General features: G+C 37.5%; 2 protein-coding genes across 3 annotated transcripts in view; both read left to right on the top strand.

Moving 5' to 3' along the window:
* The window catches only part of RP1 (RP1 axonemal microtubule associated), a 655,430-nt gene extending 592,013 nt beyond the window's left edge, over positions 1–63,417 (top strand). For both annotated transcript variants that reach the window (XM_021005939.2, XM_078153415.1), the window contains 11 exons: positions 19,700–19,895; positions 21,367–21,426; positions 22,752–22,924; positions 23,318–23,540; positions 27,782–27,939; positions 28,067–28,136; positions 29,078–29,156; positions 35,126–35,417; positions 39,913–39,991; positions 55,305–55,380; positions 63,112–63,417. In XM_021005939.2, the coding sequence (XP_020861598.1) occupies positions 19,700–19,895; positions 21,367–21,426; positions 22,752–22,924; positions 23,318–23,540; positions 27,782–27,939; positions 28,067–28,136; positions 29,078–29,156; positions 35,126–35,417; positions 39,913–39,991; positions 55,305–55,380; positions 63,112–63,166 (1,461 nt within the window). In that variant the 3' untranslated portion in view covers positions 63,167–63,417. The remainder of the gene's footprint in view (positions 1–19,699; positions 19,896–21,366; positions 21,427–22,751; positions 22,925–23,317; positions 23,541–27,781; positions 27,940–28,066; positions 28,137–29,077; positions 29,157–35,125; positions 35,418–39,912; positions 39,992–55,304; positions 55,381–63,111) is intronic.
* A 39,183-nt stretch (positions 63,418–102,600) lies between these two features.
* Positions 102,601–571,615, top strand: XKR4 (XK related 4). Its single transcript, XM_021005964.2, is given in 4 exon segments — positions 102,601–103,698; positions 395,403–395,602; positions 569,031–569,234; positions 569,237–571,615. Coding segments are annotated over 4 exon segments (1,971 nt in total). The 5' UTR covers positions 102,601–102,871; the 3' UTR covers positions 569,977–571,615.
* Positions 571,616–576,716: the final 5,101 nt, after the last annotated feature.

Below are 576,716 nucleotides of genomic sequence, written 5' to 3'. Positions count from 1 at the left end.
TTAGGAGGATCTGAGTTCAAATCTGGCCTCAGACACATAACACTCACTAGCTGTATGACTCTGGGCAAAGTGATAACCCCAATAGCCTCACCAAAAATAAAATAAAATAATATAAAAAAGTAAAGTGCAACTGAAGCTTAGGGAGATTCAAGATTCTTAGTTCAGTAAAAAGGCAGATAAATTTCAGTTTTACACTGATAGTAGCAATCCAAAGTGCTTTTATGATGCCCTGAAGGCTATTTATGGGCCAAAGACCTAGGGTGCATCTCAACTATTCAGTACTGATGGAGAAACATTGATTAGTGATAAGGACATGATCCTGGAGACATGAACTGAACATTTCCGTAATGTTGTCAATAGACCATCATCAATCAATGCTGAAGCCATTGACTGTAGACCTCAGATTGAAGTCAATCCCTCTCTAGCCAAACTTCCCACAAAACAAAAGTTTTGAATGTCATTAGGCTCCTTTCATGTGGCAAAACATGTGGTGTTGATTCCATGCCAGCTGAGATTTACAAGGGGTAAAACTCAAGCAGTTCACTGCTTATACAAAGTTGACAGAGATTTTCCAGGTTATATGGCAAGAGGAGGTTATCCTCCAACAGTTCAAGGATGCTTCCAATGTCTGTATAAAAGAAAGCAAAATAGGCTGTCTTGTGACAATCATAGTGGGGTGTCTTTCTTAGTCATTGCTGGCAAGATTCTTGCCTGAGTCCTCCTTAATGAGCTTATTTTTCACCTAGAAGATGTTTATCTACCTGAGAGCCAGTGTAGCTTCAGAAAGCACTGAGGAATGGCTGATATGAGTTTGCTGCTCAATAACTCCAAGAGAAATGCATTGGTCTGTACACAACATTCATCCATCTAACAAAGGCCTTTGATACTTCCTGTCATGAGGGCTTGTGGAAAATTATGGCAAAATTTGGTTGCCTAGAGAAGTTCATCAGTATTGTTCTTCAGTTACATGACAACATGCTTACATGGGTTCTGGATGATGGATAAGGCTCTTGTGCTTTCCAAGCCACCAATGGAGTGAAGCAGGGTTCTGTACTTGCTCCCATTCTTTTTAGCATGATGTTTTCAGCAAAGTTGTCAGACTCCTTAAAAGACAATAAAAATGACATCAAGGTCAGCTACCACACTGATGATAAATTATTTAATTTGAAAAGGCTTCTAGCCAAGACTAAAGGGGAGGTGTAGTTGATGCATGATTTTTTTGTTCACAGATGATTATGCACTTAATGCAGACTCTGAGGCTGAGGCATAATAGACTATGTTGCTTGTGCTAATTTTGACCTATTATCAGCAAGAAAATAAAGATTCTTCACTATCCAGCATTACACCATCTATATGTGGAACCATCAGATACATCAAAGAGAGAAATTTTTAATGCTATGGATAGGTTCCCTTACCTTGGTAGTATACTTTTCAGGGATGTTTACATAGATTATGAGGTTGACACACACAGTGCCAGAGCTATCTCAATGCTTGGGAAGCTTTGAAGGACAGTGTGGGAGAGAAGAAGTATTAGACTGCCTGAAAAACATTTTTTTTATGCCTGTGAAACCTAAACAGTTTATCAGTACCATGCCAGGAAACTGAATTGCTTCCATTTAAACTGTTTTAGGAAGATTCTGAAGATTACCTGACAAGATAAGGTACTAGACACTGAGATCCTTTCTTGAGCTGAACTGCCAAACACTCAAACTTTACTGCAGAGAGTACAAGTCCATTGGGCTGGCCACATTGTTCAAATGCCAAATCTATGTTTGCCTAAAAGACTATTTCATAGAGAACTCACACAAGGCAAGCACTCACAAGAAGGTCAGGAAAAGTAACGTTAAGGACACTCTTAGGTCCTTTTGAAGAACTTTGGGATACGTTGTGAGACATGTGATACGTTGGTATAGGACTGTGTAGCATGGTGTGCCCATATCAAAGAAGGCACTATACTCTATAAGTAAAGCAGAATTGCAGAAGCCCAAATGATATGGGAATTGTGTGAATTTAGATAGCTCTACTCCAAAGGTTCATGTGAGCTATTTTTACCTGACTTGTGGTAGAGCCTTCCAAACTCATGTTGGTCTTATCAGCCACAGTCAGACACATTGTACCTTGATCCCAAAATAGTGATATCACTTTGGTCCTCTTCAAGTACAAAGGACAATGACCAATTGTCTATTCCTAATTTTCTTGTATCACTTCTATTCCTTTTCCCAATTTTTTCTCTACCACTCATATTTGATTATTTAAATACTATTTTTTATCTTTTCCATGAATTCTTGTTAGGCTTATATCAATTCACATTTTTGTTTGAGGCTTTTGACATTTTTATCTTTTTCTGATTTGTGTGTCTTCATCTTCTCTGTTATCTTAGGAGATTTTCATAGTTGGGTTCTGCTGTTATTCTTTTTTGCTGATGCTTCCAGCCTATTTCTTGACTTTGAACTTTCTATTAAAGTTAGGCTCTGTTCTTGGGGTCAGAGTTGGAGGCAGAAGCACTGCCACAAGCTTCAGGCTTTTTTTTTCACTACAGTTTTCACAGCTAGTTTTGGGGATTTGGAAGTTTCCAGTGTTTCGTAGGTAGTGTGGTCTGGGGAAAGATTTGGTCATTGTGCCCTTGCAACTATACTGTTCCTCAGGACCCCTTTTCCCTTAAGACAGCAAGTGCTGGGGCAGCTAGGTGGTGCAGTGAATAGAGCACTGGCCCTGAAGGAAAGAGGACCTGGGTTCAAATGTGGCCTCAGACCAAACACTTGACACTTACTAGCTGTGTGAGGCTGGGCAAGTCACTTATCCCCAGTTGGCTAAAAAAAAAAAAGAAAGAAAGAAAGTGCTCTGTTCTTCTCTGGAACTGTGACCCAGAAGTGGATATAGAGCCTTTACTATAGGCACTGGAGTTGTCAAACAGCATCCTATCCTTTGCAGGTGTTCCCTGCAGTATTTTTTTTTCTGACCTGTTCCCCAATCCCCTCATTGTCTCTGGTTTTAGAGTTCCCAAAGCTGCTGCTGCTGCTTTTTTGCTCCCTCCATGACAAAACATGGTATTCCCATGTGAACTGCAGGCCAACCCCCCCAACTCAGTTTCACAAATTCCTTCTTCTAACCTCCTAAGTTGTCTTAAGCTGCCAAAATATCTCACCCTGATCTTTTATTTGTCTTACCACTCCAGAATTTGATTTGAGGAATTGCTTTAATACTGTTTGGAGGGGAATGTTGGGAGAGCTCAGGGGCTTCCTCTACTTCACCATCTTGGCTCTACCTCTGGAAGTTTGAATTCAGACCTTTCTAAATCTAGGTCTAGGTCTCTTACACACTATACCACCTATATACCTAATTGAATTTTCATTCAACATGAAAATGAATGAGAACTCTACTCCTCAACTTCATTTAGATGTTTAATATTTGCAGGCTGATAAGTTACTGCTTCTCAAAGAAGCCCATTCTGCTTTGAGATAACACTAACTGCTAAATATTTTCTCTTAAATCAGGGGTTATTAACCTTTTCTGTGTGTTATGGTTTCCTTAGAGAGTCTAGTGAAACCTATGGCTCCTTTCCAGAATAATTTTTAAGTGAATGAAATAAAATACATAATGTTACAAAGAATATCCATTATATGGAAATATATTTATCAAAAATATGTGTGTATGTATGTTTTAAAAACAACTTACTGGACCCCAGGTAGAAAACTCCCACCTTAAATGGAACTTTAATTTATGTCTATGTAACATCTATCATTGAGTCCTAGTTCTGTCCTCTGGAACAAATAAAAATGAATCTAAAACCTTTTCCACATGACAGCCTTTCAAATATTTAAAAATGATTGTTTCTGCATTGTCTTTTTCAGTCCCTGCTTAGAATTCCAATTTCTTTCACCTAATCCTTATGTGACATGCTTTCTCATCCCTTTGTGACCCTGCTATGGATATGTTTCAGCTTATTAATGACCTTCCTAAAATGGGTTCTGAATTTCCTAAAAATGTGTTCTGAATAGGGCAAAATATGGCAGTAATATCATCTCTATTATTCTGGACTCTATGCAGACTAAGATCAAATTAGCTCTTTGGCTACCTTTTAATTCAATTCAATACTTCAATCAATAGATAGATAGATAGACAGAGAGATAGATAGATAGATAGATACATAGATAGGTAAAGCACCAACTACATGCAAGATATAGTGGTAGGAACCAGAGGCATAAAGACAAAAATCAGTTCCCAACAACAAGGAGCTTATATTATACTGGGATATATACAATATTAAAAAACATAAACAAATACTTGGTAATTTGAGAAGAAAAAAACATTACCAACTCATCAAGAAAAGCTTCTTATGGAAAATGGCAATTCAACTGAGTCTTAGAGGAAGCTCAAAGTTCTAAGAAGCAAAGAATTCCCTCCAGGCATGAAGGATGGCCTATGCAGAGACCTAGAGATGGGAAATGGAAGGCCAAGTATGGCAAATAGCAAACATTCTAATTGTGATCATCCAGGAGAGAAGTTAAAAGAGATTTAACTAGAGTAGAAACCAAGTGAGTGGAAAGTGGGGAATGTAGAACAGAATCAATTAGACTTGCAAATTTGAGCTTGTTAATTTAGTTTAGAGTCTGTTATCTTTTTCATATGAAATACTATCATTTCAGCTTGATCATTTTTTGTTTGTGACGTTTTTAACTCAAGTATAGAACCTTACATTATCACTTAAATTTCAATTTACTCTATTTGTCATAATGAAATCTTTTTTGGATCCCATTTTGTCACATAACACTAGCAATCTCTATCAATTTTATGTCATTCACAAATTTGATAAATATGTTATCAATATCTTTATCAAAATTATTGATAAAAATGTTGAACAGAATAAGGACAAGTGCTTTCTAGGGTGTTATCAATCTATAAATAGACACTTTGAAATATGTTTTGCAAATCATTCTTAATCTACTCAAATTTTCTATCATCCAGGATACTTTGTTATATGTCTTGGTGAAATATCAGTATATACAATTAATATGGCATTCTCTTATGTTAATATCTCCTGATATCTCAAGATATTAATCTGGTCAAGGCAGAAACTGAGCTTCATCTTGCTGGACACATTCTGAAGGAACCTATTCTGGCTCATCATGATCACACCTTTCCTTTCCTAAGTACTCCCAAAGCATCAATTTAATGCTATTTTCTGGATCTTCATTAGGGATTAAGACTCAATTCACCAGGATAATTTATTCCTAGAGTACACAGCAAGTGAAATACACATGTAAAGGACGTATATGGCCAAGGCAATCACCTTTATGACTCTGACACAAGAGGGCCCTGAAAGCCTTTTTTTTTCCTTGTGATATTCTCATGGTGTTTCTGCCTAGACTCAGCTGAGTGATCTGGGCTTCCTCTTATCCTCATCTCAACTATGTGTTTCCAAGGTTTATTATCTCTTGAATTCAAAGTTGTCAAGGGTCATACTCTGAGGAGTCTTCTCTGCTGATTACTGCTATTTCTCTTACTGGTCAAATAGCTCTGCTGTAAATGCCATGGACAGGGGTGGGGCAGAGAGGAAATAGAATCTCCTTCCGCTACTTTCTCCCTTCTGATAGAGAAATAAGTTAAAAGGCAAGGAGCAATTTCATTTCAAGAACTGGGTTCTGTCTCCTTATCTAGCTCTTTTCTCTGCTGCCAAGGACACACTCCACAAAAATTCCCTGTCCCAAACATCCAAGGCTGGCAAGCTGGCCTTTTAAAGGCCACTGGTGCATGACCAGTCATTAGCCAACAAATGAGAATCTATCTTCCAATTTCTTCAGGAAAACTCCACACTTTATAAAAGGGTAACAAGGAGTAGGCATGTTTTATACTTCATTTAACACATGAAAATCTCATTATTTCTATCACCTACTCCTATAATTCCATCAGCTGGGCTAGGGAAATATCAATTGATTATGTGTTATGACCAAGACCTCCTATTTATTTGAATAATTTAGTATTCCTCCATTAGATTATAAACTCTTTGAGATGAAAGCCAGATAAATATTTTCCTCTTTTTTTCTTGGTCTTCTGATAATAAATTTTGAAAATTGATATTTACCTTTTATTATTTCTTTATGTTTTGTGGAAATGAAGAGTGGGAACTTAATGCTAGCACATATTTGTGAATTTTTTTAAAGCTAGAAATTAAATTATTCAGTGACTATCTAAAATTTGAATCTATCTTTGAATAATAAATAACAGCAATGAACTGTTATGCAAAAAGTTTTGTGAAATAATTGGATAAAAGAACCTGAGAAACAAACATCTTGATCCACTCTAACATTTGGCACAGGGCATTTGAGTATAGTTGCTCAGGTCCTAGTCTCGTTGCGTGCAGTAATTCCGATTAGATTTGTAGCGACAAAGTTTAAACTGTTATTTCTAAACATCTGATGCTGAATATCACTGGAGCTAGAAATTCTGGAAATTTGTGTCTATAACAGCAATGGTTTTTTAAATTTTGGATAAACACAGAATGTAAGGGCTGGAAGGCACATTTAGTCTAACACACTCATTTTACAAGAAACTAAGGCAGAGGTAGGTTATATGATTCTTTATAAGGTCACAAAGCTAGCTAATGATGGAATTAAAAATAAAATCCAAAATCCCTGTCCCCAAGTTCTGTGTTCTTTGCAAAGCACATTTCTACCTTTAAGAAGTGTGCTGTTATTTTAATACTGTGTTTTGAGTGAGTGGTTTGGTTTATTCTCTAGCTATCTGAGAGTAATAGTACTATTAACCACTAATGAACAGAAATCACTTTTCTATGAAATAAAATTCAAAGTATGAAATTAATTACCTAAGAGTACATCTCTAGTGAACATAATATCAGTGATGTTACGCCTAGGAAATTAGTATGATGAAGAGGAGAATGGAAAATTTCAGAATTCAAATGGATTTGCAGTGGACCAAAGGCTCAATGAGAAAGTGATAGCTTCCTTCTACTCATGGGATGAAGACCAGCTACAAGCTAAATGAAAATTAAGATTTGTATTCAGGGTTTTAATTAAAAAAAGAAAATTTAGGTATGGGAATGAGGTTTTTTATATCTACAAATCAAATAACCAGAAGATCAGGTGGCAGAGACATTCACTTACATGAACTGTATGTCCCCATGCCTCCATGATTCTTCACAAGTGATCTTAAGGCATGGGTGTTTAATGGATAGAGAAGCACTTGAGCAGCTACATAAACTTCATGAGAAATACTGTCTTGCAATTTAGCCAGTCTCAGAGCTCTTTAGCCAAGATGAATCTGAGAAAAAATTGTGTGAAAAATATAGTAAATGCTTTATACATTTTTCTCCATCTGATCAAAGAGAGAGCATAGTTAATTTTTTTTTCCTTTTGGAGAACCAAAATTATGAATTTGATTTATATAGCCATTAACAAAAATATCTCTGGGAAAATAGTATTAGTTTGAAATTATGAGGATATTGGTTAAAATCCAAATTGGATAATTACATCTGCCTTTATAAATTTCTTATATTGCTTCAGTTGGAAACTTTTTTTTTAATACAATCTCAGTGTCTCAGAGCTAGAAGAGACTCAGAGTTCATCTGGTCTAATCCTGTAAACTGTGATCTATGACTGTGAATCATTTTATGAGAGGAAAAGTAATGTCTATTTGTACCATATTCCATATAGATTATTATCTATCTTAATTCACAGTTCTTGAATCTGTCCATCAGAAAACAGTTTGGAACGGTCAAGTTATTTCTGTTCTTATCAATTTTTTCCTGAGTTAAATAACTCAGTTGGAATATTCAGTGCTTTCTATGTGTGTGTTTTATCTATTTGGAATATAAAAAGCATTTCATGGAAGAATTAGACTAGCCAGCATTTCTTGAAAACAATAAGCCTTTATGTGTCCCTTTTCAAGTAAGCCTACATAGCTTAACTGGGATATCCAATCCTTAAAAATGGTATTCCCTGTAGTAGTGAATGGACAGTGAGGAAAGGACATTAGAGAAGTACCCACCCCCAAAATGGAGTAGCAGCTGACACCTTCCAAAAAAAAAAAGTTGAGGAAGGGCCTCTGAAAGACAAAACTAAGTATGTCATCTGAGCCTTGTGTATAAATGACCTCAGTTTATGAAAAGAGGGACTCTATGGTACTACCAGAGACATCCTTTTGGATTTGGTGTATATTTACACGAGTTTTTTTGTCACTTTTCTTTGCTGTTATTGAGGAGACTCATGAGTTCATTGTCACTCTATGAAACAGAATTACCCAGAGATACTGTAAAGAGATGGGCATTTTAAAGAGAGGCATAGAGTCTTGGCTAGATACACTTTATTGGTTTCCCTCAGATGTTATAGATGACATGACATCTAAGATTTAGGTATCCAGGAAAACACTGATCAGAAGTGGAGTATAATTCACCTTATTTTAGACATTATGACTCCTAATGCAGCATAGGAGAAGATCAACTATTTTGGCTGGACGTTTTTGATACAATATAGACTAATTTTAAATTTCAGTTCAATAAAATCCCTATATCTTTTTTTATGGGAATTATTGTCTAGCCATGGCCATTCCATCATGGACTTAAGAATTTTATTACTTGGACATAAGTGTAGAATTTTGTATTTATTCTCACTATATTTCATATTAATAGATTTGGTCACCATTACAGCTTGTCAAGATCTTTTCACATCATAATTTTGCTATCCAATGTGTTAGTTCTTACTCCAAGTCAGTGCTGACCCATAACAATTCTTTGTGCCTGCCCATTTAATCACTTCTAAATTTAACCAAAGGCATTATCTTCAAGACAATATTTCTGCATTTTACATACAAGGATAGCATCAGAAACTGAAACACATGCTTTTTATATGGCACATATCTAGATTTGCTAAAATCTAGGCATACTGTTTCCATACTATATGCCAATATAGTTATTCTCTCTAAAGAAGAAAATATAATTATTCTGACATAAATAGTAATGATGTTCCTCATAACAGTAATGATGACAGGTTAAGGCTTCCAAAGAGCTTTACAAATATTCTCTCATTTTATTTTCCCAACACTGAGAAGTTAGTTCCATTATTATTTCCATTTTAAAGATAAAGAAATGAAGGAAGGCTGATAATATGTGACTTGCCTATGGTCATATAGCTAGTAAAGGGTCTGAGGCTGTATTTGGATTCAGTTCTTCCTGACTCCAGATGGAGTGCTCTAGTCTCTTTGCTATCTAGCTGCCATGCTTTATCTCAGTGATTTCCATTTTATAACACTCACAAATAATTTATTCAATGATATCTTTCTAGAATTTTGTCCTAATAAATTTTAAACACTACCCACGTTTGGGATAAAAATAATAGCAATATATATGCAGATTGTGATATGGTAATAAATCAATGTAAATGTAGGTTGGAGATGGGGGAAAGACTGCTTGGGACTACTAATTTCATTAAAAGTAAAGTAAAGATATAAAAATAATAACAAAATTCATCTGGAAGAACAAAAGGTGCAGAATATCAAGAGAATTAATTAAAAGGAGAGGTTGCCTACCTGTACCAGATCTAAAACTGTATTATGAAGCAACAATCATCAAAACTACTTGGTACTGGCTAAGGAACAGAGTGGTAGACCAGTGGAGTAGGTTAAGTACACAAGACATAATAACCAGTAACTATGGTAATCTACTGTTTGATAAACCCAAAGACTCCAGTTTCTGGAATAAGAACTCACAATTTGACAAAAACTGCTGGGAAAACTGGAAAATAGTATGACAGAAACAAGGCATAGCCCATGTGGAGAACAGAAGTTGTGATCAAACAAGAGATAGAGAACATTGTGAAATGCAAAATGGATAATTTCGATTACATTAAATTAATTTTTTTTGCACAAATAAAACCAATACAACCAAGATTAGAAGGGAAGCAGAAAAAATGGGAAAGGATTTTTACAACTAGTGTCTCTGATAAAGGCCTCATTTCTAAATATATAGAAAATTGAGTCAAATTTATAAGAATACAAGTCATTTCCAAATTGAGAAATGATCAAAGGATATGAATAGACAGTTTTCAGATGAAGAAATTAAAGCTATCTATATTCATATGAAAAAAATGCTCCAATCACTATTGATTAGAGCAATGCAAATTAAAACAACTCTGAGGTACCACATCACATCTATCAGATTGGCTAACATGACAAAACAGGAAAATGAGAAATGTTGGAGATGTGGAGAAAATTAGAACACTAATGCATTGTTAGTGGAGTTGTGAACTGATTTAACCATTCTGGAGAGCAATTTGGAACTATGCCCAAAGGGCTATAAAAATGTGACCCAGCAATACCACTTTTAGGGTTGTATTCCAAAGAGATCATAAAAATTGGAAAAGGATCCACATGTACAAAAATATTTATAGCAGCTCTTTCTGTGGTGGCCAAGAACTGGAAATTGAGGGGATGCCCATCAATTGGGGAATGGCTGAACAAGTTGTGCTACATGAATCTAATGGAATACTCTTGTTCCATAAGAAATGGTGGGCTGGTGGATTTCAGAAAAACCTGGAAAGACTTGCATGAACTGATGCTGAGTGAAGTGAGCAAAAGCAAGAGAACATTGTATGCAGTAACAGCAACATTGTGTGATGACTGATTTTAATAGACTTAGCACTTTTCAGCAATGCAATAATCTAAGACAATTGCAAAAGATTCATGATGGAAAATATCCACATCCAGAGAAAGAACTATGGATGAATGCAGATCAAAGCATACTATTTTCTCTTTTTTTGTTGTTTTTTTTTTCCTTGTGGTTTTTCCCTTTTGTTCTTGTTCTTCTTTCACAACATGACTATTGTGGAAATATGTTTAGTATGATTATACATGTATAGCCTATATCAGATTGCATGCCATCTTGGCAGAGAAAAGTTTAGAACTAAAAATCTTACATAAGTGAATGTTGAAAACTGAAAATAAATAATTGATTAAAAAAAACATAGATATAAAACAAACAAAAGATAAGCAAAGTGGGGTTATTTGCAATGCATACCTGAAACTTTCCCAGCACAAACAGGGATAAATTGAGAACAGCTCTTCCTCTCACTGTTATTTGACGTGTTTCTTGAAATGCTAACTATGGCAATAAGACAAAAGATCAAAATAAAAGGAATTGGCAAAGAAAAGTCAGAATTATTTCTATTTGAAGATAGCATGATGATGTCCTTATGACAGCCCCCCAGAAATGGCATATAAAAATTAAAAGATAATTAATAGATTCAGTAAAGTAGTAGGATAAATCTACAAAATCATTATATATAATTATATACAGCACTGAAACCGGAAAAAAGCCAGTATAACAAAAATGATGATTTAAAATTAATTAAGACAGTGTTATACCAATCAAATAGACAAGGCAAATGTTTCATGTTACTAGGCAAAGCAATTAAAATATATTCAGAGGAATCTAAGGTCTAGAATTTCAAGCACAACAAGGTAAAATATATAAGTGAAGAAGAATATAATTATAAAGTAGTAGTCATCAAAATAATTTGGTTTTTCTTAAAAGTATAAAAGCCAAACATCAGAACAGACTGGATAATTAAGAAATGAGATGCAATGGAAAACAGAAGCCCAGTGTTTGATACAATAAAGAACATACATTTTTTAAGGAAACAACTTTTTTTTTAACAAAAAAAAATGAGCTTGGAATACCAGGAAAAAAAAACTTTTTGAAATATATTGAGTTTTTACCAATATCTTATACCATCTACCACAATGAGAGAACATACAAGGTCACATAATTTTTAAAAGAAAATAGAGAATGTGTGGAACTATCACTGACATAGCCAGTGAGTATTGTGTGTCTGAGGCTGGATTTGAACTCAGGTCCCTCTGACTCCAGGGCCGGAACTCTAAGCACTGTGTCAACTAGCTGCCCCTTTGAGGATAATTCTTGATTAAACAAGGAATGGGGCAGATTAAAAAATGATTGATTACATGATTAACCTGAATTTTTTTTGTCATTTTAGATGAACAAAATCAATGAAGTAGAATGATAAGAGAAACAGGATTATATGAGTCATTTAGTCAACTTGATTTATTTAAAACACCTACTATGTGCCAGGCACTGGGATAAATATTAAGAGTATTAAGAAATTTTACACACACACACACACACACACACACACACACACACACACACACACATGAGTCTAATGGGGCAACATGAAAACAATTACGTAAAAGCAAAACAAATAGAGGATAAATTGTAGATAAGCTCAGAGGGAATGCATTGAGAATGAGGTGACCTCGGAAAGACATATATCTAGGGCTGGAATGGACCTCAGAAACCATCTATTCCAACCCCCTCATTTTGAAGATTAATAAATGCAGGCTCATTTGAGTGGTATTCCCAATGAATGTTGTATATAATATCAGATGTCTCTGTATTTTTTTTTGCTCAATTGTTTTTTCTCCTCTGTTACAAGAGAAAGGTTCAATATGGAGGGTATAGGAGTTTTATTTATTTTTTTGAAATGGCTATAATGTAATGACAAAAGTAGTAAAAATTAATCTGCATGCAAATATATTTATATATGCATGTGTATACATATATTAAAATATGAAGAAGTTAAGGGTTTTTTTAAGTTAATGGCTATGTAAATATCTTACTAATACTGTGAAATAAATACTTAAGTTTCTCTAGATTCTACAACTGAATCAGCCTCAGATAATCTGGACTTCTGCATTGAATGTGTTATAGAAGGGTATATTTCCAATACGTTTATGTATACTGGAAAATACTCATGTTAACTGGGGGGAAAGTTTACAGCAAATTTCTTTAATAAAGGTCTCATTTCTCAAATACATAGGGAAATGAGTCCAATTTATAAAAATTAGAGTCACTCCCCAGTTGATAAATAAGGGATATAACAGGCAGTTTTCAAAAGAAGAAACCAAAACTATCAATAATCACAAGAAAAAAATGCACTAAATTTCTATGGATTAGAGAAATGCAAATTAAAACAACTCTGAAATTCCACCTCATATCTATAAGATTGGCTAACATGAAAGAAAAAAAAAACAACAAATGCTGGAGAGGATATGGAAAAATTGAGACACTAATTCACTGCTGGTGGAGTTGTGAACTAGCCCAACCATTCTGGAGAACAATTTGGAATGATACCCCTTGACCTAGTAATACCACTACTATGTCTCTTTCCCAGAGAGATCAAAGAAAAGGGAAGAAAGGACCCATGTGTACAAAAATACTTTGGCAGCTCTTTTTGTGGTGGCAAAGAATTGTAAATGAAGGGGATGCCCATTAACTGGAGAATGGCTGTACAAGCTGTAGTATGTAATTGTGATGGAATACTATTGTGCTATAAGAAATGACAAGCAGGATGAGTTCAGAAAACCCTGGAAAGACATGTATGAATTGAGACAAAGTGAAATGAGCAGAACCAGAAGAAAATTGTACACAGTATCCACAATATTGTGGTAAAGATCAAATGTGAAAGATTTAGCAACTCTGAGCAAGACAATTCCAAAGGACCCACAATAAAAAATTCTAGCCACCTCCAGAGACAGAACTGATGATTGCAGATTGAAGTACACTTTTTTATACTTTCTTTTCTAATTTTTTTTTTTTGCATTTTGCAACATGGCTAATGTGGAAATATTTTGTTTGACTTCACATGTAAAATGGATATTAAAATGCTTCCTTTCTCAAGGAGAGGGGAGGTACAGAAGGAGGGAGAAAATTTGCATCTCAGGATTTAAAAAAAATATTGTTTAAAGTGTTTTACATATAATGGGGAAATATTTTGAAATAAATAAAAATAATTTAAAAAAATAATATATTCCTGTTGTTGCCCCGTGAATTCATATTTCCTCCAAATATGACTTCTCAGGAACTTTTCCCCTCCTTTTCTTTGTCTCTCCTTCCCTCTGTCTCCCTCTCTTTTCCTTCTATCCTCTCTCTCCTTCTCCTTTTCCCTTTGCCCCCCCCACTCTCCCTAAATCTTTCCTCATACTCTCCTCACACACTGTCCTTTTTTTTTCCAAGTATTTTTTACTTTAGTATATAACTTACCTATTCTATAAAATTTTAAGTATTTGGAGGTTTGGTCCTGTGTGTGACATTGTCTCTGTATCAACAGAACCTAGCATAATGCCTTACACTTAGACACCCAATTAGTGTTTGTTGAATTGACAATGGAATTTTAGTCAATAGCTTCCTATAGACACATGCTAAAGAGATTACTTCCCAGGATTACTTACTCATATAAGGTAAAGATCTAAGTTACTTTTTTTTTTGGTACATGAGTGAAATGCCTGGGTCTTAAGAAAAAGTTCATCTACATAGCACACAGATAAGCAGTTTATCTTTTCAGAGTAAATGTATTTCCATATTTTATAACTAAAATATAGTCCATAAATGTATGCTTATTTATTTTGTTATTATTATTGTTTGATACAATAAAAAACAAACATTTTTAAGGAAACAACTTTTTTTTAACAAAAAAAATGAGCTTGGAATACCAGGAAAAAAAACTTTTTGAAATATATTGAGTTTTTACCAATATCTTATACCATCTACCACAATGCGAGAACATACAAGGTCACATAATTTTTAAAAGAAAATAGAGAATGTGTGGAACTATCACTGACATAGCCAGTGAGTATTGTGTGTCTGAGGCTGGATTTGAACTCAGGTCCCTCTGACTCCAGGGCCGGAACTCTAAGCACTGTGTCAACTAGCTGCCCCTTTGAGGATAATTCTTGATTAAACAAGAAATGGGGCAGATTTTATTATTATTATTATAAATTAAGAGCATCCCTTCAGTGTTACTAAGAAGACAAAAGAACAGGCCCTTATATGTGCCTAAGGCATATAGGAAAATAATTCAAAATGACTTTTGGAGAAAATCCATTTTCTTGTGGTCACTAATCAGTAGCTCCATTTTTTTCCCCTGTAATTTTCCATTTCTATTAGGCAGTACAGAACTTTTTCTTCCCTGGATTATAATTTTGGATCAAGGAAATACTTCTTTTTATCTAATAGATATTTTTGTCTTTTTTTACTTATGCTGTATTGAGTTTGTATCTGTTTTATTTTGGTGTACATTTGTTGCTTCTCTTTTAGGGTTAGAAAGAAATTCATTATGAAATCTCATTCTCTGCATTATTTGACCCCAATTTAATATGTAACCTTAAAAAAAAAGTTTAGCATAGCCTCAACATAATAATTTTAATCAATAAATCAGAAGTATTTGCTAAGTGCTTGCTATGTGCCAGACACTGAGCTAAGCCTTGGATATACAAAAAAATGGAAAAAATAATTCCTGCCTTGAAGGAGCTTACATTCTAATGGGGGAGGCAACATGTACATAAATAGGTACATATAAGATGCATACAGAATAGATACAGCGTAACTTTGGAGGGAAAGACATCAGGAGTTAGAGAGATCAGAATAGACCTTCTGCAGAAGCGGACATTTTAGTTGAGTCTTGAAAGGGAGCCAGTGATTTCTAGGAAATGGAAATGAGGAGTGAAAGAATTCCAAATGTGGAGGTCAGCCAGAGCAAAGGCACTGGAATGGGAGATGGAGTGGCATGTACAAGAATCAAATCGACCAGTGTGGCTGGACCATAGAATGTGTGGAGAGGAATAATATATGCCAAAATAACTAGTGGCCACAAAACTATTTTGCTATGAAATCAGCTTTATCATTATCCCTGAAAAGACATGGATTTAAAATATTCCCAGTCCCCAAAACAGTGGTGCAGGGACATTCATTCCATTTCCTTTGCTCTTCAAAACGTCCCTTTAGTACTTGGAAAGAGATACTATACTTTATCACTATATTTAGACATCAACCAGGCAGGTTGGTACCATGGTAACTGCTGCATGAAGAAATGTTAGCAAGAGCTGATCGCTTGTGTTCTGTAGAATTACTTGTTTAGAGCCAATCGAGCAAGATTAAAGATACTGTACAGGCCAAGGTGACATGTGCTGCCCACACACTTAGGCCAGCCTGCTCCCAAGGAAGATAGGCAGGATGAACAAGAATAAAAAAACTAAGATCAATCCTAGTGTTCTCTGTGCCTGACAATGGTATAACTGCCGTGAGAATGGAGAATTGATGTGAATCTGCATCATTGGTGTTGTCACTCTCTGATTTACGACATAGAACCTTCCCTGATATCCATATACTACAATGATAGTGGTAGAGTTATTTTATTTTTCTGTAATCTTTTTGAATAATATTATTGATTTACAAAGTGAATTGGTAGAATGGTTCATTTATTCAACCAAGCAACCCATGTTAAGCACCTAGTATAGGCAGAGCCTTGTGTCAGGTGGGAATTACAAGATTTAGCTAAGACACATTCCCTACCCTGCCATCATGGAGCTTATAGTCCAGTACGTAGATAAGAAAGGAACACAATTAGGGGAGTAGAACAAACACTGGCCTTGAAGTTAGAGACCCTGGATTCAAATCTCAGCTCTGATACTTACTACCAGCATGGCATCAGGCAAGTTACTTAGCCTCACCAGGACCTAGGACTAAATAAGAACACCCAGAAGGGAAAGGAAAGGAAAAATGGATAAAGAGAGAAATCTCCATATATATGTATATATATACACATACATATATATATACATATACATATATATGTATATATATATATATGTATACACACATATACATATATATGTGTATGTGTATATGAAATATATATATATATGAAATATAACTCAAATCCCTCACTTTGACCAACATTTGATTAGGAAGGATATGCATATTAGTATGTATTAATTACAGACTGCTAGAATAGTTTTCTGAACTTGTGGTAAGAAAAGAACCAGGCATAGTTTCTGTAGTTTAGGATACTTCTGGTGTGTGTACTTCCTCTACAAATGTACCTCCACCAACTGTTATTTAGTTCACAAATCTTAAGGAATTGACCACAGCTCATCTAGTTTAAGTGACTTGTTCAGGGTTGTGTATGTATATTATAAAACTATGAATAACTATAAAAAATATACATATATATGTTTTGTGCCCATAATTGTTGGAAATTTGGTTAGTGAATTGCTATCTTCACTGATATCAGCGTGGTGTTCTTGCAAGCTCATTGTAAAGTATTGCACTTTTATATTTCAACAAATTGGTTCCAAACACACTTGAATTCTTTTGGAAGATTTCTCAAGGCAAAATGTAAACATATGATAAGTTTCATAATTAATTAGAATCAACACAAATGATAATTTTGAATTTTAAAAATATTTGCCGGATGAGAAACAATTATCATCTTTTCCCTTGTGTTATGTGTCTGGCAAAGTGCTTCTACTAGGAAAAGAAACGTCAACTTTGACATTTTCTTTTTTTCTTTTCTTTTTTTGTTTGTTGTTGTCAGGTTTTTTTTTTTAGGCAATTGGGGTTAAGTGACTTGCCCAGGGTCACACAGCTAGTTAAGTGTCAAGTGTTTGGTCTAAGGTCAGATTTGAACTCAGGTCCTCCTGACTTCAGGGCCAGTGCTCTATCCACTGCACCACCTAGCTGCCCTAAACCTAATCTTTTTTTTTTTAAGGCAATTGGGGTTAAGTGACTTGCCCAGGGTCACACAGCTAGTAAGTGTCAAGTGTTTGGTCTGAGGTCGGATTTGAACTCAGGTCCTTCTGACGTCAGGGACGGTGCTCTATCTACTGCGCCACCCAGCTGCCCCAACTTTGACATTTTCTTGCTCACTCAATTTTTACTATTACCTTCAATGTAAGCTTTCTTTGCAAGAATGTTTTTAGGTCCTTGTAGTTGAAAGTCGACATCATGATCCATAAATCCACTTAAGAAGGACACCTGTAAATTGTTAATATATAACACTATGTTGAAAGTAAATAAATTAAGAAGAAACAAGTCGATGCAGTAGACAGAGCACTAGGCCTGAAGTCATAAAGACCTGAGTTCTACTACATCCTCAGATATTTACTGGCTATGTGATTCTGGGCAAGTCACTTAACCTCTATTTCCTCCTCTGTAAAATGAGGATAATAATAGCATCTACCTCCTAGGGTTGTTGTGAGGATCAAATGAGATAATATTTGCCTAGTGCTTAACACAATGCCTGGCACATAATAGACATTATATAAATGTTAGCTGTTATCATCAGTAGGCAGTTAGGTGGAACAGTAGATAGAGTGCTGGGACCTAGAGTCAGAACACTCATCTTTTTGAGTTCAAATCTGGCCTTAGAGCCTTACTAGCTGTGTGACTCTGGGCAAACCACTTAATGCTGTTTGCCTCAATTTCCTCTTCTGTAAAATGAGCTGATGAAGGAAATGGCAAAGCACTCCAGCACCTTTGCTGAGAAAACCACAAAAGGGATCATGAAGAGTTGGACATGACCTAAAAACAACTGAGCAACAAAATTACCATTACCATTAGGGCACCACTGACGACACATTCAGCTATGGAATTCCTGTTCTTCACTAAGGATACCTCAAATACTATGCATGACAGGAAACCATTAACATGTACAAATGGAGGGAGGGCACTAGGGTCAATCCGTATATTTAATGCAAGCAAATCTCTATTTCTTATTTTAGAAACAAATAATTTTAGCAGAAATTATAATATTTCTATCACACATCCCAATGGATAATTTTTTGTCTATCCCTAGAGAGATTGAATGTCAAGTTAGAGACCACTGCTTCAGAGAAGTCTTTTATTTTAATCAGACAAAATATCACAATAGTCGATTCAACATGTCAGCAAGCATTTTGTTTGTTAAGTGCTTACTATATGTCAGGTACTGACACTGGTATATGGGGGATGAATGAGAGTGATAAATAAAGGGTTTGGGAGCCTGGTCAGCTGAAAATATACTCAATGGTATGCTTAAGGGATTGTGATATACTCAATAGTAAATAAGGAAATTTGGAAGAGTGAAGGGATTTGGGAAGAAAAAAAATTGGTTCATTTTGGACATGTCTAAAAGAAATCAAGATAGCTATAGGATATTCATTTTGAAATGTCTGAAAAGGAGTTGGGGATAAGACAGTGGAAGTCAGCAAAGAAGTTAGGGCTGGATAAATACATCTGAGAGGCATCTATATAGAGATGAAATTGAATCCATGGGAGTTTATGAGATCACCAAAAAGAAATAGCATAGAGGGAGAATAAAAGAGGTACAAGGAAAGAGCGTTGTGGGATAACTATGGTTATCAGGAATGACATAAAGGAAGATCCAAAAAAGGAGAATGAGAAGGAGCAATAAGAACAGACAGGAAGAAAACCTGGAGAAAGCAATGTCAGGAAAATCTATAAAGAAGAGAGTAACAAGAAGATATTGATTGACAGTAATATCAAAAGCTGCAGAGAGGTCAAGAAGGATGAGGTTGAGAAAAGGCTATATATAAACTCCTATGACATTTTGATAACCAGTATGTGCCTCCATGTTTGGACAAGAATATTGTTCTCAGTGATCAGTTTCACTTGAGGAAAGCACTGGCCTAATGAAAACCTACAGAGGCAAGCTGCATACGCCCACTGAAATTTATGTTCATTAACTGAAACCCCTAAGGTGGGGCAGCTCCATTCCAGAGCTTACTCTCTATGACTCAACCTCACTTGTAAAACTTTTATTTTAGCTGAACTTAACACTCACCTCACCTCTCTCTTCCATCCTTGTTGACACGTTTTTATAACCTCTTGCAGGTGGATACATTCAGAGTTGATGCGGTAGATATCGGTCTTTTGCAAGCATTGGATGTGGAGAAAGAGAAAGGCCCTGACTGGCATCTGGAGAAGATTACTGTGAGAGAGGCATCAATGGAAGGAAAAGAAATAGTGTTTCTAGCTCATAAATGTCTCAAAAGTGGAACAAACTCAGCAATTACATTGAATGTTGCAGGTGACGTAAAAATAATTTCCTGAAGAAAATAATTCTTTGACTGAATAATTTTTTTGAATTTGTTTTGAAAAGGCAATGATATAGACAAATATTTTTTATGTTAAACAACATTTGGAGTTTCCATTTTATAGAAAATGTCAGTGTGTTGTTTTGACTTAGCACAATGAATGTGAGTGGAGTCATCAAAGTTGGCTTTTATTTCCAGTTCTGGAGTTTATTTACTAGATGAGCATGAAATTAAATAATCCCCCAAACAACACTTAAAATCTTTCAGCCTTAACTTTGTTATCTAAGTGACAGGAAACCTATATAAGACTTTCCCTTACTCCAACCTCAAGAGATGGATTATGAAGCTTAATTGGATGATATACGGAAAGAATTTTGAATTTTTCAAGGAAACATATTTTAAAATATCATGTGCAGGACACATATATCATTTCTGCTTTTCATCATACTTACTTAGCAGCTGCAGTGAGAAATGAAGACATGTATGATATTTATTAGATATATTTAGTAATTCAATAGTTATTACTTTAGTTTTCTTCTCCAATCATTGCCATGCTATTAAATCTCACACATATATGAGAGTATTTTAATTGTGTCATATTCTTTATTTAAGTGTGTATCCAACTGGGGACAAGATTTAGATCATTAAATGTCTCTCCCTCAATACTATAGTAATAGTTTTATTGATTGTTAGTGCCAAAAAGTACCGTAGAGATCAAATCCAACTCCCTCATTTTACACATCATCAGTTCTGCTTCTTTTTTCCTACTACCTGTCCTGAGAATGATAGTTTTATCTGATAGGATTTCAAAGACATTTATATTATTTCCTTATTTCTGATGGCCTATCCTTAATTTTATTGGCATATTTTAAAAGAGTAAATAACAATGTCACTTATTTTTAGAAAATTAAGTTGTGATCTTTATACTATTAAAAGAAAACAAATTATTTTTCAAAGTGGCTTAAGAAATGTTTCTGATATGAAAGTTATTATGTACCCCAGAAAAAAATTACATTTTGCAAACTTCTGGAACACAAAGAGCTTTAATTGACTTTAGCATGAAATCACAGAGGAAAGAGTTATATTTTATTTTATACAATTATATCTTGTTATGGCTTAAGTAATTAGCTTGGCATTAAAAATATCTGATTAATTCAGATACATCCAAACCAGTGATCGTAATAATTATGTAAATGAAGCATAAATAATTAAAAATGAAAAATAGTTGAGTGTCTAGATTCAAAGCTTTTGAAAATATTGTATGTGTTCTAGACCAAGCTCATTATGTGAACAGTGTCTAGGAGGGTAAGCTTAAATAGAAAAATCACATTGCAGATTTCATGATTTAATCTTAATCTAAATAATGCTCCACTGCTTAACCACAAATGAATACAGATGCTTATTATCATTTAGACACTGTTTTATGAAAACATTAATTTTGATTTCAATCTCCTTTTCAATTAGAAATTGAGGAAATTGGGCACGTGAATGCCTTGCCACCAGGAAGCCAACAAATGAAGTCAGGTAATACTCATTCCACTGTAGTTAATCTAAATACAACCCTATGGGAGCTACTTCATATCAAACTGCTTAATTTCTTTCATTAGTACTGTATGCATATAGCTAGATTTCACCTAGTCAATCATCATATGGTAAGATTCAGAGTTGGAAAAAAAATATGGAAATCATCTGGCCTATCCTCATGGTTTTTATGCCCAAGGAAACTGAGTTCCAGAGAAATCAAAGGACTCATGTCAGACCACACCCATGTAAGTACTAAGTGGCAGGCAGAGTACAGATTCTTAACAATTTCTCCATCTCCAAATCCTGTGCTTTTTCCTCTGCCACTGCAGTTCCCAAAGAGTGGGCCGTACCACCCTAGTATCTCTGATGTGCTTTCAGGGATACTATGAGGTCAAAACTATTTTCATAATATGACTAAAACATTATTTGCCTATTAAAATTCTGAATGCCTTTTCTAACCACATATCATTGTGTGGCCAGATTTTTTTCATATGCTTCAACCAAAACAACATATCATAACAAAATGAATACAGAAGAAGGTATGAGAATCCAGCTGTCTTCTATTAAACCATACATTAAAGATTTTCAAAAACAGCTAAATTTTTTACTCTTCCCACATTTTTTTGTTTTTTAAAAAATATATTTATTTCTCATAAAATGTATTTATGTTAACATGTAATGGATTTTTGTTGTTTGCAAATAATTAAATGTTTGAAAATTTTTCTTTTTTAACTTCAAAATAATAAATATTGATAGATATGAGCAGGAGTGTGATGGCAAATGTTAAACTGGCTCCCCAGAAAAAAATATACATGCAACAAATATATGAGTTTATTTGGCATCATTAACATTTACTCCATCACTTTCTTAAGTTTGGACACTAAGCAAAACAATAAATCAAACGCTTATTTGTAGCATTGGCCAATTTCCAAGATGTACATGCTCATGCTGAAAACATAATAATTGGTTCTCATGAGCCAGATTAAGCTAACTCCAGCATACCCCTGAAACCACATAAACAAAAGCTTTTAGGGGTACTCAATTTTTAAAGGGTGTACATGGTTCTGAGATAAAAATATTAGACATTTGCTGCACTATGGTATTGCTCAGAAACTGAAATATGGTTTCAATGAATATTAGCTAAGCTGAGAACATTGTCTAAATCATTTGATCCTATGATCTTATAATTAATGAAGGCTGAGGGAGTGAAATAAAGTAAAAATTCAGTTACCTTTCATGAATTTTGCCTGGGCTATCAGTTTTATATGAAGATCACATTCTTCTTTAAAATTTACCCTTAATTTATTCATATTTAATTTGGTCAGAAGGCATGTGGAAAATTTATCTGAAGCTTCAAGAAAAATCAAGTCAAGAATATGAACATATTGGGTCAAATATTCCTCATTTGGTTATGATTCTGTATGGGACTTATGGAAAATCAAGCCCAATGCTTCTACAAAACAGGCTGGAACATGCTGAGGGTACAGTAACATCTGAGGTAAAATGGAATGTAAACTTTGCCTTTCACCATTCTTTTTTTAATTTTTAGGTTGCTCAGTTTAGACATTGACCTGTAGCATATCAAATAAATCATTATAGTTTTAACCAAGTAGGAATCATGTCGTATCTTCTATTTATACTTGTTATTTTGTATGTAGTGTATCAGGAATGATTTTTTCATGTACGTGATAAAACTATGAATAGACTCTTGCAAAAGTAATTAATTCAAAGAAATATAACTTGTTCCAGCATTACTAATTATATTTTATTATATAATTTTGGGTAGCATTTAAGTGAATTTCATGTGCCTCAGTATACAAAAAACCCTTGAATATATATTTCACAGAAATCAGTGACCTATTTGGTATTAACTTGTTCCATTGCCTCCTAGGTATTCATGCCCTCTGATTTAGGAACTCTTTATAAAGTACGGTTGGGTTTGGAGAATTTGCATTCCAGCACATCACAGCTGTCTGTTCATCATTTTAAAATGCAGAATAAAGCAACCTTGGATACCTTTAGTTGTTCTATAAATAAAACGCTTCCTCTTTCTTTTAATGGAGATAGATGCATTGAATTCCCTGTTGAGTGGCCATTAAAGGAAGCACTATCTGGTAGGTATATATCTATCTATACTGAAGATGATGAATGATCCTTAAGGCTAATGGTTCCTAATATCACAATCATGTTTTTTTAAAAAATAGTACACTTTACTGTCTTTTAAAAAGTGACTTAATGAAACACTACATTTATAATAACTAGACTTGGCCCCAAAGAAGAGATGAGCAAATGTACCTTCCTCCCTTTTATTTTTTGCAGAAGCAGGGTTGGAGTGGTCTATGGGTATGGAATACTGCATAAGGAATCAGATTTGGTTATGGATTTGTTAGCTTTACTGAACTGTTTGGTTTTTCCTCCCCTTTTTTCAGAAATGAAGGTAATATAAAAACAAAAAAATATTAAATATTAAAAATGTTAAAATTCTCTTTAGAGTGATTTAAATCAGACTAAGCATTTCACATAGATTGACAGCATACTAGTATTAATTTTCTTTCTGCTCTGGAGATTGATTCTTTGTGAATGCAAGTTTTATGTTCTCCATCCTTCAATGATCCCTTATACTACAGTTACATTCTGTCAGATGACATAAGTGACTTTTATGTCTTTGGGAATAAGATCCAACCCTTTGGATGCCTTTCTTGTAGTCAGTTATTGTAGAAATTGCTAAACAATCTACAAAAAAAGTAATTTGATACTAGACTATTGGAAGCCTGAAACCACAAATGCCTGTGAGAATTTCATTCTGTGTCCAAGAATTCTCACAGCAAGCGGTACAGGCAGAGTTCAAAGCGAGCTCCTTCAATGTTCTGTTGAGCAGACGCTGAGGTGTGAAAGAGCCCTGTTTCTCTGTCAGGGTTGGTTCCTTCCTCCACTCCCCTACCAGCTCCCGATCCAAATTGATTTTGCGCTTCCTGTTTTTCTTCACTTGACAAAAAAAAAAGTGTGAGTAACATGTTGTCTGTGGAAGGCTGCCAAAAAAGCAGTGTCCTTCAAAAAAAATCACCCACTTGAAATTTCCAAATATAGTTCAAAGATGCTTCACAAGCTTTTATTGCATTATGCTAGTAATATGCTAGGTCATTAAGGTCCATTTGTTTGTCTATTGATTATTTAAGGAGTATGTTCTGGCAGGATATTTGGGTGCTAGGATTATTGACTGATCTTCAGTGTGTACTTAAGTGGGCAACTGAGATACATACCTTGATATGTGTTACTGTGTTTTATCATTTATCTACCTACTGCACTAGGTTCAGTGCTGTGCAGGTCCTTTTAGAATATCACTTTTCTGGGAGAATAGAAAAGAATAGAACTCCTTTTTCTTCATGTCCTCCATGGGTCTTATGTAATGCTGGCCATCTATATCTGTATTGGGGATGTGAAGGGAAAGCAAAGAAATATTTGTAAAGTGCCTACTGTGTGCCAAGTACTATGCTAAACACTTTTTAGAAATATGATATCATTTGATCCTCATAACAATCCCAGGAGGTTGGTGCTATTATTACCCCTATTTTACAGTTGGTAAAACTAAAGCAGAGGTTGAATGACTTGTGAGGTTCACACAACTAGTGTCCGAGGCTACATTTGAACCCAGCACTTCCTGACCTCAGACCCAGCACACTATCAATTGTGCCATGAGCTGCCTCTATACATCTGTATCATTATCTATATCTATAGCTATGTCTGTATCATCTATATCTAAAACAAATATATATATATATACATATATTTGTTTATTTATATCTATATAAACATTTATATCTATATCTTTCTATCTCTATCACAAGTACTTTCTACATCCTTGTTCAATGATTGACTAAGGGTTTCATCTTTATCTCTATAATTAGATCTACTGGACAGCAAACAAATAGCTAAAGTATTTCATTCTTTTCCCTTTTAGTTTATCCTCTCTGTAATTCTGCAGCAAGAGTGACAGGGAATGGTAATGGAACTATCAGAATGGTTCTTCCATCTGTTCACTAAACATTGAAGATAGAACTCAAAGTTACAACTATCACCATGAACAGTGTGCTCAGCACACAGTAGGTGCTCATTACATGTTGGCAAACTATTAAAATCCCCACAGAAAGCATGGAAATCAATCCAGGATTATCTCCCCTCCCCAACTTCAGAGTAAAATAACTTCTAGAAGTTATTTTCAAGAACTACCAGAAAGACTTTTCTCTTAAATATTCAGGATTCATGATTGCATTGATTTAGAAAGTAGATTTCTTGACTCTGAGACTCTTTCTAGCTATAGAGATACTTCTAAATGTTGCTTCTTCAGCAGAACACTTCATAACATAGCTTTCTCCTAATTCTCCATTCACACAGCATTATGGATTAGCTTTCTTTCACAGAAGAGAAAGGGATATTGTAGTTCTTCATGTAGTCAACTGTGACTAATATTTTTTTTCTGCTGTCATTTTTTTTAATGCTGCACTCTGAGTTTCAACAGATCTGTCTTTGGTCCTTTATTTTTTTTCCTTCTCTAAGACTTTTTTTTTCCTTTCCAGATCTCTTCCCATATTTTTTTCCTTCTCTCTTAACAGCCCTCAAGTCCTTTAAAATGCTGTGCTATATTATCTAAAATATCCTAAAAATATTATTCCAAGAAAATACTTGGGAACAAGATTGCCCCATTTGCTGAAGAGCATTCAGGACCTTTTTTCAGCAAGTGGCTCATATAGTCCTAGGCTGATGGAATCATATTCAATAACATGTAAATGACCTTTCAAGTGGAGGCATCAAGGTAACAGAGAGTAGCAAAGGAGGAAATATTTAATGAAGGCTATCAAGCATGTAGAATTGGTCAGGAGAAGAGTTTCTAGCTTAATGCCATCATGCAAATCCATCAAAAATGATTCCCATCAACTGAGGCTATAACCCTAGGGATTCATAGAAATATGAACATTACTCCAAAGAAAATGGAAGTAAAAGATCTCTGTTGGTGTTAGTTGTGGCTCTGCCTACTAGAAAACCAAGTCAGGCATACTGAAAAGAGGCTGGGGCAGTGGGGTCAGGGAGGGACAGAGGAGACAGGGAGAGTGAGGAGTAAATCTCATCTGACATCCTCTGGCCACCAGGGGAGGGAGAGATGAGATAAAGGAGAGAGCATGTCCTATGTACATCTTTCTTGTCTTCTTTCCAATCCTTGTTAAGTCAAACAGTATGTAATTTCTTTCTTTTTCACTAAATTCTCTGTAGCCTCTTTTTCAGCTTTTCTGTCTAAGGAGTGGAAGCAAATTCAACCTTCTGTGGTTGAACTTTTATTTTTTTGCCAAATGTGATGATCACTGGGGAGGATGGCCCACTTTCCTACTCTAATAAAGGTTGTCTGCCCTTTGTGCCTAGGAAAGCTGTCTCTTCAATCCAGTCACATGGGCTTCCTTAGGGAAGGAAGAGATTATCCTTCCCTAATGCCATTCCTTCCAAATACCTATAAGAGAAGGAGGTACCAATTGGTGATCTATTAGGAGCCCCTTAGTATATTGTGCGTATCTTTCTTTCTATTCAAAATAAATCTTTTTTCTGTCTTCTAAATATTTTTTTCTTCTATTAAGCCACTGAGTCTTACCTCTATGTCTTTTGGGCTTTTTTTTTCCTTTTTCTTCTTTCATTTCCTTTCCTCAAAATCACCCTTTCCTCTAAAATAATTAAGGCACTGAGATTTTGAAACTTCTAGAATCTTTTAATATTGCTTATTTTTAGCTATTGGCCTGCTCAGATTATGATATAACAATATGAAATATCAACCTGAACATTTCAAGAGTTCACTGAATTTTATGACTAGAGTTAAAATCCACAAAATTCCCAGAAGTTGTAAGCTTGTATACCAGTTACTGTAGGATTAGGATTTGTATAATCTAAAGTTAGTCTTTTCTTAGAAGGAAAAAAAGGTTCTCCAAAGCCTCGAGACTCAAAACATGTTTTATTTAATGCAAAACAATTATATAACATTCATTGTGAAATCTGTTATGCTTTGAACACTGGCTGGAAAGTATGAACATGGTTACATTATAGGCCTTTAAAATAAAAATATATTGGTTTGTTGATATATTGCTGTTGTGTTAGTATCACTGCTAAGCATTTCATAGGTATTGAGGAATTAAAATTGCAGCAAAGCCTGAGAACATAAACTGACTTCATTCCATTGTCATAGCTGGATGTGTTTGCCCATTCATTATGGTACACCTTGCCTCAAGAAAAAAAAATCTACCATCGTATTTTAACAGCATGTTTGTAAAAGGTATGTTTATAGCAATAACCACACTGTTTTCTTCTTGTCACCTGGCAGTGGTTAGATATCAGGTGACAGTCTTCTCAAGCAATTTTTTCCACTTCAAGAGTTTAGTTCAAGTCAGTATCTGCATCTTTGGAAACAATGGAGACACAGGATATCGGGCTTTGCTTCTCCCTATTGAGGATTCACAACAGCAGAAAGATGGCAAAAAGGTAGATTACATTTCATCCTCACTACAAAGTATTCTTGAAGTGTTCTTTTGTTTTCTCATTTGAAAAAAAGTTTCCTAATTTTAACTTGTATTAATTGATCTCATATGATTTTTGTGTTTGTGTTTAGTCTTTTGTCCTGGAGGCTGTTGATCTGGGAGAACTACAGTATGCCAACCTCTCCATCAGCAGTTTAACAAGTAAGTTTTGTTTTTGCCTTTCTCATAGGGGCCATCAAAGTAGGAGACTTTGCAAATATGTTTTTGAATGCATTAGGAGGAGCAAAAGAAAATCTCACTCAGACCTAATTTTCAGGGCACAGGGAGAGTTTTCACTTAGAGGAGGCAATTGTCCAGTACACATGGAATGATTGTATCATGTAATTCCTATGACTACTTGGCCCCAAAGATGTACACTCAATCCGAACAATGGTTAGTCAAGGAAGGGTATCTTCCCACCAAGTATCCCTGTTTCTATGGGGGGGGGGATGTATATTAAAGTAAACGTGGCTACGTCTTCCAATTATTTGGCAATTTCAAAACAAGAGGAGAGGCTTCTAGCATATGCTAGTTATTCTTCCTTATCATTTGAAAATGGTCCATGTCAAGGGGAGAATTTTGAAGAGCAGTTGGCTCTATAACATCCCACTTTCTCTTCAGAACTAAAGGGTCCATAGCTAGCAACTTTCTGAGCAAGAAGAGTCTGTTTTTGGAATGCCTATAGAAGGCCCTCTACTGGCTAACTTTAGGGAGCATAACCCTGTCCTCCTCCTCCTAGGAGATAATAATGACAATGAAAATCAGGTGACTAGGTACTTCTCATTTTAGTGATGCTTCTAGTTAGTATATAGAATTAAATTGTTAGGTAGGCTGAAATCAAAGTTCTGAGTCCTTAAATGTGTCCATTAAAACTAGAAATGGTTATCATGACATTACTATAAATTTTAATTAAAATTACACCTCGAGACTTACAGAAAAAAAAGTTGAGGGATCCATAAGGTTGTCAAGATTACTGACAATCAGATCCTTGTGTTGCATTTTGATTGCCCAAAAACACTACATGACAACCACTTAATGATAAAATTCAGAGAAGGATCTAGGATGTGCTGTTGAAGTGTGTTTTGTGTTCTTTCTCCTTGTAGGTTGTGAGTTAGATGTGAAAACATTGCATCTGATGGAGGCTTTAAAGAGAGAGCCCATTTATGTATTTGAAGTGAATCAGTAAGTTTGACCCATAAAATTAATGGTGGCAATGTGATGATATAGAGGTCATCTGTTGTTTCAGATATTGGGAAGAAGACACTTAGCAAATTTGTAAATTTCTTATATTTTTCCTCTACATGCCAAGGAAGCAAACTATGGTCTCCATAAAGCAGGCCAGACTGATTCCCATGCTGCAAGGCCATGAGAAAGAGTTAATGTGGGGGATGGGGCAGTGATACACCACTGCTACTATCTCTCAGCCTCCTGGAAAAGGGCAGAAAATGCAAGTTCCTGTAAAATCAATAAGGCAAATGGCTAATTGCTCTCAGGGGAACTCTGATTTTTGTCTTAGGGGCATGAGAGATATAAATTACAGGTGCTTTAGAAAGGGAAAAAACAAAAAACAAAATCCCCCTTCCCTAGACCATGCCAGAACTATTCAGGGCCTGTTTTGGTTTTGTCTTCATGGCCACAAAGCATAGCACAGTGCCTGCACATAGTAAATGCCTAATAAATGACTGTTGGTTGATTGAGATGAATGCTATGTCCTTAGCACAGAGCCTTGACTACAAAGCGGGTTAAGAACCCATGGCAAGAAAAATGCATTGAATGAATGAATGAAGCTACAAACAGTTTTTTTTTTTTGTAGCATCAGAGGAGGGTAGAGTGTCAGATATTGTTTGTGGCAAGAGGAACTAAATAATTTTGCCATATAGCTTAAAGGAAGGGAAGGGCTTTTTATTTTGTTTTTTCAGTTCTGTCTCCCCCATCTGACTGTGAGCTTCTGGAGAGCAGGGACTCTTTGCTTTTCTTTGTAACTCCAGCACTTTGCACAGTGTCTAGGCCTTTACTAAGTGCTTATTGGCTTAACTGCCAACCCTTCTCTAAGTCTAGGCTTGAACTTGACAGATTGAAGAATCAGCCTATTATTATTTACATGTGGACCAGGTAGAGTTCTGGCTATACTAGCTTAATATAGCAAAGAGCTGTTAGGAAAATTAATTTCTACCTTTAACTGACAATCAGCATCTTCTTGAGAACTAAGAGAAAATAAAACCCAAAGGAATAGAAAATACTCTCATTCACTTGTTTTCTGTGTTTATATGTGAGTGGGAACCTCTGACATATCACCTTTCACCCTATTGTTCCTTTTTTCTGGGAATACAAAGCCCCAAACTCTTTTCTTATCTTTCTAGTTAGTTCCCTTAGGGTGGATGTTTTTTTTCCATCCAATGATCAAGGATAGCTACTTAATCAGCTGCCAGCAGAGGAGGAATTTGGGGACCCTTTGGAAAGAACTAAAAGAATCAAATGAATGTATGGGCTCCACTATAGAATGTTTAAGAAAGCTGCCATTTGTGCATGGTGACTGGCAAAGTTATAAAGAAATAGAGGAGGGGGGCCTGTGTGCTACTGAAGAAAGAAGAAGGCAAGAACAGCCACACTTAGAATGAGGATAAGTAAAGGAGATCTAAGCTAGAGCTTGCAATATCCTGAGAGCACTGAGGGAGCAAATTTTAAAATACCTCAAAGAAAGGAGGATACCAAACACATGGAAAATTCAAAAGTTTTTACTTACAATAAATTTGTCAATTCAAAAAATTAAGTATCACCAATCTTTATACCCACCTTCCACTAACCCAAACATCTTCATGAGAATAATTTACACACATATCAGTCAACAATTAAAAAATAAATGCTCTACAAAAGACAACATTTAAAGTCATGCAAATGATTTAAACATGCAGAGACTACCAGATCCTACTGTACCTATTGCCTATTGACTATAAAAAGTATTTTATTTGATAGAACAAAATGCTTAATTGAAGACTCTCTTACAACAATGCCTTCTATTTGTGCTAAAATCACATTAGATTCCTTGAAAGATGAAACAACAAAAGTAATTTTGGCCCACAGTCATGGCATTATAAATATCATGTGAGTAATAGGACCAATGTGTTTGTTCTTCTTAAAAAGGATAACTAGCTTAGCATTCAAATGGAAAAAGGATTCCCTATAAAAGGTATCATAGATATTCTTGTTCACAGATGACACTGTGTTGATTGCATCAAGCCTCAGAACTACCACAAGACTTCATAAATGACAATTATAATCATTCAAGAGTTTGACGTAACTACTCAGATAAGAGGAAAAATAACATGTGGGTAAAGAATGCTTATAGCTCAGAATATGATATGAAATTTGATGGCTAGCCAATCAATCATGTGCATATATTTGCATATTTCTAGGTCTGTGCTTATGTATGTATGTGTATGGACACGCATACGTACATATAGACATATACGATTATATATGTGTATGTATATGTATATAAATTACAAATGGACCATGAGTTGTGCCTGCAGTTGCCTAGGAACAAACATGAGGACAGTCGTCTAGATTGCATTTGGAAAATGTTGCAGTGCTTTATAAGACCTCAAGCTTCTCCCTGAAACAAAAGCTCTTCTTAACTCCAATATTCTTCCACTGATGTTGTATAGCTATGAAACAAAGAATATAGCAGCCTCCAAAAAATTAAAATTTCAGGTCACCTAAAGGGCGATGGAGGGATAAACATGGGCATGAGTAAAATGTAGCAAGTTGTCAACAACAACAATAAACTTTAATGAAGAAATGGCACAAGTGATATTATCAAAGAAATGTATGCCAAAAGAGAGGGTAAGGCAGTCACATAGCAAGAAAGGAGTATTAATGGAGAGACTGTGCTCTCCATTGGTGTCTATGCAATGTTAAGAGATATAGAAGACAGACTCAGAATGGATACTGGTGGGATTTCAGTAGGTTACTTAGAGAAGCATGTGGAAAAAAGTAACATAGGATAGGAATGTATAGCTGAGTCACAATGTGAACCACTGAAAGCAAGACCCACATCAAAAAGATGACAACTCCAAATAAGGGTCATTATTGTTGTTGAGTTGTTTCAGTCACGTCCAACTCTTTGTGACCCTGTTTAGGGTTTTCTTGGCAAAGATACCCAATTGGTTTTTCATTTCCTTCCCCAGTTCATTTTACAGATGAGGAAACTGAGGCAAACAGGGTTTAGTGACTTGCCTTAGAACTTATAGCTTGTGTGTGTCTGAGGCCAGATTTGAACTTGGTCTTCTTGATTCCAGGCCTGACACCCTATCCACTGTGCCACTTAGCTGACCTAATTTAATTAAATACAGAAGATAGAAACAAAGCTAGGTATCACAAGATAAATGCAATAACAATGCATAATACTGTAGTAATGATGATAATTGGAGAACTAGCATTAATTTAAGGTTTTTGAGAGCTTTACAAATAATATCTCAATTTATTCTCACCACAATCCTGGAAGGTAGGTGCTATCATTATCCCTATTTAACAAGGAAACTAAGGCAGACAAAGCTTGAATGACTTGTTTAGGCTTACATAGCTAGTAGGTGCTGAGGCTTGATTTGAATTTAGATCTTCCTTCCAGGTCTGGTGCTCTGTGCACAGCACCACCTGGCTGCCTGTAAGACAAAAAACTGAGTGATACAGTCAGAGTAGGCAAAGTTTGGAGATGAAAGCTAAATATAACAAAAAAGGATGGGGGAGGTGCAAATATTGGGCAAAAAAGGAGGTACAGCAGTACAACTGCTTCAGGATTGGAGAGCATACAGTATAGTAAGTAATGGATGACATCCTTTGCTTCTGTTTTTGGACTTGAAAAGATAGAACAAAAAATGATGCATTGAGAATTAGCACTTAAGATTGGAAAGGTAGCACCTATTCACCTTTAAAAAAGTTTGTTGCAGATGGACTCGATTTTCAATTCCTGAAAGAACTTGTAGATGTTGTTGCTAAGTCACCGTCAGTGATCTCCAAAAGACCATGGAGTATGGGAGAGATGGTACAGGATTAAAGAAACACAGATGTCACAATGTAGAAAAATATGAAGAATGGAGTCAAAAAAACAGAAACTATTAAGGTTAACTTCAATTCCTGGCAAAATTTTAGGATGTTATTCAAGGTTTATTGAAGGTTGAGAATAAGGAGCAGTCAAAAAGGGCCAGCATGTTTTCATCAAAAACAGGGCATGCCAGACTAACCTTATTTCAATTATCGACATGGTCACAAGAAAAAGAGATGAAAGAAATGCTACAAATGTTGTAGATATAGGTATAAACATTTGACAAAGTTCTCCACGCTATTCTAGTGGACAATTAAATGATAATATAAATTAGATGACAAGATAACTAAGATTCAGAATTGGCCGATGAGTAAGAATCAAAGAATAGTCACAATAATTAAATGTCAATTTGGAAGGAGATTACCTCAAAGATAGGTCCTTATCTGTCCCTATACATTTTTCCATTTTTATCAATGACTTGGAAAAATGCAGAGACGGTACAAAGCTAGGCGGGAGAGCTAATACAATAAACATTTATTAATCACATGCTATGTATTAGGCATCATGCTAAATTCTGTGGATACAAATAAGAAAAATACAGCTAATCCCTGCCCTCAAGGAATTTACAGTCTAGTGGGAGAAGACAATAAATAAAAGGAAGCTGAAAAGCGGAAAGTGAAAAGTGAGGGAAAATACCTGGATTAGGAGCAGAAGAAAAAATGGTGGAATTGAAAACAAGCAGATGAAGAGGTGACAGACATTGAGCCCTTTATAAAGAGAAGTCATTGGAGGAGTTTTTTGCTCTGCCCTCCAATTCCAAATAAAAATATAAAAAGCAACTGAGAGTATTGATGAGTTGTGAGAAGCAAAGATGAAGCAGTCTCCATGATGATGAGTTTTCCTGCTGACCTTTTTATCCTGGGTGGAGCATGATGAAGATGATGATGGAGTTGAGACTAACTAGAACAGCTGGTGGCAAATAAAGAGCTAAAATGTTGAACAACAGAGACATGGTGTAAAAATATCTCAAGAGGAAAAGGATAGACTTATATACTACTTACTATGTGCCAGGGACTGTGCTAGGCTCTTTACAAATATTGACTCATTTGACCCTCACAACAACTGCAAGGTGAGTGTTGTTATTACCCCCTTTTTATAGTTAAGGAAACTGGGGGATATGGAGGTTAAGTGACTTACTTGTTCAAGTCACATGGCTAGTAAATGTCTGAGACTGGATTTGAACTCAGGTCCTCCTGACTCTAGGGTCAGTGCTTTATCCACTGTGCCACCTCATTGCTTCAACAAGATAGAATGTTGGACTGAATCCAATAAATTGAAACTTTATTGGGATAAATGTAAAATGTTAGGTTAAAAGATCAGCTTTTAAAGTACAAGATGGGAGAGGCATGGCTTCATGCAAGGAAAAAGTCCCTAATAATTAGAGTCATCATAAAGTAGAATAGGCTTCCCATTGGAGGAGGGGTCATTGTGTCTCCTTTTGTTAAGGATACTTCAAGCAAAGAAAGGCTGCAATGTTGCTCTTTGGGCAAATTGTAGAAGGGATTATTGTTAAAATAAGGGTTGGATTAGAAGGCCTGCAAGTTCCCTTACTCATGACCAAAGGGAGAACCTCTTTAGAATGGTAGGATGGGTGATGTTTCACTGAAAGAAAATAAAGGGGGCACAGAAACAGCAGGTGGTAAGTAGAGAAGGTGAACTGTGCCCATTCCCCACTTTGGTTTTTTCCAGAGCTGTTTCTGAGTACTAACTTCACCCACTGAGAAACCCTTTGAGGTTACCATGTTACTTCAATATAAAAATTACATAGGTTTTGTGGCTCAGTTCTGTCTTGGAGAATGAAGTGGTGATTCTAACATAATAGAAAGTCATGCTGTTCAGCCCCTCTGCAAGAGAAATCATATTAGTCCAGTACTGTAGGTGAGTTCCTTTCTCAAAATCCCGAACACTAACTATCTGGTCAGATAAACCTCAGAAAGCAAAGTTCTGGACTTTTTTTATTTGCTTAATTTATGATATTATCAAGATTTTTCAATGTTTCTCAGCTAAAGTACTCTGTGTATCTTGTTGCTATATTTAATTTATTTGGCAGAAAGTTTATCATGGATGCTGATAAGCCTGAAATTCAGAAAAAAATCTCAGTCTCTTACATTATGGACAAAAGAGGAATTGAATCAACTGCCGAAATGACTCATAATTCCCATGAAGAGAAAGACTTCAAAGCTGATAGGAGCGCATATCAAATTAAAGTGTATACAGGGGATGTTAAAGGAGCAGGCACTAATGGCAAAGTCCATATCACCCTCTTTGGGAATCGAAGCACCTCTGAATCTTTTCTTCTTGCTCAGTCATTGGAGCATGCAAGTCCTTTTGAAATGGGAAAGGTGAGTTTTGAAGAGTTTATGTTCTGTGAAATAAATCAGCCATACTCACTTCTGTAGTATCATTTTCTAATGCAAAAGCCTTCAATAAAGTGAACAATATTTAGTACTTCTTTTTCACTTTTCCTCTTAGTAGAATGTAAATGTCTTATGGATGAAAACTTTATATTCTCATTGTATCCTCATTACCCAGAACAGCGCATCACACATGGCAATTTTGTAAATTTTGTGAATTGAGTTGTATTTAATTCCAAGTGTTTTCTAAATGTTGACTTCATAATTTTATGTATTCTTTTAAATTAGAACACTGTGGCAATTTGTGTCTGCCACACAAAATTCCGCTGAGCTCATCTTCCACAGCCTTTAACATCTGAATATATAGGATTAATCCTTATGAAATGACTTCTTTATTTCCTAAGTCAGTGACACACCTGCATCAATACTCTTTTTCTTATTTTCAACTTTGTGCTATCTTTTTTTTTAAGGGGGGGCTGGGCAATGGGGGTTAAGTGACTTGCCCAAGGTCACACAGCTAGTAAATGTTATGTATCTGAGGCCGGATTTGAACTCAGATTTTCCTGAATCCAGGGCCAGTGCTCTATCCACTGCACCATCTAGCTGCCCCTTTCGTGCTATCTTTTAAAGGGCCATTTATGCACCTCCATTGACATTCTGATCCAGGGCCTTATCATGTTATTGAGATCACTCTACTGTCATTGAAAACCATCTACTAAGTCATAGGGAGTCTGAAAGATGTGTCAATCAAGAAGCATCCACAGCCTACTGTGCAAAGACTCACAGAATCATAGATACTCTAAGTGCTGATGAACTTATATACTCTAGGACCTAGATATTGAGAGAATTTGTGTTACCTCACATTAGCCCAGCAGTTTATTTCTTTGTTCATCTTTTGTAAATTATCCTCTTTCATATTATAAACTTTTAAAGGGCATGGATTATATATAACAACCAGCACAGGACAATATATGTCAAATGAGATATTGTGTGTAGAGTACTTTGCAAATTTTAAAGCATTATATAAATGCTAGCTATCATCATTATCATCATAATTATCACTGTTATCAACATCTTCTAGATGATATGGTAGCTTGAAGGTAGGAAGACGTGAGTTCAAATATAGCCTTATACACTTACTAGCTGTGTGACCCTGAGCAATTCACTTAACCTCTGTCTGCCTCACTTTTCCCAAGCGTAAAATGGGGATAATAATAGCGTCTGTATCCCAGGGTTGTCAGGAGGATCAAATGGGGTATTATTTATAAAGTGCTTACTAATGTACCTGACACGTTGTAGGTGCTATACAAGTGGTAGCTATCATCATCATCAAGTATTTTATTGTCTTTCGTACATGTTTTGATTCTTACACAATATATCTTTACCTGTAGCCCTCTTAGAGTGCAGTAGATGCCACTACTGCTCCTCTGTGCTTTTTCCTGGCCCTATACTCTATCTTGCCAGTCAGGGACATCACTCTTCATGTGCTCTCTGACCCAAACTGCTTCAGTTTATTTATTCTTAAACATTTTCCCAATTATGTGTAAAACAATTTAGATAGATAGATAGATAGATAGATAGATAGATAGATAGATAGATAAAGAGAGAGAGAGAGAGAGAGAGAGAGAGAGAGAGAGATGGATAGATAGATGGATAGATGGATAGATAGATAGATACAGATATATATATTTTAATTTTGAGTTACAAATTCTCTCCCTCCCTTTCTCTCCTCCCCCTTTCTGATATGGCAAGCAATTTTATTTAGGTTATACATGTGCAATCATGCAAAACATTTCCGTATTAATCATGTAGTGAATTAAAACAGTAAAAAAAACAAGAAAAGTGAAGAAAGTTTTAAAAAGTATGCTTTATCTGCATTCAGACTTCATCAGTTCTTTCTTTGGAAGTGCATAGCGTTTTTCATCTTAAGTCCTTCAGAATTTTCTTGGATCACTGTATTGCTGAGAATAGCTGTCATTCACAGTTATTCAGCATACAATATTGCTGTTATTGTATACAATGTTTTCCTGGTTCTGCTCACTCTACTTTGCATCAGTTCATATAAGTCAAACTATTTCAATTTAAAGGAAAACACACATAAAAGGTAATACTAACCATTAGTATTTAGTTCTTGCCCTGGTCACATAGACCCCTTGAGGTCTAGATCTACATCTAGACTAGATCCTCTAAATATATATGTATATGTATATGTATATGTGTATGTATATGTATATGTATATGTGTATGTGTATGTATATGTGTATGTATATGTATATGTATATGTATACGTATACGTATATGTATATGTGTATGTGTATGTGTATGCGTATGTGTATGTGTATGTGTATGTGTATGTGTATGTATATGTATGTGTATATATGTATATGTATGTGTGTATATATGTGTGTGTATATATGTGTATATATGTATATAACATGTGTGTATATATGTGTATATATAAACATATACATACATATATATATATGTGTGTGTGTGTGTGTGTGTGTGTTTATATACACATACACATATTATATATACTATATGTAGTATGGTCTAGGCCCTAGAGACTACATATTCCCCTAGACTCTAAGGGAAATAGCCATTGAGCAAGAGTAAGAGGACATAGGTTCAAATCTTGACTCTGCTTTTTTCTACCAGTATGACCTAAAGTGAGTTGCTTAAACTCTGCCCTTTTAGTCAGCAGGCAGTGAGATTAAAATATTGGTTTCCTACATTTCCTACTTTTCACATAATCACCTATATGGCAGGGAAACTTGAACCTGGCAGGGTTTACACTATAACTTTCCTATACTATTATTATCTGGGAGCCACATACAATAAGAAATGAAACATCCAGGACAGAAACAATGAAGTCCTGGAAACCAGCCATCAAAGAAGCATCAAAGCAATGTTGACTCCAATTTCCCTATGACGATGGAATTGTGTATCCCTATTTATAAAATGAAGAGGCTAGATATCTAATTAGGAGTACCTAGAATTCAAGATCTAAAGTCAGGAAACTCTGAGGTTGAATCCTGCCTGCCTCAGACACTTCTAGCACTATAACCCTGGGCAAGTCATTTAATCTCTCTTAGCATTAGTTTCCTCATCTGTAAAATGGAGATAATAGTGTCTACCTCCAAGAGTCGTTGTGTGGATCTAATGATATTTTACACACACATACATCACTTTGCAAACCTTGAAAGGGTTATGTAAATACTAGGTATTATTGTAGTAGCTGGGCGGGGGTGGGGAGGGGGAGAGGGAGGAGCACCAAAGATCCCTTCTAGCTCTCAGTTTCTCATCCTGTGATATTAAGTTATTCGTCTTCAGAATCCTCAGCTGACACAAACCTGCAACGTAAGTTATCTACTAATCTATAAGAAGTGACCCTATGGGGCAGCGAGGTGGTATAGTGGATAGAGCACCAGCCCTGAAGTCAGGAGGACCTAAGTTCAAATCTGGCCTCAGACCAAACACTTGACCTACACTAGCTGTGTGACCTCAGGCAAATCACTTAACCCCAATTGCCTCACTAAAAAAAAAAAAGTGACTCTAGTTACTTTTGATTCTTGACTAAACACCAAGCCCAAATCAACCACAACTTGAGTTGAATGCCATCCCAAACAAACCATTTCACTAGGCTAACAGGTTTATGGTTGACCTGATTAGATGCTTGCACCCTTGCAACTACAATGACATTCCAAATCCTGGAATGCATTGGGTAAACAAGTTAAGAAAAAGTGCAGGAAATAATGAACATCCTTCTCTAACACCCTTAAAAAGCAAAAACACATTCAAAGTTTGTCACCAATAGTGCATTATAAAAATGGTCAGACAGTGAGAGGAAAGGAGGATGAAGCTAGGAACATGAGGTAACATTAAGGTAACAAGAACAAAATAAAGTCAGTAGACTGATTAGGGCTTCCCTTTGAATCATAGCCTTTTACTTGTCTTTCTGTATGGTTACAGATGTTGGTTAGAAATGGTATTAAGGGAAACTATATTGCCTTCTCATATTTCAAAAGAATATCCCATATTTTAGACCCTAGACATAGAAAAAAGTTTCAAGCAGTAGGACAAAAGAATAAGAAATCATTATTCTCTTTTTATAATATTCCTGTTTTTAGCCAGTCTGTGTATAGTAGATAACAATAATAAAAAGTGCATTTCTTTGTATGCCTGACACCTTCCATTGTATAGAGCCATCATATCTTTTATGTTCCCTTTGCAAGGTTAAAAAGCATCAAGTAAGGACCGGAAAAGTACATCTTTTTTTTTTTTCCTATTTAATATTATCAACCTAGAACATATACTAAAGGCATTCATTAGTAACAATAATTCATCCTGTTACCCACCTGGTATTTTTCTGTTAAATGTATTTTCTGTAGTATCAAACCTGAGCAAACCAAACATTCTCATTTTCATGCTTTGATATATTACATTTTAATCATCTCACCTTTTTTCCTTTAAAAAAAAAAAGGCTGATACATTCCAAATTAAAACAAAGAACTTAGGACGCCTGGATCGAATTGAAATTATGCATGATGGAAAAGGGCTCAGTAAGTACCTGTGTTTCATTATTTTAACCAGTTTTGAATTGCTGCCTTACAGGTCTGTGGGTGGTCTTTATATTTGATGATGTTCCCAGTGACTGCATTGCTCTCTGAACACATGAGGATGGCTAAAAAGACCAATGTGTAGCCAGGCCTTTCCCCAGTGTGTATGTGAATGAAGACTGCCCTTTAGCTAACAGCTGTAGATACTCTTTGCCAAGCTTGTGCTATTTTTGATTCTGGATCTTCCACAAAGATGAGGGGAAAAAAAGAATATCATCACTGACTGCTAGGTATAAGGCAGGTCTGTCTCTTTCTCTATTGCCCCCAATTCCATAGATATTCTACATTTCCTAGCATTAGCTGTTAACACAAGTTTCTACTACTTATTTTGTTTTTTCTCTGTTTATAGAATATTATTTTTTTCCCAATTACATTTCAAGACAATTTTAGCATTCATTTTACAAGATTTTGAGTTCCAAATTTTTCTCCCTCCTTCCATCTCCTCCCCCTTCTGAAAAATGGAAGGTAATTTGATATAGGTTATACATGTGCTATCATGTAAAACATATTTCCATATTAGTAATAGTTGTAAAAGAAGAAATAGATCAAAAGAAAAAAAAACATGAAAAACAATAAAGTAAGTGAAGAAATGGTGCTTTGATATGCATTCAAAGCCCATCAGTTCATTATCTGGATGTGCATAGCATTTTCCTTCATGAGTCCTTTGTACTTGTCTTGGATCATTGTGTTGCTGTGAAGAGCTGAGTAGTTCATAGCTGATCATCACACAATATTGCTGATACTATGTACTGGTCTCCTGGTTCAGGCAATTTCACTTTGCATCAGTTCATATAAATCTTCCCAGGTTTTTCTGAAATCTTTCTGTTCATCATTTCTTATTGAACAATAGCATTCCATTACATTCATATACCCTAGCTTGTTCAGCCATTCTCCAATTTATAGGCATCTCCTCAATTTCCAATATTTTGCCATTGTAAAAGGGGCTGCTATAAATATTTTTGCACATGCAGGTCCTTTTCATTTTTTTATGATCCCTTAGGGATACAGACCTCTTAGTGATATTGCTGGATCAAAGGATATGCACAGTTTGGTTGCCCTTTGGGCATAGTTCTAAATTGCTCTCTAGAATGGTTGGATCAGTTCACAACACCAACAATGCATTAGTGTCTCAATTTTCCCACATCCCCTCCAACATTTATCATTTTCCTTTTTTTTGTCATATTAGGCAATCTGATGGGTGTGTTGTGGTACCTCAAAGCTGTTTTAATTTGCATTTCTCTAATCAAAAGTGATTTAGAGTATTTCTTCATATGTCTATAGATAGCTTTGATTTCTTCATCTGAAAAATGCCTATTCATATCCTTTGGCCACTTATCAATTGAGGAATAGACTGTATCCTCATAAATTTGACCCAATCCTCTATATGTTTTAGAAATGAGGTGTTTATTAGAGACATTGGCTGTAAAAATTGTTTCCCAGCTTTCTACTTCCCTTCTAATCTTAGTTGCATTAGTTTCATTTGTATGAAAGCCTTTTAATTTAATATAATCAAAATTGTCTATTTTACATTTTGTAGTGTTCTCTATTTCTTGTTTGTTCATAAATTCTTCCCTTCTCCATAGATCTCACAGGTAGACTATTTCTTTCTCTTATATATTGATTATGGTGTCACCCTTCATGTCTAAAACATACACCCATTTTGACCTTATTTTTGCATATCATATGAGATGTTGATCTATACCTAGTTTATGCCTTATTGTTTCCCAGCTTTCCCAGAAGTTTTTGTCAAATAATGAGTTTTTATTCCAGAGGGTAGGGTCTTTGGGTTTATCAGCACTAGGTTACTATGGCCATTTATTACTGTGTCTTGTGTACCTAATCTAACCCACTGATCTACCACTTTATTTCTTAGCCAGTACCAGATAGTTTAAGTGATTACTGCTTTATAATACAGTTTGAGATCTGGCATTGCTAGGCCACATTCCTTTGTATTTTTTTTCATTAATTGCCTAGATATTTTTAACCTTTTGTTCCTCCAGATGAATTTTGCTATTATTTTTTCTAGCTCTATAAAATAATTTTTGGTATTTTGATTGGTATGGCACTGAATAAGTAAATTAACTTAGGTAAAATTATCATTTTTATTATATTGGCTTGGCCTACCCATAAGCAACTGCTATTTCCCCAATTGTTTAGATCTGACTTGATTTGTATGAAAAGTATTTTCGATTGTGTTCATATAATTCCTTGGTTTGTCTTGGCACATAGCCTCCCAGGCATTTTATATTGTTTCTAGTTATTTTAAATGGAATTTCTCTTTCTATCTCGATGCTGGGCTCTACTGGTCATATAAATACATGCTGATAGTTTATGTGGGTTTATATTTTATACTGCAACTTTGCAAAAGTTGTTAATTATTTTAAGTAGTTTTTTTATTTGATTCTCTAGAGTTTTCTGAGTATACTATCATATCATCTGCAAAGAGTGATAGTTTTGTATCTTCATTGCCTATTGTAATTCCTTTGATTTCTTCTCTTACTGCTACAGCTAAAATTTTTGGCATTGTATTGAATAATAGTGGTGATAATGAACATTCTTGCTTCACTCTTATCTGATTTGGAAGGCTTCTAGCTTTTCCTCTTTAAACATAATGTTTGTTGATGGTTTTAGATGGATACTACTTATAATTTTAAGGAATATTCCCTTTATTCCTATGCTCTCTAGTGTATTTTTAGCACTACATTTTATTTATTTTTATTTATTTAGTATTTAATTTTCCCCAGTTACATGTAAAAACATTTTTTTCAACATTTCTTTTAAAACTTTGAGTTCCAAATTCTCTCCCTTTCTCCCTTTCCACCCACTCCCAATTGAGAAGGCAAGAAATTCCATATATGTTATATATGTGTAGTCATGCAAAACATATCCATAACAGTCATGAAAGAAAATGTCCTTTCACCCTGTCCCTCCTCAAAAGTGTTTGCTTCTGATTACCCCCTCCCTCCTATCACACCCCTCTTATCCTCTTCACCCTTGCTTCCTGTAGGATAAGATAGATTTCCATACCCAACTGAGTGTGTATCTTATTCCCTCCTTAAGCCAGTTCTGATGAGAGTAAGGTTTACTCATTCTCTCTTAGCTCCCCCCTCTTCCCCTCCACTGTAAAAGCCTTTTCTTGCCTCTTTTACATTCTACCTCTCCCTTTCTCCTTCTCCCAGTACATTACTCTCTCATCCCTTAATTTTATTTTTTAGTTATCATAACGTCATATTTAACTCACCCTGTGCCCTCTGTCTACTTGTGCCCTAACTCAAACTACCCTAATAATGAGAAAGGTCTCATGAGTTACAAATATCACCTTTCCATGCAGGAATGTAAACGGTTCAACTTTAACAAGTCTCTTATGGTTTCTCCTTCCTGTTTACCTTTTCATGCTTCTTTTGAGGCTTGTATTTGAAAGTCAACTTTTCTATTTAACTCTGTTCTTTTCTCAAGAATGCATTAAATTCCTCTATGTCACTAAATACAATTTTTCCTTCACTGATTATACCCAGTTTTGCTGGGTAACTGATTCTTGATTTAAATCCTAGCTCCTTTGACCTCCAGAATATCATATTCCAAGCCCTATGGTCCCTTAATGTAGAAACCGCTAAATCTTGTGTTATCCTGATTGTGAATCCACAATACTTGAATTATTTCTTTCTGGCTGCTTGCAATATTTTCTCCTTGACCAGAAAACTCTTGATTTTGTCTGTAATGCAATATTACTGGGAGTTTTCCTGTTGGGATTTCTTTCTGGAGGTGAACGGTGAATTCTTTCAATTTCTGTTTTGCCCTCTAGTTCTAGAATATCAAGGTAGTTTTCCTTGATAATTTCTTGAAAAATGATGTCTAGGCTCTTTTTGTGGTCATGGCTTTCAGGTAGTCTATTATTTTTAAAATTATCTCTCCTGGATCTATTTTCCAGGCAAGTTGTTTTCCAAAGAGATATTTCACATTGTCTTTTATTTTTTCCCCTTCTTTTGGTTTTGTTTCATAATTTCTTGATTTCTCATACAGTCATTAGCTTCCATTTGCTCCATTCTAATTTTTAAGGCATTATTTTCTATTTAAAAATACATACTAAGAAAAGAAGATGAAACATCATAAACTTAAAGGTGAATATGAGAGAGTTATGGCAATTTAATGATTACTCCACCACATTAACTTCCAGACTCTACTATTTATTTGGATTGATTTTTTTTATATCACCTTAATTTAAATCCTCTTTTCCAATGACTGCTACTTAGAGATCTATTGCCACAAATTAGTCATGCCACCCCATTCTAGCAAAGAAGGTGGAACAAGCATTGCTTTCTTGCTCAATCATTGGCTTCAGTACTGGACTTTATTGTTTTCCTTCCTGTTCTTCTCATTGGGTGTGGCTCAAAAATAACAATAATGAACCTACACAGAAAGTCTTGGTGCTATTTGTGGCCCAGTTCCAGTCATAGACAAGGCCATCTCCAGTCACCCTGATCTATGTCTTGCCATTGGACCCAGCTGGCTCTGGAGGAAAGAGTGAGAGTGGTGACTTTGGACAGCGCTTCCTCACTTAAATCCAATTCACTTGCAAGTCAAGACATCACCTTCCTGATGTCATTGGTCCTCTTCAAGAATGAAGCACAATAACAGTCTGTGAGTAGTAGTATCTGCCCGGGGGCGGAACCAAGATGGCCGAGTGAAAGCAGTGACTTGCTCGAGCTTTCCCCCAACCCCCTCCAAATATGCATAAAAAATGGCTCTAAACAAATTCTAAAGCAGCAAAACCCAGAAAAAAACAGAGTGAAACAAATTTCCAGCCCAAGACAACCAGGATAACTGATCAGAAAGGTATTTTGCACAGTACTGGTAGCAGAGTGCAGTGCAGCATGGGTGCTCAGGCCTCAACAGAACTGGAGCAGCCTAAGAGGACTGAATCGTAGGCAGCTGTGGCGGTTTCCAGACTCCTCAATCCTCGAATGCCAAAGTCAACTTAGAAGGTCAGTGGGAAAAGTGTGTTTCTGTCAGTGCTCAGAGAGGAATGTGAGATCTCAGCTCCATTCCCCCAAAAGCATGGCCCTGGGGAGGCAGCTGAGCTTCTGGCCCACAGACTGAGGGGGAATTGAGTGGCTGATCAGAGAGGGATTTCAGGGATCTCTTTGCCAGTGCTGAGGCAGGAATCTCTTGCTTTGCCCGTGTTTGGATCTCGGTCACAGTTCTGGGTGGTGGTCCTGGGGTGAGGAGGAGCACTGGTGTGGTGGAGCTTGTAGTGGTGGTGTAGAGAAAATCCTCCTCACAGTTACAGGACAGACAGGAGTACTTGTTGTCACAGGCCAGGAAAGGAGTAAACACCTCGCTCCTTAACATACCACCTTGGAAGAACTGAAAATTTACAGGTCCCTACAAGTTTCTCTGAAATCAGCTATACAAACCCCCCGAAGCTTGGGACAGTACATTCTCCACATTGGAAGCAGACTCTTACCTTAACAAAGAGTTTAAAATTCAAGTAATTGGCTGGGATCATAAGCAAGTAGCACAAAAACAGTCAGACTATATTATCTTACTTTGCTGAAAAAGAAGATCAAAATATACAACCAGAAGAAGACAACAAAGTCAAAGCTCCTACATCCAAAGCCTCCAAGAAAAATATGAATCAGTACCAGGCCTTGGAAGAGCTCCAAAGGGATTTTGAGAAGCAAGTAAGGGAAATAGAGGAAAAATAGAGGAAAAACTGGGAAGAAAAATGAGAGTGATGCAAGAAAATCATGAAAAACAAGTCAACAGCTTGCTAAAGGTTACCCAAAAAAATACTGAAGAAAATAACATCTTAAAAAATAGCTTAACCCAAATGGCAAAAGAGGTCCAAAAAGCCAATGAGGAGAAAAATGCCCTATAAAGAAAAATTGGCCAAATGGAAAAGGAAGTCCAAAAGATTACTGAAGAAAATACTTCCTTGAGTCAGCTAGGTGGCACAGGGTATAGAGCTCTGGCCTTGGAGTCAGAAGGACCTGAGTTCAAATCCAGACTCAGACACTTAACACTTACTAGCTGTATGACCTTGGGCAAGTCACTTAACCCCAATTGCCTCACCGAAAAACAAAAAATAAACAAATAAAAAGAAAATACTTCCTTAAAAATTAGAATAGAGCAATTGGAAGCTAGTGACTTTATGAGAAATCAAGACACTGTAAAACAAATCCAAAAGAATGAGAAATTAGAAAACAATGTGAAATATCTCATTGGAAAAACAACTGACCTGGAAAATAGATCCAGGAGAGAGAATTTAAAAATTATTGGACTATCTGAAAGCCATGATCAAACAAAGAGCCTAGACATCATCTTTCAAGAAATTATCAAGGAAAACTGCCCTGACATATTAGAACCAGAGGGCAAAATAGAAATTGAAAGAATCCACTGATCTCCTCCTGAAAGAGATCCCCAAAGGAAAACTCCTAGGAATATTATAGCCAAATTCCAGAGTTCCTAGGTCAAGGAGAAAATATTACAAGCTGCCAGAAAGAAACAGTTCAAGTACTGTGGAAACACAATCAGTATAACACAAGATTTAGTAGCTTCTACATTAAAGGACCACAGGGCATGGAATATAGTATTCTGGAGGGCAGAGGAGATAGGATTACAACAAAGAATCACCTACCCAGAAAAACTTAGTATAATCCTTCAGGGGAAAAATGGTTATTCAGTGAAATAGAGGACTTTCAAGCATTCTTGATGAAAAGACCAGAGCTGAATAGAAAATTTGATTTGCAAATACAAGACTCAAGTGGAACAGGAAGAGGTAAACATGAAAGAGAAATCATAAGAGACTTATTAAGGTTGAACTGTTTACATTCCTGCATGGAAAGATGATATTTATAACTCATGAGACCTTTGTCAGTATTAGGGTAGTTGGAGGAAAAAAATTATATGCATGTATGTATGTATGTATGTATGTATGTATGTATGTATGTATAGATAGATAGATTAGATAGATAGAGGGGTCAGGGTGAGTTGAAGATGAAGGGGTTATATCTGGAGAATAAAATTAAGGGATGAGAGAGGATTACACTCAGAGAAGAAGAAAGGGAGAGGTAGAATGGGGTAAATTATCTCACAAAAAAAAAACAGAAAAGAAAAGTCTCTTACAGTGGAAGTGAAATGGGGGAAGGTCAGAGGGAATGAGTGGATCTTATTCTCATAGGATTTGGCTTAAGGAGGGAATAACATACACATTCAATTGAGTATGGAAATCTGTCTTACCCTACAGGAAAATAGGGGGAGAAGGGGACAAGAGAGCAGGGGGATGATAGAGAGGAGGGCAGATTGGGAAAGGGGGTAATCAGAAGTAAATACTTCTGAGAAGGGACAGGGGCAAAAGAAAGAATAGAATAAATGGGAGGGCAGGATAGGATTAAGGGAAATAGAGTCAGTTTTTCACAACATGTCTACTATGGAAGTGTTTTGCATAACTGCACATGTATAACCTGTATTGAGTTGCTTGCCTTTTCAAAGAGGGTCATTGGGGAGGGAGGAAGGGAGAAAATCTGAAACCTAGAGTTTTAAAAACATATGTTTAAAAAAAATGTTTTCACATGCTACTGGGAAACAAGAAATACAGGAAATGGGGTACAGAAGTGTATCCTGCCCTACAGGAAAATAGAAGGGGAAGGCGATAAGAGAAGGGGGGAGAGATAGAAGAGAGCACAGACCAGGGGAAGTGATATTCAGAATGCATGCCATCTTGGGGGGGGGGAGGGGTGAGATGGGGTGAAAATTTGGAACTCAAAATCTTGTGGAAGTAAATATTGAAAACTAAAAATAAATAAATTTATATTTAAAAAAAATTTTTTAAAAAGATTAGTAGCTGCTCTACTGGGGACCCAATTGGCCAGTTTCAGTTGGTAGGTAATGCTGCTTCCTTCCTTCCTTCCTTCCTTCCTTCCTTCCTTCCTTCCTTCCTTCCTTCCTTCCTTCCTTCCTTCCTTCCTTCCTTCCTTCCTTTCTTCCTTCCTTCCTTCCTTCCTTCCTTCCTTCCTTCCTTCCTTCCTTTCTTCCTTCCTTTTCTCCTTCCTTCCTTCCTTCCTTCCTTCCTTCCTTCCTTCCTTCCTTCCTTCCTTCCTTCCTTCCTTCCTTCCTTCCTTCCTCCTTCCTTCCCTCCACATAGGGAATCATATACTCACATGTATGTGCTCTTTCCAAAGGAATATAAATTTCTTGAAATAGAGTTCTGGAAACCAGACCTTGATAAAGCCATTCACATTTGTATGGAGTGACTTGACTATGCCTTAAATCCAAATCACTCTGTCTCTTACTGATTGGCCAATAATAGGTCCTAGCCCAAGCCTGTATTAGTCACTGTTTGGGTATCAATGGCTCACAGTGAGTGTAAATGACAATTTTTTTCCACTCTGGCCAGAAACCCTGAGGTTCTTCCCCTCCCAAATTGATTTTTTTAAAAAATAGTTACATAAGGCCATCTTTTGCTTCATTTCTTACCCAACTTTAAATCACTGAATGGGTGTTGCCTCAGACAAACTAAGACCTGAGAAAGATCTTATAAGGATTACAACTTTCTTGAAATAGAGCTCTGGAAACCAGGCATTGATAAAGTCTCAGTAAGACCTTATCTTAAAAAGGCCAATATCTCCCACTGCATCCAGGGCCATCTCCAGTCATCCTGATATATGTCTTGCCAGTGGACCCAGGTGGCTACAGAGAAGAAAGTGAGGCTAGTGACTTTGCACAGCCCTGCCTCACTTAAATCCAATTCACTTGCAAGTCAAGATATCACCTTTCTGATGTCATTGGTCCTCTTCGAGAAAGAAGGACAAACAACAATCCAGTCATGAAGGTGGTTCAGTCAAAAGTAATCAACACCTTCATTTCACTGCCAGCCAACCAAAGAGAAGGATTATTATCTTGATGGAAGCCTTGTGCTTTGCAATTTATTCATTAATGAGCCTACTGCCAGGTAGCAGAATTCAAGGACTGTTTTTGAGTCTATGCCAGCAAACATATTTGTCTTTATGTGAATTGGTTGAGACATAGAAACACTCCAACCCGCTTTTAGACATGAGGATGTACTGATAAAGCATTAAGGAAAAACCTGTACAGCAAAGGGGGAACATACTTTTGCTGGAGAGGATATTGCCTTCATCAATACAAACCAAAACCTGTACATCTTATCAAATGCTGTGTTTGTCCATGTCTCCCCAAATATACTTTATAGAGAATCCAACCCACACACAAAGACTACCCACTGACATCTGGGGCATTACCAGTTCTTCCTATCACTCATTAGTACTAGTCAACAGGTGATAAATATGATTTTTTTTTGTCATAACACATGAAACTAGATAAAAACGATAAAGGAAAATATAGAAACAATTTTCCTAGAGTAAAATGGAATCATGTAGCCAACAATTATAAGGGTAATTACTATTTGAAAACCACTACATAAGCTTACAATGCATTATTAGTTTAGGAAAAAGCCCCATAATAATTGGCCTTTCCTTCATGCAATGCCACTCCCAGCCTTTTCATGTAAGTACTCCAGATTACTCTATTCTTCTTCTGAGTATTTGGAAAAGATGGTTATTTGTTCCCCTGCATATCTCATTCTATTCATCTGCCTGGGTTTTTTGCTTTGTGTTTTTTTCCTTTCTCTGCATCTACTATTCTCACTAATATGCACCACTACTCACTGATGTTAGGAAATTCAGAATTGTTAATGGAAATACTGTTTGTAGAGTATGAGTTCCTACTCCATTTCTTTAAGCTATTAAGAGATAAAATCCTACAGTTTTCAGAATGACCTTCGAAATTCTTAGTATTTTCACTGAAGTTCATAAGTCAAGGGAAAGGTCTAGGAAATTATTTAGAAAGCCTTTCTGGTGATTGAAAATATCAGACACAGACAGACTGTCTACCATGAGAGACTCATTTCTGAGTAAGTCATCATTTTGACTGGAACTTTTTTATTTTTATCTGAGCTGTCCTGGCTACTTCTTCATGGAAGACTCTAAGAAGGTAATCTGGAAAATAATGAATGAAATAAGTTCTGGAATAATAACTACAATAACAAAGATGACAGTGACAACAACACCAACATCTAGCAAGACATGAACTGGTGGCTACAATGAAATATTAGACAATATTATTTCTCATAAACTGACAGATGAGAAATTCCCGTATTCTAAATACAGACCTCAAAATATTCTACAAAATTCAAGCACCAAAATATACCGGGACCAGATCATTGTAGCAGACTGAACTGTTGCTTGCAATCACCTTGACATAACTTAGACCCATGAGAACATAAGAATAACATTTTAGTAGCTGTCACTTTACTAAACAAGCACAAACTCTAAACTAATGGGGAACATGCTTTTAAAATATAGAAATCTAGCAGAGGAGATCAGAATTATTTGGGAACAGGAATGATGTGTGTATCATTCCAGTTGTCCTTTCTGCTACTGGAATGTTACCAAGGATGTTTTGGGTGAGGCTACAGAAGATGTTATTACATGCTAATAATTTTATTGAGTTATGAAAAGTGGTTATATACTTCTGAAACAGTCCAAAGACCATAAACATAAACCAATAGTAGCTGGATAATGGCTTCTCTCTTAACTGTTTCTATCAGAATTCCATCAAAAAGGTAAAGAACCAGATGAAAACAACAGTGATGATGATGATGATGATGATGATGATGATGATGATGATGATTTTGCTGATGGGATTAACATCCCAAGTTAGTCAATAAACATTAACTAAGCATCTACTGCGTGCCTGAGGCTATCACGGGTGCTGTGAATATGGGGAAAAAGGAAAAAAATGTAAATTTTAGTCCCTGTCCTCAAAGAGCTTAAAGTTTAATTGGGGGTTAGGATAGGGAGGGAGACAAAAATAAATAATTCTGTACAAACAAGCTTTATACAAGATAAATAGGAAATAATTAACAGAGGGAAGGCACTAGCATTAAGGTAGATGGGGAAAGGCTTCTTTTAGATGGTTGAGTTTTTTCCTGGGACTTGAAGGAAGCTGATAGAAAAAGATGAGAAGGGAAAGTGTTCTAGGCATGGGGGATAGCCAGTTAATGTGCCTGGAGTCAAAAGATGGAGTATCTTGTGTGAGGAACAGAAAGAAGGCCAATGGCACTGGATTACATAGTATGGGGAGGAAGTGGCGGTATAAATTGTAAGAAGATTGGAAAGGTAGGGGTAATAGAACCAGGTTGTGAAGGTCTTTGAACATCTAACAGAATTTTACATGTGATCCTAGAAGTAATAGAAAACTAATAGAGATAACTCTGTGTGTGTGTGTGTGTATGTGTGTGTGTGTGTGTATGTGTGCGTGTGTGTGAAATGGTCTGGTCAGACTTACACTTTAAGATCATTGCCAGCTGAGTAGAGGATGAACTGGGATTCAGAGAGATGAGGCAGGCAGGTCAGCCAGCAGCAAGCTATTGAAATAGTCCAGGAGTTAAGAGATAAGGGCCTGCACCAGCATAGTGGCAGTATCAGAGGAAAACATTAGGCATGTGAGAGCTACTGCAAAGGTGAAATTGACAGTGTGATAAAATGAAAAGAAATAGGTGGAGAGATAGAAATCTTTAGGCTCACCTTACTCTAAATACTTATGATGATCAATTTCATACAAAACATAGCAGAACAAGTTGCACTCCTTCCTTTTTGTGGCACAAGAAAGCAAGATACCCCAGAACAAATCATAAATACCAAGTCCCTGCTTGCATTGAAATACTTCAATGCAGAAGGCACTAACCACCAAAGGGGGCAAACTTTAGTGCTCATGAGTGGCCTGAAGAAATGATTTTTTTTTGTTATTGTCCAATACTTTCCATAAGAAAATTAGAAATAGATCACAAAGAGATCTTTTCATTTTTAGGCAAACTAATGAGGTTCAAGTCACACAGCAATGTGTTGCCAACCAATGCAGTGAACCCATAAAAATAATTTCATAGCTGAGAAGATTAAAAGAAATGAGATAAATTGAGGCACTACTAAAATCCAAAGAATGGAAAAGTTGGAAATTTTGGAACATTGAAAATATTCATATGATATAAACTCCAGAAATTATACCTAACAATAAAACAGGTTACATAAAGCAGTAGTACCTCAAATGATTTTGAAAAAGAGATTGGCATACTTAGAATGGTACTCCAAAAAACTTTTATCTATTTTGACAGCACAAATGCAACTAATGGGCCAATCAAATGAAAATATAGCAAGTGAAAAAAGCGAGCAAATTCTAGCAGGTATCTCTATCTTTTTTGGGGGGAGGGGGCCAAAGACCCCTCTTCCAGTCTGGCAGACATGAGTCCATGTGTACCTTCTCAGAATAAATCACTAAAGCATAAAATATCTTTAAAGCATAAAGTAAAAGACACGCCAGCTTGTGATGAAAATCAATTAAATTAAAATGCAATTATATTTTTTTAAAGTTCACAGATCCAAAGTTAAGAACACTTGTCTATAATTATCATAGATGAATGTTTTCTCCCATGGTATTTAACAGAAAGTATGAAAACAACTGAAAGACTATTGACAGTGGTATATGACATGGTCATTTCCATGGTAAATATCATAGGAGGAAAGGTAGAGTTTTCAAAGAAAAACTCTAAGGACAGGTGTTCTTCTATCTCAGCAAAAGTGATTTTAGAGAGCTATTGAAGATATTTCCAAACTACATTGCCTGCACTTTTGCTATTTTCAATGAGCCTAAAAAAGATAAGGTTACATCCTATTTTTTAGAACTACAAAAAAAAAGAAAAAAAACCAGTTATTATATTGAACTGTTCAATAGCCCATAGAATAACACAACAGCAAGCAAAGTAGCAGGATATTAACTACTCTTAGGGCAATTTTATTTAGCTTTTTAAATTAAAAAAAATATTTCAACATATATACAATTTATCACTCCTACTACCCCTCCCACCCATCGAACAATGACAATTTTAAAGAACCCTAATCATACAACTTATAGTCCAAAAAAACCCCCACCATATTCCCACATTGGCCATACCTTTTAACTTCTTCACCTTTTTGGCAAGAGGTGAGTGACCTATTCCACCTTTAGTCCTCTGGACTTATGGTTTACCATTTCTTTGATTGAGATTTAAAGTATTACAAAGTTGTTTTTCCTCTAAAATATTGTTGTATTAATATACATCATTCTCCTAGTTCTACTCACTTCATTCTGCATTAGTTTCATAAAGGTCCCCATAGTTTCCTCTGAAAACTGTCCATTTCATTACTTGTTTTGGAACAGTAATATTCCATTACATTCATAAACTGTAATTTCTTTAGTCATACCTCAACAGGAGGACAGCACCTTAGTTTCATATTATCCAAAAATTGGATAATATGAAAGTAGCTACCATAAACATTTTTGTATGCATAGGTCCTTATGTCTTAAAAAAGCAAATCTCTTTAGAGTATAGCTTAGTAGTAGTAGTAGTAGTAGTAGTAGTAGTAGTAGTAGTAGTAGTAGTAGTAGTAGTAGTAGTAGTAGTATAGCTGTGCCAAAGGAAACACACAATTAACTTTCTAGGCATAGTTCTGAAATTGTTTTCTGAAATTGATGGAACAATTCACAGCTCCACCAACAGTGCATGCACAGTCTCCCTGTTATTTTTTTTTTACAGTCTTTCCAATGTTTGTCATTTTCCTCTTTTGTCATCTTTTCCAATTTGATGGACTCAAAGTGAAACCTCAAAATCACTTTAATTTTAATTTCTCTAATTATTAATGATTTAGAGTCTTGTTCATGTGGTTGTTAAAGCTTATATTTCTTTGAGAACTGTCTAAGACTTTGTCTATCCAATCCCCATCGAAAAGGATGAAAAGAACAAGATGATCAATCTACAAGCATTTACTCAGTACCTCCTGTATGTCAGGTACTGTGCTAGGTACTTGGGATATTGAAACAACAACAACAGCAAATATAAATTGCAAAAATTGAAATGTTCCTACTGATAATAACAATATAAATGGAACTGAGTATGACATAAACATGAAAAGAACTAGAAACTCTACTGAAATATCAGAGAGAGTTCACTGAATATGCACTTATGCATCTGAATTTGACCTTTCTTAATCTGGAACATATTTAAGTAAATAAAAATTACATGTTGGTATGATAATAAAAAGTTATTTTCCCTTGAATTTCATGAATTTGTGTTCACTAATACTGAATAATGAATTTCTCTTTTATCAAGTAGACTCTCACTATTACTTGTTTATCAGAGTCCAAAGCGGAAAATGCATGTTTATCTAAATATGGAAATGTGTTTGAAGTTGATTTTATGTAAATGAGAGAATTTCATCTCCTTTTCTTCAGAAAAGTTTAAGAATTTAGCATCATAAAATGTTAAAGCTGGATAGGATTCTTAAAATTAACTGATCCAAATCTCCTTACTTTACAGATGAAAAAACCGAGGCTTAGAGAAATTAAAATTTTATGTAAGATTCTATAGCTTATGAATGGTGTAACCAAACCTTGAGTACAAGTGCTAAGACCCAATGCTGTGGTCTGCAATATTACTTAAGTGTGAAATATAGCTCTTAAGTATATAATTCAACAAGGTTTAAATTTCCAAAATCTGAACTTGTAACAAATATCTTCTTTTGATTAAAAATATTATAGATTTTCATTGGTTTAGAGGAACATTCTGGGCTTATAGAAATTTCTAATAAAATCAATGAATAAATGTAATACACAATCTTAGGAGCCTGATCTGTTCTTTTGGAGTGTTCTACTTAAGACTTTCTGCTGCTTTGAGGAAAACAGTGTTTGTTGTGGATTCTTGTGGCTTTCTTGCTTTGGCATAGAATGAAGATCAACACACATTAACAAAACATTACGTTCTTAAATAGAATTTTGCCCTGGTGAAAAGAAACAATATCAAATTTTCAGAATTTTCCCTGTATTGCTTCATATCTTGCATTTGAAGTAACTTGCTCTATAGATTGTGTTTAAAATGATTTAAAATTGAATCCAAATTCATCTTTTTGTATTAATTTTAAGACTTCGTCCCATGATAAGAAAAATACTTTTGAAAAGGATTTAAGACTCTTTGCTTCAGGGTTTTGATATTGCATTTTATATTGTGAATATTGACTATAGTAAATAATGAACTATTTTCTTCAGCATCAAAGAAAACAGCAACAACAGCTAAAAAGGAGGTGGATGCATCTGTATGTGATATGTAATATATTAAGCTATTTTTTTCATTTGAGATTTTTTTCTCCCATAGCAAATGGTTGGTTTCTGAAAAAAGTGAAAGTCATAGATATGTCTACAAAGGAAAAGCATTGCTTCCAGTGCAATCGGTATGTAAGTCCATTTGTTTCTATATGTGTTTAAGAATATCAGTTTTTCTTATATATGTATGCATATCAGTTACATGGCATATCTACATATATGAGTTTATGTGCATACATTCATATATGTACACATATACATATATGTTCACATATACATATACATATATAATCACATAGTCCTTGAGGTATCTCACCTCTTACTTGCACTGCCAAGTGACTCCAAAACACAGCTACTATTCTTGGAATCGTTAGGGGTTTGGAGTTTCTCTAGTACTTTTGTTCATGAAGTTTATCCTCCTAAATTCAATCAGTATTTACTATCTTCTCAATATCAATAGCTACTTAATATCAATTAGCCTTTACAAAGTGATATTTGCTGAGAAAGCATGACCCATCTCAGAAAATTGGAGTCCACTATACTCCACTATTTTACTCTCTGGAAGGAATGAAATTCAAGTAATGATTATCACTCTTTTGCCACCCAAGTTCACTTCTGGTTGTGACTCTTGTATAGTCAAGTTGTTCCCTTTCTTGCATGGCTCTTGACTTGGCTATCAGGTCAGTTTCCTGCTGGGTGAGGTCAAGCATTTCTCTCCTCAGAGTTGGCTCTTCACTAGGCTTCACTGCTTAGGTTATCGGAAGACTCTTGTTTGGACTCCAGCAGCTGAAATTCTGGTGTCTGCTAACCTTTTGAAGCTCACAATGTTGAATAATCAGTTCTGTTTCTGTCTTGGATACTCATTCACCTAGAATCAGGAAAGAGTACACAGTACAGAGATAGAAATAGAGGTAGCATCCCACATTCATGGACTCATGACAACTGAATAAACGGAGTAGGAAGCTAGCTATAGCATATACATGTATGCATGCCTGATGCAGCCAGTGCCACCACTTTATCCCCACCTGGAGGCTTAAAACATTTATTCTGCCTCACTTGATAGCAGCTTGGGAAGAAAGAGTGTTTTTCTCTGCTTAAGCTTTTTTATACATATTCAGTTCTGGCTCAGAAGCCAGTTAAAAAAGCTTTTGTCACTGCTTAACAAACTTAGAGAACAAAGTCAGGATACCTAAACATGCTTTGATTCAGAGAAGGGAAGGCTGTCTACATCTCAGACTTCCTGAGGCAAACTCAGCATGCCTCCATATGGCCATAAAGCATGTGGAGCACATTGCTTATATTTCTAAAGAGTTGGCCATCATTAGTAAGCCCCCCCACACACACACACGTGCATAGATGATGACACATATGTGGATATAGATTTATATGATATAGATGAAATAGATATGCATATACATACATACACATATGGGTACATTTACACATCAACACACATGTGCCTGTGGGTGAGCATGCCTGGCTTGTGCTCTGTATTAACCCAATGCCTGAGCTTTTCTAGCCCTTATCACAGCCTAGACTACTTGAGGTTTTTCTTTCAGGGCATGCTTAGTCAAATGAGCAGAACCATGTTATTGTAACAGGCAAAAGAGGCAGTTGCCCAAGGTTTCCTGGGCCCCTGAGGAACATACTCATTTTTTCACCCATTCTCCTCATTGTTGGTACCCCTTAGAGAATGTCTCTCCTACCTTTCCCACTCAGTTCTCTCTACCACCACTAACAAGAGTTGATATGGTTTGACTGACTGTCAAAAAGAGAGCGCTGTGCCACTGAATGAGGGAAGACTTTTGACTGAGGGCTTTTGTCATGCACTCTGCTCCCCGATCTAAGGAGGATGGTACTTCTGAGAAATAATTCTCTCCCAAGCAAGGCTTGCTCATTAATGGACATGGTAACTCATATGGAGTCTTCTCAGGGAACCCCTTGCTCAGATTGAAGAGAGGCCTTAATAAACATGGAGCATAATGGTTAGTAAGTAGTGACCTGAGGAGTTCTTGAGAGGTCTCATCAGATTTTAATGTCTTTGCCAAGGATTACCTAAGCAGGTGATAAGTGCTAACAAGCAATAACTTATTTTCTAGAAAATAGAGATGAGTAAAAAAGAAAGGAAGGAAAATAAAGGAGAAAATGCAAGTGGGGTGAAGTGGAGGAGGTGGGAAAATGAGCAAAAATTCAAACCCTCAAGAATTTGAAGAAATGCATTTTATTTTAATTAGTCTTATTATATTAAAATATATATCATGTATATGTATATGTGTGTATGTATGTGTATATATATATTATATATACGTATATATATATATATAATATATATATATACACACACACACACACACACACATACATATGTAATTTCAAGCAGCACTGCACAAAGTAGCCTTTTAAACAGTTCAGCTCAATTCAACTCAACAAACATTTATTGAGCACCTCCAATATGTGAGCAGCATGCTAGGTCCTGGGATATAGATATGAAGGAGCCATTGAGGGTCTCTCTTCAAGAGTTTTCTAATCACTCAATCTCTCCAAAATCCCTATGAAAAAGGAAGTTACTCCATTTTACATGTAGTCAATTTGAATAAATTGAGTATATTGGATCCTTTTTTATTTACATGTGCACACATTACATCTTAATAATTTGTAAAATTCATCTTTCCCTAGGCCTTAAAGATCTAGGAAGCTTAATTTAGATGCTTTTATTCATGGATAGAGAAGCAGCATGGCCTAGTGGATTCAGAGCCATCTTTAGAATAAAGAAGACTGGTTTCAAATCCTCCACTGATACATAAAGACTGCATGACCCAGGGCAAGCCATTTAACCCCTGAGTTGGCCAGGCAATTTCCTAAAGCCACAAGTAGCAGAAGAAGGTCTGATCTACTTTGACAGAAGGAATTTTCTCATTGAGAATTAGCAATGAAATAATACTCACCACCCCGTACCCCCCCAAAAAAAATATAACATCTGACATCAGAGGACAAATTTAGTTAATCATATAGAAATTTATCACCAAAAGTCAGATGATGAATTCTTTGGCCCCAGTGAGTTATGAAAAAGAAGAAAAGAGAATAGCAAATAACTTTCAGTCCCATGTGGCCACTTGCTATTCTGTAGTGGTAGAAGAAGAATCATGGGAGAAAAAGACAGATAATTATCTCACAATTTGTCTTTAACAGTCAACAAGCATGTGTTAAGAGTCTGTTATGTGCCAAGAATTATGCAAAGGCAAAAATGAAGCATTCTATTGCTGGGCAGTGGGAAGATAATATATACATGTGTATACAAAATAGAAGCCAACAAATGCCAGGTGATACAGGAGGGAGCACCCTAGCAGCCACAAAAAGACTAAGAAGGGCCTTATGCTGAATGTGGCATTTGTGTTTTGAAGAAAAGAGGGGCTTGAAGCATAGAGAGTACTACAGAACTAGAAGACAGCCAGTGCAAAGCCACAAAGATGGGAAGTGGAGTGTTGAGTTTGAGGAAAGGAAAGAAATTTAGTCTGGCTGGATTGCAGAGTATTGGGAAGAAGAGTAATATATAGAAAGGTTGAAATGGATAGGTTGTGAATGAGTTTAAAACATTGATAAAGGAGTTAATATTTGATTCCCAAAGCAATAGGATGCCACAGGAATTTAAAGAGTAGGGGAGGTGAGTGTGGGTCAGTTTTAGAGCTGTTTAAAAGATGAATTGAAGAGGTAGTGAGACAAAACAAATTACAAGGCTATTTCAATAGTTGCAAGCACAAAGTAATAATAGTCTGACCTATAGTCATAGCTATCTGAGTAGAAAATAAGGGACTGAAGTGAGAAATATTGTGAATGTAAAAAAGACAGTAATTAGAAAACACAGAGATGGGGCAACTAGGTGGCACAGTGGATAGAGCAATGTCCCTGGAGTCAAGAGGACCTGAGTTCATATCTGGCCTCCAACATATAACACTTACTAGCTGTGTGACCTTGGGCAAATCACTTAACCCCATAGCTTAGCAAAAATCGATAAATAAATTTAAAAAAATGAAAACACAGAGAGTGAGGAGTGAAAGATAATCTTGCCATTGTGAATGGAAGACTACTAATGTATTGGAAAGAAATTGGAAAGTAAAGGAAGTTGACTTTGGAGGAAAATTTTTTGAGAGTTCTGTCTTGGGTACATTGTGCTTGAGATACCAACAGCACATCTCGTATGAAATTTCTAACAAGCAGTTGAAGATGAAACACTGGCAATTTAGCAAATAGCTTAGGACAAGCTATAGAGAATATAATTAAATCCAAAGAAGTTAATGGGATCACCAGGAATGTATAGATAGAGAAGAGGTTCTGTAATTTAGCACTATGTTAGAGGAGACAGGTAGGAGAAGAGCTCAGAGGGGTGTCATGAAAACCTAAAGAGAAGAGAGTATTCAAGAGAAGATATAATGGTCAATAGATTCAAACACTACAGAGGATGACGGCTGGTGTTTTAAATGTGATTTTTATCCAGTGAACAAAAAGCTGAGAAAACTAAACTGTATCTGTATCAATCAATACAAATTTATTAGCCATCACTCTGCCATGTAACAGGAAAGACAAAATTTGTCCCTGCCCTCAAGGAGCTTAAATTCTATCGGGGAGTTAACATACAATTTACAAATATACATGAAATAAGTAAAAAGATAACTTTTTGAGGGTTATTTCCTGTACTACCTATAAGACCTTGGGTAGATTGTTTCACTTCCTTAAGCCTCAGTTTCCTCACCTGTAGTAGGAAGAAGTTGGACTAAATGAACTCCAAGGCCATTTCCAAGTTCAAATTTACAATCTTATATACCTTGATATTGAATAACCCCATTTCAGAGGACAATGGCAAAAATCATCTTGAAAAATAAAAGAAATGAAATTAAGAAATGAAAGGGATCAAAAATTCATTTTATTGATAATCCTTACAATACATCATCAATATTATTTTTTACAAGAAAAGAGTCAGAAGGTACCATGTATGGCAAAATTGACCAGTATTATATGGGATAAAAAAAGAAACCAATTAAGTCTTAGTAGATTGGAATTTTTTTTAATACAGGGGTCATTGTCAGAATTACCTATGTACTGTCATATAATTTCTTGAGTAAAACAAATATTTAGTCAATGCTAAATGAGATAAAATATGGGAAGACATTACCTCTAATAACATTTCTCTAGCCCAATCTATTTAAGCAAATTGTGCGGAATGAAATAGAGAAGATTTCTTCTTAATAAGAAGGCCTAGGAGGCTTCTATCACTTAAAAAGAGTTGATAAACTTTTTAGGACAAGTTCTAGAAAGAAATTTTAGTACTTCAAGGTATTCTGCCTTTTCCTCTGGTAAATGCCACAATTATTAGTGATGCCTAATTAAGGTTTTCATGCCTGTTAGATTTAGACACCTGTTACATGTGAAATACTTACATGCTTAAAAATAGCTTGTTTATCCAATAACATACAAATTAGCCAGTTTACCTTTATATTCTTTGACCATTAAATATACTACATCATTTAAGTGTTGAATATTAATGTATTGGGTCCATAATTGTCCAGTCTGCAAAACAACAACAACAACAACAACAAAACATAACATTGAGGCAGATCTCCAAGCAAATAGCACTTTATTTAATGGTCCATGGACCCCGCTAGTGAAGTGGACCTCAGGTCTTCCTCATGATCTGAGATGCTTATGTTGCCCAGGGCCTTGTTTTTATATGGATTGATACCTAAACATACAAAAGAGGCATGGTATCACACAGGATCTCTCTAGTTGATAGATTTTGCTCTTGAGGGCCAAAAATTAAGATGGGCAAGGCAAGAGTCTCCTTCAGTGATCAAGTAGTCATAAGATAACCACCTGCTCATCTGGGTAAGAGGCAGTAGTCCAGAGGAATAAAAATAGGTTGAGGGAGTTTCCAAAGAATCAAGGCATCCCACCCATACTGGGTTTGAACATGAAATTTGAGTAAAACAGGATGGCAACGTCTTTGTCAGCATTCTTGTGGTTGTGAAGTGAACTTCATAACTAGTAAACAAATTATGAACATTACATTTAAGTTTGAAGCCTACTAAAGGCCTACTGTAAGAACCTATCTCATCTAATTACTTCTATATTATTTATATAAAGTATAAAACTGGTTAATACTGATTGGAATAGAATAGGGGTTCTAATGATCATATCTCACAAGAGCCACCTTGCAGAAAAGACATTGAGGAGCTGGAGATCCAGGAGAAGTTGGCCATCATGCTACATTAACAGTTATTGAAAGAAGGCAAACTGTTTGATGTGGAAAAAAAAATCTTAGGTAGGAAACAGGATATCTGTTTTCAAGCATTTCAAGGATTATTGGCTGGAAGGGCTATCAAACTTGTTCTGCTCAGCCCCAGGGCACAGAAGTAAAAGATGTGGGTAGAAGTTGCAGTGTTGATATCAGATAAAAACTTCCTATGAAGCACAACTATCCCAAACTGGAAAGGGCTACCTTGGGTTAGCCATATACCCTCACTAAAGGTCTTCAAGAGAAAGCAGAAAGACTACTGCTGTGTATGTCAAAAAGAGGATTTCCATTCAGATATAGGTTGGTCTAGCTAGCCTCTGAAGTCTCTTCCAACTTTGAGACTCAATGATTCTGAGAAAGTAATGAACAAGAAAACACTTGGGTACTTCTTTTGAACCACTTCTACTATGCTGCAATGCATTCCGGGAAACAACATTCTCAGGTATGTTGTCCAGAAGATGGAGGGTTGCATCAGTCATTTTGAAAATGTTTGTTAAAGGGGCAGCTAGGTGGTGCAGTGGATAGAGCATGGGCCCCAGAGTCAAATGCGACCTCAGACACATAACACTCACTAGCCGTGTGACTCTGGGCAAGTCACTTAACCCCAATTGCCTTACCAAAAGAAAAAAAATATATGTTTGTTACCAAAAGTAGAAACTATTTAATGAGCAGAGAAAGAGGGTGAGAAATAGAGTATGGGTGCTTCATTAAGGATCTGAATGGGCTGAGCAGGGAGGGACATATGAAGGTGAGAAAACTTAAGACTGCTTGTACCTTGTTAGCAACTTAACTCACCACATCTCCTCCTCTCAACATGGCTTACTATCTTTCTCAACTAACAAGTGACCCTAAGTCATTTTTACAGCTTCTGGCTGGCCCCCTGGGTTTAGACTTATTCACAGATGTTAAAGTACAGGTGTTAAATGCCTCATTAACACTTTTCTTTTACTCACTCTGGGAACTATATATTCCCCAAATACCTTCCCCAATTTTTCCTCAGTTCTTTCCTGCCAAATGCTCTAAGCCTTCAAGTCTTCTGAGCCAAGTTTGTCTGATAGCTCTAAATCTTTTAAAGGGGAAATGAGAAGTAACACTGTTCCACCTGTATAAGGGTGGCCATTTCACCTAGGATAGGGTGGGATGGGGAAGTGAGGCAACTTGTCTCTTACCGGAGTTTAAACTTTATTTCTCCTATAGAATCTGAAGCAAGCAAACTGACAAAAACATGGGTTTAGCAATATAAACAGGTTACTTCATAAAGACCACAAATTGTTCCCCTGTGCCCCTTACTACTTACTAAGGAAATAACTATTGTTTGTTGTAGCTAAAAAAAAGTATTGCTGCTGCTACTACTACTGCTGTGGCTGCTGTTACTACTACTATTACAATGTACCAGAGGAACCTGAGCTATAACAATTACAATCTTTCTATTGACAATCTTAGACTATTGAGGGTTATGGATAAAGTGGGAACTGTGCTCTAAGGGCGTTTATGTGATGACTGCTAACTCCACTTGAGGTAGACATTATCTTTGTGCCAACCTCATTTTTCTTTTCTTTTTCTCCAAATATAGGTGGCTTACTGAAGATGAGCATGATGGACTGACTGTTATAAAACTCTACCCATAAATCTGTTTTTTTTCTACCTTTGTCCTCAATACATTTCCTTTTTCAAATTCCTATTGATCTGAATTCTCATATTCCTTTATGTAAAATTATAAAAATGTCATAATTATTATACATGAATGTCAAAATAATAACAGCCAGCATTTATATCACCAGTAGCATTTAATGTTTGTTGGATATGTAATTCCTTCTATGAGAAATATTAAATAGTTGGACTGGAATAATCTGTAAATAAACTGACTTAAAACATAATAGTAACTCTGTCCATGCATGATAAATACACTTAAGCAGATCAATAAATTTAGCCCCCAAGATATTGTTTTTTTTTCCATTAAGTATAGATTGTCCTCAAAGCCTTTAGTAAAATAAAGTGAGGAAACAAATATGCTGTTACCACAAATGTGTGACACATCTCTCCCTTCCAAAGAGTTCACTCTAAATTCATTCTTTGCAAAGCAGAGATAATAACAGTAACAGCCACCAAGTATAAATATGCTTTAAGTTTTGCAAAATGCTTTGCATATACTATCTTATTTTATCTTCGCAACAACCCTGAGAGGTAAATTCTAGTATTATCTCCATTTTACGTATGGCAAAACTGAGGTTGTCTCCTCCCTAGGTTCACATAGCTAGTAAATGTCTTAGGCTAGATTTGAACTCAGGTCTTCCTGACTCCAGGTCTAGTACTCTCTTCACTGTGTTGCCAATATATGGGAGAAATGTATTAAATTCCAGATTGTAAATGCATTTAAGTTATGGTTTGACCAGTTCCCTAGTGCTTCTACCTTCTCCCAGCTACTCTCCTTCATGTCTAGTGCTCTGAAGTATTGCTTAGAAGTATGAATCTTTAGCACTGGGAAGGACAATTGGATATCCCCAAGTCTTCACCAGTAATATTAAAAGTATAAAATTGGTGCCTACAGAAGTTAAATGACTTACCTAAGGTGACAGAGTAAATAAATGAGCTAGCCTAGATCCTAGATTTTCTGACTCCTAATCCAGTATTTTCTCCCTTTAACATGTTGTTTCCCAATATAAAGTACTATTATTAAGAACCATAATTATGTTAATTTCCCCAGTCCTCTGTTCATTATAATATTCTCCTCTCTCTAACTTCCTAGTCACCTAGACTTATGACCTTCTGGTAATCATTGACTTTTATCTCCCTGTTAAGAGGAAATAAATATTAATATGGTGCCTATGATGTGCCAGGCACTGTGCTAAGTGCTATTTAAAAAAAGTTTCTCATTTGATCCTTACAACAACCCTGTGAAAAAGTTATTATTATTATCCCCATTTTACAACTGAGGAAAGTGAGCCAAACAGGCTAAGTGACTTGGTCACATAAACAGTAAATATCTCAGGCTAGATTTGAAGTCAGGTCTTCCTGACTTCAGGTCCAGTGCTGTATTCACTTTGCCACAAGCTGCCTCCTTAACTGCCATATATAATCAATAGACAAGCCCAATTTTACCTTGACAGTATCTCTCATGTATCTCCCCTCTTATCATTTTGACTATACCTATCCTAGTTCAAGACCTCTATTGACACTGTGATGATACAATAATTTCCTGGTCTGCCTGAATTTCAGTCTCTTCCTTTTCCAATCCAGCCTTCAGACTGAGTGAACCTTTCGCATATGACCCTGATCACTAATAACCAAACACCTTCAGTAGCTTATGACTGCTTACTAACTGAAATGCATAATTTTTGTCATGTCCTTCAGGGATACTAACAATCTGGTTCCAATCTTCCTTTTAGGTAGGGCCTCTTAACCTGACTTCTGTGATTTTGTTTTTTGTTTCTTGTTTTTAATTTTCCCTTATATGATTAGCATATTACTTATTTTATGAACATGTGACTCCCTTCTTCCCCCGTTAGATTATAAACACCTTGAGAAGATAGTTCTGAAGAACTTATGATGAAAAATGATATCTGCTTCCCAAGAAGTAACTTGCTTTATTTTTCTTGGTTTTTCTTTTGGAGGGGGATTCTGTTTTCTTTCAGCACATGACTAATATGAAAATACGTTTTCCATGGCTGCAGATGTATAACCTGCATGAAACTGCTTGCCTTCTCAATGAAGTGGAAAGGGAGAAAGGGGGGTAGAGAATTTGGAAATATTGTTTTTATATATAATTTGAAAAAATAAAAATAAACACTGTAAGAGCACAGTCATTCCATATTTAGGTTGATATTCTCAATACTTTGTACATGATAGATGTTTAATTATCATTTGTTGTTAGATTATCCTAACTAGTTTGAGCTAAAAAAAAAAAAGCTAACAAAAATTGACTTTCCAGCAAAATTCCTAGCACTTCCTATTTTTCAATCAAGTTAAAAATATCCTAAGAACATCCTTTCTCATTGGAGGCTACCAAAGAAGCTTTTCACTATGATCGGAAATAAGAAGTGGTGAGAAATGAAAAAAAAATTAAAAATACCAAAAAATTCTCAAAACCCTGAGGATTTGTTCCTCTGTTCTATACTAATAAATTGTTTTGGCAAGGAAAACTCATATTCCCATCTTTTCTTCTACCCCTCCTCCCACCTTCCATGAATATATTTTGAATAGTTTAGGTCCTATACTTGGGAGCTAAGACAGCAGAGTAAAGAGCATTCTAGCTGAATATTCCCAGCATTCCTTTTCAAACAACTTTAAAAGAACACATCAAATTAAATTCTAAAATGGCATAACCACAAAAGGTCAAGGTAAGAATTTTTTTTCAGCAAAGAACAGTTCAAGAGGTGAGGAGAGGTCTGTAGCACTGGGGTGGGGCCTGGGAAGAAGTGCAGCATAGCAGTGACACTTGTTATGGGCCTCAAAAGTGGTATCAGGGACAGCAGCAACAGGAAGAGTAGCAGTAGTACCAGTGGCTGTCACTTCCCAGGGATGGTAAGGAAATTAGATACCTAGTCAGAAAAAGAATACAGCCCCCATCCCCCCCCATGCTAGCACTAGGCACAGGACCAGCTGCCATTTGACAATTCCATTTCCCATTATGCAGTTTCAGGCTGAAGTTCCAGGAGGAGGGAGTTGTGTTGAGAAAGGAATGACCCTATCTGGGTAAAGATAAAAGTGCAGACCAGGAGAGGCAGTGATTACACCTTTCCCCAAATCATAATACCTTGGAAGCACCAAAAATGTACAGACACCAAGAACTAGCTGTGAAAGAAGCAGAGCAAAGAAGCTTGAAGCTTGGGACAATGGCTCCCTGCCAGAAGTGAACAGAGCCTAAATTCAACATGAAGTTCAAAGTCAAGAAATAGACTGGAAAAATGAGCAAACAACAATGACAACAAAAAACTTGACCATAAAACTTCACTATGGTGGCAGGGAAACTCAAGACACACACCTCAGAAGAATATAACCACCTGAAAACATCTACAGGTAAAGCCTCAAAGAAAGAAATGTAGATTGAACACATGCCCAACAAGAATTCCTGGAAGAACTAAAGAAAGAGGTTTTTTTTTTTTAAAAGAGCAAAAATGATTTCTAAAAGTCGAATAAGAGTGGTAAAGGAAAATTTGGAAAGAGCAATGCAAGAAAACTGTGAAAAGAGAATTAACATCTTGAAAAAAGACGCACAAAAATGCTAGAGAAAATAATTCTTTTAAAAACAGAATTGGCCAAATAGTAAGAGAGTTACAAAACCTCACCAAAGAAAACAAATCCTTAAAAAGCCAAATGGGCCAAATGGAAAAAAGGTACAAAACCTCATGAAAGAAAATAATTCCTTAAAAATTAGAATTGGTCAAGTGGAAGCTAATGACTCCAGAAGACATCAATAAACAATAAAAGTCAAAAAATGAGTAAATAGAAGAAAACATGAAACATATCATCAGAAAAATATGACCTGTAAAATAGATCAAGGAGAGATATTTTAATGGCCATTGAACTACTTGAAATCCATGATCCAAAAAAGTGCCTATATATCATATTTCAAGAAAAACTAAAGCAAATCTGCCCATATAGCTTAGAACCAAAGGACAATATAGAAATTAAAAGAATGCAATAGTCACCTACTGAAAGAGATCCCAAACTGAAAAACTGAAGGAATATTATAGCCAAATTCTAGAGCTCCTAGGTCAATGAGAAAATAGTAAAAAACAGCCAGAAAGAAACCATTAAATACTGAGGAGCCAGAGTTAAGATCCCACAGAATTTAGCAGCTACCATTATAAAGGAGTAGAAGGCTTAGAATATGGTATTTTAGAAGGCAAAAGAGCTAGGATTACAACCAAAAATGACCTACCTAGAAAAAACAAGTATAATCCTACAGGATAAAAATGAATAGTTAATGAAATAGAGAACTTCTAGGCATTCCTGATGAAAAGATCAGAGCTAAATAGAAAATTTGACATTCAAGCACAAGACTCAAGAGAAGCAAAAATAAATAAATAAATAAACATGGGTGAGATATCACGAGAATCATAATAAAGTTAAACTGTTTACATTCTCAAATGATAGCATGATATATGTAATTCCCAAGACATTTATCATCATTAGGGCAGTCAGAGAATATAGATGTGAGCTTATTATGTTGGGATGATCTCAAAGGGAAAATGGAAAGCTGAGAAAGATATATATACTTGGGACAAGGGGAAAGAGAGAGAAAGAATGGGGAAAATTATCTCATATAAATGAGATGTACAAGGAAGAGTTTTTACAATGGCAGGGGTGTGGGGGAATGGCAAGTGGGCAACACTTGAACCTCTCTCTCATTTGAACTGGTTCAAAGAGGGAAGAATATATACATATACACACTCAATTCAGTATAAAAATCCAACTTACCCAAATGGTAAATAGGAGGAGAAGGAGCTCCAAGAAAGACAGGGTGATAAGAAGAAAGAGATTAAGAGAGGCAGTGGTCAGAAACAAAACAATCTTTTGAGGAGGATCAGGGTAAAAAAAGAAAAGAGAAAGAGAAGGGTAAAGAGAAAAACAGGATGGAAAGAAATACAGAGTTACCAATCACAACTATAAATGTGAATGGGATGAACTTTCCCATTATACAGAAGCAGATAGTAGAATGGATTAGAAACCAGAATCCAACAATATGTTCTTTACAAGAAATACACTTGAAGAAGAAATACACATGGAGTTAAAATAAAAGGCCAATTTTTCTATTGAATATTGATGTAAAATTGTTAAATAAAATACTAGCAAAAAGATTACAGCAATATATTACAAATTTCATTCATTATGACCAGGTGAGATTTATACTAGGAATGCATGGCTGGTTCAATATTAGGAAAACTATAGGCATAATTGACCATGCCAAAACAAAACCAACAAAACTCATATGATTATGTAGGGGGAAAAAAAATTCTGACAAAATATGACATTTATTCTTACTGGAAAGACAGGAAAGCAAAGGAAACTTCTCTTAAAATGATAAGTAGTATCTACATAAAACAAGCAAGCATTATTTGTTAAATGGAAAAACTAGAAGTCATCCCAATAAGATCAGGGGTGAAACAAGGATGGCCATTATCACCTTGATTGCACACTATTATACTAGAAATGCTAGCTATAAGCAATAAAACCAGAAAAAAGGAATTGAAAAATTAAAAATAGGCAACAAGGAAACAAAACTATCACTCTTTGAAGATGATATGATGGTACACTTAGAGAACTCTAGAGAATGAACTAGAAAACTAATTGAAACAATTAAAAAGTATAGCAAAGTTTCAGGATATAAAATAAGCCCATATAAATCATGAGCATTTCTATATACTACCAACAAAACCTAGCAGGAAGAGATATAAAAAGAAATTTCATTTAAAATAACGGCAGACAATATAAAATAGTTGAGAACCAAGGAAAATCCAGAGACTATATGAACACAATTACCAAATAAAGAAAATATAAATAATTGGAAAATATTAATTTCTCATGAGTAGACTGAGCCAGTATAATAAAAATGACCATTCTGCCTGTTAGTTTACTTATTCAGTGCCATACCAATTAAATTGCCAAAAAATATTTTATAGAGCTAGAAAAAAATAATAACAATTTAAACTGGAAGAGCAATAGGTCAAGAAGTATAAATGAAATCAAAGGGAATTAGAAGGAAAGCAAGAATCTGGGGAAATTTTTTCAGCAAGTTTCTCTGATAAAGAAGATTCTTGGAAGATGGTGAAAATATGACATGAAATCACCTGGTTCTCCCAAAGTCCCCAACAAACAATTTAACATGATGCCTCAAAGTCAACTTCAGAAAGGCAGAGATAACTAAAAGTTGGAGTAAAACAGTTGTCCAGCCTAAAACAACTTGGGAGAACTTTGGGAAAACCTGACCTCCTAGAGAGATGGTCTGTCCTGATGGAAATTCAGATACTTGTACACAGATACTGATGAATTAACAAACAATAAGCCCTGGAAGCCTCTGTGTTACAGCAGCCTCAGCGTCAGGAACTTTTACCCCAGGGACAGTATGAGAGTCACATGGCTGATCAGGTGAAGATTGCAGAGCCCTCCACTAGTACTAGAAGAGGTACCCAGGTGTGCTGACTAGACTTGGTCCCAGGCAGTGGCTGTGGGAGTAAAAAAGTGAGCACACAAAGGTGAGTGCTGTTATAGAGTGCTGTGGTCACTCATAGGAGAGCAGAGTCCCTGGTTTTGGTTCCAGGGCAGAGGGGTGAACTGAAGCTTGCAGCCAATGGAGGGACCATAGGGAGTAAGAACATAGGGAGTGACAACATTGCTGGAGGCCCTGTCACAGCTCAGGGGCTGAGAGGAATACTTGAGGTCAGGCTCCCAGATAAAGCTCAGAAAACAATAGCATGAAAAACCTGAAGCTTAAGACGTTATCCCCTATGCCTGAGAACTAAAACCCAGCTCTAATACAAAGTTAAGAGCCAAGAAATAAGCTACTAAAAATGAGGAAAGGAAAAAGAAAGAACCTGAACACAGGTAGCTACTATGGTAATAGAGAAGAACTGGGTTCAAATTCAGAAGAAAACAAGTCAAAATAGCTACTTCTACTTCAAAGAAAAACACAAAATGGCCACAAGCCCAAAAATAGTTCTTAGAAGAGCTTAAAAAGGATTTTAAAAATAAAGTAAGAGAGGCTGAGGAAAAACTAAAGGAAAAACTAAGAATAATGCAAGAAAATCAAGAAAGTTATGAAAAGAAAGTCAATCGATTGGAAGAGATCCAAAAGCTTATGGAAGAAAATAACCCCTTAAAAATTAGAATTGGACAAGGGAAGCTTGCTTCATAAGACATCAAGAAATCAAAAAGAATGAAAAAAAAAATAGAAGACAATGTGAAACTTTTTATTAGAAAAACAACTGGCCTGGAAAACAGATCAAGGATGGACAAAATAAGAATTGTTAGGCTACCTCAAAGTTATGATCAAAAAAAGAGTCTAGATACTCTACTTCAAGAAATTAGTAAGGAAAATTACCCTGAAGTTTTAGAACTAGAGGATAAAATAGAAATTGAAAAAAAATCCACTGATAACCACCTACAAGAATCAAGAGAAACAAAAAAAGGCAAATATGAAAGATCAATCATAAGAGATTTTATAAGGTCAGACAAAATCATATGATTACATCAATAGATACAGAAAAAGCTTCTGAGAAAATACAACACTAATTACTATTAAAAAACACTTGAAAGCATAGTTATAAATGGATTTTTCCTTAAAATGATAAGAAACATCTATCTAAGATCATCAGCAAGTATTATTTATAATGGGGACAAGCAAGAAACCTTTCCAATAAGATCAGGAATGAAATAAGGATGCCCATTATCATCAACACTATTCAATGTATTAGAAATACTAGCAATCACAATAAGAGAAAAAACAAAAAATTAAGGGCATCAGAATGGGGAATGAAGTAACAAAACTATCTCTTTTTGCAGACAGTATGATGATATACTTAGAAAATCCTAGAGATTCAACTAAAAAGCTAGTTGAAAAAATAATAAGTTTAGAAATCATCAGCATTTTGATATATCACCAATAAAATTATGCAAGAGACAGTAAAAGATATTTCATTTAATGTAACTGTAGACAGCATGAAATGCCTGGGACAAACCCTGGAGCTACATGAGCATAATTATAAAATGCTTTTTATACAAAGTCAGATTTAAATAATTGGAGAAATGTTAGAGGTTCATGAGTGGGCAGGTCCAATATAATAAAAATGATAATGTTACCTAAACTAATATTGTTCTTCAATGCCATTTCAATTAAATGACCAAAAATGTTTTATTGAGCTAGAAAAAATAACAAAATTCATTTGGAAGAACAAAAGATTAAGTATATCGAAAGAATCAATGGAAAAATATGAAGGAAGGAAGTTAAGCAGATCTTAAAAGAAGTACCAGATCTTCATTATAAATAGAAAAGTAAATCAATGGAAGAGAATAGACATACAATACACAATAGTAAATGATTATAGTTTGTGCTTCACATTATGAAATGCAGGATGGAGAATTTTGATTTCATTAAATTAAAAAGGTTTTACACAAACAAAGCCAATTCAACCAAGATTAGAAGGAAATCAGAAAACTGGAAAGCAATTTGTACGTTCAGTGTCTCTAATAAAGGCCACATTTCTAAAACATATAGAGAGCTGAGTTAAATTTTTAAGAATACAAGTCATTCCCCAATTGATAAATGGTCAAAGGATATGAATGGGAAAAAAAAATAAAATGCTATGAAGTAGGGGGAGAAAGAGTTCACTATTTGGTATAATTGTTGGAAAACTGGAAAGCAGTCTGGCAGAAATTGGGTATAAGCCAATATTTTATACCACTTACCGAGATAAGGTCAAAAGTATAGACACACACACACACACACACACACACACACACACACACACAGAATCAGATGTCTTTGTGGTAAAAAAGAACTGAAAATTGAAGGGATGTCCATCAATAGGGGAAGGGCTAAATAAGTTGTATATATGATTATGATGGAATATTTCTGTGCTGTAAGAAATGATGAGCAGGTTGATTTTAGAAAAAAAAAACATGGAAATACTTGCATGAATTAATAAAGAATGAAATTAGTAGGACCAGAAATCATCACATTTGGTAATAGCAAAATTGTTTGAAGAATAACTGTAAACAACTAATTTATTCTGAGTATTATAAATACTCAAATCAACTACAAAGGACTTATAAAGGAAGGTGCTACCCATCTTCAGAGGAAAGAACCAATAAATAGAATTATGTATAGTATGGTATTTTATGCATGTGCAGGGACACACACATGCACACACATGCACACATACAAACATTCACATATTTTATTTCTCTCTCTCTCTCTGTCTCTGTCTCTCTCCACATATACATATGTCAGTAGTGGCCTTCTCTAGTGTGGGCTGGGGAGGAAAAAAGGGAGACAGTTAAGAAATTAAAATGTGACAAATTCAATTAAGTGAAAATAAAGAAAGAAAAAGAAAAGCCAGATGGAATCAAACAAAAAAAACTCTCTGATAAAGGTCTCATTTCTCAGATAGATAGAGAATTGGGCCAAATTTATACAAATGAGTCACTCCCCAATTGCTAACTGGTCAAAGGATGTGAACAGTAAGTTTTCAGAAGAAGAAAGCAAAGCTATCAATAGTCATGTGAAAAAATACTCAAAATCACTAATAATTAATAAATGATTAAAACAATTTTGAGATATTACCTCACACCTATCAGATTGACTATTATGATAGAAAAAGAAAATGATAAGTGAGGGAGGGGATGAGGAAAAATAGGGATTATAATGAATTGTTGTGAACTAGTCCAACCATTTTGGAGATGAATTTGGTACTACACCAAAAAGGCTATTAAAATGTGCACACCTGGCTCAGATTCCTAAAATCTAGTCACTGCTTAGATTCTTATAATCTAGACACTGCTTACCAATGTTCAGACACCTTGAGAGTCTGTCCAGTATGATGGCTGTTCTAATAAACCTTGTCTTTGGCCAAAAGAAAAAAAATGAAACATGTACACCCTTTGATCCAGAAATTCTAAGACATATGAGCTTATGCAAAGTAAAGAGAGAGGAACCAGCATAACATTGTACATAGTAACTGTAGAATTGTAACATGGATCACCTGTGAAAGACTTAGTTGCTCTGATCAATACAGTGATAGAAGACAATTCCAATGGACCTATCATAAAAAATGTTCATGAAAAATCTGCAGAGAGCAAACTAATGAACTCTGAGTGCAGATTGAAGAATAATTTTCCCTTTACTCTTTCTTTCTTTTTTCTTTTTCTTTCTTTTTTCCTTCCTTTCTTTCTTGCAACATGACTAATACCAGAATATATTTTTTCATGATTTTACATGTATTAAATGCATCATATTCCTTGTCTTCTCAAAGAGTGGAGGAAAATAGGAAGGAGGGACAATTAGGAACTCAAAATTTAAAAATTAATGTTAAAATCATAAAAAAACTGCAAAAATAGAAGATGATAGGGCCAAAGAGCTGGAAATGAGAACCTAAGAGACTTCCATCCCTACTGTCAGGCTTGTGCTTCAGCTACTCCAATTATAATATGGCATAATGTTGGAAAAATTAACAGGAGACAAGGAATTAGATCTGAATTTAACTCCTCTAGCTCTCCCATTTAGTGTGACCATGCTGCTGTGTGACCATGAGTAAGTAACCTCTTGAAGAAGAACTCTCTCTAAGATACAGTTTCTACTCAGTAGGAAATTCAACAAACATTCCTTAAATGCCAACTATGTGCCAGACAGGCCCTGTGTTAGGCACCAGGGATACAAAGATAAAAATAACAATAGATCTGCCCTCAAGACACCAATGTTGTCTTGGAGTGAAGTAACATGTATGCCAATGTTATTGCTCAATCATTTTGGTCATGTCCAACTCTTTGCCACCCTATTTTGGATGTTCTTAGCAAAGGTACTGGAGTGATTTGCCCTTTCCTTCCAGCTCATTTTACAGATGAGGAAACTGAGGCAAACAGACTTGCCCAGGATCACACAATTGCATGATGTGTGAGGTTATTTTTGAATTCACAAAGATGTGTCTTTTTCACTTCAGACCTGACACTCTATCCATGGTGCCATCTAGCTGCCCCCATATATTCCAATAGATAAGTAAAAAATGTACACACAGTATTGGGGAAGGTGAGTGGGTAACAGAGGAATTGGAAAAAGATTTGTGTAGGAGGTGTCACTGCAGCTGAGCCTTAAATCAGAAGATCCCAAGAAGTTGGTGTGTCAGTGATAAGGTAGGGGGTAATACTAGAAGAGCCAAGATCACAATGCTACCTTAAAAATCAATTGAATGTAACTTTTTCTGAAGACATTTCTCTGCTCTTATGTAAATGTCTATCTTATTTCCTTCATTTCTGTGCCTCTATTTCATCTTCGGTCTATATGATGATCATCTGCCTCACCTTTGTAGAGGCAATCTGCTGGTAGAGATTTGCAATCTGTGCTTATGGTGTAAGATTGTGAAACCTTCCCTAATCTGAGTCAAACTCCATTCAAGGAAGAAAGATTTGCTAAGCACGTTTAAGTTGTTATTTTTGACTACCAAAAATCATGATGAAACATGAATTCTCACAGAAGCTGATTTTTAGATATTCCAATAAGTGGTTATCCTCATAAATACTGATTTGATCAGAATAAGGGAAACAATGATGGAATATTAGTTCCTAGAAAAATAGACTTTCCTTTTAAATTGTTACAGTATAGCTTGCAATGGATTTTAAATTGCATCCCCAGAGACCTTGGCCTGCTTACTTTGCATCATTCATTATAGTAAGGCACTTTTTGTGACCAGTTATGGGCTTTGTTCCATTAGTAAGTCTTTCATTAATTGTTTGAAATATTAAATCTCTTTGATATTCTGCAGAATTACCACGCATAAATAAAGCCACCTTAGTCTATTTTGTGTTACTGATAATAAGTACTTTCCTTTAGTGTATGCCTTTTTTTCCCTTTTTTTTTAAATTGCTTTTGTACATCCTGTCTTTTGAGGCAGCTAGGTGGCATAGGGAACAGAGTGCTAGACCTGGAGCCAGGAAGACTTACCTTCCTGAGTACAAATCTGGCCTCACACACTTACTTGCTGTGTGACCCTGGGCAAGTCACTTAACCCTGTTGGCCTCAGGTTCCTCATCTATAAAATGAGGTGGAGAGGGAGAGGGCAAACCACTCCAGTATCTTTGTCCAGGAAATTCCAAATGGAGTCACAATGAGTCAGAGTACTGAAATTACTGAACAACAACAAATATGTTTGTATGTATCTAATGGGTTCATTTAAAATTCTATGGAAAGAAGGAAACATCCTTCCCAAATCCAAAGATTGCCTCAAAATGTGCATTCACTAGGGCAAAATAGTTTGTACCTTCTTAAACAAAATATTCATAGTTTTTTTTTTAAACAGAGAGACAGAGGTAGAGACAAAGACACAAAGCAGTACACTAAAAAAGGGAGACAGAAAATTGGTTAATTTGACTTAGAGTAAGAAAACAATAGATTCAGAGATTAATGTATCAAAAGTGAAAAACAATAACAAAGAAAATGCATTTTATAAAGACAGAGATTTGTAGAGCTGATTGTATTATCTTTCTATTCACCTTTTTTGGCCATCATTTCTCTAATGGAACATTGCTGCCGTTGTTATTTACATTAATATGATAATTAGCCAGATTTAAGGTATCAAATAGCTGAGAGCTGAGGTGAAAATATTTTTAGAAAGGTCTTTTCCATTGACATAACACTGAATGTACATCCTGTAGTGATATTGCAACTGATCTAATTAAAAAAATGTCATGCATGCAATTATTAATTGCCATAGCTGTACAGACCAGTTAGGTCTATGGTGTCATCCATTTCAATTAGGTCTTAATACACTCTCCTTTTTCTGTACTAATCTGTTTGTATCTAAGCTGTTTTTGTTTTAATTTGTAGACACACAAAATAATAATACATTCTATTCACTAATTTTGCTTGAATGATTTCAATCACAAATTCATAAACTTGGAAACAAAACACCCTGTAAAAATGATAAACCTAAAAGCTGATTCTTTGAAAAGACTAATAAAATTTATAAATCTTTAGCCAATCTGAATAAAAATAACAGAGCATTGGCCATGAGCCCCCAGAAAGTGATAGCAAATTAATAATAATTAAAAAAAAAAAGAAACACAATTCTAACTGCTAAACCAAGAAGACTCTTTGTTTTCCAACCAGGAAGATGAGAAGACAAGGAATATAAGGAAGATGGTGGAGGTATTTGAATATAACTTATGAAAAAGTTATAAAGTGTCCAATTAGTAATGAAGAGTAAATTGGGTTCCTTGACAGGTGGTGTAGCGTAATGGGTGAAGTGTTGGAATTGAAGTTGAAAAGACAAGCACTGAATCCTTTAGATACCTACTAGCTGTATGACCTGGAAAAATTTATTTCACATCCTCAGATTCATATTCTTTAAAATGTGGATACTAATAGCACCTACCTTGTAGATTGTTGTTAGTATCAAATCAGATAAAATATGTAAAGTGCTTTGCAAACTGTGAAGTGTTTATGTAAATGTCCATTTATATTAGTATTTATCCCGTAATATAGAAGCTGAAGTACATATATGTGGGTGTGGTTACAGAAGTAATTCAGGCTGCTTCTCTTACATGTTTTCAACATGAATTAAATTCCCAGCCACAAATCTTGCTTCAGAGAGCTGTTTCACGAGAAACCATTTAGTGGATCTGTTTTGCTTCTGTTCTCTTGGGAAGTAGTCAATGAGAGCATGCCCTTGAAATATTCCAAGCCATTTAATAGACTGGGTTTTGGATCCAGTGTTATGAAATCCAAAAAGAAACAGATATTTGCAGGCCACATATTGACTTAGAATATCATAAATTAACATTATGTTGCACTGAATTTTTATTTATTGTATTAAATGTTTCCCAATCACATTTTAATCTGTTTTGGCTTTCATTAGGGAGGCTTGTGTGATGTGAGTTTGACACCTTTGGTGTTCACTATGTAAATTAATTTTCCCTGTAACTATCTATGTATTTTGAATTGTCATATTATTCTGTAATATGTCTCCAATATTGCCCAATAGTTGTTTCATATAGAAGTTTTACACAATTAAATTAAAAGGATCATAGAATTAAATAAAGCTGGAGGGAACCTTAGGCCTTCATCTACTTTTTATGTTCTCAGTTTTATTAGTCCAACTGGGCATAATAGATTCTGATAATTATTTTTTTTAGTTTTTTTCTGGTTTTATTGTGATTTCACCATGTTCTTTTGCTATTTTGCTGATTTGATCTTTTGCTCTGTTCTTTTTATTCAGATTGGCTAAAGATTTATAAGCTTTGTTAGTCTTTTCAAAGAACCAGCTTTCAGGTTTATTTATCATTTTTACAGGGTTTTTTGTTTTCAGTTTATAAATTTCTTGTCTTTTTTTCATTTATTTTAAACTTAAACACACAATAAAAAAGAAAAAGAAACATAAAATTAAATATTAAAACTTAAATACAAAATAAGAAAAGGAAAAAAACATTGCCATGTGCACAGCAGAACATGACAGGATTCAAAATACAGAGCAATACAATTCCATTTCAAGAAAGCCTATATAATAAATACTACCCATTGTGTTCAGAGCTGTCCATCTTTGCTTCCTTTTAAGTTTTCTTTTGACTTTGTTCCTTTTTTTCCCCTTCTTCCCCTCCTCTCCCAAGAAGGCTACAATTAAGCATGGATACACACACACAGACATATAACTATACCCATACATGCATGCACATATACACAAACATACATAGACATACATGTATAAATGCATATATCACTTACATACACATACGTACACTTAGATATCTGTAATCATACTCATGTATAGACATACACATTCATTTGCATCTGTGTAAGGCTGTACTATATTGTTTGTTCTCTGTTTCTCTGGGAATGGATAACATTGTCCTCCAAATTCTTCCATATTTTCTAAGACCACCAACTCATTATTTCCTATACATTCCAACCTTACACTGTCGAGTTATTTTAAATAGTCTAAAACAATGTTGATTAATATGGCTGACATATATAGTAGTTTCCCTAATTTTGTCTTTTGATTAAATCTATTTTAGCTTTAGCTTTGTCTAAGATCATATTACTACCTCTGCTTTTTTATCTGAATAAATTATATTCCTGATCTTTATGTGTATCTCTTATTTCCTATCCCTCATGATTCCTCTACTTTACTTCTACTCATTACCTCACTGTCCTATTACTTAACCTACTAATTTTCCAAGGATCACTCCCTTATCCTCCCATTCCCATTAATCTAAACACCCTTCTATGTTTCCCTTATCCTATTCCCTCACACTCTTATTTCTTTATAAATTTAGGAGACTTTTATTCTCTCCTAAACGTATGTATTGTTCTCTCTTTAACCCAGATCTGATGTGAGTACGGTTCTTTCTAACCCCCCCCCCCTTTATCATCTCTGCTTCCCTATCCCCTTAGACTCTTATTTCTTTCTGAATTAAGAAGATTTTTATACATTCATGTATATACATGTGTGTGTATATTTACGTGTGTATGTATGTCACTCTCTGCCACACCTCTGTCACTCATTCCTGATAAGAGTAGGGTTCCAGAACTAACAGTCGTTCTCCCTCATCTAGTTCCTGTTATCAGTTCTTCCTCTTGTACCTCATTTGTATAAGATAATTATTCTTGTTTTTCCCTTTTCCTAAACAGTTACTTTAAACACCACATAATACTCAGGTCTACCCTAATCTTTCTTTCAAACTGCCCAATTACAAATACCAATCTTAAACATACTTTTATATTTCCTTACATAAAAAGTAAACAGTCTATCCTTATTGACACTCTTGTAATTAGTCTTTCATTTTTACTTGGTATTTCTCTTGGATCTTCTATGTCAAATTTTCTATTGAGTTCAGATTTTTTTGCAACAAAATCCTGAAAGTCTGGCAATTCATTGAATGTTGTTTTTTTTTTTCTTTCACGATTATGCTTAACCTTGCTGGGTATGACATTTTCAGCCACAACCCAAATTCTTTTTCTTTTCAATATATAGTGTTCTAAGACCTGTGGCTAGCATTGCCATTGCTAGGTCTTCAGTGATTCTAATTGTGGCTGCCCCATATTTGAATTATTTTTTCTTGTTGCTTATAATAAATTCTTCTTGAACTGGGGGTTTTGGAATTTGACTATGATATACTTGTAGGTTTTTTATAGGATCTTTTTAGGTGGTGATCAGTGGATTTTTTCTATTTCTACTTTCCCCTCTTCTAAAGCTTAAGGACAATTTTCTCTAATTATTTCTTGTATTATTGTATCAATATTCTTTTTTTTTTATCATAGCTCTCAGGTAGTGCGATTATTCTTATGTTTTCTCTTCTTGATCTGCTCTCCAGATCAGGTGTTTTTCCCATGAGGTGTTTCATATTCTCTTCAATTTTTTTCATTCTTTATATTTTGTTTTAGAATCTCTTGGTCTCTTGTAACTTTGCTAGCTTCCCCTTGCCCAATTCTAATTTTCAAGGAGTCATATTCTCTGTTAAGATTTGGATATAATTTTTCCAATTAGTTGACTTTCTTTTCATAACTTTCTTGTTTTTCTTGGATTGTTCTTATATTTTTAAATTTTTCCTCAATCTCTCTCATTTGATTTTAAAGTCTTTTTTAAAGTTCTTCTGTGAATTCTTTTTGGGTAGGTGACCATTTGACATTATTTGAATGGTAAGAGAGACTTTTTTTTGTGCTTCAGTATCCCCCTCTGAAGATGAATCCCAGGCTTCTCTATTCCCATAGTAACTTTATATAGTTGGGTTCATTCTCCTTTGCATGCTCATTTTTCTTTTTAATTTGTAGCATCTTTTTTTATTATAATCTAGTTATTATAATCTATAATTATAATCTCTAGTCCTGGGGGATAAGGGATGGTGCCTCTAACCTCAGATCCTCCTTCAGTTCAGCAGTCTGGTCTGGAAATGAAACCAAGAACTCCACTCTTCTATTAGTGCCCACAGCCAGCAGCTTCTCCAGTCCACTGTTTCTGCACTCACCTAGCATGTACCGGTTCCTTCTCACCCAGGGCCATATCTCAGCAGCACAGCTGGGCCTGGCATTTCTTATAGCAGAGGTTCCCTCAATCTTCCCCTGCTCAAGACACCCAACTCCCCCCACTGTCATGGATATAGAAATTCCTGTGGTTGGGGAAGAGACTACCTCCCAACCCAGCTAGTTCCAGGGCTTGCTACTTGTTATTTCAACTGTTTCAGTCCTGGGATTTTCTTCAGATCTTCTTCCTATTGTCCAGGAGGACCACTGTTCTACCCCAACTCTTGTTTATTTTTATCACTCTACATTTGCCTTGAGGCACAATTTTGTCTTTTTTGTGGAAAAGGAAATTTGAAGAGCTTCAAATTCTCTGATGTACTCTGCCATCTTCCCAGAATCCTCTCTTCTTCTCTAATTTTAGCATGAACTTTTCTGCGTTAATTTTAGGTTTATTTATTTGTTAGCTTTCTCATTTTTAAAAATGTGCATTCAGTTTCTATCAATCTTCTTTTTCTATTTTGTTAAATAAGTTTGTAAGGAAATAATTTCCCCCCCCATGGCTGTTTTAGCTGCATCTCAGAAAATTTTTGTATTGCTTCAGCTATTATTTTCTTTCATATAATTATTGCTTGCTTCTATGCTTTGTTCCTTGACTGACTTATTATTCAGAATTTCATTATTAAGTTTCCCTTTGGGCATGTGTCTTTTTCTCTGTGTGTGTACTCCCTGAATTGATGTTATGGTGCTATGGTTTACAAAGGAGGTACTTACTCTTTCCACTTTCTTTACATTTGTTTTCTAGATCTCTGTGCACGAATACATGATCAAGTTTTGCAAGTTTCATGTGGTGTTAAGAAATACATATTTTTTTGGCAATACCATTTAAAAGACACTGTAAGTCTTTTAGCTCTGGTTTCTCCAGAAATTTATTCAGTTATTTTACCTTTTGTTTATTTTTTTTTTAATTTTAGACGGAGAAGAACATTGACATCTCTTTCTACTGTTGAAGTGTTTATTTTTTTTTTGTTCTTCAATTTTTTTTCCTTTATGAATTTGGATACTAGGGCATTTGGAGAATATAAGTTAAATAGTGGCATTGTTTTCTTTTCTCTGGTTACTTTCAATATAATTTCCTGGTTTGTTTCTTTTTATGTGTTGACTTTTTTTTTGCTTTGATGAAGTGATTGAAAGTCTTGATTTTTTTACTCACCTGATGCACAGTAATTTCTCCCCAGCCCCTCATTTTAATGCTGTGTATTTCTTAGTTTACAGAATGTCTTTCTTGTAAGTAACAGATTGTGGGATTTTCTTTTCTTATTCAATCTGTCACCTTTTTTTTTGTTTTGTTGGCTTTTTAAATCTATTCATATTTAAAGTTTAGTTAGGTTTTTATTTTTCTTATTTTGTCTCTGATAGTTTTTAAATGATGTTTTTCCCTCTTCATCTGTAAATACATTACTATATGTCTTCAGTTATTTTAGCTTAGTTGTCCTGTGTGTGTTTACCTTTCTTGTATTTTTGTTGTCTAAGTTTCTTGAAAAAAGCAAATAACTTCTTTAGGTCTGGTTTTATTTCTATAGATGTTTGGAATACCTCTTTTACCATTAATGGTTAGGATCAATTGTGGAGTAGGTCACCTTTGGTGCATCTTAAGCTCCTTTGCTCATGGGAACATAATATTCCATTTCCTCTTGTAGTTTCTGTTGTTTTCAGAATAGTTTTACATTATTCAAATGATCTTCCCTTTATATTTGAAGATATTTCTCATGGTCAGTCGCAAGACTTGTTGCTTGTCAGTGGAATTGTTATTTTTTTTGTTTCTCTTCCCCCAGATTTCCTTTCACTTCCATGCATTTGCCTTGTCATTCAGTTGTTCTCTCTTTTGTTTCTTTGATAAGACTTACCACTATGGATACAACTTTTTTCTATTCTGCCAATTATTTCTGGTATGCATGTCATAAATTCTGAATGTACTATTCTTAATTCTCTTTTAAAATATTCAGGAACTGTATTCTCTTCCATATTCTCTTTAGAATCCACAGATTTATGTGCCACATAAGGTTTTGATTCATTTTGCTTTTTATGACAATATTTATTCATAGATTTCTAGACTTACTTAGATGATCTGGAGACCATATCACCATCTGTTATTAATATCTTTCCTGTTTATTTATCTGCTTATGCACAAGGCTGTTAAAAGTTTTATTACTCCTGATAACTTTGGTAGTTTCAGGCTTTTTTCCCCCACTTTATATCTCACTATTGCCCATTTTCTTACTCCTTCCCCTTTTGAATGTGATTTCCCTGGAGATTGTATTGTAAAGCCATCTCAGCCTCCTCCCATACTGGGCAATTCACTTTTCACTGGCCTCAGTCCTTTCCCCAAATGACTTCTGAGCATACAGACCAGGTCCCAGCTAAATGCTGTGCTCTTTTCCTCAGACTTAACGGTTTACTGCACAATTACACACAATTCTTTCTGTTCCTCAATTCTCTGCTGGGGCAGCTCTCTGTGCTCTGCTGCTATCCCAGCTTAAGGAAGCTTTTGTTTTTTGTCTTTCTGTGGTACTAGGAAAAGTGGCAATGGTTGGGGGTGGAGGCTAATGGGCATAGGCTTGAGTTATGTTGCATGTAAACTGATGGGCTAGTTTGCATTGCCCTGATTTCAGAGCAGGTGGATGGTGAAGGAGGGAATGTTGAGTGAGCAAAGTAGGGGAAATTAGCCTGCTCTCGTTCATTGAAGTTTTATCTCATTTAAATTATCAGTGTCCTAAACATTTGAGACAATGAATTGATTTCTCTAGCATATAATTCCTGTTTTGGAGAGGTGTGAGAAGTTGTGAGGATTAAAGAAAATGTCTGATATTCCATCTTGTAGGTGATACAGTCTGAGATTTGGAAGGACCCCTCGAGGTAATCTAGTCAAACTCTCATTTTATAGGTGAAAAGACTGAGTTTAAATAGTGTGCCTAAGACTTCATAGGTAGTTCGTTGCAGAGCTAATATTTGAACCCCTGCCTGGCCTCTTATGATTCAGCTCTCTTTCTACTGTACTATCTTGTTCTCCAGAGATTTTTTTAAATAAAGGCTCTTGTACCTTGTATTCTTCCAGACAAATAGTTTAATATATTTTAGCACATCTGTAACTTGCTAAAGCATTTTGCAGGCAGTAGAAACATGTAAATACTTGCTGTCATTTAGACTTGCTTTGGTAAATGCAGTCTAAAATTTAATAAGGAAGCAATGAAAAAAATTGTAATTTTTGTGGTTGTTACTGACTTTTAAATTTCTATTACTTTTTCTTAGACTAGATCTACAATTTCATTGATATAAGGATCTGTCGATTAGAGAAGTCCTCTCCATAAGTAGTAGTATGGTATATCAAGTGGAGAGATTAGATTAAGTTAATAACTCCTGAGGCAGAAAGCCCTGGATAGAAGTCCTATTTCTGACATGTAATGGCTGTAGGACATCGAGGAAGTCACTTGATCTTTTACTTCCTTAGGCATCTCTGAGTATATGTGAAGAACAGATTTGAATCTGCATTTTATTAGCATATTTATATTAAACAAATTTCAATTTATATGCCATTTGCACAGAAAGATTGTTAAAAAGTAAAGTCATCATGTTCTTCAGGTACTTGCATTTTTATTGAATGAATGACATTTTCTTTTGTAGTGCTTACACCTTCATATATTCTGAGGAACACATGAATCGCCTTAGCTCCTTTAATGCTCTTTCCTAAAGAACTCAGAAACTTAATTAGGGAAAAGCAGTTCATTGGGCTCTGGAATGTGGCCCAGTTCTCTTTCAGACTTCAAAGAGAGTTCTAGCCACTAAAGAGATAAGGAGGAAAAGATGGGAGGTGGTGAGGTCCCCTGGGTATTCCAAGATATCTTTGCGGTTTTTGAATAATGGAAGCTCAGCCTGATGAGGCAATATCTACAGGTATTAAAGGGAGACCAGATCAAGTACCTTATGTGTGATTTTCCCTTCAGGTTAAATATATGTTTTAGAATATTGGGTGGAGGGTATGTAGAGAAACAGTTTATATATTTCTTACTTCCCTATTTTCAAAATACTTGAATAGAAATAGCATATAATCATGAAGTTTATCAAATATGAATTGCTTGTAAACACTACCTACTCAAGGTTCTGACCATCCTCATTGCCCTGTGGTCAATTTATGATTTACACTGTAAGGTGCCTACATCCAGAAATATCAGTTACTGGAATAGAGGAATTTTGCATTATCTTTAGCACCTAGGAATACCTCCATAGAATCTGATGCAATGACTTGCTTTGAGTGGCTGCTTAGTGAATATTAAATGAATATGAAATGGACCTACAAGCGATGAAAGAAAACTTTAGGGGTATTGGGATAAGTGAATTTCTATTCCATTGATCCACATCATGCTTAATTTCAAGATCTGATTTGAATTCAGTCTGGTGGATGGCTAAAAATTAAAAATGATCCATCATGAAGACTATTGTTACTTTACTTCTGTATCTTTTTTTAGATAAGGATGCTTTTATCTTCCTTTTTCTTTTGCAATAAAAATAACATTAGTTTTATAATTCTTAGTATTCTATTATAATAAGTGTGATGAACAACAAATTATTTTTATACATGTCATTTACATTACTTGAAGTTTTGAGTAACAAAGGGAGAAAAATATAAAATAAATAGTCATTTTTCTTCTCAGCTACATAAACATAAACTCCACTGGGCTTATTTAAATGAACAAAGAGAAAATAAAGCAAGGAAAAAGTAGAGAGAAAAAAAACAGATGAGAGAAGAGAAAACAAAAGGGAAAAAGTGTTCTCATGGATTTATTAGTGTCTCATAAGGAAGATTTCAAACTGTTCATTAATTGGGTCAACAAAGTATATAATCTATATGATTTTCTAATACAAAGAGATGTATGGTAAGGGAACAGTTCTTGACCTAAGCGCAAACAGAAAACAAAAATTATTTGCTTCACACGAAAACAGATAAGTTAGAAAATTATTTTTAACCAAGATAGAGATCTAAGAAAAAAATGAATTGAAAAGATTAGGTATTGAAATAAATGAAATAAAACAGTGTGCTGACAGTTTGCTTACCCTCCTGAATTTTTATCTACTAGGATTCAATCAGTAGTCCTAAAGAGTGAATTCATTCCATTTGCTAGTGTATATTTTGACTTTAGAGATGGATGAAGGTTTCTGTCATATGTACATACACATATGCACAAATATATGTTTTGTAACATTGTCTCTTGTGCTATCTTTTTTTTTAACTTCCACTTGGTTCTTTCCTCTCTCAACTTGTGAAATATATTTGATTCTAAACACCCTCATGAAACAACTGCATGCCTGTCATTAAGTATGAAAAAATATTAAACTAGAATAATGTCAGTTTCAGTCTTATCAACAAAATAGAGGAAACAATTTTGGTGGACTGATTGAGACTTTGACTCATAAAAGAAAACTTAGGTGGTACTGATAGGACCTTATCAGGAATTTCTCCCCCATCCACCCAACAGCCACCTCCTCTGCCCAATCTACCATGTAAAGGTAGAGGCTTCATCCAGAGATACAATCCTCCCCACCTACTTGCTACATTCCTGGCCCAAACTTCTCTGTCCAGCAGCAGTGAGTTCTTCAACAACATATATAAATCTTCCACTTTCCTTTTGTTGTTGTTGTTGATGTTCAGTCATTTTTAGTTGTGTCTGATTTTTCATGATGTCCACTTTCCTAGGGTATGCTTTCTTACTGGAAGATTATACTGTAGGTGAAGCCCTCTCTCCCACCTGCTTGCTGCAGGTTTAATAACTGAGCTCTAGTAGTAACTCTGAAGCCACAATAAGCTAAGAAAGTTATATAAGCAGGTGGAGTTGCAAAATCAGTATGGCCTTTCTCAGGACTTTTCAGTAAGCTTGAAAGGGTTACTCTATAGACACATCCCAAGTTACAAACATCTGACCTGTGTACCACCTGTACTTAGGCGCAAGGTTTTGCACACCCCCTCCAACTTCCCCTTTGCCCTAAACCCTCTCCCACAATTCTGTTTCTTCCAACATTTCTGTGATTTTTTAAAGTAATTTATTATCAATTTAACTGTAAACATCAACAAAACCAATTAAACATTTTTCTTCACTTTGCCTTGGTTAGTGAGGGCTAATGGAGACACCTAGCCATTAATAACAGCTGACAAAAGAACAGAAACCCTATCTAACTTGATGTCTCTTCTTTATCTCCTCTTTTTTCCCTTCTTCCTTGAGGTAATTCTGCACATATTTTGTTCCATTCTTTGACTCTATTTTCAACTTTGAGTCATGATTTCAGAGTTGGGAAGGACTAAAAGAGAACATATATATAAAAGAGAACCTGCACTCAGGTTAGGAACAAGAATCCTTCCTAGGTCCTGCTAACTTAACATTTAATTTCCTTGAAAACCTTCTGAAAGATGGAACTCACTACCTAACTACTATGGCAGTCCATTCTACTTTGGCATAAAATCTCCCTCTCTACAATTTCCTAGCCCTACCTTCTGGAGCCAGGCAGAACAATTCTAATCCCTATCACTATGAGAATTCTATAAATAGTTGAAGATCTGAGCTACCTTGGACAAGTATTCTCAGACCCACTTCCTTCATCTGAGGATGATAAGGTCGTATTAGATGATCCTGGAGATCCCATGCAATTCTAAATCATTGAAGATAATAATGATGGTGGTGGTGGTGATGATGATTTTGACAATTAACTCTCATAAGTTTTCTCCTCTCCAGGACAATTATGCCCAGTGCTATAAACTATCCTTATGTGGCACAGTATACAGTTTCATCATTCTTATGTCCCTCTTTTGGACATGTTCCACCTTGTCAATATTCTATCTGCAATGTAACAGTAAACACAGCATTCTAAAATGTAGTCTGACCAATACAGAGCAAAGTAAAATTATCACCTCCTTTATTATGGAACTCCTTCAACTCAGTTTATTTGATTTTAATCTCTTTCTTTTAGAATGTACACACATTCTCTTTATTGTTCTGTTTCTTCCTCCTCTATCTTGCAACCTGTATTCAGTTACTTCAGGAAAACTCTCTCCCCCTCACTTTTTTCCATTTGAGAGCCAAAAGGAACCCTTAAATGCTACTGATAAGGACAAGAGCAGAGAGTAATGCATTTGTATCAAGTAAGAAGAAAGATAGAAAATTTGAAGATGAACCAAACATCAAAATAATCAGAGATATCAACCTCTTGAAAATCTCTTTCAAAATAGCTATTAAAGTTTCCAGCTAACCTACTAAACTGCCTTTCTTTAAGCACAAGGACTCAAAATAAATAAAATTCATTTATTCAATACCATTTTTGTCTATTTTGAAATTATATTTTTCTCTTTCATTACAAATGTGTACTACTACTAAACTGTGAGATTCTTGAAAGCAGAGGTAATGTTTTATGTAAACATATCTCAGTCACTGCACTAACACTATGTACACACTAGGTACTGAACAAATGTTCATTTGTCCTTGGAATAATTCAGCTCCATCAGAAGTTTGATGGATTGCTGTTTGTTGACCTAAGAATCTAACCACCATGAAGAACACTATCTCTATGGGGAGAAATGAGTTCTAAGTTCCAAACATCTGCTGTATAAATACCATTGTAGAACATAAGACATCTGTAAATTTGATGTTTATAGGAATGGAGTGTGAAAAGAAGCCCACTGACTTGATATTTCACAGTTCATCAATTATAGACTGTTTTGCTTGGGTTTTGAGGTCCTCTGCATTCTCCCCTGCTTCACTTGTCCATTATTATTTGCCAAAACTTAAGTTTGCAGTGGCTCAGCATACCAGCTATGCAAGCCCCTCTGCCTGACAAGGCAGTAGCTCGATGAATCTATGAGATATACCATACAGGGTTACCCAAGATGGATAGGTCATAGTGGAGAGTTATGACAAAAGGTGACCCACTGGAGAAGGAAATGGCAAACTACTCCAGTATCTTTACCAAGAAAACCCCATACACAGTATTAAAATGATAAAAGATATGACACCATAAGATGAGCCCCTCAGGCTGGAAGGTGTTCAATATACTACTGAGGAAGAGGGCAAATACAAGTAGCTCCAGAAAGAATGAATCAGCTGAGCCAAAACCAAAAGGAAGTTCACTTGTGGATGTGTCAAAAGGAAAATCTGATGCTACATAGGAACCTAGAATGTAAGATCTGTGAACCAAGGTAAGGTAAATTTGGTCAAACAGGAGTTGGAAATGTTAAAAAATTGACATCTTGGTATCACCAAACTTAAATGGATGGGAATGGATGAATTTAATTCAGGCAATCATTACATATACAGGAATCCCTTAGAAGAAACAGAGCCTTCATAGTAAATAAAAGGATGAGAAAAGCAGTATTAGGGTATAATCCGAAAAATGACAGAATGGTATCTGTGTCAATTGAAGGCAAACTGTTCAACATCACATTAATACAAGTCCATACTCCACCAGTGATGCCAACAGGACCAAAACTGATCAGTTCTTTAAATACCTACAACATCTTTTAGAAATAATACTGAAAGAAAAAGAAGACATTATATTGATCATAGGAAATCAAAATGCTAAAGTAGTAAATCAAAAGATAATCGCAATAATAGGCAACTTTGGTCTTGGAGTACAAAATGAAGCAGAGACTAACATAGTTTTGTCAAGATAAGTCACTGGTAATAGCAAACACTCTTTTTCAACAATCCAAAAGGTGACTCTACACATGGACATCATCAGATGCTCAATATTAAAATCTGTTTGGTTATGTAATTTGCAGCCAAACATGGAAAAGCTCTGTACAGTCAGCTAAAAGAAGACTGACTGTGGGTCAGAACATGAGCTTATTATTGCAAAATTCAGGACAAAAATTGAAGAAAGTGGGGAAAAGATCAAACCATACAGTTATACCTAAATAATATCCCTTATGAATATGAAGTGGAAGTGATGAATAGATTTAAGCATTTAGGTCTGGTAGATAGAGTGCCTGAAGAACTGTGGACAGAAGACAGAAGTTTGCAATATTGCACAGGAGGCAGCAACAAAATCATCCCAAAGGAAAGGGGGGAAAAAAGATCAAGAAAGCAAAATGGCTGCCTGATAGGCTTTAAAAATAGCTGAAGAAAGAAGGTAAGTGATAGTAAAGGAAAAAAGGAAAGATATATCCAACTGAATGCAGAATTTCAGAGAATAGCAAGGAGAGAGCAATGCAAAGAAATAGACAAAAACAATAGAAAGAGAAAGACAGATCTCTTCATGAAAATTAGAGATATCAAGGCAATGCTTCATGCAAAAATGGGCATGATAAAAGACAGAATTGGTAGGGATTTAGCAGAAGTGGAAGAGATTAAGAAGAGGTGACAAGAATATATAGAAGAACTATACAAGAACGACCTTAACATCACGAATAACCACACAATGGGATGGTTACTGATCGAGAGTCAGACATCTTGGAGAATAGTCAAGTGGGCCTAGAAAACACTGCTAACAATAAGGCTAGTTGAAGTGATGGAAATCCAACTAAGCTATTTAAAATCCTAAAAGAAGATGCTATTATAGTGTCTGATATGCCAGCAAATTTGGAAAATAATAAGCCTATTATTCAATCTCTTTGAATGGTAAGCTGTAGTAGGAGCAATATCCTAAACCCTGCCCCTATGAAAGTTAGGTTAGTTTTTCCTTAAAATATATTAAGACTGTCTTCAAGAATTGTTTGACCCAACTTATAAAAATACAAGATATACCCCAATGATAAATGGTCAAAGAATATGAACATTTGATTTTCAGAAGAAAAAAGTCAAAGCTATCAATAATCACAAGAAAAGTGCTCTAAATCACTATTGATTAAAGAAGAACAAATTAAAACAATTCTGAGATACCACCTCACACCAATCAGATTGGCTAAAATCACAGAAAAGGAGAAAGAGAAATGCATGAGGGGATGTGGGGAAATTGGGATACTAGTGCAGGGTTGATGGATTTGTTAACTGGTCCAACCATTCTGGATATGAATTTGGAACTGTTCCCAAAGGGCTATAAAACTGTACTTACTCTTTGATCCAGAAATACCGCTACTAGATATATGTTCCAAAAAGATCAAAAAAGGAAAAGAATCTATTTGTGCAAAAATATTTATAGCAGTTCTTCTGTGGTGGCAAAGAATTGAAAATGGAGGGGATGCCCATCAATTAAGGAATGGCTGAACAAGATATGGTATATGATTGTTGTGGAATATTGTTGTGCTATAAGAAATGACAATCAGGATGGTTTCAGAAAAATCTTGGAATTCTTATATCAACTCATGCAAAGTGAAGTGAGCAGCACCATAAGAACATTATGCATAATAACAGCAACATTTTAATGATGATCAGCTGTGAAATATTTAGCTACTCTGAATACAATGATCCAAGCAATTCCAAAGGACCCATGATGAAAAATGCTGCCCAGAAGACCAAACAAGTCTGAGTACAGATTGAAGCATACTGTTTTTACTTTATTTTTCTTTTTTGTGTGTGAGTCAAGATAGGGAGAAGAGGAGAGGGTGGTTAGTTTAGGGGAGATGCCCTGGGAGAGAACTGAGGGGTCAAGGGACTGGACATTAAGATTGGATAAGGGAATTTCAGAATCTTTGAATAAAAGGTGGTGGGTGATTTGTGAGTGATGACAAGATCAAAGATATGGCTATCTTTTTGTATACCTGAAGTGGGGTGGAGGTAACCTCATCAGAAGTATATAGATTGAGGAACTGAGTCATTAGGGTATTTGAAGAAGAATCAGTAAGTATGTTAATGTTCCCTAGTGTAAGAGTAGGAGTTGAGTGAGAGAGAAAAATTGCAAACTAGTCTGTAGACAACAACTATCAGGATTTTTATTGGGTATTAGATATGAATGGCATGAACTTCACAGAAAGAGAAGCTACTGAGCAGTGAGGAAAGGGGAAAATATAGAAGGGAAGATGGTGAACCCAGCAGGAGATGGAAAGGCTCAAGGTGCTAATACACATGGAATGTGACATCTTCTCACTTGAGGAGGATGGCTATGAGGCAGCAACAGGAATTGGGAGACCCTCTGCCTATGGGGAAGATGCCTGAGTTTCCCCCAGCTGCCTTTCCTCAAAGGACACACTGAGTGTAGCAGGACAGCAAAGGTTCAGGGTGCTGGTGCATGAATCATGGCTCAGCCATTGTGTATACTTAGACTGGATTCAACATCTTTCCGGGCCTAGTTTCCTAATCTATAAAATAGCATTTTGGACTTGAAGACCAATCCAGGGTAAGCAGATCCCAGTCACCTTTTAATATGACAATTATAAGTAGGTCAGATAAGGATAAATGAAGAGGTTGGCAGGATATCTTTGGTGTTAAGAGCTATACTTAAAGCTCTCATCAGTCATTCTAATTCTGTCTACTTGTCCCCCTTTTCACTCTGAGGGGGAGAGGCCAAATCTAACCAAATAGCACCAGCTGTTTTTATTACAAGAGTTGTTCATATTCATGTTACTACTCCTTCCCCCTGCCCCACTTAGGTCATAAACTGTTTGAGGGCAGATACCACAAGTGTTTTTTATGCACCTTTGTATGTCCTCAGTGCCTGGAGGAGTTTCTCATACATAATAGGCATTCAATACATAACTCTTGATTGAATGAGTAAATGAATCCATATCCATATTCGGCTGATTTTTAAAATGTACTTTGAATGCTGGGGTAACTTGTTCTCACTTGCAATTTGCTCCCCAGTTCACTTTTCTTATTCACATCCTATCCATTTTTAAAACTCTAGCACCTATTTTTCCACTCCCCCCCCCCCCCACTGATTACTGTTTGAGGCAGATAGGTGGCACAGCATGCTAGGCTTAGAATCAAGAAAACCTGATTTCAAATCCTGCCTCAGACCCTTGATAAATAGTTGACTCTGCAGAAGTCACTTAACCTCTCTTAGCCTCAGTTTCATCATCTGTAAAATGTGGGTTAATGATAGTATCTACCTCACTGGATTGTTGTGAGAATAAAATGAGATAACATATGTGAATCACACTTAAGGATTATATAGTGCCAACTCTCTCTCTCTTTCTTTGTGTGTGTGTGTGTGTGTGTGTGTGTGTGTGTGTGTGTGTGTGTGTGTTAGCTGGCATAATGGATAAAGCTCTGGACATGGAGTCAGAAAGCTTGAGTCCAAATCTGGTCTTGGACATTTCCTGGCTATGTGACCCTGAACAAGCCATTTAACCTTTTGTCTGCCTCAGTTTTCTCATCTCTAAAATGGAGATTATAAGAATACCTATCTTCTAAGATTGTTTGAGGATAAAATGAGATAATGTTTGTAAAACACTTTGCAAACCTTGAACCACTATATAAATTTTAGCTTTTCTTGGTGATGGTGGTGGTGTTTCTTTCCTCTGGACTCCTATCGCTCTTAGCATCATGTACTTGGTGTGTATTCTATGCACACATGCACACACATATCCGTTGACTGGACATTGATAGTCCAGACCTTATGGAGTGTGAAATATGCTCTACCATGGAAGATGTGTGTTCTTGGTCCTAGAAATACCTGATGGTATGTGATTTTGGTCCCTGATCCAGAGCATGTGCAGGCATTGTATGAGTATTTCCTGTTGGCTTACTTTGTGGCAATAAAAAAAAAAGTTTCTTGATATTGTGAGTTTCAAAAATTTGGATGGTTCAGCAGAGATCTAGCAACTGGAGTCCATCATGGAATCACTGGCAATCACAGAAACTGAACTTCATGAAAATCCGTCCCTGAAGATAAACCTGCTTGATTTAGCCCAATAGTGAATCAACCTGGAAGTTAAGTTACAAGTCTTGCCAGAAAGGAAGTGATTCATCCATCATCTATGCCATACTCAAAAGTGAACTTGGATGGGAAAGGAATGTTCATAGTAACCTCTTAAATTTCATTTCACTTTCTGCAGGTAGAGGAGCATGGGCTCTGAGATTTATAACTTTTACTCTATGTTTTCTGAGTAAATATCGCTTTTAAAGGCTAAGTGATGTTAATAGGCTAAATTAAATTGAGGAGTCATGAATTAGTGAAAATGATACTGGGGCAATAATCTTTGGCAATTGATATTGGGGGGAACATACCAGATGGGAACTTGAGAGCAACAATATTAGAGAAGACACCTTGTAATTCCTCAGTTACCTCTATAACTCTGAAGACAGAAATGTCCAAGCCCTGAGGACCCAAAATGCCAGTGCAAATTAGATTTGGGAGCCTGAGCCTAGAGCGTCTATGCTCTACATAGAGGATAAACACTGGACTCTTTGCTTCTTTTGGGACCCACTGGAGAGATTTTTTTTCTTGGGACCCAATTGGAATCCCTACATTTCAGAATCCACTGGGGACAAATTGAAGTATTTTCTCCTTTTATTTTTAAAGATGTTACTGTATGCTTTTTCTGGTGTTTTTCCTTTTAAGTCAGACCAATTTCTTTGTGATAACTTCTGCTTTTTAAAAATGCTTGTATAATTTGTTATGTTACTATCTCCAGTATTAGTATTATAGCTAATATAAGATGTATGGATTTTGTCTTCATAAAATATCTGCATGTGGTTCATAAATGCTCAATTTCTAATTATTTTAACATTTTAAATGCTATTAGATAGCTTGTCTTACTGTGATATCCTTAGAGATTACATGTTGATAGGAAAAAAGTTTCTCTGCTGTCCTAGAAACCTTGAGAAATCAACCCCAAATTCTTAAACCTTATTAAGGAGCCTCAGAAATTTTCTGGGCTTACTTGATTCTGTTTTCCCCTGAACCTAGTCTACCTGTACTATTATTGAGTGAGTTTTCTATTTTTAATGCATATTTGTACAGATATGATTTCCCCGCTCCATCCCCTAGGACTGCTATAGCAATATTGTAGAAATTTTGGTATGTTATTTTTCATCATTATCACTTTTTTATATATATAATTTGTATAATTATTTATATAATTATTAATTATTGCTGTGATTTGTTCTCTGACTCATTCATTATTTAGGATTTCACTGTTGTCTCCATTTGTATCTGTTTCTTTTGTTTGTTTTTTTATGAACCAAAAATGACTTTTTTATGTTTTAGGATATAAAGAACGCATTTGCTGTTTTAGCCTTTTTACCTTTGTTTGCCATATCATACCTTAATCCAATTTAATTTTTGCAAAAGTTCCATGTCAGGTTGAAAAAATACATATATTCTTTTGCAGTCCCATTTGGAAGGTGATACCAGTCTTCTAGCTCTAGTTTTTCTAGCAATTTGTTTAGTTCTATATCTTCCCTTTTGTTTATCTTTCTGCTAGACTTATCCACAACTGAGAAAAAATATTGAAATCTCTTGTCACTGTTATGTTACTGTCTATGTTTTCTTGGAGCTTAGCTAATGTTTCCTTTATTAATTTGGGTGCCAAGGCATGTGGAACATATAAATTTTATGTAGATATCAGTTTAATGTCTCTGGTTCCTTTCAGCTTGATATAGTTTTCTTGTTTAACTCCTTTTTGTTTGTTTTTAATGTTTTTACTTTGTCAGATAGCATGATTAGAACTTTTTTTTAAAATTCACTTTATGCATAGCACTTTTCCCCATACTGTTAGTTTTATTTTGAGTAGGTCTTTGTTTACTTGTAAGCTACAGATCTTAGGGTTTTGTATTCTTATCAAATCTATCAATTTTCCCCTTTGATTGGATTGATTAATCCATTCATATCTAAGGTTATGAGAATTAGCTTTTCATTTTCCTTCATTTGTGTCTGGTACTGTTTTTCCCTAAGTTTATGATTTTTCCTCCTTTTGCTATAAACATAGTACAATGTCTCTTTAGTTTCTTTAGCTTAATTTTTAAGAGGGACCTATTCTCAGTGTCCCACTCCCATTTCTTTTTTAATATGAAATTTTATTTTATTTTCAGTTCCAAATTCTCTCCTTTACCCCTTCTTTACCCATTGGAAAGATGAACAAAAATAAAAACAGAACCCATTAGAAATATATAGTCACACAAAATAAATTTCTGCATTAGTCACATCTCTCCCTCCCCCTAAAAAAAAAAAACAAGGAGAAAAAAATATACTTCAGTTTGCTCTATGAGTTCACTCATTTTATATTTGGGGCTAGAGAACATGTTTCTTCAAGAGTCTTTTGAAATTGTGGTTGATCTTTCATTATGTTGATTAAAGTTAAGTTCAAAGTTGATAACCTTCATAATATTACTGTTATAGTATAAATTGTTCTCCTGGTTCTAGTCACTTCACTTTCCATTAGTTCACACAAGTGTTCCCAGGCTTTCTGAAACCCTCCCTTTCCATAGCACAAAAGTATTCCATCACATTCATATATAGTAACTTGTTCAGCCATTCCTCAATTGATAGGCATCCCCTCCATTTCCGATCCTTTGCCACTACAAAGAAAGATACTTTACTCTTTCTTTTATCTTTTTTGGGTATAGACCTAAAAAACATTTTCTGGGCCAAAGGGTATGCACAATTAAATAACTTCTTAGGTTTAGTTCCAAATCAGTTTCCAGAATGTTTGGACAAGTTCACAGCTACACCAAAAATGCACTAGTATACCTGTTTTCCTATAACCCCTTTAGCATTTGTAATTTTCCTTTTTAGTCACCTTAGCCAATCTAATGAGTATGAGATGCTTGTTTTAATTTGCATTTCAGTGTCGTTTTAATTTGCATCTCTCTGATTGTTAGTAGTTTAGAACATTTTACATGGCTATTGATTGATTGGATTTCTTCCTCTAAAAACTGCCTATTTATATCCTTTGACCATTTATTAATTGGAGCTTCCTCACATTTGTTATCCATTTGTCTTTGGAATTTTATGAATTCCCCTTTTTGTCCTCTCAGTCAAGTAGAATCCTCCTTTTTCTCCTCTCCTCCAACTGTATCTTTATTAAAAATTTCATTTTTTACCTCTCTTTCCAGAGAGGATTTCTTTCCCTTTCTCTCTTCATTATCCATCCTCCCTTTCTCTCTACTCCAGACCCTCATCCTCTGATTCATGGTCCCTATATTTATCTAGTCCAGGGGTCAAGGTCACAGCCTCCCCCCTATGACTGATCTGGTCCCTCTCTATTCTCTACATTCTTTACAGAATCAAAACTTTGAAGGTATCCATTATGGGTCTCAAGAAGTTTCTGTCATTGCCTTGGAGACTGTCCTTTTACATTTTGTCTCACTTTTAGAAATATACTAATTCCTGCATGATAAGAGAGAGAACACAGCTCCATGGCAGGACCTATGCCCAAATTTTGCAGCCTGCCACTCATTTCTGCCCTTTGGTCACCAATTCTTCCCCATTTGCTTCAAAATTCTACACCCCACCCATGTCAACTCTCTCATCTACCAGTTCCCCCCCCCCAGAAGCTCTGATTCCCACCCTCCTGAGGTGAGATAACTGGCCTCTCCACATACCAAATCCCCTAGACAATACGCAGTGCAAAGTCCCTACCTCCCTTCACAGAACATCTCTCTTTATCCATGGGAGCATTTATCAGTGGTACTCCCCTCCATCACTACAACAAGGCCTCCCTTTTCTCCTTCCCCTTTTCAACTACTCATCATGCTCTGTCATATACTGCCCTGAAAACTTTTTCCTAAGAGATCACGGGAGTCACCTTTCCCTCATTGCTAGCCCTTAACTTGACCAGGACACAGCATACCCTCTCTTCTATCTTCCTTCCCCTACCTATGAGCACCTTCCCTTGCATTCTCTAATTTAGGCTCACAACAAACAAACAAACAAAAACAAAATGTTGATTGAAGCATTAGCAGCCTGTGGAGAGGATCAGTCCATGATGGCATAGGCCCACCTCTCCATCACTGTGTTTTCATTCATCATCTCTGTTTCCTTGTGCACATTTAAGAATCCTTTTCATGGTTTCTTTGCTGCCACTCTTGCTGCTGCTGACCTTGGCTGATGCATTTATTCCTTGTCCTAAATTTCTGTTGGGTTTTTGAGAAGCAAACCTTCTCTTCCTGTCTTCTTTTCTTTTTAAGAATGCTTTGAATACTTATTTATTATTGAACATCTATCTTTTTTCATTCATGATTATGCTCAGATTTTTGAGGTAGGTCATCTTGGGCTGCATTTTGAGCTCCATTGCTCTTGGAACATATCTTGGAGCTGGTGGGTGAAGAATAGTCTTGTGGTATTTGAATTTTCTTTCCTTTGTATTTGAAGGTCTTTCTCCTAGTTCCTTAGAGAATTCATTGTTTCTCCATGGAACTGTTAAACTTAACCACCATGTGCCTTAGAATGTTCAGCCCTTTTTTTTTTGGTGGGGGTGGGGGTGGGAGGCAAATCCATGGATTACTTTATTGACACTGTTTTCTGTGTTCAGAAATTCTGAGCAGTTTCCTTCTATTATTTCTTTCACTCTTGTTTCAGGATTTTTAGACTTGTCATGTTCTTTTGGGAGACCTATACTTCTTAAGATACCTCTACGTGTTCTGTCCTGGAGATCAATATGTTTTTCTTGAAGGGAGTGTATATTTTCTCAAATATTATTTTTTGCTTCTCCTCTTTTAGATTGTCCTTCATCTCTCTGTATTTGCTTTCTCAATCATTTGTGTTCTCTTTTGTTTCTTTGTTGAGATTTACCACCATAGATTTTTTTTTCTATTTTGCAAATATTTTTGTGGTTCAGGCCATAATTTCTGCTCTCTTTTTTTAAATCATTCAGTTATAGTGTCTTTTGATTTCATGATCTCCTCAAAATCCATAGGAACCTTATGTGGTGCTGAATTATGTTCTTTTGTGTGCAATATTTATCCATAGATTCCTGAACTAGTTTACCAGATCTGGAGGACATATTTCCTTCTGCTATTAGTTTCTTCCCTGTTGGTTTATCTGTTTATCTTCAAGGTCTTTTGATTTTTCTTCCTCCTAAGATCTTTGGTAATTTCCATCTTGTTTTCCCCTCTTGCTTATTTTCTGACTTCCTCTTTTCTCTTTCTTGTTTCTCTGGGGTGGGATCTCAAAGAATCTCAACCATCTCCCACAAAAGGCAATTCATGATCACCAGCCTTGGTCTCTGCCCCAAGAGACTTTTGGGATGAGGGAACAGAACTGCACCCAGCTGCATGCTGGGTTCTTTCCTTCAGCCTTTTATCTCCCCACCCATGATATCCTACTTCATTCTCTCTGTTCCTCAGTTCTCTAGCTTAGCAGTAGAGAATGCTTCCATGCTGCTGCTATTGAAGCCTGAGTAAATTTCTGTAGTTTGGAGTTTGGATTTCAGTGGCATATAGTTGAGCTCTATTACAAGCCCAGACATATGTCCTGCCCCATTCCTTCTGTTCCACTGCTCTCCTGCAGAGCTCTGTTGCAATACAGAATGCTTCTGTGGTGCTGGCTATCACAGCCTCAGCAAATTACTGCAGTTTGGAGTTTGGATCTCCAAAGCACTAGAGAGAGGTGGGATTAAGATGTGAGGTTTCATTCTATTGTAAACCCCTAGGTTAGGTCTACTTGTGTAGTTTTGCTGCTAGGAGGTAGGGGAGAGAGTGCTGAGTAAGCACAAGTTAGGCATTAGTTCATGGAGTTTTTACCTTCTTTGGTAAAGAATGTCAGGTTTTTTGGTTTGCTTGACAGAAATGACAATGGGAAGCTGGAATATACTCCCTTGCTTTTTTTTTATTGTGGTTCAGTGGTAATATTTGTGAATGACATACCTATTATTTAAGAAAATGAAGAATTTTTTTTTCCAAAAAGAGCTTTGACTAGGCAACAAAGGGAAAAGAAAACAAAATAGAAGAGTATAGAATGTACAAATTTGTAGGGGACAGATTACTTTGTCCTAAACTCAGTCACAGATTATTTTAACCAGCACAGTTTGTGGGACGCTCACCCATATTCCTTTCCTTCACCTGTGTTGGAGGCAGAAGTGTGCTGGTAAAAAATGTTTAAGGACCAGGCTTTGCGGGGGGGGGGGGTAGAGCATGCTTAATACACTTTTAAGTTTGATCCACATTATCAACATTTTCTCCATCATTTTTTTAAGTCTAGACAATAAAAAAGAATAAGTAAAGCCCTGATTTGTAGTATTTGCCAAATTCTAAGGTGTAAATGCTCACATTAAAGATTTAACAATTGGCTCAGTATAAGCTAGTTACAGTACACCCTTGGATGGATGTTAAACTAAGTTACTCCAACTTCTAGTTTGAGACATGTTTGTGTTGTCACCACTCCATAGTCTTGTGGTATCCTTCATCTCTCTAAAATCTGTTTCCCAGGCTTATTATTTGGTGTGCACTACTCCCAAGTCATTTTCTCTGGCACTCAGACCCTCCTGTTCTGAAGTCATAAGATGGAGATTTCTTCTCATTATATCCTTTTAACCTTATACCTATAAGCTAATTACTACAGTAATAGGAGCTTCTGCACTGTGTTCCATGACAAGGGTAGAAGAATACAATTCCTGTGAACTGATCAATCCATTTGTAGAAATAATTGCCATCCAAATCTTTTACAGGTAGAAAAATAGGTTTTAAAATATTCAAACAAGTTTATGAATAATATCTATCAACTGATGGTAAGAGAAGCTGAAATATACCTTAACTTTAACACTGAAATCAGGGATAAAAAGCATGCCATCCCATGGGGTGTCCCTTGGGGCCACTATTGGCAAGAGAAAACTGGGCTACATGAATTATGGTTCTGACAAAGAAGTGCAGTTCCTACATGTGTATGGCATAGGTATTTGAGAACCTCATTTAGAATAAAATGTTCTTCCAAAAGGGCCCTGGCCCTTCTCAGTAGCCTATTGTGGATTCCTATTTGCACCCAGCACAACACAGGTCATTTGCTTTGTCTCAGAATATGCTCTGTCACTTGGGAATCTGTAACCTAAGAGATAATTTCTTTCCCTAAGTGCCTTCGCAGTAGTTAAGCCCAGTAGGAACAATCTGAGCAATACTCTTTAGATTTGAACTTGATGGGGGAGGGGAGGGAAAGAAGGGGAAATTTTTTTCCATAGGTGTCTTCCATCAAAGGACTTTGCTATACTATTAGGATTCAATATTAAGGGTGAAGTTAGATGGCTTTTGTGTGTGTATATGTGCATGTATGAGTGTGTGTATGTGTGTGTGTGTGTGTGTGTGTGTATACATGAGAGTGTAAGTAACAATATTTAGCTTCCTTTGGAGTGGTTCTTTGCTCACCATATTCATCATTAGGTTCTTTTGCTAGTATTATATTGGGCATATTCATTTAGTTTAGTTTTGTGTCTGTGTGGAATATAGTCTCAAATCTTTCTGCAAGCAGTTCCATTAAAAAGAAAAATAGGCAAAGAATCAGAGGAAGGTTAAAAAGCAAGGTCGTGAGCATGTCAGCCTGAGAGTGAATGACAGTTTGTGTTCAAGGAGTGGAACTGATTCCATTCCAACTATCCAAGCAAGCTGATACATCTTTGGCATAATGTGGTTTAGGTGGCTCTTTCTATAAGTAGAGAAAAATGGTCATTACTAAGGGCCTAAATGATCCTCCTATTCGAGTCACAAATTAACTCTGCCATTTCCATTTCCATATGTTTGGGACTGGCTTGATGACTAGTGTAAAAGTTGCTGGAAAACTAGTTACAGGGGAAATGTCATGCTTTTTTCTTCTAGATGTAAATGAATATAACTGATGCTCTCACTTGAAAATCGTGTCACCTCACTTCCATTTCTGCTCTTTACAATCTGAGTCACTGTGTGACAATAAGAATTACACTCCCTGGCTTTTAAATTTGAAAAGTTAAGTGATGCAAACCAATAACTAAGTTTACTTTTGGGAAAGGTGAAGGTAGATCATATTTCTTTACTGGATCTTTTAGAATATTTTCAAACTCTACAGTGATCATTATTATTATTATTTGCCTGTTAAGCTGATTCAGGGCTGAGCCCTTTTTGAAGTGATAGGAACATTTACTTATTCCACAGCTTCCGTCTCTTTAAGAGAAAAAAAATAATGGGTGGAGAAGGTGGTTGAAGCTCTTTCAATTTAGTCACTTCCAGATGTTCTGGTATAAGGGAAGTCTTTCTGCGGTCTCAGAGTCCTGCCCGGGTCCTAGCAGTCAGATCTTCTATTAGCTGACAGACCTGCAGGGCTTCACCACCTGCTGAGACAAAGTGGAAAAACCCTGACGCTCCCGCCAGGCACCCAGAGCAGTTACCGGGCAGGGCAGCAATAGTCAGAGGCATGAAATAGCCACTGGCGCACAGTGCTTCAGTCAGGTGGCTTCAGCCTAGAAGAGAAGGGGTAGTGTACCAAAATCGATCAAGCTATTTCCTCTTTCAAGCTCTCTGCTCTCGGACCCCCAACCCCTCTTCCCTACTAAACACCCAGACACCAAAGTCCGCACTTCACCCCTGACACCAGTTTTCCTCTGTTCTTGAAAAACCTCTGAGAACAAGCAGTTCCCCTACCCTAAAACGAATAGCTCGAGTTCCAACCCCAAGATCCCCTTCCCTAGGATCCTATCCCCCCCCCCCCCGCGCTCTTCCTCTCCCCTACTTCTGGTCCTGTCCAGCCTCTCGGGTTTTGCCTTATGCAAGAGCAGCGATTCCCGGCAACAGAAAAGGTTCTTATCCACCTGCTCACCCCAGAGGCTGAATACACACACGTATGCATACATATACATACATACAAACGCACGCACGCTAACACACAGTACAGAAATACACAGTGACCTGCTCGCGACTAGAGATCCTCTACTATACTCCACCAGGTCAAAATCTCTCTCTCATCCCTTGTGTGGTTCAAAACGCTACCTGCAACCCCTTTTCCAGGTACCAAGAGCCTAGTGATGAATACAAAAGAGACAGGACTTTCCTCCCTCGCCCACAAATGCACAAGCTGTTCTTTCACAATCCTCTTTTCCTCTCTCGGGTTTGATGCAGGGGACCCCTCCCTTCACCTCTTTCTTCTCCCCTTCCCCTGTTTCTAGCAAATTTACCAACCTCTTCCAAAATCTACAAAGAAGAGGGAACAGATAGTGCTGGCCCTACACACCTTAGCCTCTCTGGGATAAGGAAGGTCCCACTTCTCCACCCTTTTTTCCTCCTCCTTCTTCTCCTCCGGGGGGCCCTCCTTCCCCCTCCCCCTTTCGTACAGGGCTGGGAGCGGCAGCAGCTGGGAGAGAAGGGATGAGGTCATCCTCTCACTCGGAGTCAGCTGGTGGAGGAGAGAAAGAGGGAGGGAGGGAGGGAGAGGGGAGGAATGTACAGGTCCGAGGACCGCCGCCGCGGCTGCTGCTGCTGCTGGCGGCGGCGGCGGCTCGGACAGCAGCAGCAACCGGGAAAAGAGGGAGAAGAAGAAGAAAAAGAAGGGGACTGGAAAGGGAGGGATAGGAAGGTTGGCTTTCTGTAGGCAGCCAGGCGGCGCTCCAGCTGGCGGAAGGGGAGCTGCTAGCCCCAGCCCAGATCCTACCTACCCAGCCAGCCAGTCAGCTAGGAAATCAGGGAGTGGAGTAGCAGCAGCAGCAGCAGCAGCAGAGGAAAAGGCGGAGGGAGGGAGTAAAGAAGGAAAGGGAGGGGAAGGAAGGAGGGTAAAGAGAAGAGAGAAAAAAAGGAGGTGGCTGGAGGAGGAGACACCAGGAGGAAAAGGTGTCAGATAAAGGAGGGTTTTTCTCTGGTTTTAAGGCATCATGGCCGCTAAGTCAGACGGGAGGCTGAAAATGAAGAAGAGCAGCGACGTGGCGTTCACCCCGCTGCAGAATTCGGACCACTCGGGCTCGGTGCAGGGATTGGCTCCGGGTTTGCCGTCGGGGTCTGGAGCTGAGGACGAGGAGGCAGCCGGTGGTGGCTGCTGTACGGACGGTGGTGGTGGTGGTGGCTGCTCCCGGTGCTGCTGCTGCGGCGGCGGCAGCAGTAGTTCGGGCGGCGGCTCGGGGGTCTCTGGCGGCGGCGGCGGTGGGGGGGGCTCCTCCTCGTTGTGCCTGCGTCTAGGCAGGGAGCAGCAACGCTACTCGCTGTGGGACTGCCTCTGGATCCTAGCCGCTGTGACTGTGTACTTCGCGGATGTGGGTACAGACATCTGGCTGGCAGTGGACTACTACCTGAGGGGCCAGCGGTGGTGGTTTGGACTCACTCTCTTCTTCGTGGTGCTGGGTTCCCTCTCTGTGCAGGTTTTCAGCTTTCGCTGGTTCGTGCACGATTTCAGTACCGAGGACAGCTCCACGAGCACCTCAGCAGCGGCGGCAGCCACTGGTCCCTCTTCTTCTAGCTGCCCACAGCCTGCAGCTGACTGCAAGACGGTGGTCAGCGGTGGGTCTGCAGTTGGAGAAGGAGATGCTCGTCCTTCAACACCGCAAAGGCAAGCTTCAAATGCCAGCAAGAGCTATACCACCACCAACAGCAGCAACAGCAGCAGTGTCACCCGGGCCAGCGGCAAGAACAGGTCTGCGTCCTGTTCATTCTGCATCTGGCTCCTGCAGTCACTCATCCACATCTTGCAGCTCGGGCAAATCTGGAGGTACTGTATCAGGGGTGGAGGGAAAGAGAGAGGCTAGCTGCCAATATTACACGACCACCCACTTTGGTTTTTTGCGCTGTTATAGTTTGTGGTGATATTGTCTAAGTCACACTTTCTTAGGTACTTCGGACACTTGCAGAGTCTGAAGATTTTTTTCTTTTTAAGCTATTACCTTGGGAAAGGGATAGAGAACGAGAAAAGTGGTGTTGATTACCCCACCCTTCCTCACTCTCCTCTTCTAGCTTTTTCACTTGCTACGCTCTCCACCTTTTTTTTTTAAACTGATAATGCTTTGGTGAGTGGGAGGGGCTCCACGGAGAATCTTTTAAATATATTTTAAATGTAGAACTTGTTAGATTTGGGAGTGCTACGTGGGCAATTGTATTCTTTTTGTTACAGAAAATTTCTACTTCTAGTTAGATATGATTGATCATCCATCAGAAGCGCTCAGGCTTTCAGCATTCTTCCTGTGACAACACTAGGTTCAAAAGGAAAGTGCCTTGCAGATACAGAGTTAGTTGTCTTTGCATGTGGATATCGAATTCTTAGTGTGATACTCCTTTTTTCCCCTAGATTGATGTAAATGACTACCATAAAAGTGTGTGTTATGTGGACTCAGGATCACTTCTTTAGTTCATCAGGTTCTCTATCATCATTGCTTGATTTCTAAACTGATTTAAAACCCGTGACGAGAGAGGCAGTGCCTGTATATGTGGTAATGCCGTTGGCATTTAGTCGGTGGTTTTACTCTGTTAGCATGAAGCAGATAAGATAACAATCTTCTTACATACTGATCACTTAAAATTTTAAATGGAAATACTAACCTGAACTGTTAGGTGAAAGAATCCATTTATTTCATAGATTTGGATATAGTATGCAAAGTGATTTTTTTGGGTGATTTTTAAAAAAAAGTTTTTAGAAGCCTTTAAGAGCAACGTTTTACAATGTATTGAATTTCATATATATGAAAGAATGCAAATAAAGATGTTAGTATTCTGAGACGTCTCAAATCTTCCTACTGAATGGGTAGTACAGGTCTTTGTAACTGTGCCACAAGTAAAAATAGAAAACTTCTTAGAAAGTTAGTCTAGGTAGGAGATATGGTTCTGTACTTCACTATACCAATACTCTGTTAAAAACTCTCATTCCTTGTGATGTCTGGTGGCATAAGAACTTCAAATATGGTAATTGAATAGAGAAAGGCCATGTGGAAGTAACTTTTAGACCTTGTGGAGCTGAAGAGTTACCTGAGTTTTCTGAATTCTTTCATTGAACACCACTGCTTGCAATTAAGAAGGTGATCAGCCTGGTCCTCTACTAGGATTCCTACTATGAGAGAGCTTCTGTAGAGACTGGCATAAAATGATTAAGAATTATTTCTTTCCAGAAGTCTCAGAGTTTTATAAAAGGTATTTAGACAACCAATAACATAAGGGAACTTGAATTTTGATACCCCCACAATTTGAATACCTCATAGTATTTTAAAACATCATTCTTAAATGTGGAAGTCCTGTTTCCAAAGGATTTAAAATGTTGCAATGATTTATTTCTTTCAATTATTTTTTCATGTTTCTGAAGCTCCAAGTTCAACATGAAGCATCTATAGTCTTTACCTATGAACAAGTAATGTGAACATTTAATGATAACCAAAACTACAATAGCAGATATTTTAAAATTTTGGATTATGACAATTCTTTGTAAAATTTAGACAATTTTTGCAAACTGCTTTTCTTCAGTCGCCTTTAGTATTCCACATCAGATTTTCTTTTTAGATGTATAGTAATAATTCAAGTACTTTACAAAATAATGAAATGAAATAGAATTATTATTCTTAGAAGGTGGCTTTCTATAAAGAATCATTTGCAAAGTTTTGTGAACTGCAGTAGTTCTTTTGATCATTGTTCTACTTAAATAAACTTTTCCTAATGAAAAGGGATGTGTAGTTTGTCCTCAGGAAAAAAGAAGGAAAAGTAAAAAGCTTTTAAATATCAAAGTTATACCATATCCCAACTCATATACAAAGGGCAGTAGGAAGAAGGAGGTGGAGGTGGATATGAAAAGCTATAACTGTCATATCATGCCATGGCTACATAGTATATAGCTTATCTCATAGGAATGGCAATGCTGATAGTTTAGTCTTCTTGCTAAATATTCACATAACCTTTTTCTTGGAAGCCTCAGAACATACCAAAAGAGTTTGATCTTCTGGGAGGTAAAGCTGTTGGTGGACTTAATTTCTCATGTTTCTCCCACATTTTCAGGAAAACTGGGTTAATGAAGTAACCAAGAGCTGGCCCACCTTAACATTTTCCATAAGTTGTGGCCGATAGCTGTAAGTAATTAGGATAGTCTGTTATGACCACACTCAAAGACCAGTTAGCTTCTTTTGCACTTCACAAATCCTCGTCTTCCAATTCATTGGCTTTCTTTTATACTATCTAGTAGAAGAGAACAAGGGAAAAACTTAAAAACTGTATACAAGGAAACATTCTCCAAATTACACATTTTCCTGTTCTTTAAAGGGTTAAACTAGTAGTTTGGGAAATATACATTATTTTTACTAATTTAATGAAATGGTACTGATTTTATTAAGATTATACTATAAACTAGAGGATTTTGCAATAGCCTAATTCTTTAAAGTAGTAAGAATTCCATTCACTCTTAAAGCTGTTGTTCAGAAGCCCTGAACTAAAAATATACAACAGTACCCAATGGGCCAAAGCACATGAGGTCATTATTCATGTTTTAGAATGCTACTTTCTCTGATCAATAAAATAGATTTTAGCTAGCTTGGTAAATTTTTATTGTAAGTGTTTTCATGAAATTCTAGTTATTTTAGGAGACTGGGAAAATTCTAAAAGTTGTCAGGGGAAAAAACCTCTTTGAAATGATATCAAAAGGCTGATTTGGCTGGAAATTGTCATTTGGAATATTGTAGTCAAGATTCATATTTACTTATGCATTTCTTACAGATGCAATTGCTGTAAGCGATGATACATATTCATTTTAATTAAAGCTTACTAATGGGAAATTAATGATGGTTTTTAATGTTGCATGGGGTGATCCTGGGAAAGAGCTATTTGAAATAATGAAAGTGAACTTTTCCTGCCTTAGCAATTATGACTACAAAAGAACTCTGTTAATGAATGAAAAAAGTAACATTCTTCCTTCTTGTTCTTTTTCTCTGATTTCAACAACTTATTAGGGGTGGAATTTAGCCCACTAGAAACCCAACATCTCATGGAAATGTTTTCAGCCAGCTATGGACCAGGTTGAGAAATTGTTTTAGAGGTGACTCATTGACAGCAATTTCTTTTTCAGTTAGTCAGTCAACAAGCATTGGTTTAACATCTGCTATGTGGCAGGCACAGTGCTAAATGAAAAGAGCAAAAGGCAGTTCCTGTTCTCAAGGAGCTTACAGTCTAATGAAAGAGACAATATGAAAACAACTATGTACAAGCAAGACATATACAGGATAAACTGGAAATAATCGAGGGAGGCTAAGCATTAGCATTAAGGTGGATCAACAAAGGCTTCTTATAAAAATAGAATCTTAGCTGGGACTTGAAGGGAACCAGGAGGAAGAGCCTGGGTGGATAGAAGCATTCTAGGGAAGGGTGACAGACAGCTAATGAAAATACTTGGAATACAGAGATGGAGTATCTTGTGCAAGGAACAGTGAGGAGGCCAGTGTCACTGAATCTTCGAGTACACAGGGGAGAGTAAATTATAAGAAGACTGGAAAGGTAGAGGCCAGGAACCAGGTTGTAAAAGGCTTTGGATACCAGACAGAATTTTATATTTGATCCTGGAGGTAACAGGGAGCCACTGGAATTAATAAACACCTCTTTGTAAGATTTATACTAGTTCTATCTAGTCTGTAGTTTTCTAATTTTAAAAATGTATTCTTGGTCAGTATTGATCTTGCTGTTTTAGTCATAGTTTGCTAACATTTTTAGTTAAGAAAATTATTTATTGTAAACAAGATATAAAGTATAACATAAGAAATAACATGTAAATCTTAATGTAGTCACAAGAATGTTTTTTTTACATTTTTAACATTAACAACAAAACTTTTTTTTATAATGTTTCCCATGGGGCCATTTTTAAATCATATATTAGGAAAGAATCCGATGAGGCAAAATTGCTTTTTGGCCTTTATATGAATGTTTAAAAATTAAGCCTGATACACACGAAACATGTTAAATGAAGGAACAATATATTTTTGATTTTATAATAAATTAGATTTTATAATAAATGAAGGAACAATATAAATTTCATTGCATGCCAAACAGTTCATTTTGCTTTACTGTGTATAATATCTATGATACAACAGGATAAAATAGGAATATTAATATTTATAGAATTAATAATTATATGTAAATAGAAATACTATTAACAAAAGTTATATACTAATTATTCCTGCCTCCCTTTATCCTACTCTAAAAACTCTTATAAATAGGACAAACTTTTTCCTATCCTTTTATAAACTAAAAAAAAAATACCACCCCACTAACTTTCTTTTTCAATTGAATCCTTATTACCTAAGGATATTTTACCTATAATAGAACCATCTTTCAAACAGTAATTTATTCCTGATGTCCCTTTTTTAAAACTGCAAGGTTGTTCAATCTTTAGATATTTTTTAAAACAAAGTACAGTGTATCCCAGAGTTTACAGAAATCTCATTGGTACACAATTTTCAAATCTACACCAGAAACTGCAGACATAGTTAAAAAGAGAGGTGGCACACTTAGTACTTCTGCATTTTCTTTAGATGATCTATCATGCTAGGTATCTTTTAACAGATGTGGTGGGAAAATAATTTATATTTGTTCATTGTCACCATAATACCTTGAACTTTTATATCAGTTGTTCCAAACAATGATGGCAGGAAAGGACAATAGTTACCTTGCTTACATTATCTCCTCAGTGATGCCTAACAATGACATCGGTAAGAATAAATCCTTCATAACCAGTAGGAATTGTGTTGAATCACAAGTTGCTACAGACCCAAGATTTGAAGGTGTAGAAGTGATGATAGGTTCTTCTACGTTCTTTTCTAATCAGTTCACATCTGTTGTGTGTCCAGTTTTGGTCAACACATTTTAAGAAGGATTAAGAAGCTAGAGTACCTTTAGAGAAGGGTAACTATAATGGTGAGGGGGACTCAAAAGGAGACTGCTACAAAAGGAAAGTTTGGAAAAAGTTTGGTGATAGAGGAGAAACAAAAGCCATCTTCAAATATTTAAAGATCCATTACATGGAAGAGAGATTCTTCTTGTTTTTCTTGGCCTTGGAGGGGAGAACCAGGGAAGTTAAAAGGAAGATTTTTAAAAATTCTAATAATAATTAATTCTAATAATTTAATTCCAAAATTAGAATATTTAACCTTTTATGAAAGAAGAAAAATAGCTTGGTGAGTTCTCTGTCACTAGAAACCTTCAAGGAAGGATTAGTTGGCTATTTATTGGGAATTTTATAAGAAAACAACCTTTTTTCTTTTGTTTCATTCCACTTTGTACTTCTGGGTGTCTCTGGCTAATTTAAATGAAAGATAACCCATAGACAAGTCAGGAATAAAAATCATTATTGATTGTGTGTTACTTCACCATTGGGCTTTACATGTATTATAAAAGATTAGTGCCATCTGTCATTTTGTTAAGTGGGTATTTCTTATATACTTGTCTTACCTTTCACAAAGCCTCCCAAAGGAGTTAAAATGTTAATATATTTTAAAGGAACTGGCTAGTTCTGAGGCCAAATTTTCATCCATGTCTGCCTCAGGCATCTCTCTTCCGCTGATAGAACTCCTAGTGATTTCAAAGGTGCCTTCTGGTACAAGTGTGTCAATAGACAGAGCCTGATATGAGGACTACCTTCCCAAAAAGAACCAGTTGAGTAATAATATTATTTGTTAAATGATATTGCATAGAAAATAAAGTATTGGTGATGTTCTTTGGATTTAAATTTCATTTTTAGATTATCATTAGAAAAAGCTAGGCTTCACTTTCTTGATATTTGGAGCAACTAGGTTCTCCAGAATAATCTCATGCCATTCTATATGCCTTTCAAAATAGAGTCATATTTATATGGCACTTGATCCTCACAACTCTGTGAAGCAAGGACAGAAAGTGTTATTAGTCCCACTTTGTATATGTAGGGTCCAAGCAGCAGAAAATGTTTGACTTCCCTAAGGTCATAACAGTAATTAGTTGTAGGTCCAGGGCTAGGGCCCAATAGCTTAATTCCTAGTATTGTTCTTTTTCTGCCGGACTCAGCTGCCACATACTTGGTCTTGCACTAATTAAAAAGAGCAGTCAGAGAGTTTGTTTGGAATCATGCAGTTATGCCTCTTTATAACTTTTCACTGGTTTGTGGATATAGAGTCTTCCCAGGATAATCACAAATCTATGTAACTTCTCCAAATGCTAGGCTTAGTATTTCAATTTTAGCTGACAGATATGTAAAACCCTATGTAACTCTACAGCTCCCTGTGTTTTTATTTCAGCTGCTCAGTATTGGCTCTTTCAGGGACTGTTTGAGTAAATGATGTGGGGATCCCGAGTACTAGACCTACCTCTTTCAGTATCATTGATGCAAAGGATTTAAATTGCTTCAACCTAGTTGAACTACATGTGCATGGTTTTCCTTATCAGTGAAAGGAACATATTTATCATACAGATTATTTTCCATAAGAGTTTTGCCAGAAACATAAATATAGAGGCTGATAATAATAAGCATTCTTAAATATCTGTATATTATTTGCCTTCTGTTTGAGGAGCACCTGTGAGTTCTGAATTTCTTACCTAAAACACATGTGCTCAGTTATTTGCTTCTAACTCGTTGATGCCTGAGTGTCAATCCCTTAATTTCCCATTATATATTTTCTATTTTTTGTAGAGAGAGAAATTCTAAGTTTATTCTTTTAAATAATATTGCCACTATAAGAATCAAATAGAGCCACTATCCTTTTATGGAACTGTTTGATGTAATCTCATAAATACAATTGCTTTTCTTCCTTTAGAGGTTAAAGAGAGCTTAAAGTGAGAATGAGTTAAAGAGTTAAAGTGAGAATGAGGATGAAGGATTAAAATTGGGTTAATTTTTTTTGGTAATTGTTTCAAACTTTAGATGAAAAAAGATGAAATAACAGAATAAATGAAAGCTTTGAATATAAATATAAACAAAAATAAATCAAATATAAAACAGTATTATCTATATGTGTTGAAATGAAGATTTTATTTGGCCTTCCGGGGGGGAAATATTTGTGGTTCCCTTGATATAGCCTCATCTAAGTATATAAAGACATGTTAAGTGCTGACATTCAAGAGGAATTTAAATGGATACACAAGCATTATAATGTTATCTGTTTGATTTTTATAAAAATGGTGCACAGTAATTTACAATGGGAAAATATTTCCTGCCATTGCCTGTCCTTAGATTATATTTCTGCACACTATATTTTTGTCAATGGAGGACACCAACTCTTAGAATGCCTGTAGTTGATAGTCCAGTGGAAAACAGCAAACATGATGGGTGGTACTTCTAAAATGGTGGCATGACCATATGTATTTATAGATATTGACAAATATCTATATGTAACTCTTTCTTCTCCAGGGAAGATTGGTTAGCTTTCTTACCCATCTGTCCTCTTAGACTGCTAATGAAAGTGAATCAGGGAATGGAAGCAAATAGCTTGAAAATTGGCAAAGTACTATTAAATGTGCCTGGGTTGTCTGAAATTACCAACTTTCTTTTTTATAATTGGGGCTAAATATCTCAAAGAGTTGAGTCTCATTGGGACAGCTGCACCTGCACCTGAATGGCCACATCTACATTCCTGTACCTGCTGGCAAGAATTCATAAATAATACATTCTATCTGGGGAAACTGTGAGTTAACATTTTTTTACAGTCTTCCCTTCCTAATATGTGAATGTCTAAGCACACAACTGTGCACTAAATGGTAAATTTTGGTGTCTACTCTACTCTTCTTTGCCTTCGTACAGGCCGCTTATGGGTAGATGTGTCACAGTAAAGTGAGGTAGAGAAAAGAGACAATTATTAAGATAAATTAGGCCCAAATGTTTGTGGCAGCAGTAGATAACTACATGGTCCCTTTTGGTCTTTTCTTACTATAAGAGGATGTGAAGATAGTGCGAGCCTGGAAGATCAGTAACAGACTGGTAGTGAATCAGCTTGTGAAAGTCTCCTTTCAGAAAGTGGTTAATGCAGAAAGGCACCATGGTAGAGTACAGAAAACAGTAGACTGGGAAGCAAGAGACTGAAGTTCTCACTCTTGATTTCACATTTTGTTTTCTCCAAATTGATTTTTTTTAATTCAAAAGCATTTTGTAATTTAATCTATACCTCCCACTATCCTCTCACTGAGAAAATTTTTAAAAAAGGAAAAGAAAAAAGAAAGTCTTCAGTAAATACTTTCATAGTGTGGCATAAAACAAATTCACACATAAGCCATGTCTGTAAATGCCTTCTTCTGCATTTCATCACCTCTCTGTCATGAGGTGATTGGCATGTTTCATCTTCATCCTTTTGGTCTTCTGCTTTATCATTGTACTGATCAGAGTTCTAAAGTCCTTAAAAATTGTTTTTTTTTATAACACTAACATTGTGCAAATTGTTTCTACTAGTTTTCACCTTGCTTTTCATTGGCTCATAGTAATCTTCACAATTTCCATTGAAATTGTCCACTTCATCTTTTCTTATTGTACAATACCATTCCGTTTCATTCTTATACCAAAATTTGCTCAACCTTTCCCAAACAGGAGGAACTTTCCTTGTGTTCCAATATTTGGCAAATGACACAGAGCTGTAGTAAATATTTTGAGCATATACATCCTTTTCCCTTTTTTGTTTCTTTAGGGGTACATTCTTAATAAGTAGAATTTCTGGGACAAAGTGTATGCTCAGTTTATTAATTTTCTGAACATACTTTCAAAATGCTTACCAAAATGGCTGGACTAATTCTTAAGTATATCAATAGTGCATTCAAGTACTTGTTTTCCCATAGCACTTTCAACATTTATCACTTTTATGTTATCTTTGACAATCTAATGGGTATGAGGTAGAACCTTAAAATTGCTTTCATTTGCATTTCTATAATTATTAGTGATTTAAAACATTTTTCATAGGACTGCTGACAGCTTGGATTTCTTCTTTTGAAAACTGCCTATTCATATCCTTTGACCATTTACTTATTGGGGAATGACTCTTAGTCTTATAGATTTGAATGAGTTTCTTATATATCTTGGATATGGACTTTTTATCATAGAGAATTGTTGCATTTTAATGAACTTTGAAGGAGTAGGTTATCGGTAGGTGGAGTTATTATCTTCCTGAAAGATGAAGGTAATTCAGGCATAGAGAAGAGCATGAGCAAAGGCATGGAGGGAGGTAAGAAAGCATGGTATAGATTTGTGGGATGATGATGAATGATTCACTTTGGTACATTTATGCATATATAGCATTTACACCAGATGACGTACTATCTTCATTGCTTTCCTTAGAGTCACTGTACATCAACTTTAGATTTGTAAAGTATACACCTAAGCTATCTATGATGAATGGTTCCATAAGTAATGAAACTAGCCCTTTGAGATCTAGTCAGCAAGATTTTTTCAAGTTCATGCTAAGTTCTAGGCACTGAGCTAAGTGCTTTAGATACAAAGACAAAAAAACAGCCCCCAAATTCAGGAAGCTCATATTCTAATGGGGAACCACTGATAGTAAGGATAATTAATGTATAAAAATACCATGACTATTTGTTTAACCTAAAATAATTCTCATATTTCAATTCTCACATTCAAATAGTTTAGTCAGTGTAATAATTCTAAATTTAAAAAAGAAACAAGCTTAAATGAAATTCTGGCTGTTATTAAGTATAAAGTGTGTACCCCCAAAGGTAAATTTACCATTTTCTCAGTTTTTGGTCATTTGGGAATATACCCTTGTACTTCCTCTCATCATAAAAAGAAGCAATAATAAACACACTTAAAGAGAGATCACTTGTGTCAGTGATGATGCGCTTGTCTAGACAAAACTTCCTATGAAATTAAAAGCCAGTCGAGTTATGAAGTCATTGATTCAATCAGTTGCTAATTGAATTGCAGCTCTTAGAGAACTGTGGTCAGATGCTATTCTTCTCAAAGAAAAGAGATACGTTCAGACATGTGTTCCAGGACTTAGCATAGTGCTTACCATATAGTTGTTGTTGTTGAGTCATTTCAGTCGTGTCCAACTCTTCATGACACCATTTTGGGATTTTCTTGGCAAATATACTGGAGTGGTTTGCCATTTCCTTCTCCAGCTCATTTTACAGATGAGGAACTGAGGTAAACAGGGTCAAGTGATTTGCCCAGAGTCACACAGCCAATAAGTGTCTGAGGCCAGATTTGAACTCAGGTCTTCTTGATAGGACCAGCACTCTATCCACTGTGCCACTTAGCTGCCCTAGCATACAGTAGGTACTTAATAAATAATAATTAACTGACAAAAGTGATTAATAAGTTCAGCTAGGTGGTCGTCTAGGACATAGGATGTCTGGGGACTTAATGAGCAGTATCATTTTTATAAATGCACATATCTTTTTGCCAGGCAAATCTCACTCTTATGCTACATAAGAGTTTTTATCTACCATTATCTATCAACTTACATGTGTTACAGTGGCTGAAAGCTATTAGTGAAGAGCAGCATAGGATAGATAGCAGGAATAGTTTTCAGAATAATTGATATTTGTATGGAACTTTAGAATTTTCAAAGTGTTTTAATACATTATTTCATTTGAATCTCACAATGACAGTGAGTTGACTATCTCAATTATTATTGTGATTTTCATTTTGCTGATGAAGAAATTGAAGAGCAGAGTAGTTAAATGACTTGCCCATGGTCATGGAACAAGTGTCAGAGGCAGAATTCAAACCCAGGTTTTTCTGACCTTGGATAAGGCCTACAGATTCCTTGTGCTAGTTTAGGATGTACTATATTCTGGCCTGAGGAGAAAGTATTGCGTTAAAGTCTTCTGAATAGGAGTAGTTAGTTTTTCTAGCCTATCAGAAATCAATTATTGGAAGAAAAAAATCAATCCATTTCTAGTTTGTTTTGTGGGGGGTTGCTAGGCAAAATTCTCACTCTTTTTTGATAAAGAGGAATTCTTTTTTTAAATGAGATGTGTGCAAAGTCCTTTTCAAGCCTTAAAGTACCATATAAATGCTAGCTATTTTCACCAGAGACAAGTAGGTGGCTCAGTAAATAGAAAATTGGACTTAGAATCAGAAATAGATGAGTTAAAATTCAGCTTCAAATACTGGACTAGCTGAGTGATCCTGGGCAAGTCACTTAAACTCTGCCTGTATCAGTTTTCTCATCTGCAAAATGTGCATAATAAGAACACCTGCCTCTCAGAGTTCTTTTGAGGGCAAATTGAGAAAATATTTACATACCTTAAATAAACATTTGTTATTATTATTACTAATTGTTTACAGAATGCAGTGGGTGATAAGGGACCATAAAATTAAAGCTACATGTGGTGTGGTTTAGTAATCCATAAAGAGCTACCTCCAGTGAAAGGTACTCTTAAGGTATCAGAGAAAGCATTAGTTGGACTACATAAGAAAGTACATTTTGTTTAAAAACAATAAAAAAAAACTTTCTAAAGTTCCACTATGGGAAATTCCATCTGTGAGATTTGAAAAAAATCAATTGATCTTCTGTTTCTGTGGCTCATGTAATTGCCATAAATAGACTCCAGATGTTTCTCTGAATTTTTCACTTTTCCTGTTCTGCAGCCTGTAAACAGTCTGCCATCAGAACCTTTGTGACAATTGTATTGGGGAAAGTGAAGGCATAGGGCTCTGATTTTTGGCCTCAGCTGGCTTTATACTGACAATAGCAATGGAAAAATTAGAAACGGAAAAAAAGAGTTTCAACAGTTAAAAAGGAGTCTGGTGTAGTAGAAATGACACTGAACTGGGAACTAGGAGACCTGATTTCTAGTCTTGGAATTCTTATTAAGCAGATAGGTGATTTGGGGTCATATCACTTTTCCTCTCTGGGCCTCAGTTTCTTCACCTGCAGAAAAGATATTTGGACAGAAAAGATGACAGATATGTAAGGTGATTTCTAACTCTAGATGTCTGTGGTTTGGTCACTTTTGCACTCCTTAATTCATTGCCGGTTATGTAAAGTCAAGTGCTTTTTTATTTATCATAATAATCTCTTGGCATAAGTCAATCTAGAGAGGATTCCCCACCCCCCCACACACACTGTGACTGATTAAAGATACCTGGATATACGCCTGTAACATATACCTGGACATATGTACCTGGGTGCTTAGTCTTTCAAATAAATATATATTGTCACCAGGAGTTGTAACTGGAGAAGTGTTTCTTTTTTTAACCTCTTCTGACATTAGGAAGGAAAAAACAACAACCTATGCTGAGCTGGGGTCTTCATACCTTTATTAGCAAAAAATAAAGTATCTTGTCCAATAGAATCTAACTTCCTCAGAGGTAGGGACTGTTTAATTTCATATTCATGTCCCCAGCACCAAGCACAATTCTTGGTACATAGCAGACCCTTAATGAATACTTACTGAATTGAATATTTGACAAAAAATATAGATATTCTCAATTTTACTTCAGGATTCCAGTGACTAATGTATGATATGAATTTCATCTTATTTTGTGGAATGATAGCCCATGATACATAGTTACACCTGTAGAATAAATCAAATGGCCACAGTTCTAATGTAATAGTATAGCATTTGTCTTCCAAATGAGAAAAATAGTGTTCAATAATATCACTAAATATGTCAGTGTCTGAATTTTGGAACAAAGATATGATGGAATGATATGTCATAAATTCTGCATATGTGTAGATATGTTATCAAACTGATTTTCTTTCTCAATAAATAAAATTGTGGCTTTCTCCAGAAATGCATGTTTTTCAAAGTAATATTTTTAAAATTTTCCTTTTGTGCAACAGCTGGTGTTGCTATGCCATTACTTGTGTTGCTAGGGTTCCTCCTCCCCTCACCCCCCCATCCCCATCTGTGTGTAGAGATGTGACTGTTCAGTTCAGTGTTTTTAAAAGTTTCCATTGGCTGTTACTAAATTATCTTTGTTGGTCAAATTCTTCAGTAGGTGTGGTCACCTTGATGAGTTTTAGGTATCAGGGTACACTTTTCCACAGACTAACAGAATGTAAAGCTAGGAAATTTCCTTTAAGATTGTTTGATCTGACCCCTCATTTTTTAAATGCATAAACTGATAGTAGTAGGAACAATATCCTAAGGCCTACCAGAGGTAGGGAACCTAAGGCCTTGAGGTCATATGTGGCCTTCTCGGTCTTCAAGTGTGGCCCTTTGACTGAATCCAAGCTTCCGAAGTTTCCCCACCCCTGGAACCCCATGTGAGTTAGGTCATTTTTTTTCCCCTTAAAAGTATTGAGTCCTTCCTCCTAACTTAACTGATTCAGTAAAGTAAGGTGTTAGCTTCCTGATGGATTAAGTATAAAAAGCCATCATAGGAAGAGTTAGCAGCTACTCCCTCAGATTTCTGGCCAGCAGACCAGCATTGCCAGTCTGATGGCAGAACAGGGAAGCTATGACCAACTGAATCACTGCTATATATCTTCACCGGGTATCCTTTCCCTATTATGACTAGGTAAGCCTCCTTTCATTAACTGTTGGGTTTTCTCAGTGTCTCATTTTGTTCCCATCTCAAAATGAACTACAAGATCAGCTTGAGTTCCATTTGACTCAATTTGACCCAATCAGTCAATCGGATTTTACTCAAGCCATGAGGGAAGATCTGCCTGGGTTTTCTTAGGACAGAGAGGGATCATGCTTCAGTGGGAAGAAACCTGGGCTGTTTGGAGACTGTTTTTCCCTCAACTTTGTCAAAGTCCACAGACACATCATTTACTTCATTAATGGGCTTCAGTCTTCTTAACTTTGAAGATGGTAATCTCTCAGGTCCCTCCAACCTTGATATTTTTCAAAAACCTGTTAGCTGTTTATACTATTGAATCATTTGATGCTTCACCAGATACCCTACAGTGTAACAATTTGGGTTTGGTTTGGTTTTGCCTTGGTCTGGGCTAGTTTTCAACTAAGCAACTCAAGGGATCAGTTTCTCACATTTTCACACCCAATTTGTGGATCAATATTATTCCTAATATGCATTTCCTTCTGTCACCTTGAGGCAAAAATAAATGTTTCCATGCTAAATTTTGTAGCAGCAAAGAATGCTAATTATGTTGCATTCACCTGTGAATAGAAGACAATTGGCCTGCATTTATGCCTTATTTCTGTATTGAGACATACATTACATAGACTGGAACTCTCCCTTGCATATGTTCATGAATTATGAATTCAACTCTAAGCACATAAGGCTAAACACTACTATCAGTCACATCTCTTACTGAGATCAGCAAGATTGGAAACTATGTGACATAATTCCGAATTCAACCTGTACAACTTATTTCAAAAGAGCAACTTTACGAACGCTCTACCATTAGCCGGGTAGAGAGTACTGATTACCATGCATCTTCAATTCAACTTTCCAGCATTAGATAGGTTTGATGTTAGTATGGTCAATACCAAATGTCCATTTCCCAGTCAGAAAGTATTTCCTTTTTATCAATGTGCCAAATACCCATGGATCAGAATTGTTTTCATGAGTGAATACCAACTGATATTTAGTCATATTTCTGTTCATGTTCTCTGTTTTTTTTATTCTCAGTTTAATAGTATCACTACAAATTACAATTCCTCCAGAGGAACTAGGTAATTTCCAAATTATTTTTCATGTGCATGGCAACAAAAAATCTCATTTATCACAAGATCTTATCCCACCTTAGAGAAATGGGGATAATTACACCAATAAGATATTTTCCTTCCAGCCACACATTGGCTTCAGGGTTATGTGAGGTCAGGATTCTCTTTGCCAGAGCAGAGATGAGGTAATTAAGCTTAGATCCAGACAACCCAGAATTTGACATTCTCTATTAGCAAAAGAACAAAGTGAAAGTATTTAAGTGAATTTGGGCCTAGTTCTCATTAAAGATTCTGATAGTACCAGTTAAAACTCTATTTAACGAGTTTATTGGAAAAGGCATAAACATAAACAGACTTGGGAACATGTTAAATAAAGATGCATTGTAAATAGAGGCTGGGCAATTAAAAAAGATTTACCAGAGTAAAGCTAAATACAGTATAGTGGATAATTAATGGGGCTGAGACAACTCAATAATAACTACCCTGAACTTTTACAATAGTGCATTAACATATGTGTGTGTCAGAAGGAGGGATTGCCTTTACAATCAACAACAATTTGCTAGGAAATTTTACCACTGAGGTTAATTAGGGACTCGTGGTAATAGAAGATGTTTATTAACTTACTGAGCCAAAGGTGAGGTGCACTCTTTAACTACACCATTCATTCATGGTTTGGGGTTTTTTTGTTGCTGTTATCGTTGTTGTTGTTGTTGTTGTTGTTGTTGAACCTAAAAATTGTTCAGTTGAAATTTAGACCTTACCTTGTCTTGGTTCCCTGTGACGTAAGTGACACTTTGGATCAGGTAGGAGTTGACTTCTTTCTTTTGTAAAGTGAAGCTACTCTCTAATCCATGGTAGATATCAAGGCTTAGACTTCAACAAGAACTTTCCCTGCCCATGTTATTATAGTAAATCAACAATTCACTCAACATTCATGAATCCATCAACCATTTGATAAGCTTTTAAATAGTCTGGACCATGAAAAAGTGAGAGATGAGGTGGTGAAGTGTGGATTTTGGAGTCAGATCTCTGTTCCTCCTTTTATTACCTATGTGATGTTTGACAAGTCTTTTTGCCTCTCAAGGCCTGTTTCTTCATCTGTAAAATGAAGAAGTCGGCAAAAAGTCAAGCATTTATTAAGTGCTTACTATGTGCCAGGCACTGTGAAGTCAGACCACATGACCTCGAAATTCTTCTTAAGTCTATGATCTTATGAAAATATTAATTACTGGGCAAATAAAGTCCTTTCAACTAGAATTTTTGTCAATTTTGCAAATGTCAGTTTAGGTTTCATGGCCTAGATGCTACCAAATGAATAAGTGATTTTTTTTCTAATGTAAGGAATGCCAGAAGTATAGTCAATTTTAGGCATTTATTGCTCAAGTATTCTTAATGGTACATAGAAGGGGCCACTATCTCACTGACATTCCTGGCCATGGAAAGAAGCAGAGAAAAAATATGAAATATGTAAAATTGCTACTACAGGTGATAGGGTGCCGCAATCTTATATTTTTGCCTGATAGAAAATCAGCTAATGAAAACTTTGTAGCTTCCATTTATTGTAGCTTTTTCTACCCTCTGGTGCCAAGCAGAAAATATTCTTAGTTTCTCAGGTTTTAAAAAAACAAAAAGTGATCCTCTTCACATACTTCTACCCACCAATAAAAACTTACAGTTGACAATCTAGTAACAGTTTATTTAACTGTTCAATGTAGAGAACCACAGCTTGACCAAACTACTTTGGCCTGAGCGGAGAGTTTGGCTATGTCCATTGGTCAGATAATTAAACTTCCCTTTTTGTTACATTTTGTAACACTCTTTATGTCCAGGTAAAGTGTGATAGGTCACTTGTATCCATCCATTATTTCATTTGCCAAACCTTTAAATACATCTTTTGGGCTAGGTTTTCTGTAAGATACAAAATTGAATTAGATGTGGACCCTAATCTGGTACTCAGAGTACCTTCCTAGATTTCTTGGTTTTAGGAAAACATTCAAAGACCCATAATGTACACGAACTTCCTAAGAGCTCCCTAAGGTTGTAGCTGAGCTCTCTAGATATTAATACCTTAAGCAATTTAATGAACTAGAGTAGGCTTTCCTGGTTATTCAGTACTAGTCTTTAAAATGTAATCAACACACACACACACACACACACACACACACACACACACACACACACATACCAACCTAATAATGAAAATAAGCCTGGTGAATGGGACATTTGGGGGGCTGCTGGTATTTTTGTACTAAGAGAAAGGTACTGGGGCCCTGTTTGAAACTTTTATTCATAGGAACTCTTAGGATAATAAAGGCTTAATTAAAAAAAAAACCTGATATACACTAAGAAGCATGGGGAAAGGAATAACCATTTATGAAACATGTAGTATGTTCCAGGCAGTGTACTAAGTGTTTTACAAATATTACTTATTTAATCCTCAGAACTCTGAGAGTTAGATACTGTTTTTATCCCCAGTTTACTGTTGAGAAATCAGAGGCAGACAGAGTAACTTGCCTAGAGTCACAACTAGTAAGTGACTGAGGTTGCATTTTGAAGTCAGGTTTTCCTGACTTCAGGCCAGTGCTCTTTTCATTGCTACCAGCTATCTGACTAGTTCTGTGAAAGCAGTACTTTTAAAACTACTCCTCGACATCTATAGGATACAGAACAAAATGAGAAACGAGCCTGAAATTTTGTTTGATTGCACTGAAACAAATAGTAATAATTTCTTTAAAAATGGGATATTATAGAAGCAGTTTGGGGTCATAGGGAGAGTCCTGGCTTTGCAATTTGATTTCTGACCTTATCACTCAGCTAAAACTACCCTCTTCTCCAAAGTTACTGATGATCATTTCATTGCCAAATGTGATAGCTTTTTCCTCAACCTTCATCCTTCCTGACTTCTCTATAGCATTTGACATGATCACCTGCTTCCCCTCGATCCTCTTCTCTCTAGATTTTTGTGATCTCTCTCTCTCTCTCTCTCTCTCTCTCTCTCTCTCTCTCTCTCTCTCTCTCTCTCTCTCTTTCTCCTTCTTCTATCTATCTATCTATCTAGCCACTCCTAAGCTTCTTTTGCTGGTTCATAAACTATAGCATGGTCCCCAACTGTGTGTATATATGTGTGTGTGTGTGTATGTATATATGTGTGCATATGTACATATGTGTATATATGGGTATGTGTGTATATGTGTGTGTGTGTGTGTGTGTGTGTATAATGGTTTTGTTCTTAGCTATCTTTTCTTCTTTCTATATACTTTCACCTTCTGAGATTGTTTCTGTCTCTCTTGACTTCAAAACCATGTCTTCTCTAATCCTGACTCTTCATGGAACTTCCCTCAATACCTAAGGCCTTCTTGCCATGCAATAGTCTAACATCCTGCAGCCTGATAAACCTGGAACCAATGTCAGTTCCATCACCATCACACTCCCCTCAATGGGTTCCTTCAGGAGCTTCCATTTTGTAGAAGGGCCCAGGCCAGCCTGACTTCATTCTCCACCTAGTGCTATTTCTAACTTTTCGGACTTCAAAATCATCCCCCACAGTGAGTACTTTCCCTCCCTTTTGCATGTTGTCCTCCTCCATTAAAATGTAAGTTCTTTAAGGGCAGGGACTATCTTTATTTTGCTTGTATTTGTGTCCCTATGCTTGGTTTTTTTTTCCTTCTTTCTTGCTTGGTGACATCATCATGTCTCATGGGTTTAGTTACCATCTCTGTGCTGCTATTTTCCAGATCTCTGTATTCAGTCCCAGTATCTCTCTTGAGCTCCAGACCTGCATTACCAATAAGCTACTGAAAATTTTGAACTAGATATCAATTTACAATCCATCAGTAGTCAATAAGCATTCATTAAGTGTGAACTATGTGCCAGGCACTATGCTAAGTGCTATAAATACAAAAAAAAAGGACAAAAACACAGTCCCTGCTCTCAAAAACATCATGTTCTAATGTGGGAAACAATATGCAAACAACTATGTATATGCAAGATATATACACGGTAAATTGGACTAATCTCAGAGGAAAATCCACGGTGCTTACAGGGATGGAAACAAAGGTTCTCATGGGGAAGAGCCAGTGGAGAAAGAGGGCCTGAGTGGAAAAGTCAGATGGATTTTCATGCGGAGATGGATTTTCAAGATTCCCCCAGCTCCTCAAGCCCTTTCTCCAAAAATTACCTTTTATTTATCTTGTATGCTTTCAATATATAGTTAATTATGTGCATATTGTCTTCCCTGATAGAATATAAGCTCTTTATTGTTTTGAAGTTTTCCTTATAACCCCAGAATATATCACAATACTTGGCATATGTTAAGTATTTAATAAAAGCTTCTTGACTGAGTATAAGAAAAAGAATAACAATGGAAGTAGAAGTAGCAAAATGATGATTATAAAATAGATTGGTTTTTACTTTAGTGCTAAAAGTCCTCTGTCATAGAGAGACTTGGATTGATTTACTGCTGGCCTTAATTATCATTACATACCTCTGATGCCACATGAGGCTATTGTTCTCTTGTTCCCTCATTCATCTGTTTTGTTCCCTCTCTGGCCAAGGAGCATCTCTCCTGGTCCAGTAACATCTCAGGATTATGCTTGATCATGCTATGACAGTGTTGTTGTAGCTTTCAAAGGATTGAATGAAATGTGTATCATTCAAAGCAGGGCCTTGGGGAAGGAAAAATATAACCAGGTTTGCACTGCTCCAAGCCGGGATCAGGGTGAATGGGGGGAAGTTGGTGGCAGTTGAAAGGAGAAAGAAATGTCTTAAATTATGTCAGTGCTAGGCTAAGATTTACCAAGGCACTGCCAAGTTTCATATTCATTTTGTTATACTTGTTAGAGAATAGTTTCTTATTTACTTTAGGAATGAAAAGTGTTACTTCTGATTGACTCTTGGTGTTATCAAGAAATCACCTCATTCTTTTCAAACTAGGATTTCAGTATCCATTTGATTTTGTTTCAAAACCACCACATTATGCATTAAAAAATCTTGTCAGTTAAGTAGGTGAGTTTTTGGCTTCTGTGTATTCCTTTTGTAGTAACAAATCAATTCATTCAAAAGAGAAAAAAGGACCATTAGACCTATGTTCATCCCTTCTTAAGCATTCCTACTGCTTTGTTTAGTCAGCTTTTCAACTGCAAACACATTTATTGATTTTTCTGGGGGTTAAATGTGTGTGTTGAAATGGAGGTAGGGTAAACATAAAGTATGTAATGCTCTCTATAAGCCCTCTGACTCTCTGGTATCAAATCCCTCCAGCCGGGAGACTCAATCCTGCCCCCATCCTTGACCCTAGATCATATCATGACATATAGAAACATATCCTTACTTCCCTGTAGTATACAGAATAAGTGGCATCTCCAATTTGGATGGACAGCAAGCCAGCAGTTTTTGGTTTCCAGAAATTCCAGGGCAGTGAAGTGACACATGTTGCTTCTACTCATAGATCTATCTTTTAGAGAGGGAAAGTGATGGATGAGAAACTGGCTGGCTTTAAAAATTTACTGTTCACTTCATAGAACTGACATCCTGCTTTCATGTCTGTGGCCTGTGGTCTATGGAATATTTTTTCTGTATATTCTTAAAAAGACCATGAACCCCAGCCCCTTCACACAGATGGCCATTAGGATTGCTGCTATAGCTCATTGGGAGTTTGGATAAAAGTCCTCATGGCTCAGTTACTTCTAGCCTAGCAGATGGCAAAAAGCAAGAAAACAAACAAGCGAGCAAAGACATCATTAAGTTTGTTCATGGCCTGGATTTCTGACTTAACTCTTAACTAGGCGAAGTCAGTCTCTGGATTTTAAAACATGTTTTACAGCTAGAGCAAATAGGTTCATTCCGTTAGGGCTTTTATTCAGTTTTTCATATATTACAGTATCTTTCAGGGAGACAAAAGGCTACCAGTACATCTACCCCATCCACGTTTCTCCATTTGGTATACAATGAAAGAATTCTTTTCAAATATTTTCCTGAAACATCCCATTGATCAACAATATCAGTGTAGGCACTATATTGAAAAAGGATATGAAGTTAATTTGGCATGACTTCATAGTGAATACATGCTGATTGTGATGGCTACTTCCCTTGCTACATATTTACAAATCATCTGTCCGATTCTAGAAAGGAATGAAACTGAAGTTTCTAGAATACAACATTTTACTTTTCTGAAAATCAAGCAAAGCATGAATGGGACCCTGTTTTCTTTTTCTCAAAGAAAATCTTTGTGCCTTTTATACATTTTGAAGTCTATAGTCAAAGTAATTATGTATATAACACTCATATATGACCACTCACATTTATACAATGCTTTATAGTTGTTCATATGTCTTCTTCTCATCAACCTTGTGAAGTAGATTTTGCAAGTATTATCTATATTTTGCAGAAACTCATGCTTTGAAAAGTGAAGTAATTTTGCCAAGGTTACTCTGAAAATGATTAGAAATACAATTTCTTGCTCTTCGCTCTCATCCCTCACAGTCAATACACACTGTCTATCTTGGTACATATGGAGTATCAAGAACAATAATTTGCTCGGATTTAGGTTTGTACCCAAGGTTCTAGCCAATTTGTTCTAGAAGAATAGTACAATTAAAAGGCAAGGAGGACCTTCTTAATGTAATTATTACATTTTTATTGGACCATCTTGCAATTTTACATTGCCTTTATGCTTTTCATGTGCAATTTTATTTGAAACTCAGTTATCATTCCTTCTTTTCACGTAAATTCCATGATGTTGAGGATCATGTCATATCTAAACATTATAATTTTCCTAATGTTTTATAAAATACGATGGATTTAATCTCTATTGTCCAAATGAGGAAATTGGCAGCACAGAGTAATAATGACTCACCCAACAACAATAATGTCAATTTCTTGATCACTTGCTGCATAAAGAACACTGCTCCAAACACAAGAGAAGATATAGAGGTTATATAAAACATAGACCCTACCCTCAAGGAAAATATAATCTAGTAGAGGGGAAAGAGAAAAATGAAGAAAGTTGCAGTACAGAATACTGCAAAAAACATGCATTGGGGAATGGCAAAATAAGTTTTTGTTGGTTTTGACATATAGCTTGATGATAAAGAGGATAGAGTTCTAGTCCTGGAGTCAGGAAGACCCATGTTCAAAGCTAGCCTCAAAAATTACTAGTTGTGTGAACCTGGGCAAATCACTTAACCTTCAGTCTGCCCTAGTTTCCTCAACTATAAAATGGGAAAAAATAATAGCACGTGCATCACAAAATTGTTGTGAGAATAAATGAAATATCTGTAAAGCACTTGATACAGTGCCTGATATATAACAGGCAATTAACAAATGCTTGTTCCCTTCTCCTATACACATATTCATTGAAACTAATAATTGATGGAGTCAAGAGTAGATTTCAGGCCTCCCAAGTTCTTTCTCTGTCAAGTTCTTTCCACTGTGTCACAGATAAAATATGATTTTGTCAAATGACAAAATAAAATTCAGTGAAATCTTGTTTACAGACTGCTTTGGTACTCAAAATGAATATCTGAAATTCAGTGGCATTTTCTTATCAGGGCATACACAGCTATGTAACTTTTAGGAAATTTTTGTGATGGATGTTCCTTGAAGTGCGTTGATGGTTTTACAGTTTCACAATCATTTGGTTGTCAGAAAGAGTTACCAGTGAGCCAGATTCTGTTGTTTCTGTATATTTGGGTTTTCCTATTTTTAGTGTGCTGGCTTGTTTTCTGCTTGTCTTTTTGGATCAGACATACCTCAGACCATATAAGGGTATGACATGAGTATTTCCCATGGATGTCCCAAGCCTTCTCCCCAACTCTCTGATTCTAACCTCTCAAATCAAAGCCAGTTAACATCCAATGAAAACCTATATGATTGGAGTTCTGCTCATGCTTGCAAACTCTAAAAATGTCTACCTTACTTACCTTTTAAAATATTCCAAAGAGACCATCCAGAGCATACCTAAAAGATTTTTTTTTTACAGAGCAATGTAATTAAGGTGTAAGGCTTTGCTCAGAATTGATAGTTGACATATTTTAAAAATATAGCTACGAAATCATTTTGCTAATTATGTCGATCCTTTATTTTAAAATAGTATACTGGTGGCCTGGAGTGCATGAAAAATCAATATATTCTAATGAGGAGGCTATATCAGAGGCTGGTGTGGTTATCAGTTAGAAGACTAAGTTTCTGGGGCAGCTAGGTGGCACAGTGGATAGAGCACTGGCCCTGGAGTCAGGAGGACCTGAGTTAAAAAAAAAAAAGACTAAGTTTCTGGAAAATTTCTAGAAGTTTCAAAATGAACAAGGCAGTAGTCCAGGAAATAAAGGATAGATCGATTATGCCTTCACAGAGTGTGTCTGGATTTTTTTTTATCCCCTTTTACTCATGAGGAAAGTTGTGGTTTAATAGTTTGTAGAGGGAAAAAAGAATAAAAACAGGCAAATCAATTAAGAACAATTCCATTAAAATCCAGAGGGTTTTTTTTCTCGGTTCCAGCTGCTTCCACGATCAAAAATGACAGCTTCTAAATTAGAGCTAAGCTTTCTTGTGACTCCCCTTATTTAAGTCTCCTGGAATTGTTTCTTTTCTAGGTGATTTAGGAACTGACTGGTTGAGATATGGTCAAAGCAAATTCAGGCATCCTCCATTTTGAGTTGGGTCCATGAAGAAGCACCCTCATACTATAAAAGAACAAAACTCGAAAATAATTATGTTCAATTTTTAGACGTACAATTCAAAGCACAATTTCTTCCATACAAAATCAAGATTTCACCAGAAATCTGAAGAATAAATATTGAGTTCTCACAGAGATTACAGCTTGAGTTAATGTCATAGATGTTACTTGCTATTTGCAGGACCTAAAAACATACATGATACAATGCTATCCATTGAAATTTTTCAGTGGACAAAAACCATTCACAGGTGGCATGATAAGGAAAAGGCAAAAGAAGGAGGCTTTTTCAGTCAAGAGACAGCTTGGTGTGATTTAAGCCCTATAGCACGTATTAAGTGACTTCATCTTAAGAGCACTTAAAGCATCATTAATTTAAAGCTAGAAGTGGCCTCATCTAGTTTGACCCCATCATTTTACAGATGAAGAAAATGAGTCAAGAAGAGGTTAATAATAACTAATATTTTTATTTTAAGCCTTACCCCACATTTTCTAATTCTAACATCTTCTCTGTTAATTATTTCCTATTTTTAGCTTGTTTGTGCATATTTGATAGCTTGTTTTCTTCTCCATCATATTGTGAGCACCCTGAAGACTGGGACTGTCTTTTGTCTCTTTTTGGATCACCAGTGCTTAGCACAGTACCTAGCACGTAGTAGGCACTTGATAATTATTCATTGACTGATATAGTGCTTCAAAGTTTGAAAAGCATTTTATGTAATCTCATTTGATTTCAGCAATAGCTCTGTGAGATAGCTATTAGTATTATCCCTATTTTATAGAGGAAGAAACTAAGTAGGACAGAAGTTAGATGATTTGCCTAGCTAGGGAGTATCTGATATAGGATTTGAAATAATCTTCTTGACTCCATGTCCAGCATTGTAACTCACTACACCATCTGATTAAAGTTATCAGAGAGGCAAGATTTATATTCAGGTTCTCTTACAACAGAAATCAAACTCTTCCCTCTTTTCCATACAGTGTTCCATGCCTTACCCTGAAGAACTACAAAGAATCATGATTTTGGTCCTATTGGATGAACATACATATTCTAAATCAATTTTAAAAACTTGTATGGGAGAGTGGAGATGAACACTTACTCTGTCTTGGAAGCAAACCAAATGGGAAATATCACCTGAGCTGTTTGACTATGTATGTAGAGACCCAATGTGAATAGCTGCCATTTTCACCATTCTGATTAAAGCTTACATATGTAAAGTTGCTGTTTAGTTGTGTCTGCATCTTTGTGGGCCCGTTTGGGGTTTTCTTGGCAAAGATACTGGAGTGGTTTGTTATTTCTTTCTCTAGCTAATTTTATAGATGAGGAAACTAGGGCAAACAAGGTTAAGTGACTTACTCAGGGTTACACAGCTAGTAAGTACCTGAGGTCAGACGTGACCTCAAGTCTTTCTGACTCCACACCTGCCTAACTTCCCTATTTATGTCAGTACTTTCTCCCAAAGCATGAGTCTTTTGATCAAAGTCCAAATGGTACCAGGTATGATTAACATATTTAAGTGTGTGTGGTGGGGAGGGGAGGGGTATCAGGGAAGACAATTTTGTTTGATGTTTCACAATCAACCTAAGATTATAGGCTAATGAGGATGGGGAGAGGCTTTGTTGGAGATATCTGAGAAGCACATCTCCATAGAGGGTGGGCATGTCCACTGAAATCTTACTTCAGGGATCCAGGGAACTCCTGATGAGTAACTGGCTGGAAACTGAGAGGCTTTATTCTTTTGGAGGAGTTGACCTTCTTAGAATAATTAACATATGCTTGACAGGCCAGCTTTCTTTCTCTTTTTGACTCCTTTACTTTTACCATTTATTCATTCTTATGGAATGCAACAAGGTGATAGGGAAGGAGATTTCCCACTCCTTAGCCAAGAACTGGAAATAGCAACTTATAGCAAAATCACAATACAATTATAGACATTTGCTTGCATACAACTTCAGAGAAGATATTCCTAGAGGGTACTTTGTCTGTTAAGAGATGGTACCAGATAACACACTGAGAGATTTCCTGCAGAAGCATGTAGCCAAAGGAGATGTATACAATTCTATTTGTCAGGAAGGGAGAGTTTGGGGAACAGATGTTCTGGAGCAGGAATTATGAACCTTTTTGGTATCCTAGACCCCTTTGATTGTTTGGTAACGCCCATGGGCACCTGACTAGAATATTTTGAATAACTAATGGAAATGCTAAATTTGAATCAATCATCAGGGAAAAAGCGTTTCCACCCATGTTCAGTGTCCCCCTAAAATCTATCCATAAAGTCTGTGGGTGCCAGGTTAAAACCCCTGTTCTAGAAAGACAAAAGGATCTCTGAATTCCATGAGCTCCTTGGAGAAAGATAATCATGCACATGGTTCCTGAGCAGCATTCTATTTGAGGAATAAAGACACTGAATTACTTGGACAATACAAGACCAATGGGAAGGGACCTCAAAATGTGTTTTCTTTTTGGGTAGAGTCCAAGCCACGAGATGAAACTATACACTAAAGATTGTGTGTATATATATATGGACTATGACATATTACACATATGTGTGAATGTGTGTATACGTGTACTATAGGGTTGTATATATAATATATATTCTATATGCATATATAATATATGTGTAGATAGATAGATAGATAGATAGATAGATAGATAGATAGATAGATAGATAGATAGAGGAACACAGGTTCAGTGAATAGATAGAATGCTGGGCCTGGAGTCAGGAAGAACTGATTTCAAATCCATTGTCTAATATTAGCTGTGTAACTCTGGGCAAGTTACTTAATCTCTCTTTGACTCAATTTCCTCATCTTTAAAATGGTGGTGATAATAGCATTTACCTTCCAGGATTGTTATAGGAATCAAGTGAGATAATTGTAAATTGCTTGGCACAGTGCCTGGCACATAGTGCGTACTATATAAATGTTAACTATTCTTATTATTTATGTATATGTATATATGTATATGTATATATGTATATGTATATATGTATATATGTATATGTATATATGTATATATACATGCATATACACATATTTGTATCTATTTCTATATCTGTCTTGAAAGAGGGGAGGGAGGGAGGGAAGGAAGGAGAGAGAGAGAGAGAGAGAGACAGAGAGAGAGAGAGAGAGAGAGAGAGAGAGACAGAGAGAGAGAGAGAGAGACAGAGAGAGAGAGAGAGAGAGAGACAGAGACAGAGACAGAGAGAGAAGGAGAACACTATGACAGGTGGTATAATGGATGGAGAAGTGGACTGGGAGTTAGGAGAAACTAAGTTCAAAGCTAACCTTGGACTCCTACTGTCTGTCTGATCTTGGGAAAGTCATTTAACCTTGTCTGCGTCAGTTTTTTACTCAAGAAAGTAATAGCTTCTGCCTCCCAGGGTTGTTAAGAGGCTAAAATTACATATTTGTAAAGCTCTTTGCAAACCTTAAATTACATGGAAATGCTAGTTATTTATCATTGTTATTATTAATTCAGTAGAAGGGCTAGAGGCTAACCAAAATATCAACATTGTGCTTTGACGGCAACCCAAAGTTTAATTCTCTTCTGGCAGGAAGGAGTGAGGTGATTATTTGACCCCCTTCTGTGTTTGTATCTTTTATGGAATCCTGTGAGTAATTTTCATCTCCGGCATTTTCCATGGAGTGAACTAAAGGTCATACCATGCTTGATGTGCATGTGCTACCTTGTCACATTGAGTACTTAGGTATGACCTGAAGTCCTTTTACCCACCTTTGGGATAAGCTAGTTTCCAGTTATACCCTGATGATATTAGATTCTCTTAGAGGAACTCAGTGGATGGAAAACACTGAACTGAAGAAAGTGAAAATACCCCTTATTTCCCAGGATCAGACCCAAACCTTTTGAGCCCAGAATCTTGGAGAACTTTGGTTCATTTGTCACATAAGGATACAGGATTGCAAATCATAAATAGCTAGCATCTAAATCTATTTTTGTGGAAGCTGCAGGTCGGAGGGTTAACCAGTGTTTTTCATCAGTGATGGGAACTCCTGGTATGAAAAACTTCAGTACTAGGCCAGTTCAACAACTCATCTGTAATGTAAACTCTTAGGGAGTAATATGACTTTGAAAAAATAGTCCTTTGGGTGATGAGTCTGGATTCTGGACTTAATTGGGTCGGGGGAGAGTAGTGGAGGGTAAGAAGGAGGAAAACTGAGCAACAATTTCACCAACAGTGACTGCCTTTCTTGGTCTTTGCTTCCAATTAGAATAGATTTAGAAAAATTAGTTGATTTCCCAATAAAATAGTCTTACATTATGTTTGTATCCTGGAGCTTAAAGCAGGGTAGGAAATACTAAATTTATTTTTGAAACCTTATTATCAAGAAAAAATATTCTTCATCAAAACATCTATTGGAGGGCGTATTTATGGGAATTGAAAATACAAAGAGAAAGAATAAAAAGGCTTCTGCACTGTGGGACTAAGGATAATGTCCTTTCTGGGTTAAAGGGCAAGTCCTGGAAACAGCAGCATAGTGGAGAAAAATTATTTCATATATATAAGCAACACTGTTTTGGGAAAGAAAACTGGACCATAGCTCTAAGACCTACCAAGTTGATACCATATTTAGTAAGAAAATGATCCTAGAAAATTCTATCGGGAGAAATAATATTCTTGAATTCTATAGCCAAGGGTTTAATATTGACTTTCTCTTAGGCTAGATCTATAAATGAAGCAAAATGAAAAACAGGGAAAATTGTCTGGGTCATTCAAATGCCCCAATAAAGTTTTGTCCCATTGATATGGCTATCTCAGTGGAATTTTAACTAGCAATTTTTTTTGTGTCCAGAACAAGTAGCATGAAACCTGGCCTCAAATCAACTCTTAATACAAATTCAATTGAATTGTTTGTCAGCCTTGAGGTATGGAAGTTTCAGGAAGAAGTTTCTGGGATGGCCACCTTGAGAGGAGAGGGAAGCAGGCTGGGGTACTCACCCAGAACATAGCCTTAATTTCAGAAAGGAAACACTGCAATTTGCGAACTTTCTAATGTAGCTAATTGTTCTTGCCTGTGTGCTAAGTTCTATTGTTTGTATCCCTCTGAAGCACTGCAGAAAGGCCTGGTCTTCCTGCTAGTCATGGTAAAAGTGATTTGGGGCATGCATAATCCAAGACATTACAGCATGTCTCTATCTCCATGTCACATAGCCACAGCCTAAACCTATGTGGCAAAGAGAGAGTTAAAAGGTATTTAACATCCTAATGGTTATTAGGTGCAATATATTTTACTTTGTTTCAAGTACTATGGCTGACTGTGCAAGAGCTCTTCAAAGGAGAACTGTAGCTTATTTTTTCTCTATTAAAGGTCGTGTGTGTGTGTGTGTGTGTGTGTGTGTGTGTGTGTGTGTGTGTGTGTGTGTGTGTGTGTTCAGCTCATTGGCAGGAAGTCTTTTTACTAAGTGTATTATGGCAGGTTTTCCCTGTTTTCCTTAACCAAAGTACTTATCCTGTTAGAAACCAGGACCCATGCTTCATATACTTGGTTGCGAAATTGGATGCTGTTTATTTTCCATCTGACCTACTTTATCACAATCTGGATCCTTTAGATCTTTCTAGTTAAGAAGTCTTTTCCCCTGGAGGTTTGGCTAGCAATGACTGAATCAGTTGACACGTTAAAAACTTTCACTGAACTAAGTCTGGCTTCACAATTGATGCTACAGCCTTAGAGTTCTTTTCAGGAAGCTAGTTGTAAAAGGTTTTCAGCGCACATACATCACTTCTTGCCAGCGTCAGTGCCGAATGCTTGACCTCATGCAAAATATACATGATGGGCATTTAGGGAAATAAACTGATCCTACAAAATTAAAAGCCAAGATGCTGAATAGAAATAGCTTTTTGGAAAGTAGAGGTTAAAATCAATCTGGGGAATCAATATGCACCTTGTTTTTATGGAATCTCAGTTTTTGTGATTTAATTTAGAGACTGTGATCATTAAGACACAATTTGATGAATTGCATTGAAGTTTTGTTCCTTAATCCACTGATCAACAATTATTCATCTACTATGTACTAGGCATTGTTCTAGGCAATGAGGATGACGAAAACAAAAAAAAAAATCTGCCCTCAAGGAGCTTGCATTCTAGTGGAGGAGACATATCTATAAACAAGTGCATACAAAATATATGCAAAATAAAGTAATTTTGGAGAGAAGCACTAGCAGCTGGGGAGATCTGGATTAAGCAGCATTTGAGCTGATTGCTGAAGAAAACAAAGGCTATTAATGTTCCTCCCAGCAAAAAAAAAAAAAAGAAAAAAATCACATGGTCAAGATATTTATGTAAAAGTAGAAGATAAAAATGTTGTCACAATTTTGTGATTCTGTCATTGATTGTTGTTCTTCATTCTCAAAGAGGACCAAAATGACATCACTATGCAAGAGTCAAGTTACAGCGCGTCTAACTGGGGCTGATCAGACCAATAGGAGCTCAGAATGTTCTGCCACAGGACAGAGACAGATAATCCATGTGAACATTTGGGGTAGATTTTCCAAATCTGCACATCTTGTATTTCTTTTGAGCTACTTCAATTTTGCTTTGCTCATAGAGCATGGCAAACCTGTCATAGGGGAACATAGAATCACAGATTTAGAGTTGCAAGGGCCCTTAGAGACCAACAAATTCAAGCCCTACATTTTATAAAAGATGAAACTCAGGCACAGAGAGGTTAAGTTCCTTGCCTAGGAGTTAGATAGTGTCTAAGGTAGGATTTGAAAGTAAGTCTTCCTGATTCTAAGTGAAGCCCTACTATTCTACACTATCTTAAAAAAAAAAGGATGGAGCAAAGAATGTGAGAAATCATGGTCTGACAAGCCTTACTGTCTCAAACCATTGTGCTATAAAATGAAAATAATTGAGTAGAGTTCCACTCTGTACTTGGCCATGTATAACAGAAAGTTTAAATGCATTAGGTATAAGGTTATCCCTCAGTCAGATACATATAGTTCCCATTGAAAGCAAAGGGAGCAGCAGTCATGTGACAGAAAAATGTATTCCATAAGATTTAGTCGAGTGGTTAGTATAATGGATTGGGCTAATACGAGCATTCATGAATATGTACTTTGTACTAAAGGATCCAGGGCCAGTCAATAAGCAGAGTGTAACTAATTCTCATACTTGATACTGATTACTTTGGAGGTATAACTTAATATTCCAGTGCTTTCGTGAATATAAATTGTCTTAATCAACATTACAGAAACACTTCATGTAGTAAAACTGAGAACATGATAAAATACTTAATAGCAAAAGTTGTTGGTGAAATCTCAAATTAGACATGTTGATGGATAAGGGGTAATGGGATTTTTCCCCTCGGTTATTGTCATCAATTAAAAAGAGGAGATGGATGTGAAGAATTATGTTGCACTTACTTTTGGCTGAATATTTAATCACAAAATACTAAGATGAAGATTTATAATAGATATTTTGACATTCTGGCTAATGCAGCAAGGTTGATAGAGCTAACATCTCTTTTGTTGTGGGTTGCCTAGAACACAAGAAGAAGACAACAATCACTCCACATGAGTGAAACACACATAGTCTTCTCTTTGGATTTTTGAAACAATGTTTTCTGATCCAATATTATAATTAAACATTCTGTGACCTGGAAAGTAGTTAAAATCATTTTACAAATGTCATATGTGTGTGTTCATGTGTGTGTGTATATGTATGTGTATACTAGGCACATATGTGATTATACACATACATACGTGTTTGCACATGCACATGTAATTTATATTTATATGTGTATGTTTTACATTTAAATGGTTGTATTATAAATATGTAGTTCTAAATCTTCAAAAGCATGGTAAAAATGAACAATTGTTCTTTTTAGGAAATAGACAATTAAAGAGAAAGTCACTTTCCCAAAATGGCTAAATGTGCTCATATTTATCCTGTAGCTTGTTGCTATGTGTAGAAGGTCTCAGATCATCTAATTCCAGGCATGCCTGACACAGAATAAAAATCAGAATAACAGATGCTCTCTTGGGGGTGGGTCAGTCTTAATTCATATTTGGATAGTGTGCCTTTTTTTCAGTATTATTTATAGGCATTTGGGAAATCTTCCTATATATCCTCTCAGTACAGATGCCTTTAGGTGCTTGTTTTGTAAAAGAAAAGAAACCAAGCAACATAAGTAAATCAAGTAATAAGAATTGATATTTACATGATACTTTAAAGTTTGCAAATAACTTTATAGACATTCTTTTTTGAGCCTCATAACAACTCTTTGAGGTAGCTACCACAGATATTATTATCCCCATTTCACAGAAGAAGACACTGAAGCTCAGAGAGGTTAAATGATTTGTCCCAGATCCCACACTGAGTAAGCTTCAGATGCAGAATTTTAACTAAGGTCTTCCTGACTTCAAATCCAGTATACAAGACTGTCTTTCCTATTCATGTCTCCTTTGGGAAAATCAAGAGGGAGAAGAGGCAGGAGAGAAGTGCAGACAGATGGTTTTCTGTCTTCATGTCCAATATATTCATGATTTGAATGTCCATGTCTCTTATATGTAGCAATGTATCCTAATGGTGCACATATTTCAGGACTGACATAGACTAGAAAAAATTGAGATGATATGTCACTTAAAAATAGCAGTAACACTTTATATATTAATGGAGACAACAGAGTTGTTAGAGCACTGAAGTTAAGTCGACAAGAGCTGGGTTCAAATCCTGCTTGTCTACTTAATAGTTTTGTGACCCTGGACAATCCAAGTAACCTCTTTGAATGTCAGTTTCTTTATTTGTAAAATCTGGATAATCACAATACTAGGCTTCTATGTATGTGGTAGTTTGCATTTTGACTCCACCATTCAAATGTGAGCTGCTTGAGGGTAAGGACTATTTTTGGAGGGGTGGGAGAGAGTATTTCCTAGTATCTCCTTTGCTTAACTAAATGCCTGACCCATGGCTAAGTAATTAACAAATGCAAGCTGACTTGTTGGGCAGGGTTTTGTGCAGGTGGATCAAATGATAGCTTTTTGTAATAAAAAAAAAAGAATGTTGGGAAATAAGCTTATCTTCTTTTTATTCACTGAAAGTATTAGTATAACAAAATAATCATTATTTTATTGTCATCTTTATGTATGATGGCATTCAGATAAGAACAAGAATAAGACAAGTCACTAACCTCTTGGTTTTTTGGGTTTAATGTTCAACCTATTATGGAAGTAGTTGATATAACTCATCTTTTGTAGCCTCACTGAAAGCATCTTTGGTCTTGACTTGGCAAACTTTAAAGCAGTCTATCAATGCTAATGAGTTATTAATCATACTATATTTGCATTATTATTGTGATTATTCTTCTATTTGGATTTCTAGTCAAACTTTATGATGTTGTGGTCTGTGAAAGCTGCTCTAATATAATTGGTTGTGATCACCTGCCACACTATACAAATATCCTTATTCACACTTTAGTGTGCCTGGTGTATATATGGGGGAAATAAACAGGCACATTCTATGGTTTAAAGTTAGATTATTTAGAAGAGACACAGGAGTGAGGTGATAAGCTGGGCAAGTGCCTGCAGGCTAATTCATTCAATTTCTATCCATATGGGATCAGCAAGTGAATATTGGAGCCATTTCAGATTTGCTTTCTCAAGGAAGACAAATACTTTTTCTAGCACAACTTGTTTCTCACCTTGGGCACATCCAATAATGTTTCCCAATTATAAAATAATAGTAGTTATATTAGGATTTATTGAAACAAAAGCAAAAGCATTTGAGAGTGTTAAAAGAAGCAAAATGCAAAAGAGATATGAATCTTACTTCTTGTTTCAAGACCTGTCTTCCTCAGCCCCAATGCACGTGGTAGCAGAAAAAGTGAGAGCATCCTTCAATGGCAGACTCAGAAGGCATTTGGATACAGACTGGAGGATAGGGGCAGAGCCCATTGGTGCTAATGTTATTTGTCTCTTGGAGAACTCCTTTCCCTCCGGACTTAAGTGCCCTTCCTGTTTGCCTTAACTTACAGTAAGGCATAAGGAACATTACATTATGATTGCCTGCCCTGTTGTTTACATAGTCTTATTCAAACTTTTTTTTTCTGTGAATAGTAAATAGATGAAAGATTGGGAGCCGGCATTATTGAGATGGAAAAGGAGAGTAGAGTTGAAGAGTAAGTTCCCTTGACAGCAATCCGTTCTTTGAAGCAAATTTGACTACTCCTGGGCAGATAGTGACAGGGAAGCATATTTGATCTCTTCCTTAGATTACTTTGAAGCTAATTATTTAGGGAGCTTGTTTGTTTGTCCTTAGCTGTTTCATCCTGCTTTTTGTCTTGTGGGCTCACTGACACACATCTTCAACAACTGGTGTCTAAAGAAAAGGGAATTTAGTAACATCTCAATTGGTTGCTAAGGCTATTTGTTGGGAGTGCTGGTAAATGTTTTAATGAGAAGAGCTTTAAACTAGTGATTAAAATTGTGTTTTTAAAAATATTACCTGTGCTAGCTCTGTTGCCTAGCTTAAAAGCAAGAATTAAAAAAAAAGAAAAAAAACATTTATAACTTGCTTTACAAAACTTCACTTGATTTTCACAACAAACCTGTGAGCTAGCTGTTATTATCAATATTTTATAAGTGAAAAAACTGAAGACCATAGAGTTTAAGTGGTTTGCAGAGTCATACAGCTAGTAACTATAAAGGTAGGATTTGAACTCCAGTCTTCTTTACTTAATCCAGTTACCTATCCACTCTAGTAGTTTCTTTAATCTAGAAACCATTAAAATAGTTTTATTGATGTATTTTGGTTTTTGCATCACAGTAATTTTTTCCTAGTATCCCTTCCCAAGCTCCCAGAGAATCATCTCCTAATATTTTTAAGACAAAAAAAGGGGGAAAAGTCAGCATGACTGATCAATACTTTAAGAAACTCTGAAAATATGTGCAATGTACATACAGACCTCACACCTCTGCAAGGGGATGGAGTATAGGTGTCATCTCATATATCTTTTTTTCCTGTGGTTTTTTCAGTTTATATTATTATAGCATTTGTTTATAATATTACCTTGGTTCAATTTACTTCATTCTGCATTAATTCATGTATATCTTTTCATACTTCTCTACTGAGTACAGAAACAGGAAAAACATGGCTTTCAATTGCAAGAGAAGAGAATCAGGATAGGCTTTCATGCTAATAACTATTAGTAATTCTTTTTTATGCTAAGCAAAAGAAGAGGGTGGTTATCCATGTGACTTTAAATTAAGTACTCTTGGAAAAATTTCACATATGCATTGGAATAGCTGGTCTTCCAAATCTGAAATTTTTTATTTATAAAAGGGATATAAATATATGTCAGCTTTGTAGAAGTTGGCTAAACTTACTAACCCGCCCACCCCACTTCTTGTGGTTCCTTGAATAAATAAATTCTCCTTCTCCTGAGTCTTCACCATCTTGTTAATAAAGCCTTTGTTCTGGCCCTGACTTAAGTTCATAACTAGTTAATACATTTGAGCTATTATCTCAGGCATGGCATTTAAAAATGGGCTGCATATGGACTCAGGAAAGAGGCCCAAAATGATAGAAAAGAGATTATGTGGACCCTCAGAAGAGAGAGCAATGGCCAGATAAAGACAGACCAATGCAGAGAAGTAAACATTTAGAGAAGTGAATCTATCATACAACAAGCACATATTAAGTTCCAGACAATGAGGGACACAACGACAAAAGTGAAATAATCCCAGCCCTAAAGTATCTCACAACAAATGTACATAAAAGTACATACACAATAAAGAAAGGGTAATTTGGAGGAGCACTACAAGCTGGAAGAACTAGGAATGACCTTGTGTAGGAGGTGACAGTTTTGCTGTTGCCTAACAATTACAAAAGGGAAAAAAAAGGATAAAAGTAGAGTTGCTGCTCAGACATAGCCTTTCTCGATTACTATGAATTAGACAGACTCTAGGGTTGGTTGGCTCTAGCAATGCCAAGTTCTGAGGGGGACTTCTCTAGACTATCTAGAGAAACTATAAGTCCCTGGAGAAGGTAGACCCTACTGGCAAAAAGATTTTTATGATTGTTAACATATTTGATAAGAGTAAATTGTGTTTGCTGTTGGGGTAAATAAGGCGCTTAACCTGAAGTCAATGAATTTAATTTTTTGATAGCTATATTGGTTTGTCCATATACATACAAGTATGCACAATACATACATACACATATACATATACATACATACATATATTTGTATATGTGTGTGTGCATATATATATGTGTATACACACACACATATATATGTATATATATATATATACATATATATATATATAAAATTTTATACGTAGAAATACATTATAGTGAGAAGGCTTTACCAGAATATTAGAGGCCTAGACACACAAAAAAAGGGAGGAACTCCTGGTTTTAAATGAAATCAACCTTACATTCTACTTTCCATGGATGCTTGCATGGGAGCAGTGGGAACTTTTCAGAAAACCAGGAACAAAATTTTTAAGTTCCAAAGTAGGATCACAAGCCAAAAAGTATGATTATTCAGAAGTTTTTATTATTAAATTGAGTCTATATTAGTCTGGATCTTCAGTAGGTCTTATAAAAATTACTTTCTGAAAACCCAGCCTGTTTATAACTTACATATCTAAAGGAAGAGTCTTTAATTTGGGGTCTCTGGACCTGTCTGGGACCTATGGTTATATTTCAGGGGTTCTATGAATTTGATTTTTAAATATTTTGATAATTACATATCAGTGTAATTGGTTTCCTTTATAATTATGTATTTTATTTTAGACATTTAAAAGCATTATTCTAAGAAGGGGTTCTGCTAAAGCAGTACATTACTCAAAAAAGATTAAGAACCCCCGCTTTAAGGTCTCATGAAAGATGTTGAAGGTAAAGCTTTTAGTTATCTGTTATGAATCTATGATTTAACAAGTATTTGTTGTGTGATCTGCTATGTACCTTTTATGTAGAATGTTGAATTTGGAGTCAAAGGATCTGGGTTCAATCCCAGCTTTCTGTTTATTACATGTAAGACCCTGGGAAAATTCTCTTGTTTGGTGATTCAGTATCTTCATTTATACAATGAGGAGGACTTCCAAGGTCTCTTCTCTTTCCGAGTCTATGATCAGAAATATGAGTTCCTTTTTATTTTCTCATGTACTACAAACTAGTACAAGCTATAAACATTATGGAAAGGTAACTAAATATACAATAAATGAGACAGCAAATGTCAGTGGAAGAAAAGACTATCTAGTTCTATAGCAGAAAGGAGGCTTGAGAGAGAACTAAAAGGATGTGCATCATTCAAAATGGTAGAGAAAGTTGAATCTGTGTATTAAATACTGTAATAAACAGTATTGTGCAAATTAAATGGCATGCATTGAAGTACTGACACTATTACTGAAACTAGCTTTTATACCCTAGTATTGTGTAGGTCTTTAAGACCCACTGACCTACTTCCTGCTTCTTTGAACTGATTTTAGATCTTCATAGGCAAGAAAGGACAGAGCTAGTTCAGTGCTTCCTTAAAACCTTGCAATTTTTTTTCACAGTGATGTCCTAAAATCAGTCAGGGAAGAGAGTGGGGACGAGGGGAAGAAGAGGACTGGTTTTAGTGGAGAGGAACCCAAAGGGGCCATGCTTGTTTAAGACTCCTTTCTCTAAGCAATACTGTCATGTTCTAGGACCATCTTCCTGATTTACTCTATTGGTATTTCATTCACTACTTCATATTGCTTAGAATGGTGTATTTAGGAAGTATGAGATGGAAATCAGTAGATAAAGTAAGGTTTCCTGATTATCTGGATTTCAATTATCCATCCATCTCTGTCCTCTAGGAACATAGCTGATGAAGAGGATGTATATTAGCAATGGAACAAGAGAATAAGTGGAAAAGACTCAAGAAAGGAGAGATAAGTAGAATTTGTGATACAACTTCTGGTCAGCTATTCAGAACAAAACTTTTCTAAGGAAAAGATAGTGGATAAATATAAAATTATCATTTTATGATTCTCTGAGAATGTATAAAGACTCCAGGGATTATTTAGGTATCCTTAGTTACATTTCCAATGTTATGATGAAAAAAATGATAATAAAAGCCTGTCAAAAAAGAATACGAAACTATTCAATAAAGGAGCACATCCAATTAGTGTTTTCCCTAAGAAGCAGTGCTTATTCAGCTTACTGAGCATGGAACATTCAGACTACAGTTTTATGTTTTAACCACAGACATTCTTTACCAATCCAAGTCATCTTTATGGGTGTTTAATTTTTGTGAAAATGAAGTAGATACATTGCTCAGAAGGTGTGAAGATAGTCTTCAGTCATAAGCTTTTTAATATACAACTTCACAGAGCCCCAGAAATATATGTATAGATGCATGGAAGGTCCATGGACTCCAGGTTAAAAACTGCTGCTTCAGCTATATAAATTGTGAACAAAGGCTGGATTTTCAGAGCATTGTATGTTTTTTTCTTTCTTTATATCCCTAGCACTTAAGCACAGTGCCTGATGTATTACATAGTAGGTGCTTAATAAATGCTTGTTGACTGACTGATGGTTGACTGATGTTTTTAGACAGTATGTAATTTTAGTACCTAGGTAATTGATTTAAGACAAATGGGTTTATGTTCATTGTTTTGCATTTACATACCACATAAATCGGTATTATTACAACTCACTATCAGGATTATAATACAATGTAGACTTCCTTTCACCATCAACTCTGTGTGTGTGTGCATGTGTAATTTACTATTCAGAGGGAAAAGAAAAACCACCCTATGTCAAACCAAATTGAATTCCTTATACACATTTCCTATTTTTCTGCTTTATTTGCTTAGCCAATGTGATTCTCATCTGGAATATCTTTTTCCCATACTTTAACTGCCCAATTGCTAGAGACTCTTTAAATTCTAGCTAAAAAATTCTCTCTTCCATAAACCTTTCTCTCTGTCCTCTCTGGGAGCTTAATCCTCACCCTCTTATATTTTACATGCCTTATCTCTTCCACTAGACTGTAAACTACACAAGGACAGGGATAGTATCTGATTCTTCTTTGCATCCCTTATAACACCAACTTTTAAAGCCATTGTAGAAACAGGTGACAATTAACAATTATTTTTGAGCATTCATGTTCCTGCAAGTAAATCTGGATGTGTAACAAAGCTTATGGAACTTAGCCCATGGCTTAGGAAAATGGATAAATTCCTAGGATTAAGACAGTGAAATATTTATAAATCACATTCCTCTGTGTTCCCTGCTCAACTACCTCCATCCCTATCACTTTTTCCTGAGTGTTTAAGATTGTTTCAATCTATAGCTGCAGTATGGAGTTTTAAGACGAGTTGGATATTCTATTGTCTTAGGGGATCCAGCTTTAATTTTTCCTTTAATGTTATATTAATCATGAAAATACAGGCAAGCAGTTTAATAATATTGGGGATTTTTATTATTTATAAACTTTGGATCTTGTTAAAGTTGCTTCCATTCTCAGAAACTATGTGGTACCTTATCCTCCATATGAACATTATACACTTACTCTTTTCTCATGCCTACGGGCCAGACCTCTGGCATGAGTACTGCAGGGTACCCTGTCTAGAGCTCACAACCTATTCAAAAATTCATTCTTTCTATACAAAATCATAGTGATGGACAGATTATGAAGCCAAGTGGCTGAGACAGACCTTTCAGATGACATAGAAAATACAATTTATCAGCTTTCACATTTTGGCAAAATAAAATGCTTGTTTGAATATCAAAACCAGTACCCAAGGATGTAAATCGAGCAGGGTTATCAGGCTTTTTGTCTCAGAGCACCAAATATAGAGGGTGCCTAAGTCAATTGACCTTAACTACATTTGGAGTTCTTTGACAACTTAGAAACAACAGGGTATAGTGCTCACAGAGCAAGAATAATTAGTTAAAATGAGAATTAGTCAGATTTCAGGCTAAGGTAAACTATTTCTCCTATTGTTCCTCACACCTAAGAAGGAATACTTGTATCCCTTGTCCTGGTTGAAGTTTATGATATGGAGTTTGCTCTGGATGCAAAAATGTCTCATTTTGACTGTCAGAATCTTAACTTCAAATCAATTAAACAAGCATTTATTAAGTCCTAGAAGACTATAAGTCTATGAAGTCTCTGGAGATATGAAGACAAAAATGAATCAGTTCCTGTCCCCAAGCTACTTAGTCACATTTATAGAACACTTGAAGATTTATACAACATTTTCCTTACAAGACTTCTGTGAGGAAGGAAAGACGTGTTCATGTACTATCTCCATTTTTCCCATGATGAAATATACTGAGTGAAGACAGAGCAGGGTCATGCAGCTAATGAGTTCAGATTGAATCTAGATCTTCTGCCTTTTAGAAATGTTCTTCTGTTTTGTTTTGTTTTCCTATTAACAGCACTGGATCAAACCTGGAATGTCAAAAAGCGTAACTGCAAATAAGTCATGAAAAACAGGACCTTATGGTTCAACAACTCATTGCTTTTCTACTCCTCAAAACTCACCTTATCAACTTCCCTGTCTCAGTCAGTGTCACCAATATTATTCTATTGCTGTAGACTAGAAACTTTGGACATATATTTGACAATTATATCTCCCCTATTTATCCCACGTGTTATTAACTCATATTGTTTCATCCATAAAAATGTTTCCTGAGTTTGTTTCTTCTTCTCTGTTTCTATTGTACCTTCCCTATGCATGAATTATTACGTCTCCAAGCTCATCACCCCGATTCTAATTTCTTATCCCCCCAATTCTTTCCAAAGACAAGAGAGTATTCCCAAAATATGACTTTCAAAGTGTTAATATCCTCTAATTGCATGACCCTATGATTCCACCTAAGAATGAAAGTACTTCTACGATAACATGTATCCATTTTTTTCAAAAAAAAAGTCTGCTACAAATAAAAGTATCACAGTCATGAGATAAATGCAAAAAGAAAATGTAACATGATTTCCAACCTCTAGGAGCTTGTTTTCAAATTCCTGTCCTTTTTTTATTCTATTAAAGGTAGCAGGATATGATACATACACAGACAAGTATGATCTAAGGTAGGTGGTGATGGAGAAAAGGGATCTAGTCACTTTGCTATAGAAAAAAAAATTGACTGAGGCCAGAGGTTTAGAGCGGGGAGAACATATTTTCAGCCAATGAATTGGGAGGTGACAAGGTGACATTTCAAGGAGGAAGAAGTGACATAGGTAACATTTCAAGTAGGACTGGAGCCTTGAAGGAAGAAAAAGGAAGAGAAGGGTTCAGAAGAAAACAAGACAAGGAAGAAATATTGCAATTCACAAAGATTTGGACACAGATGCAATAACTTCATTTGCCACTGTTGACATGGTAAATTCAATTCAACAAACATTTATTTGCCCTTATATTTTATTGAGCATATAGGTTCTGAAGCAAATTTGAACAAGGAAATGATATTGCAATGAGAAACTACAGAGTGTGAAATGGGAATCTTGACCCTATTTCATATACTAGTAGGCTAAGATTTCTTGAATATATTGTCTCTTCCACTTTTTCATTGTTTCAGAAAAGAAAACAACAACATTGTAGTAAATTGTTAGGAGTGAAGAGAGAAAGAGAAATAACACTGTCATGGTGAAAATCTAAAATTGTCTTCAAAAGATCAATTTTTAAAAACAGTTAAAGAAAATTTTCAGAAATAAAATTCGAGATTCTGGCATCTCTATATGTGACTCTATCTTAGGGTCAAAGCTAAGGAGAGGAAACTTCTGAAAGAGGGTTACTGGTATATGATGATTGCAATGAATTACAAGTCATTTTCCATTATGGCTTCACCATGAGGATGCAATCTGTGTGCCATAAAGCATTCCCAAGTGAATATAATGGTCCATTTACTGTATATTCTGGATGATAACATATACATTTTCCTTTGTGAGAAAGTACCTAAGATCATCCTGCCTCATGGTTAGAGCGGGGGCCTCCAACTTTTTGCATCAGAAGGTATACTATGGGGACATAAAAATATGCCCCAAATTTTAAAAAAAATGGGGTCTAAGTAGTTGTGAGAGGTACTGAGTTCCTATCTCCATTAACTTGACCACTTTTGGGGAAGGGATCCTATTCCTGTCACCAATAGAAATGCCCTTGCATCATAGGGATGGGAAGATGATGCTGGCTCTTGATGCCATGATCAACCAGGGCAGTTTTAAAGAAGGCAAGCCAAGTTCATTCTATTAGTTCTGAAAACCTAACATTTCAAGCACTATTCAGGAGTGAAAATTTCTTTTCAAGGAGTTATATTAGCAGATCCTTTAAATCAGTTGTAGAAGCAATTGATATGTATTAGTATCATATACATTAGCACATATTACATGTTGGCTTCATTGGTCTTTCAGGTAAAACAATTATCTTTAAGCATGTGTGTGAAGGTTAGTTTAAATGGGTACCTACAAACACAAGACTTTAAAACATATTTGATTTTAGCCACAAGAAAAAAAGCTTTATCTAGAAAACTGTAGTGTGTGCTTTCCTCAGCTGTAACAGAAAAACAATAAAACAAAAGAAAAACCATGAATCAAATCTGCTACAGGTAGATGAATCAATTAAAAGGCTAGAAGAAGCCTTTATAAATGAGAGCAGAGAATTTGGTTAAGACTATTTGGTTAAATCATTCCAGATCAAGAAAATCTCTTCTATTTTAAAGTACTACATGTGTCTGTGAATGATAGATTCAGTAACCTCCTTTTGTAAGACAATTATACCTTTTCATTATAGGAAATATCCCATTTTCTCCTTGAGCTCATGACTTTAGATTCCCAAAACTCATAAATGACACGCCAAATTATTTGAAGTGCTAATGATTATGCTGTGAGAGCAAAATTCTGATGGTCATTCAAGGTACAGTCATGCCTCAGAATAAAAGCATATAGTTTATTACTGATAGGTCATTTTCATTTCACCCCAACCCTTGACACATTCCAATTTTTCAAAATTTAAATGGCATGGCATGACCTTTTGAGTATTGGAGATTTTACTTTCTTATAAATCTATGTACTTAAATTAAAGACATATAGACTCTTTGATTGATGAAATCTTGATCATTGGAGACCCCCATGACCCAGTGCAATGTAGGTTCAGCAAATAACCTTACAGCAGTATATGTAAAATTATGTGGCCTTTAACACAATCTTCAGATCCCGAGATGTAAAGAAATCTTTTCTTACCTTAGTCCTGATACCTATCTCTATTATGTCATGTCATGGAAATTCTTCCCAAGAGGTAGTACAGGAAAGCAACAGGAAAACACACCCACACATACATATGTAAAATGTCCTGTTTAATTTGTGAGTCAATATGGAAAAACGTTTATGAAATGAAATTATATATGAAATAGCTATGTCAGTCTTTATTTGTTTGTCTAATTATTTATTTCACTTTGGGGAAATTTACTTTTGGACATTATACAGGCAGAAACATGAGGTTGTTGCTCATGGTACTGAGGGCAATCATGAAGATTTTGTTCCTTATTTCTTTAAGCTGTTAAATAAATGAAAGCAATACTCGACCAGCTCTTTTCCCCCTGAAATATTCTACAATTCATCCTCTGTAAAAATCTTTTCTACACATAATTGTTTCGATTTTGTCTCCTCCATTAGAATATGAGCTCCTCAAAAGCAAGGATTATCTTTTTGTCTTTCTTTTGTATCCCCAATGCTTAGCCTAATGCCTGTAAGTATGTAGTAAATGCTTTATAAATGCATATTGACTGGCTGCCTGTGGACAGGAAATACAATACCTAGCAGAGATACAACCTTTAGAGGAGAGATAGACCATACTTCATGAATCTGACAGTTTTGCAGAGGAATTAGACACAAAGACCTTATGCAACATTGTATATAATCATTTACTTCTTTAGAGAACGACAAAACTTTTTGGTGGAAAACAAGTTTGATATTTGTCCAATGCATTCTGATGTTCAGTCATTTTAGGCATGCCTGATTTGTGAGCTCATTTTGGATTTTGTTGGCAAAGATATTGGAGTAGTTTGTCATTTCCTCCTCCAGCTCATTTCACAGATGAGGAAACTAAGGCAAACAGTTAAGTGGGTTGCCCTAGTTTACACGGCTAGTAAGTGTCTTCCTGACCCTGGGCCTGGCACTCTATCCACTGCACCACTTAGCTGCCCCATTCTGAGAATATGTAGGCATTGACACATTGTCATTGACACAAGCAAAGATATTCTGGATGAAATACCACATGTTTCTAGATTGTGGTATCTGTATGGCACACAGTAAGTATGTAATAAACACTTGTTGACTTGACATACCTGTGAGCATTTTGGAGAAAAGTCATGTGTGACATGTTCTAAAAGAATCATGTCATCTGTGAAAATACAATGGCTTCAATGGGAGGTATTTTAATGTATTTCTGCATTTGAAAATGAAAAGAGTTTTAATTATGAGAGCTGTTATGGCTATCATTCCTCCACTTTGCCTTAAAATGGGCATGGTCTTGGAAAGAATATTTTTGCTACATTATACCATTGAAATAGGATTGAAATAGGATGCATTTACAATAAAAAAAAGAATAGAGGATCCAAGTACTTGCCTTTTCTCTCTAATATGGTACAGTGGGAGAGAGAAGAGGGTTTGGAGACAGAGTCAATAGTGCTTTATTAAGCAAATATTATGTTCCAGGTACTTTGGTAAGCCCTGGGAAAAGGAAAGGAGAGGAGAGAAGAGGAGAAGAAAACAGAAAAGTCTAGTTAACCTTGGAATACTATGTATGTAGGTATATATTCCAAGTATTTCAAACATGTGTGTATGTGTATACACACACACATATAGACATCTGCATATATATACACATATACACATACATACACATATACATATGTATATATGGTATATTTTATATATAGTACATATTGTACATATATACTATGTATAGTATATAATATGTATCATATATATGTTAAAGAATGTCTTTTGTTTTCAGAAACAAGATTTTTTTTTGACCAAATGTTCTATATCTGCTGAATAATCTTATTAACTATATCAGTATTCTACCCCCAAGGCTCTAACCCTAACATTTCTTCAAATGGAGCCTCCTTTTCTGGGTGCTCTGGTTAGATGTACCTTGTGTGTTTGGTATAAGGTTTTGCTCTAGCATAAACTGTGAGAGAAAATGCAGAGAAAGGAAGAAGAAATGAGAGCACATGGAAAATGAATTTGAATTCTTTGAAGTACAATATAGATATTAGAGGCTTTGAGAAAGAAAAGGTATTTTGGGGAGGGTAAATGTTATTGGAGATTTTAGAATTATTAAATGTTAAAATTGAGATGCTTAATGCTTAATGCTTCTAAGAACTTCTAACAATACTTTATATTTCTGTGGTACTTAGTTTTACAATATGTTTACTTCATAATGACCCATTCAATTCATTAGACATTTACTAAGTGCTACTATATGCATTACGGTGTTACTTTATATTCTGTCTTATGAAGTTAGTAGAAAAAGTATATTACACCAATTTTCAGATGAGAAAATTGAGGCATATGGCAAGGTAAAGTGACTTGGTCTGGGATGTCCTGCTAATAAGTGTCTGAGCTTGGATTTGAACTCAGGTCTTTTTTATTCCAAGTCTAAGCCTATTTCTACCATATCAGATTGCCTCTAACTCTGAAATACCATGTCTCAGTATGGAATCCCTTTTAGTAGTTAGTATTTCTTATAATTAGTATGATATTGTCATGCTGTTTGACCTGCTAGAGACAATCATTAGAGTCAGCCCACCATTTCAGAAAAGCAAGATATTTTATTTTAGGAAAGAATTAAGTGTACTCGAGTCTTAATTTCCTACTGTAGAAAGTTGTCTTATAAATTGATATATGGAAACCTTGAAAATTGGGATGTTCTGTATTGAGGAGAGATTTTCAGACAAAGACCATACACTCTAGGTAGATAAACAGCAGGATCCTTGGATCATAGTTCTAGGGCTGAAAAGGACCTCAGAGACCATGTAGATCAAAGCCTTCCCTTTACAGCTGAAAAAAAATCAAGTGGAGGGAGGTTATATCAGAGGTGGGATTTGAATCCAGATCCTCCCCCACTGGAACTTGACTCCTTCACCTTTCCACAATATATCCCTAATGTCATTCTCCTTTTTCACTTCTATGAGTATTTCGATGAAGTTTCTGTGAGAATCTGTCTTTTAAAAAACAGTTCAATATGCACACTTTGTAGATAGATGCTGGCATTTTCCTTAGTATACTGGGACGAGTAGGGGAAAAAAAAGACAAGAGAGAGAAAGATGCTAATACAGTTGCAGAATGGAATACTCTGTGCAAGGATGGTAGACATCACAGTAATAACAGATTTGATAATAAAAGCAACTCACATTTACCTACCAGGGGTGGGGAACCTGTGCCCTTGAGGCCACATGTGGCCCTCTAGGTCCTCAGGTGTGGCCCTTTGACTGAATCCAAACTTTGCAGAACAAATCCTCTTAGTAAAGTCTCCTGTAAAACTTGGACTCAGTCAAAAGGCCACACCCAAAGACCTAAAAGACCGCATGTGGTCTTGAAGCCACAGGTTCCCACCCTTGATTACTGCTTCAAGGCTTAAGAATTGTTTATTCTCCTGCCAGTGTTGTGAAGTAGATAATGAAGGTATTAAAGGCATCAATCTTCCCATTACACAAATAAAGAATATGCAGAGCTCAGCAAGACATAGAATTGAAATCGAAGACCCCTGCCCCACTTCAAAAACATCTCTTTGATCCTTTGTTTCCTACTTTAATTCTTTTTTTTTTTTAGGAAAAGGTATTTGTCTAACATGGGGTCTGTTATGAGATGTCCTTCAAAATTCAATGTATATTTGATAATAATAATAAATTATCTTCTGGTAATTATAAATCCCTTTCTGAATCATGAAGCAAAATTTATAAACATATTGAACAGATAACATCTGACCTTGAACAATTTCTATTCAAACAAGACCAACTCCTATCTGAAAATAATATGTGGTTGAGGAAGGAGATATCTTACATATAGGAAGTAAAATGTCACCTTTCCACCAAATATAATACGGAGAAGAAGCAGTGTGGCACAATGGAAAGAATGTCGCATTGAAAGTCAGCAGAACTGATTTAAAATCCCAATTATGTCATTTACTAAGTGTATCCTAGAATCACAGGGTCCTACATCTCAGAGCCTAGAATTAGAGATGGATAGGATTTTTGATGTTGTCTAGTACAACCACCTCATGTTACATGTGAGGAAACTAGCACAAGGAAAATTTAAGTAACTTCCAAATTCACATAGATAGAATCTGAAATCAGTTTCTCTGACACCAAATACAGCATTCAGTGCACTGAACTTTCAATGTGCTTTCAATGTGACCTTGGTTAACTTACTTAAGCTCTCTGGGTCTCAGTTTTCTCACCTCTAAAATGAGGGAGGTGAACCCTTAAGTCATGCTGCTAATGATAGGGGGCATTCCAAACTTTTTAGCTCTCATAGTTCAACTATAAATGCTGAACCTGAATTTCATAAGCTGCATCAACCTTGTTGAGTTTTAGCAAGATATGGGTAGCTAGCTATAACATGAGAGAACATGCAAGATGTGTTGGCCCTGGTTTTCTTGTTCAGCGGGGTTTATAAGATTTCCAGATAGAAAAGAGTATAATAGAAGTGTTTTCTTTGCCAGTAACAAAGGTGACATAATAATTCTATACACACACACACACACACACACACACACACACACACACACATGCATACATCCCTCAAGAGGAGTGCTAGTTCAATTTTTAACAATGGGGCTTGTGGTGCGGTAGAGGTGAGGAAGAGTGGGGAAGAAGTAGAGGGAATTACTAAACATGATTTAAAGTTAAATCTGCATTGTTAATATGTTCTTAAGTCTGGGGAATCAACAAAACATGTAACTAAGCCCTAGTTCATAACCTTTGCTATTTTTTTGACATTATAAGGTCACACTGGACATTTAAAAAAAATCAACTCTACAAGCTGGTTAGAGCTGGCTCCAGCACACTCCCAAACCTTTCCTTCTTTATCTAAAAAAAGTGTGTATATTTCAAATTACCCATAGACTTAAAGCTTCACTCAAATAAGACTCTTGCATATGAGCCATATTTAGGAAAGTGGACCCTGGATCCAGATTCACAGGAGGCTAATGAGGTATTAGCTTTGATAGTTGTGTTATATTTTACATTTTCTTAACCTGCTTAAAGCTAAATGACAGATATTATATAATTTTACAGGGCTCTCCAGAGAGGTTTGGGTCTGTTTTAAAATCTGATAAGATGTTCATTATGTACCATTTATCTTTCACAGAATAATGAGAGGTTTTAAGCAGAGTTCTTAATGAGGTGAACATTAGGAAAATAATACACAGGCTCTGAGAATTTTATTTTGTCTTCAGGGCATGATAAATGAATGGTCAGTCATTTGCATTTCTAACTTTTTAATATTTACAAAGTGCACCAATCATTTAATTGTTGCTTTCTGGTCCACACATAGCAATTTAAATTGTTTACCCAATTAGTGTGAAAAATATTTATTCAGATGAATCATTTGATTATCAAGTTTCAGAAGGGACTTTAGATCCTGACTAATAGCATTCATACTTGAAAAAGAATACCTGTGATAAATAGTCATCTAGCCTAAAAATGAAGAATGGGTCCATTGTCACCTGAGGAACTCCATTATACTTTGGAATAGTTCTAATTTTTAGGAAGGATTTTTTCTTTTTTTGCATGGAGCTAAAATCAGTCTTTCTGTAATTCTACCTATTGCTTTTAATTCATTTTTCTGGAGTTCCATGGGATAAGCTTAATCCCTCTTCCGTTTGACGCCTCCCAAAATTATTGAAGATGGTTATCATGCCTCTCAAGACTTTTTTTTTCCTTCAGGCTAACCATTCCCATATAACATAATCTCGAGTCTGGTCCATTTTCACTGTTACCATTTTTCTCTTTTGGAACTATTCAAGTTTGTCAATATGTTTTTCAAAATATGTCACATGAGATTAAATATGTTCCTCTAAGTATAGACTGACCAGGGTATAGTATAGGACTCTCATCACCCTCCCTCAGGGATATAACTAGGAATTCCAGCCCCTGGGAAAATTTATTTTCAATCAGTTTTTGTTGAGGGAGGGAGTGAAATATTGAGGTCATTACCAAGCCTGTGTTGGTGTAAGGTAGTTGAATGACCAAGGTTTTAAGCTTAAGAAAGATGAAGATCTGGGAGGTGAGGGTATTTGAAGAGGGCAAGAGAGTTTGGAGTGGATAAGATTGTAAATCAGGTAATGAACTTATTGGGGAGGAGGAAAGATGATTTTGAGGTCCATTGATTGTAATAAGGATCTGGAGTGGATGAAATAAATTCAAAAGGGGGAGAAATAGTTGCTGAGGGATGGTATCAAAGGGAGTATATGAAAGAGACCAAGGAGTGGGGTGGAGCACTGAGTTTATAAATTCCTCATCCTAGCCCTGTGTGTCATGTTATGTGAGAGGAGCAGACAGTCTTGGAGGGTGTACCAAAGATGAGATGTCTTCAGGAAGGCAGGAAAGAAACAAACATTTATTAAGGGCTTACCATGTACCAGGCACTGCTAAGTAATAGAGGTACAAATGCAAGCAAAAAGAAAGAACTATTCTGACCTCCAAAAGTTTACATTCTAATAAGGGAAGACAACATCCAAAAGGAAGTTGAAAAGACTGGGGCAGGGAGTGGAGGGGGGAGAGAAAGGAATGAATGTATGTGGGCAGAAGGGCAGAAGGTCAGGAACAGAATTAGGAGCAGAATGAAGACTGGTCAGCTTGATCCATGCCACAAAATAGAGTCCTCAAGAGGAACTCACCAATGAGACAAGGGAGTGGCCCATGTGTGAGTATATTCTAGGGGGAGAAGGCCACAAGGTAATTTAGATGAACATCTCTGGATAATGAAGGTTCAAGAGTCCTCCTCAGGAGAAAGATAAGTTTCAAAGATCACCAGAAGGTGGAAGGAACATGAAAGAAAGGACACTAGGATGAAGGGCAATTTATTAACAATAAAGGAGAGATCCAGAAAACAGAATAGAAAGGAAAAACAGACAAGAATAGGGACTGAGGAGGGCTAGGTCTGAGTTTACTATGGTGGAATATGGGTTTGACAACTGGCATATGCCTCCTTTCCTGCTGATTCCTCTTCTGATGCCAAGCTGACCTTGAGCATTCCTCATAGGTTGGGAGTAGTCCACAGTGCTAGAACGTAAGGCTCCAGAATGGGGATATAATGACCACAGGTCTTGGAAGGTGGCAGTTCAGCAGTCAGGCAAAAGATCTGACTGATTGATCAGCTAGATATCTGCTGGGAGGGAGAAATTTCTCCATAGATGTAGATGCCTGAAGTAAGCCTCAAATTACTGGTGCTAGTTTCATCTCTATTGCTTTGCATACTATTTTTCTTTTGGAGTTCCTAAATTACCGAGACTATGTCACCATTTTTTTCTGTAATGTTATTAATATTTAGTATGTATTTCACTGAAGCCCAACAATCATTTGTATCTCCAGCCCAGTATCCAACCTGTACAGGGAAGAATGGCAGCCTCCACTTAATAATCAACATTCTCACACCTGGTCACACCCTTGATATCCCAATGGCTCTGAATCCCTATAGATAATCCTCCAAATGTTATTCCCCAGTCCCCATCAAACAAGTCTTTATTACCATTTTCAAGGATGAAGTGTAGTTTGTTGCCTATGAAACAGACATTCTAGATGGCCCAACCAGAGTGGTTTCTGTTCTATACTGTGGGATGAGAATGTTGAAGGGGTTGGGAATAAAGAATTGTTTGATGGGGAATTGGAAAAGTCATTTGGAGTTTTATCTCCATCTGGTGAAATTGATTTTGAACCAATTTTAGGACTTCCACTGATATCTATGTTCCCTCCTATTAGCCTGTTACATTCAGTCTATTCTATTCTTTTTCATGATCTTTCTGAACCCTGATTCTCATGCACTGACTTAGCTTTCCATCCCTAATGGAATGATTGTCTCAGTCATTTACAGAACTCATTTCAAGTCTCTGGTACATTCTAGGGTGTGCATCTGGTGACACCTAGGGTCTTGGATCCAAGATCCAGTGGGCCCAATTTCCTAATCAATCCTTGATTAAACTGGTTTCCAAAGAGACCAGACAGGGCTGGGCTAACTTCCTCTATATACAAATAGACTTCTTGCTTATGACCTGTTGTGGGCATACTCTCATAGAATGAGGATACTACAGGAAATTCTTCAGGTAATTAATCTTTAGGCATTTCTTACCAATAGAAGATTTGATGAAATAATCCTATTTTTTTTCTTCTTTTATCAGGTCTGAAATGAATGTTGTGGTTCATATAGTTTGCTATAGAAAAATGCTCTTCAACAAACCAACACTATTTTGACCAAATTGAAAAAAACTCATCATTTTAATGACAAAAACACAAGGAATAGCATTGCTTTTACTAATGATCTTCTTGTGATTAAGACTTGTTTTCAGGTAGAAGAGTTATAGATGTGTGCCCATTAGGATGATAAAAGGGGGGAAAATGAGAGTATGGGTCAAGCATGATCTTCCACTCCTTTACATTCAACAATAATGATTTATCAGAAACTTTCAGAGGTGTTCTAGTATTGTGGTGATGCAAAGATGCACTTTCCTTGAGAATTTTTTTTATAGTACTAATTGTAATGCCAAATCTTAACTGTCAAATGAGTTTTCTGGTACAAAGATTGTGGTTAAGACTTTTGTATAGACAAATCAAATGTTCTTTTTAGAGTGTTAGCTAAATGATAGATGCTTTGCAGTATGCTGTTTCTTTACAAGCCTTTTTGAAGAAGAGACAGACCTTGTTAATGTATGAACATTCTGGAGCATAGGCACAACCCAAGGATATTGGCAGATTGACAGAGCATGTTGACTTAGAGCATACTTTTGATGAGAGAGTATTCCCAGGCAAGGTAAACACATTGATAAACTCTTTGCCTTTGCTCTACACACATAGCTTCTATCGATGGTAGTTGAAACTACAGTAATGGATTAGAGAGTATATAGCCGATTGATTGGATTTGGGGCTTTTAATGTTATGGAAGAAGACTGACATGCTCTGTGTATATTAGAAAGACTAGTAGCACTCCCTGAGGAGTTCTGCTCCACTCATATTGTATTCTTGGACATATATTATCTGTTTGTCTATCTATCTATCTACTAATGTGTGTGTGTGTGTGTGTGTGTGTGTGTGTGTGTGTGTGTGTAGGTGTTGGTGTGTTTGGGGGGTATAGTATAATTTTTCATTATTTCAATATATGATTAAAATGAGAATTATTTTACTTTCATCCAGTGTTTCTCCTTGAAGTTATTTTGGAAAAAAAATTTTAAAAATTAGAATATGAATTTCAAAGTCTGATGGAACCTTAAAGAACAACTAATCTAAAGGTCACATGAGCAATAATCTCCTTTTTAACAAAACTAACAAGCATGCTAGCCTTCCATTGAAGGAGCACTCAGTACCGCCATAGACAAACTGCTCTATTTTAAGACAATTCTAATTATTAGTAAGCTTTTGGTTGCATCAAGCCCAAATCTTCCTCACCGCAACTTTCGTGTATTGCTTTTAATTCTGTTCTCTGGTTCAAACTATTCAATTGTGGAATATCACATTGTATAGGATGTCCCAAAAGTCTTAGTGCAGTTCTAAGCTAGAGCCCCTATGACTATGTACCTTATACCTTCCATCTCTGCTGGGCACAGAGTGTCCCCTAAGGGAAGGTGGCAAGCAGCCAGGCCAGATATCTTCCTTCTGCCCAAAGGATTTCCCCTTGCCTCAAGGTACTGACTTCCATCTCCACTAGCACAAGACAGCTTCCACCTCCTACTGCATGCCTGATCTCCCAACTGGGATGCTGAGAACCTCTAGTGTAAAAACGAAGTACATATTTTTTATCTTCAGGACTCCATCTCCTACAGCACCTTTCCTTTGAGGGAAACAGAGAAGGTTGTTGGGGAACAGGACTTCTTTCTTCTGTGCAGGTTCAATTTCCTGCTGTGCCCCTTTTCTGCCTAATCTCTACTCTTCTGAAGGAATTAGTGAAGGAGTAGTGAAGCAGAGCTTCCCATCTGATCATCTGATGACTCCTCCCATCTCATCCTGTACTTGCCTTTATCCCATTCTCAAATCTCCATTAGGAAGAGTGACAGCTTCTACTCAATGATGAATGACAGCTGCCTCTCCATGAACATTCTCACACCTGGTCATACCCTTGACATCCCAATGATTCTGAACCCCTATAGACCATCCTCTAAATTCCATTCCCTATCCCCCATCAAATAATTTTTTATTCCTATCCTCACCTCTCTCAACTCATAGTATCAGCCAGATAATAATACCCTCTGGAATTCCAGTTCCACAGGCAACAACTTACCCTTCATCCTTTAATCTCTCACTGTTCCACTTCTTCCATCTACTGGCTACTCCTGAAACCTGATTCCCCACCAATGTCACAGCCTCCCTGACCATTCTTTTGAGTACTGGATGCACCTTCACCAATTCTCCTCAGTTAACTGGTCAAGGTGAGGAAGTTGGAATACTCTTTGTTCTTCATTCCCACTTCCAGTCCCCCCTCTCCACTTCCATTACTCAGTAACATCTCTTCTTTTAAGTTTCATGCTATTAATGTCTACCACTCAATCAAAATCCTGGAGGCTGCTATTTACAGGACACATTCCTTCCCTCCTCTATCAGTTCATATATGATTCATAATCTTTGTCTCCTTCCCAACTCCTGACCTCATAGTAGGAGACACATATTGGCTCTCCCTCAAATTCCCTAATCACTCAGTTTCTCAACTTACTTACTTTCCATGACCTCTTCTTACATCCTACCTCAGTGACACATGAAGATGGTCATACTCTTGATCTTGCCATCACCCAAAAATATGTTACCTCCATGTTCAAGAATCTCAAAATCCTCTTATCCCACCATAACCTATTGGCTTCTCACCTCTCCTTCCATCTTCCCTTACAAAATCCTTCACTTCACCAGCATGGTAACCTCCAATCCCTTGATCCCTTCATTTTCTCCTAGGCCATCTTGACTCCTTGGAAACCAATTCAACTCTATACTGCCTTCCTCTCTTGAATCCTTAACCCTCTTATCACATGATCAATTACATCCTGGCAAGCCTCAGCCTTGAATTACTCCCACCATTTGCCACTTTTGCTCCTACACATGTGCTGCTGAACAAAGGTGAAGAAAGCCATCCATACTGCCAAAGTCCACTACAAATTTATGTTATTCAATCTCGACTTGATCTTCACTACTACTAGGCAATCCAAGTATGTATCCCCTATCAACACACTTTCCCATTCTCCACTGTGACTCTGCCAAATCTTTCCATCTGTCCTGAAACCTCCGCTTGCTTCCCTGTCCTTACCCTCTCAGCTGAGAACCTTGACTAATATTTTACAGAAAAATTAAAGTCATTTGACATGAGTTCTCTTTTCCCCCTCTTCTTCATCTATCAGTCAGATGCTTTCTGCCACTATCTCTTCCTTTACCTCTGTCTCACATGAAAAAGTAGCCTTACTCCTTACCAAAGGTAACTCCTCTACTTGTACAAGCAATTTCATTCCATCCTGTCTCCTTCACCTTATTTCCCTACTCTGTCACCCCCACTATGTCACTTACTTTCAGTCTCTCCCCTTCTACTGGCTCATTCCCTACCATCTACAAATATGCCTACTTCTCCCACTTCAATTCATCCTCTATTCAGCTGACAAAACAATCTTCCTAAAGCACAGGTCCAACCATTTCACTTCCCTTCTCAATAAAATCCAATGACTCCCTGTTGTCTCCAGGAGCAAATGCAAAATGCGCTGTTTGGCATTCAAAACCCTGTATAACCCAGACCCTTACTTCCTTTCCAGTCTTCCTATACTTATAACATATTCTTTGATACAGCACACTGGCCTCCTAACTGTTTCATGAATAAGACACTCCATCTCTTGGCTCTGTGCATTTGCTCTGGCTTTCCCCAAGGCCTAGAATGTTCTCTTTCCTTAACTCCAACTAAGTCCAACTAAAGTCTCTTCTTTTACAGAAAACTTTTCTCAATACTTCTTAATTCTAGTGCCTTTCCTGTGTTAATTTTATATCCTATTCATCTTATATATAACTCTCTTTGTATTTACTTCTTTGCACATTGTTTTGCCTATTAGATTGTAAGCTCCTTGAAGGCAGGGACACTCTTTTGCCTCCTTTTTGTATCTCCATTGCTTAGTATAGTGTCTGGCACATACTAGGTACTTAATAAATGCTTATTTATTGATTGATTTTATGCTATTACCTTAAAGTTTTAAAATGAACTAAGATTTTGGGACATGCTGCACATAGCCATATAGCCTATACCTATTACACTAAAATAACACACATCTCATACAATAAAGAGAGGCAGAATGGTGTAGTACCTAAAGGACTAGAGTGACTTGCAGTCAGTGAGGCCTGTGTTCAAATCTTACATTTGACACATTGGTAACTTTGGACAAGGCATTTGTGCTAAGCCTCAGTTTTCTTCATCTGTTAATTGAGTATAATAAAAATGGCACCTTCCTCATATAGCTGTTTTTTTGGTTTTTGGTGAGGCAGTTGCGGTGAAGTGACTTGCCTAGGGTCACACAGCTAGTAAGTGTCAAGTGTTTGGTCTGAGGCCGGATTTGAACTCAGGCCCTCCTGACTTCAGGGCCGGTGCTCTATCCACTGTGCCACCTAGCTGCCTCCTTGTAGAGCTGTTTTAAAAATTACATGAGAAAATGGATATAAAGTGCTTCGCAAACCTTAAAACACTCTATGAATGCCAATGGTGTTGATAATGTCATTCTTGGAACACCCTACACTAGAAAGAATGAGTGGTCTCAGTAAGTGTATTATAGCAATGAATTCTTTCAACCGATGATGTACTTATCCTTTATAGAGCCTGCGCACATGTGTGTTTGCATGCAATAATCACAGATGTCTAAAGAGAATCCTGACTTTTAACACAGTTAGTAGATGAAGTTTCTTGATGGCTACATATGAGATTTTGTCAGAAAAGATAGTAGGAGTTGGGTAGAGAAACATACAAGTACAGTTGTGAGCAGAAGTTTCACTTTGAGCACTAATTCTTTCTTGGAGATTTCACCAGTGAAACATTATAACTAGCATTCATTAATGATCTTTTTTCTCTGTGCATCATTCTTTCTCAGAAAGTCAAGCATTTAAGGAGAACATTTATGTATTTAGGGTACTAGAATAATCATCTTTAATGTACTTGGATGGTGATGTTCTACCCACACAGTCCATCTTAAGGAATAATCATAATGAAATGAAACACACTGCTTTCTACTTTCTCAGAAACTGCCATTTCACATATATATAGATAGATATCTATATATATGAAGCATCTTTCCAGGAAGTCAAATACAGATTAGAAGGGTGCTAATTTATCAGGGAGATTTTGCCATAAGAAAATGGATGACGATATACTGCAGTCCTGCAGTGTTGGATTTGGAATCATGGGACTTGGATTAGAATACTAGTTCCCAGTATGTGGTGCTGGGCAAGTCACTTGACCTCTCTAGCTTCAGTTTCCTCAGAGGTAAGATCAAGGTGATAATAGCACCCACTTTATGGGGCAGCTAGGTGGCACAGTGGATACAGCACCAACTCTGGATTCAGGAGGACCTGAGCTCAAATCAGGCCTCAGACACATAACACTTACTAGCTGTGTGACTCTGGGCAAGTCACTTAACTCCATTGCGTAACCAAAAAAAAAAATAGCACCCACTTTAGAGAAGATCAAATGAAATAATACATGTAGAGTTTTACAAACTTTAAAGTTCTATGTAAATGCTACTGACAGTCATGATGATGATGATGATGATGATGATTGAGAAGCAGCATGACATTGCATAGAAGGCAGGCTTTGGAGCTGGGTTCAGATCTTACCTCTGAGAAAGTCCTGTCTAACTTACCATGATGTTCTGGACCAAGCCTAGCTCAGTATAGTTCAGTCATTTCAGATTCAGGATTAGAAAACAATGAAATACACTTGTACTATAAAAGTCAATAAAAATAATTTTACTGACAATAAAAGATTTAAAAGGATATAATTACCTATTCTCTCTCTCTCTCTCTCTCTCTCTCTCTCTCTCTCTCTCTATATATATATATATATATATATATATATATATATATATATATATATATATATATATATATATTTACACACATATCACATATACATATATATGTGTGTGTGTGTATGTGGATTGATAGATAAATAGATAGACAGATAGATAGACACACCTATTGTATCCACATAAGCATCTGCATTTGCATTTGGTAAGCATTTATTAAGAAGTTATTATGTGCCAGGCTAAGTACTAGAGATACCAAAAAACAAAACAAAACCAGATCATGCCCTGAAAGAACTTACAGTTTAGGCTCTTTTATGCCTCATGTAGAAAGTCCTAGCTGAGGAGGGCCTTCTCCATCCCTTTTAAAGGAAAACACTCCAGCTTATACAAAAGTAGACAGTACTCCCATAATATGTGGACAAGTCACTTAGGCTATCAGTGCCCCAAAGTAACTCTCTTGAAGACTATCTTATAGGTGAGTTGAGATCTTTATTTGTGGCAAGGGTTTGGAGTGTGAAGTGGGGGTGTGGGGAAATCCATGTGTGGATGGTTCTCTAAACTGTTCATATCACTAGTCTGGACTGAAACAACAATGACGACTAGTAAGATCATTGAGAGGCAGTGTGGTGTAATGGATAGAAGGCCAGCTTTGGAGATAAGAAGACCTAAGTTCAAAGCCTTCCTCTGACACATACCAGCTCAGTAACCATAGACATGTCATTTAACTTTTCAATGCTCCAAGTAATTCTCTAAGACTCTAGATCATGGCCAAGTGAATCACAGCCAAGTTGTATAAATGGAGGGAGTCTCCACAGTAGAGACTTCCTTCACAACTGAATATAAAACTACATCAAAAATCAAAATCTTGATTTTAACCTTGTGATGTTAGACAAGTGATTTTACCTCTCTCTGCCCCTGGTCAGAACAATTGACCCTTTAAGTTCCTTCCAGTTGTAAATATTATAACTCTGACATGAGCTTGGAGCTCTCAGAATTCAAATTGTTCCTGTCCTTCTTGCTTTTGCCCTCTCTTCCTAACTTTACTGAGGGCCATGTGCTTCCTGTAGGTGCACAGGATATTTAACACATAGTCTGTCATTTGAGTCTATAGCCCCCTCTATTAAGTAGCTTCCGTGCTAAAAAGGACATAAAGAAAGCATAGTTTGCAATATTGTTTGCTTAATACCCAAAAGTCCTATGTGCTTTGTAGTTTTGTTTTTGGTCAAATATCCCAGATAAACATATTAAATATTTAATTGATTTATTAACTTTTTTAGAAAGTTGCACAGTGAGAAAAAATACACTCATGTTGCATACATACACACACACACACACACACACACATGCACACACACGCCACTGTAACACGTGCACTGATTCATACTTAGACCTATGATTATTTGGAGAACTAGCCAGAGTTAGGGAAAGGGGTGAAATACTGAAAATAATCTCCCGAACACTCAAAGGTCCTAAACTTTACCCACTAATTTCATGAGGCATCTCCTAAATTCCTCAGATAAGAAATAAAGAGACATTTCAAAATCTGAATGGCCTAAATCTCCATCTAGCTGTCTCAAAGTCCCTGGAGCACAATGGCTGAGGTCACAGAAGCACATAGACAAATAGATTGCAAAGGCTTAGCTGTACTCAGAGGAAATAGGTGATTCAGTAACGTATTATTAGTGGAGATATGACCTAACTTGTCCCCTGTGGTGTGTATTCTTTGCTGTGGGCAGTGTTCAGGGTTCACTGTTGGAACTATTTCAAGGAGGGTAGATATTTTTTTTCTTTATCTTGGTTCATGACTTTGTAAGCTCACGTGGTTATGGAGATTGGGGGAGTCATTTGGAACCCTCAGGGGCTAAGATTGAAACCATCATTACTGTGGTAATGGGGACAAGTGGGAGAAATGAGTTGTCTGTGCAAGTAACAGACTGAAACCCTCAAGTAGCACTGAGCTTAGAAAGCTTTAGGTGTTCATGGGCCAATGTTACCTGTAATTCAGAGGCTTGTGGGATTTTGAAGTAGATGTGAAAACTGAAAAATATCAGAAGCTTTATGATGCTTAGTTCTCTATCAGATTCATTAATATACCCTAACACTGTCATTAGTCTTGCATTTAGAGGTTCTTCTGAATTAGCATTTCTAATCTCAAATAAAAACTCTGCTAGTACTTGAAGTTCTTATCATTGATAACTATACAAGTAACTTTTATTAGTAGGCTTGGAAGTAATTTCAAAAGCAATATTCATTTTTATTTCAATCAATCTCTGTTTAAGATCTGTTTATTTTTAAGTTGTTACTTCTCCTTAACAAGGTACCTGTGAGCTGGGCTGGGGAAATGATGGGAGGAGAATATAGAAAGTTGTTTAAATGCCTCTCAGTGGCATTACTTTCCTGACATATGTGGATTTGAACTGTGAGCATTAGATTCAATAAGGTAATTAAGTTCCAGATTACAGGCAAAAAAGACTTGTGACTTTTACAAGATTGCCTGTGATTGGTAGACTCTTCACAACATGATTCCAAGTGTGCTGTAGTTTAGAATTAGTATAAAGCTTTAAATCCTGACCATTATTCACTTCCTTGTGTGATTTGGAGCAGGTCACTTAACATTTTTAAATCTTAGTTTACTCATCTCTAAAGTGCTAGCTTGGACAAAGTGAGGTCATTTTAACTTACAGCTTTAACAGAAAACTCTTCCTCCTGGAACAAAAAGAGTTGAGGGAGAGGTACTGATGTACATAAGATAGGCAATAGTGAATACAGTTCCTTCAAGAAGTAAAGCATCTTAATCTCCAGTGAATCTTAGCCATATCCCTACAGGAGTTGAGGAAAAAGGCAGTTTTGGGGAGGAACACACCAAGGCAATGAGATCCTGGGAACCATGTCCTGGGCCTTTGTGAGGGATTTAGTCAGAGCCATGCAACACAGGCTCAAGAAGCATGAAGAGGTTGGTCTTTGAAATTCCCTCCCCATTAGCCTGTTGGCACCTTGAGTAAAGCACTTGCTACCTGCCCTAGTTACAATCTCTTTCAATTCTAAAGTCTATGGTCTCCCATCACAGAAGATAAGACTTAAATGAGATCTCAGAGATAAAGTTTGAATGTGAATGCCAGGTCTCTGATTCCTAAGCCCAACACACCAGGTTTACAAAACTTTGTATCTTACTTCATGGGGTTTTTGTTTATTAGGGAATATCTCAAATACATAATTGTAATACAAAATAATGCATGATAAATTAATAAGGGAGATTCAAGGAAAATGACACATGAAATCCAAGGGTAGAAAGCTCTTACCAGTTGGCAGAATCAGAGGATGGTCAAGGATTTAGGGCAGGAAAGGACACCTCAGAAGTCATGTTCAACCATCTTATTTTATGGATAAGCCCTGAGAAGTGAGGTGATTTGCCCAAATTCACATAGGTAGTGAGTGAGTAGCAAAGCCCAGCCTTTCTGGAAGAGGTTTATTTAAAGAATAGTCAAGCATTTAAGAGATAGAAAGTCATGTGGAAAACATTCCAGACACAATAAATAGTAATAAAGAAAAAAACAGAGGCAGGAATGTGCAGGTGTAAAAAATGGATTGAAAGTAGTCCATATTATGGGGCAGCTAGGTGGCGCAGTGGAAAGAACACTGGCCCTGGATTCAGGAAGACCTGAGTTCAAATCCAGACTCAGACACATAACACTTACAAGCTGTGTGACCCTGGGCAAGTCACTTAACCCCATTGCCTAATCAAATTAAAAAAAAAAAGAAAGTAGTCCACATTAGAAGGGGCACAGGTTTTGTGGAAAGAGAGTGGTGTGAAATAAGACTTGTCAGTTAGAGTGAGCTTAGATTGTCTTGAATAATAGGCAAAGAGGTTTCTCGTTATTTAACAAGCAACATAGAAGAACCTTGACAGATTTTGAGATGAGTGATATGACCAGATCTATACTCAGGGAAGATCAGTCAGGCAGTGTGTGAAGCATGGGTTAGAGGGAGAGAGAGTGGAGATGGAAACCTGTTAAAAAGTTATTATATAATCCAAGTGAGTGCTAAAGTGGCTTTGTTTTAAGCAAGTAGAGAGATGGATGTATAAGAGATGTGGCCAAAGTAGAATTAACAGGACTTAGTAGGTAACTTAGCAGATAATCAAGATGAAAGAGAGGGGATAATCAAAGGAAAAACTAAGAAGACTGGATTGAATAGTGGTGCCACTAATAAAGATACTAAAGGAGATACAGGATTTGAAGAAAAGACAATAATCTCAGTTTTGAATACCATGAGTTAGAGTTGCCAGTGTGCCAACAGTTGAACTGTTATGTAGGTAGTTAGGGCTCAGAAGAAAAGTCTGGGCTAAGGATACAGATTTGGGAGTCATCTGATTAGATATGATAGCCATGGGTGAGAATGCGGCAGGGGGGAAGAGCTCTTAATGAACACTCCTCCAGCTAAATTTTAAATTGGCTTTACATGACCAGGAGTTGAAATGCTTCTTTAATGAAGTAAAAATTTATAATTACTGAATTTGAGACATGAAAGCACAAAAGACAACTCATATGAGACTATGATACTGTTATTAGTGCTGGGAAATCCGTGAAAAATAAAGGGCATTACACACAACACAGTTACTTTTTCCCCATTAACAATAGTTGGGTTATACTCTTGGCCCAACTAATTGACAAAATCTATCTACTTTTTTTAAAAAAAATGTGACAACTTTGCAATGTAGGGTGTTCTTTAAACCTTGAAAATACTGAATATATATATCTCCTACAGGACAAGGGTATAGTTTTCTTGTTTGTTTGTTTGTTTTCTGTTTGTTTGCTTTTTTAATGTGAACAGAGAATAAAGTTGACTATACTACCCAGGTTCTTCAAACATACATTCTAAGCATGTTTCTAGATCCTTGAAAGAACAGAGTTCAAAATCCCATCATAAACTGATGAGGAATGATGAGATGCCCATGAAGTCTAGTATTACACTGAGCATGTCCCTTTTGCTTATTTCCATAGGTTCATTATCATTTTTATTTAGAAGGGAAAAAAAATACCACAGAGGCTAGACTTCTTTGGAAATTAAATAGAACCATGTGCCAGAGCCAGAAACATTTTCGCCTGCCTGGAGTTTGGGTCCCCTGTGGGAAGTGAACTTGTGAATACTTGAAGATAAGTAAAAAATATTGTCACCTGTGAAGAGTGAGTGAGAGATATTGAACATATTCATCATAGTCCCCGTTACACCAAAGAATTTCAGAGGTTGTTAAACATTTTTTCTTTCAATACTGAGATTCCAAATTCCAGACAACACCAGTGAATGATTTTGTGTAGGCTCCACAGTGGTACCTCTGTTACCAGATTTTCATATGCTTTCCAGGGATTAATATTTTCTAAAAAATCATTAATATACGGGATTTCACAAACTTCAGTGCTTTCTTATAGTGAAGACCAAAGACAAAATTGAAATACATAGAAACATACTCTCTCCACATGAAGCAAAACAATGAGGTAAAAAATAGCTTAGATAAGAAGATGGTTTTTCATGGGAATCTTTAAATACCTCAAGAGCAGCCTATGAGGTGATAAGTGCTGGCATTTCCCTCATGTGATCATTAATGCAAGATGTACCTTTGGCCTTCACCAGCTAATAGCTAAAAGGTTCAGAGATAAAGTTACTGAGCTTAAATGAGGTGACAAAGGATATTTATATTGCTGGGGGAGAGATTGGGAGTACAAGGAAGGATAAATCCTGCACTGGAGAAATGAAGCTCTAAGGAAGTGTCTCTATCTGCATTTCACAGTACGTAAATGAATCTGGTTTCTGCTATATCTGCTCCTCAGCCAGAATATCAATTTATGCCTTTAAGCAAACACTTTCTGGGTTCTCATCTATTAATACAATCAGCTTATAATGTCATAATTTAAGAAAGTGAGTGCTTACTCCAACAGCAAGTTCTGATTTGCCCATTAGGCATTTTTGCCACAGTGAAGACTCTGTTCGTCATTCTGAGAGACAGTTCTCTCAATGCAGAGTCCTGAGGCACCTAGTCACCTGGCCTTTATAGGTCAGCTTCTATTTAGAGCAAAAACAGTGTTAGAAATGAATCTTTCAGCAGACTGGAGAGGGGGGAAAGGGAGAGTAAGCAGGTTTCCTTTGTGTCTTTGAACTCCTTTCAAGACAAACTTGTTTTCCCTTGGAGCAGAACATGGTGATGTTAGGGTGTCATAGTCCCAGGAGAGAAGGCAGTGTGCCGTCTTCTCAGGCTGTCCTTTCAGGCCTTAAGGGAAAGATCCAGTGACTTCAGGTTAATTTCTGCTACCCTCCAAGCTGACTGAATAGTTCCTTAGCCCTCAGGTGTATGTATAGACACTTAACAGGGAACACCTGGGAGTCCTGAAGTTCCCTCCTCCCACAGCCTTACTTCTCAGGAGCTATAAAGCTTTAAGTGGCTGACTTGGGTCTCTATCAGCTGACAGGATAATCCCTCACAAGTTAAAAGATAATTCAAGGTCAATCTATCATTCAGGAAGAGTTTCTGCCAGTCTCAGTACAATTTTATCCACTACAACATGAAACCTGGCATTGTAATCTACTGTCATGCTGCTTGTGCCATGGACTGCTTGCCACAAGGAGGACTTTATTAGGAGCCTGCAATTCCATCCTTCATAGGAGGAATAGGCAGCATGTCATTAACTGGAGTTGGAGCAAGAAGGTAATGATTAGGAGACTTCAGGACTATGACTGTCTCCCTAAATTACCCTGAAATTCTAGCTACTTCTGGTTACTGAAATTCTAGTAACAAACTAATTTTTTCTGAGTCCCTATTTTCCTTAATGGAGTTATTTGTATTTGTTTACTTTCAAACTAAGTGGGTATAATATATGATAAAAAATATTAAATAACTCTGGCTTTGGAAATCATCCAGAGTTTAATACATACTCCCTCCCAATACTAGTAACATCTGTGCAAGATATTCAAGAGTAGAAGGACTACTGTGGGTAATTTCATAATCTAATATTTGTATATAGAAAGAAAACTTGTCCAAGAAAGAAAGCTTGTTAAAGAAAGAAAAAAAAACTTGTTAAAAATGGTGCTAATAGTTACAATGATTATGGATTTGTTGTTCAGTTGTATATTTTGTTTTTGACTCTAAACTCCTTACTCTTAAGTTAAACACTGATATTAGAAAGCACTTTTATATTTAATCCTATGGGTTTGTTAGTTGATCATTCATTTCAACAAACATTTATTAATCATCTACCATGCATAATAACTTTAAAGAATTTGTCATAATTATCCACACAGGAAAAATTAAGTGTATTGAAAAATGTCTGTTGTCCAAAATATAGCGTGTAGGTGAATAGACCCAGCCACTGATTTCGTGTCTCTATGTTTATATGTATTTTGGATTGTTGTTCTTCAATCATTTTCAATTATGTCCAAGTTTTCATGATGCCATTTGAGGTTTTCTTGGCAAAGATACTGTAGGAGGATGCTATTTTCTTTTCCAGCTTTTACAAATGAGGAAATTGAGGAAAACAGGGTTAAGTGACTCGCCTAGATTTGCACAGCTAATAAAGTGTCTGAGGCCAGATTTGAACTCAGGAAGATGAGTGTTCTTGACTCCAGGCTCGGTGATCTATCCACTGCACCATCTAGCTGTGCGTGTATATTGGATAGGCACTAAAAATGGACAATTATTTGGGCCTAGAATTGAAGAGCAAGCTGAATTGCCTTTGGGAAATTATGATTATTTTAATGACCCCAAACTTCTCCCTAGGTTTCAGATAATAATATAAAAATCACCTTTTTAATGCCATCATTTTTCCAGTGTTGTAAGGTTGCAAACCATGGAACATTACTAGTGCTGAAAGAATTGAAACTGACAATTTCCCAAAGAGCAATGGAAATCACACGGGTAGTAAATAATGGTCAGGATTTGAATCCAATCCCTTGATACCACACCCATTGTCCTTTCCCTGTGTACCACACTGCCTTTCATAAAAACACACATTCACTGGAATTTTATTTAGGTACTAGAGATGCAAGGATGGAAAACAACAAAGCCCCTGGGCTCATATCTAATGGTGATATGACACCTCCATAAACAAGTATGATATAAAGTAAAGCTCATAAGGATATAGGGAAGGTCAAGATGAATTATTTTAAGAAATTTCGGGAAATAGCTTTCAAATGATCAGTGAGGGAAAGCTTCATGAAGGAGATAGCTCCAACACCAGACTTGGAAAGAAAAGAAGGATTTCAATGAACAGGGATGTGTTAGTGCTTTCTAGACATGAGGGTTGGCTATTGGTGAGGACACTAAGAAGAAAGACACCAAAAAGAGATTAGAGGACAGTATGGCTGGGATGGAAGGTGTGTGAAGGAGAGTAGAATGAAATAATCTAATTTCTTGTGTTATAGGATAGACAGTAAAGATTGAGAGAGGACATATTGGTAGATGTGCCTGTTTAGCACATTAAATCTGTGATGGGAACTTCAGTAGGTAGTGCCTGAAATAAAGTAAATGCACCTAATGCCCATTCAATCTCTCAGTCTCTTGACACAACACTCATCTATCCTGACCAAGTGTTCTAGGCTCTAAAACTTTGTTGCTCTTGTTATTCCACCGTAAACTCAGTGTTATCCAAGAAACGTTAATTAAATTTCTAGTGTGTTCAAGGCACTGAGCTATTCAAATAAAATAGCCAGCCTTCTGAAGTAGTGAATTTCCTATCATTAGAGCTTTTTAAGCTTAAACTGAATGATCACTTATTGTAGAAGGTCCTCTCCTTCAAGTAGAAATTCTCCTAGCACTAAATTGGGACAGTTCTGAAGTCAGTAACCTAGCCCACTTATCTCCTTTCTGAGGCTTGACATAATCACTCACAGCAATGCCATTTGTAATTCATCAAATGACTCATATTTGTGCAGGTGGCCTTGTGAATGAATGTACACCCAGGTTGTTGGAGCAAAAGAACAGATTGTGCCCAACAACTAATACTAATCATCTCTAGCATGTAGGATTTATATTACCCCATTTTTCAAGGGCCTCATCAGAATGGGCTCCACAGTACTAAGTATAGAAGTGCTATGTGGGCCAGGTATTAGCATTCTTATATTGCACATAGGACAGCAGTAAAGAGAGGTTAAGTAAACCACTGGTGGGATTAAAAGTAGAGTTCAGATCTGCTGTCTTTGCATGCTAGTCTCTGTCCACTGAACTGTGCTGCCTCTGGGCTAGTCTTTCCTTTAAAATAGTTTGGAGGAGGGGAAGGATAGATTTACTACCAAGAGAACACACATTGCTCTCTATTTGACCTTAAATCCATCGAAGAATGCCTTATAATACCCAGCTGTGCAAGTTGCTTGTTACTGGATTCTCTCAGGGATGAGTAGGTGCAATAGATTGAAACAAAAAGGGAGGCTGATGGGGGTGGTAGAGTACAAGGGTTGGTGGGAGCATAAGAGGAGGAGACCAGAGTGTGATTCTATTCCCACATCTGCAGCTAATTCCATGACTGTGCCCATTCTTCCCCATGAGGCTCATCTAAGCCCAAAGCTCCTTCTAGTTTTGAAAGAAGCTCCCTGTCTGGTTCAGTCATGCTGCTACATCACAAACAAGACCAGGATCACCAAAAGGCATGCTCCAGTGAGGGAGAGATTTTTTTTTCCCTTTTGCAATTTGGTATAGGTAATGCAAAAAGACACCAGTTGAAAAGCTGTCACTGTTGTGAAATCATGTCACATTGTAAGTCTGCCTAGGGACTTGGTTTTATGTTCTCAGCCCTGCTGGTGTGGACTTTAAGAGGTCCTTGGGTCCTGTTTTGCATTTCTCATTAATCTTCCTTTCAAAACAGAGTATTTTTGCATTGATAGCCATACTTCTTTTCCTCAATTCCGTTTCTCCACCTTACCCATTGAGATCCTTAGGTCTTGGTACTAAATCCCTGTCAGGGCCATCTGTTGGTGGCTTAATGGACACCAGCTGCTGGTCAGAGCATCTCTTGCATCAGTCTTACGTACCAAAACCAAATTCTTTCATGGTTCTGATTTCTGAGAGAAGAAAGAGATCCTCACAGCTATAAGAGATGTTTCCCTGCTTATATGGGTCATATTAGCATTTAAATCTCTCCTGTGCACTTGTCATTGAATCATGTCTGACTTTTGTGACCTTGTGGAATATACCATGGGATTTTCTGGCCAAAGATACTGGAGTTGTTTGTCATTTCCTTCTCTGGTAGATTAAGACAAGCAGAGTCACACAAGTAGCAAGTGTCTGGGGTCACATTTGAATTCAGGTCTTCTTATTCCAGGCTCAGTGTTCTATCCACTGAGCAATCTAGCTGCCTCCAAGGCAAACAGAGGGTGAGTGACTTGCCCAGGGTCACATAGTGATTAAGTGTCAGACTCTGGATTTGAGCTAAGATCTTCCTGACTCCAGGCCCAGTGCTGTATCCACTGAGCCATCTGGCTGTCCCACGGCACATCTAGCTGTGTACTTACTCAATATTAATTTGGATTATATTTATTGTCTTGACCTTACTTTCCTATGCTAGAGTGCAATCACTTGGAGAACATGTAGGATCATAGATTTGAAGTAGGGAGGGATTTTTTTTATTATTTTTAAAATTTTTGTTTTATTTTTTTTGCACATTTTACTCTCACAAGAACTCTGAGAAGTAGGTGCTTTTTATTTTATTTTATTTTTTTAATATAAATTTATTTACTTTTAGTTTTCAATATTTACTTCCACAAGATTGAGTTCCAAATTTTCATCCCCTCTCCCCCCTCCCCCCACCCCAAGATGGCATGCATTCTGAATACGCCTTCCCCTAGTCTGCTCTCTCTCCTATCTTCCCCCCCTCACCCTTATCTTATCCCCTTCCCCTTCTATTTTTCTGTGGGGCAGGATAGACTTCTGTACCCCATTTCCTGTATTTCCTATTTCCCAGTTGCATGTGAAAACATTTTTTTTAAACATGTGTTTTTAAAACTTTGGGTTCCAGATTTTCTCCCTTTCTCCCTCCCCACCCACCCCCATTGAAAAGGCAAGCAACTCAATATAGGTTATACATGTGCAGTTATGCAAAACACTTCTGTAGTAGACATGTTGTGAAAAACTAACTCTATTTCCCTTAATACTATCATGCCCCCCTCATTTATTCTATTCTTTCTTTTGACCCTGTCCTCCTCAGAAGTGTTTGCTTCTGATTACCCCCTTTCCCAATCTGCCCTCCTCTGTATCATTCCCCTGCTCTCTTGTCCCCTTCCCCCCCTATTTTCCTGTAGGGTAAGACAGATTTCCATGCCCAATTGAATGTGTATGTTATTTCCTACTTAAGTCAAATCCTACGAGAATAAGATTCACTCATTCCCTCTCACCTTCCCCCATTTCACTTCCACTGTAAGAGCCTTTTCTTTTCTGTTTTTTTTGTGAGATGATTTACCCCATTCTACCTCTCCCTTTCTTCTTCTCCTAGTATAATCCTCTCTCATCCCTTAATTTTATTCTCCAGATATGACCCCTTCATCTTCAACTCACCCTGCACCCTCTATCTATTTATCTATCTATCTATCTATCTATCTATCTATCTATCTATCTATCTATCTATCTATCTATCTATCTACATACATATAATTTTCCCCCCTCCCACTACTCTAATACTGACAAAGCTCTCATGAGTTATAAATATCATCTTTCTATGCAGGAATGTAAACAGTTCAACCTTAATAAGTCTCTTATCATTTCTCTTTCCTGTTTACCTCTTCATGTTCCACTTGAGTCTTGTATGTGAAAGTCAAATTTTCTGTTCAGCTCCAGTGTTTTCATCAAGAATGCTTGAAAGTCTTCTATTTCACTGAATGACCATTTTTCCCCCCTGAAGGATTATACTGTTTTTCTGGGTAGGTGATTCTTGTTTGTAATCCTATCTCCTTTGCCCTCTGGAATATTATATTCCATGCCCTGCAGTCCTTTAATGTAGAAGCTGCTAAATCTTGTGTTATCCAGTATTGTGTTTCCACAATACTTGAATTGTTTCTTTCTGGCAGCTTGTAGTATTTTCTCCTTGATCTGGGAACTCTGGAATTTGGCTACAATATTCCTAGGAGTTTTCCTTTGGGGATCTCTTTCAGGAAGAGATCTATGGATTCTTTCAATTTCTATTTTGTCGTCCGGTTCTAATATATCAGGTCAGTTTTCCTTGATAATGTCTTGAAAGATGATGTCTGGGCTCTTTGTTTGATCATGGCTTTCAGATAGTTCAATAATTTTTAAATTCTCTCTCCTGGATCTATTTTCCAGGTCAGTTGTTTTTCTTTTTTCTTTTTTTTAGGCGGTTGGGATTAAGTGACTTGCCCAGGGTCACACAGCTAGTAAGTGTCAAGTGTTTGGCCTGAGACCGGATTTGAACACAGGTACTCCTGACTTCAGGGCCAGTGTTCTATCCACTGCGCCACCTAGCTGCCCCCAGGTCAGTTGTTTTTCCAATGAGGTATTTCACATTGTCTTCTATTTTTTCATTCTTTTGGATTTATTTTACAGTGTCTTGATTTCTCATAAAGTCACTAGCTTCCAATTGCTCTATTCTAATTTTTAAGGAAGTGTTTGCTTCAGTAATCTTTTGGATTTCTTTTTCCATTTGGCCGATTTTTCTTTTTAGGGCATTCTTCTCCTCATTGGCTTTTTGGACCTCTTTTGCCATTTGGGTTAGGCTATTTTTTAAGGTGTTATTTTCTTCAGTATTTTTTTGGGTCTCCTTTAGCAAGCGGTTGACTTGTTTTTCATGATTTTCTTGCATCATTCTCATTTCTCTTCCCAGTTTTTCCTCTACTTCTCTTACTTGTTTCTCAAAATCCCTTTTGAGCTCTTCCAAGGCCTGGGACTGATTCATATTTTTCTTGGAGGCTTTGGATGTAGAAGCTTTGACTTTGTTGTCTTCTTCTGGCTGTGTGTTTTTATCTTCTTTGTTACCAAAGTAAGATAATATAGTCTGACTCTTTTTGCGCTGCTTGCTCATGATTGCAGCCAATTACTTGAGTTTTAAACTCTTTGTTAAGGTAAGAGTCTGCTTCCAATGTGGAGATTGTACTGTCCCAAGCTTCAGGAGTTTATACAGCTGTTTTCAAAGAAACTTGTAGGGACCTGTAAATTTTCAGTTCTTGCAAGATGGTAAGATAAGAGGCAAGGTGTGTACTCCTTTCCTGGCCTGTGCTCTGGTCTATTAGTGACCACAGGTACTCCTTTCTGTCCTGGAACTGTGAGGAAGGTTTTCTGTCCACAGCCACTACAAGCTCCACCGCCAGAGCTCCTCCTTACCCCACGACTGCTGCCCAGAACTGGGCAAAGCAAGAGATTCCTGCCTCAGCACTGGCAAAGAGATCTCTGCAATCCCCCTCTGATCAGCCACTCGATTCCCCCTCAGTCTGTGGGCCGGAAGCTCAGGATGCAGCCACCGCCCCAGTGCCTGTGCTCTGTGCTCTGGAACTGGCTCTGACCTAGCTCCTCTCTCACTGCAGAAACAGACTTTTCCCACTGACCTTCTAAGTTGTCTTTGGCATTCCTGGGTTGGGAAGTCTGGAAACCACCACAGCTGCCCACGACTCAGTCCTCTGAGGCCTGCTCCAGGTTTACTGTGGCCTGCGCCCCTATGCTACACTGGGCTCCTGTGGGGAGGGATTTTAGAGATCATCTGGTGAACCCCTTTCATTCTTATAGATTAGGAAACCAACGGCCAAAAGAGGAAACACGATTTTCCCAAAGTCACACAGAGTTAGAATTGGAACCAGGTTCTTATGAGTCCAAATGCAATCATCTTTCTGCTGTACCTTGATTACTTATGAATCACAGATTTAAAGTGTGATGGGACTTTAGTGTGAATCTAATCTAACTCCTTCATTTTGTGGATGAGGATATTTGAGGTCCAGAGAAACAAAGTCACCCAGCTAGGAAACAGAAGAGGCAAGGTTCAAACCCAAATTCTCTGAACCCAAATACAAGGACTACCCACCCCCTTTTTTAGATGGAGTTTCCCTGTCTTACACAATTTGGAAGTGCAGCAGCCCCTCATGACCCAATCCCAATGCTCATCATTACTAGACATTTGACCTGCTATATTTCCTCACTCAGTTGCTTCCCTCTTCTTTAGGGAAACTGGTGGTCCCTTCCCCAAAGTGTTTACCACATCAGTTTTAGATTCAGTGCAAACACTTTCTTGGTTTTGTCACTGAAGGTCACAATTCCAAGCTCAAGAGATCTCCCTACCTCAGCCTTTTCCCCAGCTGAACTTTTAGGCATACACCACCATACCTAGCAACTGTGTCATTTTTTTAAACTATTCCTCTGTGAACAACACAGTTACTTGCCTAAAAGAGTTAGATGTTTAATATATATTTGCTGAGTTGAAGTGGATTGTCAAGTTCTGAACCCTCCAAAGTGAATTCAGCTCATGTCCTTTAACCTAAACCAATGGTTCTCACAGACTGTATCCCAACGCACTCATGTTCTGTGGTTTTCACTAAGTTGTACCATAGAATTTTGAATGTTTTATTATCAAGAATAAAATAAAGTCTATAATTAATATTCTGTTTGTTTTATATAAATCCAAATTGCCCATTTTAGATACTATGGTAAATGTTTCCAAAATAAACAAAACTTGCCTATTTGATGAATGTGTTAACCACAAAACATGTCTTTACTTTCCTCTATACACACATTAGGTGGAAAGAATCAAATCAAGTAAGTAAACATTTATTAATCACCTACTTATTCCAGGCACTATGCTGAGTATCAGGGGTACAAAGAAAGGTAAAAGATGATCTCTGCCCTCAATGATCTTACAGTCTAATGGAGGGGGGAGACAACATGTAAACAACTATGTGCAAACAATATATAAACATGGTAAGTTTAAGGCAATTGAAAGTTAAAGAGGGAAAGGATTAAGAGGGATCCAAAAAGACATCTTGTAGAAAGTGAGATTTTAGCAGAGACTTGAAAGAAGTCAAGGACCCCAGAAGGTGCATGGGAGAGATTTCCAGGGATAGAGATAGCCAGTGAAAGTGTAAGTAGTCAAGAAATGGAGTGCCTTGTGCTATGAACAGCAAGGAGACCAGTGTCACTGGAATGTAAAATATTGAAGATGATTGAGGTATAATGAGACTGGAAAAATAGGAAGAATCCAGGTAATAAAGGGCTTGAAAAAAAATTAGGTCTTTTATATTTGATCCTGAAGTTTATTATAGAGAGGGGTGACATAGTCAACCTATACTTTTAGTAAGGTGACTTCAATAGAATGGATTTAATGGACTGGAGTGGGGAGGTACTTAAAGCAGGGAGAACAACCAGAAGGCTATTGCAATAGTCTAGGTGTGAGGTAATGAATGCCTTCTCCAGAGTGGTGGCAGTATCAGAGGAGAGAAGGGAGCATAATCAAGAGATATTATAGGGTGGTCGAGAAGATTTTGTAAGAGGTTGAGTATAAAGGTATGGAGATGGAGAGTGAAAAGTCAATAGGTGTCCCTAACTTGAGAGACTGGGAGGATGGCGGTGCTTTCCGCAGTAATAGGGAAGTTAGGAAGAGAGGAAATTTGGGCAGGGGAGGAGATGAGTTCAGTTTTGGACCAGTTGAGATCTTAAGATATCTATGGAAAATCCAGTTTCAGTTGTCCAATAAATAACTGGATTATGGGACTAGAGCTCAAAAGAGAGTTTGAACTCAATCTTGAAGGCTAAAGCTGTTGAAGCACTCATGTAGGAAATACATATGGTTGAGGTGATGTCTTCTAAGAATAGGTGTCCTTTTCTCCCTTCATGTAGTCCCTGTCCATTGAGTTTACTTCTTACTACATTGCAGTCCCTACGTTGATTAGCTGATTTACTCCCTTATAGGACTCAAGGGTCTTAGCTTCCAGGTCAAACCATTATTGGGTTGGGTCAAGTAGGTAGCTCTTCCCACCAAACTTAGTTACTGTTGCCATCAGCTGAGATGGTCTTTGTTATCAACCCCATATGCTAAGGGAACCTCTGACGATTCTATCAACCTTTCAAAGTTCATAAGATAGTAACCTGCTCTATTCCTTTTCCAGGTACCCATTCACTCAAGATCAGAAAATAATAAACATAAAAGAAATAGGTACCATGTGCTCACAGATGCATAGTGTTTGAATGGGAGAGGCATCCATTTATCCATCAAATCATAGCAAACAGACCTCCTCACTTGAAAGCAGACTGGAAAAAGAGCAGAGATCATCTACTCAAACCTTTTCAATATTATTAGAATGCTCTTAATCATCATAGTACTAGTCCCTTAGTCATTCACACCAGACAGTAAGATTAGCAAGCTTCCACATAGTACATTGATAGCAGGCAGAGAATACTGTGTATCCTACACATAACCCACCAAGAAGGGCATATCATTGTAAGTTCTAAGGATTGTCCCCCCCCCCCACCACCTCCCATTGACCAGTCTCTCCATTTCACAAAGAAAGGCAAAAATAATCCCTGTTCTGAAGGAGATTGCACTGGCCTGGCAGTAAGAAGTCTATTTTCTACTTCTAGTTCTGCTACTTAGAGTGACTTTGTGCAAGTCACTTAACTTTTATGAATCTAAGCCTTCTCAATGTAAAGAAACAAAACAAAACAAAAAAAAGCTACCAAATACAGATTCAGATTCAGGCCTAATATCTTTAGGTTGGCATTTACCTGTATAATACCTTATCCTATGATACCTTACCTTCTTTCTACATTGGTATTCTCTTCCTCCCTACCTCCATCCTCCAGGTAGTGACAAGAGCAAAAATAATACTTGAAGATAAGGACATTCCATTTCTCACTTTCTCAGCAGCACATAAAACTTGAATATATTTTTTCTTGTGTTTTAGTGGAGTAGACTAGGGTGGAATGGAGTTGTTAGTCTGAGAACCTGTAAACTGCATAGAAGGATTATGTCTGGTAGTGAGTATCATCTCTGTGGTGCAAGCCAAGAGACATGGTTTCACACCAGACAAGAAGGAAAGCAGGGAACCTCTGACTCCCTCAAACTGCTGGCCATTTATGGTTTTCCATTAATTGCTGTGCCTTGTTACTTATGCCACTGACCATTAGAAAATAACCTGTAGGCTTAAAATAAGTGTCTATAAAAATTTCCAGAGTTTACTAGCCAACTTGATATAAAGGTCAGGAGAGTAATTGTCAGTTTTGTATGGAGACCTCCAAATGCCAAAGGCATAGCCAGCTTGGAGCAAGGTATTTAAGTCAACATTTTTCACTGAGAAAGTGTGTTGGGCTATTTTGGTTGCCTTGGTGATATATCTTTGCTTTGATTTCTTAAGCACAGAGGAATAGTAGGGAAGGGATTATAATAAATAGTGAAATATGGCTGATATAACAGAATATTGTTCAAGCTATTTCAGTTTTATCCATATTTACCTGTTGTCTTCTATGCTATTTTCATTAATGCCATATTTTGATAAAATCACAATTTATTTAAATCTAATCACATTTCTTTTGCACAGAAAGCTTAAAATTTCTAAGACACTTTTATAAGAGCATTTTTCTTCTGCTTCTAGGATATGCAGCTCTCCAATAAGACATTGGGTGTAGAACAATGGGGCGATAGCTTTTTAACCTAATATCATAATCATAATTGCATCCATAAGGAGGTAGAAGTTGAAATCAATAAGCACATGAAAACCCTTTCCATCTGAAAAAATTGCTAAGTAATGGTGTCTACACAAAGGTTTACTGATTTTATGTGCTTCAGAAGATTTTGCATAGGTAAGAAGGGAACAAGTTAAGGAAAGGTGACCACTTAGCATTCTATATGTCTTCATTGTTTGTCATTAATAAATAGGAGAGCATACTTTCCAACATGTTTCTACACAAGAACATAATGATAGCCTCAAAAGCATTCATGTCTAAATGAATATGTACCTGGATGTTATTATTAATTAATGTTACTTAGTTAATATTATTGGCTTACTGACTGAACATATATATAATACATATATTGTGAAACAAGTCTAGTCTTTGGCAGCTTCTCTATAATTAAGTCTAAATTTCTACCTCTTAAGAAGTTCAGTTTATTATTCCGAGCAAAAGCAGTCTGTAGTGGACCCTATCAAGAGACATTGAGAGTCTCTATTTCAATAGAGGGTGCCTGTCTGCTGATATGGAAAATATTAACTTAGGTCCTGCGTACCTCAGGTCCTATTGTGGAAAGTTATCCCTAAAGAAGTAGGAGCAAATGATGGAAATTACAAATAGACAGATTTAGGCTTGATTTAAGAAAAAAAAATGAATAAAAAACCTGCCTAACCATTAGTACTTTCCAAAAGTGGAATAAACTGCCTCAGGAGGTATTGGGTTTTCCTTCTAGAGATACTAAAATGAAATTGGATGTCTATTTGTTGATGATGCTTGTAAGAGGTTCCTGTGACAGCAGCTAGATGATGTAATGGATAGCGCACCAGCGTTGGAGTCAGGAGGACCTGAGTTCAAATCTTGTCTCTGACCAGACACTTGACACTGACTAGCTGTGTGACCCTGGACAAGTCACTTAACCCCAATTGCCCTGCCTCCCCTCAAAGAAAGAGTTTTCTGTGTAAGTAAAAGTTGGACTAAGTGGCCTTTGAGGTCCATGAGGTTCTGTAATACGTACAGTTCAGTCAGAACAATATAGTTGAAAAACTAGAAATTCAGGAATGCTAGTAATAGTTTGTGATTTTTGTCCCAATAACTCCCCCTCTCCAGACTTCAGTTTTTCCATCTATTAAACCATGACCTATTTTACCTTCAAATGATGAGAAAGCATTCAATAAAAATTTCTATGAACCTGCTAAACTGCAATATAGAATAATTATCCTTGAATTTGATGAACCTATATGATAAGGCAGCTTAAAATACAATTCACAAGATTATTGACAGTTTTTCCATAAGAAACCCTCTTCTTAATTAGGTAAGTTTTTAAATTCTAAGAAAAGGCATGGATCAATTCTCTTTGTTTCCTATCCTGACAGCCATTAGTAAAATACCTGTTTTTGCAGTTCTTTTTATCCCAACTAACTGCCAATTAAATGATGTGCTTCTCTATGTCATCTTTATCAAGCCAATTCCCTTCTTCATTCTACATTTTGGTTTGCTTGATTTTAAGTCTCCTAAATTAAATAATTATTGTCAATTAAATGTCATCAGATTTTATATTGTTACTTTGATTTACTTCTAAGGTACAAAGCCATTCTTGGATTTGCTAAGGATAACAATCTACCATACGTTGTTGTTTAGTTGTTTTCAGTAGTGCCCAACTCTTTGATTCTGACTAGACACTTGACACTGACTAGCTGTGTGACCCTGGGCAAGTCACTTAACCCCAGTTGCCCTGCCAAAAAAAAAAAAAGAGTTTCCTATTTAAGTAAAAGTTGGACTAAGTGGCCTTTGAGGTCCATGAGGTTCTATAACATATACAGTTCAGTAAGGACAATATAGTTTCCTTTTCCAGATCATTTTATAGATGAGGAAACTGAGGCAAACAGGGTTAAGTGATTTGCCTAGGGTCACTCAGCTAGGAAGTGTTTGAAGTCAGATTTGAATTCAGATCTTCCTGACTCCAGGCTGAGCACTCTACGCACTGTGCCACCTCATCTATCATGTCATAGAGTTTCTAATACCTAAGGGAAACCAAGTGTTTTCCTCTGTCCTTTCTGGTTACATGGCAATGTGTGAAAGATCTGTAATTTCATCAAGTTAAGGAATTACCAGTATGGGAATTTCTTCTACTAAGGTAAATGACAACCCTTCTGTGATTTAGTAACTAAGTTCCAGGGAACTGTGAAAATTGGAGTATATTATTTTTGTCTCAATAAATTATATTCTCTCTAGACTTCCCTATAGGATAAGTGAGTTGCCCAGTATCACAGTCTTAGTAAGTTCCCAAACTGGGATTTGAATACAATGTCTTCTGGACTCCAATACCAGCACCCTATACCGTATAGCCCCTACTTTTAATTATTTTGAGTTAGGGGATGTCTACCCCAAGCATGCGAAGACTTCCTCTAATGGAATGGGTGGATGAGAACAATTTGTTCGAAGAACCATGAAGAAGGTGACTGAAGCAGGTTGCTGTGGAGTGCTTAAACACAGAGGATGCCAAGGTCATCTCCAGTCATCTTGACTTGTGTGCTGCCACTGGATTTGGTGACTCTGGAACAGAGAGTGAGGCTGGATGAATTTACTCAGCTCTGCCTCACTTAAATCCATTTCATGAACAAGTCGAGATATCATCTGTGATGTCATTGCTCCTCTTCCTAAACTTGGAGGAGGAACTACTACACTTTTAATTATTTAACTTCATTTGTCATAATCTCTCCTTTAATACCAATCAAAGTACCTTTATGTATAATAAATGCTTACTTCTCTTGCTAATTCTGTCAATTCCTTAGAAAATTCCTTGGAAGTTTTCTCCACAGATGCAAATGGACAGCTCCTCTAAGACTAATCATCTTAATTATTTGTCTAGAGCATTGAGAGATTCAGTAACTCATGCATAATCTTTTATCCAAAATGTGTACTGGCTGGGTTTGAACCTCTTTTTCACTTCAAGGTCTAACATTCAATAAATGCTTATTCCTTTCCTTCCCCCTTCCCCTTTCTCACAACAGCCCTGTGAGGTACATGTTATTATTATCCTCATTTTATAGATGAGGAAACTGAGGCAGAGAGAATTTAAGTGACTTGCCTAGGGTCACACAGCAGGTATTACCTGAAGCAGAATTTTAACCCAGGCTTGGTAATACCTAGTTACCTCTAAAAGACAGCCAGGGTCAAAAATGAAGCAGTCAAAGACTTTCACTCTGGACATTACTTATCTTTGGGGCTGCCTCCCAATTCCCCTTTTCTTTTTCACACTCATGTGTATCTGCATGCTACCTCTCCAATTACAGTGCAGCTTCCTTAAAAACAAACACTGTATATTTGTGTTCTACATTACATCTTGGTGTTCAATAATTGCTGAATGATAGGAAAGATGATATCAGTGAAAACTGTGGTAGCCATCAGTTATTTTTACAGTTTCCAGAGTCATAATTCAGTAGCATTAACCTCACCTCTATTGTCTTCCATTCAGGATGTGTGTTGTGTTTTAGATAATAGAATCCATTTTTCTTAGAAAAGTTTTTTTTTCCTTCTTATGGGTTAAGCAGTTTTTTGTCACAGCATAGCAAGACATGACAAAGACAGCATGACTGAAAAAGAAGATGACTATCAATGTCTTAATAAACATTCAATAAGGGATATGCACACTAATGAATATCAGTCATTAATTACATTTCATGATGACTCATATCATTTCGGGTCCAGCTTAAAGAGAAGGAAAAAAAAATCTTGCCAACAAGTTTTGTCCTATAAAATCATCTTAGATGTTACATTGGTAGGCAGTGACACAAAGCAAATGTATTTTTAATAGCCTGGGTTAACTTAAAAAAAAGCCATATAAATGTGAGACTCCTAGACTTTTTTTTACTTGCTTATGGTGATCTTATTTATAAAACCATTCTAAACAGGAGCCATATATCATTATGTAAACTGATTGGAGTGATTCTCTCAGTATTAATATATCTGCATTTAAAAATATCACATCCACATCAATGACTTTGAGGTCATAATTACTTTTGAAAGGTCACCTCATCTTGCTTATTTCTACATTTACCCCCTTCATATGGAAGTATGTAGCACATCCTCCCTTCTGCTGTGGCTCTACTGCATGGCAACATGTCAACATAGCTTAGAGAGATTGCTTCTCTGATGTCCACAGAGAATTTTGCAAGACACTTGCAATGATAATGAAAAGCACTGTTCTTACCAGTGCAAAGTGTTATTATTGGTTCCAAGGAGTAGGAAAAAGATGAGAGGAACATTCAATGAAAAGCACTTGTAAATATTTAAGCATTATTTGGAATTCATGAACATCTGGGGTTGTTAAGAGCCTGCCATCATTTTGTGTGGTTAGGAAACAGGTGCCTGATTAAAAACATATTCTATGAGTTTGTCCCATTATACTCAGTTATCTGAGCTCAACTACATGTCCCATGGCTGTAATGGAAATCACAGATCACTTACCTATTCATTGACAGTGGAAAATTCCCCAACGAGAGTGAGAAAAAGTAAAAAAGGAAAAATTGGTTGGAACCTGTTACAGCAGCCTATTGAATCATAACCACTCTGTTGCCACTAAATAAGACACTGTTAAGGTCTGGTGGGCTTCCTCAAGCCAAAGGGGACAGAGTAGGTGATTAAAGGCCCGGAGCTACAAATGCTTATTGTTTTCCAGCAAGGTTGTATAAATCCCAGTTGACTCTTGGTTAAGCCAGCAATTGTCAAAAATGGCAACTAATATTCAAAGAGTGGTTTTACTTTGGACAGTACTCTCTTGCTTACATTGAGATACAGGCTTCTCTGACATTTGGGGAATTTGTATCAGAGTATAGAATAAATAATGTTGCCCCAGGCAACAGTTTTTCTTTTTTAAAATTATTTTTCTTTTTAATTTATCAATTCAGCTATCCTATTAAGTTTCTCTCCAATTTGAGCAAATTTTTTTAAAAGAAAAAAGTCCTCAGTATATTGCAGTATAATCTGGCAAAACAAATTCCCACATTAATCATGTCAAAAATGTATTTCTCTTTCTGCATTTTCAGTTCATCATCTCTTTTAGGAGTAAGTGATATGTTTCATCTTCATTTATTTGGACTAATGATTTCTCATTGTATTGATATAAAAAAAAAGCTTTGAAAAACTTTAGATCTCATAGTACTACTTCTCTCAGAATCAGTTCCTAGAAGTCTTTCACTTTCTTCTGAAATTGTCCGTTTTGTCGTTTCTTATGTCTAGGCAAAATTATTTTGTGAAAGCATCACTAATGTGTATAGTAATACCTTATATTTTAAAACACTTGACGTTCTTTTAAATGATGTGGAGCCAAACTCAGTTTAGCAACATGAAACTTTGACTTTGGGGAATCCATGTCCAAGGCCAGTGAAAGTCCCATTAGTGATTGAGTTCTAACCAGCAGTGTTAGCTCTTTTTGTAATAGTCTGCTGACCGTCACAATCTTGCTTCCTATGTACACATTAGTACTGTTCCTCTAGGGATTACCACACTCTGTAGTATTTGATCTAATATGGTTTCACAGAAGCAAACGTAGGAGTCCAGAGAAATCTAGAAAGAGAACTCTATTTGAACAAATAGATGTTGTTGTAGGATAATGTAATGCTAATATTCTAATAGAGGGAAATGAAATAATGTCTCTTCAAAATGTGTATTGTTTCTATTCTGAGGGTAGCAAAAAGGGAATTAGAAGGGAGGACAAAAGGAATACTGTATCACAGAAGGTGCTGGAATTTGTTATTTCTCATACTCATGGTGTGTGAAGATACAGGTGTATAAATAGAGAAAGGAATGCAGAGAGTTGGCATCAGATGGACCTCATTATTATCCAAAATGGACAAAAGAGAGTTGAACACAGTCATTTATAGACCCATACACACACAGAGGTCAGTGTAGAGATACATCAAACTCAATGGGGATGATGGGAATGCAGGCAGGGTTGAAGAAGGATAGAGGTATCTGAAAGACAAAAGTTATGAGCAAAAAAATTTTCCTGATCTTTAAAAGAGGATCAAAAGGGGTAAGGGAACAGAAAAGCAAAGAGCTATAATCTAAGGAGGTTAAATTTCCTCAGACAGTTTGGGAAAGACTGAACAAATTGTGGTATATGAACATAACAGGATGTTAGTATACTATAAAATAATAACAGCAAAAAAAAAGATTATTTCAGGGAATCCTGGGTGACATGAAATAATAGAGTGACATAAACAGAACTAGAAGAACAATTTAATCAACAACATTGCAAAGAAAAACAGATTAAAAACTCTGATCAAAACGATGGTCAACCACTTGTCCAGAGGACCTTTGATGAAGCATGCACCATTTTCCCAACTGGTGATTTAAAAAAAAAAGTGCAAAGGCATACATTTTTTTAGGACACATGAATCAAAGAAAACCCTTCAGAAGTCTTAAAGTGCTATGTAAATATGAGGTATTATTGTTATTGTTATGAATTTGAAAATTATGTTTGTTGTAAACAATATTAACATATCAATCACCTACTGGCCTGGATAATGAAGTCAACAGAGATCTTTTTTTTTTCAGTTTAAAGTAGACGGGTACAGCCTAGCCATACCAGATCTTAAATTGTATTATAAAGCAGCAATCATCAAAACTACTTGTTACTGGCTAAGAAATAGAGTGGTAGATCGCTGGAATAGGTTAGACATACAAGACACAGTAGTCAATGACTATAGTATTCTACTGTTTGATAAACCCAAAGACCCCAGCTTCTGGGATAAGAACTCACTATCTGACAAAAACAACTGGGAAAACTAGAAAAGAGTATGGCAGAAACTAGGTATAAACCAAAATCTTACACCCTATACTGAAATCAAGTCAAAATGGGTACATGATTTAGATATAAAGGCTGATACTATAAGCAAACTGGGAGAGCAAGGAATAGTTTACCTGTCAGATTTATGGAGAACAGAAGAACTTATTATCAAACAAGAGATAGAGAACACTATGAAATTCAAAATGGATCATTTTGATCACATTTAATTTAAAAGTCTTTGCACAAACAAAGCCAATGCAACTGAGATTAGGGGGAAGCAGAAAACTGGGAAAGAATTTTTACAACCAGTGTCTCTGATAAGGGCCTCATTTCTAAAATATATAGAGAACTAAGTCAACTTTATAAGAATACAAGTCATTTCCCAATTTATAAATGGTCAAAAGAAATGAACAGGCAATTTTAAGATAAAGAAATTGAAGCTATCTATAGTCATATAAAAATGCTCTAAATCACTATTGACTAGAAAAATGCAAATCAAAACAACTCTGAGGTACCACATCACACCTATCAGGTTGGCTAACATGACAAAACAGGAAAATGATAAATGTTGGAGAAGATGTGGGAAAATTGGAACACTAATGCATTGTCAGTAGAGTTGTGAATTGATCCAACCATTTTGAAGAGCAATTTGGAATTATGCCCAAAGGGCTATAAAAATGTGCTTACCCAGCAATAGCACTCCTAGGGCCGTATCTGAAAGAGATCATAAAAATGGGAAAAGGAGCCACATTTGCAAAAATATTTATAGCAGTTCTATACGTGGTGGCAATGAATTGAAAATTGAGGGGATGCCCATCAATGGGGGAATGGCTGAACAAGTTGTGGTATATGAATGTAATGGAGTACTATTGTGCTATAAGAAATGATGAGCAAGCAGACTTCAGAAAAACCTGGAAAGACTTGTATGGACTGATGCTGAGTGAAGTAAGAAGAACCAGGAGAACATTATACACAGTAACAGTCACATTGTGCAATGACTAACATTGAAAGACTTAGCTCTTCTCAGCAATGCAATGATCTAAGACATCTCCAAAAGTCTCATGATGGAAAATGCTATCCACGTCCAGAGAAAGAACTATGGAGCTTGGATGCAGATTGAAGCATATTATTTGCTCTTTGTTTTTGCTTCTGGTTAGTTTTATTTCTTCTTTCTTGTGGTTCTTCCTATTGGTTCTAATTCTTCTTTACAACATAACTAATACTGAAATATGTTTAGTAGGAATGCATATGTAGAGCCTATATCGGATTGCACACCATCTTGGGGAGGGAGGTATAGAGAGGGGGGGAGAAAATTAAAAACTCAAAAAGCTTATGGGAGTGAATGTTGAAAACTAAAAATAAATTAAAAAAATTAAAAAGTAAAAAAAAGTAGGCATGTACTATTATTTTCTTCTAAATTGTAATATATTTCACTATGAATTCTGCTTTTCTTAAGAGACAGCACACTCCTTTTAAGATAATACTAGTAATGAAATAATCATCTGTTATGTTTATAATCTGTAATTATGTAGTCATCAAATAAGTAGCCAGTAACTAGGGAACAAGTAATTATATAAGCTATGTTTAGAGTTGAAGTAATTATGATGAAAGATAAGACTCTCTCGGTTGTTTTTTTTTTAATAATATTTACATCACATAATCCCTATCTATGCCAGAAGAAGTGGTGTTCAAGCTTTACAGATTCTTATTGGTTGAACCAATCAGTCAGTAACAGACATGAAATAGCTTGATAAATGAGTCACAATTGAGTAGCCTTCCATTCTCACCTATCTGACCATATGTAGACACAAGGCCACATTTTCCTGTGCCTTGAGAAACAAAGACACTATGGTGTTTTTTTCAGATGTTGGATTTTTCCAGGCTAGATTGTGTCACACCTAAATATCGAATGGTCCACACAAGTATTTTCTCTTTTCTTCATTCATTCTTTCATTCCTTCCTTACCTTTCCTTTCCTCCCCCTTACTTTGCTTTATCTCTCCTTATTTCCCTCTCTTCTCTTTCTTTCCTTTCCTTTCCTTCTCCACTCCCTTCTTCTTCCTTTTCTGGAGATTTCAAGATAACTTAAATGTTGCTATGTCCATTCATCCATTCTATAAATATTGATAAAGCACCTGCTTTAAGCATAGCACTATGTTAATCATGGCACCATTTCACTTTAAGGGAGTTTTTCTGGAATGGTTCTGCCTATGATTTTAATGCCATGGGGGACAGGTAGGTATTTCCATCCAGTAATGTATTAATGCAGTAAAGTTTATCATATCCCCTGACACTTCCATGAATATATTCTCTTAAGTGTTGAAAGTAACACAACAGATGAAAAATTCCAGGGACATTTGGTGACTTAAATCTTTAACCCTCATGGAAAACATGCTGGACATTTTAAAAACTCTGTTTCTGCAAAAATTCTTGCATTTTATGGTGATGTTTAGATGGAGAATCCTTTGGAAAGTCCACAGTAAGCAAGACAAAACAAAACAAAACAAAAAACCCTTTTCTGTATTTAACATCAATGTTAGATATTAGTGTTTTTCAAAGCCATTTTGGAATATTGAATTTTCTCACTTTGAGATAGCCCATAGAGTTGACTCTCAGTGATAATGAGGATAAAATATAATACATTTACCCCGTGTCCATGTCATTCCCTGGTAACAAATGAAGCTGCATTAAAAGAAAAAAAAAAGTTATTAAGCATCTTCTATGCACAAGGGACTATGTTAAGCTTTAGGGATACAAAAGTAAAAAATGACCTAGTATTTGCCTTCGAGGACCTTATTGTCTAATGTGGGGCACAATACAGATTCACAAATAACTAGATGACAAAGTAGAAAAGTACAAATATAAAGGAGACTCCCAAATACGTTGGCATATGAAATTTGAGAAGAGAAAGATCACTCTTTCCTAAATAATTAGGGAAGGCTTCACGAAGGTAATGCAACTGAGTTGTATATCGAAGGAAGGGAATCATTTTAGCAAGCAGAGATTTGGAGCAAGCACATTCCAGGATTGGAAGATGGCCTACCCAAAAGTGCACACCAAAAAAAGTATATAGGACAACTAAGGAGCAGCTATTGTAAAAGGTTAATTTTCCCAGAAGATAGGGTGGTATGAAGTAACAGTAGAATAATAGATTAGATCCAGTTTGTGAAGTGTCTTAAATTCCAGTCTAAGGATTTTATATATTATACTAAAAACAACAAGGAGTAGCTGAGGGACAGGGGAATAAAATGGTCAGATCTCTATTTGTATTAATTTGACAGATGCCTAAGAAGTGGATGAGAGAGAGAGAGAGAGAGAGAGAGAGAGAGAGAGAGAGAGAGAAAGAGAGAGAGGTGATAATGGAAAAGAGATTGTGAAGGCAGAATCTTACTACACCAACTTAAATATGTGCTTTTGTTGAGAGCTAATTGTATGTACAGGCTGATTGTGAAGGGGAAGCACACTAGTTGGGGCTCATGAGCCCTAGTATTAGAAGGAGTTATCCACAAGGTAACTGTTTGAATTGTAAATGTAATAGTCACCTTCCTCCCTCCCCCATCTCTAAAAATGTGAGTGCTTAGTTGGGCAGAGAGGCCCCAGAGTACATTACAGTGAGGCTTTGGATTGGATACATATAATAATATAGTATTGTACTAATTACTGAATTACTTACACAATAGTTAGCATTATATTCATGGACTGCCACTTATATGCAACTTGAATTTACTAACTTCTTTGAGAAACAGTAACAATGTCAAGAAAATCAGCATGGTAACATGCTATAGTCTCCTAGTCAGTTAATGTAAATCAGTAAAAATCAATCAATAAGCCTACATTAAGTGCCTACTGTGTGCCAGGCACCATGTTGGCTGCTGGATGTACCAAGACAAAATGAAACATCCCCTTTAGGGGCAGGTAGATGATGCAGTGGATAGAGCACTGGGCCTGGAGTCAGGAAGACCTGAGTTCAAATCTAGTTTCATATACTTGCTAGCTATGTGACCCTTACCTTGTCACTTAACCTCTGTGTGCCTCAGTTTCCAGAACAGAAAAATGGACTTAATAACACTTCTCTCCCAAGGTTGTTATGAAGTTCAAATGATATAATATTTATAAAGCCCTTTGCATAGTGCCTGGAACATAGTAGGAACTTGAGAAATGTGTTCTTCTCCCTTCCTTCCCTACCCTCAAAAATCTCATGTACAGTGGAGATGATATATACACAAAATGTCTCCCAAAAGTTAAGTTTTAAGCTTCTACACTAAGATTTTGAGGACAGCCTGTACACTAGTACTTATAAATAAACACAAGGCAATTTGATGGAGGTGGAGGTAGGGGATAAGGAAGGGAGATGAGAAGGTCCCTACCTACTTAGGGGTTCAATACATACAAAAAGTTTTCGTGCAGAAAGTAATGCTGGAGGTGCATTTTGAAGATAACATAGAATCTAAGAAGCAGAATGAGAGACTGTATCCTAGGCATGGGGGGAAAGCTAAAGGCATGGAGGTGAGATCCAGAGTATCATGTGAGAAAAAACAAGAAAAGCATGTCCTGACCATAGAGTGGGGGAAGGGGAATAATATATAACAAAGCTGAAAATACAGTTGGAGTCAGATTGTAAAGGCTTTTTAAAAACATATAGAAGGTTGTATTTTATTCCAGAGGTAAGAGGGAAGCAATGAGGTTTTAAAAGAGAAGTGTCGGGGCAGCTAGGTGGCACAGTGAATAGAGCACCGGCCCTGGATTCAGGAGGACCTGAGTTCAAATCCGTCCTCAGACACATAACACTTACTAGCCGTGTGACCCTAGGCAAGTCACTTAACCCCATTGCCTAGCAAAAAAAAAAAAGATTAAAAGACAAGTGTCATGGTTGACTATACTTGAGGAAAATCACTTTGGGAGATCTGGAGAGCAGAGGCATCAAATACAGCCTCAATATTCCCAAGTGCTGTCAGAAAAAAAAAAAAAGATTAAAATGTAGTTGAGAAATATGTGACAAAATTAACTACAATAAGACACGGATAGCATGACATTTTAAAACTAAGTCTATATATGGCCTGCAGGGATCCTTATGTATAGATTAATAGTCCTAGTTTTTAATTTGAGTTTGATGCTACTGATGGAGAGGATAGCCTGGAGAAGGAAGAGACTTCAGACTGGAGAAATGAATGAGGAGGCAAGTGCAATAGTTCTAGAAGAGAGGTGCTGAGGGCCTGAATGAAGGTCATAGCTATGTGATTAGAGAGAAAAACATGAGAGCTATTTGGTGATAGAAATGATAAGACTTGGCAACTGGATATGATGCAGTTTGGGGTGTTAGGAACCCTGAAGTGTAAGTGGACAGGACAAGTCTGCCTGGAATGAATTCACACACTCAAACCTTCTTTCAGTCAAAGTGCCAAGGTTTATTATAACACCAATAGGAGCAGGCAAGATTACTAGTGAATCTGCCACTTGAGGGGAACAAGACTGATGCTTGTGTGCAAAAACGGACCGTGAAAGGACCTGGTTGGGAAGTAGTCTGGGATGCACCAGGTACAATAGTGAAAGGGCATCAAGTAGGCTTATTAGATTGGGATTAGGTGGGATTAAGGAATGGTCAGTACGTGCAAGTAGTCTGGGGTGGGCCAAGAAAGACAGTGCTAGGTGGGCTGGGGTGGGCCAGTTGCCTTAGGCAGAGGCACCAGTGATCTGTCCAGTGAAAATTCAGGGACTGGGTTGTTTCCAAAGACATGGTCTTTTCATTTTAGGGGTCCAGGTCCCATCACCCCATCAGATACATGAAGAGATTGAGAGGGGGAAGTTGAGGATGGTACCACATTATAGACTTGGATAACTAGAAGTGTGGTGGTGCCCTTGAGAAAGAGGAAAGTTTGGAAGAGGAGTGGTTTTGAGAGAAAAAAAGATAATGAGTTGTGTTTTGGACACATTGAGTTTGAGTGCTTATGAAACATTCACTTTGAAAAGTTCAAAACTTAGCTGGTGATGGGCCGGAATACAGGAGAGGGACTAGAGCTGGTTATATAAATACTCATAGAAATGATATTTTAACCCATGCAAGGTGATGAGCTCACCAAGGGAGAGTGTGTAGAGAGATAAAAGAATATTGCACAAGATAGGGTATCCACACTTGGGGATGATGGAATGGATGAGGAATTGGCATAGCACACTGAAAAGGAGCAGTAGGACAGGTAAGGAGAACAAAGATAAAGTCGTACCATGAAAATCCAGAGAAGAAAGGAAGAGAGGGCAGGTAGTAGTATCAAATGCTTTAGAGAGGTCAAGAAGGATGAGGAATGAGAAAAAGCTATCAAATTTGAATGACAATGTAAGAATCTAAATTATGAAGGGATGAGAAATGAATAAGAGGAGAGAAAGTGGAGGCAACAAGGGTAAACATTTTTTTTCTGAGGAATTTGGCTGTGACTGGGAGGAGAGATATAGGACAACAACTTGAAGGAATGGTTAAGGTCTACAGAGCATTTTTGAAGGATCAGGGGCACTTGGGCAACAGATAGGAAACCGCTGGGCATTGAGATTGGGAGCTGTGTAGGCAATCTATTAGAAAAGGTGGAAGGGTAGGGGATCATCAAAAGTACCCTTAGAAGAACTGACCTTGGCAAGGAGAAGGATTACCTTTTCATCAGAGACTGGAGAAAAGGGAAGAGAGAATGGGGAATGATTCTGACTAGTTCTGTCTTTACATTACTTTTTTTTTTTTACAGTTGAATTTGCTGAAAAATAATTTCTACTTTTTTTCTCAGAGAAAACTTCCCAGGGCTTTGTTACCTTCCAATTTCCCACCCTTTGTCAGAAGTAATAAGTTGTAATCCACAAAATCAAATAGGAAGTATAAGACCTTGAAATTGCATGGTCTGTATTCAAAGAATTCAACTAGACACTCTATTTTTAGCCTTTGGAACACCTCTGAAGTTTCCTCATTTGCAAAGAAAAGTAGCGTTGGGGCTTTTGCTCAAGATTACACCATGAGTCATTGACAGAGCCTATATTAGAGTCTTCAAGCTAATATTCCCCTCCACTTTAGTAGGTCACCCTGACTCATAAACTGACAAGTCTAATGATGTTTTAAGTAAAGTAGGACCAGCGGAAAAGACACCCTTTGGGCCAAGGGCACACTGAGGCATGTATATCAGAAGACAGGCTATTGCTCTCAGCATTTCACAGATACAGAATTTTACATGCTAGAAAATAATTTTTTGGCAATTTCCATTGGCATGCATGATAAGGTATGGAACCCTTGGGCACGCAAGGCAAGCCTAAAAGAAATAGTTCTAGTCTTGTTCTTTGTGATTGTCAATACTTTAGTTTTCTGCCATCATTCTCATTTGATTCTGATAAGCTATGTTGAGAAAGATCTCATAAACCTTCCACAAAAAGAAAAAAAAACACTTCTTGTTTTGTTAAATAAAAAGAGAAAGACCCAAAAGAGACATACCTAGGTTGAAAAGTATAAGAATTTAAGTTGTAGGTACTCATTACCTTTTAACTCATTACACTGATATTCTTTATGCCTAAAAGAACTTTGATTTTTTTTTAATATTGAAAGATCTTCATGCTTTATGCATGGTCCCAGTATGCTGGCTATGAAAGTAATCAATGGTCAACATACCCAGATTAGGCCTAAAGGAAATTGGTCATTAGACCTAATAAGAATTAGGCAGGTAGCATAAAATAAATTTATCATGTTCTTCCTCTCCTTTTCAATGTCTTTGAATTAGGTTTTTCATGAGAATCTTTATTTATGAGGGAAGTCTAAGTAGAACTGCTACAGGTATCTGATTTATATATTCTTACTTAGCCTAAGGATATGAGAAGCAGGAGAAGTAGATACTGATGGATCTACAAGAGAGCCTTGGTTAAATATATGCAGGGCAAAGGCAACTTTTATTTTCCAAGAAAAATTTGTTTCAGTCAATTGACACTGGAAGACTGTTAACCAGACTTTACTAGGCTAAAGTACACTCAGAGGAAGTTGGAACAAGTAGACGCCTTTGAGATCAACAAAGCTAATTCCATTAGCTTCAAGTTCAATGGACCTTTTTAAAATGTCTACTATAGGGAAAGCCGTCTGCTTCAAGACAGAAAAATTGAATAGCATGGTCCCTGACCTCATGGAGTTTGTAATCTACTAGGGAAATAAAACACACATATAAATAACAGTTGTTATGCAAAATGATGCATTAGTGCATGAAATATATGAACCAAGTGACGTGCAACATCCATAGAACTGCTTGTGAAAGGCAGATTTTGAGTTGGGCCTTGATGGATGGCTAGGATTTCAACAGCTCGAATTTTCCTCATTTTACCTTAGAAATCAAATGTTTTACCTAAAGTAACCAATCCAGTGAATTACTAGATCTAGAACTCACTTCTTGTGACTGCCAGATGAGTGTTCCCCCACCACCACAATGGTTCCATAAAGGGTACATTGGTCCTGATATCTCTTTAATAAGTAAAAGAAGTTAAGTGTTTGTCAAGTGTGGCTAAACAGTGCTAGTGGTTTTAAAGCAGCATTTCTGTGTGCACTCAGACACAGATAATGAGAGAATTGAAAAAAAAATATGGGACTGGGAATAATTACTTATGAAAGATAACAGATGACATGGCTAAACCAGAAGGAAAATCTCATTCAAATGTTTGAAAAGCAAGACAGGCTCCAGAAAACAAAAAAGGAATTAACTCCAGAATCTAAACCTGTTTTGGTTTTCAAAACATATGAGATATTGCAGCCTTGACAGATATCTCAAAATTGATTTGGTTGTCATTTTGAGGTCATTGAAAAGGATGGTTTCACAGACAATGAAACACTGTAAGTTAGGTACAAACTTTTCCCTTCCTTTTGCCACTGGTAACCCTTCTTGAAATGGCCTTATTGTTTGTCCTTAAAACATTCTCATTTGTCCCCTTAAATGGAGTTGGGTGGAGGGAATTTTTTAAAATCAAATTTAGAAGTCAACTAAGCAATCAGGCAAACACAGGCTCTAGGGAAGGCAAACTAGGCAGCGTTTGTTTGGTTCTCAATTAAGCATTTCACTCACTTGGCAAAACATATGGAGTCATTATTCCAAAATATTGCAGGTCTATAATATTGTCTTGTTCATCTGTAGTTTGGGTGCCAATTGTTCATTTTGATTTTACAAATCTTATAAAATTAAAGACCTGTGTATTTTACAAAGGTTTCCTCACAGTTCCATAAGGCAGAAAGAATTTAGGGTTTGAATCTCACATTTTTTATACCAAAACAAGATGCTATAGAAAAAAAAAAAAGGTCTACTATTCTCTACAAAATATACAAAAATTATAGTTATGACAGAATTGAAAAAAGAATAATTAAAAATAGCTGATCATATTAATCAAATACACATTGAGAATAATTATAAGGCTTTATTAACATGGTGTTTTACAGCATATATGTAATGGTTCAGCTTAGTGTATTATGCCACAGCTGTGTCTTTTTCAAAATTGTAAATGGTAAATAAAATGATAGAATCCTATTCAAACCTTATGTTCAGGCTTTTCTGAAAGTCTGCTCTGCGAACAGGAATTTCTGTCCCCTCCTCATCTTTCTGTAGAGTTCATACTGTGTTTGCAAGGCAATGTGAAAGACATAAGAAAAAGAGGGTGCAGATATAGCCTCTAACAGTCTAAAGAGAATGAATGAATGAATATTACACCAATTGTAATCACAGAAAACATTAGGAAAATGCTATAAGAGACTGCCTAGTGACAATAAATGATTCCTGAAAGCTACAGCACATGCCTTAGAGAAAATAACCTCAGACTCACACATCAAGCTCTTGGCTGTTTCCCTGACCAGCTGCTCCTCAGTAATACCCCATCGATGTTAAAAGTATAGCTAAACTGATGTTTCTGTGGCAGAATAAAACAAAGGTAAAAACATTCAATAAAAGGAATTTTATTGAATTAAATATTAAAATGAATGGTCCATTAAGCATTCATTAGTTATTCATTTTAATATTTAATCAAAATTAATGGAAATACCTCCATTCACAATATCCTGTCCAAGGAACTTTACTATTGATACCATGGGCTATCATAGGTCCCTAATTAATGCCCCAATAGGATTCTTATTGGGTTCTCTTGACATCTGAACTCATTTCATAAGCTATTCCTTTGGTGAATAACATTTTTAAGGGGAAAGTTCAGGTCAAGAATCTGGGGGTGTATTTCCTTGAATGTCCTTTTCTTCCTGCCTCCAGTCTCTTTGGAACAGAAAAAAAAATCAAAATGCTAAATTATTTTCCCTACCAGAAAATGCAATATAGAGATATCTTGGGGGGGGGGCCAGGAATGATAGAACAGGCCTCTAGAGATTGACTCATCATTTATTTCTCATGTGACCTTGAGCCACATCTTAGCTTATTTCTTTGAGTTTCCTAATTACTAAAGGGAGATAATCGTCTTTGTCTTTTTAATTCATAGCATTCTATAAGGTAGAAAACAATGTATGTCAAATGACAGGATGGCTTCTGAGAATGACCCCTCAAAATAAAATTGAATTTTAGAGCTCTTCCAGTGTGACTCATGCTTAAGCTGGAATGTCCTCAATGATGTCCCAGTCAATAAATCGTCCAGTTTCTACTTGAAGACTTCCAGAGATGGTAAACCCACTGAGGAAACCCATTCTATTTTTTTATGGATCTAAATACTGGGACATATCCCAGTAATTGTTGTCTGCAATTTTCATCCGTTGGTCTTAGTTTTGTCTCCTATAGCCAAGTAAAAAACAAGTGTAGTCCTTCTACACTCCCCCTTCAGATATTTAAAGATGTTTGTCCCCAAGTTCCCTCTTCTTCAGACCCCAATTTTTCAGCTGATCCTCCTATAGCATAGTTTCCTTCACTACCCTGGCTACCTTCCCCAGGACATGCTTCAGTTTGCTAATATTTTTTTCCCTAAAATACGACTCACAAGACTGAGTACAGTGATCCAGTTATAGTTTAACAGGGACAAAATATAACATTGCATTCTTTGTTTTTGAAATGGTGCTCCTATTAATTCTCTCTGTTTCATTTGGCTTTTTTGCTGTCAAACTGTTGCCTTTATACTGATCTGCAGTGCACTAAGGAAAAAAAACAGCCAAACAAAAAAAAACCTCTATGTTTCCACCTCTCATCCTCATTTGTAGAGTTCCTAAGTGTATCTTAGATTCAGGCCATTATCCTCGACTGTTGAAATATTTTAGGATCCTGATCTTGATGTCTAACATGGTATCTTCCCTTTTACCTCATCTTCAAGTTTGAGAAGCATATTATCTATATTTTCCTCTAAGTCACTGACAAAAATATTGAACAGCACAAAGCCAAGAATAGATCCCTATGGCACTCTAATATAGACCTTCCCTCCAACTTGACAGTGGCTTTGTTGATTAATCAGCTCTTAATCTATTTAACTGAACTATCCTGTAGTCCATACCTCTTAGTCCTGTCCACAGGAATAGTATGACAAACTTGTCAAATGCTTTGCTGAAATCCAGATGTGTTAGATCTAACCTTTGACTTATCAATCTAGTCACCTTGTTAGAAAAGGAAATGGGGTTAGTGGGACTAGACCTGTTTTTTTTTTGGTTTTTTTTTTAATGATCCTATACTGTCTCAACTTCCCTTTCTAAATGTTCACTAACTGACCCTGAATACTATGTGATAAAATTTTGCCAGGAAATGAATTCAGTCTCTCTGGCCAAGAGCTTGAAGAATATGTCCTCTTAATTTTTTTTTAAGAAAATCAGACCACATTTGCTTATTTCCTCTCCTGCATTCTATTTCCTTTTTACGCCTCCCCCCTCAAAAAAAAATCATCAATAGTGTCTTAGTAATCAAATCTAGCAGTGTTTTCAATATCCTGGCATATATTTCATCAGGCTTGATGACTTGAATACCTTTAGGGCAGCTAGGTACTCTCTTATAATCTCTCTGTCATGGATTTCAACCTCCCATTGACCACAGGTTTTTGTTTTATTTTTCCTATTCTGCAGTTCATTCTCCTTGATAGAGTAAGCAAAAGCAAAATAAAGTTTGTATTTTTCTCTGTCTTCTGATACCATTGTCCCATCTTGCTTGAGTAGCAGCTGTATCGTTTACTTAACCTTTATCTTGCCCCCATTCCCCAACATAACTAAAAAAAGATGTTTTGTTGATCTTGGCATTCATTACAAGCTCCCAGGCTTTAGCATCTTTCTATGACTCTACTGGTCTTTCGCAATTATCCTTAGTTACTTACCCTTAACTTTTATCCTCAGCACATCCTACCTTCTGATATTTATTTATTACCTATATTAAAATGGTCTTTGGACTTTTGAATTTATTACCTATACAAATATATTCTTTGAACCTCAGTTTCCCCATTTGTAAAGTGGAGGTGCTAATATCTGGGTTATCCAATGTAACAGTAATAACGATAGCAATAATAATAATGCCAAGTTCATTGTTTGTTTCTACAAGTGAAAATCCACTTTTTTCTTCTGACATGAGCTCTACTTTCAATTCAATAAAAAATTTGTTAGGTACCTCCTATGTGCTAGACACTATGCTAAGTGCTGGGGAAATAATTAAAAAGCAAGAAAGAAAGATTGTCCTTTCTTCAGGGAAGGGAGTTTAAAAGGGGGTAGAGGAAATGAATGCCATGTCTTAGTACCTGACTGGGAACAGGATGATGGTGGAACTGTATCTAGGACTGGGAAATGTTAACTCACTGAATACTCCTTCAATGAAGGCTTTGGGAGAAGGTTTTGTGCCTATAGTTCCTCGAACTGCATATCTGGTCATTGCACCTTTGAATAAGCTGTCCCTCATTCCTAGAATGCTCTGCCCCTTCCCCTCTTGGATTCCCTGGCTTCATTCTAGACTCAGCTCAAGTCACATTTCCTGCAGGAAGCCTTCCTCACTCTCATAGTTACTAGTGCCTTCCCGTTTGAGACTGTCTCACATCTACTCCATATATATATATGTATATATATTTAATATGTGCATAATTATTGGATCTCCATTGGAATAAATGAGCTCCTTGAATGCAAGGACCATGTTTGTACTTTTCTTTGTATCCCCCAAACTTAGTATAGTGCTTGGGATGCAGCAAGTGCTTAATAAATATTTTATGATTGTCAGAGTTGGCCATCAGCTGATGAAGAGTCTTGTCATGGCAACTTGTTAAACCATCTACGAAGCTTTGGAAGAGGTTGGGATCTGCAGTGCTAGAGAGAATGCCTTTAGCATATAATCATGAATCCTTAAAATATTGACTGCTCCTCATTCAGATTTTAAAGTGAACCAGAGCATTCCATTTAACTCCTCTATTCCCTAGTTGTTGAGGGCTGATCCTCCTATAGCATAGTTTCCTTCACTACCCTGGCTACCTTCCCCAGGACATGCTTCAGTTTGCTAATATTTTTTTCCCCTAAAATATGACTCACAAGACTGAGTACAGTGATTCAGTTATAGTTTAACAGGGACAAAATATAACATTGCATTCTTTGTTTTTGAAATGGTGCTCCTATTAATCCTCTCTGTTTGTTCATTTAAACCACTAGGATTAGTTCATTCACTGATTCTAGATTGAACGCATTTTGTTATTTTTGTTTGTTTTGTTTTGATAGGTAGGAGCCAGAAAGGAAAGCTAGGTGATTTCATTCATGTAGGTATTCCCTCCATAGATTCAGATCACAGCCATATTCACACATTAGTAGACCATCTTCATGAGATGCTGTGCTTAGGGGACAAATTATAATATGTGGTTATAGCATAATATCATTGCATGACAAATACAAATAACAGGAATTCAGAGGAACACATGAAGAATTAGAGCAGTATAGCGTAAAGAAAAGAGTGGATTTGGCTTCAAAGGACCTAGGTTCATATCCCAGTTCTATAACTACATATGTGCCCTTGGATGAGTCACTTAACCACTGTGGGTCTTAGTTTCTTCAGCTATAAAACGAGAGGGTTGGACTGCATGACCTCTGCTAGGGGTAGGTCAAATGCCAGAACTTTGTGAGTTCAGGTCTGATATTGCAATAAAACATTCATAAGTAATTGAACAATTAACAAAAAGAGGTTTGCTTAGCCCTAACACAGCAACAAGGGCAGCTAGATGGTGCAGTGGATAGAGTTCAAATCTGGCCTCAGACACTTAGCTGTGTGACCCTGAGCAAGTCACTTACCTTGTTTGCCTCAGTTTTCTCATCTGTAAAATAAGCTGGAGAATGAAATGGCAAACAACCCCAGTATCATTGCCAAGAAAGCCCCAAGTGGAATCATGAAGAGTCAGACATGACTGAAAAATGACTGAACAACAACAAAAGGTAAGTCTCTGGTGGTTAGCTTCTCTAAACTCAACTAGACTGCCCCTCAAATGCCTGACACAGTGTCCTGCCCGTACTAAAAGCTTCCTAGCACCTACCAGAATTTTTACCCCGTTGATATAACCTTAAAGAAATCAAAATCACTTAAAATGGCAAAATGAGGCATCAGAGTAGGACTTCAGTGCAAAAACATTTAGATGATAGGTAATAATTAAAAATAACACTTTGCATTAGCTTGTACTCAATTCATATTCCTGCAATAGCCAGGATTCCACTCCTGAATTTTAAAATGTAGTTTTCATAAAACATTAATTCCTATAGTTATTTATATGCCTTTGTGTGAAAACAATTATGTCATCTTTATCGTTATCCTCTCTACTAAGAATCATGTCCATGTGATATGTCACTTACATGTGTAAATGGTAGTTAATGCTTCTGACAGCGTCATATAGTGGAAAAGGTACTTTATTTCCTGTTAGAGGACTGAATTTTTAATCTCAATTCTGCCATTACTAGTGTCACCTTGGGCAAGTTGCTTCACGTCTCTGGGATTGTGTTCTCATTTGTAAGATGAGGGTATTGGGCCAGATGTTCTCCAAGGTCCATCCCAGTTATTCCTCTATGATCCTCTGGCAATAGTTATAGAAAAATATCTATGGATCCAGGCAAGACTTGATGGTAGAGCGGAAAGCAGGATTTTTTTGTGTGTTTTTTTGTTTTATGTTTGCTTTTCAAAAAAATTTTATTACTATCATTATATTATAATTATGTAAATATCATGTTATTATTCAGTATAATTATAGAAATATAATTATATTATATAAACATTATATATTTATTACTTTATTTTTTCTACTAAAAATAAAAAGCAGATTTTTGATCATTTATGTATCAAGATTTTCAGTAGTTTTGAATTATTTGAAGGGACATCTTATTGACTTATTAATCATTAAAAATTAGGTTATATGCCTTGTTTTGATGATTTTATGTGGTGGGGAGTGGGAGGGGTGGGTGCTTAGGTAGAAGAAATGCAGATATTTCCTGTTGATTGAAGTGAAAATTCAGACTTTTTTTCTCCATTGGCACCACACCAATTTGAAATTTAGTGTTAAGAGAATGCCAGGTGACATGTGAGCCACTGAAGCAAGGGATTTTGGCAAAAGTTAGAATTTTAGCATTACTACATAAATAGCTGGAACTGTGATAGTAAACCTTCCACATCAGAACATGTTAATTGTACTGTTCATCCCTAATTGTGGAGGCTTCATCTTAGCTTCATTTGTGGGAGTAGTTTTGCATAATGAAGATTAAAACTAACAATGGCACTATATTCTGTTTTCAAGGAGCTCAACTAGAAGGCAGATAACTTTATGTAGAAAATATTTCTCAGTAATAGGGGTTGAAATTTCTGAGGTCACGTAATTTTTGAGAGATTGTGTCATATGATATAAGATTAAAGAAACTAGAGGTGTTTATCCTGGAGAAGAGAAGACATAAGGAGATGATAAATGCCTTTGAGTGTTTGAAGGATTGTTATATGGAAGAAGGTATGGACTTGGAGTTCATCTAAAACTCTGGGAATCCTCATCCCAAGTCACTCTCATAAAGATAAGGTACATGCATACATACATACATGTATACACACATACATATATTCATATATAGATACATATATATGTATACACATATACATATTTGTGTCTAATGGTAGCCATCTTTAGGGCAGAGGGAGGGAAGAAAAAAAGAAACTTACGTGATGATTTTATTATATATTTAGAAGGAACAACAAATTATATATAATAGCTTTACAGTTTCATGTACAATCATCTTTTTTCCTACTCAACTATGTTCCAAATGTGGATTAGTTCATGGATGGATGGTTCTCTGCCTCAATTACTGCTAGAATGGGTCATCAGACTGCTTTTAGGAACGTCAGTTTCAGCCTCATTCATACTTGGCCTCTAACAAATATGGCCAGTATGGACTCTAGGACTTCTGACTTTCAATATTCTGACCTTTCAGAGCTCACAAAGTCATAGCCATCTTCAACACTTCTTCACCTAAAAGCAGAAAGAAGAAGCACAACAGAGATAGAAGCTACAGTAGTCTCATGCACTCATAGGCTGCATGGTGTCAGACTTGGTGGAAAGATATAAACCTAAGGTTTCATTCCTTACTGAGAGCTCACAGCAGCCCTTACCTTTTCATTTGAAAATCTACAGGCTATTTTTGGCCAGTTGGAGACTTTTGAATGCATCCCTCCTTCTAAGGATTCCTTCCCTCCTTCTGATTGGTGAAGGTAGAGGGTAGACAGTGGAAAGCTCCTCCCAAATCCTCCTTTTAAGGAGGTCACCCAGAGCAGCCCAACCATTTCATCATTTTCCACCTAATACACTTCTCTTGGGGGTACCTGTCCTCCACCAATACCACTCCCTACCCCTACTCCCCTTTTCAGCTTCTTTATGTGTGTTGTTTTATGTATTGTCTTCCCCCACTGAGCTTCTTGAGGGTAGGGACTCTTTCGTCTTTCTTTGTATCCCCAGCGCTTAGCAGAATGCCTGGCACATGGTAGGCACTTAATAAATGTTTATTGACTATTGAGTATTGACTACTAACTATCCCATGTTTGGCATAACAGCTAACAAAAGTTCATCTCAACAACGCATGATTAGTAGTCCAGAACCAGTTATAGGATGACTGCACATGCACCAAAAGGGAAGTGGCTGAATCAAATTTTGGTTTAATATAAGAATTCCCCAACAATTAGAGACATTTAAAAATGGATTGGACCACATTGAGAAATGATAGGGTTCCCTCATTTCAAGTCTTCAACAGAGTCTAGAGGACCCGCCATTTGCCAGGGATGTCCTAGAAAGGATCTTTATTCAACATGAGTCAGACTAGACGGATTTTAAAGCTAATGAACTCTGTAATTCCTTGTGATTGCAACTGTGATATTTGTGGGAAATGAAAAACTGAATCTTAAATCACCAAAGGGGTTGATTTGGCAGAGAATTTCAGAGAATATGAATAGGACCAGCCAACATTCTTCACTTTCTGTACTCTCATCCTGCTGTTCTTTTTTCAAAGTCTTTAAGGATCTGCTGTTTTGCTGAGAGGTGGAAACTGTAGAATTGTAAGCAGTTGTAGCATCTGCAAGTCAAACAGAGGGATTTCTCCCATTTTTCCTCATATTTTCCTTTGTTTTTTTGGTAAAAGCTTAAAGTTAGAAACCATCAATACTAAACTGTTAGAGATGTGAGACCTCTTAGGAATATTTCCAGTCTAACACTAAATTTTTAAGATAAAGAAGATGAGGCCCAGGAAATGAAGCAATTTGCTAAATGAGGCAAAGCCAGGCTTTAGGTCTTCTGATGCCCCATCTAGAGCTCTTTCAACTACCTCATGCTGCTGTCCTTCAGTATAATCAGTATTTCCTTAGAAAGGGTATATACTTATGTATCATATAGATATCTGACATTGTATAATATTATTTAGGGTCACCTACTGTAAAGTAAAAGCTGGTGGTTTTCTGGCAATTTCAAGACAATGTTGGAGGTATCCCTGCCAAGACCTCCTCCAGTTAGAAAAAGTAAAAGCTAATATTCTTGGCATAGCTTTTGACAGGGGAAGTTACAATATTGTTTCTAGACACAGCAGTGTAAGCATCCCAGAAAGGCTCCTTTGCCTCCCTCTCACTCAGTTTTCTCACCTGTGCAATGATTAATAAATGCCATTCACCTGTTTTGAAGTAGGCTCTCTCTCTCTCTCTCTCTCTCTCTCTCTCTCTCTCTCTCTCTCTCTCTCTCTCTCTCTCTCTCTCTCTCTCTCTATATATATATATATATATATATACATATATATATATGTATATATATGTATATATATATACACACACACGTATATATACACACACATACATATATATCTATCTCTCTCCATCCCTGTATGTTTCTCTATCTCTCTCTATTTTTCTCTTTCATTATCTCTTTGCCTTTTTCTGTCCTTTCCCCCTGTCCCTCTCTCTTTGTTTCTCTCCCCTCTCTGTTCTCCCTCCATTTTCTTTTTCTGCTTTCATTCTCTCTCCCTCCTTCTCCTTTCCTCTCTCTCCCTCTCTTCTCTTCCTCTCCCTCCACACTAAGCAATGGAAAGAAAGCCCACTGAGTTCCTGAGTGAAAGATGCTAAAGAAGGAGAGCCCTTCGTAATTGTCTTAGTATCACAACAGGACTTTGGGCTCCATTCTGGAGGTGCCTGGAGTAACACTGATCAAGTTAAGCCCCTCCCTCCCCACTTTAATTTTCAGTGTTGCTGACTCTGAGCTACAGGAGCAGCCCTGCTCTCTCTGTCTTTGTCTCTGTCTCTCTGTCTCTGTCTCTCTCTCTCTCTCTCTCTGGTGGGGGACAGTGTGGTGGAGTATCAGCAGGACACTCAGTGCTCTTCTGATCTGGAATGCTGGTGGTGCAGCTAAAGTGATACCCCCAGTCACTCAGACAGCCTTGTGGGGCTGGCAATCAGCTGTTCTGTGCCAGAAGCAGAATGTCATCTGTTCCTATTTCACAGTAACTGAGACATGTGAAGGGCTTCTACCTTTTTCCTGCTTACTTTTTCTGCTTTTGGTTATGGTAGGGCAGACAATAGTCCTACTGTAGCACTAAGGATTCTATCTTTTATAGTCTTCTTAGCATTTCTCCCTCACATTTCTTTTTTTTTCCTTTCCCCTGGATTCTCCATTTACTCTGAAAAAGTGCTTTTTTTTGTTTTTGGTTTTGGTTTTTTTGTGGTGGGTAAGGGTACACACTGGATCAGGACACTGTCCTGTGTTCCAGGCCACTGCATGCTTCTGAGCTCTCAGCAAGAGTGACTTTTTATTCCCTTCTTTTTGGTTCTACCACACTGCAAGCTGACGGTTCAGTGCCCCTTAGCAACCACTAAACAGTGTATCATCCATTCATGTGACAAAGGTCCATAGAAATACAATGGACCTTTTCAGAGCCTAGAATGAATGCAAATGGATGAGTTGGACAGCAGCTCCTACATTCCTTAGCCCCTTTATTTAATGAGTTGGAAGAATAGGTAATGCTGTCTAGATTAACCAAACTGTGAAGGTTCTATGGCTTCCCTGGGTCAGGAGAGAAAACTTCCCTGGTGAGAAGTATTTAGACTTGGTGTACTTAGTGGCTTATGGCACATTTGGCATGAATACCATAGTTACTGGCCACTGTCCTGTTCTGTTACTGCCCACTATGTGTGCTTGGTCAACCATATGTTATATCAACATTTTATCAACCTTTAAAGCTCTAGAGGGTTATAATGTCAGCTTTGTTGAGTAGCTGTTGAAGGAAAAAAGAAACTGCTTGGTTATCTACGTTTCGGTCAGGAATCCTCAAACTGTGAGATGCCATGTCTAAAGGCCAACATAAAACATCCTTCATGTATACCTGTTTAGTTCCTCTTGTTTAATAATACTTTCCCAGCAGAGTTGAATTTCTCTTTGAAAACACACACAAATGATTATCTTCAAAATGCTACCATGATGATTTTGTTTTCTACTCAGGCAAATGCTTGACTAGACTGAATGTTTATGCAGGTGCAGCCAAAGTCATGTAGGCAAAATGGATGGCCCATGGAACCTTTTACTGAAGTGACTTCTAGAGCCTGAACACCCTCCAAAGTAAGGAAAATAATTAGAATGATTGGCAGAATGAAAACCATCATACAGGGAAAACAGTTATGGGTTTGAATTCAGAAAAACTTAAGTTTGAATCTCATCTCAGCCACATAATACCATGGGCAAGTCACTTTTTCTCAGTGGGCCTCAGTTTCTTTATCTACAAAATGTGTAGAAAGAACCTTTATGGGTCCTTTAAATACCCTATGCAGAACCAGAGCTAACAATCTTTATTCCCAGGGCAGGAAACAGAATGTGTCTTCAAATATTTTAAAACAAATTTTATGGCAGGGAAGAGAGACTGTGAGGTACCACCCTAGGATGGAGAGATACTGTGATGTCACTTCTGAGGTTTAGAAATGAGGAACTTACACTAGGTAGGGAGAACCAATCTAGGGTATGGTCATGAGGCAGAGGAAGCCTGCCATCTAGTAGCTTCCTATTTTATCTAATTATTCTTGCGAACTAACACCTACACTCAATTGTTTCTACTCTGATGGAGTGCAAATTTTATTAAATTTAAGTTCTGTAGGACAAAGCTTCAGTCACCTTACCCTAGTTGAATATGATTCTGTCCTTATGAAATGTCCAGCATGGAGCCCATAATCCTAAAGCTGTGCTACTATTTTTACAACTAAAAACTGAAGTTACAAGTTTGGGTCAAAGAAAGTGTTCAATTTGCCTTGTTCAGCTGACATCTTCTGTGCCAATTTCCTCTTCGTGTTAACTTTTTTTTAATTTTAAAAATTAAAAATTTGACAGCAGCATCTTAGCTGCCATTGATTTTAGTTCTGCATACATGAAAAGGAAGGGTAAAACTTCTTTACTCTTGAAGCATGTGAGTATTTAAGTGTACCTCTAGACTCAGGTATCTTGTGATCAAGGAGACCAAATGAGGAGGGAAGGAAAGAGGGAGGGAGGGAAGGAGGGAGAGAGAGAGACAGAGAGAGAGTGACACAGAGAAAGAGATAGAGACAAACAAAGGCAAAAAGAGGGATCTTAATTGTTACAAGGGTCTGAAAATGAAATAGGTTGCCTCACAAGGATGTATTAGATTGTTCCATAAATAGAACTGTCCAAGCAGATGCTCAATGACCACCTATTAGGGACTGTGTACCAGGTTGGGGATTGAACTATATGGCCTCTATGACCACTTCCCAATCTAATATTTTATGAGACTTACTTCAGCCATTGAATTATGAAATAAAATAATTCTCAATTTCAGGAAAAAATAAAACATGTAATGATAATTGTGAAGATGTATGCCTGCCAAACTCATTGTGAATGCTTCTTGGCTATTGTTTGTTGCAGTAATTGAGGAGAATGATAATGACAATCGATTTGCTTCTTTAATGATTTGAAGTTCTAAAACAGCTCTAGGAGCTATTGAAAATCACCAAGAATTTGAGCAACTTCTAACCATGGGCAGGTCTAGGCACTGAATAGCAGATTATTGAGGACCTAAGCCCAGAATTGTTTTCAATATTATAGAATCACGTGATGACCTTAGAGGTAGGGAATAACTACAACACCCTTCATCAATACTAGAAAGAGGGAGAGGGGAGCACAGAGGAGAGGGGGAAAAATGAACTCTATATCAAAGGGTTATTCCAGGAAAGGGTTTTGTAAACATTAGGTCAGTATAAAGATATGAACTATTACTACTACAGGTTTTTATGACAAATATATGGTTAAGCATTGAAATATGATAAGGCTATACTGCACCTGGTCTTCCTGCAGTTAAACAGTAAGTAAGTGTAATCAAAACTTTTAGTTCACATGTAGAGACTCTATTAAATGATTATCTCAATGAAATCAATGAGATTAAGCCAATAAATGCAATTGCAGCAATAATACAATCTATCAATGCTGAAAAATATTTTCAGAAAGACCAAAAGCACTTTTCTAAAAATGAGACCCCCAAATCATTTGTAAAATGGATCAAACTATGCTCTGTCACTCAGGATGGCAATATTCAAAAGCATTTATGAAATTATCTGCATGGCATCTCTACCCATTCTCCCATTCAGAGCACCTTGCAGAGAGATTTTAAATCCAACCAGAGCTGATGGATTATCCTGAAAATTGAAAACATTTGAGGTAGCTTGTTAAACAGTTTCATTGAGCTTTTCTTTCAATGTGTAGCAAAGTCCAAACAAATTCAAGGTTAGCAAAATAGCGTATATGGCGTTTAGAGAAGAATAGCCATCCGGAGCATTTTGATGAAATGACAGCTTATGCGGTATATATTTCACAGTTGGCAGTAAAACAGTTGTACTATAAATTCAGAGCCTATAGCAATATTGTAGACATACTAAAGCTTGTCAGCCGATGGCTCAGCTTTTTAAAGATGTCCCTGGACATTCGCTATCATAGTAGGCAGGCCCATTTCTTCCCATACTACCTGACCCTACATCTCCTCTCCTCCAAAAAAGTAATTAGAGTATGGTACAAAGACAGTCAAAGTTGTTAGCATTGAGACCGATGAGGATGTAAATCAATTGAAAAAATATAGTCAACAAACTTTTATTAATCACCTACTATGTGATCAGGACCAGCTAAGTGGCTCAGTGGAGAGAGTTCCAGGCCTGGAGTCAGGAAGGCCTGAGTTTAAATTTGGCCTCTGATACTTACTAGCTGTGTGATCCTGGGCAAGTCATTTAAACCTATTTGTCTCAGTTTCCTCATCTATAAAATGAGCTGGAGAGGAAAATGGCAAACCACTCCAGTATCTCCCAAGAAAGCTCCAAATAAGAGTTATGAAGAGTTATATATGACTGAAATAACTGAACAGGAACATGTCAGGCACTCTAAGCACTGGGGATCTGAAGACCGAAGTGAAATAGTCCCTGCTCTCAAGGAACTTACATTCTAGGGGGGAAACAAAACACTATATGTGAGCATATAGGGAATATATACAAAATGAACACAGGGTAGTTTGGAGAGGAAGAACATTAGTAGCTGGAGAGGTGGGGAAGGGAGACAAAACTTTGGGAAATCAGGAAATGCTTCATACAGAAAGAAAATGCTACTTGAGCTGAATCCTGAAGGAAACTAGGATCTTTTTTTTTTAGGCAATTGGAGTTAAGTGACTTGCCCAGGGTCACACAGCTAGTAAGCTTCAAGTGTTTGGTCTGAGGCCAGATTTGAACTCAAAACTAGGATTTTAAGAGGCAAAAGTTAAAAGGAAATGCATTCCTTAGGGGACAGATAGGAAAAAGTAACAGACTGGATATTGAGTACTGCATGTTCTGAACAGCAAATAGGCCACTATGACCGGACTACGGAGTACGGTGTAGAGAAATAATGTGTCAGACTGGAAAGGTAGGCAGCAGCCAGGAAGGGAAGAGATTGAAGTAAAAACAAAGGAGTTGTTTGTAGTTGGTCCTAGAAGTAATAGGGAGCAACTCAGAATTTTTGAGAGAGAGTGCAGTGGTCAGATCTGTGATACAGGAAAATCACCCTCACAGGGACTTGGAATGTAGACTAAAATTGGAAGACTGTAGAGGTCCTTACCTCAACCAAATAGACCAAATAAACCAAATAGAAGGCTATAGCAATAGTACAGGTGAAAGGTGAGGAGGGCTTGAACCAGAGTACCAGCTGTGTGAGGAGGGGAAGGGAGATATCGAACAGATGTTGTAGAAATAGAAATGGCATGATTTGGCAAATGGCTAAGTATGTGATGATAATGAGAGAAAGCATGCTTAACAAATTCACAGAAGACCCAAAGCTGGAGAGCAAAATTCTCATGTTGGTGACAGTCAGAATCCAAAAATGTTCTCATATGGGCTAGGCCAATGGGCTGAATCTAATGAGATACAATTTAACAAGATCAATATAAAACACTTTGTTTTGTTGTCATAGTTGTTTAGTCGTTTCCAACTCTTTGTGACCCTATTTGAAGTTTTCTTGGCCAGATACTAGAGTGGTTTGCCATTTCCCTCTCCAGCTCATTTTACAGATGAGCAAACTGAGGCAAACAGGGTTAAGTGACTTGCCCAGGGTCACACAGCTAGTAAGTGTCTGAGGCTGGATTTAAACTCAGGTCTTCCTGACTCCAGACCTGGTGCTCTATCCACTGTGCCACCTGTGTGGTTTGTCCTTTGTTCTCGAAGAGGACCATAACGTCAGGGAGATGATGACATGACTTGTGATTGAATTGAATTTGAGTGAGTGAGGGCTGTATAAAGTCACCAGCCTCACTTTCTCCTCCAGAGCTATCTGGGTCCAGTGGCCAGATATCAATCAGGATGACTGAATATAGCCCAGGATGCAGTGGGAGACCTTGGCCCTTTTAAGCTAAGGTCTTTCTAGGTTCTCACAACACCCATTCAGTCAACAGGCCTTGCTATCTATAAAATACTACATGGGTTTTAAAAAATCAATTGCACAAATACAGAATGGAGGCATTTCTATATAATTCCCTTGGTAGCAAAACTTGTGTCTTCATTACTTTTGAATCTTTAGTGTTTAGTGTGCACACAGTGGCCACTTAATAAATGTTTATTGAATGGAGTTGAATTATCTTCAGTAGACTCAGTGAGAACTTTTAAAAGCTAATTTAATTATGATAATTGAGTTTTTGAAATGTTTTATTGATATATTCTAATTTTACATTTTGAACATTTCTGGAAATCTTTACCCTCACCCGGCCCCCTCTTCCTCACTCTAAGAAATTGAACCCTTTTTTGTAAAAAAAAAAAAAAATCAGGCAAAAACAGTCAGTACAGTACTATGTCTGACAGTTCCTGACTGTAACAATCTATTACCTCTCTATACTTGGAGAGAAGTATGCTTCACCATCAGTTGTCTGGGATCATTACCAGGCTTTCAATTATTCAAATTTTAGTTTCCTCCTAGTGATTTAATTTATGGAATGGGAGTGTCACTGTGTAGATTGTTCTTCCGGTTCTGCTTATTTAACTTCTACATTAGTTACACTTAAAAATTGAAGATAATAGCTAGCATTTACATAGCACTTTAAGGTTTATACAGCACTTTGCAAACCTTAAAGTGTTATATGTTGTTGTTCATTCATTTCAGTCATGTCCAACTCTTTGTGACCCCATTTGGGGTTTTCTTGGCAAAGACACTGGATTGGTCTGCCATTTCCTTCTCCAGATGAGGAACTTCAGGATTAAGTGAGTTGCCCAGGGTCACACAGCTAGTAAGTGTCTGAGGCCAGATTTGAACTCATGGAAGATGAGTTTTCCTGAATCCAAGCCCAGTGCTCTATTCATTGTACCATCTAGCTGCCCCAAAATATTGTATAAACATTAGCTATTAATATTATTAATCTGTAATTTAAAAGTCAATGTTTTTACTTAAAATATACAGGATCAGAACCTTTTCTTCACAATCAAGGCTGATGATTCTGGGTAGTAGCACACAAAAACATATTCTTTTCCCTTCAAGCTAAAAAAAGGAACAGCAAGATAGTATAGAATCTTAGGATCAATCAACCAACATCTTTTAAGTATTTCCTATGAACAAGCTACAGTGATAAGCACTGGGGATACAAAGAAATGGGATGGGAGCAGGGGGTTAGAGCCAGCTCCTGAACTCAACGAGCTCACAGTCTGGTGAGGGAGAGTCATAGAAAGATAATTGGAAGGGACAGTAGAGATCATCTAATACAGGGTGATCAAGCACAAGGCCAGTAAGTAGCCACCTGCAACGCTCCTCAGTTCAGCCCTAACCACATTAAAATATAATTTGAAAATAGTTAACAAAATAAAAGGAGAAAAACCCAACATTAGAATGTGGATAATGTAAATATGCAGTTTTCTTTTTTATTGTTATTTTTATTTTCCCCATTACACGTAAAAACAACTTTTAACATTTTTTTTAATTTTGAGGTTCAAATTTACTCTTTCCCTCCCTTCCCCCCTCATTGAGAAAGCAAACAATTTTGTATAGGTCATACATGTGTAGTCATACAAAACATGTTTCCACATTAGTCATGTTATAAAAGAAAACAGACCCCCCCCAAAAAAAAACCCAAACAAACAATCACCACCAAAGAAAAATAAAGAAAGTTAAAAAATAAAAAGAAGTATGCTTCAATTTGCATTTAGACTCCATCATTTTCTCCTCTGGAAGTGGCCTGTGCTGGACTCTGCTCCATTCTCACCCAGATGAGACAAATTTTTCCTGCTGACTTCTAAGTTGTCTTTGGTATCTGTGGGCTAAGAAGTCTGATAACTGCCACTGCTACCACTGATTCAGTTACCTATGTTACTCCTCTCCAACCCTGCTGTAACAGACCTTTCCTGCTGACCTTCTAACTTGTCTTGGGCTAGAAAATTGTTTCACTCCATCTTTTTGTAGGTTCTACTGCTCTATAATTTGTTAAGAGTGATTATTTAAAGCATTTGGGGTATTTGGGGGGAGAGTTCAGGTCAGTCCCTGCCTCTACTCCACCCTCTTGGCTTTGCCTCTCCTATTCTGTTTTTAAGGTATTTTTTTCTTCAGTATTTTTTATGTGGCTCCTTTACCAAGTTGTTGACTCTTGTTTTTTCATGATTTCCTTTCATCACTGTCATTTCTTTTCCCATTTTCCCCTCTACTTCTTTTACTTGATTTTTAAAATCCCTTTTGAGCCATTCCAGGAATTCATTTTGGGCCTGAGACCAACTTACATTTTTCTTTGAGGCTTTGGATATAGCAGTTTTGACTTTGTTGTCTTCTTCTGACTTTGTGTTTTGATCTTCCCTTTCTCCATAGTAACTTTCTCTGGTCAGGATCTTTTTTTGTTGTTTGCTCATTTTTCCAGCTATTTTTGACTTTTAACTTTATATTAAAGTTCGGCTCTGCTTCTAAGGTGGAGGGGGAACTGTCCCAAGCTTCAGATTTTTTATGCAGCTGTTTTCAGAGCTAGTTCTTAGAGTCTGTAAGTCTTCAGTTTTCCCATGGTGGTATGATCTTAGGAGAAGTGTGTTTACTACTCTCCTGGTCTGTGCTCTGATCTGTGGGCAACCACAAGCACTCCTTTCTGCCCTGAAACTGTGACCAAGGTTTCCAAGGTTCCCATTCCCCTATAGCCACAAGCTATGGTATGCTAGCACTCCTCCTCACCCTGGAACTGCAACCCAGATCCAAACATGAGCAATGCAACAGAGTCCTGCCCCCTGTCCCAGCAAAGAGACTCCTGTAATCTCCTTCAGACCAGCTGTCTGACCCTTTTACTACCTATGGGCTGAGAACTCTGGAAGCCACTGCTGCGGCTGATTCCTTGACCCCCAAGGCCTGCTCTTGGCTTTCTGGAGTTCTGCCTGCACTGGCATAGCTCATGCTGGATGGGGTTCTACTCTGACCCTGGTGCAATAGACTTTTCTTGCTGACCTTCTAAGTTGTCTGGGGCTGGAAAATTCTTTCACTCTGTCCTTTTGTGTGTTCTGCCACTCCAGAATTTTTTTTTGAGGCATTATTTATAGCTATTTGGAGGAGAATTTGGGACATCTCAGGCAAGTCCCTGCCTTTTTTCCACTACATTGATATATGATTTTCTAGAGTAAATATGTGACTCTGTGGTTCAGTGGCTTCATTTCTATTTGAGTTTGACATCACTGAATCCAAGCCCTTCATTTTACAGAGTAACATGTTAACAATCTGTTTAGTTTGACAAAGGTTCAGAGTTTTCTGTCCAAATGTCTGAATCCCACTCCGTCATTACCAAGTCTTTCTACCTTTATAGACAATTTCCCATACTAGGAATATATCCCCCTTTACCTTCACTTCTTAGAATTCCTCTCTTCCTTTTAAATGCTCAGCTCAAACAATTTCTTCTACATGAGATTTTTCTGATCCCTCCCATGCTTCCACTTCCAAAAGTACCTTGTATTTCATATATATAATATATACATACATATACATACATACATATACACATACACATATATCTATACATATACACACACACATATGTATATGCATAGGAGGAAGAAACACCCAGTTGCTATATACAAATGCTTATAGCATGAATGTATGTGAGTACTTCATATATGTGACCCACTATATATCTTATACTACATATAGTTATTGTTTAGTCATTTCCAGTCATCCCTGACTCCTCATGACCTCTTCTGGAGGTTTTCTTGGCAAAGATACTGGAGTGATTTGCTATTTCCTTCTCCAGCTTATTTTACAGATGAGGAAACTGAGGCAAATAAGGTTAAGTGATTTGTCCAGGGTTACACAGCCAGTCTGAGTTTGGATTTGAACTCAGGTCTTTCTGACTCCAGGTCCAGCACTCCATCCATTGTGCCACTTAGCTGCCCTCGCACTACGCACACACACACACAACATGCACATACATATATATGTGTATGTATGTATACATATATATCATATCATTTATGTTTATGTGTGAGTATGTGTGCATGATACACTAAATGAGCTCTAGGATCACTTCCAGCTCCAAAATTCTAGCGTCAAATTTCTGTTAAAATAAAAATTCTGGGAGGTAGGACACAATTAATTAACCTTGTTAATTATTGACACAGGTTTTGATCGGGTCAATTTGTGAAGAGAGAATGAGGGAACTGGGTCTCTGGTAGATAAGTAGAATTGCAATTGAGTGAGAAAAACAGTACAGGAAGGAAAATTTGAAAACTTTAGAGACAAAGTCACTTAATTTACCTTTTTGTTGAGGCTTAGTATTCTACCCTTCTATATGCATATGCACGTGCATATGTAAGCACACATAGGTATATGTATGTGTATGACATACTCATTATATGTACTTTTCTGTGTGTGTGTGTATATATATATACATATACATATATGTATGTATATATATATATATACACGTATATATACATATACACATGTATATATATATACACACACACACACACACACACACACATATATATATATGTATATATATATTTTCTCTAATAGAACATAAGCTTCTTAAGGGTGAGGATTTTCTCATTTTTGTCTTTATGTCACCAGCACCTAGCACAGTGTCTGGCCCAGAGTAGGTACTTACTAATTTCTTCTTGATTGATTGATTTCTTGTGAGATGAGAATTTCTCAAAGTTGGCTGTTCTGTTCTGAGATGCTTTGAAGACTGGGGGCTGAATATGGAAGAGAAAGTATAGACATTGTTATCTGATTTTTATGTATTCCCTCTGATTATGAAATAACCCTGCCTTCAGGTAGAAATATTTCTTTGAAGTCTCAAAGGAAAATATTAGGTGGGGTTTTTTTATTCAAACTTTTGCCAAATGCAGTACATTAAGTACAGGGCCAAGCTCTTGGCTCTATCCAAGCTTGCTGCTCCGGCCTGCTCCCTGCCTGCTCCTGTCTGTAAGCCAATGTGTGCATAATTTGCCTTGCATGCATGACTTGGTCTCCTTCCTCCCCTCCACTGACCCTTGTCCCTCTCCCTTTTCAAATTCTATGTAACACTTACCTCTCCCTGTAAGTCTTCTCTAATTAATCCTAGGCATATCCAATCAGCCTATAAACTGCATGCCCTCAGCCCTAATGTCATTTTCATAGATGTTTGGGTGCCTCTTTCATTTGTGATATTCTTCACTTCTCTGTTGGATTTTAACCTCTTTAGAGGTGGGGATCATGGCTCTCCTCCTTCTGGATTTCCTCACGGTACTTTGTCAGCGGTGGGCACTCAATGCATGTTGCACAAGGAAAGACAGAACATTGATTCCTGATGGTGAGGATCTGAGAAGCCAAATGAAGACATAGGTGCAGACAGAAGGGGGAAAAACTAACTAGGCATCAGCAAAATGGTCAATTAGGTGAACTTTGTTAGAAGTTTCCAAATTTCCCTGTACTCTTTTCCTCATCCAGCAGCAACTCTTCTCACCCACCAGACACCCAGTTCCTTCATACTCTCTTCACATATCCATGTGATCAAAACCTAGGTAACAAACTAACAAAGCTTTATTAATTGTGCCCCATCTCCCAGAATTTTTACTTTAACAGAAAATTGACACCAGGATTTTGGAGCTAGAAGTGATATTATAAGTCATTGAGTTTACCTCATAGAGTCATAGTTAAAAGTATCTCATTTGTCCCTAGTACCTTTAGTGGGTGAAAACATTTTCAATTGAATTAACCTTAATTGAAAACACTTTTTAATTGAATCAAATTTAATTGAAGTAGAAATGAGTGTGAAAAGGGCTTCTATAACTCTTCAGTCTAAGTTACCTGTTAAAAACTGGGTGAAGCCTATATTTTGCATAATAGAGAGAAAATCTTTCATCCTGAGGGAAGAAGAGAATATGAATAGCTGAGAGGATGGAGCAAGAGGCCTGAGATATAGCTGATTGGGAGGGGGGTATTGAGGAAAGTACTTGGCTCTATCTGCACCACAGTGAGAAAGACCCAGGCTGAGTAAAGTCCCAAAAAATTGTCTCTCCAACTTCCCCTCATGAGGCCTGGTTATCCTCAGACACTATAAAAGACTCTGCAGGTACTCAAATGTTTCCAGTAAACAGAATTTTGCCTTGACAACGAAGAGATGTTGTTTGCTGTTCAGTCACGTCTGACTCTTTGTGACCCCTATTCTTGGCAAAGATACTTGAGTGATTTGCCATTTCCTTCTCCAGCTCATTTTACAGATGAGGAAACTGAGGCAAATGGGTTAAGTGACTGGCCCAGGGCTACACACCTAGTGAGTGTCTGAAGCTGGATTTGAACTTGGGTCTTCTTGACTCCAGCCTTGGCATGCTATCCACTGTGCTGCCTAGCTGCCAACAAAAAGGCAGCAAGGATTAACTGAAGAGAAATCCAAATGTGAAGTTAGGGAGAGAAACCCAGTCTCAGCCTAGGTGACAGGAATTTTTCCTTATTGGAGCCTCAGAGTGATTGTGACTGAATGGATCAATGCACTTGTGGGAGAGGAATTTTGTGTGACCTGGCAGCCTTGAAATCAGACTACACAGATAGCCTTCCTCTCCATTCATTCACAAGGTCAGCCCAGGGCTGATTTAAATCCTCTCTTTCCTCTGCCTTAAATTCAGTGTAGTTCCTGGTTAATGAAAGTAAGTTCCAGATTGCATATTGGAGAATGTACAGAGGCATGGGGAGCTTTTTTGTTCTTATTTCCTATATCATAGGCTTTTGCTTTCCTCATGTACCTCTGAAGACTTGCATGAAATAACAAAGAGCAAAATGAGCAGAACCAAGAGCATATTGTATACAGTAATAGCAATATTGTTTTGAGAATGACTTTGAATCCTGCATCTGATGGTTACTCCTTGGGGCAGTTAGGTGGCGCAGTGAATAGAGCTCCAGCCTTGGAGTCAGGAGGACCTGAGTTCAAATTCGGGCTCAGACATTTGACACTAGCTTGTGACCCTGGGCAAGTCACTTAACCCCAATTGCCTCACCAAAAAAAAAATAATAATAATAATAATAACTTTGAACAAACAGGTCATTTTGACTATTATAAACACCCATATTAACTATAAAGGTCATGTGAAGAAAGATGCTATCTGCATTCATAGAAAGAACTGATAAATAGAAGGATGTATAGAATAATTTTGCATATATATACACATATACAAATATATATAAATGTATATATAAATATATACATGTACATGTACCTATTTGTGTCCAATGGTATCCATCTCTAGGGTGGAGAGAAGGTAAGGGAAAAAAAGGGGAAAAATAACTTTACATAATTATTATATATTTAAAAGGGATAGCAAATTGTACACAATAGATTTGGAGTTTCATGTACAATCATCTTTTTTTTATTATACCGTGTTATGAAATTGCTTGCTTTATTCCATAAATTCAAAATAAAATAACTAAAAAATTTAAAAAATAAGCCAACACTTAAAACTTCTAGAAATGAAGAAAGAATAGCAAATCGTGTCAGTCATACTTCTTTAGGACTAGTGTGACATTGATGTTCCTGGCTTCCTAATGCCTTGCACCAATTTTATTAAGTTTGCTATTACCTCTGATTTTCTTCTCTCAAAATAGCCTAGAGAGAAAAAGAGGTACCAGGGGAAAAAAATTGGACAGATAAGTGAACTATCTGCATTATTCAGAGAAAAATAAACACCATTCTTCCCATATAAGCCTTTCTATTACAATAAAAACTTCTAAAGCATTGAAATTGTCTCCTTCATCTTTTTAACCAACCTCCATCCGACAGCCCTCAACATACTGCACCCCCCACCTGACATAGTACCTTGCAATTTGAGATATTTGTTGATGAATAATTAATACTTGTTGCTCAGTGGCTTTCTATTATCTCCAGGATAAAATTAAATAATTGAGGAGGATTACTTGGTCTCTATAATGAGACTGTGTGGGGAAGTAGATTTAGAGGTATCTCAGAGTAAAGAAGACTGAGGCTCAAGTCTCACTGGCTCTAGGAACCTCAATAAGTTAATTAAACTATCCTTGTGTTATATAACTCTCAGATACTCAAAGTTAAGCATGATAGGCATTCTACATTGGTAGAAGGAGTTTCTATCTGGCATTCTTCATACTAGTGAACTCATAATTCCAGACAAAGAAAAGCAAAATAGTACAGGTGTCTAAAATGATTGGACTTAATAGATTGTAAAACCATTGGTCTTTGTCAGTGGAGGCATCACCGATGTGTCAATGTATCAGAGTACTTTTCTGACAGACAATATGAGTTCTTATTCTTTGAAATTCCTTAAAATACACTTAACTTCTTAACTTTTTTGGGGGGTTTTTTGGCTTTCCTCGAATGGGTATAGTCAGTTTGCAAAAAGAGATTATTAGTCATTATAGAATATTCTGATAGCCTTTATGTAAACTCTATGGAAGTTCCTAGTTAAGAAAAAAAAAGTGAAATACATCTTTCTTTATTCAGATAAACTATATTTGGTTAAATTCATTACTTATTTTCTATATCACTATCCTTTGATCTTAAACCATGTTTAAATAAATCTAGATACACATCCTCCAATGAATTACTTACATCAGTACTGTCATTCATTCATTCATTCATTCATTCATTCATTTATTCATTCATTCATTCTGTTGAATTATAAGGCTCCCTTTGAGCTCTATAAGTTAGCAATAGCACAGCTAAAGTTCTATTATACAGTGGTCAGGACTAGTTATCTTGACAACGTCCAATCTGCCCCATTTATTTGATGGATCTGCATTGATAAAACCTGTCTCCCCTGAATGCAGGTTGTCAGATTTTGCACTCGGGGATTTTGTACTGGGGGGATTTGGGGCTAGATATTAAACTCATTGTGTGGTGATAATTGTAGAGTTCAAAAAAAAAGCAATGAAATCAGGTTGGCATGTCACTCTCTAAGTAAGGATGATGTTTGCTGCTGGTGATAAAAGCAGTGGGGGAGGGGGAGAATACCTTAGTGTATTTTATTTATTAAATAAATATTCTAACTTGATGACAGTGAGAATTGTGATTTATTAAATGTAGGTATTCCACAGCTATACACAGAAGAGAGTGCTAGCTGGAAATTACTCCTCCAGGCTATGCTTCTTAGATGTACAGGATGGTAAATTATGATGCATTTGTCAGTTAAATTATTCCTTGTATTATAGATTCTAGTGTATTTAGTATATACCTGTTAGAAATTGACTCATGCCTAAAGAATGCTATAAAACAGCCTCCAAAGACCAGGTAACAGTATTGTTTGTGGTTGGATCCATTTTTTTATTTATTTCAGTTTTTTGGTTACTTTCCATTTTGGTTGGGGAGTAAATGGTAGTAGCATTTTCATTTTCCAAAAATAAGTCAACGTAACTCATTCTTTTCTTATAATTTAGGACAAGGAGCTCAGAGTTTAGCTTTTATTTTTCTGTGTTCATCTAGTTGTCCAAAATGTTATCTCAATAACATTGGTATTTATGGAAATGTGATGCCCCCAACTTATCCAAAGAAAAATGATAAATAGTGATTCATTGGGTTTGGCAAACTTTTCTAATCATAATCAACAGGAAGATTGAAGCCTGAAAATCAATAATCTTCTACAACGTTGCTATTGCCCTGGACTTCCTGAATGTTCCAGAATGGTAGTTATGGAGGAGAATTTATAAACTATTGTAGAATCCCACTATAACAATATTCAACATAAAACTGGATATGTGGTATAGCAAATCATATAGCGTAAAACATACTCATTACAAAACTGACCAAGAGCCAGAACTAATTTGTTGTTTCAGAAGAACCTGGGACAATGTTTGCATAATATATCTCAAAAAAGCCAAAAGGCCAATGTTGGGGAGGCTCTTTAGGAGGTCAAAGTTGGGGATAGGAAGGAGTTCACCTTGGATGCAGCCCCTCAAAGGAGGGTGCCCACCTTCTGGCCATTTTCTAATAGAACTATTTGAAAATATTGCCTGAAAGACAATTTTATGGAGAACTCACACAAGGCAAGTGCTCACACAGAGGTTAGAAGAAATGGTACAAGGATGCTCTAAAAGTCTCTCCAAAGAACTTTGGAATCAATTGTGAGACTTGAGACACACTGGCATAGCTCAAAAGAAATTTGAGATGTGCAAATTTAGAGACATCTCCACTCCAAATGTGTATATGGACTATTTGTACCCAACCTGTGGGAGAGCCTTCCAAGCTCTGATCAGCCACAGTCAGACACATCGTACATTGACCTAACATTGTGAGGTCACTTTGGTCCTCTTTGAGCATGAATGACAGCAAACAATTGAACTACTTTTTTCTTCTTAATTATATTCTACATTGTTGAAGCAACTTTAAGTGTTGTCAGCGTCATCGAAATCTTGGCACCATAGGACAAAGCCCTGGTCTCTCTGCCCTCATTATGGCTCTGTCAGCAGAACACAGTTAGCCCGTGACATGACCAGAAACCTGGTCATATAATGCTAGCAGTATTAGGGATCTTGTGCTTTATCTAAAAAATAAGTAATTTTTTTTTATGTATCTTCTCAGTGTAAAAAGTCAAAAGCCTGAACTAGCATCAGTTCTGAAGCAAAGGAAACTAGAAGCGTGACACTAGTTTTACCCCTTTTCATTAGTCCCACAAAGTGTTTTTTAAAAATATATTTAAGACCCTTTTTCTGGGCATCTAAATCTCCATGATGTCTCCTTTCTTTATTATTTCCTGTCAGGAACAATCATTGTTCTGCCGTGTTTTTTGTCAAAAGGAATATTTTTCTCTGAAAAAAATAAACAGGTAACATGAACCAGCTCTGCATCTACCTCAAATATTACGTGGTTTCCTGCTGGGAAGGCCTTCCTCTTCTCTTTGAGTTACTTGGTGAGTCTGTGGATGTGTTCTCTTTAGGGGGCTAGATCATGTCAAGGGAGGAAATATATACATGGCTTTTATTTTTTTTAATGGAAAATAAAATTTAGGTCATAATGTGTAGACTTCTACTCTTGGCCTATTATGATTCATATTACAAAGGCTGACAGTCTTTTTAGCTTACCCTCATAAGTAAATCCTACAGCCTAAGTGGATTACCATAGAAAAATCCCCAAAACATTTTTCCCCACATTGAATTGCATAGTCTTAAGTAGGTTAGGAAATGGTAACAGCCCTATCAGTTTGATGCCATTTTCAAATAGTATTTAAATTTACATATAAATGCTATTATTTATATATTTCTTTAAATCTCACTATAAGCTTAAAAAATACAGAGCCATCAGAGAAACAGAAAAGGATTTCAATTAGATGTACCTCAAACTACTTCATTTTGGCTCTTCTTTTCACATACCCTACAGAGGTGCTTCCAAACATTCTTCTTTTTTCTCAAACCTGAAAACACTACCCCTTTCCCACTCCCTTTTGGCAGAAGACTTCACTCCCTACTTTACTGAAAAAATTGACTCCATATACCAAGTTTTTTTTTTCTTCTTCAGTACTCAACTTTTTTCATACCTCTTCCACATCCTTCCTCTGTACTCATCTCTGAGAAAAAGGTAGTGATTTTTTGCCAAGCCCAACCCATTTGCTTATTTATTTGATCTCATCCCCTCTCTCTTCTTGCCTCTCTTTTGTCTTCTATCCCTCCTTATTTATTGGCTCCTTGCTAAATATGTCCCAGTCTCCCCCACCCTCAAACAAACAAGTCAAAAATGTTCACTTGACCCTGTCATCTTTTCAGTCTACTGAGGGATGACAGGGTCGTCACTCACCACTTTCATAGCCAGACTTCTAGGAGCCATCTTTCTTTGCTGCGTTTATGTCCTAACTTTCCACTCACTTCTTAGTCACTTGCAGTTTAGCTTTCAACTTCAACAGTCTGCAAGGTTATAAAAATCTCTCAGTTGCTAAATCCAGTGGACTCTTCTAAGTCCTCATTTAAAAAAAAATCTCATTCAGTATTATAAAGTATCACTCCTTTTCACACACTCTGTAATCCAACCAAACTATTCATCTTTGTGCTTTTCACACTCCACATTCCATCTCCTGTGTCCATAGGCTGTCCCCCATTACTGTAATGCACTCCTCACATCTGCATTTCAAAACTCTGGGCTTCCTTTGAAGCTCAGCTCAGATACTCACATGAAACCTTAGATGAATTCTATAGATGCTACTCTTTCCCTTTTGCCAAAAATTACCTTGAATTTATTTTGTATTTATTCTAAATATGTGCTTACACATATTTGTCCCCCCAATAGAATATAAGTCTCTAGAGGGCAGGGGAAGTTTCTAATGGCTGGTATAGAGCAGGTGCTTAACAAAGATTTGTTTATTGATTGTTGATTCTCAAACTCTATGCATCTTTTGATAGTCGACTACTGGATATTCTCTCTTCACCCAGCTTTCATGTACTACCCCTCTCTTTGTTTTCTTGCTACTTGTTTGATTTATTCCTTCTCGGTCTCCATCGATGGAGCATCTACATCCCTCCCTACCACCATAGGTAACCTTCAAGTCTTGTCCAGTAATCTCTCCTCTTCCTTTCTTCTTGGTAATAACGTAATATCCCTTGTACTTGTTCCCTTCTCCCCACTTGTAAAGATATTACTGTACTTAGGAACTCCAAACATTTAACCCAAACTATTGCAATAACCTCCCAACTGATCTTCCTATTTGTCTAATTCCTTTTTAAGCCATTTTAAGGTGGTGGTGTCAAACTCAAACAGAAACAGGAGCCACTAAAGAATCCTCATGGACCATATATTGGCTTAGAAAATCACCCATATTTATGTCTTTCTTTCTTAAATTAATATGTCAAAACATTGGTCAGAAACCACATATTAATCTGGTTCAGGCTACATTTGGGAGCATTGTGGGCCACATGTTTGACACCTCTGTTTTAAGGTACAGACCTTACTTACTCTGTCTCTTCCCTGCTAAAAGAAAATTCAGAGACTTTCAGTTATCTCCAGTATGAAGTACAAAAGCCCCAGATTGGTGTTCAAAGCCCTCTATGATCTGACTCTCATCTACCTTTCCATATATGTTTCTTATTATTTTTCTCCCTGAACTCCACATAACAGGTATAATGATCTTTTTGGTGCTCCTCAAATTTGGCATTCTGTGTCCTGTGTCCATGTCTTTCTAGAGATTCTGTCCCAAGCCTGCAGTGTTCACCATTGACCCTTAGAACAAGCTTCTTTTAAGGCTCAGCTCAGCTGCTTCCTATATGGAGCCTCTCTGGGTTTCTCCAGTTGCAGGTTGTCTCTCTCCACCTCGAGTTACATTGAATCTCTTCTTTGGTTACACATTTATAATCCCCATTCAAGTATAAAAGGCACATATTGCTTTTTATTTTTTTCTATCTTTTTTTTTGTTGACAGAGTCTAGCACAGTGCCTTTCCTTTGAATTGAAATCCAAGAGGAAGATGGAAAAATAATTGTTAATAACAACAAAAATTTAACAGCTGACTTTTTGTCAGCTTTAGAGTTTAAAAGAATTTTGTATGCTTTATTTCCTTTGATTCTCAAAATGACCCTGTAAGGTAGATCCTAAATGTATCATTATCTTCATTTTCTAGATGAGGAAACTGAGCCTAAGTGACTTGTCCATAGTCACATGACATGAAAGTGTCTGAAGTGGGAATTGGGCCCAGGCTTTCCTGATTCCAGATACTATACCACACTGCCTCAGTGAACTGGATAAGCAACACTCATTGAGGTTGAGATCATTCCTACACCACTGAACTACAGCACCTTGAGAAGTTTCTGCAAAACATATTTCTTAATAAACCATCAGGCCTAAATAGATACTATCATATTCTCCAGATACGTTAGAAATATCTCACTTCTTTTTGTCTGTCTAACAACAACTTAAACAATTGTATGAAGTTGTCTTGCTAGTCTGAAGCAGATGTATACCTCAACACTAGACTTTCTACCTAATCAAAATGTACATTATTGCCCATATACATACTACCTTTTTGAATTGTGGTTACAATATCCTAGCAAATTCATCTTTATTAAGCATACAATTGTATTATGAGGACTATTTCTTAAAGGAGTATTGTCAGTATTTTTAAAAATAGCAAGCGGCCACAGCCAGCTATTGCTTTTTGAGAAGTATTAGGGATTCAGGAATAAGAGGCTTTGGAAACCTCTGTCAGCAAGTACTAGAGAACATACATTCATAAGAGCACAGGGTCTTTGGTTTGAAGCTAGAGGCTAACCAGGTAAATCCCCTGATTATATAGATGATGAGACTGAGGTCTAGATAGGTTAAGAGATCAGCTATGAAGTTGTAGAGCTGGGATTTGAACTGAGTATACTTTCTACTGTAACAAGTAAAAATAATGATGATGATGATGATGATGATGATGATGATGATGATGATGATGACAGTGATGACTGGCATTTATATAATGTTTTAAGGTTAGCTAAGCACTTTCCAAATTTATCTCATACTATTCTTACAATAACAATATTTTAATGCTTACAATAATATAATAGGTGATATTATTATCCTTATTTTACAAATGAGGTAACCAAGGCAGGCTTAATAAAGATGAATTTGCCCAAAATCACACAGCTACTATCTGAGGCAGAATACAAAGTCCAGTCTTCCTGACTCCAGATCCAAAACTTTCTCTACTGTGTTACCAAGCTGCCTCACCTTCTTCCCAGATTGCTTCGCTCCTCAGGATATTGGGGGATTGCTCATTATTAACATTGTCTTCTAAATGAGGAAACTGAGATCATGCCATATCCATTATTGGACAGCACAGAAGTATCTAAAATGGGAGTGGAACACAGGCTTCCTTATTCCAAGGGCAGCATTCTATTAACCACTACTTGATGTGGTATCTGAAAATTGCACAAAGTCTCTATTAGCAACAGCTTTTGCTAAACTGGAAATAAAGAATTTAGAACCTTGCTCAATTCCTTGTATTTCTCTTATTCCTTTCAGTTTCATTTCATCATCTCCAGTCTTTCCATGTTCCCATCTTCTCACTCTTTCTCTAACCACTGCTCTTTGTTTAACCTTTTCTATTCTTGCTTTCACTTTTGCCGTCTTCTCTTCTTTGTTCAGGATATAGTTAGAAGTAACATTACCTATTCTTCCCATCTTTTCTTACCCTCATGATTCCTGCATCTAACAAAGTTCACATGCATACATTGGCACATGTGACCTTCAAGAAGGTCCAAGTAATAAATGAAACCCTCATGAGGTGCCTTTTCTATATGAAGAATAGCACAGTGTGTCCATGATGATTTTGTATCCTAAATGTACAATTGGCTAAGGACGTAGATATGTTGCATAGAAGGCTTCTATGCCTAATTTCTATTCAATAGGTCAATAGCAGATCTGGAAGAATTGATGAACATTTTTAAATGGGTAATCATCTTGATGATTAAAATGCATTTAGTTCTCTCTATTCTTTTTTCAGCTATTTCAGTTGTGTCTGACTTTGCGACCTCATTTGGAGTTTTCTTAACAGAGATACTAGAACAGTTTGCCATTTCCCTGTCCAGCTCATTTTACAGATGAGGAAACTGAGGCAAACAAAGTTAAGTGACTTTCCCAGGGTCACACAGCTGATGTCTGGGGCCAGATTTGAACTCGGGAAGACGAGTCTTTCTTTTTCGAGGTCTGGCATTCTATACGCTATGTCTCCTACCTGCCCACTTATTCTTTACTTATACTTAAAATGAGTGTTATGAAGCTAGAAAGGGTCTTCAAGATTATGTAAGTCAATAGCTTCATTTTATGAATGATTAAAAATCAATGAAAAAGATGAGAAAACTGAAGTAGATAGAGGTGGGGTGACTTGTCTGAGATCATATAGCTGGTTGTACCAAAACTAGGAATAAAATATAAGTTTCCTGGCTTCTAGCTCATTTTTATTACAAACTCTTTTTTCCTGCCTTGTAAAGCTATTAGCATGGGATTTTTAAACATATTCAGTTATTTATCTAGCATCTGTTAAACACTTACTTGTGCTGAGGACTGTACTCTCTCAGCCATGCTTTCGACTCTCCAGACTTTGCCATCATGTCCCCACATGGATGAATACTTTCCTTCCCAACTTTTCAGCTCCTTTTTGTGCATTGTCTCCCTCTATTAGAATATAAGCTCCCCAAGGGCAGGGGCTCTCTTTCTTTTTGCTGCTATCTGTATACCTAGCACTTGGCACAGTTTCTGGAACACAGCAAATGCTTAGTCAGTGTTCATTGACCACTAGCTGCTAGAGTATCAGAATCAGTCAGAAAACATTTATTCAGTTTTTACTGTCAGTTTCAGGCACTGTACCAAGTGCTAGGGAATAAAAGGAAGGCAAAAGTAGTCCCTAGCCTCAGGAGCTTACAGCTTGCTTGTTGAATGAGACAGCTAAAAAACAGGTAAGACATATCTCTGCTCTCATGGAATTTGCAATAGCCCGAAGATCTGGCTCATCTACAGATAGCTACAATATATAATATTACATGATAAGGATACTGCAAAGTTCCAAAACAAGGTTCTAATTACTAAAAACAAACAAGTCATAGCAGAACTTATCTAAAATAGGCTCAAAAAATTAGTAGTAATGTAACAGAAGACAAGGAAGGAAAACATTCCAGGTGTTGGGAACAGCATAAACAAAGATGCAAAGACAGGAAACCATAGGATGTTTTCCATAAATAAATAGGATTCCAGGGGGCAGCTAGGCAGTGCAGTGGATAGAGCACCGGCCCTGGAGTCAGGAGGACCTGAGTTCAAATCCGGTCTCAGACACATAACACTTACTAGCTGTATGACCCTGGGCAGGTCACTTAACCCCATTGCCTAACAAAAACAAACAAACAAAAGAAATAAATAGGATTCCAGTTTTTCTAGAACACTATGTGGAAGAGAGTGATATAATGAGAATGGTTTCTACTATTAATACTTTGTAGGCATATAGACAGGACAGAAGTTATGTAGCCAAATAAATAATGTTCCTCAATTAAAGAATCTTAGCTGGCACTTATGCTTTAAAAACTTTAGCTGAGAATATACAGCCCTCATAATGTGCCATAAGGCCTAGGCTTTTTGAGGTCAAGAGATCGTAGCTATTAGAACAAAAATTCAATTTCAGTAGGAAATATTTTGGGTTGTGTGTGTATATGTGTGCATACATGAGAGCAAGAGACAGAGACAGAGACATGGAAAGAGACAGACAGACAGAGACAGAGAGATAGAGAAAGAAGTTAAACCAATGTCTGACAGTACAAAATCAAAACCCATCCTGGGCTCCAGAATTCATTAGTGCTTATGTTTGTTGTTTCAAAGGGAAGGGGTAATGAACAAGGATGGTGAAAAAAAAATGATGCTAATAACAGAGACACAATCATGGAGAAACACTGGTTGTTTTAAATATTTTAATGTTGGAACTTAATGCACTATGTACTGAAACAGTTTAAGAAAAGTATCAAACTTTTAAAATTGTGTAAGTTAAGAAATAAAATAATAGTTTCCACTTTGGGAAATGACACTATGACAAAATGGGATATGAAAACTAATGCTAGATTGAGGAGAAAAATCATATCAAGAGGTCACATGCTCTGCTGTACCCATGAGGGCAGAATATAGACCAAGTTGCTAATAGGTTAAGTTATCTGGGAAGAATATTTCATTGAGCTGAATATTATACCCTCCTCATTTTTCTCATCAAATGTTAAGGGCCCGTAACTGCATATGGTGCTTTACTGATTTAATCAAACAAAATTATGCCTCCCTGTTCTCAAAGGGTTTGTAATCAAAGATAGCCACTCCCTTCCAGGAAGCAATGATGTCTATTAAGCTAGGATTTAATTAATTAAATTTATTATTTATTTTTAAATATTTATTATTACTTTAATTGATTTAATTAATCAATCATCAATCATTTGTTGAGCATCTCATATCTGCCAGGAAGTCTTGTAGCATGCAACAAAACCTGCATTCAAGGAGCTTAAATTCAATGTACATATTGGAGCACACACACACACACACACACACACACACACACACACATATACAAACATATATACACACATATATGTATATGTGTGTGTATATATATATATATATATATATATGTATATGTATACACACAAATTAATTCAAGGTAATATTTGTGGAAGAGGCATTCAAAGACAATGACCATGAAAAACCTCATGTAGGATATGTAGTAATCCAAGTGATAGGCAATGAGGGCCTGAATTATAGTTATAGTTGTTTGAGTAGAGAGAAGGGAGTAAGATGTGAGATATGTAGTTGAAGTAGAATCAACAATACATGATCTGAGCTTTGAAGGAAACCAGGTATTTTAAGAGGCAGAAGCAGTGAGACAGGAGATGAATTATCTTGCATGAGGAACAGCAAAAAGGTCAATGCAGCTGTACCTAAGAGTTCATGGTGGGAAATAATATACAATAAACTTGGAAAGATGGACTGGAACCCTATTGTGAAGAGAATAAAATGTCAAACAGAGGAGTTTGCATATGATCATAGAGGAAACAGTACAGTGGGCTACTGGAGTTTGTTGTGCAAAGGCCACTGGAGTGACATGGTAAAATTCAGGTTTTTAGAATATCACTTTGGCATCTATGTGGAAGATAGATTGAAGAGAGGAAAGACTGAAGAGAAGCAAATCGATTAGCAGGCCATCCAAGCAAGAGGGGATGAGGGTTGTTTGAGTAGAGAGAAGAGGGTCAGATGTGAGATGTGTTGGAGAGGTAGTGAGGGTAAGTGAGGAATCTGAGGAGAACTCTCAGGTTGCAAACCTCCATGACTAGAAGGATTGTTGATTACTTCCCCAGAAATTGGAAAGTTCAAGATATTAGTGGATTAGGGGTGAGGGTGGAAACAAGTTATGTTTTGGAGTATGGTGTCACAAAATTTTTATAAACTAATTGGTTTGTAAGTAACATAATACCAGTTTCCCTTATTTCAAGCTGGATTTAAAGTAAGTTTTTTTAAATTATATATTGGTAGCTTTGTTTCCCTGAAATCATTTCTATACTCCTCTATGGACCATAGTTGTTTTTACCATTGCTGGTAATTTCCCATTTATCAGATTACTACCACCATAATACTACCTCCTTCTCCTTTTATCTAGAGATTTACTGTGTCTGTAAGAGACGAATTGCAAACGGATACCAATGTCTCACAGGCCACATTTTCCAGTCTGAAAATCCAAATACAGAGATAGAACATTTTATAAATGACTTAGTGCCTTTGATATCAATTCTGAAAATTCTGTAATATAGGTATGTTTAGTTCTGTATCCCAAAGAGATCAAAAAAGGAAAAGGACTTGTTGGTACAAAAATATTTATGGCAGCTCTTTTAGCAGTGACAAAGAATTGGAAATTGAGGGGATGCCCATCAACTGGGGAATGGTTGAACAGGTTGTAGTATATGATCATGGACTGTTATTATGCTATAAGAAATGATGAATAGGATGGTTTCAGAAAAGCCTGGAAAGACTTACATGACTGATGCAGAGTGAGGTGAGTAGAAGCAGGAAAACATTGTACACAGAACAAAGATATTGTACAAAGATCAACTGTGAATGACTTAGCTATTCTCAGCAATACAACAATCCAAGACAATCCCAAAGGACTTATGATGAAAAATGCTCTCTGCCTCCAGAGGAAAAGCTGTGAATACAGTCTGAATTTGGTCTGAATACAGACTAAAACATACTATTTTTCACTTTCTTTTTGAGGGGGCTTGAGTTTACTTCTACAAATGTCTAATATGGAAATATGTTTTGCATTTTTGTACATGCATAACCTACATCAGATTGCTTACCATCCCAGGAAAGGAGGAAGGTACAGGGGGGTGGGGATTGAATTTGGAACTTGAAAGTAAAAAAGAATATTTAAAATTGTTTTTACATGCGATTGGGGAAAAAATAAAACATTATTTTAAAATATATAGCTTCCACTAAAAAGGAGGGATACCTGCACCAATGTTCAATAGTTTCAGTAGAGAATTTTATTGGAAGCTCTTGGATCTTATTCTTGACGATGGAAGTATGGAGATTTCAGATACCCAAAACATTTTAATTTTTTTCCAAGCTGGTACACTGGCTTCCTCTGACTACAATTCATTCAGACAATGTGCCATGTGATCCACTAATGTGAAGCATATGAATGCTAAGAATGTAGTATAGAACAGGTATACATCTTTCAAGGCTAGTACATTTTATTTTAGGTGATACACACACACGCACACACACACACACATATACATAAATACACACACATAATGACTGGGGATTGTAGCACTGCACATTTCATTATTCTGTTTGATATTCAAGAGAGGATTTTAGGGTTGGATGTGGCAATCAGGGCCAGGGCATGTGAGTTCAGAAAGTTAATGTTATTGGAGATCTACTTATATACTCTGGGTATTGCATTGCAATCAATTTCAGTTGGCTTCTAGTCACAGCACATACATTAGGTTGTAAGCAGATGTAAAAGATAACTGCAGGCACAGAACATGCAAGGTAAATGCATAACTGACTGATAAGATAAATCAGCCTTGTTATTTGTATATAAATTACTGGGTGGTTTCTCCTATGTAGGAAGGGAAAAAAAGATCATTAAAGTAAGTTGATATCATTGTGATTTTGTTCTGTCATTTACACCTGACAAAAGATTAGATGAGGTCTGCTCAGCCACCAGAATGAGGAAAACTTTTCTAGGTGTAAACAACCTGACAGAGATATATACCCTGAACATAAAGTGGGCTATTGAACAGTAGCTCTAAATAATTGGTTACTCTACCCACCTATTTTCTATACACTACCTTTACAATTCCCCATCATGCTTTCTTAATAAGAAAACATGTCTTCCTCCATCCATCTCCCTATTGGGACCAAATCAGCAATTATATGACCTGGATATATATATATATATATATATATATATATATATATATATACATATATATATATATATACATATATATATATATATATGTATACATATATATATATGTATATATATATATATATACGTATATATATATATATATATATATGTATAATGGTGCTGTTTTTTGCTCATATATAATGACCTGGATAGTGGATGGGTGGGTTTGTAAAGGTGAGCTTGACTGTAATTGATTTCCCTTTGTCCCAGATCACTGACACTCATTTCAGAAAGGAGGAAGAGGGATTCCTCTGCAAATGTTCTCCATTTTCAGTTCTCTATTCTTGGCCAAATTTGTAGGCAGATTTGTTCCATCATCCTATCAAAATTTTGACAAGATTCTGTGGTATCATTCTCATCCATGAGGATGCAAGGATGGTGGAGGGAAATATTACTGTTACTAGACAATGGATGATCTCAAAAAAAATAAAAACACCCCAAGAAAACCTGAATGCTAAAACCAAAACCTACCAAAATTTCCTCTCTGTCTTCAAGGGAAATAATATTTAAGGCAAAGTTACAAATTAAAGACCATTTTCTAGCCATATCTTCTCCATGCAGTTATTTTCAAACATTTATTCCTATTAGAGTTCCTTTTATTAGATTTCAATTCCATTCAACAAACATTTTCCATGCATCCTATTTTGTCCAGGGGATATATAAGGGTAAAACTAAAATAGTCTTTTCTCTCAAAAAGCTTACATTATACTGAATTGGTCATCTAGATTTGGTCCATTGTTCTAGCCTTTTGCATATTTTAGGATAAAAATTCTGGGATAAAAATATTTTAGCTATTGCTTGCAGTTTCATGTGAACCAGCAAATTTGACGTTTCATTCAATTCAACAAGCATTTATTAAACATCTACTACGTGTTTCTTATTCTGGATAAAGGAGATACAAAGACAAAAAACAAAGCAACAGGCCAACTAGACTTCCTTCAAGGCCATTAATAAAAAAAAATGTTGGTTATCATTCTGTCAAAAAGAGATTCCTGGGGCAATTACACTAGAAACCTCCCATCAGGTTACCAAGGAACCATTAGTTATGACTCTTTGAGTCTGATAATTCAACTAGCTCAGAATGCCCTTAATTATACTATCACTTTTAGCCTATATCATTCTATTTTGTCCACAAAGATATTTGTCAAAGCCAGCTCTGTCACTTGTGATTCTATAACTTTGGGCAAGCCTCTCAAATTCTGTTTCTTTATCTACCATGAGAGATTTTTTTGTTGTTCAGTTGTTTTTCAGTCGTGTCCAACTCTTCATGCCCCTCTATGGGCTTTTCTTGGTACTGAAGTGGCTTGGTATTTCCTTGTCCAGCTCATTTTACAAATGAGGAAACTGAGGCAAACAGGGTTAAGTGATTTGCCCAGGGTCACACAGCTAGTAAGTATCTGAGGCTAGATTTGAACTCAGAAAGATGAGTCTTCCTGATTCCAGGGGTTTAGGCCAGGTGAAATATTAGGTTGTTTACAGCTCTAAGAATTATGTGACTCTATTACTTGAAAACAACAGCTCTGCACCCTAACTTCTTGAGAGCTGGGACTGTCTCATTTTTTCTATTTGTATCCTCAGTGCTTAGCGCAGGACCTGGCCTATAGTAATTATTTAATCAAAGGGATTTTATCTATTCATTCCAATTTGTAACAAATGGATAATAATATATTAAATTTCATGCAGGACTGTTGTGAAACTTGAATGAGATAATGCATGTAAAATATGTTGTGTCCTTAAAACATCAACTCTTGTCACTACTGTGACTCTCATTGCCACCCTACCACCACCGCCACCATTGCACCATTATCATACATCATAGAATATTGAGTGTAGAAGGAACCCTAGATATCATCTAGTCAACCTTCCAATTTAGAAAAAAAAATGCCAACAGAACTGAAGTGATTCAAAGTCACACAGTTACCAAGTGGCAGAAACCGTTATCTTCTGACTCCAAAGTTCACTCTTCATCTTTTTTGTGGACTGATATTTTCAAAGACCATATCCATCCATTGACAAATATTCCTCCTTTCTACTCTGGATTGTCATATTGTTTATTTGGGAGTTACTTATTTCTTTGAATAATTTCTCACATTTGAGGAGACGCAGCTACACATTCATTCTTGCCCCCCCCCCGGGCAATTGGGATTAAGTGACTTGCCCAGGGTCACACAGCTAGTAAGTATTAAGTGTTTAGTCTGAGGCCGAATTTGAACTCAGGTCCTCCTGACTTCAGGGCCAACGCTCTATCCACTGTACCACCTAGCAGCCCCCTACACATTCTCTAATCTTAGAATGATGTTCTTGAAATCAATGAAGACACATCTCCAATTCTAGAAGCAACTCTTTCTTCTCTCAGAAAAGAGCTATATTTGGACAGGGATGCTGAACATAACAGCAGCATTCATGGTTTCTATTCAAGGGTTCAGGTTCATGGAGGCCATTTATCCAGCAATCAGGTGACCCTTTTTTCTGCCGTAGCTAAAGTAACTGCACCAAATGACAGTAATATCTAGGATCCATGTCAAATCACTATGGTCTCCTGGCCCTTATGCAGCAGATGATACACTGCTTCCTTTTTGATGTATTTCCAGGAACTTTGTCTCCTCTTCTTATTTAGTGTCGGCCTTAGAAACTTCCCTTGGAATTTCTGCTGTTTTCAAGGACAGCAGCTATTTATTTTGAAGGAGTACTTTTGCCAGTCCATTTTGGCTTTAGTTTCAGTGTGACGGCAGCACTTACCTCTCACCATGGCTAAAGACACTGTTGGATAAAGTGAATCAAGTGTGCTTCACTCAAGAAAATAAGATGGAAAGTCAAAATTGTAGTACTCAAGTCATTAGGGCTAGACCTTTATAATATGTGGTGTGTGGGCATAATTAATAATCCTCCCTTCTCTAGAACCATGCTAAGTAAATCTAGCCAATGGCTTCAGACATGAAACCTCAGCGAGTGACTCAAGAGATAACCAGTGGAGAAGGATGTGATTCTGCCATGTGGAACTGTTGTTGTTGCTGACAATCAGGATTAAGTGACTTGTCCAGGGTCACATAGCTAGTAAGTATCTGAGGCCAGATCCTCCTGACTCCAGGATCAGTGCTATCAGGTGGTGTTTGAAGAACATATGCAAAAAAAAAAAAGGCTTATAGATGACAAAGGCTGAGTTTCCTCATTTGTAAATACAGAGAAGAGTATCTACACTGCCTGCCTTCATTTGGAAAAGCCTACTTGTTTATAATTATTTTTACTCCAATTCAAATTACCCAACTAGAATGAAAGTATTTTAAGAGAATAGGTCATGTCTTCAATTCAACAAATTTAATTCAGCAAATGTTAAATGTTTTACTACGTGCAAAGCAGTGCCTATCCCAGATAATTATATAATCAGATAGGGGGTAAGTTGAAGAGGTAGGGTTCACACAGGTTTTCTGACTCCAAATCCAGTGCTCATTGAGCTATGCCTTGTTCCTTCTCTGTCACCTTGGGCCATCATCGCTGACCAAGTAATTACCTTTCGGCCAACATTCTGGTAATGAGCTCTTAGCTTTCTGGTGCTTTGTTAGCAATTACAGTCAGTCACTAGCCCCAGGTACAAAGTCCCAGCAAAGATCAGTATAAACCAACAGATCTGTGCTTCAATAGCGTAGTATTTGAGGATTGATCAATCAATCAATGAGTATTTGTTAAGTGCCTACTATATAGTAGCTAAGCACTGGAAATTGAAAAACAGAATGAAACAGTCTTTGCCCACAAGGAGCTTACATTCTCTTGGGGGAAACAACACATATGTGTATGCATGCCCATGTATGTATATGCATATATACATATGTGTATATACACATGATGCTTGGGTGTGTACATATTTATACACATACATACTTGTTTTCCTACATGTATGTATGAATACAAAATACGTAGGAAATAATTATGAAGTGGGTAGTCACTTGCCGTAAGGGGATCAGAAAAGTACTCATGTATGTTACCTGAGCTGGACTTTGAATAAAAGTAAGGATTCTAAGAAGTAGAAATAAGAAGGGAACTTATTCCAGGTATGGGGAAATATACAACGACTAACAGATGGATGACCAATTTCACTGGACTAAAGTGTGGGAATGTTGCTAATGCCTAATAAGCCTAGAAAGTTTATGTCCTATATGTATATAATGTATATAATATGATGTATATAATAAGCTTGAAGACAGGCTGTGAAGGGCTTTAAATGCCAGAGGAATTTGAGGTAATATACAGCCAATAGTTTATTGACCAGGGGAGTGACATATTCAGACCTGTACTTTTGGAACCTCTCTTTGGTAATTACATGGAGAATTCAAGATTGCTTCTAGATCACATCAAGGTATCTGAATAAGATGTTTGTGGAAGGCATTTAGATTGGTATTACATCTGGCCATGTGGAAAGAACATTATCTCACTAGATTTCTATAAATTGACATAGCTTGCCCTTTACTCCTAAAGTGTCTCTCTTTCATCCCTGATTTTCTTATGATGGGACTAGGTCTCCTGTCCTGTCTTGTATAGTTAGCAGTACTCTACATTCCAAGGAAGTGTTTAGTCTTCTTTTTAGCAGTAGCAATTACGTTAAAGGAGGTTTATTTCATAAATTGTTGTTGAGTCATGTCTGACTCTTCATGACCCCATCCGGGGTTTTCTTGGCAAAGATACTGGAGTGCTTTGCCATTTACTTTTCCACCTCATTTTATAAATGAGGAAACTGAAGCAAAGAGGGTTAAGTGACTTGCTCAGGGTCACACAACTAGTAAGTATTTCAGGCTAGATTTGAAATCAGGTCTTTGTGACTCCAGGCCTGGTGTTCTACACAATGTGCTTGTTTCTGCTCTTTTTTCATAAATATTAACGTATTTAGATGAAGTGACTGAGCACTTTTATTTATAACATAAAAACATATAATTTTCTTTTTTTTTCTTTTTCATCTCTAATAGTATTTTAATTTCCAATTACATGTAAAGATTGCTTTCAACATTCATTTTTATAAGATTTTGAATTCCACATTTTTCTCCTCCCTTCCTCCCTCCCCTTTCTTTTCCTCAAGACAGCAAGCAATTTGGTTTAGGTTATACATGTACAATCATGTTAAACATATTTCCACATTGGTCACATTGTGAAAAAAGAATCAGAACAAAAGATAAAAACCATGAGAAAGAAAAAGACAAAAAAAGTGAAAATAATATGCTTTGATCTTCATTCAGACTCCATCAGTTCTTTCTCTGAGTGTGGATAGCATTTTCCATCATGAGTCTTTTGGAATTGTCTTAGGTCATTGCATTGCCAAGAAAAGCTAAATCTATCATAGTTGATCATCACACAGTCGCTGTTACTGTGTACAATGTTCTCCTGGTTCTGCTCACTTCACTCAGCATCAGTTCATGCAAGAAAGCATATTATTTTTGATAGTAAAATATATATTTGAAAAAGATGTCAACTCTGGCATTTACAAGCTATGAAATGCTCGAGAGGAGGAATTTCATGTTTTAGATAATAAATTCAAATAGATACTTTATAAAGGAATTTGCAAGCAGCAGGCCATCTTCTCACACCAAGCTGATGAGGTCAGGCCCAGCAATGCTTCTAATCATATAAGCCATTGGGATTCATTATGAAATCAACAGAAGCAAGAGCAGTGCTCAGAATTTCATGACCAACAAGTTGTTCCATCGGCAGAACTTTTGGTGAAAGACACTTGTCGGTCAAGGTGAAAATTAGCGTATTGCTTTTGTTCTGAAAGGAATTGCTAGTGCCATTGATGGAGAATTAAAACTCCATTTGAAGAGTGCTGAGGAAAGACAAATTACAGTGCGTGAAAATATAGCTGAAGTGCTCGGAGCATGTAAAGTAGGGACATAGCAAGAACTGCTGTCTAATTCAGGCGTCAAGACTAGCCAAATGGATCACAAGTTCAAGAACAGATGTGAAATTATCTATAGCAAGGATTCTTTGTCCTCTCTCTCTCTTTCTTTCTCTCTGTCTCTCTCTGTCTCTCTCTGTCTCTCTGTCTCTCTCTGTCTCTCTCTGTCTCTCTCTCTCTCTCTCTCTCTCTCTCTCTCTCTCTCTCTCTCTCTCTCTCTCTCTCTGTCTCTCTCTCTCTCTCTCTCTCTCGGTGTGTATGTGTGTGTCCTAGACCCTTTTGCTGCTCTGGTGAAGCCTATAAACCACTTCTAAGAATAATGTTTTTAAATACATAAAATAAAGCACATATGATTACAATGTACATTAATCATATTGCAATATAATTATCAAAATAGTTTTTTTCTAAATGAACAAGTTTACATACCTCTATTGATGATGCTTGATCTATTGATAGCCATTTTTAGCAATGGAGAAAAATATTATCCGGGCTATCTGCAGTTTGAAATAACAACATATTAAAATCAATGGGGCCTAAAAGAAAATTTAAGAAAAGCTAATTCTCCTCTGAACATATTCATTGCTGAGGAAGACTCTTACATGGCTAGTTTTGTATTTGCGGGGCAGCTCTTTGGTCTGTATAGAAGAATGGTGCTTTGCTATGTAGGAGAAGAAATTAAAGAAAAATACACTGTTTCCTGCTTATTTTCTTGTTTAGATGCAGGCTTAGTAATTTTACTTGTTAGCTAGCTGCAGCCTAGTAGTGCCACCTTATTTTAGAATGGTAGGATTTAGAGATGGAAGAAGCCTCAGGGACCATCTATTTCACACCCTTTATTTTACAGACATTGAAATAAAGGCCCAGAGAGATTAACTGATTTGTTCAAGGTTGCACAGTTAGTCAGTGTCCTGTCCTTGGCCATGTGCTATAAATTTGGGTTCTAAAATTCAGTTAATTTCATTACTTTGCATGGTTACAAAGCAGAGACAAATGCTTCTAAATGAAAATTTTCTTTCTTAAGACGACAAATCAGGCTTTTTCCAACATGAAATTAATCTCATTTGACACTGAACTAATGCAAATTCTCATTGGCCTGAATGAAGTAATATAGGTGAAGTCAGTCAAATATGTAAAAGCCTATTTTGTGTATTACCTATATAGGATAAAACTTTATATAATACCTACTATATAGTAGTAATTATTCCTTGGGTATTTTGCATCTTCCAGCTGTTCAGTTTAATGTATTTTATAAGCATTTATTAAGTATTTATGCATATAATAGACAATGATGATTGAAATTTATATATGTGTATATATATCTAAATTGTATATGTGTATACACACATATATGTACATACACATATGCATATGAATGTGTATGTGTACATGCATGTGCACACATTTACATACATGCAAACACGTGCGTGCGTGCGTGTGTGTGTGTGTGTGTGTGTGTGAGTATAGGTGATACAATGGACAGAGCGCTGGACCTGGAGTCAGAAAGACCTGAGTTTAAATCTAGCCTCAGACACTTCCTAGCTATGTGACCTCGTACAAGTTACTTAACCTTCGCTTGACTCAGTTTTCTTAACTCTAAAATGAGGCTAATATTAGCATCTCTCTCCCAGGCTTGTTGTGAGGATTAAGTGAGAAAATATTTGTAAAATACTTAGCACAAGGCCCAGTACAGAGATGTTTGTCCCTTATTCTTGAAGAGGACCAATGACATGATGAGGGCAATGTCTTGACTTAACAAGTGAATTGGATTTAAGCAAGGCAGAGCTGTGCAAAGTCATCAGCCTTACTCTCTCCTAAGAGTCATTTGGGTCCAGTGGCAAGGTATAGATTAGAAGAACTGGTGATGGCCCAGGATGCAGTGGGAGACCTTGGCCTTTTTAGGCTAAGGTCTTTTTCTGGTCTCAGTTTGTCTGAAGCAATGCCCATTCAATAATTAAAGGTCAGGTAACAGAACAGAGTAGGTGCTATATGAATGCTAGTTAGTATTAGCATTAGCACTAATAGCATCAGTATTAGCATGGAGAATGTTATATAGAAAGGTAGGAGTTGGCAGGATTAAATCAATTTGGCTATAATGTTTTACAACAGAAAATTTGCTCTACATGTGATTATAAATTGTTTACATTTCAAATGCTTTTTGTTTAGCTTTTTTTTATGCATTTGGCTTATTTTGACTTTAATGAGTCAAACATTTTAAATAATAGGTGAGGTAGTATAGCACAGTGGGTTTAGCGCAGCTGGCCTCAAAGCCAGAAGGCTTCAGTTCATCTCCTGATACATATAAAGACATTGTGAGACATTGGACAAGTCAATTAACTTTTTAATGCTCTAGGAAACTCTTTAAGACTCTAAGCACCGACGGGGCAGCTACATGACGCAGTGGATAGAGCACCGGCCCTGAAGTCAGGAGGAACTGAGTTCAAATAGGGCCTCAGACCAAACACTTGACACTTACTAGCTGTGTGACCCTGGGCAAGTCACTTAACCCCAATTGCCTAAAAGCAAAAAAAAAAAAGACTCTAAACACCAGAGGATGCACTGACCTACATTGGTAGAGGGAGTTCCCTCACCAGGGAATTCATTCTACCAGTGAAGTTGTGGATCCAATTCCTATCCCTGTCTCTCTCCCTAATATTTCAAAGTAGTTTAAACTGAGGATGAATACGTGATAATATATTGTGACTACTTTGGCAATCTTCCATTACTGCTAGAAAGCACATCTACTATATATAGTACCTTGTTAATCTTGTGATTTAATTAGATGTACTATAGATTGGATAGATTAAAGTGTGAGATGCATATGGTATTCTTTTCATGTTAGCCTTTGCTGTAATGCCTACAGCAATGAGAAGCATCTGAATGGGCTTTATAATGGGATCATTGCTATCATTGACCTCGATTATGGTGCTATGTGACAAATGGTCAGACTAATGATATTCTACTCTTTGAAATGTCTGTGAGACTTTTCACTTCCTATAGAGACAGATGGTGGGCATACCAGTGACCCACAATGCCAGCTCATATCCTCACGGTTTCCCTTTAGTAATGATTCTTCCTGAGCTAAAGGCTGAGCTGTGCATTGAACCATCAAACCTATACTCTACTGCCCACATGAACATATGCCCATCAAACTCAGTCAAGCACAGCTACAGGATTCTTTGAATGCTTGTAGTTTCACTCTCCATTCTTTTCGGTGTACCTTAGATGGAATCATAGGATCTTAGGTTTAGAGCTGGAAGAGACCTCCTAGGCCCTTTAGAACACTACCACCACCCCTGCCAGCATTTTACAGATGAAAAAATTGAAGCCCAGGGAATAAGAGACTTATTCAAGGTCACACAGGTATTAAGTAGAAGAGGCAAGATTTGAATCTAGGTTCTTTCTAAACCCAGTATTATTTCCACCATATCCCACTGCTGTCAGCAAGTGCCTCAAAATATCCCATATGTAAATACAGAGTTATAAGCCCTGAAGTATTTATATTAAGGAGGGAATTAAATGTCAGTAGGAGATGACACAATGGTGTTGTGAGGGAGAGTCATGGTTTGAATCTTCATCTAAGTCAATTACCTCTTCTTAATCCTACGGTCACAGCCTCTACTATATGTAGTGCAGTGGAAAGAGTGCCAGTCTTGAAATCACAGGACTGGATTGCTCACTTACTAGCTATATGACCTTGGACAAATAACTTAACTTTTCTGGACCTTAGCTGTCTGATATATAAAGTAAGATGATTGAATTGTTGTTCAGTCATTTCAGTCACGTCTGACTCTTCGTGACCCCTTTGGGATTTTCTTAGCAAAGATACTGGAGTGGTTTTGTCATTTCCTTCTCCAGCTCATTTTGTAGATGAGGAATTGCAGCAAACAGAGTTAGGTGACTTGCCCAGGGTCACGCAGCAAGTAAGTGCCTGTGGATTTGAACTAACATCTATCTTGATTCCAGGCCCAGTGCTCCATCCACTGTACCATCTAGCTGCCACATGATTGGGCTAGGTGACCTCTAAGATTCCTTCCAGGCTAAATATATGATCCTATTAGCCAGCTATCCTGCAAATGCATGCACAAAGTAGAAAATGCATAAAACGAAAGAAGTCATGAGCTTTGGTCCCAGCTTCACCATTTACTAGCAGTATGACATTACACAAGGGATTTAACTTTGACAAACCACATTGGAAGAAAACTTTTTAGGAAAAAAAAGGACTATATTTAAATGATTTGTGTGCTGCTTCTTAGGCTGATAAGGAACAATGGGATGCAGTGAATATCCTCCTTGAAAAAAGAAACTAAATTCTCAAACACCTTGTTCTAGATAAGTTATTTGGTTGTCTTAAGAAGTGTCCTTTAAGAAGTAGAGACTAAGGATGTGTGGCATATGTCTGTAACCCCAGCTACCAGGGAAACTGAGGCTAGCAGATCTCTTGAGCTCTAAAGTTCTGAACTGTAATGCACTATGTCAACTGGATGTCCTCTCTTTTTAGCATCAGTATAGTGAGTCCTTGGGTGTGTGTGTACTGGGGATGGTTACCAAGTTGCCTAAGGAAGAATGAACTGGCCTAGCTCAGAAATGGAGCAAGTCAAAGATTCTGTCTTGATCAGTATTGGTGTCTGGGGTGGAGGTAGGAGTGGCAGAGAGTGAGAGGGATGAAGCAATGTAAAAACTAGAATGTAGGAAAATATATTCTACCTCTCATTGAGGTAGTAGAGATGGCAAAAACTTGTGTTTGCTGTAATATACATGCCCTTAAATCTGGCCAAGTTCCTATGACCTCAAAACCAAAAGCAAACAAGCTCCATTTCTCCTCCTTTCCAATAGAGATGACAGTATATGCCTTGCCTAACTCAAGGGATTGATTTGAGGATCAAAAAGATATGTAAAAGAGCTTTGAGAACTATAAATAATCTGCAAACTTAAAGCAACATTGGTAGAAGGATTTCAGTTCCCTGAAATTGCAGGTCCATTCCCTATCCTCTATTGTTAATATGGTAAAAACCTTCCACCATTAGTAGAAAAAAACAACTCTTGGTATAAAAACTGTTTAGGGTAAGTCAGTAATATCACCTGAGGCCACAAAGAACAAACTGTTCTCCATTTCTTCCTGAAAGCAAATGTGGGAGATAGGAAATGTGTCTCACTGGGCTTGGAAATGTGGCAGGACAACAAACTCATTATGATAAACTCTAGAATATATGGATTAACTCATAATAGAATGGAAAAACTCATCTCTCAGTTGGATGAGCAAATTGTCAATTGATACTAAAGTAGAAACTGAATTACATGCGAAATTAAAAGATTTCTTAGATGATCTGTGATTTATGAAAAGGCCTTAAAAAAATAAAACAAGGAATGAACCTTCTCACTTCGATCTTAAAAAGAATAGTGCTAAAAATAAGGAGGTCATAACAGAATGAATTCTATAGGGAAAGCTGAACGTGACTAGGACTCCTCTTTTTTCAAAGTTTATGAGATGGGAATGGTCATGTGACGGTTGCGCAGAACCTCAGTCTCTTTATCTTTCAAATAGGAATAATAATAGCTGTAGTACTTACCCATACAAGGTTATTGTACAAATCAAAAGAAGTAAGTTAGAAGACTTTGAAAAGCTAAAAGCATTATAGAAGGCATCCCAAATCTTAGTATAGTTTTAAGCTATTGAAGATTAAAACTGCAGGAAAACTATTGGTACTCAGCATAAATGATGGTTATTAATATCAATAATATTAAAACAAATGATTATATGATCTACAGTTACCTTAGGGCGAAGCTTTGTATACATTCCTTAAAATCCCAGGCTTGATTAGTATAGCAGTTTTACTATTTCCTATTAAAATATTGCAAAATGATTTGACATTGATCTTCAGTCGTTCAATCCAGTTCTATTGGAATCTGGAGGACTTTCTCTAGTGTATTTCACAGCCATTCTATAGCTTTAGATTTTTGTCATATCTATAACATAGCATTGAGGTACTGCAACAGAAGGCAAGCCTAACTTGTTTTATGATGGGATTTTAGCAACAAGTAGTTGTGAATTTGATTATGAATATTAAATGAGACTAGGAATCATTTTTAAAATAACAATCATATATGCAAAGACCATGGGCTGTACAGGAAAGGAGAGCTTTTACAAAGTCACAATTTTAGCCAAAAGTAATTTTTAAATGTTCTTTGTTATTTATTTGATTTATGAAAATGTACTCATTGCCCAGAAGCCTCTTGGCACATATGCAAAATATAAATGGACCAACTATTTTAAATCTAGCAAACTAAAATTCCTATAAAAGGGGAAAATCCCTATTATATTATTGTTTCTAATATAATTGAGTAAAATCAAAGAAACATGCTAAAAGTAATTCAACTATTATTCTATTATACTTTCCCATCCCTCATTGGCATCTGTAAGATGAGGGAGCTGGATTAATTTATATAGAAAGAAACAGTGTCATATAGGGGGGAAAGCACTGGCTTTTGGAGTCTGAGGACTTCGGTTGAAATCTTGCTTCTGATAGTTATGACCTTAGGCAAGTCATGCAATCTGGATAGACCTCAGTTTCCTCATGTGTAAAATGAGAGCACCCAACTAAAGTGGTTACTAAGGCCCCTTCTAGCTCTAAACCTCTATGTATATGGGTTTCCTTCAGCTCTGCCCTCAATTTCCTTTTCCATTGGTTGAATTAGAGCTAAGGGAAGGAGGGAATAACTTCCCATCTTCCAGAATTCTCAGAGGCTAGCAGTTTTATGTGCTCTCCTTTCCAAAGAGACACAGCAAAGCTCTCTCTAGAGAAAAAAGAAGTCTCATGGGCCTGGGAGCACAACAATTACCAAGGGTTGGAAACCTATGACCTCGAGGCCACACGTGGCCCTCTTGGTCCTCAAGTGTGGCCAAATGTAGATTCAGTCAAAGGGCTGCACTTGACAACCAAGAGGGCCATGTGTGGCCTCAAGGCCACAGGTTCCTCACCCCAGAGTTAGACATTACTAGCTAAGACCCAAGACAAATTGGCTGTGTCCTTTTGGGGATCTGCTTATTAAAACATGAGCAAAATGGTCTCTACTCCTAACTGCTCTGCTCATGAGTCTAGGAAGGAGAGAAATCATTTTCCTGTAATATTTAAAACTAGAATGACTGTCAAATAACAGTTTTCTATCAATTTTCTGATAATTGCTTTCAATACTTTATGACTGGAAATATTTGTGCCTGAGGAGGAGTGAGAAGTGCTGGCGTGTATGATGGGGGCAGGGGGTGGGGAATGTTCCAGGAGTAAGGAAAAAGTACACAAGGGAACTAAAAAGAAGAGAGGAGAGAGTGAACCCTAGGAATGCTAGCTTCTGTACTTCCCAGAAATTCCTAGAAATTTTCATAATTCAATACATCTTGATCTTTTTTTTTATTTGACCTCTCTGCAAAGGTCTAAACGTTTGATCACTTGTTTCTTGAAAGTTAAACAAACAAGTTCAACAGAATTCAAAGCACCTTACAAGGTGCTTGATACAAATTTCATCATCTGGATTGATGTTGTGAAGGTGTCTTCTCTGTTACATCTTGTGGCTATCTGCCCAGAAAGTTTACCATCTTTAGAAAGGGAGTAGAAGACCCCTTGAAGGCATGATGACTGTATGGGTGGACTCCAAAATACCAACCTTCCAAATCTGACATCACTGCCCATCCTCTCCTACTCCACACTCGTACTCCTACTTCTCAAATGTTACCTTCTCAATTGTTTTTGCTGCCTTCTCCATCCTTAAATAGGAGACCATGCCAAGGGTCTGTGTCTTGGCTCTCTTCTCCTCCTGATATGTTTTTTCCCTTAGAACTCTTAACTGCTACCATCACACAAATGAATCCCAAATTTATATGGCCAGCCTTAACCTTTTTTCCTGGGCTCCAGATCTATACCTCCAAAAACCTAAAGGACATCTCTAACAGAAAGTCCACCAGAATTTCAAACTCAAAGTGTTCATAACCAAGCTCATCATTTTACCAGCTAAATCATTTCTTCTTCCAGTTCCATTATGGCTCGCTGTGGCACCACTACTTACCCTGTAGTCCATGACTATAACTTCAGCATTTGACTTTTCCCTCGTCCTCACCTTTCAAAAACAGTTACCAAGTGCTGTTGATTCTCCATCTATAGCACTCCTTATATTTCTTTCTACTTCTCGATTACTACAACCTCACTGCAGTTTTGGTCCTTATTCCAACTCATAGGGACTGTTGGAATAGGCTCCTAACACATCTCTCCTTCTTTTGTCATTCTCTTCCCTCTCACACATGCCGGAATAATTTTGCCTATTCATAGATAAGTTGTGTATCATTATTTTCTGCTCAGGTATCTTTAATGGTCTTCTCTAGTTAACATGGCAACTAGGTGGCACATTGGTAGAGTACTGGGCTAAAATTGGGAAGAGTCATCTTCCTGAGTTCAAATTTGGTCTCAGATACATATTAGCTGTGTGACCCTGGGCAAGTCACTTAACCCTGTTTGCCTCAGTTTCCTCATCTGTAAAACAATGAGCTGGAGAAGGATATGGCAAACCACTCTAGTACCTTTACCAAGAAAACCCCAAATGGGGTCACAAAGAGTTGGACACATCTGAACAACAAACAGCATATACATGTATATGTGTGCACACGCATGCATATATAATATATATGTGTGTGTGTATGTATGTAAATCTTGGAAGAGGTGATAGGGAATTACTGGTGTTTATTGAATAGGAAGGTGACATGGTCAGACTTAGACTTTAGGAAGATCGATCTGACAGTTGAATGGATTGGGTTAGAGTCCAGAGAGGCTTGGGACAGAGAGGCTAATGAAAAGGCTATTGCCATAGTCCAGCACAGCTGTGAGGTGATGAAAGTTTGTACCAGGGTGGTGGCAGTGTCAAACACTATGCAAATACAAAAGGAAAGAGTGAAACAATCCCTACTCTTAAGGACATATCTTCCATCTGGGAATACAAAATGTACTTATAGAAGAATATACAGAATAAATATAAAGATAATAAATACAAGGTAGTTAGGGAGGCAGTGATTAACTTTTAGGTGGGGGTGGGCAGAGATCAGAATGAGCTTCATGTAAAAGGTGGTGGTCCAGCTTCATCTCGAGTGTTTAATAGGGAAAGGGCTTACACTGAGAGTTATTTTGCTAGCATTGAATAGAACCATTTACCTTTCAACATTGCTTCCCCAATTTTCTGGCTTATGAGGATTTCCTTCCCTCATGCGGGCTAAAGATCTCTCAAATACTTGCTGTGCTGTCATTTTCGCAAGTGCCTTTCTGCCCTCCAAGGACAAATTATCTTATCCAGCTTCACTTACTTGTAACTGAATTTTTCACATATTCCCCTTTGATACCTACATAGATTCACAGAGGACTAATGAATGAACCGTAAGGAAAAATACAATTTTTTTTCTCTGCCTATTCTCAAGTCTTTGTGATAAGAAATTGTGATGCATGGTGGAATTCAGTACAGGTTTTGTCATCCATTTCTACTGATCCTATCATTTTCTTTAAACCAATTTCTTGTTATGCGTAATATTTAATCCCCTGGGTCATTGGGGCCAAAGGGAGGAGTTCCTGATTTGCTGTCTTCAAATATAAAAATGAAGTTTTCCCTTTTGGGGTAGGCAGGCAACCTAGCAGGTAATTAGAAATGCTTGACAGAATGCCAGGAAGAGGCTATTAGCACCCAGGAGCCCAACTATGGTTTGGAAAGCTAGAACAGACTAAATCCTGGCAGAGAGGAGACTGTGTTTCTTTTAATATCCTGTAGATGATTTGCAAAATCTCCTTCTTGTACTGATGTACTGGATGTACTGATAAATTGAAGCTATTAACATATGAAGTCTTTGTCTCCAAGATGACAAATACCCAGACTAAAAAGTAGAAGTTTTAGTGAGCAATCCAGATGTTTCATCTACAAGGTGCTTATTTAAAAACAATTAATGATTAAATGATTCTTCCACCCCCATTTCATCCACACATTAAGTATCACATAGAAGCATCTGAAGAGTTGCTAACATAGTTCCCATGACAGGATTTTGCCGAAAATAAACAAGATAGCTTTTTGTTTGTTTGTTTTGCATGCTTTACACACTAGAGCAGGTGTTCTTACTCTGTGTGTGTGTGTGTGTGTGTGTGTGTGTGTGTGTGTGTGTGTGTGATGCTATGAGCAGTCTAGTGCAGCTATGGACTGTTCGGAATGTTTTTAAATGCATAAAATAAAATAGATAAAATTACAAGGGAAACCAATTATATAAAAATAGTTATCAAAATAGGGCAGCCACGTGGAACAGTGGAGAGAGTGCTAGCCCTGTAGTCAGAAGACCTGAGTTCAGATCAGGACTTAGATATTTACTGACTGTGTGACCCTGGGCAAGTCACTTAACCTTGTTTGCCTCAGTTCCTCATCTGTAGAATGAGCTAGAGAAGGAAATGGAAAATCACTCCAGTATTTTTGCCAAAAAAAAAAAGTCCAGAAGAGGCAGCTAGGTGGTGCAGTGGATAGAGCACCAGCCCTGAAGTCAGGAGGACCCGAGTTCAAACTCCGACCTCAGACCAAACACTTGACACGTACTAGCTGTGTGACCCTGGGCAAGTCACTTAACCCCAATTGACTTAAAAAAAAGGTCATGGAGAGTGGGACACAACCGAAATGACTCAACAATAACTACTTATCAAAACATTCAGCTTAAAATTCCCTACACTAGAAAAAAAAAGACATTAATTTGAACTTTCATGACTTCCATAAATTTTGCACAGTGGTTTCTCAAAAAGAAGGTAGTTTCTTTGGATCAGGCTCCATATGTAATAATATATGCCTCTATATTTTCTCCTAGATCTGTCTCCTTCCTATATGTTTTTGCCTTCTGTTAACATTGTTCATCCTTGGGTGTCTTCTTCTTTGCCCTTGTCTCTCTGTCATTCTTTCTATATTTCATGATCTTTGTCTCTCTCTTGGCCTCCTGTAGCTTCCAGTACATTCTATAATTCTCCTAGGAGATGCCTTGATTTACTCAAGCTAACATTTATCTTTGTCTCTCCAGTCTGTCCAGCAGTGAGTAGAAGGGGGAAGGGGGAAAGCAAGGATGAATAGAGGTTTTTTTGTAGAAATACGTATACCCATATATGTATGTATGTGTATATATATATATATATATATATGTGTGTGTGTGTGTGTGTGTGTGTGTGTGTGTGTATATATATATATACATATATACACATGCATATATATGACAACTGATGCAGGATGATGCAGGATGATGGTAACTGTGCCATCTTAATTCAGGGCAGTGGGAAGCCATGGAACTTAGTACAGTGAGGTTATGAGTGATATCAATAAAACTGATTTTGACAAATGTGGGGAAAGCCAATGTAAACTGGAAACACTAGTGATTTAAAAAATGTGCTTTCAAGTCTCAGTTCAGAAGAATCTAATTTCTAGTCTACTACACATAAACCTGATGTATACGTATAACTATACACATATATGTGTGTATATATGTATATATTGGGTTTATGCATAGTGTCCAGGGAACAGCCTTTTGCTCACTGTGCACACATGTTTTTTTCAGACTCAAGAGTCATTGGTGCAATGTCTAATGAAGGAATCTATACCCTCCCACCCCCAGCCAAAGATATATTTATTAGTTTAATATGATTTTTTTTAAAAAAGCACTTCAGAATGGAGGCTTTAAAACAAATGTGCAAAGTCATTAGCCCTGCCAAAGTAGCATCAGCCTTTCTCACATTTGTCAGTGCCTCACTTCACTTCAACCCTATCTGCTCTCAGTTCCACTGCTTCCCTCTGCTTTAGGTAAGGAATGCATAGCCACCATCAGCCTGCAACAAAGATCCTCTGTCATTTTTGTTACTAATAGCTAAAGGAGTGGAAAGGAAACAGTGTTTGCCCAGGCCAGGGTTATTATATTTGAGGATTTTGAAGAAGGAGGTGTGAATCAGATAATAAGATTCCTCTTGAATAGAAAGGCCAAAAAAAAATGTGTTAAAGCCACAAAGAGCTTGCAGGATGAACACCCCAAGTCAATATCATTATTGATCAACTCCAGTCAGAATTAATATTGCAAAGGATTTAGAAAACTTTAGGTGAGCTAGATGGTACAGAAATGCAATTACTGTGTACTAGTCAGGAAGAAACCCTCACAACCCATAAAAAGCAGCCTTCAATTTCACACTCATGTAATTTTATAGCTTTAGAACAACCTAGGCTGGCAAATATCATCTGACTGGCATTGAACCTGTTGATTTAAGGGGTCTGTTCCAAAAAAAATATACCATTTTTGTGTATATAATTTGAGTTTGATTTCGAGGCATATTTTAAAATCAAATTCATGGCCATTCTTGTTCATTTTTTAGTAAGGTATAATGGTTTTCCTATAAAAATGTGGGGGAGCTAACAGAGTGGTTAGCTCAAACTTTAGAGGCTAAGGAAATTATTTGGACATCCAGAATGAAATCTCATGAACATTTCCTATCTGTACTTTTGCTATTTCCTGTTCTGTAAGGCCCTCTTCTCCTTCACTTCTGCCTGTTATTACACATCCTTCATGACTCAGACCAAATATTTGTAAAGCTTTCTACCAAATTATATAAATGCTATCATTATTATGATGATGATTTTAATAATAATAAAAATGCCCTCCTCCATGAAGAGGAGAAATCTATTATGATTATCTTAATCATTAATGATATCTGAACTGATAACAATTATAATAGTTGCTCTCTTAGGTAGGGTTTTAAGATTTGTAAAAAAAATTTTTTAACTTATTAACTCACAACAACCTTATGATTAGGTACTGCAGACATTTTTAATCCCTGTTTTACAGATGATTAACCTGATTTTCAGGGAATTAAAGTGACTATACCCCATGGTTGCAAAAGTAGTGAGTGAGAAAGCTAGGATTTGAATCTAGATTCCTCTTGACTCCAGGTCCTATGCTCTTTTCACAAGACTCATAATAACACTTTTATTAAATATAGTGTAAGCTCTCTGAAGCTAGGTCATTTCTGATTTGTCATCCCAATTTCCTAGCACTGTGCCTGGCACAGAGTAGTTATATATAAGTATGTGTTGAGTGATTAATATTGTATTTTAAACTCATTTCATATTTACTTGCGTATATTTCATTTTACCTGCCAGGTTGTAAGCTCTTCAGGTAAAGGAACCTCTCTTATTTATTTCTTCTTATTTGTCTCCCAGTGCCTAACACAGTGTCCCAAATAAATAGGTGCTTCCTAAGTGTTTGTTGAATGAAGTGATCTCTCCCAAAAACCACCTAACACTAGCTGTAGGCCTAAATGTTTCCTGTCTGAGATGCTCATTAATAAATGTCTAATACCCAAATCACTCTACATTAGGCATAGCCACACAGTGTGATTACTTCCAGACTCCAGCTCTTGTTAAAATTTGTATCAGTCCAATAGTTTTAAATCAGTATGAACATGAGTGATGTTGAGTGATTTTTTTGTAATTGAAGTGTGTTTACTTTAACAGGCCTTTCAAGCTGATTGTCAGTGAAGAAAACACTGCCATGAGTACGGTGGCAAAGGGGTAGAGGGAAAGATTTAAAGCCAAGAAAACAATGATCAATTACATTAAAATATGCATGTACTCTCAATAAAAAAAAAAAAACAAAGAGGGGAGAATCCCCTCAAGACACAACATAGGACCGTTTAGGTACCTGGACCTGAAAGTAAATAAAGATATTATACTCACCTGGAAAACACCAAGCTCCATTTTGAAGGTCGGGGAGACACCAAGTTTGTATTTCTGGAACTAGTCCTTTCCCCCCTCAAAACCTGTTCACCCCCATCTATAAGAAAGAAGCACCAAAACAAACAAAACACAGGACTGCCAAAAATAACATAAACAGCACTCAAAGCTTGGTGTAGGATGACATCACTAAATTAGAGATGCAAACTAGGCCAATGGCCAGGCTGATTCTGGGTGATACAGGACCAAGTAAATCAGTCAAAGAGCAAATGGCCTCTGGGCGCCAAGTTAAAAATTGGCAAACCTCACTGGGTCAAGATAACAAACTCATTTTAATTAAATAGCTTCTGATTAAGTTTTGGTCTGTGATTTTTCAGATTGAGTGCAGGTCTGTGGTGAGCCAGCTCAAGCCTCTTAAGAGCAAATTGCTTTGAGTCATGGTTTTCAGAATGTGCACAGAAGAAAGTCATCATGGCAGAGGGGATGGTCTACTAGAGCTGGACATGGGGAAGACCTGGATTCAAATTCTACTCCTGACACTTAAAAGCCAGGTCACTTGACCTGAGTTTCAATTTCCTCATGTGTAGAATGGTGTGTATCATAATACTAATAGTACCAACCTCAAGAGGTTTTTTGTGAGGTTCAAATGGGATAAAGTGTTTTGCAAATCTCAGCAATAACAATAAATGTCAGTTATGATGATGATGATGATGATGATGATGATGATGATGATGATGATGACAATGATGATATTTTGAACTTTGAAGCTAATCATGACTCTAGGGCATCTTGAATGGAAAGACAATGTGGTACAGTGGAAAGAATGCTGGCTCCCAAGTCAGAGAACCTGGGTTCAGATCTTGCCTCTGCCTCTGCCACTTACTAGCTTTATGACCTTAGAGAAGTTATGGTACCTTTCTGGGCCTCAATTTCCTCATCCGTTAAGTAAGGAGGTTGGACTAGACTACCCTGGGATCTCTTCCAGTTCTAAATCAGTAATCCTATGAATGGATTTGCTAGTCATCTCTGAACCAAAGTGTTATAGTGACAGTCAATGTACCCTTATAGAATTGTGCTTTGAAGTGCCAAAGAAAAGAACATTAATGCTAAAAACGTACTTGCAATTTAGGCTCAAATCTACCAGAAACAGTTTTATTGACCATATATCCAAGCCATTTCTGACTTGGAGAGAAAGAGAGGTCTAAAGTAGCATAATCTTCCATACCCTCCTACATGACTGCCCCCAAAAGATTCCAGGTAATATTTATAGGAATTTTGACCAAGGAAATGATCACCATATACAAATATTAATTAATTAATTGTAATTTGGGATCAACAATCCTGAATGAATTGATTCATCCCTGGACTGCTTCTTTTTAAGAGTTTCCTCCTTGATCAGTATCTTAATCTTGATGATAAACACTGTCCTTAGTTGGGTGCTGGCACCAATCATCACATATAGTGTGGGAAGGAAGGATCCCATCTAGATAAGAGTTCAATTTGGTTTCTACCTTTAATTCATTTCAAAGGAAATATAGACCTTATACTTTCCACTTCCCCAAGGGAAAATCTGGAAAGAGTTTTAGGTTGGAGAAATAATATTTCTTAATATTTATAGAGAAACTAAAAAGGGGGTTATAAATATGCTTCCAAAGAAATAACAGACTCTGTTCATTGGCTAGCTTGTTCCTGAATGGTAAATGACAGGGCAATAGCTAACTAACTGATGTGTGGTGAATTCAAGTAGAGGAAATCAGTCAGAAGAAATATACTTTTGACTCCATGTTAAGCAATACAGCTGAGCTGCCTTGCAAGGAAATAATATTTAGTGCATCAACTGCTATTCAGCAATTTGTAATGTGTTGGCTCTTTGTAGATGATATGGAAAAGGCAGCTTTGAAAGAATTAGAGAGTCTGTAAACAATAGCCCTAGAGATGACCTAAGGCAGTACCTATTTCTAGAAGCTGTAGAAAGGACTCCTAATCACATTTGATTCTGTCTAGCCACATATCTGTATAAGAGCATGGTGATCAGTAGAATAGAGGGGACAGAGCTGTGGATTGGAGAAAGACCTAAATGCAAATCCCTGCTTTGCTAATTACTATATATATGACTTGGGAGAATCATTTAGGCAACACAGTAGCCTCATGTTTAAAATAAGTAGGTTGGGCTAGATATCCTGGTCTTAATATGTTTTTGTGACATGAACTCTTTGGGCAGTCTGGGGAAGCCAATGGATCCCTTTTTAGAAAGATAGATAGATACATACATACATAACATACATACGTACATGCACAGATACATGGAGAGATACATAGATGCATAGATATAAACACATAGGATTACAAAAGAAACTAATTATATTTAACTACAGTTATCAAACTATTAAGAAAAAAAGAATTCACAGATTGTGGGCTAAATGATCTTTAAGGTTCCTTCTAGTTCTACATTGTATACCTCTGAAGTTGTCATAACAATAATAGCTAGCTTTTATGTAGCGCTTTAAACTTTGTAAAGCATTTTATAAATGCTATGTTATTTTATCCTCACAAAAACTCTGGAAGGTAGGGGTTATTATTACCCCCCATTTTACATATGGGGAAACTGAGGTAGACAGAAGCAGAGTTCCTTACTCAGGGTCATGGAGCTGGCGTCTGAGGCCAGATTTGGGCTCACGTCTATATGATTCCAGGTCTAGCACTTCATCTATTATATCATCTAACTGCCTCAAATATGCACAAAACTGTGGAAGCACTGCAGGGCCACCTGCCAGAAATTCTTCACCCTCAGAGGCCAATTTGAGAGGGTTAAGGTCACTGTTCATTATCCTATTGGCCTTTTAGTAGCTTATGAAAGATTTTCTATCCATATTCTTCTTTCGGATTTCTGCTTCTCCTGATTGGCTGGTGGTGGATGTTTTGTTTTATGACTTCTTTTAGTTCCTAATGACTTCTTTTAGTTACACTGTCATCTGCATTTTGGGGATAAAAAACAAAGGCCTAAAGAAGGCAGATCCTAGGACCATTCCTCAGGCCATCCTCCTGTGGCATTTAGGTGTCACAGATAATAGCTGGGCAAGGAGAAATCATGAATCTTATATAAAAGGTAAGTCATCTTGGCATAAATGGGTCTTTTCTTTATTCCTTGGATAGTACTCTATTCAGCCAGGTTCAATGGCTTCTGCAGAATGCGTGTCAATTCAAACCAGTAGGAAGACCTAATAAAATGCAGATATAGAGAGAATTGCCCCAAAAAGCCCATATGACAACAAAATACATGACTGATAAAATAATTGGGCTATTTCTTGGTTGTCCTGAACTCAACAGAAATATATGCAGCACGATTAAAGTATCCATTTTTGAGAAATGTTGATTGTAGAAATGACCTACATTGATTTCAGCAGTGTAACTCCAACAGATCCTTTGCTCAGCTACATTGAAATAAATGGAATTGACACAATGAATCAATGCTTTCAATTCTATATGAGTCTTGAGATCGGCTTTCCATTCAAAGGCTATCCTGGTTGTTTCAGTTTTTAGGATTCACTTTCATGAAAATGTAATAGTTTTGAAATTTTGATCTGCCTTCTTCATGCAGCCATTGATATAGGACTTAGGATGTAGTAGGTGCTTAAGAAATTCTTTTTGATTCAACCTATTTCTAGATAACAACAACAACAACAACAACAGTAGTTAACACTTACATTGTGCTTACCAGGCATTGTCCTAAGCACTTAACAATTATGGTTTCATTTGACCCTCACAACAACCCTGGGAGGTAGCTGCTTTTATTATCTCCATTTTATAGATGAGGAAACTGAAGCAAACAAAGGTTAAGTGACTTGCCCAAAGTCACACAGCTAGTAAATATTTGAGGATGAATTTGAACACAAGTTTTCCTGATTTCGGGTCTGGTGCTCTATCCTCCTCTCAAAGACTCTTGTAACTGTATTTTTTCTTCAAAAATGTTAGTAAACATTTGAATGCATTCATTAAATGAATAAAAGAAAAAAGCATTACTAGTAATCATTAAATATTTAATAAGAACCTACTGTATTCCAGCTACAGTATTAGGTGCTGGGATATAAATACTAAGAAAGCAATAATCCCTGCTCATGCTTAGTTTATATTTGAATAGAGGAGGCTATTCATACATACAGTGTTGTAATATGTATATGTTGATATAGCATAAATGGAAAGCATATATGCATGTATATGTGTGTGTTTGCATATGTATATACAAGGCAGTTTTAGAGGGCATTGCAAATTGTGGGGACCAGAAAAGGCTTCATATAGAAAATGGTGCCTAAGACACATGTTAAAGGAAGAAAGGGTTTCTGTCAGGAGAGGTAAGAAAGGAGTTTATTCCATCCATGACAGATGATCCCAAAGGCATGGAGACAAGGGATAGAGTTTCATGCATGAAGAATAGAGAGAAGGCCAGTTTGGTTGGATTGCTGAGTGTGGGAGGGGCAATAATGTCCAATGAGGCTGGAAAAGTAGGTTGGGGCCAGGCTTTATAGGGCTTTAAAAGATAAACAGATGAGTTTTTATTAGGTTCTAGAGGAAATAGAAAGCTATTGGGGTTGGTTGAGAGATATTTAAGGCAGGGGGACCAGGTAGAAGGCTGTTATAATCTAGGTGAGAGATGAGGAGAATTTAACAAAAGTGCTGCTTATATGCATAGAAAGAGTTGGATGTGAGAAATGTTGTAGTGGTAGAAATGGCAAAATTTACCAAACAAATGTTTAAGCAGCATGGGCAGGAAGAAAGGAATCAAGGATAATTTTAAGAATGATGGTATCTTGGGGCAGCTGGGTGGCACAGAGGATACAGGACCAGCCCTGAAGTCAGGAGAACCTGAGCTCAAATCTGGCCTCAGACCAAACACTTGACACTTACTAGCTGTGTGACCCTGGGCAAGTCACTTAACCACAATTGTCTGAAAAAAACAAAACAAGAATGATGGTATCTTTACCAGAAATAAGAAGGTTGAAAGAGGGAATCTTTGGGGGGGAGGGGAGAGAAGGAGCTCAATTTTGGACATGTTGAGTTTAATATGTATCTGGGACATTCAGTCTGAAATGTCTAATAAGGAATTTGTGATGTAGGACTGAAACTAGGGAAAAACTAGGGCTAGAAATTTAATCCAAGCATTTGCTTTGTACTATATACTGTGCTAAGTGTTAGGGATATAAATACAAAAGTATTTTGAATACTACCTGCCCTCAAAAATCTTCCATTCTTATGTAAGAAGAGATAGCACATATAGGCATCTGTCAACCAGGGGAGGGAATTTTGGCCTGGAAAGTCTCAGAATTTGAACCATTTGAACCATCAATCATCATCGTCTTTCCAGTAGCAGTGGTAGTTTTGATTTAATTACTGTTCCTACAGAAAGTGGGATAGGGCCTGCAGGAAAGTACTCATGCAGTGTCAGGAAAGATGGCAAGGTGTCTGGGTAAGCCCAGATTTCCTGGTAGATGAGTGGTTGGGATATGAAGCATAGTTTAGAGTCTGCTCCATAATGGGTTAGGTGAGTCTACTCCACTCACCAATCAGGACAGCTAAAATACATATCTTAAATCATTTGAAAAACCAACACATCCTTTTGAAAAGTAGTGCCAGCATACTGGTGTTCAAGGGTGAGTAAGAAGGAAGAGATTTTCTTAAAACAATGATAAAAAGTAGAAAAAAGAATGACTAGCGGTGGCCTGGCACCAGTATAACATGGAAGTGTTATAAATTCAGGTTACTTTAGACAACAAGTAGCTTGTTGTATGGTTAAGATATTGCTCAAACTCCATTCAGATAGACTAGGAAGGCAGTAGATCAACATCAAGAACTTATATGCTCCAATATGTAACTTTTTTTTTACTTGTAATAGGTACCATACTTACAGCACAGGGTAATTTATAAGCACATCACAGGAATGAAAAAACCGGTAGCTATTTCCAGCTGCCCTTCAATAACTGAACACCAGAATATGTCTGTTCAATTAGCCTATTGTACTGCTTTAATAATGTTACAAATACTATCCTTTGAATGTGTTCTCATCCATTAATGAGTCAAGCAACATTTATGGAGCACCTCTTCTATTCTCTCATGGGGAGGTTTTAAATAGCTCTTGAGTAGCTTAGAATTTAATGAAAGCCACTAGACACCAAAAAAAAAAAGTATACAACATCAAGCAATGGAGGACATGGTATCACATATACAATCATTATAGGTATAGCCAGAGATACATTGAAGTGATGAGGAGATTCTAGTACTGACTGAAGCCACATAGAATTGTTTTAATACTTGGTAAAGGATACAACGATTGTTCTATAATAAAGAGGTTAGGAAAAGATTACGGGGAAAGATTCAGGTGGGGATCTTGGAATCAGGAAAAGGGAAGTCAAGGAGAGAGGCCTTATACTGTAGTGCAGAGGTATCAAATATGTAGCTCACAATATTTCTGAGTGTGTACAAAACTAGATTAAAATGAATTGGGAAGAATTTTTAAAATAAATAAAAATATGATGAAACATAATATTTTATGTTTTATAAGAGATAATGTTAGTACATGGTTCTCTCAGACAATATTCAGGCACAAGGATCCTTATGTACTATGTATACAAGGCCACCATTTTTATTTAACTTTGACACCCCTGGTGTAGTGTAATGTACACTACTAGCCTTAGTTTCAGAAGACTGAGGTTTGAACCCCATCTCCAACACTGACTAATTGTTGAGAGCTGGTCAACACAAACACTTTTTTAGTTCAGGTTTGATTTTGGGAGGAAAGGAGGAACAAAAGGAGATTTACTTTAACACAGCAAAGATATAATAAGAATGTAGTAGAACTTAGCTTCAACTTTGAGGGACTGTCTTCCTTCTCCTTAATGGAAATGTACCTGGTCAGCAAGTCAGCAAGATGAGGTATGGTGGTGACTAGCATGGTCTCAGGCACCCTCCAAGTCTGAGAGGCCCAGCCTCCATGTTGGGTGGTGGTGGGGTCGATTTTTATTCCTTAGGTGACCAGAAAGCTGCATCAAGGAAAGCAAAGGCCAATTAGTTCTCAGGGACAGCTTTGTCTTCTTTTAGGGAAAATTAATCCCTCTTGTAGGAGGGATTTGGGGAATCATAGGTCTAATCTATGTTGTGAGAAAACTCTGGTAGATATTAGTCCTATCATGCTAATCTTGTGACTGTAGGCAAATTATTTGACCTCCCTGACTTTGTTTCCTCATCTGTAAAATGGGTATAATGATAATTTCACAACCTATATCATAGAATTATTATAAGGAAAATGCTTTGTCAGATTTAAAATAAATGACCAGTGTTGTATGGGTTAATGTTTAACAATTATCTCTCTGGGGTAAAAAAAGTACATGGGAAACACTTTTAAACTTAATTTGCATTATTAACATTTTCTACATCACTTTCTTAAGTCTAGACAATCAACAAAACAATAAATCAAGCCCTGATTAGTTGTATTTGCTGATTTCTGAAGTATAAATGCTCATATTGAAAAATTAACAATCAGCTCTCAGGAGCTAGTATAAGCTAGCTCCAGCAAACCCACTGTCAATGGTTGTTATAAAGTAACATGCAAGGGACCATAAGTACATGGACTTAAATGGAAAGCGAGACTATGGAATTAGAGAAGAAGATGAAGGCATTTTAGTTAGGGAAGTGAAGTCATCTGAAATAGAAAGGAAGAAAATAAATCGTCTACTTGAACTTTACAAAATGAATCATGAAGAGGGTTAAGTGAGTTACTTAGCCAAAAGGGATAGGAAAAATGCCCTCAAGTCCCTCATCATCCACTCCATTGCCAGTGGTATACACTCAAGGGGAGAGGAAGTGAAGAAAAAAGTTAGAGGATCTGAGTTCAAGTTCTTCCTGTGTTTCCTTGAGCAAGTTACTTAACCTTTCTAGGCCTCAGTTATTCCAACTATAAAATAAGAGGGTTAGTCTAGTTGACCTCTAAGATAATCATAATAGCTAATTTTGTAGTACCTATTATGTGCCAGGCACTGTGCTAAGCACTTTCTACGTATTATCTCATTTGATCCTTACAAGAACCTGTCAATAGAGTGGAGATTATTATTTCCATTTTAAAGATGAGGAAACTAAGGCAAATAGAGTTTAAGTGACATGACAAGAATCACACAGCTAGTAAGTGCCTGAGACTGGATTTGAACTCAGGTCTTCCTGAATGCAGTCCTAGTGCCTAATAATAACCATAATTAATAATAATAAATAGCAGACATTTATGTGCCCAGCAGGAGGCAGCTAGGTGGCTCAGTGGATAAAGAGCTGAACCTGGAATCAGGAAAACTTCAGTTCAAATCCAGCCTCAGACACTCACCAGCTGTGTCACGCAGGCAAGTCGCTTAACTTCTGTTTGCCTTAATCCACTGGAGAAGGAAATGGCAAACCATTCCAGTATCTTTGCCAAGAAAACCCTGTGAGCGCTATGGTCCGTAGGATCATGAAAAGTCAGACATGACTGAATAACAGCATGTGCCTAGCATTGTGTTAAGCACTTTATAGTTATGATCTCATTTTATCCTCACACCTGGAAGCAAGGTACTATGATTATCCCCATTTTACAAATGAAGAAACTGAAGCAAATGGAGGTTAAGCCACTTGCCCAAGGTCACACAGCTATTAAGTGTCTGAGGCTGAATTTGAATTTAAGTCTTCCTGACTGGAGGCCTAGTACTCCATCTGCTATACCACCTAGCCACTTACACCCCAGATAGCTCTAAATGTATATAATATAATCCTATGAATAGGTATTATCACAGAATTGCTGAATTTTAGGGTTAGAAGGGGCTTCAGTGCCATCTAATTCAACCCGTACTTTAAAGGAATCCCCGCTGGACCTTCTATACCTGGCCATCCAGCATCAACTTAAAGATATATAATGAGTTACGCCATCATTTTTTAATAGCTCTAATTGATAAGATTCTTTTTTCCCCTTGACATTATGTCAAGGGCCCAGGACATGCTTTACTTCACTGGAGGCCCCATTCCTCACTCTGGAGTTTTCACCCTCCTACATAGTAGCCTTCTCACCCTAGAGATGCCTCCTACCTGCAGCCCTTTCACCTCATGGGTAAGTCCTTCGCCCAGACCTTTATTTCTTCAGGTGCCCAGGTTATACTCACTTCACTCCCAAATGCACTCCTCACTCTCCAGACTTTTCAACTTCCTCCCAAACAGCTTTATCCTCCACCCCACCATTATCTTTCCAATTCCTGGTTGTGTTATCTTTCTTCTTTAGAATGTATGGTCCTTGAGGGCAGTGGGTCTCTTTTTTGCTTTATTTGTATCCCCAGCACTTAATATATGCCTGGCACATGGCAACAACTTAAGAAATGTTCAATCACTTATCTACTACCTATCTGCCTGTTTATTTGTCTGTCTGTCTGCCTATCTGCCTATCTCTATCTGTTTCTGTCTGTGTGTCTGTGTGTCTGTCTGTCTCTGTCTCTTTCTATCTCTGTTTCTGTCTGTCTGTCTGTATCTATCCATCTATCTATCTATCTATCTATCTATCTATCTATCTATCTATCTATCTATCTACATATCTATCCATCAATACAAATTTGTCTTACTTTGCCCTCTGGGCCTGAACAGAATAAATTTAATCCCTCTTCCACTGGGCCTCCATTCAAATATTTAAAAGAGCTTTAATTCTCCCCTCCCTTAACTTCTTTGTTCTAGGTTAAACATACCCAGTTCCCTCAGCACATTCTCTTATGCAACGGCCTCAAAGTCTTTTGCAATTCAGGTTGCTCTCCTCTCAATGTTCACCAGTTTATTAATGTCCTTCTTAGGCTGAGGTGCCCATTATAACTACCATTGTTCTGGTAAATCCCAGTTTCTAATGAGGCAGTTTTAGTGGGCATTAAAGTTTCCAATCCTTACGTGGATTGTATATTAAAATAAAGAGAATGATTGAATCATACATGCGTGAGAAACAATCCTGGCCTAGTGGGAATTCTGATATCAAGTGACAGAGCTGGGCTGTGGTTCATTATAAAAGGGGAAGATTTTACAATCAGCAGAAACACAGAGGGTAGGCCATCTCTTGTGAAAGACTATTTTATATGCAAATCAGACCAAGCCTATAACCAGCATGGGGGGGAAACAGACATTCTATTTTAAGATTTGAGAGTTCAGACGTCATCATATGCATAAATTGACTTCCTTTCTTTAAAGAAACAGAAATTTACTCAAAACTAAGTTGTCTTTGACTTTGTTTAAACTGAGACATTTGTGAAATCAATGCTATGTAATAATTATGTGGATATGTTGTTGTTCAGACACATCTGACTCTTTGTGACACCATGAACCATTCTGTCCATGAGGTTTTCTTGGCAAAGATACTGGAGATGTTTACCATGTCCCTTTCTGGTGGATTAAGGCAAACAGAGGTTAAGTGACTTGTTAGAATCACTCCACTAGTATGTGTCTGAGGCTGGTTTTGAATTGGGGCCTTCCTGACTCTCAAGTTCAGGGCTCCATTTACCCAGCGATCTAGTTGCCAATAATTTTGTAGATACTGCTTTTATTTTTTTTTATTTTAAATTAAATCCTTAGAAGCATCACAATATAATATACAGGGCCTTGCACTTCAAATCAGGAAGATTTAAATTTCCACCTCTCACACTTTCTAGTTGGGAGACCCTGGTTGAGACACTTCACTTCTTTAAGATTACAAATTATAAAGGGGTCAAGAATTTGTTTGCATAAGTTTTATAATACATAATTATACACATATATAGTAGTTTATATAGATAACATAAACAAATATATGTATATATATGTATATATGTATATATATGTGTGTGTATATATATGTATATATAAGTTAAATGTTCATTTTTTAAAATTATTTTTGTTGTTCAATTGTGCCCAACTTATGTGACCCCATTTTGGGATTTTCTTAGCACAGATACTGGAGTGGTTTTGCTATGTCCTTCTCCAACTCATTTTACAGATGAGGAACTGAGGCAAACAGGGGTAAGTGACTTGCCCAGGGTCACACAGCTAGTAAGTATCTGGGGCTGGATTCCAATTCATAAAGACAAGTCTTCCTGATTCCAAGCTCAGTACTCTATCCACTGTGTCACTTAGCTGACCTTTTAAATTATAGGGGTGCAAGATAAAAGAGTTTGGAAACCATCACAAAAGACAGGAATTTGATTCAGTGGATTACTATGGCTTGTCTTGGTAGATCTTAGGATATAAGGTGCCCTATATCATGACATCTAGCAATAGTATCTCTTTCTATGCATTCTAGGTTTTAAAAAAAATGCTTTCTTTGCATCCCAATCTGAAATGTGTAGTGCTGATAACTTCAAATATCACTCAGATTAAAATGTATTCTAGGAGATTTCTCTGACCCAGGGAGGTGTCTGAACACTATAAAGAGAGTAGGAAGGTTCATCATTCAGTCAATCACTCAACTTTTTAGCCTTTTCCATTCTGTCCTTATTCAACCTTACAGATGTCATAAATATATAGCAGTTAGTGACTATGAATTTCTTGGAGATAGGTCCCACAGAGTAGGATCCTATGATCATAGATTTAGAAAAGAAAGGAATCATCAAGATAAACTACTCCAACCTCCCCCCCATACACATATGTCCTTATTCTTCCTCCTTTATTCCCATGCCTATTAGTTTTGAGTTCAGTCCTGAAGGAAGATAGACAATAGGATTCTGATGCAGTGAAAAGATCTGAACTGAGAGTTAGGAAATTTACTGTCTAGACCCTGTAACGCCATTTAGCTTCTGTGTGACCATGGACATGGCTTATTTCTTTTAGGGGCCTCAGCTTTTTCCTCTATGAAATAATGGTTTTGGACTCAATTATTTCTAAGCTCCCTTCCAGCTCTAACTTCCAATAATTCTGTGATTTCTTAAATAGGTATGTTAAAGAGGACTGTGTAACTAATAAGTATTGGGAAATAGAGTCATCCCTTATAAGACTTTAGAGGAGATCAAATAAGATTTATGGCTTTCCTTTTCTGTCTCCCCCAAATTATTCTAATAAAAGTTAAGCCAGGTTAAAATGAACTTCAAAGGCAGCCTCCAAAAGAAGATGAGTAAAGTTACAAAAGGAAGATGGGGCACAAGATCAGAGGATAAAAAGGCAGAGACACCTCAGGTTAGGTAAAGGAAATAGAAGTATTTAGCCTGGAGAAGAAATAGTGTAGTAAGGGAGATATAGGAGTCATCTCTCAAGCACCAAGTGACAGAGGCATCAGACTTGTTTTCCTTGGCCCTAGAGAGCTCACCTAAAAGCTTTTTGTTAGGGATACTTCAGAGAGCCTTCTTCTTCTTGTATTCTGAGGTCCCAACTAGGAGATTTTATAAGGTAGAGGCCCCCTTCCTACCTTCTATCTCACACTGCCTTCCTAAATCACTGCCCAACTACCTAATTCCCTGGGGGACCCTAAGGCAGTAGGTACTTAATAAATGCTTACTGATTGATTGACTGATTGATCTAAGGTCAGGTAGCTCGGTGATAGAGTTTATGTCACCTCAGGGAACTGCTACATGGCCTCCTACAAAGATTGCTACTATTCAGTCTATACTTTTCCTGCTGCTTCCCCTTTTCTAAAGACCTAGCCTTCCGTGTCTATTTGACTAAGAAGGAGGGTGACTGGAGCAAATGCTTCTTTCCTGAAATTTACTACTGCCTTTCCTAACTTACCTGTCTGGGGTCCCTGGAGCATCTTACACTCACTTTAGTGAGGCCACTTAAGTCCTTAGAAGGGAAACTACTTATAGACCCTTCCTTTTATTTTCTCCCATCAAAGATCTAATTCGGAGAGAGCCTGAAAGCCTGCTGCCAGAGTCTTTAATGAGCTAACACCAAACCCAATTTCCAAAGATATTTTTAATCTTTCCTTTTTTATAGGATTACAGCACATGCTTTTAAAAAATAGCTGATTCATCCCTTCCTCCTTTCCCTTCCAAAAAGAAAATCCATCCTCAATTCCTTAGTTTTATTTGTCTTTTTGACATTCATGAATACACACACACACACACACACACACACACACACACACACACACACACACACATACACATACACACACACACGGCTGCTCCAGTCAGACTAGTACTAGAGCTCGGAGTAGCAGACCATGTCAGCCAAGTTTGAAAGTCAAATTGGATTGTGCACAGCTTTTCTCCCTGTTGTGTTCTCTGTCTCTATGGTCTCGTGATGCATATTTTATTGGATATCAAAGCATTAAATAACAACACTGCCTTGTATTTGGATCAACCCATTCCTATAGACTGTCTCCCTCATTTAGTGATAGAATCGGATTTTTGCAAAAAGTTTCATTGGCACACTCACACATAAATGATTAAAAGGGTTATTATACAAAGGCATTATTTTCTCATTATTATTAATATGATGTGTTATTAACCTCCCCACTTTACAGACAAGACAGCTGAGGCACACAGTATTGAAGATCTGTAAATCTGTGTGTGTGTGTGTGTGTGTGTGTGTGTGTTACAAAAGTATTCCTTCAAAGATCTAGGGCACACTGTTCCACAAATATGCACATGTCTATGGTAAAAGTAATTAAGTTCAAATTTAGGGTATAATGGTACTGCTCTAAAGCAAGTGGGCAAATTGACATGTACATTTCAGCTGCTGTTTACTAGGAATAATTTTTCTTGAGTTAATAGAATTCGTCTCAGGTTCAAAAGCTGCTTCCTCCCTTTTGTACCACTTCATGTCCACATTTGTCTTCATTGTTTTTGATTGGTGCAGTCTCTCTAATGACATGGTCATTGAAGGAAGGAGAAGGAAGGAAGGAGGGAAGAGATAAAGTCTCCTTTCTTCACCAAGAGTGATTCCTTCTCAGGAATCCTAACTGAAATCCTTCTAAAGGAAATCTACCATTGGAACTGAAACAACTACCTTTCTCCAGTTATTTAAAGCCACTGGGTGGCTAGCTTATTTGTTTAGTCAATCAACTATTTCCCGCTTGACTTTGTACCTGATAAAGAATCACATCATAGACAAACTTGTTTAAGTATTTTAAAACCTAATTATGCCTGCAGATTGATAGCAGTGGGGCTGTGGAACCCTAATCCCTTCCATTTGTATATACTTCTATACAGGCAGGCTGTCTTCACTGATAGAATTTAAGTATCCTGAGGTCAGGGATTATTTCATTTTTGTCTTTATATCCCCAGCACCTAGCACAATGCCATGGATTGAAGGTGCTTAATAAATGATAATCTATTGGAATGAGTAATTTAAGATTAAAGAATTATAGGTCTGTGACTGGCAATGATTTCATCTGGTCCACTCCCTTAGTTATGCAGATGAAGAAACTTAAGTCAGATGGTTATGTGATTTGCTCAAGTTTACACAAGTAGTAGGAGTTGGGTTATGAACAAAAGACCTGTAAATTTAGAGCTGGTACTTATCTTGTTGTCTTATGATGCTGAAATAGAGGTAAAGAGTGAGATCATTCTTTGCAGACAGGACAGCCTGAGTAAAGATAGACATGAAGTAAGGAAATGTCTGTTTCTGGGTTTGGTTTGGTAGTGAAATTAAGAGAGGTCAAGAGTTCCATTTTGGACACGTGTTTGAGGTGCCTATGACACATTCAAATTTACAACAAGAAGCTGACAGTATAGAACCAGAGTTCAGCGAGAAATGTTTGAACTGAATATGTAGATTTGGGAATGATGTGTATAGACATGTTCATTGAACCCATGGAAGCTAATAAAGTTCCTAAGGGGGAAGATATATAGAGAGAATACAAGTGAGCCTAGTAAAGAGCTTTTGGGAGATATCTAAGTGCATGGCATTGAAGTTAAAGGATCTAATGATTTTACCAAAGGAGACTGTTGAGAGAGAAAGTCAGGGTTAGACCCTTAGCAATCACCTCCCAATAATAGATCAGGAAGAGGATCAAAAGACAGAGAACAAGAGGTCCAATACAAAAACTTTGGTGACGCTCGATCTCTGAAATAGCCAGAATGACATTTAGTGCTCTAGTTAAGTTTAATGCTGTGTGGAGTTATAACATCACCTTCCATGAATTTTATTTTATATCCATATTGATTAATGTCATTTTTACTATAGACTTATAGCCTTCTACTAATGAATGTTGTTTGATTTGAGACCTCCTAATATCTAAGAATCTAGACTGTCAATTGAAAGCTTTAATAGCTAAGGGACCACTTATTGGTGTCTTTGGCTATGAGGCATGAAAACTCTATAAAGTTTAAATACAGTACATTTTCCTCCTAAAGTCAGCAATTTACACCAGCCCTTTTTCTCCTCTAGTGGGAGCTTAATGCAATTTTATTTCAGAGGATGTTTTGCAGAATCATTTTTATAGTCAAATGTCCATAGCATCTGCAGCTACTGCAGATTCCGCTTCAGCAGTTTGACACGTCAGGTTACCACTGGTAAAACAGATTCTAGTTCAGCAAGGCCAGTCCTATTAGAGATAGACAAGGAGGTAGTGGAAGATGTGGCATAATTAAATTGTAAGTTCACATGCTTCAGTATTGTCCAGAATTAGTTATAAATTGAAAAATCCTTTTCATATTTGGAATGGTGTGTAGAAATATATATTTTTTTAAATTTTCCCATCATGCAATAATAGTATTCTGGCTTCAGATATAAAGATAATATGATATAAAGATAGCATGACTATGTTGTGGAAGAGCCTGTGGATTCCAGTATGTGTGATCTGAGTCACAGTCTACAAAGAAGGCCCTCTGGCCATGTCTCCACCTTTTGTCTATTTCCCCTCAATTAGGCTCTGATGGCATTTGATCCTTTTATTCAGGTTTGCTGTGCCATGACGTGATTGAAGACCTTTTTTATGAGAGCAATGAACTGCTTCCACACATCCCCTAAGGAATGCCAAACGTAACTTGGATGTGCCTGGCTGCTTCCTATCATTTCAGCTCAGCTGGTGCCGTGTTCCCCGCCCCAGATGTCTATATATTTCACCTACGGTATCAAATTTAAAAATAAATAAATTTTAATTGAAGACTACCAGATATATTTTTTGATTTGTTGTGGTTAAGTCGTGTCTGACTCTTCATGACCCCATTTGGGGTTTTCTTGGCAAAGATACTGGAGTGGTTTGCCATTTCCTTCTCCAGCTCATTTTACAGATCAGCAACTGAGGCAAACAGTGTTAAGTGACTTGCCCAGGGTCACACAGCTAGCAAGTGTCTGAGGCCAGATTTGAGCTCAGGAGGATGAGCCTTCCTAACTTTAGGTCTGGCACTCTATCCACTGTACCTAGATGCACCTATATTTTCTGATACCCTAGATGTTTGTAAAATGACAACTTAGTGAAAGATGTAACTTGTATATACCCTTCAGCTTTGATGTATATTTATAAAATACACTTATAAAATAAATTCATAAGTGTATAAAATATGCTTATAAAATAAAATTCATTTATAAAATACACTGCATTTTCAGTGATCAAGACAGGAGTTACTTGTCTTTTTTATTAATTGATTTATTGGAGTTGCTTGTCTTTAAGCTGATATTCTTCTGTGGTTACCTACCTTAAGTCTTTTTGATTCTTAGGCAGTCAGTCAGACAACAAACATTTATTAGGAGCTCACTATATGCCAGGGACTGTGCTAAGCACTGGACATACCAATAAAGGCAAAAAAATATATATAGTTTAAATGTGGAGATAGATTAATGTTTCGATGAATCAGTAACCTCAATTTGGGTACTTCTACAACCTATCTATGCCTTCTCATTCTGTGTGACTCTAATATTTGTGCTCCTACATACTCCAAAGGTAGTCCATTCAATGTGCTAAGGGCCTAATTCTAGCCCTCTTGATGTGATTGGGATATCAATAAAGCACATAGCCTAGCTAGCAGGCTCTTCCTTCATGCCTCGTCTACTTCCTTTATCAGGCATACATTTCTTTGGTAACATCTTTTATGACAATTCTCCTAGTCAATTCTTCAGTGGTAATACACAGCAATCTACTTGGGCCTACCACGTGGCTCTCTGTTGGCATCTGAGTCACCCTCAATGTCACCTTTTCAGAGACTATAGTACTCCATGGCTTTGGATCATTTTGAATCAGAAGCTTTGGGTCATTAAAAGCAGAGGCAATCAAGCCTGCTCTTCTCTTCCTATTTAATTCCAGGCTGAAATCATTGTTCATCTTCAGCATCTGCCCAAGATATACATACTGATAGACCAGCCATATGGCAGTTAGAATAGAGTGCTGAGCTGGAAGTCAGGAACACTCATCTATCTGAGTTCAAATCCAGCCTCAGACACTTCCTAGCTGTGTGACCCTGACAAGTCACTTAACTCTGTTTGCTTCACTTTCCTCATCTATAAAATGAGCTGGAGAAGGAAATGGCAAATCGCAATCTTTGTCAAGAAACCCCAAATGGGGTCACCAAGAGTCAGACATGATTGAAGCAACTGAACAACAACAGACCAGTCATATGGATTGTCCATCCAACTATGTATTGTAGTCTGAATAGGTATTCATCCACTTTTTTTTCCCTTATGTACATAGGTAAGACAAATTCTTTGAGGGACCATGGATCTCATTTAGAAGGTTCTTCAGTGTTCTAGCACTGGATACAGTCCATACATTGTCATCTAGAAAGAGAAGGAATCTGATTTGGATCTTTGCTCTAATGGGCTAATTAATGGTCTATTAGTACCCAGACAAGTGAACAAAAAATGAATCTCAAATTGACAACCAGATACTTCCTGTCAAAATATAATTAATTTCATTTTTGAGATATGATTTGGGGCTTACTATGTCCAGTATTTCCTGACTCTCTTCTTGAAAATAGTATTCATGATCTATAAAATGTGAAGCTCCTGTTTGGTCTATAGACCTTTAGCATCCTCATTCTGACTCTTGAACTGCGTTTTCCAACAAATAATTTTCTGGGTTTTTTTTTTATTCTGTCTTCCCTTCTGTTAACCTTTGTACCAACTATGAAAGTAAATTTTTATTAAATTGGGATGTTCTTAATAAAATCTCATCATCTTCAACATATGTTGATATCTAAATCACAATTATTTTCATGATAGTATTTTTACACATGCTTACAATAAGCTCTAAAATAACAAATGACCAAAATGTTTTATTAAATCATAGTTCTTACTGCCTTTGTGTGATAAAAATGATCTCTACCCATTCTTTATTTGCCTCTCTAAGGAGAATCTGTGGAGCATCCTTCCATTTAGCTTCAAATTTCTTTTATTTTCTTGTCTCATATTTCACAAGAAGGTCAAGATTGGTATGACTCAGTTCCTTTAGTTGTAAGTGTGCTCAATGATTACTGGATAAGCATCTCACATTTACAGTCCAAAGATTTAACTTAATATACATTGATGGTCTAAAAACTGTGCACTTCTTTGTGCCTTCTTCACACTTTTCCCCACCAGTCTGCTCCTATCTCTGCAAAAATGGGATAGGGCCATACAGAGTTTAGGGAAACTTGGATGGGTTGCCATGGACAAAGAGGTCTTTACCAATTGGCCATTTCAGATCTAATGCGGCTCTCCAAGCTTAGCTAGACTGTTCCTTAAAAAAGACATATAATCAGTTGCTAGGACTGTATTCAGTTGTTTTAACGTAGCAGAACCTATGAGAGCTTATACGCTATAGGCAAATGAGTACACAGGATCACTTCTATGCCATAGTGAGGCATTAGAGGACATTGTGAAGGCATATATAATGTAGCCATCATTGGGAAAGTAACCATTGTGTGAGCCGCAATGTGGCAACCACCATTCTGAAACAAGCAAGTAAAGTCCAAGAGCCCTGGGAAGAGCAATGCCCCCAAGGCAACTGGCCTTTCTTTCAATTTGGCCCTTGAAGTCATCCTCAAGAGGAGAAAACCTTGTAGAGAAGGAGCCAGTCATTCCCACCACTAACAACACCAATTGCAAGGCAACCTAACAAAGCAATAAGAGGTAGAATGTACCTTGTCAGACAAACCATTTTGAGTATCACCTCCCCTAACTCCCCAGTGAAGATAGACCAGGGCTATGATCTGAAGAGCCCCATGAATAGCTGTCCTCCTACCCCCTAAGGACAAATAGTTCTACTTCCAGATTGATTTTGCAGTTATCATCAAGGGAACAACTCGTATGGAGAGGTAGCCCATCAGCCTTGCCATCACCAATACCAACTTCTGACCAAATGCCACCGATAAGCAGGTAAGCCTTGAGAACAGAAGAACCCCACAAGCCATCTGTTTCCAGCTACATGCTGGGTAAGCAATTCTTGTGATGTCACCTGGAAACTAATTCTGTACATGTTTTAGCCACTGCCTCCTCAGAAACTAAAGCTAACAAAGACCCAGAAAAGAAAGTTACCATCCAAGTCCTTGAATCATCAAATGCTTCACCATTAGATACAGATAGGGGTTTGCTAATGGAAATGTTATTAAAGAAGCTTCATTGCCATCTGTTTTGCTGCTACACTCTAAGGAACATGGGGCCTTTCCATCTAACTTGCAGCGAAAACTTCCTTTATGTGTTGGCCCCTCCCCCCCATAGAATGCAAACTCCCTGAGAGCAGGATCTGTCTTACTTTTCTATTTGTATCCCCAGTGCTTCAGACAGTGCTTTACACATAGTAAGTGCTTAATACCTCATGATTTTTTTCTTCATTCACTCTTTCACTCATATGTAGATATAAAACATTTTAATAATACTATTCTATATGTAAATAATTCTATAAAAATATATACTGCCTGCCTAATCAATGTGCTTAGTCCTACCAAAATTTGGGGCTGACTTCCAATCTTCCACCTGCTTCTTGGATTCACCCAGACCTTTGAAGACAGCCAAAATGTATTTAAGGTAAGAATGAATGCAGTCTATTTTCAGAAACTAATGTAAATAAACCCTAAAGGGAATATTGAATTTCAATTTACATATGAGCTGCAGCTGCTCCTTTTGCAGAAGGTTTACATGGGGATATGTTGGAGCTTATGGAGTATAACCTGCTCCAGCATACAAATAATAGCAAATGAGATGGTTATTTGTTCGTAGAGATAGGGAAGGATGGACCGTAGAGTCATGCATTCCTGTATTACCCAGTAGATATACTATGTACATACTTTAAGTTCCCCAAGGTTAATAGGAAAAAAAGCAATTAGGAGGAAAAAAATAAAATTGACTTCAGCTCATTGAAGCATGGCTGCTTGGTAACAGGTTTCAAACCATCTGTTTATTATATGTTGGCTATGCCGCACTCCTTTCCAGTGATGATCCTTCTTCTGCAGATCTGAAGCACTGACCTCTAGGTCATCACCTAGAATAGTACCCATGGGCAAAGGAGAACTGGCTCAAGGTGCAACATACTTTTGGCAGCCACAGGCTTGTCCTTCTAGCATCAAACCTGAATTTGCAGCCACTTTCATTGGTCCCAGGCAAACCTAGCATGAATCCCCCTACTCTTTTTGCCCAGTTCCCCCAGGTCATGTTTTTTTTTTGTGATTGTTGCAGCTAATAATGTGAGCTTTTCTTTTCTTTTTGGGGAGACTACATTATATCATCATTAATTTTAAACATAATTTTAGTTTATGGTCGATTTCAACTATGGTTGTTATCAAATTTATTTCTTTATTTTGCAATCAGTTAGATTTTTATATCTTTTGAATCCATTTTTCTTCAATATCATTCAAATCCTGTTATGATCTTAAAAAATAAAATATTAATAGTTTATTTTACATTTAAGATGTTAAAAAAGAATTTATTAATAAAATAAAACAATAAACTTCTTGCTCTTTTAAAAATATTTTAAAGATTTTACACTATGATACCATAGTGTTTTTCTTTTTTAATTGTAAAATATAAGGAAAGATTTCAAAGTTTTGGTGCTTTATATATGATGTGAAAGCCTTAATGCCCATGGACTAAAAAATATAATAATTCTAAATTGCTAAACAATGAAGAAATAAGTTTTTCCTTTTCATTGCCTTCAATCCAGCAGCCCTAATAGTATAATTAGTTTGAAAGCCATTGTTCTGAGTATTCTATTTCCTGTATATTTCCCAAATATTGAAACAATGTGAGAGTTCATTCTGCTTGCAGGGAGTATGCAAATTTTAGGGCACTAAGGAAATCCATTCAAATTTTCTGAAAACCACCAAAATGAATGAATGAATGAATGAGCAAAATGAAAAGGTCTGCTTTCTGGATTTTAGTCCTGCAGTGATCATTTTATTAATCATACATCTGTTCGGGTTGTCATTATGGGTTGGAGACAAGAATTTTTTCCCCCCACAATATGTCATACTGTGAGAGGTAATACGGAATAATGACTGGGGATAGCCTCAGAGTCAGAAAGACCTGGGTTCAAGATCCACCTCTTCCACATTCTGGCTTTTGCCACCATTGCTGAACCGTTGCCTATTTATATTAGTAGAGGAAATCTACTTAGTGAAAGTTCTCAATTCTAGTGAAATCACATATCTGGATCAAAAAACAAGATTATAAAGGATGACACGCTAAAAGACATCTTACTTTCATTAGTCAGTCAATAAACATTTATTAAGTACCTGCTATGTGCCAGGCTCCTTGTTAAATATTGGCAACTCAAAGGCAAAAGACAGTGTCTGTTCTCAAGGAACTCACAATCTAATTGGGAACACAAACTATGTACAAACAAGCTGTGTTCACGACGAATTGGAGATAATCCACAGAAGGAATGCACTAGAATTAAGGGAGGTTGGGAATATCTTCCTATAGAAGATATTGCATCTTCTTGGTGAGATTGTAGCTGGGACTTGAAGAAAGTCAGGGAAGCTAAGGAACAGAGATGAGGAGGAAGAATATCCAGGTAGAGGGGGCAACCAGTGAAAATGCCTTCAGTCAGGAGATTTAAGGAATAACAAAGAAGTTGTTCTTTGAAGGTCACCAAATCATTCATCAGAAATAATAATAAAAGCTAGCATTAATATGGCACTTATGTGGCAGGCACAGTGCTAAGTGCTTTTTAAAAAAATAAATATTATATCATTTGATATTCACAACAACCCTGGGTAGTTGCTATTATTAACCCCATTTTACAGTTAAGGAAACAGACAAACAGAGGTTAAGTGACTTGCCTAAGGCACCCGGCTAGGTAAGCGTCTGATACTAGATTTGAATTCAACCCTTCCTGACTCCAGGCCAGTGCTCTGTCCAATGAGCCAATCAGCTACTCCACTAAATTAACTAAATTATCTTTATATGTCACTTTCCCCCCCCCAACACCTCAAGAATCCTACAATGGTTAGGAAAATAAGTTGTAGAGAATACCAACATTTCACCTTTTCTGTGTAGCACATTGTGATTAATGCTAAGGCATACAAAGGCAACTAAGTCATTCACCTCAAGTATGTATGTAAGGAATACATAAAATACAAAATGAAATATTAACACATGGCAGAGCTGCTGACAGGGTCTAATGAAAGAAAAAGAGTTCCCTTGGAGTCTTTAGGACTGACAGGGACCTAGAAATCATAAGGTCTAATGCTTTGATTTTACAGATGAGGAAACTGAGACAGAGGGTGGTAAAATGACTTGCTGAACAGCACATAGCTAGTTAATTAGTAATAGATCTGGAATTAGTATTCAGATCACCTGACACCTGCTCCAGTGTTATTTCTACCATACTACCATACCTCCCTGATTGGACTGAGGACTGGGGGTAAAGTTGGGGGTGGGGATTTCTTTGAAATCAAATTAGTGAAGCCCTCTGGAAAAAAAAAAATTTACTTTTAAAGTAACTCAAATATGAAAATAAAAAAGGTCCCCTTTGATTTTCCTTTTCTCTTGAGTGCTCCAGAATCTAAATGATTTAACCTCTAACTCCAAACACAGGGCCTGTCCACTGTACCCTAGTGCCTCTCAGCTGGATAACAGGAACCTTGCCTGCAAGAGTGGGACTCTTGGAAAGTGGGCCAGCTTGTGGAAAAAAAAAATTCCCAGTACAGACAGATAAGTCACAAACAGAAAATCCAGAACTGAATCATAGTCCTCTGGTCTTTTTCATTATGAATTAGATATTCTTTCATATTCGAGGATATATTACAAAATCATATTGGCTGTTGTTACCTAAGTCTTCTGCTTCCTTCTTTCCTCCACCTTTTCTGAGTACCTTTCGGTGCTATAACATTTACTGAACACCAACTATGAAAACAACTGCACTGTGCTGTGAGAGGTTTAAAACAAAGGAAATGGTCCATCTGTAGCTCATGTTATCATTACTTATAACAGAATGGGCCTTCCCAGAGATGAGACAAGAGAAGTGTTAGTCAATTGGTACCATGGAAAGAACACTAGATTTGGAATCAAAAGATCTAGGCTAAATTACATTTCTGTCATTAGCTCCCTACATGACCTTGGGCAGTCACTTTGCTCCCATCATTTTTAAAATGGCAGGATTGGACTAGGTCCTCCAAGTCCCCTCCCAGCTCAGAATCTCTGATCCTATAGTCTTAAATGAGAGGGTAAACAGGTAAGTTTATCAGGGTTAGCTTCTTCTTTATAAGATTTAATGTGTCAAGGAGACTGAAATTTAGTGAGAATGAGGATTTTAGATGAATGAACAAATGAATAGAGAAGTGTTTAATAACAATAAAAATAATAGCTGACATTTATATGTGCTTGTGCCAAATTCTTTACAATTATTATCTCATCTGACCCTCACAACAACCCAGGAGGTAAGTGCTATTATTATTCCCATTTTACATATGAGGAAGCTGAGGCAGACAGAGGTTAAGTGACTTACCCAAGGTCACATGGATAATAAGTGTCTGAGGCCAGATTTGACCCTCAGGACTTCCTGATTCCAGGTCCAATACTGTATTTACAGCACCATTTAGTAACTGTTTAGCATGCACCAAGCACTGGATTATCTATGAATTTCAGTTCCTATGCTATCAACATGAGAGAAGTATGGCATTATGGATAGAGAACTTGTCTTGGATTTCAAGTCCTGCCTTGGATACATCCTAAGTCGCTCAAACTCTCTGTGCTTCTGGCAGCTCTTAAGGTGAAAATATGAGTTGGCAGTACTCATTTGCGGTGAGTTTGCAAATGAATTACACAAATTAATGAAAGTAAATACAGTGCACCCCCCCAAAAAAAAGTAGTCCTCTACTCATTCATCTACACCCCCTACTCCCAAAGGTGTATTGTCAGCTCTGAAAGGGAAGCGAACCATAAGGGCAGAACAATAGAACAGAACACCTCCAATCCTGGGGCTTCCAAACCCCATGGCCCTCTTGCTTCTTTCACAGACTAGCCAAGATGAATTTCAAAGAGCCAGCAGTGTTCTGTTAAGAGGTCCTCATGTGCCACACCTGTTGTCCCCTCTTCAGAATTGCTTTCTGAAGTGTTTGTGACCAACTGTGGGAGGAACAGGCTCATTTTATTCAAAAGTATCACAGGCACAAAATGAAATATTTTTGTGGATAAACCTCATGAATGGTCAGGATCTCTTAAAGGTTATCTGATTTTTTTTTTGTACGCCTTGTCTTTTCTCTGTCACTAATACTTGTCCTTATCTTTCTCTTCAACAAGTGAGAAAGCTGCTTGTGGTTAGATGGTGAGACTGATGGAAATTTTAATTTTTCAGCCTAGACTTTCTTCCTTCTGTCTGTGAGGTGCTTTAAAAAAGTCAGAATGGGGAATGCTCTTGCCCCTTCTGTTCTTTTCCAAATAGCTAAATATTTGTAATTCACTTTTACTGTGCATGTAAGATTGAGCTGGGACAAATTTTATACACACTGGAACTTCTTGTTCCAACAAAGTAATTACTATGTGATTCTATCATAATCAGTATACTTTCATCCATTACATGTGCACATCTTAGATTGTGTTCAGAACAATTCACATGGTAGAGGATAAAGTATAACCTTGAAGTGATTTTTTTCTTTTATCAAGTAGAGTTTATAAATAGTTGCATTTCTCTGTCTTATCAAATGATTATGTTTACCGCTGATCATTTAGAAAGTAGGAAGAGATGCTCATATTTTCATGAAGAATTCATTCACACCAGTTTTCCCTAGAGGACATCAAATTGGGGCCCTGAACTGTGAGGCCTGTGGCCTATTTCAGGTATATAATATTTTGGGCAGTGACTCATGAGGTAGTGGGTTGGAGGATGCAACTGAAGTCACCAGGTGAAAACAAAACAAAACAAAAAACACTGAGTTTTATCAGCATTTGTGTTATTGTTCAGTTGTTTTTAATTGTGTCTGACTTTTTGTGACCCCACTGGGGTTCTCTTGGCAAACATACTGGAGTGATCTGCCATTTCCTTCTCCAGCTCATTTTACAGATAAGCAACTGAGGCAAACAGGGTTAAGTGACTTGCCCAGGGTCACAAAGCTAGCAAGTGTCTGAGACCAGATTTGAACTCAGGAAGATGAGTCTTCCTGACTCCAGACCGGCTATTCTATCCAGTGAATGATATAGCTGCCAAAACCAGACATATTCCTCAAAACACCAGCAGCCCTCAGCAGAGTGAAAGAATGCCTTTCCACATGTCTCCCAGGCCACCAGTAGCCTTTCTCTGCATTCCTTTCCCTTTCCAAACTTTATTTTGTGTTTATTTTAGTGTAATTTAATCTGATTTAAAGTAGTGGGGGAGAAGACCTACAACCTCCTAAGGATGGCCTTGATTTATTTATTTATACTAATCACTCAAGTTGAATGAATGATCTGATTTTCTTATGAATTACTTTACATATATTATCTCATTTGATCCTTACGACAACCCTAGGACACAGGTATTATTATCATCTCTAATTTACAGAAGAGGAAGCTGAGACAAAGAGATCTTATGTGACTTGCTCAGAATCACAAGGCTATTAAGTGGCTGAAGTAGGATTTAATCTTAAGTTTTCCTGACTCCAAGTCCTATGTCCCAAGTCCCACTGAGCCTCCTATCTGTCCACTAAATTTCCTGTGAATAGAGGAGGAAAGTATTGGTTAAAAGAAAGAATTTGGATTAGCTGTGAAATTCACTGTTTGTGCTTTTCTTATTCTCCCCTCCAAAGTCCAAATTTCTTATTTTGCCTTTCAAGGCCTTTCCTGCTCTCACTCAATCAATCTATCAGTTTCATCTGTCACCACTCCCTTTAGGAGTCTAGCATCACAAATGTAGAGCAGACCATCTAGTCCAACCCCTTAGGGAACTGAGGCCCATGGAGGCAAAGTCACTTGCCCTAGGTCACAAAGTGAGAACCATCTGAGGTTTTTAATTCTTTCCACTCTACTATGATGCAGCTCTACCCTTAATATTTTTCTTCTCTATACTTCTCCCTCTCTTGAGCATGCTCCTGCCCCCATTTCCATCTTTCCAAATCCTACTTATTTTTCCAGAGCAAACTTAAGTCTACCTCCTTGTTGAAGCTGTTCACAATTCCTCTCTAACACATTTAAAAGCCAGAAGTAACTCTTAGTTCTCTATGCCTTCCCTGCTCCTTGAATCATTTCTAGAACACACATCCCATGTTGTCTTACATGAAGTTATTTAAATGTCTGACTTGTGTCTGATATTTAAATTCTTGAAGAGATGTCTCTTTCATCTTTGTAAGATTAGTTTTTACTGTTACAAGACAGTACTGTGCATTGCATAGAGTAAGGGCTTTGCAAACACTGGCCCAGTCAAACAATGAGATAGTCTAAGTTATTATCACAGCCCTTTCTTAGTTCTCAGCACTCTGGATGCACCCCAGCAGGAGCCCTGCCATATTGACCAGCTAGGTCACAAGTTCAACAGAACTCCTCTTTATAGATTTTCCCAATGTACCTGTTAACATGAGACTTGGAGCCCAGCCCAAGGGAATGGCACCGAAGCCCTTGTTGCAGTTTCATGATGTGATGTGGTGGAACCATTTCAAAGAATTCAGAGCCATCTCAAAGAATTCAGAGTCAGATGACCTCTAATCCAAGTACAAGCATTAATTGAGGATTGACACCCCTCAGAATCAGACCCTCCTCCCCAAGAGGGACCAGCAACTTAGCAAGACAACACAGGCAAATTTATAGTGTAATGATGCTGATTATATAAGAAATCATGAATATTAAAAAGACAGGAGGGGTTTCTTAAGGGCTTCGATAATAAAGGATGGATCCCATCCTCAGTAGAACTGCATATACAATTAGCCACAATGCATACAGAAAACCCATTTGAGGGGGTATGTATGTATGTATGTATGATAATGATGTAATAAGCCTCTCTATGTAATAAGTTCATCTAAAGGACAGCTTTTTCTGTTACTGCACAGGCGTCTACTTAGGGAAACTCCCTTCTATTGTTTTGGGGTCTATACCCTGCTTGGGCATCCTGGTGGTACTGCTTTCTGATTGGCTGAGTATTGTGGTCCTTTTTGAGACTAGATGGACCTGGTTATGGTTGAGTGCAAGGACATGCCTGCTGTTTCTGTGGAAATATGGGTCTGGGGGCAGTAGCTAGCTAGAGGCAATGGCTGGGATCCCATCACGTGGACATGTTTGCTGTTCTAATGGGGCATGAGTTTATGGACATACCTCTCGTTTTAGTGAGTAGTGAGGCATACATGAGGAAGTTAGGATATTGAGTTAGGGTAGGGGCAATGGCTAGTTAGGGAAAGTGGCTATATTGAGTCTGGGGGCCTGTGCTGTGGTAAAAGCCAGTTTGTATGGTTAAATCAGGACATGCCTGCTGTTCAGTGGGACCCAAAAGGAAGTTAGAATATTGGGACTGGGGGCAGCTTTATTAGAATTCCATCACCCTGAGCTAATTGGGAAGATTTTTCTACAAATTTTCATTCCCTCTTCATATACTCCTTTCTACGCAGTTGTATAAATGAGAGGTTTATTAGAGTTATTTGCTTGTCGGAAAAATAGGGGCAGCTGGATAGAATACTTGGCCTGAAATCAGAAAGACTCATCTTCCTGAGTTCAAATCTGGACTCATACACTTACTAGCTGTGTGACCCTGGGCAAGTTACTTAACCCTGTTTGCCTCAGTTTCCACATCTGTAAAATGAGCTGGAGAAGGAAATGACTCAGTATGTTGGCCAACAAAACCCCAAATGGGATCATGGCAACAACAACAAAAATAGGTTTAGCAACAGCACCTGCCCCACAGGACTGGGTGTGAGGAGCAAGTGAAATAACACATGTAAAGCACAATGCAAACCTTAAAGTGCTTTATGAATGTTAGTTATTAGCTACTATTATTACCACCCCTTCCCTACTTCTTCATGATTTACTTTCACCATTATTTTCTCTAAAATTTTTTAAATTTGCTTCTATTTTTTTTTGCATTCACTTTATCTTCTGTAATTTTCAACAGATAATTAACAGTGTGTTTTTCCTGAAAAATCTACACAACAGTTACTCGGTATGTTGAAAATGTTAATAAGATTATCAGCAAGTCAATGAGCATTTAAGAGTATATGATGTGCCAAGCACTGTGCTAAGCCCTGGGGACACAGAGAGAGGCAAAAACACAGAGCTGGTCCTCAAGGGGTTCACATTCTAATGGAGGAGGTAAATAACCAGGTATAGCCAAGATACTTACAGAGTAGGTGAAGGGTGGTCTCAGAGAAGGCATAACAGCTTGGGAACTGGAATGACTTCTTGAATGTTCAAGATGATGTTAAAGAATGTTAAATAGCTGTCTGAGGAAGAGAGGAAGATCCATTACAATCATATCAAGTGAGGCATGATTTCAGGAGCAGGCTCATGAGAACAGGCTAAAGAAGCAGGAGTTATTTTACCTGGAAGGAAAAAAATGCTGAGAATGGATGAAATAAGTTTTTAAATAGGAGAAGAGATTTAATACTATTTGTAAACAACTGGTTTCCATTTTCAGTGAGGAAAGAATAAATTGAATGAGTTTCAATTGCCAAAGGAGGGATTTAGATGAAGTCCTAGGAAGAATTTAATAAGTGCACTAGAACTTCATTATAACACTAAAGCAATAAAATTAAATCAACAAATTTTATTTGAGTCTCTGTTACAGGAAAGGCTTGGTTTTAGGCATGGTAAGAACGTAAGCATAAGTATAAAAGATGACCACAACTTACATTCCATTTGGGGAGTTAAGATCTAAATACATGAAAAATGAAATATATTTAAATATATGTAGATATTCTCCTGGGCTAGTTACTACACTTAGGTTTAAGGATATAGTCTTCATGTCTGGACTTCCATAACTCTAAGTCTAACTCATGAATGCCCACTAGTGTTCATGAGAAGAGTCAGCCAGTAGACCCAATCAGCTCAAAAAAAAAAAAGCATTTACCAAGATGGCATGCTAAGAATAGCAGCTACACAATATTCTCTACCACAAACCTCAGTTTCCCACAAATATATTGTCTGTAGCAAGAGTTTGGAAAAAACATAAATTAAAATGGTAGTGAGTATACTTGTAGGGAGCACATGCAGCCAAGACAATGCCTGTCTCCACTATTGCTGGGCCCTATCATCCTTTCTCTTTATATGGAGTCCTTATACTTCTCCTCTCAGATGCAATGGCTCTACTGAGGGTTTACATATCTTATTTCCTTGAATATATTCCTCCTTAAAGCTTTAATCTGCAAATGACCAGATTAATTATCTCTTTAATCAATAATTAGTTCTCTTCTCTGCTATCAGGTCTCATCCCTTAAAAGTGTTTCTTTTCTTTCTGTTGCTGTAGCTTGAGAGAGAGAGAGAGAGAGAGAGAGAGAGAGAGAGAGAGAGAGAGAGAGAGTGAATCCTTATTCCCTCCTACTGGGCGGACTTCTACTGGTCACTTTTGTAAAGTGATATGATGAAGGCAGGGTCACGGAGGGGGGGAGGAGGAGGAAGAAGAGATAAATTCTTTCCTTCTTTCCTAAACCTTTTCAGGTACTGGGTTCTTCCTATATAGCTGTCCCACCTGGAGAGACCACAGAATTGTCAAGTTAGCTTTTAAAGAGCCTTTCATGGGTGTGGTCAATTTTCTACCAATCACATTTGCCCTTTCCAATTCAATCAAGAATTTTTTCACTTCTTAAAGGCATACAGGATAGCTGATTGTGTGTACACATACACATACACATGTGCACACATTCTGTACATTTTTCATTTAAAACCTTGTTATCAGCCTCTTTCTGGGATTACATCATGGGGGTGTGCTGTTGGTTGGTAAGAGATCAACTTTTCTTATCCCTCTCTATATATCAGTTCAAAACAACTAAAGGAGGGATTCTATAAGGTAGTACCAGGATAATTGCTAAATGAATATAAAATGAGTGCAATGAGAGCTCAGACAAAGGAGGTTTACTTTAGATCACAGAACTGTAGAGCTAGGAGCCTTTCAGAATGAAATTTGGGAGAGGGCAGAACAATCTCAATCCTCGTCTAATAGGGTTAAATTGTGCAGGCTAGAGTCAGCTCTGAGATGAAGTGGACAGAGCTATGGTCCTGAAGTCAGGAAGACATGAGTTAAAATCTAGCTACTTACTACCTATGTAACCCTGTGCAATTTAGTTAACCTCTGCCTCTGTTTCCTCATCAGAAAAGTGGGAATAATAATAATGCTACCTGGTGTTGTGGTGAGGATGCAATGAGATATTTGTAAAGTGCCTTACAAACCTTTGGATGCTATATAAAGGTTAGTTAATGATAATAAAATAATTATTATTGATTATTATTATAAAAAAGATCTTTAAAGCAGGTTCATTTCTAAGATGGTTTTAGGGCATGGGTCCCAAAGACAATGATAAAATGAGACAGTGGTGCTTAAGACAGGAGTAGAGGCATTTTTTTTTCTGTCACAGCCACTGAATCAGAAAAATCAATTTAGTGTCATGTACAAGAAAAAAAAAGTAACATAACTATGTCCTAAAGCTGCTTATTCCACTGTGGGATAGTTCTAGGGAGTTAGGATGTTTTTTCTACTTCAAGTCAAAGTCTCCCTCATTGCAAATTCCATTGATTGCTCCTAATTAACTGTGGCCAAATAGAATGTGTATAATCTCCTTTCCACATGGAACCCTTCAAATATCTAAAGATTAACTCCCAAAAGTCTTCTCTTCTCCAAGTTAAACATCTCCAATTTGCCCAACTACTCTTGAGACCGTATGCCATCCTAATTACCACCTGGGGTCATTCACCAGCTTATCAATATCCTTCTAAAAGTGTGGTCACATTAGATATCTCAGCAAGACATAATATAGATGTGTTACAGTCTGAGAGGTTGAGAGGTAGTGACCCCTCAAAGACTGGGTCATCTGGAATGTATTCACAGACTCAAGCATTCTTTAAGCCAAGGTGGCCAAGTTTATTGTTACACTTTTCAGTGGGCAAGGATTCTTAAAGGATCCTGCAACCATAGAGAGGTACAGTTAAAGTTTATATAGGATAAAATACAATAATACATGTGCCAAATATACTAACTAGATGATTCAGGGTGGGATTAGGGAGTGGTTAAGGAGTGTTCAGTTCTTAAAAGAAGATGCACTTCTTGTACCTACTGTGCAGGAGTTTTACCCAGAGTTCACTAGGAAAAGCCCACAAGGGGGGGCGCGTGGAAGTGTGGTTTTAGGCCTGCTATGTCACTAAGCCAACCAGAGTTCAGGGTAACTGAGAGTTGTCCAGTATCCCACCAATCAATGTCTTGTTTGACAAGATGGATGTAGGGAGTGTACATATGTCTTAAGTCTAGAATACAGTTAATGAGGAGCCCAGGATGTAGACAATGAGGTAGGGTGGTATGAGATAGTCCAGTGGGTAAAAATGTGTTTATGACTCAGTGCAAAGCCAGTTCAAACTAATAAATCCTTCAGGTGCTGTTTGCAACTGCACCAGGGAGTCTTGCTGGGGCCCACTCGTGAGCAATTGCTACTGTCAGGGACAGTGTTTCTGAGGCTAGGGAGAAATTGGGGTCCAAATACAAGCCCCCAAACATAAGCACCCAAACATAAGCACCCAAGCATAAGCACCCAAGCACCATATCAGATGGACTATCATCTCTCCCCCTTATTCTAGACGGTATGCTTCTATTAATACATCCTAAGACAGTATTAGCTTTAAGGGCCTGCCATGTTGGACTCTGTTATATTGAACATATGTTCACTAACTGCCCTGCCCCTTAGATATTTTTCATACAAGCTTCTCTCTAGCCATGACTCTCCCATTTTTGTTGTTGCAAACCCAAGTATGTCACTATCTATCCATCCATTCATCTATCTATCTATCTGTCTATCTATCTGTCTGTCTGTATGTATGTGTGTATATCCTTTTAAAATTTAATCTTTTTTAGGATTCTTATCATGGCTTTTAGTTTTTCCACTTTTTAACATTTTTGTTTAGAGTTTTGAATTCCAAATTCTGTCCCTCCCTCTTTCCCCTCCCCTTCCCTCTCCCTGAGATGGTAAGCAATCAGACATAGGTTATACACGTGCAATTATGTAAAACGTTTCTGTATTAGTCATTTTGTACAAGAAGACTCAAAAGAAAAAATGAAAGAAAGTGAAAAATAGCATGTTTCAGTCTATATTCAATCAATATCAGTTCTTTCTCTGGATGTAGATAGCATGCTTCATCATTAGTCCTTTGAGATTGTCTTAGATAATTCTATTGCTGATAATAGCTAAGTCATTCACAGTTCTTCATCAAACAATATTGTGGTTACTATATATGACATTTTCTTGGTTCTGTTCACTTCACTACGCATCAGTTCATGTAAGTCTTTCCAGGTTTTTCTCAAATCATCCTGCTTGTCATTTCTTATAGTGCAATGATATTCTATTATAATCATATACCACGGCCTGTTTAGTCATTCCCAATTGATGCTTATCCCTTAGATTTCCAATTCTTAGCCACCACAAAAAGAGCTGTTACAAATAAAAAAAAAATAATCTTTTTAGTTTCAGCCCAACATTCTAGCTTGTCCAATTCTTTATGGCTACCAATTCTGTGTTACAAGCTGTAGCTGTCTGTCTCAGCTCTCTGTCATCTGGAAACTTAATAAACTTATCATCAAAACCTTTGAGTCAATAATTACCATGAATCTGGAATACCTGGGGCACCACTACACTATTACTATCCACTACATTAGAATCACTATTACAATCATTCCAGACTGATAGCTATTCATTAGTGGTCACTCATTGGCACATTCAAGCAGCTCCAAAGTTACAAATCCACTTAATAATTCTGTCACCTAGCCCAGTGGTAGCCAATTCAAATAGAAACAAAAATCTGCAGACTGCACAATCACTTAGAAAACCACAAATTAACATGATCTATGTTGCATTGTATTTTGTTGTTGTTGTTAAACATTTTCCAATTATATTTTAACATGGTTTGGGCCTAGCTGAGGAGTTTTGCAGACCAAGTGGCCCAGACTCTGAGAGTTTGACATCTCTTATCTAACCCATATCTTCTCATTTCTGCCACAGGATAGCACGAAAAACTTTTTTTCAAATGCTTTGCATTAAATTCTAAGGCATTCCCCTTCCCTGGCAAGCCAATAACCCTATCAAAAGAAAAGAATAATGTTAGCTTGGCATGACTTGTTCTTTGTCAGTCAATCAATCAATAAGAATTCATCAGATGCCTACTATGTGTCAAGTGCATATGTCAAGTACTATGTATCAAACACAAAATAGGAAACATTAGACTGTGATCTCTTTGGGAGCCAAGATTGTCTTTTTTCCTTTCTTTATATCTCCAGTGCTTAGCATTGTGTCTGGCAGACAGTAGGTGTGTAATGAATGCTTATTGACTTACTGACTGAAACAGTCCCTGCTCTCAAGAAGCACTATTTATCACTCTATCAGGGGCAACCACAGTTACATTAAATGAAATACTATGGATTGGGAGAAAATTATTTGATAAAGTCTGACAGGCAGAGAGTCAATGCTGACCAGTTTTCTTAGTGATCATTGAATATTGTTTGCTATTTTAAAAATCTCTGCTCAGGTCTTTAATTCATCCTGTACCATTCTGCTATTCTTTTGTACAGACATTAAATGACTGCCAGAATCTCTTTACTTAGCAGCCCTGAAGAGAGGAGGGGTGTGGAAGAGATGGATAATAAGTCTTAGCCCAACTCTTTCTCTGCCTTCTCTTTTTCTTCTCATTTCACTTTTCCTTTTCTCTTTTAGCTTCTTCCCTTTCTCCTTATATTTCTTCTTCCTTCTAGTTTTCTTCTTCTCTTCATTTCTCCAATCCCATTAGTTTATCCTTGTTCTTGTCAGTGTTTTTGTATTTAGCTGAGTTTTGGAGGGAGATCAAGAAACTCAGCAACTTTTACTGAAAATTGGTCGCTTTAAGATTGACTGGCAGACTTATGGTCAGTGTGAGAATTGTCCAGTCTTTATTTAGTTCCATTATTCTTTCAGATTAAAGAGATAACTTTCAAAAACACCGTATAAATATAGCATTGTTAGTCACTCTGATCATTTGACTGAATACAAGCCTTCTAGTATCGACAGATGCATTTTGATGATATATTGATGCTAATGGGAGGCCTGGGCTAAAATCAAAAACTAAACTGTGTAAGGGTACTTACTGGTTTTCTGGGAAGGGCTTAGCTCACCACAAAAACAGACATACCTTGCAGCGGTTCATCTGGAAGCTCTCTATATCAATGAAATCACCAGTCCTCCTTATCTCTTACATAATCGTGACAACTCACATACATAATGTCTTACGTACATTATTTCATTTGACTCTTCTCACAAGCCTATGCGATATATAATGTTTCCTGAGGCTCTGAGAGATTAGGTGATTTGTTCATAGTCACATAACCAGTATGTGACTGAGGAAGGACATGAAATCAGGTCTTCCTGACTAGAAGGCCATATTTCTATCCATTGTACCAGTTTGCTCTCTCAAACCTACATTTTATAACTCCAAGTTCAATGATATTTCCACAATGGCATCACAGCTATATTTCATGGAGATAGGGATATTTTCACATATACATTTCATAATACTTAAGCCATGATCCTATGATCCTAGTGCCCAGATGTCATATATAATATAAGAATCATAATGGGCTTGACACTGGTGGAGCACTCCATTGAATCAACTAAAAATTAAATGACAGAAAGGTGAGGGGAATGATTTGGTTAAAGTAAAGGTAACTGTGATATGAATTATCTATTTGGTCTACATACCTATCCAGGTATTGTTAACATTAGTGTTCAAACTGGGTATTTATGCTTTAATAGATCTATGTGTTCACTAGCACTGGCCTTCTCTCTGGAGATGGGGCTCACAATTCGTGCATGGCTTAGTAGATGATCCTCATATATTGAGGTTACAAGATAAAAATTCACCACCAAGCTGCTTCTTCTGCTAATGAAACTTTCTTGTCCTCAGATAATACAGACCAAGTCCAACACAGAGCCTGATCTCAAAGCCCTTTGAGATGGGACATGCCAAGCCTGCCTTCTACCAGCATAACCTTCAACAAACCAATGACCCCTCCACACAAGTGAAGAACCAAAGTGGGGCTTTACTGAAGGCAGCCTTTATTATTAATTCATGTTTTTGAAAGTCAACAATTTATCAAATGCCCTACACAGAACACATTGTAATTTTAAGATGAGAAATTCTCATGATTAGCCTTTCCTATTTCCTCTTCTGACTCCATGCCATCTCAGGAACAGCAATATCCTAGAAAAAAAAATTCTAACATTGTCTCTTTCCTTATTCACTTGACGAATTAGTTCCATTTCTCTATTCTTCATCCTTTCTACAAAATCTTCATTTTTAAAAAATTCACCTACTATTTTATCATGGGATCAATGATCTAGAACTGGAAGCAACTTCAGTTACCATTTAGTTCAACATCCTTATTTTGCAGTGAAAGAAACTGAGACATAGGAATATTAAATGATTTGCCTAAGGCTACACTGGTAGTAGGGAAACTCTTTTTGGGAAAGCTAAGTCTAAGAGACTTTGGAAAGGAAAAGAAATTAAAAAAGATGATTACTTCATCAAGTGGAGACAGAATGAATGGAGGAAATAGGAAGAATACTGGACGAGAATTCAGGGGACCTGAGTTCTAATCCAAGCTCTGCCACTAACTAACTGTTTCATCTTGAGAAAGTCACTTGATTAAGCTCTAAGGATTTCACTTTTCTTCACTACAAAATAAGTAGATTGTACAAAATGGTCTTTGATGCTTCTTCCAGTTCTATGATCTACAGAAGTCAAATTGCAGTTCTTAATATATTATGACATACTTTTCAGGTTTCATGGCATATTAAAATATTGAAAGATATTGTTTTCTTTCAGTTAACTATAGACCCATTGAGGCTTAGCTTAAAACCTTTCTCTTTTCCAATCTATCTCAACTGATTCATCCTTATTTTTCTGAGCAGTGAAAAAAAAAAAAGAAATGACAAGTTTTTCAAGATTTATGGAAGATTATCTCCACTCATCATTCCTCTGAGTTCTTAGTCTCCCTGAGTTGATCTATGAAAATATTCAAAATAAAACTAAATGTCACCTTTGTAAACAAAATCAAATTGATTTAAACCTAACTGGGGATTTGTAGTGGGGACAATTAACCATCTATCCTCACACAGAGCTCCTGGAAGCATAACAGATTTTATAAAATGGACTTTAGGACTTGGCCTAATCAAAAATCAGACCAGGAGTGCAGTCAGTGCTCCGTCATGTATACAGAGATATCTCGATATGTAAGTTAGAATATGAAAGGAAAAAACTATAGATGTTGCAGTTTAGTTTAATGTCAGTAGACTTGGATTCAAATTTCATTACTGGGTGACCTTAGGCAAATCATTAAACTTCCATGAGACTTAGCTTTGTAACCTGAAAAATGAAGATGTCAAATTATAGGATAATAGCAATAACAGCTAGCATTTATGTAGCACTTGAAAGTTTTCAAAGCATTTTAAACATGTTATTTGAGCTTCACCATAATCATATGATATATCATGACATATAAAAATATATCCATTTTTATAAATAACTAAAATGAGGCTAAGAAAGTTTAAGTGACACGACCAGGGTTACTCAGCTACGTAAATGTCTAAGGATAATGCAAACCCAAGTCTTCCTGATTCTAAACCAATTCTTTTCATTGTGCTCCTTAGCTGCCTTTAAATTATCTCTAAGTTCCCATGACCCTATTTTTATTAAAGTGTTTATTAATTTTTAGTTTTCAATATTCGCTTCCATAAGATTTTGGGTTTCAAATTTTCTCCCCTTCCTCTCCTCCCCCCTCCCCAAGGTGGCATGCAATCTAATATAGGTTCTAATACTTATACGTTCATATTAAGCATCTTTTCACATTAGTCATGATGTAAAGAAGAATTAGAACCAATGGTAGGAACTATGAGAAAGAAGAATCAAAACAAAACAACAAAAGAAAAGGAGAGTAAATAGTACACTTCCATCTGCATTCAGATTCCATAGTTCTTTCTCTGGATGTGGATAGCTTTTTCCATTGTGAGTCTTTTGGAGGTGTCTTAGATCTTTTAGTTGCTGAGAAGAGCTAAATCTATCAGTCAGGCATCATACAGTGTGGCTGTTACTGTGTGTGATGTTCTGGTTCTGTTCATTTCACTCTACATCAGTTCATCTAAGTCTTTCCAGGTTTTTCTGAAGTCTGCTTACTCATCATTTCTCATGGCACAGTAGTATTCAATTACATTTATATACCACAGCTTGTTCAGCCATTCCCCAATTAATGGGCATCCCCTCAATTTCCAATTCTTGGCCACCATAGAAAGAGCTGCTATAAATATTTTTGTACATGTGATGACCCTATTTTTTCTAATATAGTTTCCTGAATTTTCCCTCACTAGTCCTAGGCTAAATGGTATAGATTCTATGTGGTATCCAGGAAGACTAAGCAAAAGTCTTATCACTCGAGCAACAAAACCAAGTTTTATAAGCACATCAGGCTGGGCATGGTGGCCCATACCTATAATCCCTGCTACTAGAGAAGCTGATGCTAATGGATTACTTGAGCTTTGGAGATCTGAGTTGCAGACAGGCTAGAGACAATTGAATATCCACTAAAATCTGGTTCCTTTATGTTGAGCTTTTGGGATGAGGAGACCAAGCTACACAGGGAGGGGTAAACTAGTGCTGAGCAAAGGCAGAGAGAATCAATGCTTCCATATAAGCCATGAGTGACTGGTATATTTCTAGCCTCCGTGAGATAGAGAGACCCAATCTCTAAAATGAATATACATTAGAAAGTGTAAGGAGATGATGGGTAAGGTATTGAGAAGGAACACAAGCACTCAAAAGATCCCGGGTTAGGCAGTTCATTACTCACAGGTATCCAAGCATTCGATTCCCTAGTCCTTAGTCTTACATTATGTTGGCTGGGTGGTACAGTGGCTGGAGTGTCAGGCCTAGAGAGAGGAAGTCTCATTTTTCTGGGTTCAAATTTGTTCTCAGACACTTAGTAGCTGTGTGACCCTGGGCAAGTCATTTAACCCTGTTTGCCTCCATTTCCTCATCAGTAAAATGAGCTAGAGAAGGAATGGCAAACTACTCCAGTATCTTGGCCAAGGAAATGCCACATTGGGTCATGAAGTCTCTGACGTGACTCAACAACAATACCAACACCAACACAGTCTCACAGGCAAACTCAGGGGTGGGGTGGGATGTGCACTCTGACCCAGAGCCCAGATATCTGGGTCTTTGCCTTTATATCTGATTGTTGTTGCTGGGTGACATTCATAGGGACCAAGGGGAAGAGAGCAGTTAGGGATGGTCAATCAATGGGTGACCTGGACTGAGGACCTTCACCCTCCTTTATGAGCCATAGAGGCTTTGTGATTAAGAAAGTTTGCTAACCTTAAATACATGAATCAAATGATGCTGATAAACTGATAATAATCAATACAGCCTTGAATTCCCTGCCTAAATGTAGCTGACTAAACCAGTATTGGGTACATAGGAACTACCAGATATATGACTGGGTGAATTAGTGGTAAAATGTGGAATAATTTTTGTCAACAAGGGTCTAGAAACATACCACTTGACTTAACAAAGGAAGGCCAGAAACTAAGATTTACTATATCAATGTAGGAATATACAAAAAAAAAAGTCAATAAGGACAGCAATGGCTCAAAGTACCGAGCAGCCATTAGCATTAACTCTGCGGCTATCGGACAGGTAAAACTTGATCTCTTACCCAAACAAGTAAGGCTTGGAGGGAATGTATGTATCAGTCTGGGAGAGGAAATACAGATCACACTAGAAAGCAGAAGGTGCCCTGGCTTCATGCACAGATTGGAACAATCAGAAAGGTAGCAAAGGGCAATTAAAGGTCCAGAATAACCTCGAAAAGAAGAGAATTCAAGATTTTTCTTGTCCTCCTCTCATGGACAATATGATGCAAAGGAAAGGTCATTGAACAGGGAATTATGAAACCTTACCCAGCCGATAACAAATTAGATGACAACATGTTATCATCTTCCTAGTCCCCAGTTTCCTCCTCTGTATAATGAGGTGTCTGAGTTAGATGACTTATAAGGTCCCTTCCGGCTTCAACATTTCATGATTAGGCAGATGGATAAATTCCCTTGGTATATAGAATGGGATAAAATATTGAAATAAGTAATTAAGATGTTAAATATGAAATGGCATGCAAATGTAAACAATAAATATTTAAAATAAGTGCTGTAACACTATTTATATAGCACCTTTTCACTCAAAGATGGCAAAGCACTTCATAAATTCTCTCATTAATCTTCATCGCATTCCTGGGGGGTGGGAAATGCAGTGAATGCTCTTTTAAATTCTTTTATTTTCTTCTCTTATGTAGATTCAGATTACACATTCCAAAAAACACCCATGTTAACTTTACTGTATAATACTCTACTCTCTTTCTCTCTTTATTCCTGCCCCTTGGCTTTGTGGCCTACCAATACCACCACCATCATCCCGCCAAAAAACCAAAACAAAACAACACAACGACAACAAACAAACAGAAAACAAACAACAACAACAACAACAAAAACCTCCAAGGAAGAGCAGAAGAACTGATTTATACAGACTGTGGCCACCTCCCCAGATCAGGGACTTGGCTTGAGCCCTCTGGCTTTGAGAAAGGAGACCTTTGCCCCACACTGCCTACTTGCCCATGTATCTAGTAGTTTGCCCACCATTCCTGTTCTCTCCTCCATCTATAGCCTCCACTTGTCCTTGAACTGTTTGCTGCCCCCCTTCTTCTAGGTTGCAGGCTCCTTCTTGCCTCCCTGCCTCCCTCCCTCCCTTCTGCATGTATACCAGAAAATTTGCATTAAGTAAAAATCCTTTACATACCGGTTTACAGAATGGTCCACTCATGTTAAGCAAGAATAGTGTGCGTTGCAAACCATCATGGAATAATTTGAGTTTTTTGTTTAATATAGAAAATAGAAATTCAGGCTCTACGATTCCTAAGGTATTAACTTATGCAAATTTAAATCTGATCATCAGCTCCTACAGATTACAAATTAACTGGAATGATCAAAATACAAAATACTGCAGAACATACCATAGAGTCCATTAGCTAAGGCCAGCCAACAAACGTGTCCACATTAAATTATAAATAGTCATAAACTAAATAAATAGTATGACAATTCCTCATAGTCACATTTTCTCATGGAAGCACACACCAAATACATCAATGAACAAATATAAACCTTATGAATTATAGACTCAATTCTTAGATAGCAAGGATATCACACCCTAATAAATACTATACATACATAACAAGGGCAGTCCTGAAACTAGGCATGTGCACTTCCCATTGGGCAACAGTCACTAAGTCAGAAACTCCCAACCTCTTGAACTCCTGAGGTTATTGGCCGAGCTAGAAATATCCATTTCTCTGGCTTGCCTATCAGTGCACTAAATAAAATTAAGATGTATTATGCCCTAACCAGGGCAGAAATGTCTACTTAAGAATTGGGGACTTAGAGGACTGATCAAGCAAGGTGCCTGATAAATCCCTATCTAAACAAAATATCTTAAAAATAGATGACTAAACACCATCATGGGCAGGTAGGAGGCACAATGGAAAGATGGTCAGCCTTGGAGTAAAGAAGACATGAGTTCAAATTCAGCCTCAGACACCTACTAGTTGTGAAACCCTGAATAAGTAACTTAACTCTGTTTGCCCCAGTTTCCTCATCTGTAAGGTGAGCTGGAAAAGGAAAGGGCAAACCACTCCAGTATCTTTGCCCAAGAAAACCCCAATGGGGTCACAAAGAGTCAGACACAACTGAAGCTAACTAAAAAACAAAAAACATAATCACAGTACATGGATGTGATAATCATTTTTACTAAGTACATTAACCTAAATTGTAAGAGACATATTCTTCATGCCTACATTTCCTTTTATTCAAAGATAATGACAATAGTACCAATAGCTACCTGTAGGTCCAAAAAGGTGAAAGAGATGATGTACAAACAGTAGAGTATGTTGCTTTTGCCGTTCAGATTTACGAGGCCTGGTCTCATTGTTAAAGCCAACTCTTCTGGAAGTTGGAAGGCTTTGTGCTCAAAATAATCTGCCTGCTATTTTCCAGTTTTTGCTGAAGTTGTATTTTGAAATATTTCTTCTGATGACTTTGGATAAGTCCCTGAACTACCCTGGCCCTCAGTTTCCTCATCAGTAAAGTGAGGAGCTTGGACCAGATGCCCTCTAAGGGCCCCTCTGCTCTAGATCTATAATATTTCGATCCTATAACCTTCTTTACAGTCTTGATGACTTGCCATCATCTTGTCTTTACCAGTGATCCACCAAGCAGATTTGTGCTGCAGTAAGCAGGCTGTGTTGCAGGATTTAATTTCTAATGGTCCGACCTCTTTTACAGTTTAAAAATAAAATGTTGCTCTGAAAATGTGAGGGATTCAACTTTCAGAAGAATAATGAATTAATCATTTTTTTCCTGATTTCCAACTTGTTGTGGAGAATTAGCAAGTACTTCCAATGCATGTTCCTTCAAAAATGAAAATAGACTGAAATTAGAAAATAGAAAAGTGACTAGTTCAGGAACTAATTACATCTTACATATGCGCAAATGAGGGCAGTAATGAATCATACCAGCACTTTCATCAACAAATAGAATGATGAACCAGAAAGGATGCTTATGATACTTACTAATGACAACCCATAAAACATGCCACCTACCTCTTGGCAGAGGTAATGGACTGGAGGTACAAAATGAGCCATGCATTTTCATGCATGGCCAATGTGTTGATTTGTTTTGCTTGACTATACTTATTCATTAAAAGGAATGGCTTCTATTGGAGGAAGTAGGTGAGTTACTCAGCAGTGATAAAGAGAAAAAAACGAAATACAAGAGGATCAATAAAACCACAAAAAAGTGTAGAAAAAAAATTCAGAAGGGGACACAAACAGGGAAATTTTGTTACTACCTTGTTAAATTATGTATGTATATATTGGTATAGATATAGATATACACAAATATGTGTGTATTTATATGTGTATGTATGTGTATGTATGTATGTATGTATGTATGTATGTATGTGTGTCTATACATATACATATACACATTTGTTATTATTGTTGTTCTGTCATTTCCAGTCACATCCTACTCTTTGTGACCCCATTGGGCAAAGGTACTAAAGTGGTTTCCTATTTTCTTTTCTAGTTCATTTTATAGATGAAGAAACTAAGACAAAAAAGGGTTAGGTGTCATGCTCAGGGTCATACAGCTAGTAATGTCTGAGGCCATATTTAAACTCTGGAAGATGAGTCTTCCTGACTCCAGACCCAACATTCAATCCACTGTGCCACCTAACTGTACTAAAGACACACACATGTATGTGTGTGTGTCTGTGTGTGTGTGTATATACATACAATCTCTAGGTGATAGAAGTTTACATTTTCATATAAAATCTATTTTTGTTCTTCTTTATATATAAAATACCTATTTTTGTTCATGGTTGTTAAGGAAATTTTAAGAAAGAAAAATGTCCACACACTAGAGGTGTGGAGATGCCAAGAATCTTTATGATAAAAGAAAGAAAAATTTCCTGGAAAAAAATCAAAATAAAAATGGGTAAAAACAAAAATTAAGCCTAGCATAAGTTAATTGATGCAAAAAATATTGTGCGCATATATCACAGACTCACAGAATTTGAGAGTTGGAGGGGGCTTGACTGGTTTTATCAGAATCTTCAGGCATCATAATGAACTTGTTTCACCAGAATGCTGATGTTAAGAAGGTTGGCATGAATACCAAGGTGCATAATTACTGTCAGTCAATCCAAAAGCTCTGATAAAATACCTTTTGTGGAGTTAGCATCATGTGAATATGTTGTCCCTTGAAAATGCATAAGTGGGTGTGGTCACAACCCTCCATCAATACTAGGCAAATTGTCATCTGAACCCTTAAATATTAATTGACTTCATCGACATTAATTAAGTGACTCAGAGGTCCCAACTTCTTTCCCTGTCTCTTTGAAGCTTCATTCTGTTTTAGCTCCCTCTCCCCTAAAATCTCCATCCCCTATACGTTAGGTTAAGTCTGGATCTTCCGATTTCCTTTTTTTTTTTTCTATGATCCTTGGCCAGAAATTTCCACTCTTTCTAGAGTTCTGCCCTCTGGATGAGACTTTAACCCCTATGATATTTCTATATAATGCCTTATATGTTATCAACAGTAAACAGCCCCTTATTGGATTATGGCCTTGGCTGCTTTGCTTTGCTACCCAGAATGGAAGGAGATAATTTAGAATAAGATGAAAGTAAAGTTGGGTAGCTAGGTGACACCATAGATAGAGTGCCAGGCATGGAGTCAGGAAGACTCATCTTCCTGAGTTCAAATCTGGCCTCAGATACCAATTAGCTGTGAGACCCTGGGCTAGTCACTTAACCCTGTTTGCCTCAGTTTCTTCAACTATAAAATGAGCTGGAGAAGGAAATGTCAAACTACTACAGTATCTCTGCCAAGAAAATCCCAAATGGGGTCACGAAGCGTCTGGACACAACTGAAATGACTGAACAACACAGTTGAAGTAATAGATTATTTAAACAGAAAGGCAGAAATCATGGAAGTAGCTTTATAACAGACTTCCAATTTCTATGGACTATAGCTATAATGGAAGGGACTCAACTATAGCATAACAGTAATAACAAGAGTTAAGTGGTTCATTTGATGGAAATAGTATAGAATTGCCTAAAGTAAAGGTAAGGGTTCATTTATCATTCAATTTTATTTCATTGTTATCTTCTGATATTGCAAGATAATGCAGTGGATAGAATACTAGGCTTGCAATCAAAAAGACTTTAGTTCTATAACCAGATCTGACTAGCTGTGGGACTACAGGCAAATCACAAAGCTCTTTGAGTCTCAGTTTACCCATCTGTAAACTGGGAGTAATAGTTCCTACCTCATAGATTTGCTGTAAGATTCGAATGGGATAGTGTAAATGTCAACTATTAGTATGATTACTGAAGGCAAAATACACAGTTAAAATCATTTATCAGGCCAAGAAATAGTGTGAACTCAAATGAAATCTGAGTCATGGTGATTCTCTTTCAAAGATGTTTACTTAGAGAAACCTCAACATTCTATCCTACTAATGAGAGAGGGGGAAAGAACAGGAATGGCACGAAAATCCCAGGACAGATTCATTGGAGGGATGAAAAAAAAGCCAATGCTGCTTGAATCTGATTCATGTCGGATGTTTGTTACATAAACTAATGGGTAATATATAATTACTAGAAGACATTGTCGAAACAACGTGCAACTCTATTGATTTTACCATCGTGAGTACATTATACTGTTACTTTTGTGAGATTTAAATGGAGAGTAGGAATGAGATTCTTCATAAATCAGAGGAAGACATTTTCATCTAGGGAAAGACAAGGAGGAAACCATGTTAGTATTTTCAGCATTTTAATTGAGATCCACCTAAGGAGAGCTTTACAAGATTATCATTTTGATTGAAAACTATATCTATTTTAACACTGAATAGCCATAATAGCTATAGAAAGACAAGAATGGAAATGCCTTTGGCCTCAGGAAGTTCAAATTGTATCAGGGGAGACCACATGCCCATAAACAAAAATATGCCAAATAAATACAAGATCAAAAAAAATGGACAAGGGGCACTAGGAGCTGCGGGATCCAGAAAGGTTTCTTGAAGAAGGTGTGTTAAAGAGGTAGATTTGTGGAGAGAGTCTAGTCCAGAAATGGGGGCCAGCCAGGACAAAAGCATGGAGTCAGGAAATCCAGTATGGGTGTAAGGAACATTATGTTACTGATGCTGTGGTAGAAAGGAAAGTGGATGTGAAATGGGAAGAAATGCATGTGAATTGTAGCTCTACCCTGGTGAGTTACCTCACCTCTCTGAAACTCTGTTTGTTTGTTTCTTTTAAGCACTAAAATAGAGATTATAATACCTACTTTGCAGGGCTGTTGTGAGGAAAATGCTTTGTAAACTGAAAAGCACTATATAAATATGAATTATTATTATTGTTATTATTATATATGATAACATAGAATAGAGAATCACCCTGATGTAGTGAAGACAGAGCAGACCTTGAAGACCTTTGGGTTAATGTCCGGCTTCTGACATATCTTGTTGTGTGATCCAAGACAAATCACTTAACCTCACCGTATTTGAGGTGACTTCCTAGGACTGAAAGTTACAGGGAAGATGCCAGCTTACTTTGGTAGAGGGTAGTTCCCTATCCATGGGCTGTTTGGACAGACAAAATCTATCCTTTTCCTGCAAAGAGCATAAGCAACATTCATCAGGCCATGCTTCAATACAACAGCCTCACAGCTAGGTGGTACTATGGATAGGGCACTGGGCTTGGGGCCAAGAAGTTGTTGTTGCTGTCATTGTTGTTGTCATTGTTGTTGTTCAGTTGTGTCTGACTCTGTGACCCTGTGGACCATACTGTCACTGGGGTTTTCTTGGTGAAGATACTGGAGTGGTTTGCCATTTTCTTCTCTAGTGGATGAAGGCGAACACAGGTTAGGTGACTTCTCTAGGGTCACACAGCTAATAAGTGTCTGAAGCCAGATTTGAACTCAGATCTTCCTGACTCCAAGCCCAGCACTCTATCCACTGAGCCATCTTGCTTCTCTTGAAGACAAAAAGAACTGAGTTCAAATCCAGACTCAGATGCTTAATAGCTGTGTGACCCTGGGCAGGTAACAACCGCCTCAGTTTCTTCAACTATAAGATGAAGCTAATAATAGCACATACTTCCCAGGGTTGTTGTGAGGATCAAATGAAATAATATTTGTAAAGTGCTTAGCCCAGTGCCTGGTATGTAGTAGGTACTATATTAAAGGTTATTCCCTTTCTTCCCTTCCCCTCTCATGACTGATTGAAATAAGTAAGAATTTTCCTTATAATAAACAGCATCCCTTTTTATGTTCTTCTGTTTGCTTTGCATAATTTTTCTGTTTCTTCCCTTGTTATCACTTCTTATCATTTGTGACACATATATGTCACTTGTTGCTATTAGCATGGAATCAGAGTGTTATCTATCTAAGGCTGGAAGAGACTCCAGAGGCCTTATAATCCAATGTCCTCATTTTACAGATAAGGAAACTGAGGCCCAGGAAAGTTAAGTGATTTACTCAATGCTATATAATTTCAGAGGTGGAATTTGAACCTAGTTTTTCTGATTCCAGAGTCAGTGTTCTTTCTGCTCCATGATCCAGCTTTCTCCTTGTACTATGCGTGCCTGCCTTCCTGCTTCTAGCAGACCACTCTCCTCTCCTCCTGCTTCTCTACCACCTACTCCCACTCCAAGACATTCTTAATTTTCATCAAATCTGCTGTGAACTAGAAGGCAGTCAGATGTAGTGGATGAATACCAGATTTAGGGCTAGGAATCCACAGGCTCAAATTCTGACGGTGACAGTTATGAGTCCTGTGAGTCTAGGCAACTTGTTTAAATTCTTGGTGCCCCAGGCAACTATTTGAGACTTATTTACTAAGTAATAGATGGTTGGGACCAGCCTGGGAATGAGTTCAGAAATCCTATGATAATCTCCTGTGAACTAGAAAGCTATACAAACATGTTTGTCAGAATTGTGTCTAAAATATTAGTTAAAAGGCTCTGAGTGACAACCTGAGGGGATCTTCTTTGAAATGAGTAGCAACTCAGTGCAATCTAATAGCCTTTTGTTGCTTTCTTCCTGATTCTCAGGCATATTCAAAATAGCTAAGGCTGCCTGAGAAGGCACCTCAGGTATTACTGTAGCATATATTAAATATGAGGTAAAGGTGTTCCTCTATGCATTATTAATTCTCTCAAATGTATTCAGGACTCCTAAAACTGCATTTTAATTCTTAAACTGTTTAGTCTGGATTAGCTGTCATGGCTGCGAAAGGCTTTAATTTTGGCTTTCATGGCTGTGATGATCTATTTGTAGTGGCACGTTTTGTTACCCATGCTTTGTGGGATGGCATGGGATGTAAATTCCTGTCCCCTCCAAATAGGGTATATTTTAATAATATGAAAGAGAAAGAAAGGGGGAGAGAGAATGTGTGAGGAGGCATGAGAGACGCATCAACCATTGTCATGGTGAATAACAGCTTGGCTCAAGGCCCAGATCCAGAGAAAGAGACAATCCCTTGTAAATATGTAGGCACCTGATTAGAAAATAACAGAGCTCAAGAACAGAATACTGTACTCTCCCTTCCCAGCTGACCCAAGGAGAAGGCAAGCATGCCAACAGCCCAGAGGAAGCAGGAAACATGGCCCTCACCATCTGGATGATCGGCCCGTTCTTAGTCCGTTCTGCCTCTGCATCTTGGTGCCAACTCTCAGAGACCTCTGCTCTGAGTCTAAATGAGCAAATGTGGAGCCCACAATTCCGTGAAACATCACTCTTCTTGCATTCTGGTACGGAGCTAATGAGCTGCATGAGGAGATTAATGGATAGCAAGATTGACAAGATTAGGGGTAATTGTGGTTATTAAGTGTTGTGTTTGCAAAACTGTCCCATCTAGAGATACACGTTTCTCTGCCTTTCAGGATTTTTAAATATTATTTCCAATGCTTGTCATTTGAAGACACGACCTTGACTGAGCGCTCTGCTGCACACACAGTGAGGGTGCTTACTCAGTGCTCATATTGATGGCAGATAAAATGGCCTTTTTATTTTCAACCACAGAGTGAGGGAGATGTCACTGTCATTGGCTTGATTTGCCTTTAAAAGACCTTCCTGTCACCACGCATATTCATGATACATACTTTATGGCCTTGTCAACCCTCCAAATATGTTTTGGGGAGTCATCATTTCTCTAGAATATTCACGCAGGTCATGACTACATATGTGGAATACGTAATAGCCTTTCAAGAATTTGATACTCAAGGTGAGGTCACAAAGGATGATTAGAATCAGGAGAAATGTCTTCATCCCACTTTATGTGTAGACAATCCATTAACAAAGAAAGAAGATGCAAATCAATTTTACTTCTTCAATCACTTTTTCCTACTGTTTCCTAGGGTGAATTTCAGAGTCAGTGTGACATGGAAAAGGTCCCCAAGATATGAGTTCTAGTCAGAGTTCACCACTATCTACACTGGTGACTTTGAGTGAGTTATTTCTGCTGCTCTCGACTCAGTCCCTGTTGCTTTTGGCAGTGGTAGAGGTGATGGTGTTGTTGAGTTGTTTCAGTCATATCTGACTCTCCATGAACTTGTTTGGGGTTTTCTTGGCAAAGACACTAGAGATACTGGAATGGTTTGCCATTTCTCCTCCAGCTCATTTTGCAGATGAGGAAACTGAGGCAAACTGGCTTAAGTGGCTTGCCCAGGGTCACACAGCTAGTAAGTGTTTGTGGCTGGATTTGAACCTCCTGACACCAGGGCTGGAGCTCTACGCACTGTGCCATAGACCTATAATTTCATTAGTGTGGGAAAGGAACATCAGCTGAAGAATTCCCCTCTATCAATGCAGATCTGCAATTGTTCTGAAACGTATAGCCATGAACTTATAGCCTCTGACACTGTGAGGCTATCCAGAATCACATAGCCAAGATCACAGAGGCAGTTAGGTAAGCTGTGGGTAGAGTCTTGGACTTGGAACCAGGAAGGCCTGAGTTCAAATCTGGTCTCAGGACCTACCTAGCTATGATGCCAGGCAAGTTGCTTAACCTTTGTCTGACTCAGTTTCCTTGCCTGTAAAATGAGGATAGAAATAGCACCTACCTCCCAGGGTAGCTGTAAGGGTAAATTAAGACAATATTTGTAAAATGCTTAGTGTAGTGCCTGGCACATAGTAAGTGCATAATAAAGCTTATTTTAAAATGAGTAAAAATAGCCAGTATGTATCAGAGGTGGGGCTTGAACCCTGGTCTTCCTGACTTCAAGGCCAGCTCACCGCTCACTGTGCCAAGCTGCTTCTCCAATAGGAACAATAATAACAACTGGCATTTACATAGAACCTTAAGATTTGCAAAGGCTTTTCCATATATTGCTTTATTTAACCCTCAAAACAACCCTGTAAAGAAGGTACAACTATTATTGTTCCCATTTTACAGATGTAAAAACTAGAATTAAATGCCTTGCTGGAATTTGATCCCAGGTCTTCCTAAACCTGAGATGAGCACTTTAGTGAAGATTCCACTCTACCTCACCCAGACTCGGAGAGGACTAGATTAGAGCAATAGTTTGCAAAGTGTGGTCTGAGGACCCCTGGAGTCTCCTGAGGAGGGTTTGAGGTCAAGACTATTTTCATAATAATATTAAGGTATTTTAATTTCTAATATGGTAAATGTCAATAGATATAACCCTCATAAACAAAAGCTCTCGGGGAGAGAGGTCCTCAATAATTTTAAGAGTATAAAGGGACACTGAGACCAAAAAAGGTTTGATAACAACTGGTCTAGAGGATTGTGAAGATTTCTTCTAACTCAAAAGAGTATGGGGAACTCTCCATAGAATGAAAAGGTCTTGGTTCTTACCCCTCTCAAATGCCTGTTATATTCTGTTACACAGAAACACTACGTTAATAAGTTTCTAATCAACAAGAGAAAATACCATTGGTGCTTTTAGTTCTTTTTTTCAAAACAGGAGAAAAAAAGTGACTTTAAATGTGTCTAATTTTACATATTTTTTCTAAATCATAGACTTTTAGATTTAAAAGTGACCTTAGAGACAAAAACTGAACTAGGGTAGGCAAGGTAGGCGGCTTCCAAGGGCTCAACAACCAATGGGCAGAAAAAGAGACACTCAATATTACTTTTTTATAAATGCACTTGTTTAAAATCCATAATGTGTAATTGTCTATTGAATGTGATTATCTTGGGATGCTGCTTAACCCCACCCCATCCCTCCATGCCCATTAATACAAGGGTTGGCATTTTTAAACATGAGGAGCAGAATTTCCAAAGCTTACCAAGGGCCCAGAAAGTACCTTATTTTTGTTTTTGTTTTTGTTTTATTTTTTTTGATTCAGCTTCAAGGTCATCTGGTAGTCCAAGCCAAACCTGAAGTAGAACTCCTCTTTATCAAGTTCTCTTTTAATGACTGATGTTATTTTCAGATCAAGTGCTGCATATTAACAAGGAGTTGCCTGCCTCTCTAGATCTGGGCCCTGAGCCAGACTGTTATTAACTCTGACTTGATGAGGTTTGTGTAGTCTCTCATGCATACCACCTCAAAAACCTGAGAACAACCATGGTACCAATTCCTCTCCAACCTAGAATAAGAGCTGTCATCATCCCACTGTCTCTAAGACCACTGTGAAAATGTGTTGAAAAACTGGTTCTATTTAAAAGGTATTCAGAAGTGGTAAGAGGCACAGCTCCTTTAAGAATCTGATGGAGAGGTAGAGAGGGGAAGGCACTTATGGAAACAGCTAAGAGGCTTAGTTTATATAACTGTAAATAATTAGGAATAATTACTGACTGGATTATAGATGAATAGATGGAAAAGAGATACAGCAAAATGACAGATGAAGCAACGTGGTTGCCAAGGGGAACAAAGGAAAAGACTGATCTTGATTGGGAGGAATCTGGTGGTAACTACTTGAATTGCAAGTGTAGTATCAAGGAAGAATTAATAAGTTTGTAATCAACAAGAGAAAATACCATTGGTGCTTTTAGTTCTTTTTTTCAAAATAGGAGAGAAAAAATTGACTTTGAGAAAATAAAAAGGCTCTTTTGGCAGGATTGGGGGTGTTTAAGACATCAAGAATAAATCCTATTTAAAGTGAGAAAGGAGGAGAAAGGAAAAAAAGGATTACTGTGTACAGCAACGGGGTCAGGTAAGTGGCTTAGTGGATAAAGCACTGGGCCTGGAGTCAGGAAGAGTTGAGTTCATATTCTCTGACACTTACTAGCTGTGTGACTCTGGGCAAGTAACTTAGTGTCTGTTTGCCTTAATCCACTGGAGAATGAAATGCCAAACCACTCCAGTATCTTTGCCAAGAAAAATCCACGGATGGTATGGTCCATGGGGGTCACAAAAAGTTGGACACAACTGAACAGTAATTTGCAGAAACACTACATTTGTTCAGTTGTTTCATTTAGGTCTGACCTCTTTGTGACCCCATTTTGAGATTTTCTTGGAAAATATACTGAAGTGGTTTGGCATTTCCCTCTCCAACTCATTTTACAGGTGAGCAACTGAGGCAAACAGGGTTAAATAATTTGCCTAGGGTAACACAAGTAATAAGCATCTAAGGCCAGATTTGAACTCATGAAGATGAGCCTTCCTGATCCCTAACCCTAACCCTAACCCTAACCCTAATTGTGCTCTATCCACTGCATGATCTAGCTGTCTAAACACTTAAAAATCCAGGACAAAAACAAAGATAACCCACCAAAATTCAAGATGAAATTCTGAATCACCAGTAGATACCATCTGCCAAATTGCTTATGCCCATATAGAGGAGAATATAGCTGTCTATGAAGCTTATGCTTAGGAGTGACCAAAATGTGGTATGAAAAAGGGGAGCCTGACAACTTATACTATAGTTTATTGGGTTGGCCTGCTGTGGGCCCATGTGATTCTTAACAGATCTGGCATGGACAAGATATGTGAAGGTCAGATGGAAGTGACTGGAGATAAGTACGATGTAGAAAGCATTGATGATCTGCCTGGTGTCTTCCCAAGCTGCTTGGAGGCAGATCTTGCTAGAAGTCTTTCTTGAAATAAAGTCTTAGGATCACTTAAGGGACCAGTGAATGGTGATCTATCCGTTCTTCACAGTACTAAATGTGCCACAAGTTATGATTCAAAAGGCAGTGAATTCAATGATGTAGTATATTGTAAGCACAATAATGGTCTCAAAGTTTGTGGATTCTAAGCACAATGAAAAAGATGAAGACATTTATTAAATTTTAAAAAATTGTCACTATATAAAGAAAAATATAATCCCCTGAAATGGTAGAGATGTGTAAGAAAACTCATGGGAACACTTGGGAGAATCCAATCTATTCTCCGCCTAGCTGTCAAATTGATCTTTCTAAAGCAGAGGTATGAATGTCATACTCCACCCCACCCCACCCCACCCATTTTAACCAACACCAGTGGTTCCTCATCATCTCCAGGATCTAATATAAAATCTTGTATTTGGCTTTTTTTTTTTTTGGTGAGGCAATTGGGGTTAAGTGACTTGCCCAGAGTCACACAGCTAGTGAGTGTTATGTGTCTGAAGCTGGATTTGAACTCAGGTCCTCCTGACTCCAAGGCCAGTGCTCTATCCACTGCGCCACCTAGCTGCCCCATATTTGGCTTTTAAAGTCCTTTATAACCTGGCCCCTTGCTATTCTTCCAATCTTCTTACTCCCTTCCACATACCCTGAGATCCAGTGATATTGACCTCCTTGTTATCTGATGGATAAGACAATTTCCTGACTGAGCATTTTCACTGGCTACCCTCCATGCCTGGAATTCCTACCTCCCTCATTTTTGCCTTTTAGCTTTTGTTGCTTCTTTCAAATTCCAGCTAAAATTTCACCTTCTACAAGAAACTTTTCCTAATGTCCCTTAATTATACCTTTCCACTTATAATTGTTTATATTTTCTCCCCTATTAGACAATGAACTCTTTGAGAACAGGGATTATTTTGCCTTTCTTTGCATCCCCAGTGCTTAGCACAGTGCCTGTCACGTAGTAGGTATTTAATAAATGCTTTTTGATGACTTGATTTATGAGGGAAAAAAAAGCAGGAGGAATGTTAAAAAGAAAAGGTGGAGGGGCAGCTAGGTGGTGCAATGAATAGAGCACTGGCCCTGGAATCAGGAGGACCTGAGTTCAAATCTGACCTTGGACACAGAGCAGTCACTAGCTTTGTGACTGTGGGCAAGTCACTTAACCCCATTGCCTAGACAAAAAAAAAAAAAGGAAAGGTAGAACTGTCCCAAAATGTCCCTTGCCCCAAAGAAAAGTCTTGTTACTCAGAAGGCAAGTTTCCTCAGAGCCCAAGAAAATGTGAAACCCAGATTATCACAATCTATAAATTTCTACAAAGATTTTCAACCTAATATAATTAACTTAAATTTAACCAGAAAAATGGATGAAACTAATGCATTGTTATAGTACAATTATTTGTAGGAGAGCAATTCCTGCATTCTATAATAAAAAGGAGAATGTCTATTCTATATTTTGGCAGTTTTACATCAAAAGCCCCCCAAAGGCAACTGGTACTAAATCAGTAGATATAAAGTATTGTAGGAATAAAAATGATGCTAGATCTCAGTTATGTTTCAGCTTTCCACAGGGATCTGAATTCTTGCCCTTATAAATGAAACCATTCCACTCACATGGATGTCCATGGGAATTTCCCTGCACTGAGCAAGTAAAAGTTTTGACACCCAGGAGAATGGATGGTAGATAAATGTGAACACTTTGAATCAATCAACAATAATTTATTAAATACTTATTTTTTGCTGGCCACTGTGTTAAATGATGGGATACGATGAAAGGCAAAAACAACGTCTGCCTTGAAGAAACTCACATTCTAATGAGAGGAATAGAACGTATGTGTATGTATGATATGCTCGTCTGTACATATATGTGTCTGCGTATATAAACACACATATATGTATATGTTTATATCTGTCTATATAACAAATACACAGTAGAAAGAAGTTATGGCAAAAGACAGCAACTCAAATCCAGCAAATGTTTCGCAAGTGCCCTACATCTGGAAAATGGAGATACTGAGACTGACAGAGATTCATTGGCTTGCCTAGGGTCACAAAGCTAGTGTCTGAGACAGAATTTGAACTCAGGCTTTCTTGACTCTTACTAGCTGTGTGACCCTAGGCAAGTCACTCACCCTTGTTTGCCTCAGTTTCCTTATCTGTAAAATGAGCTGGAGAAGGAAATGTCAAACTACTCTAAAATCTTGACCAAGAAAACCCTAAATGGCATCAGAAAGACTCGGACACTACTAAAACGACTGAACAACAACTTCTTGACCCCAAGTTCAACACATTCTCCATTGAGCCTCATCATAAAAAAACATCATCATGGAGATTGCTTCAATTTTGCTACTCACTCTTCATCAGTACCTGCAATTGCTTCTGGTTCTCTCACTGGAGGCCTGGAGGCAATGTTAAAAACAAACAAACAAACAAACAAACAAAACCCTCCTCCCAGAGCTTCCCTTTATATAGGGCTCAAAATCCCAGTCATCTCTTCATTTGCTACCAGCTTCTCTGCTTCAGTTTAACTCCATCTTCATCTTTATCATGCCCTCAAGCTGAATTCCCTCTGACAAGCCCTTTCCAGCTTTCTTTTGTGTATTATTGTCCTTATCAGACTGTAAGCTCCTTATATCCCCAGGTCTTAGCAAAATATCTGGCACATAGTAGACACTTAATGGATGTTTATCCTCTGGTATTGTATTGTATCATACCTAATTGTATCTGCCCTCAGGGAGCTTGCATTCTAATGATGAAATAAACACAGATAGATAGATAGATGATAGATATGTGCGTATTTATATGTATATATGTATATGTGTGTATATGTACATGTATGTATACATATACATATCTATACATGTATAATATGCATATGTATATTCTACATATATGTATCTATAAGATATATACAGAGTAGATGGAAATTATGACAGAAATACAGAAATTCAAATCAGCAAATGTTTGGCAAATACCTACTATAAAGCACTAGCCTGGGTGCTAGAAAAACGTTGTGTTGTTAGTTCTTTATTCTCAAAGAGGACCAAGGCCATTAGGAGGTTGATGTCTTGACTTGCAAGTGAATTGGATCTAAGAGAGGCAGAGCTGTGCAGAGTCATTAGCTTTACTCTCTCTCTCTAGAGTCATTTGGAGTCCAGTGGCAAGACATGGGTCAGGCAACTGGTGATGCCTCCCCCAAAAATGAGTATTATCCCATTTACATAGTGCTCTGATGTTGCCAAAGAACTTTTTTACCACAAATCAGTGAGACAAGCAGTGCAAATAATGTTATACCCATTTCACAGACAAGGACACTGTGGCTGAGAGAAACGAAATGACTTCCTGCGGTCACACAGGTAGGAGTCTAGTCCTGTTGTTCTGAATCAAAGTCTGGTGCCCTTTTCACGGCCCAGCGTCAACTCCTGCCTTTCTTTGGTACCACAGTTATTATGGGGGGATATTCCTGCCTAGTACCTAGTGAGTACATCTGAACCAGCTTCTCAAAAGATTACTACCCTGCAATGCAACTTTACTCATGCTGTTTTCTGAAAAATGAGAAAATGGGGGGAAAGGTTTCTTTTTAAAAAAAATCAGATTTTAAATGTAATGAATTACTTGTGGAGGTTTTTTTTTGGGGGGGGCAAATCTCCCCTGAACAGGAGAACAAAAGTTAAGTCAAGCAATACAAAAGAATACACCTAATTCTGGTTTTAAAGATAAACAAAATACTTAATAATCAATTATAATTTTAAGACTTAATAAAAACAAAATATTCACTGGTATTCAAGAAAAATCAAAGTATGTGACAGATATGTGTAAAATCACAGTGATAGCATCTCAGAGGGTGGCCTTACAGGTGAGAATGAGAAAACAGAGAGTAATAAATCTCACTGCCAAGAAAGGACAACTCCTAACAAGATTGCATTTTCAGCTGTACCAGGAAAGAAAATAGCTGCATTAATACCTTTTACTCTTCTAAGAAATGTTACAGCAAATATCTTTATTTGGGGTTGGCATTATTATAAGGAAAATGGTATAAATGACATTGTTGGTTTGGTCTAATTAAGCTAGAGCTCAACTATTGTCAGGGAAGACATCAGGCGAGAAGGGTTTATTGCTGATTAGACTTCACCCCATGGGGCCTGTGGCTCTTCTCTCTAACTGGGTCACCTTCTCTCCTCCCTCCACCCCTGCATCTTATCTGGAGAAGTAATTATTGCCTAATAATGCCCCTTAGTTATTTCAGCAGTAAAGCACTTGAATTCCTCCGTTAGCAAATCATTGCACCAAGAAAATGACTGCAGTGTCCATCTGTTTATCTAAGCTCATCTGGTTTTCACCAAAAGGTCTGACCAAATCACTCTAGTCAGAGCTGGCTCTGGTCATCGGGGAACAGGCAAGAACTTATCTCCCATGCCTTCCCTTCTCATGAATGCCTCTCCTAGCCCCTTTTAGGTACTTTCCCAGCAGGTGTTTAACACCCATTGACTGCCTAGGATGACATAGGGTGACATTTCTGCAGCTCTTCCTTAGGCTTGTCTTCCCTTGGCTATGACACTTGGCCCAGATCAACATTTCCATGCCATCCTGTATCCTATTCCATTAGAGCCCTGTTATCATTTCAAAGAAAGAATTTTAAAAAAAAAGCCTGTGTTAGATTGTAAGCTCCTTGAGAACAGGGACTGTTTTTGCCTTTTTGTGTGTGTCTCCAGCATTTAAAAAAACCATTTTAAATTCTTCTTGACTTGACTTGAGTTGACCATGTGTTGACTGTCCTAAGTGACATGCTTTATTTTAACTGAGGCCTTTTGGAGCTAATTCTCCAACTGAAATGAGTGATTCTGGTGGTGGGAACTTCAGGCACTGTCAAAGACTGATAGGAGAAATGTTTTGAGGCCAAACCTTGCAGTGACCCTCAAATCACACCCTGTAAGTCATTGATTGTCCACCAAAGCCCATACTTACATCAAGTCTTGCAACTGTATTTGAAATGTCACTGGTGTCTAGTAAATAGAGGTGGGTTTTTTGTTAATCCCAGTCAAGGAACAGAAAAAAAGACTGTCTAGAAATAATTGGATAAATGAAAAGAAATATGTTTTGTTTGTTCATTTGTTAGAATTTAGCCAAATGGCCATATATCTTTTGTCAAAAATTTAAACGAATATCACTATCACATTCTACATCTGTCTAAGTCACCATATTTGGCTTACTTTCCTGATTGTTGGCATTTTACCTAGAGGTTTTCCACATGTTGCTCAGCTTGTCATTGGCATTTGGCTTCACAAGGAATAGTGAAGAACTAAGTAAATATGTGTCTAAATACTTAAACCTCACCTAAAACAAGTCCTACTAAAGAGAAAAAGCTATGACCAGTCTTCACTGATCAGTTTCCACAGAGTAATCAACTTCCTAATTCTCTTTAATTGTAGTCAGTCACAGCCTGACCTGACTATCCATGGTTAAGCTACCAACCCAAGAGGAATTGTGTCAAATAATAAAGGAAGGAAGGAAGGAAGGAAGGAAGGAAGGAAGGAAGGAAGGAAGGAAGGAAGGAAGGAAGGAAGGAAGGAAGGAAGGAAGGAAGGAAGGAAGGAAGGAAGGATTTATAATAAGTAACTTGGTAGTTACTATGGTAAGCACTTTATAAATATTATCTCATTTGATCAAGAACCCTGGGGCTTATGTACTGTTATTACACCCATTTTACACTTGAGGAAATTGAGAAAGACAGAGGTTAAGGATAAATGATTTACCCAGGATCACATAGCTAATAAATGTCTGAGGTTGAGATCTCTGATTCCAGGCCCCGGATATCCACTGTGTCACCTAGCTGCTTTACTATGACTGTAGGCACATACAAGTACGTATTAAATGTCACAGGAAGATTATACTGATCAAAAGTGGAAACTACCATCCATGATAATTTACCATACTGTCTAAATAACTGGAGAATTTTCCTTGCCTAGGATTATCATTTCTACATATTTGGAATCCCAAGGTGCTGAATTCTTCAAGTACTAACACAGGATGATATATGAGAGGTGGAGTTAAGCTTAATTGAGAAAAAGTTTCCTCACAATTAGAGCTACCCAACAACACAGGGGTATCCTGTTTCCTGCTCCCCACTCCCCACTAGCAGCCACTGAGAAAAGGTTGGATGATTATCAGGTATATTGCAGGGGGGACTCTTTTTGACTAGGTTGCTTCTAAGGCCTTATCCAAGTCTGATATGATGTGTTTCTATGACTGACCTCTTGTGGCATTCATCTATCTGCCTAATTTTCTCCTTGTGGCTGTCTGGTGTCACACTCTGACTCTACATGGTGGGTAAATTCATGTAGTCCTACAGGTACATGAGGTTCAAAGTTCTCTTGTCTCTTTCTCTTGGGGAATTATAATATCTTAATGTACAGGTCTAACCCTATCATTCCTTCACTCAAAAACTTTCAGTGGCTCCTTATGGATCAAAAGGTAAAATGCAGTTGTGTAAGCCTGACATTTAAGGTCCAGCATAGTCTATCTCCAACCTATCTTTCCAGCCTTGTTTCACACTAAGACTCTATATATTGTATGTTCCATTAGAACTCAACTGGTTGCGCCATCCCAATAATCTTCTGCCTCCATGTATTGGCACAGTCTATCCCCAAATTTTGGCACCCATTTCCCCCATATTGCTGCTATTTGGAAACCCTTCTTTCCTTCAAGGTCCAGCTTCTTCCATGAAGCCATCCCCTGTCTCCCTAGGTGACCTTGAAACTCCCTCTCAATTTTTGCTAGCTATTTTGTCTTGATTTTTTCCCCTAATCACATTTTAACCATATCACCTTTACCTGTGTCTATGAGTATATGCCAGGTGCTCTTGAAGGGTAGGGAATAAGTTTTCCCATCTTACTATCTCCCCCAGTTCTGAATGCAGTACTTGACTTAACAGTACATCCTTAATATTGCTTGAATTTACTTCCTCAATGATCTTATGAGAGTTGGCTTGGCTTATTTTTTAGTACTGTCAGTATAATTATGTCAGTTTTAACTTCAGCTTCTGCAGTTGAGAATGAAGTTTAGACTATAGGCAACTGCCTGACTCCATAATTTTCAGTTACCAGATGCCAACTGACCTATTCAACTTAGGAAAATGCAGGGAGAGGTAGCTAAGTACTCATAGCAACCACAGTGAATGAGAACATCAGAGATTGGTCACTCTTAATCTCCTCCCCTAAGCAGAAGAGAAATTGAACACTGAAAAAAAAACTGCAGTGTAATTTTTCACATTAATTTGCGTTTAGGGACACAAACTAACATCTAAAGATATTTCCATTTCCTATTCATTGCTCAGTGCTCACAATTTTTGGAAGTCCTGCTGTGAAATATGCAACCATCTTTCTTACTGTTTTCTAAACAAATGATTACATATAAATTTGATTTAGAAGATGTTAGCAATATTGGACACTTTAATTGCTATTTTTGAAATGTGAAGACAGAAACAAATAATCGAATGTCATTCTATTTTACAACAATTCAAAGAAAATAATTTGATTTTTCTGAAAAATAGAAAAGGACACACACCCATCTAACATACAGGCTAAAAGGAATCCAGTCACACTAAAAAAAAAAATCTCTTAGTCAAAGTCACTCAGCTCCATTATTGCTAGGGAACACTTTTTTTTAATTAAAGTAGCTATTGCATTACCTAAGATTTAATTGCTAAATGACAAAATTTGTCATTTATTAAGTAGTAACTTGAATAAGGAATTATACCCTCTTAATTTTCATTTATGGCTAAAGCTAACAACTCTAAGAGTGGCCAATGAAAAGTTAAGGGAGAGTATTGAACAAGACTTGGTACAGTGACTGCTTCTAGGATCCGTGGACCTGAGCTTACCCTGAAACACCCACCAACCTCCCATTAAAGTCAATATGAGTTATGGATCTATGACCCTCTGAGTGGTTATTGTTCAATTAAGTGCATCTCTCAGACATCATAATCTATTTATTGTACATCATTTATAAAGCTACAACACAAAGGTGCTACAAAAGGAGGTGCTCCATGAATAATTAATCACATGGAAGAGCATAGCCTCGTAGTAAGAGGTAATATAATTCTATATGAATAGATACATGACTGTGGGTATACACTACAGTGAGAGCACATATGTACGTACATATCTTCAGCTCTGAAGAGGATGCCTCTATCCAACAGCAGCCGTCTACTGAAGAATCTCCACTGGAATTGTCTATATTATAATGTTCTTTCTTTCTTTCCTGTCTTGATGGGCATGTAGTAGAAAAAATGGGCCTAATTAGGTCTGAGGGTACATGACAGTGTAATGGAAAGAGGGTCAATTTGAAGTGAGAGAAGCTAGGTTCAAATTCCTTTTCTGCCACATAGTACCAGAGTGACCTGGGACAAGACCCAACATCTCTCATCCTCAGGGCTATGCTTTGAGAGGGTTGAGCTAGGTGATCTGTGAGTTGTTCATAAATCTACACTCTTAAGACTATGGAAAACATTATCTTTGCCAATAAAGTGCAGGTGTAATCAATCAATCATCAAGAATTTATCAAATGTCAACTATGTGCCAAGGCTTTTGTTAACACCGGTACTACAAATACAAAAGTCAAACAGCCCCAGGTCTCACAGAGCTTGCATTCTATTGTAAGAATAACATGCACCCATATAGGCGTATACTAAATGATATGAAATAAATGTAATTATTTAAGGAGAGACATTAGCAGCTGGGGGAGGGGGTGAATCATGGAAGGCTTCATTTAGAAAGTAGCACCTGAATTGAAGTTTGAGGGAAACAAAGGATGTAAGGGGGAGGGGAGAGAAGGAAGTATGTTTCAGGCATGGGGGAACGTCTTTGCATGAAAACAGGAGATCAAATGTCATATGTGAGAAAAGTAACTTCAGTATGACTGACCTGTTGTGCAAAAAAAAAAAAAGCGTGAACAAATGCGAAATATAAGACTGGGAAGTTAGGGTAGAACTAAATTGTGATTTAAATGCTAACCAGACAAGTTTGTATTTATTCCTGGAAGTAATTCCTGGAGCTTAGTGAGTAGGAGAGTGACATGGTCAAATCTATGTCCCAGGAAAATCACTTTGGCAGTAGTGTGATAGAAAGAGTGGCAAATGGAAGGACTCAGGATAGGAAGACAAAGTAGGAAGTTTTTTCAATACTCTTTGTGAGAGAGATAATGAAGCCCTGATCTATAATATCTATATGAATAGAGAAGGGGAAAATGTAATCGATATTGTAGACCTAAATAAATGAATATTAAAGACTAATAAGTTTTATAATTTGGAACTTGGCCTAAATTATTCTAGGAGTAATTTGGTGAACATCACCTTTCCAATCTAGGTCAGCTTAAGCTACCCACATCACCTCAACTAGAATCCTTCCTTGTATGTTGATTGGACTGTGCCTTCTAGTGGTTTTTAAGGTAAGCATTATACGTTATAAAGAGTTGCTATACTCAAAATTATTACAGGTTCTGGGCAGTGGTTTTTATGGGTATAATGCATTTGGGATGTCTTCCTCAGAGCTAGTGACCTGAAGAATGATGGGAAAAGGTCATTATAGTCATAACAGTCCATTTGATAAAAGCAATCAGGAGTTTATTACTTTAGGAAGCTACCCATTCTCCTTTCTCATAAGAACAAGAAAATTATGATCACAAAAAATCTTCACTTAAAATTATTGTTATGTTCATCTTGTCATGAAATACAAGATCAAGTTTACATCTTTTGGATGATTGCTAGAATGAATTGGATGGTTGAGGTATCTGATTTGGTGGGTTAGGTGACAGACATTATCTTCCTTTACATGACCCTTTCCAACCTTCAGGCTCTTCATTTAGCAGCTTCCATGAATACATCTTGTTGACCTCTTTCCTTTCCTTTATTCCTTGAATTTTCTACCCAATGTGATGAAATCATTTCCCATCTCTTCTAGGCTAACATACTTCTACTCTTCATCAGCATGATTTTACCCTCATTATCTTGCCAAGACATTTGACCCTGCTTTATCATCTATAAAACCTTAAGGCACCATGTAAATGCTCACTGTTATTAATATTATCATCATTATCTAAGCATGTTATATATCTGTACCAAACAGAAGCCATTCTTTCTTCCCTTTTTATGATACATTTTTCTTTTCTTTCTCTCTGCAAAATCTTGTGTAGTTTCCTTTATGATCTTTGCCATTTGACCTCTTCCTTTACCCTGGTTCTTTCATAACCCTTTACTTACCTAAATCCTCTTATCTTGAACTTACATGATGAATGTAACATATTTTAATGAGATCTAATATTTGTTACCCTAGAATCACCATATATGAGAGAACTAATGATGTGGGAAGGAGGTGATACTCTATAGTTATAACATATAAACTTTTGCTAATACCACATAAATTCTGTAAATGTGTAGCAGGAAAGGAATGAGGCATTTCTATTCAAAAAATAAGCTGAGACAACTTCCCATGTTGTTTGGAAAATTTTCTGCAAGTAGCAGCTCTCTGCAGGGAAAAATAGAGTATATGAGACAAAAGTAGTTTCTGCTTCACTTTTGAATGCATTATGTTTTTGTTAGAATAGTGGTGTGTCTGATGTCTGCGAAACTTAAAATATGGAAAATATAATTATAAAGAAGTTGTGTGCTGGTGTAGAAAGAGCACTGAACCTGTAGTCCAAAAACATACATTGAAACTCTATTTCTACCACTTTCATGACACTGGTACAGTCATTTCATCACTCTAAGCCTCCATTTTCTCATCTCTATAGTGGGAATAATGATGTATACATTACTTACCTCAGAGAACTGTTAATGAGGGAAATAGCTTAAAAACCTTTAATGGACAATACTTTTTGTTAATACCACATTTATAAAGCACTATTTAATTATAACATATAATTAAATATTATAAGCTGTTAGCATTGGTATTGATAAACATAAACCAATATATTTAAGCCACTATTATTATTATTATTATTATTATTATTATTATTATTATTATTATTATTAGCCATATACCAATAGGCAATTCACCTAACCTCCCTAAGCATTAGTTTCTTAATCTGTAGAATGGGGTGGGTGGGATTTGGACTACTTAAACCACAGGATTTTTGTGAAAATGCTTTGCTAAATTTAAAGCTTTAAAAAAATCTGAATTTATATAAATTTTTAAAAATCATGTATTTTCATAATGAAGATATTAATTGAGCAAATACTTCATTGGTAGAATGATTGTAGTATGCCAAACCTGCAAGGAGCTCTACATGTCATTTTGTCGGGGCGGGGGGGAATATGGGTGTGGGTGTGGGTGCGGGTGTGTATCTGCGTGTGTGTCCCTCAGAGTCACTACTTCTGTTGTCTGGAGGTCATAGGACCGTAGGATTATGGCTTGAGAATTAGAAACTACCTCAGATGTCATCTTGTTGAAACCCTTCTTTTTATATCCTAGAACCCAGAGAGACTAAGTTACTTGTTCAAAACCTCACAAGCAGGAGGCATTAAAGCTGGAATATGAACTGAGGTCCTTTGGGTCTAGAAGCAGAATGCAGACATCTTAAGACATCAGCTATTCGAATCAGAGGAAAGCTATTCTAGTAAATGTGCAAATGAGAAAACTCATTCCGTGTCTCTTTATTAAGTGACACTGGCTTGTAACTTGATTCCAGAAACTGGTGAAAAATATGGTGAAAAGAATGGTGAAAAACTCTGTTATAAGCAACCTAATTATTTCAGAGGAGCAGGAAGTCTACTTCAGACAATGCAGTGCATTAGCCAGGCTACTTCACTGCCTCATTTAGACAAAGAATCTCATAATGATAAGGTCCTCTTGGAAGGAGATGGCATCTAGTCCAGTACCTGAAAAACAAACAGACAAACAAACAAACAAAAATCCCAATCCCTTCTACAACATTTCCAGGTAGTGATCACCTAATTTTGGCCTGAAGACCTCTAGCAAGGGAGATCACTACTTCCTCAGGCAACACATTCTGCTTTATTTTACTCCTTTCCTCTTACACTAAAGATAGCCCTCCTGTTGTGCAGGATTATTCCTAATGTTCCTTATATCGGAGTATAGTTGAAGATAACCCACATACCAGTTTTCGACAACTTTCTTATTATTGGAAATGATATACTGGCTGCTATTGTTGTTGTTTGGCCTTCCTTCTCAGAGTACCATGACTTCAGGAATGAATACCATGACCTGCAACAGCTGATCTGAAGGAATAAAACTGAGAGGGGGGGAACATTTATTAAGCATCTACTCTATGCCAAACACTATGGTAAACCCTTTGCAAATATGATCTTATTTTTTCATTACAACAACCCTGGGAGGTAGGTGCTATTGTTATTCCCATTTTACAGTTGGGGAAACTGAGGCAGACAGAAGTTATATGAATTGCCCAGAGTCACACAGCTATGAAGTATCGGGGGCTGGATTTTAACTCAGGTCTTCCTGATTCCAGGACCAGCATTCTATTCACTGTGTCACTTATCTTGCTATGGCTTACATTGTACTGAAGCCAATAGAATATAAATTCTGTGCAGGAAGTGGTTGGCTTATTTTTGTCTTCATATCCTAAGTGCTTAAGCACTCTGCTTGCCGCTGATAGGCACTTAATAAAAGTTTATTGGCTTAAGTTTCAAAAATATCAATCCCCTGAAGGCATTTAATGACAAAATAATGACAATCTCAGGGACTTCATTAACCAAATTAGAATTCTTTAAAACAGCTTAGCTCAATTGACCAACATATATACATATGTTTATATGCATACATACATATATATACTTGCATACATGTTTACTCTGTACAAAACACAATTTTTTAAAAACACAGTTAATAATGGCCATTTCCTAAGCATAAAAAATAAAATTATTTGGAGACTTTAAAATGCATACCAACCCAAACCTAACAGTTAAACTCTAAGGGAAAATAATTATTTTCAAATAGATGGTGGGGGTGGGGAATAGGGCACAAGGAGAGAACAGAAATGACTTAGTTTAGAACCTTATCCAAGAAGCTATTTTTGTTAAAATGACATTGCATGAAGGAGTAAATGTTCTAGCACATTCTGGTCTAGGTCAGGTAAATAAGACTGTCTTTCTAGCAATTCACAAGTAGCAGCATGTTCCAATGCATATAACAGAACACAATGAGCCTGGGCTCTGTTCTCTAACCCTTTATATTCTTGAGTATACATCTAGAAAAATTACTTTATCTCTTTGGACTTCAGGTTTCCCCCATTTAGAATGAAGGCAATGACTTACACCCATTTGGAGACAATCACTCCAAGCAGACTATGGGTCATTTGGAAACACAAACAAACATTTTTAAATTTTAAAATTGACAACTATAGAAATGAAAATATCTCTAAACAACCAAAAAAATTGATTTTTAAAAAAGTGGACAAAGTTGTTACTTCTAAAAGTTAGTGTACAATCCCAAACTACCATTTGCCAAAATGGAAAACTTCTGAAGCACAAGGCTACTTTTAGTAATTAGTCATAATCACCTTTTGCTGACATTTTTCTGGACTGTTTCAGTTTCCTCAGCTGACGGGGACTTGGGGGGGGCACTTACTTTTAATGTGTTGGGGTTACTGCTGCAGCAAAACAAAATTTATCAATGAAAATAAACACCTTTCTGAGAGCAGCAAAAAAACCAAAATATGTGAACTTGAATTTAACATCCAAAATTAAGTAAATTACATTAAAAACCATTCAGGCAGCCTCCTCAGGCAAGGTCCCCACAAGCTGGTGCCTCATGCCCTCCATCTCCTGCTTCACTGAGGAAAAGCTGCTAGGAGCCAGGCCTGGTGTGCTCCATCTGAATGGGGAGTCTCCTGTTTGCTGCTGCTTCCTCATAACCACAACCCCTCAATTCTTTCCCAGGTGATCTCTTCTGCAGTAGCTACTCTCTGTTCTTCTCCCCATCTTGGCCCCTTGGAGAACCTATTCATCTCCAGGGCTGGGGAACCGGCGGCCTTCAGGCCACATGTGGCCTTCTAGATCCTTAAGTATAAACTTTTGACTGAATCCAAATTTTATAGAACCATAAATTTTGAACTGTGATTTGGATTCAGTCAAAAGGCCATACTTAAGGCTCTAGAAGGCCACATGTGGCCTGAAGGCTGCAGGTTCCCTACCCCTGAATACTGTTCTCCTCTCCTTAATCATGTCACAGACTATTCCTTGCCAAGGCTCAGCCTTGGCTCACTCTCACCATTCATCACCTTCCCTCCTATACACGTGATGCTGAATGAAGGTGCAAAAAATCAAGCAACTGTTCTGATTGGGTCCACTACAAATTTATGTTACATAACCTCAACTGGGCCCTCTCTGCTGCTAGGCAATCTTACTATACCTCCCTTATCAAAACATTGTTCCACTCTCCACAGTGACTATTACAAACCTTTCCAACCCTCCTCAAACCTCTCATGACTCTTACTCCTCTCATTTTCTCAGCTAAGAACCTTGTTCCATATACTACAGAAAAAACATTGAAGCCATTTGCCATGAACTTCCTTCTTTCCCCTCTTCCACATCTCCTATCAATTAGATGTCTTCTGCAACTATTTCCTCTTTCACCCTTGTCTCACATGATAAAGTGGCCTTACTCCTTACCGAGGCTAACCTCTTTACTTGTTCAAGTGATTCCATTCTATCCCATCTCCTCCAGCAGATTGCCCTCTCCGTCATCCTCACTTTCTCACTTATTTTCAGTGTCTCCTTGTCAAGTGGCTCATTTCCCACTGCCTACACACATGTCGATATCTACCTTATCCTGAAAAATAAAACTCAAACTTGAGCTTTCCATCCCCAGTATCGTCTACAATAGATGCCCCCAATTTCTCTCTTCTCAGTCTCTTCTTAACCCCTTATAATCCAGCTTCCAACTTATCATTCCATCACAACTCCTCTTTCCAAAGTCACTAATGTTCTTTTAGTTGCCAAATCCAGTGATCTTTTCTCAAATGTCATTCTTTTTGACCTCTATGCAGCCCTCAACACTGCTGAGCCCTCTCTCCTCTGTGATACTCTCTCCTATCTAGGTTTTTGAGATATTACTTTCTCTTGCTTTTCCTCCAACCTATCTCCCACTCCTTCTCTGTCTGCTTTGCTAGATCCTCTTCCAGATCATGCCTTCTAACTGTAGACCTCCCTCAGAGTTATGTCCTGGGCCCTCTTCTATTTCTATACTCCCTCTATACTACTCCCTCTATATTACTTCATGTGGTGATCTCATCAACTCTCATAGATTTTATTACCATCTCTGTGCTGATGATTCTCAAATCTACCTGTCCTGCTTCAAACTCTCAGCTGACCTCATCTCTCATTTCCAACTGCCTTTCAGACATCTCAAAATGGGTATACAGCAGCCATCTCAAACTCAACATGTCACAAATAGAACTCAGTACCTTTCCCCCTAAACCATTTCCAATTCCTACTTTTCCTGTTACTATGGAAGGTAACACCATCTTCCAAGTTCCTCAGATTCACAACATAGGAGTCATGCTGGATTCCTCACTGTCTCTCACCATGCCCACCTCTATATCCATCTCTTAAATATCCCTTTTCTCTCTTCTGACACTGCCACCACTCTACTGCAGACCCTCATCACCTCATGCCTGGAGTATTATACAGTTTACTGGTGGGTCTACCTGGTTCAAGTCCCTGCCCATTCCAACCCAGTCTCCATTCAGACCCTTAAAGTGATTTTCCCAAAGTACAGATCTGATAATATCACTCACCCCCAACCAGCACCCCCAATTCAATAAACTCCAGTTGCTTCATATTTTCTCTTGGAGCAAATAAAAAATGTTCTGTTTATCATCAAAAGCCCTTCAAAATCTTGCCCCTTCCTATTTTTCCCACCTTCTTACACCTTACACCATACCCTCTATGATCCTATGACACTGGCCTCCTGGATGTTCTATGAACAAGTAACTTCATTTCTTAATTCTGGGTATTTTTTCTGGCCGTGCCCCATGTCTAGAACTCGCTTCCTCCTCTGCTATGACTACTGATTCCCTGGCTTCCTTTAAGCATCAACTAAAAGTCCACCTCTTATAGGAAGCGTTCTTCAACCTTTCTTAATTCCAGTACCTTCCCTCTATTAATTATTTCCTATTTATCTTACATATAGTGTTTTTTGGTATATATTTGTTGCACGTTGTCTTCCGCATTAGATTGTAAGCTTCTTGGGGGCAGTGACAATCTTTTGCTTCTTTTTGGGGGCCCTAGCTCTTAACACAGTGTCTGGCTCATTGTAGGTGCTTAATAAATATTATTGACTGATTTTACCTTGTCCAAAAATACATTCTGATCAAGGTCATAAGACATAATTTGTAACTGTACACAAACTTGACTATAATAATATCTAGCATGTGTGTAGTGTTTTAAGTTTTGTAAAAGCATTTCATACCTTATCTAAAATGATCTTCACAGCATGAGGATGAGAGATAGGAATGGGGATATAAGGTGTGGGGTAATGTGTAAATAAGTTGCTATTTGAGCATAAAATCCAGAAGTCAGTCCTGTCCTGTGTACATTCATGAAAACCCTCATTTATACAAGGAAATGGGAATTCTGATGCACTTATAGGTTTCACTAATTGGTAATGTACTTTCTCTTTCTCTGTATACATACATACATATATGACATATATACAGACACATATATCCATGTATGTATATATGTAAGTGTTAATAGTAAAAGATGTATATGCATATCTGAAAGATGCATGGATATAGGAGGGAGGGAAGGCAGAAAACAGAGAGAGGGAGACAGACAGAGAGAGAGAGAATGAGAGAATGAGAATGAGAATGAGAATATTTGGTATAGATTTGGTTTAGGAAATTCCCACCACCCATGTAAATTAACAATTATTCTGAGATTAAATGACTTACTACAAAGCCAGTACATGCAAGAGGAAGGACTCCCTGTCTCCAAGGCTAGCTCTCTGTCCACTGTACTATGGTACCTTCATTATTTTCATAAGAATTATAATGTTACAAATAGTATTTATATAGCACTTTAAGGTTTTCAAAGCACTTTACATACATTATTTTTTAAGCCCTTGCAAACAACCCTGTGAGGTAGATACTAAAGATATTATAACATAGAATCATAGATTTGAAGCTAGAAGCCAACAAACCCAGTCCCTTCATTTTACCAATGGGGAAACTGAGGCTCAGTGAGGTTAAGTGGCTCACCTAGGGTCATACAGCAAGTATCTGACTCATTTAAACTCATTCCTTTTGCCTCTTAAGTTCAGAACTGTCCACTGCATCACCTAGTTGTCCCTAAGTTAAGTGGATAACCCAAAGTCAGTCACAGTAAGACAGGCAGTTAAGAACAATTAAGAGTGCCCCACCTCTCTATGCTCTACTCTTGATCTTGTGCAGGTGGAAAAGAATTCATTCAAACAACAAATAAAAATTTTAGGTCTCTTATCTTGACCTTACTGAGGTATCTTACATAACACATAGTCCCTTCTGCATGAGACCAAGTTTTTTAAGGGCTGTAGAAGACCACCTGCCTTCAGACATTATGAGCCACAAGGGATTAGGTCCAACTAATAGAATAATATTTTTTTTAATAAGCAAATGTTTATTTGGAGGAATAGAAAGAAAGGCAAAAACAGTCACTGACCTTAAGGAATTTACATCCTAGTGGGGGAAAAAAAATTTGTAAGTAACTGGGTACACAGATGATACATGCAGAGTAAATGGAAGGCAATCTGAGAGGGGAAGGGGTTGATGAGCAAAGAGTGGAATTTCTATGTAGGAATCACTTGGACTGGACATCCTTTGCATTCCCATCCACCACTAATATTGTATTATTCCAAGCAGGAAGGAAAAGGGCCAGAAAAGCAAACTACTGAGTTATCTCATTCCTCTAAATTTCTAGGTAGAACCCAGAATCTCCTAGGCCATAATAGAATACATATTGGCAAAGGAATACAAGGCTTCTGGATCAGTCTGTAATCATTCAAAAATATCCACGTTTCTGTTTTTAAACTAGATGTAGTATGACTGTAACTACAATCATCCCTGATGATTATTTTGTAAAATACAAACCTTCATAGGCCTGAGTTTCTTTTCCTTTTTTGGGGGTGGGGTGGGGTGGAGGAGGATGGTGATAATCCCAATAGTTGGCAATGAGTTAGATATATGAGATGAGTGAAAATGAAGAGGAAGTTAGGGGGACCTAGTATAGATAGAAGACTTTCTTAAGTAAAGAGTGTTCCCTGTCTTGCACCCTAAAAAATTGAATGACACGAATTCATTGGCTATTATGTACAAGCAGCATCTCAACGGAAAAGATATGATTACCTTCCTAGGGGGTCCTTTCTGAAAGACCCTTTCAGTGGGGATATTGCTAATGCTCAAAAAGCCTTTCCTCCGCTCTGGTTTCTCCTCTGCTTTCACTCTCTTCTAAGTCTTTTGCAATATGGCTTCTGATCTCATCATTCTACTGAAACTAGTTTATCCAAACTTTAATAATAATCTATTAATTGACATATTTAATAGTCTTTTCACAATCTTCATCCTTTGTAACCTCTCAGCAGCATTTAATAATATTGATTGGCCTCTCCCCTATAGGTTTTCCCCTTGCTCTCTCTTGATTATAGTCATTCAACAAAAGTTTGTTAATAACTGCTATGTGTAAAACACTTCTAGGCATGAGAAATTACACCGGACTTGTTCTGAAGGAACCTACATTTCTCACTGGTAAGACTGGTCATGTAGAGATAGCTAGATTAAGAAATAGGTAGGCAGATTGGTAGATGGATAGACAGATTGGTGGATGAAGATTAGATGGATGGATAAATAAATAGAGGTAGATAACAATAACAGGCATCCTATGTGAATTGAAAAAGGAGTCACATAGATAAAAAGTGCCAAAACAGTTCAAAAATGGGGTGATTTCTATTGGCAGAGGTTATCAGGAGAAATCAAGCTTCACCTGTGAAGTCAGGCTTCAAGTAAACCAGGAAGAAAGGAAAAGATTTAGATGAATGCCATAAAGTTGTGGAAGGGGAGGGAAAATTCAGGTAGGAAGAACTACCTAGCTTGTCCATTTTTCATTAGATATTAAACTAATACTGAGCCATTAATAACATTGCATCATTTATGTAGTTTCATACTATGTACAGCACTTCTGTGTAAATTGATGAGTATCACAATTGCTCTGTGAGGAAAGACAGAAAAGTTTATATTATTCCCATTTTCCAGATGAGGAAACTCAGACTCAGGATGAATAATCAATTTGACCAAATGGACATGGCTGGTATGTGGTATAGAGGAAATCAAGATCTCTTAACTCCTGGTTCCATGCTCTTTTCTTAAGAAAAAGTAGTGTGCCCCAATTTCACCCTTTTTTCTTCATTGGCAGAAGAGATGTTGACTACATGATGAGGCATTGGGGAGGAAGTAAGCATGTGTGATTGCCTTGGCCCAAATGTTGTAGGCTGCTGATATGTGATGAACATTAGAAGTAATAGAAATGTACTGACAGTTTATATCCCCTTTCAGCAGGCTATAGTATCTTAGAATTTATGCTAAGCTTCTAATCATCATTCAAAATTGTTAATTATAGAGCTAACAAGATCTGTGCTCTCATTATGGTGAGTAATGATGGATCCAAAGGTGAATGCAAATAGCATCTGAGAGTTGGAAAGCACCTTAGAGGTTTGAGTCCAAATTCCCACTCAATACAGGGAGCCTTTCCACAATATCCCAGGGCATGACATATTGAGAGCCAAATGCAAAAAGTTAATAACAGTGTGCAAATTGAAATGAACTTGATAAAGATAACCTATATTGACTTGCATTTACTGAAAGCATAAACACAGATTATTGTTTAACCTCAAATTAGAGAGAAGCCCATTAAAATTTGTCCTCAGGACATATTATAGCTAACAGGAGACTTTTTTGAGTTATTTTCATTGCTAGAAACAACTCTTGCTAGTCTTAGCAAGAAACAACATGACATAGCCAACAGAAGCCTGAATTTGCAATCAAGAAATCCTAGCTTTGTTTCATACTGAGTGACCATGGGCAGATCACTTAACCCCTCAGTGACCTCAAACAGTTCTAAGAATCTAAGTAAGAGATAGTTGCCTATGTTTGAATCTTTGTAAGGGATTTTCATATCAGGAGTTCGTAACACTATAGATCATAGGTTCAGGGGGAAAAAATAGTCTTAATACTCATTTATTTTGTCTCCATCTGTTTTTTTTTTAGCTTGCATAATTCCTGTCATTTTTTTATTCCTATGTTTTTAGAATTTATTTTAAATTTAAGAATTATTAAAGTTTCTTTGATCATAATACTTCAATGATTATATACTCCCCAGGCACCTTGGTACAATGAAAAGATTACTGGATTTATATGAAGAAGGCCTAGGTTCAGATCCTGCCATTTTCTATCTGTGTGACCTCAGGCCAGTTACTTCCCTCTTCTGGACCTCAGGCTCCTCATCTGTAAAATGGGGGGATTGAAGTAGATGGACTATGTGGGTTCCTCCAGCTCTAAATCTATGATGGTATTATCATTCACAATAGTGTCTCCTCCAAAGGCACAGCTTATGACCTATCCTTGCCTTCTCAGCCCATTTAATCCTTGTCTAAATCCTCCCATAAGCCCTCAAAAGAGGAACCTCCAAAAATGCTGCAAGACTTCCTCAAGGTCTCTAGAGGGCACATAATAGTCACTAGTATAATACTCATTATTGGAAGACATGGCAGTAATGAAATGTCCCCCATGGATGAGATTGTCAGTTTTGTTGCTATCTGGAATACCTTTTACAAATACAAATGTTCATTGGCTATTTCCAGCTTCCATTGATACCAGTTACAGAGCTTCAAACCTTACCTATTCAACAATATCTTCCTTTGCAGGAGGTATATACCTTTCCAATGATACTAAACTCTTTATTGTTTTTTTTTAAAGTAATGTCTCATTACCTTATTACTCATTATTTTAACATGAAGGAAATCTACACAGTCTACATCTAACTCTCTCCTTTGTTTCATATCTCCATTTGCCGTGTCCTTGTTACCTGAAAGTCCCACAAAACCTGAAACTTGACATATTGATAACTGACCTCATAACCCTCTCAGCAAAAACTGTTTAATTCAGTTTCCATTCCTATAAATGCCACTCCCTTTGCCCTAGTCCTACTAGCTTGCAAACCTAATTTCTCACTTCAGCCTCCTCTTTCTTTCACCATCCCTGGTCCCAAGTCCACTCATCACTAAGTCTTGTGACTGTTTCATCAATAACTAGCTTGATATTCCACTTCAGGAGCTTGTTGGAGCCAATTCAAATTGGTGTGAGAAGGCCGATTGTTAAATCTTCAATGTTAGCATTTATACCCAGAAAATAAGAAAATGCTACAAATCAGGACTTGATTTACTTATTTTTATTGATTGTCTAGACAAGAAAGTGATGAAGAAAATGTTAATGATGCAGATTAAACTTAAAAGTGTATCATGTTTACATTTTTTCATAAAACCAACCCAACACACCCCTATACCTCTTCTATTTATTTACTTTTATTTCTTTTATTTTTAATTTATAGAATAAAACAAACATTTCCATAGCATAGTATAATAATAAAAAGACTGCCCATGAAACTGCAAATCTATTACATACAACTTGCTACTCCTTTTAAATATATAATAAAGTGATCATGTAAATTACTTTTTTTCTTTTTCTTGTTTTTTCCCTCCCTCCTCTATTTCTACAGTCACAACCTTAATCATTGACTTTCACTTTGTGCTAGGGATACTTAATCTCAACTTCTCCAATATATCCCACCTTGAAAGCATTTTACTTTGCCTTACATATCTTTACTTATTTTACATTTATTTATCACATTATTTATTTATTATATATTTAAATTTTGCTTATCTTCTGAACATTCTCACCATGCCACTTACTAATCTAGAACCCAGCTCCTTCTCATCTAGAGTGAGGCAGTTCAAAGGACTTAGCCTGTATAGGCAAGGAAGCCAACACAATTTGTTTATACCAGCCTGTCAGTGATTTACTGACCTGAATTGTTTGTAAGATTTTTTTCAACCTCAGGAGGAGGATACATCCTCCTGAGTTTATACAACTCAGGTATTTTAGTACTTGAGTCCCTCACTGTGACTGGTCAAGCCTTGATATTTACCAATGGTTGGTCCCTATTGGGCTATTCTCTGGTGCTATGAACCAATTAACATATTTGTGCTGACTCATGCTACTTTTTATCTAGAAAGGTCTCACCCACATCACTCCCCTGGGTCTCTTCAGATAAGGTCAAGCAATCCTAGGCATCTCCCTATTCATGCCAAACAACATCCATGCTGCTGTAGGCATGTTCTTGCATGTGCAATTCACCTAAATAGACTGATTTGATAGAGTTACAAGGTTGACCAGCCCTATACACAGATCAAACAAAAGTTTCATCAAAGTCTTCCATTAGCTATCCCCCCAACTTATTTCTTCAAATTCATTCACCATGGCCCTTTCATACTAGTCAAGCAACTGCCCTCCTGTACCCAATGTTTTAATTCTCCTTCACTATCTCTAGATATAAAATTCCCTTCCTTTGTAGAACCTTCCCTCATACTACCTTGCTAGTCTATCCTTCTATCACTCTGAAAAGAAATTGATTTAAAATTTATCTGGTCTAGGAAACCTTGTTAGGTTAACTATTTTCCACATTGGTCACTAATTATTCTGTGTGCCTTCAACTTATATCTATTCAATTTTATTATTATTTAGCAGTTTTTGAATTAGAAAAAAAAATTCCCTATAATTGTTGAATTCATCTGACTTTGGTCTCACAGAAACTACAAACTCATCAAGGGAAAGGAAATACATTTTCTAAGCCTCACTATGGTACAGTGAGTTAAATCCTGGGCCCGAGCCCAATCAGAAGATTGTATGGTGGAAAGAGTACCAGACTCAAAGGACCTGGGTTCAAACCCAGCATCTGACATTTACTATCTTTGTGACTCTGGGCAAGTCAACCTCCCTGGGTTTTAGTTTTCATTTGTAAAAGAGAAGGTTGGACTGAGTGACATCTGAGATCCTTTCCTGCTCTAAATCTACAATTCTATGCCCTGGGTTTATGTTCCAGCCCCATCACTTACTACTTCTGTGACCATGGGAAAGTTAACCCCTTTGATCCTCAGTTTCTTCTGTAAATTAGGAATGCTAATGCTGGCATTATCTATATCCCAGCATTGTTATAAAGGTAGAAATTAAATAATGTGAAAGTTACATGCAAATGTAAGATAGCCAAAAGGCCCCAGCCAAAAAGGCCCCTAAGATCATTGATGTTCTCAATGATATTGTTAATTTTAACCCAAACTGTGTTGTTGATTTGAGAAGCTTAGCTGTAACATTATTTGGTTCCTCACCTATTTTTGACATTGTTCCTTTAGAAGGAAGGAAACAACATTTATTAAGGACTTACTATGTGCCAGGCACTGTGCTGTGTTTTATAAATATCTCATTTGATACCCACAACAACCCTGGGAGGGAGATGCTATTATTATCCTCATTTTATACTTGAGAAAACTGAGATGGACAAAGTTTGACTTGTCCAGGGTGACACAGCTAGGAATGGTCTGACACTGAATGAACTCAAGCCTTCCTGACTCCAGGCCCAGTGTCTATTCACTGTGCAACCTGGTAATGTGATTTTAGTTAACATCATATTTTCACAGAAGCAGTTACCAGCATTAAGTGTGATTTATCTATAGTATTACCTCCCCCTGCCACCTACTACAGTGTTCTGTTTCCTGTAGTTGCTCAAGAGTCTTCTTAATGAAATAACTAACATCTCTATACTACTGGATACTTTGCAAAAGTGGCCAAATTAATTACAGTTATTTGTTTTCTGTGTAAAGTTGTTTTAGTTAGTAATTTATTCCACTTTCATTATTTACTACTCCTCATAAGTACCTACGCATGTCTCCATACTCACCTCAACAACATTTCTATGATCATTTCTTTTTAAATCACAGAACAAAGCATTTCCACTGATGAAGGCTTTTTGCCATTTCCCACTTACCTAATTTTCCATGATCATGTCTTCCTCCTTTTTTTTTTTCTGTAGGAGAAGGCAAAGTAGAGACACCACAGAGAAGCCTATCACCAGAATCCTATTTCAATGAAAATTTAGAGTTAATGAAGGATAATGAAGCTGACATGCATAAGTAAAAAGGTCACAGTAAAGCTCCCATTGAGATGAGAAGATAGGAAGAACACACAGAGAGAAAGGAATTGCCTCTTTCTAGTTGTGTTCACAGCAATCCTTACAATGAGGAAAGTGGAAAGGAGTCCCAGGGCTCAGTCAGCAATTTTCTGATGTATGACATCTACTCTGATGGGCCAAGAAAATTATAATTAACTGCAGGGAAAATGAACTATATTTTCCAATGAAGGAGTTATATAGAATGAGGGTTATACTGAGTCAGGAGATGGGGATTCTAGCCTCAGCACTATAACTAACTAGCTCTGTAACTTCAAAAAGTTTTAACACCTCTGGAACTCAGCTTACTCATGTTTGTATTGAGGAGTTTGAGCTAAATGATCTCTGACCTTCCTTTCCTCTTTAAAATTTTGATTCTTTGACACGTGGGTAATTAGGAAGTCTGTTGGAATTATCAATGTATAATAACTGCGATTTTGTGATAAGGCGTCTACTGGCAATAATACCAAAGAATCACTAAATACCAAGTAAAATAATGCCAAATGTGTCTAGAAATCATTTATCTGGTAATATTGAAGTAGCAGAAGAAATGGCCTGGGGATGGAATAAAGTAACAATTCTACCTGTCCATTCCTGAGGAAGGTGGAAGGACTGGTTAAGACCTGGAGAAAGGGAACTCTCCGAAAGACCTCAACTAAGACACTTCAAATATCCTCAACCCCACTTTCTCTCCAATAGTCCCAGACAGCATTCCTAGGGATTTAGATGACTATCTGTTCTAGAGAGATAAACTGCCCCTTGTCTGATCCTTCCTTCCTTCAAGTCCCTTAAAGGGATATCAGTTTTTTCTTCACAGCCAGCTAAGTACACCAACTGTAATTTATAGACACTAGATTAAAAACTATATGTCTTCCCAGTCACAAGATCATAATCATGATCAAAATATGTGTATATATATATATATGTGTGTTTGGGGAGGCTGGATAGTGGAGAGCAGAGTTTAAGGAATAAAAGAAAGAGGGAAAGTGTTATAGCCTAAAAGTTTGCCTAAGTTTTACCCTATTCACCTCCAGCTTGACTGGGCAAATAGATGATATACGCAGATACACTTTCAACATACTAATGCAGGCAGTAAAACCTGACATGATTTAGTATGGAGGTGTCATGAGGTATGATTATGAGTTTTATGTTGAATTAACTTTGTGCAAAAGACTGTCTTATTAAGAAGTGTACTGGAACGATTAGGGGAGTTCCCTATCACCTTGATAAGTTTACAGGGCAGTGAACCTTCATCTAGTAGAGTGCAGACATACCCACTGGCTTAACTTGACCCTTTTGTGTATTAATGAAAATGAGTATTTGAGTCTCAGTGACTGAAAAATTTGGTTGGCTCAGACTATTTGCTGTGGGTCAGAGTGACCCATTAAATCCTATAAAAGCTGTTTTTCTTCCCAAACACAGGCCTTTTTTTTCTCTTTTCTTTGAGAGTTCCAGAGAGCAGTGAGACTGATTCCCAGGGTATTTTCCACCATTCCCAGGAGCTGCTAATGACTGCCTTGGGACAAAGGCAAATTAGCGGTGAAAGTACTCTTATCCATAGAACATGAAGAGAGAGTTCATAGACCCCAAATTCTGGAATACAGCCTTCTGGAGGAAAAAAGGGGGAATCTTCTGGGAAGTATGGAGGGAAAAAAAGATGCTAAAATCTACTACACTATGAAAGAAGAGTTCTCAGACAGTACTAGCCTCTAGGGAATTTCTCGTATGATACTCATAGATGGAAATGCAGCAAGGCACTCACTCCATCATAATGTGGAGAAGCAAAAGACTCAGACTTTTCCTTTACACATTATATCAACTATTCAAACATTTCAACTCTAGTATAAAAGGTGCTATGTCTAACAATCCTATATTTCTCTTCTGGAGAAAACTAAAACTTCAAGGTAGTACCCATAAGATCTGATGCTGATACGACTTTCTGGGAGGGAGGAATGCTGAGGGAGGAAGCCAGGAGAGGATTTGGGGGAACATTACCTGTCTAGCAATGTTGAGTACCTTTCTTTTCCATGGAGGGCCAAGTCCACAAGGTAGTTCTATAAGACTGGATATCTGAGTAGAAAATGAGACTTGTCAGAACGCTGGAGGCTGATACTTTAACAACTCCATTCCTGTTTTCCTTCCAAGGGGAGGTCCACTGATAAGATGTTATCAGTTTGGCATACAGTATAGGGTCTTAAAAAAATATTGGGCTCCTTGGAGAAGGGAGAGAATCTTAATAATTGTGAGTCTTTTGTTTATGCTTTGTGTCTGTGAAATGAAACAATTATTACTTTGTACCCATTGCATGTCATTATATTGAGTCTTCATGCTGGAGATGGGAACTCTTTTACCCACATTTGTAGAGACATGGAAATAAGCAATATTTGAGCTATCATCTTAGATTCCCCAGTGCAAAATTAGCCAAAGGGATAGGATTTGGGGAGATACCATCACAATGAGACTCAATCTGAACAAACTGAGAACTTGGGGTTCTGGTCCATGGTCACCATGTTTTCCTGCTTTGTGTCCATATTGTCACTGTATCAAATTTTGTTTCAAAGCATGGGAATTACCAGGAGGAAGACCAAGTCAAATGAGACCAAAAAAGCTGGTATTGAAATTCATATACATATAACACAAAAAATAACTATTTGGAACAGCAATTTTCATTTATTTTTACTACCTACTATGTACCCAATATTTATCATTATTGTTGTATGGTTATTCCAGTCATGCCCAACTCTTCATGACCCCATTTGGGGTTTTCTTGGCAAAGACACTGGAGTATTTTGCCATTTCCTTCTCTGGTTCATTTTACAGGTGAGGAAATTCAGGCAAACAGGGTAAGTGACTTGTCCAGGGTCAGCTAGTGTCTAAGGCTGGATTTGAACTCAAGTCTTCCTGATTCCAGGCCTGGTGCTCTATATGCATATGACACATTAAAAAATAATCCCTGTCCTCAAGAAAAGAGCCCAGAAAGACACCTAGAGAGACAAGCAAATACATTTAAGAGTATTCAGAATGTCTTCACAATATCTGTAAAAGAAGGCAAAGGAAGTTTTCATGGTGAAAATGAGGCACAGATTGCTAAGTGGCTTCTTCCAGTCACACATGGAGTGGTGGAGTTATTCTGGCTTTACAGTTTTGTTTTTATAAATTATCTTTTTTTGGCGGGTGGGGGGCTAGACAATGGGGTTAAGTGACTTCCCCAAGGTCACACAACTAGTAAGTGTTATGTGTGTGAGGCTGGATTTGAACTCAGGTCCTCCTGAATCCAGGGCCAGTGCTCTATCCACTGCACCACCTAGCTGCCCCATAAACTATCTTTTAAACATATAGTTTTCATGTGTGTGTGTGTCTTCTGATCTAAGTCATTAAGGGTAATACTAGAGCTGTGTAATTTTCTTAATTTCAGGACAGCACAGTGTCACATGCAATTAAGTTTTCTAAAAAATGATAAATTATTTTTATAGCAATGACACAAGCGCCTTAAAATTACTGATTTAGGAAATGGAAGCTTTTGGTTTAAAGTGATGTTAGACAAATATCAGAGGTCCTTATTATGAAATGTTTTGATGGCTGTGGGTATATCCCTGGAACAAAGATTTGCTCCATTCTTTTCAAGGTAGCTTGTTTAAGGGCAATGATTGTTTATACATCTACAATACATGAGATAGACCCATAAATTAGCTGTCATGAATCAGATGTTCTAACCATTTTGTTACTATCCATTTGGGGCATATGCAAATATCAGAGCCAGACTTTCTGAATTTGCTATAGGGTGCTTCCCAATAGACCATATCCCACTAACCACCGAGCGTCCCATAACTGTTTTATGACTCCTAGGACAAACATGATCTTTTATAAAAGAATTGGGGAACTGAGTAAGTTTCAAACTCACACACATAACTTATCATTAAATCTCTCTAGGCCTCAGTTTCCTCATCTGGAAAATGAGATTATACTAGAGCAGAGTGCCTCTATGGTCCCTTTCTGGTGGTATGAGCCAAATGTAAGTAGATACATGTGAATACACATACAAGAATATGAAAAGGAAGTGTGTTTTGGTCAGAGTTGGGGGATGCCAGGTCTGAGAACTCATTCCATTGTATCATAGCTCATGATGTAACAGGGTGTTGCCTGAGGCACACAGAGGTCACTGTGGCTTCCCCAGGGCCACATAGAGGCAAGATTTGATCCTATGTCTTCTTAACTCCAAACCTAGTATTCTATTCTGGTAGGCTCCATCTACATGTGTGTATATGTCTAATACATATGTGTGTATATGTATATATGTATACACATATATGTATATATGCATACATACATGTGTGTGATATCTATATCTACATGTGTATATGTCTAATATATATCTATAAATTATGTCTATGTATGCCTAATATATGTGTCGTGTGTTTGTGTTGGGAAGACTCTTCTTTATGAGTTCAAATCTAGCCTTAGATATGTACCAGCTATGTGACCCGGGGCAAGTCACTTAACCCTGTCTACCTCAGTTTCCTCATCTGTAAAATGATCTGGAGTAGGAAATGGCAAACAACTCTTGTATCTCTGCCAAGAAAACCCCAAATGGGGTCATGAAGAATCAGACACGACTGAAACAACTGAATAGCAAACTAAAATAGATATACACACATATATTTGTGTATAAGTATGTATATGTGTGTATGTATATGTATATACATTTTGCAAAGTAAAGGGAAAATTTTACAGAGGTTAAAATAACCCAAAAAAATGCCCCTAAGTCTTTTTTTTCAATAGTAGCAAGTTGATTAAGCTTAAGAAGGGCTTGTACAGCTAATTATGATAATGGCGTCATGGCATTTTCTCAGTTTGCAGTCCTAAGTAATCCACCATCAACAGGACTGAAACTGGAGATTCTGATTCAGATTTGCTTTGAAACAGGCTGTTCTAGCACAACTCAATTTCATGGTCAAATGAGGGTAAGTATTAAAAAAAAAAAAGAAAAAGCTTTCAGCCTTTAGCCTCTTGTGGTTCTGGTTGCAAATGGAACCACTTCTAATCCTCTACGAAGGTTTCAAACAGCCAGCGGAGTGGGTGGGAAGGTGCTGGGCTGGGGGTAAGAGGGGTAGAGGAGATTGAGCTTGTCCTCGTAAGCAGCTCTTTTTTGAGAATAGAAAAGATGCATTCACTGACCTGTTTCTGTGAAGAGTTCGATGCCTTGGAATATGTCTGTTGGTAATTAATATGTTTTTGGCTTCTAATGAAACCTGCTAAACTTTATCTGAACAGTCTCCATGCTCCCAACCAATGAACAGAAGCTTGTGGATTCCATTAAAGACCTATTAGGACTAATTTATTTTGCTTTCATTCACCACATTTAATAAATGAAATGAGTTGGAATTTCAGCGTCTGTCAAAGATGATACCTTTATGGAATATCTTTAATGTTTTATTGATGAATTTTTAAATGCATTGACATTCTCTAATACCTCCCCCAACACACACTCAATTGAACCCTATCCTATTAAAAGGAAAGTTAAGCAGACCAAACAAAAACATCAACAATTTCCAGCAGCTTATGTCTCATTTAATATCTGTAATCTACCACCTCTCTGACAAGAGGGAAAAGATATGGTTCTCATCGACTCTGGGGAGTCAATACTGACCATAAATTGATCTTAATTCTAATTTCTACTGTTGTTTTCTTTTCCATTATTGTAATCAAATGGGCATACACGTATGTATTTCTATATATGCTCATATATATGCATATACGTATGTATCATTTTGCAAACCTTAGAGTACTATGTAAACACTAGCTATTATGATGATAATTGTGGAAATTATTTGCTTTCTTTCACCTGCTTTACCCTGTATCAATTCATGCAAGTCTTCCCAAGTATTACTTTTTTCTGAATTCTCCCTAGTCATTATTTCTTGAGAAGAAATAATATAATGATACATTCCTTAAGAAACATGGAAAAGTTAAATAGTTCTTTAGGAGAGAATTTTTTTTCTTTTCCTCGAGCATCTTCCCTTAATGATGATAAAAAAAAATTATCATTATCATCTCATTTTAAAAAGGAAGAAGCAGTATTATCTGGTGATTTGAGGTCAGGCTTAAATTTTCACTGCTCATTGAAAACAATAATTCATATTTATATAATACTTTAGGATTTGAATTCTCTAATTTGAATCTCCCAATAACCTTGTAAGAGAGGTGGTATTTTACAAATGAGGAAACAGAAGCTTATGATTGCTAAGTGACTTGCCCAGGATGACTCCAATAGTAAAGATGAGAGGCAGCACCTCAATCCAGGTCTTCTTGACTTCAAGTCCATAGCTTTAGCCATCATACTGCACTGCCTCTCATATGCCATTTCAGATGGCTAACTGATCTTTCGAGTTTCTACATGATATCTCTCCTTTTGAAGATGGAGAGTTGGTGGCCAGATAAGTACAAAGAGAATGGACCCCCATTAGAGATAGATTCTTGGTGCTTTCAAAAGTCTGTTTCTCTGTTCCCTTAGGATCCTGCTGTTTAATCTCCTTAAGTAAAGCAAAGAGTTAACATTTCTTTTAAAGAATATTGCATAACCCAATTGTTTGGTTACATTACTTTGTCTTCTTTTCTATGGATTTGTAGCATTTTAATCCCATGTTTTATATAAAGCTCCTGTAATTCCCTTGGTAGGAAAAAATGGAAATAAAAAGCATTATTATTATGAATTTCTCATTCCATTAATGCTTTGATAGATTCCTTAATTCACTCCAGAATAAAATTGCTATATACATTGTGTGCTTTGTAAGATGTTACAACTGTGAGTAGGAGGACTATTTTTTGAGCAGGATAAACAGTAATAAGAAAGATGTGATAACATTGATTTGTACTCACTTTTTGTTCAACGCACTTTGAAGACGTTATTACAGTAAGAGATGAAGGGAGAAGAATAGGATTCATTTGCCAGGCTTTCATCTCTGGAGAGGGTTCAAGATGTGATTAGGTCTTTTAAAATCTTGTGCCTGGGCCTTCACTGAAATTTAGGCTCCAAGAGAAAAGTGTCCACATGGTACACCACGAGGGCATGTAATTCAGACAGAAGAGGCCCAGGACTCTGAGAGCAGGGTTCTGCTGATGCCACTAGATGGGAGTGTATGCTTAATAAATCTGATCAAGTGCCCAAGCATGAAAACAGATTGGAATGAGAGCCAGTTTGATTCCCACCATGCTGTTTCATGAAAGAAAGAAAGCTGTGCTTGAGTAGAAGCAGTGACACAAAGCTGTTCACCAATATAACAGGGTTTGTTGTCTACTGCCTCTACTGACTTGATCCAGGAAAGGCTCCCATTTAGATCTGAGCTATAATACTGTTCCATTAGGTGTTGGCTTGAAAGTATCATTGCTCTAGGGGATGGACAGTATGGGCAAAACAGTATAATGCCTATTAATCATGGAGCTTAAGCTTTTTGTTCAGTTCTTCTGAGTTTCTGAGTAATCATGGCCTCATCATGTAAACACCGGCTGCCTACATTCTTCTGCCTTTATAATGAATACAACAGTTCTTGCCAGTCACCTCCATGGAAGCTGATGAGGAATAAAGGATGATTGTAACATAGGATTTGGAAGAGATCTCCAAATATTGTTATTCTTTAAATAAACATGTAGTAGTAGCAGCTGCAATAACATTTACTAATCACCAAAGAATAATGTTATTCGTGAGAAGCCCATACCACAGATGGAAACTCCAGCCTTTGGTTACCATTTTTCTAAGCTCCTGGCAGATGGGTTGAATTGGAAGACCCAACAGCAATTAAGATTTTAAAATGTGATTCATCATTGTTCTAAATGTCACTAGGCAGATACCCAGGGTGAAGAGGGAAGGAATGAATCCCTGTCTCAGAGAACAATTTACTTCTATTCTAGCTCCACGTAGGTAGGTTCTGAACAGGATGTGTCAACAGTATGGTATAGTGGAAAGAACACTGGAATCAAAGGTAATGGAAATTCTGTCTCTGTCACTTTGCCCATACTGACCCAGGGTAAGCCACTTTACCCCAGTTTCCCATCTCTAAAATGAAGGCAAAGCCAATCCCCACAGGCTTTGGCTCCCCATCTCTATAATAGGGGTGTAAAAATTATCCTTTTCATCTGGTAGAAGATGAACTTAAGAGATAATTCCATTAACTAGAGAATCTAGTTAATTTCCTCTTCTTCTGATCATTACCTTAATCTGGACAAGGCATGGGAACTGAAGGGTATTGCTCTTAAATGTGTCAGTCGAGGCTCCTTTTACCTCATCTGGTCACTGTTCTAATTCTATTTTAATTAAATTAATTTTTTCAATTAATAGGGATTTTTTTCCTTTTCCTACCACCTTCCCCCACCCCAGGAGGGAAAGAAGAAAAAGAAAACACAATTAATATGCATAGTCAAGCAAAACATGTTCACATTGACTCTGTCCAAAAATATGTCTTATTCTGCATATTTAGCCCATCACCTCTATGTCAGGAGGTGTGTAGAATATTAAAAAGGAAAACAGAGTTTCCCCTTAAACTTTTCTCCCAGTTTCCTCAAAGAAAGTGCTTTGGTCTTTAAATTTAGTATAAGGTGCTGTATCAGAATTGATAGCTGTGGTAAAATTGACCAGGTTTCTCATTCAGACTACTTTAAAGACTTCAGACTAGGATGCTGAAGGGGGCAATACTGTCTTAATAACCTTTAAAAAGGGGTGAGGCAATATGATGAATATGGAAATAAGTTTTACATGATTGCACATATATAACCTATATCAAATTGTTTACCATCTTAGGGAGAAGGAAGGGTAGGGAGGGAGAAATTTTGGAACTCAAAATTTTATTAAAAAATGAATGTTAAAAATTATCTTTCCATGTCATTGGAAAAAATGAAATACTATTCAAAATAAAAAGAGGTGAGGACATAATCTGTTGCTACAATGGCATATAAGTAGTGGTTGAAGAAATTGAGATTGTTTAGAGAAGAAAGAAGAAGAAGAAGAAGAAGAAGAAGAAGAAAGAAGAAGAAGAGAAGAAGAAGAAGAAGAAGAAAGAAGAGAAGAAGAAGAAGAAGAGAAGAAAGAAGGAGAAGGAGAAGGAGAAGACAACGACAATGATGACTGGGAGAGAGGTGTGGTAGAAAACATGATAGTTGTCTTCAAGTATTTGAAAGGGTATGTTGTGAAAGAAGAAAGTAGACTTTTTCTACTTGGCCCTAGAGGACAAAATTAGGAAATATGGGTAGAATATGCTGAGAGGCAGATTTGGGCTCAGTGTTAGGGGAAAAGTTCTAACAATTAGAACTATCCAAAAGTACAATGAAGAAGCAGTGTGGAATAGTAGATGAAAGAGAGCACAGGAGTTGGGAAGATCTGCTTGGATCCAGGCCTTTCTCTGGCACATATTAGGAAGGTCACATAAGCTCTTAGTGCTCCAGGCAGCCATCTGAGGGAGGAGTTCTTAACCTTTGTGTGGGTCATGAACACCTTGGGCAGTTTGGTGAAGCCAATGAACCCCTTCTCAGAATAATGTTTTTAAATGTTTAAAATAAAATATATGGGGGGTGGGGCAGCTAGGTGGTGCAGTGGATATAGCACCAGCCCTGAAGTCAGGAGGACCTGAGTTGAAATCTGGCCTCAGACCAAATACTTGACACTTACTAGCTGTCTGACCCTGGGCAAATCACTTAACACCAATTGCCTAAAAAAAAATAATAATAATAAAATATATGGGATTATAAAAGAAGCTAATTATATTGAAATACAGTTATCAATATGTTAGAAAAAAGTTAACAAAATCCAGGTTAAGAACTCTTCTTCTAAGATACAGTAATATACAAAAACATGTTGATTTTCATCAGTGAAAGGAATTTCTTCATTATTCATTATGGGACACTATTCACCAATGAAACCAGAGGTCTAGGTCCCTACCCCACACAAACCCCCCAAATGGATAATGGGCTGCCCAGGGAGTTTTCCCTCTCTAGAGGTCCTCAAATAAAAACTAGATAACTACTAGCTGAATAAATTAAACGGAAAGGACTTTTTTTTTCAGATACCAGTTGTACTAGTTCCAGTTCTAGTAGTCTATGATGCAGGCATCATGGGCAGAAGAGTAGATACATAATAAAGCTGGATCTGTAAATAACAGGTTTGTATGCCTCGCCTTGGAAACAAATACCAAACTATGAGCCTTCCAGCTCCAAAACCATGATCAGGGGACATTGTGGGGAAGAGGTGAGGAATGATCTGTGGAACTCTTCCAGTTACACTGATGACTCACTGGAAGCTGCCCCATTCTGAAGGCATTATAAATTTCTGCTGGGACTATTTTGATTGGGTGGTACCTCCTTCTTAGTAGTAATTTGACCTGCTTTTCATCCTACTGCTGTCTTAACTCCCTTGCAGTTTTTTCCTTTTTCTCAGCAGATTGTATTTCTTAGGTTTCTGTACAGCAAGAAATTTTAACCTATTGGTATATTACTTGCCTCCTGTTAAATTCTAAACAATTCAAGTGCAAGGACATATCTTCAGCTTTTTTAGCAGCAAGTGTGAAGCTTTGGGCAATGTGGGTATACAAATGTGCATGGGTGACATTTATTTTTGAGTCAAAGGATCATTTTTCTGACCAGAGTTGAAAGAATTTTTATTCCATTAAGCCATTTCATGATCCCTTTTCTTCCCAGTACTTAACAGATGTCTAAAAGAGAGCCACTTCTAAAATGTTAGACCAATATTATGAGAGGAAGAAAAAGTAGTTACGTATTATTTTGATAGCCAGTAGAATACAGGATATGACAAAAGGCAGCTGTAGATTTGTCTCTGAAGATGTATAATAATAGCAAAGGTGTGGTTTGAACAGAATGTAGTGAAGAAGAACGTAACAAATGGCATCTAGAGTTTCTTTCCATTCTAAATGTACAAATCAGTTATTATTATGATACTAGAATTTTTAATGTGATTACATGGGTTTATAGTATAGTAGAAAGAGCCCTAAATGGAGAATCAGGAGAGAGCTGCTTTGGACTTCTTCTTTTGAAACTAGCTATGTAACCATGGACAAGTCATTCAATCTTTCTGAGCCTCAGTTTTCATTATATGTGAAATGGGGACCATATTACTTTACATGGTGGTTGTAACCGTCAATGAGATGCCTTCTGTAAAGTGCTTTTGTAAGCTGTTAGTCACTACATAAATATCAACTATTTTATTATTCCTATGTTGTGTCTTTATTAAACCAAATGCAACTTTGCAATTAATGCAATTAAGCCTTAATGCAACTTTGAAAAGGTCAGTAAAACCTGTTTGGTGTTATAGAGACAAACACTGGTGGTTTGCATGAATTCAGATTTTCCCATATTTTTTAATGAATATAAATTAGTTTATGCAGACACAAGAAAAGGGGCTGTTCCTCAATTTCAGCGCTGAAGCATTCCCTTCTCTTGCTTTCATTTGTGCTATTGATTCTTCCCAGGCTGTGAAGAAGCAGAACCATGGCATTGGAACTAACTCTTGTTTCTGATTCCTTTGCCCCTTGAATTCCCATATCTTTTCCATGAACCTCTTTCACTCTTATTTAGGAAATAGAGTTATATTTCTCCTTCAATACTTCAACAGATGCATGATTTCACTGGACCCTACACCATCCCTAATCATCCCCTTCCCCCCTTTTGTAAATGATCTTAAACATCCTAAGATGCTGTAGAGTCTAGTAGAAATCATTACTTGATAGCCAGACTTCTAGAGATGAACTTCCCTTTATTTATCCCTTAGATAACAGACATAAAACCTATCTTTGGACCCAATTGTACACTTTTCCAGTGAGATAGGTCTTGGCAGGACCAGCCAGAACATGGAGTTCATTCAGAGCCTTTGGATGTCCAGGGTCACCTCCACAAAGGGGCAGAGGGAAGAAAGTGAGGAGAAGTAATGCCTTTTAATTCTCTGCTGGTTTGTAAACTCATGAGGGTTGGTAACTAGCTTTTACTCTTCTTGGGCCTCTTGTTTATCTTTATAGCACTTTCCCCTCCCTTTAGTGCCTAGCAAAGAAAAGCATTTTGTTCAATAACTGTATGAACAGAAGTGAACTCTTAGTAGGCTGGCACCATGAAATCCTCCCCTGTAGTCCTCGTCATAGAGTAGAGGTGATGAGTTCTCAAAAGATGTTTCAGCAGAACTCAAGCTTTCAGAGGACCTCATTGTTATGCAGTCATGTATGATGCTTCATGACCCTGTGGACCAACTGTCCAAGGGGTTTTCTTGGCAAAGATGCTGCAGTGGTTTGCCATTTCTTTCTCCAGTTTCATGCAGGCATGGGTTAAGTGACTTGCCCAGGGTCACATAGCTAGTAAGTGTCTGAAGTCAGATTTGAACACTGGTCTTGACTACAGGGTAGTTAGGTGGCAAAGCGGATAGAGTGCTGGGCCTGAAATCAGGAAGACTCATCTTTGTGAATTCAAATACAGCCTCAGACACTTACAAACTGTGTGGTCCTGGGCAGATCACTTAACCCTGTTTGCCTTAGTTCTTTATCTGTAGAATGAGCTGGAGAAGGAAATGGCAAACCACTCCAATACCTTTGCCAAGGAAACTCCAAATGGAGTCAGGAAGAGTCAGACAGGACTGAAAATGACTGAACAATAACAACTTTCCAACTCCAGACCCTGTGCCCTAAACTGTGCTACCTAGCTTCCCTTGGGAGGGCCTACGTAGCTGGAAGGACTTTGACTTGGGGGCAAAAGCAGGAGTTCTTAACTTGGGGGTCTGTGAAGTTTGTCTTTTTTTCTCCATTATTTGCAGAAAAAGTGCCAGCGGATCAAGATGTCTATGACACAAAAAACCTTAAGACTCCCTGGTCTTAACATAGGCCATATTTATATCTGGGTTTGATTTTAGAGAGGCTCATCACCAGAAATTTGATGTCCTATATATCTGTAGTCCAAAGACAACCCATCAAAGCCCAGACAATCTCAGGAGTAGAGAATAGGCCTTTGGGTGACCTGTTTTCACCCATCAGACTCATGAAGCAACCTTCTAAAACATAGGGGAAATTGTAGCCCATAACAGCAAGGGACATCATATACCCATATGGAAGAAATCCTAGATCCTTAAATGTGAAGTTCAGTTTTATGGATTAAGTCCATTTGAATTTTCAATTCTGTATATTTTCTCTAAAAAAAAAATCTATATTTGACTTCTCAAACCAATGATAATAGCTAGCATTTACATAATGTTTTATGTTATGCTATCTCACAACAAAACTGTAAAATAGAGAAAATGACATCATTTTATAGATGACGGATCAGAGGCTTGGAAAGGTGAAAAGCCTTGGATGTCACAGTCAGTAAATAGCAGTCACAGGTTTTTCTGACTCAATTCCAAAGTTCATTTCTCTACCCCACAGCTGTTGTTGGCTTCTAAACCAGACTACATTGTAAAGCTAGACATTCAGGCTTACTATGAAATGCAGCTGGGTAGTTTAAGAGATCTGTGTGAGGTTTATGGAGCCCCATATCATAGCTAATCCAGATTGAATACATTGCCTTTTCTTATTTTCCTCCATCAAACAATTCATTTAATTGGGAAGAGGCCAGTATTGTTTGATATGGCCAAAGGCTACAGTGGTTTGGGTTGAATAAAGGGAATGGGAATATAGAGGAAATCTTACACTGTTCATACCTAATTAATTTTTTTCTGGTGTAAATTCAATATTAAGTGCAGATTGAAATTGAAATAGTTCTTAAGGGAATATCAGAAGGATATTAGATCTTAAGAGGGCTGCTAATTGAAAGGAATGAGATGTTTTTAATAAACAGTGACTTTCTGTGGGTTTTCAGGAAAATACAGTACAAAGCTGATGGAAGAGACCTGTCTGGCCTTTTGTTGAAACTACCTGGGATTGATTAACTTTGCATAGAGTACTTAGGGGTTTATTATCTTTGTTTTGAAAAACTTGAAAGGCATCAGACCTACTAGATCTATAACCAGTATTACTGGTGAAATAACTATTTCAGGAAGCGGTGAAATAACTAGATTAGTTTTGTAGGAAAGCAACTTGGTCATATCTGAGCTCAATCAATTAAACTTTTCCAGGGACTCTTTTTGTTACACTTTTGGTCTCTTATGCTTGTCATCGTCACCCTTTCATTTTTTTTTCTTTAATGTCTTTCTAAACAATTCTCCTCCTGGGTCATTTACTCCTAGTTGAGAATGTGCTTAACATTTCACTTCCTTAGACTTCAAATATACCAGTGACCCATATGACAAACATTTGATTACACATAACAATATTTTTTCTGTAAACAAAAAATGTGAAAGAATCTTTAAGGGAGGTTGAGGAAAACCAAAACACAGATAGGTAGGAATCAACACCAATTATAATAATTTTGAAGAGAAAGTTTACTAATGTAAATCAATTACCATAAAAAGAAGAATAAAAGAGCCTTAAAAACTGCCTTGGTCAACAAATATTTGATCTCTTTGTCAAGTGAAGAAATATGGTTCCCAAGGACAAAACCATTCTACAATATAAACGTATGGAATGAGTTAGATGGAATGAATGAAATCTTATGGAGAAAGGTGGTAGAGAATTATGGGGAGTATAATTTCACCAAACCATTCAGAAGCAGTGGAAGGAAGAGCAAATAGACAAAGTTTGCGAGAGACCCAATAGAGTAAAGTTGCCTTAATGATATTTAAGGATGAAAGTGAAGAAAAACTCAAAGTGGAACAGGTCAGTAAAAAGTTTCATAACAAAAGTTTTCTTGTTAGGGAGGACAATGTAACCACCATATTTGGACTCTAATATCATAGATATGATTCTCAATTAAGTGGAAATGCATTGAAGAAAACAAATTATAAAAGCAACCATACTAATTTATATATTAGATGTGATACAATTTTGATGGCAAAAGGGATTGCTCAATTCTCAAAGTAACTGAAGGAAGGGAAGACAGCAAAGGCAAAGAAAAAAAATTAAGATGTGATTTGCCCTCCCCAAAAAAGGTGGCTGAAAGAATATCAATAACTATTGAACCATATATATGATAGGGTTGTAATCTATGTCTGTGGAACATTTTTATGAAAATAATCAATGCACAAATTTAAGGCATCTTTGATAAGGGTATTAGGAGAGAATGAGCAGACATTCTCAAGTGATATTCCCCAGTGGACTACATCTTTTGAATCAAACAATTGGTTGAAAAGTATTAAGGAATATGAGATCTCACTGTGCTTAATGTTGTTGACTATAACAAAATATATGATTCAGTAGAGAAAAATGCCTTATAAAGGCTCTCCTACAACAAGGAGTTCCTTATGCATCATCAAAATTATACAAAATTCCTTGAAAACTATAACAGAGATGTAAATTTGTTCAACAACCTTCTAAATATTAATATCAATCAAGGCATAAAGTGGAGAGATATATGTTCCCAAGAAATGTTTACCACTATTGTGGAAGAGATCCAGTTTAGAGTCTGAGTTGGAGAGGGATTCTATGCATGTTGAAATCCTTCAGTTGCTCTTTTTTGCAGATGGCATGATGTTGTTTGCATCAAGCTATGGAAGACGGCAGACGCTCTTAAATGAGATTCATGATTACTCAAGGGTTTGGCGTCACTATGCATGCAAGAAAAAATGAGTGAATTAAGAATGCCCACTGTCCATTATATAAAGGTGATTAGATCGTCTTGCTCACCTCACAGAGTTCATCCATCAGTAGATACACACACACACACACACACACGTGCACACATATATTTGTGTGTGTCTATACACAGACGTACCTTGGACATATTTCTGGCTCTATTTCAGACCACCACAATAAAATAATATCACAATAAGGTGAGTCACATGTTTTTTGGTTTCCCAGTGTATGTAAAAGTTATGTTTATACTATACTGTTGTCTATTAAGTGTGCAATAGAATTATACCTAAAAATGTACGAACCTTAATTAAAAACATTTTATTGCTAAAAGTACTAACCATCACCAACAGTGAATCATAATGTTTTTGATGGTGGAATGTGTTGCCTTGATTTTGATGGCTGCTGACTGATTAGGCTGGTGGTTGCTAAAGCTGGGTGGTTGTGGCAATTTCTTAAAATAAGACAACAATGATGTTTGCCACATTAATTGACTCTTCATTTCACTTGAACACTTAGAGGTTGTAGGGTTATCAACGGGACTAATTTCAATATTATTGTGTCTCAGGGAACAGGGAGGCCGAAGGAGAGGAAGAAAGATAGGGAATGGCTGGCTGGTGAGCAGTCAGAACACACAGCATTTAGTGATTAAGTTTGCCATATTATATGGGTACAGTTTGTGGCACCCTAAAACAATTACAATAATTTGTAGTATAGTAAAAATCACCAATATATGACACAAAGACATGATGCAAACACATGCTGTTGGAAAAATGGCACCAATAGACTTGCTTGATACAGGGTTGCCACAAATATTCAATTTGTAAAGACCACAAAATCTGGGAAGCACAATAAAGTAAAGCACAATGAAACAAAGTATGGCTGTGTGTATATGTCTATATATGTGTGTGTATGTGTGTATGTGTGTGTATGTATGTGTCTATATATGTGTGTGTGTATATTTATGTGTATGTGTGTGTATATTTATATATATATATATATATGGAGAAGGAGAGAAAGCAAGACAGAGAAAGAGAAAGAGAAAGAAGGAAGACAGAAAAAGGAAGAAGGAAAGGGAGAAGGACAGGGGAGAAGGATAAAGAAAAGAAGAAGCAAACAGAGAAACATTAGATAGACTGGGTAAAGAATTGAATCAAGAGAAAAGTAGAGTAGATTGCTTTTGAGAAACTCAAGATTATTTTCATGACTTCAAATCTCTTCCTGAAGCAAACACTCATCTTTTTCATACTAGTATTCTTTCAGTATTGTAAACTTTGGAATCGGTTGTGAGACATGGAAGACACTGGAAGAGACCTGCCCAGCACGACATGCCTTCATCAAAGAAGGTACTGAGCTTTATGAGCAAAGCAGAATTGCAGTAGCTCAAAAGAAATGTGAGATGCAAAAATTTAGAGACATCTCTACTCCAAGTGTTTATGTGGATTATATGTGCCTGCCCTGTGGTAGAGCCTTCCAAGCCCATATTGGACTGATCAGTCACAGTCAGACACAGTGTACATTGACCTGGAAATAGTGTACATTGACCTGGAAATAGTGATGTCATTTTAGTCCTCTTCAACTATAAAGGACAATTACCAGCCAAGTAGCATCAAAGTTGAGGGTCACACAGAGGACAATTTGAGGTACATGGTTGGTGGGAGCAGGACACAATGCATTATAAAAAAAAAAAAGAAAGAAATGATGCATGAGAAAGTATGTAAAGAGTGTCATCAAAGGCCTGTACAATGGGAAAGAAAAATGGGCTAGTCACATGAGTCACACAGGTGATTTATGGTGAGCCCCTGTGCTCCATTAATGTCCACAAAATTTGAAAATTCAAGGAAGGCTCCCCAAACACTAGGTGCACCCTCTGTGGAGATTTTATGGGAGGACACAGATGAGAATGGAACAAGGTAGGCCAGAATCTGCATTATTTCAGGGAATATCCACGTTCGTGAGATCGTTGATCCATTGGGAAATTGTATCTCTTCGTGGTTTGCTCGGCCTGAGTCAATCATGTATTACAGCAGCTAAAAAAAAGATAATTTAGTCTTAGGTTTCATTAATACTCAGTGCCCTGAATGAGGAATGTGATAATCCCTTCACAAGCTTTCCTAGTTAGATCACTCCTATAGTATCATATTAAGTTCTATGTGACAGATGTTTAGGACATTGACATATACTGTAGAGAATTCACAGAAGAGTGAACAAGGCTGATAAGGGTCTTGAGATCATGCTGAATGGAAACAGGTTAAAGGAACTGAGGATGGTTCACTTGGAGAAGAAAAATTTTAGTGAGGTGCAGGGAGCTTGGACTCCTTTAAATATTTGAAGGACTGTCATATAGAGTGGAGAATTAACTTTGTTCTGCTTGTCCCCAAAGGATAAAGCTAGGGGTAACAGGTAGAAGTGGAAAGAAAGCAGATTTCAGCTTAATACAAAGAAACAATGAGAGCTATCCAAAAATGTGATAGAGTAACCAGTGGGACATTGCCCCCACAGAAGGACTTTTCAGGCACAGGTCGGATAGCATTAGTGTGGAAGAAAATCTGATGTATGGGTTTGAGGAAAGATACCTGACAATTCTGTGATCCCTAGATCCTTTAAATCACATATTGTTAATCAAGTTCTCTATGTTTAAAGGATGGCTATTCATTCTTTCAAGATTGTCCATCCACTAAAGTCTAATTCAAATACCATTTTCTTTAAGTGCCCATAAAGTCTGAGACTATGCTTTATTTGTATGTTTTATCTTCTTTGGTACCAAACATAGTAAATAACACTGCAAAGGAAGTAGCTTAATAAATGTTTGTTTAATTAAAAGGAATACATAAAATGAAAAGTTTCCACTAGATGATCTCTGAAAGCACTTTCAACTCTGAAATCAAATTTTGTTTATAACAATTATTTCATTGACCAGATTGTCTTACTTGAAAAAAATAATTCTCCTGTATTTATAATATGACATATAATTATGTCAATAAAATACAAACTCCTTGAGAGCAGAGACTATTTTGATTTCTGTCTTAGTATCCCCAGCACCTAGCAAAGTGACTACTACATGTGTGATTACTGAGTTGAACCTGAACATATAGAAAACAGGATTAAAAAAAGAAAAGAAATATGCAAATCACTTGGAAAATAGAGCAGTTAGTTATTATATTATTCTAAAAAGACCATCTTCCCTCTCTCCTTCCCCCTCTGTCTCTCTCTCTCAACTACCTTCCCTCCCTCTTCCTTCCCTCCACATGTATATATGTAATATAGAATACGTGTGTGTGTATTGTGCGTGGGAAAAATAACATCAATTATAGATAGCAACCAAGTTTTATACAAGTCAGATTTGAAGTGAGGGCATGGAGATATCAATCTACAATTCAGTGACTATACTCTGTTTCAAGCATTTCATTCACCCTTCCCAACTGATTCCGCTTGCTACTGAAATGATGATGATGATAAATTTTTACACTTGCTTTTATATTAGCATGCTAGATCTTTTTTCAAATATAAGCTCTTAGAGACTCAAGAATGGGGAGAAATTGATGAACATCTATTGTATCTTTTTTTTTTGATTGCCTTTCTCATCTTTGGGGCATGCTATAAGAGCTTATTTCAAATATTTTCCTGAATTTCTTGGCTTTATAACTTGAGTATTCTTTCAGTCAGTAGCCATGGCAGCTGATCAGATCCGAAGAAGGGTTGGACCAGCTTCTAGACAAATAAGATGATTTGGCAGTTTTGCATCTAATCTAATTAAGAATTTCTGCATAAGGATAAGCAGACAAACAAAAATAAATAAAATTAATCATTAGCCATGACTTTTCTAAACCAAAAATACTTGGCAGCTTTTTCTTTGTTGTCATTTTTTCTTAATCTAGGACCTTTAGTGAGGTCAGTGTGAAAGGCTTTGATTTGATCCAATTCAGCAAGTATTCATTAAGTGCTTGCTAGGTGCCAGCCATTGCACTAAGTTGATAAATGCTAATTTTACCCCCAACTATTCCTGTTAGGAGGAATTCAGCATGAAATATGAAAAATCTGAGCTTTTCAAAGTGCTTGCTTGCTATACCAATGGAGAGAATATGTATTAAGATGAGGAATGGTGTTGTACAGTTTGTGATTTCGAGTCTATTTGGTGTACAGCTATAGTTCCATAGGCCAGTGCTTTTTCTTTGGTCTTGCCAAGAACACAACAAAATTTCATGAAAAATGAAACCTGGTTGACCTGTGCTCCCTATTCCAGCCCTTCCTGGGGCCACAATCAATATGTCACATAAAGGGATCGTTGGTGCCTGCAACTACTAAAGCTGGACATACATGAGATGGTTAAGAAAGGCAATTATACAGTGGAGAATGTTCTAAATGTGGAGACGCTGGACCTGAATTTGAATCCTAGGTCTGTCCCTCACTACCTTTGTGACTTGGAAAGACATACTTAACCTCCTGGAATCTTATTTTCATTAACTATGACATGAGGTAATAAGACTAGGTGACCTTTAAAGGTATTTCCAGCTCTAGAGCAATGATCCTATAAACTAGGTCTATATTTGATCTATTCACATTTCTTGTCCCAGCAATCTCAAGAAAGTACCAGAAGGTTCAGGCCAAATTGCTCCTTTTTTGCCCTCTTGAAAATATACCCATGAATGAAATTATTGAGAACCCATGGTGTAGAATTCAGGGGTAAGGAACCTGCAACCTCGAGGCCACATGTGGCCCTCTAGGTCCTCAAGTATGGCCCTTTGAATTGGATTCAGTCAAAGGCCACACTTGAGGACCTAGAGGGCCAGTCAAAAGGGCCTCACTTGAGGACCTAGAGGGTCATATGTGGCCTCAAGGCCTCAGGTTGCCCACCCCTGGATAGATATTCACAGATTTCCAATTGTAGCCACCAAAGCCTAGAAAACTCTTCAGCTCCCAAAAATTCTTTTTTTTCCCTTTTGGCTAGGCAATGGGGTTAAGTGACTTGCCCAGGGTCACACAGCTAATAAGTGTGAACTCAGGTCCTTGTGAATTCAGGGCTGGTGTTCTATCGACTGCACCACCTAGCTGCCCCAAAAATTCTTCAGATGTAAGCAGGTGCCCTGTGCTTCTACCTTCTCAAGGCCAGTGCTCACAACCTGCTGAGTCACATATGAGTGACCTTTCCACTTGACAGAGGCTTGGAAAAAATACTGACACTTATTTTCAGCTTTAAACCAGAGGATCAATTGTCAATAATCTTTCCTCATTATGTTCCAGCAATTACCTCAACATGATATAATCATGTAGATAAGACAATGTCTCCATGTGATTCAAGTCTCCAGCTTCTGTTTCTGATGGGGTACTGAAAAATGCAAGGGGCCCCAGCAATCCCTTGAGGCATACAGTCATTATAGAATCCCACTGAGCAAAGGAAGGTCAACTTTGCTTATCTTCTTCTGCCATAGGGATCCTACTCTTCAGGCCCAACACAAAAATCCACTGGCTGCCTAGCAGATAGTTTATGACATCTTGAACTTTGTGTCACGGTGTACTATTTCACTTTAGTTCTCTTGTTTCAATGCCACACACTTCCTCTTTTCCCACAAAGGAGATGAGGCATCATCATAGCTAATATATGTGCTCTAATCCAACTGTCTTCAAAGAGAATCAAGTCCTGTTACAATGCCTTAATTCTTCAATGACTAGATAACCATGATGGCTATTCAGTCTAGCACAGAGGTTCCCAAAGTGGGCAATACTACCCCCTATTGGGCACTGGGGGGCAGTAGTAGCCTTGGGTGCAATTGAGGGACACTGAATAAAAATAAGGGGCTGGTAGAAGCATAAAGAAAGAAGAAAAGAGAAGAAAATTTTGAAAAACCATTCATACATGTTTCATCTGTTGCAGAACAGAGTTAAAGTCATAATGATTACATTATTTTCCAAATAAACACACAAAATGCACATCATAACCAATCAGTGGTCAAGTCCAACAACAGATCTTGAAAAGCAAGTGTTGGCAGGCAAGCATGTCACCCCTTGTCAGGAAGTCCAGCATGCATTGCCAGGAATGTGAGTGTGTAATGACTTGTTTACAGTGCTATACTACACAGTTACACGATGAAATACTGAGTCATCAAATTTCAATGCAGGAAAAAACCACGAATTTACAATAAATTATAAAATTTAAGATGTAATTTTAAAAAAAAATTCTATTTTTTTTGAAGTGCACAAATTAAAAAAAAACATATTAAAGGGTTAAAGAAAGTAAATTTCCAGGGGGGTACTTGAGCAAGTTTTTTTGAAAAGGAGGTGGTAGGCCAAATAAGTTTGGGAACTTCTGGTCTAGCATATGTGACATGATCAATAACAAGCCAACAATATCACTTTAGAACACGCAACTACACAGTGCACTTCAACACCAAACAAAAACTGCAATTATACTCCAACATACAATGATGCTAAAATCAGCTGTTGACTCCAGTACCCAGTTGATTGGAATCAACTTGGCTAACCTATTTAGAGAGATTGCATAGGGTAGGTTTAAAAAAAAACCTGCTGCCAAATTACAACCTACATTTTGAAAGAAGAAGAAACGGAAAATTATTCAACATATCTTACTGGCATTGAGGCTAGTAACATAAACAGGGTACTCACTGTATGCTGGTGAGGCTAGGGTAAGCAATTTACACCTTAAAATATACATATAACCTATAAAAACTCCAGAAAAATAATATTTAATAGATCTTTGCAATGCCAAAGTAGGTAGCCATATTTTAACCTACTATTCTATAAAGAGCCACAATCAATGCATAATTATCATGGGTGAACCTACACAAAACGTAATGAGTCCCTTGAAATTCCCCTGTGAAGTCTGGTCTTAGACCCTTACTACTTTTTCCAGTTTCTGTCTTGGGGGTGTTTTCAATAATGAACTACGTAAGTCACAGTCCAAGCCTCCAATTAGTATAATACTGATCATACAAAAATCACAAAACCAATAGAAAAGCATTTAATTATTGCATGAAAGACAATAAAGGCATAAAGATAGGACAAATGAAGTGAAAGGGCCACTCTAAATCCTCTATGGAAGAATTCCAATAGGTTCATTCTCCTAAACTTTCAAGGCAGTAAATGAAGGAAAATTTTCCAGTGAAAATTATCCCTGCTGAACATAGGGGGAAAAAGTAGAGAAGAAAATTTCCAATTGCCTCTTGGCATGTTCTCTGTGACCAGCATGGAAAACTACTGCAGCCAACAGAGGCTGAATTCACCCACTCTGGCTCTAGGCTAATACTTCCTTCCATGTGATGTTGATCTCACATAACATCAGACTGCTCCAAATTGTCTCTCTGACAATGGTTGCTAAGGAAGATATCTGGAATTCCCTTTCCATAGAAATCTCCACCTGCTTACTTTCATCTTCTTTTCCAAGTTTGTGCCACCTAAGGTCATCTCCACATCAAAACTCAAGCTCTATGGGATTCTGATGTCTGGAACCTTCCTACCCACAAACTCCTTCATTGATACTCAAAGCTATGAGCTCCATTATAAACAAAGGCAATCCCTGCCCATGTTATAAGAATATAGGAAGATTCTCAATAATGAGGTTTAACAAACTCAGTTATAAGCCAACATAACAATGATATTAGAAGTGGGGAAATAAAATTTGGCTGAGCTCGTAACACATAATGAGCAAAAAATATATATAGGATAATACATGTTAAAGCTAGAATATATATTATGAAGGAATTATAAAGCTAATATGCAGGAAATCTGAAAATTCTCTTACAGATCCTTTTTTATTTCTTTCAACTTTTTCAAGGTATGGCAATCCATTCTCTTTTTTTGACCTTTCTTCTCTTTTTTGTCCTCTTTTCCTTTCATTTCCCCTTCCTTCCCTTTTCCTCTTCTTCTAATCTCCCATCCTCCCTCCCCCTTTATTCTTCTATCAGAGCTTAATTTTTCTATGGAAAACTACAAGATTCCCATTACCTCTCTACTTTCAAGGTACATAGTATGGAAGATGTATTGGGAAAATGTGCCCCCTCCAAAAAATGTTAGATCAAAGGAACCTTTTCTTCCTGTTTTTTTTTTGTTCTATTTTTGTAAGTTTTCAAAAACAAAGTGGAAAGAATTCGAATTTCAATTCAATCTTGAGAATCTACTAGCACATTTGACCTTCCTTGGAAGTCTAGTGTCTTTCTAAATGTCTTTATCATTGAAAAGCATGATCCTTTTTCTTTGACCATTAATGTGGCACACTAGGACAATGCAAGTGTTCAACGCTATTTGGTTGTGGTTATTTAATCATCAATCATTCTATCAAGTATATTATCACTGAACCTATATTTCTTCATCTTTTCCATGAGTATTTCAAGAGAAATTTTATTAAATGCCTTACTGAAATCCAGCTATATTATATTACCTTTCCCTATACAGCTTCAATGGCTTCATATGGCTTCATAGCAAACAAATACTTTCATATTCATTATTTAACTTGTTCCTTCCAAAATTCAGTGAAATGGTGAAAATAATATCCCTATCTTATAAATAAAGAAGATAAGGTCCAGAAAGGTTGGTGACATGTCCAGAATCACATAGCCAGTGATTTCTCTATTTCTGTTGATGGTGCCACTATCTTCAGAACCACCTGAGTTCCAAATCTTAGATTTGTTCTGAAATCCTCCTTCCCTCACATGAAACATTGTCAGTTGTGAAATCCCATCAGCTTTGACTTTGTAAGTGTCTTTTCCATCCATCTCCTTCTTTTGATTTCTACTACAAACATTATGGTATAGGACTTCATCAGTTGTCTCTTAGACAATTATAAAAATGTCTTATTTTGTCATTCTGCCCCTGGTTTATCCCTGATTCAAACTTCCCTTCATAATTCTACCCATGTTACTTCCCCAATGCATCATTCTATTCTTATAAAAACACCTTACCCAGCATCAAAGGCTCTCCATTATAGGACTCTTTGGCAGCTTCATTTCACACTACTTTATATATTCTACATGTCAACCAAACTATATTCCCACCATCTTCAATTCTTGTTGTATCCTCTTCCATTTCCTTATCTTTTATCACAGCCTATAACACACCACACATGGAACAGTGTTCCTTCATACCTATCCCCAGCCCTGCAAAACACAAAAACAAAAACAAAACAGAAAATTTTTTAAAAAAAATTTACCTTTGAAATTCTTCCAGTACTTTAAGCCTTAGCTCAGCCACTACCTTATCCAGGAAGACTCCAACCAACAGCATTTCTAAATTCAAAGTGCATTAAGTTCCCTTAGATTTCTTATGGACTTTGCAACTTTGTTTGACCTTTTCCCATGCACATCTGACATCATACCTCTCATTGTAGTTATTTGTGAATAGATTTAATTTCCCCTATTAAATTCCTCCATGAGGCCAGGGAACATATCCTGGTTTACTTTTGTATGCCCTGCACCGGACACAGTGCCTAGTACATCATAAACATTGAATTAAGTATCATCCTTCTTAAAAATGATTACAGAAGTAAAATAGGAGTAGCATAATTCTGCTTTCCCTCTATCATTTGTTAACAATACAATACTAAGCAGGGGTCACATGCCTTCCTTATTCTTCTAGCTCTGAATAAAGCTTTTTAAAAGTAATTGCTAAATGGCCTTAGCCTTTTTCAAAAACCTCAGCTCATTTGAATTGCTGTTATTCTATCAGGCCTGCCTTACTCTTTAGCACTTATCTCTGATTATCTGCCCCCTTTCTGCCTTAAGAAAAAAAAAACCTATAGGCTAGGAGTAAGGACTTGACTGTGATTCCATTAGTATAGGGAATGTCCAGATGAAGAAACGCCATATAACAGTAAAGTCAATACCTATAGTTTTGGAGGTTTATTGGAGCACGGAAATGTCATCACCTCTCTATCTGCTATGCCAATGTGTACATTCTGTGCTCTTCAGAGAGCTCTCTGTGTAGCCATATTGGTTGCTTTCAGCATCTCCCTGTTTTCTTTGCTATTATTTTTAAAACTTTAATTGTCAAAATTTTGTTTTTAAGACCCTCCCACCCCTATTTAACAAAATCTCTTTTTAGAGTCTCACACCATCAAAGTTTATGTATCAATCATTTAAACTTTCTGAAATCTCTCTCATGGTTTAGGATAAATTTTCTTGACAATCACAAACTCTAAGATGATGACAATGATGTCAATAATTGTGATGATGATACAGGGAAGTTGGTATGGCTGACAAAGTATTAAATTTGGAAATCAGAAGACCATGTTGAATGTAGCCTAGCACTTGCTAGCTATGTGACCTTGGATCAACCACACAAGGGCTTCAGTTCTCCCACCTGAAAAATAAGTCAATGGTTCTTAGAATTTTGAGTATAAAGACCCTTTTTAATGTCAAAAATTTTTCACAGACACCCTTTTGATAGTAGTTATATCATTAATATCTGTCAAGTGAGAAAATAACTTGCTAACAAAAATCTAATATGAGAGATTGTATGGTGTAGAGGACTGAGAGAAAAGCTAGGAAAATCTGGACTCAAGTCGTGCCTCTGACACATCAGTAATGGGTTTTATGACTTTGAGTAAGTCATTTAACCTCTGGGTACTTTACACAGCTCTAAGATGGCTCTATTGCACAAAAGGTGTCAATCTTCATTAATAGAAGGAGGTTCTTCATCTGATAATCCCTTCATCAATGAAATCACCTGTCCAATCCCTAGCCCTTATTTTCTGTACTCCTAAGTTCAGTAATGCTTTTAAATGAATTTGTATTTTTTTTATTTTTAACGAATTTGTGTTTTATACCACAGCACCTATATGCATTTGAAAAATTGGAATACACGTAGTGTAAGACAGCCTTATTCAGTCTATAAAACACTCGTTTGCTTGTTTATTAAACTGCCACCCTGACCAATTTGTGTGAACTAAAGAAAGATTAAAATGTCAGTGCTCGATACATATGTGGATTCTCAGACCCTTTGTCATAACTTATAGTACTTATCTCACCTTTTAGCCCACAGGGTATACAATATGCAGTGGGGGATACAATGGACTAGATGTAGAACATTCCTTCTAGCTCTTTTATTTGAAAGCTCTGTGAAAACAACTGAGGAAGGCAGGTGGTGCAGATAGAACTCCTGGCCTGACGTCAGAAGGACGTGAGTTAAAATCTGACTTCAGATACTTAGCTGTGTGACCTTGGGCAAATCACTTAACCCTGTTTGCCTCAGTTTCCTCATCTGTAAAATGAGCTGGAGAAGAAAATGGCAAACTACTCCAGTACCTCCAGTACAAAAAAAAAAAGTAAAAACAAAAACAAACCCAAATGGAGTCACAAAGAGTTCCACACAACTGAAAAGCAACTGAACTGAATAACAACAAGGATGATGATGATAATAGAAAAACAATAATTAAGATTTCTGTACTACTCAAAGGATTATAAAGTTTTTTTTCCCACAAAAAGCTCAACAAGGTCAGTAATATGTGACTTAGGGTATCCTGAATTGTACACTAGTGACACGTAGGAGTTCAAATACCTCCCTAAGCACCTAAATTACCACCAGGAAATGATTTAGAAAATACGGAGATTAAAGTCCTCTATCAATGAAGTCAATAGTTACTGTGACATCAAAAAATAGTCAACAAGCTGCAAATCTTCACAAAGACATTTTTGGTCAGCAGCTCTGTGCTGAGAATTTGGTTGTCTTGCAAGGAAAAGATAGTGGTAGAAAAAACTCTGCTCTCAGTGAACAGACCATCAAGGTCTAAAAGCCATTGAAGTCTGGGAAAGCTTTTCAAAAGAGAAGGAATATTTTGGTTGTAATTTAATTTGAGAAATTCACATTTTTCCCCTTTGAAATTTTGATGCAGTTTCATGTAGGTACATATCCTCCTTCCATGCCTTTTGTGTATTGTGGTCTCTTCCTGCCCTGCCTGCCTTCTGGAATTGTGTGAAATTCTTCTTTTCATTTTCTTTTTCAGCATTAGCATCACCTCTTATGCAAGAACAGCCCATTGAGAAGAGAAAACAATGCGTTTGATTTGGGTTAGAATTTGTACCTTCCCCTAACCTTCAAATCTACTTCTCAATACCTCTGTCCTTACCCACTCTGTGCTTGGCATAACAGATTTAAGGATTTGTTGAGTTCTTAGGCTATGAGAATGTAGCTTTCTCTGGGATGGAATGTTAGGCTTAAGTACAGTAGCTAGTTTCCTGAGCAGGAAAACCAATATCTGACCTCTATTCAAAACATAATGGCCAAATGCGATTGCTTGTGTCCACGTTTAGCCAAGAGATGAAGGTTACTAATTTTCTTCTTACTTAAATGGTATAAAGTAGTTGGATGTTAGATTTTAGCATGTCAATTTAAGACTGTACCTTTCATCGTTTAGCTCTATCATGTCAGGTTCCTCAAACACTTCCAGTGATTTGACCGTAAGAGAAAGTTTATAGTCTTCAACTTGGAATTAAAGGCCTTCACAGTGCCACCTGTTACTCTTATTATAAAACCTCTATACCATACGTGATTAGCTTCCATGGACCTTCAAGTTACATGTTTATCCTCTTTCAAGGTTCTATACATCCTCTTCCTTTTCCCTAGAACCCTCTTTCTCATTTTATTGACTTAAGTTACTTATCCTCCTTGAACTCCAAATACTCTAGTAATCTCTCTCTGGTAGAAATTTGAAATACATAAGATAGAATAAACCTTTACATTGATGCCATTCACATGCTTGATTGAGGTAGACTGGAGAGAGACCCCAAAGGAAGAGGAAAAATGGGGAAGTTGGAGAAGTAGGAGGCCAGGTTATTCAGGCAGCAAGGGTTTGGGGAAGACGAGCATGAAGCACCCAATGAAGTTATTGGGCAGGGAGAACCGAGTGACCTGGAGACCCATTGATAATAGTGACAAGAATATACACGGTCAAAAGTGAACTTTAAAGGATGAAGTGGGCTGCTGAGTGATAGTCATGAGGGACGGCCTGAAAGTGGCTTTGAGGAGCAAAGAATATTCCTACTTCTTCTCATGGTGTGTAAGGGTAGATGTAGAAAGCCTGAGAGGCATGCAAAGATATGGTTTCAACAAATACCAGAATATTAAAAATATACAAAAGAAGAAATCTAAGATTAAGAGAAATTTGTTACAAATAGAAAAGGATTCCAGCAGGTACTCTGGAAATGGAAAGCAAAGGAGGATATGCTTCATGGAGGATATGGGCTAGGGCTGTTCACTATTGTTGGTAGGGAAATATTTGTCACTATGTGACACCTTTGCCACTGGTAACTCTGCATTCCTGTGCTGATCCCTTACATCCCAGATGGTATGGTTTCCCAGGCCACAAAACACACAAGGAATAACAACAAAACCAACAATAATAGCACTTACATTTTGCCTATCATGGGCCAGATACATGATGAGTACTTTACAAATATTTTTAATTTGTTCCTCATAACAACCTTACAAGGTAGGTGCTATTATCTCCATTTTACAGATAAAGAAACTGAAGCAAACAGAAGTTAAGTGATTTGCTCAAGGTCATACAGTTATTAAGTATCTAAGGCCAGATTTGAACTCAAGTTTTTCTGTCTCCAGGCCCAGAACTCTATTCCCTACGTTACCTAGTAGTCCTCCTTAATGAAAGGGAAGGTTGAGGAGAAGGGCATGAAGACTACAGGACACTAGGGAATGGTATCCCTGAATCCTAACAAAGACCAGACAACTCAGGCATCTGCTGCTCAACTTAGTTAAGTAGGGGAAGGAGAAGTATGTAACACCCTCCCCTCCTCATGGCCTTCTTTTATTAGAAAGTAAACTTTAAGTCATCTGAGGACAGGGACTGTCTTTCTCTTTGTACTGGTATCCCTAGTGCTTAGCACAGTGATTGGCACATAGTAAATCCTCAATAAATACTTGTCTGTCTTCCTGTACCCTGCCCTGACATTGTTAACGTGGGGAACCAAAGCCTTAGCTACTCCATGGCCTTCTTGACTCCATTTGATATTTTAATTGCTCTATCATCACATAAGTGTGGGCACACCCTTAAGCCTTTGGAAGAAGAGATTCATATAAATTCATGCATTCCACTTAATGTCATAAAAATGTACCCAGTGGCGTACTTTGATATTTCAAGGTCTAGTTCTACAAAGGATGCACTTCCCCCTCGCTGGTTCCTATATATTCTTTAGGACATATATTTTGTATTTTCTATAGGGCAGTTAGGTGGTACAGTGGATAGAGCTCTGGACCTAGAGTCAGGAAGACCTGAGTTCAAATCCAGCCTCATCCATTGTATTTCTGTGCCTTACTAGATGTGCAATCTTGGGCAAGTCATTTAACTTCTGTTTGCCTCAGTTTCCTCATTTGCAAAATGGGTTAATAGTAACACCTACCAGTTACTGTGCAGATCAAATGAGATAATTGTAAGGTACTTAGCACAGTGCCTGGCACGTATTAAGTGCTATGTAATGCTATTGTTATTATACCATTCCTCAGTTCCCATTTGAGCTGGAGAAAAAACTAGACCTTCATTGCAGGTTAAGCCAGACCTATTCATATCATATCATTTGAGCATACACATTCACAAGGGACCAGTGAAGGAAGACTGAAGAAATTACTGTTCCATCTTTGAAGGATAGCCATTCCCTTACTTAATCTTAGATATTTCATTCTCAGGATAGGTGACACTTAGCACTTCCTTAGATTCAATGTTAACATCAGAACTACATGGTTTGGCCAGGGACACTGTTTAACATTCAGTAATTAGCAGAGCTATAAGAATATATATGTCTTGAGTACCGCATTCATTTCTGGGCATCCTATTTTAAAAGAGACATCAACAAAGTCCTGAGTCCAGAAAAGAGGGCAATGGTGATGAGGAAATTCAAATTCATGTTATATGATAATTGATTGAATGAACCTAAGATTACTTTCCCAAGATAAGACTTGAGGAGATTATTGTTACTATCTTCAACTCTCTGAAGGATATTCAGGTATAAACATGTTCTTCTTGGCTTCATAGATAAAAGACCCACTAAATAAAGTTAGAGGGAGGTGGACTTTTTACTTGCTGTGTGTAGAATGCTCTCTGAAGCTACCCAGCCAACTAGCATCCATAAGTTGGATCCTCCAGAGAGATAATTGCTATCATCCACTCAAAGGTACTGGGTGGGTCAACACCTTAAAATTAAAGCTCATTAGCCAAAGCTAGCTCACTCACCTTTAACCATCACTCAGTAGCCACAATTAACTCAAAGCAAAAATATTTACTGAAATGGTATAGAAAGAACACACCATCACTCCAAACATTCCTCACATTTCTCACCTAGCTTCAAACCATGGCACCACCCCTTGGACCCTCCTCCTTTTCCCACAGAAGCATGGATTCTTGTAGATCATTACATCACTTTTCAAAACACCTCCAAAACATCGGCACCTTCTCTCTTTTCTCTTGCTTTCCAGCAGTTACTGGTACTGTTAGTATTGTCTTCTTCTATTAGAATAGTAGCTCCTTAAAAGCAGGTACTATCTTGCTTGTATTTATATCACCAGTGCTTAGGACAGTGCCTGGTTCAAAGTAAATGCTTAATAAATGCTTTTTTATTCATTCATAAACCCGCAGAACACTTTCTTATAAATATACAGTTCATCAATGGGAAGAATGGGCACTGGTTGTAACCCACAAGTATAGGGAGCAAACATGGCCAATACTTCTCATGTTCTATCACTGCAAGACTCCAGTGTCTTTTTTCTTCCAGTGTTATCTAAATACAGTATCCACAGGGTATACTGTCTCTATTGGGCTTCCTGAACAGTTTTCTTCCAAAACTTGACTCCCATAACTACCAGTGCTAGTTATTTCTTGAATCTATAATTGTCTCTCTTCTCTGCTGCCAAGTGATCATACCTCTTAGACTCCCTCCTCTGACTCTCTCCTTCTCTCAAGCCTCTCTAGATTCTCTCATTCTTTAACTCCAGAATTAGCAACCTAGATTTTTAAGGGTCACTAGGCACATGGTTAATCTTCAGGCAACAAATGGCAAAATACAATTCCACCAAGGAAAACTACTTTACATTTGCAAAATGGTGATAGAGCATTAAAGGTCTTTGCACTTCATTGAGCACATTAATTTTATCAACAAGGATGTATGTGTGGAGATGGGGAGGAACAATTGGTCAACGGTGTCCTGACCAACTACCTCCACATTTTCCCCCAAAACCTGTCGTAGGATAAACTTCTTAATAATAGAACTTTACAAAAAAAGTGGATGGCCTACTTTAGTAGATAGCTCCCTGTCATTAGAAGTATTCGAACTGAATCCAGGAGGCACTTGTTGGGAATGTTAGATGAGGTGGTCTTGCTTCAAGAAACGGGTTAAATCTGATGCCTCTCAGGTTCTGACCAAGACTAAAATGATATAGTTTTTATCACATGAGCATTCAGAGGGCTATGAGAAAAGAAAGTTGAGTATGGATGGCTTAAGTCATAGATGGAATAATGGGTCACCTAGATGGTATCAGTTTAGATTTCATTGGAAAGTATCCTTTGCCAGACAATGTACTTCAAACTATGTGATGTCTGCAATTCCTTTAACAGGTCAAAATCATAATTAGGGAGAAGGCTTAGAAGAAAAATATCTGTAGGAGAGGTAGCATACTGACACATTCATGCCAAGATGAAATCATTGATATCAGATCCTTTCCAGAGGCTATTTTGATAAGAGGAGAGTAGGAGTAAAAAGAAGTCATAATATTCCCCTTGGTCCCTAAAAGGACAGAGGATTCTAAAGAGAGAATGAAAGAGATGAAAGGTGAGGGTACCAAAAATAAACTCTGCTCATTTCTACATTCTATCTAGGACTGGCCTTCTGTTAAGGCTATATGACTGTGAGATCACTGCTGTGTCTTTTCTGTCTCTATAAATGGGATGTGTCTGAAATATGCTGATCATCTACCTCTTGCTTTGTGGCTTTCTTTCTACAGTCCTCAAATCCAGAGGGCAAAGAAGAATGGGCACCAATAAAGGCCATACGCGCACTCATCAAAGCAGGGCCTATTCTTTCGGAAGCAGGTAAAACTATAGCCGTCCTTCAGGTGGAGGCTTGCTAATGACCCGTGGTTCTATTCATGGTGGGTGATGACATACAGGTCAAAGCAGAGTTTACATAAGCATCTTCCCTGAATGGTAATTAACATCATTATGGATTCAGACTGCTACAAGGTTATACTTTACTCAAGCCATCCTTGAACAAGACATTGCAATCAAATCCTCTGTTCCCCTCTTTTATTAAATATACATGTAGTCTAATGTTTTTTTTTCAAAATGATTGCTTCAAACATAATTAACATTCTTTAGTCATAAAAGACCTTATATGATGGAGGAGTCAGCAAAATATCTGGATAGAAAACAAACATTCTTGATAATAACTTTGACTTTGGTGACATTTTAAATAGAGAAAAATACTTCTGGCTGACCTTTCAGCCAGAATGAATACGATGTGATTTGCCGAACTCAGATAGCTGCGTAAAACAGCTGAAAATGGGATGCGGCTTTAAATAATGAATGGTGATCTCTAGTGATGCCCATAACGTATGAGATGGAGCTATGTATTTAAATTGTTCTTGGTCCTTTTTATTATCTAGACTTTATGTAGGTGCCCACAATGTTTTAGGTACAGTACGTGATAGGAAAGGACAACACAGGTTAGCAATTCAGCCTTAGGCTTCCTTGAGGCCCTGGTGAAGTTAAATTGCCTAGAGTCTTACAGTCAGCCTCTATCATAGGTGAAATTTGAACCTAGAGCCTTCTGACTCCCCAGCCACTATTCCACATTGCCTCTTCTAAGCGTGCTAGTTTTCTAAATGCTCTTTCACTTAAGGATTCCTCTCTCCCACCCACCTCAACTCTTCAGGGGCGTGGGAAAGAAGGTTAAAGGTAGAGGAATGTAAAGAATAAGAGAAACTAACAATGATAACTAATGCATTTATATGTTATATATATATATATATATATATATATATATATATATATATATATATATATACATATGTATGTATATGTAAGTTTGTAAAACTCCTTAAAACTGTCTTGTTTGATACTTCGAACAACCCTACAAATTAGGTGCTAGTATTCTCATTTTACAGATGAGAAGAGAGTATGTGGAACGAACAAAGGGAAACGGCATTTGGCCTGGATGGGATAGGAACAGTAGCTAGAAATAAAGGAAATAGATCATGTACAGCATAGAAAAAATCCATTCAGAAAAGGCAACTGTAACTTTTTTTTTCCAATCAGGAGCAATATACCTGTTTCCCAGAAGACTCATTATCACCATTGTGATAGCTTCTTTTTTCTACAAGTACATTTTCTAGAGACAATTATTTGACTTACAAGGAAGAGAGTGTGTCCTCACTCCAATGTCCAGCACACTTTTTGAAGTATGACTGGTAATGAAACATAAATAGATGGAACTTACCGATTCCAGCTTGGAGGGAGCATAGTTTAATAGGAAAATGACTGGTCTAGAGCAGTGGTATCAAACTCAGAGACAGAACCACTCATTCTTATGTAAGGAACCCTCAGCATATTGACTTAGAAAGAAAATTGACTTAGAAAACCATATATATAATAACATTATCTATGTTCTATTGTATATTTTGGTAAATTTTCCCAACTCCATTTTAATCTGGTTTAGGGTACAGTGCAGCACCAGTGGCATATTTGACACCTCTGATCTAGAGGACTAGAGCTTTAGTTCCAGGTCTGCCACTAATTTGCTTTGTAACCTTGGAAAAAACAAGTCACTAAAATGGAAAGAGCCTTAGTCTTACAGACAGGAGTTTGAGTTTGGTAGAGAAGGTGCTCTTCTACCTTCTCACTCATCTGGATGTGTTCTGGGTTATCAATGTTCCTCCTAAAAAGTGATGTCTTCTTAGATCACGTACTTTTTTAATGATACTTTAAATTATTATAATCATTATATGTATTATTTTCCTCATTCTGCTTGACTTGCTTTGCATAAGTTCACAGAAGCCTTTTCACGTTTGAATTTCTTATATTTGGTTTTTATAATATAATAATCTTCCATCACATTTACATCCCACAATTTGTTCATCCATCCCATAATTGATGGATACAGGCTTTGTTTCTAGCTTTTGCTATAATTAAAGGAGTTGCTATGAGGATTTTAATGCAAATGAGACCCTTCTTTTTGTCTTCGATATCTTTTATGTATATGCCCAAGAGAGGGATCTCCAGGTCCAAATATATGAGCACTGTAGTGGCCTTCTCAGCTAGCCGTGGTGGTATGCAAGTCTGAGTTGGTGAATAGGGCTGCCATGGAGTTGTTATTCCCTCTAGTCTTTACCTTCCTGTGAGTCAGGCTACCTTCTCCTAGTAACTCCCTTCCTTCGTTCCTGTCCTCTAGAGGAATGATTTTCCTTTCCAATTGGCCACAGGAAAATAATGGAAAGGGAAAAAAAATCAAAGCCTTGCCTCCCAATGCTGGCCAGCTCATCACAACCTTACCCAGCATAAAACTCATGACACATTTGCCTAGAAATAGCCATATCTAATTTTTGTGGTCTGAGAAATGGTTAAAAAAATACAAAAACAAAAAAGAAAATTCTCTTTCTATGTCTCTACCTATGAGCCAGAGATTTCTCTGACAAAATAGAATAATAGGATCTCAGACTGAAAGCTGGAAGACTACATCTCAGAGGTCATCTTGACCAACTTTCTCATTTTATAGATAAGGAAACTGAGGTCCATATTAAGTAACTTGTCCAAGGTCACACAGTTAATAAGCATTAGACAGGATTTAGACTTAAATCTTTTCATTCCAAAGCCAATATACTTTCTACTGTACCAAATACATTCCACAGATGTAAAATCTTTTTTTCTATTTCTTCTTGAGTACTCCCTGCTACTGGCTCTGCCATTTTTGCAACATGACACATATAGGTTAATGAAACAGTCATTAGCCATATTTATTACACTTAGAGACAAAATAAACAGAGAAGATAAATTAAGAAGCAAGGCTACTAGCTATAAAGCTCAATCCATATCCAAAAGGAATCCTCATTATATACCTGATGATAAGTAGCTTATCCAGCATCTATTGGAGATCTCTGAAAAGAGGCAACCCGTCATATCACAAGATCCACTTCCACTTTGGGACAGCTCTGATTACTAGGAAATTTCTACTAATATCATACCTAAATTTATCTCTTCCACCCATTACTTCTGTTTCTATTTTCTAGGTCAAAACAAAATGAATTAACTCTTTCCACCATGTGACAACCCTTCAAATATTTAAATATAACTATCATATCCATGAGTTTTCTCTCCTCTGGGCTGAACATTTCCCCTTCTTGCAATCACACTTCAAGACACTTCATCTTAGTTGCTCTCCTCTGAACATACTCTAGCTTATGAATGACTTTTTTGATCTCTAGTAGCCAGAATAGAAGGCGACACTGAGTCCAGATCATGTGTGACTAGGGGAGAGTACACTGGAACTATCACCACCTTATTCTATGCCCCTCTTTCTGTATTGTAACATTAGTTTCTTTGGCTGGCTCATCATTACTGACTCATGTTAAATTTCACTACACTAACAACCCCAGGTCTTTCTCAAACTGCTGCCTGGCCATTACTTCCTCCATCCTGCACTGGTCAAGTTGAGTTTTTCTACCTAAGTGTAAGATTGTACATTTATCTCTATTGAACTTCATCTTCTTAGATCTTGCCCAATGGTCTAGTTTGTCAAAATATCTTCAGAGCCCAACTCTATAATCCAGTGTGTTAATTATCTCTCCTGGATCTGTGTCATCTGCAAATTTGATGAGCTCTCTTTCTGTGCTTCTACCCAAGTTATTGATAAAAGTATTAAATAGTACAAGGCCAAACAAAATCCCTCCAGTACTCCACTAGACATCTTCTGCCTCATCAACATTGCAATATTAACAACTATTCTTGGAGTCCAGCTTCCCCATCAGTTCTAAATCCATCCAATTACATTATTAATTTTTGTCCATTTTTGGACAGATCTCATCATTAGACAGAAATCTTGATTTCTGAAAAGTATACATTTTGCAAGTTGTATCCTTTATTTAGATGTATAACATTTATTTTAAAATAAACTCTTCATCCAGTCCCTTCTCTCAGGGCAGAGGCTCAAGAGTAGGGAGCTTTTGTTTGACAGATCAGTGATTGCTGGTTTACCAAATATTTGTCCGCTAGGTCATTTTAATCTGGCTTTTCAACCTAGCTCATAGATATTATTTTCACTTTACCCTGCCTTTGAAGATAACAGCAACCAGCTTTTAGTTAAAACAGTAGAGATAGAGTCAATACTTGAGAACTGATGACCAGCTGGGAAGAGCACCAGATTATTAACCTCAAAGGTTTATTAATCTATATGAAGTGACCGGTTGGGATATAGATGCATATGATGCCACAAGCCAAATACATTGGCATTATTATTTAACCAACATATTACAGAATGTTCTCTGTGTACATTTAGTCCATTTATTAAATCAGAAGTACTGGTATATGAGGTCCTACTTCAGTGAGCCTCATTCTTTAAGTCTGTACCCAAGTTTTTCTGAACCCATTGTAAAAGTATAATTCTGAACCTCCTAGCCATTTTCTCCCCTTAATACACATGATAATTGGTTCCTTCAACCTCTGTCTACAGAAATTTCCAAATATTTTCAATTGGGCAGTTCATGGCACAGAATAGATCCATGAACTACTTTCAATGAATTTCAATACACATTTGTTAAGCACTGTACTTGGAGCTAAGGATGCAAGGATAAAATCAAAAGATTCCCTGCCTCCAAAGAAATTAATTTTGGTGATTCATTTGTGTAGTGTTCTTTCTGTGCCACTGCAAATTGGAATGCCACATCTTTTTTAAAATTATTTTTTTACAAAATTATGAAGTAATCATTTTTTCTTTCTGCCACCTTCCCCAACAAAGTAAGGAAGAACCCTTGTATCACATAAATATAGTCAAGCAAAACTATATTTTTTGTAACATTGGTTACATTCAGAAATGTGTTTCTTAATCCGCGTGTCATCTCCATCACTTGTCCATCATGAAGTGGGAAGCATTCTTTATCAGTCCTCTGGAATTACAGTTGATCATTCAATTGATCAAAGTTCTTAGGTCTTTCAAAATTGTTTGTTTTTATACTATTGCTATACCATAAATTGTTTTTCTAGTTCTGCCACTTTACTCTGTAACAGTTCTTACAAGCCTTTCCATGCTCTTTTAAATCATCTTTGCCCTCCTTTCTTAGTGCTCAGTAGTAGTATTCCATTACATTCACACATCACACCTTAGTAAACCATCTGCATGAGTTGTTATGGCTAAAAAAAGTTATCAACTGGTGGCCAACTTTCTCATAAGGCCTTCTGACATTTACCTAAGCTGGTTCTTAGGTAATAACCAGATTATGAATCACCCGGTCTTTAAATAAGGCCTTTCCAGCTCGGTAGCACTTGCCAGAGCTACATTTGAAGTAAAAGGAAACTGGTTCAAATTCTTACCCTTCCATTTATTACTTATATGACCTAAGAGTTTGTTTTGTTTTGTTTTCTTTGCTTGGTACCTCTGATATCACCAGTGTAAGAGATCCTAGATGGGAAAACTCCCTCTGCTACTGGAGGTCAAAAACTGCTCAGCAATGAATAATTTTAGGGATTTGATTGGGATACAGAAGTAGGACTTGAACCCAGGTATTCCTGACTGAGATGAACTTTATATCCCTTAAGCCATGCTGTGATCTGGTGAAAATCACTTAGTCTATCTGGACCCCAGTGTCCTCATCTGTAAAATGAAGTAATTAGACTGTGTTATTTCAGGTCTTTTTCAGTTCTAAATCTGTATTCCTATCACCTTGGGCTTCAAGAATCCATCCTCAGTTACTTCCACGCCACAAGGGGTCATAAGCATAGGACTTGAATTGAAATTCCTTGAAGGAGAAGGTCCTATGATTAAAGCATTGTAAGCCCTGTCATCCTCTGTGGCCTCTTGGTGGGCTTGTGGTTTGTGTCATTTTGCTAGAGTCTGCATCTTTAGGCACAGAAGAAGCCCAGAGTATAGAACCAGTGTCCACTAAGCTTACTGTACCTATATCACTATAGAAATGCTAAGGAAGCTCCAAGATAGGAATAATCCTAAGAGATTTATGAGGCAACCCTAGTCATCATGCCTGGTGGATGAGTATCCTATATTGCTGCTGGTCAGTAGTGTGAATAACTGACCTTTGTTCATGGACCAGTATTGTACTGTTTAATTCCAGATTCTGATGGATCTGGAACAAGTAAACTTGTTCACTTGGGAATATATGGTGATTGTCACTTTTTGTTCTGATACAGAGCAAAGATGCAAATGCACATTACCCCCTTTTTAAAGAAAACCTAAAAACGAAAATCCAAAACCAAAAACTATGATAAATATGGGAGTTACTATTTACATAACAAAAATATTGTTTACTTTCTAGAGGATTCTTTTCAGGGCTCTTTTTAAATAGGGAACTTCCCTAGTCAATACAAAATTGATTTAAGAAATTTACAAACTTTTCATAAACAAACCTATTATATCAAACAATTTATATCAGATATTTCTTTTCAGAGCTAGTAACAAGACCACACCACAAAGAGCTTGGTTTTTGTTTAGGAATTTTTTGGTTAGGAATGTTGATTTCTCAAGTGTACAAGTTTAAAACATTGCATCCTGTATGTAGATACAAAACATTTCTATAGTACTATCAACATAGACACTGGATCTACCCCTCTACTACACACAGAGACAAACAGACACATATGACTGAATTATAACAACATTTATGACAGTATGTAATACACCAGGTAAATTCTGTTCAATTCTATATGAAAAAAGATCAGCAATATGGTTGAAAACACCACCTAGGAAGGTGGTGTCACCACCACTGATCAAAAAGTTAATCAACAATAAAACTGCCTTAAGAATCCTGGTATAATTGACTTCCCACAGAAGGAAAAATCAGAGCATTATACACAGGGCAACCTAATAATAATAATAATAATAATAATAGCTAACATCTATTCAGCACTTTAAAGTTTGCAAAGTACTTTATAAATATTATCTTGTTTGATCCTCAGAACAACCCGAGGAGCTAGGTTATCTACATTTTACAGGTGGGCAAACTGAGGCAGACAGAAGCTAAGTGAATTGTTGAGGGGTCCGCAGCTAGTAAGCATAAGAGATGAAACTTGAATTCAATTTTCCCTGACAAAGCCTACTACTCTGTCTACTATATAGTGCCACTTTCACGTCCTGGGAACTTTACAGACGCAACAGATAGAAATAGCATTAATTTAAAGATCTTAGATGGAAGACATTGTGACAGGTGGTTTTTTTCTGAAATCTCAATCCTCTGGTCCCTCAAAAAAAAAGAAGAATTTTCTTAACACTGACAAAAAATACAGAATATTTTCTTTATTATATACTAAGAAATTCAAACATTTGATATTTTATTTGCCTGTCTGCCATACTCAATATGTAGCATCTTGTTTTATAGATTAATAACATTTTCTATATTGCCTTTTATCTCTAAGCTGTCTGGGAGAAAAAAACTGATTCTATACACAAACACACACAGAAGTCTGATTGGCATATCCTATATTAAATTAAGTTCACAACAAATAAAATTTGCAAGATTTGCAAGTGTCAAGAATTGGGAAAACTGAAGAATCATATGGATGAGAGTCTGCTTTTGAAAAAAAGATGTTCCAAAACCAATTTTATGCGTATGCTAATTGCTTTCCCACATTTTGTTTTCAAAACTACATTCTTAATTTAAGCATCTGTTGCTGGTATTGCACCCTAATGCCTCCTGATGGGGAAACAAAGCCTTAAATTCCTTCTCATTTCTGTATGGAATGCTGTCAGATAGGAGTATATCATCTATGCTTGGAGTCTGGTTGACCCATCTCATCAACCAGTTCCAAATACTGGTTATTAAATATTTTTAATATTTCTAAGATTCATATTTAAGAGTTATTTGAAAAATAATTATCAACATATTCAAGCTTTTTTCATTCCATGTGACAAGAATACAAAAAACTTTTAAAAATAGACAATGTTATGAGAAGTCAACAAATACTATTTATCATGTGACCCCTTGAAATTGGCATCGAATCAGTATCAATAAAGTAGACTAAAGACTTGCCCTTAATCTAAGAAGAGCTGCATTGGAAGAGTTGCCCTAAGCCTGTGGTACTGGATTGTCATTCGATCCCCCTCCTAACAGAGGGAGCAGTTAAACAACACTGCTTTGGGAAAGCATTTCATAGCACAGGTGACTCTGGACTCCCCCTTGCTAGCCTCTCATGGTATTCTGAAGCAAGTGGCTGATAGAGCATTGTGTTAGTTTGAACCCCAATCAATAGGCAGATGACTTTCCTTAAAAGAGAAGGGAAAAGAAATGTTTAATTAATACTTGTAAAAACAGGGCCTTTCAGGAAATATTGAGCTCAGTGCAAGCATGCAAATCTATCAAAAATGACTTCTGTAAGTTGAGAATATGATTACTAATGATATTCTTCACAATATTCTCAAAGACATAGACTCACGAGTATTCCTGGAGACAGGATAGAATTAGATTGCAAATCAATACCTGTGCATGGCAGGTTGGGCGTGCCTTGACATGAGGCCACCCAGCCTCCCAAAGGGAGGACAAAAGAGAGGAGAGAGGAAAGCAGGTGGTTACAGCTCTGCTTGCTGTTTAAGGAGACAGGTCAGTTTTGAACTGTGAAAGTCCAACCTTGTTAATAGCAACACCAAAAAAAGTTGCTTTCTCAGTCCACTCACATGACACAGTGGTGCCCTGTTTTTCAAGATCATTGTGGTAGCAGCCAAGTGTGTCAGGGGTACATTATTACAAACAGCCAGCAAATTATCTAAAAGGTAATTGAGGTGGTAATTGAAAATTACAGTATTGTTAAGGAAAATACAATGTTCCTTTAAGGTTTGTAAAGCACTTTATGTGCAATTTGGTTCTTACAACAACTCTGGTTAAGTGCTATTATTATTCCTGTTTTACAGATGAGGAAACTGAGGCTGGTAGAGATTAAGTGATTTGTGCAGCATCACACATGCAGGATTTGAAACTTGAAGGCTTTCTGAAAGAGGCAGTTTGATATATTGGATAGGGCACTGTGCTTGGAGTCAGGAAAATCTGAGTCCAAATTCCACCTAAGACACTCATAAGTTGTGTGGCACTGGGAAAAATCACTTAACCTTTTTAAGCCCAAGTTTTTTAAAAACAAGAGGTCCTGGGTTTCTGGCTCTAAATCTTTGACTCCAAGGCCAGCAATAGGAAGGCTTCCTAACAGAGCCATGAAAAACAAGCCAATGCTAAAACTCCACAGAGTAAGGCAGAGGACAGCTTAAACATAGGTGATTGATATCTTCATTTAAAGCAAGGGGTTGGACCAGATGATTTTTTGAGGTATCTTTTAGCTTTAAGATTCTACCTAACTCAGGCAGGAGGTAATACACCTTTATGCCAGGCATGTGGAAAATATAAAGTAACTCTGCACAAACATGCTTAGCACCCTGTGAGCTGAATGTACCAACTTGTCTATGAAAGGCAAATAGCAGAGACTGCATTGGAAAACTCCTGGGGTGAAAAACAAATAAACAAACTATAAAGTATGAGGTTTCAGCAGACCATAGATGAACGGAAAAGACACTCCTCCCTCTCCTAGTCTGATTTTTCTATTCCTCTCAGCCTTACTATCAACACGGAGCAGGAGAAATTAACAGGATTTGCTACCTCCCATCTGTCATTCAAAACCGAAGATAAAGCTTTATGTCTGGGTGGTATTCTGCCTTCTGAGGTATGACTGTCTGTCCCTACAGGCATCAAACACTCGTAGTGAGGTATCGTGCCAATTGTATCTAATGTAGCATTCTAAGCGACACATTCCTGCTGAGTCCTTTCTGTACTGTGAAGGGACAGGACTGGAGTTCCCATGGTACTCAGCGTATGAGACCAGAAAGTATCCATTTATTCTATGCGAGCATCTCTGGGAGATTCTAAAACTGGAGAATTTTGAAGTCCATTTCTATGAAGCCCCCAGCTAGGTAATGGGTTGGTGGGTGACTACAGAAGTTGGCCTCTGACTCTGCTGAGAAGCGCTCTGTGGGCTACACCTACGCTCTGCTCTGCAAGAAGTTAGACTATTTGGATGGAGTACCAGCCCCCTGCTAAGTTTAGCACATCACTTTTCACATTCCATTTACCAAATTCTCACAGCAAATTGTTGTATGACAATTTTCCCTAGGGGACTAAAAAACAGTTGAAAACACAGATTACTGCACAAATAGGATAAAGGGAATAATTATTTCCATAATGCTGTGAAAGATCCTTTCCCTCCCCTCCATTTTCATTTTCCTATACTCTTTTCTACTGCATTATGTAGAAGTCAGTTCTGTCTGCACCACATTTCCATCATGGAGGACAGCAGACTGGCGACATGCTAAGTCGTCGGTGGTTTCTTGGCAGCTGTGCTGATATTAGCACCTCTGTAACTGGGGGTCTGTCAAGCCTTTCCTTTAACTACTTTGTGAAATTAGATACTGTGGGATGCTTCAGTAGGACTTGGGAAGAGAGGCCTGAAGAAAGAAAGACTTGTTGAGGATTGGGAAGTAGAAAGTAATTTAGAATTAACTTAGTCCCATCATTACATTTAAGGAATGAGAAAATTGAAGCTTCAAACAAAAAGAGAAATGATTTGCCCATGGTCACCCAGGCAGTAGGAAGCAGAACTTGGTTTTGAGCCTTGGTCCTCTGACTCCAAATACAATGTGTTTTATGAATAATATTGGTGGCTAGGTGGCGCCATAGTGCATAGAGCACTGGGTCTAAAAGATAGGGAGACCTGAGTTCAGCTCTGCCCTCAGACACTTACTAGCTGTGTGCCTCTGGGCAAAAGTCACTTTAACCTCTGCTTCAGTTTCCTCAGCTGTAAAATGGGAAAAAAATAGTAGGGTTGTTGTGAGGATCAAATGAGATAATATACGTAAAGTATTTTGCAAACCTTGAAGTGCTACACAAATACCAGCTATTATTATAAATGATGACTAGTGTACAATTGTGCCAAAAGAAATGATGAAATGTAGGGCTTGAGAGATACCTGGCAAGACATGTATGAAGTGATGCAGAGTGAAGTGAGCAGACCAGGAGAAGACTATACATTAACAATATCATAAACATGAAAAATCTGGAAATATTGAAGAACTCTGATTAATAAAATGACAAGCCACAATTCCACATGGTCAGTGATAAAGTATTTTCCCACCTCCTGAAAGAGGGGAAATGGGCTCACTTTGCAGGAGACATACGTCTCCAGATGTGGCCAATGTGGGAGTTTCTTGTAGATTTTTTTAAAAGTTAGGACAGCTGCAATAGTAAGATGAAAGGGAAGGGGAATTGCATGTCCACAAATAAGATTCATATTCCTAAACCCCAAAATATATCCAATTCAAACCTGAGATATTTTCCTGCATTTTCCCACAAATTCCATATTCTGAATTATATAACATTACCAAAGCTGTTTTAGAAGGCAATTTCATTCTCTCCATCTCCCCATAGAGAAATTCATTAGTGCATTCTAATAAGTGATTTGTCTTCCTAAAATAAAGGGAGGGACAGCTGATGACATTTGGGAGCAAAGAACACCCAGATGTTGAAGGATATTTGGGAAATATATCAGTTTGCTTTGTCACTGCCATATTTTCTATAGAGGAAATGAAAACTCACTGGAGTAGGACAGATGGGCTAATGGCATTCCCCCTCTTCCCCTTGTGACTAGCCAGGAGCATGAGGAATGCCCCCAGACAGCCATGGCAATGCTACAGATTTCTCAGATTCCATGAAAAGTTAATTAAGAATATAAATGGTAATAGATCAATTTGGGTACTGAAAATGGACAGCCAGTGTCTGAGAACTATTTCCATATTTCAAGTTTGGTGATTCCACAGTTAGGGCAGCTAGGTAGTGCAGTGCATAAAAGTGTTGGGCCTGGAGTCAGGAAGACTCATCTTACTGAGTTCAAATCTGACCTCAGACACTTAGCTGTGTGACCCTTGGTGAAGTCACTTCATCCTGTTTGCCTCAGTTTCCTCATCTGTGAAAGGAGCTGGAGAAAGAAATGGCAAACCACTCTAGTACCTTTGCCAAGAAACCCCAAATGGGATTAGTAAGAATCAGACACAACTAAATACTTGAACAAAAATAATAACTCCACAGCACAGACTCAAAGGCTCTTTTTTTGTTTGTCTGTTTTGTTTTGTTTTGTTTCACAGACCCCTTTGGCAGTCTGGTGAAGCCTAGGGACCTTTTCTCAGGTTAATATTTTTTCAGGTTAATGTTTTTAAATGCGTAAAATAAAATACATGAGATCAAAAAGGAAATCAATTATATTGAAATATATTTATCAAAACATTTTTAAAGCAAGTTCACCCCAGGTTAAGAACCCCACTGAAGAAGTAGCAAGGTGAAGTAGAAAGAACCTTGTGGTGGAAAATGGATTCGAGACTCAGGTCCATCCTTTACTGCCTTACTGACTTTGGGTGAGTCACTTAGGCAGCTAGGAGGTGCCAGTAGACAAAGTTCTGAATCTGGAATCAGGAAAAACTGCAATCAAATCCTCCCTCAGACAGTAGCTATAAGACCCTAGATAAGGCAAAAACCTCTGTCTCCCTCAGTTTCCTCATCTGTAAAATGGGGATAATCAGTATACCTACCTCCCAACCCTGTTCAAAGCATAAAATGACTTAATATTTGTAAGGTACTTTGTAAACCTTAAAGTGTTATATAGATGCTTATTATCATCATCATTATTATCATTATCATTATCATTATTGCTCAACCTCTCTCAGTCTGTTTCCTCATCAAGGAAAATGGACTAAGCATTCACGCACCACCTACTCCAAGATTATTGTAAGAATCAAATAAGCACAGAAAATATTTTGCTTTGTAACCACAAAGTGTCATACAAATATAAGCTACCATTATTATTGTCTATGGTCTTATTAGAAGGTTAAATTACCTTAGATGAACGAACAAACTGACTCTTGTATTCAAAGAGAGATAGACAGAGACCAACAGTCAGACAGAGACTTTCCTAATTAGAAGAGAAAAATCAGATGCATAGGACACAGCAAAAGGAAGAATCGTATTCTGTTTGGGGCTTTTCCACCTCTCAGTAACAATTTTACAAATCCTGTCATAATCAATAGTCAATAAACATTTATTAATTACCCACTATATTCCAGGCACTGTGCTAATTGATGAGGATACAAATAAAAAATTAAAATAAAGAGAGAGTCCATGTCCTCAAGGAGCTTACAAGACAGTACATTAAAGGAAATGGAAAGGGGACTTGGGGGGCAGGGCTCTGAGGTACCCAGCTTGGAACTGTGGTGGACAGATCAGTCAGAGAAGTCCCAGAGTGGTGAAGCAAGGTGAGAAATGAAGAGATTTCTGAGCTGAGGTCTCTCCTTGACTGGATGTTTGGAGTTCTGGCCCCGTCCTCCAACCAGACAGAAGGTTGTAATGGGGGTGGACATAGTCTTTTCATTGGAAAAATGAATACTTGATAGTGTTAAGGTCTTAGAGCATAAGTGACTTTCGAGATCATGTTCCTCATTTTTTTTTCAGTTCCTCATTTTCCCTCATTTTTCAGAACAGGAAACAGATAAACCCTATTAATTCATTTGTTGATAGATTGATTGCCTTAGGTTGAAGAGATTGGAACCCAGGTCTCTTGATTCTAAATCTGATGATCATGTCTTTGAGATACATTGGTAAAAAGTTTCATATCACGATGATGTACAATTACATTCTTTTTTAGGTTTACTCACAATGTATCCAGCTTTTGATTACAAAGCTAGTGGAAGAAGGTAGCTTCCCTTTTCAAAGTTTACATGTAATAGTTTAATATAGCTTTATAGTTTACAAAGCGTAATAGTCTGAAAATACTTTAATAATCACTATCTTTTATAATCAGGATGGTTTGGAGCAGGGCTATTCAAATATTTAAATAAATAAACACACAGAGGCTGAGCAGCTGATTGTCCCAGCAGTAACGAATAGATGGATGGATGTCCAGTCAGGTGTCATGTAAGCATCAGGGAGTTCCTGCAGTTGTCACCTGGTAGATATTCAAGCCAGACTGAATGAATATTAGTACTCTAGCTTCCTATGTGGTAGTTCCTTAAAGATACTAAGTAAAATCAAATTATGGAAGAAATACTTCATAGAACTAGACAAAATAGTGGCAAAATTCATTTGGAAGAACAAAATATCTAGAATCAAGGGAAACAACGAGAGGAAAGAAAAATGAAAGGGGCACAGCATGACCTGACTTCAAAATATATTGTAAAGCAGTAGTCACCAAAACTATTTGGTACTGGTTAAAAAATGTATTTTAAAAGTAGACAACAGTTAAGCAAGAAGTAAAAATAAACAAAAATAGCAACCCATATTTTTGTTGTGTGTATATATATAATATATATATATATATTATATATATATGTATGTATATACATATGAGGGTATGTGTATATATACATATATACATATATGTATATATATATATGTGTGTGTATATATATGTATATGTATATATATATGTATATATACATATCAATATGTATATATATATATGTGTGTGTATATATATATGTATATGTATATATATATATATATCTGAGGGAAAGAATACCTTTTGTAAAGAATGGCTGAGAAAATTGAAAACTTGTTTGGCAGAAATGAGGTTTATACCAATCCCTTGCATCATATACTATAATAAGTGAACACGGAAGGTCACACCATTAAAAAAAAATTAGAAGAAATGGAAGTTTGGATACTTTCCACAAATACGACTAAATGACAGAGGATATCATAAAAATAATATGGATTATCTTGACAATATAGTGAAATGACACAAATACATAATTCTAAGAGACATTTCCCAATAGATAGGTGGTCAAAAGATATGAACAGGTTTTAAACGGAGAATTTCAAACTATAAATAACCACAAGAAAGCATTCTTCAGATTACTAAGAGAAACCAAAATGCATATTAAAACAGTTCTAAAGTTTCAAGTCTACCTATGAAAACTGGTAATGAAAATTGGTAATGAACACAAAAGATAGGAATGATCAATGTTAGACATAATATGTAGCAAGAACACTCTAATAAACTATTGGTGAGGCTGTCAAGTGATCCATCCACTCTGGATATCAATTTGGAGTTATGACAGAAAAGTGACTGAACAGTCCATTCCCTCAATGACCCAGTGATCCCACTATTCAGGATATACCTCTAAGATAGTCAAGGGCAGAAACGATATATACCAAAAGGCTCAGAGCAGCCTTCTTTTATGGGAGCAAAGACTGGAAACCTTGTATAGATAGAGAATATGATAATGATATAGAATGTGAAAGTAATGATATATTAATACACTATAAGAAAAAATGAATATGAAAAACTCAGAGAAACATGGGGGAATAGGTGCAAGCTGATTCAGAGGGAAGTAAGCAGAACTGTGGGAATGACATATACAACGGCTACAACAAAACAAATAAAGATATCACACACAGTAAAATCTGACTAATTGAAAAACCAAAGAAATTTTTTGGGAATAAATAATGAAATATACTTCTTCCTTCCTAGTGAGAAGCAGGGGGCTACAAGACTGATTATTGTATACATTTCAGTCACTATATTGAATTTTTCTTAATCATTTGTATTTGTGACAAGGAAGGAATCAATTTGAGGGGAAAGGGTTTAAAAGACTGTGATACAAAGAAAAAGTACATCAATAAAATATAATTATCTTAAGATACTATCTATCACTCCTTAGTGCTCTGTGAAAAAAAAAGTCTATGGATTATCACTCAACAGCTTGTCTCCACAGCATCCCAATTTTATGATTTTCATCTAGCTTCTCAACACCAAAGTCCTTGTTATCTTCAAATAGTTCAACATCAGAAATAAATTTGGTTTTATCAGTGGAAATAGCATTAAAGAGGATGCATTACCATTTGCTTTACCATTATACTCTAAGGATCACTGGTCCCTTACTTCTGACCTGCTGCTAAATCTTCTTTTATGTGTTGTCTCCCCCATTGGAATGTGACCTCCTGTCATCTTTATAGAAAGGTAGAAATGATTAAGGGCAGAGAGGTGGTGCAGTAGACAGAGTACCACGCCTGGAGTTGGGAAGGCCTGAATTCAAATCTGGCCTCAGATGCTTACTAGCTCTGTGACCCTGGGCAAGTCACTTAACCCTGTTTATCTAAGTTCCTCATCTGTAAAATGATCTGGAGAAGAAAATGGCAAACCATTCCAGTATCTTTGCCAAGAAAACCCTAAATAGGGTCATAGAGAGTCAGACATGACTGAAATGACTGAATAGTAGTAAAAAAGAGATGATTAAACATAGTTCATTGACCAAATATATCCTATATAGAATTCAATGGTCAATTTGAGAGACAGATTTTTTTTTAATTTTATTAATTTATTTTGATTTATCGATAATCACTTCCATATGCTTTTGAGTTTAAAATTTTTCTCCCCTTTCCTCCCTACCACCCTCCCCAAGACGATGCACAATCTGATATAGGCTATACATTTACATTCCTATTAAACATATTTTCACATTAGTGATGTTGTAAGTAGAAATTAAAACCAGTAGGAGGAACCATCAGAAAGAGGAAACAAAACTCAACAGAAGAGAAAAAAATAGCAATTCAACTTCATAGTTCCTTCTTTAGATGTGGATAGCATTTTCCATCATGAGGCCTTTGGAGATGTCTTAGATCCTTCTATTGCTGGGGAGGGTTATGTTTATCAATATTAGTCATTATACAACATGGCTGTTATTGTGTACAACGTTCTCTTGGTTCTGCTCACTTCACTCAGCATCAGACCGTATAAGACTTTCCAAGTTTTTCTGAAGTCAGCCTGTTCATTTCCTATAGCACAATAGTATACCATTACATTCATATACCACAACTTGCTCAGCCATTCCCCAATTGATGGGCATCCTCTCAATTTCCAATTTTTTGCCACCACAAAAAGAAGTGCTGTGAATATTTTTGTACATGTGGGTCCTTTTCCCATTTGTTGGATCTCTTTGGGATATAGCCCTAGAAGTGCTATTGCTGGATCAAAGGGTATGCACATTTTTGTAGCCCTTTGGGCATAGTTCCAAATTGTTCTCCAAAATGGGTACATCATTTCACAACTCCACCAACAATGTATTAGTGTTCCAATTTTCCCACATCTTCTCCAACATTTATCATTTTCCTGTTTTGTCATGTTGGCCAATCTGATAGGTGTGATGTGGTACCTCAGAGTTGTTTTGATTTGCATTTCTCTCATCAATAATGATTTAGAGCATTTTTTCATATGACTATAGATGGCTTTAATTTCTTCATCTGAGAACTGTCTGTTCATATCCTTTGACCATTTATCAATTGGGGAATGGCTTCTTATAAATTTGTCTTAATTCTCTATATATTTTAGAAATGAGGCCTTTATCAGAGAGACTGGTTGTAAAAATTCTTTCCCAATTTTCTACCTTCCTTCTAATCTTAGTTGCATTGGCTTTGTTTGTGCAAAAACTTTTCAATTTAATGTAATCAAAATTATCCATTTTGCTTTTCATAATGTTCTCTATCTCCTGTTTGGTCATGAATTCTTCTGTTCTCCATAGATCTGATAGGTAAACTATTCCTTGTTCTCCCAGTTTTATAGTATCAGCCTTTATATCTAAGTCATGAACCCATTTTGACTTTATTTTGGTATATGGTGTGAGATTTGGGTCTATGCCTAGTTTCTGCCATACTCTTTTCCAGTTTTATTCAAAGAGTGGGTTCTTATCCCAGAAGCAGGGGTCTTTGGGTTTATCAAATAATAGATTACTATAGTCATTGACTACTGTGTCTTGCATATTTAACCTATTCCACTGATCCACCCCTATTTCTTAGCCAGTACCAAGCAGTTTTGATGATTGCTGCTTTATAATACAATTTAAGATCTGGAATTGCTAGGCCACCTTCCCCTGCATTTCTTTTCATTAGTTCCTTTGATATTCTGGACCTTTTGTTTTCCAAATGAATCTTGTTATTATTTTTTCTAACTCTATAAAATAATTTTTTGGTAGTTTGATTGGTATGGCACTGAATAAGTAAATTAGCTTAGGTAGGATTGTCATTTTTATTATATTAGCTCAGCCTACCCATGAGCAACTGATGTTTTTCCAATTATTTAGATCTGATTTTATTTGTGTGAAAAGTGTTTTGTAATTGTGTTCATAGGGTTCCTGGGTTTGTTTGGGAGGTAGACTCCTAAATATTTTAATGTCTACAGTAAGTTTAAATGGGATTTCTCTTTCTATCTCTTGCTGTTGGGCTTTGTTGGTAATATATAGAAATGCTGATGATTTATGTGGGTTTATTTTATAGCCTGCAACTTTGCTAAAGTTGTTTATTATTTCAAGTAGTTTTTTACTTGATTCTCTAGGATTCTCTAAGTATATCATCATGTCATCTGCAAAGAGTGATAGCTTTGTTTCTTCTTTGCCTATTCTAATGCCTTCAATTTCTTTTTCTTCTCTTATTGCTAAAGCTAACGTTTCCAGTACAATATTGAATAACAGTGGTGATAATGGACATCCTTGTTTCACCCCTGATCTTAATGGAAATGCTTCTACTTTGTCCCCATTACATATAATGCTTGCTGAAGGTTTTAGATAGATGCTATTTATTATTTTAAGGAAGACTCCATTTATACCTATGCTTTCTAGTGTTTTTAATAGGAATGGGTGTTGTATTTTATCAAAAGCTTTTTCTGCATCTATTGAGATGATCATGTGGTTTCTATTGGTTTTGGTGTTGATATACTCAATGATGCTGATAGTTTTCCTAATATTGAACCAACCCTGCATTCCTGGTATAAATCCTACCTGGTCATAGTGTATTATTCTTGTGATAAGTTGCTAATCTATTTGCTATATTTTGTTTAAAATTTTTGCATCTATATTCATTAGAGAAATTGGTCTATAATTTTCTTTCTCTATTTTGACTCTTCCTGGTTTAGGTATCAGCACCACATTTGTATCATAAAAAGAATTTGGTAAGACTCCTTCTTCACCTATTTTCCCAAATAGTCTGTATAGTATTGGAATTAATTGTTCTTTAAATGTTTGATAGAATTCACATGTAAATCCATCTGGCCCTGGAGATTTTTTCCTAGGGAGTTCATCAATGGCTTTTTCAATTTTTTCTGAGATGGAGTTATTTAAGTATTTTACTCTCTCTTCTGTTAATCTGGGCAATTTATATTTTTGTAAATATGTATCCATTTCACTAAGATTGTCAAATTTGTTGGCATATAGTTGGGCAAAATAATTCCTAATTATTGTTTTAATTTCCTCTTCCTTGGTGGTAGCTTCCCTTTTCATTCTTGATACTAGTAATTTGGTTTTCTTCTTTCTTTTTTTAATTAAATTAACCAAAGGTTTATCTATTTTATTGTTTTTTTCATAAAACCAGCTCTTAGTTTTATTTATTAGTTCAATAGTTTTCTTAATTTCAATTTTCTTAATTTTTCCTTTACTTTTCAATATTTCTAAATTGGTGTTTAATTGAGGATTTTTAATTTGTTCTTTTTCTAGTTTTTTTAGTTGTATACCCAAATCATTGATCTCCTCTTTTTCTATTTTATTTATGTAAGCATTTAGAGATATAAAATTTCCCCTAAGAACTGCATCCCATAAGTTTTGGTATGTTGTCTCATTATTGTCATTCTCTTGAATGAAATTATTGTTTCTATGATCTGTTGTTTGACCCAATCATTTTTTAGGATTAGATTATTTAGTTTCCAATTATTTTTTAGTCTATCTTTCTATGGCCCTTTATTACATATAATTTTTATTGCATCATGATCTGAAAAGGATACATTTAATATTTCTGCCTTTCTGCATTGGATTGTGAGGTTTTTATGCCCTAGTACATGGTCAATTTTTGTGTATGTGCCATGTACCACAGAGAAAAAAGTATATTCCTTTCTATCTCCATTCAGTTTTCTCCAGAGGTCTATCATACCTAACTTTTCTAATGTTCTATTCACCTCTTTAACTTCTTTCTTGTTTATTTTGTGGTTAGATTTATCTAGTACAGAGAGGGGGAGGTTGAGGTCCCCCACTAGTATAGTTTTGCTGTCTATTTCTTCCTGTAACTCCCTGAACTTCTCCTGTAAGAATTTGGATGCTATACCATTTGGTGCATATATGTTTAGTAATGATATTACTTCATTGTCTATGGTGCCTTTTAGCAGGATGTAGTTTCCTTCCTTATCTCTTTTGATTAGATCTATTTTTGCTTTTGCTTTGTCTGAGATCAGGATTGCTACCCCTGCTTTTTTTACTTCAGCTGACATAATATATTCTGCTCCAGCCTTTTACCTTTACCCTGTATGTGTCACTCTTTTTGAAATGTGTTTCCTATAAGCAACATATTGTAGGATTATGGTTTTAATCTACTCTGCCATCTGCCTTCGTTTTATGGGAGAGTCCATCCTATTCACATTCACAGTTATGATTACTATCTGTGTCTTTTTCTCCATCCTTTTTCCCCTTATTTATGCTTTTATTTCTCCTTTTTCCTTCCCCCCCTTCACTAGTGTTTTGCTTTTGACCACCACCTCCTTCAGTCCCTCTCCTTTTATTATCCCTTTCCCTTTTCTTCCCCTTTACTCACTGCTTCTTCCTCCCTTCTTCCCCTCCCTTTTCTTTCCCCTTTTCCTCCTACTGCCTATAGGGCAAGTTAGATTTCTATACCTAACTGACTTGTTATGCCCTTCTTGAGCCAAATCTGATGAGAGTAAGGTTCAAACAATGCTCCCCCCCTTCTTTCCCTCTGCTGTAATAGGATTTTGTGTCTTTTCCTGTAATGTAATTTACCCTTGTCTGCCTCCTCCTTTCTCAGTACATTTTCTAAGATCAGATTGATCCACTTATTTGGATCCATTTAACCCACTTGATTAGATTTTTTTTATCATTACATCAAAGTCAACTAATATCCACCCCTTTATGTATACTCCTTTAACATGGTGTAATAACAATACAGTTCTCAAGTTGCAAGTCATCTTCCCTTGTAGGGTTTAAACAGCCCTTATTAACAACATATTGTATCTTTCTGTCCCATTTACCTTTTTGTGTCTTCTTGAGTCCTGTACTTGAAGATCAAATTTTTTTTGAGCTCTGGTCTTTTTATCAGGAAAGTTTGGAAGTCTCCTATTTGTTGAATATCCATCTCCTCCCTTGAAAAAATGCTCATTTTTGCTGGGTAATTGATCCTTGGCTGCATTCCAAGCTCCTTTGCCTTATGGAATATCATGTTCCACCCTGGTCTTTTAATGTAGAAGCTGCAAGGTCCTGTGTAATCCTGACTGTGGTTCCATGATATTTAAATTGTTTCTTTCTGGCTGCTTGCAGCACCTTCTCTTTCATCTGGTAATTTTGGAATTTTGCTATTATATTCCTTGGTTGTTCAATTTGGGATCTCTTTCAGGTGAGTGGTGTGATTCTTTCTATGGTTATTTTCCTTCTGGTTCTAGGACTTCAGGGCAGTTTTCCTTTATGATTTCCTGAAAGATACTGTCCAGGCTCTTTTTTTATCATGATTTTCAGGTAGTCCAATAATTTTTAAATTGTCTCTCCTGGTCATTTTCCAGGTCGTTGTTTTACTGATGAGGTATTTTACATTTTCATCTATTTTTTCATTTTTTTGTTTCTGTTTGACTGATTCTTGCTCTCTCATAGAGACATTAGTTTCCATTTGTCCAATTCTAGTTTTTAACAGATTGTTTTCTTCTGTTAGTTTTTTACTTCCTTCTTCAATTGGCCAATTGTGTTTTTTAGGGACTTGTTTTCTTCAGTGTATTTTTTTCCAATTGGCCAATTGTATTTTTGAAGGACTCTTCTACCTCTTCATTTGACTTTAAAATCCTTCTTGAGCTCTTCTAAGAAGGCTTTTTGGGCTTCAGACCAGTTCATATTCTCTTTTGATGTTGCAGATGTGGGTTTGTTGACAATGTTGTCCTCTTCAGAATTTCTGTCTTGATCTTCACTCTTCTCATAATATGAATCTATGGTACATTTCTTTTTTTACTCATGGTGTTTCTTTATTCCTTGGCCTTTAAAGAGATTGAGCTCTCCTGCTGGGGAGCAGAGGGCACTAACCCAAGTTTCTTGTATTGGGAGCCTAGGTCCTGGTCACTGGCTTTGTGTGTTGGGGCCTCTTATGTTGGCAATTGGAGGCTGTAGGGTTCTGGCAGCTTACCTGGTGTTGGGCTGGAATCAGCAAGGCTGGAACTTTCAGGAAATTCTAGGTTGCCTGCTTTTCCTTTCCTTTAGCTTTCTTCAGCCCCTTTTAGATGGGTGCTGCAGGGTGTTTATCTGCCTGGGGCCCCTTGCAGTGCTGCCTCCCTTAGATCTGCTGAGGCATTGGGAGGCTCCTTTGCTGTAGAATGTCGAGGAACCTGGTGGTTTTCTGAGCTGGTCACTGGTTCCCCAACCCTCACTGAGGCAATCAGAAGTCCAGGTGTTGGTGTTTGCCTGCTCTACCACCTGGGCTTCAGGATCTCCTCCTGGTTGGCAGTTGGAGACTGTAGGTTTCTGATAGCTTACCTGGAGTTGGGCTGGAATCAGCAAGGCCGGAACTTTAGGGCAACTCTAGGTTGATTTCTCCAGCTCCTTTCAGATGAATGCTGCAGGGTGTTTACCTGCCTAGGGCCCTTTGCAGTGCTGCTTTCCTTATAAGGCACTGAGAGAACCTTTTGCTATAGAATGCCAAGGTACCAGGATCTCCTTCTGGTGTGCTAATGTGAGACTTTCTGCTAGCTGCCTGGGATGCCTCCCGTTCTCTACTGCTTCCCTTTCCCCAGGGTAAGAGGGGCTTTTCCCTTTAATTCCTCAAGCTACCTGGGCTACTGCTCTGCAGCTCCCCACATTTTTCTGGTTCAGCTGTTCCAGGGTTTTTTCCTGGGGTGATATTTTCTGGGTTTTCAGAGGTTGTTAGAGGAGGATGAGAGCAACTACCTTTTTACTCCGCCATCTTAGCTCCCAGAAGTGGAACCAGAATTATTTTTAAGAGATAGGCGGTGTGGCACACTGGATAGAGGGCCAGCCTTGGAATAAGGAAGACTAAGATTTAACTCCTTTGTCTAACACATATTAATATTGTGGTCATGGATAAATCACCTACCCTTTTGGCATCTCATGGCAACATTCTAAGACACAAAATGATAAATTGCTGATCTTCCATGGTAGAGTCATTTCCCTATGGCAATGGAATCATACCACAAGGAAATCTCCTGAGCTTCCCTACCTGTTACCTACTTTCAAACTGATATGGGACCTTTAATCCAAGGACATAGAATAAAATTTGCTTTATGTGGAGTCAAGGGACCCAAGTTGAAATCTGTTTTAGACTAGGCTAGTCTCTTAACCAATCTAGGTCTCAGTTTCCTCATCTATAAAATAAAGAGGTTAGACTAGATGATGTCCAAGGTCTTTTCCAGCTCCAAATCAACGCAATCATGATCGTCATTGGTGGAGGAAGTTTCCATACCACAAATTCCCCACATTGACTAAATCTTAGGTATGGAAAAAAAAAAGATCTGTCCATGATAAAAGAGCAACCAATTAGGAGATCTGGGTGCAAGCCCTGGGATAATTCTTGGACTTGTGAAGCCCTGCCTAACTTCTTATGGGACTCATTTATTGTCAGTAATAGGAAGACTGTGAACTCCCTGAGAACAAGTGAACCAGTAAGGCAATACATTGATGAAACATCAGATCATAGGTAGGAAGCCCTCTTGAGTTCAAGGTGGTATGATAACATGCAAGTGAGGATGTTCTCTTTGGAGGGCTTCCTCTCCCTAACTAGGGAGTGTGACTGTCCCCTCCCTAGTGTTTTGTCTCTTAGTTTATCATATTTATCTTTCTTCTATATATGACTTTTTTTTCTTTTGAAGAAGAATGGAAAATAGAAACTAATCTGAAGACAAGAGCAACCAGAAAGGTTTTCCTATATAGAAACCCCAGGCAGAATCATCAGTTATTCTTCCTCTTATTCAGAAAAAAAAAACAAAAACAAAAGCAAAAAAAAAAACACAAAAAAACAACAACCCCGAAGACGTCAGAAACCCAAGAGCCAAGTAAGAAAATAAGACAGTGTTTTTGTTTTAACTTCTTTAAAAAAATAATCTATCCAATAAAGAGCTTCTTGAGATGCCAAATAGAACAATTTTGTTACTTAACAGCGTGTACTGTTGAGGTAAAAAATACTGTAAAATTTTTCATGTAGCTAGGCAACCGAAGAAAATACCACTTACCAGAATTGCTGTTTATTATGCTGTTTCTGTATGGATTTTACTCAGCATATCTCACAGTGAAGAGAGCAACTGCTTATGGCAGAAATTGCTTAATGTGCTCATGGCTAGAGAAGGCAAATTAGATATTAGAATAAACATGTTGACTTCCCCCACAAGCAGCCATTAATGATTTGGGGTCTAGTTGTGAATGCTTCAGTAAATCATGTAACATTTAATCAAATGTCCTCCACTGACTGAGACAATTGTCATAAATATGGACTCAATGAGCTGTGAAATCCATACTTTCCGTTTTCCCAAAGAATATGAGTGTTTCCGCAGTCAAGTGTAACTTCCTGAAGGCTTGTAAGATTGAGCACATGCTAGCAAGATGCTATGAGATGCATCTAGACTGAGGGCTTATTTCCAAGGCAGCAGCCTCTGACATGAGACCGATAGATAGCTTCATTATGTTGAGAACTATAGTACAAAGACCAGAGGCTGTGGGATAACTGGCTTCATGGCTGGTTGCTTTTTGCAAAATAAGGCTGAAATGAGTGTAGTGTTTAATTTCTTTCTTCTTTTTTAATTTCTGAAAACATATCCATGTTTATATTTGCCACTTGTATGAAAGTGTGCATGTTTTCTCATTTGTATGTGTGTATGTCTATCTCTCTTGCCAAACTGCCTGCCCTCCCCTTCCAATTCTGGCTATTGTTGTCTTCCTCAATTAGAAAAGAAGTTGTTTGAGGGAAGAGATTGACAGTCTTGCTTGCTTGTGTTTTCATACCTAGCACTTAGCACAATGCCTAGCATGTAAAAAGCACTCAATAAATGCTTTTTCATTCATTAATTCATTCATTCTGGGGGAGGATGGACTACAAAGCCAAGAGACTGGTCAATATTGAAAACAGAAATTATGTAACCAAACTCCTCCTGAAAAAAAAAAATAACCAAATTGATTAGAACAGATTGCTTCCCCTGGAAAGGAAACAGCAGCATTGGCTCATAAGAAATGGATCATGAGCTTAGAGCTGATATCAGCTTTAAAGTCCTATAGTCTAACTGCCTTGTTTCACATATGGGGAAACTGAGGCTTGTTTCACATATGGGGAAACTGAGGCTCAAAGAAGGTGACTTGACCAAACTTCACAGGTAGTGTGAGTCGTAGAGACAGGATTCAGACTCAGACATTCCATCTCCAGATCCATTGCTCTTTTCATTGTGCCATGCTGTTCAATCACGGTGGGAAAAATGGACAAGCTTCTTCTAGAAACATTGATACCAGGCAGAAAGCCAGAATGCACTAACATGTTAATTAGAGTTGTTTTCAGAAACATCTTCTATTGACATACGAATGCTCAAACAGCATTCCATCACAGACTTGTCTCTGTCCTTTGGGAGAAGGGGAGAACAGCATTCCTGGTGTTAGGGGTGGCTAATCTCCCTTTTTCTGCCTTCAGACAAAAGGGAAAAACACCGTTATTGAATCTCTTAAGCCCTGAGAGCACTCCATGCTGAAGCTGACCTAGAGTTGTTGATAATTTGCCTAAACTCAGTTCTCAATAATTAATAAGCTCCCATCCTATTATTCTCAACCCCATTCCAGTAATTCTGAGCCCCTAATATCCTCCTAATTTTTCTGTTGCTTTCAAGGGCACCAGTCTCCCATTTACCCAGGTTCATTTTGAGCCTTGGCATCATCCTAGACTCTTTCCTCTCTTTTTCTCATCTTCCATAACCAATCTCTTATGAATTCTTGTTGTTTACCTTCATCACATCTCTCTTCTATAACTTCTCTCCTCTGACACTGCCACCAGACCCAGTTCAAGCTGTCAGCACCTCATGCCTAGACTCTTCCACTCAGATGTCAAATCAATTCTAATGTGCAGGTCTGGCCATGCCCACCTGCTAAAATAAACTCTAGTGGTCCTCTATCCCTCCTAGGATAAAACATAAAAGCCTCTGTGGCATTAAAACCCTTCAGAACCTGACCCCCTCCTCATTTCCAATCTCCTTATACCTCACTTTTCAACACATGCTGTGTAATCCAAAGACACTCACCTTCTTGCTTTTCCTCACACAGGACACTCTATCACATGCCTCTAGGTATTTCCATTGGTTGACCCCCATACCCCTGATATTGGTTGTCCTCCTAGCCTCCACCTTCTAATTTCCCTGGATTCCTTCAAATCACAGCTAAAATCCCACCTTCTATAAAAAAGCCTTTTCCAGTCCTCTGCAATGTTAGTCCCTTCCTTCTATTAATTATCTCCATTTATCTTGTTTAACATAACTGTTTTCTTGATGTCTTCCTCTTTAAACTATGAGCTCTTTGAGAGCAGGGACTGTCTTTTTGCCCTTTTCTGTATTCCCAGTGCTTAGCACAATGCCTGAAACATAGTAAGAGCTTAATAAATACTTGGCTTGACAGTGCTATGTTCCCAAATGGAAAGCAAAGAACCTTGTATTTTTTCTAGTTAAGCATAAACACATTTGAGTCCAGGTTCTAGCTTAATAGGTACCAAATTAATTTTTTTTCTTGATCTCTAGGTATTATGTGTAAAAGAAACTACCTTTAACAGTGGAAAAAACTGGAGGCGATATGATATAGTGGGGAGAGTACTGATCTTGGAATCATGAAGACCTGGGTTTGAATCCTGTCTCAGATGCTTAATAGTTGTATAAAACTGGGTTAGTCTCTTATTCTCTATTAATCTCATTTTCCTCATCTGTAAAATGAGTGAGGCTGGACTCAATGGCATCTTAGTTACCTTAAATCTCTAAATCTGTGGATGGTGATGATGATGATGAAGTTGAAAGTGATGATGAGGATGGTGATAATGATGATGATAGTGGTGGTGATGTTAGAATTTATAGAGCACTTTAAGTTTTACAGAGATTTACATATGTTATCTCATTTGATCTTTACAACAATCCTATGAGGTAGTTACTATTGTAATCACCATTCAGATGAGGAAACTGGATTGAAGTTAAGTGACTTGCCTAAGGTCATAATCCTACTAAGTATGTTTGAGATTCAAACTCAGGTCTTCCTGACTACAACTCTGATGCTCCATCCAATCTGCCAACAAAGCTGTCTGTGATGCTATGCTATCATGGAAAGAGCACTGTTTTTAGAGTCAAAGGCATTGAATTTGAGTCTAGCTTCACCCTTATTCTGTGTAACCTCGGCCTAGTCACTCAACCTCCCTCCACTTCCCTCAGTTTCTTCATCTACATGTAAAACTAGGAGATTGGACAGAGGCTTCTAAAGTCACTTAGAGGGAATTTCAGGAAAAAAATGTGATTCTACTCTATACATCGAAGTTAATTTAATGGAAATAGTTACTAAGCAATTTAGTTGTTCATGTTGAAAATTGGTGTTTAGTTTTTATTAAAACATTTAACTTAGAAAATAAAAATAAATGATTCTAAGATAGTATTAATAGCTTTTCTTAAGTCATTAGGAAACATTTTTATGAACTTCTCAGAATCCCACTTTGCTACAGAGAAGGGTCCTAGTGACCTGCAGAGCAACTTTAACATCCAGAAAGCCTTGAAATAATCTGATCTTGTAGGAGAGGTGTTAATGTCCCTCATGTTCCTTGGGTGAACTAAAGGGCAACAATCACCTTAGAGCCCACTTTAATTTTGTGTTACTAAAAATTCACCCTAGAATAAAATGGATAGAACAGATTTAGGAGAATTCAAGAAAATAATTTTGAACTCTTAAGAGAAAGAAAAATGTAAGTGATGGCAGCCATAGTAAGAATGGCACTGGGCATATTAGTATGTAGTCTAAGAGATCAGCTGTTTGTAATTATCATCATGGACACAATTTATTGGAAATTTTGGCATTTGGGGAATTATCCAGCACTGATTACTGACATGGGAAAGAAGGCCAAAAGGACTCAGGTCATTTAGCTTACAGAAAACTGCTGTATAAGATGGATGGTGGGAGCTCTGGCCCTGCAATCAGAAGATCTGTGTTCAAGCCTTGCTTTTATGATTTTCTAGTGTCATGAACTTTACTGAATCTATTTCCTCCTCTATACAATAGTGATGCTAATACCTCTCCTGTAATCATGGTTACTAAGTGAGTAATTACCTTCTAGACTCATTGATATCAGGTAGAAAGCCAGAACACACTGATATTCAGTTTGGCATTTTATCACATACATCTGCTATTAACACTAATTGGGAGATAGATAGAGATACAGATACAGGGATAGAGGTAGATATAATCCAGATGAAAAATAAAAAGAGTACTCTGAATGTGATATGACTAGGACAGAGAACCTATCACCTCCTTATTCCTGGTAGCTATGCTTCTCTTCACATATCCCCAAATCACAGTAGCTTTTTTGGCAACCACCTCATACTATTGACTCATCTTTAACTTGCAGTCTACTGACATCCCCAGGTCTTTTTCAGACAAATGGCTGCATCACTTTACCTCCCTGTGAAATTCGCATCTGTATACCCAAGTAATGTTTTACATTTATCCTCATATAATTTCCTCTTTTTTAGTTTTGGTTCAATGTTCTATCCTGGCGAGCTCTTTTTTGATTCTGATTCTCATTATTCATTGTCTCAGCTATCCCTCCAGAGGTGTGCTGGAAAATGTTTAACAACAAACTTTCCAAAGTATGCAGGACATACTTTTAAGCTTAGTCTGTATTATTAACATTGTTCCTATAACTTTCTTAAGTCTAGACCAGGGGTGGGGAACTCTCGGCCTCAAGGCCATATGTGGCCCTCTAGGTCCTCAAGTGTGGCTCTTTGACTGAATCCAAACTTCACAAAATACATCCTTTTTGGCGTTTGGTTTGTTCTGTGAAGTTTGGATTCAGTCAGAGGGCCACACTTGAGGACCCAGAGGGCTGCATGTGGCCTCAAGGCCACAGGTTCTCCACCCCTGGTCTAGACAATCAATAAAACAATACACCAACCCCTGATCTGTAGTTTGCTGTTTTCTGAGGTGTAAATGCTTGCACTGAAAATTTCATGATTGGCTCTAGTGAGCCAGGATGAGCTGGCTCTGCACTTTCCTGATCCCTTCCAGCTTTGCATCATTAGGAAACTACATAAACACGGCACTTATGACTTTGTCAAAGTCATTGATAGAAGTGTTAAAAAACATAGAACAAGTACTAATTCTTTGAGCACACAGCTAAAGAACTCCTGTGAAATTGATATTAAGCCATTAATAATTCTATTTTTTAAAGTCGGTTGTTCAATCAGCTCCAAATCCATCTTACTGTTTTATCATCTGATCTACATCTCACCATTTTTCCCAGAAGGATAATATGAAATATTTTTATCAAATGATTTGCTAAAACTAAGCAAATCCATAAATAAATAAATAGACAAACAAATAAATAATCTAAGTAAATCCTTTCTACAGCAGTCCCCTGATGTATCACTTTGGTCACTCTGCCCCAAAGAGAAGCATTACCTGTTCTCGATGAAATCATACAGCCTCTTTATAATCAATCATTCCTTTTCTACATATTCACTGACAGTCTTCTTGATGATTCACTCTAGAATTTTCTCAGTATCATATCCAAGACCACCTTGAATATTGCAGATTCTATTCTCTTCCCTTTTCTGAAGATCCAGACAGCATTTTCCCTTCTTCAATCCTGTGATACTCTTCCTGTTCGCCACACTTTCAAATATCACTGACAGCAGCTCAGCAATTACATCTGACAATTCTTTCACTAATCAAGGCTGTAGCTTTTCTAAGTCAGATGCCTTGAGTTCTTCAGGTGCAGCTAGGGCCTCTCCTATCACCTTACTTGTATCAACTCCCCACTAGTCCTTTTTTATTCTACTACAGTGGCCTTTCTTCTCAGAAGAGGAAACAGAAACAATTAAAAGAATTGAGCATCTCTGTCTTCTCTCTGTTGTCAGACATTACTATCCCATCCACCCCAAGAAAAAGCCTGTGATTCTGCTTGTGATAATTAAGGTGTGATTTTTCATTATGGCAAGACATAGAACTAGAACTGAGAGGTCAAGGCCCCATCTGTCTTAGACCTTCAATGTGCATTAACATGTTCCTCCTAGGAATCATACTTACCTCTTTGTCTCCCAAGTGGAAGTGTTATCTGTTGCACGCCAAATATGACTCATCTGAGAGACAAAGGTTTCTTCACAAAAAAGGCTTCCCTTCCTAACCCAACCAGTGTCCAAGAAAAACTTTTAAAAAAGGGGGAAAAACTCCAGAGCTTTTGACTTTATGCTATCTTAGGAAAATCTTAATCCATAGAAAGATAAACTTCAGTTTTGCTCTTAACTCCATAGTAAAAACAACTTTTCTGTGGGATCAAAAATCCAGGACTTCTTTGTCCTTTCCATGGCTTTTTTTCACATGTCCCTAGCATAATCAATTCCATCTACTCCACCTCTCTCATGCAATATACTAGGTATAGGGTATAGTTATTATAGTACATTTGAACATACTAATGCTTCATACCCACCAGCAGTATGAATAACAAATAGTACTAGTTATTTTCTCTCTTTTTCATCAATGATAATTTTTCTCATCTAAAATAGTACTAGTTATTTTCTCTCTTTTTCATTAATGATAATTTTTCTCATCTTGCACACATAGATGGCCAGCATATCTTTAATATGTGGTCATGATCACACGGTCATAGGTCAAGAAAGAGATATTTCTATGTCATGACAAAGAAATGTTTCTGTCAGATTGGCAGAATCTGAAATGTGAATGTGAATAAGCCTAGATTTCTATTGAAACAAACTGTCCACAAGTAATATGTAGAAGTGGAATTGGCATTTTATTTATGGTGACATTCAAAATGTATACAGGGATAGAGACTTCAGCTGTTCTTTCAGAGGCTAAGTACAGCAATCCTGAAGTCACAACTAAAAAATGCTTATCAGATCAACTTGCCCAGAAATGATTGCATGGCTGAACAGAGTAATTGTTGGCAAGGCACTGTACTGTCCAAATTCTTCTCTTGAGTTACTGGAACACTTGCAGACAGGAGAGGCATAGCATGTGATTGAAATGTCAGACAATCAACATCTAGCAACAAGGTAAGAAAGTAGATTGTGATTGAAAAACTTGCCTCACAGGACTGTTGTGAGGGAAGTGCTCTGTAAGCCATATAGCGTCATGTAAATGTGAACTATAAGTCACAAGATTATAGAATGTTCTAGATAGAAGAGACCTCAGGGATCATTTAATCCAATCCTTTCATTTTCAACATGGGGAAACTCAGGACCAGAAAGATAATAGGTCTTGCCCATGGTCTCACAGATAGTAAGTAGCAGAGCTAGGATTCACACCCTAACTCCAAATCCATTGCTTTTTTTCTACTGGACTAAATGCCAAACTTGAGAATTTGCCTGCTCTAATGTGCCGATGTCATCCCATCACATGAGTGATGACTCGCATGAGGGGTGACTCTCTTCTTTGATGCATGGATCATTTTGACAAATAACACTGAAAAGCATTTAAGAAACTGGTCCATGGCAAACTTGCAAGCTCATTGGAACTCAGATTCAACTCTTCTGGTACCAAGTACTGTCAGACATCCTTACTCTCTAAGATAGTAGGCCACAGGTGGAATTGCTAGTGATAGTAGAATGTTTCTCTCCCCTAACCCAAAAATGTATAGGTTATCCAGCAGACCATCAAATCTAATTGCTGGCTAGCTCGGTGATTTACTAATCTGGCTAACCTATTATGGCTCTGAAAGCCTCTGGAACTTTAAAAATATTGACAGAACTTATACAGTTTGATCCAGGAAGTCTTGGGGTGTAGACCAAAGGGAATAAAAGGGAGATAAGGGAAGTTTGAACAAAATGGGGAAAAAAAGGCCATCAGTGAGAAAATGTGTACTTACATCAAAACATAGATTTAGGGCTAGAAGGGAACTTACATATGTTAGTATGACCCCCTAATTTTACAAATGAGAAAACTAAAGCCCCCAAAAGTAAAATGATTTGCTCGGGGTAATACAAACAGTAAGTGGAAGGGCTAGGATTTTAACCCACAACTGCTTATTCTAAAATCAGTGTGTTTAACACCATACCAAATCACCTAAGGTTTTTTGATACATCTACAATTTCATATTTAATGTTTTAGAGGGAAAATAATGTTAGAATCATAAAGTTCTCACAGAAACCCCCTCCAAGTAATGTGAAACAACAAGATTATATGAAGCATAGTTTGAGAAAAAAAAAACCTTGCTTTAAAGAAATAGAACACTCTTTTGGGGTCTAAATGCAGAAGAGTAATCCGAGGAATAAACATAATTTAGTAACCACCATATCATTTTGTGGGCATTGTTCAAGCACCTGAAGCTATTTATGAAGTAAAAAAATGAAATAGAGATTTGGTAATTATGTGATTTTGAAATATAATTATATTGGGAACTTCATGAGGGCAGAGCCTACCATATTTTTATGCATTGTTGTATCCTCCTCAGCTCCTAACACAGTGGCTTGCCCTTGAATTATTCTTCTTTGAATAGAATTGCATTTGTCAATTAAACCTTCATCTTGACCTTATCTCAGTCACTGTGAGAAGTGGTCATACATGGATTTTGCTATCATCCCAAACTATTCCATCTCCAAAATTTTGATGCTATAATATTTCCCTCTTTGATCACAGTCACCTGTCATTTCACTGCTTCAAACCTCTTGTCGTTGAGTCATTTCAGTCATGTTTCACTCTTTGTAACCACTTTGGGGGGTTTTCTTGGCAAAGATGCTGAAGTGGTTTGCCATTTCTTCCCCAAGCTCATTTTATAGATGAGGAACTGATGTAAACAGGACTAAGGGACTTTCCCAAGGTCACACAACTACTACACAGTCAGATTTGATCTCAGGAAGCTGAGTCTTCCTGATTCCAAAGCCTAGCACTCTATCCATTGTGCCACCTAGATACCCTTCCAAACCCCTTCGTTCTTCTTAAATCTCCTTTGTCCTTATAGAGAAGAGAGTGCTTGACTGGGAGTCAGAAAAACATGGGTGCAAATCCTGCCTCAGATAATTATTAACTATATCACTGGGAAAGTCACTTAACTTCTCTGTGCCTCAGCTATCTTACCTGGAAAACAAAAAGGGTTGAGCTCAATGATTTCTAAAGTCCCTTCCATCCTTGAATCTATGATCTCATGATCTATGATGAGCATTACAAGAGTTAATTCCTGTTGTCTCAACTCTTCCCTTTAAGGAAGGTTTGGAGAGCCAGCAGGGCAGGTACCTTGTGAATTAGAGCTTTCATATACTCTGGACGTGGATAGATACTTTCTTCCTAAACAAAAGTTCAGAGATTTATAAAATCTCCACAGGAATAATTCCATTTTCTTTTAATTTGCCATTTGGATTGTGGGCCTATACAACAGGAAGAGTTGATGTCGCATCTTATTGCATGAAACTACATGAGGTAAACTAGTGGCCAAATACTTGTTGTTTTGCTCAATAGGAAGAAACCTGTTATTAACACCCGGTTACTTTGATCTCAAGCTGTTTGCAATAGCAGTTGTTTCTATTATACCCAGAAGAGTTTGAGCCCCTATGAGCCACAGACCTGGGGGAACCATTTAAACTTTCTTAGCTGGTGGCAGAATAAAGCTGAGAAGACTCATAATCTTCACCACAGGGAAAAAACTAGAAATAAAATAGCTGAAGGTAGCATTTGTAGGGGGTTTATGTCTTCGGATTTAATTCTAGGAGAATCTTTGATGTCAAACTTCCATGGCAGTTTGAAGAAAATAAAGTTATCATTCATTCATTCATTTATTCAACAAGGATCTATCAAATACTTATTGAGAACACAGACTATAATAGGTATTTGGGAGTTACAGAAAAAAAAAGATGATAATTTTCCCTGCTCTCATATATCTTATATTATTACTGAGGACACTAAACATGCAAACACACTTAGGTGCACATGCATACACACACTCACAGAGAGAGGGAAAATAAAAAAAATACAAAGTAATAAGTGAATGGGTGCATAAGAAATCACTGCACAGGGAGCTTATATTTCTTTTTTTTCTTTTCTTTTTTTTGGCTAGGCAATGAGGTTAAGTGACTTGCCCAGGGTCACACAGCTAGTAAGTGTTACATGTGTCTGAGGCTGGATCTGAACTCAGGTCTTCCTGAATCCAGGGCTGGTGTTCTATCTACTGTGCCACCTAGCTGCCCCAAGGGAGCTCATATTTCAAAAGAGTCAAGATTCAGAGAAGACACAAGAAAGAATATCTTACTTAAATATTTCCAAAAGAGATGTGGAACCTCTACGACAGAGTTTTGGGGAACAGGTAGAAAATCAATTGTTTCTGCTGGCAAAGATATGAGTTTGGTTGAAGAGAAAAATACATAATGTCCCAATGATTAATACTCACTTCATAAGCCATGTGGATACTATTTAATTGACTATGGAAAGACACATAGTAGATGTAAGCAGAATGTGACACAACAAATTAGTCATGAAAAAAATGGTATTATAGTCTGTCATTTGAGAAATGTGTAGTCAGAAAAGTAAATGGGCTGACCATGTGGCAAAAGCAAAACATAAGGAGTAGCCCATGCATTCCACTGATATTTTTGAGATCTTAGGAAAAGACAAGGAAAGCCTCTAGTATATCAGGTAGGCCCCTGGTGGCGAACTTGTGGGAGCCACCTAGCATGAGCAGTCATTTGTGATCCTTTTAGGGATGAGAAGACAGATTTATTTGAATATATGAGGTTTTTAGTAATCAATCCTGGAAAAACTGGAATTGGGAAAGAGACTGTTATCCAAGAGATGAAAAGACTTATTGGGGACATGATGATTCTCTTCAAGTTTTTAAAGGGTTAGTATATGGAAGAAGAGATTAGACTTGTTCTGCTTGGCTCCAGAGGTCAATGTACAGATGATATAGGTTCACAGGACTGTAAAGTTGGAAGAGACCTTAAGAGTCATCTAGTCCAAGCCCTACACAAAAAGAGTCCCTACTATAACATACCCAATAAGTTGTCACCCAGCCTGTACTTAGAGACCACCAAGTAGGGGGAACCCACTGTCTTTTGAGGCAAGCCATTCCACTTTTGGACAGCTCTAATTCTTAAGAAATTTATCAGCTGCACATGAGAAAAGGAACAAACATAGCTGAATAAAAATGGGACATGCTGTCTGGTGAGTTTGTCATTGTTGGAGATTTTCTGGCCAAGGATGGATGATCACTTATTGGATGACAACACCACTGTAGATGTAATTTCTGCTTCAAGTGGTAACCAGACTCCATAGTTATTGACCATCCCCCAACAATTCCTTCCAGCACTGATTCTAAAGACCTCCTTCTTCAGAGTTATAATTACTCTAGGAAACTCATTCATTTTTGCATGTATATAAGCCTTCCTTTTCTCTTGGCATCAAGCTCTTTTAAGATATGTTATTTTGTTTTTTCATGTCTATTCACTGCTTCTCTAACTTTGGTCTCTGTTTGAAGAATTCTTAAATTTGGAAAGAATGGGTCAGCAACCTTCACTTTCTGTGAGGTCCTAAGGCTCAGAAATGTAGATATGATGCCAGGATGGGAAGACAAGGAGATGGAACAAAAGAGGGGCTTATTACAGACCATTTGAAGTAATACATGAATGTCCCTTGGAGATAGAAACAGGAGTTCTCAGCAGTGGTGTCTAGCACTTCAATTCTTTCTGCCTCTCCCTTGCCTTTCCCTCTGGATCATGTTGTGAGCCAACACTCATCAGAGATTACCACCCAATGCTTCTCATAACATAAGGCTAGAATGCTGATGAACTCCAAGAGCATACACAAACCAGCAGACCTCTACAATAGATAAATGACCATGTGCCATGGCATTAAATTTATATATATTTCCACCTCTAACAGCTGAGGCTGCCCTGGAGATCCAGAGATGACTAAGGGAATAGTGGAACCTTATGGGTAGACAAAATCCATCCAGTGGACAAAAAAAACAACCCAGTAGCAAATACAGCATCAACACCCAAACACTGACACCCTAAGAGTTTCCTTCAGCATTTCTCCTGACTCTGCACTATTCTGATGTTTAGCTTGCCTTTAAGAAATGCAAACCAAAGACACCATAGCCTAAAATGAGCTTCAAAGGATATCAAACTCTTCTTTCGGTTGTACACAATAAAAGAAACCATGAGAAGAAAAAGGAAAGTGCTTAGATTATAAATCATCATTTATTTCATTTTCATTCTCTCTATTTTGTTTCTAGATATTTCCACACCATATACTTAGGTATCCGAAGCCGCCGGAGTGGGGAGAATGACAGATGGCGGTTCTACTGGAAGATGGTGTATGAGTATGCAGATGTGAGTATGCTGCATTTGCTAGCCACCTTTCTGGAGAGTGCCCCACAACTGGTCCTGCAACTCTGCATTGTCGTTCAGACTCATACCTTACAGGCCCTCCAAGGTAAGGGCTCACCATCGTGGGTTTGGGGATTTGTGGGAAAGATTCTGAATGACTGCTTACTCAAAAGCTCCACTAACTGTCTCAGTGTCTTTCTGTCAAAACTCAGGCCATCCAGCCCCCACTGAAATATACAGACCACTATGAATGCACTTGAGAATGTGAATGATATGTGATATTTTCTTCACCCTTGTTGTCACAGCTGGCTTATAGAGAGACAGTTGTCTTTTGCACTTAGACTGACCTTTTCATCAAAAGAAAGGGAAAAAAAGGTTTTTGTTATTTTCCACTTGGCTAATGGTAGACTTAGGGGAACAGAGCCAACAGTATCTCTGATGTTTGTGATGGTATAGTGCTCCAAGGTTACAATAGATCTATAGATATATTCACTGGGGTTTATGCCAAAAAGTAGCAGCTACAGCTGCCCTCATCGTGAACCAAAGAGGTGTTGACATGAGATCATAGAGAAGAAAAGGGCATGGTCATTGTTGTTTATGTGCCCCAACAATTTCCCCCCCCAAAATATGCAGTTTCCAGATTCGTGCTTAAATCCCATCCTCCCAGCCTTTTTTGTTTTGTTTTGTTTTTATTTGATAGTTCAATTGTTAACATAAATGCCAAGCTGTTTTCTCAATCCAGATTTTCCTAGTAACTAGGCATCATAGGGACAGAATGATATGTGAAGAGAGTAAAGATTTCTGATCCTACCATGGTTTTTTAACTTTCATGCATTCCATGCTGTGACGTTCCTCATTTTACCTTACATCATTTTGCCATGCTGACAAAAGTATGGTGTCCTTCTGAAGTCTCCCTTATGGATGGCTTCCATTTGAGCTTTTCTGTAGGGTACCCAGTAAGTTTAGACCAGAGGTGTGAAATTCACAAATCATTGGCCACATGCAGCATGCAAAACTCTCAAATGCAGCCTGAACCAGATTAAAATGTAATTTGGAAAATGTTTAACACAATAAACAAAGGAATAACACAACATCGAAAATGTTAATTTATTGTTTTCCACATCAATATACCACCCTCAGGGATCCATTTCTATCTGAATCTGACACCATTGGTCTAGACTATGCAAACTAGAGAACCCAGAAGCAATGTTAGTCTAAGCAAGCAGGAATTCTCAACACAGCCTTTGCTCTAGACTAGAGCAGGAGTGGGGAACCTGTGGCTTTGAGGCCAACTAGAACATCAAAGTTAAAACTTAATAAAACTTTTAAAATGCTCCTTAAGAGAGCCTATGAGTATAGAAAGCAAACAAATGGTCCAAGAGTTAGAAAAAATTTAGGGAGTGGGGGAAGAACAAAACTGAGAGGGAGAACAAACCAGAAATGAGGAAAATCATATTAAAAGCTAATTTGAGAAGTCTATCTGGTATATTGAAAAAAAACAACCAAAAAAAAAAAATAGACCAGGTTTTCATCAAAGCTGTAAATAGCCATGACTGCACCTGAGGCAAATTCAGTTGAGGGATAGGGAAACATGGGTTAGTGCAGAAAATAGTCCTACCAACAGCGCAGCTGTGTTGGGAGGGTGAAGTCCATCCCACAGAAAATCTCACCTTGCTCCCATAGGAGTAAGGGGAAAGTGGCGATATCACACAAACAGAACACTCGGGCTGGTAACTTAGGGTAGTTGTGCCATTCATGGGCTGGAGGATAAAGAGATCAAGTATATTGTGGGGGCTGAGGAGAAAAGGGCAAGGAGGAAGTGCTTCCTCCAGGATGTCAGCACACTGGTATAAAGCTGCAGTCACAGTACACTAGTTGTCACTCTGGTTTTAGTTGAGGCTCTGCCCTATCACTTTCCTGGGACCTCAGTTTCTTAATCACTAAAATAAGGAAGTTGGAATAGGTGACAGCTAAGGTACTTTACAGCTCTAAAATTCTGTTATTCTATAAATGCTTTAGAAGATTGGGCCTAGTGTATCATATGGGAAATTATTTACAAATTATTATTCTCATGTAAAGAATTTCCAACACTATACACCAGGGAAGCTAGGTAGCACAGTGGGTAGAATGCTGGGCCTGGAGACAGGAAGTCTCATCTTCCTGAGTTCAAATCTGACCTCAGACACTTATTAACTGTGTGACCCTGGGCAAGTCACTGAACCCTGTTTACCTCAGTTCCTCATCTGTAAAATGAACTGGAGAAGAAAATGGCGAACCACTCTAGCATCTGCTAAGAAAACCTGAATGGGGTCGTGAAGAGTCTTCATGAGTCAGACATGACTGAAAAATAGCTGAACAGCAATAATTCTCATGAAATGAGGTTCAAAGGATAATGTTGTCACAAAATGCAGTGCTCATTCCTAGAGCAAAATCATGAGTTCCTGTTGTGTCTATAGAATGTAGGACCATGGAAGAAAAGAGAAACTAAGAAACAATAGCCTGGTGACAGATCAGTCCACTGTCTATTGTAGTTGCTGTCGTTGAGAGAGGCAGAGCCACAGATAAAGGAGCAAGATCATCTTTACCTGCTCTGTGGTCCAAGATGGTTGGACAACCCAGGTGGTTTCTCCCAAAAGGCTTCTTAAAGCCTGCAAAAGCTTGAGTTTTCAAAACCACATTGAGGGCATTGGGAAAGAAATTTCTTTTTCTACCTGGTATGACTGTGTTGATTGCCTTTCCTTAAAAACAGTGTTAGTAGGAAATAAAAATGTCTTGCGTGTTTATTAGATTACTCAAATCCTCCAAGTAATGGCACCCAGATGAATCAGGAATCTCAGGTTATGAAGAGCTATGCCCACTCCCTCACTACTTGACTGTTCAGTAGTACCCCCTCATCTTAAAACTTCTCCCCCATGCACAGACATAATATGACTCACATTCCCACTCCTGGTCTCCCACTCTCTTTCTTAGTTATGGCATCTATGGTGTGACAGAAATCATGCTGTATGTAGAGTCAAAATAAGTCAGTTCTACTCCTACCCATAATGACTGTGGTTAAGCCAGTTGTTTCTCTGGGGGATAGCTTTCTGAACCTCATGGTTTTCATCTACAAAATAAGGGGACTAGATAAGATGACCTCTCAATCACCTCCTAAAAAACCCCATTGGAAATTCTGAGAGACCATGGGGAAAAATCATCAGTCCACCACCAAAGCCACCACCATTTCAACCTCCCCAGAGCCCTTCTTAGGCTGATCCAGGGACAGACATAGGCAAAAATCTTCAACATTGATATAAGGGGCAGTAGGGAAATGCAGAAGGTGACAAGCCTGCTGGGTCTGGGGTTTGTTTATTTGTTTACGAGGAAAGCAGAGAGACAGTTATGCTAAAATACCAAAGGTCAGATAAATTCAAACCTCTAGCAAATGACAAGGGAACAGCTGAGGCAGCATTGCCAGCCTTGTCTATGCTTAGAGGAGAAGCATATCTCTTCAGGGAGAGTAAGACCAAACAAAGCCCTCCGGTTAGAAATGAGCTATACTTACAGATGAACCTGGGAACATGACATTGCTCCAAGACATGAATTCAACTGATGTGAGTTTAAAGAAGCAGGGACCACTCTCCCTCTTGAAAAGGGAAGAGAGAAACATGAAAAAGGGATGCAGCCAGGCTAGTACTAGGTAAGTGCCAAAACATGTGGTTTTGTAAATCCTTAATACTGAAGGATCCCACTCTGTGTAATAATAGAGCTGTCTGTTATAAATATGAATTATGAGTAGGCATTGAACCTGTGAAGTACTTTGCAAATAGTTGCTAATTAAAATATCTGAAATGTTTCAATTTAACAGGCAGAGCAAGGCCTTGCAGTCTGAAAGTCATTTCCACATGTGACAGACAGTTTTGTGTCTAAAACTGAAGGGAGGGGATCCTATCAAGAGACAACATTTCTGGAGTGCCAGACAATTGTATTTTTTTCAATCTAGTCCCCCCTCCCCGCCACCTCCTGCCATGCTGTAAAGAAGAGTACCACCTTAAGACAAAAAGAAAATTAAATAGAGAATATGACATTTTCAAACTCAATCCAAAAACTGCATTGCCCTGATGGAAGCTGATGTGGCACTCACTGCCAGCTGTGAAAATCCTTCCTCAGCTCTCTTTGCTTATTGAATAAATGTGCTCAAGATAACTCTTTGTGCTGGAGGCTGACAGGCTCACTGTAGAAGTGCATAAAGGAAGAATAATTTTTTGCAGTGGTGCCTCAGTGTTTGAGATCTCCCCACAGCCACAACAGGGCAGCTGTGTGGTCTGTCATCAGCAGTAGGTTCAGGGATCCCCATCCTGTGAGTTTAGGCTTCCACACACATCCTCAGCCTTCATCTCCTCCATGACGGAATGAGCATGGAAGACACTTCGCAAGATTCCAAAAAGATGACCGTGATGGGCAAAGTGGAGAAAGACTGATCTGGCTACCCTCATTCTGAACCATTCATTTGTGGTGAGAGAACAAATTATTAGCTCTGTTAATAAGCATGTCGTTTGGCAAAAATGGCATGACTCTTACAACCAGAAGGCTTAAGTTCAAATCAATAAATCAATCAACAAGCATTTAATAAGTGTTTACTATACACAAAAAGACAAAAATGAAACAGCTACTGCTTTCAAGGAGTTTATATTCCAACGATGGAGTCATCATGTACACATATGAGTAAATACAGAATACCTGCAAAATGAATACGAGGCAGTTTGGGTAGGGCAGACCGTAGCATGCAGGGGACCAGGGAAGACTTCATGGAGAAGGTGGCACATGAGCTGAATCTTGAAGTAAACCAGGGACCAAAAGATATGGAGGAGGAAGCAGGCAAAGAGAATATCCAATACAAAGGCGTGGAACTGGGAGGAGTATTGAATGTGAGCAATAGCAAGGAAGCTTAATACTGCTTTAGAGTGTAAGGAGGGGAGTAAAATATAAGAAGATTGAAAAGGTAGGAAGGGCCTAGATTGTGAAGAGATGTTTATATTTGCTCCCAGAGGCAATGGCGGGGGGGGGGCGGGAGAGGTGGTTGTGATATGGTCACATCAGACCTAAAATTTAGGAAAATGACTTTAGCAAGTGAGAGGAGGGTAGATTTAAGTGGAGAGAGGCTTGAGGCAGGGAGACCAAATGGGTGGCTTTTGCAGGACTCCAGATGAGAAATGATGAGGGTCTGAGCTAGGGTGACGGCTATGTGAGTGGAGAGAATGGGATGTTGAAACATATTGTGGAGATAGAAATGACGGGATTTGGCAACTGATCACATATGTGGGGCAAGTCAATAGCTGAAGATGGCACCGAAGTTACCAAACTGGGACCCTAGGAAGGTGTTATTATTTTCTATAGTAATAAGCACATTTGAAAAGATGAATTTATGAGGAAAGATAATGAGTACTCAATGGCACTTGGTAGCTGTGTGTCCTTAGCCAAGTCTCTAAGCTTCTCTGAGTTGGAGTTTCCTTCATTATAAAATGAGAGCAATAATTGTAAGTAGTATGGAGGATTATGGGAAGCTAGGTAGATAGAGCGCTGGGTGAAGTCAAGAAGACCTAAGTTCAAATCTGGCCTCAGACACTTAGTAGCTGTGTGACCCTGGGCAAGTCACTTAATCTTGTTTTCCTCAGTTTCCTCATCTTTAAAATGAGCTGGAGAATAAAAAGGCAAACCACTCAGAAAATCCCAAATGGGGTCACAAAGAGTCACACACAGCTGAAAGGACAGAACAACAATAGAGAATTGTGGTGAGGAAGGTACTCTATAAACGAGAGCACGCCCTGTCAATGTGAGCCATTCTTGTTAAATTGCTCCTAACCAAGAAGGATGTATTCAAGTTAGCAAAATAAGAACCACAAAGCACTTCGTTAAAAATATTCTATACTGGTAAGAGCAGATACTTAGAACAGGAATAGAGTTTGGGATCTCATGATTCAGTAGAGGAAGAATGTTGGATATGAAATCAAAAAGTCTGGATTTGAAACCTGACTCTGTGACTTCTTAACAATGTGACCTTGGGCAAGTCACCACCTCTCTGGGCCTGAGCTTCCTTAGCTGTAAAATTAGGGAGTTCTGCAGATGACCTCTAAGATTCATTCTTGTTCTATTACCTTGTAATCTTCATGGGGCTGTAAAAAGAAGACTGGATTTAGATTTGGAATCCAAAGGCCCAGATTTAAGTTCTGACTTAGTTCACTCATCTGTAGAAACTTTGCAAGACAAACTTGGAGCCAGGAAGACCTGCATTCAAATCCCATCTGACACATATTGACTGTGTGACTCTGGGGAAGTCACTTAACCTCTCAGTGCTCTAGGCCAGAGACATCAAACACCACCAGTTGGCAGTGCTATAACAGTCCCAAACCAGATTAAGATGTGATTGGGAAATAGTTAACAGAACAAATGAAAATATAACAAAACATGGATATCACGACATTTTATAACTAAGCCAATATGCCACCTGCAGGGATCCTTATGTATGGATTAGTGACCCCTGTTTCATTTGACTTTGAGACCTCCACTCTAGACAACTCTCTAAAAGTATAAGTTTCATGGAAGATACCAAACTACATTGGTAGAAAGAATAGAGGGAGATTTCTCCCTACAAGATTTCCCTATGCCAATAAAATCACATGTCTGGTCTCTATCCTTTTCCCTCTCTCTGTCCCTAAATACACACAGAGACATACACACGCACACATATACACAAATGTTCCTTTATGCTTATTATTATTTTTCAGTGATTTTTCAGTCCTCTCTGACTCTTCATGACCCCATTTGGAGTTTTCTTGGTAGAGGTACTGGATTGGTATGCCATTTCCTTCTCCAGATCATTTTACAGATGAGCAAACTGAGGCAAACAGGGTTAAAGCGACTTGCTCAGGGTCACACAGCTGGCAAGTGTCTGAAGCTAGATTTGAACTCAGGAAGATGGGTCTGACTGACTCTAGGCACTGGTGTTCTGTGTGACCCTTTGTGCCCTCAGTTAAATTCTACTCATGCTTTAAAATCCAACTGAAGTGCCACGTTCTAGGTAAAGATCATTTTGCAAGAACTGAAGAGACATTGGTAGAATATTTGAAGATGTCAGGAAGATTTTGTTTAATGAAAAGAACATTTCAAAAGAATTGAGAATTAGATCAGCAAAGACAGTTGAATAAAGTCTAGATCTATACCTGGAAATTCTGCCTATTCTATTCTTAACGAGTATGTAATCTGATTCCTTGAAAAGTCATGATAGAAATTAAAATGTTTCCTATGAGTCTTTCCAGACACTTATTTTAAATTTTATATTCCAATTTACCACTACTAAAATGTCCTTTTTATAGAGAAAAGGAAATAAACATTTACATAGCATCTACTATATACCAGGCATTCTGCTACAAAACTTGTGGTTTTTTTAGGCAGTTGGGGTTAAGTGACTTGCCCAGGGTCACACAGCTAGTAAGTGTCTGAGCCTGGATTTGAACTCACGTCCTCCTGACTCCAAACCCAGTGCTCTATCCACTGTGTCAACACTTGATCTGAGAAAGGATGCTACTTCTATTTTTTCTCTGTGTGTCTTACTTGGGGAAGAAACTACCAAGGAGAATCAATACGTTTTTTTGAAGAACTCCCTCAATAACCTAAAATAGATTCTTTCTAAAATAGTTTGACAGTATTCTATGTCAGAAAGGGCTTCAGGTGGCACACACTCAGAGAACCCATAAAACTCAGCTCCCACAGCTACTGTGATCACTCCAAAGTGTGGTATTCACAACTTTATAGCACACTATTAATCAACACATATTCATTGAGAATTCAATATGTACAAAGCATGGGGCTAGCCACTACTTGGAAGTGAGGGTTTATTGCCTCCTCCAAATTCTGACAACTGCTACAATTTCTCATTAAGAAATTTGTTTCAAGAAAACAAATGTATTAGTTCTACAGACGTGGATGACTAGTTTGATGTAGGAGATTGGTGAGCAAAGAGGCTGGAAATGTAAGTTGGGAACCAGCCCCAGGCTAGGAGATTGAACATTTTGTAAGCAATGGAAAGCTGTGGAGGGTTTTGGAGCTGTAATGAAAGAGGCATTTGGGGAAGATTATATCAGTGGCAAGTTCATGTTGGATATATTAAAGAGGAAACTTAGTAAGGGGTGGGGAGAGAGGAAGGGAAAGGGGAGGAAGGAGAGAGATAAGGATATCAATTAGCAGACTATTAAAATAATTCAGGTTAGAGGTGATAAGGACGTGAACTAGGATGGTGGCAGTGAGAATGAAGAGAAAGGTATAATTGAGAGAAAGGAAGAATTATTAGGCCTTGGGGACTAATTGGATATAGATGCAAAGAAGAGAGAGAAATCAAAAATGACTGAGCTTTTGAGCCCTGCAGAGAAAGAGGCAGTACTGGAATTGGAACTAGAAATTATTTTATCAGATTTAAGACAGGTGGAGGAGGGGTATAAGGAGCAGAGGGGCAGGCAACACAAAGAAATGTTCATTAGTTGAGTGACAGGTCTGGGTGGTAAGATGATTTTTGAAGGGAAAAGAATGAATTCAGCTTTGTACACACCAAGGATGCATCCATGCCCCCATCTCCACAGAGTTCAAGGAGAGGAAGCAGCCTCAGAGAGGTGGATCATATATGGCAAGTGAACTCTGGGGTTAGAAGCCCTGAGCATCTATGGCACACAGTGAGACCAGACAGAGAAGGACATCACGTGTGGCATAGGGCCAGTGAGCATTACGAGGTCGGAAGTGCACATTCCAGGAAGGAAGCATAAGCCCTGCAATTTCTAAGTGTTGGCGGGAAAAACAGTAAAGCAATCAACAAGCATATATTTAGCACCTACTATACACCAGGCACTATAAGAGGTGCTAGAGATAGAAAAACAATGACTAAAACAATCCTTACTCTCAAGGAACTTACATTCTAATGGCAGAGGTAAAAAGGATATATGTAAGTATGTACAGAATAAATATATTGATAAATAAAATGAATATAAAGTAACCAACTGCATGATATGTTGGGAGTGGGGCACCAGCACTTCAGAATGTTGGGGAAGACATGGCACTTGAGACATTCCTTGAAAGAAGAGAAGGATTCTGTGAGGTGGGTGTGAGGAAAGAATACATTCCAAGCATAGGGAACATCCCATGCAAAAGCTGGGGAACGGGAGATAGAGTGCTGTGCACAAGAAACAGAGGCCCATTTAGGTAGGATCACGAAGTATTGTACAATGAGGCTGGAAATGTAGGTTTGGGGCAAGGTTATAAAGAGCTTTAAAAGTTAAAAAACTGATCACTTCGTACCTGAAAGACTTTAATAGCTCCTAACTGATATTCTACTTTTATCCTATTCTCTGTCTCTGCCTCTGTCTCTGTCTCTCTCTCTCTCTGTCTGTCTTTCTCTGTCTCTCTCTTTTTCTCTGTCTCTCTGTCTGTCTGTCCCTCTATGTCTCTCTCTCTGTCTCTGTCTTTCTGTCTCTATCTCTTTGTCTCTGTCTCTTTCTGTCTCTGTGTCTCTCTCTGTGTCTCTGTGTCTGTCTCTGTATCTCTGTCACTCTGTCTCTGTCTGTCTCTGTCTCTATCTCTGTCTCTCTATTTCTCTGGCTCTCACTCTCTCTCTCTCTCTCTCTCTCTCTCTCTCTCTCTCTCTCTCTCTCTCTCTCTCTCTCTTTCTCTCTCTCAGATTGCTGTTCTGATGAGCAAAACCGAGATAGATTCACATGGCCATCTTTGTCTGAACCATGCACTAATGATGAGAAAACAAATTAGAGAAAGAGCTCTATAGTCCTATTGATCTCCCATTTACCCCTATTCTAAGTACAACTCTGAGTGTAATGAACAGAAATAGAAGAGTCTGGATAGGAAGATGATTTTTGGAAGGAAAGAAAATGACATCAGCTTTAGATATGTTGACTTTGAGGTAATGGCAGGATATCTCTGTGGAGTAACCCTGAAAGCCACTAGAAGTACAGGTCTTCCACAACCAATCAGGACAATGTGTCTACTGCTGAAAATTTTGAAATCATCAAGTAGATCAGGTAGATGACTCAGGGGAAAGTAGATGCTTTTCAGAAAAGTCTGAATTATCCGTAAGAGGCCCTATGTTTGGCCCTGAATGGTTACTGCTTTACTTGGGTGGTATAGACGCAGCTATCTTGCACAGTGAGCTGAAAATATATTTGCTAATTTATTTATACATGATTTTGTTGCTGAATGGCATTTCCTGGGTAGCTAGCATTCCTCTAGCTTAATGCTCCACTTGCTGCCTGCTGTCAAAGGGCATGCTCCAGAGAGCAGCACAGAGGAAGCCGTGTAGGATCACGGAGCACCTTGTCATTGTCACAATTAGTATGGATACTCCCCAGCCCAGATTGAAGGTAAGACAGGTGCTGGGCACTGAAGGGAGGTGTGTTGATTCCTGGTACACTAGAGACATTATGCAAGGGATAATTCTCTCTCACATAAGAGTTATTTAGGTCTAGAATGATTAGGCATTCACCCAGCTGCTAGTTTGTATCCAGGAACCAACTGAAGGTTGTGATAAATGCAACTCCGTGTCTCCAAATAATCTTATCTCTGCATTTCCAATTTTCATATTTAATTATAATTGCTACACAAAGGAAACCTCATTGCACAACTGCAAGATGCTTAGCTTATGAGTAGCTCAAAGAATCATAGGATTCTGAGGATGAAAGGATGATGGATCCATAGATTTAGAGCTGTAAGGGACCTTAGAGTTTATCTAGCCTGCCCCCTCATTTTACACATGAGGAAATAGAGTCCCAGAGAAGTAAAGTGACATCCAAGTAAATATAACTAGTAATTAGAACTTCAAAACAAGGTCTTCTGATGTGAAATACAGCACTCAAGACCATACTGCCTCCCGTGTGCATACAAGGCCAATAACTCTAGGGTTGTCTCCAGCTAAGCTGCCTTGATATAGAAGGAGTGCCTAGCTCCATCTCCATTCTGGAATGTCCCACAGCAGTAGCATGAGTATATCATGAGAAAGAGAGATCAAGCGAAGCAAAAAAGAGAAGGAAGCTTCTTTGTTCAGTTCAATTCGGTTCAGTAAGCTCGTATTAATCATTTGTTATGTGCAAAGTGTCATACTGGATGTTATACATGTAAAGAAAAACAAAACACAATATTTTTTCTTAAGAAGCTTACATCTAGCTTTCACAATACAATATTTCAATAGAAAACTACAGTAATATACAAGATACAATATACAAATAGGCAAGACAATTTGAGAAAAGAAAGAAGACTGGGAGTGTTAAGAAAGACTTCCTATGGGAAGTGGCACATGAGCTGAACCTTAAAAGAAGCTAAGAAGTGTAAAACTCAGAGATGAAAAGGGAGGACATTTCAGGCATGGTGGTCAGTCTACAAAAAGGCCTCAAGGCAGTAGATGGAATGATCAGTTCAAGATACAATAAATAGGTCAGTGTGGCTGGAATTTAGGAAGAATGATATAAAATAAGTCAGTACAGCAAGGCAATGCCAGACTAGAATGAGTTTTAAATACCAACATTGGGGATTGTATTTTATCCTAGAGGCAATGAGTAAATGCTGAAGCTTTCTTGAAAGGGGGAATGATATTGTTTGATCTATACTTCAGGAAGTTTATTTTGACAACTGTGTGGATTTTAGATTGGGGAAGAGACTGAAGTAGAAGGATGAATTAGGTAGATATTTGCAATAGTTTATAATAAAAGCAATGAGGGACTAAGCTAAGGTTATGGCAACGTGAATGAAAATAAATGAATATGAGTATTGTCATATCTCTCTCCAAAGACTATCCACCGCCACCCTAGTCTTCCTGGCCATTCCTGGCTCCTCGGCTTGTAACTTGAAACTTCTGGTACAGAAAGTACCAGCAATAGAAAGCACCAGTTGTCTAGCCATCATTCTAGAAGAGGACCTACCGGTAATAAAAAGTTAAGGGATTGTCCCATGGACAACAATCAGGCCCTGTTACCTAGCAACCGTCATAGGCCAGAATTTGGTTATTGCAAAAGCCTTCTTTTTTCCTTATTTTTATGAGTTCTCTGTGTCACAAAGAACTTGATTTTCGAGCTAGCCAACTAATGGCCCTGCCATTTTTACTACTTGCTTTGGAAGAAAAACCAACTCATTCCTATGTCCTAGATGTCTTCATTCCAAACAGGGAAAGAGAAGTGCCCACTGTACACAAGGCACTATGCTAAGTACTTTACAAATTATTATCTCATTTGATCCTCACAACAACCCTGGGAGGTAAGTGCAATTCTCCTCATTTTACAATTGAGGAAACTGAGGCATAAAAATGTCTTGCCCAGGGAGAAGCAGCTAAGGTGCATCTAATGCCAGAGGTGAGCTCGGATCCTCTTGACTCCAGTCCCAATGCTTTCTCCATTTTGTCACCTAGCTGCCTACCATCATGCCACATCACTCTAATTTCTATTTGGCCCCAAATTTATGTGTAAAAGAGGGACGTGTATAAAGAATCCCAGATTGTGTGGGTGAGTAGGCATGGCTTTAAGTTCAGTTCTAAGTGCTGTCTGATTAGAGATGATAGTTTAGTCTGTCAATTAATCCACAGTTATTAAGTGCCTGTTGTATATGTGATGTCTATTGCATCTAAGAGAAACCTGAAATGATGAGATTGCGCCTTCCTCCTCCAAGTTAACCTCTTCAGAAGATACTTATCAATGCCCCCTCTAAAGTATGGCAGCCAGACCGTATCCCAAATGTGGCTTGAGCAGCGCAGAAAACAATGGGATTATTACCACTCTTGATTTAAAAATTAAATCCACATTAATACAGACAAAATTTGGGGTTTTTTATACTTTTTAGAAGTTGTATGTCACCTTGATAGCTTATGCTGAGTTCATAGGGGGGGAAAGTGGTGTGAAGGGAAGGTGTACCCATCTATGAGTTAGGAAACCTGGGTTTTCTTCCTTTCTCCCTTGTTGGCTATGTGACATTTGGACTACCTCTCCCTGCTCTAGGTAACCCAAGTACACTTGTGATTTTTAAAGATTGTGTCAGAGTTTTGAACGTTTCCCATATCCTATCTCATGTTTAAGCCATCGTGTTGCTTGCTGCTACCATTGTGCATGCCTCTAGTAAGTGTTTACTTTCATCTATAAAATGAGGAGTTGGATTAAATGATCTCAAAGGCCTCCTATAGCTCTAAATTTCTATGACTTTCTAAGGTCACCTAAGACCTCCAAGGTCCTTTTCAAATGAATTGCTATCAATTCAATTCAATCTCTTAAATCTTTGCTATGTGGCCAATACTGAGCTAGGAAATGGGATTACAAAGACCAACATTCACACGGATTAGAATCTACTGAAGGGATACAATGTGCCCATAGATAAGTAGATTTTATCACAAATCCAAAATAACTTTGAGCAGGGCACAAAAACCTGGGGAAATTAGGAAAGGTCTCTATGAGGTGGTATTTAAGCTGAGCCCTGAAGTGAGCCAAGGGTTCCAGGAGGTGGAGATTAAGAAAGAGGACATGGCAGGCATGGGGGGATCACCTATACAGGGCATATGGGTAGGAGAAGTCACGTCATGGAAGGGGAACAGCAATCAGGCCAATATCTCTGGAATGTAGAGTGTGTGGGGGAGAAGAATGCATAAATCGCCTGGAAAGGCAGGCCAGAGACAGACTGTGAAGGGCTCTAAATGCCAAGCAGCAGATTTTGCATTTTATTTTAGAGGCAATAGGGAGTGTCTCAAACTTCTGGGATCAGAGAGTGATATGATAAAGGCTTGAACAAAAGGAGAAGAGTGGAAAGCTTCATGAGCCATTGTGAAGGTTGAGCTGACCACACATGGCAACTGATTACATAGGGGAATGAGAGAAAGGAAGAGATGAGAATGATCCCTATGTTGCAAACCTATGTGACCAGAAGAATAGTGGTACCCTCACTAAAGTAAAGAAGCTTAAACAGAAGGGAATTATTTTTGTGGGGTGAGGAAGGAGATGAAGAGTTCAGTTTGGGACATGGTGAATTTGAGGTGCTTATGAGAGGCATTTCCTATCCTGTATTTGTGCAGTTGGTTTTTCTGGAATCTAAATACAAGCATACTGACGGTTCCAAGAGGTGCCATCTGACAGCCTGAAAGCAAAAAAGAAAATGCAAAAGCTATAAAAAGCAGATCCACAGACTAAAAAAGAACATATCTGGCCATTTAATGTAGGATAAAAATAGTCATAGGGACCTCAAAGGCACCTAAGGACTTCCCTCCATTTCTGGATTTGAAGTCAGAGGACCAGTTCAAATATTAGTTCCGTTATTTATTCTGTGTTTCTTTGCAAAAGTCATTTATTTCTCTGAGCCTCTGTTTCTTCATACGTAAAATGAGGCAGTTAGATAAATGATCAGTAAGGTTCCTTCTCATTATAAATTTGATAAGCCTAGTGTACATTAGTAAAATGATGTTCATCAGAATGACTCTATGAAATTTTGTTTTAATTTTGTCCCAGCATCCCAACTAGTTGAGATCACAGATGACAATGAGGAGCTTGATTTTGTTACATAAAATATTCACTATCTCTTCCACGTTTGTGTCACCTATAAATTTGGTTGATGTAACTTTTATGTGTGTATTCTAGTCATGGTTAAAAGTATTAAAAAGTAAAGGGTCTGTGGTACATCACTAGAGGCATTCCTCTAGAGCAGGGATTTGCAAAGTGTGGCCCAAGAGCCATATTACCTGCTGCCTACTTTTGTATGGCCTGGAAGCTAAGAATGATATTTACATTTTAAAATACAACCCTAGTTGGCTAACACCTGCTCTGGAATGACATTTATATATTAATCAACTCTCTTGGGTGTGCTTACTCAACCAGCTATGAATCTCCCTGCTAGTATCTTCCCCTCTGGGACTACCTTCTGTCTATTCTGTATATTTCTTGTATGTATCTAATAATTTACACATTGTCTTCCCTGTTAGAATTTGAGCTGCTTGGGAGCAGAAACACGGTGATACTTTTGTAACTTAGTATCCACAGTGTTCAGCACATGTTAAGCTTATAATAAATGCTTTTTCTTTTACTCAATGAAGCAACCAATCATTTATTCTTTGGGCTTAGTTGACATGTGTGTGTATGCATGTGTGTGTGTGTGTGAGTCATTGCAGCCAAAACAATTTATGACCTGGAAGCCCACCCTCCTTCTGATGCCAAATGTCTCCATGGTGACATAGGCTAGGTCTTGAGCTCATACATTAAGCCATTCATTCTAGCTTGGAAGAATTGACCAGTGCTTGTGTCTACTAGATTAGTCCTTGAGACCCTGGGTCACCTCTATGTCACAATGGGGCAACCCAACAGCACCTTAATGGAGGAAACATTAAAATACATTATAAAAATTATACATTTTTGGCTATTTTTATTTATCCTCTCTGGTCAGGATAACAGAGTCATTCAAGCTTCTAATCAAAATGCATACAAAATCCCAATTGCTTTGACCAGACAGTATACACAGTAAATGTGACAAGGACTGAAAGTCAAGCATCAGTGTTCCGAGATTAGAAAATATGTCAATGCACCACATTTAATATGAAGGACATTATTCCAGTCACTTTCCAATATTCTCTCCTGTTACTTTGTTATCTGTACCTTTATGAACTTTATGAAATCTGTTCCATTAAGCAGTGGTTAATCACTGATGATGAAGTGAAATTCTGTCACCTCTTTCAACAGGAGAAATTGCAACCTTCCTCCAGATTTCTATGGAGAATAGAAATTCTCAAAATACCATGGCAGAAGCTAATGAAAAATTGTGAAGAACTTAACTTCTGAAGAAATAGAAAACATTAACAGCCAATCTAGCTATTTTAATAGTTTTTTTTAACTTCACAAGCTATTTATCTTATTTCTTTAAATCTATAAGCCTCTCTCTGATTACTCATCATGGTATGGAGGTGACTCTAGATTCTCAAAAGCTATGACCACAGAATATCAGCTCTGACACACTAGACTAGAACAGCAACTAGTATGATTGCCATAATAGATAGTAGCTGCTGTCCAAGGACCAGCCTACCCTATCACAAGTGGTCTTTGGATAATGAACCATTGGCCTATGGTTTCAGTTCTATGTGGCCTTCTGCTTGTTCTGCAGTGATTATAGTAAAGTGATAGGAAATGAGACAGGGGTGCTAAGATTCACAGCATTTAAACTATCTATAAAAATAAATTGAACTGTTGGTTTTCAAATATAAGATCCTTGTCTAAGGACCAGTAAGTTGATATGTTGCTGGAGGGACCAAATTATATTAATATTTGTGATTCTCACTATTAATGAAAGCCAAAGCTATAATAAATTTGCAACTAAGTATAAGTATAGCTCATGAGTTTCCCTGGGAGAGGCAAATAAAGATGTTGGTCAATTTGGCTTTATTTACCCAAAAGCAATGATAAACATAATGTCATGAGAAACTTGGTCAACTTGCCTTACAGTGCTAAACAAGAAAAATAAAAGGGCCACTATGATAATTTTAATTTATTCGCCAACCCCTTTTGCTTAGCATGAAAAAGTAGTGAAATGAAAAAAAAATTCAAGTCAAATCAATATTGATACTCAAATACATTGTGAAGGTTGGAACAAGGAAGGATAGGGGAATACCAAGGACTTATAGATAATTCAGAAGCTCATACCTACAAATTACGAAGACTCACTTTGAGAAGAGAATCCAAAAGTGCCAGAGCACTAACAACATCACAGGGATAAAAATTTAGATAGATAGATAGATAGATAGATAGATAGATAGATAGATAGATAGACAGACAGACAGACAGACAGACAGACTTCATAGATAGAAAAAAAACTAGTTAGCAATGTGATTCAGCTGAATCAGCTACCTATGAAGTGGGATCACGTAGGTCAAGTTAAAATAAAAATTAACACCAAATTGGACTGAAGATAAGTATCAAAAGAAGATACTTCATGGAGTTACAACAACTGTAGTCATACTTATTCAAAGAAGTCGTTGATACTTATATGGGAAACAGATAAAAGAAAAAAAAAACATTGATTCAGGTTGTCACCTGAATTGAAATTTGCTTTTGTAAAACAATTGCCACCACAAAGAGGCTAAAAGGACACAAAAGTCTCCTTAGCCAGAGAACACTTGATCATGTTAACTAGCAGAATATAACAACGAAGGGCAATGCCAGCTTAGGATATAAACTCACTTGTGCAAAGTTATGGAATTAACAAATTAATAAATGAATGAAAGTGAAAAATGATTAAGCACTCACTATGTGCAAAGCACTGTATTAAGCACTGAGGATATAAATAGGAATGCAAAACAGTATGAACACGAGCTTTGCTACCTCACAAAACACTGAAGAGCAGCAGGTGTCAGTTGGAAGAAAGCTTGTATTAATACTAAACGGTGCCATTTATGGATATAACTGAGGAATTGACAACAAATGGACAATGAATGCATAAGATCTGTCAGCATTTTAAAATGTTTCTTTATTGATAAAAGCATAGTTATCATATTTTGATTCAAACACTTTATTACCCACCATACTTTATATGAGAAAAATGAAATATCACTGATGAAGGCGAAATTGGGAAGAGCAGCTGGACCAAGCTGAGTACACACAAATAAAATATGTGTTACAGGTGACACAATCTTGAAAGCAATGGAGCAATTCTCATGATATCTTATGTGGAGCAATATTAACAAAATTGGGAGAGAAATCACAGATTCCCTAAAGGGAAAATTAAAAGGACAGCAATAAATGCCAACCCATTAGTCTATGTTCTCATCTCCATAAAATCATTATGCTAATAACTCACACATGAATTGAGGGTCCCCTGGATGAAAACATAAGAGGGAAATAGGCAGACTTCCACAAATAATTTTCTACATCAGAACACATTCTCATAATCACACAATTGACTGAGAGGTATAGAAAACACCTGGCTATGTTTTTGTGGATTGTGAAGAAAATATTGAATGAAAATGAATACATTAAGGTTTTTATCCAATAAGGTATTGTGTATATACAAATATATACTCATATGTTTGTATATACCTATATATGCATGTAAACATGTTTATGTGTTAAGATGACATGCATGAATGCATGGACTTATTCATATATACACATAGGTGTGTATACATGCACATATATGTCCATGTATATGTATGTGTTTTGCACACTTATATATGATAGGATTGTAGATTTAGAGCTGAAAGAAAATTAAAATTGGAAGTTGGGATGATCGAGACCAACTCTCCAGACATTTGCTGAAGTATTCTTTCACTCAAAAACTGGGCAAGTGATAAATTATTGATTTACTGCTAATTTCATTCTTCAAAATATTAATGAAGCAACAAGAGGAAATTCTATCCTGGATCTGACTCTGAACTAAATTGGAGGAACAGAATAAAAATGATGGCAACTCTGAAGTGAAATGACCACATTGTTTTAGAATTCATGGTGAAGGAAAAGGTGAAGAAAGCCAGCCTAGACTAAAACAAATCCTAGATTTTAGGAGAGGAAGTTTCAAAGATTTTTCAGAGAAAGGCTAGGTAGTATCCTTAATTGTGCTTTGTTCAATACTTATCAATGACCATAATAAAATGTCATGTTTGCCACATTTACCAAGGACATAAATCTGGAAAGGAAAACTAATAGGCTGGAACCAAATCTCACGTAGAATTGAATAAGAATAAATGCAAACTTCTACACATGGATTTTAAAAATCAACTGCATTGGTATAAAAAAATGGGGAGGCATATTATTGGTAGAATGGAGACATGCATTAGTATTAGAATGGAGAAGTTCATTAGTATTAAAATGGGAAAGTATGACTAGGCAATCTATCATATAAAAGAAAAGGACTAGGATTTTAGTGAATCATAAACTCAGTATGAGTCAGGGTAGCATTAGATAGTGAGTGAACTTTCACTGGAAATCTTCAAGCAAAGGCTGCAAAATCATTTGCTTGGAATGGTACAGAAGACATTCCCAGTCAGATGTGAGTTGTACAAAATGGATTCCTTAAGTCCCATCCAGCTCTGAGATTCTAGATTCTAACTACAAGCTCATTATTTCTACTACAATTTCTGCAGCATTCCTAATTACATAGTAGAAGTTAAACATTATTTTCCTCCACATATTAATAATGTATTTTATGTTCTTCATTTTATTTTTTCTGCAGACTCAAGAACTAGATCCTTTGTCCAAATACCTTATTTTTAGATCAATGAGATATTATAAGTAAAGAGCTTTGCAAACTTTAAAGTGCTATATAAATGCTAGCTATCATTCTTCTTGTTATTGTTATTGTTTTTGTTATCATTGCTCTTATGTGAGGAAAACAAGTCCCAGAGAGACTCGAAGTTTACATAGAGAATAAGTAGAAGCAAGATTCAAACCCCTGTCCTCTGTCTCCACATCCAGTGCTTCTACCACACTGTCTTCCCTGTGTGTGGCCTTGATTATTAATAATCAAGCTAATAAGGTAGTAAACTTTTCATCTTTTCACTCAATGTGAAATGCAGTTTAAAAGAGCAAATGCTAATGACTTTTCCACTAAAATGAGAAGAGTCTAGCAAGGTTTGCCTAATTGCTTGGTTATTTTGTTCAATTGTACTAAACAGTTTACTTACAAAAAATGTGGCATTGTAAATAATGATATTATTGATTTTCTTGCTATTATATTTAATCATTTCTGAGTCACTAAAAATGTTACTCCAAGTAATTCTAAGAGGGACAGCAAATAGTTTCGACCCTTTACATTTGATCAAACGTTTGACACCAACTCTGCTGGGATCATTCTCTAGCACAGCTGTGAGTACTTTTGAATTTTAATGATCTTGAACATACACTCTGAAATAAGGGTGCTGGCTATTTTTAGGTTCTACTTAGAAATACCCAATAATTAAACAGAAATTTCTGGTGCTGTGTTCTCTCTCTCTCTCTCTCTCTCTCTCTCTCTCTCTCTCTCTCTCTCTCTCTCTCTCTCTCTCTCTCTCATCTATGTCTGCCTCTGCGCATGTCTGTCTCTCATTTTCACACACACACACACACACATGCGCACACACTTTCTTTGTGCATCTGCACACATGTACACAGACAGAAAACAGTTGAGAGATGAAATGGATAAATGAACGTATGCATGATTGTGTGTATAAGACTGTATCTGTCAGAGAAGAAATACAAAGGATGATGAATTACAGTATCTAAGAGAATGCTATAGTACAAATAATTCAAGTTCTGGACTGATCAGCAAGTCAATGCCTTCCACATAATGAGTACTTCTGTAAATAGTTGTTCAGTCTGAGTTTGAGAATTACATAAGGAGCAGAAAGGCTTTCTTAGAGGACCTTGATTATTTTAATCCATTACTTCTTTTACTATGATTTTATGAGGACAACTTGGATTTTGAATGCTACAATAGGAATATGCCCTGTGCTCTGTTGCAAAGAGACAAACACATCCACATCCACCCAAAATGAGTACTTCACCAGAAGTGACTTTTGCTCAGTGGACACACCTAAACACTGCCTGATGCTCTTATATCTGTATCTCCTGAACTTCTTTCTTTCCTTTCTCTGCTATAATATTGAAAAGTGCTACCAACCTCCAGATTAGGGCTTTAATATTAGAAGCAATTTTGTGAACAGAAGACAACACACACACACACACACACACACACACACACAGAGAGAGAGAGAGAGAGAGAGAGAGAGAGAGAGAGGAGAGAGAGAGAGAGAGAATAGAATTCCAGATACATTTCCATCCACTTGACATTTCAACAACCACTGGCCCTAGAGAAGGCTGATATTTCCTCTAACAATGTTACAGACTGACCATCCTTATTACTGTCAAATGTTAAAAATAAAAAACAGATGTTAAAAATAAAGGAAACAGGATTTTCTCTGAACTGAGAGAGAGAGAGAAAGAAAATGGCGGTGGGGAGGAGAGGTGGCAAATTAATTGCAAATTATCAATGACTTACCACAAGATTTTCTCACATTGCAGCAGTTCAGCAAGCCACATTTGCAACATGTGACTAGAATTTTCTGAGTTTTGAAAGTTAATAAAATTACTTTTGATTGTAACCACACACATAATCCCCACCCCACTCAGTTTAGTGTGCAAATTATTTTCTTCTAGAGGAATTAGTTTTCCTTTAGAAGTTGTGCTTTTTACTTCAGAAGTTTATTTTGCATTTGTTTATATGATGCGAGTCAGTTGTGCTTTAAAGCCTGTCCCAGAAGTAAAAGCCAACCCTCTCTTGGTGACTCAGCAGGATTAAAACAAGAACAGGGATCATTTCCTGTTGAAAGATCCCGGAGAGGTTTTCCATATACTGCTCAAACATCAGAGGGTATCACTGGGTACATATAGTGAGAAACAGAGAGCAAAGCTTAGCATCAGAGCCAGATGGGAGTAGCAAGAAAGGAAGAATGAACTGATTTAATTGGAATGTAAACATTTATTAGGATAAAATCAGAGAGAGATTCACAACACAGGCTCTTACAATATATAGCTGATTACAGAACTATGGGCTCTGCTAAACACTGCCTTGGCTAGGGTTTTGTCAGCATTTTTATTGTGAATACTTCATTTCAAAGACTCATAACTCAGCTGTAAAAACAGCCTGATATTCTAAGAAACTAAAAAGAGTCTCAAAAACACAGAACTTCAGAAAAAATCCTTTCCCAAAACATCAATTCCCACAGTTAGGCATGTTCTATTGGGCATGAAATTTTCTCACACATATATAGCTTAGTATTTATAAGTGGATTCTTCTAGTTCTTAATCTACATAGTAAGCAGTTCTGAGTTATCATAAAGTAAAAGGCAAAGTTTTTAAAACTTTATGTAATTTATCCTAGAAATATCCCTGTGATTTCCTCTATGATCAGAAAGGATTTGTTATTTGCAGAATTCAAGGTGAAAAGAATTCCTAATAGATGGTGAAGTCTTCTAGATATTCCTGTTTCTAAAACATTGTAGGGCTTCCTAAGTGAATTAGATAATCACTCAAAAGAATTTGTATAAATCATCTAAACAGGAAAAACTAAATGGATGATGATTGAACACTAACAGAATAGAAGTGTTCCTTTGCCCCTGGAGGTGTATGTGCCTGTGAGAATTTTCCCTACAATCATATCTCCTTAATTAAAGAGGTGCCTAAAATAGTGATATGGAAAGTGCATGTAAGATTGAGGCTAGGGATAGGGAAGAGAAGAGAGATAAGTAATAAGAAGAAAAAGAAGATGAAGTCATTTGTAGTATATGTAATCTCAGATTTTTTTAAGCATTAGTGTAAAAACATGGAAAATAAGAATGAGGGAAAAGGAAAGATAGAGAAAGTAGATGGGACAGTAAGAAAAAACAATATTAGAAGAGAAATACAAAGAATGTTAAAGAAATCAAATTGTGTTATAAAGAGATGGAAGTGGAGATAAGGAGTTATAAAAATTATGCACATGAGTATATAAATAATATATAGACAGGAATATATATTCATTCTTCCATTTCTCACAGCATTTAATGAATAAATGAGTAAATGAATGAATGAAAGGGTATTTTAAGTACTTACTATGCACCAAGAACAATGAAGAATGAAGAAGAAATTGTCATTGACACTATTTCCTCCTTGAATAGATTGAGTCCAATTGCCTCCATACACTAGGGAAATTATCCAAAAATTCAGTCTAAGTTGGAGAAGCTAGCAGGGTCATCCTTCCTTACAAATTTGAATTTTCTTAAGAATCTGCACTTCATAATTTGTCAGCACCATTCATTGATCAAGCATTAAATGAGTCGTTTTATGTCCAATTTACTGTGCCAGGGAGATAACAGAGAAGCATAAGATATAATCTCTGCCCTTAAATATGTATGTGTGTGTGTGTGTGTGTGTGTGTGTATAATGAGTTATGTATAGAAATAGCTAGAATATTGCTATATAATAGAAGAGAATGCTACATATAATTCTGAATTACAAAGGAGAAGCAGTGTAAAGAAGGCTATTAAAATATATGAGCAAAAAAATGAGATAGGCTGGTTAAATGCTAAGAGTAATCAGTAATTGATGGCCAACTTGTTTGCCCCTTTGGTAGCCTCATAATATCAAGAGAAAACAAGACATGCTGCCTTGGCTAAGTGATGCACTCCCTCAGGTGAACATGATAGGACATCGACAAATGTCAATAAATGGGCAGACACAGATGGGCTGAAATCTGCATTGTTGGAGGAAATGCCCACACTGATGAGATCACAGACCTGAGCAACAATTTCTTAGCAGTTTGAGAAATGTGGTAATCTTGACAGGAACAATGAAAACTGTTTGATAAAACCAAGGTTTGCAATGATTCAGCTGCAGTTTAACCAAGGCCAAAAGAGTGGACTAGATATGATTGGTGTTCTAATCTAATGTATCTGGAAATAAAGCTGGATGTAACTCAAGAGGCAAAGAGAGCAGTCATTTGTTTACTGATTATACATTCTTAAATTTAAACATCAACTCTGTTTTCTTTGAGGGGCATTTTCTCAACTAGCCTTAGATTAGGCATGCCTCTCAGGAGCCACTGAACAGGCTTTGTAATGTATGATTGCTTCTCCCAGAGCCCACAATTCCCCAGAGGTCTGTGAGACCTCAAAAATCTTCTAATAAGCCCTACTGGCACTGTTTTGCACAGTGACCTACATTTTAAGCATTAAGGACTCCTAGCCCTGGGTTTTTTGGTAGAAAGAAGCTTTGAGGTCAGTATTTTACATTTCTCCTTTTAAGATCCTTCAATAACACTCCAGATCTTAGCTGGATGTGTTTGTGTATCATAATTAGCCTTTTAGAGGATCTTTTTAGTTGATAATAATAAAACAGGGTGAAAATATCTTTGAATCTTCTGAAAGGGCCATGGTAACCATTAAATTTTCAGCACACAGTAGAAGTATCCCACAGCACATTAGCACCAACAGAATAAGTGCTAAAATTGGGGGCACATTACTGAGAGGGGTGAGAACTCTGTGAGTTAATGCCAGCATCTCTCTGGTACTATTCTGACAACAGCATATATAGCATCAATACGTCAAATTGTTAATGCAGAATAACAAACCACATACACACACACACACACACACACACACACACACAGTGTCCTCAGTCTACAAAATCATGTTGGAAAATCACCATTCTTGGAAAGACAGAGCCCCAGAGAAAGTGAAATGACATTAACATCCAGCTTTGTAGTTTGGCCCAGGGAAAGCCCTTCATCTTTATTATAATGGTACATATCCTAGGGAAACTACTTGGAGGACAAGAAGCTGACTTCATAGAGGTCTGCACTCGTAAAGTGAAGGAGGGCAAGTACCATTTGGTCGCAGTTTTGGCTTCGGAGATATCCCCTAGTACCTGACAAATATTAAGTGGTAAATAAGTACTTGAAGAATTGAATTGAGTTTAAATGAAATGAAACTGCTTAGGTAATTTATTTCTCTCTCCCATTGTTATGAAACAGAGAGAGAGAGAGAGAGAGAGAGAGAGAGAGAGAGAGAAAGAGAGAGAGAGAGACAGGGAGGAAGGAGAGAAGAAGGAAGAAAGGAAGGAAAGAATGAAGGAACAAAGGAATGAAGGAAGGAGGGAGGGAGGGAAGGAGATAGAGAGGAAGGGAGGAAAAATGAGAGGGGGGGAAGAAGAAAATCCTTGAGACGAGCTATCTAAATAACTGAACAAGCTGATTTTTCTCTTGGATTATCCATATGACTGTTCCAATTCTCCCCTGTCTCTATGCTTGTCAACACACCTAAGTACTGTGTTAGCACTGAGCACACCAAGGCTAGGCAAAAAGAAAAAAAGAAGAATCAGACAGACAGCAGATAGACATAGACAAAGAGCCGAAATGGAGTGATGGAAATGAGATTTTACCAGACATGAAAGAGGAACTACTGGCTGAATTCACTGGGTCTTCTTTAACCTGTTGGGGGGTTGAATGGGATGAGCATCTTCTGAGAGAGGATCAGGCCCCTTCTCACACATCTGAAAGAGGATTCATGTGTATGTGTAAGAAAGTAAATGCAGCACCAGTGCCTATGTCATGCTCCTGTTACAAGTTATCCTGACACTAATCAGATTCTCTCTACTTCAGAGAATCAAAATTAAAACTGAAAACATTCAACTGAAAGCACTTGTTTGTGCCAGGATAGAACATTAGCGCTTGGCAGAAAAGAGTTCACGGTTTGCTTTTTCTGTGTTCTTGCTTTGAAATAATAACAAAGGTATGGGGGGGGGAGTCTGTGAGGGGGGAAGTCTTCAGTGGGGATTGGGGTGAGGGAAGCAGAGTTTAGTGGAATACCAGTTCAATATCAGTCAACACTGTGACATTGTCATCCTCATCGTTATCCTTAACAATTGCATCAGGTGTTAGAGACTGCCAAGCATTTCACATAGAAGAAGCCAGAAGAACTTCTGTTATTTCAGCTTTATTCATAGAAGCATGTCGTCCAGTAAGGGGTGGTGATGGTTCTGCCATGCTGTGCTCTGCCCTTGATTATACTACATCTGGAGTGTGTGTTCCTTTCTGGGGGCCACATTTCAGGAAAGATGTTGACAAGCTGCAATATATACAGAAGAAAATATCCAAGGTGGTGACAAGGACTCAGCACCATGTCATATAAGAATCAAAGAAACTGGGGTTATTGAGCTTGGAGAAAAGACTCAGTACTGGGGAGTGGGGGAAGGAACTATTAATTTGTGACATTCAGCTGTTTGCAAGTGTCTAAAGGACTATTAAGTGGAAGACTAATCAGACTTGTTCCAATTTGCCCCAGAGAGCAGAACTAGGAGTGATTCACAGAAATGGCAAGGAGATAGATTTCAGCTCTATAAAAGGAATAACTTTGAGCTCTCCAAAAGAAGAAAAGGCCATCTCAGGCAGTAATAAATTCCTCCTAACTGAAGGTCCTCAAGAAGAGCCTAGATGTCTTGTCAGGGAGAATGGGAAGGGGATTTTCGATCAGGTCTAGATAGGACTAACTAACATTTGAGTTCTCCTTCAGCTCTTAGATTCTATAATTCTATTTTTTAAGTAAATCAGTATGAGTTTAAAAGGAAAAAAATTAAAGACCCCCAAAGTATCACCTTATGGCCATATGGTATTATTATCAAAGCAGGTGCTACCATTAAGCACCTACTCATTGAGAAATTCTTCTCCTTTGGCTTCCAGGACATGGTTTTCTCCTTCCTAAACACACTTTATACTTTCTTTATTGATTCCTGTTCCTATCTCTGCTCTTTGAGTATGGATCTGTACCAAGACTGTCCTTAACTTTCTTCTCTCTCTATACATTGTCCCTTAGCAATCTTATCCACTCATCTGACTTCAACTAACAACTTTGTGTAAATGACATATAAACCTATATGTCCAGCCTCAATCTGTGCCCAGAGCACACTGACACACTATATTTCTTGCTGTTTTCCTCCACTTGGATGCAATACTAGCATTGAACTCAACATCGCCAACACCAAACTCTTTTTCACCAAAAACCCTCTCCCTCCTTTTGAGTTCTCTCTCCCTTTGTGATAGCACCATCATCCTCCCAGTCGGTCATTCAGTCTCATAATTTCAGGGTCTTCTTGCATCCTTTCCTCTCCTTTGCCCTCCATATCCAGTCAATTGCTAAATGCTCTCAATTTTTTTGCCTTTGGGAATACATCTTACATCTGTCTTCTCTCTACCCACATTGTTACCCCTATTTCAAATTTACATCATCTTTCATCTTGATTTCTGTAATAGCCTCTCTCAGAGTATCCCTGCTTCTAACCTCTCTTTTTCCAATCCACCCTTCACACTTCTGTCAAATCAATCATCCTGATGCATAAGTCCAAATATGCAACTACCTAAGCAAAAACATCTGGTACCTTCTAATTCCCTATTTGGGTGGAGAAACTAAGGTCTCAAGGCCACATGTGGCCCTCTAGGTCCACAAGTGCAGCCCTTTGAGTTAATCCAAACTCCACAAAACAAATCCCCTGTTTTTTCTGTGAAGTTTGGATCCAGTCAAATGTCTACACTTGAGGACCTAGAGGGCCACATGTGGCCTCAAGGACACAGGATCCCCATTCCTACCTAGATCCATGGTATCAAACTCAAATAGAAACAGGCCACTAACCCATACATCCCCATGTAGATGGCTCAGTGGATAGAGTGCCAGACCTAGAGTCAGGAAGACCTGAGTTCACATCCAGCCTCAGACACTAACTAGCCATGTGACCTTGGGCAAATCACTTAATCCCATTTGTCTTAGTTTTCCCCATCTGTAAAATGAACCAGAGAAGGAAATAGCAAACTACTCCAGTATCTGCCAAGAAAACCCGAAATGGGGTCAGAAAAAGTCAGACATGACTGAAAAACAACTGAACAACAAAAGCCTATACATGAGGATGCCTGAGGGCTGCATGTTGACTTAGAAAACTACATATTGACATTATTTATGTTCTATTGTATTTTTATTTTGTTAAAAATTTTCCACTTAAATTTTAATTTGGTTCTTCTGCAGTTTTGACGCCTCTGGCCTACATGATAAATCACAAGTTCTTTAACCTACTCTGTATGACACTCCACAATCTAGCTACAGTCTAACTTGTCAACCTCATTTGCATTGCTCTGTTTCACTTGGTCATGGCATCTGAAAGCCCTGAGTTTCAATCCTGCCACAGGCACTTACTGGCTGTGTGACCCTGGGCAAGTCACATAACCTTTCTCGGCCTCAATTTCTTTATCTGTAAGTGGACATAAAAATAGTACCTGTCTCAATATATATATATATATATATATATATATATATATATATATATATCGATTTGCAGATTCTGAAGCATTGTGTATTCACTATTATTATCATTATAAAAGCTGTATTTGTCCTCCTCTTTACTCATTCTGGGAATTCATAACGACAGTCTCTCATGCCTAGAAGTCACCCCCTTCACCTCTCAGCCATTTAGCTCTTGCTCTTCCAGCAAGGACTAGCTCGGGCACTGCCTTCTCTATGAAAGCTTAACAGGACTGATCTGGTTAAGCCACATAGAGATTTCTATAAGCCACATTTTTTGGGGGAAATACTTCATAAATTGGATAATGTCTAAAGGAAAGTGACCAGAACGGCAAAGGGCCTAGGGATCATGCCATATGAATACTAATTAAAGGAATCAGGTATAACTAGGCTAGATAAAATTAAGACTTAATGGAAACATGATTGCTGTGTTCAGATTCTTGAAGGACTATAATGTGAAAGAGAAAATAAGCTTATTTTCCTTACGGCCAACTCCAGAAGGCAGAATTAAGAGCAAAGGATAGAAGTTAGAAAGAGGCTAATTTATGTGTGATATAAGAAAAAAAAAAACTTCCAAAGAATCAGAATTCTCCCAAAGTGCAATGGGGGTGGGTAGTGATACCTTGTCAGAGATGTTATCTTAGAGATTCCTGTTGAAATATGGCCTCTAGGACTCAACCTCTAAGGTCCCTTTAATTCTGAGATGTATGTATTTTACTTTGGGTAAAACATTTCACCTTGCTGTGCCTCATCTTCATCGACTTTGAAGGAGAAGTTTGGAGTTAATTATCTCTGAGCTCCCTTCCACCTCCAACATTCTAAATCTAAGAATTACAATTCAAGCTCTACAGAATTGGTCATGATAGAGAAAAAAAAATAAAGACTCTCCTTGCCATTGGCAACACAACTGCTTTCCCATTGCCCACATCAGCCTTGGCTCACAGGGTAAACTTTGCTCCCTCCAGCTGAAACCTTACAAATAGCATTCACTGCCACCAGGCAGGCCTGGTCAGCAAGATATCTCAAAACAAACATACCATCTGTAATCTTTTGAAAGGAGGAATTTGGGATTCCAATTTTTGAGTCAAAGGTGACATTTTATATTTCTCTGGGTATCACTGCCAGAGCCATAGCTAAGAGATCTGGCCCCTGGGTCAGAATCACAAAATGTACCAGAACAAAATAAATGCATTCAAGGGGCAAAGAGTCAAGACAAAAAGAGGGAACCTCAGGACACAAGGCCTTATAGTTGGAGGAAGTATACTGTCTGAGAGATTTTTAATTGTTTTTGCCAAGCTCAGTTGTTTCTACTGTTCAAGGTATGTGTCCAAGTGTTGTCAATGTCTTCCAAAACCTGGCTCCCTGGTCTTCTTTAACCTGGCTATGGTCCTAGTCATTGCACTTGTTTGATGATCTGAAAGCATTTGTAGTGATTGTTTGTTTCTTTAATACTCACAGAGCATTTGACTATATTTCTCTAAGATAACAAAGACATTAAATACGCTTTTTAGAAACACATTCAATATCAGGCCAGATCTTGGCAGGTGGGAGAAGGAGAAGTACATTTGTTAAAGGGAGCTCTTCAGAGCTCAAAGAGAACCAGGACCATCCTGTGTCTTCTCCACTTGCAATACAAGTGGAGCCCATGACGACTTGATTCCTTAGAATTCAGATACAATGAATGACTTTTCTAAATCAATTCCAAGGTGTCATAGATCACAACAATGTGCTTCAGGCTCTAGTGGCCAAGCTGCCCATGGTATTAAATTCTGACTTCTCTGTCAAATGAGAATAACATTGCTTGGACTAAGGTTCTCCATTCCCTGCTAGGTTTCAAACTGTCCACTTTCAACCAAGTTTTAGTTACATTTCCCAAAAGAATTTTGCTGTAATAACCACAGCACATTTTACGGTTATTCCCCATGATGAATGCCAATTAATAAAAGTGAAAATGAACAATAGCTATCATTTATATAGTGCTTTAAGGTTTTCAAAGTGGTTTACATGCATAATTTCATTTGAGCCTCACAAAACCCACCTATAAAGTATGCCGTTAATATCCCAGTTTTACAGATGAGGAAACTGAGGCTGAGAGAAGTTAAGTGACTTGCTCAGGGTCACACATCTAGTGAATGTCTGAGTCAAGAGTCAAACTCACATCTTCTTGACTCCAAATCCAGACTCTATAGACTATGCCTCCCAATGGAGCATGCAACTATAATTTAGGAGGAAAGGTTGAGCCCTGCATCTATAAGAATTGTCTTCAAAGAATTTACCCCCTCTCTTAGGGCTCTCTGAGTCTAGCAAAGAATTTTTGTAGAATGCTTACAAATAATTTCCAAGAGTATAAACTAACACCCTCCACACTGTCAAGTTAGAAAGAATGCTGTGTCAGGAGATCTATTTTTTAGGACTAGCTGTGCCATGAACTAGATCTGTGACCTAAGGCAAGTAATTTTATTTCTCTGGACCTGAATGTCCTCATAGATAAAATGAAAAGATTGGAATAGATGAGCCCTCTAAGAGTCTTAATATTTCCAAGCTATTGATTTCTCGATTAGAATGTAAACACAGTCTAGAGACAAGAGAACTTGCTATGTGCCAAGTAAACCAGCATTTATCCAGCTGGTTTTTATGTACTAGACACTGTATGCATTAATCATAGTATTGTGTGCTCCATAAACATAAAAAGAGAAGTGAAACTCAAACTCAGAGGTTCTGAATGATTTGATCAGAAAATTCTCAACTTCCTGGCTTTGCGTTGAAGACTCTCCATACAAAGTGGCTATCCTATCTTTCTAGTCTTATTCTCCCCTAATTAGATTCTAGCCAAAAAGGAATATTCACCAGATAGATATGCCACTTTTCAGCCTCTACCACACCTTTGTCTGAAAGAGAATGAGAAAGCATTTATTGAACACTTATTATTTGCCAAGCTTAGATAAGAAAGGGGGATACAAATACCTCATTTTAATCGGGGCTATAACATATAACATATAATAAGGTTCATAACATATGGAAAATCCAGATAGTATTTAGGTTCTGGTAAGGAGAGAAAAATAGGAGTTGTCAAGGGTCTGAGAACATTGGAGAGAATTGGTAGGGCAGAAGATCACCAACTAAGAGGACAGTGAGTACAAGAGTCAGAGTAGTTTAGGGCTCTGGGACATCTCCTAGCAGCCATGGGGATGCCAGTCATTCAATAAACATTTACTAAGCATATTGGAGGCTATTTGCTGGTCACTATGCTAAACATTGGCTATACGGAGAAAGGCAAAAGATGATCCAGGCTTTCAAGGAACTAGCATTCTAACACACAAACACATAAACAAATATCTTGTATATAAATAAGCTATGCACAAGATAAGTAGGAAATAATTAATAGAGAGAAGGCAAAGGGGATTGAAAAAGCCTTCTTGTAGAAGGTGAAATTTTAGTCGGGACTTGAAAGAAGCCAGCAGGCAGAGATGAGGAGGGGATTGTGTGTGAGTGGGGCGGGGGGCAGAGGGCTGGAGGATGTTGGGGAGGGACTCTGCATCCAGCAAATTGGTGACATCCTGTGCCTGGTAAAACCTGAGCAATGGGGCAATAAGGATTGAATTGGAGGAAGGGAAGACTTCCCTCTGTGGCACTGGTGTATAGGGCTGCTCACTGGCAGGTTGGAGCATCAGAACACTTAGGCAGGAGAAGGGAACATCCCTAGCTCCTTGACATAATGGTTGGTGATTGTGGCCATTCCCAGCATTCAGTCTTCCACCGTTTTCTTCATTTGAATTCCTGTCTTTTCTTTAAGACCAAACTTAAGTACCATCTTTTCTCTGCTTTTGTACTTGGTAATGATCTTTCATACCTCAGACGGTATCTTCCCCCTTGATTCGGTTCTCTTCTGCAGGTACCAGCTGGTATAACATATTATGATATCTGTTTATTTGTCGTATCCTCCCATGGGACAAAAGTTTCATGAAGAAAGGACACCATCTCTAAAGGGACCAGGACCTAGTAACCGCATCTAAAGAGACCAAACCCGTATATGACACATACTTGAATATTTGTGAAATTGAATTGAAATTTGTAGTGGAAAGAACACTGGGTTCAAAGCCTACATTCAGATCCTGTTGCTAGTACTTCACTAGCTAAATGACCATGAGCAAGCTATTCACCTTGCTGGGCATTATCTGTAAAATGAGGAGGTTAGAACACATGTTCTCTAAGATCCAACTATGAATCTTACAATTCCATGAAGTAAATTTTATTCAACTGACCTTGTCACTTTTTCTTTCTTTTTTTTTTTGACTCTCAGGAATAGTATATTTCAGACTGCCAAATGTCTTAGCTTTTTAGAACAGCTATTCTTCATAGGAATACAAACTCTTCTGATCCTACTCAAAATATCAGAAAATTCTTATTAATCCTAAAGATTAGAGTAAGGAAAAAACTCCACAGGAAATTAAGTCTGAGTTGTACAACATTCTGCTAATGCAAAGATCTAGTTATAAACAAAGGCACATACTTTGTTTGAATTCTGTTGCTCCTATACTAAAGTGTTTCTGTCCATTTCAGTTTATTTCTGATAGTACTTCATGTTTTTATTTTATTCAGAGGATGTTTTATTCACATGTTTATTCATATGCTTTATTTTATTCAGAGCAAGAGCTCATGGGAAACTGCATAGTTTTAAAACTCAGATTACCCAAACTGTAAGGATAATTGTGAGGTTTGAGTCATTTCATATTGTTGAGCAATCTTCTTTCTGAATAAGCATCAGAATCTTGGCACTAGAATGGACCTTAGAAATCACCTAGCCCAATTGCCACATTTTGTAAAGACACTCAGGTGCCGAAGCTTTGGTCTAGTCAAATAGATGTCCTCGCCATTCCTCATACACAGCATTCTTTTGCTTCCTTCCATGCCCAGAATGCTCTTCCTCCTCACTACAACTTCCCTTAAACTCTACTACTACTTCCTGTATAAGGCCTTCCATGATGTCCCCTTTATCACCTCCCTCTCAACCCTTCTGAAAATAACTTTGTATTTTACTCTATTCGTGGCGTGTCTGTACAGTTATTTGGACATTGTCTCTCCCTTTAAGAGCGGCTAGGTGACACAGTGGATGGAATGCCAGACCTGGAGGCAGAAAGACTCATTTTTCTGAGTTCAAATCTGGCCTCAGATACTTACTAACTGTGTGACCCTGGGCAAGTCACTTAACTCCATTTACCTCAGTTTCCTCATCTATAAAATAACCTGGAGAGGGAAATGGCAAGCCACTGTAATATCTTTGCCAAGAAGACCCCAAATGGGGTCACAGGGAGTCAGACCTGACTGAAATGACTGAACATCAAAACTGCCCCTTTAGGTTGTGAGTTCCTCAAAGACAGGGATCATCTTTTGCCTTTCTTTGTATCTCTAGCACTTAACACAGTGTCTGGCACTGTACTTAATGAATGTTTGTCGAATGACCTTTGCTTATCTGTATATGGATTGTTTCTCCTATGGAATATAAGCCCCTCTTGGACAAAAACTGTATTCATTTCTGTCTACCTGAACCTAAGACAGAACCTGGAATGTAATAGGTGCTTAATGAAGGAATGTTTTTTGAACCTAATGAATAAAATGAAACAGACTAGGTTTTGAAAGATTCTCCTGAGCTTGCTAAGGGGTGATGTACTTTGGTTGACAGAGCTGAGGCTGTTTGCCAAAGAGTTCAGAGCAATACAGGGAACCAGGTGATCTTTAATGCTGTGGACAGAATTGTAGTAGAACCATTAGGAGGGAGGAGATGAGAGGACAGTTTGAAGGTCAGAGCGTTGATTCTGGAAGATTTCAATTATTTAGGTATTGATTGGGTTGACAATAACATAAAAGTAAAGAGAGAAAATGAGTTTGTAAAGGATTGCTTTATTACACAGGATGTTGAACAGCTGGCTAACCACAACCAATCTATTCTATATTATACTTTTGGAAATGAGTTCAGTGTATTAATAGTTAGGGTTTATACAGTGGCTTTTTTTCTATAGAACTCGAAAGAGTTTTATGCCACTGGTTTCATTAATTCCTATAACTCACATATGAAATGAGTTGGCCTGGAAAAACTCAAAGAATATTAGAAGGTTAGTGATGACAAAGGTCAGATAGGACATCTAGTCCATCCCCTTTATTTCAGAGGAATCTGGGGATACTGTGCTTATTTAAATATAATCTTACACAGGGAGTGGCTACATTGGGGAAAACTATTATTTCAATTATTTTGTTTTAGTGATGGTAGTTCTGTTTTGAATGGGTGTCTCACTGACAAAGTCTTTATTGGATATTCATATTAATCACACCTTACATTTACACAATGCATCTAAATTTTTGAATCACTTTCATATCTATTTTTTTTCACTTGGATAACTAATAAAACAGGGATTCCCCCTAGTAATAGTAAGTAAGCCCTTTACACATGATAGATTATGTGATGTTAATATAAAGTTTCGCAGAAGCAGGAGTATTTATTTCTAGGGGAGAAGGGTCTGGAAAGTATTTTATTCCCAGATTATTCTTTATGCTTTGGTAAAAGAGCTAGAAGTACATTGAGGCAGGGCAGATGCAAAAGGGGGTCTGCTAAGCTCACCACCCAAACCCAGAAGTAAAAATGAGGTTTCCAGCAATGAGACCTGGGAGATAGTTAAAGGGATTTTATAGCTTTCTAAAGGGAGAATTTTGGCCAAAAATAGTAATCTGTTGTCCCCTACCCTAATAGAGTTGTTTCCTCATGAACAGAGACTTAGCCATTGGAGCTCGGCCTGCAATGTCCAGTGTTTAATCTCAGAAATTACATCACAAAATATCTGCAGAGGTTTCTCTCTCCCTCTCCACAACTACCTTCTGATCCCTTCTCTGTAGCCAGTCCCAGAGGGACTTCCACCTCTGGCTCAAAGCTCAATGGAGTCTCAGTTCCTCAATGAATGGGAAGAAAGTGTTGGGTATCATGTCTCCCCTTGGCAAGGAGAGTGTTAGTTGGCAGAAGCAGTTTCTGAGCTTTTTTTGCTTCCTCATTATGACAATTTTTTTGCATGAGTTAAGCTCCTCCAAGAATTAGCGATAGTCAATGTACATCTTTTCCCCCATTTCCAATTTTTTCCTAAGCAAAAAGCTTTTAAAGTTTTATTTATTAGCTAGACATTATTTTCCGACATATGCTCCTCCCAATTAAATGTTCCTTATGACAAAAAAGCCAAGTAAAAACAATCCAAAAAGTGCCTGTATGTGACAGCATATGAAATATTTCTGAGACATAGTATACCACCCCTCTACTGAGAAAAGGGTGGTTCAACTTCCGTTTTGATTAAGTTGGGCTAGAAGTGCTGTACTTGTACATGGCTATCTTCTCACCTGTATGCTTTTTCCTAATTTCACATGGATTTTGAACTTTGCTCTAAGGGCAGATGGTATGACTATGTACTGGCAGCAGATTCTGAAATGGGTGCTCTTATGCAGAGGAATTTGGGCAAATGGCATGCAGCAACACCAGGATAGGTTAGAATGGTTTATTGATACTCATAGCCAAGAGCAGCAGCTGCAGTAAAAGCAGCATCGGAGAGTGACAGCTCAACTGTGATTCAGTCAGGGAGAGAGTCCCTGTCTCCTTCCTTCCCCTTCCTCTTTAAACTGAGCATACCAAAGTCATGTAACAGAAAGCATGCCTAAAAGAGGGAGGGTATAGACACCTCTGGCTCTTCAGTTGCTGGCTCCTATTTGTTAATATGGTGGTAACTGGGTGGCACAGTGGATAGAGTGCCAGCCCTGAAGTCAGGAAGACTCATGTTCTTGAGTTCAAATACAGCCTCAGACACTAACTGTGTGACCCTAGGTAAGTCACTTAACCCTGTTGCCTCAGTTCCCTCAACTGTAAATGAGCTGGAGAAGGAAGTATCTTTGCCCAGAAAACCATAAATGGGGTCATGACTGAAATGACTCCACAACATTTCATTTTTCTGATTTTACTAAGTGAATGAATTAAAAAGTGTTTTAAGTGTTATGATTTGCCAAACAGTTTTAATTACTAGGGTTCTTCCTTCATCAAACTGCCTGTGGCTCTCCCTCCCCCTACTCTCTCAGGTGAGAGCCTTACCTCATCTTTTATAGAAAAAATTGAGACCATTTCCCATGAACTCTCTCTTCTCCCCTCATTTTCATCTTCTACCACTCAGATGCCTTCTGCCACTATCTTCTCCTTCACTCCAGTTTCACATGGTGAGGTGACCTTACTCCTTTCCAAGGCTAACTTCTCTACCTGATCAAGCAATCTCATTCCATCCCATCTCCGCCGACAGATTGTCCCCTCTGTCATCCTCACTCTATAATTTATTTTCAGTCTTTCCCTGCCTAGTATATAATCCCTATGACCTACAAATGTGCTCACATCTTCTCCATCCTGAAATAATTTTCACTTGATACTTACATCTTTACTACCTATATCTGTCTGCCCTTTGTAACTAAATTCTTTTAAAATGTTCTCTACAATAGGCATCTCCATTTTCTCTCTCTCCTTCTCTTCCTCACTTATTGAGATCCAGATTCTGACTTTGTCATTCCACCAAACTGCTCTCTTCAAAGCTACCAGTGATGTCCTAATTGCCAAATCCAATGGCTTTTTCTCAGTCTTCATTCTCCTTGACCTCTTTGCACCCTCTGACACTGTTAATTACTCTCTCCTCTGAACTCTCTTCTTCCTGGGCCTTCAGGAAACCATTTTCTCCTAGTTCTCCTCCTACCTAGCAGACCACATCTTTTAAGTGTCCTTTGCTAGACTCCATCCAGATCATGCCATCTAACTATGAGAGTCCCTCTAGGTTCTGTCCTGGGCCCTTTTCTCTTCTCTCTCTATGCTATTCACTTAGTGATCTCAGCTCCCATGGTTTTAATTACCATCTCTATGCTTATTGTTCAGTCATTTCTGTCGTGTCTGATGTCGTGACCCCATTTGGGGTTTTCTTGGTAAAGATACTGGAGTTGTTTGCCATTTCCTTCTCCAGCTCTTTTTACAGATAAGGAAATTGAGGCAAACAGGGTTAAGTGACATGCCCAAGGTCATACAGCTAGTAAGTGGCTGAGGCCAGATTTGAACTCAGAATATGAGTCTTCCTGACTCCAGGCCCAGCACTCTATGTACTGTGCCACCTAGCTGTTCCTTGCTGAGGATTATCAAATCTACCTATCCTGCCCTCACCTCTCTGCTAACCCCCAATCTCATTCCAACTGTTTCTCAGATATCTTGAACTGGATGCCCAGTTTATATCTTAAACTAAACATGTACGATATGGAATTCATTATCTTTCTCCTCAACCTTACCCCGCAACTTTCCCAACTATTGTAGAAGGCAAAACTTATCCTTCCAGTCCATCAGGCTCATAACCTAGGAATCATCCTCAACTCCTCACTGTCTCTCACCCCATTATATCCAAGCTATCTTTGTAGCATCTCTCTAATATGCCTCCTTCTCTCCTCCTATACTGCCACCATTCTAGCGCGAGTCCTTATAACGTCATGCCTGGACTATTGCAATAAATTACTGGTGAGCTTGCCTTTCTCCAGTCTTTCCCCACTCCAATCCATCCTCCATTCAGCCTCCAAATTGATTTTCCTAAGGCACAGGTCTGACCATATCACCCTCCCCTGCCCCCACTCAATAAACTTCAACGACTCCTATCTTCCAGGATCAAACACAAAATCCTGTTTATGATTCAAAACCTTTCATAACCTAGCCTCCTACCTTTCCAGTCTTCTCACACCTTACTCCCTGGAACATACTCTGATTCAATGACACTGGCCTCCTTGCTGTTCCATTAATAAGGCAGGCTGCAGACATTTTCTCTGTCTGTCCCCCATACCTGGAAAGCTCTCCCTCCCCAACTCCACCTATCGACTTCTCGGCTTCCTTCAAGTCCCAAATAAAATCCCATCTTTTACATGAATCCTTTTCCAAACTTTCTTCATTTTAGTGCCTTCTCTTTCTTAATTATTTCTTATTTATCCTGTATATAACTTATATATTTGCTTGCATATCGTCTCCTCAATTAGTTTGTGAATTCCTTGAGGGTTGGGACTGGATTGTCTTTTGCCTCTTTGAATGCCCAGCACTTAGCACAGTGCCCAGCAGTTGGTAGGTACTTGATAAATGTTTGTTGATTGATTGCTTGGGAAACAAGTACATAAGTGGAGGCAATATATGCCCTCAAGGGCCTTACATTCTACATTTAGGGAAGTGGTGGCTAGAGAGGGGTATTTTGGTTTGGAAAGTTACTAGGACTGTGAGTTAAGCCTTAAAGGAATAAGTTGGCCCTCTCTAAGAGCAATGACAGAGCTAATTAGATTGCAGTTACAGAACTGGAAAGTGGGATGAGGGAGAGAGAATGGATCTGGATGGTGCTGTTGTTATTGTTGTTGAGTCTTGTATGACTCTCTGTGACCCCATTTGGAGTTTTCTTGGCAAAGATACTGAAGTAGTTTGCCATTTCCTTCTCCAGCTCATTTTACAAATGAGAAACTGAAGCAAACAGGGCTAAATGACTTGCCCAAGGTCACACAGCTAGTAAGTGTCTGAGACCAGATTTGAAATCAGGAAGATGAGTCTTCTTGACTCCAGGGCTGGCATTCTATCCACTCTGCCACCTACCTTGATGTTGGGAGATAAGAAAATGGCCAGGAAATTAAGTAAAATGTGGCTAGAGGTAGATCAAATGTGGAGAGTGACTGAGGTTTTATCTATTTTACTTTATTAATTATTTTCAACTTATTTTAGTTGATTGATTATCAACTGAGTCTTTGTCACCTTTAATTTAGTCAATAATTGTCAATAGTAAATAAATATGTATTAAGTACCTACTCTACACCAAGTACTGTGTTGTCACCTTTAATTTAGTCAATAATTGTCAATAGTAAATAAATATGTATTAAGTACCTACTCTACACCAAGTACTGTGTTGTCACCTTTAATTTAGTCAATAATTGTCAATAGTAAATAAATATGTATTAAGTACCTACTCTACACCAAGTACTGTGTTAAGCCCTAGATATACAAATAAAAATAAAAAAGGATAGTCACTGCCCCTCAAAGACTTTATAATCTAAGGGAGAAAGGTAATACACAAAAGGAAGCTGAAAATCTGGGAAACAGGGGAAAGATAGAACCATTTGGGTAATGAAGAAGTCCAAATAAGCCCAAAAGTATTGCAGCTGGTGGGAAATGGGGAGAAGATTGTGCTGAGCTCCCTCTTTAAATTGAAGTCTTGGAGTTCATGCCTCTGCCATGATCAGATCACTCTGATCTGTGTTCACCATTCCACTGTGCCCATCTTTGCCTCTAATTCCCTGTGACAAAGATATGTGCTGGCTTAATTTGGAGCATTTAAGTTCTTCATAGAATTTTCCTGTTTTATTTCTGGAAAAAAAAAGTTGATACATAAGTTACAACTGTTTCCACTGTAGTCAGTTCACTTCTATTTATTGTGAGTGCTTCAAAGCAGGACAAAGTTTCCATTAAATGATGTTTCTTCCCTATATACATATAATAAAATTGATTCTGTTAACTTTATTCAAGTTTTTGAGGCAATCAGTGTTAAGTGACTTGCCCAGGATCACACAGCTACTGTCTGAGGCCACATTTGAACACATGTCCTCCTGACTCCAGGATCTGTGCTGTATCCACTGTACCACCTAGCTGTCCCTATTCAATTCTTTAAGGAAAATCTATGTATGGTTCATATATTTCCCCAATACCATTTAGCTACTACTTCTTTATGTCTTCTAGTTTCATTTAAATTACAGATGTCAATATGGATATGGTATGTATACAATTCAGTTCTTTAGTGGTATATCAACCTCTTTGTCATTGGACAAATATCCTATGCTACAAGTATCATTAGTTAAATCAATGTTTTGGATGATCTAAAAACCGTGATTCTTAAAACTTCCACTCTAACACTGTCACTTTAGGGAAAGAATTAATCTCTATAGGACTAAGAGCATTTTCTGTATTTTTAGCTGATTTCTCAGTTGTCATATCCAAAAATTTTTATGACCTTGTGACTAATATCTGGGCTATAAACGAGACTAGTCCTCAAGTAGTAGATACAGTCTGTAGCTTACACTGTACTTAAAGTGTCACCTTGCTAAAATATATGAGAGCTTGCCTAGAACCCAGACTCGGGTCCACACCATGCTGTGGGGTGAGAGTGGGCTTTCTGGGACACAAAATTCTGGGCAGTTGTGTTAGAAGAATGGTTTGCAAATAGTTGGAAAGAGAAGCAGTGATCCAGACAAGTTAACCTGAATGCCATGACAATCTCACTTCATTTTCTTTTTTGTCAGAGTGACTAGATCAAGGAAATGATATCGATACCATATATTTAGATTTCAGAAAAGTATTTAGAAAGTGTCTCAAGACAATTTTCTGGACAAGATGGAGAGATTTAGCACAATTCAAGTGAATTTGGAATTGGCTGAGCAGTTGGACTCAAAAATTGTTGGTCAATAGATTGCTGCCAACACTGAGAGTAAAAACTCTGCCTTTGGCCCAATTGCGGTAAACATTTTATCAGTGACTTTAAAAGGCTCATAAATTTGTGGAGTCTACAAAGCTCAGGGAACTAGGTGCCATGCTAGACAGTAGAATCTGAAGCCAAAATGGTCTTGATAGGTTAAAATAATGTATGGAATCTCCTAAGTGAATTTAATAGTCAAAAAAAAGCAATTTCTTGTACTTGGGTTCCAAAAATCAACTGCACCAGCACAGGTTATGGGAGATGTAACTAGAAAACAATTTATGCGGTAAATACCTGGATATGTTGGTCAATAGTGTGTGGTGGTAGCCAAAGCAAACTAATGTGACTGTGTTGGCAAAAACATAGTGATCAGAACAAGAGAAATGACATTTCTGGTTTACTTTTACTAGGTTGGACCATACCTGCACTATTATAGTTGGTAATGGATGCCAGGTTTAAGGAAGAGAGAGCATTAGCAAATCTAGAGGAAGACAATCAATATGGTGAAGGAATGGAAAACCTACCACAGGAGAAAATTTAAAGGAAGTAAGGATGTTTATCGTTGAGAAACTGAGAGCAGAAGATTTGAGGAGGACATAACAGCTCTCTTCAGTAAATTACTCTCATGGGAAGAAGGTTTGACTTTTTCATATTTTCCCCAGAAGGAAAACTAGGAGCAATGGATAGAAATTTCAGAGAAGCTGATTTGGGATAATATAAGGAAAGATTTCCTAAAAATTCAGGGTATCTAGAGTAGAAAGGCTTCCCTCAGGAATTAGGGAATTCTCTAGCAGTGAAGGGCTTCAAGGGAAGGCTAGATGAACCTTTGACAGTCCTGTTGCTGAGCACATTCCTATCATTTATTTATGCGAATTAAGAAGACCTCTGATGTCTCTTCCAGCTCTTTCGTTCTATGACACTACCAACTGAACTAACATCTATGCCAGTTGTTTGCATGTTGTCTCTCCTTTTAGATTATGAATTCCTGAGGGGCAGGGACTGGTTTCAATGTTTATCACAATGTCTGGCACTTAATAAATGCTTCTTGTCTTGGTATGAGCAGTAAGGAAGTAGAGAGCCCAGCCCAAAGAAAAGAGGGAATACCGATGAGAACCAAAGTTACCAGTGAGTCAAGCTCTCTAGTTCTGTTGGTGGCAAAAACGTGTGGTCACAACCAAAGTACAATTTTGGTGGTGATACAAGCTGCTTATTGAATGCTTTGTACATGAATAGATGACTTTTTACCTGTCTTCTTCTGTATCCATGGTATAATAGGCTGAACCATTCTAGTGGCTTGTCCAGTGTTGAAAATGTGCACGTTAGGGAACATAATTTTAATTGATGGATAGGTTGATATGAAAACTTAATAGTTCTAATATAAGAAGATGGAGGATTTGGTGGGTCCCTTATGCTCTTTAGGAGTGGATTTATTGTTGTCTTGGGGAAAAGTTGAGGCTGCCACTCAGTCTAGCTCTCATGTGCTATGATTTTAGAAATACAACCTTCCCCAAGAGACAGTCTTTTAGATGAAGGGAATCATCTGGGACTGGCATGGAGGGCCTGCTTCAGGGGACTAAAAGACTAGGTCATTATGTCTGAGAAGGGAGAGAGAACCTGCAATTAGTCAGGGCAAGATTGAACTGCTCCTCCACCTGGCTTCACGCTGCTGAGAACAGCTAATAAACAAAGAGCCCGGCATCAGCTCCATTATTCATAATGGATTTTCTAGGGTTTACTGAAGTGGAACACATTTATAGCTGTAATAACAAAATTTTTAAAAATCCTTACATTAAATATATTTACATATATATATATATATATCAGCTATTATAATAATGACAAAATAAAATTATCAGTTCAGTATATATACATATATATGAATGGGTATATGTATATATGTGCATATATACATATACATGTATGTGTATATCTATACATACATGTGTGTATATACATACTGAACTGAGAGTATCTGTGCAGCATCATAAGGAATTATATCTTTGATGTTGGCATACTGTATTACATAGTACTGAAGAATTTATTGTTATATATAGCACCTTACACACAGGAGGCACTCAAGAAATATGTAATGAATAAATGAATAGAAAAGCCTGAGAGAATTATTATTTCCTCCTACCTCTTGGAATATATGACTGGTCATTTTGCCAGTCTCAAGGCTCTGGAACAGAATTGTTTTATTTGTTCAGTTGTTAGTGTTGATATAGCAGTTGACAGACACGTAGAACTTTCCAATAAAAAATTACATTCACATATACATCCCACTGCTTGACCCCAGTGAGGTACAGAGCAGGGTAGTAGAAAACAGACAGCATTTAGAGTCAGTGAACCCGGATTCCAATTCCAGCTCCAATTCCTACTTGCAATTGTGACTTTGAGCAAGTAGGTAACTTTACATCACAGACACCTCCATCTGCAAAAGGAAGAGGTTAGACCAAGACTGTGTCTCTTTCAGCTTTAAATCCAATGACCCACAATCTTGTGAGTGATATAGAGCCGCTATTGTTATCCCCATTTTACAGGTGAGGAAACAGACTTACCAAGCTAACAAATGGCAGAATCAGAACTAGAATCTAAGCTTAATAACATGAGGCAGCATGGGGTGGATAAGGTACTGGATTTAGTGTCAGGAAGACCAAGATCCAATTCTGCTTCAGACACTTAACTAGTCTTACTAGATACAGGACTCTGGGCAACCCAATCTCTGGGCTTCAGTTTCTTCATCTATAAAATGAGGGTGTTGGATTCCCTTCCAGCTCTAAATGTATGATCCTATGGTCCCTACTCTTGGTTCCAAGACCTTTCTTTTTTTCTACTACCCCATGAATGTAATATCTTAAGTTACAGCAACCATTCAGCAAAGCAAAGAGGCTCATTTTACAAAGAAGGCAGGAGGAAAGTTACCACTAAAGGAAATCCCCATTTTCATTCTAAGTTTCCAGGATCCACATGTAGGGTAAGGGAGGGAACATGGTGGAGGGAATACCCATGACTAATACTCATAATGGATAAATTAAGATTATTATAATCATTTTCTGATTTGGCATGAAACTGGAAAGGCACTGGGATGCTATATGTTTATATAGTGCATCATATTCACTAACAAAATCTCCTCTTTCCCCTGGCATTTTTCCTATAAAACTGGAGAGAACAGGAGCAGAATGAGAATCACACAGCCCTCTGAGTACTTCTCTGATGTAAAATTCAACAATCTTCATCAATCCTTGAGATTCTCAACTACCTTTTATTAAAGATCCACGAAAAGCTGATCACTGGAAAAATGAATCACAATCTAGGCTTTATAAAAATTTCACTTCCTTTTGGAATAATAAAAGTGTCTTACATTTATTTGTTTGGATTATTACAGTTTTCAAAGAACATTCACACACACACACACACACACACACACACACACACACAAGATCTCATTTGATCCTGTGAGGTAGTTTGAGCAATTGTGACCTCCATTTCATTGATGAGTGAACAAAAGCTCAGGCTTATCAAGGGTCATGATGAAATATGGAATAGTGGAATGAAGTCTGAACTTATAGTAACAAGGACTCTGTGAAGTGAAGTGTGTGTTTACCCAAAACATTCTATCTTGGGTCCTCTTCTCTCTTCTCAATACATTCTGCCTAGTGGTGTCCTCAACACCCACAAGTTGAATTATCACCTCTATGCCATTGACTTCCAAATATTTATATGATAATAATCATCATCATAGTTAACATATAGTGTTTTAAAGTTTTCAGAGCACTTTATACATTTTGTCTCATTTTATCCTCCCAACAGCAACAACCAAATGTAGATGCTATTATTATCCACAGGGCATGTAGGTGGTGCAGTAGATAACAGCACCAGGCCTGGGGTCAGGAAGACCTGAGTTCAAATCTGGCCTCAGACATTTATTAGCTGTGTGGTCGTGGGCAAGTCACTTAATCCTCTTTGCCTCAGTTTCCTCATCTGTGAAATGAGTTGGAGAAGAAAATGGCAAACAACTATAGTGTCTTTGCCAAAAACAAAAATCCAAATGGAGTCACAAAGTCTGAACTGAACAACAAAAATTAGTATCCCCACTTTTTTAGTTGAGGAAAGTGAGGCCAAGAAAGGTGAAACAATTTGCCCAAAGTCACACAGCTACTATGTTTGAGGCTGGATTTAAACTCAGATCTTTCTCACTTCAGGTCCAGTAGTCTATCCACTATTTCACCTTGTTGACTCTAATAATCACCCGTTTTCTCTCCTAAACTCCAGTCTTCCATCACTAACTACCAGCTAGCTATGTCCTCCTATGTGAACCATAGGCATCTCACACAAAGAATGCCTTAAACATTATCTTTCCCCCTAAACTGACACCCCACCTTAACTTCTCTGTTTATGTTGAGGGTACCATCACTCTTCAAATCATCCAGTTTTACAATCTCAATCCTTTAGTTTCACTCACCTCTCATATTTGGACAGTGCTCAAGTCTTATTTACCTCTCCATCATCTCTCATGTATCCCCTTCTCTCTCCCAAGGCTCCGCCTAAATCAGGCCCTCCTCACCTCTGACAGGACTCTTGCAAAAGCTTCCTTATTTATCTCTGTCTCTTCTCTTTCCTGTTCATCCTGCACATAGCTACCAAATTGATATTCCTATAACACGTCTGTTCATTCCAGATGTTTCTTAGCTTAAGCCTACGCTGCTTCAGAAATTTCACTGATTCACTATTGCCCTTAGAATAAGGCACAAACATCTTTTTTCATTCAAAACTCTTCACAATCTGGATACAGTTCATTAGGCTGATTACACATTACTCTCTCTATTCACACTACATTGCAAACTGGCTTATTCGCTGTTCTCTGTGCATGTCTTTCTGCCTCCTATTTCTGTGTACTTAAACACTGTCCCCCATCTCCTTCCTCACTATATCTTGGAATCCCTATCTCTTTTTGACTTTCAGCTCTAGTACTTCCCCCTTCAGGGGCAGATCTGTAGCACGATGTTTAGAATGCCAGACCTGGAGTCAGAAAGACTCATGTTCCTGAGTTAGAATCTGGCCTCAGACACCCACTAGCTGTGTGACACAGGGCAAGTCACTTAACAAGCTTCCTCATCTATAAAATGAGCTGGAGAAGGAAATGGCAAACCACTCCAGTATCTTTGCCAGGAAAACCCTAAATGGGATCATGAAGAGTCGGACACAACTAAGACAACTGAACAACACTTGCCTTTTTGAGATGTCTTTCCTGATTCCCCCAAATAATAGCTAACATTTTTATAGTGCTTACTATTTGCTAGTCACTGTGCTAAGCATGTTACAATTATCATCTCATTTTATCCTCACAACAGCCCTGAGAGGTATGTGACATTATCCCCATTTTACAGACGAGGCTGCCGAGGCGAACAAAAGTTAAGTGACCTGCCCCGGGTCACACAGCTAGCAAGTGTCTGAGGTCACATTTGACTCAGGTCTCCTTAACTCTGGACACTGTGCTCTATCTACTGTGCCACCTAGATCCATTTCTACCCCTCCTTCTCTTCCTGAAATTATTTTTATTTTACTTTTCTCTACCTGTGAACATGTTGTTTCCTTACTGTAGAATTGAAGCTTCATGAGAGCAGGAACTATTTCATTTTCCTCTTTGTATCCCCAGCACTTAGAAGAGGGTCTTCCACATGACAAACCCTCTATAAATGTTTGTTAAATTGAATCAAATTGTCTTGGCCATTTACTAGAAAAGTGGCCTGAGTCATTTCATATTTCTAGTCTTCCTTTTTCTCATTGACCAATGGTAAGGTTAAACCAGATGATTCATAACCCAGATGATGCTACAGTATTCCTTTAGCTCTAGAATTCAATGACTTCTGCAAGGAGAACCTACATCTTCTTACTCTCAGTCCAATGTTTCTTCAACTACGCTATGCTGATCTAACACACGCACACACACATACATGCACACACACACACACACACACACACACATGCACATGCACACACCCTAGTGGGACTTCATGGCTCGTGATGGGCAACTGATGTGAAAGAGTTCCTTTTCAGTATAACATTAGGACTTCAGCATCTCTGATTACAGGTGAAGATGGTCTTGGCAATTGCTACAGTCCCAAATTATTTCTCCTGTCTTAGTTAAAAGAGTTGGAATCACATGATCAGGAGTGGGGGGCAGCAGGGGTATGCCTCCAGCCAGCTCAACTAAGAGCTGATTGTTTAATTTTCAGAGTGAGCATTTACACCTTGGAACTTAGAAAATGTTAAAATCAGGGCTTAATTTGTTATTTTGTTGATTGTCAAGACTTAAGAAAAGTGATGGAAAAATGTCAATAATGCAGATTAAACTTAAAAATGTGTTGTGTTTATGTTTTTCCTCCCTGGAGAATCATGTATTAAACATTTATCAGTATACCTAGTGAGGAAGGATCCTGACAACACTGAAATTCAAACTGAGAAGAGGTAGAAAAGAGACTGAGATGGAGAGATAAGGACTGAAAGGCAGATAGAGGAGTGAGTGACTTGCATCTGTATCCTCCCAAGAACAAGGTCAAAAAATGCTTTTCTTGACTCTCATCCCCCCCCTCACACCCTCCCCTGGAGCAATGGGAGGGTGAATGTTCAGGGGAGGAAATATCTGTGCACATATGGTATATCTATTCTTTACTCTTCTACTTTTCTATTACTATTGACTGTGTTTAAGCTGTGAGGTCACAGTTCAAGTAGTGTTGGCTGCAGGCAATGAGCAAAATATTTCTGGATATTGTACTATTGTTACTTGCTGTTTGAACTTCATCTCAAACACTCTCCTAGTGTTCTTCACCTTTAAATGGGGGGAATGTTAGAGCTGCAAAGTAGGAGTAGAAAGGGAACTGGGTTGGGTTAAGTTGGGTTAGGTTGAATTTTGTTCCAGGGGGCTTTTTTTTTTCTCTTCATTGAATCTTTGGAAGGGAAGACTTTTTTAAGAGTTAAGGTTATTCTTACTAGACAAGAAATAACTCTGAAAATGAGGGGCAGAGAGAGAGAGAGAGAGAGAGAGAGAGAGAGAGAGAGAGAGAGAGAGATGAAGATATTTCTCTACAGACTGAAAACAGAATAATCAAATGAGAAATAGAGAAATTAAAAGGGGATATCATTAAAATAAACCCAGCAACAGTGGAGGATTTTAAGGTATACCTGAAACTATCTGGAAGCACATGCAGAGTGTGACTATGATATCAAGATTTTAAAAAAAAATACTAGAACTTGTTTTCGAATGATAGTCAAGAGAGACACGGGTTCTAGAGACTTACTGGCTGTGTGGCCTTGAGCAAGTTTCTTCACCTCTGTATGCCTCAGTTTCCTCAACTGTAAAATAGGAATTATAATAACACCTACTTCCCAGAGTTATTGTGAAGATCAAATGAGATAATACTTGTAAAGGGCTTAGTGCAGCGCCCAGTCCACAGTAGTAGCACATATAAATGTTCATTCCCTTCTCTTCTAGTTCTAACTCTTCTACAAACTAGCTATGAGTAAGATCTGGGACATTTAACTTCTTTTTGTGTGTGCTTCATTTCCTTATCTATACATGAGGGAGTAGATCTTGGTAGTTTTTAAGACCCCTTCCAGCTCTAAAAATCTTGATCTGTGACTTGAACATATGTACCTCTAAATGATTACTGTCCTCTTTAAGAGTGTTTTTCAGTCCTGACAATATGCAAGGCTCTAAGCAGTCACCTTGGGAGGCTATTACACTTATTCTAACAACACACCTTATCGTAACATAAGATTTCCCCAGATGCTGCTAGAATTGAAAGTTAAACCAACTAGATTATTCTTTTCTATTTAGATTTATGTCAATTTCATCCATGGCTAAAAATATTCTCATATATTGAAATGCATGCCTCATAGGCATCTCAAACTCAATATGTTCAAGACAGAACTTATTATCTTCTACCAACCCATCCATCCTCCTGACTTCCTTGTTTCTATCCAGGGCACATCACCATCTTTCCAGTCCCCCAGGTTCACAACCTCAGAGTCATCCTTGACCCATTATCCATCACTCCACACATTTTCTACCCCTACATCATCCCTTACATCCATCCCCTTATTCCTACTCACATGATCTCCACCCTAACTTAGGCCCTTCATCACCTCTTGCCTGGGTTATTGAAATAGCCTCCTAATTAGACTCTACATCAATTCTCTTCTCTCACCAATCAATTCTGCACCCTGATTTCAAATTGATGTTCCTAAAGCTCATTTCTGACCCTCTTGTTTCCCTTCTGAAAAAGCTCCAGTAGTTCTCTATTGCCTAGCCCATAGGATCAAATACAAACTTTTCTGGAATTTAAAGCTCCTTATAACTTTTTTTTCAGCTTAATTTTCCAACTTTATTACAACTTTCTCCTTTTTATACCTTGTAGGGAAGCTAGGTGGTACATTGGATAAAGTACTGGGCCTAGAGTCAGGAAGACTCATCTTCCTAGTTCAAATCTGGCCTCAGATATTTATTAGCTGTGTGACTCTGGGCAACTCACTTAACCCTGTTTGCCTCACTTTCCTTATCTGTAAAATGAGCTGGAAAAGAAAATGGCAAACCACTCCGGTATCTCTACCAAGAAAACCCCAAATGGGGTCACAAAGAGTCAGGACAGAAAAAATGACTGAACAGAATTAACGATGACAACACACCCTCTAAGTCTAACCAACCTGGTCACCTTGCTGGCCCAGTGCAAATTTCATCTCCCAGCTCTGTGTCTTTGCATAGTCTGTGTGCCATGCCAGAAATGCACTCACTCTTTACTTTCACCTCTTAGAATCCCTGGTTTTCTTTAAACTTGGACGTGTGTGTGTGTGTGTGTGTGTGTGTGTGTGTGTGTGTGTGTGTGTGTGCAGAGAGAGAGAGAAAGAGACAGACAGACAGAGAGAAAGAGAGAGAAAAAAGGAGAGACAGAGACAGAGAGAAAGACAGAGACAGTGACAGACAGAAAGACAGAGAGAGAGAGAGATGGAGACAGAGAGACAGAGACAGAGAGAAAGACAGAGAGAGACAGAGAGAGAGAGACAGAGAGAGAGAGAGAGAGAGAGAGAGAGAGAGAGAGAGAGAGAGAGACAGAGAGACAGAGAGAGACAGAGCCCAGCCTGTAAGCTTCTTGAGGGCAGGAAATGTTTTAATTTTCTTTTGTCTCTATATACCCTACACTTAGCACAGTACCTGGTACATGGTAGGTTCTTATGAAATGTTCTTTGATTGATTCACTAAAATAGAAGCATTGAGGCAGAGAGGTATGGGAAATCAGACTGAACAGGCTGAAAACATATCTATTTCTATGACTCAAAGTCCTTTTGGTGTCTTTGTTGCAATTTCAAATTTAAACCATTGCAGAGAAATTTTAAGTGAGTAATTCTTTACCAAACATGTAACCTTTCAAAAGTCTCTGAAGAAAGGAGCCAGTACTTTCTGTAGTAGAATGAACCTGTCTGTGTTAAAGGAAGCCCATGTATGATGAAGTGTCAAGACGTCAAAATTCTTACGTGTTTTATAGGAACCAGTAAAAGCCAATAATCACCAATACTAGTAAAAAGCACTTCACCATGTCAGATTTAGCAGCATCCAGATCTTCAGGGATGCATTACCAGGAGCAGGGAAATGTATTGTATCACTCTCTCATTATACAGTCTACTAAGCACCACTTGAAGATTGCCCCCAGCCCTGGCTCAAAGCTTGACACACATGTGATTAGTGGAAGGGAATTCAATAGACCTAGTAAAAGGAGCTCTGACCAGGGATCTTTCATTGTGTCTGCTAGTCTCTAGTAGCTAATTAATACACCTCACAAAGCACTGATTAAAGGACTTTTTTTTTTCAAAATTCCATTCTATCATCTAATGGGCTAGGTACAGCTGAACTGAAAAGACATTCCTTCCAATAATGTTCAGACAGATTGACATCTGGGCAATCTGTGATCCTACTATCCTAATTGCTGATTCAATAAGTCCTTTCTTTCTTGTTCTCACCATTCCTACCTATCTTGAAATAAATTAATGTATTTCTGTTCCTCTTGGCTCTGTGGATATATTGTTTCAGTCTTCCAAGTTGGTTGGGCTTAATGTAACGTGTTGGTGCCCTGAGGGCAGGCACTGGACCTTTAGAGTACTTAGACCAGGGGTGGAGAACCAGTGGCCTAGGGGCCACATGGAGCCCCTTAGGTCCTCAAGTGCACTGGATTCAGTGAAAGGGCTACACCTGAGGACCTAGAGGGCCACAAGTGGCCTCTAAGCTACAGGTTCCTCACCCCTGAGACCATGTTGTATGATAAAAAGTCAGAGTTCAACTGAGTTCAACTTCTGACTTTCCTACTTACTTTGAGACTGTTTCCTCAATTGTGAATGGATGGAAGGATACTGTCTATCTTAAACGGCTGCCATAAGTCTTTGCAAACTGGAGAGTATTATACAAATGAAACCTGTTTTATAGTTACATCTTCCCAAAGACTAATACAGTGCCTTAAATATTAAACACATAAGAAATGTGTGTTGAATCACTCTACAATGAATTGAATAAATGGAGGATATAGTGATGAAAGCAATTGAAACTCCTGGTTTTAAGTTGATTTCATTCCCATTTAACCAAAGCAACCAGGTTAATTTTTTTTTAAGTTTTTAAAAGAAAATTTGGCTTTTTTCTGTGTAGAAACTTCCTTATCGTTTGTATTATATGCCCTCCCCCCCAATCCCACCCAGCCTCCAAAACAAAAAATTCACCTCTCTGTTCTGGCAGCTATTAATATCTCTAGCTTTTACAGTTGTAAACAGCATTATATCTCACACTAAAGCACTGTCTTAAAGAGCAAAAATGTCAAGGCTTAACCCAGAAGATTTCAATGCTCCTTCATGCAACAGATTCTCCTTTGTATTATTCAAGCCTTCTCTTTCACCTCACTCATGCTTTGCACAAAACAGGAGACCTAAAACTGTACTATACAGCCCTGTTTTTAGACCAAAGAACCATTAACATCTGTGGCTGGGAAGTCAGATGAGGAAAGCTTACACCTTCTCCAAATATAGAAGATAAATCTCTTTATCCTCTTAAGAGTTCACACCTATCACTGCAAGATTTTCCTTGTTGCTGGTGGAATGTTATATATGAAAGTTAGATTATTGCTTTATATTTAGCTCTTTTGCCAATTTTATTTGGATAACATTAGAGACTTCATCTCAAGATTTTAACCCTACCAGCTTAAAAATGTTCTTTAGATTGAGACTAGGGTGGATTACTTTAAGGATTTTCTCATGAAAACCTGAGGTTTACAATCTGAAACAGCCTAGAAGGTAGAGTCAGTTTGTGTTTTGCTTGTCATTTCTCCATTTGTCATTGCCAAAAAGCATTATTGAGTGCCTAATTGTGCACATAAAATGCCGCATAGAGGGAATCACTCATTCTCCCTTCCTTTTAGATCCCTGTAATTTTAAGACACAACTTTTTGTTCTTGCTATAGACTGGTTCTTTAAGGTCCTGGGTAAAGTTGTTGGGTTTTATTTTGGATTTTTCAGTTATTGGACCTAAGTTAGTTTGATAATAATAGCTTACTTTTATATAGCACTTAACCATTTACAAAGGATTGTCTTTACAATAATCCTGGAATGTAGGCATTGCTATAACAGTAGCCAATATTCTTATAGCACTTTAAAGTTTACAAAGTGCTTCCCCAGTAAACCCTCTCACTTTAGAGGAGGAAAACAGTTTCAGAACAATTTGTGACCTGCTCCAGTTTCATAGGATTGTAGATCTGAAGCTGGAAGGGACTTCAGTCCAGTGACCTCATTTTATAGATGAAGAAACTGGAACTCAGGGAAATTAAGTGACTTGCTGAAGATTACACAGGTAATAAGTATAGGAGGCAGTATTTGAATGAGCCCAAGGCCTCTCTGATTCCAAAACCAGTTCTTTTCACTGTAGCATGCTGCCTTCCATGGGACAGCTAGTGAGTATCAGAGTGAGGATTCAAAGCCAGGCTTCTGCTGACTCTAGGTTGAGCACTCTTTCCACCTTCTCGTGGTGTCTCTAGATCAAGCATAACTATCTCTATGAGGAATCTGAGTTTTAGAGAGAGATAATAGTATACTGAAAATAGCACTGGATCTGGAGGCAAAGTTCAAATCCTGGCCCTGCTATATTCTTATAGCTTCAAACAATTTACTTAATCTTTTTATTTGGCTTCAGCTAAAAAGAGAGAGTGTTGGAGCGGACATTTTTTGTGATCCTCTGACTTGAGTAAGTTTATATCCAGTTCTGAAAATGTCAAGTGGTGGGTGGATAGCCACCCTGGCCTCCAAAGTTCAGAGGCTCTACTTGCCTTTTGTGTTGGGCATTAACAGGCCTACTTGTTTAAGTGTAACCGGCAAGCATTCCACACCCAATCGGAGTTTGCTAGGAGTCAGACATTGGTTATTGGTATGGCTGTGAGTCAGGTGATGCCTGATAATTGTCATTGTTGTTGAGGCTTTGTAGTTGTGTCCAGCTCTCTTTGATCCCATTTGAGGTTTTCTTGGCAAAGATAATGGAGTGGCTTGCCATTTCCTCCTCCTGCTCATTTTGCAGATGAGGAACTAAGGCAAATGGGGTTGAGTGACTTGTCCAGGATCACACAACTAGGAAGTATCAGTCCAGACTTGAATTCAGGTCCTCCTGACTCCAGGGCAGGTACTCTATCCACTGCAGCCACCCAGCTGCCTGCCTGATAATTCACAGAATTTAAACCATTAGTTTTGCATGGAAGAAGTTGTTTGTATAGAGGATGGAACCACGCTATTGTAAGTGAACTTTCTGTTGCGAGGGGGTGGAACTATATTTCTGGAATGACAAAAAGGATGAAATCAATTCCCTTCACACACACACACACACACACACACACACACCCTCCAAAAAAAAATTTCCATTTTTGTGAATAGAAAAACTATTTACCTAGACCCTCAGACTTGAAAACTTTAAATTATTGTGGACTTTTTCCCCTTTTTTATTCCACAATTAATCAATTACAGAGATATACAAAGGTGTCTTCTGAGATAGTTGTCAGATTCAATGGATTATTTTCTATGTGCACAGTCTAGAGAGGCTCATTACCTCCCACCTAAAACATGAAATAACATTCAAGGTAGTCTCCCTCATTCCATTTTCTTGTTCATCTTCATCCTGTATAGACTAGAATCATGCATTGCACACATCACAAAGAGCACTGGACTTGGAGTCCAAAGATCAAGGTTTGAGAACTGGCTTTATTGCTTGTGCGAAGACTATCAAATGACTTGATAGTCCTGATTTCCTCAACTATTAAGTATATATAATAATACTTGTTCTTGGTACCTCATAGAATTGATTCTTAAGTAACATGAGGTAATGAATGTAAAGTACTTTGCAAAACTTAAAGCAAGTATATAAAGACCAGTTATCCTCAAGAGTTCATTGTTGCCTGTTGGTGTACCATCCATTAGTTGTCTTACTAAACCATTCATTCTTAGCCTTCTCTCTCTTTTTGCACTTATGAAGTGTCCTTCCCTTTGCTTCTTATATCATGGAGGGTCTGGGAGCCCTAGGAGCATGATGTTGAGGGGAAGACCCTGAGACCGCTTTGGTGTCATATGGAAGAGGTAAAAGCATCCCCACTGTTGGGTCAAGAGTAGTGCCTTCCCAGTCATCACATCCTCTAAGATGAGTCTTGAGAAGTAGGTACAACCAGGCCTAGGCAACAGCTAATGGCCTTAAGGAAAGGTTTCCTGATGCAGCGCCCATATGCCTGTGGGAGCAGGAGAGAAATTAAAATGTACAGAGAAGGCAGCGAGTTGCAGGTGTGGAATAGTATTTATTAATAATATTCACTGGTTGTGAATCTTGAGAGTTTTGAGGGATAGGTAGTAGGACCCCATGAACTGATCTTGAGCATTGAATAGTAGGTCGGGCCTCTGTTTTATATCCTGTTTTATCTAGGTCTAGAAGAATCTGAAATTTCACTGGAAAAAGATCAGTTGTGACTTAGGAGTGCAGGTAGAGTATAGTTACTTGCTCTGGGCCTTCCAGCCTTTTCTTGGTGACTTGATGGTCTGAGAGCATTAGCAATGAATCTTTACAACCCCACCCCACCCCCTAAAAAAGTTTCACTTTTCCAAGTATCAAAGCATTATTGCTGTCCTTTGCAAATATCTTGCTAACTCCCCCTTCCTAACTTTGATTTGACTACTTTTCCCATTTGAAAAATTCTTGAAAATCCATGCTTATCATCTTCCTTGAGACCTAATTATTCCAGGAAGGATTTCTTGGAGGGGAAGATACCGACAACTGGGAGAAGGGAAAAGGCCTCCTGCAAAAGATGATGTTGATCTGAGTCTTGAATTTAAGTCAGGCATTCTAAAAGGCAATTAAAAGGAGGAAGAACTCCCAGACCTAGGAGATAGGCAGTGCAAAGGAAGAGTGATGGGAAGGGAGCATAAGGTGCTAGGAACAGCAGCTACCATAGGTCAGTTTGTCTGTACCATAGATCACATGGAGGGGGTAATGGATAAAATGACTACAAAGATAGAAAAGGAGCTATATGTAGAGAGCATTAAATATCAAACTGGGGAAGTTTCATTTGGTCACAGGGAACTACTGGTATTCATTGAGGAAATGGGGACAACATAATCAGAACTGTACTTTAGGAAAATCACTTCAGCAGTTATATAGAGCATGGATAGATTTCCTGACATGTTATTTGGAAATCTTCTAGAGCTCTTCATTGTTATTTTTTTTAACTCTCCTCCTGGGAAATCACAAGCACTCTTAGAGAAGACATCATAACTTTTATTCCTTTTCTTCTCTCTGTCTGGAATTATACCCACAAACATGGCAACAATGAAATAACTTCTTCCAATAATTTATATCTTTTCAAAATTTTGTTATCTTTCCTGATGCCTAGCAAACATTCTGCATATAGTAGGTGCTTAGCAACTGGTGAATTAAAGAATTGTTCAGTAGTAGCAATCAGTGTTTCATGGTATATCATCGTTCTGCTTCAGAATTTAAGTGGGGGGGGGAGAGCCGGGGGCCAGGGGGCAGAGCCAAGATGGCAGAATGAAAGCAGTGACTTGCTTGAGCTCTGCCCCAAACCACTCCAAATATTCATAAAAAATGGCTCTAAACAAATTCTAAAGCAGCAGAACCCACAAAAAGCCAGAGTGAAACAAATTTCCAGCCCAAGGCAACCTGGATGATTGATCAGAAAGGTATATCGAGCTGGGCTGGGAACAGAACGCAGTGCAGTGTGGGCGCACAGGCCACAGCAAACCTGGAGCAGGCCTCAGAGGCCTGAATCTAGGGCAGCTGTGGCAGTTTCCAGACTCCTCAATCCACAAATGCCAAAGACAATCTAGAAGGTCAGTGGGAAAAGTCTGTTTCTGCTGTGCTGAGAGAGGAACGCAAGGTCTCAGATCCATTCCCTAAGAGCTTGGCCCCGGGGGGGCGGGGGGGGACAGCTGCCTCCTGAGCTTCTAGCCCATAGACTGAGGGGGAATCCAGTGGCTGATCAGAGAGAGATTGCAGGGATCTTTTTGCCAGTGCTGAGGCAAGAATCTCTTGCTTTGCCCATGTTCTGGGCAGTGGTCCTGGGGTAAGGAGGAGCACTGGTGTGGTGGAGCTTGTAGTGGCTGTAGAGAGAAAACCCTCCTCACAGTTATAGGACAGAAAGGAGTACTTGTGGTCACAGGCCAGGAAAGGAGTAAACACCTCGCCCCTTATCATACCACCTTGGAAGAAATGAAAATTTACAGGTCCCTACAAGTATCTCTGAAAACAGCTACACAAACCCCTGAAGCTTGGGACAGTATATACTCCACATTGGAAGCAGACTCTTACCTTAATAAAGAGTTTAAAACTCAAGTAATTGGCCGGGATCATGAGCAAGCAGCGCAAAAAGAGTCAGATTATATTATCTTACTTTGGTGAAAAAGAAGATCAAAATATACAACCAGAAGAAGACAACAAAGTCAAAGCTCCTACATCCAAAGCCTCCAAGAAAAATATGAATCAGTCCCAGGCCTTGGAAGAGCTCAAAAGGGATTTTGAGAAGCAAGTAAGGGAAGTAGAGGAAAAACTGGGAAGAGAAATGAGAGTGATGCAAGAAAATCATGAAAAACAAGTCAACAGCTTGCTAAAGGAGACCCAAAAAAATACTGAAGAAAATAACACCTTAAAAACAGCCTAACCCAAATGGCAAAAGAGGTCCAAAAAGCCAATGAGGAGAAAAATGCCCTAAAAAGAAAAACTGGCCAAATGGAAAAGTCCAAAAGATTACTGAAGAAAATACTTCCTTAAAAATTAGAATAGAGCAATTGGAAGCTAGTGACTTTATGAGAAATCAAGACACTGTAAAACAAATCCAAAAGAATGAAAAATTAGAAAACAATGTGAAATATCTCATTGGAAAAACAACTGACCTGGAAAATAGATCCAGGAGAGAGAATTTAAAAATTATTGAACTATCTGAAAGCCATGATCAACAAAAGAGCCTAGACATCATCTTTCAAGAAATTATCAAGGAAAACTGTCCTGATATATTAGAACCAGAGGGCAAAATAGAAATTGAAAGAATCCACTGATCTCTTCCTGAAAGAGATCCCCAAAGGAAAACTTCTAGGAATACTATAGCCAAATTCCAGAGTTCCCAGATCAAGGAGAAAATATGACAAGCTGCCAGAAAGAAACAATTCAAGTACTGTGGAAACACAATCAGGATAACACAAGATTTAGCAGCTTCTACATTAAAGGACGCAGGGCATGGAATATAATATTCTGGAGGGCAAAGGAGATAGGATTACAACCAAGAATCACCTACCCAGCAAAACTGAGTATAATCCTTCAGGGGAAAAATGGTCATTCAGTGAAATAGAGGACTTTCAAGCATTCTTGATGAAAAGACCAGAGCTGAATAGAAAATTTGACTTTCAAATACAAGACTCAAGTGGAACATGAAGAGGTAAACAGGAAAGAGAAATCATAAGAGACTTATTAAGGTTGAACTGTTTACATTGGAATGATGACATTTATAACTCATGAGACCTTTGTCAGTATTAGGGTAGTTGGAGGAAAAAAATATGTATGTATATGTAGATAGATAGATAGATAGATAGATAGATAGATAGATAGATAGATAGATAGAGGGCACAGGGTGAGTTGAAGATTAAGGGGTCATATCTGGAGAATAAAATTAAGGGATGAGAGAGGATTATACTAGGAGAAGAAGAAAGGGAGAGGTAGAATGGGGTAAATTATCTCACAAAAAAAACAGAAAAGAAAAGGCTCTTACAGTGGAGGGGAAACAGGGGAAGGTGAGAGGGAATGAGTGAATCTTATTCTCATACAATTTGGCTTACAAAGGGAATAACATACACATTCAATTGGGTATGGAAATCTGTCTTACCTACAGGAAAATAGGGGGAGAAGGGGACAAGAGAGCAGGGGATGATAGAGAGGAGGGCAGATTGGGAAAGGGGGTAATCAGAAGTAAATACTTCTGAGGAGGGACAGGGTCAAAAGAAAGAATAGAATAAATGGGAGGGCAGGATACAATTAAGGGACATAGAGTTAGTTTTTCACAACATGTCTACTATGCATAACTACACATGTATAATTGAATTGCTTGCCTTTTCAATGAGGGTGGGTGGGGAGGGAGGAAGGGAGAAAATTTGAAACCTAAAGTTTTAAAAAACATGTTTAAAAAAATGTTTTCACATGCTACTGGGAAATAAGAAATACAGGAAATGGGGTACAGAAGTCTATCCTGCCCTACAGGAAAATAGAAGGGGAAGCGGATAAGAGAAGGAGGGAGAGATAGAAGAGAGGACAGACTAGGGGAAGGGATATTCAGAATGCATGCCATCTTGGGGTGTGGGGAGGGGTGAGATGGGGTGAGAATTTGGAACTCAAAATCCTTTGGAAGTAAATATTGAAAACTAAAAATAAATAAATTTATGTTTTAAAAAACAAATTGAAAAAATTGAAAAAAATAAAACATAAAAAAAAAATTTAAGCAGAGAATTCTACATGATTCTTGGAAGTTTGATGTGCCAAGTAATATAACCTGGGCAGACTTCATGGCTAATAGATACTGCTTGATATTAGAGCTAGCCAGAATATTCACTGGAAGAGTTCTAGAGTCTATTTGGGCATGAAATTTCAAAAATGTAAATTAAATAAAGAAACTGGAAATAAAGAAAGAACTTGAGTAACCCTGAGTGGAGGAATAATTTTTCAGTGTTGTGAAGTATAGAGATTTACCTTTAAGTTGTCTGAAACCCAGTCTCACTTGTCACTGCTACTTGACTTGGAAATAAATTTGTGTCCTTAGGACCCTGGTACATCCCCCAACCTAATATTTCTTTGTTCTCTCACCCAAACCCAATACTCACTGTCCAAGTCCTGCCAAGGGCCCATTTTACCATTCTAATTGGTTGTGGACAAGTATTATAGAGGTGTCTAAAGTGATCCTTAGCACCAGGGAGTAATGCTAAAGGCAAGAGTTAAATTCTGATCAACAGAGGTTGAAAACTGGCCAAGGGGCGTTTCTATTTCCAGTCTGAAGATTTACAACGTTAAGGGATCAAGGCAACAGATACTGTGTGAGCTTGGGGAGAAATTTGTCTGTATTTTTAAAAAAAAGTGTGTGTGTGTGTGTGTGTGTGTGTGTGTGTGTGTGTGTGTGTGTGTGTGTGTGTAAAGCCACCTTCAACTCATACAGTTCCTTAGATTTGTAGAGCTTCCAGTGCATTTTTGTGCATTATATCAATACACTGACAAAATTAGGTCAATAGTATAATGTGTCAGTTCCTTTTCAAAGTAAGCCATTAGCTATAAAAACCTTTAATAATGAAAACAATCCTAATATGAAAAAGAAATTATTTATTTTGTTCTGTACAACTTACTTTCACACTAGAGTTTTGGAGAGGATTCTTAAGAGTTATTTGTGCAATGTGCAGAGAATTTTTCTATCAATGAAGCTATACACTGCACTGATTCCAGGATTTTCCAATTTCACATCCATGGCGCCTCTTTCTGACTCTCCAATTTTCTAATAGTAATGAAGACCTTCAGAAAAATCAAGCCTTGAGAGTTTTCTCCAACTCCTGAAACCTATGCTGCACATTTGTAAACAGTTTAACCATAATCATGCTGTAATCACGGCAGGTGAGTGGGTGTGAAATCAGCCCCTCTAGTACTGACTTACCAAAAGTTGTGTTGCTCTCTCTTTTATCCGTCATTGTTCCCCTCGCCTTATAACTCTCCTTAAACCCCAGTTGGGGCCCCATATACATATTGCTTCACCAGGGATTCTGTCCTTTGGGTCTCATTATCATTCTATTTTGTCTAAAGCTTGACTTCTTTTATTGCCCAATGCCAGAGACAGTGAGAGCTCCAGGGTTTTCTGTGAATTTCTCTAGCATAATAAGAGAAAAATTACTTGTGTACCTCTAATTCTTATTTTTCCCCATCATCAATTCTGGAGCATAAAAAAGAAATGTAATTTCTCCAGACTTGTAGACTGCTGAAAAAGTCTATTTAAATGGTCTTTTTTATGGTGGAGAGAAAAAGTTGAGCAAATTGTGCTCTCCTCTGCCTCATACAGCTAACTCAGTGGATTGCTGATAACCAGTTATGTAGTCATTTCACATATAATATAAGTAACATACAAAATGCATATGCACATGTCTATACTTTTTTCCTAAAAACATTTTTTGTCAGTACTCTAAAAAAGAAAAAGAAAAAAAATTAAGTAGTTTGGAAACGTTTATAAACAGCTTTAGAAGGTGAAGAAGATGAGGGAACTGTTTTATGGTTTGTTTGGTTGCTTTTTGGGGGGGAGGATAGCTCATAAATGTTAGCTATACAAAATTGGACAAAATACAAAAATACTCTAACTCTATTGGAATAACTCTATTCCACGTAGAACCCAAACTGAGGTCAGATTTATAACTGCTTATTGTTTAAAGGAATCAGCCAAAGTGCAACACCAGTCTGGTTAGCCCCAAAGAGCAAAGGACCCCCTCCCCACTGGCTGTCCAAAGAGGTACAAACCAGCCCAGATCAGAATCAGAGAAAGTCAAAGCTCCCATGCTGACTGGCAGTGGGATGTACCTGTGAGGTAATACTCCCAGGTGAGGCAACAGAGAAACCCAGTTTAAAAAAAAAAAAAGATCAAATGTACAGATGACACAGGGGTGGTAAGTATAGCCAACCCATTGGATACCAATCAGGTTCAACATTGAACTTGATGAGGTAAAGCAGGGGTGGGGAACCCGTGGCCTCAAGGCCACATGTGGCCTTCTAGGTCCTCAAGCTCAGCCCTTTGAATCCAAACTTCACAGAACAAATCCCCTTAATAAAAGGATTTGTTCTGTAAAACTTGGACTCAGTCAAAAGGCTGCATCCAAGGACCTAGAGGATCACATGTGGCCTTGAGTCCACAGGTTCCCTACCCAGATAGAGCTTTGAACTGAATCTTATAAGACAATATGTATATATGTATGTGTATTTTCATTCAGGCATAAAATGTAAAGTCTGACACAGGTTCCAGAAAATCAACTTCAGAAGCATAGGAAAGGCATAGAGAGAAGCTTTTTATCTGAAAACAAGAACCAGATGTTTCAATGGACTGGATTCTCAATATGAGTCAGTAGTGTGATGTGGCAGCCAAAAAGCAACCATGCAATCTTGTGCTGTATGGGAGACAAGGGTTGCAGGAATAAGGAGGTGACAGTCCCCCTGATCAGACCACATTGGGAATATTGTATTTGGTTCTGAGCCCTATAGTTTACAAAGAACACAAATAATTAGAGAGATACCAGAGAAGGGCAACCAGATGTTGAATGGCCTTAAATTCATGCCATATGAGACTAGGTTGAAGGAACTGGACTTATTTAGCATGGAGAAAGGAAGACTAAGTGGGGGGACAGAACAGATGTGTTCAAATATGTGAAGAGCTATCAAGTTCAAGAGGGAATAGAATTGGTCTATTCTATTCTATAACAGAGGGCAGAGCCAGGATCAGTGGAGTGGAGGCTGCAAAAAAGCAAATTTATCCTGATGAAAAGAGGAAAAAAGACCTCCTAGCAATTTGACATGTCCAAAAAAAGATATGGAAGGCTTTGGGGATTAGTTAAAACTCATTTATTTGAAGCTTTCAAGCAGAGGTTGGATGTCCATTTGTCCAGAGTTTTATAGTTGTAGTCGAGATTCTATTTAGGATATAGGTTGGACCAGATTACTGGTTGTTGAAGTCCCTTCTAAGTTTCTAATCCTGTGGTTCTGTAAAGTAGCAACAATTACTGTTTTTAGGAGAGACATGGGATGATAGATGATCTTCAAGAGTTGTTGTGGCTTAAAAGATCCTTAATGCTGTGGTCAACTTGAGGATGAGGCTCTCCTAATTTAGATAGGCTGGTTCTTGGATGACAGGAGCATAGTCATTTACTAGGCCCCCTAAAGCTTTCTCATCCAGGTAGGACCTGCTAGCAAGATTACCTCCATGTCACAATAAGCCTAAACCTTTAGTGAAGGTTGTACCATATTTTAGTAGTTGTGACTACCTGGAAAATCAATTTCTACCTAATTATTTTGTTGTAAGTTCTTGTTGTTGTTGTTGTTTAATCCTTTAAGAAGTCCATTTAGGGGCAGCTAGGTGGTTCAGTGGATAGAGCATCAGCCCTGAAGTCAGGAGGACCTGAGTTCAAATCCAACCTCAGACCAAACACTTGACACTTAAGTAGCTGTGTGACCTTGGGCAAGTCACGTAATCCCAATTGCCTTAAAAAAAATAAAGAAGTCCATTTGGATGAAAAGGTGTCACAGCATAGGGAAATGATACAGAGTATTGTTAGCAAATATTAGCAATATGATCATTGTTACTGTATCATCACTTCCAGAATAATAGTTTCCATGTTACCTTACAGAATAGAGAAACTGAAAAACAAAATCTAAAAAAAGTACTATGTATTATGTATCTTCTGCGTATATGTATACATGCATATGCATATATATGTTGTATATATGTGTACATATGAATTGTGTATGATTTTTTGTGGTTGTTCAGTTGTTTCAGTTATGTCTGACTTTTCATGACTCCATTTGGGTTTTCTCCACAAAGATACTGCAGTGGTTTGCCATTTCCTTCTCCTGCTCATTTTTTTTTAATAGATAAGGAACTGAGGCAAACATGATTAAGTGACTTGCCCCAGGTAACACAGCTAGTTTAAATGAGCAGATTTGAACTCAGAAATATGTCTCTTCCTGACACCAGGGCCAGCACTCTACCACTGCACCATCTAACATGTGTATTATGTGCATGTATGTATTTATAAATGTATGCATATGTGTATATGGAGAGAGAGACAGGAGGAACAGGAAGAGATGGGGGGGGGAGAAGGAGAGAATAGTCAGTTTTCGTGGCCCTCTACTTATTCCCACGTTATTTCTCTATGGATGGTTCACTCCATCTATGTCTACTCATATACAGAAGCAAGTCAATATTCCAGGTAACTTGATCCAAAGTGTCATTTTTGCCTCAATTTTTTGGAAATTTCTGTTGAAAGTATTTTTAATGTCTTCTTTACCTGCATTCTAAACATCAATTCTTTACTTTGCACATAAAAAAATACAGCTTGTATTATTCAAGGTCTTTCAGCATTATTGTCCTTGATGCCAAATTATAATGCACTCTTTCTAAAACTGCTGGATATTAAAAACAAAACAAAATAAAAACCAGGAAACTTTCGTCTTGCTGAATTCAGTGGTCTGTTTGTTCACACAAGTGAGCATCACAGATCATTTGACTTAGCCAATTTTATGGGATGCTGTCGATTATTAGCAGGAATCCTTTGGCACCTGTGCCAAGGATGGATGTTAGTAAAGGATCAGCCTATGGTTAAATTTATGAGTTGATAACTCATCTTTCAGTTACACATTGCTTTACATACTTTCTGTGATTTGGTCCCCACAAAATCCCTGGGAAGAAGGTAATGTTAGCATTATCATTCTAATCTTACACATGAGGTCATGGAAACTAAATGTCACATAACCAGTAAATGAAGAAACCCAGATATAACCAAGTGGAGTGCCCTCTTATGTCTTCAATCTATCCTAATTTTCTCCCTTATCAATGTCACTTTTCATCAAATGCCTTCCAATAGTGTCCCTTCCAGGATAGTGGTTTCAGGGCAAGAACTAGAAAAGAGTGAGAGATGAAGCCCTTCAGATGGTTGCTATATCCTCTCCACTTCACCCTTTCAAGAGCCTCCCCCCAAGATCTGCACTACTCCCAAAACTTATAATGGTATGAACAAATGAAGACTTGACATGTCATCAACAAACTTTTATAGAACCCTGGTATAGATGCAAAAGGGTGTGCTGGAATCATCTCTTAGGAGCTTGAGAGCTGATTGTTAAACATTCAGTATGAGCAGGTATGCCTCAGAAATTGGCTAATGATACAAATCAGCATTGATTTATCATGTTGTTGATTGTCTAGACTTAAGAAAATGAGGAAGAATATGTTAATAATGCAGCTTAAATTTCAAAGTGTTTCCAGGTTTTGGAGATCTAGTCATTCAACATTTTCCAACGTTGTCCTAGACCTACAGGCAGAGAAAATTATGCAGATGACCTCTTAAAATTTCTCCCTGCTACTGTTCCAAAGCACAATTCTGTGATTGTCTAAGCTAGCAGAAATGATCAAATGTAGTTTATCGGCTGATACTACATAAAAATGAAATTGGAGCTTCTGTTCACATTTACAATGAACATTAAAAAGTCTTTTGGAAAAGAGAGCATAGTTTAGAAGAAATAATAATGATGATCATTTACACTTATGTAGTACTTTAATATTTACAAGGCACTTTTCTCTGGGAGTCCTGAGATCTGTGTTCTAGTGCAGGTCTGGATTTAGGCACCAACCACCTGTGTGGCCTTGGAAAAGTCAGTCTGTGGGCCTCAGTTTCCTCATACATAAAATAAGATGGTTAATACTCTCAGAGTTCTTTCAGGTCTCACATTTCTAGTCCTATGCATTAATTAATGAAGCTATGTTATTTTATATTATCACTGAAATACAGTAGTAAGGAAGCCAAGACATGCTGTATGTATATTTTGGATTCCATAGAGACAGTATTTTTTTTATAACTTTGAACATATGATGCATTTCTGCTTGGGGATGAAACTCCATTTTGTTATAATATATTTCCTTTTCAATATTTTTAGTATTCATCATTGCAATATTTTAGTACACAGAGCAACAGCAGAGTACTATTTTCCCCACTCCAACCTCCATCTGCTGCCAACAAAGATGTGCTTGAATTAGTAACAAGATCCTAAGAAAGTTGTTGTTTTTCCTAGGTTTACCTCAAGGATAGGACATTCATTCTTTTTGAAGTTAGCAAGACAACCCCTGTCATGGACTCTGTAGTTTGAATTTTTTTTTACATTCTTTGTTCTAACAGTAGCAAAGCATATCGAGGGCAAAGTACACAAGGCTAGCGTTTTCCCGAGCCCATTATTGTACATATCTGTGCAAAGATGAATGTGCATCATGGAAGGAGGCAGAGAGGACCAAAGGGAAAAGAGTATAATTCAGCCTGAGGAACGAGCGGCATTTATGGCCATCTTTTCTGGAACAAGCCAGTAGCTAAAGGATGGGTTTGTAAGTTAACTCCTTCCAGTGACAGCTCATAAGTTACATGTTCACTATGTGAGCAGCATATTGCCTATAATCCTGATTTCCACAAGCCCTAACCCTCCTTCTCTGCCCCTATCTATCATCTTAAAAGCATGTTCCTATTCCCATCCCTACTCACACAATATATATAAGTGTGCTAGACCCTGAAATCTTAGAAGAAATTATGAGAAAGATCATGCACAGAAATCCACATGTATAACCCCATTGTCCTTGAGAACTGCAATCTTCGCACAATTTTGCCATGGACATGACACATAAATTCAAGTACTGTGGAAATTGTTAGCCTTGGTAAACTGAGACTTTCTTTTCTTCTGACATGCCCTGCTTGTCTATGTCCAGTAGTAGTAACAATGGCGGCAGCAACTGTAATGTGGATTGTGACAATGATGATGATAATAATGGCAATTGTCAGCTACTGGTTTTGTCTCATAGATGTTATCAGCATGTGCCAAAGGTGAGCTTACACCCTAATACTCTTCATGGCTAGGTGATATTGTAGATAGAGTAGATAGGAGACAGGAAGACCTGATTTCAAATCTGGCTTCTGACATTTGCTAGCTAGGCAAGTCACTTTACCACTGTCTGCCTCAATTTCTTCATCTGTAAAATGGTGGTGATAATAGCATCTACTTCCCAGAGCTGTTGTGAGGATGAAATGAATTGACATTTGTAAAGCATTTCACAAACTTTAAATCGCTACATGAATGCTAGCTATTATTTTTAGTTACAAAATGTTCTGAGCTTATCCACCCAAACACTGTTCCTCAGAATTGTAGATATAATAGAGACTTGTCCTTGAGCCATTTCTATCCGAACCCCTTCAATAAAATGAGAACAAGACAATAACTATTATCATTTAAATTTAATATGGTGCTTTATTATTTGCAAAGCACTTTCTTCACAATAACTTTACAGGGTTACCTGGAGCCCATGTGGTTATACAGTCATAGATTTATAGCTGCATGGGCTCACAAAACCATTTACTCTCAACTCATCATTTAACAGATAAGGAAACCAAGGCACAGAGAGATTAAGTGGTTTGCCCAATATTGCACACATAGCAAGTGGTAAAGCCAGGATTCTACCAAAGGTCTTCTTAAGACTTCAAATCCCATATTCATTCCCTTGCATTATTCCAAGATTTTCTTTTGTTTGTATGTTAAGATATGGAGTTCAACAAGGAACACAGAACCTTTGTGTTCCCCTTACTCTTATAGCAGATCAAATTCCTAAAGCCCCAAATTCCAATCCAATCCAATAAACAATTACAAGCCTGCTAAGTGCCAGGAGCTGGGGATACAATTAATTAAAAAAAAGAGTCCCTGCCCTCAAAGAGCTCACAATCTAAATGGGGAGGCAGCACACAAAAGAAGAGAGAAAAGCAGGGTAAGAAGGCCTAGCACAGGACACCAGGAGGAACCCAGTCAAGGGGTATACATTGTTCTGCAGAACTGAAACCAAGCAGAGCTGTAGATGGAGAGTGAAGTGAGCTGAAAATTCAATTTCAGTCCTCTATTAAGGAAGGCATGGGGTAGAGTTTGGTACTCTACCCTGCCACTCTCCAGTCAGAGGGGAGAGGAGGCTGAGGAAGTGGCGTCAATCAGAGCTTGACTTAGCAACATGGTGACAAGTTTAGAAGTGATAAGGTTATCCTGGGATGGATGTTTTGTTCTGTGTATTTGCAACCAGGCAGGGCAGCAAATTTGAAGTGGAGTGACCAGATTCAGGCTCTGGCACAGGGAAAGCCAGTGGTCTAGGGAAACCTCTGGGTTTGCCCAAAGCAGTAAAAAGTCTGAAATGACAGTCCCTGCAATGATAAGGCTTCCAGTACTTCTAAGCTATATGGAGTAGAGAGATCTGATTACACATTCACACACACACACACACACACACACACACACACACACATATACACGCATGCACACATACTCAATTAAGAAGAAAAACAAATTTAGGTTGTGCAATAGTATCATAGAATTTAAAACTTAAAGGAACCTTCATGATCATCTAGTTTAATCAGCTCATTTCGCAGATGAGAAAATGACAAATTTTGGCTCTGCATTTCTGCCTTCTTACTCTGGAAGAGTAAGTATTGTAGAAGAACAGGTGTGTAGGTTCTAGGAAGGAGAAGGAGCTCGGAAAGGATACAGGGGCAAGACCGAAGCCATGAATGAAAATGGGGACCAAGGAGGAAAATAGAACAAAAAATAAAAGGATACATAGCAAAATGATATAGAGTCATAGCAAAAAAGACAGAGATAGATGAAAATCAAGCTGGATTTCTCACTGAGATTCCATCTGCATGGATTGACTCCAGAACCATCAAAAGTTGTATTTCAAGTATTGAATTAAAAGGGCCAGCCTTCTCAAACTTTGACAAGCATCTGATTGGAAAGGTATTTTTGGAGATATTTTGCAAACCACTTTAATTTCAGTGCATTTCCAATTATCATTCATGCCCACATATTTGCACATTCACTTATTCCACAAGCATATATCAATTGCTCAAATTTTTAAAATCTACTCCATGAAGAGCTTGGTATGGTAGGTAGAGCCTGCCATGGAGTCAGGATGAACTGGCTTCAAGTACCAACTCTGCTGCATACTAGCTGTGTTACCGTGGAACAGTCACCTAAACTCATTGTCCTAAGCAATGTACTAAGCCTATAAATTTCAGAGCAGGTGCTATTCTGCATTGATAGGAAATCATCTATACCAATGAAGTGAAAGGTCCGTCTAACCTATTCAGGTTCTAATTGCCTTAAAGTTTCCTGGGACATCGGAACATTTGCTCATAGGCAATCTATAACAGAGTTGGAACTTGAACCCAGGTCTTCTTGCCACATTCCTTCTTGCCTGATATATATTAGGGGGTGGAGGGTAGAAAGAGAAAAGGCATTTGTACAGTGCCTACTGTATGCAAGGCACTGTGCTAAGCTTTTTACAAATATTTCATTTGATTCTCACAACAACCCTGTGAGGTAGGTGCTGTAATCACCTCCCTTTTACAGTTAAGGAAACTGAGGCAAACAGGATTATGTGACTTGCCCAGGGTCATATAATTAGCAAGTGTCTGATGCTGGATTTGAACTCGGGTCTTCCTGACTCCAGGCCCAGTGCTCTATGTACTATGTCACCAGCTGCCTATAAATGCTTGATGAAAGAATCAAGTCTTTTTATGACTTTAGATATGCCATTCAGGCTTTTTGTTCTTCATTTCCTAAATGTGAAAAATAAAAACAATAATTTCCTAACCATCTGTTTATTATTTTCCACAAGAATGAACCCATTTCTGGATAAAATATGATTATTAATGTTAATAATTATGGAAATAACATATTGTAATGATATTATAATTATAATACTTTTATTGATTGTGTAATTATTAATAATATTATAATAGCTAGCATTTATATATCATTTCAAGGTTTATAAAACAATTTATAGATATAATCTCATTTTCTCCTGACAACAACCCTGTGAGGTGGGTTATATTATTACCCCCATTTTACAGATGAGGAAACTATCCAATGTCATCTGTCAGTGGTGTATACAGAGAATCACAATCATCATGAGATTCTAGGAATGGAGAGGAAAAGCAAAGGAATCCATCATTATCAAGCTACTTAACCTCCCCTAGAAGTTCTCAGAAGTGGAGTCCACACAACTAGCTCTGGGCTGGGAGTCAGGAATCAGGAGGAGAATCCCAGTTGTAATACTATCTGTGTCACTTTAGGAAAATCACCTTTTCTCCTCGCAGTCTCAGTTTCCTTATAATTAAAATGAGGGGATTAATCTAGTCACTCTACAACAGTGGTTCTTAAATATGGTCTATGAACATCAGTGGGAAAAATACATTTTAAAAAGTAAAACTGAATTCAAATTTTCAAATTGAAATTGGAAATTTAAACTGAATTGAAATTGAAATTTTTAAGTTGAAATTGAAAATATAAATTGCTAACTGAAATTTAGCATTTACTTCGTTTATATATGTAGGTCATAAGCATTCTTCTGAGAAAGGGTCTACAGGCTCCACCAGATAGCGAAAGACACACAGAGAAAAGTTAAAAACTCTTGCTCTACAAGATCTCTTCCAAATGAAATATTCTTTAACTCTATGACTCCTCAGACAGTTACAGCTGAGGCAATAATAGAGAAATATGAGCCATGTTGCATAATGGATACAGATCTGGCACCAAAGCCAGGAAGCTCAAATTTCAAGTCCTACTACTGCTGACAAATACTGTCCATGTGGTCCTGGGAAAGTCACTTGTGGTCGTAGGAAAGTCGAAGTTGCAGCAAAGGAGACTATGCCAATGAAATCATAAGTCCAGTCCCTCTCCCTATGGATCATCCCCTCCCCTACCAGACAACCAATATCCAGCCTGGGTAAAAAGTATAGTAAGTCTCTAGTGGTTACAAGTTCAATTAAAATAGGATTATATCATCCCATTGATGGACATGAAATATGACCATATGGAGACCCACTGTATACAATTAGTACAACTTAACATCATTGCCTGGCAAGAGGTGGCACTCCACTAATGTCAACTAATTTTGAATTGGAAAGTGGGTCCTGGTAATCTCTCTTTTTTTAAATATATTTTATTTTCAATTCACAGAACAATACAAGCGTTTCCATAACGAAGTACAATAAAAAAAAAAAGATGATTACACATGAAACTGCAAATCTACCATGTGCAACTTGCTATTTCCTCTCAATATTCAACAAAGTCATCATGTAAATTTCTTTTTTTCTCCCCTCCCTCACCCTAGAGATGGCTACCATTAGATACAAATAAGCATACACACACACATACATATATACACATATATATAAACATATATATACACATACATATACATTTATACAGATTATATATATATATATATACAGATAAAAATTATTCTATACATCTATTTATCAGTTCTTTTTTAGGATGAAAATATCATCTTTCTTCATGTGCCCTTCATTTTTAATTTGTGTATTTATAATAGTCAAAATGACTTAGTCATTCAAAATCATTCTTAAAACAGTATTGTTGTTACTGTATTCAAAGTTCTCTTTGTTCTGCTCATTTTGTTCTTCATTATTTCATGCAAGTCTTTGCATGCCTCTCTAAGATCATTGAGCTCATCATTTCTTGTATTACAATAATCTCTGTCTTTAAGAAAATCAGTTTTGAGACATCTCTGGTGGGATGGCTCAGTCTCATTTGCAGAAGTGGCCTTGAAGGAGTCATAAAAGACTACCAAGCAAGGAGGAAACATTGTATATTAGAAATAATGTTGGTTTTGGAGTCATAAGATCTGGGTTCAAATTCCACCTCTGGCCCTTACTGCCTATAGGATCTTTGACAAGGATTTAACCTCCCTATGCCTTAGTTTTGTTGTGTGTAATATGACTTGGACTAGATGACCTCCGAGGTTCATTACTTTAGGATTTAGTTCCTAGGTCCCATAAACCCTATGAAAGTTGCCCAATGAAGAGAACTGGCACTATGAATCCTGGAGAGCTTTCCATTCTAAGGATGTTAACCAGTACTATTCCAAACAAAGACAAGACTCTCTCTCAGGCAAATAATGCTTTAAAAACTTCCCATTTGACTGTGAAGATATGAGATCTTCTTTGTAAAAGGAAGAGGTTTTGTAGTTCCTGCAAAGTTGTTATAGCAATATTCCTCAGAGTCAGAAGGCTATTAACGTCGGATCAAAAACTCTAAATTCCAAATAGACCAATCAGGATTTTGGGTCAAGTTAACAATATGGGCTCATACCCCTGGAGATCACAATCTTGGAAGAAGCAGATACCACCAACAGGAAGGAAAGCTGGGAACACCGGGGATCAGATCTAGGTTCCTGAGTCAAGCTAAGTTCAAGAATCATAACAGAGTTAATAGGAGAATCACTATGGTTCAAGCTCACATTGTAGAAGAGGGTAGAACTAGGAGAGGTAGAACACCAGTAGTAAGAAGAGTGCCCAAAGGCCTAAAATTCCCAGTTAAAACTGGTGATGATACCCCCCTACCCTACCAACCCACCCTGGCTTTCAGGTTAATTTGTCCCGTGCATCTCCCCAACTTACTTCTCTGAAGGATCCTGTTAATACATCCACTGGGCAGATAAGGTAGAGCAGTGGCTAGAATGCCAGGCCTGGAATCAGGAAGACTTATCTTTCTGAGTTCAAATCTGGCCTCAGAAACTAATTAGCTGTGTGATCCTGGGCAAGTCATTTAACCCTGTTTGCCTCAATTTTCTCATCTATAAATTGAGCTAGAGAAGGAGATGGCAAACCACTCCAGTATTCTTGCCAAGAAAATGTCATTTGGGGTCACGAAGATTCAGACACAACTGAAAATGACTAAACAACAAAAATCACGTATGGTATCACCATAATGCATAGTTGGAGTCAGTCAGGCAGACCGAAACCCACTGCAGGGGACAGGATGGAGAGCTGGTCTCAGAGCCTGTTGGAGATGGGGAGCAAGTCCTATCTCTGACATATAACACTGGCACAGCACCACACAACGCAGCATGCCTGCATTAAAGAAGGTACTGTGCTCTTTGAAGAAAGCAGAATTGCAGTAGCTCAAAAGAAACATGAGATGCACAAATTTAGAGACTTCTCCATTCCAAATGTTCATGTGGACCACTCACATCCCACCTGTGGCAGTCGTCCAAGCTCATATTGCTCTAATCAGTCACAATTGGATGCACTGTAGCTCAACTCCAACACAGTGTTGTCGTTTTGGTGTTCTTTGAGAATGAAGGACAACCACCAACCAATTGATATGTAATCCTAAGTATACCACTTAACCTCTTAGTTCCTTACACTAGAGATCTCAAACACATAGCCCACAACACTCCTGAGTGAACCAGAACCAGATTAAAATTTAACTAGGAAATATTTAGCAACATAGTTTTTTAAATCCATCAAAACGTAGATAACATTACATTTCAAAAGTAAATCAACATGCAGCCCCTGGAATCCTTGTTTAAAGATTAGTAGATCCAATTTGTATTTGAGTTTGATGCCTTTGCTTTAGACAACTCTCCAAGGCTATATAACCTTGGAGCTCTTGAAACACTTGAAGAAAAAACCTGCCTCACTAGTGTGAGTTTCTTCACCTGGGAATTCACTATATCAGAGATATCACAGGTCCTACCTATATCTCTATTGCTTTGGAGGTAAGTCTGAGAAAACTGACTAAGTCTCAGAGAAGTTAAGTGACCTGTGTCTATGGTCACATGACTCATCAGAGTCAAAGATAGGATTTAAACAAGTATTATTGACTTCAGATCCAAATGAAACACTCTATCCAACTCTTTTCCACCTTTTAATATGATATCCATTTTTAATCCAATTTCTCTAATGGGGTGCCCTGTGCTTCTTTATTTTTATCACTTGCTTATTGTTAGCGCTACTAGTTAATTTAGCTAACTAGCTGGGACTGAATTCTGCTTATTTTAAATTGTTTTTCCATGCAGGCTTTGCACATTTTAAAATTCCTCTTTGTAGCTTTTGGCCTTTGCTTTGCCCCTCTGACATTACCAATTTTACTATCATTCTCAAACCATAAGCCATTACCTGATTGCATGCATTTTTAAGGCATTAAATGGCTTTCCTCACTTTTTACAGCTCCTCATTTTACACTGACAGGGGAGGGGAAAAAATCTATAGCCCTTAGAATGTTTGGAATTAAACAGATCTTGTTAAAATTATGCCTTCTTGTCTATTGACCAGAAAAAATAGGTCCAAAAACAAATAGACTTGTCTGAAATAGAAACAAACACCATCCTAATCTTAGAATATTACCTTTATCCCTTAGAATGGTAGTCAGAGGGTAGTGGGTGAGTATTTAATCAAAATTTCCAGTTAATATTATTTGTAGCATTATAAAAAAATCCATCAAACATTTATTGAGTGCCTACTATGTGCAAAGTGTAATGCTAGGTATCTTAAAACAAACTTTGGTTCTTGGGAACACCTGGCATTTGCAATCTTGCAGTTGATCAAAGTCGAAGATTCGTTCCAACCTCTGCCATTCATTTATGAATTTTTTCATTTAATAATAATAACAGCAATACTTCACTATTCACCAGGCACTCTGCCAAGTACTTTAGAATTATTATCTCATTTGATCTTCACAACAATCCTGGGAAGTAGGTGCTATTATATTCCCATGATTGTCTGACTCCAAAAAAAAAAAAGTCTTCAAATGTATTTCTACTATGCCACCATCTCAAAAAGTTTTATGGTCAATTTTCTGTTCTACTCCTACCTCAGACCATAGCTTTGACCCTGGGCAAATCACTTAACCTTTTTCAGCCTCAATATCCCCATCTGTAAAATGAAGGGGTTGAACTTGATGGACTCGGTGCTTTCCAGCACTAAATATGTACTTCAAGATCCTTCCAGAAATGTTCTCTATTATGACCTGCCACTGTTCCCAAAAACTTGGCTCCCTTGTTCTGGTGACTAAGTAGATTAATGGATAAAACACTTAACTTAGTGTCGACGACAGCCAAGTCTGAATTGGGCTTTCCATCCTACGTGATCCTGGAGAAGTCACCTCTTGTAGCCTCAGTTTCCTCAAATGCAAAGTAGAGATAGGTAATAATAGCACTTCAGTCATAGAATTGTTGAGGGAATCAAATAATATGTAAAGTGCTTTGCAAACTTTAAAGCACTCTAAAAAGTTGCTGTTTTTGTTGTTATTCCTTTGCCTAGGAAAGGGAACAAGGTGGTAGAAGGGGAAGGGGCAGAGCTAAGAGAAAGATGAAGACAGGGCAAATCTCTGGTTATATTCAATGAACCTTAGAATTATAGACTTTTAGAGTTTAGAGTTTAGAGTTGAAAGCGATAATAGAAATTTAGCTCTGTATTTAAATAAATGAGAAACGGAGATACAGAGAGTTTAAATGACTTACCCGAAGTCACACCTTACTAGTTCATTATCGTGACCAGAAAGATAGCTATTGAATCCATTTGACCTGTAGTGCTATAGTAGTCTCTATGGGGATGTTAAAAAAGGTAAAGAAATCTTGCCCTAAAAGGGCTTGTAATTTAAAGAGAAAAGTCAAGGAAATCTCCTTATACCAACTAAATACACAAATCTTTCTTTTCCTTCAAGGAGTTTTTTGCCACCCCCTCTATGAAGCCTTCCTGATTTACCTGGCTGAATATGATCTCTCCCTCCTCGGATTTTGCATCTGTCACATTCTTTCTTCTGTCATACTTACCATCCCTGTTAGATTCTGTTACTCTTGACAGATAGAGCCTGTTATTTTTTTTTTAACCTTCATATTCCCACCACCCAGCATGGTACCATACTTAAAGTAGGCACTTAGTAAATAAATGTTTGTTGAATTTAACTGAATTGAACATTTATCAAATATCCATAATCCAATTCATCTTATTAAAAATAACTGACACATAGTGATTTATTATTTACAAAGTCCTTTCCTCGCAACTCTGTGAAGTAAACACCTGGTTTACTTTGCTCAAAAATCCTCCGTAGCTCTCTTTTGCCTCAAAAATAAAGTTCAGACTCTTTTGCCTGACATTCAAAGCCTCTCACAATCTGGCACCTCCCTTTCTAGCCTTCTTCCATATCACTTTTCTTCACGTATTTTGTCTTCTAATCAAACTGAACTGTTCTCTTCCCCCTGCATGTATTCTCTGTCTTTTTCTGCCTCCATGACTTGTTTATGCTGTTTTCAATGTTTAAAATGTTATTTTCTGTCTCTTTGACTGTTGAATTCCTACGTTTAAAACAAAATTGAAATGCCATTAATTCCATGTAGCCTCCTGTATTCCTCCTCCTAATTAGTAAAGACACTCTTTGTCATATTTCACATAGCAATTTGTTTTGTACCCATCAATATGCTTATAATTTAATAGCATATAGTATGCTTATCTATGTTTGTGACTTACAGTGTTTCTCAAAGTGTAGTCAGTTATCTACAAGTCCCCAAGACTCTTTCAAGAGGTCCACAAAGTAAAAACTATTCCCTAAGAATATTAAGATATTTTAATTTCTAATATTTGTAATTCTAATGAATTAACAAATTCATAAATGAATGAATAGGAGTTGCAATGAGTCTTTGACAACTATAGCAGATTGTAAGCTTTGTAAGAAGCAGCAAATATATCTGATCTAAACCTTGTACTTCCCTCAGCACCTAGCATAATGTTCTACATACAAAGGGAACTCCTTAAATATTTTAAATTAATAAATGAATGAATGAGTTATCCCCAATTATAGATGAGGAAACTGAGACTCATAAAGATTAAATAACAGCTAGTAAATATTATAGAGTGGCTAGGTGGCTCAACGGATAGAATGCTGGAACTGGAGTCAGGAAGACCTGAATTCAAATGCAGCCTCAGACATTTACTAGCTGTGTGACCCTAGCAAGTCACTTAACCTCTGTCTGCCTTAATCCACTGGAGAAATAAATGGCAAGCCACTCCAATATCTTTGCCAAGAAAACTCCATGGAAAACATTGGTGTACTATGGTCCATAGGGCACAAAGAGTCAGAAATAACTGAACAACAGCAAAGCAAACATCATAAGCCAGTCCTGAAACCCACGTCAAACCAGTTTTTTTTTCCTTTTGTCCCTCATATCATTCTGCTATAATCAATAGATAATGAGCCTAACATTTTACTTCAATGAATCTGCCCAAATAAAGCATTCTCCACTTTTTTGCTGGTAAGAATTTGACCAAAGCTCATAATACCTACAATGAATGATTGATCTGTCTGGTGTCTGTTTGCTTTGTACGAGAGGGGTGGGAAAGGCAAATAATTAGGGGCAGAAAGTCTCCTAATAATTTATCAGGACATTTATCTGCCTATCTCAACAGATAGAAACACTGTGTACTTGTCTCTTCACAGAATATATCATTGCATAAATGCACACTTTCCTTTTTGCCTCCAAAAGTTATACCTTTAAAAAAAAAACTACAGATAATGTCTGAACAGTATGCAATATTGCAGTGTTATACAGTTTGATATCTTTTCAAAACCTCTGTCTTTTCACAGATAAAAAATAAATGTATTTGCTATTTGGACAAGAACCTGATGCCTGAATATCCTCTGTGATTTAGACATTTCTTTAAAGTATCTCATTGCTTCATGAGCCTAAAAGAGCTGTGTGACTGAGATACCAGAGTCTGGTTCTCTTAACTCTTTCTAGGCCTTCGAAGAGCCCCCAGCCCCCTTCCCCTTTGCTCTTTCTCAAGTGAAGTCATCCATTTCCAGATGAAGCAATACTGGAAACATGTTCAGGAGAATTAAGCCTGACAGCATGGACAGGCCAGTTGACAAAGGGCTTCAGGGAAAAGCCAAGGATTCTCATTGCTATAGACAGTGAAACCATTTCTCACATGAAGATTCACTCACTGAGAAGTGAGAACTTACAGCTCTTCCTGTGGATGTCATCAGTCAAACATAATGAGCATTTCTTTTTGTTTGCTGGAATTCAGAAATTTCCACCAGCTGTGATGAGAGAGCTTGGTAAACACAAGTACCTCTCCCACCTGTTGGCTAGCAAAGTGGTATATCTTTAGCCATACAGATGTATTTCTGTAAGTTTATGAAAGGATCATTATTTACCGTTTGGATGGCATTAACCTTTGAAAAGGGTTTTACCATAATTGAGTTGTGTACAAGTGAAATGGACTTCCTCAGGAAACTCTGAGTTCTTCCTCACTAGAAGGCTTTAAGAAAGGAAATTTGGATATGGGTTGGATTTGATTATCTCCAATTTCCTTCCCAGTTCTGAGAAGCCACAATTTTACAATAAAAGTGTTCTATTTTCTTTGAAAGCACCTAAGAAACTCTCTTGTTCCCAAATGTCTTGAATTCCAAAGCTTTGTACTTAATCTGAGTAAGTAAATGAACGTTATGAGATATCGAACTATATTTCAAATGCATAGAAGTTTTACAGTTTTAACTGATTTAGAATCAATTCAATATAGAAACATCTAATGTTTTGACGTGATAGAGACAGAAAATTTGGCTTGGAATCCCTTTTCTGTTACTAACTACCTGCGTGACATTGGTCAAGTGGCTTCTTCTTTCTGGGTCTCAGTATCCTTATCTGTCCTTGGAGAAAGGGAGAAAGGGAGAAAGGGGTTCTGAACTGTTGATCTCTTCCAGCTCTAAATCCTCCTTAAAAATGGGAGGCACCTTAAGGATGCTCTAGTATAACTCCCTGACTTTATAAATGGATAGACTGAGTTTGGGACTGATTAAATTACTTGCCTTAGATCCAGCACCTGGACTGTAGCTAAATGTGAAACTGAAATATAGCCTTCCATGCTTCCTGTGCATAGTTCAGTGGCCTTTACAGGGCTCCCACACTGTCTGTCCATAAGCCAGGGAAGCCAAGACCCAAGGAAATAGTCTGGAGGCATAAATTATCTAGGCGGGGTCATGGCCATCAGCAGCTAAAAGTTTAGATTTAAGTGGCTTTTACCATTTTAAAGTAAAAATAAATAAATAGTACTGCATTTAGGAAAGAAAATATAGGCACTTAGCTCTGGTTTATGAGTAGAGTTCTAGCCGCAGAAGCGGTGACTTCAGTTTTGTCCCCTTCTGATCTGGGCTAAGCAACTGGTGAGTACTAGGTAACTTGATTCAGTGTCAAGCAACTTCTAAGTACTCAACAATGTTAATTAGATGATTGAACAAGTTAATCATTAATGACAAAAAAAGTTCAATAAGTATAATCATAGAATTTGAGAGCCGAATGAAAACCAAAAGCATGTAGGCCACCTTCTTCATTTTAATAGATGAAAAAATTCAGGGCTTAAGAGATAAAGAAGTTTACCCAGTTTCACATAGTGGCAGAAGTGAGTCTGGAAGCCAAATTTCTTGGTTCCTAGATAACCACCCATGCCTCTAAACAATAGTCACAGTGGCAACATTAGAGGTGTCTTATGGCTACTATATGTTTTACCAAGAATCAAAGGAGATTTTGATGAAAAAGTATTCAAGAATCATAGCACTCAGCACTGCAGGATCATAGCATATCAGTGGTGGAAGGAAACTCTGGCTGTCTCTTCTAACCCTGCCCAAGCATCGTGGTACTCAACATCACAGGATCACAGAATACCAGAGGTGGAAGAAAACTCAGGCTGTCTAGTCTAACCCATACATGGATAAGAATACTTGACAAATTGATCACACAACCTCTGGTTGAAGACCTTCCTTGATGTAGGTCAACGGTAACTGCTAATTGGCACAGCAGATAGAGCACTGGACTTGGAATCAGGAAGATTTATCTTCCTGAAATCAAATCTGGCCTCAGACACTTAGCTGTGTGATCTTGGGCAAGTCACTTAACCCTGTATGCCTCAGTTTCCTCACCTATAAAATGAACTGGAGAAGGAAATGGCAAGCCACTCTATTATTTTTGCCAAGAAAACCTCAAATATTCTCATGAAGAGGCAGACACAGCTGGAATAACTGATGCAGCCAAATCCACTTTTGGATACCCTTAGTTGTTAGGAAAATCTCCTGGACATCAAACTGTCATTTGCTTCTATGCAATTTCCATAGTGCTGTTGCCCTCTGGAGCCAAACAGAATACACGTAATCCCTCTTCCACATACCAGCTCCTTCTGAGAGAACTCAGAGGGAGCCATTGAGGTTTTCCTGCTTTAGGGTGCCTACCTCATACTGACGTTATGGATCTCAAACAATGGCTATAAAATCTTCTGGTTATTAACATCTATCATCCAAGCTGACTTGCACAGGGGAGAGCCAGCCCTTGGGAATCAGTATTTCCAAACTAGTTGGGTCAAAGGTAACAAATTGTTGAGTAAAAGAATGCTCTGAAATTCATCATCTCTCAGACTACGATGAGAGCCTCTTAAATCACCACCACCACTCTAAGACTGAGGATTGGAATTTCAGGGACCCTACCTTTGGAATTTCAGTCATTCTTGAACTTAGCTCTCTAACTGTGGATGTGACCAAAGGCTCTGTCCTGAGGCTTCCTCTCTACTCTCTGTATACTCTCTCACTTGGATTTAATTATCATTTCTAGTCTGATGACTCCCAGGTCTATATATATACAGCCCTAGCTTTTGTCCAGCAACATAGACTGCCTATTGGACATTTCAGACTGGATTTCTTTATCTTAAACTCAGTTTCCAAAGCAGAACTCTTTCTATCAATCCTGTCTCTTCTGACTTTCCTATTTCTTTCAAGGGTTTGAGCTTATAGGTCTTCTTTCTGTGGAAATGGAGCATTCCTTCCTTTTTTTCAGGTATATCGGACATGGCTATATCATTTGTTGGCTATATGACCTTAGGCAAGTTTAACTCTCTGAGCTGCAGTGCCGTTATTCGTGGATAGGGGAACAATTTTATTCAGTTGTTTCAGTAGTGTCCAGCTCTTTGTGACCCCATTCAGTGTTTTCTTTGGCAAAGCTACTGTAGTAGCTTGCCGTTATCTTCTCTAGCTTATTTTACACATGAGGAAACTAAAGTAAACAGGGTGAAGTGACTTGACCAGGGTCATACAACTAATAAGTGTCTAAGGCCAGATTTGAACTCAGGTCTTCCTGACTCCAGGCCTGGCACTCTATCTACTGCACTACCTCGATGCCCAGGGGAGCAATACAATTTATATTAAATGTATTACAGGGATGTTCTGAAAAAAGTACTTTGGAAACCTTTAATAAAGAAATGTGTTATTATTGCTGTTATTACCAAATGAGATCATGTTAGTAAAATGCTATTTTATTCAGTTTAATGCAAGAGCAAAATTTTGGCTTTTTGCTGTTGATGTTGTTTGGAGTGGTATAAGATAGACATTTCTGAAAAAAAAGTATCTCTGAAAATTAATTTTATAAAATTAGGAGAGGCAACCTAGAATGATATAAAAGATACTAGCCTGAGAGTCAGAGAGAAATGTGCTGCAGTCAATATTCTAATGCTATCTTATTTGATAACTTTGGACAAGTCAATCAACTCTGGTGAAGCTCAGGTTTTTGTTTCATTTTGTTTTGTTTTAAATCTCTGAAATAAGGGACAAATGTAGTTTAGTGAATAGAAACCCAGCCTCAATGCCAGGAAGACCTGTAGAGTGCCAATTTGTATTGTTTTAGGGAGTTCCCTCACCTGGAAGTTCCCTAAACCAGTAAATCCTAGTCCTAGTGTCTATCTCCTAAAATAATGAGGTTGTAACAGATCATAAATTATTAACCTAGGATCCATGAACTTGTTTTTAAAAATATTTTAATTACTGAATTTCAATATAATTGATTTCTTTTGTCGTCATATATTTTATTTTATTCATTTGAAAATATTCTTCTAAGAGGTTCCTGATCATCTTTACTAGACTGCCCAGGGATCCAGGATACACACAAAAATTAGTTTAAGAAGTATGGACCAGGGGGCAGCCTACTGGTGCAATGGATAGAGCACCAGCCCTGGAGTCAGAAGGACCTGAGTTCAAATCTGGCCTTGGACACAAAATATTTCCTAGCTGCATGACTATGGGGAAGTCACTTAACCCCAATTGCCTCACCAAAAAAAAAAAAGTGTGGACCAGATGATCTCTGCAGCCTAACTCATTTCCAAAATGCTGTTACTTTGGCAAAGTGAAATTGAGAGGAGCGTGGAAGAAGGGCAGTGGTAGGATAGAATGGTAAGAATTCTGGATCTAGAGGCAGAGGACCTGGCTTCAAATCCTAGTTCAGCCACTTAAGTCTTCAGTTCCTTAGCTATAAAACAAGGTTGATGAATGAGATGACTTCTAAGGTCCCTTCCAGTTCCCAAACAATGACTTTGTTATTTTATGAAGGTGCTCAGCAGATAAAGGGGAAAATAAGAACTTAAGAGAAGATCTGCCCAATTCATAGAATCAAATAAGGGAAATGACAATCAAGAAAAGCAAGTAGTATAAGTTGAAGCAAAATATTAGGGAAGCTTGAAACTGGAGAGGACTAATTTCGATTAATGAGGTATTTGTTAAGTGTCCAAGTACATTATAATCCTTAGAGGCAGATAGGTGGTACAGAAGATAGAGCAGTAGACCTCAAGTCAGGAATATCTGAATTTAAATCCTGCCTCTGACACTTACTAGCTATGTGACCCTGGTCAAGCCATTTAACCTCTGTCTATCTCAGTTTCCTCAATTGTAAAATAGGGGCAATAACAGGACCTATCTCATAGAGTTGTTGTGAGGATCAAATTGGCATAATGACTGGCACATAGTTCAGTCATTTTTCAGTCATGTTTGACTCTTTGTGCCCATTTGGGTTTTCTTGGAAAAGATACTAGAGTAGATTGCCATTTTCTTCTCCAGTTCATTTTATAGATGAGGAAACTGATATAAATAGGGTTAAGTGACTTGCCCAGGGTCACACAACTACTAAGTATCTGAGGCCAGATTTGAACTGGAAGATGTCTTCCTGAAAGGTGCTTAATATATGCTTATTTCCTTCTTTACACTCAATAGATACTAAGTCTGTAATAAAGAGTTAAGATGAAAAGTTAAGAGAAAAATACAGATAGAGGAAGCAGAATAAAGATAGAGGAAATGGATAGTTTGAAACCATACAAAGGGTCTTGAATATAGTCTGCATTTCCAGCCTTAATTCCTATCATTCCCCTTTCTCCCTCTCTAATTCCCAGATAAACTTTCCTGTTTTCTGTTCCCTTAATTTATCATGCTATGTGTTCAACTCAGGCATCATTTCCTATAGGAAGCCTTTTCTTGTACTATTCTACCTTCTTAAGTTACCTTGGAGTTACTTGATTCTGTAAATGTGTTATTCAAGATGTGGAATGTAAGTTCCTTGAGAGCAGGGACAAATTTTTGTTTTGTCTATGTCCTGATCTAGAAGAGTTCCTTACATATAATAGGTGGATAAAAATGAGCAGAATTTAAGAATTCTTCTGCAGACCAAGCAAATTTTTGCTTGACTTACCTGGTCCTTCTAATAAAATAACAAAAGTTAATAAATGCTTAGGTAATTGAATTGAACATAGTTCATAGTCCATTTTTCTCAACTTCCTACCATCTCTGGGAATGAATATCAAGCCCCAGAGTCTTGTAGGCAAGAAAGCTTAAAGAAAGGAACTGGAGGTAGAAACTACTGCTTCAGTAACTCCTCATTCCCCCGGAATCAGTAAAGGATGTGGATGAGGAAAAGGATTTGGCCAAGAGAGAAGGTGCAAAATACGATTTTGAACAAAGTTGGGTGGGATGACTAATACAATGGATGGTAGATTTGGGTCCCAAAAAGGACAGCATGGTCAAGGAAAAATCACTGGGCTTGGAGTCCAAAGGTCTGGGTTTTGCCACTTATTATCTCTGTGACTTTGGGCTCTCTGACCTCTGAATCTGAGGTTCCTTATCTATAAAACAGAGATGACAATATTTGTCTTAACCAACACAGTGTGGTGTTGATAATCAAATGATATAAAACATGTAAAGCTCTTTACAGACCTTAAAGGATGATTACATATTCCTAGAATCACAGAAAAGCTTTCTTCTATAGCATCCTGTGCTAGGACAGAAATCTAAACCATCCTTGAGAAGCAATCAGGGAGCCCCTCACCTCCCAAGGCAGGCCATTCTGCATGTCAACAGAAATAATTGGTAGGAAATTTTTCCTGACATTGAGTCTAAATTCACCTCTGCAAATTCCAACTCAGTGCTCTTGGTTCTGCTCTTTGGAACCAAGCAGAGCATTCATAATTCCTCTCCCTACAAGACAGTCCTTCAAAAACTTGAAGATAGCTATCATATCACACACACACCCCCTTCAAATCTTCTCTTCTCGAGGCTAAACATCCAGAGTCCTCTTCAGTCAGTATTCCTATTGCATTGGTCTCCAGGCCTCATACTCTCCTGGTCACCTTCCTTTGTACATGCTACAACTTACAAAATGTACTTCCTAAAATATGGTACCTACAGCTGAATACAGTTGACTGGATGTTCACAGATTCATAGATTCCAAATTGAAAGAGCTATTAGATGCCTTTGAGTCCTTCTCCTACCTTGCACCAACTACATATATATTTTACAAATGAGAAATTAAAACATAAAGATCATGTAGCTTTTCTAGGTAATGCTGAGGAAGGATTTGAATCTAGTTCTTTCTGACTTCAGGTCTAATGCCATATCTACTACACAATGCTGCCAGAGTAAAGTAAAAAAGATTTTAATATCCCTCTTTTTGGAAACTGTCTCTTAATGCAGCCTAAAATGCATTAGCTTTTTTGGCCATTATATCACACTCTAGACTTAATACAGAGCTTATAAACCACTAAAATTTCTAAATCTTTTTCATATGAATTATATTCTAGTCTTTCCTTCTTTATCCTAGCCTTGTAAAGTTGCTTTTTTAAAAAAAAATCCAGCATAGGACTTTATACTTATTTCAGTAAGTTTCATCTTATTAGATTTGCCCCCTCCATCATTCTGACTTTCAATATCTTTGTGTATCATTACTCATCATCCAATATTAGCTTTCCATCCCAATTTCCTATCTTCATTCTATACTTTCATCTGAGTAATGGATAAAAATGTTAAACAGAACAGGGTCAAGCAATGATCCCTGATATCTCCACTGAAGACTACCCTCCAAGTATATATTAACCCATTAATGACTTCTCTTTATTATTGGCATTCAAAAGCACAGAGTTCCATACTTGTTCTTCCATATATCCCTATTATTGAGGCTGCTACCGTCCTTCTAGCTACCTAACTAGATTCATAGTCTGAGAGCCATCTTTAGTTCTCTTCTTTCTATTATTCCCCCTATCTCATCAAAACTTGATCTATATCCTGACAAGTCTTATCAATTCTACCTTCAAAACAATTGTCATAAATATCTCCATTCACATACAGATTCTACCACAGGTCCTCATCAACTCTCACCTGGACTTTCTCTAGTGTCCTAGTTTATGTACATGTTTCCAGTGTTTTCCCTCTCCACTGCATCTTCTACACAGATGACAAATTGATAGTCCTAAAATACATGACTATGCCACTTTGTTCAGTCATTTCAGTCATGTCTGACTCTTCGTGACCACTTTAGAGATTTTCTTGGCAAAGATATTTGAGTGGTTTGCCATTTTCTTCTCCAGCCCATTTTACAGTAAGGCAAACAGGGTTAAGTGACTTGCCTAGGGTCCCACAGCTAATAAATGTCTGAGGCCAGATTTGAATTCAGGAAGAAAAGTCTTTCTGATTCCAAGCCCAGAGTTCTATCCACTGAACCACTTAACTGCCCAGACTTTGTCACTACACAACTCAAAAATCTTCAGTGGTACCCTATCACCTCTAAGATAAAATACCAAATGTTCAGACATTTAAAGACCTCACAATCTGCCTCCCACCTACGTACCCTCTCCCTTTTATGCATTCTTCATTCCAGTCAAGTAAGAATGATAGCTGGATTCCATCACCCTCCTCCATACACTCCCCAATGTCTGAAATGGAAATTTACTAATCTCTGGACATAATGAAGAAAAAACTGAAGGCAAAGCCTATTTGGTTTTTCTTTGTATATATCCTCAACACCTAGCACAGTATCAGATAGGTGATAGAGGAATAGATAAGTAAGTAGGTAGATAGATAATCAGTCCTTAATGTTGGCTGCATGAAAATTAATTCTTTTAGTCCAGTTACTATGTACTGCAATTGAAAGAGGTCTAGACTTTAGAATCAGAAACTTAGTGTTGAAAACCAAGAATTTCCACCTATTAGCTGTGTGACCTTAGGCAAGTCTCTTAACCTCCCTGAGACTGAGTTTGTATATCTATAATAATGGAGATAATTATACCTTCTACCACCTAACATGATTTGGGTTTTAGGAGGTTTGTTTTGGTTTTTTTTTTTTTGAAAAATGCTTTACAAATTATAAAAAATGCCATGAAAATGTTAGTTACTATTATTATCCCCAGTGACAACCCATGCTTTTTTTAAAAGTAGCTTTAATTATTAGGATTACTTTTTATGCTGAACTAAGATCACCTTCCCTGTAGCTTCCACTGATTAGTCTTCATTTTGCTTTCTGGGTACAGTCAGAACACATCTAACACCTCTTCCATATGACAAATATGGAAGAAAACTGTCATTTATCCCTAGATCTTCTCTTCCTCTGGCTAAATACCCCTAACCCTTTACTGCCCATCCTATGACATAGTATGACATAGTTTTCATTTACCTCATCACCCAACATGCCCAGTATGTCTGTATTTCTTCTAAAATATAACCTACAAAAGGTCGCCATCCTTTAAGGTGGTCCTAGCAGGGTAGTACAAAACAATGACATAATGTGGCTTTATATAGTGATCTACATACATTATCTTGTTGGAGCTCTACAACAAACATAATGTATATTATAAATATTATCCTCGTTTTATAGCCAGATAAGGAAACAGCCTGATATTAAGTGACTTGCCCATGACCACACAGCTAGTGCCAGAGGTAGCATTCAAAACCAGGTCTTCCTTCCTCTGTGTCTAGCACTTTTGTCCACTAAATCATATAGCCTCTCATGTTTTTCCCTCGTCCTATATTGTATAGTACAAGCTCTGGGTTCACTCTTCTAATCCTTTTGTTGTTGTTCAGTCATTTCAGTTGTATTTGATTCTTCATGACCCCATTTGGGATTTTCTTGGCAGAGATATGTGAGTTTGCCATTTGGTTTGGGTTTGCCATTTCCTTGTCCAACTCATTTTATAGATGAGGAAACTGAGGCAAACAGGGTGAAGTGGCTTTTCCAGGATCACACAGCTAGTAAGTATCTGAGGCCAGATTTGAACTCAGGGAGATGAGTCTTCCTGACTCCAGGCCTGGTATTCTATCTAACAAATCCTCTAGCTGCCACCTTCTAACCTCTACTTGCACTGAAAATTTAGATTCCGGTGGGTGGCTACTTCTCCGCTCAGAATTCTAGGGGTAGCTTTGAGGTTTTAGGGGTGTTTTCCCTAATGCTATTGCTCATGAACCTCCACCAGCATTCTCGCCATTGATTGCCAGGAAACCAGATAGACTTAACTAGATTTTAGTTGGGGCATTAGAAAAAATAGTTGGTGTAAAGCACCATTCTCCCACAAGTATATACAGAAGCCAGGGCAAAGGGGGTTCAAGCTTAGAGAATACATGTGGCAAAGGCATAATTTATAGCTCCTGGGTGACTGAAAGTACTTTTTTCCCTTTCTGGAGTCCTTATGGAATTCTTTTTAGGTATAGCTTTCTGCGCTCCTTGTAGAATGCTAAAGCTGCCTCTCACCATGTATTTATTTTGTCCTCCATTCCCAGTGCAGATACAACTATCAGCCACTGTTTTTGGAATACTGCTCAAATGCCATTGGGAAGTCCAAAACTTCTGATCTTTTGATCTTCACAAAGTAATACTCTGGTCAAGGATAGTGGGTAGAGAGCAGCTCTCTCCTCCTACCTCCCCCCACGTACACCCAAATAAGTCCCTCTCAATGTGGTCATGGCTGAAGCTAAAGCTGCTCCACCACCCAGCTGGTCTCCCATTAGAAATTTTCTGATTCTCAACTGACTGTTTTTAGCCAAGCCCCATAAGGCATGGCTGAACCAAAAAACAAGACATTTCCTATTTGAGGCTATCTGTCCTCATCCAATGGTTCAAAAGCACTCTATTCTTTCTTTGATTAAATGTTCACATCTAGTTCATGCCTTCAAACGATTGCTTGATTCAATAGAGATGGAGAGGCCTTGTTTACAGGTAATCCATACTCTTGATTGATGGATGGATTGACTTAATGAGAAGTCCAGATGACCCTTTTTCCTCTACACTAGATTTTCAGGAATGCAGTCTAAGAGCACATGAAACTTTGGGGGCTGCCACATTCTCCTTGCTAAGTCTTTCCAACCTGTCAGTATATTAGAATCCCTAGGTATTTTTTTTTAACATGAACTTCTCTTAGCTACATTTCTCTCATTCTGTACTCAGAGTTTGGTTTTTGATGTCGAGTACTGATTTTCACATTTGCCCTGTTGATTTTTTCTTCTTAGTTTCATTACACTCTTCCATCCTGTTAATTTAATAACAATGATAATAATAATAGTAATAGCTTGCCATCACTGAATATCTTTCTATAGATAATGAGTTCTCTGTGTGGAGCGCTCTTGTCAGGGATGTTGTTGATAGGATCCATGATTTGGGTGGGAATTAGACTTAAATTTCTTTCCAACTCTAAGCCTATGATCCTATGATTCATGGCATTTTTGATGAAGGGGAGAAGGACTAAGTCTGGGAAAGTAATTTTTCTTCCAGGAAAAAGAGAAACTTTCTAAAGAGAAAAGTGTGGCATACAAGGAACTTAGCAACCAACCTAGATTTTTAGTAATATGCCTACAGAAAACAGAGGCAACAGCAGGTAACACAATAGCTACAAAAAACATGGTGCGGTCATGATGTGGTCAGACATACTAAAGCATGGTGTCAGTAATGCTAACACTCAGAATGTGCTGACTATAGAAGAAAGCTAAGGATAATGAGAAGTATTTTTAAGAGCTGTATCAGTGAAAAAGGATCAAAACATAGGATTGCCACATAAAGGGCAGGTAGAATGATGATAATGTATGACCAGATGAGGGTAAAGTTGTGAACTTCTTTTCTTTTTTGTTTTCTTTGCCGAGAAGAATTATGTTTGGACAAAAAAGAACTTTTTTAAAAAAACTAAAAAAAGTTGATTATCGTGATAAGTAAAAAGGTTAAGAGAACATCTAGATTTACCTGATGAGTTCAAGTCACCTGGACTAGACAAACAAAATTGTAAAGTGCCAGATAATCTGAAGGATGTGGGTGCTGAGCTAATGTTAATGATCCTTGAAAAATCATGGTGAATGGGAGAGGTACTAAAAGATTAGAGAAAGATAATTTTTTTTCTTTGCTGTTGATTTTTAAACAAGTTTTTGATATTTTATTTGTTTTACATCACCATAGTTATCCCAAATATCCTTCCCTGACCCTACCAGAGAGCCATCTCATTGGATGGATAGTATTTTTTAGAAAGGAAAAAAATTAACCCAATTTTCAATAAGTTGAAAAGTCCAAATATGCATGTAATTTGTAATATCTCTGGACCTCCCACCTCCACAAAAGGGTAGGTTGGGAAAGTCTTCTCATGTCTTTTATTCAAGTCCCATTTGATCTTTAGAATTTTTTTACTTTTGATTTTTTGGTGCATCATTATTCTATTATACTTATTTTCAAAACAGAAGTGAATGGGGTCTGCAAACTATGGGCCAGTAAGCTTGACTTCCACTCATCAAAATTCTAGAATATTATAAAATAATAGTAAATATCCAGAAAAGCTATAAGTAGCTTCATCAAGAACAGGTTATGCCAACCTCAACTCTTTTCTTTAAAAAAAAATAGGATTACTAGACTGATACCAGAATGTTCTGTTATCTGATGTTACCTGGATTTTATGAGACTCATGCTCTTTTTCTATATAAATTGTAGGACAGTTGATAGTTCAATTAGATGGATTCAGAATAGGATGAATGGTCAAACCAAAAAGAAGATATTCAAAACCTGATATCCCCTTGGAAGAAGCTCTCCTGTGGAGACACCCAGAAATATGTTCTCAGCCCTGTTTTGTTAAACATGTTTTATCAATGACTTGAGTAAAGCAGAGGTGGCATTTTTATCAAATTCCTATATGATGCAGAATTAGGCAGGATAGTCAATATATGGTTGAAGACAGCATCAGGATTGAAAAAGAGCTAGAACATGGCACCAAATTGAATAAGATGAGATTTACCCTGCATAAATGTAAAGTCTTCCAGTTGGGTTTAGAATTCAACTTCAAAAAGAGAAAAAGAGGGTAGAGGGCAAGAGATGATTCAATTACAGTACATCTGATAAATGCATGGGAATATTAGTGGACTGCAAGCTCAGTATGAGTCAACATTGTGATACAGCAGCCAAAGAAACTAATATAACCCAGGGTTAGTGAGGTGGTCAAGTTCTTGTGCTCTGGCCTGGTAAAATCACATCCAGAGAACATCCCAAAACATTTTAGGAGGGACTTAATTAAATGTTCAAAGGAAGATAACAGACTAAGTTCACATTATATAAGCTTTGGTTGAAAGAATAGGGGGTACCTAATTTAGAAAAGAAATGGTTTTAAGTAAGCGGGGATACGATGATTCTCTTCAAAGATCTGAAGAGCTGTTGCATGGAAGAAGGATGCAACTTATTCTACTTGACTGCAGAACACAGAGGAAGGAGCAATGGATGGAAATGGCAAAAAGGTAAACTGAGGCTTGCTGTAAGGAAGAAGTTCCTAATAATTAAAGCTATTAAAAAGCAGAATGTGATTCCTCAGGAGGTAATTGGTTCCTCTCTCATTTGCAGTTCTCAAGCAAAGATTGAACAAATATATTTCAGGTGAGGGCTTCTTTCTTAAGCGTGGATTAGACTTGGAAAGCCACTGAGCACTTTCAGGGCCAAAACTCCTGCTATTCTATTAGATTATTATATCACAGAAAGAGACGAATAAGAGATTAACACACTGAAATAGAGAACAAATTAAATAAAGAATAAAATGAGTGGTACTTAAAATTTAGCTAGATGGATAGTCAGTTGGCACAGTGAATACAGCACTAGGCCTGGAGTCATGTACATATGAATTCGAATTCAATCTCAGACACTCATTAGCTGTGCAAAACTGGCAAGCCACATTCCTGTTATTTGCCTCAGTTTTCACAACTATAAAATGGAGACAATACTAGTACCTACCTCACAGGGTCGTAGTGAGATTCAAATCAACTAATATTTGTAAAACACTTAGCATACTACCTGGCACAAAGAAAAAATGGTAGATCATGTGTTTTCAATTTTGAATCTGCCTGATTCTTGTTACATTACTTGAAGTTATTTGACCTCTTTTTGCTCACCTGTGAAATGAGGATATACCTCTTCATAGAAGTGAGCGCTAAGGCATACTAAAATGATTAAAATGGAATAGAGCACCCAGATGCTTAGGTGTGATGATAGGCACAATTTAAAGGCTAAGTATAGTAAAAATACATGACCTTGGCACCTCCAAAAAAAGATTTCTGTGGGAAGAAATATGACTCACAGAATGAAGCCTATCAGCCACAAAAGACAGAGGGTGGGAAAAAGACATGATTTCAGGGAAATGCAGCAAGAAGAGTTGTAGCAAGCAGGCTAGTGCTTTGATTATTAGGAGTGTTTGCACTTTTAACCTTATTGATTGAATGTTTCTACCTCTTCTATAGCTAATGTTTTTCTAGGAGTGAAGGGACCTCTTATTGCTCTAACTGGAAGTAGGAGAAACGGCAGCTTTCTGGGAGATAGTCAAAGCTATCATAAATATCTTCCTTTCTGAAAAGAAGAATCAATTACAAATGAAGATGGTTTTGATCATTCTGAAGCCGACAAAATATGTGAAGGGTACAGATCATGTCAAGCTAGCCTAGTGGCCCAAATCAAATACATAAAAAGAGAAAGTTAGATTTGGTTTGTGGCAAGGATGTTTCTGTGCTTACCTGGTAGAAAGACCATTTAGTCTATTGAGTATTGATGTGGGAGAAAAAAGGGAATAATAAAGCATGAATCCAGCTTCCAGAGCAGTCTCTGTGTGTAATGGTGTTATATTTCTTTTTTTTCTTTTTGTTAAATTTATTTAATTTTTAATTTATGGAATGAAACAAGCATTTACATAACAATATAATTAAAAAGATGATTGCGCATGAAACTGCAAATCTATTATGCACAACTTGCTATTCCTTTTAAACATATAATAAAATTATCATGTAAATTTATTTTTTCCTTTTTTTCTTCCCTCCCCCAGAGTCCTACCCTAAGATGGCTATCATGAGACCCAAAAAGATATATAGATATAGATAAATAGACATATGCAAAATTATTCTATATATATTTCTATTTATCAATTGTTTCTCTGGATGCAGATATCTGCTTTCTTCATATATCCTTTATTTTTAATTTGTGTATTTATAATAGTCAAAATGACCTAGTCACTCAAAGTCATTCCTAAAACAATATTGCTATTAGAATACACAACATTCTCTTGGTTCTATTCACTTTGCTCTTCACCATTGCATGTAAGTCTTTCCTTACCTTTCTAAGATCATTAAGCTCATTATTTCTTAGAGCATAGTAGTACTCTATCACAACCATATACCACAACCTGCTTTCATTAAATCAATCATTCATTTGTTCATTTATTCAGTCAATATGTGTTAAGCACCTCCTAGCCCAACACTGCACTACACGCTACAGAAGCAGGGATCTAGGTAGGGACCCTCGCTCTCAAAATGCTTCTATTGAAATAGAGGAGAAAAACCATATACATAAACAACTATGATATCTGGGATAATATAAGTAAAGCCTTTTGTAAACTTTAAAGTACTATATAAATGTTAGTTCTTGTTCTTAATAGAGGAAGAATAAATTCAAAGAATCAGTCTAGACAAACAAGGTGTGATGGGAAATTCAATAGGGAGAAAGACTGCTTGGGGAGATGGGTAATGAGGGACAGTGACGTTCAAGAGAGGCTTCTTAGAGGAAATGGCATTTGAGGGGTCTGAAGGAAGGGAAGGACACTTTCTACTGATAATAGGTGACATTTATATAGAACGTTAAGATCTGCTTTGATCCTCACAACAACTCTCCCTGGTAGATGATATCTTTATCCCCATTTTATAGATGGCAACAGCTAAGTATTTGAGGCAGAATTCAAATCCAGGCCTTTCTTACAAAAGTCCATCCATGACGATTCTATCTACTACCCCACTCTCTTCTACATGAAGGGAAGTATTGTGAGATAAACTGAAAAGCTTAGACTTTCCTACTCTCTCCCCGAACATGTTGCTGTCCATCTGCTGTCTGAATTACTTTTCTGATTTGGATATATTAAAAAGATGTTCCTCCAACTGGGGTACCAATGTTGCGCAGTGGTCCAGGAGCTAGAAATAACAAATAACAACAGGAGTTCAGATCCCTTAGGCCAAAGCCAGGCTGAAAACATTCATCCACAAAGGACTGCACCATGGGATCCTGCTAGCCAATGTGAGCCATTTCCTTTAATGAAGACCCCTATTTGAGAAAGCCCAGCCAGACAATCAAATTTAGAAGCAATTCACAGAGGCACTACAGCAGATTGTAACTGCCTCAAAGGAACAACAACCACCAGAAAAAGGTTAGAAAAAAATATTTAGGTATATAGTGATTGAAACTTGAGGTTTATAGAGGATTCTTCAGTCCTTGGATTGTGTTTGAGAAGTAATGAGTCATAATTGATTTTCATTCTCTACCAGCCAGTTGGCAACACCTAGTATACACTATATGCAAAGTATTTTATCAACTTACAAAGAATCCAAACAAACAGCTCCCCCAGTCCTTTTCTTGGTTCCCTTAACCCCTCTCCAATACCACCAGCAGAGTATGTATTTCCCTGTCAGAGCAATAGCATGATGTATTGAAAAGGAGGTATGGTGGAAAAAGCACTAGATTTAGCATTAGGAAACCTAGGTCTATGTCCTGGTTCTACCACATGTAGCTATGTAACCATTAGCAATTTATTCATACCCCTTTACCGAATCTATAAATGAAGAGAATAATTCCTATACTGCATGCAGCAAAAGTTTATTGTATGTGTGTGTATACATATAGGTCATGGAGCCTGGGCCTACATGGTCAAAGGAAAGCTAAGGAAGCTATGGAACATATAAAAAACTAAGCTGAATTCTCTAGTCTAGGCCAAGAATGAAATAGAGAGGTGAATTAACCCAGTAATTTGTCTCTGATGCCCAAATTGTCTCTTCTTCCGTCTATATCACTTTGGCCACTTGGGAATGGATAACTGTAGAGGAGAAAATGGGGCCTTTGGAAAGTTATATAGGGCAAGGGAATGCATTATATACAGCTGCAAAAAATGAATGAGCAAGGCCAGCCAAATCAGATCAGAATGAAGTGGTGGGAAACTAGACATGTTTGCTCTGGAGAATAAAACACTTAAGAGGGCGTGATAGTGTCTCACAATATTTGGAGGTCAGACATGTTGAAAGAAGATCAGACTTGGTCTATTTGGCCTCAAAGAGCAGAACCAAGAGCAACGAATTCAAGCTGCATACCGGCAAATTTAGACTTGATGTCAATAAAAACTTCCCAACATTTAGAAATGCCCAAAAATAAAACAGACTGCTTCAGGAGGTTATGGATTCTCTCTCCTTTGAGGTAGTGTTCAACCAGAGGCTAGATAAGTGCTTACCAGTATGTTATAGGGAGGATTCCTTTTGTACATAGATTGAACTAGGTGGTCTCTAATGCCCCTTCTAACTCTTAAATTCTGTGGAGTCAGGATGGGCAGGTAATATAGTGGATAGATCAATGGACATGGAGTCAGGAAGACTTAAGTTCAAAGCCCACTTCATACACTTGCTAGCTATGTGACCCTGGGCAAATTGCCTAACCTCTCTGTGCTTCAGTTTCCTCATCTATAAAATGAATTGATATCCTGCAATGCCCCTTGCAGCTGTAAATTGATTATTCTATACTTCTATGAATTCCTAGAGCATTGTCCCCACTAATGTGCTATGCTGTAGCAGAGGCACTAACGACATTTCTTTCAACATTTGTATCCATCTGGTGGGAAAATTTTGGAATAATTAGATCTAACAGTGATTAAGTACCCTCACTTCAGCTACTTAATTTAGGATAAGGAGATGGAGGCTGTCCTCACACTTGGGCTCAAAAAGTGCTCCAAGCAGTTAAGGATGCAAAAGACTTGTTCAATCAGGACTCTTATCATCAAGGTAGATATACAGGCATCACTATTCTGGGCTTGCAGCCACAGTTCTCAAGAACTTGACTTCAGTTGACCAAACTGAATGATTTCCTGCCATCACTGATAAATACAATGTGAAAGTGGAGGAGGGGGTGGGAGGTGAGGGGTGGGAATTATTTGTCCTTTAAGATGTCCTAGAAGGCAAAGAAGGGTTTTCGGAAACTGTCCAATGTGGCTTTGATGAGAAAGTAATTAAAGTCATTCACTGAACTATCCACATGTTTGAGTCAGATAACAATGTCATTGACTGTAATGGTCCCTATGCTGAAGGACAGTAATCAGAAGATAAACATGACAGAAACAAAATTCACTGGAGGTAATTTTATTGAAATTTTCCCAGCATTTCTCACTTAAGAATGTATAGTCAAAATTAAATTTTAACACATATGTGTATTTTAATACCTTGTTGATTGTTTACTTTCGGGGGTAGGAAAATAAAAGGCAACAAAGAAATTAATCCATCGCTGTTCCTCTCCTACACCAATCATATCCTGTTTGGAGTTTCCTTCTTTCTCCATCTTTAGCAGTGAAATAAAAAGCACCTTTTAATACAGCCAGACAAAAGGTAAGGACTTCTATCTGCAGGACACAAAATTCATAGGCTTGTTTCATGTAAACACAAAAATTTTATACCTAGTTATACACAGGGCCCTTCTAATGTGCATATCCATCTCAACTCCATTTTTCCTACTTTCCCAACTAGAATTGTAATGCTCACTCCCTTAGGGTCAAGTCTCTATCTTCCTCTTCACTTTTTCAAGTTTAACACTGCTTTCACATTAAGAAAAATGGGGCAAATGTGATACTTGGATAAGATGAAAAAGAAAAAGTTGACCAAAAATAGAGTTGGCCACCTACTAAAATTATCCTTTGTGCTGCCTCCTAAAAATAGTCCTACTTTTGACATGTTTTACAAATACTGACTTGTTGATTCTCAAACTATATAGACACAGACAGCAATTTTTCTCTAAAAAGTATTGTAATTGCAAATATTGCTGCATGATATGGGTACTATATAGCTATGTCACCAAGCTTTAATGGTGGTCTTTAAAGTGAGGAAGAGAAAGTTCAAACACAGATGATGGTTAGAAGTTAGTTTTTAATACATTAGGATACATTCAGAATCAATGGAAGTGATTAACAATTCAAGCAGAATTCAAATCTAGTTGTGTGCAAAATCTCTCCATAATTTCACCCAGCTGTTCCCTTATTCTTAAACAAAGACAGATTCTTCTGTTTTCTACTGCACATTTATTATACTCTAGCTTTACTATTTAAATTCTGCAAGAAAGCCACAATATATGCTGCTGCACCAAGAAAGAGTATATGACCTTGAATGAGCTACTTTAATCTTTCACCTCAGTTTCCTCCTTTGTAAAATGAAGGAACAGTACTGAATGTCTTCAAAGGTTCATTTCAGCTCTAACATCCTATAATTCTGTGATAGGCTATGATTGGCCCACTCATTCATAAAATCATTGACATTTGATTTGACAGGAGCCTTAGAGATTGCCTTGGCCAATTTCCTCATTTTACAGAATCAATCCAAATCAATACAATATCATTCCAAACAAAGCAATACCAATAAAGAAACTTTGAGGTAAAGTGATTGGCCTAAGATCCAGTAGCTAATTATTCAGTTCTCTCAGACTCAGATAACACAAATTAAAAATCCAACCAGCATGTTAGGAAGCTTTTGAAAAAGCATTTGTCTTATGTATAAACTATATCAAATTGCTTGCCATTTGAGGAAGTGGAGAGGAAGGAAGAGAGGGATAGAATTTGGAACTCAAAACTTTGTTTTTTAATGTTAAAAAAAAATTTAACGTGTTATTGGAGAGGGGAAATAAAATACATATTTTAAAAGACAAAAAAGAAAGAAAGAAAAGAAAAAGTATGTGTCTGTTCCTCAAAGAGAGGTAACTTGGCATAGCCATAGAAAGCTAGCGTGAAAGCCCTGGGTTCAAAACCTGCATCTGGCACATATTGTTATATATGACCTGAGGCGAATTACTTAACTTCTCAGTGTTGTGGGCAGCTCTCTAAATCTATAACTTGTAGGGAAAAAATGCTGACCTGCATTGGTAGAGGGAGTTTCCTCTCTATATTAGTGAATTCATAAATCTTGTCTTTGAACCCTATTCCTTAGCATTTATTATTAAGAAATCTACAACTAGTATATGACCTGAAACTGAAATTTACAGCCTCAAACTTCAACTATTCAAAATATTTTCTTCAGAATGCTTTTATATTTAAGTGGCTTTTAAGTACATCTTTAGGACAGAAAGACCGAAGTGTTTGGGTTTCCTATTATGTATGTCTTTTCTTCCTATTTCTTGTTCAAAATGTTTAGACCTTTCAAAATAGTCAGTGTATATCTGGCAGAGCTAACAATAGCCTGTGATCATTAAAAGGCAAGAACTGAACCCCTCAAGACAGCTTAACAAAGAAATCCCAGGTAACAATTTGTACCTTCTTTTCGAAGCCATACTTCCTTTTCACGAGGAAGTGAAAGGTTTTAACCTTAAAAATCCCTTGCCTGCTTTAGTGAAGGTGAAGGGGTGGGGATGGGGATGGAGGGAATAACAGAAGAGAAAGTGTGTGTGTGTGTGTGTGTGTGTGTGTGTGTGTGTGTGTGTGTGTGTGTGTGTGTAAGAGAGAGAGAGCCATCTGTTAACAGATCAGAAAATTACAGTTGTTTAAAAAGCAGACTTTCTTACTTTAGACATTAATTAAATACAAAATCTCTCACGTGGTATCTTCATGTAGTAAGAGGATAAATAAACCCAACTGACCTTACAGTCTCAGTGGAAGGGAAAGAAAGACTGTTCAAATTCACTCTTGTCATTTATTGGCATGAGAAACAATAGCCTCATTTTTGTGCTTTGAGAATATTAGGCCCAAAAAGGCTAAGGTTGTAGTATTTTAAAACAGTTCAAAGGCCTATTAGTTTATTACTTTAATGAGGTGGAGTCATACACAATCACAAACAGTCAGCCCTGGGTCCGTGATAGACCCCCAGTTAAATACAATGGAAGCAATGTAGGGCTGTACTTTAGAAAGCAAGCAGAGTCCTGGGAGGTAATGCATAAAGTTATTCAACTTTTTGAAGATGTAATTAAAGGCCTAGTTTAGAGCCCTGTTGCATGTGAAGTAAACTGCATAGAACTAAGAGATCTCTCAAGAGGGGTACATTGAAAGTGATTAAAGGACTGGGAACTAGGGCTAAGAGGCTACAGGAACCAGGGTAACCAGAAATAAATATTAGTGTGGAATTTTAAAATTTTGGGGATACAGTCCTGAACCCTAGTCTTCATTTCTACCAACTATTTAAATCAGAAATTAAGAGGAATTTGGGGGTTCGGATGATTTAGAGACACTATAACACATTGCAAAAGCAATGCAAGGCAAGTTGTACAATCTCTTTTAATGGAATTTTTTTTCCCTCTGAGAAGAATACATTCTTAAATTATCTTTGATTAATCAGTTTAGTATCAATTTGCCTAGTTTTCTGCATGAGGATGAATTGCATAACTACAGACACTTTCTTTCTGTGCCTGACTCAATACTTATTTAAGGAGTACTGTCACTCCCACTGCCCTTCTGGACCAGCCTGCCAACTTGAGGAAGAATAAAGGGAGTAGTTTTATATAATATAAATGTACTGGAGTCAACCTCAGCTGGTTTTAGAGAGCTGATTGTTAAATTTTCAGTGGGAACTTACACCTGAGAAATCTGAAAGCTGTTACAAATAGGTCATTTTTTATTGTTTTGTTAATTGTCTGGACGTGAATCATGGTGGAGAAATGTTAATTATGCTTAAAACTTAATTGTATTATACTTATATTAATTAGCATTATATTAATCTTATTGATTATACTTAATTATACTTAAAACTTTATCCTGCATACATTTTTTTTAGAAAGTCAGTTATGTATTTACAGGCACACCACTGATATATGTGTGTATAGACATACACACATATATCATATATATGTAAATATATGTGTGTATACATACACACACGCATATTATATAAACGCATAACTTTCCAAAACAAAATACCCCTCCCTTCCCACTACTCCTCATGTGTTGTCACCCTCATTAGAATGTAAGCTTCTTAAGGACAAGTACAATCTCACTTTTGTATTTGTATCCCCAGAACCTTTTAAAGTATATATAAATAATATATATACATATAAATATATATATATATATATCTTTACATAAATATAAATATATAAATGTATATATAAAAAATATATACATATATAAAGTTAAATACTTTTTTTCATTCATTCAGGCTTTATTCATTCTTGTTTCCTTTTTTTCTTCATAGACCATGTTCATAACCATATATTATTCATCTTTGTATTTTCTGCCAACATCTACCACATAGAGATGGTTAATAAGTATTTGTTGAACAGTGTAATTTAATTTAATGGATCAAATGTATTTAGTTTAATCCATTAATCAATCAACTCTGTGAAAAAGAAAAAGTTAGATAAACTTTGTGGTTGATTGGACATTTCTGCTTTTTTTTTTTTTTGATGAGGCAATAGGAATTAAGTGACTTGCCTAGGGTCACACAGGTTGTGAGTGTCAAGTGTCTGAGGCTGGATTTGAACTCAGGTCCTCCTGATTCCAAGGTTGGAGCTCTATCCACTGCACCACCTAGCTGCTGATATTTTATTTTCTAATAGGTAGTTTGGCCTAACTACTGTGGATATGAGCTCTGTAATGACTGTGCTATATGCTAGAACTTCCCTTCATTACAGAAGAACAGGGCAATGGAATTACAACCAGAAAATCAGAAGGCTTTCTGAGGCTCAGAGCTGCTTGACATACCGGTGATCCTTTGTGAAGTGAACTCTAGGTGAACTTGGAGATGGCTGCAGAGGCCAGACCAGCCCTGAACAGCTCAAGGCAGCTTTGAGCAATAGCTGCAGAGTTGGGACTTTCCAAACACTTTACTCCCTGGCTTATCATACACATAGATGTCTTCTCCCTTAAGCTCCCACCTCCTTTCCAAAAACCTCTAGAAACTATATTATCTCACCCTTTTTCTATTTCCTTTGAGCAGCTAAAGAACTCTCTCTATCTCTCTGCCCCCTTCTAAGATCTTCTCTTGCCTACAAACCTTTTTCTCAGACAATAAATGCATTTCATTAGTATATTGGACTCTTTCATTTCAGGTCCCTTCGTGGGCCTGGGGGTCATATGTTAACACTACCCACACAGGAAATATTAAGTAGATTTTTTAATGTCTATTGTTTATACTTTTGCATGAAATAGAATTTCATGTAGAGTGCTAATGGAAGATAAAGCTAGAAAATATAGTAAATATATTAGGACTAGATGGCAAAGAACTGTATAGCTCATCTCTGTGTCTGTATGTGTATCTTGGACAAATACTGCAAATGAATGATAATCTAGTCACAGAAATAAATAGAAAGAGGGAAGAAGATACTAACTGGAATGGCATAATCAGCCCATCTTTTTTTGCTCATACATATCATTTATGCCATCTTTCACTCTTACTTTGTAATTCTTCATTTGTAATACACTTTAGCCTACTCTTATCCAACATTTGTCTCTGCATTTCCTTTTGGGTAACCCTCAATTTCAATTTTTCACAGACTATAAAGTTCCGTGTCTTGTAGTCATATGATACAGGAAGAATATTGTATTAAGAAGATGAGTTTTTGTTTCAGGGAGAAGGCTATTACAACGGGACTTCAGATGTGAAGTGAAAGGGGCCTGAGCTAGAATAATGGGCAGTGGTAATAGAAAGAAAGGGAGAGATGTGAAAGAAATTGAAAAAAGACATTAACAGCTCTTGGTAGCAAATAGTTAATGGTTGGTAAGGGAAAGGGAGATGAGGGATAACAATGAAGTCTGGAGGCAGCTTGTTCCTGTGGAAAGATTGCTGGTCAAATGACCTGGGTTCAAATACTGGATCATGGATAACATCTGTGCAATGTTGAGCAAGTCACTTAACCCCTTTGACCCTCAATTTACTCATTGGTGAGATGAAAGGGTTGGAACAGACACTCTCTGAGGCCTTTTTCAATTCTAGAGTTATGAACTTATAAAATTGGAGTCATTCAGGAAAAGTTATATCATTAATAGAAATTCAGAAAATAAAGATAAGATTAACTTCCGTTGGAGAATAAAGTGTGTGAAGTTGAATTTGAGATGAGTAGACCATCAAAATAGAAATCTCCTGTAGATAGTCAGAAATATGGAAATAAAACTCAGGAGAGAGGTCAGGGCTGGAGGTGCCAGTTTGGAAATCAATAACATAGTGGCACTATTTAAAATTCGGGGAATAGCTATCTCAGAGAGAAGATTAGAGGGCCAAGAACTCGACCTTAAAAATAAAGGAAAAGAACTCTGAAAATGAACAGAGAAAGAAATCAGAGAGGTAGAGGGACTAACAATAAACCATCATAGAAGCCAAGGAAGAGATTGTTAAGAAGAAAAGTCTAGTTAAGCGATGCCAAATGCTGCAAAGAGGTCAAGGAGAGCAAGGCTGAGGAAGGACTATTCAATCTGGCAATTGGGAAGTCATGAGTGACCTCTGAGAGTGAAATTTCAGTAGAGCAGAGAGGAAGCCAGATTAAATGTGTTCCCCTTGGTTATAGCACCTCACATCTGAACCAGGGCACCTCTGCTAATGGCTTCCCACATGACACATTGAACCTATAATTTGAAACTGACTTCTCCAGAGCCAGTAGTAAAGTATATAATCCTGGTACTGCGACTAGTTTTCATTTTAATGTGTCATTTTTGCTGTTATCTCTTGGTTCAACTCTTTTAACAAACAATGTAATTGTGCTAGCTCCCTATGGCTTTTTAAGGGATGGAAACATTATTACCTAGATAATGAATTTAAAAAATTGATTACACAAGGCCTACTTGGGTTTTCTGCCTTAGCAAATTAAAAGTTCAGCAATAGCAAGAATCATATTTTATTCCATTGCTGGCCCTGCTTTTCATCACACAGTATTTCAAGAGACGCTCTCCCTCCCCTTGACATATTCTAGGTTGGGAGGCTAAAAAGGAGCTAGTCTTCTTGTTTTTCAATAACCTATGAAGAACAAGTTATTTCTCCCAGTGACTTATGCCTGCACATATATCTAGCACCAAAGGAAGAAATCAGTAAGGAAATCACTTCCATTTGATTTCTGAAGTGATATTCACTCCCAATCATTTCTAGTAGATTTTTTTTAAGCTCTTTCCATAAAAAGCCCTACTGACACATAAAGTTTTCATTTTTTTTATCTTACTGGCAAATCAAAGAGGTTTCCTTCTGAGAGCATGAAAAGAACAATGAGCCATGTGATCATTTCCTTTTCTAAAAATTTGATTAATGTATTTTATTTTTATATTACAAACATTTACAGATTACTCTCTTTGTGAGGGATCTGTTGTAACAAGGCAAAACAATTAAGTAAAACTAAAAACATGGTGACCTTATCTGAAAATGCATGGTCCATACATTCTCCCTCATCAAATATTTACCAACATGCCCGTGGATAAAACAATTTCTGCCTTTGTGGAACTTACAGTCTACTGGGAAAAAAGATACATACACAGATCTTATTTGTAAAGCACTTGGTAAATGTTAAAGATAAATAAATATGTGTGAAGTCCCAAGGAGTCAATCATTTCTAGTACAGAGAATCAGAGGAGGCTTCCTAGAGGAGGTAGCCATTAATTTGGGTCTTAAAGGATGGGAAGGATTCAGTGGTCAAAGAGGGGGAAGAAAGACAATCCAGGCACAGGGAACAATGTAAGCAAAACTGTGAAAAGAGAGTTTGGCTTGTGTTCAGGGTGAGAATAGTTCAGTTTGGCTGAAGGATAGAGTATGTGAGATAAGGCTGGATAAGGAAAAGTAGAGTGAAATTGTTACACAAAGTGGGAGGCTAGGTGGCACAGTGGAAAAAGTACTGGCCCTGGAGTCAAGAGGATGTGAGTTCAAATTTGCCCCAGACATTTGACACTTTCTAGATGTGTGACCCTGGGCAAGTCACTTAACCCCGATTACCTCACCAAAAGAAAAAAAGAAAAAAAAGTTACACAAAGGAGTATGAACTTTACCCAAGAGGTAATAGGGAGGTACTTAAGATTTTTAAACAAATGAAGGACATAACCCAATTTATATTGGCATAAAAGCATCCTAATGCTCAATGCATGAATAAATGAATGAATGAAAAGCATTTTTAAGCACTTAAAACGTGCCAAGAATTGTGTTAAACACTGGAATACAAACAGGAAAAGTGAGAGCTAGTTCTTATACTGAAGGAGTTCACCCTCTAAATTTAGGGAGATAAAAAAGCTAGGTGGTGCAGTGGATAGAGTGCTGTGGGCCTGGAGTCAAGAAGACTCATCTTCCTGAGATCAAATCTGGTCTCAGAAACTTAATAGCTATGTGACCCTGGTCAAATCACTTACTGCTGTTTGCCTCAGTTTCCTCATCTGTATAATGAGCTGGAGAAAGAAATTACAAGCCACTCTAGTATCTACCAAGAAAACCCCACATGGGTTCACAGAGAGTCGTACACAACTGAAAATGACTGAACAACAAAAAACATAAAAGAGCCATTAGCTACAGGCTAGTTGGAAAAGCCCAGGGATCCTTATGGTACACTTATAGATAATCTGACAGACTCCAGGAAACTGGAGGGCATAGTGGCAAGGCAAATAATAATACCTGATACTCTTCCAACTCACCAAAAGGATTAGAATTAGTAAATCCCATCTCATCCCAGTGGTATAAGTAGTCATGCCACCCTTCCCAATTGGCTTCTCCATGGAGTTTACACAAGCCTAGATAGGGTGAGGGGCTAAGGGAAGGCAAGGAGGGAGGGAATTCCTGATGGAGGAGCACCCCCATGAGGTCTTGGCAACTGAGTGCTCAGCGGAGAGGGCAAAGTGGAGGTAGTGGCACGAGGGATAGATTGTGAGAGAAAGAGGGAATGGGAAGACCTGTTATAAAGCTATTATAAGGGACACGTAAAAGAATCTGTAGTATTGATAGGAATGGAGAATAGAGGGACAAATACCAGACAAATCCTTCATCCTATTTGGCTTCCTTTTCTATTTTTATAGCTTTTGCAGGCCTAGCATCTGAGCCATACCAAAATATACTAATTGGAACTTTCAATTCAGCTGATTAGCTATGGTTTGTATGCACAAAAGTGACAACAAAAATCTAGAAATGTTGGTCATTCTGTCTACACTGTCCTATAGATGAATTGCCAATGAAAGTGTTGCTCAAAAGTTAGTCAGTGAAATTCTTATTCTGAGCAAAACAAGAGGTTTTATCTGTCTCTTTGTTTCTGTCACTTGACTCTATCTCTAACTTTGTCTCTGTTTGTCTGCCTGTATCTGTCTCTGTTTCTGTCTCTCAGTCACAAATCTAAGTCTCAAACCCAGGTCTTGCCAGTACATCATTGATATACTTCTAGAAGACAATTATCTCTGTAGCTTCTATGCACACACTAAATTCAACCTAAACTTGTAAAAACTATAGAAGATGTTCTATTTGAAAACACTCATCAGACCATCTTGTGCTGCAGTGAACTCATCACCAAATGAAAATCTTATTTTGATATTCTTTAGTAGCTTAACAAATTAGATCAAAATCAGTCAACTCCTCACAAGTTTACCAAAAAAACAATTAATAAAGAGACAAACATGGAGTATTGAACTATTGAGATAAAAAGAGATGTCCCTTCCTTTGGTCACTGGTCACCATCATTAAAAAACATATAATTATTAATAATTAGCACATTTATTAGCATATAAATACATGATACAATTAGTATTAATTTTTGGTATTAATAGTTATTATTGTTACAGCATTTATTTTAAGCAGCACCCAAAATTAACTACAAAGATGTAGCCACTATTCATTCTGAGTTTATTCTCTGATATGCCTTTAACAAAGATAAAGTTATGTGAGATATATAGGGTAAAGCTGCCAGATTCAGAACTTTTCACTAAGACCTTTTTGTCATCTTCAAAAAAGGTCATAGCAGAAAATTAATTTATCTAATACATCAGGATGCATCCCATTCCACTATCAATTTGAATCCTGCAAAACTTGAAGGATATAGGCACAAGTCTCTTTGAAACAACTTTTGACCACCCATTTGGCCTTTTCAAGATGGTTAATTTCATGGACAAATTCACATTTATACTTCCCCACTGTCATGGCTCCCACTAAGCAATACACAAAAAGCAGAGATAAAGGCTGTCCTCCATTTTCTACTTGCCAGTGAGACTTTCCAGAATCAATGAAAGAAAGGTTGGAGAAATATTCCATGCATACTAATATGATATGATATGGCATGGTATGATATGATATGACACGAAATGACATAATACAATATAATATGATATAATATGATATAATATAATATAATATAATATAATATAATATAATATAATATAATATAATATAATTAATATAATATAATATAATATAATATAATTAATATAATTAATATAATTAATATGATTAATATAATATAATATAATCATATTTTATGTTATTGTTCAGAAAAGTACTCAAGGTGCATACATATTATATCTCATCATTATATGCATTATGTCACTTCCTTTGGTCAATGGTAATAATCGCTATCATTAAAAAGAATATTAAAAGAGTACTATATGTATATTACATATACATATATTATACAATTATATGCATTATATCTCAATGACCTTGAGGTAAAAGAGACTTCATATTTTCACTTCCTTTCATTTTTTTCTTTTATTCAAGACTTCTTATACAAAATGACTAATATAGGAATGTTTCACATAAATGTACATGTATAACCTATATCTGATTATTTACCATCTCAAGGAATGAGGAAGAGATGGAGGGGAGAAGGGATAGAATTTGGAACTCAAAACTTTAAGTAAAAATGTTTTACATTTTTTAAATTAATTCAGAAAAGGCTTTTGACCTATTCCTATTAAAAACATTATAAAGCAAAAGAGAAAGAGCAGTGGAGGGGAGGGGTTGAGGAGAGAGACACAGAGACAGACAGATAGACAGACTTCAGAGACCATTTGGCAAAGTCCCTTTATTTTAAAGATGAAAATATTGAAACCTGGAGAAGTTGATTGCCCAAGGTCACACAGGTAGAAAGCATCAAGGCAGGTTCTTTGATGCCAGAACCAATGCTCTTTCCTTCTTGCCATGCTTTAACTCTCTCCATGAATGGTACTTTATTGCCATTTCTATCACAGAAAGTAATCCTCTTTTATGTCTGTGTCTATAGAGTATACCCTGGTTTCTTTATCAATTCAAAAAGTGTTGATGAATTGCCACACACCTTGCTAGAATTGGTTATACAAAGACAAAAATAAGTGGTCCTTTCCCTCTAAGAGCTTACATTCTACTAGAATAAAGCAACACAGAAATGGTTGACTGCAAAATAATTCTCAAGGGGAAGGACTAGCAGATCAATCCAATTCAACTCAATTCAATAAATATTTATTAAGCACCTAAATATGTGCCAGGCACTGTACTAAATGCCAGGGATACAAATGAAGGGAAGAAAGATAGTTATTGGGGCAACTAGGTGGTGCAGTAGATAGAGCTCTGGCCTTGGAGTCAGGAGGACCTGAGTTCAAATCCAGTCTCAGACACTTGACATTTGCTAGCCGTGTGACCCTGAGCAAGTCATTTAACCGTGATTGCCTCACTCCCTCAAAAAAAAAGATAGTTACTCCCCTCAAAGAGCTTGCAATTTAGTGGGAAGAGACAATACAGACGCAGGAAAAGTTGGGGTAGGAGGGGAGGAAACACCAGGGAGTGTCTTGTTCAGTGAAGAAACCCAGTAAAGCAGCAGATGAAGAGAAAAATGAGCTGAAAGCCCAGTTTCTGCCCTCTATAAAAGGCTTTGTGAGGATGAGGTTGAAGTGAGGTGTCAACCAGGGCTTGAGTTAGCTGCGTGGTGAGGAGGTTAGAAGGGATGAGCTTTTCCTGAGAGGGCAATTTTCTTCTATGGAGGTGAAATCAGGCAGAACGGTAGATGCAGAGCAGAGAGAACTAAAAGTTCTAGCAAATAAGAGAATTGGGATAAGCTTCATTTAGCAGGGACATGAAACAAACCTCAAAGGAAGCTAGGGACTCTGCAAAAGTGAAGAAAAGAAAAAAAAAGTGCGTTCTAGGCACGAGGAGCAACCTACACAAAATACAGAGATAAGACATAGTCTGTTGTGTTGTAAGGAATAATAGATTAACCAGTTTAGCTGGAATCTAGAGTCATTTGACCAGAAGATAAAGGTCTTTCTCATGAAGTTGAAGTGTCACAGACAGGAAGGTAAGTATCAATGTGAGCACCCAGATCTTACAAATTAGCAGGGAGTATTTTCAAGGGGAAAAAAAAAACTGAACTGAATTAGAGGCCTGTGTACAACAGAAAGATCACTAGAACGACAGCAAAGAAGCCTGGGTTCCAATCCCATCTGTGTCTCTTACTGTGTGACCTGACATAAATCAATATCTTGGGATGTCAGTTTTCTCATCTGTAAAATGAGGAGGTTGGATCTGATCCTCTCAAAGGACCCTTTGAGCTCTGATATTCTGGGAGAGTAACCTTCTATGACCCCTTTAAGGTCAATGAATAGCCTCTTCTTTAAATCGAAGTATGGCAATCTCACCAACCCTAAAATCGTCACATTTTAGATCAAACACCAAATGACTGGCTGAATCTTTTACCATACATGTGTTTCTGCCTTGTATATACATGGGCATTATTCTTCTCCATCACAGTGAGAGATTGATTTTGTAACTATATTGTGAATTAATACATGAGGGTTTAATTACAGAATTAATTGTTAATTCATGAATTATGAGTGGTTGTTAATTCATTAATTATATATAATTAATTATAGAATAATGATTTCCTACCAGTTAACACATAGCAAATTACTTAACAGAATAACCATATAGTAAAACTAAATTAGACCCACAGTACATAAGAAATGTGGCCACTGTTAGCAAAACTTTTTGAAACCGTTACTGCAATCCTCCCTCATACATTCACATAACTGTATATTTGAATAATAGCTGTTTTGCATCATTATTAAGTTTGACTTTCAATCATTAATTTTAAAACATTCAAAAACAATGTTATAGTATTTTAAGCATAAACTTCATGGTACATAGACTAGTCTTTAAATAAAGGAAAAGAAAATATTCAAAGTAAAGTTATGATTAATCTAGTAGTTAAAAAAGAAGTCCACATTTTAATTTTAGCAATTATAAAAAATAATTATTTAAAGAATTTTTAATGCAAGTCTTTAGATGTGAAATAAAATTTGAGCTAATTCCAAATCTGCACTATGTCAATAGAATAAGAGAAAAATTCCCACCATTTCCCTCTGAAATCCTCATACTATTAGAAAGTTCTTATTGTGTAGATTTGGTTGAGCCTCCTATTAGTAACAATATTATAGCAGGAAAAAATAAGTAAAAGATCTCCGCTTTCCCTTCTGTTTGTTAGTGAAGGATTTAGCAGTTTACTAATTATGAAGTCTACAAAGTCTTCCTTCAATAAATAAAGTTTATAAACATGTCTTCAGGGAAGCCCTGAATATTCTCAAAAGTCATTTTCTATTATTTTTTAAAAAAATCTTCGAAGACTGTTACTATGAACATTTTATAGATAATCAAACTAAGAAATGCAATTCTTAGATCATAGAAGTAATAAGTCCACATCTTCATCTGTTGCCTCTAAAGATTTTCTTGAGCCAATAACAGATTATCACTAGTGTAAAGTATATTCTTACTTGAATAAAAATGTTTGCTCAGTTACATGGAAGTGATAGTTAATACAGGCTATCAGTGCCTAAGTAGGTTCATGAGACCAAATGGCTAAATAATTAAGAGTAGTGAGGTAAAAAATGACCTCTCTTTGAGCAGAAGTAACTGATGATTTTTATATAATGAAGTTAATTTATTTTTCTAAGATATCACCAAATGCTATATTACAGGAGAGTTTTTAAAAATCTGCGTTACAGATTTGGCTCTTTTTAGTTCTTCCCCCCATTGGTATATGTCCACTGTGCATGAGCCCCCTCCCCTAAGATGCCAGAAACAAGGCAACTGGTATAATTCAGATAGGCAGTGCTAGTCTGTATCATAATTCATCATAATTTCATATCATTTGACATCAAAAAATTTTCGATTAATAATTAGCAAATATTTTTCACCTTTTTTCTCATCCCAGACCTTTGTTAGATTCAACAACAATTTAAAAAAAAACTCTTATAAACAAATATGCACAATGAAGCAAAACATTACTTCACAGATTACTTTCAAAATATATGCCCTGTTCTGCATTTTGAGTTCATTATCTCTCTGTGAGGAAGTGAGTAACCTGGTTAATCTTTGGTCCTCAGGAATCATGGGGTGTGTGTTCTGAGTTCTAAGGTTTTCCAAAGTTGTTTTTTCTTTATAATGCTATCACTGAATAAACTGTTTTGATTTTGTTCATTTCACTCTGAATGACTTCATAGAGGTCTTTCCAGTTTCCTCTGAAACTGGCCATTTTTCCATTTCTTATGGCACAACATTCAATTAGATTCATATAACTTCATTATTTTAGTCATTCTTAATTTGGTGGGAATCTCTTTAATTTTCCGTTTGGCTCTACCATGAAAAGAAATACAATAAATATTTTAGTGCGCATTGGTTCCTTTCCCTCTTTCTTTGATCTATTTGGGCTATATGCTTAATAGTGGTATTACTAAGTCAAAGGATATGGACAGTTAAGTGACTTTGGAGGCATAATTCCAATTCTGCTTTCCAGAATGACTTTACCAATTCACAGCTCCACCAATATTGCAGTAATATGCCCGTTTTCCCACAGTCATTCCTACATTTGTTATGTTCTTCTTTTGCCAGTAATGTGCCCGTTTTCCCACAGTCATCCCTACATTTGTTATTTTCTTCTTTTGCCATCTAAGAGCAAAAATGTAACGAGGACCTACAATGCACCTAAGGGAAAGAGCATAAACTATAAAAGTAAGAGACTAACATGTTAGTATTTATTGCCTTCTCTTTCTTCTTTTTCTCCCTTCTTTGCCTTTTCCTCTCCCTCTCCCTTTCCCCTTCTACCCCAATCAAACTGCCTTTAACTGAAAGTATTCTAAACTAGGTGCTGATCTCATTAAAATAATTGATTTTAAATTCAGGCAGAATAAATCAAGAAGTATGCTGCTTAAATGTTTAACCACTGGCTCTCCAAAAAAAATAACACATTTTTAAATTTAGTCTGAATTATTAACATTTTCTCCATTATAGGTCTAGAAAACCAATAAAATAATAAATCAAGCCCTAACCTGTAATGTTTGCCAATTTCCAAGGTGTAAATGTTCACACCAAAAATTTAGCAATTAGCTCTCAGTTTGGGCTGGCTCCAACATCAAAAAAGTTTATTAATCTAAATGAATACTCTCCACTACATCAAAATGTAAGAGAAGAATACCTTTGAGCAAAGAGAAAATCTAGTATTCTTTGCCTTGAAAGTACAGAAGACTTCCTCAATCCCTAAACATAGCCTGTTGTTTTTGGTCAGTCATTTCAATCATGTCCAATCATGTCCATGTTCACAACCTCATCTGGAGTTTTCTTGGCAAAGATGCTGGAGCGGTTTGCCATTAGCCTGCCGGGGACTAAAGTTACATTGAATGATGTTATTTGGTAGCTGATCCAACAGCCATCCATGCTTTCTCATCTTTACATGGAGCACTTCCTCTTAGTTTGAAAAAAAAAAAAGCCATCATAAAGAGAAATGGAATAGTGTGGCCCTGGGAGTGAGGAATCAATGAAAACATGGATGGTTGCTTACAGGGTTGACTTCCTTCTTTACTATGGCTGTTATGGATTCATACATCTATACCAGAACAATAATGTCAAAGATAATTAGCCCCCAGAATAGAAAATTGAGCTAGTATTTATATAGCCCTTTCAGGATGACAAAGCCTTTTATATATGTTAACTCATTTGATCTTCACAACAACCCTGTAAAGTAGTACTATTATTATCCCTATTTTACAGAATCGTAGAACGTGAATGTTGAAATGAATCTGATCATGTAGTTCAATTTCCTATATCACACAGATATCCTCACTTAAACACCCCAGGAAAAGTATTCCAGGCTAAGCATCCCCAGGTCCCTCTTCATAAAGTACAGTTCATTAAAAATTATATAATTTCAAGTTCCCTCACCCTTATTTCAAAAAGATTGGGGTTTTTTGTGCTATAAAATCAAAAGAATACAAATGTTTTATATATCCATCTTATATTTATATATTTATATATATATTTATATATCCATCTTAATAATTTGTGATAAAGTTAGTAGTAAGCCCCAGTTCTCTTTTGACGTCACTTTTTCACCCTTACTCCCATTCTGTACCCTGGAGTTTTCAACCTAACTTTCATTCCTATTGCATAGCTTTAGATGATTCTACCAAAAATATTTAAATATAGCCTTGCAAATCATTCATGGAAAGGTTTAAGGTGAGATTTTTTTTAACTTCTATGACCAGAAATAAAACAAGCATTTCCATAATATAGGAGAAAAGGAAAAAAAAAAGGTGATTGCTCATGAAATGCAAATCTATCATGTACAACTTGCTATTCCTTTTAAATATGTAATAAAATTATCATGTAACTTTTTTTCTTCCTTCTCCTCACACTCCAGGTAGCAACTATTAGACACAAATAGGTATTTATATGTAAAATAATTCTTTACATACTTCTATTTATCAGTTCTTTCTCTGCCTTCAGATAGTATCTCCCTTCACAAGTCCTTTGTAGTTAATTTGGGTACTTATAATAGTCAAAATGACTTATTCTCTCAAAGTTATTCTAACATTGCTGTTATTGTATACAACATTCTCTTGGTTCTGCTCATTTCATTCTTCATTATTTTGTGCAAGTCTATCCATGTTTTTTTCTAAAATCATCAATCTCATCATTTCTTGTAGCACAATAGTATTCGATCACAATCATAAAACACTACAGTTTATACTTGGGGATTATATTTTTGATTCTTATAATTTTAATCTATTTTTTAAGTCACAATGAAGACTAGAGATCAGTCAGCTGGACCAAATCCAATTATATTATACTGGCCAGACTGACTATAAGATTTCATCATAGAATTAGTGATGTGGAGAAAAGAGATACACCTCATTAACATGCACAGAATAAACATCTCTAAGATTTTAGTTTTATCATTATTATTCATCACACGCTGTTTGCAAACAGTCTCCTGTGGATGCATTGGACTTATGTGGGTAAATCTATTCACAGTAATGGGATTCCCACCCACTCAGCATGCTAAAGATTAACCCCATTGTGTTTCTATTTAATTGCTTTTTTATTTGTTGACTAGAAGTAGAGTATAACATGAAAGTTCTTTGTACTAATAGTTGTGCCTGTATGCTACCCCCAGGTAATTCCATGCTTGACTTTAGAAACTCTAATACCCCAGAACCACGTAGTGGCCCCTTTACTACCAGACATCTCAAAGTCAATCTATTTTCTATCCTCTAGTGTCTTTCCTTTACCCTATTCAAGAGAACTTCCTTTCAATTCTTCCCTTTGTTATGAAGTCTTATACTTTGCTATGTTTCTCAAGCATATGCATCCAAAGTCTACAACACTCCCCATTAGCCTTCCATATAGCCCTTGCATAAAAATACAAATATGCACACAAAGAGAGAGTCTATGGAAGTTTCTTCAGAAGTAGCAAAATAATTCCAATATTTCCCCCTCTATTGCACCTGTTTTGTCAAAAATAGTTTCTCCTTTGAACTAACTATCCAATGTTGGCTAGAAAAATGATAGGTGATAAAGTAGCATCCGATGAAAAAGCAGGTGTTAGCAAAAAGAATAGGTGAGAAACAAGGTGGTGGATTATTGTGTTAAGTAAACATGCCTAGCTGGGAAAAGAAGGCAACACTGCTGACCAGGTTTTCAAATCATATATCCTTTCTAAAACCTACATCTACTCCAGGATTTGACCAGCCAAATCATAAAATCATAGAATCTTGAATTGAAAGAGGCCCAAGAGGTCATCTAGTCCAAGTCTCACATTAAGCATGAATTTCCTTTCTGAGATTCTAACAAGTGGTCATCTAAACTCTGTCTAAATATTTCTAAGGGTAACAAATTCCCTACCTTAGGTACATATGTTAACTCATCTTCACAACAACAACCCTGTGAGATAGTGCTATTATTATCCCCATTTTACAAAATCATAGAACATGAAAGTTGAAATGAATCTTAGGTATTATATAGTCCAGTTTCCTACATCACACAGAAACCCTCACTTAAATACCCCCAGGAAAAGTATCTCCAGGTCCTTTCTATTGCACAGTTCATTGAATTATATGTTATATATTTATTTCAAAAAGATTGTTTTTCCTACTACAAAACTAAAAGAATACGAGTTCAATCTGATAGTTATATATGTAAAATATGTACAATCTGAAAGTCAATTCAGATAGTTCAATTCAAGAATCATTTATTAAGCTTCAATTGTGCTCAAGGCACTATGCTAAGCACCAATAAATTTGGTCCTTACTTTCAAGGAACTTATAGTTTTTAAAGCTGATATAAACATGCACAGAAATGAATAAATATAAGGTAATTTAAGAAGTACAAGAGCATTATCAATTAGGGGGACAGAGAAGAGCTTTCCTTCAAAGTCTGTGTCCATCCTTCAAGATGATGACGATTCTAAGAGGTGGAACTGAGTAGGAAGTATATACAAGGCTTGGCTAGCATACAGTCACTACAAAGGCAAAGAGGTGGGAGATGAAATGACATGTGAGGTGAGTAATTAGTAGGATAATTTTTCTAGAACAGAAAGTACATGAAATGGGAAGTAATATGAAATAAACCTGAAAAGGCAGGTGGTGGGAGCCAGATTGTGGAGGGCTTTAAATGCCAAGCTGAAAACTTCATATTTAATCAATGCAATAATGAATCCCAGGGGGAAAGTATAAAAGAGAAGAAAGGAATCTAACAGAGAAATCCACAGGGAATTCTTCCCTAAGGGTTTCAAGGAAAGAATATTCCTGTCTTGCTAAAGTCCAGGTTTCAGCTCCCAAATAACAGTATCTCTAGTTTAGGGGAATATGACTTCAGATAACAAGTATCTCTCTTTACTTCTATTTCTCTTGCTTATCCCTTGTTCTGGTTCCATTGTCATTTTCCCCATGTGCAGTTGCTGGATGAGTCTACCATGTTATCTACTACATGATCCCACAAAACACAAAGGTTATTAGCCATTAATCTTTTTTTTTTAATTTATCACTAGAATGAACGGTGGCAAAAGAACGTACAGAAATCTCAGGGGATGGGGAGGGAATGGGAATTTCTGTGGGTGTATGAGGACTGGGCTCAACCAGCTGCCACAAGACACAGGTCTTTGTTGATGACTCCTTTTGCTCATAAGGAAGTGAAGCATAAACTCTGAAGGAGTATGGCAATTAATGACAACTTCTCCCTGGCTCTCTAGCTCAAAGAAATGGGAAGAAAAAATATTTTAAGGATGCAATGTTACTGGCCATAGTCATTCTCTCTGCCACCTCCTCACCACAACCAGCTACATTGTTCATCCACTGTGGCACTGAGTTAGTAAAGGCTACTTCTTTCAGAGTCTTTGAAGGGGAGGGCAGAGAATCACAAATCAAATTCTAAATGTTTGACTCCGCAAAAATCCAGATGGCCTCAAGATGAAGATGAACTGAGCTTCCACTTCTGGGTTTTGACTTCCTTTTCCATCCCATTTCTACCTTCTGTCTCCCAGGACATTATATGAACAATATCAGAAGACTTAATGCAGTTTATGATCTTAGCAGTCAATCAAATCCTGGAAAAGCATCTAAATCTCTGTGGTTACCCTGAAGCAGGTCAAATTCCAATGCAGATTTACATCAATAATAGGGATCCATGAAAAGTTCTTGAGCAGAGGAGTTACATGGCCAGACCTGGAAGAAAGAAAATTTGTTAGCAACTTAATGGAAGATGGAAGCAGGTAGATCAACTAGAGGGGTATTGTAATAGCTTAGGCAAGAGGTGACAAGAGACTGAACTTGGGTGGTGATCAAAGGAATGAATAGAAGGGATTGATGCAAGAGATATTGTGGAAGTCAAAAGACTTGGCAACTGATTTGATATGGGGGGATAAGGGAGAGTGAATAATTAGAGATGACAAAGATTATGAATCTTGGTTGACTCAAAGTATAATGCTGTTCTCTAGAAATAGAAAAATCTGGAGGAAGTATAAGTAGGAGGGGGATAATAAATTCTATTTTGGACATGTTGAGCCCACAGAACATCTAATATAAAGATGTCCAAGAGACTGGACTCAGGAATTTGGGGCTAGATAAACAGATTTAAAAGCTATCTCCATGGATATGATAAGTGAACCCAAGAGAGTTTATGAGATTGCGAGGAGAGGATGTATATAGAGGTAGAGTCAAGTGAGGTGAAAGACATCTGGACATGTTTATCCAAAGCATGGAATGAATAAATGAATGAAGCCATTATATGAGGAATTGAAAAATAAAGAGTAAGAAGATATAATCAGAATCAGGCCCCTAGAGGAGATTGGGAAAGGATGGAAGCAAAAGCATAAGTAAAAGACCTGGCTTTGGTAGGATCACCACCTCCTTATCAGCAATTGGAACAAGAGGGAAGACAATAGATGATAGTGTGGATGGGATTTAAGATAAAGGATTGAGAAGGAATTCAACATAGCCTTTTTTGCCTCAGGTAAGGAAGAAGTAAGGTCCTTCCTCAGCTGCCAAGAAGAAGGAAAAGATATATAGAAAATTGAGAACTGAATGTTTGAAACAGTCCACCAAAGAAAATGCAACATAAATCTTGAAAACTAAAAGGAATTCCCCAGTCGAAATTTTGTTCAGCCATTTTTAGTCATTTCTGACTCTTCATAATCCTATTTCAGGTTTTCTTGGCAAAGATACGAAGTGGTTTGCCATTTCTTTCTCCAATGCATTTTATAGTTGAGGAAACTGAGGCACCTAGCTGGCCTCCAATTGAGATTAGATGATTAAAATTTGTAGTGGACCTTGTAGGCATGTTTGTATGACTTTGTTCTAAGCAGCCCCTGTTATACTGACTTTATACTTGCCCAACTACTTTTCTTACCTCATCCTAAATTCTCCCCCAAAGGCCATATTCTGAGTGACTTAGGTAAGTAAAGAGTATAGCCTTTTTCTAATTACACTTAAAAAAGGAACGCTGCCACCTCTTTTTTTGTTGTTTTTAAACCAGCCTCGTAATTTCACTACCACTGGGAACTCTCAGTAAGGATGTGCTCTGTGTCAATGCAGAGCTGCCCCTGACCTGAAACTTAGTGTCTTGGAGAATTCACCTAAGAGCACTGAGGAGGTAAGTGATTTGCCCACAATCACTCAACAAGGAGTTAAATCCAGGTCTTTCTGATTCCAAGGCTACCTTCTTAATCCACTAAGCCTCAGCTGCTTCTATGCCCTCTAAAAAATTAAATTAAGAAAAGAAAAAAATATATCACTCCAGCCTTCATCCCCATCTATCCCCCTTTACTAGAAATTGGGACTCCACCCCGGGGAACCACCCTGGACCCTAGTTAGTGGTATTTCACCTTGTCTTGCTCAGATTCAGTTTTTCACTTCACTTCTTGGGCATATCCAGTATTGTCCTTCCACCCCCACTTTCCAGCATCTCTTCTTATGCTGTCTTCCTCCATTAGAATGTATCCTCCTTGAGGGTAGAGATTGTTCTCTTTGCTTGTATTTGCAACTAGATGGCACAGTGGGTAGAATGCTAGGCTTAGAGTCACAAAGACTCATTTTCCTGAGTTCAAATCCAACCTCCGATACTTACTAGCTGTGTGACTGTAGACAAGCCACTTAACCCTGACTGCCTCAGTTTTCTCATCTGTAAAAGGAGCTAGAGAAGGAAATGGCAAACCACTCCAGTATCTTTGCCAAGAAAATCCAAAATGGGGTCATGAAGAGTTGGACACAAGTGAAAAATGACTGGAAAACAGTAACAAATTTGTAACCCACTTAGCACAATACCTGGCACAGAGTGAACAATAAATGTTTTATCTATCTTCACAAGATATCTTAAGGGTTTAAGGCCTAGATTTCTTTTTTAAGAACCATGCCTTAAACTCAAATCACTCTGGCTGTCATTGATTGGCCAACAATAAGTCCCAGCTCAAACCTCATTCATTCATTATTTGGGCTTTGATGACTCAGAGTAAGTATAAATAGCAATTGTTTCTATTTTGGCCAAAAACCCTGAGGGTCTTCCCCTCCCATATTGTTTTGTCTTTTTTTTTAACTAGGTAAGAGAAGTTATTCTTTGCCTCATTTCTTCTTACCTAGTCTTAGTCACTGAATGGGTGTTGCCTCAGACAAACTGAGACCTGGGAAAGACCTTAGTTTAAAAAGGCTAAGGTCTCCCACTGCATCCAGGGCCATCTCCAGTCATTATCTATATCTTGCCACTGGACCCAGATGGCTCAGAAGCAGAAAGTAAGGCTGGTGACTTTGCACACCCCTTCCTCACTTAAATTCAATTCACTTGCAAGTAATGACATCACCTTTGCAATGTCATGGTCCTCTTCAAGAACAAGGACAAACAGCAAGTAATAAATAATAATAATGTGAATTTACATAGTGATATAAAGTCTATAAAATACATACACTATTTCATATAATAAGCTTTGATATAGAAGGAACAAAGCCTCTAGAGGTAGGTAGATAGAGCATTGGGCCTGGACTTAGGAAGATCTGAGTTCAAATCCAGATTCAGACACTTACAAGCTGTCTAACTTTGGGCAATTCACTTCACTTCTGCCTCAGTTTTCTCCGTAAAATTGTGATAAAAATAGTACTTATCTCCCAGTGCTGTTGTAAGGATCAAATGAGATCATATCTGTAAAGCACTTGGCATATATAGTAGATTCTATACAAATACTAGTTATCGTTGTTGTTTCCACTTTATTGATGAGGAAACTAAAGGTCATGAAATTTAAATGATTTACCAAGTCATACACCTAGTGAATGAGAAAGATGGACTTTAAGCTATACATATGTGAGATTTTACCAAAAAATTATCTTCAGGGTAAAACAGCTTAGACTGGATTTAACGGCTGCCTCTACAATACACTTTAAGAGATAGCAAAAGTCTTATCTCATTAAAAAAAAAATTCATCAGCCTCCTACACCGTGTATGAAATCCCTACCAGTGGTATAGCTACTTGTGGGCCTTTTAGAGATGTGCACATTTTGTCTCTGTTAAGGTATTAGGTTATCTGGTGGCAATAAAATATTAACTAAATAACATATTAAAGAGGATTATGTCCCTTATTAACAAATTACCACCCACTGGGAAAAGAAGATGTATTACAATTGTTTTGATGAAGAAATGATCAAGAGAATGCTTTATCTGGAGAACATGGTATTTGCTGCTTTGGGGTCTAAATTACGGAGCTCTAGCAAAATGAAGGAGACTGTGGGAAGGGATTTGGAGACCACAAGGAGGGGGTGAGCTGGCACTTAAAACAAACAGGACCCTTTTCTATTATCTCACTGGGTCCTTAGGCTAACCTCCTTGATGGAGACAGAATAGATCACATTAGCTCATTTCACAGAGAAGGAAATTGACTTCACATCCATGCTTAGAGACCTCCCTTTGCCACACCATCCAAATTCCCTTTTGTTTTTTATTGATTTATTTTTTAACTTAATATTTTATTTTTCCCAATTGCATGAAAAACAATTTTAGCATTCTTTTTTCAAATTTTTAAGTTCCAAATTCTCTCCTTCCCTCCCCACTTCATTGAGAAAGCAAGCAGTTTGAAGTAGGTTATACACATCTAGTCATGCAAAGCACATTTCCATGTAAGTCATGCTTGAAAGAAACACAGGAAAAGAAATAAAGTAAAGAAAGTAAAGAAAAACTATCTTTGATATGCATTCAGGCCCCACGTTCTTTCTCTGGAGATGGACAGCACCTTTCATCATAAGTCCTTCCGACTTGTCTTGGATCACTGTGTTGCTGAGAATAGCTGAATTATTCACAATAGATCATTATACAATAATGCTGTTCCTGTGTACAATGTTCCGATTCTGCTCATTTAACTTTGTATCAGTCTATGTAAATCTTTCCAGGTTTTTCCGATAGTATTCTGCTCATCATTTGTTATACCACAATAGTATTCCATTACAATCATATACAATCCCATTGAATCTTAAACAAGCATTTCAAGTTACCTTAGCTTTACCTGCTCCTGACTGCGTGTGCCTGCAGGAGATAGGAGGCAGAGCCTCCAGTGCAGCTGCCATTCTTAGCGATCAGTGAGGTCTTCTCCAAAACCAAGCTGTTCCCAATCCATGTGGGTACACCAAAATTTCAGCCTTTCAGCATTAAAGAAGGTCTTCATAATTCCCTGGAAAGTCTCCTGGATGGGATAGGCAAAAGGCTTGGGAACAGACCTGGGATCTCATTAGTATAATAAATCCCAGAGGAGGAAAATCTCTCTATCAATGCATATTGGTACTATCTCTGCAACTTCATTTCAAAGAACATTTTTCCCCCTCTCCCTAAATATTTCCCAGCTATAGCAGTTTGTAATACTCTCTCCTTAGCATTGCAGCTCTGTTTTTGTTCTTCTGTGTTAGTCTTTATTCCCTTCAAGTATTATCCTACTGCAGAGAAACTGGTCTTTTTAGTCTTTCCCTGGACCTGGAATGTGTTCCCTGACCTCTTAGAATCCCTAACTTTTGTTCAAGGCTCAGCTCAAATAACTCCCTCTACACAAAGATTTTTTTTGATCTTCCCCAGCTGGTAGTAGTATCACCCCTACCACATCCCATGACTCCAATGACCAATGGATAAAGAGTGGGCCTCAGAAACAGAAAGACCTGGGTTTAAGTCACACCTCCGAATCATGTTGGGTGTGTGTGTCTCTAGGCAAGTCATTAAATCTCTACATGCTTTAGGTAACGTCTAAGCCTTTAAGTTGCAGAGAAGTCTTAATTTGCCTTGATAGAGGAGAACATGTTCATTTAGGAGTTCTCTATAGCAGTGAAGTCACAAATCCAGTTCTTAGCCATATGTTTTTTCCCCTCCAAAATTGTAATCTGCCTAAAGTCAGTGACAGCTCATTCTTTTGACTACATTTGTAATATAGCTAGTGTCTGGCAACATAGAAGTGTCCCTTTAATAAATGTTTGTTTATTGATTGGGCTTAATGTAAAGCCATATGTAGTGAATTTGTTTTAAAATTAGCCATATACAAAGCATTGGAAATTGAGAGGATGCCCATCAATTGGGGAATGGCTGAAGCAAATTGTGGTATATGAATGTAATGGAATACTATTGTTCTATAAGAAATGATGAACAGGCTGACTTCAGAAAAACCTGGGAAGATTTATATGGTCTGATGCTGAGTGAAGTGAGCAGAACCCAGAGGACTTTGTATACAATAGCAGCCACGTTATGCAATGACTAAGAATGTTAAACTGAACGCTTCTCAGCATTACGAGGATCTAAGACATCTCCAGAGGCCTCGGGATGGAAAATGCTGTCCACATCCAAAGAAAGAACTATGGAAGTCGAATAGCTCTCACTTAATTTTACCTTAAGTTGAATTTTGTTTCATCTTTCTGATGGTTCCTCCTATTGGTTTTAATTTTTACTTACAACTTCACTAATGTGAAAATATGTTTAATGGGTATGTAAACGTAAAGCCTACGTCAGATTGTGAGCCATCTTGGGGAGGGTGGGGGGGAGAAAAAGGGAGAAAAAATTTTCAACTCAAAAGCATATGGAAAAAAAATTTTTTAAAATTAAATAAAATAAAAAATAAAATTAGCCATATAATGTTATTGTTAATAATTAATAATAAGTTGTTACTTATCAATCAGAGCCTTTTTATTAGGTACCATTTAATTGGTTAATAAACCCTACAGGCAAGGTTTAGGTGTTTTTTGCTTTACAGCATTTCTATTTTTAATGGTACTTGTTCAGCCAGTTCAAAACTTAACACTTGAAAGTTTCTCATTGACACGAGCAACGTGGAAATCATAGTGTTGCTGGCATTATTGCATGGTTAAGAATAGTCTCCAGATGTGCTTTTAAGAAAAAAAAGAAACATTAAAAATAAATGTATTTGACAAGCTGCTAATCAAGTATCTATATTTATCATAGCCAAATTATCGTGTTATTGCATAGACATCAACAATTAACCTGGAAAATCCTGGGGTGTCTTCTAAATTGGCCCTGAAAGCCAACTTTTGTGTCTCTCTTCTGCTTTGGGGTTTCTGTGAGCCACACTGTGACATGAGTAAAAGTCTGCCTCTTTCATTCATTCATTCATTCATTCATTCATTCATTCATTCATTCATTCATGTAAACATGAGCTCAATAAAATAGAACACCTCCCATATCCAAGAGAGTATGATCAGTATTTATTCTTGTGGCATTTGCGGCTTTCCTATCTCTAAATATGTATCCTCATCAATGGCTCTGCATCATTTGTGGGCCTGGAGGTTTTAAACAACAAAATGGGAATCCACTCATGGAACTAGTTAAAGGCCTCTGTGCCCTTGGATGACTTTTGTCAGATAGCCAGTTCTGTGCTGCAGAAAAGATGGTTTGGCAATATTCATTACACATTATTGCCCCATGGCACTTGTAAAGGATGCAGTATCACATATCCCCCCAAAGACAGTAGCTTGTTTATTTGTTACCCTTACCTTTAAGAAAGTTTCCCCCAGAGTTGCCCAATGACTCTGCATTATTGCTCCTGAAGGATAGTCAGTCAGACAGAATTTAAGGACACATAAAGAAGCAAGAAGGAAGGATATGTCATGATCCCAGCCTCTATGGGGCTTGCACTAATTGCAAGAGTTACCTATTATATGGCCTTTTCTTCACTTGAATGCAATAGTCACTTTGCACAAGACAAAACTCTAAGGTAAAGTTTCATAAAGTCAATAATGGGCCACATTTGGGGGAGGTTAGGAGAAAGTTCTTATGGCTGCATTATAAATACTTTCAGCCTAGAGTTGAATGTGGAGGGTAAAATTGGGAAGACAAAATTACCTAGTAATCAGGAATATTGGAAGGGGCTCCTCATACTAGGGTAAAGCAGATTCAAATAATTACAAACTGAAATGTATACATTGCACTAAAAGGAGACGGAAGAGTGTAGTGGGAAACTCACTGGAAAAAGTTAGGAAGGACTTGGGATCCCATGGTGGTTGATTGGCTGTTGTCCTTCACGCTCGAAGAGGACCAAGATGACATCACTGTGTTGTAGCCAAGTTACAGTGTGTCCAGTTGTGGCTGATCTGATCAGACCAATACTAGCTCAGGCTCTACCACAGATTGGGCACAAATAATCTGAGTGAACATTTGGGGTGGATTCTCTAAATCTGTGCATCTTGTGTTTCTTTTGGCTACCTCAATTCAGCTTTGCTCATAGACCACAGCACCTTCTCTAACATGGGCACACCATGCTGAGCAGTCTTGTACCAATGTCTCCCAGGCCACACAATCAATTCTTTTTTTTTCTTTTTAGGCAGTTGGGTTAAGTGAGTTGCCCAGGGTCACACAGCTAGTAAGTGTCAAGTGTTTGGTCTGATGCCGGATTTGAACTCAGGTACTCCTGACTTCAGGGCCAGTGCTCTTTCCGCTGTGCCACCTTGCTGCCCCTCTTCTACATGTCTTAACATTATATGAGCAGCAGTAAAGCACACAAGCTGTCTGTTATACCTTAGTCTCACTACATGACTGGCCTGATTCTTTTTCTTCTTCTATGGCTATCAATGCTCTCTTAATAGCCAAATTCAATAGCTTTCTTTCAGGCCTCACTCTTCTTGACCTCTCTGCAGGTTTTGATAGTGTTTACTCCTTCTCCTCCCAGATATTCTCTCTTTCTTTGGATTCCATGACACTTACCTCCCTTGGTTCTCATCATCTCTCTGACCACTTCTCAGTAACCTTTAATAGATCACCATTTGTCTCCTGCCCACTAAATATGGGCCTCCCCAAAAGCCCTATCTTAGACTCATTCATTTTTCTCTCATTGCCTTTCTTGGCTCTTTCACAAGTTCCCATGAGTCTAATTCTCATCTTTATTTGCATGATTCAAAAATCTATCTTCTAGTGCTGCTTTGATTTCTCCCAAGAGCTCTTGTTTGCCCTTCATTCTCAGAGAAGACCAATGACATCATTGACTTGCAAGTGAATTGGATTTAAGTGAGACAGGGATGTGCAAAGTCATTATCCTCACTCCATCCTCCATAGTCATCAGAGTCCCGTGGCAAGACATAAGTCAAGATGACTGGCAGTGGCCCACATGCAGTGGGGAACCTTGGCCTTTTTAAGCTAAGGTCTTTCCCAGGTCTCAGCAAATACCTGAAGAACAACTTCACCTAAAAGTCTCATAGACACTGTAAACTCAATATATCCAAAAAAGATTTTATGTTTTCCACACAATCTATCCTCCCTTCCAGGTTCCTCTAGCTCTATTAAGTGCATCACCATCTTCCCATTCTCAGTGTTTGTAACCTCAGAATCCTTCTTGAATGTTCCTTCCCCCTTATCCTAGTCTAGTCAGATGTTAAGTCTTGTCAATCCTACCTCTAAAACATCTTTAATCATCTCTTGCCTGGATTATTACAATAGCCTTTTAATTAGTTTTCATACCTACACTCTCTCTTCCTCTCCAATCTATCTTCCATAGCACCAAAAGACGTGACCGCCTCACTATCCTACTCAAAAATCTTCAGTGATTTTCTATTGCCTCTAGAATAAAATATGAGTTCTTGAGGAGGAGGATGAAAAGAATGGCCAAATTACAGACAGCATGGTTTGGAGCTGGCCAGGAACTGGCCTATTGACCTAGTTCTGGGCGACATAAGAATTTCTGTGTTGGCTATCTAGGCTAGAAATCTGTTCATTTGAAAATTAGCATGATTTTTTATTAGATCCTTTCAACAACAACTAGCTCTAGATAGAAAGCAAATAAAGGGGCAACTAACTTAGACCTTACCACCTAGTATAACTTTTATTTTACAACTTTAATAAAATGAATTTTTATTCATGAAGAAACTATTGCCTGGAGAGACAAAGTGACTTTTTCATGGTTGCAGAGGTTCCAAAGAACCAGGATTTAAACCCAAGCATTCTGGTGCCAAATCCAGTGATCTTTCCAATATTCCATCTGGAGCAGGTATGCTAATAATGGAAGAAGAATATAAGAGGAGAGAGTGGAGGCAGCCCAAACCTGGTCTAAGTCTCTGTCCTTTTGTCTCTCTGGAAGAGGTGGATGAACCTGAGTACTACGAGTTTGAGGGAAATGTGTTCTCTGGATAAAGTAACCTCTGAGACCAAGGAAACAGAGTTACAGAGTTGTATAAATAGAGACCATCAGACTTTATTTCTCTTCTTCCTTACTGGCTACAATGGGATGAGCTTAACTGATTCTTTCTTGAAGAAGGCCTCCACTATCTCAATTATTTCCTTCCGCTACAGGGGATTCTGATAAGGCCAACCTCAGAGAAATGCATTTTCCCGAAGGAATAAACCTCACCCTTAGCAATTTCTGTGACCTCAAAGCTTTCACAATTCCCCTTTTCATTTTCTTCCATGGAATGCCACTTATTGGCTGTGTACTCTAAGTGATCTTAAAAGGTTGTAAAAACCCAATCTGTACCCTAAGAAACTGAAGGCACAGCTAGCAAAGGCAGTCTTTCTTAAGGCACTAATAAATCTTTACCTTTTAGTTTGGCTACTCACTTTTTGATCCCCAGCCTTGAAGACCTCATGGTGGGTAAGAGTCTCCCTAGCTTCTCAATAAACTCAGATTGGGAAACTCCTTCAACACCCTGACTCAGCAGGTAAGAAAAAAATACACACACATACACACACATACACACACACACATATGACGAATTATTCCACAAGGTAGAGAAGAATTTCCTTTTAAGCCACAGGGCCACAGGACTGAAATAAACTGAAAGATCAGGGCCTCTTCAATAAACCAGAGAATTCACTAGAGAGGATAAATGACAGAGTCAGATCTTACTGACTCTTACATTTTCAATATAAGCATTTGCACCTTGAAAATTGGCAAATGTTACAAATCAGGGCTTGTTTTATTGTTTTGTTGATTGTTAGGTTTTTAAAAGTAATGGAAAAAATGTTAACAATACAGATTAAACTTAAAAGTGTTATGTGTATCTTTTCCCCCAGAAAATTGATAATTAAATTTTTACAAGTACAGAGCCAAATTTAATTAAACTGGTTGCCCATAGAGTAGAAAGCCTTGGTATGCCATTGAAAGCTATCAGAGCTACTTATAGCTAGAACAACCAGATATTTATTAAACATTTATAATGTACAAAGCATTGTGCTCTGTTCTGGGGAAATGCACAAGGTTCAGATAAGACACTGCCCCTACCTTTATGTGGCTTGGAGAATAGAACAGTTCAGAAATCTGAGGCTCCTAGGAATTCACTCTGTCTTCCTGAACCAGAACTTTCTGTCTATCTTGTAATGCATCTGTGCATGATTCTCTTTCTGTAAAGTCTTTGAAATAATGTTTGATTACTAGGTAACTATCAGTGGCTACTGTTGTGATAATTTATGTCACAGAATATTTAACAATAATAGCTGACATTTCCATGAAATTTTATATACAATACCTAATTTGACCCTAATAACAACACTGTGAGCTAGGTACCAACAGTATTGCTATCAGCACATCATAAATGAATGAGGTTTAGAAGCTTGTCCACAGTTACACAGCTAGCAAGGGTCAGAAGCAGTATTTGAACCTAGACCTTCTGACTTTAAAGGCCAGCATTTTACCCATTATGCCATTTTGCCTCTTACTAAGTAAGTAAAAAATTTACCTGTATTCTCTTAAATACCATTCCCCACCTATCTCAAAGATAGAACACTATTTTCGTACCTATTTTTTTTTCTCATGAAGGTAAGATTTGGTTTGATTTTTTGTTGGGTTTTTTTTCCCCCAAAGTCTTACTTTCCATACAAACTCTTCATTGCATTACCAGGTTGTGATTCATGGCGGCTTAGTCCCCTTACCTGGCTAAGGAATTCTACTCTTTCTCATCTACAATTTGCATGCATGGTTTATTAAGCTATGCATTTGTAGAAGTGGTTAACTTTAGCACCTCATACAGAATGGTGCTTCTGCGTCAAAAATTCCATGTTGGGTGTCAGTCAGTAAGTAAATTATCCCTAACTGTCACTCAGACTGTAAGGCTTGAGTCAGCCACTGATTAACAAAGTCTCTGGCAGCCACACTACCTGTCAAGTTTCCTAAACAGGCCTACTATAGCAGGGAAAGCCAAGCTTGGGGCCCTCATGCAGTTCCTTTCTTTCCTTGATTTATTTTTAGTGTGGTAGAAATTAGTTCACTTGTATTTGCTTTATACAGTGCTATTCATATTCCTGGCATTACAGGAGTATTTATTAATCATCAATTTGTTACCATAAAATAGCTACTGTTATGATGAATAGTGACTTCATAATGTGCTCATCTTCCCAGGCACCTGGGAACTGGCCAAAGAATTGAAGTGTAGTTTGTATAGTGAACAATCAAAGCCATGAAAACCATCTTAGAGAACTAGACACATTTCTGAAGACCTAAGCATTTTCCTTCCAAGTGCCTGATTTGAAATGATTATATTTCACAGTGAAAATGAACCAAGGACCAATGTTTAGAATTGAAGTAGAACCAATTAAGTAAAAAAAAAAAATCTGTTCATCTTCAAATGATCTGATTTTTATTAGTGAAGAGAGGCCCTGTTCACTTACACACCTGTTGGGTTTCTTTTTTTCTAATGTAGTTATTATAGTCACCCTTTTTTGGAAGTATGTGGTTTTTTGGTAGAATGATCTTAAATCTTGGTTTGATCCCTGTTTGTTCATGCTACTTCCTTTCACTTTCTGGTGGAAAACAGATTACAAATCTGCCAAATATATCTGGTGGGCTGTATTCCATAGTGTTTAAATGGAACAGTAGTGTGAGTATATATATAGATATATATGGGTGTATAGGGGCAGCTAGGTGGTACAGTGGATAGAGCACCAGCCCTGGAGTCAGGAAGACCTGAGTTCAAATCTGGTCTCAAACACTTGACACTTACTAGCTCTGTGACCCTAGGTAAGTCACTTAACCCCATTGCCTAGCCAAAAAAAAAAAAGTAAAGTACAAGTGAAGCTTAGAGAGATGGGTGTAAACATATATGCACATATATACATATGGATATACACATGTGTATATGAGTGTGGATATACATGTATGTATAGGTGCACATCTGTTTATGCATATGTGGCCGTGTGTATTTGAGTATTTCAACCAAGTTTACTATGGCTTACCATCAGAGATGATTTTTTGACAGGTGGTATAGACTAGGTGTATGTAGTAATAGCTACCTACACTGTGCTTATTCACCTGCTTTCTCCAACCTACAAAGAGGTAGCCTGTTGCTTAATTAACTAAATAAATAGCTAGAGAATTATAGTATATAATTTGGCCGCCAGGTGTCCTTATCCTCAAACATCCACCCAGTTGGTTTTATCAGACAGTAGCTATTACTCCTGGAAATGCTTTCCCAATGACTACTGTATCCTCACTGATCACAAGAGGGCGTTCTGATGCAAGCTCTGACTAAGACTATTCTTCTACCTCCTGGAACTCAGGGCTCACAGCAATTTTGTCACCAGAGAAAATAAATGCAATATAACTCTGAAATATTAAGAGTCATGAAAAATCTAAATTTGACTTGCCAGTACCATGAATTTAGGAAACCATTTACTGTCATCCAACCAACCTCACCCATGGGCTCAGATAAACGACTTTAAAGGCCACATGGTTTATTAAAATATAGCAAAGTGAATAACTCAGAATGGAACTGTGCATATCAAAGCTATGAAGAAATGGTGACCCTCCTCCCCCCTCTCCCACTCTCACACTATTAATCATACAGATTGCATGAAGGGATGGATTTTGCAAATAAAGAAAGAAAACAGAGGAGAGGTAAAACGGTTTGGACCTCTGGCACGATGTCCCTGGATGCTCAAGTTTCACAGGAACTGCCTGTGTTTAGTTCAAACTTGTACTTACCAAAATATGAAACAGGTTTCAAACCCCATCATACGAGATAGTCAATCTAGTTCGATCTGGCTTGACATCACAGAAGATCAGAAGGGTTAAGAAGAAAATAAATGCATCTTGAAACTTTCCCAGCATTAAAAAGAGCCATCATAAACCAAGTCAACAATGTCTTATGGTTTCCCATTCAGTAAGCCCCAGTTCTATGGGTATGGGCAGAATAAAAATCAAGATCTGGAGAGTTGTTTTAATTGTGTGAATAATATTCAAACCACGGTGATTTTGTAATTTTGTAACCAAGAAATAATGCATCCTGGTTTTCCTGGTGGCTTTTTATGCAGCCTGGGGGAAAGGAGTTTTTTTTTTAAACTTCTTCATGTCTTCCTTTATCTACTTGTTAAACAAAAGTAAACTGCTCATTTCAGTAAAGTCATCATAGAACAATTCAAGATATCAAATATTCCATCTTTACTTTTGTCAATCTGAAATAAAGAGGACTACCAGAGTAGCAAAAATTCGGGTCTTTATATATGTTTTTTTTTGGGGGGGGGTTCTTTTTCGTTTTTTTTTTTTTTAGTGAGGCAATTGGGGTGGGGTGACTTGCCCAGAGTCACACAAGCTAATGAGTATTATGTGTCTGAGGTCGGATTTGAACTCAGGTCCTCCTGACTCCAGAGCCAGTACTCTATCCACTGTGTCACCTAGTTTCCCCTAAATTACCTTCTTTAATCTAGGCAAAGGAATTGCATTTCAGGATACGATGTAGCATCAAAGTACTGGAGTGCCCAAGAGGGATAGAGAGGACAAGGTTTCAATAGTAACAGGGAGGGAGTCTCAGAGAAGGCTCAGCTTTGGGAATCCAATAATAAGTTATTTTGCATAACAACTGAAAATCCATTAAGAAGGCTGTGGGAGGCTTGGGATCAGTACTGACATCTGGTCAGAGCAGCAGGCTCCAGGTACAGCAATGGAGATCTATTCCAACCATTGGGTCAGTGGGATTAGGGTTAAGTAGCCCCTTTTGATGTCTGCATTTAACATTCCTCCCTTTTGGTCAAGGCAAGTCCATCACTGACAAGTGAGGCACTGAAGAGTTCAATGAGCTGCAGGATCATGGCAATATCATGGCAATAAGAAGGGACTCATAAGCAACACTTAATGCCCTCCCCCCCAAAAAAGGTACAGACAAGGAGAGCAAATAATCTCTGAAAAAAGAGAGTAGACAACATCCCGAAGCCAAAAGGAAGACCACTAAGAAGGTCCATGGGGGGGGCGGGGCAGGGCGGGAATAGAGATCAAACTCAACCTTGCCATGAAAATTTCTAAGTCAGAAATGCCAAAAGCCAGATCTCTCTACCAAGGGACTATGGGTTAGAAATGACCCCAATGTACATTTTATCATCAGATTTCATCTTGGATCTTGGCTAGCTCATGTAGTCATCTAGTCTCTGGAAACATCTTCTCTTCAAGCAGCTCTGAAGTAGACTCCTCTGTAGTAGATTTATTTCTTGTAGACATTCTTAGATGTTCCTGCTAAAATCTTTTACAAAACAAATCTCAATACACTTTAGTACAACTTCTTAAACATTACTTCAATAATTAGTTAAACCCAGCTCAAAACTTTGTGATTCTGGCATTATTGTCAATAGAACCATATAAAAAACATTAAATTAGGAACCCATAGTTCACTTAAAACTTCAGAGAATTTAAGTTCTTAAAAATCCCTTGTTTCTATCTTTTCTAACCTCTATACTTAATAGAAAAATTGCCAACAATAGGCTGAAGAATTGTTTTTTAAAAAAAGGATCTGTGAGTATCTGACTTGTAGAATGAGCCCTTCTAGTTAAATTTTTTTTGTACTTACCAATGCTTTCTAGACTGAATTTATTATGAGAGATATATATGTGTGTATATATAAACAGGCAGATGACAACACCAAACATTCGTTTACTTAGTTGTTCAGAGTATGGAAATGACCATAATCTCAGGTTGAAAACAGCAGGAGGTGCTAAGGTATTGCAACAACAATTATATGAAGAAAGAACTTGCCCTAGTTATATGTTGCTGTGAGAGGAAGAAGGAGGTTGGGACCACTACAGTAACATCAATACTGATCTCTGGACTGAAGCCCAGGGGCACAGAAGGACTTAGTTCCAATTGATTACAGGTGAGACTAGTATAAGCAGCCATGTGTATGACAGAATACCACAGCCAGGTTCAGAATTAACCAGGTAGGAAAATTTCTTGTATAAGCTAAGTCAAAAGGATCCTACTTTCCTCTTCCCAAGGCTGCCTTTCCAACCTCTTCCCCAGGGACAGATATCCACTGGTCATAGATCACAGAAAATGAAGCTCAGAAAGAAAATTCACAGCCCCAAAAGGTTTCACCTCAGTCAGCAAAGCTTCACAAATCACAGTGAGGCTGGATAAAATTGATATCAACACTGTCAAGTTGTTGCAATAAATTAGCTAGCAAATAAAGTTATCAGGCCTTCTAAAAAGTCATTTGAAAGATTTTATGTAATATTATTTTCTTCTAATATTTCCCTTTCTCAAATACAGCTTAAAATTCAGCCTGACATAAAAGGCAATTATCAGAATTTAATAAAGTAATACATTTTGTAAGCTCAAAATTAAGTTGGTTAAAGATGCAACATCAGTACAATTTATTCCACATATAACTTCATAATTCACAATAAACAGTCCTGTACTATAAACCAATTCCTACTTACTCCCCCACTCATCAAGGAATGTTTGCAGTGGGGAAGGGGATTCAGTTTTCTGAACAGAACAACACACAATTTTTAACAATTTTTATAAGGGACAGTCAAATGATTTCAGATAAAACTTCCTCTTTACTGTAGGAAAACATGGAAGTTTCTATTTTCTTAAATTAAAGTGCTTCAAAATATTAAGTTTTCAAATATTTTCCTTTCTTTTAACTTTTCAACTCAAAATCTAGAAACATTCCCATTAAAAGAAAAGCTATTTTCCTAACAGCATATCTACACAATGCCAAGGTTATGAATTTGTGATATGAAATAAAACCCATTTCCAGTCAAGTGACCCCAATTCAGTTGAATTAACTTACATAGAAAATCATTCAACCTATCGCTCTTAGCTTTAATACAGCTGATCAAATTAATTTAAATTCAGTTCAAACCTGGGATTTATAAATCTTACAATTTACAAATGGCAACATTTAAAGTCTCAGAAAGAACCCACTGCTTTCAGTTTACTCATGTTGCTGTTGTTGTTTGGTTATATCTGACTCTTTGTGGCCCCATGAACTATAGCACACAGGCATTTCTATCCTCCATTACTTCTTGAAGTCTGTACAAGTTCATGTTCAGTGTTTCCATGACACTATCTGTCTCTCTCATTCTCTGCCATCCCCTTTTTCCTTTTGCTTTCAATCTTTCCCAACATCAGGATCTTTTCTAATGAGTCCCTTCTTCTCCTTACGTGGCCAAAATATTTAAGCTTCAGCTTCAGTATGTGACCTTCCAATGAAGAACCTGGATTAATTTCTTTAAAGATTGACTGATTTTATCTCTTTGCTGTCTAAGGGACTCTGAAAAGTCTTCTCCAGCACCACAATTCAAAAGTGATTCTGCAGTGTTCAGCTTTGCTTATGGTCCAATTCTCACAGCCATTGCTCCCGGAAAAACCAAATTCTGCCAATTTTCCAAGTACTTACAAATACACAATCCATAATTTGAAAACAACCTGGCAACTATACTTTTAGGAGACCTGTTGGAAAGACCCAAAATTGCCCGTGGGTCTTTATCAAACCCTCAATCAAAGAGCCAGGAAATCAACTGAAAGAAAAAAAAAATCAACTCAGACGTTCAAGAGATCACTTACCTAAGCCGAATCACCGAGTCAAATCTGGACTGGATACAGAGGGATCCATGCTGGGTATCCAAGATTGAAAACAGTGGCCAACTGGGCAGGAATCTGAATTCCACTTCTGACACCAGATATGACAATCTGAAATAAATAGGATTGCCAGAGTAGCAAAAATTAGGGTTTTTAACTGAGGGAAGGGAATTACAATTTGAAGTACCACACAGCATCAAAGTTCTGGAATTCTCAAGAGGAGCAGAGGGAGTAGGGTTTCAACAGCAACAGAGAAGGAATCCCAGGGAAGTCACAGCCTTGGGAATCTGTTACATGAGTTGTTTTGCATAACTCCAGTGACATCCTCACCTCTAGAATCAAATATAAAATCCTTTGTTTGGCATTCAAAGCCATTCTTAATCTAACCTCCCTCCCCTACCTAGTCTTTACACTTAATACACACACACACACACACACACCATACACTGTGATCCAGTGGCCAGTGGCCTCCTTGCTATTCCTCAAATAAGACACTCTATCTCCCAACTCCAGGCATTTTCAATGGCTGTTCCCCATGCCAAGAATGTTTTCCTCCTTATCTCTGGCTCCTGGCTTTCTTCAAGTCTCAGCTAAAATTTTACCTTTTAGAAGAAACTTTTCCTTTATAATGCCAGTCCCCTCCCTCAGTTGACTATCTCCAATTTATCTTGCTTGCACATAGTTGTTTAAATATTGTCTCCCTTATTAGCATCTTGAGAACAGGGACTATCTTTACTATTCTCTTGTATCTTTAGCACTTAGCACAGTGCCTGGCAATAGTAAGGTATTTAAAATGTTTGTTGACTGACTTTATTGAGTAGGTGAGTAATATGACCAGACTTGTACATTAGAAAGATCAACTGGATAGAGGATAGATTAATGGGGAAAGACTTGAGGTATGCAGTATAATCAGTAGGCTGCTCATTTCTTTTCTAGCCTTAAGCACTGAATGGGCATTTCCTCAGTCAAACTGAGACATGGGAAAGACCTTAGCTTAAAAAGGCCAAGGTCTCCCACGTAACTGGGACCATCTCCAGTTGTCATGATCTGTATCTTGCCACTGGACCCAGATGGCTCTGGAGGAGATGGTGAGGTTGGTCACTTTGCACAGCTCTGCCTCACTTAAATCCTATTCATTTACAAGTCATGACATCATTTTCCTGATGTGTGGTTCTCTTCTAGATCAAAGGACAAATAAAAATGATGACCAAAATGATGTTTTGCATAACAACTGAAAGTCCATAGGAAAGGCTGTGGGAGGCTTGGTGGAGTGGTAACATTTGGTCAGAACAGTGGGGGGCACCAGGTACAGCAATGAGAAACAGATTTGGACCTGATCCAACCACGGAGTCAGTGGGATCAGGGTCAGGGAGCCTCTTCTGATGTCTGCCTTCTATACATTCTTAACCAGTTAAAACATGCTACAATCCTAAACTGACTTTCCTTATGGCTATCCCATGGTTAAAGAGATCCTATCTGAAGGGGAAAAAAATACTGTTTCCTCTCAGTCAAGGAATATCTTTTGAGCCAGTCATGTTTTTAATTCCCCGACAAATTATAGTTATGATATCTAATTGTGACAAGAAAAAAGAATGAAATATCAGACACAGCCTACATCTTTTTTTAAATAAATCCAGGGTAATTCCAGTGTCCATTCTTAAATACAATGAGCTAAACATTTATAGTTTAAAATCATGAAGCCGTAGACAACATAAACTTTCCCTTTGATGGAGTCCCATTTTGTACATAAAATGTCATCTCTAAAGAAGGGTAAATTATATCAAGCCTGCAGGCTAGACATTTTGTTTCAGTGACAAGAGACTGTCAGCATATGAGGCAGTGATCCTGGGTCAAGAATGAATTTATAGATCCATTTACATATCTTTTAGTGATAATGTAGTCAGCATTGTACGGTGCTCAAAAGACACAGAAGGAATTCCTAGGATAACATACTCAGCAAGTGGTCATCTAGCCTCTATTTGTAGATGTCCAAGGAAGGAGAAACCACCACCACTCAAGGCAAGTCATTCCACTTTTGTACAACTTGAATGGTAAGCAAGTTTCTCCTGACATTAAATCTAAATTGCCTCTTGGCAACTTCTTATCACTCCTGGTTCTACCTTCTGGAGCCAAATGGAATAAACACAGCCGCTCTACTCCCTTCTAATACTTAAAAATAGTTATCATGCCACCCCAAAGTCATCCTTTCTTCAGACTAAATAATTCCAGTCCTCTCAAACAATCCTCATATGACATAGACTCAGGGTCCCTTCATCTTCATAATTACTTTCTTCTGAACACTCTCCAACTTCTTAATGTAGAATTCTTTGGCATGACAAGGATTTCATTTTTAAATCAGTCATTCTAATTTCTGTCTACCTACCTCTCCTTCTACCTCTATAAAAATGACCCAATCTGCATCATTCCAACACTAGTGATGTCTCTAGGTACAGCCACTGAATTACCTTCTGAGTATAGTGTGGTGGTGGTGGTGGTGGTGGTGTTGTTGTTGTAAGCAGCTGCTGCTGCTGCTTAATCTACCCACCGTTACAAACACTCCAGAAAAAGGCACCTTATCTCAGGGTCTAATCATTCAGGTTACCTATCACAGCCAATGAGTCTCATATTGTCCTGCACCATTCCAAAGGAATGAACGAGGCTAATCTTGACTGACCTCCCTGATCAATCCAAAGTTTGAATTTGTCAGATAGTAGGACTAAAGAGAGTCTCTACCATTGTCGTATGATATCGTCCAAGTTATTTGGTCAAGTCAAGTCTGTGTCTCAGTTTTCTTTCTTGTAAAATGAAAAGATTAGACTAGGTCATAAAATCAAAAGATTTAGAAATGATAGGGATCTTAAAGATCACTTAGTCCTAGATTCTTAACCTGAATTCTATGACCTTTTAAAAAATGTATTCTAACTTTATTTCAATGTTAACTGGTTGTGTATCTATTTTATTTTGTGTATTTAAGAATATTTTTCTAAGAAAAAATCCAGACTTTATCAGAGTGCTAAAGAAGTCCATAACACACAAAAAAAATGTTAAGAACCCTGATTTAACTCAATGCTTTCATTTTACTGGTGAGGAAACTAGAGTCCTGGAGTGATTTCTAAGGTTTTTTCTTGCTCAAAAGTGCCCTATTTATGTCATCTCCAGCCACACAGGTGTGTGTGGTTTTTTTTTTTCATTACTGTTGTCCTTATTTTCCCCTTTGAAACATTTCTTTCCAACAAGTAATCCCCTCAGGCGCTTCATGCCTTCCAGATAACTAAGGTGAAAAGTAGCTAATCTGCTAAATTATGCCAAAATATGGCTGGGAGAAACCCTCTTACATATGGTATGGACCTTATCTCCTATCTCAGGAAACATGTTTCTTCTAGAAACAATGCCCAAACCTTTATTTTCTAATTCATGTCACTGACTAAATGATGGAAACAGAAATTCCAGTATGGAATGCCAGGATGGCAGAGGTATGGCAGACTGGAGAGGAAATGTTTTGGTATCAGAGCTGACAAAACTAGATTTTGAAATTGGGAGATGTTTAGAAGCATCTGATCTCAACTCCCCATTGCTTAACATAGTACTGTATGTACAACAGAAGAACAATCAATGGTCGTTGAATTGAATTGTTGAACCTATTCTGATCTGACAATAGCATTCCTGCTGTAGAGCTGAAACAAGTTAAGAACCAAATTCCTCTTCCATGATCAAGTAAACTTAACAGACTTCTCGGAGGAAGGGTGTGAGAAAGTAATGTATTATTGAGAAATAAGACAGCTTGGGCAAACATCACACTTTTTGCAGTTTCCACAGAATAAGTTCATTTCAGACCTACTTCCAAATTACTTGGATTAAGTTTTCATTTTTTTTTCCTTTGTGTGTAGTCTTGGCCTAGAAATCTCAGAATGTGAAAATGACCTGCATCATCTGTTCTTCAGAAAATAAGAGAACTGGTTTGGAGTGAATGTGCACGTGTGTGTTTCTGACAAAAACAGCAAATCAGATGGGACACGAGTGAGAAAACAAGAGATCCCAGAAAGAAAAGTTGATGTTAAATGTTATAAATAGTCTATCAATGATAGTTTGTGACTGGTCACGTGAACTTCACTGATGATGGGAAACAACCTGAATGCAAGTTCTAGAGCTAGTAGTCATTATGACATGCATGTGCCACAGGGATTCAGAAGAAGAATCACATGAATTCATGCAAAGCCTCTGGATCAATCAGGGCTAGAGGCCCCTAGTAATTAGCAACAAGTCAAATCATTCCCAAATGACATCTGTTCTGAACCAAATGCTACATAGGATCAATTCTCTATCTTTATGAGAAGGGACAGCTATGTGGTATAGTGGATAGAGCACTGGCCCTAAAGTCAGGAGGACCTGAGTTCAAATCCAGCTTCAGACACATAATACTCACTAGCTGTGTGACTCTGGGTCAGTCACTTAACCCCAACTGCCTCACCCCCCCAAAAAAAAAGTTGTTGGTTTATCTTTATGAGAGCACTGGATCATAGATCTATAGCTAGAAGGCATCACAGATGCATCTGATCCAACCTCTTCTTTTTACAGTTGAAAAAGCTGAGGTCTAGGAAGGTAACATCATTTGGCCAAGGTCACAAGACACAAAGAGTTAGTGGCAGGATATGAATCCCTGTCTTCTAAATAAAAAGTAACTAAAGAGCCCGTGTTCTTTGTATGTTTTTTTTAGTCTGTTTCTGTTAAGTTACATTGCAAACAAAGAGGGATATGAGGGGAAGAGAACATAAATACTAACCTAATCACTCTCACAGTTTATATATAATCAGGGCCAGCCCAAAATGTTATTCATTACTTAATCAAATATTTATTAAACATCTACTATTGGCTGTTACTATTATGCTCTACTATTGGCAGTGTCCTAGGAAATGTGATTTTAATATATGTCCTTCACTACTTCCTACATCCTCAAGAAGGTTTTTTGATTTGTTTTGTTTTGTCTATGTGTGTAAGAGTTTTGCGGTGCTGACCCAACACATCAGTACCTATTCCTGTGCCCCATCAGTTACACAACTAGCAGTGTCACTTAATCTAGAATGACAAAAACAAAAGTATCAATAAAAGCATAATCTATCAATAATTAAATAACATACATAATACACTGAAAGATTATAGACATAGAATAGTTCTATACAACTATATTAAGGTGGCATAAGAACTTAAAGAGACTTTTCAAGTTTATCTTTCTCTGTGTCCCCCCATCTCTGTGCTTCCATCATTCTGTCCCTGTCTCTTCTCTGCCTCTCTGTCTCTATCTCTCTCTGTTTCATCTCTGCTTCTCTGTCTCTATTTCTCTCCCTCTCTGTCTCTATTTCTCACCCTCTCTGTCTCTCCCTCTCACTATGTCTCTGCCTCTCTGCTTTTCCTTGTCACTCTGCTTGCCTCTCTCCTCCTCCTCCTCCTCCTCCTTCTTCTTCTTCCTCTCTCTTCTTCTTCTTCTTCTTCTTCTTCTTCTTCTTCTTCTTCTTCTTCTTCTTCTTCCTCTTCTTCCTTTCACCCTTACTGTCTCTCCTCATCCCTCCCACCCTCTGTCTTTTCCTCTATGTCTCTATCTGGAAAAGAAGAGGAAAATTAAGAGTTTCTTTTTTAAACCCCTCTAAAGCATTCTTAAGATTTAAGGGCCTACTGATTGACCTAAGTGAAATGTCATCTACTTTTCTGAGGCTAAGTCTGGAATTAGTATACATTGAAGTGGCAGGAATACAGCCAAAGTTTTTATTGTTGTTATTATTTAAGTTATAATCAGAGCAGATGCTGAATAACCATCTCCCCGGGCTCTCCGGCACTGATGGTAGCTAACATTTTTAATTAATCACAAATCTCTATTGGATGCTAATTAGGCTGTACCCAGAAAGATCCATTCACAAATGTGAGGTGCCAGATGAGACCCATTTCTAACACAATATATTTCACTAGGTAGACTGATGCATGGAGAAGTCCATTACCTGCATTCCTTTAGCCATCCCTACCCACAATTGTTTTTCCAAAGCTCAAGATGAATATGCAGTCAGTCCATTAACAAATATTTATTTAACACCAGCTGTGTGCAAGTCACAGTACATGAGGTGCTATTTAGAATGACAAAGAAATAAAAGTCATAGGCTCTACTGATATGAACCAGGGGACACAATGTATACACACACACACTTTAAACAATTACAACCTATTCATGAGGAAAATAATGAATATTTAGATTTTTTAAGCAGATCTGTAATTTCATTAGCATAGAAAATATAAGAATCACACAGAATGGACAGGCAGAGATGTACTGTGACCTATCTCCTTGGAAGGAACTCCTGGATTGATAAAATAGAGATCTGTTTAAATATTTGAGGAAATTTCCCCTCCTAATGCAGATTTCCACTGCTGTGATACAAGGAGTCTCAGAGAGTTTCCTGAAGCACTGGGTTGTTACCTGCCCAGGATCACCTGTATATATCAGACATAGGACCTAAACCCAGTCTTTCTGGTTCTGAGGCCATTTCTTTATCCACTATGCCATGGTTCTCCAAATTTTGAAACTAAATCTTTCTCCAGAGTGTTAATGTATGCTCAAAAATATCACATAATATAAAAATCACTTATACTTTGAGAGATCTGTATGTGCATTAACAAGTGAATATTCGCTCCATCCATACAGATGGCAAACTATTCCCACTTCATCCTGAGCAACTCTTGTTCATGTCTTTCCATAAATCTTCTACAGGATAGCTACCCAACATGCACAGAGCCTTCTTCTTGATCTCTTGACATTGCGTGAATGATAACACAACACACAATATTTCCATCAGTTATCCTTCACTCATACTTTATGACAAATCCACAATTTATCTGTTATGTGCAGTTCCCCAGTGATACCCTTTCTATCATTCTTCCTGGATAATTCTTGGTTTACAATACTTGAAGCCTGCTCATGGACGCCATGTGTCTCTTTGTTACCTTTTGTATGGCCTTCAGATTTAGTGCTCTTTGACTGACAAACATAAAGAATCAGGGAAAGAATATTGATGTTAAAAACATTTATTGGAGGAAAAGTTTGAAGTCATTAATAGCATTTCATAATTTCCCAAAGGCAATCCCGTCTGCTCTCTTCCTCCTGTTTTATTGATAAATTCTCTGGAGGGAAAGGAGATTGTACCCATTTTGGTATAGATGCATAGAATACTTTTACTACTTATTTCCTGTACATGTATTTGCTGTTTTGTTTCTTAATTAAATGCTTTTGCTATGAGGTTTATGTTTCTTTTTTAATATCCCGGCAATAGAGACTGAATAGAATGGGGACTCAGACTCTGAGTTGCATCATCTATTATCCAAAATAGCCATACCTAATCTGGGAGACATAGAAGGGTGCTATCTCAGTTATAATTTATAATAAATAATAGACAAAATTCATAAATGCTGAAAGGAGTGATCACTAATCTTGCAAGACCAGCATAGTCTCTCTCTTGCTATCTCTGAATGACTATAATGAAAAGCAGAGCTAGAAAGAAATGACAATCAGAATGATAGCATAAAATCATATAGGACTTCCCATGCATGCGGACACATGTGTACATTAAAATTTATTATCTCTGTAAGGAAATTTATACCAGGCAATAATTATGCAACATGGCATAGTGTATAAAAAGCCAACAAAACCCCAGTTCAAGTGCTATGACTGACATGTAAATAATGATGGGTAATAGGCAAGTCGCTTACCCTCTCAGTGGTCTAGGCAACTTTCTAAAACTGTAAGTTGCAGAGGACACAGAGGATAGAGTGTACTCTACAAGATAAATCAAGCCAACATGTGTTAAGTAAGCATCTGGTACATGCCAGGCACTGTGTGCTAAGCACTGGAGAGTAACAGAAAGGCAAAAACCAGTCCCTGTTGTCAAGGGGCTCACTATCTAAAGGTCGGGGAGAGAACATGTAAACAATTATTTACCAACAAGATAAATAACGATTTCTTTCAGAAAGTGGACTTTTATCTGATAATTCAAGGAAGACAAGGAAACCAGGAGGGAGACAATTCTATCATGGGGGGCCAGTCAGTAAAAATGAATGAAGCTAGGGGTATCTTTTTTCAAGGAATAGCAAGGATACTTTGTATCACTAGATCCCATGTACATGGAGAGTAAAGTGCAAGACCAGAAAGTAGCAAGGAACACGGTCAGGAAGGGCTCTGAAAGCTGGAGGACTTTTAGATTTGATCGTAGGGAGCCACTGCAGTTTATTGAATACAGAGGCTGACATGGTCAAATTTACATGTTAGCAAGATCAGTTTGACAGCTGAGTGGAAGATGGCCTGGTCTAGGGCAATACTTGAGGCAGAAAGAATAACCAGCTGGCTGTTTTAAAGGTACAGATGAGAGGTGAGAAGGGTCTGCTCCAGAGGGGGTCTCCTAATCAGAAAGTTCCCTTTATGAGGGAAATCTCTGTTCCAGTCTCTCTCCCCTACACCATGCTGAATCGACCTGGTAGTTATCTTGTAAGTATTTCCTTGTTTCTGTGTGGACTCCCTCATTAGAATGTGAGCTCCTTAGGGGCTAAGACTGCTTTCTTTGTCTCCCTAGCACTTAGCACAGTACCTGTAACATAATACACACTTAATAAATGTTTCTCGGCATCCTGACTGACTGATTATCCCTGTTATGGAATTACAGAATGAAAGACTGAAAGGAAACTTAGAATTGGTGTTATCTAGGTAGTTAAGGGACATAGTAGATAGAATGCTAGAGAGTTGGAGTTAGGAGGACTTTTGTTCAAATCCTTCTTTGGACACTTACTAGCCATGTGGCCCCAGGCAAGTCACAACCTCTGTCTGCCTCAGTTTCCTCATCGGTAAAACAGAAATAATAATAGTACCTATGTCCCAGGGTTGTTGTAAGGATCAAATGAGATAATGTTGTAAAGTGCTTTGTAAACCTTAAAGTGTTAGCTTTTTTGTATTACTAATTCAGTTCTTTCATTTCACATATGAATAGGGGGGCTGACATGGTCCAATTTGCATGTCAGGAAGATCAATTTGATAGCTGAGTGGAGAATGGACTGGGGTAGGGAAATACTTGAGCCAGAGAGAATAACCAGCAGGCTATTGCAATAATACAGATAAGAGGTGATAACTGACATGCTGAGAAGTAGAATTTGTTCTGGACTCTTCCTCTAGCAGAGACCAATATATCAATATAAAGGGAAAGGTAACAATGCTCATATTACTTTTTTTTTTGCAAGGCAATCAGGATTAAGTGACTTGCCCAGGGTCACACAGCTACTAAGCATCAAGTGTCTGAAGCCAAATTTGAACTCAGGTTCTCCTGACTTAAGGGCCAGTGCTCTATCCACTGTGCCACCTAGATGTCCCTCATATTAACTTTCATTATGATTAAAAGCACTTCATATGAGAGAAGGAAGGGAGTTTCTAATGATTCTAAAAAGATTCAAATGATCTAATGCAGAATATGGGGCAGCTAAGTGGCACAGTGGATAGAGCGCTGGGCTTCCAATCAAGAAGATTTCTCTTCATGAGTTCAAATCTGGCCTCCGACACTAGGTTAAGTCACTTAACCCTGCTTGCCTTAGTTTCTCATCTGTAAAATGGGCTGGAGATGGAAATGGCAAACCACTCCAATATTTTTTGCCAAGAAAACCCCAAATAGGGATCACAAAGAGAGAAAGACATGACTGAACAACAACAAAAATGCAAAATGTCCCTGACCATCTTAACTTGTGAAATAAGCAATAATAATATTAACTACTATTATTAATAATAACTACTTTCCAGGAATTAAATACAGTATTTTCAGAACTATTTAGACCACATCATACTGGGCAAAAACATATACCTGACATCAATTTTATCTCCTACCCCTCTCTTTTTCATATTCTTTTATGTGTTGTCTTCCTCCATTAGAGTGTAAGCTTCTGGAGAGAAGAGACTATTTTCTTATTTTCAAGTGTTGGTAGCCCTACAACTTAGCACAATGCCTGACACATTGTACTTAACTGACTTGCCTTGTTAATGCACAATCCAACTATTTCATTAGGCCTGACTGCAACATACACACACACACACACACACACACACACACACCACACACTTTAACTATTAATTTTGAATATTCTATACCCTTCCAGAGCCATATTCTATTCATAGTTCTCATCCTTTAAGACCTCAGTGATATCTATGAGATCAAATTTGCCTCCTTGCCCTAGATCTCCAGTTCTTGCCAGTTACCCATAATTTGTATATTTGTGCGGAAACAATATTGCTGGCTCATTCTTTGGATATATGTCCCTCATGAATTTGGAGTATCTTAGCTGCTATTTTTTTCTACTCTATAACTACTCTCTGTAGTATTAAGTTGGGTCAATATACATGGACAGTTTTCTCCCTCTCCTCTTATTCCTTTTCTGTTTAAAGCCTTTTTGATTGAATTTCCAAACCTCTGAGAAAATGTATTATTATCAATCATTGTTAGGCATGCTCCATCCCTGACCAGGAGCATATCATTCCTATATTTTAAGCAAAAAAAAAACCATTAAATCCTATTCTAAAACACTATCTTCTTAACCACCTTCCGCATGTGCTTATCTCTTCTGAATGCCTTGTCTTCAATGGCCAGCAACAGCAAAAACACCACCTGTGTGCCTAAGGTCTCTAGTTTCTTGGCCAGTGTTTTTCCCACTACATCATGCTGCCTTAGGCTAGGAGGATCTGGCTATTTCTAACTGGAATCACTACAGAAATGACATGTTGAAAAATCTGTTTATTATAAAGACAAATTAACCTCCTGGTCAGGAAAGGCTGTTGCATGTATCTATTTCATATTACAGGTGGTAGTCAAGCTTGGAAAGCAGGTCAGAGCCTGTGGGAAAGAGTTCATAGTTTAAATGCAGAGAAGTGGAATTGAAATGACTTATTTTGTAAATAGCTCACACACATAAACATACACACATACACACACACACACACACACACACACACACAAACTTGCACACACAACACCCATATGGCTAGAGTGATCTGTGCCATGTAGCTAAGAAGGAAGTGTTTCTATAAGATGACCTTGTCATTTTTCTGCCTTATCATGTTAACACACTTATTTTCCATAGACATGTATGCACTCTCTATCATCATCATCATCATCATCATCATTATCACTATCATCATCATCACTGATAATATTAACATAGCATTTAACATGTGCCAGGCACTTTGCTAAGAACAATTGTATGATCAATGGAGTGGAATCAGAAGCATTATTGTCATCAGTGTCCTACAGAATACCTGGACAGAAAAGGTGAGGGAGGTTTAGAAGGAAGGAAGAATTCAGGAAACAGATCACAAACCTAGCACAGATGCATTATCTTATAGTGATGACATTACTGCCACTAAGGCCTCTCTAGGCCTTACCTTTCTCATCAGTAAAATTAGGGGGTCAAACTAGATTACCTGTGAGGTCTCTTCCAAATTAAACAAAACAAAACCCTTTGCTTTCTAAACATAATCACAGTGCATTTTATCTGCCAGAAATGCTCTGCATAGATTGAAAATAAGCTTCTTGAGGGCAAAGACACATTCATTATTGCATTTGTATCTCCAGTATCTAGCAAGATGCCCAGAAAAGAATGGTCTTAATAAATAAACAATAGATGCTTGTTGATTTTTGATTAATAGATAATGAACTCTGTTGCAAAATTATGAAAGGTGTTAGACTAGAAAGTGTCTAAGGGCCCTCTTAGCTCTCACTCAATAATCCTACATACTAGAAAGCAGCCTTCCCTGGAAGTGTTTAACTTAGTGACTGTATTATCAAGGGTCTTCATGATTACTTATGTACCCATGTACCCTTTAATATTTTGATTGGCATCAGTTCCCTTTCTTAGACTTTTAGAGCAAAGATCGGGTCTAACTGGCTTACTATTTGTAACAGAGACTAATACGCCATCAGTGCATAATAGATGATTTTGAATAAAGATAGTGAAAAGTACAAGACCTGAAATTAGCACCTATTCCCCTGTCCACTGATGTCAGCACCAGACACAAGGTCATTCTTTTTACTGAACATCTAGAGAGGGCAAAGCACCGTAATAGGTGTTTTGACCAGTGAGAAGGAATGCAAAGGCAGTAGTAGCAGCCCAGTCTGCCTTCCTGAGGCTGTTACCACATGTAGCTTTTAATGTATGGGAATCAGAGAATAAAGAGTGAGCTTTGCAATACCTACAGATGACCCTGTAAATACACACTGTAGAAGCCAATATGCCCATTACTAAACAGAGCTACCACTCCAAACTAGTTTCATTTTTCCTCTTTAGGGAGGGATTATACAAGGTTGTATTGATTTCCTGCTCACCATGATGTTAATTGCCTTTCCTCCCCAACACTGTGTAAAGCTATAACCTTTGCATCCCTTCACAGTCAAACTGTTCTTTTACAAAACATTTCTTTGAACACACACATACACACACACACACACACACACAGAGAGACACACACATTCACTCACTCACAACTCAAAAGCACTATATGAGAAATATTCCTCAGACAAGTTGCCTTAGGCATGACATCAGGGTCAAATTAACTTGAAAATGCAAACTGTGAAATGTTTAGTTAGTAATTCACATCACCCCCACTATCAGCTTTGCTTCTCCTGCACTTCTGGATGCTCAGTTGGAACAAGGCTAATGGGCCCTGTATAATACCTAGTGCACCATGGGCATTTAATACATGTTAAATTAATCATCATGAGGGTGATAATTACCTGGTATACTGAGTGGAAAGAAATGTGCTGGTCAAAGGGATATCTTTGGAGCTCTAATCCCTGAACTACAGGGATCTGGAACATACCCAAGAAGAAACATCCTGGAGTAGAAAGTGCACTCTATTCAGAGCCAGGAAATCTGAATTCAGATCCTCACCCTGCCACTAACAGCTCTGTCGTCTCAGACAAGTTATGAGACCTCTGGGCCTCATTTTACTTACCTATAAAATGATTGGGTTAAACAAGATGACCCCCAAGGTTCGTTTGAGATCTAAATCTGTATGATATTCTGATATACAAGCACTACTCAAGGGTAGGTCCTGAAGTATGTTCCCTCTTCCCCAGCATCTCAAGATCTTCTGCATACTCAGGGGCTGGCTAACTCACATGGGAGAGGGCATCGAATCACAAGGTCACATCTAAAGCTGTGACCTGAGAAGACCAACTCCCTTATTTTAAAGAGGGGAAAACAGGCTTAGGGAGATAAAATGGCATGCCCACTATCAGACAGACAATAAGAGTAAGAGTCAACATTCAAACTCAGGTTCCATAACTCCAAGTTCAGAACTCACCTGAGAAAGGTGTAATTCCATTTGCAATTTGTGGTCCTCATTGTCACCGTTGTAAGGGCAGGGATGGGTCCTCTGTGTCATTCTCTCTGTACCTTCCTTGCTCTCTTAATACAGTTCTCTTCACATAGTAGATGGCTAATAGATCCTAGAGCTTGGAAGGGACCTTAAAAGTCACCTAATCCAACTCCCATTTTAGAAATAAAGAAACTGAGGTCTACTAAGGGTCACGTCCCTAACAGGTATTAAGTAACTGAACTCAGACATGAACCCAGATCCTCTGACATAAACTCTAACACTCTTTCTACTATACTCTAGTACCTTTCTAGAGATTTTAATTGAGCAAAATCCTAGTTAGTTTGTACTCTATTTGACTCTTGAGTGTATGTGCATGTATGTTTGTGTTTCCTACGGTTTAAATAGCTAATGATATTCTGAGAACTCATTTTAACCAAAAAGAGGAAATCATACATAAAGCCCTGTCTCAGAGGGAGCTGGGAAGCTGTCTCACTGTCCCATCCTGACCTTGCTCAGAAATTCTGTAAAACAACTCTTGTAAAACTATGTATGCTTTGTAAAGTTTCCATAGATAATAGCCACTTGATTATAGAACAGAGTTTGGAGTTAGTAACCATAGCTCTCAACCATATCTGGAGTGTTGTTGGGTTGTGGGCACCATATTGTTGTAGGAAGGACATTAGTAAACTGGAGGGTGTCCAGAAAAAGAATGTGTTGGAAAAAAATGGGGATGTTTGATTTGGAGAGCAGATGATATCAGGGTGAACATGAGATCTGTTTGCAAGTGTTTGAAGAATCATCACACAGAAGAAGAATTAGACTCTGCTCACAGAATGCAGGACTAAGAACATTGAGTGGAAGAGTCAAAAATGCAAAGGCTTCCTGAAAGAAAAAATTGCCTTATCAATCAGAACACTCCAAAAGTTGAAAGAGCTCCCTCTGAAGGTAGGGGGTTGTCTTGAAGGAAAGGCAGGACCACAACTGATTGTACTGGCAATCAAAGGGCTTCTTTATATCAGCCATAGGTTGAACTCAGAAGATAGTCACTGAGAATAATTCCATGATTTGAAATTCAGTGATTCTCAATCTCTAATATGGATTCTAAGTTTACATTGACTCAAACTCTGTTTCTTCTGCAAAGACACCATTGATCCTCACATGAATCATAACGGGCAAAGCAGGCATTCCTGGCGTGTATGTGTGTGTGTGTGTGTGTGTGTGTGTGTGTGTGTGTGTGTGTGTGTGTATTCCATATAATTCAATTCTGTTCTGTTTTCATCTATCAGCCTGATCTTTCATTGGTGTCTTCCCTGGAAGATCATACAGTTACCCTCCTAAAGGATTACTTTTACTGGAATATTTGAATTGATTTCATTGCATGGGTTCTCCTCAGATCAAAACTCCTTCTCATCTTGTGCAATTTTTAACCATGATTTCCCATAAAACCACCACAGAAGATCTACATAACAAGTTGAAGACTTTTCTGCAGTTCTTTTAGTATTTCAGGATACCAATGCAATAATTGATCATTGCCTCTCATTCTTCTTTTTTTTCAATTTTTAGGCAATTGGGGTTAAATGACTTGCCCAGGGTCACACAGCTAGTAAGTGTCAAGCATTTGGTCTGAGGCCAGATTTGAACTCAGGTCCTCCTGACTTCAGGGCCGGTGCTCTATCCATCACATCACCTAACTGCCCCATTGCTTCTCATTCTTGCTAAATGACCAGCCTACCTCCTTTTTTGGGTCATACTGTAATATCATTTATGCCATTTCTATGCAAGAGTTATTGTTAGAACTATGTAAACTAAGAGAAGCTCTTTAACATGAAACCGTCCAATGGGAAGAAATTCCAAATTCATGCCATAGAAGGATAAATTGAAGAAACTGTAAATTAAGAAAGATAAGAAGCTGCCAGACCTCTCAGCTAGCAATCAATAAATAAAGTACTTATTAAGCTTCTACAATGTGCCAGTTACTGTATTAGTAACCAAATGGCAGTTTATACGTGCTCTGCCAAAGAATCCTTTTAGGATGACCCATGTATGGGTCACACTCCATTTAGCTCCTTTAAAAGGCCACGCTTGTCTCTGAGTGGTACCTTTTAAGTACTAAATGCATAGGGCATATTTTTGCAAAGGATTAATTATGAAATTCTTCCACTTCATTATTTAATGCACCTGTGATCTCATCAATGTGAATAATCTTCCACTGATATGATTAGAATACGTTTGAGCATTTCTTGCATATTCTTCAATATATCTTCCAACAAAGGCCTACCCATCCTTCTTGGAGTTGTTTTTTTTGCTTTTTTGTTTTGTTTTTTTCCCCCATTTCTTGAATATCAATGGAGCATTCTGTCCCTCTATTATTACCTCTTGCTCTCTTCTCATGATTAGCCTACTTCCTTTTCTGGTCATACATTCTCTAGCCAATATGCCTTACATCTCTTATTGCATATAAGTAATCTATCAAAACATGTTCTGGCATTCTTGTCCCCACTATGAATCTCTCCATTGCCCTTTGGGTCACTTTGGTTTCTTCCAGATTTTGGGAAGAATCTATAATCATCCAGTATCACCAGGTGAATATTAGTGTTTTTAAAAGTCTGTATTTTTTTTCCTGGGGAGTAGATTAAGTAGACTAAAAGCACAACATAATTCCTCAAATATAATTTTAATTGTAAAAACATATCTTTATCACAGGACAAATTATTATCCCCAAATCCTTCTTCCACAAGGGCCTATTTTTTTTCATTTTGAAAAACAAGTTTGCAAAAGATATTTTCTTGGTTTTAATTGCTTTAAGTAGATTAAAAACTTAGGAAGCTGGAAAGTGTATCAAGTGAAGACCTGGTAGATCTCATTAGCATGCAGACATAACCTGCTGTCCCAGCACCTGCAGTGACCTAAGAGCCTGCCCCCCCACCCCACATCCATTAGTTCACTGGTCTGAAACTCATAAAGACTATGGGAAGATATTTAAGCAACTGATTGCAATAGCTCTGCTGAGGGGACATTATGGCCTAATAATACTAATTTAGCTTCTAATTATGTATTTACTCAGTGGTGGGTTAAATATTCCAGCTGTCACTCCATCTCTAGGTTATAGTTCTCCTTTCTGATTTTTTGTTTTCTTTTGTTTTGGCCACAGTTTGATTTCAGGAAGGAAGCTAGGGATTTTAGCCATAATTCATAATTTCCTCAAACTTGTGAGTTCATCAGTACTTGAGGAAGGAAAAAAGGAAGGGAGGAATGAGGGAGGGAAGGAAAACAGGAAGGCAGGCAGGCAGGCAAGAAGGAAGGAAGGAAGGAAGGAAGGAAGGAAGGAAGGAAGGAAGGAAGGAAGGAAGGAAGGAAGGAGGGAAGAGAGGGAGTAAGGACAGAAGGAAGGAGGGAGGGGGCAGGGGGAAGGAAAGGAGGCATTTATTAAGCACTTATTATGTCCCATGCATCATCCTAAAAGGGGAGACACAAAAACATAAAGCAAGACGATCCATGCCCTCAGGAACTACATTTTAATAAGGAAAAACAACACATATGGGGCATTGGTATGGGTCGATATTTGGGTCGGGGAAGCCACAAGGATGGTCAGTGGTATCATAGAAATGCTGTTTGATCCACCCTTCCCAAGAATGATGACCTAACTTGCATTGATTGTATTAATGTTTCCAGAGAAAAATGTAGAAAGTAGTGGCTATACATGGGTCAGGATCTTTGTTGGGCTAGAAATAATTAAGGTTCACAACTGAAAAGTTCAGGTCCTTAGGGCAGGTAAATGAAATGTCTAGATGGGAAGTGGCACCTGGAGCTCAGAAACAAGGCGTGAAGATAGATGGTAAACAGCGGGATAGGAGTCTGACTAGAAACAAGGAAGGCTCATCTCAAAAACCCAAATCTCCAGGGCGTGCCTTCGTTGTTATTGTTGTTGAGTCATTTTTCAGTTGTGTCTGATTCTTCATGACCCCATTTGGTTTTTTCTTGGCAAAGATACTAGATACTTGGGCAAAGATACTGGCATTTCTTTCTCCAGCTCATTTTACAGATGAGGAAATTAAGCCAAAGAAGGTTAAGTGACATGCCCAGGATCACACAGTTAGTACGTGTCTGAGATCAGATTGGAACTCAAAAAGATGAGTCTTCCCGACTTCAGGCCTGGCATTCTGTCACTGCACCACCTAGCTGGCCCATAAAGTCCAGTGTGTGTGTGTGTGTGTGTGTTTTGGATATACATATACATACATATGCACATGCAGGCATGTGTATGTGTGCAGGGAGAGAAAGAAAAGGGGGACGGAAAAAAGGAGGGAGGAAAGGAGGGAGGGAGAAAAAGACCACATGAAAAAAAATGAGTTAGGTGAACAATTTAACAGCCGGTATTGAAATTTTAGTTCTAGATTACAGTGTCCTTTTTGCCTCCACTTCTTTGTTCTCCTCCAGTCCCCTAGCTGTCTCAGGAGGTTGGAGTGAGACAAAAGGGAAATCCTTCCCAAATATTCATTCCTTCTTACTTAGTGTTTTGAGAAAAAAAAAATGAATCTAAGATAATGGCTTATGTTCCCTCTTCCTCATTTCTACTTTGAACCACAAAGCTAAGGGCATAGGAAATAGAACATCTAACAGATTAATTATCACGAGCAGTCCAATGAGATGCCATGATCCCCCTGCCGTAAAGAGGTGATCACAGATCTTAAATCATAGATCTAGAGCTGGAAGGGACCTTAGAGGTCATTTAGTCTAAACCCCTAATTTTTCAGATGGGAAAATTGTGGCCTGAAGAGTTTGAGTGGTTTGCCCAAAGTCACAAAGATAGTAAATGGCAGAGCCAGGATTTGAACCTGGGTTCATTTACTGAAAATCTAACCTTCGTTCACTATATTACCTACTCTCTCCACAAGATGTGCAATTCAACAGGAGAGATCAGGCACAAAACCACAACAGCAATTGCTGTTTGATGGGGAGAAAAAGCATCAAGAGGTTATATAACCCTGGGAAATGCTGGCTAGTCAGTCCTGTGACAGCCAGTAAGTCTTTAGGCCTTTACTTCCAAGTCCTACTCAATCAATTTCCCCCTTTTAGCACTAATGTGCTAATTTATGATCTCTTCTGCCCTTTCTGTACCATATCAAAAACCTTATTGAAATTCCAGTAAGTCAGACTCAGTCTTTCTCACTCTACAGAGAACACTGATCTTATTTAAGATCTCATCTTGATTATAGTGATAGGCGATTTTTCATGCCAGAGTTAGGGCATCATTCAGAAGTCTCTGACCATGACAAACGTCCCTACCTCCTCCTTCCCTTTTGTAAGAGCCAGTTTGGGCCCTATTTCCACCCAACATCAGGTCCACTCTGCCCTTGTTTGATAAACAGATTCCCATGTTTGACATGAAAGTTAACCTAAGCCCTTAGACACGGATTATGTTGCTAATAGACCTCTTCAGGTACCCAAAATTTCTCTTGTCCCTCATGACTATATTCCATATGTACTATGAGAATACTGCTAACCCTTTGCTTCATTATATTCAGGTGACTGTTACCTCATTCTGACCAACTGGACATCATTTTTCCAAGCAGCAATAGCCTTACTATTCTATCATTAAGCAGTGAAACAAATATTCTTTCAATCACAATCTCAACTTCAGATTCTTTTAAAATATCAACTCAACCATCTAATATTTTGGATGCCTCAAAAATATTTTACCTCCCCACCCAACTTTAGTATATTCTTTGGGGATCCTTGAATAGAGAAATGACTGCTCCTTTACCACTTAACCAGCACATGAATCCTATTTGAATGATCTTTAAACCCAGGGTGTTTGTATCATTTTATGTTTTCCTATCCTTTGAACCTGAGTTCAAATCTAGCCTCAGACTGTTACAAGTTCTGTGATTCTGAGCAAGTCACTTAACTTCTGTCTGCCTCAGTTTCCTCAACTGTAAAATTGGAGTAATAAAGGCACCTGGGTTGTTGGGAGAATCAAATGAGGTCATAATTTAAAATACGTAGGGCAGTGCTCAGTACTGAGTACATAAGCAGGCACTTAATAAATATTGTTCTCTCCCTCCTCTCTCTCTTTTCCCCTTGGCAAAATTTCCCCTTTGGGAATGCATTCCCTTTTTACCTCAATCTTTTGGAATTCCTAGCTTTCTTCAAAACATAGCTCAGGGGTCCCTCCAGGAGTTCTTTACACATCCCATTCCACCCCAGCCCCTAGATGCATGTGTTCTCTTCATCCCAAAATTAGTTGTGTTTATTTTTCATATTCTTAATATTTAGCTCTACTTTCAGCATACATGTGAGTCAGTGTGGAACAGCAGCTAGAGTGCTACTCTTAGGGTCAAGGATCAATCAATCAATCCACCAGCATTTACTTAACACCTACTATGTGTCAGGCTTTCTCTGAGTCATAGCTTCTCAATTGTAGACTGTGGGTAATAAGAGCATCTACCTTAAGGAGTTATTGTGAGGATCAAAGGAGACGATTCATATAAAACAATTTATACTGTAAAAGGGTGCTCAACAAAGCAAAAATTGCAATGTAAATTTAAGTTATTCTTTCCTAACCCCGCCCTGCCCCCCAGTAGAATGTAAGCTCCTCAAGGGAAGAGACAATCTTTTTTTGTCTTTATATTCCCCAGCACCCAAGACAGTGCCTTGAACATAATAGGTGCTTGATAAATCTTGTTGAACTAAATTGGTCCAGGGAAAGAATGCAAGTTTGTCTTTTTGTGATTTTTGATATATTCAGTGGTTGTCCTCTTACCTGGAATGCCTAACTTCCTTCATGGCTCAGCTCAAGCATCCCTCTTCGTATGAAGCCTTTCCTGATCCACTCCACTGTTACTCCCTTCCACCACAAATTATCTTTTTGTCCATTTTACACATAACTATATGTGTGTGTGTGTGTGTGTGTGTGTGTGTGTATATATATATATGTATATATGTATATATATATATATATATATATATATATATATGTATGGATGTATGTATATGTACATGCACTTTGCTTCTCCTCATCACATTGTAAGCTCTTTGACAGCAGAAACAATTTCACTTTAGTATCCCAGAGCCTAGCACAGTGATCAGTAGTACATTGTAGGCACTGGTTGTTCATTGATCGATGGATGAACATACATCTGACTCTTCTTTGGGGAAAGGAAAGGGAATAAACATTTATTAAATACCTAGTAGGTACCAGGAACCTCGGGGCAGCTAGGTGACATAGTGGGCTGGAGTCAGGAAGACTCATCTTCCTGAGTTCAAATATGGTCTCAGATACTTGCTGGCTGTATGACCCTGGGCAAGTCACTTAACCCTGTTTGCCTCAGTTGTTCATCTGTAAAATGAACTGAAGAAGGAAATGGCCAACCTCTACAGTATCTTTACCAAGAAAACCCTAAATGGGGTCATGAAGAGTAGGATATGACAGAAATGAATAAACGACAAAACCAAGAACCTTATTAAGCACTTTACAGACACCATCCTAGTCTATCTTCATGCCAATCCTGGGAGGTAGGTGCTATTTTTACCCCTATTTTACAGTTGAGGAAACTGAGATAGGCAGAGGTTAAATGACTTGCCCAAAGTCACATAGCTAATAACTGACTGAGGTCAAAATTGAACTCAGATCTTTGACTAGATATAAGGAAAAAATTCTTAACAATTCTGGCTGACTCAAAATGGACTCTTGGCTATATCAGAAGATCATTTAAATTTAAAATTTAAATTTAGAGTTCAATTGGAATTTTAAAAATTATTAAATGCCTCTTCTATGCTAAGAACTACAAATTAAAGAAGAGAGAGAAAAACCGTTGCTTATCTCAAGAAGCTTATATACTACAAAAAGGAAACAAAATGTACTCAGGTTATTAAATACTATATAAAGTAAAGAGGGCAGATTAAAGTGAGTCCTTCGCACTAACATCAGAGGGAATCAGGGAAGGTCTATTGTTGGATGTGGTCGTTGGGCTGAGACCTGAACATTGCTAGGAAGTCCAAGAGGAAGCAGTGAAGAGAAAATATTCTAAGCATGGGGGGATCATCTGGGCAAAAGTGTGGAGGAAGGAGTCAGAATGCCATGGACAGGGAACAGCAAAATAGCCTAATTTGACTGGAACAGAGATTCCATGACAGAGAAAAAGGTGTAATAAGTCTGAAAGGCTAGTTTGGAGTCAGATTGTAATGGGGTTTAATTGCCAACTGAAGGAGTTTAAAGTTCATCCTGAGGAAGCCTTCTGAACACTGGGAAGTAAAGTTGAACGTGGGAGTCATCTCCAGTTGTCCTAATCTATATCTTGCCCCTGGACCCAAATGGTTCCAGAGGAGAAAGTAAGGATGGTGACTTTGCACAGCCCTCCCTCACTTAAATCCAATTCACTTGCAAGTCATGGCATCACCTTCCTGATGTCATGGTTCTGTTTGAGAACACAAACAACACCAAAGTTAAACCTGTACTTCAGGAATATCAATTTGGCAGCTGTATGGAGAGACACCATGGCATATAATGGTTAGTGTTAGGCTTAAAAGTTAGGAGAACCTGGCTTCAAATCCCACTTGGGATTTGAGCTTGGATGAGTCATTTAACTTCTTATTACATCAGTTTCTCATCTGTAAGATGAAGAGATTAGATCCAAGGGCCTCCAAAGTCCCTTCTGACTAAATCTAGGAATGATTAATCCTAGACTGGCATTCCCAGTCCATGAAGGGCTTCAAGCAGAAGCTATGTGGTCATTCATTAGAGATATTGTAGAGAGGGTTTCTACTTCACTTTGAATTAGACTTGGTTACCTCCAAGATCCCTCGATTAGAAGACTGTCTGCTTAGCCTCTTTCACAATATCACCATTACTGAGACCTCTTTCATTTCTACTTTCTTCTTCCTCTCAACCTCAGCCAAAACAGTAGGCCTCATAGACAGTGTCAACAATGGGTCATTTGACTAGTCTAAGGAAGCAGCTTTCTATGATTAACGTGGTTGGATCTCCTTGGTTCAAAATTTGCCTAACTGAAGAAAGCAATAGTACCAATGATTGCCAGATCTGGGAGAGAGCCTTGAATGCAGAAAGTTTTGCCACTTATTATCAGGGAGAACTGAAAAGCAGGCTATGGGGACTCTAGGAAAAAGAAAGAAAATAATACTTGATCTTACTAGACCAGAAGGAGTGCATGATGGTCCAGGCACTGTAATATGTGCTTTGTGATTATTATTATATTTGTTCTTCACAACAACCAGGCACTGTGCTATGTGCTCTACAATTATTATATTCGTTCTTCACAACAACCCTAGTAGGTAGATATTATTATTATCTCCATTTTATAGTTGAGGAAACTAAGGCAAACTGAGGTTAAGTGGCTTACTCAGGGTCAAACAGCTAGTTAGTATCTGAGGCTAGATTTGAATTGTCTTCCTGACTTTAGGCCCAGAGTTCTGTCAATCCAGTATGCCCCCAGCTGCCTCTGCATGGGATATAAGGACACATAGAACTGTAACTTGGCAATTCAGCTCTTTATTTCTCTGAAAGGCAAAAGGGCAGCGAGCAACATTCTGTGTGTGTGTCTATCTGTCTGTGTGTGTGTCTATCTGTCTGTGTGTGTGTCTGTCTCTCTCTTTCTGTCTCCTTCCTCTTTCCTTTCCTTCCCACTCCTGTCTGTCTCTTTCAGATCTTCGGGGTAGATTACTGTCATGGCATGCCTAACTGGGCCTAGGACAGATAATGATTTGTAATCCTCTTTGCAGAAATGCTTTTGTGACTATAATGTTGCTAACAAAGCTGAAAGATAGTATAGGCTTAGGATTTTAAAAGATAGTGCTGCTAACAAAATGGACATTTGTGTTTCTTTCTCTGTAATGTTATTATTAAGAGTTACAGTCTCAATTTATAAAAGTCTTTTTAAAAATCAATTTACATGTTTATATTGAGGCAGAAAATGTTCCTGAAAGTCCATTTGCTTGAAGGTTCTTATTAAATATATCTCTCCCTCTCTCTTAAGCAAAGTCAACTATTTGTTGAGTGGCAAGGTTCAGCCTACCCAGGGTATCTTATCAGCAACTTACTTAAAAAGTTCACCAAGGGAGCTACTACTAGCAAGAACAACAAAAAGCTGTGAATCTCAGAGCAACGTGCACAGAATACGTAATGATTGCACTTCTGTCATGGCTAAGTGACTGCCATCTATTTTCAAAGTACTGGCTCATCTCCCTCCTGCAAGTGAAGTAAAGCAGCACCAGAGATGTTTTTCTATTCTTCAGCTTGCCAAGGAGAATAAAGTGCTCATAAAAAAGACCCCAGAAAGCAGAAGAAAGGCTTCAACAGGGAAACAATTTGAATACCAAACAGCACCAGGTAGCTCCTCTCCTGATCCATGCTTTTCTTCTCACGTGTGGGACCTCCGTCTGCTTCTCACTTTGGCCAGCTCATCCTCATGGAGGAGGCTGAGTGGACCCAATGGCCTTTCCCATAATGAGAATCACATAGCAAATGGCAAAGACACCCATTTATCCAGGTGAGAGTAAAGCAGAAATCAGACAAGAAGGATTTATACCAGCTAAAACAGAATGAAGGAGCTCTCCCATTGGGAGTGAGATAGCTCAACCTAGAGAGAGAGTCTCAGATCTTATCTAAGGAGAAAACTCCCCAAAGTCTCTAGTGTAGTAAGCTGAAAAAAAGGCAATGATAGGGGCTGCCAACTCCTCTTATGCCTTCTCAGAGTCTTTTCCTTCAGCCTTTTGAGGTGGGATTGGCCTCTTCCATCTTCTCTCTCAAAGCTGGAAGCCAGGAGCACCCAAAGCGACATGAGGCTTGAAGACAGTCAAAGCCTGGTGAGTCCCAAGGGGACTGGCACAAGGTGGAGCTCTCTAGTTTCCCACCAACTCTGCCCTGCCCTTCACATAAGGCAGGACTTCATCTCTACCAATAAGGAGTGTCTCACACCAAAGGACTTTGGCTCAAGGTTAGTTACAGTAATAAAGGGGAAAAGGATGAAAGACACTTGGAACCAAGTAACAAATAGGTAGCTCTTCCTAGAAATAGAGAACAGAACCCTTTGAGGAGGACGTACAGCTATTTGCCTCTCAAGCAATAATGATGTGGCTCCATGCAAGATATCAAGTGAAAAAAAATCACTCGTTATGTATCAAAAATTGGCAAGTAGGTGACACAATGGATAGAGTACCAGGCCTGGAGTCAGAAAGACTCATCTTCCTGAGTTCAAATCTGGCCTTAAACCAGACCTGCACAACTTGGCAGTAGGTAGGGGCCAAAATTAAAATAGGCTTAACTTCTTTGGGTCACAGGTAGGTTAAACTAGAGATAGACTGATGATGGTTGGTTACTGTGGTTCATGTGATAAACATGAGCATGTGCAGGGGCAGCCCTGTATTTTTTGCAAGCTGCCCAAAATCCTGTGTTGGGTCACAAGCAGCCCGCGGGCCATATGTTGTGCAGGTCTGCCTAGCTGTGTGACCCTAGGCAAGTCACTTAATCCTGTTTTTCTCAGTTCTTCTCTGTAAAAATGAGCTGGAGAAGGAAATGTCAAACCATTCCAGTATCTTTATCAAAAGAACCCCAAATGGGATCATAAAGAGTTAGACACGACTAAAAAATGACTCAGCAGCAACGATACATGTCAAAAGAAGTGATGAATAAGCAGGGTGGGGTGGGGAGGAAGGCTATTCCCCTTAGCTTTCACTGGTCACCAAAATCTTTTAGACATGGATGAAGCAAGGGGACAAAGATCTGACTCTGATCTTTTTAAATTTCACCTATGCAGTCAATTCAAAAAGGCTCCTCCCAACCACAAGGTCAGACAACCAGAACCAGGGGCAGAATGTCCATGCTTGCTCCACAGTCTCTGAGAAGCATTTCCCTTCTAGCCTTCATGATTCTCCAAGAGGCAGCTCCCCAACATCCTCCACATGGAAGTTACACTAGCAGAGCAAGCTGATGGGGTCTGTGCATGCATCAGACCCCCATTACATAGGAATGATGCACTTGTGGATAGGAGTGAAGTGAACACAATAAGGGTTAATGAGAATGTATCTATCTAAAGCCTTAAATATCTCATCAAACAAAGTAGTGAACTTTAAACTCAAAAGGAAAGGGGCTGGACCAGAAATATACTGCCTGTCTCTATTCTGCAGACCAAATACAAGCTGCTTCTGGCTACAGCTCTCCTTTGCTCCTTGCCCATTCTTTTGTTCTCTGACCAGACCTTTCACTTTGCTTTTGTCACCTTTGCCTTGGCTCTTTAGCCTCTTTTTCTCAAGCTTATGCTGTGACTCATTGTGTTCAACCCTGCCCTAGGGCTCAATGAAATCTGCAGCATGTTAGATGGTCCCTAACCCATTCATGAGCACAGAAGGTATTGTTCTGCCTGGACAACCCTGACAGCAGAGATTGTCAGAGGCAGGTTGGTGACCAAGAGCTCTGATTTTTTTAGCAATACTTTATTCTTCGTATCCAGTCTGCTCAAATTTCTTTAAAAGAATAGCATTCTTCTTGCAGGTACTTTAAATAAAGTTGACGAAATTTAATCCTCAATTTGAACATTATACTGTACTGCAAAATGTGATCCAGTTAATGTGCTATCACTTTTTTTTTCTTTCCATCAGAGTAAATGCTTTTATGGAGCCTCTTAATCAATCAATGAACAAGCATTTATTAAATGCCTGCCATGAGTTAGGCACTGCATTAACTTCTTGGGAAGAAAAAAGGAGAGAGAAAGAGAGAGAAAGAGAGAGAGAGGAAGGAAGGAAGGAAGGAAGGAAGGAAGGAAGGAAGGAAGGAAGGAAGGAAGGAAGGAAGGAAGGAAGGAAGGAAGGAAGGAGGGAGGGAAGGAAGGAATCTCAAAATAGTCCCTATCCTGCAAATAAAATTAAGGCCATATTTGGAGTAAGTTTGGATATGATTTTATTCTTATTTTAGGCACATTTTTTTTCATCCAGTCAAAATGACTCCTTTTGTTTATATTCCTAATTCTTTTCTCTACCTTGAAGAATATACCATTTTCTGTTATTGCTATTTCTTTGTGACTTGCCAGTTCAGTTGAAGTATTGCACTGATGAGATCATCATCTGGAGTTAGAGCCCAATATTCATTGATTCTTCATTTAACAAAAATTGTATTAAGTACCTATAATCTTTATTTCTAATTTTTAGCTGTTGGGAGTATTTCATTCTGACAATCAAACTTATTCTCTCACAACTTTCAGTGCCACAGAGAAACTTTGGCTCTCATCTGTGTTTTCCTAATTTTCCAAAATATTAAATCAGTCCCATCATGATGGTCCAGTATGATCAATGCTTGAGTCCACCTGACTCCCCCTTATTCCACCCCCTATGTCGCTGTCTCTCTCTATCACTATCTCTCTGTGTCTGTCTGTCTGTCTCTCTCTCTCTCTCCCTCTCTTTCTCTTCTCTGTCCCTCCCTCATTCTCCCTACCTTCCTCCCTCCCCCTTCCCTCTGTTTCCAGTCCCTTCTCTCTTTCCTTCCCTTCCTCCATCCCCCCTACAAATGCAGTGCGTATGTGTCATTTCATAGTTTATCCTGAAAGTATTTGTCTTTCTAATTTTTTTTAGAGTGTGTGTGTATAGTTACTATCACTTTTTAATATCTTCTAGTATGTTTTTCTGATCCTATAAGGATTTTGAATATGAGTGGTTGCATGGTAATTCTTATTAGAATTAACCACAGTGTTATAAGCCCTCGGGTCCTAGGATTTGTCACTTTCCCTATTGATGCACCGGCTTAATGCTTTCTCTAAGGCTGGAAACCATCAATACCATCAATACCAATGAGTGTTTTAAAGGATACTAACAATCAGGGCACATATACTACATTTTGCTATTTGTGAAGAAAATTGGTAACTAGTACAGCCTTATGTGAAGGAGGAAAACTGGGTTCAGAATCAAAAGCCTCTGTTGTCTTTGTTTACCGTTGGTTCCTAGGATGTCTCGGTGGTGCTGAAGTTTCCACAGCTAGTCAATGACTGACAGCCCAAGCACACTCTGATCCATAGCCTATCTTGTCCATTTACTTTACAGAGGTTTTCCCTCCTTCCTGAAAATGAGAAGACAATTCAGGAGGATGGCATTTAAGAGGGAGCCTGGTACAATACATAGTGGTCTAGGCTTGGAGTCAGGTAAATGTGAGTCCCTGTCATGCAACGAATTAAGGCATGCCATTTGCCTTGGTAGAGGGAATTCCCATGCTAGAGGTTTTCATGTGGACTAAATCACAGTTATTTTTCACATTTGTATATATCAGGTTAACCAAGGCAATTTTTCAGAAGTTTATTCATGGGTCAAATTTGATCCCACAGTCAGGGCATGGTGAAAGCCCAGTCCAGATTACTAGAATGATGCTGATGGACTCAGTTTGCAGGTATTTGCTATAATATCTCAGTGTTGGAAAGGATCTCAGAAGTCATCTAGTCACCTAGTTTTTGTGGTAGATATTTCTCCAATGCAAATCAAAAATGGTCTGTAACTTATAGCTTTAGAAAGTTTTCTATGGCTCAGATATGCTAAATAAATTACTTATAAGGCCAGTAATAGAATGTGGCCTTGAACCCAGTCTTCGTGATTACCACTCCAGAGCACTCTCCACCATACCACCCTTCCTAAAGCAAAGTAATAATGGCCATTCATGTCTATGTGGTACTTTAAGATTAGAGTCCTTTCAAGAAACCTGTGAGATAGATAATCAGTAAACCAACAAATATTTTCAAGTGCCTACTATGTGCCAGGCACTGTGCTGGAGGCAAAAGATAGTCCCTGCCCTCAAGGAGCTTACAGTCTAATGGAGGTGACAACATGCAAACAAATATATACAAAGCAAGCTATATACAGGTCAAATAAGAAATAATTAGCAGAGAGCAGGTTGATTGGTTATTGTCCTTTGTTCTGGAAGAGGACCAAAATGGCATCACTGTGTTGGGGGTCAAAGTACAGTGTGTGTGACTATGGCTCATCAAACCAATACTAGCCTGGAAGGTTCTACATAGGTTAAGCACAAATGGTCCTTATGAACATTTGGAGTGAAGATATCTCTAAATTTGAGCATCTCACATTTCTTTTGAGTTACTGCAGTTCTGCTTTGCTCATAGGGCACAGTGTCTTCTTTGATGTGGACACACCATGCTGAATGGTCCTGTGCCAGTGTCTTCCATGTCTCACAGTCAATTCCAAAATTCTTCAGAGACACCCTGAAAGTATCCTTGTATTGCTTTTTCTGACCTCCGTGGGAGGGTTTGCTTTGTGTGAGTTCTCTGTAAAACAGTCTTTTCGGCAAATGTGCGCTTGTCATTCAAACCATATGGGCAGCCCATCAGAGTTGTACTCTCTGCAGTAGAGTTTGAACACTTGGCTAAGCTCAGCTCAAGTATCCAGTATCTTAATCCTACTAGGTGATCTACAGAATCTTCCTAAAACAATTCAGATGGAAGCAACTCAGTTTCCTAGCATGGTATGGGTATACTGTTCAGGTTTCAGAGGCATACAACCATGAAGCCAGCACAATGGCTCTGTAGACTTTGCCTTTAATAGGCACTCTAATATTTCCTTTCTCCCACACTTTCCTTCAGAGCCTCCCAAACTGTAAGCTAGTTCTACCGCTGGAATTAAGAAGGAATAGGAAAGGCTTCCTGTAGAAGGTAGGATTTTAGTTAGGACTTAAAGGAAGCCAGGGAGCTCAATAGTTGGAGCAGAGAGAGAAGAGTTTTTCAGGTATGGGGGCAGCTAGAGAGAATGCCTGGAGCTGAGAGATGGCATGTCTTGTAGTATGAATATTATTCTCCACATTTCATAGACCCAAAGTGGCTCATAGGTGCATGAGATTTAAAACTAGAAAGAACCTTAGAGATGTTCTAGTCCAACCCCTTCACTTTAGAGATCAAGAAACAGAGACTCAGAGAAATTCTTTGGCTTAACCAAAGAAAAATTACTTTGCTGTGTCAAACAGGCAATAAATGTCAAAACTGAGATTTGAGTCTAAGTATCTCCAGACTCCACCTTCAGGGCTCTTTCCACCAGGTCAAGTTGCCTCTGTACAAATATACCCAGTGATATGATGCAGTAAGTAAGTGGTGTACTGAAATCAGCTCATATTGTCTCATGCGAGCTGGTTGTTAAATTTTCAATGTGACCGTGTACACCTCAGAAATTGACAAATGCTACAAATCAGAGATTGATTTATTGTTTTGTTGATTGTATAGACTTGAGAAAGTAATAGAGAAAATGTTAACAATGAAGATTAAACTTAAAAAGTGGGTAGATACTTTTTTTCAATGAGTTGGTTGTTAAACATTTACCAGTACATCCCTGTACTCTACTCATTTCCCTCCAAGGCAGCCCATTCCATTGTTTAACAATTCCACAGCATTAGCTCCTTCTCACATGGAACAAAAATCTACCTCCCTGTAACTTCTACCCATATTGTTCCTAGTTCTGTTTGTTGAACTAGATTGAATTGAGCATATCAGAATTCCTAATCCTTTTTCAAATATTTGAAAGGTTTTAATGTGGTAGATAATGATCAAGGCTCCCTTAAGTCCCCTCTTCTTCAGACTAAACATATTCCATCTCTTTAAACCCATCCTCATTTGGCATTGTTTCAACTCCCTTTACCAGCCTGTGCGCTCTCCTCTAGAAATGTTCCTGCCTGTCAGTGTTCTTCCAAAACTGTGGTGCAGAGAAAACTGGACACAGTGTTCAAAGATGTGTCTGACCAGGGCACAGTTAAATAGAGATAGACTATTTCTATGCTGTTCACAGAAAATAGTGGTCCACAGAGTGATATTATGCCTAAGGATGAATCATCTTGAGGCATATTCATTTGAATGAATGTGGTCTCATCACTGTGCTGTTTGTTACTATGGGAAGTGAGTTGAATTCAGATACCCTGGCTGGTACTTAGCTGTTGAAATGCTAAGGTAGTTCTGTATGTCAATTTGTTTGTTCCTCCATCCTACCCAGAAGAATGAAGAATCTTTTCATATGCAGACAATGATCTACTTGAAGAATATGCTCCTTTCCTCAATGCTTAGCCCACAGTCTTTATCTCCTCCCAAACTCCTACCCTCATACCAGGGGACTTTAACACATATATATTAATGGTACCTCAAATATTCTAACCTCTCAGTTCCTCAACTTACTCATTTCCCATCACTCTGGACATTTTCTCTAGCTGTCATCTATGCCCAGAATGTTCTCCCTCCTCATCTCCACCTTCTGGATTTCCTAGTTTCCTTCAGGTTCTAGCTATTATCCTGCCTTCTGCAGCAAGCTGTCCCAATTCCTCTTAATTCTAGTGCCTTCTCTCTGTTGCTTACTATCTATCCTCTATATAGATTATTTGTACAAAGTAGTTTGCATGTTGTCTCCGCCATTATATTTTGAGTTTCTCCAGGGCAGCAGCTGTCTTTTGGCTTTCTTTGTATCCCTAGCATGTAATACAGTGCCTGGCACATAGTAGGCACTTAAATAAATGTTTATTGACTGGGATAGTCAATACATTCTTAGATGCTGTCCTCTTTACCTGGAAATATCTGCCTCCTTATCTTGGACTCTTGGTCTCTTCAAGTACCAGCTAAAATCTAACCTTTTATAAGAAGCCTTCCTATTCCTCTTGATACTACTGCTTTCCCTTTGTTGATTGTCTCCTGTTTATCCTGGGTATCTTTTTTTGTATGTAGTTGTTTGCATATTATCTCTACCATTAGACTGAGAGCTCCTTGAGAGCAGGCATTGGTTTTTTGGTTTTCTTTCTATCCCTGGTGCTTAGCATATTGTTTCTGTCTAGTCATTCATTTGTATCCAGCTCTTTGTGACCCCGTGGACCACAGCACACCAACCCCTTCTTCCGCTAACATGTTGGACATCTTCCAACCTGAGTGGCTCATCTTCCAATGTCATATCTTTTAGCACTTTAATACTGTCCATGGGGTTTTCTTGGCAAAGATACTGGAGTGGTTTGCCATTTCCCATCTTGGGTAACCCTGCACGACTTAACTCATACTTTCATTGAGCTACGCAAGCCCCTCTGCCATAACAAGGCAGTGGTACAGGAGAGGAGCTGAGTACGCAGTAGGTGCTTACTAAATGCTTGTTGACTTATTGCAGGCTTGAAACTGCTCAACTTTTTTGTACTCATTTCAGCACTAGAATGCCTTTCTACATCCATTGCCCCAGCTGACTTCCCCTTAGAGCCCTTAATATCAGTCATTTGCTTGTCTGGTAATGTTGAGCTGTGAGCCACTTTTTTTTTCTGCTTAAAGCTTCTAAGGTCCATTACTGTTCTGTTCTCTCCACAATGCTGCTGTCTACCAGTGTCGGGGAAGAACTTTTCTGTTAGTTTGCTGCTGCTGCCATCTTCTGGTCTTTTGAAATTGCAGCCTTTTCACATTGGGGAGGGGTTTATGGACTCTTTTGGTTCATAGCCTCAGGGGATATCTCAGGTCTTTTGTTTTTCAGATCCATAGCCAGCCAGTCTTCACTAGGTGTCCTTTTAAGGACTTTTCTTCTGACTTAGCTGCCACTTTTTAAAATTCTGTCTCTTCTTTAAATTAGAGTCAGAAAATTCATTTCAATTCTCATCATAATCTTGGCCACTCTACACTATGCACCCTCAGGGACCTTCACTTAATAAGAATAAAGGGGGCATGGAAAAACTAGAAACTTCTTTCCTGCCTTGTGAGTGTACCAAACATATTGCCATCCCTACAACTACAAGTAACCAGAGTATCAGGTGGTGGGCTTTTTTTACAATATGTTAATCATTGTATAGAATATAAAATTGGGCATCTTTCCACAAGCTGAATTTGTGTATTTATTTAGCCAAGAGAAAAGGTATAAGTATGCTGAAGAGGTAAATACTCATCTTAGAAATATATTTATATATATATATATATAGATAGATAGATAGATATAGATATAGATATATCTATAGATATAAATATAGATATATCTATATCTATAGATATATCTATATCTATATCTATCTATATATATATTTCCCCCATGGTACATTAATTACCTTTCTGTTTCCTGAGGTTCTCATTCCCCTCCTTGGACTAGGGCAAGTGAATGATTTCATGAATAACAATCAATTCAACTCTAGAAACATTTATTAAATGTCTGTCTTGTGTAAGGAACTGTGTAAAGTCAAATTTTTTTAAAGGTAAAATAAAAGACAGAAGCCTTGATCTCAAGTAGATCACATTTTACTTGGCAGGGGTGGGGAAGGTGGATGTAGCAATCCACCAGGGGTGGGGATCCTGCAGTTTTGAGGCCATATGTGGCCTTCTAGATCCTTGGGTGTGGCCTTTTGACTGAGCCCAAGTTTTACAGAACAATTCCTTTTTTTTTCTTGTGAGGCAAATGAAATTAAGTGACTTGCCCAGGGTCACACAGCTAGTAAATAACTAAGGCAGGATTTTAATATAGTTATCCCTTCTATACCACTGTACAGTGTTTTTCTGCCTCACAACTAGGGAAGGTCCATAGATCGGCTTTTTGTAGAGAAGAGAGAGACATGCTCATTCTATTTGTCTAAGAATCAGAGAATTAGAGGACTTGGTTCATTTCCCTGAGCTTCCTTCATCAAGAGAATCGGGCTATAAATCCCATGAAGCTTTCTCTGAAGATTTCCAGGAATTCTTACTTATCCCATGACTATAAGAATATGATATGAGAACAGATTATTTCAGAGTATTTGGAGACTGACATCTCAAACTGGAGAAACATTAATGTAGGGAAAGACAAATCAAGTCAGACAGAAGGAAAAGCAGAGATGTGCAGGTAGAAGGGGGGAAAGGGAATAACCATAAAGAGAAAAACATACAAAAAAGAGTGCGGTAACTGAGATTAGAGGTAAGGTAAATTAGGTAGTTGCCTAAAGTGATGAATTGAGAGGTAACACAACAAGGAACAATTTTTAATACATGTGACAATGACTACAGTAGTTCCCACCACTTAAACCCCCCCCACCAGAGTTCTCCAGGCACCCTCATGGGATCTGGGTATACCTAGCATCTACCATTGACTCAAGAAGCCACTGATAATGTTGTCTCAATTTTAGGGATTCCCTTGAACTCCCAGTTCCATTTAGCCACTTAACTTTAGATTAGTTTTTATGAAAGAATGTTTACTTTAAAAGTATAGTTAAAAAACATTTATAGTTATCCCTTCCACATCACAGGAGTGGCCCCCACAATCTAGAAAATCCACATAAAATGTTTTGGCCCTCCCTTTGGACCCAAGAAGTCTGAATTTTTATGGCATTAAAAGATAAAATATGTTGATATTATACAATATCATACATATATTTTATGCATTTCTGATTTTCTAAGCTTTTTCTACATTGTCTGCTGGCCTTCATGTGTCATCTGTGGCTTCCACAAAACTCCAAAAATTCCCATTTTATTTTTTATGCCAACTCATGATATATCGAAATGATGATGGGGAAAGTCTCAATGAGGAAGGGATAACTGTAGCCCCTAGCACCTCAAGGGCATAATCCCCCCTTTCACTACCTCAGTCTCTCAGGAGTGAAGGGAGATCAGGGAATCTCTCTTCATTGAGCAATATCTCAGCCGGTTCCTATGTAAAGAGTTCATTTACCCGTGGGTGTTTTCTGAGATGTTTTAATCTGTTGAGCTCATATTTCTATTTATTGTCTGCTTGAATAAATAAATTCATTCATAATTCACTATTGTGCTGCTCCTTTAATATAACCAGCATTTGATGGGAATTAGTCAAACCTGTGGGTGTAAGCTTGTGTTACCTTTTGGGTTTTTTTTTCCTTTTTCAAGAGTTGGAGACCAACCAGAATCTAAAAATATTGCCCGTAGACCAGAAATATTTAGGGAGACAGATAAATAAAATTCTAATCAGGTATCTCTCTTTCAGAGATAACAGAGTACCCAGCCTTATGACCCTTTTTCTTGCTCCCTTCGAGGCAGAAATCAAAGTCTCCATTGAAAGGAGTGGGCAAAATTTCAGTGATAGCTATCCATGCCTCCCCAAAAGCTGCTTTCAATCATTTATTTGAATATATACATGCCTAGGACATACAAATGCCTTACCCCAACTCTGAAAGGAAAAGGAAAGAAAGAGACAAAGTTGGAGACTTTGCAACTTTGCACTGTTAGTAAACCTCACTTTATCCACTGTTCACTTGTGCTACAAGCTTCAGAATGCTGCCACCATTCATTATTGTCCCTGAATTAGAAAGTAGCCCGCAACCCATCAAATGCTCTTTATCCTTAAATCTTCAGATGCTCTGCTATGAAAGGGATAGCTGCAGCTGCCTCCCTGAGAGTGATTATTCTTTGGGTTTTAGAGACACTGACCAAGGCAATATTTGAGGTCCAACTTACAGGCCGGCCATTTCTCACTCTTGATCCAGGTGGTTCCAACTGGTAGAAAAGCTTCTAGGAGCATTTTTCTTTCACAAGCCTTTCATTTCATGCTGTATGCCAACTGCCAGAGGAGGAAAAATATTCCTGAGCTTATGGAGACTGAATACCTTGTCACACCATCTATTGTCATTGAATTGTTTTATTCAAAGTCAGATACATTGTTCAGGATGCACTGTAATGAGAAAGCAGAGGCCCACAGATCAGTCGGATACCATGAGGCAATTGATGTAATGCACCAGAGCAGCATTGACTGTGAATACTGGGATTCCAAAGATTCAGCCACATGGCATCTCAGTCAGGCTGCCTGCAAAACCCCCTTCTCAGAACTGCAGCATCTTGTCTGGAAAAATATCTATGTTCTCTCAACTCAAGCAAAAAGAATAGCTTCCGTCTTCCCCTATCCAGGAGAAAGCAAACGCTGCTTCCTTTGCTTTCTCATTAAGATGCAGGCCCCTTCCATTTCTTTAAGTTTGCTTGAATGGCATAAAGCAGACAGTGAGGACAACAGGAGGAACCACAGAGCCAGGCACCCCTTGAGAAAGTGGGAAACAATGATGTAGTCGGGGCTCTGCCTCTGACTGTAGAGTTCGGGGCTGGCATTCAGAAAACCTGTACTCTCATTTGGGCTCCATCACTAGCTAGTAATGGGCTTTGGGCAAATCCCATAACCTCTCAGACATCTGTTTCCTCAACTGTAAAATTAGAATCAGTCTAGGTGTTCTCTAAGGGCCCTTTTAGCGCTAAAAGTCTACAAAATCATCTTTTTATGTGAACAAGTCCCTGGGGGTGTGGGCAGGGGTAGAAGATAGGGCATTCTTACTGCTTGGTTAGTGTTTAGAAATGTTTTAAGAGTAGTGTGTGAATGTGTGTCAGGGGCAGAGGGGTCTGTCTGTCTGTGCATGTCTGTCTACTCAGCAGGGAGATGGGAAAACCTTAGAGTCAGATATTGTATTGTCAGACCCTGTTGCTGTATCACTCAGTTCCTCAATTATAAAATGAGCAGGAGGGGGAAATGGCAAACCACTATAGTATCTTCACTGCAAAAACTCCAAATGGGGTCATGAAGAGTCAGATATGACTGAAACGACTGAACAGCAGTTGCTATACCATGTCTTGCATGTAGCTATTTTCACTTGTTAGAAGTGAAAGATAAATTGGGAGGAAAGAGAGAGGAATAAGTTGTATATACACAGTCCTTTGCATATAAACAAAAGGCATCAATAAAACTTTATTTTTAAGAAAAGCAGTGAGAAAATATATACATTCCCCAGTGAACAACCTGAGTCCTCAACTCTGCATTTTAATTTAATGAAATTACCACAAGTCATGAACAAATTAAAACAAAAGGTTTTGTTTTAGACTATATTTTCCTATCACCTTAGAGAGTTGACTGGGACACTGACAGGCTAAATGACTTGACAAGGGTCACGCAGAGAGTATGTGTCCAAGCAATGTAATTTGAACCCAGTTCTTCCTAACACTATCCACTAGGGAACATTGCCTATTTTATATAAGCAGCTCTCTAAGGTTGCAAATTGCAGCACAGGAACCGATATGCATGGATAGAGGGCCTTTCCTCACAAAGAATTCCCTAAACCAATGAAATCCCAGGTCCAGTCCAAAGACCATTCATTATTTTCCATAATATTAATTGACATTTATATAGCACTTTAATGTTTGTAAAGTGTTTTATCACGTTATCTTTCTTAATCCTTACAGCAACCTTGCAAAGTACAGATGACAGAAATGAGGAAACTGAGGCTTATAGATTGAGTGACTTATCCTTTGATGTACAGCTAGCAAGTATAGAGGCAAGATTTGAACCCAGGTCTCTCCTGACTCCAAGTTAAGCACCCCCTTTCCACCACACCACACTGGCTCCATAGTACATGGCATTACTGGTATAATCTGATCTGGCAATATAAACACATGAGCTGAGAATACTTTTTCATAAGAACAGCAATATCATCAATATGATTACAGTGCAGGCATAACTAATAGCAGTTAGAGAGATTTTAGACAGATCTAGAACCCCTCTTTCTAATCTAATTTCACTTAAAAGATGCTACATGTGACAATAACAACATTAGTGCAAAAAGAAAAAAACTATCAACAAAACAGAAAAAAAAAATAAATAAAAACAAAGAGAAGTGGACACAAACAGTACATCATTATTACTAATGTGCTAAATTTACACTTCAAAATTGCACATAATACAAGTTTATAGATTCATATACAATCATATTTTTTGTTCTTTGCATTCTACAATATCTATGTTGTAAATGATAGTTCATAATAAAATTTCAAATACAAAAAAAAACACACCAGAATATTACCACCACATACAGATAGATAACAATGGGGAAATCCTTGCCTCTATAGAAATAGAAGACTAATTAAAGAGATTAACCAAATAGTTCCAAGATTTTACCTTGATAAGGGAACAAAGAAAAGGAGATTCCCAAGAATTATAAAGACAAACTGACTGTGGATTTTTCTCTATTGTTTTACAATTATGTTTAACATTTTGATGTCACAATGGACTTCAACTTCTATTTTCAGCAACCCTCATAGAGTTCAGCTGTGTCTACAACTGAAAGCCAGTTTAATTATTTTCCTTGATTTCACTAGTTTAAAAATTAGTCGAATCAAGACAGTTTATTTGAGTTGAACGGACAGGTGAGCATATGTATCAATCAATCAAAAAATATTTATTAAGCACATACTTATTATGTACCAGGTACTATGCTAAATACTAGAGAATCAAAGAGAAAAGCAAGCAGACCCTCCCTTCAAAGAAGATGATGCTAGAGACAACATATAAGTAACTAGATTCATACAAGATATATACAGAATAGAAAGGAGACATTCAAATCAGCAACTGTGTTTCACAAGACAGTCTCAAAGATAGGGACTCACTCTGACTAACGCTGTGATGCCACATTCAAAAATGACTGACAGGACTCCCAGTAAATGAAAGGTAAATTTCCATGAGGCTGTATCTTGGAACAAGCATTCTCTGGCTAGTTTGGCTGACTTAGTTTATTTGGGATTTGAGCTCCTTTAACTGTCATGGCTTAACAAGAGAAAAACAAGCAACTCACCCACTCTACTAAAATATCCTGTGGGAATCTGCAAGGCTCACTGTTTCCGTGGATCATAGTGACTTCCAATTGAATTGGACAGTCATGATATGATTTCTCAAGGTTCTTTTTAAGCATGTGGTTATTTATTTAATAGAAATGGTAAACCACAATGAATTTCCAGAAAATCATTTTAATATATATATTTCAGGTCCTCACTTTGTTTTCGTATTGCATTTGAAGTACTAGTCTGTTTAAAAGTTGCACATTATGAGGTTTTCAGTTCAATTCAAAGGAAAAAAAAGAAACATATATGTAGATATAATTATTTTGGTGTATGTACGAGTAGACTCAGCAACCTACTAAAAATAGGGAGATGATTTTATTAGTATGGGGAGACCCACTATGGAAATTTCCTCTGTACCAATGAACATCTACAACTTCTCTAACATACAGTCTTGGGTTGTTTCCTAGGTCACTAAGAGATTAAGTGGCTTGACCATAGTCACTCAGCTAGTATGAACCAGCAGCAAGACAATCTCAAGTCTTTCTGATTCCAAGACCAACTTTCCATCCTCTATGTCACAGTATCTATATACATCAATAATTAGCAACTGTATTAAATATAAGTGAGAGGTAGCCTAGTGTAGCAAACAGAAAGACAGTCTCAGATCAAGAAGACGGAGAAGATGGCCACTCAAATCCTGCCTCTGACACATCCTAGCTCTGCAACCACATCCAAGTCTGCTTAACCTCTCGAGGTACTAGACAACTCTATAAGACTGCCATTTACAGAAGGATCACCAAACTGCATCAATGGAAGAAATTTATGCATCAGGAATCCCTGCACTGTTCAAATAACAATTCCAGATGCACCCCAATTTTTGAGTATTTTATTTTTAATTTATGGAATAAAACCAGCATTTCTATAACATAGTATAATCTTTTTTAAATTTTTTTTTATTTCTAGGCAATTGGGGTTAAGTGACTTGCCCAGGGTCACATAGCTAGTGAGTGTCAAGTGTTTGGTCTGAGGCCAGATTCGAACTGAGGTCCTCCTGACTTCAGGGCTGGTGCTCTATCCACTGCGTCACCTAACTGCCCCCAACATAGTATAATCTTTAAAAATGATTGCACATGAATCTACAAAACTATTATATATAACTTGCTATTCATTTTAAATACACCACAAAGTTATTTTGTAAACTTCTTTTTTTCTTTTTTTGTCTTCCCTCCTTCTCCCTGCCCTAGAGATGGCCACCATTAGACACAAATAGGTATATGTATATCTATATAGATTAGACATAGATATATGTATTATACATACACATACATACATATATATATACACATATATACATGTTTTATGTATATGTGTATGTGTGTGTAAAATTATTCTATACATACTTCTACCTATCAGTTCTTTTTCTAGATTCAGATGGCATCTTTCTTCATATGTCCTTTATAGTTAATTTGTGTATTTACAATAGTCAAAATAATTTATTCACTCAAAGTCATTCTTAAAACAATATTGCTGTTACTGTTTACAATGTTATCTTGGTTCTGTTCATTTTGCTCTTCATTATTTCATGCTTTTCTAAGATCATTGAGCTCATCATTTCTTATAGCACAACTGTAGTTAATTGCTTAGCATGCCAAAAGGGTTATGGTTTTCTGCTTTTTGAGAACTCAGGTAACAAAGAGTAAACACAAGCATATTTTTCCTATTCCCACAAAAAACACTCTGTAGATGTCCTAATAGCCCCTGACAAGACCAGTAAACCCAAGTTTGTTTTCTCAGACTACTAGATTTAAGAAAAGAATAGAAGTGGGGACATAATCTATCTGCCAGTTTATGAATCATAGTACATTAGTTATCACACTACATACATATACAGATTGAAATGCATCTGAAAACAACAAACATTTATTTAATAAACACCCATTATGTTTGGAGGACTGTATTAGTTGTGAGAGATGATAGAAAGTTTAGATATGACATAGTCCCTACCCTCATGCAGTTTACAGTCTAATAACAGATAATATAATATTATGCAATGAGTACATTAAAGATCTACAATCAAATGTTTTATGATATCGGAGGTGAAAGGTCAATGCCATCATGAGAGGGGAGAAAAAATTGGATAGGACAAGGCAAACATCAAGGAGGAAACAGCATTTGAATTGAGTTCTAAAAGATGGATTGGAATTCAACAGACACAGGTGAGGGTCCCTTTTTAGAGAGTCATGCATAGAGCAATTCAGTTTGACTGGAGCATAGAGTACAAGGAAGGGACTAATAAGACAGGAAAGCTGGGGTAGCACCAGATAGTAGAGGACCTGTGATGCCAGCACTAAAGTGCTTAACACTTATTCCAGAGGCAAAAGGGAGCCACTGAAGGTTTTTGAGCAATAGGAAATATGTTCCAACCAATGATCTTTATGTGACATCTATGAATTCTTTGATGACATTAAAACAAAACACATTACTCTCTGTCACTCACCTTTTTCTCACTTGTGCTTTACTTAAGCATCTTCATCTTCTGCTACAGTGGACCCAGAGTCAGGAAGATCTGTGTTCAAACCCATTCACTACTTGCATGACCTTTGACAAGTCAATTGCTGAGCCTCAGTTTTCCCACATGCAAAATGGGATAATATTAGCATCTGTCTCACAAGGTTGTTAGGAAAACCAAATGAGACAACAAATTTATAGTGCTCTGCAAACCTGAGCATTTATTTTCCTTATCATTTTTTCCCACTTTCTGCCCTCTCTGCTCTATTTTACTTTTTCTCTTCTTTTTTGCTTTTTTGTATCTACGCATATTTTCTAAAAGCTTTGGATATTTTCCACCTTCTAGAAATTAATTTACATCCAACTGCTTGCCTATTTTGCATACTACTCTTTGACTAAAAAGTTGACCTATAAATATTTTCCTAAAAGTCTGGGAAGACACTGTTTTGAATGATTTTGCAATTGACAGAAAGAAACTGAAGATTTTGTGATAAGATTTTTGCAGGGGGAAGAGCAGGAAAAAATGGGCTTGTTGAGGATGGGTTTGGGGAGATGCTGTTGGAAAGTATGTCCTTTGTTAGTAACTATTATTCAGGCAATTTTACTTACTCAAGGTTTCCAAATAAAAGAAGTACTCTGAATGATCTTCAAGAATTGTTTTGTTTTGTTTTATCTTTTTTTCTCTCTCTCTCAAATAGCATGATTCCCACAGGAACCATTTATTTTAAAATTCATTTTTTTAGGATTACAGGCAACAATTTTTTATTATCTAGAGATGTTTTTAAAGCCTTCATTCCATCATGAGGTATATGAGTTGTCACTAAGGGTTGCTACTATTTGTGAAAAGAGGGAATGTATTGTAACTCCTGTGAGCCCCAGACCTGGTGACACTCAAAATCTGGTTTTACAACTGAGCAGCCATCTATACAAGGAAAAACATAAAAGCATTTTGCCATTCAAGAAAACAAGCTATGTTTAAAAATATATATATTTCAAGTAACATCATATATTCTGGGTCAAGGGGTCAGTGAGGCAGCTTCTAATGAAAGATCCATTGGATTAAAGATTGGCTTCACCAGCGGAGATCAACAAAAATGATGAAGGAATAGAAAAAAGGGAAGTGCCAGATATGGATTAGAGACACGAGTAGGGCAAGGGTTGCGGTCAGGAGAAGGACCATCAGGAAAGATCTCCTGCAGAAGGTGAGACTTTAGCTGAGTCTTGGAGGAAGGCAGGGAATCTAAGAAACAGAGGGGAGTAGGGAGATTGTTTCAGACTTGTAAGGACAGCCCATACAAAGGCGAGGAGATGAGACATGAAGTATTGCATAGAAAGAAAGGTAAGCCATCCATTCTAATTGGATCCTAGAGTACAGAGAGAAGAGTTAAGTCTAAGAAGGCTTGCAGAGGAGTTAAGAGGGAGCTACTCGAATGTATTGATCAGGTGAGTGACATGTTCAAACCCAAACTTGAGGAAAATCACTTTAGAAACAGAGTGGAGTATGGGTTGGAAAAGGGAGGGAAAATTCTCTTCACACTATTCCCACTTTTCTCTGTGCTGTGTAGACCCTAGTTAGCATTTTCTTTTAGGATCAAATGAGCTAACTTGTGTAGAGTGTTTTGTGAACCTTAAAATGCTGCATAATTGCTAGCTATTTTCATTAGGAGCTTTCTGCCCGGAAATACAAACCCTCTACAATCTGGTCCCAGCCTTGCATTCCAGGATAATTTCATATTACTTCTTTTCTTGTGTTCTCTCCTCCAGTCAACTGGACTGCAATTTGTTCCCACTCTGCGTCTTTATTTGTGTTGTTCTCTATGCCTGGAAGGTTCTCCCTCTTATCCTCATTTAGCATTCCACTTCATGACATCTCTGGGAGACAGGAACAGAGAAAGAAGATATCATCAACCTTTTAGAAAAGCTGGCACAACAGAGGAGTCCACAAATCCTAGCTAGGCTGCAGCAGGTCCAAATTCTATTCTTCCAAATTCCAGTCTGGCATGCTTCTGAAGAGGCTTTGTTAACTCCCACCACTCAGTTCATGTTCCATTCTTTAAATCCCTGTCCTGTTTGTTTTTCCAGGTCTCACTGCTGCGGCCTCCCTCGTGTCCTTGGCTTGGGCCTTGGCCTCATACCAGAAAGCCCTTCGGGACTCCCGTGATGACAAGAAACCCATCAGCTACATGGCCGTCATCATCCAATTTTGCTGGCATTTCTTCACCATTGCCGCCAGGGTCATCACCTTTGCCCTCTTTGCCTCTGTTTTCCAGCTCTACTTTGGGATCTTCATGTCCTTCACTGGTGCATCATGACCTTCTGGATCGTCCACTGTGAGACAGAATTCTGCATCACAAAATGGGAGGAGATTGTTTTCGACATGGTGGTTGGGATCATCTATATCTTTAGCTGGTTCAATGTGAAGGAAGGCAGGACACGTTGCCGTCTCTTCATTTACTATTTTGTGATTCTTTTGGAAAATACTGCCTTGAGTGCCCTCTGGTACCTATACAAGGCTCCCCAAATTGCAGATGCATTTGCCATACCAGCACTGTGTGTGGTATTCAGCAGCTTTTTAACAGGCATTGTTTTTATGCTAATGTATTATGCCTTCTTTCACCCCAATGGACCCCGTTTTGGGCAGTCACCAAGCTGTGCTTGTGAGGACCCAGTAGCAGCCTTCACTCTGCCCACAGAAGTGGCCACAAGCACTCTAAGGTCCATTTCCAATAACCGCAGTGTTGCCAGTGACCGGGATCAGAAGTTTGCAGAGCGGGATGGGTGTGTGCCTGTCTTTCAGGTGAGACCAACTGCCCCTTCCACCCCATCCTCCCGACCACCAAGGATTGAAGAGTCAGTCATTAAAATTGACCTGTTCAGGAATAGATACCCAGCCTGGGAGAGACACGTGTTGGACAGAAGCCTACGGAAGGCCATATTAGCTTTTGAATGTTCCCCTGCTCCTCCAAGGCTACAGTACAAAGACGATGCTCTTATTCAGGAGCGGCTGGAGTACGAAACTACTTTATAGAAAACTGAAAGTCTTGAAGGAGCCATGACGTTACAGTCCAGATTAAGGGTTGACAGCGGGGCTGTGGCAATAACTATACTCTATTGTAGAGTAGAGCAAGGAGTTGTAAAGGTCTTAGTCTGGCTGTCATCATGATTATCATTTGATCCACAGGCTGCAGACTGGTGGCTGTTATACCATTTTCAGAAAAGCAGTCCCTGAGAGTCTCAGTTCCTTCAGCTGGGGAGCAGATCCCCAGCTCTTGACTCCTTATTCCTATCAAACTCCTGCACAGAGCTTTCAATCAAAACTACAGGAAGAGTCTAATGTGTACATGCTGCCTCCAACTAATAGGGCATTTTAATGGGTTTACCTGATCTTTGCATAAAGACATATTCAATCATGACCTATGTAACACACACACATACATACAACACACACTATACACCCACTACACACATATACACACACACACACACACACACTCCAATCTTCTGTCAAAATGGCTTAGGTAATTTGTCAATATAAAGCTCTGTTTTTCACAGGAACAGAATGAGAAAATATATTTCCTCAAGACTCCAGAAAAAGAAATGTTCTTTTTTTTTAAAATTGGTAAATATTTTCTCATTTGAAAAAAAAAAACAGAACTACCATGTGTGTCAGCCTATCAGTGGACAGCAAATGAAAGTACACTTGAACAAGTTTGATATTGATGGAATGGTTAGTTTTCTATGAAATTCAGGGTTTATTTTCATTAAGATTTTCAGTTGACAGCATCCTTTTTGACAGAAATCCTATGCAGCACATTTGTGGCTTTCAACAAGACCAAGGAGCTCTAAGAACTTAGTGATGTAAATTAAATGATAATCATGATTCAGTATTTAATTGCAAAAAAAAAAAAGAGTAAGAGAGAGAATAAAAAGAAGGAAGGCAGGAAAAAATGGCAAAATCAAAGCATGGGTTTTCCATACTTCTGGAGACCATGTTTTTGCATTGTAAGGGGACAAGCATCTGGAGATTAAAATGCCATAACTTGAATTTGTTTCAGGACGCAGAATGCATGGCTCTGTGTGTGAATGTATGCAGGTGCAGTGCGATGAGAGTATGACATGCCATACCCTTCTAGTGCCAAACATTGTCGAACTATGAGATTGATACTAATGCCCAAGGGACAGAACCCGAGTAGCACGAGCCCTACGGAAAGAGGAAGCAAGGAAGAACAATCAAGTTCTCCACATGTACAGACAGTTTGGTTTATCTTTTCCCCCAACCCAAGTTGAAAGTGATGTGTCTTTTAGAGGCTTTGGGCCACTCATTAGTAAGTATGAGCAGACAAAACCAATGAAATAAGTGATGGGAAAAGCCCTTTCGAACTTCTGGAAGGCTTGTCTCTTTATCTAGCTAATAATATGTTTGAATTGTTTGTACAAAAAAATAAGATTCCGGGTTTTAAATACCTCCCTACAGCAAGTAAATGTTCTCCTTTTTTTCTGTTGGAAATGTCCTCCCTCATGGTGCTTTTGGTTGCATTAAAGGTGCAGGTCAAATTTTAATAGTATTTTTTTTTATAGCTGGTGCAGAGTGGAATAACTCATGGATTATTTCGATATTTTTGTAATGAAAAATGTATGTTACATATAGAAGATGTTTCCTTTTTATAGACCTGGACTCTTTTAAAGTATCCCATGCTCTTTAGTTATTTGGGAAGTTAGAAAGGGGTCCACATATCCCATTAGCTTGCTCTCCAGATGTAAAAAGATATATTTCTCCTATAAGGTCACCTTGCTTTGTAGCACTGGAGTTCCAAGAGTCTGGCTATGGGTTGGTTGGTTGGTTGGTTGGTTTGTTTGTTTGTTTGTTTGTTTGTTTGTTTTCCAAATATCAGGTGAAGAAGAAATCAGAACCAAACTAAAAATAGTTTTCCAAGAACTAGAAGCTTTCCAAGGAAACCATTTTTCATTGGCTATTTCCATCCAGTTCATAAATTTCGAGCTGGAAGGGATCTTACAAGTCATCTAAGCCAATGTCTTCATTTTGGAAACTAAGGATCAAAAAAGTGAAGTGATTTACCCAAGGTCATACAGATAATAAGCAGTAAGCCAGGTTTTGAACACTGGTCTTCAGACTACAAAAAAGGAGACCATAGCAGAAAATATGTTAATTTTCAACATTCATATTTCATTTTAATTGGACTAATTTGATTTCAGCTAAATAATTGATTAATTTTCTTTCTTTAAAAAATTGGCCTTGTTAATTTGATATATCTGTTTGACCCAAAATCCCTTTTAAATGACCAAACAGTTATGCAGGTAGCTTCAGTCTGTCCACAACCAATCACTGGTAATGTCAGTATTTTAACCTTTGCCAATAGGTATGTAATGCAGTGACTGTTATCCCTACAATGATGCTCACAAAATAAAGTGACAGGGTTCCTACCAGACCAGGGTTTTTTGTATTTAATCCAAAAGCCATTTTTAATAATAAACAATTTTTATCAATAAAATTTCATCTTTTCCTAGTACTACAGGACTTGCTCCTCCAAGAAATAGCTCTGTTAGAGAATAACAATTACATGCAGGTGTAACGAGTCAACTGGGCTTACCAGGGAAAATCCAGGAAGATGCTGCTTTCCAGTAGCTGGTAAACACTTAGGGATAAGTTTTCCACCCCAGACAGTCATTTCTATAATATTTTAAGATAAAATTAGCATTTCAGCTGATGTGTCCCCTCTGGGAATTTCAAACACTAAATTTTAATGTGAGTAAATTCAGCTTGAAGAATGAGTCATTTTTCTACCCAAAATATGAAAGTAGTAAATTTTTAAAATCCAGCATTTTAGTCCAATCAAATCTACTGTATTTCTGATGTCATGAATAACTGTCAGGATAAGATATGACTGTGCTAATCATCACAGACCACAACAGACACAATCATTTCTTATTCAAGTGTTCATGTCAAAGGGATGTAGGAACATGAATCTTGTGCTAGATAGGACCTCAGAGACCATCTTGTCCAATAGTTATTTTATAGTCAGGGAAATTGAGATCTAAGGAGGTTAAGTGGCTTGCCAGAGGTCACACAGTGTCACAGGTGACTCTCAGCAGACTCTTACCTCACCTATTGATAAGAACAAAATGACAATGCTGTTATATAAAAAAGAATATTATTTAACTGGAAAGTAATTGATTGGATAGATGAAGAAGCTATAATTACAGAAAAAGACTTTTTTCATGGATTATTAAATATGGTAGGTTCTTTGCTTTCCATCATGGTTTGAGAACAGGATGCCCTATTCTAACTGTAAATATATATTATTTTGAGAATTAATTGTTGTCATAATATTATTATATTATTATGGCAATTAAGTTTCCAGATAAACCACATCACTACTTTTTGAAGATTTCAAATACGATGCAATTAGAACTAAAACTATATTAATGTAATTTAAACTTTTTGATGTCCAGGGTCAGCGCTGATATGGAAATGTTCATTAATAGAATGTTGGATAACAGAGAGTCTACTGTATTTGGGTTTAAAGAGATCTTTGTCACATTACAAAGGTGCAAAATATGATTTGTGTAACTATATTATTTCCTTTCAATAATTCATTTTCAATCTTCAGTAATTTCCTAAAAGAAAGTTCTTGAAAATCCAGGAAGGGGGTAATACGTAATGCATAAGACTTGAACACTAGCTTGAAAGTGTCTAGAAAGCTAGCATCTTTATCAGTGATCTCTGAACTCCTAATGCTTTGGGCTCACCTGTATTCCTTTGTTCCTCTCATCAAAGGAGGGTTCTACATAGTGCTCGTTTATGGAACATGATGAAATCCTTTGATGAAAAGTTGTTATGAAGTTTTGCATTATTGACGAAATGAAACACGTTAATTCCCAATTGAAAATGTAATGACTATACACTAAGTCTTAACTCTAGCCAAAAGTCTGTCAACTTTTTAAATGCAAAAGCAGAGAAATTTGGGGGTTTTTCTCCTAAATGTTAAGTCCCAAATATGATAGTGTTCTTTAAACTATCTTCATGCATTGTGATTTGTCCTTAATATGGAATGTCTAATATGACTCTCTAGGCATTCAGTGAATATTTGTCATTGATAATGCTGTTCAGCAACCATATGAAATAAATGTTTTCCTAGCTTACTACAAGTACTGAGTCCAAATGTTGGCAAAGCAAACATGGTACAAAAAATTATTATTGTGCTAGACTTATTGTTATTATCATCATTGATAAATTTATGCCAATACTTTAAGTTTAATTATGATCAGCTTACCATATGTGTTTACCAATGCTGAACCATTGCAAATGAACAGGGAAATGAAAACTTGGTTATTGCTTTTAAAATAGAAAAAAAAAAGTCTTTCTTAAATAAAATAACAAAGAGGAAAGGAACAAAATGTGCAGTACACTTCAAAGCTTATAGCCTTAGGTGCATGTCACTTCTTTCCTTCAATCCATGGTGTTTCATCCAATCCATTTCCTTGTTCCCTTTTTCTGCCTCAGCCCCAAAATGCAATCCATGGGTACACTTCATAATTCTCATGAACTGGAAATGCCTGGAGCCATCAGAGAAAGGTTTTTGCTTGAGGGAGCTTTATCAGAGGTCTCTTGAAGGAGCGTGTCTTTTAAACAGCCACGTGCCGTTCTACACAGGTAGAAGAAAGACTTCTCTGAAGACAGAGTTATTGGAAGAAAACCTCCTGGAGGCCTAAACTGGAACTGGTGGGGCCCTGTTGTTTGTTTGTGCCGAGACACATAAGAATGTCTCATTGTTCTGTAGGTAATGTTGCTACTACTATTTGTACAAGAATTTGGGGGCTCTTTCTAGTAAAGTATCTTCTTATTATATGTCATCATATCATAATATATGTGTTTTCATATCTGCCATCTGGTTTTTTTTTACCATTTCTACATAAAACATTGGTATTTTTGAGTCTGTATGGAAAATTCCTTAAAAAGCTTCTAAAACAATATCACCTGACTTTTTCCTTCAGAGAGGTAACTTAGAGCAGTGTTGTCAAACTCAAACCGATATGGATTCCTGTGGGCTGTATATTAACTTTTTTTTTTTAGGCAATTGGGGTTAAGTGACTCGCCCAGGGTCACACAGCTAGTAAGTGTCAAGTGTTTGGTCTGAGGCCAGATTTGAACTCAGGTCCTCCTGACTTCAGGGCTGGTGCTCTATCCACTGTGCCACCTAGCTGCCCCCTGTATATTAACTTTTAAAACCACATGTTAACGTTATCTCTGTGGTATTTTATTTATTTATTATATATATATGTGTGTGTGTGTGTGTGTGTGTGTGTGTGTGTGTGTGTGTGTGTGTATATACATATATTTTTTTTTTGGTTAAACATTTCCCAGCTATGTTTTAACCTGGTTCCAGGGACAATCAGGAGGGGCCAGGAGTTTGACAATTCTGACTTGGATGATATTTATGATACAGAATGATCACAACCAGTCACTAATCATTTCTATCATTTTAATGATGGATACAAGCTGTTCAACTTAATGACAGCAACATGTCTACTTACAAAGATAACAAAAATGATGGGTCTATCTACTATAGGATCCAGTTGGGTGTTTGGATTTAGTTGATTTTTGAACCACAGATTTATATTTGGAAGGGACCTTAGAAGTCACCTAATTCAACCACCTCATTTTATAGAAAATGTTAAGTGATTTTCCTGATTTCACACAGGTGGTAAAAACAGGTTTTGAACCAAATTCCAAATTCAACATTGTTTTCCCAGCACAGCCCTACCACCCTTTCCATTTACATGAGTTCATTGCTAGATTGAGTTGCCTAAGAGGGGATGCATGATGGAAATAATCACACCATGTGTCTTTGAACTAACAGAGTCTACGTTGTAATTACTGATTCTATAGTAAAAAATGTGCAAAATGTGGGTGGAATTTTATAAAAACACAATGAGCCATTTAATTTTGCTAATTGTAGCAATTAGGATACATCATATGAAGCCCAAAATGCAATGAGTGGCAAACGGCCATTTGTACAACTAGAAGCAGGGGAGGAAAATCTACCCCTGAACATTTGAGGGATCCTGCCATTTCACTATCATTTAAGCTCTTCTTTTGGGTGCTGCAAGATTAAATTAGATCTGGATTTAAACTCTTTGACAAGATAGCTGTCCTGGACATCTTAAATTTTTTTAGGGAAGGGGGTCAAAGATGGGAGAGGCAGGAAGTGTTATGGCATCAAATAATTACTTTAACATTTCACCAAACAGACTGACTGTAAATGACCAGTTCTGTTGGCACTGTATCACAGCCTGTTAGAAACAAACTTTTAAATAGGAAATTTTTTTTTCATCTCCCCGGCCCCCCAAAAAAATCCTTTTCCAGTTCAGATTTCCTTATTTAACTGACTATCATTGATTCACACACTGGAATGTCTGTTGATTATTTTTAAGATGTGCAGGACCTCTCCCTCCTTTGATAATATTTGCCTTCTTCACTTCTTGTAGATAGCCTCTCTTGTAATGCATGTATTTCCTGATTACTAGGGTATTTTCATGTTCTTAGTGAAACCTACACATAGGATAATATGGAAGGCCCACCATTCAGCTGAGTAAATATCACTTTTTATACAAAAAATCTTCCAGAGAGAGTCAAAGAAACTTTAGAGTAACATCACTACACCAATAATAAGTCAATTTCCCATACTTTTTCTACTTGTTGTTTGTGCACTTTCAAAATTATTATGTTTCATGAGATTATTAAAATGG

This window comes from Phascolarctos cinereus, unplaced genomic scaffold (assembly GCF_003287225.1).
Source record: "Phascolarctos cinereus isolate Bilbo 61053 unplaced genomic scaffold, phaCin_HiC Scaffold_4;HRSCAF=312, whole genome shotgun sequence".
NCBI classification, from domain to species: Eukaryota; Metazoa; Chordata; class Mammalia; order Diprotodontia; family Phascolarctidae; genus Phascolarctos; species Phascolarctos cinereus.
This window is presented reverse-complemented; position numbering and strand designations above follow the sequence as displayed.